General features: G+C 34.0%; 11 protein-coding genes and 1 long non-coding RNA gene across 29 annotated transcripts; 6 read left to right on the top strand and 6 right to left on the bottom strand.

Moving 5' to 3' along the window:
- Window positions 1-56941: 56941 nt before the first annotated feature.
- LOC149426647 (uncharacterized) lies at window positions 56942-108458 on the top strand. Of its 2 annotated transcripts, none has more exons than XM_089637828.1 (7): window positions 56942-56989; window positions 67316-67812; window positions 83185-83390; window positions 83482-83617; window positions 92707-92840; window positions 106546-107005; window positions 107670-108458. In XM_089637828.1, the coding sequence occupies exons 2-7, from the start codon at window positions 67737-67739 to the stop codon at window positions 107768-107770; spliced, it is 1113 nt and encodes a 370-aa protein (XP_089493954.1). In that variant the 5' UTR covers window positions 56942-56989; window positions 67316-67736; the 3' UTR covers window positions 107771-108458. The 2 variants fall into 2 exon arrangements, with proteins under 2 accessions (XP_089493954.1, XP_089493959.1); XM_089637833.1 differs by lacking the exon at window positions 56942-56989 and adding an exon at window positions 57015-57061 and having other exon boundaries at window positions 67443-67812.
- A 98018-nt stretch (window positions 108459-206476) lies between these two features.
- LOC149426646 (caspase-1-like) lies at window positions 206477-210585 on the bottom strand. The gene is made up of 3 exons (XM_089637591.1): window positions 210574-210585; window positions 210386-210488; window positions 206477-207954 (listed from the first exon to the last, which is right to left on the bottom strand). Exons 1-3 carry the CDS (start codon window positions 210583-210585, stop codon window positions 207710-207712), a joined length of 360 nt encoding a protein of 119 aa, XP_089493717.1. The 3' UTR covers window positions 206477-207709.
- Window positions 210586-210654: 69 nt separating this feature from the next.
- On the bottom strand, window positions 210655-229443 carry LOC149426645 (caspase-7-like). Its single transcript, XM_089636538.1, has 4 exons — window positions 229355-229443; window positions 223013-223386; window positions 212671-212840; window positions 210655-210762 (listed from the first exon to the last, which is right to left on the bottom strand). The coding sequence occupies exons 1-4, from the start codon at window positions 229384-229386 to the stop codon at window positions 210655-210657; spliced, it is 684 nt and encodes a 227-aa protein (XP_089492664.1). The 5' UTR covers window positions 229387-229443.
- Window positions 229444-237605: 8162 nt separating this feature from the next.
- Window positions 237606-241305, top strand: LOC149426644 (caspase-1-like). Its single transcript, XM_089637815.1, has 5 exons — window positions 237606-237731; window positions 238275-238687; window positions 238800-238975; window positions 239997-240114; window positions 240824-241305. Exons 1-5 carry the CDS (start codon window positions 237670-237672, stop codon window positions 241066-241068), a joined length of 1014 nt encoding a protein of 337 aa, XP_089493941.1. The 5' UTR covers window positions 237606-237669; the 3' UTR covers window positions 241069-241305.
- Window positions 241306-267747: 26442 nt separating this feature from the next.
- LOC149426643 (caspase drICE-like) lies at window positions 267748-270339 on the top strand. Its single transcript, XM_089637804.1, has 3 exons — window positions 267748-267914; window positions 268830-268950; window positions 270016-270339. The coding sequence occupies exons 1-3, from the start codon at window positions 267786-267788 to the stop codon at window positions 270237-270239; spliced, it is 474 nt and encodes a 157-aa protein (XP_089493930.1). The 5' UTR covers window positions 267748-267785; the 3' UTR covers window positions 270240-270339.
- Window positions 270340-291396: 21057 nt separating this feature from the next.
- On the bottom strand, window positions 291397-318866 carry RhoGAP93B (MyTH4 and RhoGAP_KIAA1688 domain-containing protein RhoGAP93B). Of its 2 annotated transcripts, XM_089632527.1 has the most exons (25): window positions 318733-318866; window positions 318473-318563; window positions 318297-318389; window positions 318084-318218; window positions 317295-317440; window positions 315232-315349; window positions 314921-314967; window positions 314033-314172; window positions 313667-313776; window positions 312617-312727; window positions 312195-312382; window positions 311833-311994; window positions 309555-309685; window positions 307431-307637; window positions 306424-306567; window positions 305152-305355; window positions 304018-304100; window positions 302774-303004; window positions 301134-301339; window positions 300054-300246; window positions 298702-298833; window positions 298489-298605; window positions 298226-298349; window positions 297952-298106; window positions 291397-297715 (listed from the first exon to the last, which is right to left on the bottom strand). In XM_089632527.1, the coding sequence occupies exons 1-25, from the start codon at window positions 318744-318746 to the stop codon at window positions 297491-297493; spliced, it is 3507 nt and encodes a 1168-aa protein (XP_089488653.1). In that variant the 5' UTR covers window positions 318747-318866; the 3' UTR covers window positions 291397-297490. The 2 variants fall into 2 exon arrangements, with proteins under 2 accessions (XP_089488653.1, XP_089488663.1); XM_089632537.1 differs by lacking the exon at window positions 307431-307637.
- A 2238-nt stretch (window positions 318867-321104) lies between these two features.
- Window positions 321105-329934, top strand: DppIII (dipeptidyl peptidase 3). 3 transcript variants are annotated; one of them, XM_089632506.1, is made up of 13 exons: window positions 321105-321391; window positions 322136-322260; window positions 322378-322530; window positions 322648-322875; window positions 322958-323081; window positions 323239-323530; window positions 323627-323880; window positions 324215-324357; window positions 324605-324849; window positions 326400-326523; window positions 327446-327593; window positions 329291-329464; window positions 329734-329934. In XM_089632506.1, exons 2-13 carry the CDS (start codon window positions 322141-322143, stop codon window positions 329877-329879), a joined length of 2151 nt encoding a protein of 716 aa, XP_089488632.1. In that variant the 5' UTR covers window positions 321105-321391; window positions 322136-322140; the 3' UTR covers window positions 329880-329934. The 3 variants fall into 3 exon arrangements, with proteins under 3 accessions (XP_089488632.1, XP_089488622.1, XP_089488641.1); XM_089632496.1 differs by having other exon boundaries at window positions 321106-321352; XM_089632515.1 differs by lacking the exon at window positions 321105-321391 and adding an exon at window positions 321518-321658.
- A 146-nt stretch (window positions 329935-330080) lies between these two features.
- Nuak (Nuak family kinase 1) lies at window positions 330081-409819 on the bottom strand. Of its 10 annotated transcripts, none has more exons than XM_089632475.1 (26): window positions 409607-409819; window positions 370095-370199; window positions 353580-353779; window positions 353259-353367; window positions 353069-353177; window positions 352580-352832; window positions 352397-352475; window positions 352176-352317; window positions 351866-352095; window positions 351361-351667; window positions 350986-351135; window positions 350223-350478; window positions 350020-350133; window positions 349775-349920; window positions 346358-346515; window positions 346086-346267; window positions 345531-345693; window positions 345019-345129; window positions 344471-344731; window positions 343800-343859; window positions 343592-343712; window positions 342463-342563; window positions 341248-341286; window positions 341012-341103; window positions 339281-339375; window positions 330081-333327 (listed from the first exon to the last, which is right to left on the bottom strand). In XM_089632475.1, exons 2-25 carry the CDS (start codon window positions 370187-370189, stop codon window positions 339281-339283), a joined length of 3573 nt encoding a protein of 1190 aa, XP_089488601.1. In that variant the 5' UTR covers window positions 370190-370199; window positions 409607-409819; the 3' UTR covers window positions 330081-333327. The 10 variants fall into 10 exon arrangements, with proteins under 10 accessions (XP_089488601.1, XP_089488530.1, XP_089488547.1 ...); XM_089632404.1 differs by lacking the exon at window positions 339281-339375 and adding an exon at window positions 333826-338668; XM_089632421.1 differs by lacking the exon at window positions 339281-339375 and adding an exon at window positions 333826-338668 and having other exon boundaries at window positions 346185-346267.
- LOC149426640 (uncharacterized) lies at window positions 354330-355917 on the bottom strand. Its single transcript, XR_016302877.1, has 3 exons — window positions 355438-355917; window positions 355172-355242; window positions 354330-355087 (listed from the first exon to the last, which is right to left on the bottom strand). It is a non-coding gene; the product is annotated as an uncharacterized LOC149426640 (long non-coding RNA).
- Window positions 409820-418462: 8643 nt separating the features above from the next.
- On the top strand, window positions 418463-495561 carry LOC149426638 (uncharacterized). Of its 2 annotated transcripts, XM_089637780.1 has the most exons (13): window positions 418463-418704; window positions 442506-442726; window positions 468908-469073; window positions 480103-480246; window positions 482580-482748; window positions 489454-489568; window positions 490642-490758; window positions 491065-491417; window positions 491499-491616; window positions 491702-491822; window positions 491976-492155; window positions 492281-492368; window positions 492893-495561. In XM_089637780.1, the coding sequence occupies exons 2-13, from the start codon at window positions 442654-442656 to the stop codon at window positions 494687-494689; spliced, it is 3441 nt and encodes a 1146-aa protein (XP_089493906.1). In that variant the 5' UTR covers window positions 418463-418704; window positions 442506-442653; the 3' UTR covers window positions 494690-495561. The 2 variants fall into 2 exon arrangements, with proteins under 2 accessions (XP_089493906.1, XP_089493913.1); XM_089637787.1 differs by lacking the exons at window positions 418463-418704; window positions 442506-442726; window positions 468908-469073; window positions 480103-480246; window positions 482580-482748 and adding an exon at window positions 483512-483529.
- Window positions 495562-495792: 231 nt separating this feature from the next.
- pont (RuvB-like helicase pontin) lies at window positions 495793-520463 on the bottom strand. 2 transcript variants are annotated; one of them, XM_089637773.1, is made up of 8 exons: window positions 520429-520463; window positions 507902-508208; window positions 502373-502575; window positions 502056-502224; window positions 499716-499807; window positions 498662-498768; window positions 497753-497855; window positions 495793-496441 (listed from the first exon to the last, which is right to left on the bottom strand). In XM_089637773.1, exons 2-8 carry the CDS (start codon window positions 508185-508187, stop codon window positions 496190-496192), a joined length of 1212 nt encoding a protein of 403 aa, XP_089493899.1. In that variant the 5' UTR covers window positions 508188-508208; window positions 520429-520463; the 3' UTR covers window positions 495793-496189. The 2 variants fall into 2 exon arrangements, with proteins under 2 accessions (XP_089493899.1, XP_089493891.1); XM_089637765.1 differs by lacking the exon at window positions 520429-520463 and adding an exon at window positions 508493-508880.
- Window positions 520464-521137: 674 nt separating this feature from the next.
- On the top strand, window positions 521138-551005 carry MFS9 (major facilitator superfamily transporter 9). Of its 3 annotated transcripts, none has more exons than XM_089632392.1 (10): window positions 521138-521237; window positions 535857-536040; window positions 537161-537279; window positions 539118-539407; window positions 542322-542422; window positions 546533-546689; window positions 547456-547628; window positions 547863-547966; window positions 548058-548178; window positions 549129-551004. In XM_089632392.1, exons 2-10 carry the CDS (start codon window positions 535993-535995, stop codon window positions 549357-549359), a joined length of 1344 nt encoding a protein of 447 aa, XP_089488518.1. In that variant the 5' UTR covers window positions 521138-521237; window positions 535857-535992; the 3' UTR covers window positions 549360-551004. The 3 variants fall into 3 exon arrangements, with proteins under 3 accessions (XP_089488518.1, XP_089488509.1, XP_089488500.1); XM_089632383.1 differs by lacking the exon at window positions 521138-521237 and adding an exon at window positions 521362-521518 and having other exon boundaries at window positions 549129-551005; XM_089632374.1 differs by lacking the exon at window positions 521138-521237 and adding an exon at window positions 523395-524177.
- Window positions 551006-576716: the final 25711 nt, after the last annotated feature.

Genomic DNA, 576716 nt, shown 5'->3' with positions numbered 1-576716 from the left:
ATATAAGACAAAACATTAAAACTTACCAACGCTACTCTAATTTGTAGGATTCGAAAAAGTGTTGGTATAGATTATGCTTGATTCTATAAATGGAGTCAATAAATAAATCAATTGCACCCCCATACTTGTTGCCCAGATCGTGCATCCTATTGGTCAGTGAGTGTGTCTGATAGTTGGTCGTGTATGTATTGCAGAAAAATGTTATATTTTGTCTTGTATTCCTAGTCGGCACATGGAGTTCAATAGTGGCAAGGATGGCAGGACTATCAATTAAGTTGTTAATGACTCTGTGTAACACAACCAGATCTGAAATAATTCTCCTGTCAGACAGTGTAATTAGATGCAATTGATTCATCAAACTGACATAATTAATGTAATCAATAGGAATTCTGAGCTTAAAATTTACGTACTTAAGAAATTTGTGATGAACTCTTTCTATTTAATTGGAGTGAACTTTATATAAAGCGAACCAAATGGGTGAATTTTACTTCTGACTAATGAAATATAGAGGGTTCTCATACAATATATGGTCTTAAAATCAGTTAAAGTTCTGCAAAGGAAGCCAAGCATCTTTAAAGCCTTATTAGTTATATAGTTGATGTGTGCAATGAATGGCAAGTTTTCATCGAATATTCCACCCAAGTCACGAATTTGTGACACTGGAATTAATCATATTTTAATATTATTATATTAATATTATTTAATTTATATTCATGTAAGATATTATAACGAGTTTTGGAAAATCCATAGACATATGAATATTAGTAGACCTGCCCTAAGTGATTAAAAGCGTATTATCCCCACTCCCCATACCGGTTCCATTGAGCCGGCTGGGCTCGCGTACGGCCTCAAGTGATATTTGAAAACGTGACGTCATCATTCTTGTGCGAACTATGGTCGAGGCATCATCGGTTCATTTTACGAAATAACACGGCAAAATGTTTACTTGTACTATGAAAACTGGTAAAAATAGATGCGAAAAAAGAGAATAAACCCAATTGTCGTATTACATTCCATATATAAGCATTATTTTATTTTATTTTAAGCATATTCACATCGTATAATATGAATCAGTTGTTACTATCACATCGAGAAACGTCTGGACGCGAAACACAAAGCTGGTTGGTTGCTGGGAAGTAAATTATGAACATTTATAAAAGTGTCTTAACTAAATACTCTGAAACTAACTACGACTCTGAATATAGAAGCTGCCTTACTTTGCCGAATTTGGACTTCGCAAATTTGTTCATAACGTGGCGAGTAATTTGCGCTCCCATGTAAAAATGTCTATTCATTCAAAGCAGATTTTACTTTTAAGAAGTAAATGGTGATATTATAATGCGAGATGCCTATTTACTGTCAGATTGATTTATTGACGAATCACAGTCATCTTCACTCCCTTCGTTCTTCAACAGTTGATTTTACCCCTCGCCTTTATCTTCTCGTCTATTAATTCCTATGTCTGTGGGAAAATCGTATTACTTGAAATTTCAGAATGCTAAAAATTAAGCATTTTATTCACACCATTGATGAAGCTGTTCTAAGTTAGTCTGTAAAATTTGACAATCGTATACATTTCGTATTCTTTTATATATTTTTAAGTCGTCAGCAAATAGCAGAACTTCTACATCATTAAGTTGGTCAACAATGTCATTGATGAATAATAAGAAAAATATTGGGCCGAGGTGAGACCCTTGAGGAACCCCACTTGAAGATTGTACAGAATTAATCTTTACACTAAGCACCCTATGGCTAAGATAACTAACAATCCAACTCAATAATTTACCTTTGATGCCCAACAATCGAAGTTTATATATAAGTATGTGATGTCGAACCTTACCAAAAGCTGTACTTAAGTCAGTGTATACACTGTCCACTTGTTGTTTGAGACCCAGAGATTCAAATATGTAATTTTCATAAATAATTAAATTACTTAAGGTAGAGCGACCTGTGATGAAGCCATGTTGGTTATGAACAATAATGTTGTTGATAGGTTTTACAATGATATCTATCTGTTTATACAACAGTAATTGTGTATTTTGTACGCCTAGAAAGTAATATTTGTACAACAGTAATTGTGTCATTTGTACATAATTAGAAAATAGATACAACCTAGAAAATAATATTTGTACTAATACAGTAATTGCGTCTTTTGGACATAATTAGATAGAGCCTATAGAAAGTTATATTTGTACGACAGTTTTGTACGTACGTATTAGATAGAACTTAATAGCTAGAAATTAATATTTATACAATAGTAATTGTGTCCATAATAATTATGTACATAGAGATAATTAGATAGAGCCTTGAATGTAATATTTGTAAAACACTTTTGTGTCTTTTGTGCATTATTAAATACAACGTATGAATGAAGCGATCTATGGCGTTGGTCCGAAGAACCTAGCTGGTAAGTAACATTTGTGCAGTTTGGGGTGATTTTTCATACAACTATTCGAATTTTCCCATTCATTATTATAATTAAACAATGCAGTCTCCAGGAAATTAGCCGTTATTATGCTTTTTCAGTAGTATTATTAAATCGGTATGTGATATTAAAAGTATAACTTATGAAAGATGTTCAAAACATTTTATTAATTTACATTTAAATAACCTCTTTTCTATCAAGCTACTCGTGTATCTAAAATTGCCTCACCTCAATTCAAAATTCCACGTATTCAATGTCTTTTTGAAATTCTTACGTTTAAATAATCTTAATTTACTAATTTACCTTTCCATTCTCCTTGTTTATATTGAAACGATGGCCAAGGAAGACCCAAGTGAAGAATGAAATTTATATTTCTTGTATTGGTTTTCTAATATTTTTTTCAATCCGTTTTAAATGTACGGAAAATAAACGGTTTTAAATTTAATGGTTAAGACCCAAAAGGCGTAGCATTTTAATAACGTTAAAATGGGAACAAGGAAGATTGCCTGTAATTAACGAAAAGGGGACTCTTCTTTGAAAAAGTCCATTAGCCGTATTAAAACCGGGCGAGACCTTAAAAGATAGTTCTAAAATCGACAGCCCCACCTGCTTTCTGACGATTTACAACTGGCCCGACGCGCCACTACACTTGTACTTGCTTTCGGGGAAATGGAGATACTTCCCTCCCTTATTTTCCTCTCTATACATAAATACATACCATTAAACAGAATGCACAAGATTGGCCACTGCAGCAACAAAACGGAAAGCATAGAAATCCGCTTCACCTATGTTTATTTTACTTTTGTAATTCATTAATAATAATAATAAATGATATATACAAGTATACCTTCTTATATATAGCGTCGTAACAAAAAAATAGGAAAAAGGTGTTAAAAGTTTTTAATTAAAAAAAAAAAATTAATTTACTGTCAAATTCACCATCTTGTAACTCATCTAATATATATTTTTCTTTCTTTTTGAAATATTTTGTATTACTTTATGTTTGTGATTACTCTATGTTTGCTTCACTCAAATGTAAATTGTTAACCTTGATACAGGCTTAGTCCTAGTGAGGTTATTTTTTATGAGAAAAACATGATTGATGTATAGTGAGATAGAATAAATAAATAAATGATCACGAATACTAATTTCGGTTGTGGGTGAAAAATGAAATCAGTTTAAAAAAATATATGTGTCGTTTTCAAAATTGGAATTAATTTTGTCAATATTTTAGAAAAGCGGTAAGGTACCTACCTAACATCTAGTGTTTTTGTAAAATAATTTTAACTCTGTATTTTAAATGTGTTTTTATATTGTTTAAATGTCTGTTGTTTCGGAGAATTTGAACAATTCATCAAATTTCAACGTTCATTTCCGGGTTCTGGGAAAGTCCTATTCAAATTCTGTTATTATATCATTATAGGCTAGTTGCTTGACAAAACTTAAATTAAAACAGAATTTGAAAAAATCTTTCACAGAACTGGAAAATGAACGTTGAAATTTGATGAATTGTTCAAATTCTCCGAAACAACCCGTCCTAGTGTTTCTTGAGAGGTGAAGTCTGATTTCATGATATTTCAGGGGGTCTACACTTTTTATAAAATCCCGTGATTAATATTTAATTTATAATAACAAAAAAGTGGATATTTAGAACATAATATACTGACTAAATGTATAAAATTTTTTGTAAAATATATGTAATATGATATATTTACAAAAGATTAAAATTAAACTTCCCACAGAAAGATGGCTCAATATTTCCTTCCCTCGTATGCTTGAAAAGCTTAGTGGTGTGCAATATAGATAAATAGTAACGGTGCCAACCTAGTGTATGTTATGTCGCTAATAAATAGGTACCTTCTGGTTAAATCCAATCCCTTTAGGTGTCTTTTGGATATTAGTGGAATTGAAGTTTTATATTTGAACCTTTTTTATGTCACTTACAGCTAGTTGGGTTTAGTTTCATTGACAACACTCAAATTAAGTGTTTTTTATCGGGAATTTCTAGGCGCTTGTGAACATTACTAGAGATCTATATTATTCAATTAAATGCAGAATGGTATTAAAAGACAGAGATGGTATGGATAAAATTGTTTATCTGTTTATGAGGTCATTTAGTAGTCAAAAGTTTAAGAACTAAAAAAATAACAGCAATAATTCTTATAAGATTCTTGTTGGAAGTCGTTCCCATGAAAATTTTGGTGAAAAGTAGCTCCCGACGTCAAAAAGGCTGGGAGCATCTGGGAGCAGCTGGGACGTATTCCATCAGAATTCTTAGGCTGCTTATACACTTGCGGGCCGAACAAAAATGTTGGTTCGTACCTTTCCCACAATTCCCACCGTTCGGCCTGCAAGTGTATATGTAGCATCAGAAGCGTACATAACTACATAATTCCAATCAAATCAAATGTCTTTGAAGTTATAATTTACGATGTAGGGATTTTTCTTTTAATTAGCGTGCTATTGCTTTTTTACAACTCGTTCAGCGTTCGCTTTTAGCACTTCTTATATTGGTTTATTAGTATTCCGGTAAGTCGATCAGAAAGTTGAGTTTTGAGGAATTATGTAAATTCTGTAAAATCGGGTAAAAGCCCCGCCAAAGGAATATTGGAACAATAAATCCTGTTGGCTTCTTCTTATTAGGCATTTCTTCTTTATCCGGGATTATCCCCAACAGCCAGTCTTAACAAATAATGCACAAAGGCGTTTGCCAAATAGCCTAATGTGAATTATCTGACCGATTTCCTTTGTGCAATTTGTGAAGGTTACCTACTTATTTGGCAGACCCCGCTGGCGCATTGTAATAACATTCAATCGAAATCATTACATTCATATTTATGCATCCGTGTTTGAGTGGATACGAATACGGAGGTCACGGGTTCAAATGTAAAATATCTCTTAAATCATGGGGTGTACGTAAAAAGTCACCAAAATCACGTTTACGTTCCTGAGATATATACAATAATGTAATGGTTATTGGTAGTGCAGATATTTGAGCATTTATATTTATTTTTTATATATTTATTGGTAACTAGCTGTAGCCAGATAGTAAAAAACAGTAGCTCCTGTTGCTTTTACGTTCAGATGTACAGATGGCGCCGTTTATGTTTGACCAACGGATTAGCCATTTTTCAATAAAAGCATGTTTTTACCTGTCACGTGTGACATTTATACTATAAAGCTATATGAAAACACACACGTATGTAAACACACACGTATGTAAACACACACGTATGAAAACACACACGTATGTAAACACACACGTATGTAAACACACACGTATGTAAACACACACGTATGTAAACACACACGTATGTAAACACACACGTATGTAAACATGTAAAGTTGTGTTAAAATTTCAAAGTAATCAGTGAATAACTTTCGGAGATTTAATATTTTGAACAAATGATTATTACACATTTATTTATACAGATAAGATAAGTTATAACTTACCAACCAAAATAACACAATTCCTGGCAAAATCTCATTTGCCACAGTGATGCACAAAAGCAAGTTTTTTTTGAGTGAATTTGCTAAAATTTGAGTACAAGATGAGTTGTATATGAAGATTCTCGAGATACAAAATAAAAACAGCGATTTGTGGCAACCCAAATCATAAATCAAAAAAACAAAAACTACCCGACCTTTTGCAAGGAATTGAAATTTTTTGTGCTAAATTGACTGGTATATTATTTTGTCTATGTTTACGGCATGTTACAGACTGCAAACTTGTTTGGTAACTTCTTCTTCGTGTGTGCTAATAATTTACAATATTTTTCTGTGAATACCGAGAGTCCCAACTGCTCCCAACCGTCGACCCCAATTGGGGTATGTTATGAGGCTGAAGGTAGTGGAGAGCGAAAGGAGATGAGCATGAGGAAGGTGGGGAAGTACCTAGCTATTCAGATCTGGTCATCAAACACGGCTTAAGCCATATCAACCAACGTTTCAATTCTGAATGGTGGTCTTACACCAGGGCGATACTGAGAGAATCATCCACTCTGGGGTGTGCCGCAAATATATTGTTTATTATTAAAAAAAATTATAAATAACACAAATAAATCTATTAAACTTATTTTTTTATCTGAACCCGTGACCTCTGGATTGCTGGTCGAGTGCCTTACCAATATTATATATCAAACATTGATTGACATTACTTAGCAAACATTTATTTAATAACAAATTATTATAACCAATAATTATTGGCCAAAAGTAAATACAAATTGAAAAAATCTGCCAAGAAAGAATAAATGCCGCCGACGGGAATTAAACCCTATACCGCTTACCGATTCTAACTATTAAGCTACATCGGCTTATTACGAACCCGCCAAATAATTCAATACTAGTATTTTTCATTCAACAATTATTGCTTATTACCCTTTTTCACCTGAAAACATCTCTATTTTTGTAGGAAAGTCTTTGTTAGTGCTGAATTCCACACTAGATGGCATCGAGATATATTAAATCTACGTTTATTGGTGAAATATTTAGACGTGTCAAATATGATTATTTTTTATTGATAAACTAATATTTATCAAACAAGGTTTTTTATGCTAAAATTATTTATTATCTATATACTATGCACAAAAAAACCTGGTCTTATAAACATAAGCTTTTCATTAAAATACATATTATTTCTATTCACCTGTATCATCTCATCTAATAACGAGAGAAGTACAGTTAAAAAGTTTTTTTTGTTTTAATAGTTATTTTAATAGTGAAATTAACATGAAATTCACGCGGGCGTCTCCGTTCCTCGAAATCATCATTGAAATCAAGAGGTTATTAGACATCAGTGGAAGCCATCAATGACTCCATTGAAACACGGATAATACGTAATTCGCCACACCTCTGGCAACACCGTCGGCTCTATTTCAATACATCACATCGCGGCAATAGACACTAAACAATCTAGACATAGACATCTCGTGCGATGAGAGGTGGTGGAGAAAACTCTAAAGTTCTAACTGCGAGTAAACTACGTGTAGCTACGTGCATCTACGTGTACGGTTTCCACTCGCATTCAACCAGCGCGCAAGGTAAACTTCTGGTTGCATTACATCGTTATAGCTACGGTTTTCAAGGTATGCTTTTTACATAAGGATACTTTGATAGCCTGGCAGTGTTTCGTAAACTTTTCAAATACTGAATTAAATTCTCGACTCAATTTGGTATTATTAATTTACACTATTAAGAACGTATAGTTTGTGGCCTTGGCAAAAAGTATAGTTTACAATATCCTCTTTATGCAAGAAGAAAAATGAGTATTGTTAACTTACTAAACATCTCGTCAATTTATAAGTAATCAGGTTAAAAACGGGATTGTATGCTGTTTCCTGATAAAATTTTAGTAAATTCTTAATAAATCATACAATGACGAAATGAGTTTTTGTATTTTTCATTCGTTAATTATGGATAATGAATAATTGAAGAGATTTTTAATAGCTTTTAGCCAAATTCAATATCAGTCATTTCTCTCCGTGTGTGAATTTCGCACAACAGCCCAAAGTACTTCCTACTGCCCAAAGCCAGCGTGACTTTTTTTATGTTGTAAGCCTAAATGGAGTGGCGAGAGAAAGGAGAAGCAAACATGAAGGTGGAATAGTAAAGAGATATTCATATTTGATTACCAAACACGGATACAGTCATTTAAAGCAACATTTAGATTCAGAATCGTAGTCATACATACATCACTTGGAAGTGCTCTCACTTAGAAATAAAATATATCGATGAATAAATTTTGAAATGCGTAGGTACTGAGACCATTAATGACTAGCAAGAGATTTCAAGTAACAAAAAAAATACTGAAATTAATTATACTATCGTATAATTTGACTGCTTTTGAAGTTGGTAGGGAGTGTTTTATCGCGGCGCTCAATCCCGGGACGTAGGATGTTAGGTTTCCCGCTTCCCTTTCAGGGGCTAAAAGGGGGTTGGATGGGCGGCGGTGGGAGGGTGGGAGGGCGGGTGGGGTGGCCAAATGCGGTTTGTTTGAGAACAACAAGCTGGCGAGTGTTTCAGCAGAAGGATTAAACAGGATTTCATCGCCGCCCACTTCATTACCTAGCGGGTGGGGACAGGGCGGCCCGCAACTATCAAGGAATGGGAACATTCAAATATGGTCGCTTAGAACACATTTTGTTGTGTTTGTTTAATGTGTATATTCGCTGGGTGTAGGGAAATTTTAACTGTTCAAAATATTGTATTTGGTTCCGTTTAAGTAATTAGTAGTATTTTCGTAAAACCTGAACAGTATAATTCCTCAACTCCTGACATATTTTGACAGAAGTTCGGGTTATTAGCACAAATAAACAGAATATTTCTAAAGGAATCCGAAAACAAAAGTCTATGTTATCACCTTTTAGAAAGTTTTAAAGTTGATGACATACGCTTTCATATTTTACTGTCATAAATATATGTATTAAAATTTTAAATGAGCAAATAAAAAATGGCCCAACTTACGTTTTTTGTAACTTAAATTACTGAAAATATAAAAACACACCATTTTATTAAACAAATTTTACGTCACTGTCACCTCACTTATGGTTCCTTTCAAACGAAATTTTACAAATTATCGTTTTTTTGCAAATTGCGTTCGGAAACTTCGGTTTCATAAAGGTGCACATTTTGATTCTTCTGTGGTTTTTTTATAAATTTAAATATAAAGCATGGTGTTTTGTCTGTCTACCACCGCTTAGATAATATTTCTCACCATGACAGTAAGGGCTAACAACGACATGGGTTATTCCCAAAAGCGAACAAATTAACCTGAAATGTTAAAATAATTAATTTAAATTAAAGTATTTATTATAATTTTATAGGTAATGTAACCTTAGTTAAGCTAATTTTTATTTAGGTACTAACTTTGATTTAAAAATTAATCACAAAAATCTAAGCGTATTATTAGGATATAACTTAAAAGTAATAATTATCAGCAGTTTTTATCCAAAGTAATTTTATACATTTTACGTCAAAACTTGATGGTCATTAATATTCGAAGACTTGATGTGCAGATTGTGCACGACGCCATTAAATTGAAAAATACTAACATTTTAATAAACAATTTCCATAACAATGACAGTAATTGGTTAAGGCGATGCACTACGTAGCGATCCAAAATCATGTGTTTTGGTTTGAAAATTTGGTAGCCTATAAATGTTTCAGATGCTTTAATTAAATACTGCGAGTAGAATAAATTCTGGCCTTTGAAATAATCGAATATTTTTTAGATAATTCTTTTTATATGCCCAAAAAAAAAATAATATATAAGGCCTATGAAAACTGCTTTAAGGTTCAAAATCTCCTACTTACGAACCCATTTTCGGTTATGGTTTTATTGTATAGTGTGTTAAATTAAGTTATTTGTAAAATGATCGAAAAACATTTAAATATTTGTGCATGAACATCCACAAAATAAAATAAAAGGCACTTTTTGGCCATGTTTTTTTCTTGCATAAATCAAAACAGGTGGATGGTGTTAAGCGGGAATTAAAACCTTATCGCCATCTACGTAAGGTGTGTTATTGATAGCGGCTCGATACAAAATATTACATGACGTAGTGCGTCGCCTAAATACATTTTATTACATACGTGGGTACTTTTATATGAAGACACCCATTTTATAAATGTGTAGATGTTTTAGGACACCCTGTTTATATAAATAATGGATCCGGCGTTATCCCAAGCTTTGTTTGGAAATATGATGTGTTTAACTTGTTGTTGTTAAGGGATTTAACTTTTTATGAGAAACTTGCCGTTCTCCTAAGTTATTGTTCGATTAAACCGCCAACGATTTGCACGTGTTGTAAGTTGACACGTGGAGTCGTCTAAAATATAAATACAAAATAATCTGACACCATCCTTACTAAAACACTAAAATCTATGTAATAAGATAAATTCGCTTTATCGAATTCACCAAATTAATCAGTAACTAAACGGTAAGTGTCAAGTAAACAAATTAAGAGAATATTTTAATTTTTTTAATACACTCTATCTGAAAATTTGCAGTTAACATAGGTACATTTGTATGAACTATATATGATTTATTTCAAAAGCTTTTTAATATTATTAAATCTAAAATTGTTAATTTAAAAAAATATATATATTAACCAGGAATGTGCCGTAATTTTTCCTAAATTTTTCCATTTACTAATACATAATATTATCTCAGCCCGAACGTTTTTTCCAACTTATAAAATCTTACTCACATAATAATAGGAGGAAAAACCACAAGAAAAGTAGTTTTTAAAGTTTGATATCAAAAAATCCAATTATTATTAGATTGATTTGTTATGCGTATACAAAATATTTTTACTTTATAAGTTAACATCGAGTCTCTCGTGAAAAACATATTTTTTACACCTTTCTGACAATGATTGTCAAATCAAGTATAACGTTGAAACTTAAAATTTATAGGTAGGTACTTTAATGTATTTAATTTTTAACGTGCAAAATTACAATATTTATTTGTTATTATTTTACATTATGTCTCTCAGTCAATTTACTTACCAAAATGTTACAAAACTCGTATGAGTTACCATTGTATTCCAGTTAATCTGACCTGCTTTACACCTAAACAAAATGTGACTAAACAAGTAGACTCAGTGTTCCGTAACACAGAGGCATGATACCATTGTATTCCAGTTAATCTGACCTGCTTTAACACCTAAACAAAATGTGACTAAACAAGTATACTCAGTGTTCCGTAACACAGAGGCATGATACCATTGTATTCCAGTTAATCTGACCTGCTTTACACCTAAACAAAATGTGACTAAACAAGTATACTCAGTGTTCCCTAACACAGGGGCATGATACCATTGTATTTTAGTTAATCCGACCTGCTTCACACCTAAACACTAATGTGACTAAACAAGTATACTTAGTGTTCCGTAACACAGGGGCATGATACCATTGTATTCCAGTTAATCTGACCTGCTTCATACCTAAACAAAATGTGACTAAACAAGTATACTCAGTGTTCCGTAACACAAGGACGTGATACCATTGTATTCCAGTTAATCTGACCTGCATCAAACCTAAACGAAATGTGACTAAACAAGTATACTCAGTGTTCCGTAACACAGGGGAATGATACCATTGTATTCCAGTTAATCTGACCTGCTTCATACCTAAACAAAATGTGACTAAACAAGTATACTCAGTGTTCCGTAACACAGGGACATGATACCATTGTATTCCAGTTAATCTAACCTGCATCAAACCTAAACGAAATGTGACTAAACAAGTATACTCAGTGTTCCGTAACACAGGGGCATGATACCATTGTATTCCAGTTAATCTGACCTGCTTCACACCTAAACAAAATGTGACTAAACAAGTATACTCAGTGTTCCGTAATACAGGGGCATGATACCATTGTATTTCAGTTAATCTGACCTGCTTCATACCTAAACAAAATGTGACTAAACAAGTATACTCAGTGTTCCGTAACACAAGGTCATGATACCATTGTATTCCAGTTAATCTAACCTGCATCAAACCTAAACGAAATGTGACTAAACAAGTATACTCAGTGTTCCGTAACACAGGGGCATGATACCATTGTATTCCAGTTAATCTGACCTGCTTCATACCTAAACAAAATGTGACTAAACAAGTATACTCAGTGTTCCGTAACACAGGGGCATGATACCATTGTATTCCAGTTAATCTGACCTGCTTCATACCTAAACAAAATGTGACTAAACAAGTATAATCAGTGTTCCGTAACACAGGGGCATGATACCATTGTATTCCAGTTAATCTGACCTGCTTCATACCTAAACAAAATGTGACTAAACAAGTATACCCAGTGTTCCGGAATTCAGAGACATGTTACCATTTTAATCAAGTTAATCTAACCTGTTTCACAACTAAAACAAAATGTAATGCATGTCTCTGCTGCAAGACTGTTTCATTTTAACATATTACATCATCATTACAGCAGGAGTGCTGGCTTCATCGGGTGAGGTGTATTCAGGATGCCCCTGCCCACCAGCGGCGTGGCGTGCCAGATCGGGACTAGTTTGGGAAGACCCTTTGATCTCTCCAACTGCACTTCAGCAACATCGCCTTGTACCAGAGTGAGTGGAATATGTTCATGTCTCCGTCACTCCTGAACACAGATCCCTAGATTCTTACCCAACCCTCATACCTTTTACCTTCACAGAATTTCTACTCCTTCCTTTCACTAAACAAATCCTCCACACAGCATCCAAAAAGATGACATATGCCTTAAGGGAAATTATTCATTCGGTATAAAAGTGGAACAAAACTATACCTCAACTGCTACTAGTACACTTGTTGATTGATTTGAGATTTTCACGGCCAAAAGCATTCAGGTGATTTATTTTTGGGTTATTATGCCGTGTTGCGCTTCCTCTTTAAACCAACGTTTCGGACATTATTACATTGTATATTACATCTGTCCCGATGATGGATATTGTAACGCGGTTAGAAACGTTGGAGAAGGAGAAAGCGCAACACGACACGTAAACCGAAAAATAAATCACAACAATGTATTTTTAAAATTTATTTATGCGCTTAAAAAGGATTTTACTTGTTTTAATGATACCTTTATAATCCAGTTAATCTAACCAGCATCGCACCTAAATGAATGATTGCATATCTCTTTGACATATTACATCACCAACAGACAGCGCAGCATTAAAAATTGAAGTATTTGGTTGCATTGTGTGTCCGTAGACGATTTAATTGCGGAAATGGGACTAAACTTAATAGAACCTGCTACTCGTACACCCAGTGTTCCGGAACACACGGACATGTTACCTATATTTTCCGGTAATCCGCCTCCTGAGGTACCTGTGGGGCACAGGTGTGCACTTTAATTGTTCTCCGAAATTACAGCTTTTAAACGCGCTTTGAAGGTGGTGTTTTCATCTGAAATGAACTTCATATAATTGCATACAATTAATTAATCTGGGTAATTTTTAATTTAGTTTACAGTGCACATGTTGGTATAATAATTTTGTTTTTAAGTTTTAATCCAGCAGGACTGAGAGGATAGTTAATGCCAGTATGTCAAGTTACACGAGAGGTAATCATTATTATAATTATAATTACTATTATATTTTTTTATGTGACCACAAAAAAGCGCTCCTAACTGAACAGTCTAAAGGCAGGGGAGCTATGTCGCCACCCGGTTGGGCAGCGTTGTGAGGCGGGTTAAGATAGGGGCTGTAGGGAGGGATTTATTAATACCGGTCAATATTTAGGTAATAGGCTCGGATTATATGAAGGAGAAAAAATAGATGCCGGTTACTCGTTCCATTGCATTAAACGATTTAAATAATATATATTGTTCGAGGAACAAACAAGGGTTGGGATAGCCGTACTTTAAAGGGCTATTCCACACAGATAAAGCATGAATGAAGCCTATGGCTTATGACAGGCGATTGCGAAAACACAATTCGTAAGGTTAATTCACAATCAACTTACCGGGTGGCGAATGAAATCTGCATCTCGAGAATCATCTGAGCACTGGAACGGTGATCGTTGTACGGTAGCACTCATTATTTTGAATTGGTTGCGATAAAATACGTATTAAGGGATTATTCCTATAAATAACCGGCGATAGTGTACACATTGGTTTTGACAGGACGACGTTTTTTGTGCGATTGTCTGACTCACGGCACTCCCTGGTTATAGCTGACGTGTGTGAATTTAAACTACACGGTTCAAATTCTGACCAAACTATTGGTTAGCACACGGCCTGTCAAAAGCAAACGGCGTGACGGAACATATATGTAATACGTAAGTAAACGTCAGATAAAATAAAAACATTATATTAATAAATAAAATTAAAGAATATTTCTCTAGGGGGGTCACCGCATCATCTGTATCTATTGCTCATAAAGTGGAGAGCTGAACCACTCGGATGCAGCCACGACAATGACGTTGGTTGATTCAATGTCCTGCCCCATAATAATGAAACGTGTTTATGAGTTGACATCGCCTTTGGGTCCTACCCAGGCGTAGTGTGTTCAATTCCTCGGCTGGCTCAGCTCTTCATCAAAATACAAGCAAAATTTTCCGCTTACTGTGGTGGTAGTAGGACATTTTCAAAGATTATCAGGTTATTCGCAACCCAGGAATATTTGTTTTTCTTTAAAAAACTACCGAATACAGACATAATAATTCAGAAATAGTATATATAATCATTATCATTAGGTACAATAAATTCAATTCGTATTATTTTGTAGTCACATTATCGAACAATTTGAATAAAGGAGAACAACAATTTAACAATTTAATTTCTTTTTCTTTTTATTCTGGTTAAATTGACTTTTAAATATTATATATATTTGTACAATATATTAACGAACTTAATCGAGAATTTTTTTTTTTTTTAATTTTATCTAACATCAAACAACATCATTTTGCACATTCAAAGTTAAACCCTTTAATTAAATAAATCAGCTCTATTTGATGAATTCAATTTGTTATTAAAATCGTGAATTATGTCGAATATAGTGTTAATTGTGTTTATTTGGTGTTTTTATATTTATTTTCGAGATCTTCATTATTTGCACAAATATTCATTTGTATTCTGACCCCATTTTGAGGAACAGAAGTTGGGCGGCAATTTATTGGTTGTGAATTACCAATATATTTCCACATTAAAACATTATTATATTATTTATTATTATAAATTACTAGATTTAAAAAAAAATGGTGGTTAAGAATATGCCGACTTAGCACAGTGGTTTAGTGCACCTGACCAGTACACGTCGGCGCAATTAATTTTTATTGGGAAATTTTTTCAAATTAAATTTGTGTTTCAGGCTAATAATTATTGCCAATAATAATTTGTTATCTTTTGTGCTTTGCATAAAAACCTTGTCGTGTAAACATAAGTATCTCTAAAAAAAAAATTGTAATGTTTATTGTGTTGTATTGTACGAAGAAATAATTTGAACATGGCTCAATAAAATAAAATTTAGATATTTTCTGCCTATGTGGTTTCTGAGTGATTACTGATAAAGAAAAAATTGCGCTACCTTATTAAAAGTCCTACAATTATTTTTTATATACGGTTTGGATGATAATTTTTTTAATCGAAAAAATCTGATGGACGGTTTCTGTCCTCTGATTGGTCAAATTCAAATCTTATGTTTGGAGTAAATACCGCAAAAATTTTCGCACAAAATAAATAAATCGTGCTTTACCGGCCGCGGGAGTAGTTTCCCTGTTGGTCGACAGAGCGCACCTCTGGCTTTTTACCTTTCTTTACAATTCTTTACCTACTCCTACCGTTTTAATACGCATTAAAAAAACATTTGATATAACTTAATGACAATAAACAACAACTCTTTCCATTTACGATTTTGAAAAATATTGATATTTATTATTATTTACGTAATCACGTTTTCTTATTGTTAGCTTGGCAGTGTCTACACTGCGTACAAATAAACGCGAATTATGCGCAAACTTCATATCGGTGTTCTATCAAGATGGTGCATCGGTTGGAAAATTTTCCCGTAAATTATTATCTACGTAAATAATATCAAATATCAATATTTTTCAACATCGTAACTGCAAAAAGTTGTTGTTTATTGTCATTAAGTTGAATCAAATGTTTTTTTTAAATGCGTATTAAAATCGGTAGTTGCAGGTAAAGTTTTACGGAAACAACTGTCATTCTTATTATACCTGTTCCGTGTTTTAGCAATATATACTTAAAGTCTCTCTGTGAATGACCTAATACCTACCTATTAAATGTAACTGTTGTTAAACTGGGCGAAGCCCAACCAATTGCCGCCCGCAAGGCCTACCAATAAAAAACCCTCAGAGCGGGTTTTTAACTGCTAGTTTTAATTATTGTGTGATCTGTTACTAGAATTATTTTTATTTAATTAACTGATTAGCCATAAAATATCTTATAGTATAGAGAAATGTCTTATATAAACACGTGTATGGACAACCAAGGCCGATAGGACACAAATTGTGCCAAATTGGTATAAAACTAAATTGTACCAAACTGGTCCGAACTAAAGAGGATCGATAAATAAAGTTTATAAATTTCAAACAACGGGTGAGACGAATGACGTTTCAGTAATGGCATCCCTCACAAAGGGTTTGGTTTAAATTTCAGAGCTCTAAACTGTAAACTGGTTCAATCTCAAGGCGCCACCCTGCCCGCGTACCTACAACGTCTAACATCCCTTAAAACGCTTTCAAATACCAGACACTTATTCAAAAAAATACAATCAATTGTAGGTGATGTAAATACTCGCGTTACAAATGCTCATAACTTTTTGTTGTTTCCAAAATAACTGAGATGTTACATTGTTCCTTTTCATATAGGATACTTTATCGTAGCCATCTGAACACGATCAAATGTTCACTTAAGTCGCCTGGTACAAAGTAACAATGTTACAGGTTTTTATCGGTAATGGCAAACATCAAAGAGTTAGTATTGAGTTATATATTTTAATGTTCGTGTTTTACCATCCGCAGTTTAATCCCTAATCCGTATCGGAATGAAGATTTACGTTCAGAAACTTGCGAATCTCGATTCCTTGTTGGGAATATTTTACACAAGCACACAAATAGAAACAGCGTTTTGATCTCAACTTGTTTGGAAAATGTGAATCTGCGAAATTGACTTCGATGCAGAAAAGACAAAGATCGCAATAAACGATATTTCGAAATATATTTGTTTTTGAGGATTTTATGTTATTGGCTTTATAAATCTCGTAAAATTCACTATATATTATTTCAAAAAGAAGTCACTAATATTTGTTAATTTATGGTACATTCTGAGTACTTTAAAGTTTTGCATTTTTAAATTCATAAATTTGATTTTCTATTTTATCTTCGTGAATGAATTAATGCAAAGCGGAAATTAACCCACTTTCCGACATCCGATCAAGCTGAAACTCGGCAGATATACTCGTTGTCGATGATATTGCATTCTATAAATCATACGTGTTCATGTATGTATTTCTCTGAAATCATACGTGTTCATGTATGTATTTCTCTGAAATCATATGTGTTCATGTATGTATTTCTCTGAAATCATACGTGTTCATGTATGTATTTCTCTTAAATCATACGTGTTCATGTATGTATTTCTCTTAAATCATACGTGTTCATGTATGTATTTCTCTGAAATCATACGTGTTCATGTATGTATTTCTCTGAAATCATACGTGTTCATGTATGTATTTCTCTGAAATCATACGTGTTCATGTATGTATTTCTCTGAAATTGGATGACATTACAGCAGTTAATAACGAAATAAATGTCGGTCCTACTCAAACGGGATTTGGCTAAGTTGTTAATTAATTGTTACTTGACTCCAGCCTTTGGAGAGGAAGGTTCAATCCTCAGACGGACCAAAAAAAAACATCTATTGTAGTAAAACAAAACTTGATTTTAGTATTATATTAGCTCCGTTGACGGTAGTGTTTTCTCGGTGACCGGATTAATCATCAAAATGATATATATTTTTTTAAATTTAATTAAAATCAAATTTAATAATATAATTATTAAGTTCTGCAAGTATTTTTTGGTTTTTGTTATTGTTACAGCTGTTTCGGCAATTTGAAAATGGCCTTGAAAGCCAAAACAGCTGTAACAATAACAAAAACCAAAAAATACTTGCAGAACTTAATAATTATATTATTAAATTTGATTTTAATTAAATTTAAAAAAAATATTAAATGGAGTTCTACGAATTAAAAACAAAAACAATAAATAAAATATATCAAAATTATAATTCATCACATCTTTAAAAAGTTATATAAAGTCATGGAAAGTGGTGAAACAAAAACTTTATTAACTGGGTTAAGTAGGTTAGGTTAGGTTAAAAAAAGCACGGTTTTTAATGACTTTATATCACTTTTTAAAGGTGTGTTGAATTGTCGATGTGTTGATTTATCATGGAACCGTTTTTTAAGTGGTTATGGCCACGAAGTACGAAATCAACAACTTTATAGCCTAATATTTCTATTTTAATTTTTTTTCTTTCATATTACATATTTCAATGTAGATACGTAATCTTTACGTGTATTTGTATTACCTGCACGTCTATGTGTGTTTTCTTACTATTTGTTTGATTTTTATTTATTCGTTTAAATGTTTTGTTTACAAAAGTTTTTATGTGATTTTCGACTACCACACACATGCTCGCATTATGGTGGTAGTCGAAGTAGGAAGTCGAATAATATATTATGTATTATGAATAAAAAAATATTTATTATTAATAAACGAATTAAATAAATATGTATTATTTTAGATGGTGAGTTGTAGGTACCTTTTTATCTTGCACACTTCACTCAACCAAGCGCGCCGAACCGAATAAATAATGTATGTTGTATTATGATGACGAAACCATTGGTTTTGAAACAATATTTCATTTTTTCGAAGGAAGTTAATACTTTGTGGTGTGACATTATATATTAAACGAAAAATAATAGTTACCTAATTCTCTTACATTACAAAATATTCATATTCAGTGCTTACCTCACAAATCGGTTTGTGATAAACTAGTAAGGTGAAAATATTATAATCACTACATACTTTACCTTATTTTAAAATAAAAGCGGTCAGCCATTGTGCACCATTCTATTGTTCTCGTGTAAGTGCTGAAATATTACAAATCAGCATTCATTTACCTTGAAATGATACAATGGATTTAGCTGTACCAAATATTTTATAAATAATTTTAACCAGGTCTAAATTCATTTACTGATATAAATAATTCTATTCGCCCTCTACTCTAAGTAATCCGTTTAAAGAATCAGCTGATATCTTATGTGTTTGAGGAAATACAAGGAGAAATCTGGACGACATAGTTGGAAATAGAATTGCATTGGTCAGAATGGGAGACCACAAAGGTAATTGTATAAACCTCCGCTATATAACCTCTATACATATCCTTCTACCCTGGAATTGAAACTGGAACCTGCATAGCTAGAACTGAAAGTGGGGTCGCCTGTTTAGGGTGGACTTCGAGCATCGCTGGAGACCGCACCAAACTTTTGACATATTTTGTGCTTAAATAGCGACACCGATATCTGCGCATCGAATGCTTAAATGTTCATTGAAAGGTTTTGCTCTGATAGTTGCTTCAAATAAATATTACTGTAATACACCCGCAGAACTTTACAGCAGTTCCAGCTAATGGGCATAATGCCATTTTTGTATTAAATATATTAAATAATTTAGTCTTGTTAACTAGGTAACACCATTGATGGAGGACTGAACGCAGTTGGCGCTAACAAAAAATTGTCCAAAGAAGCGAAGTTAGCAGTCCACAATGGAGTGCTAGTACCTACCCTGATGTATGGAAGTGAGGCATGGAACTGGCAAAGAAAGGATGAAAGTAGATTGTCAATAGTTTGTCAACAAATTGTCGATTGTTTCAATTGTCAAAAAATGGCTAAACAGTAATACTCTTACCATTAATACAATTAAAACAAAATACATCACACACAGTATAACACAAAGAGGTCAACCTCCAACTAACATAGACCTATTACTACATGACTGTGAACAAACTTCATTTAATTGCCAATGCGACCGTTTAGAAAGGGTAAAACAAATAAAATACCTAGGGCTATTATTGATACACACTTAAGCTGGACTGACCACATTACTTTCATCACTAATAAACTAAAACGAGTCATGTACCTAATGAAGTCCATCAAAAACATTTTCCCTCTAACAATACTCAGATCCATATATTTTGCACTGTGTCAATCCATTGCCACATATGGAATACTAGCTCGGGGAAGTGCTACAAGAATGACAATTGACCCAATTCAAAAAATTCAAAAGGCAATAATTAAAATAATCTTAAAAGTACCATTCGACACAGAATCAAGCGAAATTTACAAAACATTAGAAGTCTTGTCAATAAGACAACTTTATGTCAAATCTACATTACTACACCTCCTCCAACACCAACTCCCACGGACAAAGACACCTTCAATACTACGCTACTAAACTGTTTAATTGTATGCCCATAACTCTGAAGCAACTAATAACTGCAAATACATCCGCAAACATTCACAAAAAACATATCACAGCCTGGATCAAAAATCAAGATATTTTATTTTTTCAAAACATAATAACTCCAAACCAAACATAACTAAACCATAAAAGTGTATAATAAATAAACACGTTTTTCGAGATTTAACAACTATACTCACACTTACAATACAAATATATGCACTTATATGTTAATATAGATTTATATATTTTTCTTACATATTTATTATGAATATTCAATCTACAAAAAACATTAAAATTTTATGAATATTCAATTTACAAAAACCAAAAAAAAAAACAAAACAAAAATTAAAATTAAAACTTATAAACAATAAAAACTTTCTTCTACAACATATAAATACTTGTCACATCTATACATAACCACGTAAACGCCTCAGCACAGGTTCTCCTAGTGAGGTGTTCACGAAACATACAATATTAATCACATACAGTTTCACCTTCTCAAACCTACCTTACACACAACATATTATAGTTATAAGTTTGAAATATTTCATGTATAAATATAAATAATTATGTGAACACTGTAAATATTATAGAGAAATAAAAAAATATATATATTGAATGCTGTTGAAATGAGATTCCTGAGGCGTATGTGTGGTAAAACCATGTATGATCGTGTGAGGAATGTGGAGATCCGCAAAGAGTGTAAGGCTGATGTAAGCGTAATGAGTAAAATCAAGAAAGGGACGCTTAGATTGTTTAGGCATGTAGAGCGAATGAGTGAAGAAAGGAGTGTCAAATAGTTATTCTTCAGTGTTAAATAGTTATTCTTCAGTGTTAAAATAGTTATTCTTCAGTGTTCAATAGTTATTCTTCAGTGTTAAAATAGTTATTCTTCAGTGTTCAATAGTTATTCTTCAGTGTTAAAATAGTTATTCTTCAGTGTTAAAATAGTCATTAATAGGGAATTAGTACTTATTACCTGATTAATTATGTTAGTAAATCTAGATATTTAGTATTTAAAGCTTTCTTGAACATGGTAAAAGTGCAGACTCTAAAAATATCACGAAATCTGATATTAGTCCAGTCAGTGGGGAGTTTTACCTTGCAAAAGGTTAGGTAGTAGCGATTTTGATATATGTTGTTAAGATTGGGACTCTAAGGAAAAAAAAAAAGTTTTCGACCTTGGGAGGGTCGAGCTCGACCCGCCATCTTGGATTGAAGGTGCCAAAATTTGTTTTTTTCAAAATAATTGTGAAGTGGTCGTTTTTACAACCAAATTGTGTGAGGCAAACTTAAAGACAACTAAATTACCTACATTTTTTGTAGATGGTATTTTTTTGTAAGTCTAATAGGTAACGAGTTACAGTGGCGGAAATGTGAATATTTTTCTAAAAAATGATTAAATTCCCAACTTTGTAATTTTTTCGGGTTATTCATTACATAATTATAATAATTTTATAAACTCATTTCCACACCACCATGAGGTATAGAACATGGCGCATTTTTTTATTGTGGTATCTCCAGTAGGTCTACTCCACAGATATACCAGCGATGGTAGATTTCGAAATTATGTTACATTACTATGAATTATGTTACTATAAATTATGTTACTTAATAACAGTCTTCGTCACCAATGTCATCATCTAACTCATCGCCTGTGATACTGAGATTCTGGGCTTTCATTGACAAAATCTCTTCTTCTTCGTCCTCGACATCGATGTGAACCTCTAGCGAATTTCAGCATGTTTGACCATTACAGCACCCACATACAATAGAACACTTCAATCCAGCTTTCGTGCAGCTACATGCAACGCCGCATCCTTTTTTACAATTGCATGAAATAAATTTTAATAAAGTCTCGGGTGCTGGTTTCTTTGTCTCTCTTACTGGAACAAGCCCGTTGGTGTCACGTTTCCAGCCCCAGTTTCTGGATTTTTTTGGATTCCATACGATTTTTGGACTTGATGGTACGTTCTAAATGCATGGTACCGTGCAGCGTCGTTCGTTGGTGGCAAAGAGGCAAGATTGAATTTGCTTTTTGTTGTCGACTTTGCGAAACGTTTGTAGCGGACTTCTTCCAAGGTTTCCTTATCCATGTCACCCCCGTACAAAGCAACAAGAAAGCGTGTTCTTGCAACTGTTATGTCTTCTGGTGGTGCATCATGTTGTTTGAAGATTCCTATCATGTTATTGAGTCTTGTGTCGTTTTGCACAAGCGAACAAAATTTTGTTTTTCCTTGGTTGAAGAAGGACGATGTTGTATCGCAGCCGCTAAATGCCTTAAATGCCATGAAGAAACAGAATATTCTCAGCCGCCTCTTTGTATTTCACACTATTCGCGGAACACAGTCTTTCAAAAGTTTTGCCTCTCCCGGGTTTGCGAAGATATATACTACTTTTGGGTGGTGCTAATGCTGTCAGCAGAACGAGGAGATCAACGTCTTCGCCAATAATGAAAACAGCGTCATATGATGAACACAAGGAAATCGCAGTATTGACAATCAACTTATCAGCATCTTCTTCAGCATACTTAACTGTAAAATCATCCTGTATAAATTGCTTTGTAAGCATCAAAATCAGACGGACTTTGTTATTTTCATTGGCTAAAAATCGTTCTTGTGAAACTTGAACTGGCATTGTTTCATCGAAAAGAACATCTGCAGACATGAGCATCCAGGCAACGTCCTGTAACCAGGACTCAATCAGTGTTGCCAAGTCAGCTGTAGACTAGGATCCCACTATAACAAATCAACGTCATCGGTACACGGATGATACTATGTAAGTATATTGTAACGTAGAAATACGTTAAAATGATATTGTGTAATATGTTCGTACAAAATTTATCAAGAAAACTGGAGTTTTACAATTTTTTGTCAAAATTTTCTTCTTTCAACCGCTGTAACTCGTTACCTATTAGACTTACAAAAAAAAACTGTCTACAAAAAATGTAGGTAATTTAGTTGTCTTTAAGTTTGCCTTCAACAGTTTGGTTGTAAAATCAACCACTTCATAATTATTTTGAAAAAACCAAATTTTGGCACCTTCAATCCAAGATGGCGGATCGAGCTCGACCCCCCCAAGGTCGAAAACTTTTTTTTTTCTTTAGAGTCCCAACCTTAACAACATATGTGAAAATCGCTACTACCTAACCTTTTGCAAGGTGGAGCCCTTTTTTATCCCCCACTGACTGGACTATATCACTTGTTTACACTAAAAATTTATACAAAAGAAACAACACACATTGCAAATACAGAATAAAAATAATTTTCTGTTAAAAACATTACAATATTGTTAGTAGGCAGGTACTTCATCGCCTTTCTGAATTCTAGACACAATAAGTTCCAATTTTTAAAATAATACTTAAATTCAAAACCAATCCGAGTTCATTGAACCAGAGTTACAATCACTCACAGACTACAATACACTAAAGACAGACAGACTACAACAACCGAGACAATATTAGGATCTTATCTAGTCTTCTCTTTTTACTCTTTCTGTTATAATTATTAAGTAGGTTTACACTATTATCATTCTAATATTTTAAAATCTAATTAAAAAATGGCACCGAAGAAGAAGATAATACTAATAAATCTGAACGAAACATGAAACAGTACACCATTTAGGTTGCAAACCAATTTCATTAGAAACAACGTTTGCAATTTTTTTTTTCTAAGAAAGACAAACATTCCCGGGTTACGAATAACCTGACAATATTTGAAAATCTCCTACTACCACCACAGTAAGCAGAAAATGTTGCTTGTATTGTGATGGTGGACTTAGCCAGCCGAGAAGTTAAACACACTACGCCTGGGTGGGACCTAAACGCGATTACAACTCAGCCAAAAAGGTATATGCCAAAATTTAAAATGGTAGATGCCAAAATAATACGGAAAAATTTGTTGCAAGATGATGATAATATTGGGTAATTCTAAATTTGAAAGATGAAATCGACAAATATGACGTTTAATACATAGGTCTCAATGGTCAAAATGGTTAAGACGCCTGTCCCGTTAAGATAATATATCTAATGTGCGATTCCTAATTGTGACCGTTATCTGTTTATTTTTCCGTGTCTTGTTATGTTTCATGTTCCGCTTAGATTTATTATTATTATCTTTTTCTTCAATGATATATTAAATTGATGGGTATAATCTTCAAAATAAGTTAAAAAGAAAAAAGTTATTCTTAATTAAAGAACTCTGAAAAATGTTAATGCGAAGGTTATTGAATCCATTTTCAATTAAACTGGTGAATAATAATCAGTGGGTGTAATAAATGATTCACACGAAATTAACGCTTTGCAAAATTACTTAATCCTTTCACAGTGAAAACGTTCCCTCGCTTTCCCACGGAGAGCCCCATATAAGTTATTAGGAGCGGAAGGAAACTGGAAAGTTTTACATTTTAGCTTTGAAAATAACAAAGTAATCCCTTGTAATCTGATATGTTGTAATTTAGTTTGACTTTCGCTCCCCGCTTGGTATTTCACATTTCACTAAGCGAACTTCAGATATTGCCTGCACTTTGCTTTAAAATGTTGCTAACGATTTCAAATATAATTACATGTATAAAATAACAAAGTAGTTACCAGTGAAAAATCACGGGGTGCAACTTAATTAATGAAGATAAAAGCTGAGGATTTCTTTCCAAAGATTCAAAAAGTTATTACACACGATCAAGTGAATCAGATACTTGAGTAGGGCCATGTAAAAAGTTAGAACAATAGAAGAGTATGTATGAATGTGAATGAGGCAAGACGGGTGTGCCAATACCGAGTTGTTTGGCGGTCCATCCTCTCTAATAGAATAAAAATAATCGTCTTGTAAAAAATATTATATGTTCGTACGGTATAGATTATTGGGGTTTGATTTGAAATATTATGGGTATTTGAAAAACATATTTTTCGCAAAAGAGTGTATATTTTGCCATGTTGGACTACCTCCTTCTTTAGTCAACGTTTCGGACAGCATTACAGTGTCCACCCTGCCTGCCTGAGATAGCGCAACACGGCATAATATCCAAAAAATAAATCACTATAAAACTCTTGGACGTGAAAATCTCAAATAATGTCTTCAAAATCATTTAATGGCCAAGAAATATTGGAGATGCTTTAATTAAATTATGCGAGTAGAACACATCATTAAAATGGTTAAATCTTCTATTTGCGAAAACTATTTCAGACGTGTTTTTTTGTATAATAATGAATATAAAGGCTTTTAGATAATACTAATTGTAAAATCTCCTATTTACGAACCCCATTTCAGGCTTTTTTGTGTAGTGTAGAATATAAAGGCCTTAAGATAATACTAATTGTAAAATCTCCTATTTACGAACCCCATTTCAGACGTATTTTATTTTGTATAATAATGTATATAAAGGCCTTTAGATAATACTAATTGTAAAATCTTCTATTTACGAACCCCATTTCAGAGGTTTTTTTGTGTACGGAAAAAATGGGTATTGCTAATTTATTAAGAATCTCTTCAAAATATAGATGATCCGGTTAAAAACGGGTTTGCAGGCCTTACTCATGAATTAACAGGTTTCCTGATAAACTTTTACTAAATTACGAATATATAAGCATGATGTCAGAACACGTGTTCATGAAAATCCTAAAATTTTTGCATTCCAACGAAAATTCTTCGAATCGTCATGATATATATATTATCAATGAAAATCGATAAAACATTCTTTAATTGAAGAGTTATTGATGAGGCCTGCTAATTTATCGTGAGGGCAAAAATCTATTTCTCTCCGTGTGACAAATTAAAATAAATAAATCAAAAATAAAATAAATCAAAATAAATAAATAACAAAATCAAAACAGGGGGAATGTATGCAGGAATTTTAATCTTAAAGCCATTTGCATAAGAAGTGCGTGATTGTCATCGAATTATTTTATTTTATTTGGTTTTCGCCCATTGAAAACAGAATATATCTAGTGAGCTATCGAAAATTATACAAAAAAATTAAAAGCTGATAAACTGAATATAAAAAAAATATGTAAAACATGTAACACTAACATAAAATCATATGGAAACTAGAACAATACTACATAGAAGACAAATTGCTAAAATTACTTTACTAACGATACTCTAATTTGTAGGATTCAACAAAGTGCTCGTATAGATTACGAGAGTTAATCATTAATAATTTTAAATATAAAAAGTTAAATCTCTTTATTTTACAATGAATTCATTAACAACATTTAATACACCCGTCTGAAACATTTAAAAAGTATTACTAATATAATAAAGCGTTTATTACCAGCAAGAATATTATAAAGAGTGATATGCCATTAAAAACATTGAATTTGAATTTCATAAATAGTCAGATATGTTTGTACATTATCTCTCCATCCAATGATTTAAGAAAGTTTGATGCATTGAGGAAATAAAGTTTGAAGGTAAAAGCCTGTTCGGTCTTCCGTTCTAGACAAACTTTCAGTTTACACATCGATGGTAAGCAAAAGCTCTATTAGAATATTATATTTGTACGTTCTAGAGTTGCATATTCAACTTAGGTATTAGATCACGTTAAAACATCACAGAATTATGTAAATAGAACTGAACTATGATTTGAAAGCTAAGTTTGAAAGGTTAACCTAAAAGAAAAACGAAATGTAAGATTATAATAATTGGTGTATGATCATAATACTAATTTCAATTGTTGGTCTGTCTGTGATGATGTAACTCTCGTTCAATGAACTCGGATTTTTTTTTAATGTCATTTTCAAATTGGATTTGATATAAGTATTCAAGCAAGCGACAAAGGTACTTTTTTTAAACATTAGTTCCACACTAGACCTAGGTAATCTTGGGGATGCTGGGCAAAGGGCCTATTCAGGGAAAGGAAGAAGAGGAAGTTCAGCTAAGGAAAAAGGAATAATGGGTAGGAAGGAATCTACTGCAACTACTTCATACGTACGTTACTCGCTGTCTATCCAGGAGTAACGTACGTATGAATACATCCCTCCAGGGCCGGCCTTACATGGGCGCAATTGGAGCAACTTGCTCCGGGCGCCACATTGCCAAGGCATTGGTAATATCTAACACACCGCCCTTGAGATTATTTTTCATAAAAATGGCGCTTTTGCCAAAATACAAATCAGTCAAATATCATTGATTACGGTGATCACCCACTTAGATGTCTACCGATTTTGAAAAGTTCTCCTTCAACCAGTCTCTCCCGATCCGGCCCGCAATGCAATAGGTGGGAAAATGCATTCGCCGCCAAGACCTAGACAAACTTCCCCCCAACGAACCGGGGCACCCCCGGGCACCAAACGTAGCGAACCATTCAAGGTGACCTATGGTAGGGGTGTTGGTTATCCAATAAATGGTTCCCGGGGACGCGGTACCCATACCCACCTCCCAAATCGAAAACCTACACACCTTTAAATATGCAATAATTTAACAGAAAATTGTTTTAATAATAAATTGTATTATTCAAAATTGAAACTAATGTGTGAAGAATTCAGATAAGGAATAATATAATATTTATTTAACAGATATTTATTTTAATTCTATATTTGAAATGCGAATTTCTTTTGCTTAAATTTCTTATGTTTGATCTTGACAATTACCTAAAGTTAGAGTTCGAGATTTTCAAGGATCTGCGTTTTTTTTATCTAACATGTAATTGTCAATAATTATATCATCCAGTGACTTTTCATTGGTCTGCTTTAGTTACTACTAAAGATTATGACGGCAGAATGAAAGACGATACTAAACACAATTAACACTACGTATTATCTTTAGAAACAGGTAATTAATTAAAAAGACTATCAATCACAACACTTTAGTCATATTTTCTATGTCGCTCTCTCATTACTCTCGTGCCGCCCCTTTCATACTACGTAAGTAGCATGCTTTTTATAATTGAGCATGGCTTTGTATAATTAAAAATCTTGATACCCTAATGATCTGTGGATAACTTAAAATTGAATAACAGTTACATTTTAAACTTTGCATTAATGTAATCAGTTTCGTCCCCAGAGTTTACTTATTTATAATGGTAAAACTTTACCTACAACTACAGTTTTTAATACGCATTTAAAAAAAAAACAATAATTTGATTCAACTTAATGACAATAAAAGACAACTTTTTTCATTTGCGATTTTGAAGAAATATTGATATTTAATATTATTTACGTAAATAATAATTTACGAGAAAATTTGCCAAATGAAGCACCATTTTGACAGAACATCGATATGAAGTTCACGCATAATTCGTGTTTGTTTGTAGCCAGTGTAGAAAACATGAAACACAAATCGGCATAATCGCCAATTATTTGGGATCGCTGGCCATGCACCGGTTAATTATTAGGCGACCAAATTTGGTCCAAAACATAAAAATATTATTGGTTGTCTTTATTGATATATGAACAATTTATAACACACAAAAAAAAAAAAATTTTATGACGGCTATAACCACAACATATAATAATGGTAATATTATGCCATAATATTACCATTATTATTGCTATCATTCTCTTATCGAAGTTTGGTGATTATCAGGGCACAAGTTTCAATCCAGAACAACTCTGAAGTCGGTTAGTAGCTGAGTGGACAAATGCGTTGGGCTCCCACCGAGATATCGGGGGTTCAATCTCTCAGCTAGCTAAGTTCTCGATCAATGCACAAGTAACTTTTCACTCTTATTATGATGGAGGTAGAAGGAATCCAAATAGTATCAGGCTATTCGTAAAACAGGAATATTTGCCTCTCTTTAACAACCAGCATACAAAAATACACATTTTGTAGTCTCCCAACGCAGATTGATTTATTTGTAAATTCTACATGTGTTGTTAGGAAAATGTATAAAGTTTCCAGTGAAAAAAGTTCCTAGACCGTAAGCTTTTAAATTCTGCATGAAATATGTATTGGAATTTTAGTGAAAATGTTCGAAAATGCATTCACTGGTTTTCAAACTACACCTTTTACGACTTGGTAATTCATAGCATTTAGATGATTTGAGTTGAAGAATTTTTGTTATTGGAAATCTTGTACATGTGTCTAACTACCCGTAGGTAAATAATTTATTTTTTTCATTTGGGCAATCTTGTTTTTTTTTCGTTCCAGGTATTATTTATAAAGTTTTCATCTTTTCATAGTAAGCACGATTTCACTAATTTTGGTCTTTCTATGAAGAATTTCTAATTATGAAACAATTTTTAAACATCAAGTTAAGGGGTTAAAACCCTTTTTTATCATACCAACAGATACTAAACTCCCACTTCGCATTAGTTGATAATGAATCTATATCGCAAGTTCCATAAACTACACATAAATATATGAAAGCATAAATGCCTCTTTTCAGTACAGAAATGACCATTAACCCTTCAGGTTTTAAAATAATTTTACCAACAAGTCTCTACGACATGGTGAAATTTCATGGAATTTCGAAATGCTCCCGAGGTATTTAAAATGTGCTAAATGTTACATATTTTTGAAGTTGTCGTTTAAATAAATACCATTTTAGAAACTGGATAAAATTATATTTGCAATTTTTTTATTTAAAATAAATATTGATAGTTATAAAATATTAATTTTCGATATCAAACATGAAAATGTTAACAAAAAAACTTACCGAGACATTTTGACTCGAAACGTCCATAATTTTGTGAGAATTTGATATTTGTAAAACAGATTTCTTTTGTGTTGGTAATTAATGAGAAAACTGTCATTTCAGTTTTTATGCCGTTTAAACAAAAAATAAATAAAATATTTTAACTTTCAACTGTCCACGAAAAAATTCCGCCTATTTTTAATCATGCACTTTTTACTTTTTTATTTAGTTTATCCATGTAATATTGAGAATAATTATTTATCTTTCCAATGACGAACAAATTTCCTATCCACGCATTATTGAAAAAAAGATAAAAATACTTTTACAATGTATGGACTCCCGGTCAGATCTGTCCTTCAGAGGCCCTAATGGAATATGAAATTTGTGGCTCATTATGTCCTTCCGAAGCGTGAAAGGTTAAACAAGGATTAGTTGCCAAACTGATTGATTGATGAGCTGAAATACAAAACCCCTATATACATAAAACTTCTTCTTTTTAAAACATCAGTAGGTAAATATATTTATATTTGTTTAAAACTTACACTGAAAATGTCACCAATGTATCAAAACATGTATCAAGCCGTTTAAAAAATTCAGTCAATCAGACTCCTTCTTTTCTCATACTCCACTAAACCCACCATTGATGTTCTTTTGTACTGACACATTTGGCCATTTTATTCAAATTAACCACTGAAAAAGACACGCACATATAACTCGTCTTAAAAAAAAGGTTGTTAATAAATAAAAGTTGAAACACAGTGTAGAAATTATATTATATATATTTTGCGTTGAGGAAGGAACTGTTGTTCCGAAACGCGTCGGCGTTTAATGAAAAATAAATTTATTTAAAAATAATATATCTTCTTCTTCTTCAATGGCGCTACAGCCCATTTCGAGCCTTGGCCTCCTTTAACATGAGCCTCCACCGCCCTCTGTCCTCGGCCGTCGTCTTCCAATCTGCAACATGGAGTAGTCCTCTGGCATCTTTCCTGACATCGTCCTCCCATCTCAGCCTAGGTCTGCCCGCCTTTCGTTTGCCTCCCGGGTGTCCTGTTAGAACCTTCTTTGGTACACGTGTGCTTGGCATTCGGTGCACATGTCCTGCCCATCTTAGTCTTTGGAGCCGTAAATGAGTAGAGAGTCTGGGAGCTTGGTAGATGTCATATGGCTCCTTATTGTGGCGGATTCTCCATGCCTCTCCCTCTCGCACCGCTCCTAAGATTCTTCGAAGTACCTTTCTTTCGAAGGTGTCCAGCCGTTCCGCAGACTTTGCTGTCAGTGTTCCCGCCTCACATCCATAGGCCAAGGCCGTTCTAATAATTGTTTTATAAAGGGTTATTTTGGTTTTCCTATGGACGTTTCGGGATTTGAACACTGGCAGCAACGCGAAGTAAGTGTTGTTAGCGGCTGTGATGCGCTTTCTTACTTCTACTGGGTCTTCGTTGTCCTGCGTTATGATGGAAAAATAATATATAGTGGCTCAAAAAAAAAAATCTACTCTCTTTTGTTGTTTTTAACCACAAAATTATAGCTTATTTGAAAAGTAGAAAAAATGTATTTAATATTGCGGCAAATACAAAATCCAACTGAATACTACTATTTGCTCAAAACAAACATATTGTAAGGCTTTTACTACACGTTGAATAACAATAACTATTAGTTACATCTCTATAATACAAAATCCAACTGAATACTACCTACTATATGCTCAAAACAAACATAACGTAAGGCTTTTACTACACGTTGAATAGCGATAACTATTAGTTACATCTCTATAATTAGTATGAACATAATGTATCCTTTTGTATTTCGCCCAAAGTACGGACATTAATTAGAAAAAATCAATTAACCAAAACAACATTAGTCCCGCGCTACCTTTCTGACGGTGTAATTGCAGGGCCGGCGAGGGCCGTGGGCCGCTTGAGGGTGTAATTAGCCCTCCACGCTAAGGCAACACATTACCCGCCACCTGGCGGTACCTACGTGACTACGTGGAAGAATTTACTGCCAGATCTCTAAATAAGGGCTGGAATTATTACGTTATTTTACAATCACTTTGTTTTATTTACCTATTACACGAATTTATCGAACGGCATATATGAATATATTTTGTAATATCTTTTGAAGAAATACAAACATTTCCGTGTTAAAATTTGACACTATTTGAAAAACTCATATTTCCATCATTATAAGCGGAAATGTTTCTTGTTCAATGAGAGAGGAACTTGAGGAGCTACAAGAGAAATTGAACCGATAATAAAATTATTAATGTGTTATAATTGTTAAATTTGGTAACATTTGTAACACATGTTTACACCAAGTCTACCCGGTTTTCAACTTTTGATCAAATTGAGGTCAGTCGTCTGTTACCTCTGTTCTGTTGCGCTGTTTTCGTAATGAATCCTTTAAATGACTAATTAAAAATAATATGGAGATATTCGAAGCTCTAAAAGTTAAAACCCGGCAATGAGGCGAGAAGAAGAAGCAGGTTTTATACAATGGCGTTAAAATACATATAAACGCGTTATAGAGCTCTCAAAATGGCAACCAAAAAACGCTCATTCTCGTGATTTCGATTTCGTAGTTTTAGTATTAAATTGTCGAAAAAGTTGTATAGCGAACGAAGCAAACACACGAGAACAAGAAGGTCAACTTACTAGTAGAAGATTGTCGCTACAATATTCTATATTAGTTAGACTAAGCTGTAAGAAACTAAGCGTATCATGTCATCTCAGTCTCGTACCCGTGATTTATAATATAGTTTCCGGCGCAACTTTTAATTACAAAAACTCCGGCTGGTTTTATTACTTATTTCATTCATACTCTTTCTTTAACTTTTTTCTTTAATTAAGAAATTATTGGAAACATACCAGCATTCAGAATTGAAACGTTACTTGATATAGCATTAGCTGTGTTTAGCGACCAAATCTAATCTTCTATCTACTCGAATCCTATCTACTCCATTTAGGCTAACAACATACCCCCTATCTTGCGCCAATGAGGTCTTGCTTCAATTAACCGTTTGGCCAACATCGTTAATACTAAAACTCCTGACTTTTCTGAGTTGTAATTGAAATTATGCAACATGCAGGTCCGTTTCACCTTTTTTATTTATTTATTAAATGATTATACATTATTTAAGAAATGTTTTGACTGCCCAACTAGGAGGATTCCCGTTTTAGGACAGTCAAATTAGGATGAGTATTAACATATTGATAAGTTGTTTGATAAGTATAGTATTAAAATAATAGGTATATGTACTTTTAAGTCGTGCCTAAGCCTACTAAAATATTTTGTATAAATATGAATAACAAAGAGAAGAAATAGAATAAAATAAAATATCCAATTAAACAAGAGATTAACTGCTGCTTGGGTGGCATTCTAATTGAAAAGTACTAGGTAGGTACATTATACACATAATGATAAAGATTAGAACATTTTGAACAAATTGTGATCACATGATGCATATTACTGCCGATTACATATGGATTTCCAGAAGGAAGCACACTAGGGCACGTTCTATTCACTATTTACCTAAATGAGCTATGCAACATGAAAATTGACGTAGAAATCGTTAGTTATTATACTAATCGTTAGATATTACGATACAGTTTTACTATTCATAACTAAAGATTGGACAAAGATGTACAATATAGCAGAATTAGGAATCAAGCAAAACATGGTTAGACACAAACTTACTTACGCTCAACATATCGTAAACAAAATTCATAAAGTACAGTAAAAATAACAGAGGATATCCAAGAAATAAGACAAACACCATAAAAACACATGAATTCATACATGCCAATATCTGCGATTGCCCCATTCTAGAAAAAAACGACAAAAAAAAAATCTAGGAATCATAATAGACCAAAACCATTAGATGGACACATCACCAATAAATTCCCCAAACCAATACACAATTTAATGAACACAAGAATCATATATAAACTAAAACAAATGAAAATATTATATTATGCACATTGCCAATCCATTATAGAATACGATATAATTGGCTGAGGAGGAGCAACAAACTCAGCTATTGGTAATATGGAAATTACACAGAAAACAATCATAAGTATAATACTTAAAAAAACATAGAAAGACTAATACTGACCAAATATTTAACATGTTTGACTTACCAGTATAATTTGTATAATATGCCAAATATACATAAAAAAACACCATTAAAGTACATTATTGACCAAAAAACTAAATTACAACAAATACAAATTTATATTTATTTATTAATAGACCAGTTAGGCGAGCGTAAACACAAAACTTAAAAACCTCCGTCGATAAACACAATCTTTTGACAACAAAAAACACAAATACCAGGCAATTAAAGCGTTCAACAATCTGACACTCGACACGAAAATGAGGGAAAAAATATATTTCACAAACAAATTTAAGATATGGTAGAGCAAAAAAGGCTACATTACAAAAAAAATCTTAAAAGAATAAAAAAATATACCTACATAGTACACATAATATACACAAGCCGACCAATAATTACATAAATATTGATTAGTTTTTATAACTGCTTTAATTATTACTTTATTTTATTTCTTAGGACCGGTTTTTTCGCAAAATTTGAACTATACATCAAATTTCAACGTTCATTTTCAAGTTCTGCGAAAGATTTTTTCAAGTTCTGTTTTTATTTCAGTTTTGTCGAGCATCTAGTCTATAATGGTATAATAACAAAACTTGAATAGGACTTTCACAGAACCCGAAAATGAACGTTGAAATTTGATGAATTGTGCAAATTCTCCGAAACAACCCGTCCTTAAATGTTTCATTAAAATTCGATTAATTTAACTTAATTTCAATACAGTCCATTTTATTTACACATATTTTTTGTCACATTAAATTGTAAAGCGGGGGCCTCAGCACGCGTAAGCACCCAGTGAGGCTCACATTACCTAATAATATTTTATAAAAATTAATTCTATTGCATCAATAAAAAAATTAAAAAGCGTAACAGTGTGACAGTAACATATAATCGGCATTTAACGGAGACTTGACTCGAAAACGTTGCAGATGGACAATTTGATGACAAGGTTACATACGAATTTTTGTAAAACATCTCAACCTTAGTGCGTGACCAAACTATTTTAATTGACACTTTTGTAATAAATAAATATTTTTTAATTCATTGAAGCACATCCCTGGTTGAATACCACTTACGCGGCCTATTGGTATATCGCAGGTAGTAGCTATTGGGTAGTGGGTGGTAGGTACCACCGCACCAGTAGTGGGTGGTATTGTTGTTCAGGCCGTTGTGTTCGGAGCCTAACAATGCGGGAAAGCTACTTTGTCGCATCTGTTTGCATCGGGCTGGTGGCTGCTACTGGTGTGGGACGCCCAAATAATTACGTACAGCTGGAAAACTTAATTCAATCAAATCCCAGGCCACATTTACACTTAGGAACTTTCATTAACTTTTTGTGCGACAGTTTCGAAAAACTTTTTCGGCCTAGTTTGGAACACCCGCTCTTAGTGCCCTCTTACCCCGAGAAAGATACTGGGTGCGTACACGAATAAAACTTTCTGATATAAAATATTGATTATTTATTAAAAACGGGATTGCAGACCTTTAACGAATGAATTCATAGGTTTTTTAATAAACTTTCAGAAAAACACGAATGGTTATCGCGATGTCGGAACACGTGTTCATAAATATTTTTATATTTTCGCGTTTCGTCATTATATATTATCAGAACAAATGCAGGTGTATGCACATGCGTTCCGATATATTGGGATATTGAATATTGCTAATTCATGAAAAATCTCTCGAAAATCACTTTTAGTAAAATACAAACCTATTAGAACGATGTCGGAACACGTGTTCATAAAAATAATAATGTTTCCGCATTTCGTCATTGTATATTATATGTTAGGGATTTACTAAAAGTTTAACAGGAAACGGCTTGCAGTCCGACCGGGTTTACAAAATCAGCAATTCTCATTTTTTTCTACAATACCTATGAAAAATAACAAAAAGACAATAAAAAGACAGAATGTTAAAATTTCGATCTAAAATATTGTATCTCCAATTAAAGTTGAAAACGATTTAATTACTGAAAATAATAATTAAAATCAAAGAACGTTGCTTGTACAATAATGAGCTAGCCGAGGATTTTAAACCTCCACATCTCGGTGGGAACCCGACACATTTGTCAACTCAACCACTAACCTGTCAATATTGATTAATGCCAGCCAAAATCGATTGTGGTCATGATTTACGTGTGCTCCTACTACGAATAAGTGAGACAATTTACACAGTAGTTTTCTTGTGTCAGCAATGCTAATTGAAATTAATTATGTTAAAGTTACTAAATATATATAATATAAAACATATTATTTCTTAGATATTTATAGCTAAAATAAATATATTTATGGACGTAAATTGATTCAGAATGTGTTTAGAATAATAAGAAGAGTAATTTTCACGTTTATAGCATTTCGTAATTCAATACATTACAATTTATGTGAACTGCGAAATAGTGACCGTTGTACATCTCACTAAAAATGCTCGTGACCGGTGAGCTCTGGCGTCAGGAAATTTCTACAGCCTTCTGTATTTCCAAATTAATGGTAGAAACCACAATTTAAACTGACTTTATTTTCAATTCGTAATAAGGTTTTAAAACTCATACGTAGCTTGGGAAGTGCCCAATTTATCTATCTTATGTAGAGAAGAGTGTCTGTGGCAGGCGGGCACACAATTTAACACACTTGGCTTTCAAAACAGGAGAAAGGTACATGAGATTTCAATAAAACTCCCTTATCCTCTTTTACTACCCCTCAAAGCAGAATTTTGATAAATCTTGATGAAATTTTGCACACTTGACATTCAAAATAAGAAGAAAATTACTGTTGAAAAAAAATTACAGTGGTGGGTAGGAATCTGGGGAGTCGAGAGAGTCCTGCTGGAGAGGTAAAAATAACTCCCTCAACCAGTCTCTCCAAATCCGGCCCGCAACACAAACGGGCAGATGAGCAGACGCGTCCGCTGCCAAGACCTAGATAATCCTCACCCCATGAACCCGAGCACCCCTGCTAAGTCACAAAACTTTTCGAACACTCGGGGTGTCCTATGACAGTGGTGTTGGTTATCTGATGAATGGTTGAAGAAGGTACTAACGACACCAAATTGATTATTTATTGATTTGTTCTGGTTTTTTACAGACGATCTCACTTACGTGAGAACAATCCAATTATAAAAACTTTGTTAATACACAAATAGGTACAACTATTACAAAAATCTACTCAGACATGGGATGCATTAATTTTCGTACATTTAGATAAAGATTAAAATATAAAACAAATAAAAATAAAAACCACAAAATTATATGAAAGCTCACTCAAATGACAAATAGTACCAAGAAGTAAGAGAAAAAGACACAAAAAGAGACATAAGAGACACAAAAAGAGACGCAAGTAATACATTATATAACCAGCGCAACATATTGTTTTGCAAAAGCGGTAAAAAAGCATAATCACATTTTAATTTTACACTATGGTCATTTATAAATATTAGAAAAAGCAGGGGTCAAGATTTGACCCCTGTGGTGCACCAGAAGTAAAAAATATGGAGGTGATTTGTATCCATTAATAAACACTAGTTGTATTCTATTATATAAATATGATTTCACCCAGCGAAGTAGTTCTCCGTGTATTCCTATTTGATCAAGCTTTTTTAGTAAGATGGAGTGGTTAACTTTATCAAAAGCTTTTTGGAAATCAGTATTAATAGCATGTACTTGTAATCTTTCGTTGAAAGAATTACAAAAAATTTAAATTGATAGATCTGTGAGAAACAAATCCATGTTGCCTGGCGCAGAGAAAGGGTTCAAAGTGCGAAAAAATATTTTTATGTATCAGAGATTCAAAAAAATTTTCAAAACATTATAGCACACTAATTGGCATATACTGTTTTAATTAAAGATTGGTCACCTGATTTGAATACTATTACCACATGTGCCTCGTTTTACAAGTCAGGAAAAGTTCCCGTGGTTAATTGAATTATTCAATATAATAAAAAGCAGTAAACATAAAGAATCTGCTTTCTGGTCCAGGACCTTTATTGAAATCTATTTTACTCAAAAAAACATTTTATTTCACCTGCAGTAATATGCATTTTACCCATATTGCTTTTGTTGTGTTCAGTTATGTTTGGTATTGAATCATTAATGGGTGGTTCTGACTTGGTATAAATAGATGAAAAATATTTAGAGAATATGTTTGCTATGTTTTCTCCATTGTTTGCGGAAATATCATCAAGATGCATCACTTCAGGAATACAATTAGTTTTTCGTAATGACTTTGAGTATGACCAGAATACCCTTATGTTATCTTGCAGACCACTTTCGACAGAGTATGGTTTATAACACTCACCTTGTTTTTTTGTCATTTTCCTTAAATTAGAGAATTCATAATAATCCGACTTGCTACTACATTTTTTGTCTTAAGTAATTTTTTTTTCTTAAGAAGATCAATCAATTGACAATGAAACCAGACAGAATATTGATTTTTAAATTTATTATTCATAGATCCTGTTGAAATTCATCGTAGTTTCCCCTCCTGAATTTATATTTTGAAATTTTTTTATTAATTTCTAAGAACTGATTTTTATTTTGTTTTACCATAATTTCAAATGAAGGGTGATAATGATTTCATTTGGTTAAGCCTGGTGCTATACTTGTATGTATATCTATGTTAACTTTATCAGATAAAACAAGGTTCAATAAATTTTCATTTCTATTCAATACACAATTGAATTAATAAAACTTACAAATTGATGAAAATTTGACAAGACTGTGTGTTTTCTGGCTTTTATAATTAGAAGGAGAAACAATATTATTTTTTTAAGTGTCAGGTAACCGGTAAATTTTGGGCAAATTGAAATCACCAATAATAAAAAACTTCGAATTGGAATTTGAATGCTTTAAATACAGATCCTGTACTTTTTCAATCTGATGGCAATAATTTTCGACACCGATTTGGTGGACTCACGATCTTTTCTAAATATTACTTATCTGTCATCAAGCAGTTTTTCACTAAACTCTGTTGAGTTCAACCATGTTTCGGATAAACAAATTATGTCCTAATTATTAATTAAAATTTAATTGCGTGCAATTGTGGTTTTAGTTCGTTGATCAAATGTATTGAATGAATCGATAGTAAGTACCTCGCCATCTTTTATAGTGTGATTAGACTATATAGTCGATAGTGGAAAGGTCTCTTAATAAAGTAGCAAAATCCTTGTATTCGGTGGGGTGGGCAAACGTGCGCATGTGGCCCAACTGGATGTTGCAGAAGCAACGGGGCAGTCATCGCGCACTTGTCCTTCTACAACGCAGTGGGAACATCTCTTTGTTTCTTTACAGAAGTTATGGGAGTATCCAATCATTTGGCAATTTAGAAACTCGGTAAGTCCCACAAAGTCACGCTCAATTCACAAATACCCTTTCTTATTGCACATGCGCGTGACGAATGTTAACGGGCACCGAGAACACTCTGTGACCAGATGGTCCGGTTTTAACTCAAGCCATATGACTCAGTTTGCACTTAGAAACACATTCTTTATTGTTTAACGGTGGATTTAGTTTAACAACTTACTTGGTTGATTTGGTCGTTATTTCTGCTTCTATTCCACGTTTTACTTAAACGTAAAAAAAATCTGAACGTCAATCAGTATAGGTATGTAATTTACTTTTAATTTGCTCAACATAGGGTCGTACCTGGTATTACCGGTATACAACGGACGCCCGAAGTTTAAAACGTGTCTCGACTATGAAGGATCTTGGAATCATGTTTGATAGTAGGCTGACACTTCATGCTCATATTGAGATGGCATGTAGCACTTCACTGAGAATTCTAGGCTTTGTTCTACGCACTGCAAGGAATTTTAGAGATACAGGGGTGCTTAGAGTTTTATATTATTCCTTAGTAAGGAGTAGACTTGAAAGTTTGAAGTCCACACCAGGTAAAGTATTTTTTCATGTTGGAGAGATTTCAGAAGAAATTCTTCAGATTTCTCTACATGATGGAGTATGGCTACTACCCGTGGCTCTATTCCTAATGATTTTCTTTTGAATATACTCGGAATGAGCTATGTACGGGTCAGGAGAGATGTCATTTCTGCACATTTTTAAAGACTGATTCGTGAATGATTTGAAAACTCGGTCATCATGGAGAGCATTCATTTCTATGTTCCCGATGGCTATCTCCGTAACCGACAACATAGACTATTCTATCTCCCGTCCTATAGGACTAACTTGCCAATGGTCATGGCTGTGGGGAGAGCAATCTTGCTGTTGAACAGAATCAATTCGGATATCGACATTTTTAGCATCAATGAAGCTGCCTCTAAAAGGCTGTTATGTGCCTGTTTGAAGTATGAAAACACTTTTATTGTTAGGTTGTTTATTTAGGGGTTAAGTTTTTAATTTACAATTTAATCACTTAGTTTACATTTTAATCACAAGTAATTTTTATTACGAACTGAACCGAACTGATTCTGATGTGATACTTGACTGCCTTCTGAGAAGAAGTACTCTTGAATTTGTATTAGTTGTTGTGTAACAATGTATTGATTAATACTTCACATATTGTATTTCCAATAATAGATAAGGACTGAATTCATTTACTTATTTACTTCTATTATTTAGTTAAGATTAAAAACTGCAGACTGCAAATAAGGTCTTTGGTTATCATTACTTCAATTGTTTGAGTATAGATATTAGCATAAACATTTATGTAAGATATTTAATTGTTTCTAATTATTTGATGTCAATATAAATAAGGAAGCTACAATCAGTCTTGTTAGTTTACTATGGGTAGATATGTAGGTTCATGACGAAGTACAAGGTCCATGACACCTCCCCCCTTAAATGAGATTCAGAGAAGCTGCTATCTCATAATACTTTATGCCGTAATCTGGCGCTTCGTCTCAGAGGTATAGATTGAATTTCTATATCTTTTGGTTCTTCTACTTGTACATTGGTTACAGTCTGTTTACATATATTAATAGTTATACAATTCATAATTTTATTACACGAATTGACATTTTTCTTATTTCTAATTTTCTTATAAAACTTATATCCTAAATACAAAATAAATAATTTCAATAAACTCATAATGATAAATGATACATAACCATTTTTTACAAGTTTTTTCAATACGTGTTCTTGAGGATTTATGTTATTTTCTATTTTATCATATATTTCATTAAGTTTATGGCTAGCAATCGTTAAATCATCACGATTGAGTTTAATTTAAGATATAATAATGGCAAATGTATTATTTCCTTGCTTCTATTTACCCTGCAACAGTCATCTTCGAGGTTATTGAAAGATGGCGTTATTGAATATGATATGTTTTTTGTGGATTTTACAATTTCAACGTTATTTATGGTCTTGGAAGTGCTATATACTTTACATGAGGGTTTTACATTTAATATTTCAGTGTTTTATAATACAATGTCAAATGGATTTGACTTATTACATTTTATTGCTAACAAGGTTTCTTTTGGGAATACATAAATCCAATCATTATCATTTAATTTATGCCCTACATTGATATAATTTAAAAGTCTGGTATCACAACTTATGGGTATGTGATTATTTAAATTTAATAATTCTACTTCACAAATTACTCTATTATATAAAGAGTAAATTGCATTATTAGAAGCACATGTTAATTTACTATTACTAATTTCTTTACAACTATCTAAATTATCTAATGCTACATATTGTGTCTTACTACCTGATATAGCTAAATATTTTATTGAAGGTAAAATGAAAACATATAATCCATCTGGTCTTTTCATAGGTAAGGGTATTAATTCATACAGATTGTAATTTAAAAAAACTACACAATGGATTAGATAATACAAATACAATTCTTATATCAACAATAAAAACATCAAGTTTTACTAAATTTAATAAATCATTAACAAATTTAGAATTTAAAGGCAATGGATAAGACATTGAGTTTGGTAGATATGGAACAGATTTAATGAGTTCTTCTAAATACAGCGTTGGATTAATCATAAATGGATGTACAATATTATTTTTTTCAAACAAAATAGTATTTACTAGAGAAGAATATTCACTTTGCAATTCTGAAGTTAGTAATGTTAAAAGGGCCAAATGTTGTTCAACATCTCGTTTGATTTCAATACTGAAGATGTTTTTATTCACGTCCTTAGTGTACTTTTCTAGTTTAATGAAAAAAATTTCAAAAATTTCTTCATTCATATTTAAGTTAGTTATTGTATTATTAAAATTTATTATAGCTGATTTAACGACTTGTGTTTGTTGTTTAAGAATATTAAATAATTCTTTTTCATCTTTATGTACATGATTTATGGCTTCATTATAAAATAGTGCATCATCTTGATCTAACGTACCAAAAACAGTGTGAAACAATTTTCCTCCTATGTCTATCCATGCTCGTTTTTGACGTCTTAAACTATTTTGACCAACAAGACTAGTTAGTGTCTTGTTCTCTATGCAATTCTTCAATAATTTGCTTCAAAATACTTAAAGAAGGTTCACATAAACTTAATGTTTTATAAATGTCACTATTAAAAATAATTTATGTTCCTTTATGTATTCTATCAACTAATTCTATTTTCTTCTCATATTCACTTATATCTAGGTATGTTATTAATTTCCATTTACTTTCTACAAAATTTATATTTTTAATATGATTATAATAGAGGCCTTATAAAGATGCAATTTCTGTCCAATTGACGTTTTCTAACGAAAAGGTTGTAGTTGCAGTAGAGATGATTAATCTGCAACAAAGGCATGTTTAATTATAGTTGTTAATTGTAGTTGTTAAAATGTACTTTTACTTTCTTTTTCTTTATAAGAATTGTACAATTTATTAACTGCAGAATTAATTTTAATTATCTGGTAAGGTCCTGCATAATTTTGAGTTAACTCTTTACACTGTCTAGGTTTATGGTTTTCGTTCCTAAGGTAAACCATGTCGCCTATTTTATATTTTTCATTATTTATGACCTGTTTGTCAAATATTTCTTTTGATTTATTTTTGCTATCTAATAGATTATTTCTAGCTATTTCTTGAGTTTTATTTAATTTGAACATTAAATCATCCAAAAAATTATCATAGGTGTATTTAAATTCTGGTTCTTGTACAATTGAAGAAGGTAAATCAGGTTTTACTCCAAAAACTAATTCGTGTGGACTATACTTAGTTGATGTGTGTGGTGTAGTATTATAAGAAAACATAGCCATGTCAATGCACTCGCCCAATCGGATTGTGTGTCTGATATGTAGTGTTTTAAATAATCGGCTAACGTTGCATGTGACCGTTCTAAAGCTCCATTGTATTGTGGTCTGTACGCAGTTGTTTGAATTTTCTTTATCATGAAAAGTTTTGAAATTTCCTTTACTAGATTTGACGTGAAATCTGCGCCTTGATCCGTTAAAATCGTAGAAGGTATACTGAATTTACAAATGAATTGAGTAACTAATTTATTTGCTATCGTTACAGATTCATGGTTTGAGATCGCATATGCTTGTGAGTATTTTGTCAGATCATCATGTAGAGTAAGAATATACTTATTACCGTTTTCCGTCAAGGTTAATGGTCCTACTATATCTAAAGCAATTTACTGAAATGGTTTAAAAGACGTACTAGTTATCTCCATTGGTCGGATATTTCTTTTCCTAGATATTTTATTTTTTTGACAAGATTCGCATTTTTTATATAATCCTTAATATTCCTTTTCATTCCCTTCCAACTATATTTAGTTTTTATGCAATTGAAAGTCCTATGAAAACCTGAATGTCCCGAGGATGGGTTGTCGTGATTTTCTTTTAAAATTTCTTCTATCATTTCGGGTTCTGGAGTAATAATCTTATCATTACAAATTGTAATATTTACTCTAGTATTTCGAAAAACGTACTGAATTATTTGTTTAATTTTTTCCCATTTAAGATGTTTGTATTTACAACATAATCTTGGAAGTGATATTGAATGAATGTTATCATTTTCTAATTTTTCCTTAAGATTTATCAGAGTTAAAAATATGTCTCTGTATGCGGGTTTATCCCAAAAGTTTTTTTTTATTATCATATGGTAAATGCCTTTACTACCGTTTGTATAATACAAAATATCCCCAATATTAGGTATATTGGTTTTTAATTCATCAAAATTATTTATTAAATTTAAATTTCCAAAGCTATGTCGTCATTCATTTCAAGGTCTGCTGATAAACAATGACCAATATTGTCTTTACGTGTAATTAAACATTCGTCTATCTCAATTAAAACTGTAAATATTTGGGTCTAAATTGGACTTCTCAAAGTTGATATAATCGTCGTAGTATCTTTAGTCGAATTGTTTATTTGAAGAATTATTCTTGATAGGCTATCCGCATTAGAATTTAACTTCCCTGGTGTGTAGATTATTTTATATTGGTATTCTTCTAATTTAAGTTTCCATTTAATTAATCTAGATCCTTAATATTTTACATTAAATAGCCATGTTACAGGTCTGTGATCAGTTATGATCTTAAATTTCCTACCATACAGTTAAGGCCTAAAATGTTTTACAGTAAATATATAGTTCTCGTTCAGTGGTTGAATAATTAGATTCGGCTCTGTTTAGTGCCCTAGATGCATAAGCCATAAGTAAATCTTTACCTATCTGTCCGTGACTCAGGATCGCACCTAATGCAAAATTACTTCTATGTGTAGTTAGATTGAAAGGTTGGCTAAAATCTGGATATTGTAAAATGCTATCGCTTGTTAAAATACATCTTAATTTATCAAATGATTCTTGTTGAGGCTTATCCCACACAAATGTTTAATCTTTTTTTAAAAGGCTAGTTAATGGTTTGGTAATGTTACTGAATCCCTCAATAAACTTCCTATAATATCCAACTAAACCTAAAAATGACTGAATGTCTTTTGTCGATTTTGGTACTGGATATTTATTTATGACATCTACTTTAGTATTATCCGGTTTTACGCCGTTTTCTGAAATCCCATGTCCCAAGCTTTCCATTGAAATCCAATGTCAATTTTACAGTTCCGAGAATCTTTATTGGATTACTCGCACTTATACCCTTAATATCAATTATTTCTGTGTTATCGCACCATATATTAACGTTTAGAACCATTGGCGTAATAAGACTAATGTCTGCTCCACTATCTATTAATAATTCCACAATTTTTTTACTATAATTACTTTCCTTTATTGGTATTCTAATGTATGCTGTAATACGAGAGCTTAAAATTCTGCCTGAACCGACGCCAGTTGCACTCCGGCAGTGAGTGACTGGGATTTCTCGTTTCCCGAACTCTTAGTAAAATTATTTCCTTGAGAATTTTTATATTTAAAACAATTTTCTTTATATGCCCTGGCTTATTGCAAAAAAAAACACGTTATGGATTTAAAGTCAGTATATGAATTATTTTTTTCAACTTTCTTTTTTAAATGATTTTTATCACGATCCTGGTATTCGGATGTTTGGAACACCCGATCACTAGCAGGTTTATTCTACTTGAAACAGTTTCTCGCAGCATGACCAGGTTTTTTACAAAAACTACAAAATTTCTTTTGACCTGAATCACTTAAGAAGGAAGCTGCCTGCATTAACCTTTCTTGATTTATTGCTATTTGTGCAGCTTCTTCATAACCTTTCGGTTCTCTTGCGATTAAGGTCGTTCGATATTGTGGCAAAACTCATTGTAAAAAAGCTTGTAGAGCGTTCTGTTTAACCATTACGTATTTATCGATTAACTCGGTTTGGTCTGTCGTTTCGTTTCGTACCGCACGTGTTAATTTGGAAAAAAATTGATCTACCCGTTGTCTGTAACTGATTATTGATTCTCCTCTCCTCTGTCTACACTGTGATAATTCGATCGCCAAATGTGTTGAATTTTTTATTTCCGTAAAATTTTCTATTAAAAATTCTTTCCATTCTTCCCACGTATTAATTCGTCTGAAAGATAAGGCATCATCTGCTTTACCAATAATTTTGGTGCAGATATACCTGTACAACATGTATTTTTGTGTTTCGCTGGCTAGACTATAGGAGTAATCGCAATCTTTAATAAATTTGTGTAAATTATCCGATTTACCATCGTACGTTGATGCGGAAATAAATGACGTAAGAAAGCTCATAGTAACCGGTTCTTTTTTTAGTACTGAAGAATTATCTGATTCTACTTTAGCCATTTTGTTACTTAATAATCTATCTAAATAGTATAAATATAATCTATTACAAAATATATAAGTAAATTATCTTAATTTAACCCAAAAATAAAAACTTACAATAAAAACAATATCAGCATCTTGGATGTTGTCTGGTTTTACTTCAATTATGATTGCTTCGTGAAGGATGGTACCGTTTGTCTGCACGTCTGTAGTCTGCAGAACGATGACTAAAGAAACGATGAGTCCTGTGGTCTGCGTCTACGGAGCGCTTGTTCCAAGAGTAGCTGCAGATGACCAAGTGAATACAGAGTTTTTCTAGTGATCTTTCCTTTTCTTCACAGCAATAACAACAGGTTGTCAACAATGGGCTGTTCGGCATACGTTGTCGGGGACTTGCAGTGATGATATCAGCTGTCCGTCGATAATGATTTGCCTTTTACTGAGGTTTTGCAAAACAAAGTTGGTTATTTGAAAGTCTTCACCGTGTCGGGGACTTGTAGTGATTAATAATCAGCTGTCCGTCGATTGATGATTGTCAAATTCCGAAGATATGCAAAACAATTTATTTTAAATTATCATTACTTCTGACACCAATTTTATTTCCTTCTTGTTATGGGCCTGTTTGAAGTATGAAAACACTTTTATTGTTAGGTTGTTTATTTAGAGGTTAAGTTTATAATTTACAATTTAATCACTTAGTTTACATTTTAATCACAAGTAATTTTTATTACGAACTGAACCGAACTGATTCTGATGTGATACTTGACTGCCTGCTGAGAAGAAGTTCTCTTGAATTTATATTAGTTGTTGTGTAACAATTTATTTTTATTTTTTATTGTTGATACATTTTTTTTACAATATTTCATATTTCAATTTAGTAATGTTGGCCTCACTGGGTTGTTTATCCGTGCTGAGGCCCCCATTTTATAATTTATGAATTTATACATTTAAAAAAAAATAAAATAAAAACAACATTAAAATAAAGATAAATTTAAAATAAAAAATAAAGATTAAAAATTAAAATATAATTATAACACTAAAAGAAAAATATCAAAAGAGAATGTAAATCGGCATTTATAATGATATATGTGTTTGTGTGTGTTGCGTGTTTTATATATTTTTTTTGTGTTGCGTGTATATGTTTTATTCTTTTATGTTATAGTATTTTGGTAATATTGTCTTTTTGTTCTTTAATCCATTTTTTTATTTTGTGTTTGAATTTATTTTTATTTTCCTCAATTTTTGTTTCAAGTGGAAGACTGTTGAATGCTTTAATAGCGTGGTATTTATGGTGTCTTTGTCCAAAGGTAGTGTTTACCGTCGGAGTTTTTATGTTTTCTTTGTACGCTTGTCTGACCGGTCTATTAGTGATATTTTGTGTTTGTTGGGGTTTGTTTTTTTGGTATTGATGTATTGATTAATACTTCAAATATTGTATTTCCAATAATAGATAAGGACTGAATTCAGTTACTTATTTACTTCTATTATTTAGTTAAGATTAAAAACTGCAGACTGCAAATAAGGTCTTTGGTTATCATTACTTCAATTGTTTGAGTATAGATATTAGCATAAACATTTATGTAAGATATTTAATGGTTTCTAATTATTTGATGTCAATATAAATAAGGAAGCTACTATCAGTCTTGTTCGTTTACTATGGGTAGATATGTAGGTTCATGACGAAGTACAAGGTCCATGACAAGGCAAACTCTATTATTAATAGTATAGTTGATATACCCACTGTTTATATTAATGTTAGAATTTTTATTACCAAATTTATTTTAAAAACGCATTAAAATTAACAATTTTGTAATGTTTTTAAAATGAATAAACTGAATTTTTTTTTTTTTTTTTTTTTTTTTTTTACTTTATTTATTTTCATTTCTTTACACATATTATACATATTAATAGATAGTATAAAATAACATAATATATAATACCAAATAGTTTACAAAAGAAATGAAAAACCACTAAGGCACTGACTGCCTGAGTGTGGGTAATATAAAACGATTACTATATTTCAAGTACCTAAAGTATAATATACATTAGTAGAAAAAGTTTTTTTTGTTTATAGTTATTATAAAAAGTAAAGAGAAAAACATCATGTACAATAATTTATAAAGTTTCAGCAAGTGAGTTGTAGAAAGGATAAATAAATTTATAGTAAAAGCGTTTCAATATCTGCGTCAATCAGCCATAATTTTACCTCTTTAATATATTCTATCTTTTTATTTATCATTTGAGTTTGTAGTGGTAGAAGGTTAAATGTACGAGGACCAATGAAACTGCTATGCGTCTGCATTAATTTAGTATTGGTTTGGGGGGTGTAAAATATATTATTTGTTCTTTTGCTCATTCTGTTTTCATTTATTTTGAAATTGTTTTTGTTTTTAAATAGATATTTCATAGTTTGTAATATAAATAATTTACGAATGTTAAATAATTTAGATTCCTTGTATAATAGGTCGGTCGAAAATGTTTTATTTTTGTTATATATGACTTTAATTATGTGCTTTTGAATTATTTGTAGAGGCTTAATAAATGTATCAGGTGCACCACCCCATCCTATTATGCCATAAGTGATTGCAGATTGCACCAGGGAGAAGTAGATCATTTTCAATTTTTCAGCGTTTAAAATTTCCTTGAGTCTATAAAATATGTAGGTTAGATATCTTAGTTTTGAAGTGGTTTGATTAATATGAGATTTCCAATTAAGATTAATATCTATTGATACTCCTAAATATTTTATATTTTTGACATTAGCGAGTTCGTTGCACAGGAAGCACATTTCTTGATTGCAAGTTGTATTATGGATTCTAATTTTAAGGTTGTCTTTTGGTTTGTTTTTGATGTTTTTATAAAAAGGTAAGTAAAATGTTTTGCTGTAGTTTAAGACAAGTTTGTTGTATTTTAACCATTTTGAAACAAGTGAAATACATACAGTTGCATTCGAAAAAGTTTCTGTCCAATTATTACCATCCACTATTATTGCCGTGTCATCGGCGTAAGAAACAATTTTACCAGGGATTACAAAATTACATAAATCATTAATATAAATTAAGAATAAAATCGGGCCAAGAACAGTTCCCTGCGGAACTCCGTTTTTTATCTGTGTTTCTGAACTATAATTATTCCCAATTTTTGTTTTTTGTGTTCTGTCTTTAAGATAGTTTGATAGTAATTTTAGTGTGTGTTTTTTGAAGCCCAGTTGAGTTATTTTTTTAATGAGTAAATTATGATTAACGGTGTCGAAAGCTTTTCTTAAATCTAGGAATATGGCAAGACATTTCTTTTTTTTATCGATAGATGTATAAATATTTTTTGTCAATTCATATATGGCATCCTCAGTGCTTAGATCTTTACGAAAGCCGTATTGGTTTTTCGATAGAATTTTATATTTTTCTAAGTGTTCAATGACTCTAAATTTGATGCATTTTTCGAATATTTTTGATAGGTTTGAAACAAGGGATATTGGTCTGTAATTGTCTAATTTATGCGTATCCCCAGATTTATGAATAGGTATTATAGTGGAGATTTTAAACTGTTCTGGAAAATGACCATCTTTGAGGCATATATTAAAGATATGTTGTAATGGCGTTAATACATGTTGTTTTATTTTTTTTAATGTATCACATGATAGGCCATCATTTCCCTTAGAGTTGGATGGTTTTAGGTTATCAATATATTTTTCAATTTCATTAAATGTAATAGGAGAAAAATATTCTATTGAGTTAATTGAATCGTTATTAGAGTCTAATTGAGGAGATGTCTCCATATAATCATGATTAACATTAATGCCGGAAGATTGAAGTACCTCGTCTACTATATTTGTAAAGAAGTTATTAAAACATTCTGCAATGGTCGATTTGTTAGTTATTATTTCATTATTTATTTTAACCTCATTTACAATATTTGAAGAGATAATTTTTTTGTTGGCAATTTCATTTATAATATTCCAAGTTTTTTTAGTATTATTTTTAGCATTTTCAATTTGTTCACAATAGTATTTCTTTTTGCAGTTTCGTATCAGTCTATTTAGTAAGTTTCGGTACATTAGATATTTTGTTTTCAGATAAGGCATTGTTCTGAGATTATTATTTTGGCAATCCATTTGATATTTTATCATTTCTCTATATAATTTATCCCTTTGTTTAATTGATATAATTAATCCAACTGTAATCCAAGGTTTAATTTTTTTATATTTTCTGTTAGTGACAACTATTTTACTTTCACTTTTTAGAATATACTCTCTAAGAGTATTATAGAAATTCTCTAATGCTAAATGTGGATTTTCTATTGATATTACATTTTCCCAGTTTTCTGACTGAAGTAAAGAGTTTAGAGTTTTATAATCAATGTCTACTTTTTCTAGAGTTACAGAATTTTGGTTTAGAGGTGTATTTTTGAAATAGTGTCCATAAAAGGTCGGGTAATGATCTGTGATATTAGTTTCAAGAATAGAAGAGATAATATTGGTCGCCTTGTGCGACTTGACAAATATGTGGTCTAAACATGCAGAGTTACTTAAGGTTACTCTAGTTGGTGAGCTAATATATGACGTATATCCAGAGCTTGATAAACAATCTAGATACTCATTTTGACAATTTACATTTATATTGTTATCATTAATATTTATATTAATGTCACCTGTCAAAATGGAAAAAGTAAAATTGTTTCTGTCAAGATTTCTAACAAAAGATTTTAGTTCTTTTACAAATAAAAAATCATTTAATGATGGGGATCTGTATATGGCTAGTACGTGATATTTATAGTTGTTTTGAAAAAAGGTTAATTTTATTGCATTGGCTGACTTAAATTCAATAAATTCAGTGGCAACATTTTTCAGAGTATTATGAAAGAAGACAGTGACTCCATCATGACCAGTATGCTTACAGGCAGAGGAAATTGTGGTATATTCTGATAAGTTATATGGAATAACATATTTCATTTGTGTTTCAGTCAAAACAATTACGCTTGGAGAAAAATCTAGGTTATTAATAAGGATACAGAGCTCATCGAAGTGTTTCCTTAAACTTCTAATATTCATATTTAAAATAGAGAAATTAACATTTTTAAAAAGTAGATTTAGTTCATTTGGGTTTGTACATTTATAATTTTCATGTATATGGTTTTCTTCAGCCATGTTAAAGGTTGATTGGTGTTTGCTATGTGGTGTTATTATTATTTATTCGGAGGGGATGTCTTCTGTGCTGTTTATTTGTATGATGGGAGATTTTTCATTTTTTCTCATCCAAATTTTTCCGTTCTTTGCCCAAATAAATTTGTACCCAAGCCTTGAAGATTTAGCAAGGTAAAGTAGATGTTTATTGTATTGGGTCAGTTGTTCGTTAATATATATTGTGTTGTTTTCTTCAAAATTTATGTTTTTTGCACATAAAATACCATATTTCTTTTTATGTGTTATGATTACGTCTTTACTATCTTTGTTTTGTAGACAAACTACAATGGGAGGATTTTTGTTCGGGTTTTTATTTTTGCTTCTGAAAATATTTGCCACTTTAATAGTTTCTTTATCACATTTGAGTGTTTCCAATATATTATTAAATACTTTTGTGATATTTTCATTTTCCTTCAAAGGAACACCCTGTATTTCGACGTTATTTTGTTTTTCATTTTGCTCCATTTTATTAATATGTAGTTTTATTTCTTTATTTTCTGCTTGAAGTTGTTTAATCAATAATTCTTTGCTTTTGTTTTTTTCTTCATATTCGTCTAGTTTCTCACAGCAAAATTTGACGGACTTCTTAAGTTCTTTTATTTGTTCATTAAAAGATTTCATAAGTTGACTGGTTAATTCATTAAATTTTTTTTCAATGCATTTGATCATTTTATTAGTCATTGTGTCTTCTTCTTCCGAGTCGCTAGATGGCGCCTTTTTTTGAGGTTTCTTTTGCTTATTCATTTTGAAGAAAGGTTCGATGATCGGATATTTTAAATTTAAAAATAAAAATGTACGAATTTATTTATAAAATAACTTTTTCTTTGGGCTTCAGTAGGATTCGATCCGACTTCACCGGAATGTCTGCATAAACTCGTCCGGCTGTTTATACCACTGACCCACGAACGGCGCAAGGCGATGCGTGGATTTATCAGATTATAATAGGAACCGAGCAGCAAAGAAAATAAAAATAGTTGTTTATTGTTGTGTTCATTGATTGCTGTTAATTTTTTGATTTTTTTTTTTAGAGAGATGAGTCCTATTTCACTGATTCAAAAACACTTCGTATGATAATTTAATTATTGTTAGCTAATTTTATATCAATACAATTTGATGTATTTCGCTAGACAAATTTTAATCGTAGCTGGTAAAATACATTGAGCTGTCACTTTTTGATTGTTACTTCACTTTATCATTGGATCACAAATGTTTTTTAATGTTTCTCAGTACACAAGTCACTTTTGAGTTAAATTGAATTGAAATCCTTCACTGTAAACACTTCAAACACCGCAAAAACTTTTTATTTTCTATTTCATGGATTAAAAATCATATATTTTTAATGTTAGTTCGGAGCGATTAAGATGCGTATATACTGTGTAAGGTACTTTTGTAAAACTGAATTGAATTGAACATTATAACAGAAATCACAATTATTAGTTTCATATTATTAATGATTTCCTCTGACCCGTACTTGACGCAAACAGAAAACTATATGTACATTCCAAATCATTGTATATGTTTTTCGCCATAGAATTATTTTTCTTCTTTTTCACTGAGATCCAAGAAATAATTACTATCGTTAGCCCTTGCTATTCCGTTCTCATCGCATGAGGCTTTCCGACCGTCGCGATTAATTTCCTCGGTGGGGATATATAAACGCTACATAATATATCAAATCACGGTTCTTCCTCAGATCCTTTGATGGAGTACGGGATAACTAACGGCGCTGGCTAATCCTCGAGCTCGGTCTGGTCACCGCACCGTCACTGCCTCGCACACAGTAGACTGCGACTCTGGCGGCTGCGTACAACAGTTGATAATAATACTATATTAGCCAATGCGTATCATAATCATAATACATGTTTTTATTTAGAATTGAATTGCATGTTTTTAAATAGAAGAATATCTACGTAATAGCTAGTAATACCTACGTTATTAGCCAATGTGTAGGTATCACAATCGTGATAAACGGTTTTAATAAAAATACCATAATGCTTACATGTTATTAGCCAATATTTATTGTTGAATTTGGTATTAAAAGTGTTTAAATTTGCTGCACGGACACATTAATCAATATTTATTATTGTGACATGTGAAAGATTTGTTTTCATGTAACATTTTTTACTCCAAATAATGTCAGGAATCACTGGTTAAAGTACGTCAGGTACGTCCCTTAACACTCTACATAGATGATTTTCCACAGGGGAGGTTTTGTGGAGTAAAAACTGGAAACAAATTTCAAGAAACGTGATGTAAATAAATCGCCTCTCTTCATATTAACAAGATGGCAAGTCTACTCTAAGACTACGGGTCAACACACCACGCCAATACAGGGCTGTTGGGGTGTGAATGCGATCGGGGAGTGGGGCAGAAGGGGGGGCCGGGGGAGGGAGACAGATGGAGCCCTCTGAAATGTATCAAGTGGTCTGGACAGATGGCGGTCGTTCAGATCTCGGAAATCTTTATTTTAGGAGCCAGGAAGTAGGCCCTTATGTAGGCCAATTATTACAATAGGCGAGAGATCCTCAACAACCCTATCGTTCTAATTAATCCAAAAGTAATATAAATCAACAAAAAAGTGTTTGTGAAGGCTTGGTGGGATTCTGTAAAATAGATATTTGAGCTGTGTAAGATAGTATATATCTTATTAATAATTCATTATTAGATGTATCTGCAAGATGAGATAGACGCCCAGTAAAGCGCGTCTTTTATTAGATGTTTGTTCAAGATGAGAAAAATTCCCAACAAAGCGTGTTTTTTATTATATGTATGTGCAAGATGACAGAAACGCCCAATAATGCGTGTCTTTTATTAGATGTCTGTGTAAGATGAGATAGATGCCCAGTAAAACGCGTCTTTTATTAGATGTATGTTTAAGATGAGAAAAACGCCCAACAAAGCGTTTTTTTTACTATATGTATGTGCAAGATGACAGAAACGCCCAGTAATGCGTGTCTTTTATTAGATGTCTGTGTAAGATGAGATAGATGCCCAATTAAGCATCTCTTTTATTAGATGTATGTGCAAGACGAGATAGACGCCCAGTAAAGCGTGTCTTTTATTAGATATATGTGCAAGTTGAGATAGACGCCCAGTAAAACGCGTCTTTTATTATATGTTATTATTTTATTTAGTATTTTATTATTTTATCATATGTAAGATGAGATAGATGCCCAGTTAAGCATATATTTTATTAGATGTATATGCAAGATGAGATAGACGCCCAGTAAAGCGCGTATTTTATTAGATGTATGTGCAAGATGAAATAGACGCCCAGTAAAGCCTGTCTTTTAATATATATCTGTGCAAGATGAGATAGACGCCCAGTTAAGCGTGTCTTTTATTAGATGTCTGTGAAAGATGAGACGCCCAGCTAAGCGTGTCGTTTATTAGACGTTTTTTTAAACCAAACCATCACTTTTATGTTCATACTAAAAATGCATACAGTTAAATAGTACGCTAATTTTAAAACATTATATTGTAAAAAAATATCAACAAAAGATTTTATCATTTTTTGTAATGGACTGAGCACAGTAAAGTCCTGTTTTATCTCGAGCGCTTTGCATTTCATCCGTCTGTAAATTCGTTGTTCCGTTTCCATTCAATCCTGTTGATGGATAATAACTTTTTACTCAGAATTCGCTTAAGCGTTACGAGCTGTCGAATCAAAAAATCAACATTCTTATTATTTCACAGAACTGCTAGTTTTAAATTAATATCTAATCATTGCCAACCCGTTTTCTACAATTCTCAGTTAAAATACCATTCGGTAATATATCGCAGAAATCTACCTCATTACTTTCTCCAAACCATGTTGGAAATCAACATTGAAAACTGAACGCGTATTGATGGATTCATTGAAATGTAAGTCGTACTTTATTTTCTGTAAAACGAAAAAAAACACAAAGTTAAGAATATTGCGGCAACTAATAATATGAATTTATGTTATACACAGAAAAGATAGCGTGTGGAGCGTTCTTTACACAATATGAATATATATATATTTCCTTTAGTCGAAATTCGATTCTATCTGTGAAAGGCAGAGAAACAAATTAATAATACCATAAATAACGCTTTCATCCTGTTTTGGAGAACACACACCGATGGCACACCTTTCCCAAACTTATTTGTACCTATTTTAATGTAAAAGTTTGCCCTTTAATTTTTATTTCTTTTATTTATGGGCGTTCGAAGGTCGGTCGCTTTTTTTATTACAAATTCTAATGCGCTAAAATAAATAGGATAATGAAATCTTGAGGATGTTGAGAAAACTACCGCCCTAAATCTTAACATACATTTAACATGTTTGTTGTAAATTATTTTTAATGCCAATAAAATAAATACAAACGGTCTTCCTGCCAACGTTTTAAAGCTTAACGTTCCATAAAAGAAAACAAGATTGTTTTCGAATAGCATTCCATAATGATAATAAAAATGCTTTCATTCAGAAAAATAATACCTACGGTTTAAAACAATTTAATTCAGTTTAATAGTAACTAGAAGTTGAATATTGTAGGGACTTAACTCGTTTGTTTTTTTCGGAGAATTTGAATAATTCATCAAATTTCAACGTTCATTTTTAAGTAATGTGAAAGATTTTTTCAAGTTCTGTTTTTATTTCAGTTCTGTCAAGCAACTAGTCTATATTAAATAATAAAAGAACTTGAAAAGGACTTTCACAGAACCCGAAAATGAACGTTGTTGTTTGATGAATTATTCAAATTCTCCGAAACAACACGTCCTAATACCGTTAAGAAATTTTGAATAGATTAAGAGGATTTAAAAATTTAATTTAATAAAAATTTTCTATTAACTTTCAAAAATACAGTATTTATTATTAAGTCCCGTTAAACTGATTGACATGAGTTTGTCAATGGGTTCTTTTAACAATGACTTATTTTTTTAAATACATTTACAATTATAAAATATACACATAATTACATTAGTACCAAAAAATTCTTTCACATAACCATTTTTAAACATACTCGTACATTTCCTTCTGAGAGTCAATTCCCCGCTTTTTATTGAGTTGGGTAACATGTTGTAAAGTATTGGAACGAGTTATTCTAGAGTTCTTTGACCGTATTTATTCAGGTATCTGGGAACTACAAGTCCATCGATTGCAATTAGTCTTGTATTATGAATATGTGTCACTATTTTATTATGTTCAGATTGAGATATATGCTGACTCGCAATTTTAAGCCACAATAACGCACGAACAGATAATAAATTTACAGAATTGTATAGTAATGATTCTTTTCCATTTCTATGAAAAAATTACTTTTTCGTCGTCCTTAAAAATATTTGTGAGATACCCTTGGTATCTTGGTGAGGTTCCATCGTTGAGAAATAATATATTTTACCTAAGTAAACATTCTCAAAGTTGATATCTTTCAACTACTGTTCATCTTGTGTACATCATGCTCGAGTATGAAGAGGATAAGCACTATAAGCAGTGAAGCGTTAGGGGTAGGTGGATAAGGGGTGGTGGTTTAGTAGGGAGTGGGTGGGAGGCTGCTGGGGGAGTAATGCCAGTATTCCACAGTCTCCAGTTAAACGAAACCTTCCAACCTGAACGGTACTCTGTCGCGGCGCGCGTCCCTTTAAAACCGCTTTGTGACGTAAGAAAACAAGGAAAAAGTTTTAGGAAACTGTTTTTTTTCAACTTTTACGAGCACTTTCAGATATTAATGGTTAGAGTTTTATGGGATAATGTGTGATTTTAAGTATGTTTTTCGACGTCAATAAATCTCACTTGGTTATAATAATACCAACTAAAATAAACCTTTGGAATTTTTCACAATAACAATGTCATTTTCAACAATAATGCATTTTAACTTTCGTGTAATATAATATTACAATATATATCCGCAAAACGATACATATATTTGCTACTGTCAAATATAAATAATAATATCCGAGATCGTCTTAGATATAATATTAATAATTGACATGACTTGAGTGAAAACATAACGCCTATGCAACTGCTGATGAGGTAGGGGTAAAAATGTTAAAACCGATGAAAATAATTACGCACATTTCATAGGGATGGGCCTACAAATGATGTATATTTTATGATATGATATGTTTGTAAACTGATCTTTAGCAAAATAATGGAAACTCGATCTACCTTCAAAGGTTTCTTTAAATATACGCATTCGACGGTACCTACACATTTGTAAAGTTATTTTTTATACGTTTGATATATCGAACACTGAAACTGGAGTATTTCACTAATTTATCAGAGAATACACAAAACCTTGTTACGAAATCCCTCCCTTTCTTTTGATGGGTAGAAAATAGAATCTTATACACAGAAAATTATATACTATGCATACCTACACCTAAGAAACGCAATAACGGGTGAACAGATGATATTTTACCACTCCGTTATGAAAATACTAATAGTTTTCTTGGTCGGAAATATTTATAAATAAAAAAATATTGGGAAAGTATTTTTAACCATTTCTAAAAACTGATAAAAAAACTTTAATCTGCAAGCCTGTTTTTATTTATTATTGAACTGTAAAATTTATTTGAAATCCTAATGAATACAAGGCTAACAGAATTTGATAAGACCTCGAATTTAGCTAACAATATCAATTTAACGTAAGCAAACAGCTTCTTTGACAAACGAGCGCTAAGTAGGACGATAAACTTATCGAAGATTAAGTCAATTTTGTATCACAAAATAGCATAAAATTTGATTGGACCTACCTGAAATAAATCAAATGTCTTGATTAAAAAATATGTGCTTAGATTAATTTATTTTTTCTGGTCTCCATAAAACAGGTAGACAATGAAAAATTATTATTATTACGAGGTTACCATTCAATGTCGAAAACGAAAAGTCCTTCATGACAAAGCGGTAATTTGAACATTAAAACATGTTATATTTCGCCTCCCTCAAAAGAGAAATACCTCCTCGGAGTTTAGTCCTGGAGAGAGAAAATCGAAAAATTCAGTTTTGTTTAGTTACCATAATATCTCCCTTCTCCTTCCACTCTCCTTTTTCCGAAAGCTTCATATTGACGGCCTCCGTGATTGAGTGGTTACGATGAAAAACATTACGGCCTTGGCTACGAATCCAGATGTCGCTGTTTTAAATTCCGGGGTGCGCAAGTAAATTTTATTTAATTATTTTGTTTTACTTCGCAATATATACTTTCAGTATCGCCCTGGCGAAAGATCATTATTAAAAATCAAAAGTTTGCTTGAAATGGCTTTATCCGTATTCGGTGACCGGATCTGAATCGCCAGGTACTTTTCCAACTTCCTCTCTCCACTACCTTCAGTAAGACGACGACATGCACCAATTGCCATAGTCTCACTCGCTCCAGGGAAGCAGTTGTTGGGACTCTTGTTCGATAATTGGGACACTAAGGTTGTATAAATTGTTTTTGATGTAAAATGTAATTACTGGGCTCTCAAAAAGTTAAATATGACAAGTAAAATTAATTATTCATTACAATTAATTCTAATATATAATTCATATAATGTAAATAATAATTATTATTATTATTAATTATAATTTACACTTAATTATTTTATTAAGATACACTTTTTTGTACTACAATAATTTATAAACATTTCTTTTTGGAATGTAGCAGGTTTAATTGAGGTAAACGTAACGTGCGTTCATAAATGGCGTTAAGGCGAAGCTTGATGCCAAATCACTATTTTGATTAATTTTTATAACAAATTGGTGTACATTATCAATACCACAAAATATGATTTAGATAAATTGAAGGTTTTCCTATCGTTTCGCTTGAGTAGAATACAAATAAAAAATATAAATGTAAACTATCAAAAAAAATATTTTTGCAATAGAAATGTATGAACGCATAAATGAAACAACTTAAAACAAGTATTATAGCTAAGATTATCTGTGACAGTTTCACTTGATTAACTTTTTTGCTTTCTTATAAAATTGTTTACAAAATAAATAAAAACCAGTTTTGTGCTTGAAATGGAACGTTTCTAGACTCCGTTTGTCAAGCGATTTTAATACCTATTGCCTACAATATAAGGAATACCAAGAATATACACATTTTTAGCTTGTAGCTTCCTTTTAACTTAATTATTTTATTAAAATAAAAGTTGTGCTATTAACTATTACAAAAATAGTTTTGTCAAACAAAGTATTGTATCGGTGATTCAATTCAATATCGTATTTGCATGCCTTTCTTAAAAGAGAAAAAAAAAATCTCAATATATTTAAAAATCATTTGAAAAAGTTTATTTTTAATAAAATAATTAAATTACCGCCACAAAATGAACGCGTAGATTATAACATACGTTACGTTTAACCTTAAATATTTTTGAATTTTACTAACACCGAAAACTACGGAGGAATTCAATGTATTATATCGGTTTGAAAATCTATCCACATTCTAGCATATCCGCTGATAGATCTGTTCTAACCTCTCCCCCTTTCTCACAAAATACGCAAGTAACAGAAAGAGACACCACAATGGAGTTCTTGCGAGCAGAGCCATACAGTAAGGTACGTAATATACGAACAATGCAAAAGGAATATGGATGAGCCGAAAATAATTATTTCAGGATTTTCGTGGTGGGACGGAGCTGACACCCTTCCATTGGGTCACAACTCATCCATCCTGAGTTGGGTAGGGAAATGTTAATACCATCCCATCCACACCAGTGGTGGTTCGCGGCCTCATTCTCATCTCATTGGGAGTTCAATCAGATATTAAAAAAGGGTATAAAAAAATTCTAAGATATATGAATAAATCCTGTGTCGTTCTTTTTCATAAATATAATTTTTTTCACTAGGAATATTATCACAATACTATTTAACGAGATTAGCGACCTAGCAACAATAAACGATTAGGCGCTTCATTAAAATATCCATTGTTAAAGAAAATAATGACGTCGATAGCAAAAAATATTTTAAAATTCTAAAATCACAATCTACGCAAGAAAATGTTCATTTTTAATTAAAAAATAATATATTCAGTAATTGACTTGCTAAACAACAATAACAACTTAAAGCACGATACTAAAGTAAAGTATATGATAAAGGCCGTAAACTCAATCTTTTAGAGCAGTTGGAAATTAATAAAAATTCTGATCATTCTAAAACCAGTTTGATGAAGACCGGAAACATATTATTCGCTCACCACTCCTAGATATTTTTAAGCCGAGTTCAGTTATTATAGAACACAAGCATACATAATAATGCAGGGAGAAAATAAACCCCTAAGTCATCCAATTTATTAATTTGGAAACACCTTACTATAACGAACTTTAGTCAAATTTAATTAATACAATAATTGGGGGACATTTTAAAGGGCATAGGTAATAACAATAAAAATTAAATCAATTATTTTAATGCCAATAAAACTTAAAGGAAAGACATACCAGACTATTGTTAGACCCGCGATAATGTATGGCTCCGAATGCTGGACTATGTACAACTCCTACTCTAGGCAACTCGAATCAGCAGAAATGCGAATGCTTAGATGGACCGCAGGAGTATCATTAAAAGATAAAATTAAAAGCTTACGCATTCGTGGTAGCCTGGGTGTCACTGACATAAACAGTAAGCTAGAGGAACGACAGTTAAGATGGTATGGGCACATAAGACGGAGACCACCAGACCACACAGTGAAGCAGGCAATGTCTATAGAGCTTCAAAGACAGTCATCCAGAGGTAGACCAAAGAACTCCTGGATGACCCAATGCTCCAAAATCCTACAAAGAAACGGCCTAGATGAAAGCGACACTCAGAACCGAAGAAGTTATAACCTGAGAACGAGAAGAGCCGACCCCAACAGCCTACCTAGGCAATGAGTTGGGATAGTGCTAGGAAGAAGAGAAGAATTATTTTAATTTATAAACTTAAAAAACTTTAACATTAAAGAAAGAATCTGTTGATTCTTGCAATACACTATTCTGTACAAATTTGGTGTTAATAAATCTCACATGTGCTGAGCACCCAGGCATCTAGTACATTACCAATCTTTGCAGGTCTACCGCTCTGGCGCCACTAGTATGTTTAATATGAACCTAAGAAATATGAAGGAGGGTTCCATAGGTGCTGATATTCATAACGCACTTATTAGATTTGGGACTCATTAGGGACTTGGTCTCGGGCAGTACGAGTTATCATTGGGACGGGTGGATTTTTTAGCATGGAATATGAATGGTGCGATAAATAAATGTCAATTCATAATAAAAGTTTATCTTATTTCCTTATTTCTTATGGGAATTCACTGGACAAACGCACATACGTCCACAAAACGTCCACACTAAACACTGCACATGACGCTCTCCTTTCCGTGTGTGTCGCCAGACACAGCACACGACACTCTCCCCGTTCCGTGCGTGTCGCCAGAAAAACGTCCGTACTGAACACTGCACACGACACTCTCCCCTTTCCGTGCGTGTCGCCAGAAAAACGTCCGTGCTGAACACTGCACACGACACTCTCCCCTTTCCGTGCGTGTCGCCAGAACAACGTCCGTACTGAACACTGCACACGACACTCTCCCCAATCTGTGCGTTTCGCCAGAAGAACGTCCGTACTGAACACTACACACGGCACTCTCCCCTTTCCGTGCGTGTCGCCGTGTTCCGTGTGTAGTTATTTTTTCAATCGCAAAATAAAAAGTGTTATAAAACCTCTTAGGCAAAGCCGGTAATCTTATCGACCTCGTATTTTTTTGTGAATATTGCAAAAAGTCCCAACTACCCAATCGTCCGGAATAATTGGGTTATTACATCACCAACTGTGGTAAGTGTTGAGGCGGAAAGGAGGGCTTTTGCCATGTTTGTTTTAAAATAATGTGAGGATTATTTTATTTTACTTTTCTTCAAATCTGTTAAAGCTACTTTTGTAGTTTGTCAGTACCTACATAGTGACAACTTTTTACGTAATAACATGGTCATGATCTAAAGTAACTTCTATGGGGGGGGGAGACTTTGCACTTTTGTATTTCCTCGTTATCTGTTTGGATATTGGATATTGATGCAATGCGATGTCAATTTTTTTTAAAGGTTTATGGTATATTGATATATCGTCGAAATTTAAATAACAAAAAAAAAATAACTTCTGAGATTCATAATTAGTAATTATTTATGTAAAGTTCCCCCGTAAAATAGTAAAGTACTCTATCGACTCCAAGGTGTGCTCCCCACATCTAAGATCAACTCCCACCTGAGTTATCTAGGGCACTATTACAAAACTAAGTATCTGGGGCACTATTACAAAAAAAGTTCCGAAATACAAGTTATTCAAAATAGATCCGTAAACAATATATATATATATATATATAATCTGCCATGGAATACACATGTCATAGATATATACTCAATGTCACAAATACTTCCTTTACGATTCTGCCAAAGTATAACATCACAACTGCCATTCTACAAATAATTCAACACTCCTCACACAACAACACTAAACCAGTCTTTAATTCCGACATACACCAGCACAGGATCACAAAATCAAATACATTTATCGTCATCTACTTACACGACTAAATTTGGAATTAACTCCTTACAATACATTGCACATTATCTAGTAATCTAAAACTTCCGGCAACGAACAAAAAGACATTGGCAAAAGCTTTTAAAAGCTATTTCCTCAACAGTTTTATTAATGACTGACACATTCTTTCTTTGGAACTCCAAAATAACTTCTGCGTTTATTTATTTTAATGTATCTATGTTGTCTTGTCTTTAATGTAATATTGTCTCTCCCGAAATGAGTTTTGTAAACACACTGGGAATAATACATTATGACTTATTATTTCGTAATGGATTATTTTGTAATAAATAAAATAAAAAATAAATAAAAAGTAGCCCCAGTTTACGAAAATCAATCATTTAGAGAAAAAAACGCACAATTAAATCACCAAATGTTTCCTCCCAACATTTAAGAGATTACGTATACATTACGGAACATTTTAGATCAAAATTACCTTTTTAAATAGGTAGGTACCTAGTGATTATATGTTATGTTACGTATGTATTAGGTAAGAAAACCAGTTCAGTAAATTTAGTTGAAAACTTGATAATATAATATGGGGTCCGTTTTCAAATGAATAGTTTCAAGTAAACAAACTTCCACTGTCAAAAATTTGTTACAGAATTGCGTATAAACACGAGAAATATTATTAAAAGGGGTACCTATTAATCATCCCCAATTAAAGCCCCCTGACCCGGGGTAGGTAGAATGGGGAACTAATTACGTAACAGAGGCCGAGAACTTTTCCTTAAACATGCTAATTGAGCTTTCAAACGTTGTTATAGAATAAACTCCCCCTAGCGGGTGGCTTCCCCATTTCCTATAATTTTAGATATTCGTAGTGAAAAGTTGTTCGCTCGAAGGGGTGGAAGTGAGGGGGTTATATATGATCTGGGAAGGCTCCAGTGATCCGTAATGGTCCCTGATCCCAGACATCCGGTTTGTTTTTTCTTGTCGGTAACTGTTTCTTTCTTCATCTGAACCTAAAGAGCCGGATTAGAACAGCGGAGAGCCTAGATTGAAGCTTTCCTCTATATCCGGAATCCGTGTTTTTCCGTATTCCGGGATAACCTGGCGTATTACAAAAGCATTTATTTTATTATGTAACTTTGGCTTTTACGATTTCTGCTAATATTGTAATTATTGACAGAGTGAAGTCCTGTTTTAACTTGACCGTTTTACATTCCGTCGTGTTCCTTTGGATTTTATTATTCCGAAGAAAGTTTGAAAATAAGAAGTAACCTTTCTTTGGACAAACTGAACATTTTTTTATTTGAAGTGAAAACAATGTTACATAAAATGTATTGTGATTGATTTTTAAGCACCAGATTTAAAGAATTTGTTTGGGTCGCTGGGTACTTACTTACTTACCTTATATAATATGAATACTTAATTAAAAATGATTTCCAATCGCAATCTTAAAAATACAGTCTCTGCCGGGAATACTCGTAACTGTTCTGTTTAATGAAAGATTACAAATACATCCAGCATTTTATTTTCAAAAAACAAATATCTTGAAACATAAGTCTGAGCCAAATATAAATATATTTTGGAATAATGTGTTATTTCTAACTGTATTTCAGTAGAAAGCGTTGCATAGAGCAAGCGTCATTGCTCCCAACGTAGCGAGTTTTCAGCTGGCATGCTTGCCTACATGTAGATGTTTGATGTCTGCTCCTTGAGAACTGGCCGTTTTTCAACTCGTGTTTGAATCCAGCAACTTGGTTGCAGAATGATGCGACCCCATCTCTTGCCTACAATAGAAATTTGGGGAGCGCCGTGATCACGCGGCTGTCAGCTGTTAAGATGACAGATTCCGTACAAAGAAATGATATTCCGCGGCAGTTTCCTAATTGATCTGATACTCTCCTGCCGTAGAGAAAGGAAGACTCTACCTAAGATTATACCTCAACATATAATCATAGGCGACACCCAAATAAGCGTTGATGCGTATAGCGCATGTCTTAGGCTTTAATATAAAGATTAGTGAGCAGAATGAAAATGAACTTATATAAGAATAATATGTTACTTAGGTGATAAATAGTAATATTATTTTTTTTAGTGTGTACTTATATCACGGTGTATCAGCATGAAATACAATCAAAATGTAAAAATAATCATAATTTTGTGAAAATAAGTAGGCAGTAGATAGGCAATATTTTGTTGTTTGTTCGGACTGAAATAATGTTTTACTATAATTTGTGTAGTTAAACGATACTTGTAGTAAAAAATACTTAAATTAAGATTAATATTCACATGTAAAAAAATATTAGCTACTTATAAATCCGACTCTGTTGTAAAACATTGTTTCACATTTCGTAATTCCGTCTCTGGGTTAAATCATTGTTTCACAGTAAAAGTTCGCATAAAGCTTATCGAAAATTTATTTCAGTTCCGAGGATGAGAATGTGTAAGATCAATAAATCGAAATGAGAATAATAATGTATGCCATCTCGCTCAAAACATTATTATTCCTGTATATTTCTAGTTCACACGATAAAATATCACTAATGTCATAGGCATGAGGAACCATAGACATGCCGGTAAGGGTGAGGGGAACAACCCAAGTTGAGAAGAGCGGAGACATGGTGTAGGTGTAGACGGTTGAATGATTTGGTAAGTTTTTAGATTTTCACGGCCAAAAGCATTTTTGTTGTTTGTTTTTGGGGTGTTATGTCGTGTTGCGACATAACACCCTTTCTCCAAACTCCTTTTTTAGCCAACGTTTCGGACAGCGTTGTAGTGTCCATCATCAGGGCAGATCCGGTAGATCCGAAGATGTGTAATTGTTGGTTGTCGAGTTTGTGCTTATTTACTTGGAAGCGATACCGTGCCGCCAGCTTCAATCCACTACGAGCCTGTAGGTATTGAATGATTGAATGATTTGTCAATAAATAAATCCGTCAGTTTACAGACAACTCGCATTGTACCATCACACTTTTTTGCTGTACACTAAACAATACAGGAAGCCCTGAGGAAAATAACTTCCCTCAGGGCCTATTTCATCTAAGGATGAAGATGAAGTTCTGGGAAGGAAGAAGTTATGAGGGGTGGGTAGGAATCTAGGAATCAATGTGTCCAGTGACGGGGGCATGATCTATCCTTCTCGCTGAGGCGCAGGGCTATGGGTCAAGAGAGATTAGTTGGAGAGGTCAATGGGTCTCCACAAACCATCCTCTCCCGATCTGGTACGCCACGCAGCTGGCGGGCAGGCGCATCCCGAACATACCTCACACGATGAAGCCGTGCACTCCTGTTAAATCACCAAACATAGGAACTACTTGGGGTGACCTATGGCAGAGGTGTTGGTTATCCAATAAATTGTTACTAGTCATTTTGAAAGTCAAAAGTATTACTAAAAACGTAAAACTTAAAAAAAAATTTTTTGTTAAATTTTTCAATAAATTAAAACGTTATTGAAAAGTTCCAAATTCCACGAAAAAGTTCCGCTTGTTTTCGAAATCGAATATTTGATAACATTATTTAAACACTTTAACAAATGAGTTACGATTTACTCATCAAAATACGAACACGTGCACACTGAGCTCTTATAAAAAAATAATACAATCACCTGCCTTAATTAATTCATATTAATTATTTCGCTCGTGCATAGTTTGATTAAAATACATTATTATTTGATCTAATTTTTTTAATGTATTTAGTAATCTTCTCTATGGTTTGGTTACTTGAATATGGTCGTATTTTATTCAAAGTATGCTAGAACCCCTCTGGGGCCACAACGATTTTCACTAGATTTGCCTCCAACTCATCTAAATGAATCTCAGATGATGTGTTATGACATGTCTACTGTTTGTGATATCTATGGCTAATCTCTATAAATCCAGAGTGCTAATAAAATTAAAACCTTCTAAATTTTAGAAGATAAAATATTATATAATATCGACGATCTCCATTGAAAAATAGCCTTTTGGTTCTGGACCGCGGATTAGAAACGCTTAGTTTTTTGGTATGGATTTTTTTTTTGACAAAAGTTTGAAAAACAATATACGATTAATTGAACTATAATTTTCCTGTAATGACCAACTTTTTACCATTGTGAAATAAATAAACGCTGTATACTCTTCTCTTTTGAATTAAAACCACATAGAAAATTATAATAATTCTAACGTGAACATGGGGTGAGTAAAATCATAGGTTTGATTAAATTCCATCATGTAAGGCTGAAGTTTCAGAGCTCTAGTAAATACTTATTTAGTGGCACTGAGTAGTTCTGCTACTGTGTGCTATTAACATATTGTTTTGTAACATATTGTTTTAATAACAGTCTTCAACGTGTTCAGTAAGTAATAAAGCTATGACCAATGACCATGTACATGCATGACGAGTGATGAAAATTTATATACAAAAAATAAAACCAACAATCGTGAAGCTTTTATGCAAAAAGCTCCATAAATCAAACCTCACTCCTAAAACCTATGTCGATTTCCAGAGAATGTTTTAAATCTCCGATTCCCAAGCATAAATTGATATTTATTCAATAATCCTTGTATTCATAAATCAACGCAAAATATTAATATTTTTATTTCACAAAAAAATATTAACTACTGACGAGGTAGAACCTATAATGCAAAAAATGCGACAAAACCAATATTAAAAAGGGAAAATCGAAATCGTACAGACGTAATTCGATCAATTAGTGAAATGACGCGTACTCCTGGCTAGGTGGGTTGGGGAGGGCGGCCACCGGGAGGGGAGGCAGATGGGGGGAAGGTCGTCAGTAGTGACTTTTTCATAAACTGACGCCGTGAGTTCGCCGTCGCCGTCACCGGAAGCGGAGAGCCGTCGCGACGCGTCACTTTGGACGCTCCGGAGCCCGCAGGCCGCAGCCATCCGCGTCCCTCATCCCCGCCATGCTGATCACGTCGAGAGGAGACGAGGTCCAGAGGATATTGCACTCCGTCAGCTTGTTATTTCTTCTCTTTTCTGGTAAGTGATTCTTCCCGATTTTATTAATATTTCTAGCGACCGATGCGAGAAAACGACGATTGAACGGCAAACATTCAAAATGCCAGTGGTATTCCGTTCATCGGCATATGGTATACAAATCATATACGTACTTGATTTTAAAAAGATTCATAATATGATAAAACATGGTAAAAAAGATCCGATCGCATTGAGTATATATATAATCCCTCTGAATTCGCGTATTTCGCTTCCTTGGAAAGTAATAACAGAAACGAATTACGTCATTCATGTGGCAAAAGCTCACACAGGTAAAGTGGCAACACTATTGCGCACGGCAATAAATTAGGTATTTTGAACTGGCAGGTTGGCTTATTGACTGACAGGCTGCTCAATAACTACTGATTGCAAGAGGAAAGAAGTGTGAAAAGAAGTACTCAAAGCATACACCATGATTTTTTTTAAAAACTGTAACTGATATTTGCACGAATCATTCTCATAAAGCCAAACTAACAGTTAAATTTTAGGTTTAAATTTGCAAACCCTTAACCTTCCCATAACGTACTTGTTAATAGTTCGAATCTTATCGTTATACTCTAGAGTAAATCTAGGATAATAAACATCCTAATAAATGCCTTTAACCTTAATTAAAGAAAAACAATAATTATATATGTATTTATTATTCAACTAGCTGTATTTCGCCACTCGTTGCTGTGGCATTTTCTGTCTGTGCAGTTATGTCAAAATTTCAAAGCAATCTGTAAAGAACTTTCAGAGGTTAAAATTTTGAACAAACGAACATTAAAATTTTTATATATACAGATAAATAAATACGATAACATTTCATTTTTCCTTTCTTAATATTATGAAGACGACGTGATGAAAATGATAAATTTAAGCAATAGATATTCTATAAAAATATATGTATTATTTTCACGGCAAAAAACTATTCGATATTTTACTCAACGATTCTCTCACTCTTGTTCCTACGGAAATAATGATCACCCCCGTACCCTCCCAAATACAACCCATCCACCCCGTATTTCTCTACAAAATCTACTCATTCCCTTACAACACCTACATCTCCTTCTTCCCCTACAACACATACCCCTTTTTCCTCTTTCAACAAGGAATCCTTATAGCCCGCTCCATCGTTAGGGAAGTGACGCTGTATCCCTATTAGAGGCAAAGGGAAAATATCAGGAAATCCGGTTATCCTTTTAAATTTCCTAAAACCACTCAGCGAATGCGAGAAATCATGTAACGCGTTATTTTCTCTGAGAATTTTATCTTGATCTCCACATCCTTGGTACATTATAAGCTCTTGGCAAAAATAACTCTTCCATGAAAACATATGTTTATCACGTATTACAATTTAAATATGTATATTCTTTGTTAAAATTACATAATGAAGGTATTTGTTTTAAAGGTATAGCAAAAAAACATTTTTCTAACTTAACCCTTAAAGTGACGTCGTGGGTCCAATGGACCATAATAATCAATAAATATAAAAAATAAAAATTAATAACTAACGGACATATAATTTATTTATTAATTTTTTATTTAGTTTGTTAAATACAACTGTCGAACCTGTACATATTTTTTAAATTAATTATTTGGTTTAAAAGGATATGTATTTTTACCGGTGACCGGATAAATCATCAAAATTATAATTCATCAAATCTTTAAAAAGTTATATAAAGTCATGGAAAGTGATGAAACAAAAACTTTAATAACTGGGTTAAGTAGGTAAGGTTAGGTTAGGTTAGGTTAGGTAAGGTTAAAAAAATTTTTTTCATCGTTTTTAATGATCACTTTTTAAAAGTGTGTTGAATAGTCACTGTGTTGAGTTAGTATGGAACCATTTTTTACTATTGCCTATTTCTACATAACAATGTCTGATTTCCTATTAGTTTTAGGTATATAAGATTAATTTTCTTAGATAGCTTGATTAATATATTTTTGAAAATTTATTAACAATTTTTCAATAAATTTGGTGGTCCATTGAAAAAAATCAAGTTATTATTTCTGATAAAGAATCCGTTAGTTTCATTCCGTGACCACATTTATTTCTTGTTTAACACCCTTGTTAGGATATTATACATAGTTTATAAAAAAATAATATAATAATATAATTATATTACTACTAAAGATTTTTTTATACATAACTGAAGTGAGTCGGCAACAATCTTTTATATATACTCTAGTGATGAATTTCATATTTCAATTGAAAAATCCACATTATTACACTCTATTAGTATTCTGGGCAATGAGGAGTGTCATGGCAGTTAGACCCAGAATTTTTGCACTGAAAATCCCTACTTGTATTGGTGGAAACGAAAATGTAAAAATAACGGAATGGAAAGTCCAAAACGCATTTTTTAAATGTAATAAATTTGGCGAAAATACCCCCTCACAGTTTTTAGAATATTTTAAAATCTTTTTAGAATTTACGAGAACAATCTTTATACGAATTCTGGTCGATTATTAGACGGCCGGCCACGAACCAGTATAATGGGTTTCTAGCTGAACTATTTACATCTCACAGCGTCGTTCATAATATCACTGACTATTAAGCTTTTGGATTTCTATTTCACGAAAAAGAAATAACCTTTGTTCCGTTTCATTGACTTGGATTTGATTGATTTCAAACTTGAAAGTAAATTTAAAAAAACACTTTTAAACAGCCGAGTGGACAAGTGCGTCCTGTTCCCATCCAGGCGTTTCTACTGCCAGCTTAGTCCTCCTTTACTGATGAATTACGAGTAGTTGAGTGATTTCGATCCTCGATTACGATTCCGGAAGTCACCGGTAAATTTAAGTGATCACTTTGTGTTTTTTTCAGAATTTATTAATTAAAAATAATATAAAGTACATTTGCGGCATGTTTCGGAGTGACACTTTCAGTATAGCACCGGTAAAAGAGCACTGTTTACATCTGAATAGCTAGTTACTTTCTCACCTTCTTCTTCCCGATATACTTCTTCTCTCGACTATCTTCATACGCACAACATACTCCAATTGGTGATGCCATAGTCTCACTGGCTCCTGGTATTTCCACACATTAAAACAGTTGGGGAAATTCAAATATTCTAAGTTTATTCACAACACGGTAATGTTTGTTCAAAATAAAAAGAAAACCATTAGAAATTCTATTACGCTGGGTTTATTTGGAACAACTTTGGAGTAAAACAAATCGTCAACAATGTTTTAGTTACACAACTTCGCCAGATATAGCTAAAGGTATAATCTGGTTCCATTCATTGCGGTTCTGGCGGCAGTCAGACTAACCTATGCACATTATTCCGTGGTGTTAGCAAATAAACACTGTGGATACAAACTTTCAGCCATCTTGTCTAACTTTGCTTCCAGCGGACCCATTATTCTCACATACGAAACGTGCTACCTTCAAATTATAGAAATAATGTATTCTGCAGGAGTTAACATACACTGTAAATGTGCCGGAAGTTGGTGCATATTGTACTTATACTTGTTATTTTGTGTTTAGCGGCCTCCGTGGTGTAGTGGTTACGATCCTCGCCTACGAATCCTGAGGTAGAATGTTCAAATCTGAATAGCTAGTTACTTTCCCACCTCCCTCATAATATTATCTGAACGATTTCTGTTGTGAAATCCACGTAAGCAGATGCATCCGCCGTCAAGACCTGGACAAACCTTGCCCCTGAACCCGGGCAATCCTGCTAAGTTGCCAAAACTAGCCAACCACTTGTAGCGACCTATGACAGAGGTGTTGATTCATATTTTTACTGTCAAAACATCACAACAAGTGCGCAATACTAGAATAGGTTCTCCCTTAATGCATCACCCGGTAAATACCAGAACATCCTTTGTACAAAAGAGTTTTACTTATAAAGCTCCGTTACTTTATTATATGCTCAGTGAAAGTATAAACAACTATAGGTTCGTTAAATTTATTCAATAAAATGGTTTAAAATTCTAAACTAGTAACAAAGGTGATTTTGGATTACCGTTATGTTGTCGCTTATGTCATAAACGAGTGTGGAAACCTTATATTCGAAATTATCCAAATTTACTAACATAATAATGTACTTAACTTATTATTAATTAGGCTTTGTAGTAATTTGTACTTAACTTATTAATAATTTAATAAATATAATAACTGAATTTACTTATTATTATTATAATATTATTATCTACTTAATGTAATCATTATTATAATATTTACTTAGTATTACAAACTTAATGTATATAATATTTACTTAATATTATCAACTAAATGTACTTATTATTATAATATTTACTTAATATTATCTACTTAATGTACTTATTATTATAATATTTTTTAATATTATCTTATTTGTACTTATTATTATAATATTTACTTCATATTATCTACTTAATTTACTTACGTACTTATTATTATTATTACTTACCTTTTAGAATTTTCACTTATTGTTATTTTTTGTTAGTCATTATTCATACAATCCCTTTTGTCGTTGTTGGTATGGGCACCCTATGATTGTGGCTGATAAGCCACCACAGGTAATTTGTAATAATTATTTTGCTAACAGTGGAATGGTATTGTTGCCAAATATAAACGAATTGCCTAGCCATAATTTTAGTTTGAACTAGCTGACGTGCACCCGGCGTTGCTTGGGGATTTATAAATGTTTTGTGAAAACCCGATCAAAATACGTTGCATTTTTTAGAAGAACTAAGCGCACAAACAAACAGACGCGGATGGCGTCTTTGTTTTATACGACTCGTATTATAATCGAATCAAAACAACTATATTTAGTGATTACTTTAATTTTTATATTTTTGGTTTTTATTAATTTTATATCAGTATTACTTATTTCTTTATATATAAAACTGCACATTTCAACACAAGAATGTCTTAGTGATATCAGCGGCTCATAATTGTATTGTATTACACTTTTTGTTAATAAATAAATAAGAAATTAAAACAACAGAGGATAATATTAGTAATTCTGAAAGCGAAGTACGAGATTGTAACCCGATAAAACAAAGATATTCGTTAGATAAACTTAAAATGTACAACGCATTGAGCACCGATATAAAATCAACTAATAAGATATCCCTTTTAACTAAAGGTGTTCAACGCTGGATATTTGAAAGGGGGCGAGAATTCTTTAAAGAATTTCTAAAACTATTTCAAAAAATTAATTTAAAAAAAAAAAGATTTTGTATCTTCACTTTTATATTATTTTAACATTTCTTAATATATTTTTTTCATAATTTTATATTTTGTATGACTACCATAACACGGTATTTTCAACTCCCATAGTACGGTAATTTAATTTAATTACTATGGTAATTTTCAACTACCATAGTATGGTAGTTAAAAATTGTAATTTTTTAAAATTCTATAAAATAAAAGAAAAGAAAAAAAAAAGATAAAATTTCTGGGTTCGTGTCCCAGTTGCAACCGTTACCTTTTTATTTTATTTATCTATTTCTTATTTCATTGCATTGTTGATATATGTGGTGTATGGAGTATTATCGTGCCTTTATTGTAGCGTGTCGGGTAAGGTGTCCCAGGACATAAGGAAGATTTTTTTTCATGAATTAAAATATGCATACCCTCTTATTTTATTCCATTTGATCCAAATAACTCATATAATCAATATTATTTTGATTAAACACCGGCAACCTGTGCCGACTTGATGCCAAACATATGGTACAGAGTTAATATGGAAGGATTTTCAACTTTCATTTTTGTCGGATAAATAAAATTTAAAAATGCACAAATGTTCAATTATGTAGTATTTCATATTAAAAAATGGTTTATTGATTTAATTTTTTCTTCATAGTTTGTTTTTTACAGTCAGGATAAATCTTCCGGTGTTCCTGAACGCATCGTAACAAAAATTATTTTTGTTCCTCTTCGACCGTGAGATTAAGCCATGAAAATCTTGCATTAACAGTTCTTTCAGCTGTATCATTCACTACCCTCAGCGACGACACCTTCTTTCTGACTTCTTGATACGAAGCATTATTTGACCACATCGTAGGTAATTCGTTAAGAAAACTGGCATAAATTTTCAGACGATCAAACAAATACTTGCTCTTGACTGAAATGAAGTCGTAAATATTTTTCTCTAAAACAAAAGTCACTAAATTATGATATGAACAAAAACCTCAATACAAAACATAATTTAAACTACTTAATAAAATTACCATACAATTTACCATCAAGATCTTCCTTCGATGGGATGTAACGTTTGTCATGGGTTGATAAATTATTTTTTTTGATATTTCGAGCATTTTTATTTTAGTTTTTCGATCCACAGCGTCGTCAAACAGCTATAAAATAGATCCTTCATCGGTCAAATACCATAACTGCTTACTAAACAGAAATAAAGTTGCCATTGAGATGTTTTCATCAATTTTTTCTTAAGCCTTCATCGATTTCAAAAAGCACAAGTCCTGGTAAGGTACTTTAACTGCTATAATACATTGTAGACATGGCTTGACATAGGATGTTACTATGAACAGGCAAACGTCTAAAAGTGCCGCCTTATCCTTACCGGTAATTTTAAATTGCGCACAAATTAATGATATTTTCAAGGAATAAAGCGCCTTTGCCATCCATCGAGCACCTGGAGGCCGAATCTTAAATTTTCTCGCTGTATCTCCTCCTAAAACTATCACACAGAGCTCTAAAAACTCTAAAAAGTCATCTCCAAGTATTTTTGTTGACAGTGCAGTACGGTAAAAGTCAAGCAAATCATCGATTTCGGAAGCGGTTAGTTGCAATGTGAGATTTTCTCTGTAGCACTGAATTTTATCGGGATCAACATTTTTACAGTTATCTCGAAACTTTTTGAAGAGTGGTATGTCAGGACTTGTAGTCACTTGACTGATTCTTACTTCAAACACAGCTTTTAATACCAACTATGGCTATATTTTGTATATATTGACAGTTAAATTCACTTTCCGGATATTGTAGAACAAAACTTCAAGAACTTGTCCATTAGATGGCAGTTTAGAACCCGATATTTGGTGTTTTACGACTCCTATTAAAAATATACTCTTTTTAGAAGTGCATAAATCTAACAATATCTTGCCTGAACGAGTGATTTTCGTTTACTAACAAAATAGCAAGTTACTACAAGCTCATCAACACGTTTGCTCGCTGGCGTCTGAATGTACAAGTACTGACATCTTTCGATGCAAGTCGGCACGGGTTGCAGTTGTCCAAAGTAAACGAAATTTTTTTATAAGTGTTTTGTCATTATTAAAACACAATTAGAGGTATGCGTTCAAAAATAACAACCTTAATTTTTTGGGACACCCTAGACTGTCGGGTAGTATGCAATAATACTCTTGGGTGATCTATGTAATGGTATTTATTGGGGAGCTGTTTGTAACAAAAGAGGCACACAATTAACGTGCATCGCCTTTTATAAGATTTTGCAAGCATTCCGTCTCGCTTGCACTCATACAAATTCGTACAGACATCACAATATTATTGTCTTCATTAATTAAATGTTAATTAATCTGTTTTTTTATGAGGTCCTGAGGTTTATTGACATATTAAAGTTCTTCAAAACGAGCCAAGATTATCAGTGTACACCGAGAGTATAAAAAGTTTTGCATCACCTGCACGCATTCCCCTCTTACCCCGAAAATGGCCAAAAATATTGTCCCTGCACAACGTCCCTGAGTTTATCGATTTCGTTTAAATTTAGATTCGCAATTCAATTCGACAATGTATTTTTTGTGTGTATTTTTGTTTGTTTCATTCTTCAGCTTCCTACGAAAAACAAAATTATTATTAAATCAAATTAATTTATATCCAACCATTAAGCCATTACACAAACAAGGGTTTCTTTAAAATCATTTTCCTGTACGATTATTGAGAAAATATCTTTGGTGAAAATCACCTGATGAAATGTCATAAAATTTAGCTTTCAAATTCAAAATGTTTTGATGATCAATCAGTTCCATTAGGTGTGATAATGGAGCACCATTATATCGACCGTGAAAGGGGCAAAAATATAATATTAAAGACAGCATCGTGAATAAGAAAATATCGAATTTGTGGGAAAAACTTTTCCTTCGATAGAATTTCATTCGATGCTAATGCCTTATTAGATTCCCGAGCTTTCCAAGTATACGAAAATAATAAGTTCTACCAACATGGAGTTGATTTTCCAAGCGTATAAGGTTATTTCAATGTGATTTTCTACTTTCAAATAAGTCACGTACAAATTGTCCTTGCTTTTGTAAATCTATTCGTATACACAGCGCATTCATATAGTTTGTAAGTTTGTACGGTCAATTAGAAATGGTTTATTTCTTGGCTAAATGTTATTTTAAATCTAGTTTGTTTACGTATAACTTACAAGGAATCCTTGATCTTTTCAATTGTATTCTTTAATAAGTAATTATCTTAATTTATATTTTTACTGGTTGTTTCTGTTCTTCATTAATATGGTGGGTTGTGTATTACACACTCAACTCAATTACACAAGTAAAACAATGTTTGATTAATAATATCAACATTTGTTATTATCGTTATCCACTGGAGCGATTTTAGGCATAGTATGCCAAGATTGCAAAAACGTTTTGAGCTATCGTTGGTCGTAATTTGTCATTTTTATGGAAGCTAAAAATATGCGAAATCTAGGTGGATTCAATGGATTTATATCGCAGGAAGCAGTTCATATTTTAGCAAATTAATATTAATTACATAATATGGTAAATGTATATATTCAATCAATCGCTCGAGAAATTTGGAAGAAAATTGTTAATTTAGTAAACATATTCTGACACAAAATCAAAATCAACGGTAGGTTGCAAGGATATATTTATAACATTTACAGGTCTTTAACCTACTTGCGAATACCAAAAAAGTTTGAATTAACATTTCTCGTCTAAAACTTTTAGCAAATATATCACGCAAAAGGAATGTACCAGACAGATGGCACTACGGTATTTAATTACGTCTTTGTATTGGCAATAACTATTTCAGTGTGATCGGGTTCGCCAACTTGCCCTCCTTAGGGGAACAGGCAAAGCTCCAATTATCCTCTCAGGCGAATTCTGCATACATAATAAATACAGGATTACTGTACGGCGTACGCTCCGAATGTAACATAGGCACATTTTATCTTACATCGCTCTTTATATTAGCGATATCAGTTCACATTCTTTATCGGGGTATTTAGGAATATTAAATAACAAAATTTTTACTATGATACATCTCTTTTTATCAATAGATATTGTTTCTACTATCTTGGTACAAGAATACCCGATGGTATCCAGGAAAACACTTTCTTCGGTTTGTTTCTTCACATACTGGTAGTCATACTGAAGTTTACTGGTAGGTACCAGATTAAGATTGTATTTATACATACCAAGGAAGAACCTTTTTCAATCAACTCCCTGAGGAAATCAGAATCATTAACGACAAAAGTCAAGCTTTAAGCATTTTGAAAAAATATTTTAAAGATAAATTATCAAAAAAATGAATAATAAATATTCTACTTAAGAAGCAACTTCTTCTCCAAATATAGTATACATATTAATAAAAAAATAAGAAATATAAAATATATATCCCAGAAACTAATAATATCATGTTTTTATTTATATATTATAGCTATTAGTAGTACATTTTACTTACAATATATTTTTTTCCTACTTCTCTTGATTCTATATGTATATCTACAATAATATAATGTACACTCCTCTTCCAACCACAAGCTAATGCTTCTCTGGAAGAGTAGTATTAAATATTGTCACTGTAAATTGTAAACCTTATTACTTATATGTACTTTTTTCTTTAATAAATAAATAAATAAAGGTCTAATTTACCTTAGTTAGTCATTAGTGGTATTCCACTATCTACCACTTCTGACAGACTACTGTCACATACTACAATCAAAGCCTGAGTCTTACACTCTCACTGTCCGAGACTCACTCTGATACTCAATATCAGCCGCAGCTGAAGTTTACTGGTAGGTACCAGATTAACGTTCTAATTTCCCTTAGTCAGTAGTGGTATTCCACTATCTGCCACTTCTGACAGACTACTGTCACATACTACACTCAGAGCCCGAGTCTTACACTCTCACTGTCCGAGACTCACTCTGATACTCAATATCAGCCGCAGCTGAAGTTTACTGGTAGGTACCAGATTAACGGTCTAATTTCCCTTAGTCAGTAGTGGTATTCCACTATCTACCACTTCTGACAGACTACTGTCATATACTACACTCAGAGCCTGAGTCTTACACTCTCACTGTCCGAGACTCACTCTGATACTCAATATCAGCCGCAGCTGAAGTTTACTGGTAGGTACCAGATTAACGGTCTAATTTCCATTAGTCAGTAGTGGTATTCCACTATCTACCACTTATGACAGACTACTGTCACATACTACACTAAGAGCCTGAGTCCTACACTCTCACTGTTCGAGACTCACTCTGATACTCACTATCAGCCGCAGCTGAAGTTTACTGGTAGGTAACAAATAATAGGTACCCTCTAAATTCCCTTAATCAGTAGTGGTATTCCACTATCTACCACTTCTGAAAGACTACTGTCACAGACTACTCTCCGAAAATCACCGTCCAAGACTGTCTCTCGATGACTGCCCATCGATACTCGTGGTATCTGCTCTTTTAAATTAAAATTACAAGGAAACACACTAAAATAGTTGAGCTTACTAATGCTATTTTCTCTCACGCCTTGGTTAGCGTGTGGAATACATTTTTTTAGCCTTACAATAATATCAAAGGGACGTGACATGAACAATAGAAATATATTTACAGTATCTTAGGAATGCATTTTGCAATTTGCAAGATCTTATTTTATTGTGGGTTGAGTCAGTTGTTCAGAGTCATCCTTGCAATTAATACACCCAGTGAACAATAAAGTCGGAACTTCTCTCTGGAACTGAGTGCAATAAAATTTTGAAGATTTTAAACGAAACAAATAATAAGAGAGAGAAAAAATTTTATTCTAGAAGGACATTGTGTATTACACACATATTTTAATCCTTGAAGGCTGTTAGATGTTTATTTTAATTAGGATTTTACTTTGCCGACGTGGGAAAGAAATATTGTGTCGTGATAATGTTAATATTAAAAATGGTGTGAAAATTAATCCAATGTCTAAATTATTAGCAATGGGTATTGTTGCATTCATTCTGAAATGAACAGATGTATTTTTATGTGAAACTGCACAAGAAACCCAACTGCTCCTTTCAGCCTGGAGCTAGTGAAACAATGGCATCGTTTCAATTCATAATGGTGGTTTTACTGTAAGTGTGAGTTACACCAGGGCGATACTGAGAGTATATTCCACTCTAGAACGTGCCGCAAATATACTATATATTATTTAAAATAAGTAAATTGTGAAATAACACAGATTAATCAAATAAAATTTACGGGATTTGACTGACTAAAATAATTGAACGTCGCTATCACTTAAGCCAAATCCTAATTGGACGGTATCGAGATTTTATAATGTCCAATTTCAGAGAAATGCATGTACGCGCGTATGTGCGCGTGATTGCCAAGTTGATAGAATGTATTGTCGTTGACAACGAGCCTATCTGCCGAATTTCAGTTCGATCGAAAAGTTGGTTTTATTTCTACTTCCAATATTCAATTTCACTTGTTCATTTACTTAAGAAAACAAAATCGAAATTCAAATAGATGTATTTAAAAACTAGAAAATTTAAACATTTGTTTGGTGTTCTATATATATTACTATTTTTTAAGTTAGGAAGGGTTGATTCACAGAAAAAAAAAAAAAAAAAATCATCAAATGAAAAAAAACCTTTACAGAATGTTAACTTTGAAATATGATGAATTATTCAAATTCCCTGAAACCACTAACGCTTTTCAGAGAAATGCATATGCGCGCGTGTGTTTGCATTAGTATCAAGTTAATATAATGCATTGTCTTCCACAACGAGTCTATAAGCCGAGTTTCAGTTCGTTCGGATGTCGGTAAATTGGTTAATTTCCACTTCCAAGATTCCGTTTCATTAATTCATTAAAGAAAACAAAACCGAAATTCCAGTAAATGTATTCAAACATCAATTATTATTTATACTTGACTTATTCAAGTGTAACTTAACTTAATTTAAATATAGCTTACATAGGCCCCATTTCTAAAATCAAAGATCAATTCATAAAATAAATATTTCAGTTATCTTTATATCTGTAAAATGCGAGACTTTTATTTTTATGTCTTTGCACAGACATTCATTAACACTGCTGGTGGCTAAAATTGCTGAAAACGTACGATTTATTCCCCCTTAACCTTTTTAGGCAACAAATCTTTCTTGTTCACAATCTAAAGGTTAATTAAGTACGTTTGTCGGAATTTTTATTTGTTATTTGTTAAATTGTTTGCTGAAAAATTGTACGACTTTTTATCTTTGTTTTTTAATTTGATTTTGTAACGGAATATTCAAATATTGGCTGAAATATGTTAACGGACAGGGATAGAGATCATCTGGCATCTAGCTGATAATTATAACCATTTTATTTCTATTTCAATCTGTTCATTGTTATTTTTAACCACCCAGAATAAACACCCAAACTTACTGATAAAATATTGCTAATTTATAAAAAATCTTGTCAAATTATTCGTATTCCTGTTGAAAACGAGACTGCAGGCCTGTAACGAATTGACAGATTTCATAACAAAGTATCGGTAAAACGCGAATGTGTTACAAGGTGTTATTTCGTCATTTTATTTATTAAGAAAAGCACAACTGCATCAACGCGTGTTCCGATATATTTTGAATGGACTGATATTTTTTCAGGAAATGGATTGCAATCACGTTTTTAACAGTATTTCAAAAAATCTTCGCGTATTGTGTTATATGAAGTGTGCAATACACATTATAAAAAGCCAGCGTACCTCCTGATACGTTGATATATTTGATTATGTATCAGGATGTATTATTATTAAAGGAGAAGTAATTTGTTAGACCATCCGAAAAAAAATATTGAAAAACAAAACCTTTTTCTTTAATAGGTCCTTCTACAATAAGTAACTGCCTTATTTTGTAGTTCTCCGATAATTGTTTGAAAATGAATATTTTATGAAACATGATTATGCTTTTGTATTCATTTATTTATTGTTTTGGTGTTTAATTCGTAGAACTCCATTAATTTTTTTTAAATAAAATTAAAATAAATTTAATTTAATAATGTTATAATAATTATTAAGTTCTTCAAGTATTTCTGTTATTTTTACAGTTTTTTAATGTGACAGCTGTTTCGGCTTTTGAGGCCATTATCAAACTGTCTATTTTGTATTCAATTTTAAAGTGCACTATATAGAAAAGATGTTTCATACATTCTACTATAATATTACGGTTTTCCCAATCCAAAAAATAATTGATCTTTCCCTATTTTTACATATACACATAAAATTTGATTAATACACACATACTAACAACTGACGACTATGAGACTCTTTGCAGAACAGACGTGTTGTCATTTGGGCATGGCCGCTGGCGCAGCACTTTCCACACACCAATATTGTAAAATTATACCTAATGCATCAATAAACATGAATTTTTTCGCACCCTGATCAAAAATATCCCGCAAATAATATTCTGTTAATCGAAGTTCATTTTAATATGGATTAAATTTTACATTCAATACACAAAAGATAACGTTTATGTAGGTATTCTATTAATGGTCCAGTTTGTTAGAACAAAACGAATAAATTATCGTAGTTTTATCACTTCCTAGAATTTAGCTAGAATGTATGACGCTGTTTATAGAAAGTTTCCAAGCAGCCAACACCTTACGTGACTAAAGTCTTGGGGATTAAAGTTTCGCAGCCGAATTCATCCGGAACATTTCTCTATGCGCTGGGTGTGGGCTTATCCGCTGGAGATAAACTTTCACTGGAACCAACAAATCCATTTGTATGGTGAGACTTGATACTACTTCTGTTGTACGATAAAAAGAGTTTATTGTTCGTCCAATTTCGGATGTTTATTAGGGCTACAATTAAGTCATTGAATTTTTTTTGAAATTTTAATGTTGAAGAGTTATTTTCTGTCAAGTGTAAGTAATTAATTGAGTAAATATTATGTAGAACATCCGAGTGAACTGTATTTGAATATCACATATAATTGGCCACCGTTCTCTAAATACCTATGTACATAATTCATCGCAGGCCTTCTGCAGTGAAAAATATTATGGCTTAAAAAAATATATATTCATTTAGATCATCAAACGTTGATTCTAAATATATAAGTTTTATTGTATCGAATAAAACACCATGTCATTAAAACACACCGTTTAATTGCTACGACTGTACCTGCAGTTTCATAACAACCATTCTACGTGAGTAATATATCAATGGTCTAATACATCTTCATCAGGGTTGCCACTTCGTGCAGAATTCCCAAAATTGTGGGATTTTCCAAGAAGGGAGAACCTTTTTGTTTGGAAAATGTGGAGATTCTGAGCATTCCTTTTTTTCCAACCATTATTGAAAGATAATATTTACAATAATTGTGAGAACGCACTTTATTTTATTTTCGTTCTCAGCAAATTTTAACGGTCTCAGAAAGAGAAAATCCGAAAATCACTACATAATAATAGAAAAAAAAATTATGTTAATTTCAATAGAATTTTGTTTTATTTTGGAGGTAAGGAACTTTTGTGAATTTTCAAAATCTCTTATGGATATTTTAAAACATAAATGCATAAATGCAGGTATTTAAGTTACATAGAAGTTATAGATAAAAAAGTGCATTTCCTCATTGAAGCAATCCGCTCCGGGCGGCGACTTAACAAGACGACAAGGAGCCAAAGAGCCATGGTGCTGATAATACCTAACACAGCCTTAAGGTCCTTACTAGCGCAAGGCGTCATTTGGCTCGGGGCCGGCCCTGCATACTTGTTCGTCATGTTTAAGCGCACACCGCGAAACATAATGGTTGATTTTTTATGAAGATCTAAGGGAAATTTGTTTTTTAACCTTTCATTGAAAGAAACAAAAAACTTCACCTATAATTGCAAATTCCCTTTGTGGCGTCATTTTAATTAAATGAAAATAGCATACTTTGTTTACACTATTATTGAGTAAAAAGATATCAACATGTTTAAAAAACTAATGGTTTCTTCATCAGGATACAAGAATATTGTACTTGTTACAACATACGTGTATTTTCATTTAATAGCCGAATAATTTTGATTTCCTCTCCAATATTTAATGAACGTTGTTTTTCAACTTGTAGGCAAGCTTATCAAGGGAGCAAACAAGCTGAACTAACAATTTGTTTGTCGATAACAAGTCACAAATGTAATGGATCTTTTGCGTATGGACTAATTACCGATAATATAGATAAAAACACCGTTGATATAACATTTGAAGCTCACTAATAATGATATTTTTCAGGTGCCGGTGGCTTGCGCGATGTGCGGGTGTCAGTGCCCGAGGCGGTGGCGGCCGGCGACACGGTATCGCTGCAGTGCCGCTACGACCTGGAGCAGGACGTGCTGTACAGCGTCAAGTGGTATAAGGGCCGCGAGGAGTTCTTCCGCTACATACCTAAGGAGCTGCCGCACACCAGGGTGTTCGCCGTGCTCGGGGTGGACGTTGATGTAATTACTTACCCTATAAACAAATGACAAAACAGAACCCTTTAACTCTATTCTGCGGTGTCGCCTAACCTGACATCATTCAATTCTGCAGGTGGGCAGGTCAGGTCCGGCGACAGTAGTCCTGCGCTCCGTACTACCTTCGCAGTCCGGCCGCTACCGCTGCGAGGTTTCTGCTGATGCTCCGTCATTTCACACTACCATGAAGACAAGCTATATGCATGTTGTTGGTACGTTATACTCTATATAAATATATTACTTTTATTTATATATTGATATTATTATTAACACTTTGAAACTAAATAACTTTTTTTTCTAAATTCATTTGTTTTTGAAGATTTTATCGCGCATGTCTAAAACATCGAGATATAGATGTACACAATTTGTTGGGGGATCAAAAGAAATAGTGGCCAAAGTCACCTTTCGGAGAGGGGTGAATTTTATATACCATTTATAAACATATTACAATGACACGACAATCAAAAACAAAATCTAAAAAACGAATCACGCTTATATAAATATGAAATACATAATAATACACAACTGTAATATGTAGTATACAACTGCTGACCCTGTACCAATCACAAGTTACTTGAATTAGTAGTCACCTATGATCTGGGGCCCCAAAATAATTTGAAAATCCTGTCTCAATGCTGTGCAGAAATATGTGACCCTTTGGAAGACTAGATTTTAGATTACAGGCGTCGTGTGGAAATGCCATACTTGTTCTACTGGTAAGGAATTAGCATCATTAATCCCTTCGGCACCGGTGCATAGTCGGGAAACAACAATAATAATAACAATAAAACAATTTTATTAAAAAATATTATTCCTTATCCAAAAGTATCATAAAATCGTTGACGCCCCTGTTTTACTAAAGCCAAATTGCGATACTTGCCCAGCTATTCCAAGTAGAATTAATTTTTAAGGCAACAATAAACTCACTACTAATACTCTATTATAATATTTTGCTAGATTATACATGTTAAAAAGTCACTTTTTTATACATATTAATATTCTGTTCAAATTAAATATTCTCTGTTATTATAACATTGTAGGCCTTAATAGAATTTATTTTATATTAATTACTATTCATTATCATAAACACCTCATACCTCGATTTATGTAAGGTCTTATACAAACCTAGTATTCATTCAACTATTACTACACTAGTAGATATTTCTTTTGATCATGTATTGCATAACTGCACTTCTATTAACAACTGTATTACTTGAAATAATATTTTTTGTACACATTACTTGTTCTGTGATCACTCTATTGTAAAAGCCATTTTATGGCGTTTAAATAAATAAATAAATAATTATCTGAAAACAGGAAACTGCTGATTTGCATTATTATGTGGTCATACTTAGTTTTGATGACGTCGCGCACATCCACTTAAATATTATCTATATATAAGCACGCACTAATCATTAACCAAAACGAACTCTTCGGAACAGAAGTGGTGACATTTTGTACTCCTAGACCTAGATTCACTGGGGCGGCAGTCAGGGGACAGCCCCTGCACGGAGAAAAATAGGAATTGATCATTTAATAAGAATGCTTTCAAAGTATTGGTATTCTTATTAAAAACGAGGATTGCAGGCCTTCATCGGAAATTCGGAATACGAGTTCGAACATGCGGTCCGACATCGTGATAGTGTATTCGAAATGTACTAAAATTTTATCAGGAAACCTGTTAATTCATTCATTAAAGGTTTGCTATCCCGTTTCTAACTGGAATACTAATGATTTGAATAGATTCTTAATAAATTAGCATTACTCATTTTTCTCTGTGTGCACATTCCACACACCAAATGAATGATATTTATATAATATTTTTTTAAAACTCTTAGTACCTATGAGCTTCAGGCCAATTGTAAATTGCTTTTGACTGTGAGTAGAAGTAACTGGTCGTTTTATCTGCGAAATAACATGACGTTGCCGAAAGTCACCTCTGATCTTCACAACAGACCGGAGCAATTGGCCATGCGCCAATATACTTCATTTTAACTTTCAAGCAGAAAACTGCCTGGATGGAGAATGATTCTGATTTTTTTGTTTGTTTCAAATTAAGTAGAGATCGTTCACACAGCAAAACAAGAGATTCACTTAATTCTTTGTAAATTTTGATTCTTAGGATATATTGTAGGCACACTTGATAATAATAAGTATTGTGTTTGCAACACGCTTTGCGATTATAACATCATATTTGATGATGGAAATGGCGTAGGAAGCTGAAAATAGTTCTCACGAAAGATTTTCTGCTTGGAATTACTAGTAAAAGACATCACCCAACAGCGTTATTTCAGCTTTGAAATATTCATGTAATAGTAAAAATAAAAACAACAATATTTGACTTTTGTATGTTCATTAATTATCATGATTTTATATGATTTACTGCATGACACGAGTACAACATATTCCTTTTAATCTACAAAATACAAAATGGACTTATAAACACGATACGACATTTATAAAAAATGTCACAAATACACGAACACTGTACAAGCCAACATAAAAAAAAATGTACACTAATACGGTAAACACGTAACAGAAGCATGTGCAGTGAGGGTATACACATGAGCCTCATAACGAAGAATACAATAAATAAATTGTTCCGTTCAATCTTGATAAGTTAACAAAATAATAAGGTCTTTTAATGTAGAATAATTGTTAAGATAAGATATTATGTGTTATTGCTTTATTATTTAAAATTATTATTATTATACAGGGTGTCCGGGGGTTAAGTGCGCTAACTTCAGGGATGTTTCTAGATGATTTTAGAAGTAAAAAAGAGTTATTACTTTTTTCAAATGCGCTTTTTTTTGTGCACAGAATTTTGGGTAAAAGGATGTTTTTTTGTGCGGAAAAATAAATGTTGAATGAAAAAATATTTTTGTATGCGAAAATGAACATTCGAATATCGAAAAGTTTTTTTTTCTACTTCTACCGTCATGTAGAATCACCTCTAGTAGTTTCGAACAGCGAACTTTACTCCCGGACAATCTGTATATGTATCAATATTATGTAGCTGTTATTTATGAAGTTAGTTAAATATATATATTTGTTTAACTATAATAAATAATTTTAAAAATATAATATACATATAGGTAAATATCATTTAAGTATTTATTTTTTATGGTTCAGTAAAGATAAATGTTTGTAAAAGGGAGTGTTAAAATCTCATAAAACAAGTAGTAGTCTTGTTGTAACCGGGTGTCCTAACAAGGAATCTCGTTGTAGCCGAGTATCCTAACAAGTAATCTCTTTGTAGCCGGGTATCCTAACAAGTAATCTCTTTGTAGCCGGGTATCCTAACACGTAATCTCGTTGTAGCCGGGTATCCCAACAAGTAATTTATTAAACAAAAAAATCTCGTTGTAGCCGGGTATCCTAACAAGTAATCTCTTTGTAGCCGGGTATCCTAATACGTAATCTCGTTGTAGCCGGGTATCCCAACAAGTAATTTACGAAACAGAAAAATCTCGTTGTAGCCGGGTATCCTAAAAAGTAATCTCGTTATAGCCGGGTATCCTAACATGTAATCTCGTTGTTGCCGGGTATCCCAACAAGTAATTTACTAAACAGAAAAATCTCGCTGTAGCCGGGTATCCCAATAAGTAATTTACTAAACAAATAAATCTCGTTGTAGCCGGGTATCCCAACAAGTAATTTATTAAACAGAAAAATTAAAACCTAACATTGTTGGCCGGATTAAGCAGCGCTCATTAAATATAAGCATTTTGTTTCTGGCAGAAAGCCTGCACTTAAATCCTTGAAATGCTGAAATGTTTTCTGGCAAAAGACACTAAACCCTTTTTCCTCCGCGAATGCATCATGCATTTACCAACAGTAACATAATTCAAACATGTTTTATCACAATGAAAGATCAAATTTCTGCACACAATGTTCATTTATTTCTTATTATTGTTTTAAAAATACACAATAAATGCCAATTGTCCAATTTTCAATCGAATAAGTATACAATATTTTGGTTTACCGAGTGTACTGTAGATATGGCCAGCACTCAAAGTGGCCGTAAACATCACGTCATCTGCTCACTTAAGCAACATATGATTTATGTGTAAATTCTATACGGGTAGTTTGAAAAATGTGTAAGGTTTCCAAAGACAAGCATTCTTTAACTGTGATTTTTAAATTCTATAAAATACAGTGCCGGTCATGTGCAATTGGAGCAGTCCGCTTCGGACGCTGACTTGTCAAGGCGCCAAGGAGCCAAGGCTCTACTAATAACAACACCTAACACAGCACCCTTGAAATTCTTACTGACGCCAGGAACCGTTTGGTTCAGGGCCGGCCCTGAATAACCAGTGTATTCTTTTTCGAACTCTTTACCTAAATTTCCGGTACTACTTCATATACAACTTAAAAGCTTATTGACTAAGAATTTTGTTCAATGAAAACCTTGTAAATTTTCCTAACAACCCGTATAGAGTTTAATTATTTGTAGTTTTTCCTGCTTAGCAAGCCACAAAATGTGTTTTTTTGGGTTCTGACCGTTATGGACCGTTATAAAAAAGAAAAATAATAGTGCCTTCAATCCTTCATACATATAAGAATGGAAAAAAATGTTGCCACTGACTCTCTCTCTTACCCTTGCCTAACATCTTTCTAACTTCGTAATCATGGTGAAACGCAGTTTTGTATTGAAAATTTAAGACCTGATTGGCCAAACGTCCACATGTTGTGTTCTTCTTTATTCTATGGATAAAACAGTAAAAATGTATCCATATTCTGAAATTAGTGATTTCGGAGTTACCGCATTCTGGCACACAGGGATGAATATCATCTCTATCTCCGACTCCGTCTTCCGTCATCCCCTTGAACATTACAATGACACGTAATTGCGTGCTGCTGACTGCGAGTTCTAGTTAAGAGCGCTATTAAGTTTTTCTCAATTCAAAAGAATAATCCTGAATCGTATTATCCGGTGGAGTAATTACTGCTATTTTATCTCTAAATATTTCATTTCGCCATAATATTCCGCTACACATTTTCATTAATCAAGAGGACTAACTTATTAGAGAGCTTACTGAAAATTTATTGATGAAAATATAAAGGAGCACGCCCGGCTTAATACGGACTGCTTACTCGGAGATTTAAAGACTTATTGGGAATGCTGAATATTTAGAACAAAGAAAGCACTTTCTGAGTAAATAATTTTTGAAAAAATCTAGCCAAAATATCTAAACAGTTAAGTACTAGCAGTTGATGTATTTTTCACAAAAACGACGCTATATAAATCATAAAAACGCATAATTTCATGAGCATTACATTTTATTTGAAAAATCCAATGTTTTCTATTTCATTTCTCTATAGAATACAATACGGTACTTTCCATCTTGCTGAATGAATCAAGACTGTTTTTCCGCGTTTTTTTTCAATACTACGTCACCTTCATAAATAAAGTCGCTGTTCAAAGCTATAAAATATGCTCAAAACAAAAATGGAGACGTTCGTGGAATTCAATAAAACAGAATCTAAACTCTGCTAGTCATTTTCGTGTTCATACGAACGTTTGGTTTGTTTATTTATGTCGTCTGACAGAGCAAACATAATTACACATAAAAAATATTCAATTTTTCGTCACATTTTCCTCGGAGGTGTAGTTTATATTTTTCATTTTTGGCCTCGTTTATAGAGGAGGCTCTCCCACAGCCTCCCGGACAGTGTTTCACCCGCTTCTCTCGCATTTACCACTACTCCCCTAACTGGTAGGTAGTACCTATCTAGGGGTAGGTAGCGTGGCGCCTGATTGGTAAAACCTGGCATCTTTTTTCGCTCATCACGGACGACGAGAAAGCGTTAAATGAAGTGTAACACGCCAATACGCATCACCGTTCTCACTTTTATGACTCCAGTGAAATAGAAACGACGAAATTGAAGGAACATCGTGTCGTCAAATATCTATTCTTGTCGGGGGGATGTTAGAAGGTCGTCAGTTAAATCATAAACGTTGTTTAAACAAGTGAAACGTTAGTCGACTAGCTAACAGTTTGTGTCATGTGTTGTTGTTGTTATTGTTAAAATAGATTTTATTATTATTTGGTTTCATTTTCAAGGCTTCATCTCCAAACTGTTTCAAATTATATGTTAAAACGCCCAAGAAAAATGGTTATTGTTCTGGATTTCTGCTCTAACCACTAAGCTTTCTATCTATATCTGTAGGCTACTGGAAAACTTCACTAGATATGACTTTTTATTTATCAAGGTGTTCCGGGAGGGTTTTACGCCTTTATCTAATGCAATTAGGTTCGTTTAATGACTAAATCGCCGCTGGGCGGTGTTGGGGAAACCATCGAAATTTTTTACAGAATAATTAAGTAGAGCCTAAATCGATGATTTAGATAAATACTTTATTTATATATTTTTTTGTATATATTTATTTAGTTATAAAAAATTACATTTTTATATCTAGTATAAACCCTTAATAACTACTAACAACTTATTTATATGACATTTAGGCACACTTTATAGTACATCTAAAACTTATTATTTATAGCATTTAGGCATTATCCACGAAAAGCAGCAAAGCTTTTAGCTTCTTTAACATCTGTCTGTAGTTCACTGAAAATCTTAAATCCTTTAAAATAGAGATTATTTTAGGCGACCGACAAATTTGTTTTTGGAAGTCTAAAATCTTCACAGTTTCTCGTGGGGTGGTCATTAGCCATGTATTTCGAAATTTAAATTTACATTCTTTATACATGTATTTCGGGAGTATCTTATTTTAGAGCTTACCATTATTATTTGTAAGACAGCGTTTAATTTACAATACCTGATATGCTGGTGAGTGGGGTTGTACCTACTTTGTGAGGCTAGGGGTAGTAGCCGGTCAACACCTCTTGTTAAATGGGTGCATATAAGGATTGGTCATCATCACAGTGGTCGGCTTTGGTTCCGATGTGGAACCTTTGGACGCCAAATCTTGCCGGGGGCAAGATATGCCGAGCTCTGCGGTGAGACATAAGAACCCTTCTCAGGGTGGTGGGCATATGGGCTTATTCACAAGTAAATCAGAGTAAAAGACAAGTTTCTGTACATATAAGTTGAACTCTATTTCATGATAACAGGGTAAACATTAAGTAAGGGATTTTAAAGGACTTACCCCCTATCAGACCGATTCTATCCTATCTAACTATCTAAACGCGGATGAGTGGAGATGCCTTCCTCCCAGGGGAACGTCTGCTTCGGCGCGGGCGACCGGCCCACCAGCTCCGCCTCTCGTCCAGTCTCCAGCCAGGAAACCAGTCTCCAGTGTCCATCCACCCGATTTTTACGGATCCTTTCAAGGCGCGCGTGTGAATGGCGGTAGGCGGCGTTCACGCACCCAAATACAATACTCATCCGAACGATCTAGTATTCCTCAGCGTACTCAAGGTTTGCATGTACGAAGCGAGAGAGGATTGTCTCTTTAAACGTGGATTACATCCCAAACGGAACACGCGGCCCGGTGCACTTTGGCACTCGTTTAATTCACGCGGGTTTTAAAATTGTCGACCGACATTGCGCGTATTTCGGCGCGGGTTTTTTTTGCATTTAACCATTACTCCGCGTATCTCAGGATCGGATGCCTGATTTTACTTTTAAGATTCGTCGCGTACTTGCTCCGAACGGTTTTTTAAATTGCTCCATATAAACTTGGCACCTGACGTTTCAACTGAGTCCTCGCCCAACTGGGCTCCGTTGGAAAGTGTGGAACCTTGAAAGAATAATCCTTTCCCGTTATTTTGCGCCGATTTTATGGCTGTCAAAATAACCATAGACAAAAATCAAAATAATAATTAGTACCTAATTATAATTGTTATGTTTCTAAATATTTTCATAACATACCTTAATATTTATCTTGCACGTAACACACTTAGTTTTTTCTGCATATTAATTATCTTAAAATACCTGTTACAATTCAATTCTGCTCGCATGCCTCTATTTTGAATTATTTGCAATTTCTTTATCTGTGTTTGATTGCACAAGAAAAGGACACTAGAGCAGTAATTTAAATGAGATGGTACTATACTACTATTATTAACTAATTTACTTGTACTTATCTAATTTATTCCTTATTCTTCTTTTAAAAAATTACATTTATTACCATTTTCTTAGCTAGAGTTAAATTTGAGTTGATTGTCTGTTATAATGTCTAAGAACGGGTTGTTTCGGAGAATTTGAACAATTCATCAAATTTCAACGTTCATTTTCAAGTTCTGTGAAATATTTTTTCAAGTTCTGTTTTTATTTCAGTTTTGTCAAGCAACTAGCCTACAATGATATAATAAAAGAACTTGAATAGGACTTTCATAGAACCCGAAAATGAACGTTGAAATTTGATAAATTGTTCAAATTCTCCGAAACAACCCGTCCTAAATATTTGATTCCTCTACTTCCTCTATTTCTTCGTAGTCTAAAATGTTAGTCTATGAGTTGTCTATGATTTCGTTGAATTTTTTTACCTATTACCATGTATTTACTTTTTGCAAAACATTTGTACTGGTATGCATAAATTAATAAATATGTGAAATCGAAATTATAACGCCAGTTAGAACAAGACTTTCATTATATATATATATATTTTTATTTTTTATTTTATTTGAAATACATACATATGACAGATTTACAGAAGAAAAACATATGGTTCTAAAAACTAATAACAAAAAAATATTTTCTTTTTAACGTAACTACACAATTCAATAGAGAAAAACGTTTCTTTATAATCGTATTTATAATATTCACATGTTCTGAAGACATGATGAAACATGTATAGAAACATAAAATGGTATCGAAATAAAATGAATTTAGAAATAATAAACATAAAAATCGTTACATAACATATTCACAAAAAGAAAACAAGAGATATATTTTCTTTTTCAACTGTCCAGAATCTTGCCACTACAGTGGATGTTATAATATATCTAATTTATTATAAATATATATACTATAGTTGACGCATTCCCATAAAAGATTGGGTAAGGTTAGGTTAGATTAGGTAAGGTCACAAAAAGAAAACAAGAGATATATTAATATATTTTCTTTTTCAAGTGTCCGGAATCTTGCCATTGCAGTGGATGTCATAATGTATATACTACAGTCGACGTATTCCCACAAAAGGTTGGGATAAGGTTTAGTTGGTTCTTTGGAAATGAACGTGGTAAGTTTCTGGGTGTCTTCGTAGACGGTGATTGATATTGATTATGGTCAACAGTCTTGTCGATTTTCACTACAACTATTGGTAGATACTTTACTCTGACACTGCTAGGCATTGACATTATATTTGTATGATTCTCAATGTATGTTTCAGAGGTGCCCCTGGACCCCCCTCTTCTGGTGGCAGAGCGCTCCCGCGTGGCCCCCGGGGAGCTGCTGAGGGCCCAGTGCTCCGCCCCCGCTGCGCACCCGCCAGCTAACCTCACCTGGATGTTGAACGGACACACGGTAAACTCACCTGCATATTTCTATTCTCAAAAACATTCAAATTACGAAACACCTTAGTAGCAATTAGAATTAAAAATTTATTTTTTTGAAAATGTACTGTTTTTTAAAAGAAAAAAATATCTGGGTTATTCTTACTTAACCTAACCTAACCTTACTTAACCTGAGAATATTGAATTCCTCATGCTTCAATAATTATGTACAAACTAAAAAGTAGCTGGTTCAATGATATATGATTTATCTAGAAGAGGATTGAATACGCTTTTGGACCAATGCTACACAAATATCTCGGTTATATAAATATTTTGTTTAAAATGTAAAAAATGTAAAATAAATATGTTTGTTAAATGCCCTTTAACAAACCCTCCCTTGACCCGCCTCACAGCACAGCCCAACTGGAGGGCAATATGTTTCCCTAGTTACACGGTTGTACACAGAAGTGCAAGAGTAATCTTGTGATCCATTACGTTAAAAAATGTCAGTTACTAAAATTTAAATACTAGTACTTCTCGTAATGATCAATCTGTCTTTGAACATTTTCAAATATTTTTAAACCCTGATAATTGGATTAACAATCTAAAATCTTAAATCATTATTAGGGTCTGATATCCACAATCCAAATATCTCAATTATTCAGAACAATGTATCTTATAAATCGTTGATAATAATGTTATCAGAATTATTAAATTATTATATCGCGTAGATCATAAATTTTCCGTACCATTTATGTAGGTAAATACGAATTTTCTTATACCTCTGCAGAGTTGATATATTGTACATATCTTTGTTTCGTAAAGAATATTATTTTATGTCGATAGCTTCCTTCTTCATTTCCTTTATTTAAAACTTTTATTTTATCTGCCTGTCATCATTAATTTTGATAACGAAATGTACTTAAAGCACTACCGATTAAATCAACGCAATCGATTATTTTATGGTTTTATCATGTTTAGAATATTAATGAATTTAAAGGGCTGCTTATTTTATGTTAATGGTGCACGAGATTCCACACTCCGTCTGGCACTATGTGGAACTTTGGCATCCCCCTTTGTGGTATGTTGTGTGGATGAAAGGAGTATGTATGGGAAGAAAATGGGGGAGAAGAGGTTGGGAAGTACTGTACTATTCTATGTGAATGGTACACTAGATTCCACACTTCGTCTGGCACTATGTGGGACTTTGGCATCCCCCTTTGTGGTATGTTGTGTGGATGAAATGAGTATGCATGGGAAGAAAATGGGGGAGAAGAGGTTGGGAAGTACTGTACTATTCTATGTGAATGGTACACTAGATTCCACACTCCTTCTGGCACTATGTGGGACTTTGGAATCCCCCTTTGTGGTATGTTGTGTGGATGAAGGGAGTGTTTATGGGAAAAAATGGGAGAGAAGAAGGTTGGAAAGTACTGTACTATTCTGATTTTAATACTTAAAGAAAGAAATAAATACTATCCTCGTTGATATTCCAATTGAGAACCATTAATTGAGAACCGAAATTATAGATATTTGTCGATACCAAAGTAAATATGCAGGTTTAATGTATTTGCCTATTCTTCCCATAAATATATATTTGTAATTAAAACCTTTTCATTTAATCGTTCCAAAAGGTAAACGATTTCTCAACAAAACAATCTTAACAGAAAAATCTCAAAGTTTCTACGCTAGTGTATTAATGTATCGCTTCCTTTGTTCCACAGAACAGCAATTACAAAGATAGGTGGATTTAGTCTTCTTGAAACCTACATATCCACAGACTCTATTTTGAAGTAGAGGCAGCGTAATACGCAATTTGTATCTCGAGGTCCACTGGGAGAGCATTTGAAATGGATTTTCTGCAATCTCAGTTCATGTATCTAGCGGCGGAGTACACATTGTGTCTATTGATTAGGGAGCAATGCGGAACACGCACCGGTTATGGACCCGTTTATTATTTCTAGTAGAATTATAATATGTAAGCAAAACATTAGTCATTAAATGCCTAAGGCAGTCTTGTGTCGGGACGAGCAGCTTTTACAATCAATGTGAAAACATACTGCAAAAGAAGAAAATAACTTACTTGTATAATAAAAATAGACCAAGGAACTAAGTTGGGATAGATTTAACAGTGGTTGTTAATAACATTGCTAATTAATTGTTAATTAATTCCACTGCATAATAAATATACGTACGTGTCAGGTGATGCCCATATAATAAGGTAGGTACGTATCAGGTGATGCCCATATAATAAGGTAGGAACGTATCAGGTGATGCCCATATAATAAAGTAGGTACGTGTCAGGTGATGCCCATATAATAAAGTAGGTACGTATCAGGTGATGCCCATATAATAAAGTAGGAACGTATCAGGTGATGCCCATATAATAAAGTAGGTACGTATCAGGTGATGCCCATATAATAAGGTAGGAACGTATCAGGTGATGCCCATATAATAAAGTAGGTACGTGTCAGGTGATGCCCATATAATAAAGTAGGTACGTATCAGGTGATGCCCATATAATAAAGTAGGAACGTATCAGGTGATGCCCATATAATAAAGTAGGTACGAGTCAGGTGATGCCCATATAATAAAGTAGGTACGTATCAGGTGATGCCCATATAACAAAGTAGGTACGTATCAGGTGATGCCCATATAATAAAGTAGGTACGTATCAGGTGATGCCCATACTAACTATGATAAGACGGAGAAGATGGAAGGGATTATTATTTTTTTAATACATAATTACCGCCTTTCGGCCTTTTAAAGCAAATTGAGATCTTAAGTAACTGACTTAAAAAGAAGTTACAAGCCGAAAATGTGTATATTCTTGGTATCTGATAATATTAATACTCCAGCGTCTGGACGGTGTAGGCCCTCTGATTGGTCAAATTTAAATTGTCTGTTTCGGTTAAATTCCGCTAACTTGAAAGTTAAGACACGATTTCATACTAAAATAGGATCGCCTCATAATAATACGAGATTTCTTCAAAAGCAACGTTTCTGCTCATATAATTTTTGGATAATATCGAAGAAAATATGTTTTAGAAAGTTCATAATCCATTGGATTAATTACATTACAATGAAAATTATCCACAGTTACGTGATTATGCTTGACGTTTATTAAAAAAATCACGCGTCCCTTCAATGGCCGATACGCACGGCTATAGATGGCCGACAGAGAGCGCACCTCTGGCGGTTTAAAAACGAACCAAATGAATGGCGCGAATATTTAAATATGCAGCTCACAATATTTGACTACTTACGATTAACAAGCGTTTACTAAGAAGATTTCTTCTGGAAGCTTATCACTTTGTAATGGCATTTTTCATTATTATTTATATTTTTTTTGTTTATTAATTATAACTGATTTTATATTGACATGTTTTCTAATTTCTAAAATTTCAAAATTATTTATTTGCGGTGCTTTATATCCTGAGTGAAGTATTTTAAGACCTGATTTTTTTTATCGAAAGTGTGATCATTATTCAAAAGATGATTTGCAAACTCAGATTCACTATTTCAAAGACCGTTTGAAGAGAATATGTTTAATTTTTTTATTTAGTATTTCAACTATCAATTTATTAGAATAACCGTTATTAAATGCTATTTGTCTTATGAATATATTGTTTTATGGTTATATGCTATTTGTTTTTTTCAGGTCTTAAAATACTTCACTATCAATAATTTTGAAATTTTAGAAATGAGGAAACATGTTAATATAAAAGCAGATATAATTAACAAGAATTTTTTTATAAACTCTCTTTTAAATATTTTCCCACTCAACTGGTCTTTCCCGTCTAACGATATTGTAATTCCTAATTATTGTAAACCCAGCCTACTGTTACCCCTCCCCCTCCTTCCACTTCTTCTTTCCAAATTGCAATCTATATTTAATTTTTGACTTCGGTGTATACACAATAAAATGTAAACATTATATTTTTTCATTTATTGGACAATTTGCATAGCGCCGCTTTTGTGAGATATCACCTCAGGGGCGCTATATTGTAATAATCTACCTTTATATATAAATTTTTACTCTCCTGATGATGTTGTATACAGGGTGTCCGGAAACTCGTAGTACAAGCGGGAAACTGGTGAATCTACATCACATTTGGAGTCGATTTTGTAGTATATATTTTTTTATTTGAGCTTTCTTTATGGAGTAAATCGAGTTTGAAGTTGATTTTTTTTTTTTTTTTTTTTAATCAAATTCTTATAAATTATTACTGAAGATCAAAGTACCCAACTAATTAAAACTATTTGAAAGTAAAACAAATGAAGAAACTCGGATTTGAAGCATTATTTTGAAATCACCCTTCATTTAACCCGGTGTAATCATAAAATATTTCTGCTCTGCAGGGTTAAAACATCTGTTATTCAACCCTAAACACCAGAAAAAACTTTAACCCTAAAATAGCCAAAAAAAAATTTTTTTGTTTTTTTTTTTTTTTAAATGCTCAAATCAAAAAACTTTATGTTTTTTTGGGTTCCCCATGTGGTGTAGATTCTCCAGTTTCCCGCTTGTACTACGAGTTTCCAGACACCGTGTATATAATCTAACTTTAAACTTTATTAGATACAGTAAAAGTTGTAGGTAAAGAATTACCACCAGTTGGAGTAAAATTAACACCTTTTAATTAAACCGACTGCTAATCTCATCGCACAATTCCCCTCCTTTTATTCATAAACACTGGTACAATTAATAAATATGTAATAATCTATTATTTAAGTCAACTTTTTTATAACTATCTTTAATGGTGACAAACTAAACGATATTGATTCAACTTGTAGACATTGACGGTTGTAACACATATTTAAGCACTGCAAGTCTCCTATGAGCTAATTATATTAGGTATCTAAGATAACAGTTAATATCAGTTGTAGACATGTAGTCAATAATAGTGTTTCATTTGAAATAATCCATCACAAATACGTAAAATTTCATTTATTCAAACAACTGTCATTCTTATTATGCGTAAATTTAGCATGTTATTATTAATTAACTCCTTCCTGTTCCGTGTTTTAACAATATATATATACTCACCCTCTCTATGTGAATGTCCTAATATCTATCTATTAAATGTAACTGTTGTTAATATCACTTAAAATGGGCGAAGCCCAATGAAGTGCCGCCCGCAGGGCCTAGCAGAAAAAAAACCGCGGAGCGGGTTTTTAACTGCTAGTACCTTATATTGTATGTAATTGGCATTAAAATCGCTTGACAAACGGAGTCTAGAAGTGTTCGATTTCAAGCGAAAAACTGGTTTTTATTTATTTTGCAAATAATTTTATAAGAAAGCAAAAAAGTTAATCAAGTGAAACTGTCACAGATAATCTTAGCTAAAGTACTGTATTTTTAAAAAGTTAGTACCTTTATGCGTCCATACATTTCCATTGAAAAAATTTTTTTTTAGTAGTTTATATTTATATTTTTTACTAATAATAATAATAATCATTTATTGTCTTCTTTTTTTAGTAACATATAGAGATAATGATATCCTCACTGGGATCTCCCGTGCTGAGGAATTCATTTACATGTTATAATTTAACTATAAGAAATTAATATTACAACAAAGTAACATACGAATTTAATTATAAACATATATCATGTAGTATAGTTTTTTTTAATAATTTTAAAATAAGTAAGATAGTGTTGGATTGAGTAATTTATTTTTTTATTTGTATTCTACTCCAGCGAAACGATAGGAAAACCCTCAATTTATCTACAGCACATTTTTGGTATGCATAATGTACACCAATTCGTTGTAAAGATTAATCAGAATAGTGATAGATGAAGTACACAGCAAATGTTTACAGGTAGGTGTATAATAAGTAAAGTATATTTCAAGGTGAATAGTACTAAATGAGAATTGTGTTAATAATAAACAGCTCTTATGAGCGTGTATAACATCAACTTATACAACATAGAAGTTTAGAACATAATATATGTAAACAGTGTAAATTTTATATAAATTTTATCAATAAAATTATAAAAAAGATATATTTATATAATATAATAAGAAACTAACTAATAACATAAAGATATAAAGTAGTTGAGTAGCGCCCTTTGTGGCAGCTGGACGCGTCATGCCGTCTCCAACCGCTTTGTGTTTTTTTAGTATTTTCAAGGGAAACGAGGCAACATTCCTTTGAAGTTATTTTAAAAATCAGTGAATCAACATTTTAAATTAACTTACCAATTAGTAATCAGAACTTAATAGTAATGTGACTAGAATGCAGTGTTTCAAAAATGAATAATCGAAAATTGTGCTAAAAATATTCTAAATTCGCTGAAGTTGAACTTGGGACGAGAATCGGTAACTGTAGGTACGCCAGATGTTTTCAATGTTATTCTTGGAAACTCTGAAAGCCCTAACAAGTGCCCAAGGTGATGTATTATCCCTTCCGCCGCCTTTTATTTCGGAACAATGCACCACTAACATAATCACCAGAAACAAGTGTACAAGGATATGGACTTTCCGAACGTCACAGCGGTGCTCCCAAGGTTTGTTATCTATGTGAGGATACTGTGACAGCGCTTAATTAGCAGCAGACACATACCTGGACGGATGACAAACCTCGTGCTGGCACTGTTGGTGGCGCGGTGCACTCTTTCGCTGCAGTAGCTGGTCTAGTTTCCTCACCACCTGGGATTCTTGCTGCAGAGTCTCCATCCTCTACCTTCGTCGAATGTCACAGCGGTGCTGCCAAGGTCTGGAATCCATGAGAGGACATTGTGTCAGCGCTCTATTAGCAGCAGACACATACTTGGAAGGATGACGAACCTCGTGCTGGCACTGTTGGTGGACGCGGTGGACTCTGTCGCTGCAGCAGCTGGTCCAGTTTCCTCACCACCTAGGATTCTTGCAGCAGATTCTCCATCTCCGTGTCACCTGTTTCTGTACTTCATTTTATTTAACTAAATTTCAATTTGTAATATTTATATTTTTTTTTGTAATATCTGCATTAACTGTACAGCGCCCCTGAGGTGATATTTCGCAAAAGTGGCGCTATAAAAATCATCCAATAAATAAATAAATAAATAAGTATATATATGTAGATTACATGCTTAACGGTAGGAATATAATAGGTTAAATAAATATCTAGTTGAGGTGATGATTATGTATCACAAGACAAAAGAGCTAATTTCCTGAAATACCATAAATTTATGATATTACAGATTGTAAGGGTTTATATTGTTATTTAATCATAAATATATAAGACCGTGGGTAGAGATATTAATAATTTTTTCACCGATGTAGTAAAAATAAATAAATAATGATAGTGGTAACTATTTTAAGAGTAGGGTTTCCACACTGATTATTATAAAAGGGACATCGTATGTAATCCTAAATAATGTTATTATTTCTAAACACTTTTTATAACTATAAACTCGGCTTGCATAGAATATCATTTCTAGTGGGTTCTATTTTCGACACTTTGATATTTTTATCGGTTCGCTAAAATAATAATACGGTTTGAATAAGATTCACTGTTTAAATTATTGCCGTCAATATTTAAAGAATATTGATTTCACTGAACTGAAGCAAACAGAAATCCTCAAAACTTTGAATTCACTTTTGCCAAAACAATGTTTCATATTCCACCTTTCATAAACGTTTATTAGCCAATAAACTAAGAACCGCACAACCACCTGGAGCCAATAAGACTATGGAATACCGAATCGGGGTATGTTGTGAGGCCGAAAGTAATGGTGACAGGAATGAGGTGTGGAAGAGGAAGGTGAGGAAGTAGGTACCTGGCAATTCAGATCTGGTCTCCGAGCCATTTCAAGCAGTGTTTTGATTGTGAATGGTGGTCTTTCGCATCAGTTTGCAACGTTTTGCAAACGATAAATATTATTTCAAAAGAATGAATCGAAACATAACACAAATTGATCAAATGAATTCTACTTGCGCACGACGGGATTTGAGCCTGCGAGCTCTGCATTCGATGACCACGGTGATCATTCTTGAACTGCTCTACTTAATACACAGTATATTAATATGCAGAAGCTAGTAAAATCGAGTGGGTAAAAATGGGTGGTAAATTTTCTAAAAATCGCCCAGGTGAAATAATTCAGAATCAAAACGTTGCTTATAATGGATTTAGCCTTGTCTGGTGACGAGATCTGAATAGTCAGGTGTTTCATCTCTCCACTACCATCAGCGTCACAATGTACTCCAATTGGGCATGCCATAGTCCCACTGGCTCTGATTTGACTGATTATGTTTGTACATTACTGGAAAACTTTAAATGTAAAAAATATTGTACCAAATAAAAAAAAAAAATGTGATTAAGGAAAAGTAGGTATGAATCGCTGAAGTGCTTTTCTTTCATTTCTTAGCTTTTTTTCGTTTATGCAAGTGAAATCTTTAAAGATATTTCAAATTACAGTGGTTCTTAAAAAATATTTATTTTATATATTTTACACAGTAGTAGTACCTAATTTTAGCTTGAGAAATATAATAGTTATTAGATACGTTAAGTGCGTAATACTTCAAGTTTTACTTAGATATCCAAATACAGAAATTTATTAGAAGTCAGATTAGTTACTAAGTAATTAATCACTCTATCTACATATCAATCTTCATTTACCGATTCCGTGAAATTTGTCCCTTGTGTTGAAAATTTTCCATTGAAATAAATAAAAATACAGTGTGTGGCAAGCCTACGCACGACGGAAGTGAAACTTTTAGTATTCTTCTCTCTCTCTCTTTTCATTTCATTCTCTCTTTTTTTCTGTCTATTGACATATTTATAAGTAGCATGTGATAAAAAAAATTAAAAGTTATAAACATATGGGATTCGAACCCGATTCGGTCCTGCATAACGAGTGTCGAACGCTCTGCCTCTAGACCGCGAGGAGAGGTATCTCGCGCGACGAGAACCCCGTATACAACGTATAAAGTCATATCTGTCGTTTTTCAAAATATTTAATATTTTTAACAGTCTCATACCCTTATGGAGTCTGAATTTGAAAAACATTTCTAAATTTTGAAAAACTCACTTACGGCTGTGTTTTTTACTAAAAAAACTTGTCACTCACTCGTCTGCGAGGGTAATTAGTCGCGTTATCGGCCTTGATTAGTAATTTTAATGATTCAAAATAAAAATAATTAATCAAAATACCGAGCGACTCTACCGGCTCGATTTGTAAGCTATATTTCGACCAAAATATCATATAGCCAAAATATCTAAAAGTCGCAGCACGAGAGCATTTTATCACTTTTCCTCGTATTAAAAAAATCACAAAAAAAAAAATTAGTCAAAGCGGGGATCGAACCTCGGTTCTTCACGACGACAGTCGAGCGCTCTGTCTCTAGACCGCGAAGCTGAGTTTTGAAAGTGGTATATAATATTAGCTTGGCTCCTATAGCGAAATGATCACGGTTTCTTCGTAACGGTCATGAGTCAGTTTTACTCCGGTCCTCGAAAATGCATATGAGCTAAATTATGAGCCAACACTCATCGTGTGTGATGAGACTTTGGTTGGCTGGCTCGGCAGTCTCCTCTTGATATTCAGCGAATTCACCTAGTCAAGCCAAAAAACCGTTGCTCGGCTCCGGCCGTATGTGGCAAATCCCAGAGCCAATTATAAAGTAGCTTTTTGTGTGGCATCCAAAGTCGCTAAAAATGTGCTAAAAAAGTTGTTGTACCATTAATGCTGTCGTAACTCAGTTGGGTGATATTAAAATCATATTATTTTGTGGTAGCATTTATATATTTACCTACAGACTAGCTGAAGTCAGGGCCGGCCCTATACGGAGGCAATTGGAGCAGTCCACTCTGGGCGCCGAATTGTCAAGGCGCTGATAATACCTCACACCTAATAGTTCTAACATTTCGGCCTTAAGATTATTTTTCACGAAAACTGCGCTACGCAAAAATTCAAATCATCCGAATATTATTGATTACAGCGATCACCTACCTAGGCGCCTAGAGGTTTTGACAAGTGACAGGGCCGGCCCTGGCTGAAGTCCACGGCACACCACAATACGTCAATTAAGGCGTTGTTATATTGTACGTAGTTAAACTGTATACATGAAATCTAACTCGCTTGGCTCAGGGTCGGCCCTGGCTGATGTCCCCGGCATACCACAATACGTCACTTTAGGCGTTGTTATATTATACGTAGTTAAACAATATACATGAAATTTAACTAGCTTCTCTCAGGGCCAGCCCTGGGTGAAGTCCCCGGCACACCACAATACGTCACTTTAGGCGTTGTTATATTATACGTAGTTAAACTATATACATGAAATTGTTGAAACCTCTTTTCCCACCCTTAAAGCAGATTTTATATATTTCTTAACGAAATTTCGAACGCTTAAAGTTCACAATTAGAAGAAAATTACTATCTACATCTGATTTCAAAAAACCAAACAAAGTTTTCATTTTAGTTCATTGAAAGTTCTATTCAAGTTCTGTTATTATTTCAGTCCTGTGAGTGAAGCAACTAGTTCGTAATGATATAATAACAGAACATGCACAGAAGTAGAAAATTAACTTTGAAATTTGATGAATTGTTCAAATTATGTGAAACGACTCGTCCTTAGTCTTTCCCATCTAAATACTTACTTTGTAGACATGAGAGACATGGCCTGATATTTTCGTGATGAAACATCCAAGAAATAATATTTCTTGGAACTGATTTTTTATTGCATAAACACATCCGTTTTTCGGTGAGGATCAATTTTGCTTTAAGGCTTGGAATTAAATTAAATTTTCAAAATTGGTTAGAGGATGCAAATCATGCAATAATTAATAATAATAATCATGCAATAATTAAGGAACTAGGGTGAAAAATATTGTGGCTTAAATAAAATATATTCATTTAGATCATATATTTTATTATATATAATTGTACGTGGATTTTATAAATCGTCATTTAAAAACGTTTGAAACACCGTCTCATTAAAACACAACGCTGGGTTGGTACGACTGAACTGCAGATTCAGATCACAACCAGTCTACGTGAGCAATATATATACGGTTCACAAAATCTACATAAGGTTGTCATTTCGTGAAGAATTCTCCAAATTACAGGGAAAGATTTTCGAAGAATTGGGTTTTTTGCGGGTAGAACCTTTTTGTGGGGAAAATGCGGGTATTCTGAGCATTTCTTAAATATCCAACCATATTGAAAAATAATATTTACAATAATTGTGAAAACGCCCTATATTTCGCAGCAAATTTTCAAAAAAGTCAATTTTTTTATCGATGCTTTTTTTGCACTTTGATTCAATATAATAACATTAGTTACGAGATGCTAAAATTTTACCTAGTATCTTCGATATCAAAAGCAGGTAATCTTAAGAATAAAAAAGGTCTCGACTCCCATAAAAAATACAGCGCTGGTTGAAAAAAAACGTAGGCTTTTTGAGACTGGTCATCGGTGACGTCACGGGGACCGTCTATAGATTCGAAACGTTTTCGGGAGACCCAAAAAATTAAAACTTTGAAAATAAGTTTTACTATTAAAACTAATTATAACAGTAAATAATTTTAAATAAATTGATTTAAAAAAAATATAGGACTACAATTCCTCATTGGTAATCACCTCATTAATAAAATATAGGACTTAGATATAATTATTTCCACTTAATAAGATTCGTTACCATTACCCGATTTTAATATGTTTCACATCGATTCAGGTTTATATGTATTACATCCCCAACAAACAAACAACAGTTGTTACTTTAAAATTATGTTTAATTTAGTTAACATAAACTGGGGATTTCGCCCCTTACCCTAACACGATTGGGCGCACTGCTACCTAAATAATATAAAGCGATCCAATTTCAGTTTACGACAAGGGATAACTCGTTATTTTTAACGTGAGTAAGTACGTAAATTTTACATTTCTTAAAACAAGTACTTAAGTTCATGTAGGTATGCGTAATAATTGTCATCATTAACTCAAGATGGTACCTCTTTCTTTACTTCTTATGAAAACAGCTGTAATCGATTCTGATAAAAAAATGTTTTTGAATTATTATTTTTCAATACATGTATTTTTTTATAAAAATATACAATAGTTATTACATATCGGTAAACAATGATAATAGTTTTTCCACGCCATAAAGATACAAAGAATTTGTTTTTGGTGAGGGAATTAAGCTCAATATTAATTGAAGTTCAAATAATACAATCATACAAGTAAAATAATAATTAAATAATAATAACAATAAAATAAAGAAGAAAAACTCAAGATTTATCGAAACTAAAAAATGAATTTTAAAAATTTATGGCAATAACAATAATACAATCATACAAGTAAGAAAATAATAATAACAATAAAATAAGCAAGAAAAACACAACATTTATCGAAACAAGAACAGGAATTTTAAAAATTAATGGCAATAACGGACTCTTATGGTACTTTAAATAATTTTTCAATTTACGCTGAAATTCATGAATATTTTCGATAGTTTTTATGTGTTGTTAAAGTAGATTATTACTCGACAGGGGTGGGAAATTAAAAAAAAAATATTGTTCAATTTTGGGATTTTGATGTTATTCAGATATCTTGCTGAAATATATAAAATTGTAAGATGTTTATCTGTTTTGCTTTAAAAATTGTAGAACAGAATTGAATTAAAAATAATTATGGATGGAAGTTTTTATATTTACTAGAGAATAGCAGTGGCGTACTGAGTTTAAAATGATGATATACCTAACAATATTACAATTTTAAAATTATTTATTTAAAATAAAAATTTTCGTACAAAAATATGCATAATTTCATCACAAAATAGCGTAATATTACCCTTGAAGTATTCCTGCGATTATGAAGAGAACTAGCTCGAAAGTCTAACCAATCTCTGTAAATGACTTTATTATATTTATGTTCATTATTTCCTCAAAATAAAATAATTCATCTGTGGAAAGAAATAAACTAACATTGTTTAGGTTATTCAAACTTTTACTAAAAATATTATTTTCTCCGTCATTATCGGGCTACAATATCTACATAACCGTTTTAGATAGACTAGTTATTATAATAAACCAGAAAAATCTGAGAAAAATATTTAACTAGCTTATTATATTCCTCTTCAAATCTTTGATATCGGAATCAATCCCGGAAATAAAATAACGGTCCAATCTGATGAATCTACTGATAAATCTGATAATCGTACACACTTATTTAAAAGCACAAAGAAGGAAGCTTTCACAGTTCTCGGAGTGGCAACATTACAAAGTTGCCGGGAAACTGGTAGCTGGGACGGGACGGGTCTCTACTAGATACTAGCTACTAGAGTATAAGTACCTACATTAAGCTTTCAGTGTAAAAGCTTCTTCTTTACATTCGCCGGGAACTTGATTATGGCCATAAATTATTGCTTTTCAAGTGAAGAATATATTATTGCGAAACTTTCAGCAACTACTTTAACTTTTGAGCTTTTATTAGTAAATCACTTAACTTGTAAAATCGAAGGTTATCAGATGATTTATCAATGAAATATAAACATCAACTACATAATTATGTAATGTCATAAAATGCTCTTAATGTAATCATTTCTGAACCTTTTCCAATTTATTTTCTCCTTTTCTACCTCACTTTTTTCAACATAATAATGTCTCCAAATACGTGGAGGAATAGTAAATTATAACAAAATGAAATCTTTTTTTTTATATATCTCTATTGATTCTGGTAGATTTTTTCAAGGAAATTACCTTTGAGTGGATGGAGAGTAAAAAACAATAATGGTATTCTTTTCTTATCTCAGATAAATGCCACAAGTTTGGAACACATTCCCAGTGAGTCAACGTCCTACAAGCGCAGTCCGAAGGCATCAGAAAACTCAATTCCACAGTACTCTACTAACGGTACATCGAGCGGAGACCAAGTCAATAATACGTCGACTGCTAAACACAGAGGAGCCAACAATGATCCCTATTCACAACCCATTGGTAACTCTACGGGTGACAACGGTGAAGGGTCGTGGGACGGAGTTTCGGGAGCGTATTCGAAGCAGGTGTCAAAGGCGGACGTGGTGGTGAAGAAGAAGAGTGTATCTACCCTGGTGCTAGGGGTGCAGCAGGAGTTCCTGCAGCAGGGGGCGCTGAAGTTGACCTGCAAGGCCACCCTATTCAGCCTGTATAGCGCGCAGGCAGAACTGCTGCTGACTGCTGAGAGGCCGCAGACGGCGCAAGTGTTGGTGCTTGCTACGGGACACACGCACAGTCGTTAGTATTCTTGTTTATTTTATTTCAACTCCACACACAAGGCCGTGAGGTTTCTCTTAAGCCATTGACCTTTCCTCAGGACTTATTCCATCTTTATGGATACTTACTGTCTGGAGAATCTTCTTTACTGAGGATCGAGTTAACTTAAGACTTTGAAGTCTTTAGAAAATGTAAAAGTCAGGATATATTTTTACTGTAAATTATATTGCGAGATGAAAAAAAAAGCGTTGCAGCGGAGCAATAAGCATTCCGAGATCAAAGTTTGCAATTTCTTAGAAGCACATACAAACATAAGTTCTGCTGAAAATATAAGATTAATTATCGTAAATCATTGAGTGTTATTAATTTAATTTAATTTAATTTAAATTAATTTTAATCAAAATTAATTTCCAAACAACGCTGTGTCATGTATTTTTTTTTAGTATTACAAGAAACTATTTTTTTATCAATATTTCAAAAAAACATCAGAATGGGGATTTGATTGCACCACTGATAAAAATGTAAAAAACATACATAGATAGTAGGTAAATTAGAAAGAGATACAGAAAATGCGGTGGTATTGAATTTTAATTTGACGTATTCAACTATATTAACTAAAAGTATAATAAATTATTACATTGTTATTTTATTTCATCCCTATTTACTTAAGTTTTATTACTTCCAGGAAGCCATCTCCCCAGCGGCAGTTACGCAGTTACTCTCATCTCGATTGTTTTCGCAAGGATTTGGATGCGAAAACAATTCGGACAGTGGTCAATAATATGAACTATCTCTTAACTATTCCATCCGAGGAAGAATGTTTGTTTGCATGTATATTGTATAATATTGGGCAAATAGAAATGAGACACTTTGAAAAGGATGATTATAATTGTTACTTGTTAAGAAGCATTTCTGAAATTTAATTTTCTTAAGATTAAGACTTCTGTTTAAAAAAATTAAAACACACTGTACATAAACAACACGAGAGGCAAGCACACAATTTTATCATACATTATTATGCAAAATTAAATTGTCTTTGAAAGTATTTATCGAAGTAGAATCTCTGCAAAATGCAAAAGCTGAAACTGAAAATTTGTTTAATATAATGAAGAAATAATGTTGACTATGAAAATGGAATCAAATGTCAGTGAAAAAGTGAATTGTTAGAAATGGAAACATATAATGGTAAGCGAGATAAAATCATCAAGTTCGAATCGAGTGCTCAAGGATAAGACATATAGGTACATTTTAACTCGTATAATATATTTTCTTTATTTTTTAGATACATTTTTCCACTCAATAACCTTATTCTAATATGAACTTGGATTATTCCAGAAGATTTAAACGGTATTTAGAGTTCCACCGTCTTTTCTATTTGAGCCATTAAATAGAGAATAATTCTATTTTATTTTAGTCATTGGTTTGAGCACTCATTATTAATTTACTATACATGTTTCCCTTATTTCCCTATGGTATCGTACAATAGAATTTAATTAAAATTTCAAAAGTCTTGAGTATTATTTATTATGATAAGTGTCGTACCAATAAATGGATAGTGTTTGATTAAATATATAAAGTGTTTTATTTTTAGATTCCTGTACTCTAATTTAACTTTATATTATCAGAAATAACCTAATTTAATTAAAAGGACTTGAAAAGCAGAATATTTCTACCAGGGGTGCAGCGAGGTAAGTGGGTGACTTTGTTTTCCTCGACCCTGCGACGTTTTAAGTGAAGCAGGCAATAGGTAAACATATTATGAGAGCCTCCACCGCACCCCCACCGCCACCCCTTCCTCCACAACCACACCAGACAGTTGGGAATGGATATTTTCCAGACCGCAACTGTTACCGAATGAACCAACATAATCTGAGCACAAAGTATGTAGCGCAGAGAACGAACAGAGAGAAAATATTCAAAAGGTATTTTTAAAAGAATGATAAAAATTAAATTGTAAAAATATTAGGTAGACAAAAGAGCCAGCCGCTTGGCTGTCAATTAAATTTCTGTTGACTGTTGATATAAGCAAAATTTTTAATAAGGTGACACATTACACTAAATGATGGCTATCATGGCTTGGTCTATTTCGTCTCTCGCCATACACTACCAATGAGAATATATGGCGAGCAATACGCTGAAATCGGTCAAGCCACGAAAACATAGAAAATATGAAAATATATACGCTTATAGTGTGGCCTGTCTTAGGCTTTATGCAAAATTACTCGTTTAATAATGAACGGAATGATGTGGTAAATAATTAATTTCGCTAAATTACACAAATATAATTAGTGACTTATAAACGAACGGAGCTGTTGAGAATTGAAATAATTCGTTTACGCGAAGGGTAATCCGTTCGAGCCAGTGATTTGTTCACCCAACAAGTTGTGAATACTAACCTCAATAACTCCCATTTTAGTGCCAGGTCTGTATTTCAATTTAACATATTAATATTTTTACGTATCCATATGACGTTTGATGTTGCGGAATGTCAAATACCTCAATTGATGGCAGTATATTATATATCAATAACTCTACCGACGGTTTTGATGCGATATAATAATAATGATAAGAATTTATTCCAGAATGTATGAATGTAGTGCAATGCAATACATTCCATATTTGAAATAATATACATGATTAGCGTAAGAAAAATAATAATAATACATGGGTGATTCCGATAGGCACAAAAAGCGGAATTTAAGTGAAAAAAGATAAAATATAAACACAAAAATGAGTGTAAGCAGCCGTATATGGAGGATATTTGCACATCTCCCGTCTCCAGAGGGCCAACAGAGGGGACTCCATCCAGGCAACCATAGCAGAGATGATTTTGTTACTTGATTGGCGTAGTCTGCGCCATAAGCATCCCATGTGATGGCGGAGAAGCGCTCTGAAAGAGTGTACTCGTCCCTTCAGGAACATTTCCGTGGCGCTGCAGTATCTCGGTAGGCGGAATAGTTGGCGATAAGCATTATTGTAAGCGACTTTTAGCTTATGCCATTGGGATGCAGTGTAATCCACCTACAGTTCCGACGTGTACAGCGAAGTGCAAATGGGTTGAAAACAAAGATATTAGAAGAACGAGATGTGCTACGCGCAGTTCGTACTGAGTGGAATTGTACAAATACATAGAACAGATTTCTGTGCGTACACGTCCCGATACCGTTCAAAGTACCCTAATTAGGTAGTACTCCGGCTACGGTCCGGCGGCCAACATAGCATATCTCGTTCTTCTAATATCTTTGGTTGAAAAGTATCTTGTTTTAGTGTCATAAAGTACATGCAGACTGCCAATATATATTATACTCGTAGTTATTATTTCAATTTGGCATTGTCAAATTATTAGTCTTCTTAACTTTTACGTAGCCGTCTGACGTCAATTCGCAGGCAAATGCTCCAATATTGGAGCATATTTCGATTTACATTACCAATATCGGTCTGCTTATAAATAGTGTGACCGTGTTAGCTATATATATAAGCTATATATATATACCTAACCTATCCTAACGTGTTGCCTATACGTGTTAGCCATATATATACCTAACCTAACCTAACACGGTCACACTGACGAATTGACGTCAGACGGCTACGTAAAAGTTAAGAAAACTAATAATTTGACAATGCCAAATTGAAAGAATAACTACGAGTATAATATATATTGGCAGTCTGCATGTACTTTTTGATACTAAAAAGGGAATTAATTTGTTCATGAGGTGATTAAAACTTGTTCATGGGGTGGTTAAAAATATGAATTTGTTCATAGTTTTAACTAATAACTTTTGTTCATCCAAGTTGGAACGGAATCAATTAATCGTGCCTCAATCGTATTTGGATTACGATACGACATTTTTTCTCTAAGAGTTTAGTTAGTTAACCTCCAATCATTAATTAGCCTGTTATTTTCCAAAAATTCGTGCATATTTACAGCTTATCTGACACCTTGGAGGCTTCGCTAAAAGCAGCCGCTTTTTTACCGACTGTCGGAATCATATTTTGACCGTGCTTGCGAACATCGCTAACTGACCATAGATGATGGAATCAACATCGTATTGCAATGGGGCTTTAGAGATCGGTATAAAATCATGTGTAGCTACGCCTATGGATCCAACATTGTAAAGATATCGATTTCACTGTGCTAGACCCCATGGTGCAGAGAGATAGATACTTGGACAGACCGCCCTCCTTTTTCACAGAATCAAGAAGGTTTATAAAGTATTGTGGGGCTTCAACCCAGAAGTGGCTCCCAAATTCAACTGTTTGGGTGTATTTGAGATGTGTACAGGGTTGCAGCTGGTTACTATTGAAGAATCTGTTTAAGACGACCAGTTTTTTGGAAGAGGGTTCCTAGAGTTCCTAGGGTTCCTAGGGTTCTCTATTATTTGCCCGCTATAGACAGAACTTAGGAGATTTGTTTATTAGTAGTTCTGCGAAAAGTAGAACTCGCATCCAACAAATATATGTATAATTTTTTACCAATTTTCTTATTTTATGTGAAAACTGCACAAGAGTCCCCAAACTGTTCCCAACCTTCTGGAACCAGTGAGACTATTGCATTGCATTTCAGACAACATTCTATGAATGTTGTCTGAAAGTAGTGGGAAGGGAAGAGCAAAGTGGGGGAATACCTGGCTATTCAAATCTGGTCACCAAACACGGCTAAGGCCATTTCAATTCTGAATGGTGTGTTCTTCACAAGGGCGATACTTAGGGTATCTTTCAATCTCGAATCATAAGATTTGTAAGTAGGTACTTAAATACCTACCTACTTAATTATAAACTAGCAAATTGGCTGTACCCCGACACTCTTTGCACAGATAGATAAATAATAGCGCGTGTTGCTTTTACTTCTGACAGATGGCGCTGTTTTAAAAATAAATGATGTTTGTCTAACAGATGGCTCTGTTTTTAATTTAAAAAAAAAACATTTTTTTGTTTTTACCAGTCACAGGTGATATCCCATATAAGGTATATAAAAACGCACTCGTATTTGAATTTTACGTTGTGTCTAAATTTCAAAGCAATCGGTGTAGAATTTCGGAGATTTAAGATTTTAAACAAATGAACTTTTACATTATTATTAATTTATAATATAAATAATTTCAAAAGTGGAATTATACAGTGTGTCCAAAGTAACAACGAAAATTATTTTTCACACATTCTTCAGGCGGATAGGTGCCCGAGAATCGTAGAAAATGTATGTTAAATACATTGGTATCTATGTGACATAATATTGAAAATATTAGTGAAAAATAAAATCCAAATAAAGACGTCGATTTCACATATGAAAGGGGATTTTTTACTGAACCATAGTCAAAGTAAGGCATGATCGAATAATAAAGTGGATACTGCAGATAATCGAAGCGGAAACAAAACACACACAAAAATTAAGGGACATATGAAAAGTCAAACGGTCGAGTTAATATAGGAAATCACTACGGTCGGTCAATTGAAATTGGAAAATTGAGAAGCTCCAATGAGAATTGAACCTTAACCTGCATTATTGTTCCCATTTGAGGAAGAAAGACGTTCACCTTTTCTTCTTCCGGTCATTTTTCGCTTGGCCACCCGTTCAACCAACCCCTTCACCGCCCGCGACTAGTCCACCCTACACTGTGGAATCGAGTTGGGTTCATTTCAAAGAATTGATCTCAAAAAGTAATCCAAAACTTCTATCGCTTTCTCGATTTACCGCAAAAAAAAATTTTCTTGTCAGACGTTTCCTACGATGATTATTAGAAAAAAGATGCTATATTTAAAGTTGTTTTTATCGGTTGAAATTGAAAATATGTTAGCCAATGTTTTGGACTGCGTTACTATCTAAGGACGGGTTGATGAAGAATTATGGTTTGAAGTTGAATCAATGACAAAAACTGCAGAAAATAGCATTTGTGGAAAAATCATCATTCGAACGTTCAGAAATGCAAGACATGGGTTCGAACTTTAAAATGTTTTCTCAAGATCTACATAGCTAAATGGACTCAAACTTTAAATACGCACTGAGATTTGTGGTCCAAATAGACTGAAATTTTGGATACGTAGGTACTGAGAATTATGGTCTTGGCACTCGTTTTCTCAGCCGAATGGACTCAAATTTTAAATTCGCTCTAAGATTTATGGTCTGAAATTGAATCAATTGTATAATCTGCAGAAAATAGCATTTGTAGAAAAATCATCATTCTTACTGGCACAAATGTATGACTAAGGTTCGAAATATAAAAACCGTTTTTTCTGGATCTACACAGCCGAATAGACTGATATTTTGGATAATTATTGAGAATTAAGGTCTGAAGTTGAATCAATGACAAAATCTGTAGAAAATTGATATAAAGAAAAATAATCATTCTTACGGGCACAAATGCAAGACTTGGGTTCGAAATTTAATGGCCATTTTCTCAGGATCCAAAGCCGAATAGACTGATATTTTGGAAACTTACTGAGAATATTGGTCTATAGTTGAATCAATTGCATAATCTGGAGAAACTAGCATCTTTGGATCTACAGAGCCGAATAGACTGACATTTTGGATAAATACTGAAAATTATGGTCAAAGTTAAATCAATGACAAAATCTGCAGAAAATTGCTATTGTGGAAAAATCATCATTTCGAACTTCAAACGCCATTTTTTCTGGTTCTATTGTACCAAACGGGCTGAAATTTAGGATTCGTCATAAGAATCATGGTCCAAAACGAAATCAGTCTTAATATCTGCTAAAATTTATATTTTAAGAAAAATCATCGTTCCTACGGGCATTGTTTTCAAACTTGGGTTCGAACTTGAAACGCCGTTTTTTCTGAGACTATTGTATCAAACGGGCTTAAATTTAGGATTCGTCATAAGAATCATGGTCCAAAACAAAATCCGTCTTGAAATCTGCAAAAAGTCTTATTTTTAGAAAAATCATCATTCCTACGGGCTTTGTTTTCAGACTTGGGTTCGAACTTGAAACGTCATTTTATCTGGTTCTATTGTACAAAACAGGCCGAAATTAAGGATTCGTCATAAGAATCATGGTCCAAAACGAAATCAGTCTTAACATCTGCTAAAATTGATATTTATAGAAAATTCATCATTCTTATGTGCGCTATTTTCAGACTTGGGTTCGAAATTTGGAAGCCATTGTTTCAGGCTCTATGGTACCAAACGGGATGAAATTAAGGAATCGTCATAAGAATCATGGTCCAAAACAAAATCAGTCTTAAAATCTGCAAAAAGTCTTATTTTTAGAAAAATCATCATTCCTACGGGCATTGTTTTCAGACTTGGGTTCGAACTTGAAACGCCATTTTTTCTCTGGTTTTATTGTACCAAACGCCATTTTTCTGGTTTTATTGTACCAAACGGGATGAAATTTATGAAAAGTAAGAAGAATAATGGTCCAAAATGAAATCTGCCAGAAAATCCGCGTTAAATTAATTTTTAGATAATTCATCATTTCTACGGGCACTGTTTTCAGACTTGGGTTCGAACAGTAAACGACATTTGTTTAAGCTCTATGATACCAAACGGGCTTAAATTAAGGAATCGTCATGAGAAAAGTGGTCCAAAACGAAAACAGTCTTAAAATCTGCAAAAAGTTGTATTTTTAGAAAATTTATCATACTTATGTGCGCAATTTTCAGACTTCGGTTCGAACTTTGGAAGCCATTTTTTCAGGCTCTATGGTACCAAACGGCAAAAATTTAGGAATCGTCATAAAAATCATGGTCCAAAACGAAATCAGTCTTAAAATCTGCAAAAAGTCTTATTTTTAGAAAAATCATCATTCCTACGGGCATTGTTTTCAGACTTGGGTTCGAACTTGAAACGCAATTTTTTCTGGTTCTATTGTATCAAACGGGCTTTAATTTAGGATTCGTCATAAGAATCATGGTCCAAAACGAAATCAGTCTTAATATCTGCTAAAATTTATATTTTAAGAAAAATCATCGTTCCTACGGGCATTGTTTTCAAACTTGGGTTCGAACTTGAAACGCCGTTTTTTCTGAGACTATTGTATCAAACGGGCTTAAATTTAGGATTCGTCATAAGAATCATGGTCCAAAACAAAATCCGTCTTGAAATCTGCAAAAAGTCTTATTTTTAGAAAAATCATCATTCCTACGGGCTTTGTTTTCAGACTTGGGTTCGAACTTGAAACGTCATTTTATCTGGTTCTATTGTACAAAACAGGCCGAAATTAAGGATTCGTCATAAGAATCATGGTCCAAAACGAAATCAGTCTTAACATCTGCTAAAATTGATATTTATAGAAAATTCATCATTCTTTTGTGAGCTATTTTCAGACTTGGGTTCGAAATTTGGAAGCCATTGTTTCAGGCTCTATGGTACCAAACGGGATGAAATTAAGGAATCGTCATAAGAATCATGGTCCAAAACAAAATCAGTCTTAAAATCTGCAAAAAGTCTTATTTTTAGAAAAATCATCATTCCTACGGGCATTGTTTTCAGACTTGGGTTCGAACTTGAAACGCCATTTTTTCTCTGGTTTTATTGTACCAAACGCCATTTTTCTGGTTTTATTGTACCAAACGGGATGAAATTTATGAAAAGTAAGAAGAATAATGGTCCAAAATGAAATCTGCCAGAAAATCCGCGTTAAATTAATTTTATATCAAACGGGCTTAAATTTAGGATTTGTCATAAGAATCATGGTCCAAAACAAAATCCGTCTTGAAATCTGCAAAAAGTCTTATTTTTAGAAAAATCATCATTCCTACGGGCTTTGTTTTCAGACTTGGGTTCGAACTTGAAACGTCATTTTATCTAGTTCTATTGTACAAAACAGGCCGAAATTAAGGATTCGTCATAAGAATCATGGTCCAAAACGAAATCAGTCTTAACATCTGCTAAAATTGATATTTATAGAAAATTCATCATTCTTATGTGCGCTATTTTCAGACTTGGGTTCGAAATTTGGAAGCCATTTTTTCAGGCTCTATGGTACCAAATGGGCTGAAATTTAGGAATCGTCAAAAGAATCATGGTCCAAAACAAAATCAGTCTAAATCAGCAAAAAGTCTTATTTTTAGAAAAATCATCACTCCTACGGGCATTGTTTTCAGAATTGGGTTCGAACTTGAAACGCCCTTTTTTCTGGATCTATTGTACCAAACAGGCAGAAAATTAAGGATTCGTCATAAGAATCATGGTCCAAAACGAAATCAGTCTTAATATCAGCCAAAAGTGTTATTTTTAGAAAAATCATCATTCCTACGGGCATTGTTTTCAGAATTGGGTTCGAACTTGAAACGCCCTTTTTTCTGGTTCTTTTGTACAAAACAGGCTGAAATTTAGGATTCGTCATAAGAATCATGGTCCAAAACGAAATCAGTCTGAATAACTGCTTAGATTGATAATTATAGAAAATTCATCATTCTTATGTGGGCTATTTTCAGCCTTGGGTTCGAAATTTGGAAGCCATTTTTTCAGGCTCTATGGTACCAAACGGGCTAAAAATTAGGAATCGTCATTAGAATCATGGTCCAAAACAAAATCAGACTTAAAATCTGCAAAAAGTCTTATTTTTAGAAAAATCATCATTCCTACGGGCATTGTTTTCAGACTTGGGTTTTTTTTTTTTTTTTTTAATTTTTTTATTTTTTTTATTTATTAAATTTAATATAATTACATTTAATACAATATAAGATATGGGTAGTCCCACAAAGCTGTGACAATCAGCTTGTCTGTAGGTTCTACCATTTAATGTTATAACATAATACACATTAGCTTAAGTTTAAATATTAATACCAAATATAATGTTTAGGATAGATAAACGTTTTGTTCATTTATTAACCACTTTTTTGTCAGTTTAGGGCAGGGTTCCTCATTATTTTTCAAGTTAAAGTTTTTGTTAAATTTGTTATAAATCACAGGTATCAAATAGTCAAGTGTTCTGCTACCATACTTATTTGATATTAGTGGAATTTTTAGGCCTTTTTTTTCAGTAAATCTTGTTTTGTGACTATGCACCAATGGCTTTTTGTACGCATTTTCTCCCGCATTATCCATAATTATAATAAACCAGAGAAGCCCTTTAATTGGGAGTAGGCCCTCAGAGCCATACAGTAATTTTAAGTTGTTTCTTTGTTTGTAAATGCTAGGTTTAACAATTTTTTTAATTATAGCAGTTTGTAGATTTTGAATGAATTTAATATTAATATTACTCGAGTGTCCCCAAGTTCGAATTCCATATCTAAGTATTGATTCGACCATAGAATGATATATAAGTTTGAGAGTACATCGAGGCAATACAAATTTTAATTTATAAAAATTACACGCTAAACATCGGAGCTGGTTACAAATTTTGATCACACTTTTGTCCCATTTAAAGTTATTGTCTACGATTATGCCAAGGTAAGTATATTCGTTTGCAAAATCAATTTTTTCACAGCAGCAGATATTATCCATTTTTTTATGTATATAATCAAAATTATGTGCAGTTATTTTAGGTAAGTTCCACATTTTCAAGCTCGGTGATCTTATATACATGCATTTAGTTTTTTTGACATTAATAATTAATCCTACATCATGAGACCATTTAAGTAGTTCGTTAAAGTCAATTTGTAATTCTTGAATAGCTATTTCAGGGTTTTCATTAGAGACAACTAGTGCAGTATCATCAGCAAAAATAAATCTACGGGCTATTTTAAAAAGTTTAGACATGGCAATTACATATATAATGTATAATTTTGGTCCTAAAATTGACCCTTGTGGCACCCCTGATTTAATAAATCTAAAATTACTCATTACATTCAAAATCTTTACATACATTTTTCTATTTGTTAAATAGTTTTTGAAAAATGATAGGAGTTTACCACGGATTCCTATGATTTCGAGTACCTTGATTAATTGTGTATGGCTGAGTGTATCGAAAGCTTTTGAGAAATCAATAAATAATACTAGTACATGTTTTTTTGAGTTAAGCTCTGAATTTATATAATTGGAAAATTTTTCGAGCAGTTTATCACAGCTTTTTTGTTTTTGGAAGCCATACTGACATTCATCAATAATGCCCCAATTATTTAAATATTTATCCAAATTTATAGATATATATTTTTCTAATATTTTTTCTAATGCGGGTAATAAGGAAATAGGCCTATAATTATTTGTTACGGTGTGATCTCCATTTTTAAAAATGGGCCTTATGATGCTGCATTTTAGTTCAGCTGGAATGTGACTTGTGTCAATAATTCTGTTAATTAGGTGAGTAATTATAGGACTAAATAATTTAACATGTTTTTTTAGATCATACATGCGAATTAGATCCACGCCCGGTGTCTTTGAATTTTTCATTCTTCCGATAATGCATTCAGTTTGTTCTGTATTAGCTCTTGGTAGGTACATTGAATGTTGCAAATGTTCTTGCTTCAACTCAGACGCCCGAACATTGCATTCGTGCAATAACTGATTTACGCCGTCGTCAAAGAATTTTGCAAAGTTTTCTGCCACCACATCCGCAGTTTGGGAATTTAAGAAATATTTAGATATGACTTCATCACAATCTGATTTATTTTTCCTACCCAATACTTGATTTACTTCATTCCATGTTTTTTTAATGTCCTTGAAACAATGTTTAAATTTGTTAATATAGTATTTTTTTTTGTGTTTAATATTTTTTTATTTAGTTTATTTCTGTATTTCTTGAATTCGATTTCATATATTTTATTGTTAGGCGTGTTTTTCCATTTCCTCCATAATGTATCACGTAGTTGTATATTTTCAATGAGATTATAATTTATCCAGCCCTTTTGGTTATTACGCTGTTTATTTGTATTTGATTTTGTTTCAGTACTTTTTTCGTAAATATATTTGAATTTCGATTTAATTTCTTCATAAATTAAGTTAGGTTCCGTTATGTTTAGTGTTTCATTCCAATCAGTGATTTCAATAAGTAGGTCGACTTTTTTTTCCGATATTACAGTATATTTCGTATGGTGCGATTTATTGGTGGTACCTGCCTCATAGGTAGAGAAACGCATCGTTGTTGCAATAAGGTAGTGATCCGCTATTATAGTTTCACATACACATGAGCTGATTTCATTTGTCTCTCTCTCTCTTACATAGATATGGTCTAGACATGTAGCCGTTACATAGTTAGTCAGTATGGCTTCACGGGTAACGTCATTAATACATTTTAAAAATCCAAATTTAGCCATAATGTTTTCATATTGCATTACAATTGGTTCCTGATAATTTAATAAGTTTATGTTCGTATCCCCAAGTACCATAACGGATTCTTTAATTTCAATATTTCCCAATATTACATCTAGCTCTTCGAGAAATATTTTTTTATTTGAATTAGGTGGTCTGTATATTGCCAATATATGTAGACGTTTATGTTTTTTGACAGAAATAGTTCCGTAGACACATTCAAATTTAGTTGGCATTATGTTAATTTGTTCAAACGTTAGGTGATCTTTCACATATAAAATAATCCCGCCTCCCGATTTGTTTTTTCGACAAAAGTAATGAGAAGTAAAACCCAATATTTTGTATAGATGTATGTCATTTTCATTAATCGACGTTTCACAAAGCGTGATTATATCAATATTACTTAGAGAGCTAGAGATAACGACAAGAAACGTATCCCAATATTTTGATAAGGATCGAATATTTAAGTTGATTGCAGTTAAATTATTATTTCCCGAAACATGTTTTTTGATAATCCAGTTCTCAAAACTTTGTGTGCGTTCATAAGCGATTTCAGAGGTGTCAAAATCTACGTTCAAATCACCCATATTGAATAATATTTTAATAGGCGGCAATAGTATTTAAACAAGTGTGAGGATTTATCAAGGCAAATAAATTGAATAAATATTTTTACGGAAGTAAACATTACCAATATATTCCTAGTTAGATTTTTGCTTTGTTCAGTAAGTTTTTGGTTAAATAATTGACAACAATAAATATTTTTTCTACATGTATGGGTATACCTAGGATAAACTAACAAACAAATATACATTTCCAAACTCCCGTGTTAACACTATAGATACCGGACAATAAATTAGAATATAATATATTCAAAGAAGAAAAAAATATCAAAGATATGAGATACTCATATTTCGGAAGTAAAAGATATACATTATTGTGCTTATCAGAAGAAGATGTTAAGTATTTAAATAAAGTTTTGGTTAGAAGCATTGATTTTTTAGAATAATAATACATATAAACATACCTAATCATAGTTTATGCGACTTTTTTGTTTTTTAGAATTATAATACATACCTAATCATAGTCTATACGACTTTGAGCGATATGCATCATCTTTTTGTAGTAAGAACAATTAGTATTATTAGCTTTGTGATTGGTATTTAGGGTCATCTTGAATAAGGTGTTCTGATGTGCACAGTTACTACATTTTTCTTCAGTGTTTTTGTTAGGGCATTCCTTCCATTCGTGATCTTTTGCGCAATGTAAACACGTCGCACGTTTGTCCTTATTAAAACATTTTAATGCAGTGTGACCAAATTTGAGACAATGGTAGCATTGCGTCAAGGGGCTGGCATCTTCCACTCGTACTCTGCTAAAACCAATGTTAATTTTTTCCTTTTCCATGAGGTATGGACCTTACTGCTCCGCTGGTTTCAAATATATAATTAGTGAGTCCATTTTGGTTTTTTGGTTTAAACATTTTTATTAGTTTAATCGTGTTTTTAGTATCGCTATTCATGATATCTTTTATTCCATCGTTTTGTGTTTTTATTGCCTCAATTATGTCCTCTTCAGTTAAATCTACTTGAAGATTTCTTATGAATATTTTTGGATTTTTCTTTCTTAATTCCTCTGCAACCATGTTTTTTTTAAGGGTTTTATTGATTTCATCTGTCAATTTCTCTGCATGTTCTTTTGAAGGACAAGATATAATTAATTTATTTTGCGAGGCTTTTCGTATTCCGTTCACTGCGATACCCAAGTTTGCTATTTTAATTTTCTTTACGATTTGTTCTTTAATAGCATCCGATGTCATGTTCGAATCTTCACCTTTGATGATCAATGAGAATTTGGATTCCGGGATTACTTTGAGACAACTTGCGTATGTTTTTTTTTCAAAATTGCTCGTATTCTCGATTTTTTTTTCTAATTTTTCAATTAGTTTTGACTGGAGACAAACAATCTCGTTTTGAAAAGATATTTTTTCCTGAGTCCATTTTTCTTCTAATAGTTTTATATTTAATTCCAGATTATTGAAGTGAAACTTCTTTAGGCGCGTAATGGATTTTCGGGGACGGAGTAAAACCGAGTCAGGATCGACACGAAAATGCGGGTACCCCCACCACCGCTCACCGTTCACTGTCCCTCTCTCACCATATGCGCTTGTTGAGGTGGGGGAGCCGCTCACGAACGTTCTCTCTCTTCTCTTCTTTCCTCTCTCTCAGACACCAGCGAACTGCGCCACGCCAAGCATCAGCTGCTTGGTTAGTATACTGCGTCGTGAGTGTAATACGAGTGAAATACGTAATTGATTGTGGTTCATACGGTTTGGTACAGAATTTCAGTGTTAAAAATGAGTAGTGACGAGATAGAGGTGATGAACACATCATTGTCATTGTAATTTCTTTGTAATTTTTAATTGTAATATTGTTATTTATGTAATATTGTATACTTGTGAATAAATTGAAAATTTTTGGAACTATACATTAATCGAACGTCATTCATCTATAAGAAAATATTAGAAAAAGCAAATCCATGCTTCGTCGTTGAATTATTTAACCTCTAATTTTCAAACTAACCTAAGAGAGAAAATAGAGATGATGAAATGAAAATAGAGAGAGAGGAATACTAGAAGTTTCACTTCTGTCTTGCGTAGGCTTGACACACCCACTTTTTTTTTTTAGCTTTCGAATCCTTTACCGTAGAAATATTTGAAATTTCTAATTTTATGTTTTCTATTATCGACAGCACGTCCATAATGGGTTAAGCTTGTGACCGCCTCGCGGAACACCTCGCTCCCGGCAAAAATTAGATAAATGTGACAATTCTCTAATAATGTATTGTCTTTCTATAAACACGTCTACACACTACCACGGTAGAATGACGAATGTTCGAAGGTTCGAAGTACGAATGTACGAAGGTTCGAACTTGAAACGCCATTTTTTATGGTTCTATTGTACCAAACGGGCTGAAATTTAGGTTTCGTCATAAGAATCATAGTCCAAAACGAAATCAGTCTTAATAACTGCTAAAATTGATATTTTTAGAAAATTGATCATTTTTATGTGGGGTATTTTCAGACTTGGGTTCGAAATTTGGAAGCCATTTTTTCAGGCTCTATGGAACCAAACGGCTTAAATTTAGGAATCGTCATAAAAATCATGGTCCGAACGAAATCAGTCTTAAAATCTGCAAAAAGTTGTATATTAAGAAAAATCATCATTCCTACTGGCACTGTTTTCAGATTTGGGTTCGTGCTTGAAACGACATTTTTACTGGTTCTATTGTACCAAACGGGCTTTAATTTAGGATTCGTCATAAGAATCATGGTCCAAAACGAAATCAGTCTTAATATCAGCTAAAATTGATATTTATAGAAAATTCATCATTCTTATGTGCGCTATTTTCAGACTTGGGTTCGAAATTTGGAAGCCATTTTTTCAGGCTCTATGGTACCAAACGGGCTGAAATTTAGGAATCGTCAAAAGAATCATGGTCGAAAACAAATTCAGTCTAAATCTGCAAAAAGTCTTATTTTTAGAAAAATCCTACGGGCAATGTTTTCAGAATTGGGTTCGAACTTGAAACGCCCTTTTTTCTGGTTCTATTGTACCAAACAGGCAGAAAATTTAGGATTCGTCATAAGAATCATGGTCCAAAACGAAATCAGTCTTAATATCAGCCAAAAGTGTTATTTTTAGAAAATACATCATTCCTACGGGCATTGTTTTCAGAATTGGGTTCGAACTTGAAACGTCATTTTTTCTGGTTCGATTGTACCAAACAGACTAAAAATTTTGGATTCGTTATAAGAATCATGGTCCAAAACGAAATCAGTCTTAAAATCGGCTAAAATTGATATTTATAGAAAATTCATCATTCTTATGTGCGCTATTTTCAGACTTGGGTTCGAAATTTGGAAGCCATTGTTTCAGGCTCTATGGTACCAAACGGGATGAAATTAAGGAATCGTCATAAGAATCATGGTCCAAAACAAAATCAGTCTTAAAATCTGCAAAAAGTCTTATTTTTAGAAAAATCATCATTCCTACGGGCATTGTTTTCAGACTTGGGTTCGAACTTGAAACGCCATTTTTTCTCGTTCTATTGTACCAAACGGGCATCAATTAAGGATTCGTCATTAGAATCATGGTCCAAAACAAACTCAGTCTTAAAATATGCAAAAAGTCTTATTTTTAGAAAAATCATCATTCCTAAGGGCATTGTTTTCAGACTTGGGTTCGAACTTGAAACGTCATTTTATCTGGTTCTATTGTACAAAACAGGCCGAAATTAAGGATTCGTCATAAGAATCATGGTCCAAAACGAAATCAGTCTTAACATCTGCTAAAATTGATATTTATAGAAAATTCATCATTCTTATGTGCGCTATTTTCAGACTTGGGTTCGAAATTTGGAAGCCATTTTTTCAGGCTCTATGGTACCAAACGGGCTGAAATTTAGGAATCGTCAAAAGAATCATGGTCGAAAACAAATTCAGTCTAAATCTGCAAAAAGTCTTATTTTTAGAAAAATCCTACGGGCAATGTTTTCAGAATTGGGTTCGAACTTGAAACGCCCTTTTTTCTGGTTCTATTGTACCAAACAGGCAGAAAATTTAGGATTCGTCATAAGAATCATGGTCCAAAACGAAATCAGTCTTAATATCAGCCAAAAGTGTTATTTTTAGAAAAATCATCATTCCTACGGGCATTGTTTTCAGAATTGGGTTCGAACTTGAAACGTCATTTTTTCTGGTTCGATTGTACCAAACAGACTAAAAATTTTGGATTCGTTATAAGAATCATGGTCCAAAACGAAATCAGTCTTAAAATCGGCTAAAATTGATATTTATAGAAAATTCATCATTCTTATGTGCGCTATTTTCAGACTTGGGTTCGAAATTTGGAAGCCATTGTTTCAGGCTCTATGGTACCAAACGGGATGAAATTAAGGAATCGTCATAAGAATCATGGTCCAAAACAAAATCAGTCTTAAAATCTGCAAAAAGTCTTATTTTTAGAAAAATCATCATTCCTACGGGCATTGTTTTCAGACTTGGGTTCGAACTTGAAACGCCATTTTTTCTCGTTCTATTGTACCAAACGGGCATCAATTAAGGATTCGTCATTAGAATCATGGTCCAAAACAAACTCAGTCTTAAAATATGCAAAAAGTCTTATTTTTAGAAAAATCATCATTCCTAAGGGCATTGTTTTCAGACTTGGGTTCGAACTTGAAACGCCATTTTTTATGGTTCTATTGTACCAAACGGGCTGAAATTTAGGTTTCGTCATAAGAATCATAGTCCAAAACGAAATCAGTCTTAATAACTGCTAAAATTGATATTTTTAGAAAATTCATCATTTTTATGTGGGGTATTTTCAGACTTGGGTTCGAAATTTGGAAGCCATTTTTTCAGGCTCTATGGAACCAAACGGCTTAAATTTAGGAATCGTCATAAAAATCATGGTCCAAACGAAATCAGTCTTAAAATCTGCAAAAAGTTGTATAATAAGAAAAATCATCATTCCTACTGGCACTGTTTTCAGATTTGGGTTCGTGCTTGAAACGACATTTTTACTGGTTCTATTGTACCAAACGGGCTTTAATTTAGGATTCGTCATAAGAATCATGGTCCAAAACGAAATCAGTCTTAATATCAGCTAAAATTGATATTTATAGAAAATTCATCATTCTTATGTGCGCTATTTTCAGACTTGGGTTCGAAATTTGGAAGCCATTTTTTCAGGCTCTATGGTACCAAACGGGCTGAAATTTAGGAATCGTCAAAAGAATCATGGTCCAAAACAAATTCAGTCTAAATCTGCAAAAAGTCTTATTTTTAGAAAAATCATCACTCCTACGGGCATTGTTTTCAGAATTGGGTTCGAACTTGAAACGCCCTTTTTTCTTGTTCTATTGTACCAAACAGGCAGAAAATTTAGGATTCGTCATAAGAATCATGGTCCAAAATGAAATCAGTCTTAATATCAGCCAAAAGTGTTATTTTTAGAAAAATCATCATTCCTACGGGCATTGTTTTCAGAATTGGGTTCGAACTTGAAAACGACATTTTTTCTGGTTCGATTGTACCAAACAGACTAAAAATTTTGGATTCGTTATAAGAATCATGGTCCAAAACGAAATCAGTCTTAAAATCGGCTAAAATTGATATTTATAGAAAATTCATCATTCTTATGTGCGCTATTTTCAGACTTGGGTTCGAAATTTGGAAGCCATTTTTTCAGGCTCTATGGTACCAAACGGGCTGAAATTTAGGAATCGTCAAAAAAATCATGGTCCAAAACAAAATCAGTCTTAAAATCTGCAAAAAGTCTTATTTTTAGAACAATCATTACTCCTATGGGCATTGTTTTCAGAATTGGGTTCGAACTTGAAACGCCATTTTTTCTGGTTTTATTGTACCAAACGGGCTAAAATTTAGGATTCGTCATTGGAATCATGGTCAAAAACGGAATCAGTCTTAAAATCTGCTAAATTTTATATTTTTAGAAAAATCATCATTCTTACTGGCACTGTTTTCAGATTTGGGTTCGGACTTGAAACGTCATTTTTTCTGGTTCTATTGTACCAAACGGGTTTCAATTAAGGATTCGTCATAAGAATCAAGGTCCAAAACAAAGTCAGTCTTAAAATCTGCAAAAAGTCTTATTTTTAGAAAAATCATCATTCCTACGGGCATTGTTTTTAGACTTGGGTTCGAACTTGAAACGTCATTTTTTCTGGTACATAGGTACCAAACAGACTAAAATTTAGGATTCGTCATAAGAATCATGGTCCAAAACGAAATCAGTCTTAATATCGGCTAAAATTTATATTTATAGAAAATTCATCATTCTTATGTGCGCTATTTTCAGACTTCGGTTCGAAATTTGGAAGCCATTGTTTCAGGCTCTATGGTACCAAACGGGCTGAAATTAAGGAATCGTTATAAGAATCATGGTCCAAAACAAAATCAGTCTTAAAATCAGCAAAAAGTCTTATTTTTAGAAAATTCATCATTCCTACGGGCATTGTTTTCAGACTTGGGTTCGAACTTGAAACGCCATTTTTTCTCGTTTTACTGTACCAAACGGGCTTCAATTAAGGATTCGTCATTGGAATCATGGTCCAAAACAAAATCAGTCTTAAAATCTGCAAAAAGTCTTATTTTGAGAAAAATCATCGTTCCTACGGGCATTGTTTTCATACTTGGGTTCGAATTTGAAACGCCATTTTTTCTCGTTCTTTTGTACCAAACGGGCTGAAATTTAGGATTCGTAATAAAAATCATGGTCCAAAACTAAATCAGTCTTTATAACTGCTAAAATTTATATTTTTAGAAAAATCATCATTCCTACTGGCATTGCTTTCAGACTTGGGTTCGAACTTGAAACCTAACTTTTTCTGGTTCTATTGTACCAAACAGGCTGAAATTTAAGATTCGTCATAAGAATCATGGTCAAAAACGAAATCAGTCTTAATATCTGCTAAAATTGATATTTATAGAAAATTCATCATTCTTATGAAAGCTATTTTCAGACTTGGGTTCGAAATTGGAAGCCATTTTTTCAGGCTTTTTGGTACCAAACGGGCTGAAATTTAGGAATCGTCATAAGAAGCATGGTCCAAAACAAATTCAGTCTTTAAATCTGCAAAAAATCTTATTTATAGAAAAATCATCATTCCTGCTTTAATTGTTTTCAGACTTGGGTTCGAACTTGAAACGCCATTTTTTCTCGTTCTATTGTACCAAACGGGTTTCAATTAAGGATTCGTCATTTGAATCATGGTCCAAAACAAAATCAGTCTTAAAATCTGCAAAAAGTCTTATTTTTAGAAAAATCATCATTCCTACGGGCATTGTTTTCAGACTTGGGTTCGAACTTGAAACGCCATTTTTTCTCGTTTTACTGTACCAAACGGGCTTCAATTAAGGATTCGTCATTGGAATCATGGTCCAAAACAAAATCAGTCTTAAAATCTGCAAAAAGTCTTATTTTGAGAAAAATCATCATTCCTACGGGCATTGTTTTCAGACTTGGGTTCGAATTTGAAACGCCATTTTTTCTCGTTCTTTTGTACCAAACGGGCTGAAATTTAGGATTCGTAATAAAAATCATGGTCCAAAACTAAATCAGTCTTTATAACTGCTAAAATTTATATTTTTAGAAAAATCATCATTCCTACTGGCATTGCTTTCAGACTTGGGTTCGAACTTGAAACCTAACTTTTTCTGGTTCTATTGTACCAAACAGGCTGAAATTTAAGATTCGTCATAAGAATCATGGTCAAAAACGAAATCAGTCTTAATATCTGCTAAAATTGATATTTATAGAAAATTCATCATTCTTATGAAAGATATTTTCAGACTTGGGTTCGAAATTGGAAGCCATTTTTTCAGGCTTTTTGGTACCAAACGGGCTGAAATTTAGGAATCGTCATAAGAATCATGGTCCAAAACAAATTCAGTCTTTAAATCTGCAAAAAATCTTATTTTTAGAAAAATCATCATTCCTGCTTTAATTGTTTTCAGACTTGGGTTCGAACTTGAAACGCCATTTTTTCTCGTTCTATTGTACCAAACGGGTTTCAATTAAGGATTCGTCATTTGAATCATGGTCCAAAACAAAATCAGTCTTAAAATCTGCAAAAAGTCTTATTTTTAGAAAAATCATCATTCCTACGGGCATTGTTTTCAGACTTGGGTTCGAACTTGAAACGCCATTTTTTCTCGTTTTATTGTACCAAACAGACTTAAAATTTAGGATTCGTCATAAGAATCATGGTCCAAAACGAAATCAGTCTTAATATCGGCTAAAATTGATATTAATAGAAAATTCATCATTCTTATGTGCGCTATTTTCACTTGACTTGGGTTCGAACTTGAAACGCCATTTTTTCTGGTTCTATTGTACCAAACGGGCTTCAATTAAGGATTCGTCATTAGAATCATGGTCCAAAACAAAATCAGTCTTAAAATCAGCAAAAAGTCTTATTTTTAGAAAAATCATCATTCCTACGGGCATTGTTTTCAGACTTGGGTTCGAACTTGAAACGCCATTTTTTCTCGTTTTACTGTTACAAACGGTCTTCAATTAAGGATTCGTAATCATGGTCCAAAATTAAATCAGTCTTTATAACTGCTGAAATTTATATTTTTAGAAAAATCATCATTCCTACTGGCATTGTTTGCAGACTTGGGTTCGAACTTGAAACCTCACTTTTTATGGTTCTATTAAACAGACTAAAAATTTAGGATTCGTCAAAAGAATCATGGTCCAAAACGAAATCAGTCTTAATATCGGCTAAAATTTATATTTATAGAAAATTCATCATTCTTATGAGCGCTATTTTCAGACTTGGGTTCGAAATTTGGAAGCCATATTTTCAGGCTCTATGGAACCAAACGGGCTGAAATTTAGGAATCGTCATAAGAATCATGGTCGAAAACAAAATCAGTCTTAAAATCTGCAAAAAGTCTTATTTTTAGAAAAATCATCACTCCTACCGGCATTGTTTTCAGAATTGGGTTCGAACTTGAAACGCAATTTTTTCTGGTTCTATTGTATCGAACGGCCTTTAATTTAGGATTCGTCATAAGAATCATGGTCCAAAACGTAATCAGTCTTAATATCAGCTAAAATTGATATTTATAGAAAATTCATCATTCTTATGTGCGCTATTTTCAGCCTTGGGTTCCAAATTTGGAAGCCATTGTTTCAGGCTCTATGGTACCAAACGGGATGAAATTAAGAAATCGTCATTAGAATCATGGTCCAAAACAAAATCAGTCTTAAAATCTGCAAAAAGTCTTATTTTTAGAAAAATCATCATTCCTACGGGCATTGTTTTCAGACTTGGGTTCGAACTTGAAACGCCATTTTTTATGGTTCTATTGTACCAAACAGGCTGAAATTTAGGATTCGTCATAAGAATCATGGTCCAAAACGAAATCAGTCTTAATAACTGCAAAAATTGATAATCATAGAAAATTCATCATTTTTATGTGGGCTATTTTTAGACTTGGGTTCGAAATTTGGAAGCCATTTTTTCAGGCTCTATGGTACCAAACGGCTTAAATTAAGGAATCTTCATAAAAATTATGGTCCAAACGAAATCAGTCTTAAAATCTGCAAAAAGTTGTATAATAAGAAAAATCATCATTCCTACTGGCACTGTTTTCAGATTTGGGTTCGGACTTGAAACGACATTTTTACTGGTTCTATTGTACCAAACGGGCTTTAATTTAGGATTCGTCATAAGAATCATGGTCCAAAACAAAATCAGTCTTTAAATCTGCAAAAAGTGTTATTTTTTGAAAAATCATCATTCCTACGGGCATTGTTTTCAGACTTGGGTTCGAACTTGAAACCTCATTTTTTCTGGTTCTATTGTACCAAACAGGCTGAAATTTAGGATTCGTCATAGAAATCATGTTCCAAAACGAAATCAGTCTTAATATCTGCTTAAATTGGTATTTATAGAAAATTCATCATTCTTATGTGCGATATTTTCAAACTTGGGTTCGAAATTTGGAAGCCACTTTTTCATGCTCTATGGTACCAAACGGGCTGATATTTAGGATTCGTCATGAGAATCATGGTCCAAAACGAAATCAGTCTTAAAATCTGCAAAAAGTTGTATAGTAAGAAAAATCATCATTCCTACTGGCACTGTTTTCTGATTTGGGTTCGGAATTGAAACGTCATTTTTTCTGGTTCTATTGAACCAAACGGGCTTTTAGTAAGGATTCGTCATAAGAACCATGGTCCAAAACAAAATCAGTCTTAAAATCTCTAAAGGGTGTTATTTTTAGAAAAATCATCATTCCTACGGGCATTGTTTTCAGACTTTGGGTCGAACTTGAAACGTCATTTTTTCTGTTTCTATTGTACCAAACAGGCTGGGATTTGAGATTCGTCATAAGAATCATGGTCCAAAACGAAATCAGTCCTTATTTCTGCTAAAATTGATATTTATAGAAAATTCATCATACTTATGTGCGCTATTTTCAGACTTGGGTTCGAAATTTGGAAGCCATTTTTTCAGGCTCTATGGTACCAAACGGGCTGAAATTTAGGAATCGTCAAAAGAATCATGGTCCAAAACAAAATCAGTCTTAAAATCTGCAAAAAGTCTTATTTTTAGAACAATCATTACTCCTATGGGCATTGTTTTCAGAATTGGGTTCGAACTTGAAACGCCATTTTTTCTGGTTTTATTGAACCAAACGGGCTAAAATTTAGGATTCGTCATTGGAATCATGGTCAAAAACGAAATCAATCTTAAAATCTGCTAAATTTTATATTTTTAGAAAAATCATCATTCCTACGGGCATTGCTTTCAGACTTGGGTTCAAACTTGAAACGTCATTTTTTGTGGTTCTATTGTACCAAACGGGCTTCAATTAAGGATTCGTCATAAGAATCAAGGTCCAAAACAAAGTCAGTCTTAAAATCTGCAAAAAGTCTTATTTTTAGAAAAATCATCATTCCTACGGGCAATGTTTTTAGACTTGGGTTCGAACTTGAAACGTCATTTTTTCTGGTTCTATTGTACCAAACAGACTAAAAATTTAGGATTCGTCATAAGAATCATGGTCCAAAACGAAATCAGTCTTAATATCGGCTAAAATTTATATTTATAGAAAATTCATCATTCTTATGTGCGCTATTTTCAGACTTCGGTTCGAAATTCGGAAGCCATTGTATCAGGCTCTATGGTACCAAACGGGCTGAAATTAAGGAATCGTTATAAGAATCATGGTCCAAAACAAAATCAGTCTTAAAATCAGCAAAAAGTCTTATTTTTAGAAAATTCATCATTCCTACGGGCATTGTTTTCAGACTTGGGTTCGAAATTGAAACGCCATTTTTTCTCGTTTTACTGTACCAAACGGGCTTCAATTAAGGATTCGTCATTGGAATCATGGTCCAAAACAAAATCAGTCTTAAAATCTGTAAAAAGTCTTATTTTGAGAAAAATCATCATTCCTACGGGCATTGTTTTCAGACTTGGGTTCGAATTTGAAACGCCATTTTTTCTCGTTCTTTTGTACCAAACGGGCTGAAATTTAGGATTCGTAATAAAAATCATGGTCCAAAACAAAATCAGTCTTTATAACTGCTAAAATTTATATTTTTAGAAAAATCATCATTCCTACTGGCATTGCTTTCAGACTTGGGTTCGAACTTGAAACCTAACTTTTTCTGGTTCTATTGTACCAAACAGGCTGAAATTTAAGATTCGTCATAAGAATCATGGTCAAAAACGAAATCAGTCTTAATTTCTGCTACAATTGATATTTATAGAAAATTCATCATTCTTATGAAAGATATTTTCAGACTTGGGTTCGAAATTACGAAGCCATTGTTTTATGCTCCATGGTACAAAACGGGCTGAAATTAAGGAATCGTCATAAGAATCATGGTCCAAAACAAAATCAGTCTTAAAATCTGCAAAAAGTCTTATTTTTAGAAAAATCATCATTCCTACGGGCATTGTTTTCAGACTTGGGTTCGAACTTGAAACGCCATTTTTCTCGTTTTATTGTACCAAACAGACTAAAAATTTAGGATTCGTCATTATCTTCATGGTCCAAAACGAAATCAGTCTTAATATCGGCTAAAATTGATATTTATAGAAAATTCATCATTCTTATGTGCGCTATTTTCAGACTTGGGTTCGAACTTGAAACGCCATTTTTTCTCGTTCTTTTGTACCAAACGGGCTTCAATTAAGGATTCGTCATTAGAATCATGGTCCAAAACAAAATCAGTCTTAAAATCTGCAAAAAGTCTTATTTTTAGAAAAATCATCATTCCTACGGGCATTGTTTTCAGACTTGGGTTCGAACTTGAAAAGCCATTTTTTCTCGTTCTATATTACCAAACGGGCTTAAATTTAGGATTCGTAATAAGAATCATGGTCCAAAACTAAATCAGTCTTTATAACTGCTGAAATTTATATTTTTAGAAAAATCATCATTCCTACTGGCATTGTTTGCAGACTTGGGTTCGAACTTGAAACCTCACTTTTTCTGGTTCTATTGTACCAAACAGACTGAAATTTAAGATTCGTCATAAGAATCACGGTCAAAAACGAAATCAGTCTAAATATCTGCTAAAATTGATATTTATAGAAAATTCATCATTCTTATGAAAGCTATTTTCAGACTTGGGTTCGAAATTTGGAAGCCATTGTTTCATGCTCCATGGTACCAAACGGGCTGAAATTTAGGAATCGTCATAAGAATCATGGTCCAAAACAAAATCAGTCTTTGTACCTGCTAAAATTTATATTTATAGAAAAATCGTCATTCCTACGAGCATTGTTTTCAGACTTGGGTTCGAACTTGAAACCTCACTTTTTCTGGTTCTATTCTACCAAACATGCTGAAATTTAAGATTCGTCATTAGAATCATGGTCAAAAACGAAATCAGTTCTAATATATGCTAAATTTTATATTTTAAGAAAAATCATCATTCCTACTGGCACTGTTTTCAGACTTGGTTCGAACTTGAAACGTCATTTTTTATGGTTCTATTAAACAGACTAAAAATTTAGGATTCGTCATAAGAATCATGGTCCAAAACGAAATCAGTCTTAATATCGGCTAAAATTTATATTTATAGAAAATTCATCATTCTTATGTGCGCTATTTTCAGACTTGGGTTCGAAATTTGGAAGCCATATTTTCAGGCTCTATGGTACCAAACGGGCTGAAATTTAGGAATCGTCATAAGAATCATGGTCCGAAACAAAATCAGTCTTAAAATCTGCAAAAAGTCTTATTTTTAGAAAAATCATCACTCCTACCGGCATTGTTTTCAGACTTGGGTTCGAACTTGAAACCTCACTTTTCTGGTTCTATTGTACCAAACAGGCGGAAATTTAAGATTCGTCATTAGAATCATGGTCAAAAACGAAATCAGTCTTAATATCTGCTAAATTTTATATTTTTAGAAAAATCATCATTCCTACTGGCACCTATTTTCAGACTTGGGTTCGAACTTGAAACGCCATTTTTTCTCGTTCTATTATACCACACGGGCTTCAATTAAGGATTCGTCATTAGAATCATGGTCCAAAACAAAATCAGTCTTAAAATCTGCAAAAAGTCTTATTTTTAGAAAAATCATCATTCCTACGGGCATTGTTTTCAGACTTGGGTTCGAACTTGAAAAGCCATTTTTTCTCGTTCTATATTACCAAAGGGCTGAAATTTAGGAATCGTCATAAGAATTATGGTCCAAAACTAAATCAGTCTTTATAACTGCTGAAATTTATATTTTTAGAAAAATCATCATTCCTACTGGCATTGTTTGCAGACTTGGGTTCGAACTTGAAACCTCACTTTTTCTGGTTCTATTGTACCAAACAGACTGAAATTTAAGATTCGTCATTAGAATCATGGTCAAAAACGAAATCAGTCTAAATATCTGCTAAATTTTATATTTTTAGAAAAATCATCATTCCTACTGGCACTGTTTTCAGACTTGGGTTCGAACTTGAAACGTCATTTTTTATGGTTCTATTAAACAGACTAAAAATTTAGGATTCGTCATAAGAATGATGGTCCAAAACGAAATCAGTCTTAATATCGGCTAAAATTTATATTTATAGAAAATTCATCATTCTTATGTGCGCTATTTTCAGACTTGGGTTCGAAATTTGGAAGCAATATTTTCAGGCTCTATGGTACCAAACGGGCTGAAATTTAGGATTCGTCATAAGAATCATGGTCGAAAACGAAATCAGTCTTAATATAGGCTAAAATTGATATTTATAGAAAATTCATCATTCTTATGTGCGCTATTTTCAGACTTGGGTTCGAACTTGAAACGCCATTTTTTCTCGTTCTATTATACCAAACGGGCTTCAATTAAGGATTCGTCATTAGAATCATGGTCCAAAACAAAATCAGTCTTAAAATCAGCAAAAAGTCTTATTTTTAGAAAAATCATCATTCCTACGGGCATTGTTTTCAGACTTGGGTTCGAACTTGAAACGCCATTTTTCTCGTTTTATTGTACCAAACAGACTAAAAATTTAGGATTCGTAATAAGAATCATGGTCCAAAATTAAATCAGTCTTTATAACTGCTGAAATTTATATTTTTAGAAAAATCATCATTCCTACTGGCATTGTTTGCAGACTTGGGTTCGAACTTGAAACCTCACTTTTTCTGGTTATATTGTACCAAAGAGGCTGAAATTTAAGATTTGTCATAAGAATCATGGTCAAAAACGAAATCAGTCTTAATATCTGCTAAAATTGATATTTATAGAAAATTTATCATTCTTATGAAAGATATTTTCAGACTTGGGTTCGAAATTACGAAGCCATTGTTTTATGCTCCATGGTACAAAACGGGCTGAAATTAAGGAATCGTCATAAGAATCATGGTCCAAAACAAAATCAGTCTTAAAATCTGCAAAAAGTCTTATTTTTAGAAAAATCATCATTCCTACGGGCATTGTTTTCAGACTTGGGTTCGAACTTGAAACGCCATTTTTCTCGTTTTATTGTACCAAACAGACTAAAAATTTAGGATTCGTCATTAGAATCATGGTCCAAAACGAAATCAGTCTTAATATCGGCTAAAATTGATATTTATAGAAAATTCATCATTCTTATGTGCGCTATTTTCAGACTTGGGTTCGAACTTGAAACGCCATTTTTTCTCGTTCTTTTGTACCAAACGGGCTTCAATTAAGGATTCGTCATTAGAATCATGGTCCAAAACAAAATCAGTCTTAAAATCTGCAAAAAGTCTTATTTTTAGAAAAATCATCATTCCCCCGGGCATTGTTTTCAGACTTGGGTTCGAACTTGAAAAGCCATTTTTTCTCGTTCTATATTACCAAAGGGCTGAAATTTAGGAATCGTCATAAGAATTATGGTCCAAAACTAAATCAGTCTTTATAACTGCTGAAATTTATATTTTTAGAAAAATCATCATTCCTACTGGCATTGTTTGCAGACTTGGGTTCGAACTTGAAACCTCACTTTTACTGGTTCTATTGTACCAAACAGACTGAAATTTAAGATTCGTCATTAGAATCATGGTCAAAAACGAAATCAGTCTAAATATCTGCTAAAATTGATATTTATAGAAAATTCATTATTCTTATGAAAGCTATTTTCAGACTTGGGTTCGAAATTTGGAAGCCATTGTTTCATGCTCTATGGTACCGAACGGGCTGAAATTTAGGAATCGTCATAAGAATCATGGTCCAAAACAAAATCAGTCTTTGTATCTGCTAAAATTTATATTTAAAGAAAAATCGTCACTCCTACTGGCATTGTTTTCAGACTTGGGTTCGAACTTGAAACCTCACTTTTTCTGGTTCTATTGTACCAAACAGGCTGAAATTTAAGATTCGTCATTAGAATCATGGTCAAAAACGAAATCAGTCTTAATATCTGCTAAATTTTATATTTTTAGAAAAATCATCATTCCTACTGGCACTGTTTTCAGACTTGGGTTCGAACTTGAAACGTCATTTTTTATGGTTCTTTTGTACCAAGCAGACTAAAAATTTAGGATTCGTCATAAGAATCATGGTCCAAAACAAAATCAGTCTTAATATCGGCAAAAATTTATATTTAAAGAAAATTCATCATTCTTATGTGCGCTATTTTCAGACTTGGGTTCGAAATTTGGAAGCCATTGTTTCATGCTCCATGGTACCAAACGGGCTGAAATTTAGGAATCGTCATAAAAATCATGGTCTAAAACAAAATCAATCTTTGTATCTGCTAAAATTTATATTTAAAGAAAAATCGTCATTCCTACTGGCATTGTTTTCAGACTTGGGTTCGAACTTGAAACCTCACTTTTTCTGGTTCTATTGTACCAAACAGGCTGAAATTTAAGATTCGTCATTAGAATCATGGTCAAAAACGAAATCAGTATTAATATCTGCTAAATTTTATATTTTTAGAAAAATCATCATTCCTACAGGCACTGTTTTCAGATTTGGGTTAGGACTTGAAACTTCATTTTTTCTGGTTCTATTGTACCAAATTGGCTTTAATTTAGGATTCGTCAGTAGAATCATGATCCAAAACAAAATCAGTCTTAAAATCTGCAAAAAGTGTTATTTTTAGAAAAATCATCATTCCTACGGGCATTGTTTTCAGACTTGGGTTCGAACTTGAAACGTCATTTTTTTCTTGTTCTATTGTACCAAACACACTGAAATTTACGATTCGTCATAAGAATTATGGTCCGAAACGAAATCAGTCTTAATATCTGCTAAAATTGATATTTATAGAAAATTCATCATTCTTATGTGCGCTATTTTCAGACTTGCGTTCGAAATTTGGAAGCCATTTTTTCATGCTCTATGCTACCAAACGGGCTGAAATTTAGGATTCGTCATAAGAATCATGGTCCAAAACGAAATCATTCTTAATATCAGCTAAAATTGATATTTTAAGAAAATTCATCATTCTTTTGTGCGGTATTTTCAGACTTGGGTCGAAATTTGGAAGCCATTTTTGCAGGCTCTATGGTACCAAACGGCTAAAATTTAGGATTCGTCATAAAAATCATGGTCCAAATCGAAATCAGTCTTAAAATCTGCAAAAAGTCTTATTTTTAGAAAAATCATCATTCCTACAGGCATTGTTTTCAGACTTGGGTTCGAACTTGAAACGCCATTTTTTCTCGTTCTATTGTTCCAAACGGGCTGAAATTAAGGATTCGTCATTAGAATCATGGTCCAAAACAAAATCAGTCTTAAAATCTGCAAAAAGTCTTATCTTTAGACAAATCATCATTCCTACGGGCATTGTTTTCAGACTTGGGTTCGAACTTGAAACGCCATTTTTTCTCGTTCTACTGTACCAAACGGGCTGAAATTTAGGATTCGTAATAAGAATGATGGTCCAAAACTAAATCAGTCTTAATATCTGCTAAATTTTATATTTTTAGAAAAATCATCATTCCTACAGGCACTGTTTTCAGATTTGGGTTAGGACTTGAAACTTCATTTTTTCTGGTTCTATTGTACCAAATTGGCTTTAATTTAGGATTCGTCAGTAGAATCATGATCCAAAACAAAATCAGTCTTAAAATCTGCAAAAAGTGTTATTTTTAGAAAAATCATCATTCCTACGGGCATTGTTTTCAGACTTGGGTTCGAACTTGAAACGTCATTTTTTTCTTGTTCTATTGTACCAAACACACTGAAATTTACGATTCGTCATAAGAATTATGGTCCAAAATGAAATCAGTCTTAATATCTGCTAAAATTGATATTTATAGAAAATTCATCATTCTTATGTACGCTATTTTCAGACTTGCGTTCGAAATTTGGAAGCCATTTTTTCATGCTCTATGCTACCAAACGGGCTGAAATTTAGGATTCGTCATAAGAACCATGGTCCAAAACAAAATCAGTCTTAAAATCTCTAAAGGGTGTTATTTTTAGAAAAATCATCATTCCTACGGGCATTGTTTTCAGACTTTGGGTCGAACTTGAAACGTCATTTTTTCTGTTTCTATTGTACCAAACAGGCTGGGATTTGAGATTCGTCATAAGAATCATGGTCCGAAACGAAATCAGTCCTTATTTCTGCTAAAATTGATATTTATAGAAAATTCATCATACTTATGTGCGCTATTTTCAGACTTGGGTTCGAAATTTGGAAGCCATTTTTTCAGGCTCTATGGTACCAAACGGGCTGAAATTTAGGAATCGTCAAAAGAATCATGGTCCAAAACAAAATCAGTCTTAAAATCTGCAAAAAGTCTTATTTTTAGAACAATCATTACTCCTATGGGCATTGTTTTCAGAATTGGGTTCGAACTTGAAACGCCATTTTTTCTGGTTTTATTGAACCAAACGGGCTAAAATTTAGGATTCGTCATTGGAATCATGGTCAAAAACGAAATCAATCTTAAAATCTGCTAAATTTTATATTTTTAGAAAAATCATCATTCCTACGGGCATTGCTTTCAGACTTGGGTTCAAACTTGAAACGTCATTTTTTGTGGTTCTATTGTACCAAACGGGCTTCAATTAAGGATTCGTCATAAGAATCAAGGTCCAAAACAAAGTCAGTCTTAAAATCTGCAAAAAGTCTTATTTTTAGAAAAATCATCATTCCTACGGGCAATGTTTTTAGACTTGGGTTCGAACTTGAAACGTCATTTTTTCTGGTTCTATTGTACCAAACAGACTAAAAATTTAGGATTCGTCATAAGAATCATGGTCCAAAACGAAATCAGTCTTAATATCGGCTAAAATTTATATTTATAGAAAATTCATCATTCTTATGTGCGCTATTTTCAGACTTCGGTTCGAAATTCGGAAGCCATTGTTTCAGGCTCTATGGTACCAAACGGGCTGAAATTAAGGAATCGTTATAAGAATCATGGTCCAAAACAAAATCAGTCTTAAAATCAGCAAAAAGTCTTATTTTTAGAAAATTCATCATTCCTACGGGCATTGTTTTCAGACTTGGGTTCGAAATTGAAACGCCATTTTTTCTCGTTTTACTGTACCAAACGGGCTTCAATTAAGGATTCGTCATTGGAATCATGGTCCAAAACAAAATCAGTCTTAAAATCTGTAAAAAGTCTTATTTTGAGAAAAATCATCATTCCTACGGGCATTGTTTTCAGACTTGGGTTCGAATTTGAAACGCCATTTTTTCTCGTTCTTTTGTACCAAACGGGCTGAAATTTAGGATTCGTAATAAAAATCATGGTCCAAAACAAAATCAGTCTTTATAACTGCTAAAATTTATATTTTTAGAAAAATCATCATTCCTACTGGCATTGCTTTCAGACTTGGGTTCGAACTTGAAACCTAACTTTTTCTGGTTCTATTGTACCAAACAGGCTGAAATTTAAGATTCGTCATAAGAATCATGGTCAAAAACGAAATCAGTCTTAATATCTGCTACAATTGATATTTATAGAAAATTCATCATTCTTATGAAAGATATTTTCAGACTTGGGTTCGAAATTACGAAGCCATTGTTTTATGCTCCATGGTACAAAACGGGCTGAAATTAAGGAATCGTCATAAGAATCATGGTCCAAAACAAAATCACTCTTAAAATCTGCAAAAAGTCTTATTTTTAGAAAAATCATCATTCCTACGGGCATTGTTTTCAGACTTGGGTTCGAACTTGAAACGCCATTTTTCTCGTTTTATTGTACCAAACAGACTAAAAATTTAGGATTCGTCATTATCTTCATGGTCCAAAACGAAATCAGTCTTAATATCGGCTAAAATTGATATTTATAGAAAATTCATCATTCTTATGTGCGCTATTTTCAGACTTGGGTTCGAACTTGAAACGCCATTTTTTCTCGTTCTTTTGTACCAAACGGGCTTCAATTAAGGATTCGTCATTAGAATCATGGTCCAAAACAAAATCAGTCTTAAAATCTGCAAAAAGTCTTATTTTTAGAAAAATCATCATTCCTACGGGCATTGTTTTCAGACTTGGGTTCGAACTTGAAAAGCCATTTTTTCTCGTTCTATATTACCAAACGGGCTTAAATTTAGGATTCGTAATAAGAATCATGGTCCAAAACTAAATCAGTCTTTATAACTGCTGAAATTTATATTTTTAGAAAAATCATCATTCCTACTGGCATTGTTTGCAGACTTGGGTTCGAACTTGAAACCTCACTTTTTCTGGTTCTATTGTACCAAACAGACTGAAATTTAAGATTCGTCATAAGAATCACGGTCAAAAACGAAATCAGTCTAAATATCTGCTAAAATTGATATTTATAGAAAATTCATCATTCTTATGAAAGCTATTTTCAGACTTGGGTTCGAAATTTGGAAGCCATTGTTTCATGCTCCATGGTACCAAACGGGCTGAAATTTAGGAATCGTCATAAGAATCATGGTCCAAAACAAAATCAGTCTTTGTACCTGCTAAAATTTATATTTATAGAAAAATCGTCATTCCTACGAGCATTGTTTTCAGACTTGGGTTCGAACTTGAAACCTCACTTTTTCTGGTTCTATTCTACCAAACATGCTGAAATTTAAGATTCGTCATTAGAATCATGGTCAAAAACGAAATCAGTTCTAATATATGCTAAATTTTATATTTTAAGAAAAATCATCATTCCTACTGGCACTGTTTTCAGACTTGGTTCGAACTTGAAACGTCATTTTTTATGGTTCTATTAAACAGACTAAAAATTTAGGATTCGTCATAAGAATCATGGTCCAAAACGAAATCAGTCTTAATATCGGCTAAAATTTATATTTATAGAAAATTCATCATTCTTATGTGCGCTATTTTCAGACTTGGGTTCGAAATTTGGAAGCCATATTTTCAGGCTCTATGGTACCAAACGGGCTGAAATTTAGGAATCGTCATAAGAATCATGGTCCGAAACAAAATCAGTCTTAAAATCTGCAAAAAGTCTTATTTTTAGAAAAATCATCACTCCTACCGGCATTGTTTTCAGACTTGGGTTCGAACTTGAAACCTCACGTTTCTGGTTCTATTGTACCAAACAGGCGGAAATTTAAGATTCGTCATTAGAATCATGGTCAAAAACGAAATCAGTCTTAATATCTGCTAAATTTTATATTTTTAGAAAAATCATCATTCCTACTGGCACCTATTTTCAGACTTGGGTTCGAACTTGAAACGCCATTTTTTCTCGTTCTATTATACCAAACGGGCTTCAATTAAGGATTCGTCATTAGAATCATGGTCCAAAACAAAATCAGTCTTAAAATCTGCAAAAAGTCTTATTTTTAGAAAAATCATCATTCCTACGGGCATTGTTTTCAGACTTTGGTTCGAACTTGAAAAGCCATTTTTTCTCGTTCTATATTACCAAAGGGCTGAAATTTAGGAATCGTCATAAGAATTATGGTCCAAAACTAAATCAGTCTTTATAACTGCTGAAATTTATATTTTTAGAAAAATCATCATTCCTACTGGCATTGTTTGCAGACTTGGGTTCGAACTTGAAACCTCACTTTTTCTGGTTCTATTGTACCAAACAGACTGAAATTTAAGATTCGTCATTAGAATCATGGTCAAAAACGAAATCAGTCTAAATATCTGCTAAATTTTATATTTTTAGAAAAATCATCATTCCTACTGGCACTGTTTTCAGACTTGGGTTCGAACTTGAAACGTCATTTTTTATGGTTCTATTAAACAGACTAAAAATTTAGGATTCGTCATAAGAATGATGGTCCAAAACGAAATCAGTCTTAATATCGGCTAAAATTTATATTTATAGAAAATTCATCATTCTTATGTGCGCTATTTTCAGACTTGAGTTCGAAATTTGGAAGCAATATTTTCAGGCTCTATGGTACCAAACGGGCTGAAATTTAGGATTCGTCATAAGAATCATGGTCGAAAACGAAATCAGTCTTAATATAGGCTAAAATTGATATTTATAGAAAATTCATCATTCTTATGTGCGCTATTTTCAGACTTGGGTTCGAACTTGAAACGCCATTTTTTCTCGTTCTATTATACCAAACGGGCTTCAATTAAGGATTCGTCATTAGAATCATGGTCCAAAACAAAATCAGTCTTAAAATCAGCAAAAAGTCTTATTTTTAGAAAAATCATCATTCCTACGGGCATTGTTTTCAGACTTGGGTTCGAACTTGAAACGCCATTTTTCTCGTTTTATTGTACCAAACAGACTAAAAATTTAGGATTCGTAATAAGAATCATGGTCCAAAATTAAATCAGTCTTTATAACTGCTGAAATTTATATTTTTAGAAAAATCATCATTCCTACTGGCATTGTTTGCAGACTTGGGTTCGAACTTGAAACCTCACTTTTTCTGGTTATATTGTACCAAAGAGGCTGAAATTTAAGATTTGTCATAAGAATCATGGTCAAAAACGAAATCAGTCTTAATATCTGCTAAAATTGATATTTATAGAAAATTTATCATTCTTATGAAAGATATTTTCAGACTTGGGTTCGAAATTACGAAGCCATTGTTTTATGCTCCATGGTACAAAACGGGCTGAAATTAAGGAATCGTCATAAGAATCATGGTCCAAAACAAAATCAGTCTTAAAATCTGCAAAAAGTCTTATTTTTAGAAAAATCATCATTCCTACGGGCATTGTTTTCAGACTTGGGTTCGAACTTGAAACGCCATTTTTCTCGTTTTATTGTACCAAACAGACTAAAAATTTAGGATTCGTCATTAGAATCATGGTCCAAAACGAAATCAGTCTTAATATCGGCTAAAATTGATATTTATAGAAAATTCATCATTCTTATGTGCGCTATTTTCAGACTTGGGTTCGAACTTGAAACGCCATTTTTTCTCGTTCTTTTGTACCAAACGGGCTTCAATTAAGGATTCGTCATTAGAATCATGGTCCAAAACAAAATCAGTCTTAAAATCTGCAAAAAGTCTTATTTTTAGAAAAATCATCATTCCCCCGGGCATTGTTTTCAGACTTGGGTTCGAACTTGAAAAGCCATTTTTTCTCGTTCTATATTACCAAAGGGCTGAAATTTAGGAATCGTCATAAGAATTATGGTCCAAAACTAAATCAGTCTTTATAACTGCTGAAATTTATATTTTTAGAAAAATCATCATTCCTACTGGCATTGTTTGCAGACTTGGGTTCGAACTTGAAACCTCACTTTTACTGGTTCTATTGTACCAAACAGACTGAAATTTAAGATTCGTCATTAGAATCATGGTCAAAAACGAAATCAGTCTAAATATCTGCTAAAATTGATATTTATAGAAAATTCATTATTCTTATGAAAGCTATTTTCAGACTTGGGTTCGAAATTTGGAAGCCATTGTTTCATGCTCTATGGTACCGAACGGGCTGAAATTTAGGAATCGTCATAAGAATCATGGTCCAAAACAAAATCAGTCTTTGTATCTGCTAAAATTTATATTTAAAGAAAAATCGTCACTCCTACTGGCATTGTTTTCAGACTTGGGTTCGAACTTGAAACCTCACTTTTTCTGGTTCTATTGTACCAAACAGGCTGAAATTTAAGATTCGTCATTAGAATCATGGTCAAAAACGAAATCAGTCTTAATATCTGCTAAATTTTATATTTTTAGAAAAATCATCATTCCTACTGGCACTGTTTTCAGACTTGGGTTCGAACTTGAAACGTCATTTTTTATGGTTCTTTTGTACCAAGCAGACTAAAAATTTAGGATTCGTCATAAGAATCATGGTCCAAAACAAAATCAGTCTTAATATCGGCAAAAATTTATATTTAAAGAAAATTCATCATTCTTATGTGCGCTATTTTCAGACTTGGGTTCGAAATTTGGAAGCCATTGTTTCATGCTCCATGGTACCAAACGGGCTGAAATTTAGGAATCGTCATAAAAATCATGGTCTAAAACAAAATCAATCTTTGTATCTGCTAAAATTTATATTTAAAGAAAAATCGTCATTCCTACTGGCATTGTTTTCAGACTTGGGTTCGAACTTGAAACCTCACTTTTTCTGGTTCTATTGTACCAAACAGGCTGAAATTTAAGATTCGTCATTAGAATCATGGTCAAAAACGAAATCAGTATTAATATCTGCTAAATTTTATATTTTTAGAAAAATCATCATTCCTACAGGCACTGTTTTCAGATTTGGGTTAGGACTTGAAACTTCATTTTTTCTGGTTCTATTGTACCAAATTGGCTTTAATTTAGGATTCGTCAGTAGAATCATGATCCAAAACAAAATCAGTCTTAAAATCTGCAAAAAGTGTTATTTTTAGAAAAATCATCATTCCTACGGGCATTGTTTTCAGACTTGGGTTCGAACTTGAAACGTCATTTTTTTCTTGTTCTATTGTACCAAACACACTGAAATTTACGATTCGTCATAAGAATTATGGTCCGAAACGAAATCAGTCTTAATATCTGCTAAAATTGATATTTATAGAAAATTCATCATTCTTATGTGCGCTATTTTCAGACTTGCGTTCGAAATTTGGAAGCCATTTTTTCATGCTCTATGCTACCAAACGGGCTGAAATTTAGGATTCGTCATAAGAATCATGGTCCAAAACGAAATCATTCTTAATATCAGCTAAAATTGATATTTTAAGAAAATTCATCATTCTTTCGTGCGGTATTTTCAGACTTGGGTCGAAATTTGGAAGCCATTTTTGCAGGCTCTATGGTACCAAACGGCTAAAATTTAGGATTCGTCATAAAAATCATGGTCCAAATCGAAATCAGTCTTAAAATCTGCAAAAAGTCTTATTTTTAGAAAAATCATCATTCCTACAGGCATTGTTTTCAGACTTGGGTTCGAACTTGAAACGCCATTTTTTCTCGTTCTATTGTTCCAAACGGGCTGAAATTAAGGATTCGTCATAAGAATCATGGTCCAAAACAAAATCAGTCTTAAAATCTGCAAAAAGTCTTATCTTTAGACAAATCATCATTCCTACGGGCATTGTTTTCAGACTTGGGTTCGAACTTGAAACGCCATTTTTTCTCGTTCTACTGTACCAAACGGGCTGAAATTTAGGATTCGTAATAAGAATGATGGTCCAAAACTAAATCAGTCTTAATATCTGCTAAATTTTATATTTTTAGAAAAATCATCATTCCTACAGGCACTGTTTTCAGATTTGGGTTAGGACTTGAAACTTCATTTTTTCTGGTTCTATTGTACCAAATTGGCTTTAATTTAGGATTCGTCAGTAGAATCATGATCCAAAACAAAATCAGTCTTAAAATCTGCAAAAAGTGTTATTTTTAGAAAAATCATCATTCCTACGGGCATTGTTTTCAGACTTGGGTTCGAACTTGAAACGTCATTTTTTTCTTGTTCTATTGTACCAAACACACTGAAATTTACGATTCGTCATAAGAATTATGGTCCAAAATGAAATCAGTCTTAATATCTGCTAAAATTGATATTTATAGAAAATTCATCATTCTTATGTACGCTATTTTCAGACTTGCGTTCGAAATTTGGAAGCCATTTTTTCATGCTCTATGCTACCAAACGGGCTGAAATTTAGGATTCGTCATAAGAATCATGGTCCAAAACGAAATCATTCTTAATATCAGCTAAAATTGATATTTTTAGAAAATTCATCATTCTTTTGTGCGGTATTTTCAGACTTGGGTTCGAAATTTGGAAGCCATTTTTGCAGGCTCTATGGTACCAAACGGCTAAAATTTAGGATTCGTCATAAAAATCATGGTCCAAATCGAAATCAGTATTAAAATCTGCAAAAAGTCTTATTTTTAGAAAAATCATCATTCCTACGGGCATTGTTTTCAGACTTGGGTTCGAACTCGAAACGCCATTTTTTCTCGTTCTATTGTACCAAACGGGCTGAAATTTAGGATTCGTAATAAGAATCATGGTCCAAAACTAAATCAGTCTTTATAACTGCTAAAATTTATGTTTTTAGAAAAATCATCATTTCTGCTGGCATTGTTTACAGACTTGGGTTCGAACTTGAAACCTCACTTTTTCTGGTTCTATTGTACCAAACAGGCTGAAATTTAAGATTTGTCATAAGAATCATGGTCAAAAACGAAATCAGTCTTATTATCTGCTAAAATTTATATTTATAGAAGATTCATCATTCTTATGTAAGCTATTTTCAGACTTGGGTTCGAAATTTGGAAGCCATTTTTTTATGCTCCATGGTACCAAACGAGCTGAAATTTAGGAATCGTCATTAGAATCATGGTCCAAAACAAAATCAGTCTTAAAATCTGCAAAAAGCTTTATTTTTAGAAAAATCATCACTCCTACGGGCATTGTTTTTCAGAATTGGGTTCGAACTTGAAACGCCATTTTTTCTGGTTCTATTGCACCAAACGGGCTGAAATTTAGGATTCGTCATTGGAATCACGGTCCGAAACGAAATCAGTCTTAATATCTGCTAAATTTTATATTTTTAGAAAAATCATCATTCCTACAGGCACTGTTTTCAGATTTGGGTTAGGACTTGAAACGTCATTTTTTCTGGTTCTATTTTACCAAACGGGCTGAAATTTAGGATTCGTTATAAGAATCATGGTCCAAAACTAAATCAGTCTTAATTTCTGCTAAAATTGATATTTATAGAAAATTCATCATTCTTATGTGCGCTATTTTCAGACTTGGGTTCGAAATTGGAAGCCATTTTTTCAGGTTCCATGGTACCAAACGGGCTGAAATTAAGGATTCGTCATTAGAATCATGGTCCAAAACAAAACAGTCTTAAAATCTGCAAAAAGTCTTATTTTTAGAAAAATCATCATTCCTACGGGCGTTGTTTTCAGACTTGGGTTAGAACTTGAAACGCCATCTTTTCTGGTTCTATTGTACAAAACAGACTGAAATTTAGGATTTGTCATAAGAATCATTTTCCAAAACGAAATCAGTCTTAAAATCTGCAAAAAGTGTTATTTTTAGAAAAATCGTCATTCCTACGGGCGTTGTTTTCAGACTTGGGTTCGAACTTGAAACGCCATTTATTCTGGTTCTACTGTACCAAACAGACTGAGATTTAGGATTTGTCTTAAGAAACATGGTCCAAAACGAAATAAGCCTTAAAATCTGCAAAAAGTTGTATTATTAGAAAAATCATCATTCCAACGGGCATTGTTTTCAGACTTGGGTTCGAAATTAAAACGCCATTTTTACTGGTTCTTATGTACCAAACGGGCTTAAATTTAGGATTCGTCCTAAGAATGATGGTCCAAAACGAAATCAGTCTTAATATCTGCTAAATTTTATATTTTTAGAAAAATCGTCATTCCTACAGGCACTGTTTTCAGATTTGGGTTCGGACTTGAAACTTCATTTTTTCTGGTTCTATTGTACCAAACGGGCTTCAATTAAGGATTCGTCATAAGAATCATGGTCCAAAACAAAATCAGTCTTAAAATCTGCAAAAAGGGTTATTTTTAGAAAAATCATCATTCCTACGGGCATTGTTTTCAGACTTGGGTTCGAACTTGAAACGTCGTTTTTTCTGGTTCTATTGTACAAAACAGACTAAAAATTTAGGATTCGTCATAAGAATCATGGTCCAAGACGAAATCAGTCTTAATATCTGCTAAAATTGATATTTATAGAAAATTCATCATTCTTATGTGCGCTTTTTCAGACTTGGGTTTGAAATTTGGAAGCCATTTTTTCAGGCTCTATGGAACAAAACTGGCTGAAATTAAGGAATGGTCATTAGAATCATGGTCCAAAACAAAATCAGTCTTAAAATCTGCAAAAAGTGTTATTTTTAGAAAAATCATCATTCCTACGGGCATTGTTTTCAGACTTGGGTTCGAAAGTGAAACGCCATTTTTCTTGGTTCTATTGTACCAAACGGGTTGAAATTTTGGAATCGTCATAAGAATCATAGTCCAAAACGAAATAAGTCTTAAAATCAGCAAAAAGTTGTATTATTAGAAAAATCATCATTCCTACGGGCATTGTTTTCAGACTTGGGTTAGAACTTGAAACGCCATCTTTTCTGGTTCTATTGTACAAAACAGACTATAATTTAGGATTTGTCATAAGAATCATAGTCCAAAACGAAATCAGTCTAAAAATCTGCAAAAAGTTGAGTTTTTAGAAAATTCATAATTCTTATGTGCGCTATTTTCAGACTTGGGTTCGAAATTTGGAAGCCATTTTTTCAGGATCTATGGTACCAAACGGGCTGAAATCTAGGAATCGTCATAAGAATCTTGGTTCAAATCAAAATCAGTCTTTAAATCTGCAAAAAGTCTTATTATTAGAAAAATCATCATTCCTACGGGCGTTGTTTTCAGACTTGGGTTAGAACTTGAAACGCCATCTTTTCTGGTTCTATTGTACAAAACAGACTGAAATTTAGGATTTGTCATAAGAATCATTTTCCAAAACGAAATCAGTCTTAAAATCTGCAAAAAGTGTTATTTTTAGAAAAATCGTCATTCCTACGGGCGTTGTTTTCAGACTTGGGTTCGAACTTGAAACGCCATTTATTCTGGTTCTACTGTACCAAACAGACTGAGATTTAGGATTTGTCTTAAGAAACATGGTCCAAAACGAAATAAGCCTTAAAATCTGCAAAAAGTTGTATTATTAGAAAAATCATCATTCCAACGGGCATTGTTTTCAGACTTGGGTTCGAAATTAAAACGCCATTTTTACTGGTTCTTATGTACCAAACGGGCTTAAATTTAGGATTCGTCCTAAGAATGATGGTCCAAAACGAAATCAGTCTTAATATCTAATAAAATTTAAATTTTTAGAAAAATCATCATTCCTACGGGCATTGTTTTCGGACTTGAGTTCGAACTTGAAACCTCACTTTTTCTGGTTCTATAGTACCAAACGGGCTGAAAATTAGGATTCGTCATTGGAATCATGGTCCAAAACGAAATCAGTGTTAATATCGGCTAAATTTTATATTTTTAGAAAAATCATCATTCCTACTGGCACTGTTTTCAGACTTGGGTTCGGACTTGAAACGTCATTTTTTCTGGTTCTATTGTACCAAACGGGCTTCAATAAAGGATTCGTCATTAGAATCATGGTCCAAAACAAAATCAGTCTTGAAATCTGAAAAAAGTGTTATTTTTAGAAAAATCATCCTTCCTACGGGCATTATTTTCAGACTTGGGTTCGAACATGAAACCTCACTTTTTCTGGTTCTATTGTACCAAACAGGCTGAAATTTAAGATTCGTCATAAGAATCATGATCAAAAACGAAATCAGTCTTAATATCTGCTAAAATTGATATTTATAGAAAATTCATCATTCTTTTGTGAGCTATTATTAAACTTGGGTTCAAAATTTGGAAGCCATTTTTTCATGCTTCATGGTACCAAACGGGCTGAAATTTAGGAATCGTCATTAGAATCATGGTCCAAAACAAAATCAGTCTTAAAATCTGCAAAAAGTGTTATTTTGAGAAAAATCATCATTCCTACTGGCATTGTTTTCAGAATTGGGTGCGAACTTGAAACCTCATTTTTCTATGGTTCTATCTTACCAAACAGGCTGAAATTTAAGATTCGTCATAAGAATCATGATCCAAAACGAAAATATCTGCTAAAATTGATATTTATAGAAAATTAATCATTCTTATGTGCGCTATTTTCAGACTTGTGTTCGAAATTTTGAATCCATTTTTTCAGGCTCTATGGTACCAAAAGGGCTAAAATTTGAGAATCGTCATTAGAATCATGGTCCAAAACGAAATCAGTCTAAACATCTGTTAAAATTTATATTTTTAGAAAAATCATCATTCCTACTGGCACTGTTTTCAGACTTGGGTTCGGACTTGAAACGTCATTTTTTCTGGTTCCATTGTACCAAACGGGCTTCAATAAAGGATTCGTCATTAGAATCATGGTCCAAAACAAAATCAGTCTTGAAATCTGAAAAAAGTGTTATTTTTAGAAAAATCATCCTTCCTACGGGCATTATTTTCAGACTTGGGTTCGAACATGAAACCTCACTTTTTCTGGTTCTATTGTACCAAACAGGCTGAAATTTAAGATTCGTCATAAGAATCATGATCAAAAACGAAATCAGTCTTAATATCTGCTAAAATTGATATTTATAGAAAATTCATCATTCTTTTGTGAGCTATTATTAAACTTGGGTTCAAAATTTGGAAGCCATTTTTTCATGCTTCATGGTACCAAACGGGCTGAAATTTAGGAATCGTCATTAGAATCATGGTCCAAAACAAAATCAGTCTTAAAATCTGCAAAAAGTGTTATTTTGAGAAAAATCATCATTCCTACTGGCATTGTTTTCAGAATTGGGTGCGAACTTGAAACCTCATTTTTCTATGGTTCTATCTTACCAAACAGGCTGAAATTTAAGATTCGTCATAAGAATCATGATCCAAAACGAAAATATCTGCTAAAATTGATATTTATAGAAAATTAATCATTCTTATGTGCGCTATTTTCAGACTTGTGTTCGAAATTTTGAATCCATTTTTTCAGGCTCTATGGTACCAAAAGGGCTAAAATTTGAGAATCGTCATTAGAATCATGGTCCAAAACGAAATCAGTCTAAACATCTGTTAAAATTTATATTTTTAGAAAAATCATCATTCCTACTGGCACTGTTTTCAGATTTGGGTTCGGACTTGAAACTTCATTTTTTCTGGTTCTATTGTAACAAACGGGCTTAAATTTAAGATTCGTCAGAAGAATCATGGTCCAAAATAAAATCAGTCTTAAAATCTGCAAAAAGTGTTATTTTTAGAAAAATCATCATTCTTACGGGCATTGTTTTCAGACTTGGGTTCGAACTTGAAACGTCATTTTTTTCTTGTTCTATTGTACCAAACACACTGAAATTTAGGATTCGTCATAAGAATCATGGTCCAAATCGAAATCAGTCTTAATATCTGCTAAAATTGATATTTTTAGAAAAATCATCATTCCTACGGGCATTGTTTTCAGACTTGGGTTCGAACTTGAAACGCCATTTTTTCTGGTTTTTTGGTCCGAACAGACTGAAATTTAGGATTTGTCATAAGAATCATGGTCCAAAACGAAATCAGTCTTAAAATCTGCAAAAAAAGTTATTTTTAGAAAAATCATCATTCTTACTGGCATTGTTTTCAGACTTGGGTTCGAACTTGAAACGTCATCTTTTTCTTGTTCTATTGTACCAAACACACTGAAATTTAGGATTCGTCATAAGAATCATGGTCCAAATCGAAATCAGTCTTAATATCTGCTAAAATTGATATTATTAGAAAAATCATCATTCCTACGGGCATTGTTTTCAGACTTGGGTTAGAACTTGAAACGCCATCTTTTCTGGTTCTATTGTACAAAACAGACTATAATTTAGGATTTGTCATAAGAATCATAGTCCAAAACGAAATCAGTCTAAAAATCTGCAAAAAGTTGAGTTTTTAGAAAATTCATAATTCTTATGTGCGCTATTTTCAGACTTGGGTTCGAAATTTGGAAGCCATTTTTTCAGGATCTATGGTACCAAACGGGCTGAAATCTAGGAATCGTCATAAGAATCATGGTTCAAATCAAAATCAGTCTTTAAATCTGCAAAAAGTCTTATTATTAGAAAAATCATCATTCCTACGGGCGTTGTTTTCAGACTTGGGTTAGAACTTGAAACGCCATCTTTTCTGGTTCTATTGTACAAAACAGACTGAAATTTAGGATTTGTCATAAGAATCATTTTCCAAAACGAAATCAGTCTTAAAATCTGCAAAAAGTGTTATTTTTAGAAAAATCGTCATTCCTACGGGCGTTGTTTTCAGACTTGGGTTCGAACTTGAAACGCCATTTATTCTGGTTCTACTGTACCAAACAGACTGAGATTTAGGATTTGTCTTAAGAAACATGGTCCAAAACGAAATAAGCCTTAAAATCTGCAAAAAGTTGTATTATTAGAAAAATCATCATTCCAACGGGCATTGTTTTCAGACTTGGGTTCGAAATTAAAACGCCATTTTTACTGGTTCTTATGTACCAAACGGGCTTAAATTTAGGATTCGTCCTAAGAATGATGGTCCAAAACGAAATCAGTCTTAACACTCCCGTACCGGACGGGGGGAACACACTTACACTAACGAGAGTTTTATGCTATATCTAAGTTGTTTTTTACACCACATACTCTGTAATTTAGTTAATCCTAAAAAAACTATTTGGTTATCGATCTGCATTTAAAAAATATATATTTTATTTCTAGTTTCTTAGATATTAAATAATTTGTACAAAATTCCGGCAAAATTCCTGTCCCCTGCCCCGCACCTCAGCTTCGTAGCATCGGCTAAAATTCCCCCGTCCCCATCCCCACTATCCGCTCACCACCGAGAACGATCCAGCGAGCTACGAACTGAACCGTAAAAGTTGCATTTTATGGAAAGGGCTAACTCCCGGTCGCGTACACTGCACTACTGGAATTTCCTTTTGCGATGCTAAAATGTTCACTTGCCGGACAAAGATCGGCCTGTCTAGCTTGCATCCGGTAAATGTTTCATGTTTAGAGACAACATTAAAATTATATCTGTCTCTGTTTCTCACATGGAAAAGAAATCGGTCAGAAAGAGACACATATTTTGTATACATTTTTAAGTAATTTGAAGGAACTTGAATAAAAACAGAGTACTATATGGTTAAAAAGTCTATCGCAAACGTCTGTTAAATTTTATATTGGGTTATAGTTGCTAATTCTCTTAATTTTCGTGGTAAATAATTCTCTGCAAAACCGGACTAGTTTCGCCCTGCTATGGGCATCTTCAGACTGGTAAGTAGTTCATTCACACCTACTTATGAAATGGTGTTTATAAATTAATATCTATTTCAGGATTGTAAAATATTTATTCTGTACTTTTAATATTAGAATTTATGTAATCAGTCGGCATGTATTTATTGCAGTTTCTTACGGCATATTTACCAATGTTTTAAATTAGATCATAAAATTCTATGGTTTTAATTAATTTGTGTGAAAGCCGCACAAGAGCCCCAACAGTCCTATCTAGTGGAACTATGGCATCCCCAATTGGAGTATTTTGTGAGGCTGAAGATAGTGGGGATGGCAAGGGGGAGGATATGGGTAAGACAAAGGTGGAAGTACATGCATATTCACATCTAGTTACCATATAGGCTTAAGTCATTTCAAGCAACGTTTGGATTCTACATGGTGGTCTTTCACTAGGGCGATACTGAAAGCATCTACCGCCCTGCAACTTGATATTATATATTTTTTTCTTTCATAAATATTACAGCATCCGTTGTCGAAGGGTAAGGCTCTAGACTAGTAAACCGGAGGTCGCGGGTTCAAATCCCGGTGTGCGCAAGTAAATTTTAATCTTTGTGATATTTCACAATTTACTGACTAGAATTCATTTAGGTTGTTGCTTGAAATAACTTTGACCTTGTTTGGTGACCAGTACTGAATAGCCAGCTATTTCCCCAACTTCCTCTTCTCCATCTTCTTCCCCTCCCCACTACCTTTAGCCTTACAAAATACCAGTAACGGCTCGTGACTTTTGGGTCTACTATTAATTGTAATATTATCACTCTTTCAAATTTTATTTGATTGATTTGTGTTATTTCACAATTAATTAATTAAAATAATATATAGTCTATTTGCGGCACGTTCCGTGGAAGATACTATCAGTATCGCCCTGGTGTAAGACTACCATTCAGAATTGAAACGTTGCTCCAAATGGCTTTAGCCGTGTTTAGTGACTAGATCTGAATAGCCAGGTACTTCCTCACCTTCCTCTTTCCCTTCCCCACTTACCTTCAGCCTCACAACATCCCCCAATTGGGGATGCCATAGTCTCACTGGCTCCAGACGGGAGCAGTTGGGACTCTTGTGAGGTATTCACTATAAAAAATAAATAAAAAAAAGTATCGCCCTGGTGTAAGACCACCATTCAGAATTGAAACGTTGCTCCAAATGGCTTTAGCCGTGTTTAGTGACTAGATCTGAATAGCCAGGTACTTCCCCACCTTCCTCTTTCCCTTCCCCACTTACCTTCAGCCTCACAACATCCCCCAATTGGGGATGCCATAGTCTCACTGGCTCCAGACGGGAGCAGTTGGGACTCTTGTGAGGTATTCACTATAAAAAAAATTAAAAAAAACTCTAGTACACCTAAAAGTTCCGAGCCGCCACTCCAACATACCCCATTTGGGAATGCCATAGTCTCACTGGTTCCAGAGGATTGGATAGGAGCAGTTGGAACTGTTGTGGTGTTTTATATAGAAAAATCAAAAACAGGAATATCTGAGGTTACAGTAAAATATAATTTACTCCACGTTTAAGTTCTAAAAATACATTTTTTTTCACTATATTCGAAAAATTCGTTGTATTTCGAACCCCTCGACATACAAACGAACCCATTATTTATGGTAAGGCAAACACTACGATTTGACCCTAAATGTAAATATACTACATAATATCATAAATTAGGAATTATAACCTTCACTAACATCTAAATATTCCATAATATTCGAAATAACATCCGTACCTAGTTTAGTAGTGGTAGGTTTTTAAAACTTAAAAATATGTATTTATAAATAGATCCATCATTTACGGACCACCCTGTGCAACACACTAGCTACGCTGTAATCGCCAATCGCCAGTCGAGATTCAGAATCGAGGAGTTATGCTCGTTATCGGCCCGCCTTCCCTGTTTTGTATGGAAAAAGGCGCATTATTATCTAAATTCATTAGAATATTAACTACGACTTTATTTATGAAAATATTTTGATAATGACTTCTGAAACACTTCGAATATACTCCCCCCTAATTATTACTAAAACAAATTACACAATATTATGCCATTAACATCCTTTAATAAGCAAAACAAATTGGGGTCTCTAGTGACCCCCCTTCGGATCTTATGTGATTTTTTTCTCTCCGGGACGAAAAGGTTAATATCTAATAAAATTTAAATTTTTAGAAAAATCATCATTCCTACGGGCATTGTTTTCGGACTTGAGTTCGAACTTGAAACCTCACTTTTTCTGGTTCTATAGTACCAAACGGGCTGAAAATTAGGATTCGTCATTGGAATCATGTTCCAAAACGAAATCAGTGTTAATATCGGCTAAATTTTATATTTTTAGAAAAATCATCATTCCTACTGGCACTGTTTTCAGACTTGGGTTCGGACTTGAAACGTCATTTTTTCTGGTTCTATTGTACCAAACGGGCTTCAATAAAGGATTCGTCATTAGAATCATGGTCCAAAACAAAATCAGTCTTGAAATCTGAAAAAAGTGTTATTTTTAGAAAAATCATCCTTCCTACGGGCATTATTTTCAGAATTGGGTTCGAACATGAAACCTCACTTTTTCTGGTTCTATTGTACCAAACAGGCTGAAATTTATGATTCGTCATAAGAATCATGATCAAAAACGAAATCAGTCTTAATATCTGCTAAAATTGATATTTATAGAAAATTCATCATTCTTTTGTGAGCTATTATTAAACTTGGGTTCAAAATTTGGAAGCCATTTTTTCATGCTCCATGGTACCAAACGGGCTGAAATTTAGGAATCGTCATTAGAATCATGGTCCAAAACAAAATCAGTCTTAAAATCTGCAAAAAGTGTTATTTTGAGAAAAATCATCATTCCTACTGGCATTGTTTTCAGAATTGGGTGCGAACTTGAAACCTCATTTTCTATGGTTCTATCTTACCAAACAGGCTGAAATTTAAGATTCGTCATAAGAATCATGGTCCAAAACGAAAATATCTGCTAAAATTGATATTTATAGAAAATTAATCATTCTTATGTGCGCTATTTTCAGACTTGTGTTCGAAATTTTGAATCCATTTTTTCAGGCTCTATGGTACCAAAAGGGCTAAAATTTGAGAATCGTCATTAGAATCATGGTCCAAAACGAAATCAGTCTAAACATCTGTTAAAATTTATATTTTTAGAAAAATCATCATTCCTACTGGCACTGTTTTCAGATTTGGGTTCGGACTTGAAACTTCATTTTTTCTGGTTCTATTGTAACAAACGGGCTTAAATTTAAGATTCGTCAGAAGAATCATGGTCCAAAATAAAATCAGTCTTAAAATCTGCAAAAAGTGTTATTTTTAGAAAAATCATCATTCTTACGGGCATTGTTTTCAGACTTGGGTTCGAACTTGAAACGTCATTTTTTTCTTGTTCTATTGTACCAAACACACTGAAATTTAGGATTCGTCATAAGAATCATGGTCCAAATCGAAATCAGTCTTAATATCTGCTAAAATTGATATTTTTAGAAAAATCATCATTCCTACGGGCATTGTTTTCAGACTTGGGTTCGAACTTGAAAAGCCATTTTTCTTGGTTCTACTGTACCAAACGGGTTGAAATTTTGGAATCGTCATAAGAATCATAGTCCACAACGAAATAAGCCTTAAAATCTGCAAAAAGTTGTATTATTAGAAAAATCATCATTCCTACGGGCATTGTTTTCAGACTTGGGTTCGAACGTGAAACGCCATTTTTACTGGTTCTATTGTACCAAATGGGCTGAAATTTTTGAATCATCATAATAATCATAGTCCGAAACGAAATCAGTCTTAAAATCTGCAAAAAGTTGTATTTTTAGAAAATTCATAATTCTTATGTGCGCTATTTTCAGACTTGGGTTCGAAATTTGGAAGCCATTTTTTCAGGTTCTATGGAACCAAAGGGGCTGAAATCTAGGAATCGTCATAAGAATTATGGTCCAAATCAAAATCAGTCTTTAAAACTGCAAAAAGTCTTATTATTAGAAAAATCATCATTCCTACGGGCGTTGTTTTCAGACTTGGGTTCGAACTTGAAACGCCATTTTTTCTGGTTCTATTGTACCAAACACACTGAAATTTAGGATTCGTCATAAGAATCATGGTCCAAATCGAAATCAGTCTTAATATCTGCTAAAATTGATATTTTTAGAAAAATCATCATTCCTACGGGCATTGTTTTCAGACTTGGGTTCGAACTTGAAACGCCATTTTTCTTGGTTCTACTGTACCAAACGGGTTGAAATTTTGGAATCGTCATAAGAATCATAGTCCAAAACGAAATAAGCCTTAAAATCTGCAAAAAGTTGTATTATTAGAAAAATCATCATTCCTACGGGCATTGTTTTCAGACTTGGGTTCGAACGTGAAACGCCATTTTTACTGGTTCTATTGTACCAAATGGGCTGAAATTTTTGAATCATCATAATAATCATAGTCCGAAACGAAATCAGTCTTAAAATCTGCAAAAAGTTGTATTTTTAGAAAATTCATAATTCTTATGTGCGCTATTTTCAGACTTGGGTTCGAAATTTGGAAGCCATTTTTTCAGGTTCTATGGAACCAAAGGGGCTGAAATCTAGGAATCGTCATAAGAATTATGGTCCAAATCAAAATCAGTCTTTAAAACTGCAAAAAGTCTTATTATTAGAAAAATCATCATTCCTACGGGCGTTGTTTTCAGACTTGGGTTCGAACTTGAAACGCCATTTTTTCTGGTTCTATTGTACCAAACACACTGAAATTTAGGATTCGTCATAAGAATCATGGTCCAAATCGAAATCAGTCTTAATATCTGCTAAAATTGATATTTTTAGAAAAATCATCATTCCTACGGGCATTGTTTTCAGACTTGGGTTCGAACTTGAAACGCCATTTTTCTTGGTTCTACTGTACCAAACGGGTTGAAATTTTGGAATCGTCATAAGAATCATAGTCCAAAACGAAATAAGCCTTAAAATCTGCAAAAAGTTGTATTATTAGAAAAATCATCATTCCTACGGGCATTGTTTTCAGACTTGGGTTCGAACGTGAAACGCCATTTTTACTGGTTCTATTGTACCAAATGGGCTGAAATTTTTGAATCATCATAATAATCATAGTCCGAAACGAAATCAGTCTTAAAATCTGCAAAAAGTTGTATTTTTAGAAAATTCATAATTCTTATGTGCGCTATTTTCAGACTTGGGTTCGAAATTTGGAAGCCATTTTTTCAGGCTCTATGGAACCAAAGGGGCTGAAATCTAGGAATCGTCATAAGAATTATGGTCCAAATCAAAATCAGTCTTTAAAACTGCAAAAAGTCTTATTATTAGAAAAATCATCATTCCTACGGGCGTTGTTTTCAGACTTGGGTTCGAACTTGTAACGCCATTTTTTCTGGTTCTATTGTACCAAACACACTGAAATTTAGGATTCGTCATAAGAATCATGGTCCAAATCGAAATCAGTCTTAATATCTGCTAAAATTGATATTTTTAGAAAAATCATCATTCCTACGGGCATTGTTTTCAGACTTGGGTTCGAACTTGAAACGCCATTTTTCTTGGTTCTACTGTACCAAACGGGTTGTAATTTTGGAATCGTCATAAGAATCATAGTCCAAAACGAAATCAGTCTTAAAATCTGCAAAAAGTTGTATTTTTAGAAAATTCATAATTTTTATGTGCGCTATTTTCAACTTGGGTTCGAAATTTGGAAGCCATTTTTTCAGGCTCTATGGTACCAAACGGGCTGAAATCTAGGAATCGTCATTAGAATCATGGTCGAAAACGAAAATATCTGCTAAAATTGATATTTATAGAAAATTAATCATTCTTATGTGCGCTATTTTCAGACTTGTGTTCGAAATTTTGAATCCATTTTTTCAGGCTCTATGGTACCAAAAGGGCTGAAATTTAGGAGTCGTCATTAGAATCATGGTCCAAAACGAAATCCGTCTTTATGTCTGCTAAAATTTATATTTTTAGAAAAATCATCATTCCTACGGGCATTGTTTTCAGACTTGGGTTCGAACTTGAAACCTCATTTTTTATGTTTCTATTGTACCAAACAGGCTAAAATTTAAGATTCGTCATAAGAATCATGGTCCAAAACAAAATCAGTCTTAAAATCTGCAAAAAGTGTGTAATGATCTGCCCTTTCTTACTTCAACTTTTTCTTCTCTTCTTTCTACGATAAATTTTCCCAAAGGTAACTTTTCCATAAGGCTTTGGTTATGTATATATCCGGGGTAGGAAGGTCCTCCCTGCCGTCTTTCAATCCCTTGCCTCTCTCTTTATTACACACCCCTTCAAGTGTGTACATCCTAGTTTGTCTACGTGACGTACGACCTTGAACGTACTCATTTCACGTGACGGATCAGTATAAAAAGGCTTCACCGAACGTTGTGTTGGTTTTTTGTTTCTCGGTTTAGAAACCTAGTTATCTATGTATGTGTGGTATCCCTTGGTTCTTTTGAGATAGAGTGAGTTGAATTCATTACCGCTTTGTTTTAAAGCCATCTCATAAACCTGATTTTTCTGAGTCGCCTGCTCTTCAAACTAGCTACGTGAGTCTACCTGTCATAGGATTATGTGAGTATAATAAAGTGTTAGATTTTATATATGTGATATACATACGATAAATTTATGGTGTTAGTTGTCGGCGCCATCCATGTATATATTTTGGGAGGGGAAGGAGAGGAAAGGGAATGAATTTTTTTTCAAGCTAAGATTGGCTCCTCCTCTTTACCAAACAAAACCGATGGATGATAATTTGAGCAAGGCAATCGATATCTGCGTGTCTGGATATCACAACCGGCCGGGTCTCCCCTTGTTTCAAATCGGCAACCGTCACGCCAGAATAAAGAAAACCAGGTCTCATCACCAATTTCAGAATTGCCCCAACCTCAAACACCTCCAGGAAATCTACTTTACTGAGTGTAGAAGGGGAAAGCCATGACATCCCTTGTCACGAATCTTGTCGCGAAAATGTGACACGTAAGGTCCTAAGTTACGTGCCACCTCTAGAAAACGTTGTAACTCCCTCGTCGTCGGGGATTTACATCCCTTTCTAGGTCAATAACAAAGATAACACACGACAATCTTACGATAATCTCTAACATAGATAACACACGTCAACATTTAGCCTGCTTTTTAGCGATAGGTTGTGTGCCTACCCATTCAGCCAATTATCATGTGAGATATATGTAAGGTCTACTCGAGATGCCAAATTTAGGATGAGGACTGTCTGTATTTTAATATTTGGTTCTAGTAATTATTTTATGAGGTTACTAGCATCCTCGTGTATTAGGTATGGGTAACTTCTACTGGATACCTATCCTCTCAGGTAGGTATAAACGGATAATTGGTTTGATTTTTGCATTTAATTTAAAGAGGCTGCCTACCTCTCGAAAGGTACCTGTTGAGAAAAGTTGTTCGGTTGGTAGTTTCATTTCTCTTTTGCCTCTAGATATGTTTTTGTGCATCCCAATTCGTAACTTAGAAAGTCAAACAATAGATGAAAAGTATTAAATTAGAAAGTCAAATAACAGAAGAAAAGTTTTCATTTTGTTCCGTCTGGTTGCATCCGATCGCTTTCAATTCGGGAGGTCATACGCTAGCAAAACTTCCCCTTTGACTGACTGTACACCGCGCCTCTCGGCCTTTATATGAAAAGGTCATTGGCCTGTCTCTCACTCACAGCTGATTGACAATCCGTCTAGGGTATTCCTTTGAATGATAACATTATTTGGGCGGCAGGTGTCGTAAACTTAGTTCCTGTACCTCGGTTGTATCCGTCTTTTAAAAGGGGTCCTCTGGAATTTAATAAATAATATAAAAAACTCACCCAGTTAGTCACCTCTCATTCTCAGCGTGAAGCTTACCTGGTTACACTATATAGCTAAATCACTTTAATTTTCGACCTCCTCCCTACGCTTATAAAAGGGTAATAAAATATTCCTGTAAATAAAATTGTACCTCCCTAATCTGTCAGGATTCGAACCCACAGTTAATAATTTATTTGATTCTCTGGTTTTCGGTTTCCGTGGATAGAATGCCATCTCGCCAAATCAATAACCTAGCCCGATTAAACACTTCCTGCCTTTATATGTTCACTCTGTTTTAAAAACGCAATCATTATTTTTATCATTTCCATGTTTTTAAGACAAGTCACTTAGTTTGAACTACATATTTACGAAATCACGTTTAATTTAACACATTTTATATTATAATCGCGATCGCCCAACCCTTAGCGCCCCTGGGATGATTTTTCACAAAACGGCGCTCTACAAATTATCCAATTATTATTATTGTCATTATTATTAATTGTATCCTCACTGAGTCGAACCACTTTCACTTCACACAAACACCGGTTCAATAATCTTTCACTTTAATTCAAAAACCAACAAAGCTTTCTAACACCATCTGAATTCACTAATTAACTGTAATCTCACACAACACTTCTGATTTGTATTCAATTCTCGAAGCTGTCGACGTACCCAAGTTCAAGACTCGACTGCCCTCCGATCTCTCCTTTCCCGTGGGAATCTGTTTACTCAAGGCCTATAATCTATCCCATGTTGCTAGTCTAGACAAAAAAAAACATTTTTAGAGCACGTTCGTTTATTATTTATCGTTTATTTTTGTGGATATTCAAAACATCACAAGTGTTATTTTTAAAAAAATCATCATTCCTACGGGCATTGTTTTCAGACTTGGGTTCGAACTTGAAACGCCATTTTTCTTGGTTCTATTGTACCGAACGGGTTGAAATTTTGGAATCGTCATAAGAATCATAGTCCAAAACGAAAAAAGTCTTAAAATCAGCAAAAAATTGTATTATTAGAAAAATCATCATTCCTACGGGCATTGTTTTCAGACTTGGGTTCGAACGTGAAACGCCATTTTTACTGGTTCTTTTGTACCAAACGGGCTGAAAATTTTGAATCGTCATAAGAATCATAGTCCAAAACGAAATCAGTCTTAAAATCTGCAAAAAGTTGTATTTTTAGAAAATTCATAATTCTTATGTGCGCTATTTTCAACTTGGGTTCGAAATTTGGAAGCCATTTTTTCAGGCTCTATGGTACCAAACGGGCTGGAATCTAGCAATCGTCATAAGAATCATGGTCGAAAACGAAAATATCTGCTAAAATTGATATTTATAGAAAATTAATCATTCTTATGTGCGCTATTTTCAGACTTGTGTTCGAAATTTTGAATCCATTTTTTCAGGCTCTATGGTACCAAAAGGGCTGAAATTTAGGAGTCGTCATTAGAATCATGGTCCAAACCGAAATCCGTCTTTATATCTGCTAAAATTTATATTTTTAGAAAAATCATCATTCCTACGGGCATTGTTTTCAGACTTGGGTTCGAACTTGAAACCTCATTTTTTATGGTTCTATCTTACCAAACAGGCTGAAATTTAAGATTCGTCATAAGAATCATGGTCCAAAACAAAATCAGTCTTAAAATCTGCAAAAAGTGTTATTTTTTAAAAAATCATCATTCCCACGGGCATTGTTTTCAGACTTGGGTTCGAACTTGAAACGCCATTTTTCTTGGTTCTATTGTACCGAACGGGTTGAAATTTTGGAATCGTCATAAGAATCATAGTCCAAAACGAAATAAGTCTTAAAATCAGCAAAAAGTTGTATTATTAGAAAAATCATCATTCCTACGGGCATTGTTTTCAGACTTGGGTTCGAACGTGAAACGCCATTTTTACTGGTTCTTTTGTACCAAACGGGCTGAAAATTTTGAATCGTCATAAGAATCATAGTCCAAAACGAAATCAGTCTTAAAATCTGCAAAAAGTTGTATAATTAGAAAATTCATAATTCTTATGTGCGCTATTTTCAACTTGGGTTCGAAATTTGGAAGCCATTTTTTCAGGCTCTATGGTACCAAATAGGCTGAAATCTAGGAATCGTCATTAGAATCATGGTCGAAAACGAAAATATCTGCTAAAATTGATATTTATAGAAAATTAATCATTCTTATGTGCGCTATTTTCAGACTTGTGTTCGAAATTTTGAATCCATTTTTTCAGGCTCTATGGTACCAAAAGGGCTGAAATTTAAGATTCGTCATAAGAATCATGGTCCAAAACAAAATCAGTCTTAAAATCAGCAAAAATTGTATTCTTAGAAAAATCATCATTCCTACTGGCATTGTTTTCAGACTTGGGTTCGAACGTGAAACGCCATTTTTACTGGTTCTATTGTATCAAACGGGCTGAAATTTTTGAATCATCATAATAATCATAGTCCAAAAAGAACTCAGTCTTAAAATCTGCAAAAAGTTGTATTTTTAGAAAATTCATAATTCTTATGTGCGCTATTTTCAGACTTGGGTTCGAAATTTGGAAGCCATTTTTTCAGGCTCTATGGAACCAAACTGGCTGAACTTAAGGAATTGTTATAAGAATCATGGTCCAAAACAAAATCAGTCTTAAAATCTGCAAAAAGTGTTATTTTTAAAAAAATTATCATTCCTACGGGCATTGTTTTCAGACTTGGGTTCGAACTTCAAACGCCATTTTTTCTGGTTCTATTGTACCAAACACACTGAAATTTCGGATTTGTCATAAGAGTCATGGTCCAAAACGAAATCAGTCTTAAAATCTGCAAAAAGTGTTATTTTTAGAAAAATCATCATTCCTACTGGCATTGTTTTCAGAATTGGGTTCGAACTTGAAACCTCATTTTTTATGGTTCTATCTTACCAAACAGGCTGAAATTTAAGATTCGTCATAAGAATCATGGTCCAAAACGAAAATATCTGCTAAAATTGATATTTATAGAAAATGAATCATTCTTATGTGCGCTATTTTCAGACTTGTGTTTGAAATTTTAAATCCATTTTTTCAGGCTCTATGGTACCAAATGGGCTGAAATTTAGGAATCGTCATAAGAATCATGGTCCAAAACGAATTCAGTCTAAATATAAGTTAAAATTTATATTTTTTGAAAAATCATCATTCTTACGGGCATTGTTTTCAGACTTGGGTTCGAACTTGAAAAGTCATTTTTTTCTTGTTCTATTGTACCAAACACACTGAAATTTAGGATACGTCATAAGAATCATGGTCAAAATCGAAATCAGTCTTAATATCTGCTAAAATTGATATTTATAGAAATTTCATCATTCTTATGTGCGCTATTTTCAGACTTGGGTTCGAAATTTGGAAGCCATTTTTTGAGGCTCTATGGAACCAAACTGGCTGAAATTAAGGAATCGTTATTAGAATCATGGTCCAAAACAAAATCAGTCTTCAAATCTGCACAAAGTCTTATTTTTAAAAAAATCATCATTCCTACGGGCATTGTTTTCAGACTTGGGTTCGAAAGTGAAACGCAATTTTTACTGGTTCTTTTGTACCAAACGGGCTGAAAATTTTGAATCGTCATAAGAATCATAGTCCAAAACGAAATCAGTCTTAAAATCTGCAAAAAGTTGTATTTTTAGAAAATTCATTATTCTTTTGTGCGCTATTTTCAGACCTGGGTTCGAAATTTGGAAGCCATTTTTTCAGGCTCTATGGAACCAAACTGGCTGAGATTAAGGAATCGTTATTAGAATCATGGTCCAAAACAAAATCAGTCTTCAAATCTGCAAAAAGTCTTATTTAAAAAAAAATCATCATTCCTACGGGCATTGTTTTCATTCAGACTTGGGTTCGAACTTGAAAGGCTATTTTTCTTGGTTTTATTGTACCGAACGGGTTGAAATTTTGGAATCGTCATAAAAATCATAGTCCAAAACGAAATCAGTCTTAAAATCTGCAAAAAGTTCTATTTTTAGAAAATTCATTATTCTTTTGTGCGCTATTTTCAGACTTGGGTTCGAAATTTGGAAGCCATTTTTCAGGCTCTATAGTACCAAACGGGCTGAAATCTAGGAATCGTCATGAGAATCATGGTCCAAAACAAAATCAGTCTTTTAATTTGCAAAAAGTCTTATTATTAGAAAAATCATCATTCCTACGGGCGTTGTTTTCAGACTTGGGTTCGAACTTGAAACGCCATTTTTTCTGGTTCTATTGTACCAAACAGACTGAAATTTAGGATTTGTCATAAGAATCATTGTCCAAAACGAAATCAGTCTTAAAATCTGCAAAAAGTGTTATTTTTAGAAAAATCATCATTCTTACGGGCATTGTTTTCAGACTTGGGTTCGAACTTGAAATGTCATTTTTTATGGTTCTATCTTACCAAACAAGCTGAAATTTAAGATTCGTCATAAGAATCATGGTCCAAAACGAAAATGTCTGCTAAAATTGATATTTATAGAAAATTAATCATTCTTATGTGCGCTATTTTCAGACTTGTGTTCGAAATTTTTAATCCATTTTTTCAGGCTCTATGGTACCAAAAGGGCTGAAATTTTATAATCGTCATTAGAATCATGGTCCAAAACGAAATCAGTCTAAATATATGTTAAAATTTATATTTTTTGAAAAATCATCATTCCTACTGGCACTGTTTTCAGACTTGGGTTCGAACTTGAAACTCCATTTTTTCTGGTTCTTTTGTACCTAACAGACTGAAATTTAGGATTTGTCATAAGAATCATGGTCCAAAACGAAATCAGTCTTAAAATCTGCAAAAAATGTTATTTTTAGAAAAATCATCATTCTTACGGGCATTGTTTTCAGACTTGGGTTCGAACTTGAAAAGTCATTTTTTTCTTGTTCTATTGTACCAAACACACTGAAATTTAGGATTCGTCATAAGAATCATGGTCCAAATCGAAATAAGTCTTAATATCTGCTCAAATTGATAATTATAGAAAATTCATCATTCTTATGTGCGCTATTTTCAGACTTGGGTTCGAAATTTGGAAGCCATTTTTTCAGGCTCTATGGAACCAAAGGGGCTGAAATCTAGGATTCGTCATAAGAATTATGGTCCAAATCAAAATCAGTCTTTTAAACTGCAAAAAGTCTTATTATTAGAAAAATCATCATTCCTACGGGCATTGTTTTCAGACTTGGGTTCGAACTTGAAACGCCATTTTTTCTGGTTCTATTGTACCAAACACACTGAAATTTAAGATTCGTCATTAGAATCATGGTCCAAAACGAAAATATCTGCTAAAATTGATATTTATAGAAAATGAATCATTCTTATGTGCGCTATTTTCAGGCTTGTGTTTGAAATTTTAAATCCATTCTTTCAGGCTCTATGGTACCAAATGGGCTGAAATTTAGGAATCGTCATTAGAATCATGGTCCAAAACGAATTCAGTCTAAATATAAGTTAAAATTTATATTTTTTGAAAAATCATCATTCTTACGGGCATTGTTTTCAGACTTGGGTTCCAACTTGAAAAGTCATTTTTTTCTTGTTCTATTGTACCAAACACACTGAAATTTAAGATTCGTCATAAGAATCATGGTCCAAAACAAAATCAGTCCTTAAATCAGCAAAAAGTTGTATTCTTAGAAAAATCATCATTCCTACTGGCATTGTTTTCAGACTTGGGTTCGAACGTGAAACGCCATTTTTACTGGTTCCATTGTATCAATCGGGCTGAAATTTTTGAATCATCATAATAATCATAGTCCGAAAAGAACTCAGTCTTAAAATCTGCAAAAAGTTGTATTTTTAGAAAATTCATAATTCTTATGCGCGCTATTTTCAGACTTGGGTTCGAAATTTGGAAGCCATTTTGTCAGGCTCTATGGAACCAAAGGGGCTGAAATCTAGGAATCGTCATAAGAATTATGGTCCAAATCAAAATCAGTCTTTAAAACTGCAAAAAGTCTGATTATTAGAAAAATCATCATTCCTACGGGCGTTGTTTTCAGACTTGGGTTTGAACTTGAAACGTCATTTTTTTCTTGTTCTATTGTACCAAACACACTGAAATTTAGGATTCGTCATAAGAACCATGGTCCAAATCGAAATCAGTCTTAATATCTGCTCAAATTGATATTTATAGAAAATTCATCATTCTTATGTGCGCTATTTTCAGACTTGGGTTCGAAATTTGGAAGCCATTTTTTCAGGCTCTATGGAACCAAACTGGCTGAAATTAAGGAATCGTTATAAGAATCATGGTCCAAAACAAAATCAGTCTTAAAATCTGCAAAAAGTGTTATTTTTTAAAAAATCATCGTTCCCACGGGCATTGTTTTCAGACTTGGGTTCGAACTTGAAACGCCATTTTTCTTGGTTCTATTGTACCGAACGGGTTGAAATTTTGGAATCGTCATAAGAATCATAGTCCAAAACGAAATAAGTCTTAAAATCAGCAAAAAGTTGTATTATTAGAAAAATCATCATTCCTACGGGCATTGTTTTCAGACTTGGGTTCGAACGTGAAACGTCATTTTTACTGGTTCTTTTGTACCAAACGGGCTGAAAATTTTGAATCGTCATAAGAATCATAGTCCAAAACGAAATCAGTCTTAAAATCTGCAAAAAGTTGTATTTTTAGAAAATTCATAATTCTTATGTGCGCTATTTTCAACTTGGGTTCGAAATTTGGAAGCCATTTTTTCAGGCTCTATGGTACCAAATAGGCTGAAATCTAGGAATCGTCATTAGAATCATGGTCGAAAACGAAAATATCTGCTAAAATTGATATTTATAGAAAATTAATCATTCTTATGTGCGCTATTTTCAGACTTGTGTTCGAAATTTTGAATCCATTTTTTCAGGCTCTATGGTACCAAAAGGGCTGAAATTTAAGATTCGTCATAAGAATCATGGTCCAAAACAAAATCAGTCTTAAAATCAGCAAAAAGTTGTATTCTTAGAAAAATCATCATTCCTACTGGCATTGTTTTCAGACTTGGGTTCGAACGTGAAACGCCATTTTTACTGGTTCTATTGTATCAAACGGGCTGAAATTTTTGAATCATCATAATAATCATAGTCCAAAAAGAACTCAGTCTTAAAATCTGCAAAAAGTTGTATTTTTAGAAAATTCATAATTCTTATGTGCGCTATTTTCAGACTTGGGTTCGAAATTTGGAAGCCATTTTTCAGGCTCTATGGTACCAAACGGGCTGAAATCTAGGAATCGTCATGAGAATCATGGTCCAAAACAAAATCAGTCTTTTAATCTGCAAAAAGTCTTATTATTAGAAAAATCATCATTCCTACGGGCGTTGTTTTCAGACTTGGGTTCGAACTTGAAACGCCATTTTTTCTGGTTCTTTTGTACCAAACAGACTGAAATTTAGGATTTGTCATAAGAATCATTGTCCAAAACGAAATCAGTCTTAAAATCTGCAAAAAGTGTTATTTTTAGAAAAATCATCATTCTTACGGGCATTGTTTTCAGACTTGGGTTCGAACTTGAAATGTCATTTTTTATGGTTCTATCTTACCAAACAAGCTGAAATTTAAGATTCGTCATAAGAATCATGGTCCAAAACGAAAATGTCTGCTAAAATTGATATTTATAGAAAATTAATCATTCTTATGTGCGCTATTTTCAGACTTGTGTTCGAAATTTTAAATCCATTTTTTCAGGCTCTATGGTACCAAAAGGGCTGAAATTTTATAATCGTCATTAGAATCATGGTCCAAAACGAAATCAGTCTAAATATATGTTAAAATTTATACTTTTTGAAAAATCATCATTCCTACTGGCACTGTTTTCAGACTTGGGTTCGAACTTGAAACGCCATTTTTTCTGGTTCTTTTGTACCAAACACACTGAAATTTAGGATTTGTCATAAGAATCATGGTCCAAAACGAAATCAGTCTTAAAATCTGCAAAAAATGTTATTTTTAGAAAAATCATCATTCTTACGGGCATTGTTTTCAGACTTGGGTTCGAACTTGAAACGTCATTTTTTTCTTGTTCTATTGTACCAAACACACTGAAATTTAGGATTCGTCATAAGAATCATGGTCCAAATCGAAATAAGTCTTAATATCTGCTCAAATTGATAATTATAGAAAATTCATCATTCTTATGTGCGCTATTTTCAGACTTGGGTTCGAAATTTGGAAGCCATTTTTTCAGGCTCTATGGAACCAAAGGGGCTGAAATCTAGGAATCGTCATAAGAATTATGGTCCAAATCAAAATCAGTCTTTAAAACTGCAAAAAGTTTTATTATTAGAAAAATCATCATTCCTACGGGCGTTGTTTTCAGACTTGGGTTCGAACTTGAAACGCCATTTTTTCTGGTTCCATTGTACCAAACAGACTGAAATTTAGGATTCGTCATAAGAATTATTGTCCAAAACGAAATCAGTCTTAAAATCTGCAAAAAGTGTTATTTTTAGAAAAATCATCATTCTTACGGGCATTGTTTTCAGACTTGGGTTCGAACTTGAAACGTCATTTTTTATGGTTCTATCTTACCAAACAAGCTGAAATTTAAGATTCGTCATAAGAATCATGGTCCAAAACGAAAATGTCTGCTAAAATTGATATTTATAGAAAATTAATCATTCTTATGTGCGCTATTTTCAGACTTGTGTTCGAAATTTTAAATCCATTTTTTCAGGCTCTATGGTACCAAAAGGGCTGAAATTTAGTAATCGTCATTAGAATCATGGTCCAAAACGAAATCAGTCTAAATATATGTTAAAATTTATATTTTTTGAAAAATCATCATTCCTACTGGCACTGTTTTCAGACTTGGGTTCGAACTTGAAACGCCATTTTTTCTGGTTCTTTTGTACCAAACAGACTGAAATTTAGGATTTGTCATAAGAATCATGGTCCAAAACGAAATCAGTCTTAAAATCTGCAAAACGTGTTATTTTTAGAAAAATCATCATTCTTACGGGCATTGTTTTCAGACTTGGGTTCGAACTTGAAACGTCATTTTTTTCTTGTTCTATTGTACCAAACACACTGAAATTTAGGATTCGTCATAAGAATCATGGTCCAAATCGAAATAAGTCTTAATATCTGCTCAAATTGATATTTATAGAAAATTCATCATTCTTATGTGCGCTATTTTCAGACTTGGGTTCGAAATTCGGAAGCCATTTTTTCAGGCTCTATGGAACCAAACTGGCTGAAATTAAGGAATCGTTATAAGAATCATGGTCCAAAACAAAATCAGTCTTAAAATCTGCAAAAAATTTTATTTTTAAAAAAATCATCATTCCTACGGGCATTGTTTTCAGACTTGGGTTCGAACTTGAAACGCCATTTTTTCTGGTTCTATTGTACCAAACACACTGAAATTTAGGATTTGTCATAAGAATCATGGTCCAAAACGAAATCAGTCTTAAAATCTGCAAAAAGTGTTATTTTTAGAAAAATCATCATTCCTACTGGCATTGTTTTCAGAATTGGGTTCGAACTTGAAACCTCATTTTTTATGGTTCTATCTTACCAAACAGGCTGAAATTTAAGATTCGTCATAAGAATCATGGTCCAAAACGAAAATATCTGCTAAAATTGATATTTATAGAAAATGAATCATACTTATGTGCGCTATTTTCAGACTTGTGTTTGAAATTTTAAATCCATTTTTTCAGGCTCTATGGTACCAAATGGGCTGAAATTTAGGAATCGTCATTAGAATCATGGTCCAAAACGAATTCATTCTAAATATAAGTTAAAATTTATATTTTTTGAAAAATCATCATTCCTACTGGCACTGTTTTCAGACTTGGGTTCGAACTTGAAACGCCATTTTTTCTGTTTCTTTTGTACCAAACAGACTGAAATTTAGGATTTGTCATAAGAATCATGGTCCAAAACGAAATCAGTCTTAAAATCTGCAAAAATCGTTATTTTTAGAAAAATCATCATTCTTACGGGCATTGTTTTCAGACTTGTGTTCGAACTTGAAAAGTCATTTTTTTCTTGTTCTATTGTACCAAACACACTGAAATTTAGGATACGTCATAAGAATCATGGTCAAAATCGAAATCAGTCTTAATATCTGCTAAAATTGATATTTTTTGAAAAATCATCATTCCTACCGGCATTGTTTTCAGACTTGGGTTCGAAATTGAAACGCCATTTTTACTGGTTCTACTGTACCAAACGGGCTGAAATTTTGGAATCGTCATTAGAATCATGGTCCAAAACAAAATCAGTCTTAAAATCTGCAAAGAGTGTTATTTTTAGAAAAATCATCAATCCTACGGGCATTGTTTTCAGACTTGGGTTGGAAATTGAAACGCCATTTTTTTTGGTTCTATTGTACCAAACGGGCTTTAATTTAGGATTCGTCATAAGAATCATGGTCCAAAACGAAATCAGTCTTAATATGTGCTACAATTTATATTTTTAGAAAAATCATCATTCCTACTGGCACTGTTTTCAGATTTGGGTTCGGACTTGAAACGTCATTTTTTTGGTTCTATTTTACCAAACGGGCTTTAATTTAGGAATCGTCATAAGAATCATAGTCCAAAACGAAATCAGTCTTAAAATCTGCAAAAAGTATTTTTATTAGAAAAATCATTATTCCTACGGCCATTGTTTTCAGACTTGGGTTCGAACTTCAAACGCCATTTTTACTGGTTCTATTGTACCAAACGGGCTCAAATTTTGGAATCGTCATCAGAATCATATTCCAAAACGAAATCACTCTTAAAATCTGCAAATAGTGTTATTTTTAATTGTTACTGCGGGCATTTTTTTCAGACTTGGGTTCGAACTTAAACGCCAATTTTTCAGGCTCTAATGTACCAAATGGGCTGAAATGTAGGAATCGTCATAAGAATTATGGTCCAAAACGAAATAAGTCTTAAAATCTGCAAAACATTGAATTTTTTGAAAAATCCTCATTTCTACGGGCACTATTTTCAGACTTGGGTTCGAACTTTAAACGCCATTTTTTCAGGCTCCACTGTACCAAACTGGCTGAAATTTAGGAATTGTCATAAGAATCATGGTCCAAAATGAAATCAGTCTCAAAATCTGCAAAAAGTGTCATTATTGAAAAAATCTTCATTCCTACGGGCATTGATTTCAGACTTGGGTTCGAACTTTTAAGGCCATTTTTTCAGGCTCTTGTTTACCAAATGGGCTGAAATTTACGAATCGTCATAAAAATCATAGTCCAAAATGAATTCAGTCTTAAAATCTGCAAATAGTTGTATTTTTAGAAAATTCTTCATCTTTGTGTGTGCTATTTTCAGACTTGGGTTCGAACTATGGAAGCCATTTTTTCAGGCTCTATGGTACCAATCGTATTGAAATTTCGGAATCGTGATAAGAATCATGCTCCAAAATGAAATAAGCCCGAAAATCTGCGTTAAATTTTTTTGACGAAAATTTATCTTTTCTTCTGGCACTGTTTTCAGACTTGACCAAACGGGCTGAAATTAAGGAGTCGTCATAAGAATAATGTTCCAAAACGAAATCACCAAAAAAATCTGCGTTACATCTATTTTTAGAAAAATCATCATTTCTACGGACACTGTTTTCAGACTTTGGTTCGAACTAAAAACGTCATTTTTTCAGGCTCTATGGTACCAAACTTTTAAAAACTATGGAATCATTATAAGAATCATGGTCCAAAATTAAATCTGGCAGAAAATCTGCATTAAATGTATTTGTAGAAAATTGATCATTTAAACGGGGACTGTTTTCAGACTTGAGTTCGAACCTTGAATGCTATTTTTTCAGGCTCTATGATACCAAACAGGCTGAAATTTAGGAATCGTCATAATAATCAAGATCCACAACGAAATCAGTCTTTAAATTTTCCAAAAGTTGTATTTCTTGAAAAATCATCATTTTTATGGTCGCTAGATTCAGACTTGTGTTTCAACTTTTGAAGCCATTTTTTCAGTCTCCATTTTACAAAACTTGCTGAAATTATGGATTCTTCGTAAGAATCATGGTCTTAATTGAAATCCGCCAGAAAATCTGCGTAAAATGTATTTGGAGAAAAATACTCATTCTTATGGGCGCTAATGTCAGACTTGAGTTTGAACTTTGGAAGCCATTTTTTCAGGCTCTATGATAACAACCGGATCGAAATTATAAAATCGTTATATAAATCGTGGTCCAAAACGAAAGCAGCCAGAAAATCTGCTCAAAGTTGTATTTTCAGAAAAGTCATCATTTAGGAAGCCATTTTTTCAGGCTCCATGGTACAAAACGGCCTAATATTATGGAATCATCATAAGAATCATGATACAAAACGAAATCAGCAAGAAAATCTGCGTTTAACGTTTCTGTAGAAAATTCATCATTTCTTCGGTCACTGCTTAGAGATTTTTGGTTTGACTTTTAAACGCCATTTTTTCAGCCTCTACGGTACCAAACGGGGTTAAATGTAGGAATCGTCATAAAACTCATGGTCCAAAACGAAATCAGTTCAAAAATCTGCAACAAGTTTTATTTTTAGAAAATTCATCATTTTTTTGGGCCCTATTTTCAGACTTGGGTTCGAAATTTGGAATCCATTTTTTCAGGCTCTATAGTACCAAACGGGCTGAAATTTTGAATCATGATACAAAACGAAATCAGCCAGAGTTCGAACTTTTAAGGCCGTTTTCGCAGGATCTATTTAGTCGAATAGACTGAAATTTTGGATGCTTACGGAGAATTATGGTCTTCCTACTGAGACTTTTGGTCTGAAGTTTGTAATGATCTGCACTTTTCAAACTTTTCCTTCTTCTCTTTCTACGATAAATTTTCTTTAAGTGTGCGCTTCCTAGTTTGTCTACGTGATCTACGACCTTGAACGTAATCATTTCACGTGACGGTTCAGTATTAAAAGGTTTCACCGAACGTTGTTTTGGTTTTTTGTTTCTCGGTATAGAAACCTAGTTATCTTTGTATGTGTGTGGTACCCCTCAGTTCTTTTGAGATAGAGTGAGTTGAATCCATTACCGCTGTGTTTTAAAGCCATTTCATAAACCTTATTTTCTAAGTCGCCTGCTCTCCAACTAGCTACGTGATTCTATCTGTCGTACGGTAATGTGAGTATAATAAAGTGTTAGATTTTATATATGTGATATACATACGATAAATTTAAGGTGTTAGTTGCCGGCGCCATCCATGTTTATATTTTGGGAGGGAAGGGAGAGGAACGGAAATGAATTTTTTTTCAAATTAAGTTGGCTCCTCCTCTTTACCAAACAAATCTGATGGATGATAATTTGAACAAGGCGATCGATATCTGCGTGTCTGGATATCCAAACCAGCCGGGTCTCCCCTTGTTCCAAATTGGCAACCGTCACGCCAGAATAAAGAAAACCAGGTCTCCTCACCAATTTCAGAAATGCCCCAACCTCACTGCACCTCCAGGAAAATCTACTTTACTGAGTGTAGAAGGGGAAAACCATGACATCCCTTGTCACGAATCTAGTCGCGAAAATGTGACACGTAAGGTCCTAAGTTACATGCCACCTCCAGAAAACGCTGTAAATTCCTCGTCGTCGGGAACCTACATCCCTTTCTAGGTCAATAACATAGATAACACACGACGATCTTGTCGACATTTAATCTGCTTCTATCGATTGGTTGTGTGCCTATCCATTCAGCCAATTATCATGTGAGATATATGTAAGGTTTACTCGAAATGCCAAATTTAGGATGAGGACTGTCTGTATTTTAGTATTTGGTTCCAGTAATTATTTTATGAGGTTACTAGCATCTTCGTGTATTAGGTATGGGTAACTTCTATTGAATACCTATCCTCTCAGGTAGGTATAAACGGATAATTGGTTTGATTTTGGCATTTAATTTTATGAGGCTGCCTACCTCTCGAAAGGGACCTGTTGAGAAAAGTTGTTTGGTTGGTAGTTTTATTTCGGAGATTACCATCTCCCTCTTTTGACTCTAGATTTGTTTTTGTGCATCCCAATTTGTAAATTAGAAAGTCAAACAATAGATGAAAAGTATCAAATTAGAAAGTCAAATATCAGAAGAAAAGTATTCATTGTTGTTCTGCCTGGTTGCATCCGATTGCTTTCTATTCGCGCGGTCATAAGCTAGCAAAACTTCCCCTTCGACTGACTGTACCTGCGTCTTGTCCCGGCTGGTGGTGATCGCTGTTTAAAAGGTACGCCGGTGTTTTGGTAGGTACTCTGTAGATAGGTGTTTTTTATACTGCGAGTTTATATTGCTTGGCCTAATTTGTAATAAGTACCTATTCAATGTTTTCGTCGGCTATTCAATACCTATCGCTGGGACAACGCCACAATTTGATTCCTAAAGTTTTTTTTTTAAAGAATAACAGAACAGCAGTAGGTAAATTCTCAATATGGCCCTCGGTCCGAAGCATTGCCCTAAAACAAACGTTATCGGCCTACATATGAAAAGGTCGCTGGCCCGTCTCTCGCTCACAGCTGATTGACAATTCGATTGACACATTCCCTTTTGAAACATTATTTGGGCGGCAGGGGTTGTAAAACTTGGTTCCTGTACTTGAGCGAGCGAGCGAACTGCCATGGCGGGCTTGAGGAATGGCCGAGCAAGCTCGACAACCTTCCGCCCACCCTCCGAATGCCTGACGCTCACTTAGTCCCTAGGGTCTTCGGGCACGCCCCCAACCTTCCAACATACTTTTTCTTCAGGGCATAATCAGGTAATCCGGCGGAGAGGTGCGGTAGTCGTTCTTTGTGTACGGACAGACCGATCGCCATGCACATTCTCGATGGGACTGCCAGTGGACGGGTGTAATACTCTCCGGTAATATTTATATATGTTTAAACGTAGATTCCTACAATATAAACATGAATGTATATGTGTTTCCTTTCTTTTTTTTTTCTTTCTCTACAGATGGCCTAGGCTTTAAGCAGTTATTTCGTCCTGTATTATTTTTAGGCCTATTTTATTTTACTATACCTGTACATATTTTAATATTGTTATTTGTGTTTTTGTGTAATATTGTAGGCATCCCGCAGCCTAACCACTATGCAGGGACATTGGAGGTCTAGATTCATTTTAAAATAAATGTAGAGTCGTTAAACAAAAAAAATTAGAGTCCTTGTGAGAGCCCTGAAGGAGTAACCATCTGTTACTTATACCAGGGCGGGTAAGCGGTGGATAACCTCCAGGTTCCTGTACTTCGGTTGTATCCGTCTTTTAAAAGGGTCTTCTGGAATTTAATAAATAATATAAAAACTCACCCAGTTAGTCACCTCCAAATCCTAGTGTGAAACTTACCTGGTTACACACTCCATAGCTAAATCAGTTTAATTTTCGGTCTCCTCCCTACACCTATAAAAGAGTAATTAAATAATCCTGTAAACAAAATTATACCTCCCTAATCTCTGTCAGGATTCGAACCCGCAGTTTATGATTTGTTTGATTCTCTGATTTACGGTCTCCGTGGATAGAACGCCATCTCGCCAATCTTTAATTCCTCCCTAATCCGATCAAACACTTCCTGCCTTTAAATACGTTCACTCTGTTTTAAACGCAATCATTATCATTATTATTTCCATGTTTTTAAGACAAGTAATTGAGTTCGAACTGTATACGAAATCACGCTTAAATCAACACAATTTTATAACACAATCGCGATCGCACAACACCTAGTGCCCCTGGGGTGATTTTTCACAAAACGGCGCTCTACAAATTATCCAATCATTATCACTGTTATTAGTATCCCTTTCCTCACTGAGTACAACCACTTTCACTTCACACAAACACCGGTTCAATAATATTTCACTTTAATTCAATATTCAACAATACTTTCTAACACCATTTGAATTCACTAATTAACTGTAATTTCACACATCACTTCTGATTTGTATTGATTTCTCGGAGCTGTCAACGTATCCAAGTTCAAAAACCGACTGCTTGTCCTGCGATCTCTGCTCCCTTCCCGTGGGAACGTGTTTACTTAAAAAAAAACCCTGCCTGTCATCTATCCTATGTTGCTAGTCTAGACACAAAAAATTTTTGGAGCACGTTCGTTTCGTTTATTTATGAGTATTCAAATCATCACAAGTTTAATCAATGACATAATCTGCAGTAAATTGCATTTGTGGAAAAATCATATGTAGAGGGAGCGGGGCAACAAGACATGGGCTGGGGTACACATGGGCTGTGAGACATGGGCTAGGGGACATGGGCTTGAGGACATGGGGCGACTCCAGCAGAAGAAGTGAGGGGGTGGGGGGGGGCAGTTTAAAATCAAACACAGCGAGATGGTTTCCAGGTGGCGACGCGGGTTTGGGCATAGTGGGCAGCAGGAGGAGTTGACCGGTCCCACGGCTTAAAGCGAAAGAGACCGTTACGGCTTAAAAGTTGTGTAGATTGCGGGATTGTGTTTTGGGTAAACGCCAGTAAATTTCGCCTTAAAACAGGAGTTCATGCAAGTTGCATAGCTTAGAAGTAGTGTAAATCGCAGGATCGTGTTTTGGTAGGTTCCAGTTAATTTCGCCTTAAAACAGGAGTTCATGCAAGCTGCTTAGCTTAGAAGTAGTGTAGATCGCAGGATCGTGTTTTGGTAGGCGCCAGTTAATTTCGCCTTAAAACAGGAGTTCATGCAAGTTGCATAGCTTAGAAGTAGTGTAGATTGCAGGATCGTGTTTTGGTAGGCGCCAGTTAATTTCGCCTTAAAACAGGAGTTCATGCAAGCAGCATAGCTTAAAACTAGTGTAGATTTCGATATCGTGTTTCCGTAGGCGCCAGTCATTTGCGCCAAAACAGGAGTTCTTGCAAGCCAGCTTACATGAAGTGGATGATGATGATTTTTCCACAAATGCTATTTTGTGCAGATTTTGTCATTGATTCAACTTCGGCTAAAAAAATCTATCGATTTTTTGAGGGTCCTAACCTTACAAGGTTAGTTATAAAGTTAGTTACGACAAACATTTTGTTGTGTAATGTCGTCTCACAAATAACCACAGGTGATAATCAATGTTATTGAGTTCACCTGTTCGCCTTTCCCACGTCGTAAAAACTTAATTCCTTAAATTCACATTGAACGCGCCATGGCAGATTGAAAATGGGTTTTAGTTCGCTACGGAGCTACGACGATAAACTTTCCAGAAAATCCAAAATAACAAAATTTCTCCTAATAGATAGCTATTGATTTGTCCATTGTGCTAGTTTTGACGACATAAGTACCAATAATATTTACTGTTATGTGGTTAGAAGTAATATAGACATAAAAAATAGTCTGCAGCTGATGACAGTGAATAATTTACAATACTGTTACATTCATTTTTAAGCTTAAAAATAAGATGCTCCCGAAATACATGTTTAAGAATGTAAATTTTAATTTCGCAATACATGACTCACCCACGAGAAACTGTAGAAATTTTATACTTCCAAAAACAAATTTTCCCGGAACTCAAAATAATCACTATTTTAAAGGATTTAAGATTATTTACTAACTTCCGACATATGTTAAAGAAGCTAAAATCCTTGCTTTTTTTCGTGGGTTTTACCTTAATACTATAAAGAATAAGTCTCAGATGTATTGTAAAGTGTCCTTAATGTCAAAAAGATAAATTTGTTCTATGAAAAAGGGCTCATAGACTTAATACGACTAGACACGGCATATTCATTTAAAAATAACCCCAAACCAATTTTGATTTGGTTAACGTGCACATTTATGAAAAGGCTCACGTATTGTGTCGTAATGCAAAATGGGCACCGTGCATTGCATTTTACCTTTTGTTGGTCTATTTTGCTTCTCAGCTATGCTGGGCAAGTTCATTTTTTCAATCACAAAAATAACCAAGTTTAAATATTTTAGATTGTACAGCGGACTATATTTAAGAAAATTTAATCAGCTATCTGGATACAAAAAAATATAAATACCTTACAGATAGCTTGAAGGCAGCGTATTAACAAATATAAAAATTCAACGAGATTCATTTATTTCCGGCAAAGTTTCTGACATCACATTAATAACACACCCACAAGTGAATCCACCAATAGGGTGATTCATGTTAATTATTATCACGTGGTGAGTATACGAATATCACGCAACCAACACGTGATAATTATTGATGTATTAGTTGTCTAGCGTTGACACGCATTGATACGCGCGACAACTCTTAGTTTGCGTGATTTACTCGTATTTATAGTCATTGCGTTTCGGGTAATATCTGCTTCGCCTTTTCGATTTATTGCAGAATAATTGATTGAAATAAAATTGCATCATTTGATGAATTGATTAATTTTATGTGTATTTTCGCTAAGGTTTCCCAACAAAACGGAAAAATGGAGAAATGGTTAGAAGCAATTCTGATTCAATTATGTGACAATAACTGAGTACCATCAGCAGGAAACCGCGTATGCTCTTATCATTTTCACCCCAAACTTATATATCTAACTGCAAGCGGTCTCCGACGTGTAGACTGCAAAGCTTTGCCTGTTTTTCCGGTAAATATTTTGCTTGATTTTTTGTGTGATAACTTAAGAAAGTTTATTATGGATTGATCAGGTTTCAATTGATAATGTCGTCATTTTCCGGCTGATATCGGACAGTCACTGTCCACCATGGCTACAGGTCCTGCGAAAAGAGATACCGTCATTGTTTCTTCTCGAACAGGGCTGGTTCTCGATCCTGCTGAAACTTATTCTGTAATCGACAAGCCGGTTCCTCTATCAGAATTGCAACAACCGATGTGCTTGAATGCCGTTAATAATTATTTTGCTACATTTTATTGTGTACCTATCATTCAAGCTTCTAGATCATATTTAAAAAATGCGTTAGTGGAAACTGGAAATTTTCTAAATGAATCAATTACATCTACACCACCATAACTTGAAACACCAAGAGAAAAACAACTCAGAAAACAATTGAGGAAGGAAGGAAAATGTTCACTAAAGAAAGCCCAAAGTAAAATAAAAATTATTGCAGCGACAAAACACAAGTTTTTAATCTTGCGTTTTTAGCCCGGGTTATATTATACGAAGTTATATGTTATATAGTCGAAGAGGCGGCCCATTCTTATAAAGCCAACACCAACTGTAAACGGGTTCACGGGTTAGCTCTTCACACATTCTACACAGTCACCAAGTTGGATAAGTGGATAAATCCTCTCTTCTGTGCTGGGTGGTGATGCGATTCTGCGTGTAGATACCGGTTCGTATGAGTTGGTTTTCAATACACGGTGTGCCCTAGGCTGCCATCTCTTTTTCACATCACCTCCACATCTAGGAAAAGAAGGATTTTATCTTGGTTTTCCAGCTCCATTGTGAACTTAATTTTGCTGTAGTGTGAATTAAGATGGTCTAGGAATTCATTCAGTTTCTCCGTTGCGATCGGCAATTGCCGAGGATTTGATTGAAACCGGGCAATACCAGAATTTGTTCCTGAAGTCCTGGGGAGACCCAAAACTTATAGAGCACGGCTGATTGCGGAGGCAATTGAAATTCACAAAAATCCCGTAAACATTAATAGAGACGATAGAGGTTAGCTCAGTAGTTTTTTGTATTCGGTAATTGACGGCTACATCAGAACTAAAGAAAAGCAGAAACACAGAAAAACACTTACAAACAATTATACGTTACTGTCAGCACTTAGAAGGTTGGAGCTGGCAACAGCTCCAACCCTCTAAGATCTTCATCTATCACATCTTCATACAAAAAGCACATATTTCACCACAACCTTAAATTACACATCTGCCCTGATGATGGACACTGCAATGCTGTCCGAAACGTTGGCTAAAGAAGGAGGTAGCGCATCACGGCATAATACCCCAAAAACAAATCACTATATGGAGGGAATTAATTAAAGTGGATGGGAATGAAAATTTGTAGTGCTGGTGGACAAAAAAAATTTCGTACTTTTTTATTTATGTTAAAAGTTTATTTTTTTTAAAGATAAGCTAATGTTTATAATACAAGGTTTTATGCATAGCATAAAGGATACCAAAAAATTATAAGCAATAATTAGGCATTTATTTTTACTTGGGAGATATTTTCAATTTGTATTGATATTTCTGGCGACTAATTATTGAAAAAGTTCTTCACTATTGTGAAAATTTAACGATTTTGTGTGTATAAAAAAATTTATGTACAAGACGTGTCTAATTCCAGTAGGTGTCATTCTCTCCATGTGCAATCCTGTCCGTGTGTAATTCTGGCAGTGTAATTTTACCATGTAATCTATTCGTAAATCACGTTTCATGAAAAAATTCTACTAAGGTAATAGTCTAGCCAACTTTTTACTAGATTGTTGCGACAAGTGTTTTTTCTTAAAAAAACTGTTTTTAAAGATATTTTCGTGTACAACTAATCATATATTATCTATCAAATCGGTGACATCGGTACGAAACAGCGAAAATTAATAAAAAATTCAGTGGTTTTTTATCAAAGTATTTTATGTAATTATTAAATATAATTGTTAACTACATAAGTACATATTAATTTAGCTCGCTGATCTTAGGAGCAAAGAGTTTTTTCTTAAATATATTCATTTTTTTTATAAATTATTTTTTATTTTTAATAATATGTTTACATGGTACATAATTCATTTTACATCTTGGGTCTTTTTACTACTCTTTCATTGAAAGCATTTGCTTGTGTATGGAAGGGGAGTGTACATAAATGTTGTTGTTAGTTAGTACTTAAAATAATTCACTGTACATAAATGTATGTTTGCAGTAGTATTTTTTTTTGATATTAGTGAAGGATAATATATTAATATAATAAATTTTAAAAAAGAAAGGAAGTTATGGAAAACTAAGGATATTTGTGAGATTAATTAAGTGACAGTAGTTTTTTTTCAGAATATTTTTAAAGTGTCTCTTGACAGAAAGCAGTATTCGGGTTTTATCATTAATGCTTCTGATTTTTCCTGGAGTATAATGATGTTGTGCAAAAGACGTATTTAGTTTTGGGCATAGATAAACATGTCTAAGTCGCGTTCTGTTTTCATTTAAAAATTGATATTTATCTTTTTCTTTTATAATTTGGATTAACGAGTTTTTAATATATAGGTCTAATGAAGGTACTTGAAATTCTTCAAACAGGCGTTCTGTTGGGTAGTCAAAGGATTTTTTTTATATAATTTTAATAATTGTTCTTTGTATAATTTCAATTGGAAGAAGGTTACATTTATACGCGGATCCCCAACTAATAATAGCGTATTGTAAAGTGGATTGAACTAAGGCATAGTAAATTAAATATAGATTTTTTATCGACAGAAAGTTTCTAATTCTTAAATATATATATATTAATTTTCTAATTTTGTTTACTACTTGACATATTTGTTCCTTCCATTTCAGATTTTTATCAATAATTACTCCTAGATATTTAATTTTATTTGTTGTTTTTAGTATTGTACAGTTTGATTTGCAATAGTTTTGACTGTGAATTTTAGTATTATTATGTATGACAATGTTAAAATTTTTAGAAGTATCATTTGTATGGATTGCAAATGGAATTACAAATGTCTTTTCATTATTAAGTGACAGTAAATTAGTGTCGAAAAAATTCTTGAGCGTGTTGATGTCTTCTGTGGCCTTTAATTCTACTTTTTCCCATGTCTTATCACTTATTATTAATACTGTATCATCGGCGTATGACGTAATTTGACCATGTAAAGGTTGAAAAAAATATCGTTTACATATATAGTAAATAGAATTGGTCCAAGCCTGTACTTTGGGGGATTCCAAAGCTTGTAATCTCTTGTTCACTATTAACACGATTGATTTTTACTACTTGAGGACGGTTTTTTAAGTAGTCGGTGATCCATTTAATCGCGTTGCCTTTTATGCCGATATTATTCATTTTTTTAATAGCATCTCATGGGATATGCTATCGAATGCCTTTCTAAGGTCAATAAATATACCCGCACATTTTTTACCTTTATATAATGATTCGTAAATGTATGAAGTTACGTTAGCAATAGCATCTTGTGTGCTGAGTGATTTTATAAAGCCAAACTGGTTTTTGTGTAATATTTTATTATTATCTAGAAAATTTACCAATTGCTTTTTTAATATTTTTTCGAAGATCTTTCCTATATTAGAAATTAGACATATTGGGCGATAATTCGTTGCTTGATGTGGATCTCCAGATTTGTAAATAGGTGAGATTATTGTGGTTTTGTAGTTCATTGGAAAAATTCCATTTGTTAAACTTAAGTTTATTAAATGAGTGATAGGTTTTATTAAGTGAGGTTTCATAGTTTTTAACATGTGTGTCGTAATAGAATCAAAGCCGGGAGACGAACCTCCTTTCATATTTTCTATTATTTTCGAGATTTCACATTCTGTTGTTGTTTCAAACATTGAAAGTATATTACGTTTCTGTATATTTTTATTTTTATGGTTTTCTTGGTTTGAAAGCTTATGAATATTTTTCGCAAGATTTTTCCCAACATTTGCAAAGAAGGAATTAAATATTTTTGCACATTGTTTAGGCTGTATATTGGCATGTATAATTTTTTCATCATGTTCAATGTACTTAATCATTTTATTTATTAATTTTAGGTATTAGGAAGGAGATTGTATATGTGTACACTCTCGTGGCCTATGTTTCTTTTACCACTTTCAGTCTTTGTTGAATATGTGTATAGTTTATTATGTTGTCTTGTGTAATGTTCATGTACTTGTGATGTTTTATGTAAATGTTGTGTTGGTGTGTATAAATCTTTTTTGGATTTGTATATATTCAAAATCATACGTTATATTCGTTTTCTGATTTTCAGAAATTTCGTTTTGGTATACTTTTTTCGTGGAGGTATCTCTGGGTTATAATTAAAAAGTGTTTTATAACTTTATTCTGTATTATTTTGTAGGTCGTTTATGTGTGTTCACCATATTTCCATTAAATAATTTAGATGGGACTGGATTATATGTGTAACATTATTCAAGTGCAAAAAACTTTTAATTTCCTAAATTATAAATACTTATAATATCAGACATGCGATAAAGTAGTTACCAATATGATTTTATGAATTAATAATTCTTCATTCTAATATGTATTAGTTTTTATGTTCAAATGCTTGACAGCTGCTTAGATATATAAATACAGTAAAGATACGTTACTGAGACAAAGCTCGTGGTTTCACTGAGCTAGGTCCAGTGGACATACTTTAGCAGCCCGTTCATATACACAATTAGTATGATTGGCAATAATTTTCATAAGCGGTGCTACAAGTTTTTGTTTGAATATGAATACAAAATATATTGTAATTCGATATGTAAACTTCTTCATTTGAAAAGTAATGATTCACAAATTTTAAAAATATAATATCCCGTGATTATTAACATCATTTTAAAAAATACAATACAATAATATACATTCTAGAATACTAATATTTGGTATTCCAATACGGTTACCATAAGTATAATTTATCGTATTTTGATTAACTATCACTTATAAGAGTCCACAAACTCTAGATTTTGCCAAAATCAAAATTTAATTTAATGGTGGGCATTGAGAAACTCCATTCCTTCTTGGTAGGGTGGAAAGTGGGGGTGCGATCGAATTTTTCAGCTGTCGGCCTTGTATTAACTCTTCAGTGACAAATGGTTCTAATTCAATTTAAAGCGTTCTGCGCTTAAAAAGTAAAAATGCCTTGAATATTTGTCATTGAATATAAATATTTCGATATTTTCCTTTCATTATTCAATAGTCTCAACTTAATTTAAGCGATCTTTATAAGAATATAATTTATTTTTATTTTTTTAACAACGGTATGGTAACATTTGTGTTTAAATAAAAAATTAAAAATCTGGAAAACATAACAGGACATCGAATAAAGAAGAACACTAGATATATGTTTTGAAGATTATACTATTATTATTGATCCCATTAAAGTTGGACATGTAATTAAGAAGAACACTAGAAACACGTATTGAAGATTATATTATTGTTGTAGATCCCATTAAAGTTGGACATGGAATAAAGAAGAACAATAGAAATGTGTTTTGAAGATTATATTATTATTGTAGATCCCATTAAAGTTGGACATGGAATAAAGAAGAACAATAGAAATGTCTTTTGAAGATTATATTATTATTTTAGATCCCATTAAAGTTGGACATGGAATAAAGAAGGATACTAGAAATATGTTTTGAAGATTATATTATTATTATTATAGATCTCATTAAAGTTGACATGGAATAAAGAAGAACACTAAAAATGCCTTCCATAGAGATTTGAATGGAAACTAATATATCCACTGACTCACCTCTTGGTTATAGGCCATTTAGCACGCGCTCTGTCTCTTTTACAATGTCTTGCCTAACATCATCATATTGCCATTCCATTTGAATTTCATTTTGATGGTGAACCACAGTTCTGCTCTTTAAATTTAATAGGATTTGAGTATGGGTACCGCCGCCCCGGGAACCATTTATTTATTTATTTATTTATTTATTAATCTTAAGTTAGCTCACATCTTCGTATGTGCTAATAGTTTTATAAACATATAAACATGTACATTGTTTGGCAAACATAATCTTTCTTTAAATATTTCAATAAAGTCACAAAAAAAGAAACATTAATAATTGAGATAGACATATTTTCTTAATTCATTTTTGAACTTATTAATATTTTCTATCACAGCAATTGATATAAAATTGATTATTATTATTCTATTGGATAACAACACCTATGCCATAGGTGCCCGCGGGCTTCATGGCGTGAGGATTGTCTCGATCTAGGCTGCTGATGTTTCTGCCTACCTACTGTGTGGCGGCCGGTTTTGGATAGACTGGTTGAGGGAGACCTTTTGACTCTCCAGCAGGACTCTCTCAACCCATCGCCTTGTACCGCAGTGGGAGAGACGGATCCATACGTCCGTCACTCATGGACACACTTACCCCCACATTCCTACCCACCCTCATACTTTTTCCTTCCCAGATCTTCCTCTCCTTCTTTCCTTAAAAAACTCTCCACACAGCATCCCTATAAGGCGCTGAAGAAAATTATCTTCCAGATGGCCTCCTGTGTAGAGCTACTATAAAAAATATATACAAAAACAATGTAAACAAATAAATAAAAAAAGGAATGAAAAAAAAGAATGGTCAGACTTTAAGATCACGAAACACGTCTACATGGAATTTTTGGTGTTCTATATACTGAATTTGACAAATAATGACAGTTGGATAATCTGTGTTAATCAAGTTCACCGTGGCGTGGAGACAAAACCATTTTTTTATTATTATCTTAATTTTACAAACATAAATATGTGACAATTGACATTATTTGGCAAACACATTTTAATATTTTGGTGTTCTATATACTGAATTTGACAAATAATGACAGTTGGATAATCTGTGTTAATCAAGTTCACCGTGGCGTGGAGACAAAACCATTTTTTTTATTATTATCTTAATTTTACAAAATAAGGAACAAGAGTGAAAAATATTATTGCTTTAAAAAGGGAAATTCATGTAGATCAACAAACTGATTGTAAGGTAAATTGAATATGTTACTTTTATTTTATATAATTATACGCTTAAAAACTATTGAGACCGTAAGAGACATAAACGCCCTGTGATCGGTGGGCGAGTTCTGATTTTACATTAGAATGCGAACAATTTTGTGCAAAGTTGCGCTACGTAGATTCACACATTTACGTTAATTGAATAAACAAATATAGTGTATTAAAATAAATACATCCAAATACATAGTTAAGTTCCATTTTAATGTCTCTTATTCGTGTGTATAATATGTTGGGCTTCAGTATTATTGTATCTTATCCGTGTGTGTAATATGTTGGGCTTGAGTATTATTGTATCTTTTTTTTTATTTTTTATTATTGTACAACAGAACATTCGTTCCAGTTACAGTACAATTTTACAAACAGTATAATTTAAAACAAATTCAATACAATTTTACAAACAATTCAATACAATTTTACAAACAGTATAATTTTACATCATATCAGCATTTGGGTAAGTGACTCTTCAAAAATTGTTTTAGGTCGTTTAAAGAACAGTCATTTACATCCAAATTCTTTGCTAATTCGTTCAACAGCACCACTCCCCTCGTCATGCTATGCTTTGCCAAGACGTCGGTTTTGCCATTTGGTACTCTAAATAAGTCATGGTATCGACTTCGGCTGTAGTGGTCTGGTACATATAAATCATAGCATCCCAAGAGGAATGGGCTATCAATAAAATTGTTCCAAATTTTGAAAGATATAGTGGCTAGGCTTGCTTTCCGCCTAGTTTCCAGACTCACAGAATTGGTTTCCTCAAGTAAGTCGATATGGTGCATGAACCTGGGATAGGTTCCATGCGTCCGCATATAGACATACCTGAGGATATACCATCTTATCCATGTGTATAATATGTTGGGCTTCAGTATTATTGTATCTTATCCGTGTGTGTAATATGTTGGGCTTGAGTATTATTGTATCTTATCCGTGTGTATAATATGTTGGGCTTGAGTATTATTGTATCTTATCCGTGTGTATAATATGTTGGGCTTGAGTATTATTGTATCGTATCCGTGTGCATAATATGTTGCGCTTGAGTATTATTCGCATTACTTTATTCTGCGGTATTTTAATTAAAATTTTCTATTCGTTGCAGAGAAAAAGAATACTTCCACGAACAGTTATTAAAGAATGGTGATATAATTGTATTGTATATTATTGAGATGCTCCTTCTTTTACAGTAATTCTAAGCTGCCTTACTTACTTACTTCGACGGCCGGCATAGTCCAGTGGTAACGCATTGGACTGCCATTCCGAAGGTCGCGGGTTCGAACCCGGCGTGCGCAAATAAATTTTATTTGATTAATTTGTGTTATTTCACAATTAATTAATTAAAATAATATATAGTATATTTGCGGCACGTTCCAGAGTGGAAGATACTACCAGTATCGCCCTGGTGTAAGACCACCATTCAGAATTGAAACGTTTCTCCAAATTGCTTTAGCCGTGTTTAGTGACTAGATCTGAATAGCCTGGTACTTCCCCACCTTCCTCTTTCCCTTCCCCACTTACCTTCAGCCTCACAACATCCCCCAATTGGGGATGCCATAGTCTCACTGGCTCCAGACGGGAGCAGTTGGGACTCTTGTGAGGTATTCACTGTAAAAATAAAAAAAAATAAATAAAAAAAATAAAAATAAAAAATAAAAATAAGCAGCTTGCATGAACTCCTGTTTTAAGGCCCATTTGACTGGCGACTACCTAAACACGATTCTGCAATCTACACTACTTTTAAGGTATGCAGCTGATCTGAACTCTAATTTCAAGGCGCAAATATATATATAATAAAATTTTAAATGATGCATTTGATAGTCCAGAATTGTTTGCATTGATAAGATTTAAAGATAAATTCTGGTACTAACTACCAAATGTATTCCTCATTGCCTTTTTAAGAAAATAATTATACCGAGTCAGTGGACATCTTTAATTTATCATTTACAAATACAAAAGATTGTTACTAAGACAGTCAGTTGGTTTAGTCATAATGACCCAGGGAATAGGAATTCTTGTTATTTTTTACAAATTATATAAAAATTTACCTTTGAATAAATTCTTACCTAAATGGAGTACACAGATTTTCGTACAAAAGTATTTGTTTTTTATTATTTTTACCACGAACCGCCACTGATATATGTACTATAACATATTATTATGAAAACGGCTCGCACAGAAAGTCGAAAGAATCATTTTATGGCGCACACGGTATTTTCTCTTCTCAATAGGTAATAGGTACAACTCTGGAGATGCAATGGCACTTGTTTTTAATGCCGACTCCCTGAGATATATGCTCCCAGGGCATATGAGAGAACTCATTCACTGGATTCCTTTATAATGAATATTTATGGCTTTATCAATGCATTTACCATAATGTTCATAAAAAAATTTCACATTATAAACTTTAGAACAGTTCTGGTTTACTGAAGGAGCATTTACGAAATATTTGTACATAAGTGTTATTTTTTTTATTCTGTTTTATTAATAAAGAAAACAACAGTTGTATCATATTATATTTACATTGTGAAATAACAAGAGATAAACCAATCAAGTTGACAATTTAAGCAGAATCTTAATAAACTAAAAAGAAATTAAAAATATGTATTCACAGATAATATTATATGATGGGAACAATAAAAATAGTAAATCAGAAAAACATTATTTGCGATAAAAAATCAAGAGAAAAAATATGTTCAATAATGTTAGACATGCCATAAATTGACTTTTAAAAATATATTAAATAGTGTTAGACATGCCACAAATTGACTTTTAAAAATATCTTATAATGTTAACCATGCCACAAATTGACTTTTAAAAGTATCTTAAATAATGTTAAACATGCCACAAATTGACTTTTAAAAATATATTAAATAGTGTTAGACATGCCACAAATTGACTTTTAAAAATATCTTATATAATGTTAACCATGCCACAAATTGACTTTTAAAACTATCTTAAATAATGTTAAACATGCCACAAATTGACTTTTAAAAATTTATTAAATAGTGTTAGACATGCTACAAATGAACAAAGGTCAGTTTCAGAAGAGTAAGTAACAAAGCTCAGTTTCAGAAGAGTAAGAATATATTTCATAATATATCTATGTGATACATATCTGTACGTTTATTGGCTTTATGTATTTTCGGTGGAAATCTATGTTGTGTTTATAGTCTTGCAATCGTAATACGTCTTACTGTCTACATAATTCATAATTTATCTGCGATGTAAATCGTAAAATCTCTAAAACGTTATTTTTTCAGATCGTGACATTTTTCAAGGTGATGGTGAGGTGTGTCACAATAATTCCACAAACAATATTTAAAAACGTATTTTTTCCAGTTGTGCTGGCGTAAGTCATAATATTTAATGTATGGAAGTTCTTAAGAATCGGTTTTTAAAGTTCTTCTTTTAATTTTTAATATAACAAGTCTTTAGTTTTAACCTCTACTGAACTACGTCACATGTTTTAATGTAAAAAAAACATGTATTATATCCCTTGAAAATCAGTCTTCATGGATCAGTATGTTAACCTGTTACAGCGATATCATTGGAAATAGGTACTAATGGTCTGTTAATACTAAAATAGGATCCATGAAATAGTTTTATTTATGAAATAGTTTTTTTATGAAATAGTTTTCTTGATGAAATTTTAATGTTGATGATAGTTACTCTCATGTTTTTTCATGAATAAGAAATGGTTATGTTCATTATACTTATTTACAATTATTTTCATGAAATAGTATTTTTAGTGAAGTATGTCACGTATGTCATGTGTAGTGAAGTATGTCATATGTATTTAGTGAAGTATTTCAACATGAATACACTATGCATCGTTTGCGACAAAAATATTGACAGTCCAGCCGAATTCATATCTTGTGTTGTCTGTGATAATGGCTATCATCTTGTTTGTGCAGAGATTGGTGAAAACATACGTGGTGCTCGTAATTCTCAGTGGAAATGTAAAAAATGCTCTAAAGCTTTTTCTAAAAAAAAGACCAGAAATATGAATTATTGTGATGAAAAAATCGATCAAGAACCATCTACCGGCAAACCTACCAAACATCTAACTCAACAGTCAACAGACGCAGAGAAATTTCCTTCATCAACCATAGATGGCGCAAGCGGCATTCTTACGTCAGAAAAGTTTATTTTAGAATTAAACAATTTCAAAAAAACAATAATGGATTTTGTGGAACAAAAATATGATTCGATTATCGCACAAAACAAAGAAATCCTTGATTCATTTAAATTTTTAGCGGATCAGCAAGACCTTCTAAAAAAACGATTAACTGACATTGAATCCTCGCAAGAAAGGTTCATTACTGATATGCTAGAATTAAAAAAAAACAAAACGCTGTATTAGAAAATACTACTTCTCATCAGGACGACAAAATTGACCGGCTGGAGTACTTTACACAGATGTGCAATATCGACATCAGAGGCATCCCTGAAGCAAACAATGAAAATATTATGGAAACTCTTAAAAAGATATCAAAAATCATAAATTACGGAGATACCTCGATACCTTTACAATCTGAAATCAATAAAATGTACAGACTAGGACCAAAACTGTCCGAAAAAAATCCCAGATCTGTAATAGTGTCGTTCAATAGTATTAAATCTCGAGATGACTTCCTACTCAAAATCAAAGACTATAAAAAATCCTCTACCTCCAGTTCAAGCAAACTCAATACAGCAGATCTAGGGCTATCTCAAGAAGCAAAACAGATTTACGTGTCAGATCATCTAACGCAAAAAGGAAAATTCTTACTCTCCCAAACTAAAAAATTCGCCAGAGAAAATAACTACAAATACTCTTGGTCATCTTTGGGGCGCATTCTGCTAAGACATACGGATACATCCAAAATTATTACGATTAAAAACATCACTGATCTTGATCGAGAAAAACGCCAACAACTATGACAGATGATAAAAAGTACCTCAACATTTACTACACTGCTAAACAAAAATAATCCGGATAATATCATATTCATCGCAAGTTTTCTCATGAGTTATTTCTTTGTCTTTATAAATAATAATGTTTTAATTGAAAATAATGCATTCCTACTCTTTTTAGGAGTTCTTTCATGTAGCAACAATATCAGTGTGAAAATTGTTTATATCAGTATTCACTATTTTTATTATACTTTACCTCCTTTGACTGTATCTCACGTTTCGTTAGCTCTCTCTAAAAAAAAATTATATATCTCCATAAATAATACTTTCACTACTAGTTTTTATTTGAATATTACCGCTATATACTTTTCACACACCCTAAGCATAATACCTAATATTTATCAAAATAATTCATTCTTACTTTCATTAGTAGCTTTCCCTAGTAACATCAAAATTATTATAAAAATTGCGAATCTTACAATTAAAAATTCTAACCATACTCTTCCTCTAAGCAACAAAAACCACGCTGTTTTAGTATTCTTTAAAATATCTGTTTACTGTGTAAATATTATTCTTCCTTCATGTTCTCGTAGGAATCAGAGTAGTAATATCTTATTTACTCACTATATGATGCTCTTATTTTCTTCAATAATCTTTTTATTTTGGCTAACTTTTATTATATTCACTTGTATTTACAGAATTTACATTAACTACAAATGCTCGAGCTCTGTCAAAATAATGTTTTTGTATTTCTCAAAAACCTTTACTACTGTTTTATTTACATATTTTATTCGCACATTTTTAATCATGCATTTTTCACATGTTACTAAATTTAATTATTGTCCTTTATCACACCTAACAATTACAATCAGAAGCATTATACACTATAGTATGCACTTTACGGTTAAAATATATTTTAAGTTGGAATACTATGTATCAACATTATCATTCATGTTATATAATGTTCTCTCATTATCTCATAATAATGCACTATCTCTATTCTCTCTCTCTGTGCTTCAATCAAACTCATATGTACGTATCACAAGCAGCGAGAGTCTTTGTAAGATTATGTTCCCAACAAATCTATGTAAATCTGGAAAAAATCTTAATTTACATAAATATGTTTCATAGTGCTTTCACACAAACGAAGTATTGAATTCCGTAAGTCTAAACTTAAACTTTAGGGTACACAGTTTACACCCGCGCTGTGCAAGCGAGTTTCCTACAGAGCATCGGACCATCCCATATGTCCTAGTATTGGTTCTTCTTTGCATTTTTCGCATGTTATGGTATTTAATTATTGTTTTTTGGCATTTTTTTCGCATCAACTCCTCTACAGAATCAGCACATACTTTGCATTTGGCCATTTTATTGATTTTATTGTTTTCATATTTTTTGTATTTGCAGCCTTCATGACAGATATCTACATAATCATCAACTGCTTAGATTGCTCTATACGAAACATACCAACACCATCATCTTTTATAACATCTTTTATATCTAATATAATTAGTGGAATCAACTTTCATCTCGTAGTGAAATACGCATCATACTCGAATAATCAGAACTCACATTCTACTATACAATATATTAATAAAACACTGATTAACAACACAGTAATTTACACTTTCGTTTTTAACTTTTTGTTTGCAGACTTTTCGCAAAAGAACTACGGGTTCACCACCACACATCATAGTAAATTTAATCATAATTATGTTTCAGTTACCTTCGGATAATTACAATGATTCTGTAATTAGCATTAATATGAATATAATTCGAGATCTGGAGAATTTAAACAACTATAACTGGGACTCATATAGTCTAAAAATCATACAACAGAATATTAGAAGCATATCAAATCTCGATGACTTTACAATTTTTCTTGATCAATTTAATTCATCTTTCGATGTTATAATATTAACCGAATGCTGGTTAAATAAATACTACACCGTAAAATCAATCCACAATTACTCTGAATATCACACCACAACCAACCTCAACAAATCCAGTGGAATTGTTATCTACATCAAGGACGGAATTAAAGCTCATGTAGAGGAAATTACTTTAGCACAATCAAACTGTATGAAAATAGTATTGAATAATAACATATGCATATTTGCCATTTACAGATCTCCTTCCTTCATCAATATTGACCCCTTCCTTTCTTCATTGCAAGCAATTTTAAACAATGCGAAAACATTTGAACAGCAAATTATAATGGGAGATTTAAACATTAACACTATCCCTGACTACCACCGTCAATCAATCGATTATCTATGTCTACTCGCGGAAAATGGTTTCACACAGACTATTAACATCTTTACTCGTGAACAGGGCTCGAGTAAATCCTGTCTTGATCACATCAATGTAAAAAATATTAACTTTATTGACACTTTTGTTATACACTCAACTATTTCAGACCACTATACAACATCTCTTTGTCTTAAAAACAAGCCTCCCACTTCTTCGAAAATTAAATACGTTGCTAAAACTAATTTCAACAAGTTAATTGAGGACTTGAGCGCAGAAAACTGGCTAAATATTCTAGATAAATCAGATACTGACTTAGCAATGAAAGAATTTATTATCAAACTACACGAGTATATATCAAAACACACAAGTAATACAACCGTATCTAATAAACAAATTAAATTCACACCATGGATCACCCTGGGGCTAGTTAAATCGATTCACAGAAGAAATCATCTTCATGAAAAGGCAAAAACATATCCTGAGAATTTGGTATTACAATGTTATTATAAAAAATATAGGAATTTGTGTAAGAAATTAATTACATCGGCGAAAGAAAATTATTATAAAAAACTCATTTACGAAAACAACTGCAATCCAAAACGTTTTTGGGATACCTTTCGCAACATAACCAAATCCAAAATCAATAAATCTTCTGAAATAAAATCGCTATACATTAACACATCAAACTCTGAAGTCCCCAAAGATATGGCAAACTTTGCAAACAGTTACTTTTCATCTGTGGGTGACACACTTGCGAAAAAAATTCTCGATAAGTGTAAGAAATCAGAAACCGCTCTCGCCAATTTAACTATCCCTAGGATCGGTCACAAAATAGACTCAATCACAACTTCAACTAACGAAGTCATGAAGATAATTGACGACCTTAAGTCATCAAAAGCATGTGGTCCCGATAAGATTTCATCAAATCTTCTAAAAATCATTAAAGTATACATAGCCATACCGATTGCGTTCATTGCGAATCTAAGCTTTAATTCAGGGAAATTCCCTAACCATTTAAAACAGTCAATCGTCATTTTACTGCATAAAAGTGGGGACAAATCACTGATACATAATTACCGGCCTGTTTCCTTGCTCAACTCTGTCTCTAAAATTATGGAGAAAATTGTAAAGAACCGTCTCATCCTTTATCTCGAAAATAACAACATCCTTTCTAGTAGACAATTCGGCTTTCGCAAAGGTTTAAGCACTGAAAACGCCATCGCTAATTTGACAAAAATCATCTCTAATAATCTAGATAAAGGTAGTAAATGCATTGCACTTTTTTTAGATCTAGCTAAAGCGTTCGACACTATCTCGCACAAAATTCTGCTGAATAAACTACAGCGAATTGGGATACAGGGTCAAATTTTCAAGTGGTTTGTTAGTTACCTAGAAAACAGGAGCCAAAGAGTGGATATTAACGGTACTCTAAGTGATCCAGCCAATATTAAATATGGCGTACCGCAAGGAAGTACACTAGGTCCCATATTGTTTAATGTTTATATAAATGACTTATGTAATACTTCATTTGCAGACCACATTATTACATTTGCTGACGATACAGTACTTTTATTCGAAGGCAAAACCTGGAATGAGTCTTGCATTAAAACTGAATTTGGCATAAACAAAGTTAAACAGTGGCTAGATAGTAATCTCCTCACTCTAAACTCGGATAAAACGAAATTCATCTGCTTCAGTTCAACTCAAGCGGGTCAACCACAAGAAATTATTAACATTAGAATACACCATTGTTACGACACTATTACATGTAAATGCAATACCTTAGAATGTGTGGACAATATAAGATACCTAGGAATTATCATTGATAAATTTCTGAGATGGGACAAACACATAGCCTTTACTTCCACAAAGGTCAGGAAACTTACACATCTGTTTATAGCAATAAGAAATATTCTATGTCTAAATGATTTGAAACGAATTTACTTTGCAATGTGCAATTCCATACTAGACTATGCTTCTTTAGGTTGGGGAGGTTGTGCTAAAACCATACTCGATCCCTTAGGTAAATCCCAGAAATCGCTTATAAGAGTCATACTGAAAAAACTTTTCAGGTACCCCAGCGATTCATTGTTCGCAGAGTTTCGTGTTCTTGATGTAAGACAATTATACATGAGGAAAATCATTTTACATACTCAAAAACAGAGGCACTACTTAGCTTCCGTAAACCACTGTCATAATACAAGACATGCAAAAAAAAACCCAACAGTTCCGCCCACCACTTCCTCATCTTTAGCACAGAGACAATTCTCATACTTAGGCCCTAAACTGCTCAATCTCATACCTGATGCATGGAAGGCAAAGAGTACTAATATTCTGCGTATGCAGGTAAACAATTGGCTTCTGGTCTTGGGGAGAGTTGAATGCGAGAATATGCTAAAAAACAGTAATTAAATTGTAAATTTTGTTTTTCTTTACATTCTTCTTTACATTTTAACTTATATTGGTATTATATTAGCATTACAGGAACTGTATTTTTACATAAAGAAAGTTCGAAAATTGTTCAATTCTTCGTGATATTTTTCCTTAAAGGAAAAGTTCCTTCTTTACTTTCATTTTTTATTTTTTGTTATTTTTCATTTCCTTGTTTTATATATTAATATTTCTTTAGTTTATTATATCAGCTAAACAATAGTAAAAAAAAAATGAATATACATTTGTATTACTTTACCAACAGAATTTCTTCAATTCAGTTTCATTTTCAAATTCATTTTCTTGTTTTTATCTATTAATTCAGCATATGTTATGTTAATTCAGTTATTATGTCAGCTAAACAATAGTAAAATATGTCGTGATATAACTGGAAGTATTCTAGAATATGAATATACATATGTATTTTTTTTAACAACAGAATAGTCAACACTATAATGTACCATAATTTACATGTAAAAACATTATCATATTGGAATGTCCTAAAACGGGCAATCGCCTAGTTGGACATTTTAAGTTCATTAATTGTATTATGTAATATTTACAAACAAACAATAAATAAACAATAAATAAACAAGATGTAGGTTCCTATCAAAAGAATTGTTTCTTTTTCGAGAAATAATTATTTTCATGAAATAGTTGTGTTCGTGAAATGGTTACGTATTAGATGTTGAGCCTTTCTCATTCAGAGAGCTTTTAAAATCTTAAATCTGGCATCTGATTGTGGAGTGCAGAACGCTGGGTAATTTGTATGCAACTCATTAACTGGAACATTGTCAGCAGATTCTCGTTAGCCGCCCTTCATTCGGGAATACATACAAAAACTGAACGAGCAAAGTGCAGACAGACGCATACATCATATATAAAAACATACAATTGACAAGCCCTCCGAGATTGCTATGTTCTTGGAGTAAAAATCAATTTGGGTGGCCGCCCCAGGAACCATTCATTGAATAACCAACACCTGCCATTGGTTAGTTCAAGTGGTTCGCTACGTTTGGTGACTTAGCAGAGGTGCTCGGGATCATCGGGTGAGGTTTTTCTAGGTGTTGCCGTCGAATGCTTCTTCCCAGCTGAGGGAGACACTTTTACCTCTCCAGCTGGGATCTCTCGACTCATCGCTTTGCACCGCAGTGAAAGTGATGAATTAATAAGTACGCCAAGTTGCCTCCAGATTCCTACCAATCCTTCTTCCTTTTTCCTTTCCAGAACTTCCTCTCCTTCCTTTCCTTAAAAACGCACTCCCTCCACACAGCACTCCCAAAGATCACCTAGGCCATGAGGAAAATTGTTTTCCTCAGGGTCTCCTGTGTGGATCCAATGTAAACTAGAAATTATATAAGTTTTTTTATAAATTGATTTCACTAACTTATTAAATGTGGTTAAATTATTAATTAATTAGCTTATTTAGAAATTTATAACTTTGTCTTCTGGCCCTCTAATGATGTAAACGATCAAATTACTCTTCGTGGTCAATAATAGATTTCCTACCAGTGATCTTGGTCAATAATAGATTCCCTACCAGTGATCTTAATCAATAATAGATTCCCTACCAGTGATCTTGGTGGTTAATAATAGATTCCCTACCAGTGATCTTGGTCAATAATAGATTCCCTACCAGTGATCTTGGTCAATAATAGATTCCCTACCAGTGATTTTGGTGGTCAATAATAGATTCCCTACCAGTGATCTTGGTCAATAATAGATTCCCTACCAGTGATCTTGGTGGTCAATAATAGATTCCCTACTAGTGATCTTGGTCAATAATAGATTCCCTACCAGTGATCTTGGTCAATAATAGATTCCCTACTAGTGATCTTGGTCAATAATAGATTCCCTACCAGTGATCTCGGTGGTCAATAATAGATTCCCTACCAGTGATCTTGGTCAATAATAGATTGCCTACCAGTGATCTTGATGGTCAATAATAGATTCTCTACCAGAAATCTTGGTCAATAATAGATTCCCTACCAGTGATCTTGGTCAATAATAGATTCCCTACCAGTGATCTTGGTCAATAATAGATTCCCTACCAGTGATTTTGGTGGTCAATAATAGATTCCCTACCAGTGATCTTGGTCAATAATAGATTCCCTACCAGTGATCTTGGTCGATAATAGATTCCCTACCAGTGATCTTAATCAATAATAGATTCCCTACCAGTGATCTTGGTGGTCAATAATAGATTCCTACCATTGACCTTGGTGGTCAATAGTTACGAGGTAAAAATAAAGTCATCCCAAAGATTACGACATTTATTATAAATAATATGTATATTTATTTTTCGGAATAACTTTATTGAGTAAAACCTCAAATTGTAATATTTAAATATTGAAGACAATATTAGTGATTTCTATATGAAAATCTGAAACCGAAAAATCAGAAAAGGAAACGGTCACATCTAGGACGATAAATAAGTATTTCTGATTTATTAAGAATCTCTATAAATTATTCGTAATCGAAACGTATTAAAAATGGAATTTCACACCCATAACGAACGATTTTATATGTTTCCTGATAAACTATGTTATGACTCTGTTATGGGTGTGAAATCCCATTTTTAATCCGTTTCGATTACGAATAATTTATAGAGATTCTTAATAAATCAGAAATACTTATTTATCTCCCTATACCCCCATTAGTAATGGCACAGTCTCACTATGGGTATAGTTGGAACTCTAGTGCGGTAGGTAGTACTAAAAATGTCTGAATTTGACTATACTTCGAGCTTACAGACACGCCCACGATGATACATCATTCTATCAGTTTATGTATTCAGTGGCCCCAGGCTAGTACGCCCCTGCTACTGAAATAATATCTATATATTAAATTGTTTATTTTACAAGAAGGTGGCGTCACTGTAATCTTGTTACTGCTCAGTTTGGTCTGTATTTGGGAATGAGGAATTGAGTTTCCCCTTGTGGCCAATTAGCATATCTTTAGTAGTTATACTGTGAGCTACTGGCGGTCTCCGCGGATGTGTTTCGACCATAGACATTCAAATTAATAGAAAGGGGAATAATAACTTGCGCAGAGCGCGGGACATGGCGTGAATGTTGCACTTTCGGTGATTTGTCAATAAACGAATCTTACAGTATACAGGCAACTCGTATTTTAATACTCGGTCCTTGAAAATAAAATCTGCTTACCAATTACTAGTCTTTTTCACAATAGCGAGAAAATTGTTAACTGCATATCTGAAATCGGGTAAACAAAAGTTCAGGCTTGTTTCCAAAATTTCATATTTTTATACACTATTTAACACTTTTTGTCACTTTTACAAATATGTTATAATTTACACACCGCACTCAATTGTAGTATCGCTTCGCCAGGCGATTTAATTAAGAATAAACATGTAGATCCTGCGAAGAAAAGTCCCACAATGGACAACGTTGCAAACCTTTGCCTTACTTTACTTTTCTGCGCATAGTCTGTTTATTTCAATGTGCGCTCTTCGGTAGTCAATGTATGAATAATGTCATAAAATTTTCAAACCCCACTGCTGCCAAAAATATGGTCACGTGGTTTACTGAGCTTAGGTTAGGTTGCTATCAAGATGTTTATTATTTTTTAATTTTCAAACGCACTATTGGAGATGTAAAGTTTTTTTCAAGAACTTTTTATTAATTAAAAGACCTGTAGTGTAGGAAGAATAGTTGTTTTCAAGAAGTTTGTATGAGTTTACACGCCTGTAGTGTAGATGTATAGTTGTTTTCAAGAAGATTTTATTCATTTACACACCTGTAGTGTAGATGTATAGTTGTTTTCAAGAAGTTTTTTATTAATTTACACACCTGGAGTGTAGATGTAGAAATCCAAAAATTAGTTATATTGAGAGAATATAATTCATGAATTTCTTATTTTATTTTCAAAAATAATATCAAAAATATATTTTCTTTTTCACACAATATTTAAGAATTTATTATTTTCATATCTGTATTTCGATGTCAGTTGGAGTAATCTTATCTATGCCAAGGAGAAATTTTTTGATAAAAAAATATGAATTAAGGACAAAGATAATACTAACCATTATGTATTGTACTGCGTGGGTTGGGCCGTACATATCCTTGAATTATGTATATCGTGCAAGGAAACCGTGTAGATAACCAAGCTGCCTAGTAGCAAGCTGCCGAGAGGGGATTCCATCATTCAATGCCGCCATTGCCGCCTCAGAGCGTGACCATCTAATGCTACATCATACGAGATACAATGCTGATTTGACAAATAGATACAAGACATTACTGTGACTTGGAATCGTCGTACCGATCCAAGAGTCCTTGTAGCGCAGCGATTTAATTCAACCATATTATAATATTTAAAAAAATAATACAAAAACATATTTTTTCTTCAAGTTATTATTTTTATTACTAAATCAATATATAAAATTTTCGAAAAAATTCTAAAGACCATCACATGTAGTATTGACTCGGTTGAGTTAAGAACCAACGGGAGGTATTTAAATAGGCACAATTTTTTTTTCATAACTAAATTGCTTGCGGAATTAGTAATCGGCTACCGTTAAATAGTACCAACCTATTCGGATACCAAAAATATTTCAAACGTACAATTTCTCCATACATTTTATTAGTCAAAATCTAACACTCAATACCAAAGCGCAAATTTTACTACTACACGGAGAAAACTTATAAAAAATGAAATACTGTTAATTTATTCAAAATCTGGTCAAACAATTCGTTTTTTCCTGTTAAAAACGGGACTGCATGCCTTTAACGAATGAATTGACAGAGTTTCTAATAAATGATCAGTTAAAATATGTTTTATGAGGACGGCGGAACACGTGTTCATACAAATACTGATATTGATGTTGGCAGTCTAATATTGTCGCATTCCATCATGATCTTTATTTTTAAAAAACACGTGTTTTCTATATATTCTGAATGACTAATATTTTATCAGGAAATCGGCATGCTATCACTATTTTAACGAGATTATTTTTCTGCGTGTAGAATGATAAGATCAAACAAGTTCATATACTGTGATCTAGCATAACTTTGGGGGGTGATTATTCATGATAATGTTTTTTAAACAAAGCAATTTACCAAAAAAAAAATTGTTGTACAAATTGTCTAGTGTAAACGTAGCTTTACTTTTCTCAATTGTAATGCACGTGTTCGATACATGCCTAGTAAAGGTGGTTATACAGGTGGAAACAGATTTCAATTTTCGTTAAAAAGATAAACAAATAACAAAGTATAAATTTAAAATCTATATAGTTGATGGACCAGCCTTAATTCCTCCAAAAGAACAGCTGACCGAGCACGGAGAAGTTATATATTATAATGGCGTGTTTATACGAGCCTTTTGTAAATCGCACAAAAATAAGAAATTAATCATCACTTTTTTATTAAGTTTTTTGTGAATAGTCATACCCTCAAAATTTACGCGGTAAGAGCGTGGAGAACGGTGTATAAAGATATCCATAATTTGTATTTGTGATTTAGTTTTGGTTTATTTAGTATTTCTAGGTGGTCTATGTTCAATACTGCGAATACTAATCCCACACTTGCTGTTTATGGCTTGTGACTATCGCGAGAAGTCGAGCAGTTTAGTCAGGGTGCTTTCCATTTGAGGCATTGCCTTCTTATTGTGTTGTATCAATGTTTCAGGTTTTTCGTGGTCATAGGTTTTGGAAACGTAGTCCCTAGCCACCACCCCGATGGCAAACGTCATCAGTTCCAAGAGATGCCACTTACAAGGCACTTTCTCCAGTTGCTTGCAGACTTCCTGTATCATCCATGATCCACTTCCTTCTGGAAACGACTTGTAACCTAAAATCGCAATCATGAGAAGCTTAACACTTTCGTAATAATTTTTAACACATTTGCTACAAAATTAAATAATATTTTTTAATATAAAGGTAGGTACTATAATGTATCTTGTAAATGTATAAATGTATAAATGTATAATGTAAAATGTAAAATGTAAAATGTAAAATGTAAAATGTAAAATGTAAAATGTAAAATGTAAAATGTAGAATGTAAAATGTAAAATGTAAAATGTAAAATGTAAAATGTAAAATGTAAAATGTAAAATGTAAAATGTAAAATGTAAAATGTAAAATGTAAAATGTAAAATGTAAAATTTAAAATGTAAAATGTAAAAGGTATAACGTTTAATGTAAAATTTATAATGTATAATATATAAAGTATAACGTATAATTTATATAATGTATAATGTATACATTATAATATTTAACGTATAATGCATAATGTAAAATGTATTATATATATAAAGATTACCGTATAACCTATAACGTATAATGTATGATGTATAATGTATTATGCACATTTTATAATTCATAATTCGTAATGTATAATGTATAATGTACAATGTATAAATTTATAATGTATAACGTATAATGTATAATTTATAATGAATAATGTATAATGAATAACGTATAATCTATAATGCATAACGTTGAAAGTCATCGTTAAATAAGAAAAAACTAATAAATTTAACCGGAACATGAAATAGCACAAGACACAGAGAATAAAAAGATAGCGGCCACAACTAGGAATCGAAACCACGATCTCTTGTCTTACCGGGACCACTCGACTTTTGCGACCTAGTTATTAAATGTCATATTTCAACTTCAGTATAAACAAATTAATATATGATTCATTTTAAATTTTGATCAATTTTTTACACACAGATAAATTATACGGTCAACATTTTCCAATGACTTTTTGACGGCCTCCATACTCGATGGGTAAGGCTCTCGACTAGTAATCCGAAGGTCGCGGGTTCAAATCCCGGCATGCGCAAGTTAATTTTATTTTATGAATTTGTATTATTTCAAAATTTATTCACATGTTGGACGTAGATTTTTTTTGATGTGTGATTTTGTATTTTTAATTGAAGGTGTTCAATAAATATATTTTAAAGCAACTACTAGGTCTTTATTATTATAAGTAATTAGTTTTTTAATAGTGTGTGTTTAAATACACAAAGTCTGCAAGATACCCGTTTACACACGATTTTTAACATGTAACTTCTGTGAAGGGATTTATTTTCAAACACACTTTTGTAGTGTAGATGTATAGTGTTTTTCAAGAAGTTTTTATTAATTTACACACCTGTAGTGTAGATGTTTATTTGTTTTCAAGAAGATTTTATTAATTTACACACCTGTAGTGTAGATGTATATTTGTTTTCAAGGAGATTTTATTAATTTACACACCTGTAGTGTAGATGTACAGTTGTTTCAAGAAGATTTTATTCATTTACACACCTGCAGTGTAGATGTATAGTTGTCTTCAACAAGATTTTATTAATTTACACACCTGTAGTGTAGATGTACAGTTGTTTCAAGAAGATTTTATTCATTTACACACCTGTAGTGTAGATGTATAGTTGTTTTCAACAAGATTTTTTTAATTTACACACCTCTAATGTAGATGTATAGATGTTTATATTAAGTTTTTATTAATTTACACACTTGTGTAGATGTAGAAATAAAACATTAGTTATATTGAGAGAATATAATTCATTAATTTCTTATTTTATTTTCAAAAATAATATCATAACATTTTTTTTTCTTTTTCACAAAATATTTTAATGTACAGTTGTTTCAAATTTTTTTTATTCTTTTACACACCTGTAGTGTAGATGTATAGTTGTTTATATTAAGTTTTTATTAATTTACACACCTATAGTGTAGATGTAGAAATAAAACATTAGTTATATTGAGAGAATATAATTCATTAATTTCTTATTTTATTTTCAAAAATAATATCTAAACATATTTTCTTTTTCGCACAATATTTAAGAATTTATTATTTTCATATCTGTATTTCGATGTCAGTTGAAGTAATCTTATCTGTGCCAAGGAGAAAAATTTTGATAAAAAAAATGACAAAGATAATACTAACCGTTATGTATTGTACTGTGTGGGTACATATAGCCACAAATTTTTTTTACATAACTAAATTGCTTGCGGAATTAGTAATCGGCTACCGTTAAATAGTACCAACCTATTCGGATACCAAAAATATTTCAAACGTACAATTTCTCTATACATTTTATTAGTCAAAATCTAACACTCAATACCAAAGCGCAAATTTTACTACTACACGGAGAAAACTTATAAAAAATGAAATACTGTTAATTTATTCAAAATCTGGTCACATAATTCGTTTTTCCTGTTAAAAACGGGACTGCATGCCTTTAACGAATGAATTGACAGAGTTCCAATAAAGAATCAGTTAAAATATGTTTTATGAAGACGGCGGAACAAGTGTTCATACAAATACTGATATTGATGTTGACATTCTGATGTTGTCGCATTCCATCATGATCTTTATTTTTTAAAAACACGTGTTGTCTATATATTCTGAATGACTGATATTTTACCAGGAAATTGGCTTGCTATCACTATTTTTTAACGAAATTATTTTTCTGCGTATAAAATGATAAGATCAAACAAGTTCATATACCGTGATAACGCGAAACTTTGGGGGGTGATTATTCATTATAATGTTTTTTAAACAAAGCAATTTACCCAAAAAAAAATGTTGTACAAATTGTCTAGTGTAAACGTAGCTTTATTTTTCTCAATTGTAATGCACGTGTTCGATACATGCCTTGTAAAGGTGGTTATACATTTGGAAACAGATTTCAATTTCGTTAAAAAGATAAACAAATAACAAAGTATAAATTTAGAATTTATATAGTTGATGGACCAGCCTTAATTCCTCCAAAAGAACAGCTGACCGAGCACGGAGAAGTTATATTAATTAATTATTATAACGGCGTGTTTATACGAGCCTTTTGTAAATCGCACAAAAATAAGAAATTAATCATCACTTTTTTATTAAGTTTTTTGTGAATAGTCATACCCTCAAAATTTACGCGGTAAGAGCGTGGAGAACGGTGTATAAAGATATCCATCATTTGTATTTGTGATTTAGTTTTGGTTTATTTAGTATTTCTAGGTGGTCTATGTTCAATACTGCGAATACTAATCCCACACTTGCTGTTTATGGCTTGTGACTATCGCGAGAAGTCGAGCAGTTTAGTCAGGGTGCTTTCCATTTGAGGCATTGCCTTCTTATTGTGTTGTATCAATGTTTCAGGTTTTTCGTGGTCATAGGTTTTGGAAACGTAGTCCCTAGCCACCACCCCGATGGCAAACGTCATCAGTTCCAAGAGATGCCACTTACAAGGCACTTTCTCCAGTTGCTTGCAGACTTCCTGTATCATCCATGATCCACTTCCTTCTGGAAACGACTTGTAACCTAAAATCGCAATCATGAGAAGCTTAACACTTTCGTAATAATTTTTAACACGTTTGCTACAAAATTAAATAATATTTTTTAATATAAAGGTAGGTACTATAATGTATCATGTAAATGTATAAATGTATAAATGTATAATGTAAAATGTAAAATGTAAAATGTAAAATGTAAAATGTAAAATGTAAAATGTAAAATGTAGAATGTAAAATGTAAAATGTAAAATGTAAAATGTAAAATGTAAAATGTAAAATGTAAAATGTAAAATGTAAAATGTAAAATGTAAAATGTAAAATGTAAAATGTAAAATGTAAAATGTAAAATGTAAAATGTAAAATTTAAAATGTAAAATGTAAAAGGTATAACGTTTAATGTAAAATTTATAATGTATAATATATAAAGTATAACGTATAATTTATATAATGTATAATGTATACATTATAATATTTAACGTATAATGCATAATGTAAAATGTATTATATATATAAAGATTACCGTATAACCTATAACGTATAATGTATGATGTATAATGTATTATGCACATTTTATAATTCATAATTCGTAATGTATAATGTATAATGTACAATGTATAAATTTATAATGTATAACGTATAATGTATAATTTATAATGAATAATGTATAATGAATAACGTATAATCTATAATGCATAACGTTGAAAGTCATCGTTAAATAAGAAAAAACTAATAAATTTAACCGGAACATGAAATAGCACAAGACACAGAGAATAAAAAGATAGCGGCCACAACTAGGAATCGAAACCACGATCTCTTGTCTTACCGGGACCACTCGACTTTTGCGACCTAGTTATTAAATGTCATATTTCAACTTCAGTATAAACAAATTAATATATGATTCATTTTAAATTTTGATCAATTTTTTACACACAGATAAATTATACGGTCAACATTTTCCAATGACTTTTTGACGGCCTCCATACTCGATGGGTAAGGCTCTCGACTAGTAATCCGAAGGTCGCGGGTTCAAATCCCGGCATGCGCAAGTTAATTTTATTTTATGAATTTGTATTATTTCAAAATTTATTCACATGTTGGACGTAGATTTTTTTTGATGTGTGATTTTGTATTTTTAATTGAAGGTGTTCAATAAATATATTTTAAAGCAACTACTAGGTCTTTATTATTATAAGTAATTAGTTTTTTAATAGTGTGTGTTTAAATACACAAAGTCTGCAAGATACCCGTTTACACACGATTTTTAACATGTAACTTCTGTGAAGGGATTTATTTTCAAACACACTTTTGTAGTGTAGATGTATAGTGTTTTTCAAGAAGTTTTTATTAATTTACACACCTGTAGTGTAGATGTTTATTTGTTTTCAAGAAGATTTTATTAATTTACACACCTGTAGTGTAGATGTATATTTGTTTTCAAGGAGATTTTATTAATTTACACACCTGTAGTGTAGATGTACAGTTGTTTCAAGAAGATTTTATTCATTTACACACCTGCAGTGTAGATGTATAGTTGTCTTCAACAAGATTTTATTAATTTACACACCTGTAGTGTAGATGTACAGTTGTTTCAAGAAGATTTTATTCATTTACACACCTGTAGTGTAGATGTATAGTTGTTTTCAACAAGATTTTTTTAATTTACACACCTCTAATGTAGATGTATAGATGTTTATATTAAGTTTTTATTAATTTACACACTTGTGTAGATGTAGAAATAAAACATTAGTTATATTGAGAGAATATAATTCATTAATTTCTTATTTTATTTTCAAAAATAATATCATAACATTTTTTTTTCTTTTTCACAAAATATTTTAATGTACAGTTGTTTCAAATTTTTTTTATTCTTTTACACACCTGTAGTGTAGATGTATAGTTGTTTATATTAAGTTTTTATTAATTTACACACCTATAGTGTAGATGTAGAAATAAAACATTAGTTATATTGAGAGAATATAATTCATTAATTTCTTATTTTATTTTCAAAAATAATATCTAAACATATTTTCTTTTTCGCACAATATTTAAGAATTTATTATTTTCATATCTGTATTTCGATGTCAGTTGAAGTAATCTTATCTGTGCCAAGGAGAAAAATTTTGATAAAAAAAATGACAAAGATAATACTAACCGTTATGTATTGTACTGTGTGGGTACATATAGCCACAAATTTTTTTTACATAACTAAATTGCTTGCGGAATTAGTAATCGGCTACCGTTAAATAGTACCAACCTATTCGGATACCAAAAATATTTCAAACGTACAATTTCTCTATACATTTTATTAGTCAAAATCTAACACTCAATACCAAAGCGCAAATTTTACTACTACACGGAGAAAACTTATAAAAAATGAAATACTGTTAATTTATTCAAAATCTGGTCACATAATTCGTTTTTCCTGTTAAAAACGGGACTGCATGCCTTTAACGAATGAATTGACAGAGTTCCAATAAAGAATCAGTTAAAATATGTTTTATGAAGACGGCGGAACAAGTGTTCATACAAATACTGATATTGATGTTGACATTCTGATGTTGTCGCATTCCATCATGATCTTTATTTTTTAAAAACACGTGTTGTCTATATATTCTGAATGACTGATATTTTACCAGGAAATTGGCTTGCTATCACTATTTTTTAACGAAATTATTTTTCTGCGTATAAAATGATAAGATCAAACAAGTTCATATACCGTGATAACGCGAAACTTTGGGGGGTGATTATTCATTATAATGTTTTTTAAACAAAGCAATTTACCCAAAAAAAAATGTTGTACAAATTGTCTAGTGTAAACGTAGCTTTATTTTTCTCAATTGTAATGCACGTGTTCGATACATGCCTTGTAAAGGTGGTTATACATTTGGAAACAGATTTCAATTTCGTTAAAAAGATAAACAAATAACAAAGTATAAATTTAGAATTTATATAGTTGATGGACCAGCCTTAATTCCTCCAAAAGAACAGCTGACCGAGCACGGAGAAGTTATATTAATTAATTATTATAACGGCGTGTTTATACGAGCCTTTTGTAAATCGCACAAAAATAAGAAATTAATCATCACTTTTTTATTAAGTTTTTTGTGAATAGTCATACCCTCAAAATTTACGCGGTAAGAGCGTGGAGAACGGTGTATAAAGATATCCATCATTTTTATTTGTGATTTAGTTTTGGTATATTTAGTGTTTCTAAGTGGTCTATGTTCAACACTGCGAATACTAATCCCACACTTGCTGTTTATGGCTTGTGACTATCGCGAGAAGTCGAGCAGTTTAGTCAGGGTGCTTTCCATTTGAGGCATTGCCTTCTTATTGTGTTGTATCAATGTTTCAGGTTTTTTGTGTTCATAGGTGTTGGAAACGTAGTCCCTAGCCACCACCCCGATGGCAAACGTCATCAGTTCCAAGAGATGCCACTTACAAGGCACTTTCTCCAGTTGCTTGCAGACTTCCTGTATCATCCATGATCCACTCCCTTCTCGAAACGACGCGTAACCTAAAATCGCATTCATGAGAAGTTTAACACTTTCGTAATATTTTTTAACACATTTGCTACAAAATTAAATAATATTTTTAATATAAAAGTACTATAATGTATCATGTAAATGTATAAATGTATAATGGAAAATGTAAAAGGATTACGTATAATGTAAAATTTATAATGTTTAATATATAAAGTATAACGTATAATTTTTAATGTATACAGTAGAATGTATAACGCATAATGTATAATGTATACATTATAATATTTAACGTATAATGCATAATCTAAAATGTATTATATATAAAGATTACCGTATAACCTATAACGTATAATGTATTATTCACATTTTATAATTCATAATTCGTAATGAATAATGTATAAATTTATAATGTATAACGTATAATGTATAATTTATAATGAATAATGTATAATGAATAACGTATAATCTATAATGCATAATGTATAATGTTGAAAGTCATCGTTAAATAAGAAAAAACTAATAAATTTAACCGAAATATGAAATAGCACAAGACACAGAGAATAAAAAGATAGCGGCCACAACTAGGAATCGAAACCACGATCTCTTATCTTACCGAGACCACTCGACTTTTGAAACCTAGTTATTAATGTCATATTTCAAATTCAGTATAAACAAATTAATATATGATTCATTTTAAATTTTGATCAATTTTTTACACACAGATAAATTATACGGTCAACATTTTCCAATGACTTTTTGACGGCCTCCATAGTCGATGGGTAAGGCTCTCGACTAGTAATCCGAAGGTCGCGGGTTCAAATCCCGGCATGCGCAAGTTAATTTTATTTTATGAAATTGTGTTATTTCAAAATTTATTTACATTTTGCACGTAGATTTTTTTTTATGTTTGATTTTGTATTTTTAATTGAAGGTGTTCAATAAATATATTTTAAAGCAACTACTAGGTCTTTATTTTTATAAGTAATTAGTTTTTTAATAGTGTGTGTTTAAATATACAATGTCTGCCAGATTTTTAACATGTAGCTTCTGTGAAGGGATTTCTAGATCCTTATTTAAAAAACCAAAACATAAAGAAATTGTAAATTTGAATGTCAATCTTAATTCTTTTTAGAATGATAATCAAAAACAAACTATTCGATATTACTTCACTGCTGAAAGTTTGACACGTATGGCTGTAAATCAACGACCAAAGAACATATTTTTCTTAAAGTCCAAAAGAACTTCAAGAAAAATGATGATAGGAGTAAGGTATCAAATCACATCAACAAATTAGCTTTACTGCAGTGATCATTCGTCATTAGGACAACATTGCTTTTCCCAGATTCTCCTGCCCCCTCATCAGTCGAAATATGCATTGAATTAATAACACAGGCGCAAAATAAGTAAAAGCTTCTATCGGATTGATAGAAGCTTTTACTTTTTTGGTAGAAAATATTTTCAGCAAACAACAAACTGAATTTTTGCAATTTTTTTCAATTTATCCACATATAAAAAAATTAAATTGTATTCCTCTTTGCATTTATGTTTGAAAAACACAAGATAAATGCATCTCGCATCTTATTAACCCAAAAAAAATAGAAAATTAATATATCGATTGTAAAAATCTGTACGCTATTTTTTTTGCGTTAAGCCCCCATATACCCAATTTCTATCGATATATAACAAGTTTATCGTTAACTTTATTAGTTTTTTAGTTCCAAAAAAAATACATCTTATTTTTTAAGATAATATAAATACATTTATTACACCGAAACGTTAAATATATGAAATTCCCTCGATAGAAATATATCGCAAAGTAAGCACCGAAAATTATTTAAAACACGTTTTGTTCTGTTATTTAATATGTTATAGGCATAAAAAAATCACAGTGTATCTTTTAATACAACCAAAGCATTTGTCGAGAGATTTTTGCTGTATTTCAAACTAGTCGTGTAATATATTTTATTTTCTATATGTAAATATTTTCACCATTTTCGGTTAATTATTATCGTTTTTTAATATTAGCGCGCTACCTCTAACATTCGTACTTACATATCTCCCTTTCAAACCATCTTTGAACGTTTACTACGAGACCTTAAGTCATAAATATTCATAATCACACAGGCTTCCTCCCGGTAGAAACTTTAACAAAAATAGTGATGGAAAAACAAATGTAATATGTTAGCCGATTAGCCTCCACTGCGTTCAGAAATTATCGTTTACTCCAATTATGCGAGCATGCGGGAAAAAAGAAAGTTTTTAAAGACGTACTGTTCGATTAATTAACTGAAATTTTATGAAGATATTCAGATCATTTTGACACTTTTTTTTAAACATATTCATAAACTGAAAGATTGTGGGGTAAAGGCAAACACATAGATTTTTTTACAAGAATGTGAATGATATAACAATAAAATAAAAAGTTTCATAAATTGTCGCTCCATTTTCTTAAAGTGAACTTACCTTCCAAAGAGGAGTACAACACGAATATGTCTGCATAGCTCGGCAGTCTGCCCCCGGGTCCATCGTGTTCCACCCCGTCGTCCAATTTGCTCCCCCGGCAAGCCTAAACACATGTAATAGTTTCCAATTAGTCTACTCTTCCAAATCTGGGTACAACACAAATATGTCTGCGTAGCTCGGCAGTCTGCCCCCGGGTCCATCGTGTTCCACCCCGTCGTCCAATTTGCTCCCCCGGCAAGCCTAAACACATGTAATAGTTTCCAATTAGTCTACTCTTCCAAATCTGGGTACAACACAAATATGTCTGCGTAGCTCGGCAGTCTGCCCCCGGGTCCATCGTGTTCCACCCCGTCGTCCAATTTGCTCCCCCGGCAAGCCTAAACACATGTAATAGTTTCCAATTAGTCTACTCTTCCAAATCTGGGTACAACACAAATATGTCTGTATGGCTCGGCAGTCTGTCCCGGGGTCCGTCGTGTTCTACTCTGTATCCCCGGCAAGTCTAAACACATGTAACGGTTAAAAATTATTTAACTCTTCCAAAGCGGAGTACAACACGAATATGTCTGCATAGCTCGGCAGTCTACCCCCGGGTCTATCGTGTTCCACCCCGTCGTCCACTTTGTCCCCCAGCAAGCCTATACACATGTAACAGTTTCCAATTATTTAACTCTTTGATTAGGATATCACAGGAAATTATCGAATTGTCGAATTGACTCATTTCTGATGAAAATGTATTTTTTACACAAATTTTGTAAGGAGCTCTCAGCAGTATCGGAAGGAGGTTTCAACAACAATTCGGAACAATCAGCGGATGATGATAATAAAATACATGGCCATGTTCAATTCAATTCAATGCAAAATTAATACCAGAATTTGAAAACTACTTACAGCCTTACTTATTTTATGCCAGGTCATAAAATCCATTAAAATGTTTGAAAGAAAACCAAGCCGCACAACTCGCGTCGCTAGTGTAGGATACTGCCCATATACTGCCATCAGTATGTAAGAGAAATGTCAGAAGATGGAGGTTATTTGGAGTGGAACATTCTTCATTCTTCATTTTCAAAAATTATATCTAGATTAGGTAGCTATGTAGGTACGAGTGTAATAGCAATAGCTAAGTACCTATGTAGGTACGACTGTATTAGCAATAGCTAAATACCAACGTAAGTACGAGTGTAATAGCAATAGCTAGTACCTATATAGGTACGAGTGTAATAGCAATAGCTAAGTACCTATGTAGGTACGACTGTATTAGCAATAGCTAAATACCAACGTAAGTACGAGTGTAATAGCAATAGCTAGTACCTGTATAGGTACGAGTGTAATAGCAATAGCTAGTACCTATGTAGGTACGAGTGTATTGGCAATAGCTTATAATAATAAGGACCTATTCAATTTATCAAGATTTTGACATACCTATCCAAATACAGGGTTTTCCAATAAGAGGTGTTATTTTGAATAGCCCGCTATTTCGGTAGATGTTACTTTTGAAGCTGTCATTTTTTTGACATTTGACAAGTAGAAACTACTTCATTAATAAAAATGGAACGATACACGCTTCAACAACGCATTGAAATTATTAAAATTCACTTGACTGAATCAAATGCAAATCATCTTGAGTGATGAGGCCCATTTCCACCTCGGTGGCTTCGTCAACAAGCAAAATTGTCGCATCTGGAGCTCGGAAAATCCAAAAGTTATTGTTGAAAAGCCTCTCTATCTTCAAAGTGTGACTGTTTGGTGCGGTTTATGGTCCGGCGGGTCATTGGATCTTACCATTTCGAAAATGATCCTGGAGCAAGAGTTACGGTGAATGGATCGCTATCGAGAAATGATTAATGATTTTTATAGCCGGAATTGGATGGTATTGATCTGGACAACGTTTACTTTCAATAAGACGGCGCTACGTGCCACACAAGCAACGAAACCATTGATCTTTTACGATTGAATAACAAAATAACACCTCTTATTAGAAAACCCTGTACTTGCTTGAACCCGCGAACAAATGCGTGATTTTTTAAAATCAAAAATTAACCTTTACCTTGCGGAATAATATAGTTATTGTAATAGTATGTCCTAAATATATGTATTTGTGTATCCTTTAGATGTATAAATACTTGGTTATGTAACTTCGCACTATTTTTTTATTTAAAATTAGTTCAGAAGAAGTTAATCTTTTCATGGTCGAATTAAAAATTATGTCAATTAGGAAAGAACGGGGAAGTCATGAAATGTATTTCAAAGTGCTCTTACCAAACTCATTAAAAAAGAATTCTTACCTGAATAAAGAAAACTTTCGGTATTCCGGCAGTCTTTTTTTTTTGGAAAGGGCCAAAAAGAATCTCCTGATTATATGTCATATCCCTTGCCGCCAGGAGCCCGTTCTTGCCGCCGTGAGTCATTACCACCACCACGATGCAGCTCACGTCGGTAGATTCCATATTACTGACTAGTAAGAAATATTAAAAAAATAGTAGATATAATAATAAGTTGTTTGGACCTCCGTAACATTAGTTTGATCGACAACTAGTCCCATTTTGACTAACCGCTGATTCTCGCTGTATCTTAACGTCACATTCTGATCTAATTTAGTAAAAATTATCCCAAACACATCCCCAATAACATAATAATTGGTACACACACAAAATTTTGGTTATAACTCCTATGTATAATGCAGTTTTAGAATCCGGAGAGTCCCTAATGAATTGGGTGGTCGAATGTGGTTTTTGGGGAGAATTTAGTTCATCGAAAGACGAATTGTGGGGTATCAATTTATTTGTTTTTGCCATTCAGAATCAAATAAAAATACTATCTGAAGACATTGATGGAAACTTAAGCAAAAAATGTATCTATTAATACACACAATACGATTATTAATTCCCATCTTGATGACGAGGATTACACATAACACGATTGCTGTATTCATTAATCCACATCTTCATGACGAGGATTACACATAATATGAGTATTGAAGTAAATTATTGTTTTTCTCTCTAATTACTTTTCTTTTTAAAATTTTTTAAAGAATAAAAGTTTTTTGTCTTCAACGGTTGGTTTTATTGCCTTGATTTTGCATACTAAAAAAATGGACATTGATACCCCGCACTTCGGCTTTTGAGAAACAAAGTTTTACTTAAATTACCCACTCCCTCCAATCCTTAACTGCTTTACAAAATATAGTTGTAAGCAAAGGTTTGTTAACGTACCAATTATTACATTATTCAGATTTCATTTTTATCTGTACCCATCAAGCATAATGGGGTTGGTGTTGCCGAGAATGCCGATTAAGTACCCAACAAGCATACTGGGGTTGGTGTTGCCGAGAATGTCGATTAAGTACCCATCAATCATAATGGGGTTTGTGTTGCCGAGAATGCCGATTAAGTACCCAACAAGCATACTGGGGTTGGTGTTGCCGAGAATGTCGATTAAGTACCCATCAATCATAATGGGGTTGGTGTTGCCGAGAATGCCGATTAAGTACCCAACAAGCATACTGGCGTTGGTGTTGCCGAGAATGTCGATTAAGTACCCATCAATCATAATGGGGTTGGTGTTGCCGAGAATGCCGATTAAGTACCCAACAAGCATACTGGGGTTGGTGTTGCCGAGAATGTCGATTAAGTACCCATCAATCATAATGGGGTTGGTGTTGCTGAGAATGCCGATTAAGTACCCATCAAGCATACTGGGGTTGGTGTTGCCGAGAATGTCGATTAAGTACCCATCAATCATAATGGGGTTGGTGTTGCCGAGAATGCCGATTAAGTACCCAACAAGCATACTGGGGTTGGTGTTGCCGAGAATGTCGATTAAGTACCCATCAATCATAATGGGGTTGGTGTTGCCGAGAATGCCGATGATTAAGAAAATGAGAAAATGTAAAAGAATGTAAAATGAACAATGTCAAAGAATCAAAAGGAGTTGATCGATATTTTTTAATTATCTTTGTGGCACCATTTGACACTAATTTAATGTAGAATTAATCATTGCTCAAATGTAAAGGGCTTCAAATAACTAGGGGTAAACAATATTATCTTTTTACATGAAAAATTTTGTAACTAATAATTTTTTTTCTACAAATCATCAGTATTAGGTTGGGAAAAAGGCTTTACCTATCATCTAAAACTGGTTTGGAAACACTAAATAATTCATTCAAAACTTATTGCTTCTAATAAACAACTGATTTTTTACAAAAATTGCTTCTTACTAGCAAAACAGTTTTGTTAAACATATTCGAATTTATTGAATTAAGCATAACTTTTTTCTGGCGTAATATCATGAAATTACTTATTTAAAAAATAAATAAAAATAAAATAAGTATAAAAACATAAAAAGCAAAATACATTTGGTTGCAACTACTAATGGAACGCCAAACAAGAGCTATTTTAAATCTTGACTAATAGTCCAGTCAAGTTAAACATGAAAAGGGGGTTGTGCTTGCAAAAGGTCCAGTCATTCTGAATTTTTTATATGTTGTTAGGACCTAAACCAGTATTAAAAAAAAAATTTTGCAACTTCGAAAGTGCTGTGCGAGCGGCGGTGGACCTAAAAAACCAGGAAATTTTCGGATTTTTTTCAGTTTTTGCTCAATATAATATATGTTTACGAAACGAACTTGACACGAGGAAGAAAAACGGTGAAACAAATATCACAATCAAATACGTGAACTCAGTCCCAAAAATTATAAACTGTGTACCAAAAAACTACGACAGCAAATAATAAAGTGCTATTATCAAAATGTGAGAGGGATCCGCACCAAACTTCCCATTTTGGTAGCATCGGCAGCAACCATCAGCAGTGATATTTTATTTTTATCCGAAACATGGCTTGACTCGGGAATTAAATCTGCTGAATTAGGCTTCCCTAATTTTAATATATACCGCACGGACAGAAATTCTAAAACAAGTGCCAAAACACGAGGGGGTGGTGTAGCCATTGCTATCTCAAAAAATCTCAGTTCCTCAAAAATATCCACGAAGAACCCAAGCATCGAGCAAATTTTTGTCAAAGTGAACACTTCTGGCGGAAAAATAATAGTGGGATGTGCGTACCTACCTCCAAATTCTGACGTTCAATGCTACAGCAATCACTGTGAAGAGGTTGAATCAATTTGCGCCCAATACCCTCATACAAAATTACTTCTAGTTGGTGATTACAACCTGCCACATTACGACTGGTGTAATATAAGTACTGACAATTATTGTTCCAATGTTAAAATTCGTGAAGTTAGAGATATGGCCCTGTTCTTGGGACTAACTCAGTGTAATTGTGTTCATAATATAGGTGGCCGTACATTGGACTTGGTCTTGTCTAATGTGTCTGATATATGTGTTGTGAGAAGTACAGAAATACTTTTGCCCGTCGATGTTTACCATCCGCCACTAGAAATATGTATGTCTAATCTTAAACCAATTCCCACTGTAAAAAAGATAAAAGAAACTCGCAATTTCAAAAAAGCAGACTATGTTCAAATTTCTAACTTTCTTAAACAGAGTGACTGGTCATTTTTAGATACTGATGCTGATATTAATGTACAGCTTGTAAAATTTTACTCCATTGTTAATTCTGCAATCAAAAATTTTGTACCTTTGACAGTTTATAGGGAAACTGAATTTCCGAAATGGTTCTCAAAAGAACTGATTGACTTAATTTACGTCAAAAAAATATCGCACAAGAGGTTCAAACAAAGTCGCCTGGCTATCGATTATACTGCCTTTCAAAAAATGAGGGCAGAATGTAATAAGCTCTCTACTAAATGTTATAACAGTTACATGAGTGTTGTCGAAAGCTCTCTCATAGAGGACTCAAATTTCTTTTGGAAATATATTAAATCCCAAAAAGAAAATGGAACTTTTATACCTAGTACTATGTCATTCGATTGTAAACAATCACAAAATTTACAGGAAACTGTTAATCTGTTTGCTGAGTTTTTTGGTGGTGTATATGTTAGTAATAGTGTAGACAGTAAGTACTCTTGTTCTAATTTGGTTGAAAACCTTGATATATCTGACTGTACAGTAACTATAGAGGACGTTATGTCTAAGCTGAAGAGTCTCAATTCCCGCAAATCCTCAGGACCCGATAAAGTTCCACCTAGATTCCTAGTTAATTGTATGCATTCATTGTCACATCCCATACATAAGTTATTTATGAAGTCACTCTCATCAGGTGTGTTTCCTGACCTTTGGAAGTTTAGTCATTTGACGCCTATTTTCAAAAAAGGAAATAATAGCGAAGTAACAAATTATAGGCCAATATGCATAATGTCTACTTTACCCAAACTTTTCGAAAGCCTAGTACTAGACAAGTTGATATCTCAATTTAAACGAGTAATCTCACCAATTCAACATGGATTTATTAAAGGAAAATCAACGCTTTCCAATTTAATATTATACACTAATGATATCGTTAATGGCTTTATCACATCATATCAAACTGACTCCATATATACTGACTTCAGTAAAGCATTTGATAAAGTAAACCACAGAATCTTAATACGTAAATTAAAATTGTTGGGAGTGAGAGGGAGCATGTTTGAATGGTTTAAGAGTTATCTGTTGGGAAGGTACTTAGCGGTAAAGGTTGATTCATTCACTTCTTACAAATTTGCGGCATCAAGTGGAGTACCGCAGGGATCTCATCTGGGCCCAATATTATTTTGTTTGTTCATCAATGACATAGTAAATATTTTTAGCAAAGTCAAAGTTCTGTTATTTGCTGATGATTTGAAGATCTACAGAATAATTAAAGATGATAATGATCGCACTATTTTGCAGTCGAATCTGAATAAACTATTTGCTTGGTGTTCAGAAAATGATTTGCAACTAAATATTAGTAAATGCCAGATTATTAGTTTTTACAAAGGTAAAAATCCTCTTCATTTTTCTTATTTCATTAATGGCGCTAATCTTCTTCGAGTTTCACAGATTCTAGATCTCGGTATCTTATTCCACGAAAGTCTACAGTTTAACTTACACATCGATGAAACTACTAGCGATGCAATGAGAATGCTCGGTTTTATTTTGAGAATGGGGGCAAAGTTTAAAAATGTGTTAACTTTAAAACATTTATATTGCTCATTAGTACGAAGTAAAATAGAATATAATTCAACAGTGTGGTCACCGTTCTACAAAGTCCATTCTCAAGCCTTAGAAAAGGTACAAAATAAATTTCTTCGGTACATCAATTTTAAAATGAATATTCCCATCGAATTTATAAATTATAATAACTTACGTACCGAAACCAGACTTCTCAAACTATCGGATAGAAGAGTTCTAACTGATATATTATTTTTATTCAAAATTATCAAATCTCTCATTGACAGCCCTGAATTATTGGAATTAATTTATATGAATGTACCTGCCAGACAAACTCGAAGCATAGACACTTTTAAATGTAACAATAACCTCAATACTAACTACTCTTTGTACTCACCAATTCCAAGAATTCATCACCTTGCAAACAAATATTGTAAACTTATCGACATATTTGGTGTTAATAACTTTGAGAGTTTCAAAAGGCAACTAATTTTAGACCTTTTTGCTAAGTATTAACTTGTAGTATTTATTAGCTTTAAAAAAAAAGGTCAAGCCTTCATACTTTGATTTACTTTACCATATTATTTTCTAATTACCTTATGAGTAAATTATATTTAGCTATTTTATCCATGTACATGTTACACTTATATACATATACTGTCAACTTACTATGTAAAAGCCCAATAGGGCGTTAATAAATAAATAAATAATAATAATAATAATATCTCAGTAAAGGAAGGGTCTGACCGGTGTAGTGTTCATAAATACTCTTAAAGTAGACTAAATTTTCTATAATTTGAAACTAAAGCGAGCTATATAAACCCATTGGTTTTCAAGATACAGTTCTTCAAAAATAGGCAATTTTTTCCAAAAATTGAAATTTTTTTAAATGGTCACTTATTTTGTAAAATAATTTCTAAAATACGCATCCTACGTCAAATATTATAGGAAAAAAAGTTGTTGTAAATTTAATTAACTCTCATTTGAGACTAGATTGATATCTGTAGACTTAACGATTCTCTCAAAAATGGCAGATAACCAAAAACAGTCTTAAGTGGATTTTGGGTGAAATGCAAATAAACTGTTCTCACGTCTTTTTATGGTTTTATTCATCAAACAGTTAACACTTTTTTGATGAAAAAAAGAAAAAATATTACATCTATCGGGAATTACGTCATCTTCAAACATTGTTTTATATACCTACATACTAAAATGCTTGTACAAACATCATGGTACCTATTATAAGGACAAATTACATGTACACAAAAAATTAAACTAATATAAATCATGTAGGTATTGTGTCTTGGTTGCCAAATCATGTCTTTCTTTTATCTTAGCTGGGAGAGGCGCCCAGTCTATAGTCGGGTCATCTTCATCGTCCGAGCATTTCAGTTCCACGTCCGGGACGTTAATGAAAAATTTGCCACCGCATGACTGACAGAGGACTGAGCAGTGGAGCCCAGCCTTTCTACACGAGCAGCTCCCAGAGCATCTTTTATTGCATTTACATGAAATTTTTCGCAAAAGGGCAGGAGGTGCGGGATCCATCATGGTGGGGATGGGGTGAGTCCTTGAGAAGACAGCTTCCACCCCCATTCAGTGGGATTCAAGTTGACTCCCGCCACTTCTGCACTTGGAGGTAGCACCTTGCTGCATGGTGGCCTGCAGCATCTTCCGTCGGTGGCAAACCGGCGAGGTTTATGTTTGTTCAAGTGACAAACGTCTTATACCTCAGGAAATCCAAAGTATCCCTCGCGATGTCACCCCATATAGAGCCACAAAGCACTTGATGCCTGCTTCACTCACGGCTTGTGGGGTAGAGTCTGGCCGAAAGAAGACCTCCACTTGCTCAGCAAGTGGTTCACTCTTGCTCAGAAGTGTGCTGATTTTGGTCTTTCCTTGGCCAAACGGTGCTGAGGTGGTATCGCACCCGGCAAACGCGTGGGTAAATAGTACCGTTCCTGGTAATTTTCGGGAGTCCTGGTTGTTGTAGGAGGTCGTAGAGTAGTGACAGCAACCAGCTTCACCCTTCGTGCTCTTCTGAAGATAGACGTTTGTCTCTTCAGCGCCTAAACCATTGAGAAGAACGACCAGGTCGACATCTTCTCCCACTATGACGACCCGATCGGCATCTGCTCTTTTTGATAACGCCATCATGACAATCTCTCGATCAGCATCTTCTTCGGCCACAGCCACTTCTACTCTCTCCTTCTGAAAGGCGTCACAGAGAAGAGTTATAAGGCGTCTCTTATTGTTTTCATTGCCCAATACATGCTCTTGAGCAATTTGAATTACTGTGGATTCATCGAACGTCAATTTGTAGCTGGAATGAGCTGCGTAGCGCCGGAGTCGTTCCGCTGTTTTGGTGTTTTTTCTGGTAGCATCTTCGGGGTAGCCGTCAAAAACGATGGAGACGCTCTTCCCAAAGTGGTTTCGGACGTAGGTGGTATAACGCGCCAAAAGTGCTCGAACTATGCTCTTTCGCTGCCACACGACCTTGTGCAAGAGGTAGCCACCATCCAAAATGACGTGAGTGCTGGCATCTATCGGCGTGTGGCTGGAAAGAGGAGTGAAGGCAGAGTACAGAGTAGATTTTGTGCCCTTGCGCATCCCTTGTTCATTGAACAGAGACATCGGGAACGGGGCCAACTCATACTTGAAGTCATCCTGTAAATCCTCTTCAGATTTCTTTGCAATACACACTCGCTGAAAAATTGTGAGCGGATCTACAGCCACTCTTCTGTTTTTGTCCGGCAGTTTAACGGTTGAGGTGATCGATGACAGCGTGGTAACTTTATTTTTCCGTTTTATTATTACCTTGTCGTACATTTCCCCCACAATTTTCATCACTCCTTCCGTTCCAACTCTCTGGACTGTGTGGCAATTAATTTCAGGACCTGCCAGTAAACCACTACTGATAGAAATTAAACTTTCAGTTTTGGGAAATGGAGGGTGGAGAGCAAACCAGTTTTTTAGTTTTTCCACATCACTATTATCTCGAATGATTCGAGAAGGTCTCATGTCTACATGCTGCTCTCCAGTAGGACATGATAAGCTGCAAAAACTTACCAGTTTTTCACAAATGTTCAACATAAACACCATTCCTGTTGTCCACCTTGCCAGAACACTTGAGATTCCCCTTCCTTGGGTCAACCCACCGTAGGTTTTCATGGATCGCATCAGCTTCTGCTCAATTGTTAGGTCTGACCACAACCCAGACCAAAACTTGTCAGACCGGCGAATGGTGAAGGATCCTTTTGTGAACATGTCGTATTCACTTTTATCCATCCGATCTTGTAGAGCCATCATATCCTGAAGGTAGGTGCGCGCTCTTAGCATACAAAAAATGTCCAGCTGCGTGGAAAAAAGGGACCATCTTGTGGACAGTGTACAAATGAAGGTTCCAATCACCAGCACGCTCTGCCTGGATGAATAGTTTTATCAAAGTGGTCATTCGAAAGTATTGGACCCACAACTGTGATGTTGGACCATTCGCTTCAATTTTCTCCAAGGCACTTTTAAATTTTGCCTTTAGTATTTGGTAGGTATCAATTTCTTCTGCTGATATAGTGAAAGACCGTAAATAGTCGTAATTATATTATAACCCTAGGATAAACACACGATGATTAATGGATTTACTTCACAGCGCAATAAAACTGTAGCGGTTATGTCACCGCTCCTAGAGTCATCAAAATCATAACCAGACGGCATGTGTTAAAACAGCCGAGACAGCAATTATTCTTTCGAGACTTCAATAGTAATATCTGTACCATCATACGTAGACTGCTGACTTGCATATAGGGTGATGCAAACGCCCAGACAATAAACCGAGTCAGCAGTTCTGCGGGTTCGAAGTCAAGACGCTACTCCAACCCGTGGCAGACGAGAACAAAGAAATCGGCAGCTATATAAGCAGTGGAGGACTTAAGTACATCAGTCAGTCATCATCGGTCTTCATACCACATCACTCCAGTCAACAAGATCCACGCGACATCATCCTACTCGAGATCTCCGACTCGGCGTAATGGAGGAATCGGCCACCATGGCCGGTTCCCCCCACGTCACGCTTCGATCCTTCTTCACCTCAAGTCAGTCAGTCAGTAGTCAGTAATCAGTCAGTCATCAATCTGCCGCCAACGATTTACTAATCCCACGAGTGACAACTGGGGGGCCTCGCGCCCCTCCACGAAGGACATATACCCGGCTTCGCCCTTACCATCATGGACTCTACCGGGAAATCAACCTAGCGCCTTGTCCGGATCGTCGTCCCTGGCAAGCGCTACTCGGATTACAAGCGCCCTGGTCCCAGCGTCTCTGACTAGCGCTTCTTCCACGCATCATGACCACCACGAGGACACGCAGCATCCTCACTGGTCACACCGCGCCCGTTCAACTGCTTACAAGGTCCACTGCACCTTTGGCAGTCTTGTCAGCACTGGAGTGCCTGAAGACCTACGTTCTTCGCCAGTGCCTGACCTTCATCGAGTCCCGGTCACCAGCGCCCGGCGTCGACTCACTGACCCGCGCTTGACCACCACATCATCGCAGCAACCGGAGTATTCAACATCTGTCCTACATCATCTCCTCGTCACGGCAACTGACTCAATAAATGTATTATCCTGACTCTTAATAAACACTGCAACAACAACATCCATATCTTACATTGTCTCACTACCAATTCCCATAAAACCATAAAAGACGCGAGAACAGTTTATTTGCATTTCACCCAAAACCCACTTATGACTGTTTTTGGTTATCTGCCATTTTTGAGAGAACCGTTTAGTTTAAAGATATCAATCTAGTCTCAAATGAGAGCTAATTAAATTTACAACAACTTTTTTTCCTATAATATTTGACGTGGGATGCGTATTTTAGAAATTATTTTACAAAATAAGTGACCATTTCGAAAAAATTTCAATTTTTGGAAAAAATTGCCTATTTTTGAAGAACTGTATCTTGAAAACCAATGGCTTTATATAGCTCGCTTTAGTTTCAAATTATAGAAAATTTAGTCTACTTTAAGAGTATTTATGAACACTACACCGGTCAGACCCTTCCTTTACTGAGATATTGAGCAAAAACTGAAAAAAATCCGAAAATTTCCTGGTTTTTTAGGTCCACCGCCGCTCGCACAGCACTTTCGAAATTGCAAATTTTTTTTTTAATACTGGTTTAGGTCCTAACAACATATAAAAAATTCAGAATGATTGGACCTTTTGCAAGCACGGATGTACATCTTGACTGGACTATAATGATGAATTGACGGTGTCAGGATCAAATTACACAGGCATGAATTTCACTTACCGATATTACATTACCAGAATTACACACGGACGAAATTACACATGAAGGGAAATACACCCACTGGAATTAATTAGAAATTCTGGAATCGGTAAGTGGAAGTCACATGCGTCCGCATGATGTCATGTATACCATTTGAAACATATTGTTGAATATCTCCCAAAAGCGCCCTTGAAGTGATTTTCTCACGAAAACGGCGCTATACAAATAATCCAATCATTATTATTATTAAAATATCTATTTCGCTTACATGTTTTTTTTTTGGAATTTTTTCACTTACGTTTATTGATAACTTCGTGTATTTTTCTCTGTGTGCAATCATTGCATACCTCAACCTCATCAAATCCAAGATTATTCGACAAACATTTTTTCATTCTTTTACAGTCATCGTCCGATCCCACTCTCTCTCCAAGTTTTGTATCGTCAAATTTGACATTGTTAAAAATGACCGCAATTCTTTTTTTTTCTGGGTCTTTAATTTTGTAGTAGAGGAGATTTTCTTCCTCATCTTCAATATTTGATGTTGGTAAAATTTCACCCAACGATGTTAGTTGTTGTTGATTCTCCGCATCGGCTGGGTTACCTGTACCAGGACTCTTAAAATCATTTCCACCTTCAGTGGGCCACGAGTCACTATGAGAAGTTTCATCGATTCTGAAATGTAGATAAATAATATAAATTAAGCATATACACCGCAATCGAACATAATTATACATATTTTACCTATCGTCAGATATCTTATATGAAGATTTCTAAAAAACAAGTGCAGCACACCGCTGAACAAATTAATGAAAAATGTTATATTTTGAAAAAAGAAACCATCTTCTCCAACTACAACAGTCAATTTATTGTACAATGTACTTGTATTTAACCAAAAAAATACTTTCCGCCCAGTTAAATTAGACAAAGGGTCCGTAATTCTAAATTTTTGTATTAATTTCAAAATTAAAAATTTAGTAAGTATTTTACAAAATACTTAAAATATTATCAGGACAATATTAGAGATATTTAAGGTCACCAAAATTTGTTTTTCGCAAATAAATCGCCTCCTATATATCAAACGTCAAAGCTACATAAAAGTTACAGAAAATCTTCTACCAAATTGGTTATAGATATGCATGTTTTCCCACAACTTTAAACCTTTTTGAGGTATAGCGCTGAGAACGGATACCCAAATATAATCGGTTTACGGGATTATAAAGGGTACAAAACTCTTTTCTCGGGCATATCTGCAAATCTTACAGTACCCTAAGAGATATTATTATACTACCCTTAAAACTCTTGAAATAAAATTAACATTATTATGGACTTAAATCAAAACTATTATTTCTTTATGGTTTATTTATTTTTAATGGACTTTAACGGGTATGTTTTATATGCACCATAAGGTAGGCGACACATTACGCTATACGCTTCGTCGCTTGGCCTATTTCAGCATATCGCTCGCCATGCACTACCAATGGAAATGTATGGCGAGCGATATTCTGAAATAGAAAATATAGCGTAGTGTGTTACAGGCTTAAGACGGATTTCGCTAATTAGTACGAAGGATATAGGTAATCAATGCTACACATTGCCTTACAGTTTATTAAATTTGGCAATTACTTTTTGTGAAACGTTTTGTCATATTCTCTCCGATCAAAAAAATAAATAATCTTCAAATAAAATTTTGCGAAAAAAACTTTTTTTACTAAAACTCATTATTATTTACCAAAAAATATTATTATTACGTAATTTTCAGGAAGTTTTATAAGAATTAGAATAAGTGGATATATGTTTTAATCAAGGATGTATTTAAACCTATGGAAAAATGCATACAATCACTCTTATTTATTTATTGCATCTCACTCACAGACATAGGAATTAATAGACGAGAAGATAATGGCGAGGGGTAAAATCAACTGTTGAAGAACGAAGGGAGTAAGGCTGACTGTGATTCGTCAATAAATCAATCTGACAGTAAATAGGCATCTCGCATTATAATATCACCATTTAGTTCTTAAAAGTAAAATCTGCTTTTGAATGAATAGACATTTTACATGGGAGCGCAAATTACTCGCCACGTTATGAACTAATTTGCGAAGTCCAAATTCGGCAAAGTAAGGCAGCTTCTATTTTCAGAGTCGTAGTTAGTTTCAGAGTATTTAGTTAAGACACTTTTACAAATGTCTCATAATTTACTTACCCCAGTAAACAACGATGAGCACACTTGAGAATCGCTACATTGTGATGTGATAGTATTTGTTTCTAAAACTGATCCATATAATACGGTGTGAATAAGCTTAAAATAAAGTAAAATAATGCTTACTTATGGAATGTAATACGACAATTGGGTTTATTCTCTTTTTCACATCTATTTTTACAAGTTTTCATATCACAAGTCAACATTTTGCCGTGTTATTTCGTAAAATAAACCGATGATGCCTCGACCATAGTTCGCACAAGAATGATGACGTCACGTTTTCAAATTTCACTTGAGGCCATATGCGAGCCCAGCCGGCTCAATGGAACCGGTATGGGGAGTGGGGATAATACGCTTTTAATCACTTAGGGCAGGTCTACTAATATTCATATGTCTATGTATATATATGTATTTGATGAGTTACCAGATGGATAATTTGACAATATATGGTAACAATATTTGAACCCTAACCACTTATTAATGATTATTCCCAAGAAGAAACAAGTAGATAATAAAGACAGCTAGGGTAACATTCAGTTTTTAGCAAATGGGACTTATATAAAATATTATTATTTACGAAAGGAAATGAAAAAATATTAAGACAATCGTCTCTCAATACAAACACCTTAATTAACTTTTAAATATAACTAAGGAATTGGTAGACTCAATATGATTTGGAAGAATATTAAACAGAACTGGTGCCTGGTATAAATAGTTTCTTTCACAAAAAGAAGTTTTAGTATGTACCGCCACAAAGTTCAATGTAGAGCCAATTTAATATAGATAAAAATCGACAAAGTATTTGAGTGATATATAGCTGTTTTATACACATAACTTTGCATTCCTTACAAAGTAGGTTAGATGGATAATAGAATTTTTTTGTACATAACTTTAAGGATCAATTTTTGAGCAAATTTAGTGGTTTAACATTGAACTTAAGACATGATCCCCAGCATACTATGTTATAAAAAATTGAGATTGGACTAATTTATTTATTTCTCTATGTCCAATATGTGTCGAAGTTCTTTAAAAATAAATGTAAGTCTCCTGTTATTCTTTATCAATATGTCAATATGGTCATTCCATCTTAGAAATGTATCAATCTTTCCACCTAGATACCATGATACAGTCTACACATTCAAAGGTGGCAATTACAATTCTGCAGACAATTATGTATAATTAGATTATGAGTGTCAGAAGGCTGACTTTTTGAAGATATACCAAATGTCACATATTTATATAATAGGATTTTATTCACGTCATGGTAGGCTAGTTATTTGGTGACCTTTGATCTTTAATTTATCCAATTTCCCTGCTGATATTTTTTTATGATTTTATAAAATACAATTTTCTATTTTCTTGGAATTATTCCGACCTATAATACTTATTAGAACTAAAACATAATTTTGAAAATCAATAGGTTTTGAATAGACATCGCAGCAAGGGTTGATGCGTACACACTACTCACACATATGCCTTGATTGCATACGGCATACTTCAAACTAGTTAATAATAGGTATTGAATAGATATCGCAGCAAGGGTTGATGCGTACACACTACTCACACATATGCCTTGATTGCATACGGCATACTTCAAACTAGTTAATAATAGGTATTGAATAGATATCGCAGCAAGGGTTGATGCGTACACACTACTCACACATATGCCTTGATTGCATACGGCATACTTCAAACTAGTTAATAATAGGTATTGAATAGATATCGCAGCAAGGGTTGATGCGTACACACTACTCACACATATGCCTTGATTGCATACGGCATACTTCAAACTAGTTAATAATAGGTATTGAATAGATATCGCAGTAAGGGTTGATGCGTACACACTACTCACACATATGCCTTGATTGCATACGGCATACTTCAAACTAGTTAATAATAGGTATTGAATAGATATCGCAGCAAGGGTTGATGCGTACACACTACTCACACATATGCCTTGATTGCATACGGCATACTTCAAACTAGTTAATAATAGGTATTGAATAGATATCGCAGCAAGGGTTGATGCGTACACACTACTCACACATATGCCTTGATTGCATACGGCATACTTCAAACTAGTTAATAATAGGTATTGAATAGATATCGCAGCAAGGGTTGATGCGTACACACTACTCACACATATGCCTTGATTGCATACGGCATACTTCAAACTAGTTAATAATAGGTATTGAATAGATATCGCAGCAAGGGTTGATGCGTACACACTACTCACACATATGCCTTGATTGCATACGGCATACTTCAAACTAGTTAATAATAGGTATTGAATAGATATCGCAGCAAGGGTTGATGCGTACACACTACTCACACATATGCCTTGATTGCATACGGCATACTTCAAACTAGTTAATAATAGGTATTGAATAGATATCGCAGCAAGGGTTGATGCGTACACACTACTCACACATATGCCTTGATTGCATACGGCATACTTCAAACTAGTTAATAATAGGTATTGAATAGATATCGCAGCAAGGGTTGATGCGTACACACTACTCACACATATGCCTTGATTGCATACGGCATACTTCAAACTAGTTAATAATAGGTATTGAATAGATATCGCAGCAAGGGTTGATGCATACACACTACTCACACATATGCCTTGATTGCATACGGCATACTTCAAACTAGTTAATAATAGGTATTGAATAGATATCGCAGCAAGGGTTGATGCGTACACACTACTCACACATATGCCTTGATTGCATACGGCATACTTCAAACTAGTTAATAATAGGTATTGAATAGATATCGCAGCAAGGGTTGATGCGTACACACTACTCACACATATGCCTTGATTGCATACGGCATACTTCAAACTAGTTAATAATAGGTATTGAATGGATATCGCAGCAAGGGTTGATGCGTACACACTACTCACACATATGCCTTGATTGCATACGGCATACTTCAAACTAGTTAATAATAGGTATTGAATAGATATCGCAGCAAGGTTTGATGCGTACACACTACTCACACATATGCCTTGATTGCATACGGCATACTTCAAACTAGTTATTTGACTTCAGAAATTAGAAATCTAGTGAGATTAAAAAAACTTTTGCTGTTCGGGCATAACGCTAATAAATTATAATTATTATATTACCTACATCCTATTGTTCCTACCTTGCCATCGGGAGAGAGGGATTTAGTCTGACCGGCGCCAGTACAATTTCTACCTACCGATACGCGTCTCGGGTCATACCTTTCATGGGCATTTCTTTCGTGGTCGATATCGAGTGACGCAACAAGATAAATACTGTGTGAGTTTGGTGCTACCACGGAGGCTGTAAGGAGATACATGTACAAGGTAGGACTTTTCCTTAATTCTAGTGGCATCCTCAAATACCTTTCCCGTTCCCGTATATCGTTCAATTTGCACCCGACAAGACGCTAAGTTTTTCAAGAGCTATCGAAACATTTGCTTTTAAAACAGTGTTGAAATAAATGCGAATAAGTGTAAAAACTTTTAGAATTTTAGATCAACGTATTTACTAACGTGTTGTCCTATTTCCATATAAGAAGGAATAAACATTATCACTTTCGGAGTGTACACACATTATGTGTTGGTCGTCGCAACTCTAATTATGAATTTAGTGTGATCTTAGCCTATGTTCATGTTTCTATTCAAAATTATAATTTAAAACTATAAAAAAATATAATTGAATTCTTTTTTTTTTCAAATATATACATATGTATTTTAACGTAATACACATATGTAAACGTAAAACGTAATACATATGTATTACGTTTAATTTATAAATAGTATTTTCCTCAAATTCATGTTATAAGAGCGCTCATTTAACAAAATTTATGAATTTTCATTTATCATTAAAAAATATAGGCAGGTATATTTTGACATCTTCAATAAATAAAATATAGGCATAATGGATAAATAAAATATAAGTAAGAAATAAATTTACTAAAAAGGCAATATGTATTTTCCTGAAAACATATTGATTAATTTGCCCATATATTACTAATATGAACTCTTTTGTTTTTAAAAAATGTTTGTCTTCTTGGAAATATGATTAAGTATTTCTTTACAAAATTATAAACATATTTGAAGACAGAGTAATAATTCATACTTTTAATAAATAGTAACATTTCATTTTTGTACAACTAAATCATTTTCTAGAGACCCTTGGAATCCTGGGTGGATAAAAAAATTGTATTTTTGTTTCCCGTAGTAAACTGAAGAATGAAAAAAACATTAAAAGGACATTGATAAACGTTGCTAAGCACCAAATATCTATGGAGGGGACTGCGAGCGATTGTTAACTAGTAAAACTTTCGATACTATCGGTGTTACATTCAAAGGTGTCATGCTTGATGATTTGCCTGCACATTGTATCGATATTTTAAAATTTTACGCAATTCTCTGAGATATTGCATAAGGAAAAAAACACATACCTTGGAACTTTTCGAGCCTTACTGTCCTCCATCTTCTAATATTGGTTTCTGCTATTTAGTTACCGAAAATATAAACTATCAACTCTACCTATAAACTGACAGTGAGAATTATGACATTAATAACGAGTTATAAATATCTATGTTATCTAATCTCTATTTAGTATCGATTTCAAATATCATAAAATAAACATAAGTTAAGCAGTTTTTATCATTTCCCAGAAAATTTTTTTAGACGCCAAATTTGTAGGTATCAAGGCATAAGACAATAAGGTTATATTTAATTATTATTATATTATATTATATTAATTCATTAATTAATACATGTCATTGGTACCAATTATTGTACTAACTTTTATAACTTTGTAACTATTGTCATCTATGTAACTATGTACTGTTTGTTTCTGCAATAAACAAAATAAAATAAAATAAATAAAATATTTCATACACGCGCTCAATGGTTTTTTTTTACATTTTCATACGAGGGTTATGGTTACATACTATAATGACTTACACTACAATTTACAATAGTTTAGAAATGAAAAAGTATCAAATATAATATTGTGACATAAGAAAATTTTGGGAATGTGTTTTAAACATCGAATTTGCCGTTTTAAAACTTCGACGTCCGTGGTATATTACGTTTACCAAAGAATAAATCGCCGGATTTGCTTGATAAGTTTGATAAGATAAGATTATAAAAAGACGGATACATTTTCAAAGGTCAGTTTGTTTTGTGTTACTACTTTTATATTGATGAGACTCAATGTCGAGCTAAGAATTAACAATTTCAATCCTCCAGTGCATTTGAATTAACATATGTCTAACATATTATGCTTGGCTTATCCTTCTTCAATCCTCACGTGTATGTAAAAAAAACTTAGTTCGCTTATTGGTCTTAAATCCTCGATGTATGTTTGTAAAGAAGCCTAGATCAATTATCCTCCTTTGATTCCGAAGAATATTTAAAGAAAAATCGGTTATCCTTTTTTGATCCTGAATTCCTCGTGTTTTTTAGGGTTTTTTTAAAGGTTAGTCTATTTTTGGTTCTAAAGGAATATTAATCATATTAAATCTTCGTTTATTAATTAATTATTTCGACATTTTTAATAACGGAATTATAGTCCAGAAACTATGATCAAACGAAGTAAGGTAAGGTAGGTAAAACACAGGCTAGTCAAAACATATATTATATTATTTACGGTTATTTCAGATTTATCTTTAATTAAAATCGTACCTACGAAGCGAAGCGTCGTGCTCTGTCAAGCTATCGTTAATAATAGTAAACAACTTTATAATAAATCCGACGGAAGATAAAACGTAATCGTCGTTAAAAACAACGAAAGTTTAACACGTGGTAGTGTTCTCCAGTGACTTTTTAACATTTTACCATTGTTTTTTTAATAATATAAACTATAAAATTCACTGCATCCCAAACCAAAGTGTTGTGTACAACGGATAAAGTGCGCGGATTGGCCGCTTTAATTATGAGCTCACCTTTCAGGGCTCCTATTGGTTGCGTTTGTGTTGTGAATTTGTCATACCCCTTGTTTACAATCGAAACTATCTAAATTCTGTGTATTAAATCATTTTAAAGTGACAATTGTGCGTCGAAAGAGATTACTCTCATCTCGCAAAATACTTTTTAGTATACATTTGTGTATTTTTTCTTTTAAATAAAATTATCCAGAACCTACAAAAAAACATATCCGATAATTTCGTGAATAAAACAGAAACTTTTCGGTAAAACCGATAGTGGATTTCGTAGATACATTCATAGTGATAAACTGTTTAAAGTTATTTGTGCTCAATTAGTGCAAATATAAAAAAAATCGTGATATAAAAACTCGATACGGCGACTTTTGTTTTGATTTACATAGAGCTAGACCGATTGCCCACCTACGAATTTTCAGGCGCAAAGCTGAACAGAACTAATACTCTGTTTCAAACATTGTTTTTTTTTTATGTGTCCTTATAAAGTAGTGTTTAATAATGAATCGTCCTAAAAAACGACACATAAGCACCATGATGTCTCCTAGTCCAGAGGATATAGGAGGAAAGTGCGTCACGATTGAGGATGCGGATGAAAACAGCTCGGTTACGTCATCCAAAGGCTCGGACGTCACCGAAGCGGAATATCCTTGCGCTTCAGGAGTAGATGTGCTCAATGAAACCCAAGCACATTTGACAGCTCTTCAACTTGTGTTAGCAGAGAAGCAATCTAAGGTCTCAAAAGACCAGCAGCTGAGGATCGCTAGAAACGTATCGGAAGTTTTCAGATCCGTATCTCAGCTGTTGTTGGAGCGAGAGACGATGCGTGCGGATTTAGCTACAGTTACAGCACAACTTAGAATGGCAGAAATAAAAATACGCCACGAGAAGAGGGAAAAAAGGCACCTTGAGCAAAAAATCATACAATTAGAGTCTGATCTCGGGCCTGTAATGCGGAGAGTGGCAGTGGCAACGGAGGCTACCCTCTCTTTTGCTGACATCGCCCGAAAACAGCCATATGATGCTCACCAACCCCCACCAATCACTCAACAAGGACATCGCGTCGGACCACCAAGACCTGCCGTTTGCATCTTTCCAACGGATGCGGACGCCACAAAGGACAGTGACGGTACGAAAAAAATGATTGAAGATACAATTCGGCCATCTGAACTAGGCGTTCGGGTCACGGGAATAAAAAAAATAAGAAATAAAGGCATCCTGATCAATACGGCAACCACGGGCGAACAACAAAAGCTATTAAATGCACCTTGCTTCGACAACTCGAGCAAACTGAAGGCCCGACTACCGTCAAAGCGTCTACCGAGACTGATATTCTTTAATGTTCCCCGGGACCTGACCGACGAAGATTTTTTAAGGATGGCTCTCACTGGTATTCCCAACGTTGAAAACATTGAAGAAACTATTGCAGGCTGTAAACTAAGTCACCTGGCTGGTGCTCGCACAGGTAACGCTTGTCACCGTATCTACGCAGTACCCGCTACCGTACGTAAATTTCTAGTCGAGCAAGAGAAAGTATTTATAAGCTGGACTATTTGCCGCGTCCGAGATTTTATTGGCCTTACTGTCTGCACCAAATGCTACATGATTGGTCACTCATACAAGTATTGCAGAGATACCAAACCCACATGTGGACATTGTGCTCAACAGAATCATACTGGTGAGTCCTGCCCAAATTCCACCATCAAACCAGTTTGCGCGACATGCACCAGATTTGGTAAGCCTGCTGATCACTCAACTGGAGATAGGGACAACTGCCCGGCCTACATCGCTGCACTCAAGAACGACCTTGCAACTATAGATTATGGAGTGTAACATACATGAGCATAAGTGCCTCACCATCGAGAATTATAATCCCGTGACGAACTGTCTACGAATAATGTATATGAACGCGAGAAGCATCCGTAATAAGTTTGATGAGATCGAAGAAAAAGTAAGAAGTTCGCGGTACATTGTACACGTGCTCGTCATTACGGAAACGTGGCTTAAGATTGGAGAGGAAAAGTTTTACTCCCTGAATGGTTACAAAAGTGTTTTTTCTTCTCGCCCCAACGAAGGAGGAGGCGGCGTAGCAATATATGTGATTGATACTATGAAGTGTGCAATTATTGAAAATTTCTCAAATGAAAATTCCTTTTTAGGTATAACGCTTAGTAGCAGTGATAGGAAACCAGTTAACATCTATGCTATCTATCGAAAACCCAACACAAATATGCAGGATTTTCCAATACATCTAGAAAAAATACTGAACGAAAGTAGACAAGATACATTAATATTCGGAGACTTTAACATTGACATATCCATATCCACACACTCTTCATTAAATTTTTGCAACATCTTACAATCTTACAATTTTTCAATACATAACAAAACATTTCCCACGAGAGTCACTGATACAAGCTGCACCTTAATAGATCACATCTTATCAAATAGGCAAAACATTCAGACTACTATATCGAATATTGATGATCCACTTAGTGACCATAATATACTTATTGTTGATTATAAGAACAACTTAAAAAAATGTTTTAATAATAGAACCAAATCCCGGATTACGAGACCTATCATCAACAGTATGTCAGTAAAATCCTATCTTCTTGATAACAATTTCACGATCAACTTAAGCAACTCAGAAGACCCTTTTAAAAGTTTCAATTATCACATTAAAAAGGCAATAGAATCAGGTACAACTACACCAAAAACAGGATTAAGAAGTCGGGTACAACTGAATACTCCGTGGTTTGATTCCAAATTAAATACATTAATCAAAGAACGAAACCAGATTCACAAGCAGTGGAAACAAGACCCTGGTAATCTTACTCTTGTAACACTTAAAAAGAGATTGAGAAATACCATTACTAATTATAGGCGAAATCTAAAACACAAATATTATGCGAACAGCTTTCAACAAAACCAAAATAACCCCACTAAAACCTGGAAAATCATAAACTCTATTCTATCAAACCGAACACATAAACCAACTAACGAAATAGAATCTCTCGTGGTAAATGACTGCGTAATTAAGGATCCGAGCCAAATAGCATCCGCATTTAATGAGTTTTTTCTCTCAATAGGAAAAAAGCTAGCAGCTACCATTCCGTCATTCCCGGATGACTGTAATACCGTATTTGTGGAACCGAAGGCTTGCCAATCCTTGTACATGGCTAGGACAAACAAAGATGAGGTACTGAGGATCATCTCTAAAACTAAGCTGAAAGCAGCACCGGGACTCGATGGAGTAACACCATCAGTTCTTAAGACTTGTAAAGAAGAATTAGCGGGTCACCTTACAGAACTTTTTAATTGGTCACTGTCCTCGGGAAAGTTTCCAAATGAATTAAAGTTAGCGAAGATAATACCTATACACAAAGGAGACTGTAAAACATGTATCTCTAACTACCGTCCTATATCACTTCTATCGGTTTTTTCAAAAGTATTTGAGACCATAATCAAAGATAGACTCCTAAAATACATATCTGCGAATAATATCCTTACACCACAACAATATGGCTTTCGGAAAAATTCTAGTACTCAATGTGCCGCCTTTGATTTTATCTCCAACCTTCAACAGTATATAGACCAGGGTGAATATGTGGCAGCCATATTTATAGATCTCAAAAAAGCCTTTGATACGGTCGATCATGAAATACTCTTAAAGAAATTGGAATATTTGGGAATTGTTGGGAAGCCCCTAAATCTCCTCCGAAGCTACTTAGATGATAGATTTTGTCTTGTTGAAGTCAAAGGTGTCTCGAGTGGCTTAGGTAAAATCACATGTGGAGTGCCACAGGGATCAATTCTTGGGCCTCTGCTTTTCTTGCTATATGTCAATGACATAACTAAATGTGGTATCTCTGGAAACCTCCAACTTTATGCGGATGACACTGTAATCTATTATCACAGTACAAGCCTGAGTGACCTGGAGTCTCAAATGAATGTAGATGTCTCAATTCTAGCTAATTGGCTGCGTATTAATAAATTGAGCCTCAATATAAAAAAAACGCACTACCTAACTTTCGGTAATAAGGATTATGTGCCAATGAATATCACACTTGGAACTGAGAAGCTCCAAAATATAGAAGTCACGAAATATTTAGGGCTATTAATAGACTCTAAACTTTCGTGGAATTCCCATGTTGAGCATGTGAAATCTAAAATATCCCCAATAACCGGCGTACTGTACCGACTCCAAGGTCTTCTCTCTACATCTCTACTAAGGGCCACATACTATGCAATGATTCACTCCCATCTGAGTTATTTAGTTAGTATCTGGGGCACTATTACTAAAAAACAAATATCAGAAATACAAGTGATTCAAAATCGAGCAATAAGGAATATCTACCGTCTACCGTGGGATATACATATCAAAGATATATATTTAAAGACAAACATACTTCCTTTTACGGTTCTACCTAAATACAATATCACTTGTACAATATTACAAATCATACATAGATCCTCACACACTAACATCAAACCAGCATTTAATTCAGACATACACCAGCACAAAACACGGTCCCAAAATCTAATACACCTAGCATCGTCTACCCACACAACAAAATTTGGTATTAACTCATTACAATATATTGCATATAGACAATACAATGCATTACCTAATGAAATAAAGCAATCAGTAACTAACAAAAAAATATTAGTTAAAACGCTTAAAGATTATTTCCTGAAAATGTTTTTAAACCAGTGAATTTTCGCTCGCTTTCATATGTTGGTTTACTATGTTTCATGTGTATAGATGTCTCTCAGTATTTCTAAAATCTCTATTCTTAACAATGTATTTTTCCTTTTTTATTTATTTTTCTTTTCCTTTTCAATATGTTGTATTTTTTTAAAAGTGTAATATCCTTGTAAAATGTATTTTATGTGTCTGTACTTCCCGTAATGAGTTTTATCTCAACTCATTGGGAATAATGTGTTACTTACCATGTTTTTTGTAATACATTATAAATAAATAAATAAAAAAAATAAAAAAATCTCATCTCAGGAATTTAGTGGGAGATTAAAAACGAAGAAAAAAACATTGGAAAACATTGCCACTTACAAGTGTAATGTAAACTTAGTATTTGCTTATCTTATTGATAAGACCGAAACTGAAATGTGTTCAGTTTTCTTAAAATCACTTGCACATAGGTACGAATTCGGGTTGCATAATCCAAAAAATTACAGCGAAAATTACCTCAATTCAGTAATAGAGGAGGTAAATTAACGATGAAATACCGCCTCAAATCTGTAAATTATATTTCAGTATGGAAATAAGCTCAGACGTGAGACGAACGGAGAAAATTAGACACGACAATAATAAGTTGGAGAAGTTGGGAGATGGTAGCAAGGACCAGGGAAACAGAATAGGAAGAGAGAATGGAGCCGGTGTGAATTGAACGGATAATTTAAAAGATTAACTATGCGAGGAGAAGTCCTGAACAACTTGCGAGTGTTTGCTGAGAGAGATTTAATTACGGTGCCAAAATATTTCAGGAATAATTTGATAATGCAGCACCCACCACAGAGCACAAGAGGAATTAAGCTCAGACTCAGAAACTTTGATTAAGTTTTGATGGAGTAAGAGCTAAAATCGGCATAAACGCGGATGTAATTTGCATTCAATCATTGCTTTAAAGTTCCTGCATTGTTGAAGTATTTCTATAAACAAATATTATTTCTAAGATAAATTTCTAAATTAAACATATATTTTTTAAGTTTCATAGGAAGCGTTCACTTAGTAAGGATTTCAAAGATAATTTTCAAGTTCTGATATTACACGATTAAGGGACATAACTGAAGTGTTAACAGAACATTCGCAGATCCTGTAAATTAACAATTTAAAAAATATATATATTTAAAATTTTCAAATTCTGTGAAACAATTGACCCTTGGTGATTAGATATTATTATAATGTGAATTAAAAATGTTTTTTGTTTGAACACCACATTATTGAATACACAGGGTGTTTCAGCGCGTACCCGGAGGATTTTAACTGTATTGAATATAAAGGGTGTATTTTTTTTGTTATTAAAAACAATTTCCAGATCTAAAATGTCTGTTCTCGGGGTATCCTTAAACCATGGTTTACAAATTACCTTACTTTTAATTATGTATTTTATTTACCGAAAAAATATAGTTACATAGGTACACGGAGAAAAATTAGTGTGGCTGATTTATTGAAATCCTGTTAAAAACTTGATTTCAATCCATTTTGTCATAAAGTATTAGTCCATCAGAATTTATCGGAACACGTGTTCATGCAGGTGTCTTTTTCCTGATAAATATAATGTCGAAATATTAATACATTAGAATTGATATGGACACGTTCCGACATCCCAATAACATATTCATATTTTACCGACAGTGTTTTTGGAAACCCGTCAATTTATTCGTTGAAGGCCTGCAGTCCAGTTTTTGACAGGAATGTGAATAACTGATAAATTAGAAATATTTTCTTAGTGTAAAAATATATTTTTTTTATAAATCACCTAACTAGGCCTATTCTGTTCCAAAATTTAGTTTTCGTATTTTACTTTTGACCGAGCTCTCGGCCAAAACGCAAAACTACAGCGCGGGTACTCTTGTACTTACCAATTAACTATTCAACCATATTATTATATATAGTATTACAGGAAATTACATGAGTCATCAGATATTACTTATCAAAGATAACAGTTATCAGGTTGAAGATAAATTCATTGGCAATGCTAATCACAATATTTAAAGATGTATTTTTTAATGTTGTTTTGTTAGTTGAGTTGATGATATTGTGTTTTGAGGTGAAGAGTTGAAAAACCGTTAGAAAACATAAAATGGAGGAAAATAAAGCTGATTCAGAAAAGATAAAGGTGTCCATGTCGGCAAAACTTCGAAGGTATTTATGTTTTTCTCTTTCACAAGTTCACTGATTATGTTAGATACACACTTAAATTCATCTAATTTCGAAATATCTTACAACTTTGCCTAAAATTTGCTACGCATTATGATTTCTAATTTAAGTAAATAGATATTTTCACTATAATAGAATTTAAAATTTAAAAAACTTTATTTTATTGCTTATGTTTCCCACTAACGCCAAGTCAATGCTTTATGAGAAGAATATTTACAAGCTACATGAATCCGTTGTTATTCTCATAATGTAAGTGTTTTACATGACCCAATACTTTATCTTGTATTTTCAAAAGTTACAATGTTTCGTCACAAAACCCACTGAATTAATGTGTGGAGATTTCATGTTTTTAGTGAATATAATGTTTAATTTATACTTTTGAAGAATATTACATTAGGTAAAACAAATATTTTGGGTTTTGGAATACCTATATTAAAGTTGTTTGGGTGCATCAGTTTCTAATTATTAATACAATTTTTGTGTACTTTCTGAATCTTTGTTTTATTTAGTGACTTTGTTTCTTTTTAGAGTGTTCTCTATTCGAAGGAAGAAAACTACCAAAGTCGATGCCCAGGTGTCAGTTACTGGTGAGATCTCTACTTATCCAAAAGACAAGGAGGATGATTTTGAGCAGACGGTGATAGTGAATTCAAACGATACTATCACGACAACACCTTTCTTGCTAAGGGGTGCATCAAAAGATGACAGTAATCAAGAAGACGACCTTTACTACAGAATTAACGATGGCCGAGAAAAAATTGCAATTATTTTCAATCATAAAAAATTTAAAAGAAGGGATTGGAATACTCCTAGTAAAAGACATGGGACAGACGTCGATTGTAAAAGAATAAAAGGTTGTTTAGAAGACAAACTTGGATTTAAAAATACTGAAGTTTACCAAGATAACGATAGAGAGGATATAATGAAAATCATCAATGAAGGTAGAGACAACTTTTTATTTTACTTGTTTGATTGTTCGCAAGACTTTTGGCAATACGTTTCAAATCAAAACTAGTGGCATCTATATAGAATTAAAATGGATTTGTTTTCTAGTTAGTGAGAAGAAATCTTCTGATGTGAGCTGTATCGTGGTGGTGGTCATGACCCACGGCAATGTGCATGGAATCCTCGAGGCCCATGACTGCATGTACCCGAAGAGTATGCTTTTTGACCCCTTCACAAGAAAAACGTCTAAATTGGGCGGAGTACCTAAGCTCTTCTTTATTCAGGTAGGATTACTTTATTTATTGTTTTTGTGTTTAATTCGTAGATCTCCATTTAATTTTTTTTTTAATTTAATTAAAATCAAATTTAATAATATAATTAATATTAAGTTCTGCAAGGTTTTTTTGTTTTTTCTTATTGTTACAGCTGTTTCGACTTTCAAGGCCATTTTCATACTGTGGTTTAAGCCACGTTTAGACGACTTATTTATATGTATAAATATATGACCACACAGAGTATGACATCTATTTTACAATTATTTTATAAGTAAATCGGTTTAACCCGTAATAAATCATTTTAAATTGGAAGGGGGTAAAATAGAATCATATAAATAAGTCGTCTAAACGTGGCCAGGTACTTCCCCACCTTCCTCTTTCCCTTCCCCACTTACCTTCAGCCTCACAACATCCCCCAACTAGGGATGCCATAGTCTCACTGGCTCCAGACGGGAGCAGTTGGGACTCTTGTGAGGTATTCACTATAAAAAAAAAAAACAACCACAGTTGGAAAATGGCCTTGAAAGCCAAAACAGCTGTAACAATAACCAAAACCAAAAAATACTTGCAGAACTTAATAATTATATTATTAAATTTGATTTTAATTAAATTTTAAAAAAAGGATTTAAATTTGTTTCATTAAAAATGCTTACATTTTAATTTTAAAAGTCTTCATTTTGTTATGCGTTTCTTAAAATCCACAAATAATAGAAACAAGGTAGATGAACCATAAACCTTTGAGAACCGTAAAGAACAAACGTGTCGCCAACATCATTCAAGTCTGTTCAAAGCTCGGCGACAGGCGGCACGCTTCCGAGTCGTACCCACTTTGTTTCCATTATTTCCATTTCATATTACTAAAAGTTTTAATCAACCTACTGTAAGTTGGTGAGGAAACATTTAAAATTCGATTCAAAAACAAAATATTTTCTCATATCAAACTTTGAACATCATCTCAATAACATTGAATACATGAAAATAGAAAATGGTGTTATTTCATAATAACAATTTTAAAATGACTTTTGTACAGGCTTGTCGCGGAACAGAAATGGACGGAGGGGTGGAAGTAGATGGAGCAGAGAAGAGAGATGTTTCAGAGAGGCTGCCTAGATATGCGGACCTGCTTATGATGTACTCCACTGTGGATAGTAAGTTCTCTTATATATTTTTATACTCAATGTTTTGCATCAATTATTATTAGACATCGGATTATAACGCACTAACGAAAATTATTTATCTATTCATTAATTTACGCCCGTCGGGCTTTTAATATTTTATAGCTTCAAAACAATATAAAAAGTAAAATAAGAACAAAATGAATTAACGTTATACACATCAATGCAACAAATATAAAAATAGAAAAGAGAAAACGAGTTTTAATACCTGATGGAGTAAATAACAAAAATTAACATAAAAGAAAAGCAAAATTATAAGTTAAATATTTACATAAAGTAGTAAATTAAAGATTATATAGTATAATAATGTTTGTGAAACAAAATGTTATACATTTCTTATTTTAGTAATTTTAGTATTTATACGAAAATATATTAATTTATTTCCAAGCCTATATAGCTTTTGGACTCGGTAATCAATAAAATTGTTTGTTTTAAATTAATGAACAAAGAACAACTCTGGAAGTCTCGTGTTACGATTTGGTACTCGGAACGTTATTAGTTTAGTTAAGTCAGATGCATCCATTAAGCCATTAACTAATTTGAATAAAAGTACCAAACCGTTCATAGTTCTTCTGCAAGAAAAGTCGGTTAAATCAAGTAATTTCGTGTGAGTGTTTGAGCCATGAAACCAAAGTATTGATAGAATACATTGAAGAGAATACATATATACATATATTTTCAGATTTCGTATCGTGGCGAGAGCTGGATGGGACGTGGATGATTCAGGAGCTCTGCAAGCAGCTGGACAGAGTACCTTGCCAGTGGAATGTGCTCGACCTGATGACCTTCGTCAGTGGCAACGTGGCCAGGAGCTACGAGAGCAACACCTACGTGTCGCAAATTGCAAAGAGCACACTGAGTCATCAGAAGAGGCAAATGCCGCAACTGGAGAGCACCTTGACCAAACTACTCAACTTCTCGCACTAGTCGCTATTATTATTTCAAGTATTAGCATTATTAACGCTAGCCGCAAGCAAAAACGTTCACAGATGTACATATCTCTTGCCGTGCACAGAAAGGACGTGATTTATTAGTAGTTCGCCAGCGTTCGTTAGTGTATTGCTAGGCAGCACTTCATTCGTTTCAGACACTAGGAAACGGTATTTTGTTTTTAGTCGAACTATAATAAAAGTAATAATTAAAATAAAATAAGTCGTTTGAATACCACTTTATTGTATTTATTTATAACCAACCGGTTTCAGTTCAACCCGAACCTTCATCAGTGTTAATAAAACATATTGTTTAAATATGTTTTTATTTAATTTGTTTATTTAAATATGTTTTTATTAACCCTGATGAAGGTTCGGGTTGAACTGAAACCGGTTGGTTATAAATATATACAATAAAGTAGTATTCAAACAAAGTTATTTTATTATAATTATTTATACCCAAAGTGTTTTCTACAAGTGAAAAATTATAAAAGTAGTATTTTAAAATTATAATAGTTATATGTATAAAATTGAACCCGCGACCTACGGATTGCTAGTCGAGAGCCTCACTTTTCGACCACGGTGGTCATCAAATTTCGTAGAGGCAGAATTTGCAACGATAGTTCTCTAAAGGATTATGTACTGCGGATTATGGCGTATAAATTTCTGAACGAAATCTTATCAATTCCTGGTTTCCTGGCTTAGATTACTGTGGATAATGTCACGCGAGGCCGCCAAAACAAGCTTTGATACTTTCTAAATGCAGAACCAACTTACCCTTGTGTATGCCCTTAGGAAGACTTAACAGGTTAGTTACTTACTGTCTAAGAGGAAATGAGGATATTTTCCAAATGACCTGTAAATATTTTTAGTACTAAATCTCTATTACATTTTAAATAATATACATACGTACGTATTACATACAACTGTTTTTTTTTGCTACAATATTTTAATTTATTTTTTATTGTTAAAGATATTAAAATAAAATGTTAGCTCTGGTTGACATCGTTTCAACAATTCCGGGTTCTAGGGACTTTTGTGCGGTTTTATGTTTTTTTAATGCTGAAATTATTTTAATATTCTCCAAAATCTAGTATGTATTAGCAAAATAATTCTGAGAATGTAATTTTAAAGTGCAAGATAAATAATAAAAATAATATGTAGTTATAAGGCATATTATATTTATTATCTATCAGGGCTACTATGAAATATATTTTTTAAATATATAGTTATTTCGTTACTGTTGTGAGTAATCCCCCTTGAAGTTTCGCGATAAGATAAAACTCTTGATGTCTTCATCATCCGATCATTTCACAACATTTATTATTTTTTTAAGGAGAAGATTATAATAGCAAATCTAAACAAAACGACACACAGAAAATAAAAAGATAATGGTCACAACTCGGAATCGAACCCAGGATCTCTTGTCTTACCGGGACAGTGTCGTAACCACTCGACCATTGGGACCTAGTTATTGAGTATTATATTCATTGAAATTATATTACATTAAAGAAAAAGTTGTTACTGAATTTAAAAACAGCCTATGAATTACTTATTTTTTTGCTTTAATTCCTTCAATGATCTCCCAAAATATACTGCAATGTATGTAAAGAAAGGATTTAACAAACTATGCGATTTGATATTCGTGCACATTCGTACGGTAATGGCGGGTACAGTGCCATCTAACGTGAAGTTACTGTATGTACCTACCGTTGGTCACTTCAAGTTGTGTTCCCAAGCTATCTCGTTTCTTTCTCTTTGCTATCCAGGTAAAGGAGGTAAACACTGTCATGTATGACGTATGCTTAGTATCATACAATATTAATTTTAAAAGGTTTTTCGAACATGACCGCGGTGAGATAGAGATATCTACGACCTAAGATTATCAAGGTATTAGAGGGAGATGTGAAAAAATGTCAGTCGAAAGTTTTTTGTGTGATAAACGATAGCCATCTTGAACATGAATATTAATTTGCGAAATTATTTTTATCATTGTTGACGTAATTTACGTGGAATTATTTAAAATGTCAAATTCTGTGAATATCATATCGAAAGAAATCGCAAACAATTCACTGAATCATGACAAACGTATTCAAATAAAGTGACAATAAACTTATGTTACAAGAGAGAAAAATAGAGAGGTTAAAAACAAAAGTTATAATTTTTATCAGCGCATTTGTGGGTGCAATAAAATGAACGTTCATGTACTTTTGCTTTCATTGTTTACTTTTAAGTCTATTAAATGGAATGAGTTTGGAGTTAGTGATTAAATAACTTTTAATAGGAAAAGATCTTTATAAGAAAAATATAAAAAAAATAATTAATTATATGTGTTAATAATTAGATAATATTCTTAAATAATAAGAGTAGGTGGGTGGTACCGGCAAATTAATTACATACATTGACATTTTTATTATATTCATTACGCATTAGCAATATGTATTATTATTTCTTTTTTTTCCTTCGATTGCCCTTTTACTTCTGGACTCCTAGAGCCGCCTCTGATGAATGCGATGAATCCCAGTCACAGCAATGTCTTGCATCCATTTGTCAAATCAACATCACTGGTTGTATCGGGTATGATGTATCCAGTGGCGTAGCTAGGTAACCAAGGGCCCTGGGGCAAATTAAAAAATGGGGCCCCACTGCTATGTAAACTGATTAGGTTTTATGAAATAAAAATATGAAATATACAAACACTTTAAAAATGCTAAACTACTTAAGCTCTTTTTTGTGCACTGCAGAGTGCAGGGCAGGTAATAAAAATATTAAACATTAACAACATAAATTACAATTAATACTTGGTGTAGGTTTGGCTAATAAAACGAAATAGAGAAGATTCAAGGGTTTATTATAAAAAGGTCGGGCCTACCAACTGACTAAATAACAATTATACCTACTTACAATTTTTTCCTAGCTTTAGTTTTCGCAAAAGTATCAATGACTTCTTTTAAATCCAGGCTTGATGCGGTTTCGTTTTCAATTGATATTAGCGATAAATGTCGGAGTCGAGTTTGGCCCATCGTATTTCTTAAATAATAATTTATTTTTTTTGGTAAACTAATGTTTAAGACAAGTTTTTTCATGCATAGCACAAAGGGTAACAATTATTTTTTATAAGTAATAATTATTAGCCTGAAACACTCATCCACATTGAAAAATCTCGAACCCGTCAAGTCCCGTTGGCGTCATGTATCTTTTATCAGGAGATTTTTCAATGTGGATGAGTGGTTCAGGCTAATAATTATTGCTCTTAAATAATTTTTTACTATTTTTTATTTGCTTAATGACCTTTCAGCTGCTACTGAAGTGACAGGAATTGTAAAGAATAATAACATTGCTGTAAATACTTCCGTTAGGTCGCATTCTAGCACTCCATATTTGCTCATTATTTCCTTACATAATTGGTGAACAGTCCATGCTTGAGTTACTTGAGGTAAAACTAGATGGTAAATATTAATAAATTGAAGTGAAAAACTAGGGCCTATTATATCTGAATATTTTCTTTGGAATTCATCACACTTTTGTAATAAAGCTGCTTCATCAACATGTAATAAAAATGTTGGTGTTAGAAAATTGAATATATGACTCATACTCATACTCATACCAATAAAACGTGTATCTAATTGAGATATTACTGTGTCTAGTACATTATTGAAAATCTCAATTTTAAATATTTTTCTTGGTTCGGAAATCGGTGATCAGCAGCTAATTCATCAAAATGTTTTTTCTTTGAAAATGCCTTTTTTCTTGAAATTGGGTATCAATACCATATTTTCTTGCAGTTTCACTGGCTTTACACTTGAATAATTCGAAATCATTTCTATAAATTTGCAACTTTGCTTTGGTCTCTGCTAAAACTTTACTCGCCTCGCCCAAATTGATGTCGCATTTTTGTAAAGTTTTGGATGCATACTTGATGTCGTTTAATACATTTTTGTTTTAATACTCTCTGCTTCACTACACTCATCTTTATTAGGACTCTTTAGAACTATTTCTGATAATGCTTTGATAATATCAAAATAACGAAGTTTTATTGCAGATATCGTATTGACCCTACTGGACCATCTAGTCGGATTGAGTTTTTTTAGAGTGGTGTCCGATTCGCCAGTGAATTTCGACAGTAGATCCCAAAGTTTGATGCTGTTTCCGAAAAATTTATACAAATCTTGCAACGTTGCGAAAAAAATCTGTATTTCCACACTACTGCTAACGGCATCATTTATCACCAAATTTAAATAATGAGTGGCACAATGTAAGTACTCTGCTTTAGGCAGCGTGTAGTATTTTGGAATAACACAACCAAAAACGATTAAGGCGAATATAAACGCCAAACATATTTGGGTTTCTACCCCTTCCAACAGAATATAAAATGTGCACATTTTTTGTTACTTTTCTGCACGAGACAAGTAATTGCAGTAGCCGCGTACTATGTACCTGCTATACGTAGGAAGCGCCCGACCAGGCCTCCCCGTTCGCCAAGGCTTCCGTATACCTACTAATACCTTTTTAACTGGTGGACGATTACTATCAATCTTATTTTGACAACAGCGGCAGAGCTATAGCTGCCGGATGGACTCAACTGTGGGGATATTAGTGATTAATATAATAATTAATATTTTTTATTTTTTAATAACTGTATATTTTTTATTGATTTTTATTATTTGTATGCATTATTAAAACATATAAAATATTTGTTAATAATACGTTACATTGAAATGTCACTTACATATATTATTTAAAAAAAAAATTAAATTCACTTTTATCAAATTTATGTTGCTAATATATTTTTTAAATTCAATTTACAAATAATTTTTGAAGAACAATCAAATTACCAAACAAATATCCAGTATTAGAAATTATCAAGGAACAATTCTTAAGTTCTTTTTTCTAAAAATAGTGCATGAGTATATAATTCTACATGCATGTTAATTGTAGCAACTACTTAATATATAATCTAATATCAACTTGTGATAGTACTCCCTCTCTAATCACGATCATTTCTCAACTAGGGAGGTATTATTACCACTAATTAGAACATATTAGCTTTACATGCATTTAAAAAAATGTACTTATACCTGCTTTTATTATAATGTAAAAAAATTGGAAAAACAAAAAATACTTATATTGTGAATTTATATAGCATATTCATAAACCTAAAATTTCTCAAATGATATAACATTCTCAATATCAATAGAGTTGAAATCAGGAACAATTGTTGATGACACATCGTCTGTAATTATGCCATTTTGTAACTCCATTGATGATGATTGCGTTATAGGCGTAATTTCTACAACATCACACGGATCTGGTATTTTTTCTGAATATGTTAATTTACGCTTTGTTGGAGGTTGAGAGAGTGTTTTTTTTTAGTTTGTCATTGATTGCATCGACTATAAAAGGAGGATTCCTAATTGGCATATTCCTGTTCTTTCTTGGATCAATAATTTCAGGAAGTAAGCAATGTAAATAAAATCGGACCAATTTGGGTTCCATTTTTATTTTCCAGAAATCGTCGTCTTTATAAATATATTCAGTTTTTAAAGGATATTTCCGTCCACTCCATACAACAAATAAACAGACATTTTTTTCCGTAATGCGAAGTTGCCCTTGAACCTGAAAATACCAATCATGATTTGTATTTATGCTCATACTTCCATCTTTGTTTGTCCTACAAAAAGTAACTTTCTTCTCTTGAATAGCTCTTTCTAAGCCAAGTTTGAAGGACGTTAAAGGACATTTTACTTCTACTAGCATATCGCCGCTAAGACCGTCCGGAGAAACTCCTAGAAATGGAAATTCCTTGTCAATAAATAGCCCACACGGTTGAATTTCAATATCGTGTTCAACGCTAGCCTGATGTAAAGCTTCTTTCTCATATTTTCTTCCGTGACTTATTGAAGATACATGAGAGATATTGACTTTGTGCAGCAACGATTTTACAAGAGCTGCACAGCTTATATTGTCTCTTCTACGTACAACTTTTCCAAATGAAGATGTTGTGATCATTTTACGTAGCAACTCCATCCATTCACTGCAGTTACTCTGTAAAATTGTTTCCCGTTCTATTTTATTCCTATCTTTTTGTTTTTCTCTCAACTCATCCAAAAGTATTTCTTTCTCCGCCTCGAAAATAGATTCAGGAATATCTGGTTTTATGCAGAACTCTCCATACTCAGCATCTTTTCGATTCATGTGTCGCTGAATTCGATTTTTCTTACGAAAATATCGCAAAGTAAGACGACATTTTTTGTTTTATTCCCCATCTTCAATAAATTATGGACCTGTAAAAACGCATTATTAGTCAACATAAATGCAAACGGAAAGCATTTTTCCGTAAGAAGTAAGTCATTAATTTTGTGAAATAATGAATAAAACTATACATTCAAAAGTATTTTGAGATAAAAAAAGTACAATATTTGGGCCATGAATAATAACAATATAATAACAAAACTCCCTCACCGTTTGAGAACTAATAATACTCGTAACCAGAGTGTATATTATTACTCTAAACTCGTAACCAAAATAATGCCGACAAGAAAAAACTGTCGAAAAAACTGTCACCAACCGACTTCCGTTCCGTGCCACGTTCCGCGGACTTCTGTACAGATGCTAGAATGTTTGCGTCTTATATCACCACGAATAGAGGCGACAATTGCTTAACCAGTGGAGTCTGGCTAAATTTGACGTAAGCGCCAAAGTGAGTTTTATTTATTTGTTGAATATTTTTATATGAATGAAAAAAAGTTAGTCAATAATAATTATAAAAAATAATCTTAGCCATAAAACGGTATTTTTTTAAAGGTGTTTCTTATATGAGTTCTTAGTTACCTCAAGAAAAAACAAAATTATCAGTGGTTTACGTTTATATTTTTTGTAACGCAACCAATAATTTTATTCCAATTCCGATCAATAATAAAGAAAGAAAAAGCTTCAATTTATGCATAATATATTTTTTGGCATTCATAGTGTATACCGATTCGTAGCAAAGATTAATCTAAATAGTGATTTAGCATTTACCTTCGCCTTAATTGGCCCATATTTAGAACACGAAAAGTAGTACGATTTTGAAAAACACCTTTTGTTCTGGTTGATGTCTGTTGGAAAAGGTCCTGAAGGCTGTAAAGGCCCCATATCAATAATTTGACGTTTTTCGTTATCACTTAATATTTTGTTCGTGAAGTTTCCCAAATCATAAGAAGATTTATCGTACACATTTTCGAAAAATGTAGAGGTCTGTGGTTCCTTCAAACTGCTCCAAACCCTCCGCGCTTATGTGTGTCATGCACGTTCACATGATCGGCGGCGGAGGTATCTCCAACTGCAATAATTGTCGAATCTTCTTCAGTAGGCTTCTCAACCAACACTGCAGTTACCACACTATTTGAGCCACTTTAAATAGAAATATTTTGCCCAGATGTACTTGCAGAAGGCTGACTAAAAAACTTGGCAATTTTTGTTTACTATCTTCTCTTTCTTGGCGTTGTTTACGTTTAAATGTACCACTGGGTTTCTTCTTTTTATCCATATTTTAATCCGCTACAATTGTCGTTGGGGAATGACGCACATATCACTATCCGTCAAATTGACAACACTGCCAACCTACAGAAAAAATTTAGGGGAATTCCCTAGGCATAACTTTTGAATTTCTCTCAACTGAGTTGTCATGATTAAAGTGGGGTTGCAAGTTGCAACCTGTCATATTTATTTTGAAAATGGGAAAAATTTCCAAAAGTTCAGTTTGGTCGAGATTTCTGGTAAGGATTCGAGGGCCCCCTGAGCTTGAGGGCCCTGGGGCACTGCCCCGCGTAGCCCCTAGGTAGCTACGCCGTTGGATGTAGCATTGGATGGCTATTGGCCACGCTTTGAGGCGTCATCATAAATAAACCCTCACGGCGTCATTGATTGATAGAATACCCTCTCGGTAGCTTGCTGTTTGGTAGCTTGGTACTTAGTAGCTTAATGCTTGATACTTGATACATGGTACCCTGGTACTTGTGATACCTATACCTAATGGAAGGAAATCCGCAGCGCCCCGAAAACTTTTTTTTCTCAGAAAGAATCACGCCATATTGGATAACTAGTGCTTCTGTTAAAAATAGACCACGCATCCAAAAAAGCACTTTTTAATTCTTTTGATAAATCGGCACCAAAATTTCCTCTAAAATCATTAGATTTTTAAGTAGGTACTAAATATATTTTATGTAACTCTTTTATTTCAAACTAGCTGTACCCCGCCACGCGTTGCTGTGGTTCAGTATGTCTGTGCAAATAAAGAAACAATAGCACGTATTTCTTTTACGTCCAACAGTTGGCGCTGTTTAGAAATAACATTTTTTTTACCTGTCACAGGTGACATCTATATAATATAGGTATTCGAAAACACACGCGTATTCGAATTCAACGTTGTGTAAAAATTTCAAAGCAATTGATGAAGAACTTTAGGCGATGTAAGATTTTGAAAAAACGAACATTTACCCTTTTATTTATATATAAGTTGTCTAAAGAAATGCTACCATTTCAATGACAACTCTTTTTTCAATCTTTTTTTAGGCAGGCAGGTACCATAATACTGAAAAGATGAGAGTGAGAAAGTTCAGATAAACACAACGATTTCACATTTAAAAAATAATCTTTACTGAACCACAAAAACGGCCACCATCTTCAAACGGAATCGAAAGTACAAACAAATATACAGATAGACGATACACGAAACGAGTTAAGAGGAAGCTACAAGCCATAAAAATGTATATTCTTGGTATTCCTTATATTGTAGGTAATAGGCATTTAAATCGCTTGACAAACGGAGTCTATAAACGTTCGATTTCAAGCTGGTTTTGGTTTTGTTTTGTAAATAATTTTATAACAAAGCAATAAATTTAATCAAGTGAAACCGTCACAGATAATCTTAGCTATAATAATTTATTTTTTAAAAGTTTTTTTCTTTACGCGTTCATACATTTCTATTTGAAAAATATTTGTTTTAGTAGTTTAAATTTATGTTTTTTTACTGAGTAATCAATTTTTGTATTTGCATTCTACTCAAGCGAAACGATAGGAAAACCTTCAATTTATCTAAAGCATATTCTTTAATATTCCTAATGTACACCAATTCGTTATATTATAAATATTAATCAAAATAGTGTTTTAGCATTAAACTTCGCCTTTTTATATTTTGTATTTCATAGAACTTCGCTACGCTTTTTCAATAATACTTGTGAGGTAAACTTAAATTTTCAACTACAATGTCAAACTATGATTGATAGAATCGGACCTGTTATGAATCTATGCTATTATTATAGATATCGCAACCAGAGTTAAGTCAAAAAAGAACTCACAGAGATGCATTGCATGCATATGGCAAATTTCAAGCTTGTTGCTCAACTCCAAAAAATTAAATTGAAATTAGTTAATTTGAAAAATAATAAAAAAAACACACTATAAAACAAAAACTAATATTAAAAAATCGATTGGGTCGTATACATTTGTTTTCCATTTCTTAGGGTTAGTAAAACAAATTTGCTGTTTCTCAGTGACGTTTGGTAAGGACATCGCCGTTTGAAATGTAGGTATACGTGCATATGCATTAATAAACACATTCATAAGTTTGCCTTGTTCGGTTAAAGGTTCGGTTTTGGTTAAAACTCTACTTACGCCACCTGTACTTAGGTACCTACTTCATTTCAATTGATTTCCAATTAAAATAATTTACGTACATAATGGTTATTATACTCGTTTTATTATTTATTTATTAAAGAAATTCAATTTACAAATAGAACAAGTCTTACATTAGGTTTTTACATAATGTGAGGTTTTAAAACTGGTCTTCCAGTAGAAACATTTACTGGTGCTATGCAGATAGAATATGTACGGTAACTTTTGTATACGATAGTGCAGAGAATCTAAAATAATGTAATTAAGAATAATGCATATTATTTACCAAATAAGAGAAGAAATATATTTTTTGTTTTTCTTCTAAATTCAATAACATTATTACAAAATTGACAAAAAAACGTTTATTTTTAAACAAGTTCTGCTGTATAATTATTACTACGCGTGACAGCTGTTTCGCTCTCTGAAGGCATTATCAAACTGTAGTGAAGCCACTTACAGGCGGTGACCAAAACTTACAATGGAGTTCTACAAATTTAACTTGATAACAATAAATAAGAAGAAATAATTGTTACTTTTGGAAAATAAAGGTATTTTTACCCGTCAGAATAATTTGTTCGGTTTTGGTCTTATAGAAATCGTTCTATCTTTCTTACTGTCATGGTGGGGAATGTGATCAGATTCAAAAATACTATTCTGAGGCGTTAAGATTCAGAAATACTATTCTGAGGTGTTAAGATTCAGAAATACTATTCTGAGGTGTTAAGATTCAGAAATACTATTCTGAGGTGTTAAGATTCAGAAATACTATTCTGAGGGGTTAAGATTCAGAAATACTATTCTGAGGGGTTAAGATTCAGAAATACTATTCTGAGGTGTTAAGATTCAGAAATACTATTCTGAGGTGTTAAGATTCAGAAATACTATTCTGAGGGGTTAAGATTCAGAAATACTATTCTGAGGGGTTAAGATTCAGAAACACTATTCTGAGGTGTTAAGATTCAGAAATACTATTCTGAGGTGTTAAGATTCAGAAATACTATTCTGAGGTGTTAAGATTCAGAAATATTTTTTTCCATAAGAATGTCTTTAAAACATTTTTTGACTGAGTTCAATATTTGGGTTTTTCGGTAGTCGATTGAAAAAACATCTTCCTTACTTCCTTGGTAAGTATAATGATGTTGTGCGAATGAAATGTTTCATTTCGGGCACAAAAAGATATTCTATTTGGTTCCATTCTAACTCAACACAGTGACTATTCAACACGCCTTTAAAAAGTGATATATAATATAATATAATATAACTATGCTACCTGACAAGATGTAATTATACGTATTGAATAAAAACGGTTCCATGATAACTCAGCACAGTGACAATTCAACACACTTTTAAAAAGTGATATTTTTTTTTTTTTTTTTTTTTTTTATTATTTAATAAATGTTTACAAGTTACATGTTTATACATTTTTTTAACTACCATACTAGGCTAATGCCCGTGTTGTGGTAGTTATACATGAAATAATAATAACAATGACATAAAAGAACTAAAAAATACTTATAGTAACATAAGTATGTAAGTATAAATCATAATGAAGTAATAATAATAAAAATAACTTAGAAGAACTAAAAAATACTATTTTATAGAAACATAAGAAAGAATTAGAGAAGAAAAAAAAGAAAAACAAATTTGATGATAAATAAAACTAAAAACAAGTATATTAAAATTAAAAGTAAACTGAAAAATAAAGAAAAAGTATATGTATATTAAAAAGATACAAATAAAAATTAAAAATATTAAACATTAAGATTAAAATTTAAACATAATTAATGTAGATTGTTTAATGCATATAATTGTTTGTGTGCAAGTTTATATAACTTAGGTATTATCTATAAGACAACATGTTTATGTTCAACACTTAATTTTAATTTTCGTGATATGAGACAAGTTGGAAAAGAAGTTTTTAATTTTTTTTTTGTGTTAGGAACTCATATAATCTTTGAAGAAAGGTCGTCCCCTTTCAAATATCCATTGATGTACACGAGCAGTAAATATGGATATAGAATTACTTGACTTTAAGTCGGTACTCAATGCATTGTATATTTTAGGCGCGATGAACCAGAATTGCCGTTGAGCGAAAGAGGTTTTAGTTTGAGGAACCACGCAACCCAGGTTTGATGAAAAGCGGGTGTGAGCTTGGTGTTGTGGAGCCAACAGTAGGTTATTTTTTCGTATGTAACAAATGCTTACCTTAGTAAATAACTGTCGTATATCTAATACCCTGATTTTAGCAAAGAGTTCATTAGAGGGATGGGTAGGTTGGCATTTAAATATAATTCTCAAAATTAGTTTTTGAACTGTAATAATAGGATTAATAATGGATTCAGCACAACCACCCCATCCCACTATACCATACGTTGCTATAGATTGGAAAAGGGCAAAGTATACGCTTCTTAAAGTCTGTAAATCAAGGATGGACCTAAGGGAGCAGAATACATGGCAGAGTTTACGAAGTTTGTTTACTGTGTCACTGATATGGGCTTCCCACCGTAGTTGGTTGTCTATGATTATTCCCAAATATTTAACTGCATTTGATGATTTAAGGGTAGAACACGTGCAATTTATATTAGGTGTGATTTCGTGAGTGTGTAAATTGAATGAACACGAGTGAATAATAGGTTTAGGGCAGTTGTTGGGTACATTATGTTTGCGGATGGAAAATGTCATATATTGGGTTTTGTCGATGTTAAGTGTGAGGAGGTTTGTGTCCAGCCAATGTTTTACTTTTAATAGACCATTATTAGCTTTGTTAGTGACTGATTCCCATGTTACATCTTCAAATATTAGAACAGTGTCATCGGCAAATGATAATATTTTACCTCCAATATTCATGGCACAAAGTGAGTTTATGTATACAAGAAATAAAATTGGTCCTAGTATACTGCCTTGAGGTACACCAAAGGACATAGGTAATTTTTCGCTTATATGTGTTTTGTCAGAGTGGATGAGAGTTTGTTGTGTTCGGTTCATTAGATAGTTTTCAAACCATGTGTAGGCTACTCCTGTTATTCCAACCCGATGTAGTTTTTTTAGCAGTAAGGAATGAGAGACCGTATCAAATGCTTTCGCAAGATCGAGAAAGACAGCCAGTGGTTTGCGACCAATGTCAAGATTATAGGAAACGATTTTCGTGAGGGCAGCTATTGCATCAGATGTACTTCTACCTTTGCGAAAGCCATATTGGTTGTCTGATAATATGTTGTTATCTTCGAGGAACTTACACAGTCTATGTTTCACAGCTTTTTCTACAATTTTAGATATTGTGCTTACTAAGGATATCGGTCGGTAGTTATTTACAGATAATTTGTCACCTGCTTTGAAGATTGGGATTATTGTAGCCTGTTTTAAGGAGTTAGGAAAAGTACCAGTTTTGAAGCTTGAGTTGATTATGTGTTTAAGAGGGGGGGCGATAAATTTTTGGAGGTGTTTAATAATTTTTGCCGAGATGTGATCTATTCCGGTGGAGTTACTGTTTTTGAGAGATGCTATTATTTCCATAATTTCTGATTCAGTAGTGGGAGTGAAGTGAAACGGGTTGTAGGTCAGAGTACTGATAGGTATACCATTTGCAAGATCTTTCTCTGAGACGTTTTTTCTGGCTAAAATTTTTTTTGCTAAGTTGGGACCGATATTGCAAAAAAATTGATTGAAATGATCGGATATTTTTTCAGGTTCAGAATTTACATGTATTGTTTTGTCTTCGATATTAATTTTAACAATAGGTGTGTCGGTTTTATTAATGTTGGCTATATCTTTTATGATATTCCAAATTTTTTTTTTATCATCGGTAGCTTCACTGATTTTTTTTTTGTAATAATCCCTTTTAACAGTGTCAATTATTTTTTTGCAGTTATTTCTATAACGTTTGTAGAATATGAGAGATGCATAGTCGCTAGGGTTTTTCCTACAGAAGTGATGGATCTTATCACGCTTTCTGATACAGTGGAGAATACCAGCAGTGATCCATGGTTTAATTTTTGTTTGCGATCGGTTTGTTTTAGTTTTTGAATATGATGTTGCTTTGGCCAAGTGGTTATGTAAAGTATTTATAAATAAATCGCATGCAGAGTTGGCATCAGTACAAGAATAGATGAGTTCCCAATTTTCTTTCGAGACATGATCTAGGAGAATTTCATAAGAAATCATTACTTGGGGTGGAGCATTTTGAGTTGGTTTGTGAATTTTTTTGGTAATGGAAGTAATGATTGCATAGTGGTCTGTTATAGTTGATTGATATACAATGGATTTGTTGTCTAGTTTACTCTTAACGAACACATGATCTATACAACTACTATTGTTTATGTCTGATTCTCTTGTTGGAGAGGTGACAGCTGGCAAATATCCTAATAAAGTTAGTGCATTTAGGTATTCGTTGGCTTGAGGATGCGTTTTGTTGATTATATTTATGTTAAGGTCACCAATTATGTAAGTGTTTTGGCAGTGTTTTATGTTTGTTAATATTTCTTGTAGTGAGTATAAGAATGGGGTTATATTATGTGTATTCGGAGATCTGTATATAGTAAGGATTGTTATGAGGTTATCAAGTTGTATTTGAAGGCAGTTGGCGTTTTTAATTCTGATCTCTTTGACTGAGTGTGGGATGTGATTTTTGATGTATACAATAACGCCATCGTTTTGAGTTTGGTTATGTAGTGTGTTATAGTGATTGTAGTTTTTTATTGTTTTAGGAAGGAAATTTTTTTGAATCCAGCATTCGGTCAAGACAATTACATCGAAATCTAAGGCAAGGTCAGTAAGAAGAATGGATAATTCATCAAAGTTTTTGTTAATACTTCTAATGTTCATTGAAAATATCATAAGGGTAGAATTAATTAATAATAATTGACGTACAACTTCAGAATCGTTGGTTGATGAACATGGGATAGGTGTTGTATTATCTAGTAGATCTGCTAAGTCTTCCATTTTTTGGTTTTTTGCATTGCGTTAATTATTAATAGTAAAGATGTAGTGACAGTGATATCTTTATTAGTAATATAGGTATTGATTTGTTGTGAAGATGTAACATAAGAATATAATTTATACTTGGTCATTTTGAAATTAGGAAGATTATAGAAATAAGAATTGAAAGCGATGGTATAATAAATATGTGGTATACATGGGATTTGAAATAATGATTTTGAGATAAAAATCTTGTTTGTAGGTAAAAATAACGCACGGTTAAGTAATGTAAGAAAAAAATATTTCCGAAAATTCTTATTGTTCGCAGAACTAAAAACAATAAAATTTAAAAAGTTAATTTCATTCTTGTTAGTAATTAAAGTAATATTGCATTTAAGGGTAATCGTATCAATATGTAGAATATTATTAAAATAAGTTGTACCACTGGTTTCTGTTGTTGGCAATAGTCGAGAAGGAGTTCGCCAGTTATTAAAAGCAATAACAAAATAAGCAATGTATATAATTGTATAAAGCATAGTAAGTTGTAATGGTTTTGATGCAATTACAATAACACATTTTCTACATGATAAGAAAAGTAGATTACTGGAAAGAGGTGATTGTATTAAGTTATTTGATCGATTAAAAACAATGATGGGGTACATACTTTTGTTAAATGTCTTTGGGCTAGAAGAATCCAATAATATGTTTTTTGTAACAGAGAGTATCAAGTAATATATAGATGAATATATAATAGTATACAGGAGAATCAAGTAAAATAAAAGTATACCAAAGGATGAAAATTGATTATAAGTTATTTGGTGAGGGAGATAAAAGGTTTTTGGTTTTTTCATTGATAAGTATAACGGGCGTCCCAACATCTTTGCGTACATATACTTGTCCCCCTCTGGTCCAGGCAAACTTAAAAATATTGTCTCGTGTAGCCTTACGTGCAAGAAACCAATGATGTTTAGCTCGAAATGTCAAGTGTTCATTGATATAAATCTGAGAGCTCTTTCCTGCCATTCCTATGATATTTGTGTTTAGTTTATCCTCCCGATTTGCAGATCGCTTGTTAAATGTTTTTATTTCATTTAAGAAGATGTCACGGTCATCGTTTGTTTTGAATCTGAGGATTATCGGCCGTTGTAAATCCTTGTTGGTTTTTTGTCCAGTACGGTAGGCTGCTTCCACGTTTTTCACTTCTGTTCCGGCATTTGTAATTTTTTGGATATTGAAAACAACATTTTTTAAGTCTTCTCCGCTTATTTCCGGGATTCCTCGTATTTCTACGTTTTTCGACCTGTTTTCCCTGTCTAAATTTTCAAATTGTCCTTCTATTAGCTCTAAGCGCGCTTCAAGATCACAGTTTTTTTTTTCAAGTTTTTTGTTTATATTCTCGAGTTCGTGGACTCGAAGTAGAATATCCTCGTATTGTTTACTCATTGCTGAGATTGTGGCGAGAATTTGGGTGTTTTGGTCGAGTATTGCGTTTTGTTTTAATAGTAGTTCGTTGTCCAAAGTTGAGGCACCGCTGGTAGTGATATTGAAAGCCGGAGTGTCAGATAGGCATTTCTTGCATTTAATTTGGGCGCGTCGTTCCTTAGTAAGTCGACGGTATGAGGTCTCTGCCACTCCGCTGCAGTGCAAATGGAATATTCCCTTGCACACGGCGCAGGTAAATACGGACTCGTCGGAGAGAGTGGGTTCTGAACAGGCTTTGCAATTATTCATGTTGTGGTTTTGTGGTTAGTTAGGTGGTAAAGTTGTCCTTGCGCCTGTTGGCAGGCAAAATTCGTAACGCGAGTGATAAATTTTGGTTCTGATGTCTTTGTTAGGCGATCTGTTCCAGAATAATTGTATTGGGAAAGTAGAGTTGAGTAGTAGTGAAGACCGCTGCCCGCAACTGAACTAAATTCACTTTTATATTGGGTTAGTAAATGATCCAATGTGCACTAAACTTTGATTTCTATTATTTATAAAGAAAAATAAATATAATTTTGATGTTTATAAACACTGTCACCATCTATTGGGCAATAGTTGAATTAAAAATATTTTCCTTCACAAGTTTGCAAGCATTGCCATCTATTGATTCGTAGGCGTAACTCAATTTATTTTATAATTTTAATGGATGTAGGTATTTACTGACATCTATTGACTAGTAGAGTAAATATGCCATATGTAGGTAGGGCATCCAAATAATTTGTTAAAATCTCAGTTTTTAAATTTTTTTGTAATGAGTTTCTCTTGAATGCGGTTCAGTACATACATAAAATTAGTTCCAGAATTTCCGCCGCACTATGATGCACAGATACACAAGTTATATAATGTTTACATTAAACTTTTGCGCTTTGTTCCACTATTTTATACGGAGCAAAATTATACTTGACGTCTGTCATTGACTTTGTTGCACGGAATCGAAGTCATATAAAGTCATTAAAACGATGAAATTTTTTTTAACTTAAACTAACCTAACCTAACTTAACCTACTTAACCCAGTTAAAAAAGTTTTTGTTTCATCACTTTCCATGACTTTATATAACTTTTTAAAGATGTGATGAATTATCATTTTGATGACGGTTTTCAGATGAAAATTGTATTGGTCCTTTTCTTATATGATTTGAACTATTGAATGTTTAATATACACATCTTTAAATGAGGGTACTTGAAATTATTCGAATAGTTAAGTTGGTTGGCGGTTTTTTATTAAATATTATTTCAATTTGAAATCATTGAAGTAAATATTTAAGAACTTGAAACAGAAAAGATACGGTTGTATCTAGGACTTGAACTCGGGACCCTCGCCTTGCCGGGACGCCGCTCCACCAACAGAGCGAATGGGAGCCTATCTCCTTCTGTCATAGAACTACCAACTGTTTGTCGATATTGGCGTATTAATAATTTATCATTGATTACACTTATTTCCTGCCCTATTTGTTTTTATTAATTATGACAAATTAATCAATGCTCTGAAATATTGCTTTGATAACGGTATCTAACAATATGATAATGCACATCGTGCATACCTACCATCGTTTGATACCTACCGTCGGATACAAACAATAGATCTCGTCGATTAAATTAAGAACACTCAGTCCTTGTGAAATGTTTTTTGTTCGTTGGCGATCTGCAGTCATGCTCTGGAACGATAACAAGTTACCGACATTTGTGCTGGATACCGAGATAGCCTTTTAGGTAATCTTCACTGATGGGTTTTTAGTGTGTTTCACTGATAATTATTTGACAATACCTTCAGAAGGTGGAACATCTGTCACGCGTAAACATAAATAACTAGCAGTTTTTTTTGTCCAATTGATCTTTTTCCCCTGACGATACAAATTTACAGATCGGTTAGTAGCTGACTGTGCAAATACGTCTGGTTCCTACACTGACATCTTTTCTACTAGTTAAGCCCCACAAGAACAAAATACAATATCTCCGCTCGTAATGATGACAACAATAGGTGTTTTCCGTGTATGTGTTTTTGTTAATAAATACAAAATGGTACTTGTGTATCTTTACGTTATGAGCTTTCCTCATGACACTAAGATAGAGTTTAAATAAATAGTATATGATTACTGTTCATAAATTTATAATTTTTCGTAAGCAGTGCAAAATTAAATATAAGATGTTTAATAAAAAGAATATTCAGAAAATTACAATGAAAAGGTTTTACTCTAAATCTACGTTCAACGATCGAATAAATTTATAAAATTAAATATTCTCTTGTTTTTTTATTTCATTCGATAGGCAATAATGGATAATAAATTAGGTGTTTAGTTATACGATGTGTCAGAAAGTTGATTGCACATTTTTAGTTGTGATGATAGTAATACAAATAGGATTTAACGTAATCATTTTTTTGGCATTTTGGAAACGACTTGGAAGTGTTTTTGCTGTTTGTTCGTAAGCCGAACCACGCAACCCACTTTTTTAAACATTTATACAGGGTGCGGCAGAGAGGATGGACGTTTTTAAGATGGGTAGTACTCTCCCCCTCTGTCTACGAGAGAGGTGGGGGAGGGGTGCCGCTTGACTCGTTTGTTCCTAGCATTGTTTTACCAGTTGTCGTCATGGAGCCGTGGACGGCGGAGCACCGCGTTTTCGCTTATAATTGATAAGGTGCGACAGAGAGGACGGACGTTTTTGAGATGGGTAGTACTCTCCCCCTCCGTCTACGAGAGAGGCGGGGGGGGCCGCTTGACTCGTTAGTTCCTAGCATTGTTTTACCAGCAGTGTTGCCAACGAAGGCGATTTATCGCCATTTAGGCTACTCAGAACGAGGATCGGCGAAAAAATCTAAAAGGCGACTGGTCGCCGATTAGGCTACCTCAGATTTTTTAATTCTAATGGAAAAATGTGAGGAATTTTTCGAAATGGATTCCGTACCCACCCCCCCCCCCCCCATGGATTTCAAAATTGCTGTTGGCAACACTGTTTACCAGTTGTCGTCATGGAGCCGTGGACAGTGGAGCACCGCGTTTTCGCCTATGATTGTTTCGTCCGAAATAATGAGTCAGTCACCGTCGTACAGCGTGAGTTTCGTCGCCACTTGTTCCCTCTCGAAACATCATCCTTCGTTGGGTTGAATCACTTCGCAGGCGTGGTGAACTGATCAACAGAAGACCAAGAGGAGCTCCGCGAACAGTTCGAACTCCTGAAAATGTTGAACGCGTTCGACAAGCCTTTCTTCGCAGTGCGACTCGATCTGCCCGGAAACATGCTGCTGCACTTCGCCTCAGTGATCGTTCGGTAAGGCGAATTTTGCATATGGATCTCCGCTTTCACCCCTATGATATAGAGCAATGTTGGAGAGAGTCTACGCGAACTTCCAAGAACGCCTCCAGCACTGCATCAACAATTTCGGCCACCACATGCCTGATGTGATTTCCCACACTTGACTGTCTCAAATGCTTTTTCCTCGCGAACCTGATTCCATCAATAAATTTGTTTTTGAGTAAAAATTAACTATTTTATTATATTTTTAAAACAGTCCGTCCTTTCTGCCGCACCCTGTATATATCGGCACTAATCTAATATTGTTAGTCATAGCAGATAGAAATCAAAACGCATAAATATGATTATTGTGGAACGTAATCTGATCAGATATAATACACTGAACATAATATACTCCCTAGAAGTGTGATCTATACTAATTCGAAATAAAAATCTTGAAGCCTTTTTTTATATAAGGCGTTCGGATTGCCAGGTTACAGACTCCCCCACAGGCTGATGCAATTGATAATTTGTTTAAAACATAATTTCGAAAATTGAAAAAGTTCGATCCATTTATACTAAGGTAAACTGACCTTACTTAATAATATTGAATATTGCTAATTTATTAAGAATATCTTAAAATTATTTGTAATCCGATTAACAAAGGAATCACAGACCCTTATCGAATGAATTGATAGGTTTTCTTAAAAACCTTTAGGAAAATACGAATCAGGATGTCGGAACATGTGTTCATAAAAATTCTGATATTTCTGCATTTCGTCATTGTATATTATCAAGGCAAAGGCAGACGCATTAACACGTGTTTCGTTATATATATATATATATATATATATATATATATATATATATATATTTTTTTTTTTATTTTTTTTTTTATTTTTTTTATTTTTTTTTATTTAAGTACATAAAACAGGCCTGGTGCCCAAGAATTTACATACATAATAAATACATAATAATAACAAAATGATAATAACAAAAATAGTAACAAAATGAATAAGCTAAATATGCAGAAGTAAATAACAAATAAGAATTGGTAAAAGGTAAATACAAATATGTTCACTGGACTATGACGGCCGGCATAGTCCAGTGGTAACGCATTGGACTGCCATTCCGAAGGTCGCGGGTTCGAACCCGGCGTGCGCAAATAAATTTTATTTGATTAATTTGTGTTATTTCAAAATTAATTAATTAAAATAATATATAGTAATAGTATATTTGCGGCACGTTCCAGAGTGGAAGATACTACCAGTATCGCCCTGGTGTAAGACCACCATTCAGAATTGAAACGTTGCTCCAAATGGCTTTAGCCGTGTTTAGTGACTAGATCTGAATAGCCAGGTACTTCCCCACCTTCCTCTTTCCCTTCCCCACTTACCTTCAGCCTCACAACATTCCCCAATTGGGGATGCCATAGTCTCACTGGCTCCAGACGGGAGCAGTTGGTGACTCTTGTGAGGTATTCACTATAAAAAATAAAAAAAATAAAATGTTCATAAACGATTTGTTATTGTCACACCTGTACTGGTGAGACACTGATTATGTAGGTACAATGTTGCTTCTCATTAAATAAAGGGTTTCATCACAATATCAGCTTAATATGATTAAAGGTAATACATTTTTTTAGAAGTGTTTAAATTGGCCATTAAAAATGTCTATTTCATTATTAGAGCCATGTATAATGTTATAATTTCTTAATGTTCGCGGTACAGGGGAAAAATATCCTGTATTTGTGTGGTAGGCTTTAATATATGATATATTACGAATTTACTAAAATTTTATCAGGAAACGGCATGCAATCCCGTTTTTAACAGGATTAGCAAATAATTTTATTAAATTAGCAATACTCATGTTTCTCCGTGGGCGTAGGTACGATACACGCCCATGACAAATTTCTATCTCTTCAGTGTGCATAGTGCACATTACGTGAAAATCGATTTTCATTTATTTCTATTGTATACTCGTATGTATGTAATTTATAGATATGGTATAAAGATAAGAGTAGAAATTTTCTAGGTAGAGATACTAGGGGCTCTTTACTCAGTTGACAAGCGTAGGTATTTTTGGAAGAAGTTGCAGTGAACATAAAGCTTTGCAAGATGGCTCAAAATGGTGTTAACTCAAGGTACCTATAATTCTAATTAATCATTTTGATTGTTTGGGAAAATTTCTCTATATCTACCTTTTTTCATATTTTTAATATAAATATTTTTTTTTGAATTTACTTTTTAACAGCGCGACATCTTAAGCTATTGACGAAAACAGTTAGCAATTATACATTGTGATAAAAACACGTGAATAATCATATTTATCTGTAAAATCTTTTTTTTTTATGTTGGTATGTTTTTTGACATAGGTACATAAATATGATTATTCACGTGTTTTTATCACAATGTAAAAATTGCTAACTGTTTTTTTGTTGAATTTACTTTTTAACAGCGCGACATCTTAAGCTATTGACGAAAACAGTTGGCAATTTTACATTGTGATAAAAACACGTGAATAATCATATTTATCTTTAAAATCATTACTTTTATATTGGTATGTTTTTTTAACATAGGTACATAGGTACTGAACTCAGGTAAATGTGTCGCTCTTACCGATATATATTTATTAATTTTCGGGAAATCGACAGTTTACATTTAATTCATTTTGTACATAAGTATTATATAGCCAAAATAAAACCGATTATGGATTTCCTCCTTGTGACTTTACCTCTACTGAGACAGCATTATAAGGAATAAGTAAATTGAAATTGTAAGAAAGGAACATGAATTAAAAAAATTTTACAGAACAAAAGATTATATAAAACGAAAAATTTACAAAACAATACATTTATAGCCATGGAGAGAGGTTGTAGATATAAATCAAATCATAATAGAAATATAAACAATAGAGACATTTTTCACAAACCATCAAAGAAATATTCTTTTATGGACCTCTTGTATTTGGTAAGATTGATTACAAGTGCAATATAAACCCAATTTATTATATTTAATGGATCAATATTATTAATATTTATTGAATATTTAATTTATCTAATTCAAATTAAATATAAAAAATAGATATATAATTAAATTCAAGCATTAATTAAATGCTTTACGTTTACTTTCATGATACAATTATTGATATATTGTTACCCGTATGTATTTATATTTATTTTTTGATATATTTTTCCCCGTATGTGTTTAAATTTATTTTTTGATATATTGTTACCCGTATGTATTTATATTTATTTTTTGATATATTGTTACCCGTATGTGTTTACATTTATTTTTTGATATATTGTTACCCGTTTGTATTTATATTTATTTATTGATATATTGTTACCCGTATGCCTTTATATTTCCTACACAATAATTTATCATGACATTGCATGCCTTATTATTGTGTTCATGTCCTTTATCATTATTATTACACTATACACTTAAAATAAAACTGTAATGTGAGTACACCTGTGTAATATAAAGTATAATTAAAACAATCTATATTACCTTTTAGATATACATTGTAAACTGTTCATTTTTAAGAAGTACAAAAAATAGTAGCACACATTTTAACAAGTGTAATAGGTATTAGATAATATTAAAATGTTAATTTAATCAAATTAAATAAAATAAATTTCCAGAGTGGAAAATCCCAGTGGGAAATATAATTATGTCAATCAATACAAATCATATTAAAAATTTAGGCGTATTAGATCTATCATAAAATGTATATATTAAAATGCAAAAATCAGTCACTTTAAATACATGTAGGATTACGAAAGATTTTTCAAATATTTATGCTGAGGGATCAGTAGGATTTATCAGCTCTGTTAGGAGTTCTACCGAGCCGAACCCTCTGATATGAAAATATCTGGAGTCGGTGAATTATTTTACTATTTGATCTCTGGTGAGTTGACGTGTAGTTCTTGTATCGTTTTGTATTTATTTTGCTTGTATAATTCACTTGCATAATTTGGATTGACTAAATGATCATTTGTGGAAAAGTGTGTGGAAGGGTTTAGTTTTTCCTATGGGGAAGATTTAACCCGGACATAAAGTAGGAAAAATAGATTTAATAAATGGCAGTACTCCCCTTATCAAACACGAGAATAGATTTCACAACTGAGATGGGTAGTATCGTTAAAACTAACTGCTTGTAAACAATCTTGAAACATTAAATCAATTATGGAAAAATAAATAAATAAAAATATTAAAATGTAGAGATTAGATTTAAAATTAGATTTCTGTACAGGAATTTTCCATTAAAAATACCTTGTGGCGGCGGCTTGTGTGATTTTCTATGTTGTATTGTTTCAAATCTGTGGTCAATTATAAATGAACTCTTTGGCATGATAATAGATAATGTTTCGAATTTTATTATAGATACATAGATTTTAAATCATAATTTAATCAATATATCGCGATAAAAAAAATTGTATGATATCCATCATTCTAATGCAATTATCGCGATAGGTATCGTATTCACAAAAATTTGAATCAAATATTTAGGTAGAAGCCCAATTAAAAATCAACTTTTTTTACATTATCACAAAGGTTAAGTGGTGCGCAAATAATAAAAAAAAATTTGATTATGCACCTCACGCGAGTAATTGGGTTTCAATTTTCAACATAATGTACCTCAATCTGTTTAGTTGTGTATTGAACAATAAACAATTAAATGGATTAACTTAAAATTAATCTAAAATGAGTTGAATACTAAAAGAAGAACTTGAATTGAATTTAGTTTTAATTGCTTCATTTTAGTCTGTTTATCGAATGAGGACGCATCTGATAGTATTACATTTGAAATATTGTCCGCCAACTTTATGTACCCGCATTTTTATAATGTTGTGTAGTTTTTTTAGGATTGAAAAATCCACCAACAAACCCCCTCATATTGTCAATAATTTTTTTTATACTTTTTTACGTTACTGTACCAAAAACCTGCCTGATTTCACTATAATATTGATTCCATCGACTTGTGAGTGATCTCACTAGATTCAGCACGAATGAAAACATAGTAAACGATACCTCGCTCGACCCATTTGGTAAATATGAATTTTCCACCAACTTGTTTTGGTTGGAATCTGCAGACTTTTTTTATGTTGCCAATGTATAACCAAAGTTTAATGCATGCACGAATTTTGTAATTTATTAAACCCTATTTTAACTGTACTAAATTGACGTTTAACATTTATAATTAGGTTAAAAATAGTATTATCACACTCTAGTAACTAATAACTTCGACTGTAATTCGGTAATTCCTCTGCCAATCCCTGTTCTTATTACCATACAACGTAGTTGCTATCAAAACCGCTTTGTTGGCACCTGCTAATTTTCTATTATACTAGTACAAGCGAGAGTGCGAAGGTTATCCACTTCCTTCTCACGCGCCTTATATCAAAACGAAAAAGCCAGAAGATACTAGAACGATGACGTCACGTACGATTTCTCGCTGGGACTAGTTTAATGACTATTGCATTTATCTTTTAATAATATTTATCCCACCTAAATCTAAATATCCTTATCAGTCCACTAATGTAAATATACTTATATTATTTTATCGTTTCGTTCTGTCGAAGCGCTTCGAATATTGATTTTATCACTGAGGCTTCATTTAATCGGCAAACGATGGTGTTGTAATAACATCATTTCTCTGTGACTAATTTAATTTTTGAGTTAATACTATCTTATTTATGCTTTTGTTTTTTAACACAATGAAAATGAATTGCTAAAATCAGCTGTGTTGTACTTCCAAACTAACGCTACATAAACTATTTCACCTTTCCAGTGATTCACCGTTAAGCTTCTACTTATCCGAAGTAAAATGAAGCAAAACCTTGAGTTTTTGGTTTGAAAATTTGATCGCTTATAAATATTTTAGTTGCTTTAATTACAACTGCGAGAAGATCACATCTTGGACTTTGAAATAATCTGTAATTTTTGTAAACCCAGAAAAAAATAAAGTATCAGACCTATGAAAACTGCTTTATCGAACCAATTTTCGGTTATGGTTTCATTGTATAGTGTAGCAAATTAATTTCTTTAGAAAATGATCTCATAACATTTAAATATTTGTGCTTGAACTTCGCAATATAAAATAAATACCTAACATATTTTTAGCGATGTTTTTTTCTTGCAAAAATCAAAAGAGACGGCTGGTGTTAAGTGAGAATTTAAACCCAATAGCCGTCTACGTTGGGAGTGCTATTGTTAACCACCTGATTCCAATTAACTGTTTATTCATCTTCTCATTCAAATACCATGTTGTAGGTTGTAGGTAGGATATTATTGATGATTATTGTTAGCAAATCTGGTCAAATTTATTTGCATTTATTTTCAGCAAGGAAGCGATAACGGATATAACCGACCCTCATGAGATTGACACAGACGCAAATACAATAAATTCGTATGCATATTTCACAAAAAATGTGAGTAACCACTCTCCTGTAAAACCAAAAGACGAATTCAACGCACCGGTAAAGTTTCAACCAGCACCGGACGATTTGATCAGTTATACTCGTAATGAAGACGACATCTATTACAGGATAAATGACGGAAGAGATAAAATCGCAATTATATTCAATCACTACACATTTGATTCAAATGATGGAGAAACAACACCTAAACAGAGAAAGGGAACGGAGGTGGACTGTCAGAGATTAACAAAATGCTTCACGGAAAAACTTGGCTTTAACACTACAGTGTATGAAGACCCTGACATTTTTATAATTCGTAGGACTATAAACGAGGGTAAAAGTGTATTTAATTAATCTCATATAATATTTCTATTAATAACAACATTATTTTTGAGTTGCCGAATACCTTTTCCATAACGATTCAAGACGGGTTGTTTTACAAAAATTCTATGGCCATTCACCGTCATTTTGTTTTTTTGACAGTTTAAAGGTCCCCGTTAAGTGGTGATGAAATGAGTCCATTTCAGCTTTTGAACAATTGTGATCATCATAAGAGGATAATCATCATGTTGTTAACAACATAATGTCTAGCTTGTCATCTTATTACAATTTGTTGAAAAGCTAAAACGCACCTAGGATTGGCGTCAAACGGAGACCTTTCAAATGTCAAAATAAGAAAATGGCGATGAATGGCCATTTGATGAATTCGTCACATGTGAATTTCTATTTCGAAAATTTCTAAAACGCCTTATTCGTACTCAGGGCGTTTGTGACGTCACACTGGCCAGCCGAGTGCGAGAGGCAGTCCCGGTCCCGGTGACAACTGTCTTAGCAGACAGTAGCGTTACCTACTTCAAGGCCATATTCGAAACCTTTGGGAATTTGCGATTTTAGATCTTTTAAATATTTGTCGTAAATTCTTAAAGCTATCTAAGTATGATTTTATATTTTGTATCACACTAGTCAGTAAGAAGTCAGCATCTGAAGTGAGCTGCATCATTGTGGTGGTGATGACCCACGGGAATGCCAATGGAGTGCTGCACGCAAACGATCATCAATATCCAAAATCAATGCTCTTTGAACCATTTCTGGACAAGAACACCAAACTGGTTGGCGTGCCGAAACTCTTTTTCATTCAGGTATTTTTTTGGTAAATTATCAACTTGTCAACAAAAATAACAGAAAATCCGATTGTATCTATCCTAGCTGTACTGGACACCTACGCCAGTGACATCGACTGTAAAATGCCGGTTTCCTCTCAGTGGTACCTTGGGGAAGGATTTGCAATGAAACACAACTTCGCGAATGTCGTCGGACAACTGACTTATTGGGCCAGTTGTTTGCGTATTATTGGTCTAAAAATTAAACTGTTTCTACACGTGTTAATGTGCGGCAATTATTGTTATCTCTAAAAAATGTATTTACTACGTTTAATCCCATTCGACACATGATACATGTGTGCTGATAAGCCTCAAAGGATTCGGCATCGTAAAATGTGTGATAATAGATAAATATTCATTTCCTTAATTATTGCCTTACTCCTAATTATTCCCCATCTGCTGTCCGGTACACTAGATAAGGAAACGATTCGGAAACGTACCGAAAATAGGCGACGCGACTTCCGACCAAATGGCTTAACACAGTGGCGTGTTTTGAAGAAACTGTTTCAAGGGTTTGGTTGCCAGTTGCGAACTTCTTATTCGTTGAATGGAGATGAGATTTAAGAAAGGTTTCCGAAATCTTTCGAAAATGTATGTGGAAATTACCTACACAATAAATGAATTAACATATAATATACCTTTACATTAGAGAGAATATTCAAGTCAAATCCTGTACAAAGTTTTGGTAGAGTCTATGATATAGGCATTCTTCCGTAAGGACCGACAAAAATCCTTTATACTAGCATCAAAAAGTCCCTGACTTCATGATTTCTTCAATTCCCATCATTCACCAAAACGAATGTATTCTTCAATGCGTATTTATTTTCTGCAAAATACAGGTAGTAAGTTTTCTACATACCATCTTCTTAACTAAAAGTCAGTTTTCCCTTCCAGGCTTGCCGCGGCCCGGTGTTGGATGAAGGAAGGACCGAGGTAGACGGAACAAGTCAATATGAATATCAAAGCAAATTCCCAACCCACGCCGACTTCCTATCAATGTACTCATCACAGGAAGGTACAAAACATAGCATTTGATTGTATTAGCCTGTTTTATGTAAGTACAGATAGTACATAAAACAGGTATTTTTATACTTTCACACTCGTATTTATTGACTTTTGAAATATCTAGAATCTCAAATTCCGAAACGATTCGAATTTGTCTATGATGTAAGAAACGTTACTGGACTGCCTCTTCAATTCGGCCGGCCGGTGTGACGTCACGAACGCCCTCCCCATGAACATATCGTTTTGGCGGCAAATAAAAAATGGCATTTGTTGTATCTCCGAGGTTTTCTCACAAACTAAATAACAATAAAACTCCGGCTTCAACATCTTACTCGTAATAGATAATACGGAGGGTCAAGAACAGGTTAGTAGAAAACCTTACTCATAATCACGCGCATGCATACTGCGTATACCGGCCGTAATACCGCAGTACTGGTGGCTGACAGATTTTTAAACCGCCCAACTCCCAGGATTAGGGACGTATTACCATCGTATTAAGACGGAGATCGCGGACTTTGTTAGCAATCTGGTTGATTCGACAAATATCGATCGGTCGCGAAATGAAAATGTAAAAAAGCAGTAACACCCATTCTCATTGAAATATCGATTTACCTTAGCAAAGAACGCATAATCAAATTAGAAAATTTAAAATCAATTCAAAGGAGACCGGGTAAATGACATCGCAAATGTCATCTGAAGAATCATGAAGTTAGCAACTAAACGCGAAATGCGAAAATTATCGTGTGTTTGAGGATTGGAACAAAGTGGTGCCAGTCTAAAAAAATTATGAGTAAATATTCTAACCCAAGCAGTATACGGGACTCTTCACCGTATAGTTATACCAGTGCTGGAGCGGCGTATTATGGAATAATAAGAGTGTTGGACTTTCATTCTGATAGATTGATAATAGCCCTGATATCTTAATTACCAAGCGGTTGGAATAATATGGACCCTTTAATTAAATTTGCTAAATACTTGTCAAGAATATTACAGCATCTTTTAAAAAAATTAAAATTGTAATATTCTTTTTCTTTGTTTTTCAAGAGAAAAGTACTGTATAATGTATTGTTTCAAGGCTATGCATCCGTAAGGCAATCGATGGGTAGCTGGTTCATCCAGGCCCTCTGCAAGCAGCTGGAAGGGGAGCCGGGCCGGTGGGACCTGCTGCAGCACCTGACACTGGTCAATGGCAACGTGGCCAAGAACTATCAATCATTCAGCAGGGAACCAGAACTAAACAACAAGAAGCAAATGCCGCAAATCGAGAGCACCCTCACTAAGTTGCTAAAGTTCTCGTGAAAATACGAAAACAATGGCCGAAAAGGCTTTAATAAAATTATGTATTTCATTAACCAACATGTTGTTATTTTCAATGCCATGTTTTATGGTTACGTTAAATGGTTAAGTTTTTTTTGAACCCATCAAAACAACCCTATAGAAGCGGTGACCTGAGGGTCGTGGGAATTTTTTAGCATCACATATTATTTAGTTCAGTTAGTGTATTTTTCAATCATTGAAGACAATATTAACAATTTTCAAACGACCAATGTGAATAGAAAAATCAAATAAATAATTTCGGTCGCATCTAGGGATAGTAGGAATTAAACCCAGAACCTCAGCCTTGCCGGGGTTTTGCTTTGACCACCGAGCTAATCCGACCCTATTCCCTTCGGTAATATTTAACTGTTTCATACTTCGACTAGGAACTACCAACATTATCTTCATTTTCTTGACGCATATGACTGCTATCTTTAAACGTGATTGCAAAATTCTACCAGAATTTTATTGCAATCTAGATAATTTCATGGATAAATAAACTCATTTTTATATTTCTTATTTGAGAGTTGTTAACATTATCTCAACTTGAAGTTTTACTTTATAAGTTATTCCACTACAAAGGTATTGAATTGTATTTTTCACCGTCCGACAACATTTTCGAATGACTCCAAAACTCGTCCGGAGCGGTTAAACATTATTATGTCACTTATTTATTTTTTTTTATCAACGATTTATCATGTTAACCTTTATTATGTATGCAATAAGACTTGTATAATATTATTTATAATTCTATTTGATATTTTTTTCAATTAAGTTGCACAAATAAATATTTTTAACTAACAATTTGACGTTTATACTGTACATTATTTTCTGTCGTTAGAAGTCAAAGTTCTCTTGATCACTCTTTTGTGAAAATCTGTGAAATCTTTTTCATTTTTTCAGTAAGTATTTACACAACGGTATAAATATTAATTTCCTATGACAATGATCGAAAAGTCATTATATTTTTTTAATATTTCCAATCTCATAGACAACTTTTAAAAAAATGCGACAACTGACCTATGACTTCTTGGCTACACAGTTTTTTTATTTTTTTTATTGTAGAAACAAACAGTACGTGATTTGCAGAGATGAAACAATATACAGCAATAAGATACTTCATGTTGGGTACCTATGATATGTTTCCTTGTAATGTCTGCTAGGTGGTATGTTTATTCCTTAATTACCAGGTGACGTGTGTAGTATATAGGTGTGTGTATTGTATTAGTGAGTGTTTGTGTGTGTGTGTGTGTGTGTGTGTGTGTGTGTGTGTGTGTGTGTGTGTGTGTGTGTGTGTGTGTGTGTGTGTCTGTATATATGCGCATTGAACAGTTTAAATTATTTACATGATGTCACGTTTGAATTTGGGCAGTGAATCTGAAAAAATGTCAATGTTACAGTTTAGACAAATATTATTTAGAGTATGAAGAGCTCGGTTAATTGGTGAATTAGATGCTTTACATTAAACGGAAAAGATTCAGGGCGAGCAATAAAACCAGAAACAAAAGCACTTTGCAAGAGACCAGCGGAGCACGAGAATAATGTTCCACGAGGCAGGTAAGGCAGTATCCACCTTCCAAGCAGGAAGTAGCTAATTAACGAAATGATAAAAACGGACACGGTGAAAAATGCTATACATACCTGCATATACCTATATCTTTGCAACATTTGTTTTCAATGACATTGAGTTTATTATTATGTACCTCGCCAAGTATTTACTTTTTTTTTTTTTTTTATGCTTCCGATTTTGTTGTCCGGGTTAAATCTTCCCCATAGGAAAAACTAAACCCTTCCACTCACTTTTCCACAAATGATCAGCTAGTCAATCAACATTATGCAAGTGCATTATATAAGTAAAATAAATACAAAACAATACAAGAACAACAACACGTCAACTCACCAGAGATCAAATGGGAAAAAAAAAAAATTCACCGACTCCAGATATTTTCATATCAGAGGGTTCGGCTCGGTAGTACTTCTAACAGGGCCTATAAATCCTACTGATCCCTCAACATAAATATTTTAAAAATCTTTCGTTATCATACATGTATTCAAAATGACCGACTTTTGCATCTTTATATATAAATTTTTTGATAGATCTAATACGCCTAAATTTTTAATGAGAGAGCTAGGTATAATGCCAGTAGCCGAAATAACGAATGGTAATATTTTTATAGTCTGAGAATGCCAAATTCTTTTTATTTCGTTTCCTAAATCTGTGTATTTTCTAATTTTTTCATTAACAGATTTTTGAATGTTACAGGAATTTGGAATAGCGACATCAATGATATAAGTTATTTTTTTTAATTTTGTCATGTAAAACTATATCGGGTCTATTATGACTAATCCTTCGGTCTGTTAGTATAGTTTTATCATAATATATTTTATAAAATTCGTTTTCTAAAAATGAATTTGGTTCGTATTCATAGTATGGTACTATATTACGGTAGTCAATCAAGTTATGTTTAATTACCAAATTTTGGTGAATTATTTTTAAAACTTGATTGTGCCTAAATGTATACTCGGACGGTGCTAATATAGAACATCCAGATATAATATGTTCTATAGTTTCCGGAAAAGCCAAACATTTTCTACACAAATCATCAATTTGATTTGTATCTTTGATTATATGCTTTCTATAATTTTTAGTATTAATGACTCTATCCTGAATGGCAAGCATAAATCCTTCTATTTCTGCGCTCAACTCTCCAATACTCAACCATTTGTTTGACGAAAATTTGTCAACATATGTTTGGTTGAGATAATTGAAGTGTTTTGCGTGTAAAATTTTATTTGACCAGGAATCTAATAATTCACGGTTGGGATTTATAAAAATGTTGGCATTCTCATCGTATAAATTTAAAGGTGTAATATTTCTATCTGCCTTGCAAATTATTTTGTGCATTTCTGAGCTATGAGCTTTCCTATGGAAAAAAGTTCTTAGCATTTCTACCTGATTATGTTTTAAAGAAGTTATTTTGACTATACCTCTACCTCCTAAATTTCTAGGTAAATTAACTCGTTCTATAGCTGAATTTGGATGATGGCAATTAAACTTTGTTAGCGTAGTTCTAATTAATCTTTCTAAGTTATCTAAATCTGTATTAGACCATTTAATTATGCCAAATGAGTACGTTAATAGAGGTATTGCCCAAGTATTTATTGCTTTTACTAAATTTTTAGCAGATAGATTGCATTTTAAAATTTTCCTGATCCTAGTTTGAAATTTAATCCTAATATCATTTTTAATACTAGTATGGTCTAATCTATTTGATTGTGGGTATCCTAAATATTTATAAACCTCATCCCTTTTCATACTAGTAATTTGAAAATTTCTAAATATACTCTCGTCCCCATCTACAATTTTGCCTTTCTCTATATGGATCGTTCTACATTTATCTAAACCAAAAGTCATTTTGATATCATCTGAAAAGTTTTTAACTACCTCAATCATTTAAAGTATTTAAGATTTTATTTATTATATATTTTATTATTTATTTTATTATTTATTTATTTTTTCACCAAGTATTTACTATTTAAGACTTTAAAATTAGAAACTACCAGTGTAGGCAAATAGTTAAATCCTTAGAACTTCAGTGAAATGCAACCCCCAAAAATCTAGCACCCTAGCTGCGTAGGGTCGCCTAGGCATAAATACAACCGATCTATTTAAACCGGTCGGCTCCTGGAACATTTTATCGTAATTATTGACATCATCTACTTACTTGCTGTGTTGATAATAAAATTCTATAATGACCTCTCCAGCATTTTGGGATCCTGATACCAAGATCTTTCAGAGCGCAGTAGCTAAACGATAAGATTTGATCTTTGAGATGTTAGATTTAAAGATTGAGCTTTGATTTTTGATCTTTTATCTTTAAGATTTGAATATCGAATTTTAAGCATTAGGCTTTGAGCTTTAAACATTGAGATTGATTTGAACTTTAAGCTTTGAGTTACGAATTTCGAATTTGAACTCTAAGTTTTGAGCTTCGATCATTAATCATTGATCTGTGAGCTTTAAGCTTTCATAGAAACGTCTAACTGACACTCGATACATGAGTTTTTACAAATCATCTAGCAAGAGCTCAAGCAGGCCCGGCCCTGTGTAGGCGCAACTGATCAAATAAGACAAGAAGTCATACAAGATTCTGATATTTTAAACTATAACCCAATAAGAAGATAATCCTCACACTGGGCTAATTATGAAAGGCATATCTGAAGACCAAAAATATACTCTCTCCGCTCGATCTTACCAATAATAAAATGGCGGTTTTATAAAACATTGCGACTTTATTGTGTGCGCTAAAATTCGCTCTTATAAATATCGCGGCGCGGTTTGTTCTGCCGTGCAGTAAAATACGTGTTAAACTTACATTTTTAGTAATTGATTTATCGTGCCTACTTGTTTAAACTCCACCCTTCAGCTTCACCCTCTCAACATGTGTGACATACGCGTGTCAAAACCAATAATGATCACAGACAACACGCGCACCACGGCCTATTAATAATGGCTGTCGATCGAAAGCGTAACAATAAATTTGAGCATTCAATGTTGATTGGCGGTTAAACTCAATAATTTTGGTCCACTGCGCGCTGTCTGTATTCAACAAAGAGATTCCCCAAGGATAATTTGCACAGAGCCAATCGACAAATTTCAAAGCAATATTTTACGTGAAACTGGACACAAAACTGTGCCGAAACAATGTAGGTAGGTACTATAATTATTTGTCAGTAGGTACATATTATTTTGTATCGCTTTATCGTGGTATATCGTATGATGACGGCCTCCGTGGTTGAGGGGTGAGGCGACTAGCAAGCCGGAGGTCACGGGCTCAAATCATATCGTGCGCAAGTAAATTTTATTTGATTGATTGTGTAATATAACAAAATATTTATTTAAAATAATATATATTTAGTATCAATATTTGCTGCACTTTCCAGAATGGAAGATATTCTCAGTATCGCCCTGGTGTAAGACCACCATTCAGAACTGAAACGTTGCATGAAATGGCTTTGGCCGTGTCGTGACCAGATCTGAATAGCCAAGTACTTCCTCACCTTCCTCTTTCCCATCTAATCCCCCTCCCCACTACTTTCAGCCAAAGCATACCCCAATTGGGGATGCCATAGTCTCACTGGCTCCTGACGATTGGGAATAGTAGGTACTCTTGTTCGGTTTCACAAAATATTCAGGGTTTTCCAATAAGAGGTGTTATTTTGATATTCAATCGTAAAAGATCAATAGTTTTGTTGCTTGTGTGGCACGTAGCGCCGTCTTGTTGAAAGTAAACGCTGTCCAGATCAATACCATCCAATTCCGGCCATAAAAAATCATTAATCATCTCTCGATAGCGCAATCCATTCACCGTAACTGTTGCTCCAGCCTCATTTTCGAAAAAGTAAGGTTTAATGACTCCGCCGGACCATTAACCGCACCAAACAGTCACATGTTGAGGATAGAGAGGCTTTTCAACAATAACTCTTGGGTTTTCCGAGCCCCAGATGCGACAATTTCGCTTGTTGACGAAGCCACCGAGGTGGAAATGGGCCTCAGCACTCAAGATGATTTGCATTTGATTCACTCAAGTGAATTTTAATTATTTCAATGCGTTGTTGAAGCGTGTATCGTTACATTTTTATCAATGGCGTAGTTTCTACTTGTCAAATGTTAAAAAATGACAGCTTCAAAAGTAACATCTACCGAAATAGCGGGCTATTTAAAATAACACCTGTTATAGGAAAACCCTGTAAAACATATACAAATATAAAGAATTAAATCAGAGTAACGAGTAGGTAAGTTAAGGGTAAGTTTGCGGGAATTAGTGTCGTGGTGAATGGGGGAACAATTGTATTCTAAATAGAACAGGGCAGATTTTTTATCTGTAATACTGCCCTCTGTCCCGACTGCCAAACCCACTTCTTCTTTCGTATGGTGGGGGGTCAGAGGGGGACATCTAGATCTGCGAGCCATTTTAGGGCCTCAGGCGTCGCCATGTGGACCTCATCAATCCCGCCGGGGAATGAATGGAGCGGGCATTCGTTGACCACATGTTCGGTAGTCTGCACCGCACCACATTCACACATCGCCGACTCTTTAAGGCCCCATCTGTGCATCATGTGGGCACAGCGGCTATGGGAGCACCTTAACCTATTGATGGCGGACCAGGTGCCCACCCAACCCACTGTGATTTTGGCATCAAGGCATTCCCAATTAGTGGAATATTGAGAGATGTAGTAGGTAGGGGAAGGAAATGATAAAAGGGAGGTTAAAAGGTTCCTGGCTACTCAGATCTGATCAATAAATGAACCATTTGTAGAAACGATTTGATTCTGAATAACAATCACTGAGACAATCTCTTCACTTTTTCTTTCCCATTTTTCGTCATTCATATTTGTTGTGTACAATAATTGTGACCGTGAATGGATACGAATCTATTGGGTTCCACACTTCAAAAACCCGGATGTGTATGTGTAAAGTAAAATGTGGGCATTAATATATTATTAGCATTATTCGAAGGGAAAATAAATTTCCTCTGATCCAGGAGTAACGTTGAAAAAGGTCACAAAAATGTAGATTTCAATCTGGCGCCGATAAAAAGTAAAATGGATTTCCGTGACTTGTTACCTGAACCCGAAGAACGGTCCGAGCGAGCTCCCTATATCACAATCAAAGATGAATGAAAGCCTCGCTGAAGGCATAAATCAAAATACGTCATCCACTGGCCGATACCTACCTCCTTATTCCTACCACCCACCACCCACCACCCACCACCTCCATCCGCTCCCAAGGCTGGAGAACTGTGTGACTTGGAGCGCTTTCGTAAATTAGTAACAAAATTTGCTCAAAAATAATGTAAAAATTAACAGCCGCATGAGGCTCGCGGACCGCAGTTTGCGACCACTGTACTATTTCAATTTTTAAATAAAGCGACTGTGGCTAATAGGATATTTTCAGTTTTTTTTAATTATTGAAAAAAAAGGTGATGGTGAAAGAATTTTTATTTTACTTTTGTGTGGAATTTTCCATAATGATTTAAAATTTTGTGCAATTTTTGATTTGCCGTCAAAAAGACATGTTTGTTTTCATTCGTAAATATGGCATTGTTGGCGTCACATCGGCCAACATCGGTAATAGTTGTCATACAAGCCAGTGGCGTCTTCAACTTTATGATGTCGTAGCCCATGATTTTTAGAAATATATACTATACGAAGCACTATAGTACCTACCTAAAGCAAAATCAGTTTTTGGTAGAAAATTTTAGATTCTTTAATTAATTTTACATATTATTTGATTCATTTTATCTACTTTATGTAAATTTCAAAATAATGTAACTTCTATTAAATAAATAAATAAAACACTGTAAGTAGAACAAGAAAAAGTTCACAATCTCCTACTTAGATCCATTTTCGGTTATAGTTTTATTGTACAATGTGGAAAATTAAGTTCTTTAGAAAATGATCGTCAATCATTTAAATATTTGTGCCTAAACTTCGCAAATTAAAATAAAACACACATTTTTGCGTTTTTTTTTTCTTTTTTTTATTTTTTTTTTGCTAAGAATATAAAGTTTTTTTACAGGTTTTTTTTCGATGTCTGTCTCACTAGGATAAACCTGTGTCGAGACAGACGTATTGAGTACATAAATTAATGTTTACATATTATTTGATACATATAATATTTCATAACATAAATGACAATGTGAAAATGATAAAAAATAATAAATAATAATAATAAATGATAAATTGGTTGATCAGCATCTAGTCATACTTATGAGGGGATTTTTATAAAAAATTTGATCTTGGATCTGTCTTGGCTGATGATCCAAGACTTGATGTCTGTTTTATATTTCGAAAAAAATTCGTTCAGTCTAATGGCTAGCGGAAGAGCATTATATGGCCTTGTTGCAAAATATCTAAAATTTGATTTTAAATTATCTTGTATAAACCAAAACAGGCGGCTGGTGTTGAGAGGGAATTATATAGTTATCGCCATCTACATAAGGAGTGTTATTGTTAGCGGCCCGATTCCAAATGTTACTCAAAGTGGTGCGTCGCGTCGAGTAACATATATAATTTTCTAAGAACCTTAGTTGTAGCTAGTTTGGAACTTTTTGTAATGTGGGGTTTTATAAGTTTTTTACAATCAATTATTATGAGTAAGACTATTAAAATCACACACTTTTAGTGTGATGTCAGAATCAGAAAAACAAACGATCTTCTGCTTAGCGGTTGGTATTAGTAGATTGTGAAAATACCCTATTTTCATAACACCTTTAGATTTCTAGGCCCCTAATGAAAAACTTTGACCTATTCACGCCAGACACATCCACAAAATATTTTCATCGGTTTATCTATTTGGTGATGGCTACTGTGTACGGCTACCATATACGGCTACCCTATACGGCTACCATATACGGCTACCCTATACGGCTACCATATACGGCTACCATATACGGCTACCCTATACGGCTACCATATACGGCTACCATATACGGCTACCCTATACGGCTACCAAATACGGCTACCCTATACGGCTACCATATACGGCTACTCTATACGGCTACCATATACGGCTACCCTATACGGCTACCATATACGGCTACCATATACGGCTACCCTATACGGCTACCATATACGGCTACCATATACGGCTACCCTATACGGCTGCCATATACGGCTACCCTATACGGCTACCATATACGGCTACCCTATACGGCTACCATATACGGCTACCATATACGGCTACCCTATACGGCTACCATATACGGCTACCCTATACGGCTGCCATATACGGCTACCCTATACGGCTACCATATACGGCTACCCTATACGGCTACCATATACGGCTACCATATACGGCTACCCTATACGGGTACCATATACGGCTACCATATACGGCTACTCTATTGTTTATTGTTTATTGTGGTATTTTAAGTAGGTACATAGTTATCTATGTCCTAATACAATCCTTATATACATATAAATATACATATAATTATGGTAACACATTTAAAATGAATCAATCACATATTTTCTTAATTTAATTTTAAATGTTTTTATGTTTTCTTCTGATTTTATTTCTTCTGGTAGCTCTCCAAATATCTTCATCAATGACTTTTGACTCTGTGTTTTTTTCCTGAAGGGGAGTCTCAATTCATTTCTTTTCCTTGTCTCATGTGTGTGTTTGTTCTGCAGTTTATCAATTTTTCTTAGGAATTCACTAGACGTATGGCCATTGATTATCTTGTAGATTAAAAATATGGTATTAAAGTAAATAATTTGTTTAAATGACAAGATATTTAACTCCTTCAACATGTACTTAATTTTTGTGTATCTATTTTTTTTTCAATATGGTTCTCATTGCTCTATTTTGTAGAATTGTCATTTGTTTCATTAAACCGTCGTTGGATAAGAATAGAATGCTGCTACAGTAATTTATGTGTGGTACAATAATTGCGTTGTACACATTTTTACTGGAAACTGTGTTAAGGAATCTTCTTATTCTTCCCAACAGTGAGATTTTTTTGGCAATCTTTTTAATAATTTGTTTTGTATTTTGAGCAAAAGTTAATTTGGAGTCAATTATTACCCCCAAATATTTCATTTCAAATACTTCTTTCAATACTTCACCGTCTATCAATATGTCTTTTTTTGTTTGCGTTACTCGTTTTCCAATGTTCATGAATTTTGTTTTGTTTACATTCAATTTAAGTTTATTTTTCTTCAGCCATATTTATATAATATTATGTAGGTCTTCATTTAGATGGTTCATTATGAGTTCATAATCTTCTCCTGTTATATAAATCAGTGCGTCGTCTGCAAATAATCTTATTTTACAATGTTTCAATACTTTTACCATATCATTAATGTACATGATTGAATTATTAATTGTATTTTTATTCCATCAGGACTGGGTTTCGATTTCATTTGTTTCAGAATAACTTTTAATTCCTCCTTTGTTATTTTTTGAATTTCCAATTCTATATTTCTTTCTTCAATTTCATCATGAACATTATAAACAATTTTCGGAATACTCTCGTTAATATTTTCAATACTTTTTATAAAATAATTGTTGAATTTATTGGCTATATTTAACCCATCTGTTCCAGGGGGGAATATTATGTCTTCATATGCAATACTGTTATTTTCATTTTTCAGTAACGATTTTATTGTTTTCCACATTTTCTTCTGATCTCCCCTTTCTTCCTCTATTTTAGTTCTGTAGTATTCATTTTTTACACTTTTTAATTGAGTGGTATACCTGTTTCTATAGATTTTGAAGTTCTCCCAGTTGTCCGAGCTCCTCGTTATTTTTGATATTTTATACAATCTGTCTCTTTCCTTTTGCATGCTTCTAAGTTTATTGTTGTATCATTTATTTTTTGATTGGTTCTTAGTTTGTTTTTCTGGTACAATTTTATTAATTGAATATTTTATATTTTTTATGAGTGTTTCTACCTTCATATCAAAATCTAATTCCATTATTCCATTCCAATTTTGTGCTCTGAGTTGTAATCTAAGTTCTTCTTCGTCATATTTTGCATAGTTCCTGTAAACTTTGGTTTTTATAAAATGTTTTTCCGTATTTCTATTTTGCTCTATAATTTGAATTATGGAGTGATCTGTGATTCTGGGTGAATCTAAAAGATTTACCTGTAGTTCAAATACATTTGTTATCACCAGATCAATTAATGTACTTGATGTCAGAGTCACTCTAGTGGGATTTTTTACCAGTTGTTTCATCCCATTGAACTCAATGATATTTTTAAGTTTTTTTGTATAAGTGTCTGCATTTTTATTCATGTTTATATTGAAATCTCCTACTATAATATTCGGTTGTCTTTCTTTGATGTTCTCTGAACACCATTTTTCGAAGTACGTTAAGAAATCCTTCATACTCGAATTAGGTGAACGGTATACAATACAGTAGAGCCCTTTTTTAAGCCACTTTTTACTTTTATCGCCAACATCCACGCTGTTTTATCGTGTTGTTCATTGGTTATTATTTCAAATTTTATATTTTGTTTGATTAATAGAATTACTCCACCCGTATGTCTGCTATATGAGTTACATCTTATAGTATTGTACTGCGGAATATTGATTTCATTATCTTCTATGTCTTCTGTGACATGTGTTTCACTTAACATAACCATTTGTGGCTTTCTCTCCTCTAATAATATTTGGAGCTCTTCATGGTGTGATATAAGGCTTTGTATGTTTAGGTATAAGATCTGTTCCTTCAGCCTAAAAAATCGATTTTTTTCATTTCTATTTCAACTTTTCTTTTATATACTGGGCATTCCTTACTTGTAGCTGAATGATTTGTATTAAGTTTGAGTCCCAATCTTTTATTTGTCATTATGCAGTTTATGCACTGAATATCGTCATCATCTGTGCATTCTTTTATGTCATGTTGTTTTGCACATTTAGAGCATGATTTTTGATTTTTGCATTCTAGTGCCTTGTGGTTATATCCATTGCACTTAAAGCATCTCATTATATTTATGTTATTGTACACCCGGCATCTGTCCCACCCTGTATATATCTTTTCGGCCTTTATTATTCTCATGTAAGTGTTTCCGTCGACTTCCGCATATACTGTATAATTTATCTGGTCTCTTTTATTTTTAAACTCTTTTATGTAAGTTACTTCAATATTTGAACTTTTTTCGAATATGTCTTCATTTTGTGATTTTATTTTTGTTTCGATTTCTTCTCTGTCTTGCTTCTGTGTTATTCCAACAATTTTGATACTTGGTTTCTTCGCTGTAATTTTTTTAATATCGTATTTGTTTCCTAATTTTCCCTTTACCTCCTCACACATCTTGTCTATATTCGACGCATTTTTACATTCAACTTTATTATTTTATTATTCCACCATCTTTTGCGTTTCTTACATCCGTCACACCGCAGTTTATGGGATCAATATTTTTTTTAATTTCCATTGTAGTTTTGACATTTTCTTGTTTATTTTTCGGTTTAATCATTACCATAGGCTCATGTTTTTTTACTTTCTCAGCATAAGATTCATTTAAAGTTATTTTTTTGAGGTCATTTTTCAGGTCGTCGCTTTTATTTTTTATGTTTTCTGAGAGACATTTATTTTCACTTATCATTTTCTCACATTTTGTATTTAGTTCTTCATATTTTTCAGAAAAAAATTTCATCTGTTTCAGGATAATCAAGTTCTTTATAATAATTCATCCATTTTGTTCTCATAGATTTTGGATTGCTCTTCTAATTTATTTTCAAAACAGGTTTTCACTAAATCAAACTCCTTTCCGAACATTTTTTGAATACTGGCTACCATCTACGGCTACCATCTACGGCTACCACATACGGCTACCCTATACGGCTACCCTATACGGCTACCATCTACGGCTACCATCTACGGCTACCATCTACGGCTACCATCTACGGCTACCACATACGGCTACCCTATACGGCTATCATATACGGCTACCCTATACGGCTACCATCTACGGCTACCATCTACGGCTACCATCTACGGCCACCATCTGCTACCATCTACGGCTACCATCTACGGCTACCACATACGGCTACCCTATACGGCTACCATATACGGCTACCCTATACGGCTACCATCTACGGCTACCATCTACGGCTACCATCTACGGCTACCACATACGGCTACCCTATACGGCTATCATATACGGCTACCACATACGGCTACCCTATACGGCTACCATCTACGGCTACCATATACGGCTACCACATACGGCTACCCTATACGGCTACCATCTACGGCTACCATCTACGGCTACCATCTACGGTTATCAGTAGTTATGTCAGGCCATAGAATAAATGTTATGTTTCAGGATAATATAATAATATGTCCCTGAAAATGCGAAAAATTGTGTTTTTCGTTGGAAAGTAAAGTTATAACTAGAGAAGCTTAAATTTTATTAGTTCTTGATTATTCACTTTCCGTTATTTATTTCCTTTGTTGCAGCTATATAACCTCTGACCAAAACAGTTAATAAACGGACACTTCGCCAAACAGACGTATCGTCATCTTATAATGCTCAAGATGACTGAAGCGGCAGCCGGCCCCGCTGACTCAGCAGATTCCACATACCAATGACGTACATGTACATAATGTATTCGTGAACCTTCATGAATAACATTGCCACCATTGATATTTTGGGAACAGATAAAAATACGGATAAAAATCAGAAATATCTACAAGATATCAATGATTTCACGGTAAGCATTTCATTTTTTCTCCATGTTCCACATTATTTACAACTCGAGGACTATTTTGGATTTATGGAGCCCAGTTTTGTTAAGAATTGACAGGCCTGTAGACATAATTCTTTCATCGTCCCGCGACCCTTTTCCCATATGCCTTTTTTGTAGAAGCACTTGGATTTATTGCTGTATTATGTAGTTTTTTAACCCTACACTGCCCGTTGTACAGTCTAATGCACACCAAGAAATTAATAATAATACTGTAATGTTTGTTTATCGTCTACCGGTAGATATACGAGGGGCGGTTGAAAATTAATCGACAAAACTCTATTTATTTCTCAACATAGTCTCTTTTTAGCCCTATACACTTTGTACACCGATTCTCCCATTTTTCGGTGACCTCCGAATATACGATTTCTCGAAGCCCTAAAAATAGGTCTCTGTTTCGGCGATGAACTCCTCATTCGGCCCAAATCTCTCACCACCAAGCCATTTCTTAAAGTTTTGAAATAAATAAAAGTTGCGTGGGGCCAAATCTGTAGAATATAGTGGATGAGGAACCGATCCGTAGCGTAATACATGGAGTTTTGCCAATGCGACTACGCACTTATGCGCCTGTGCATTTTCCTGGTGGAAGAGTATTTTTTTCTTCGCCAATTTCCGATATCGCTTCAATTTTTTCCTTGCCAGGTTAGATATCGTGCGCATCTCAAAAAACTGTGACCATTACCTTATTTGCCGATAGACCTACCTTGTACCTTTTATCCAGTCCATTGTTTCAACTGGTCCTTGGTCTCTGGTGAGTTGGGATGGATTAGCTATATCACGCTTAGTCACTCGTCGATTATCTTTCCGTGGATTTTATCGACCGTGTCTGGCGTGGTGACCTCTTTTGGAAGGACGCTCATTATCAAAAATGCTCTTACGACCGCTTTTAAATTTATCTGTCCCATATTTAATTGTTGATTTCGAAGGTTTAGAATCCCCATAAACATCGTTCAATTCGGCGTTGATCTCAACGTTTCTTTTTCAAAAACAGGTGTCTAATCACTGCACGAAATTTGATTTTATTAATTTTTGTAAAAATACAAAAGTTCATCACTCTCAACGCTGTCCAACACAAACTAAATGACGCATTATGACGCAGCTGGTTGAAAATTTTAGAGCAGTCATTTTTGAAGGTTCTGTTTTACGAAAAACAACTTTTATTTGATACTGTTGGCGCCATCTATTTCCTAGGTCGATTACTTTACAACTTTTTAATGAGTATGTTTTTAATTACAACTGTTCACCATCACTAATACAAATCTATATGTACAATGCATTTGACCAATGAACGTGATGCTGCGTTAAACTCTACAGCTTGTATCATATTATGTAAATAAAGTTGAAAACGCGGATTTTTTTTCTCATTGAGGAATGGGTTAAACGTACTGACACGGCATTTGATATTATTTCTGTGGCTTGCTTCTAAAAGAGCCCAGTCAGTTTTTAAATTTTTTTTAGTTCGCCACAAAATTGGATTATCTTATATTTCTAATAGAACCTTTCGAGGCCACTTTTACTCCAGAAAATCGTTTTCTTAAAATTAAAAATTGCTAAAAAGAGCATGAGCATCAAATTCTACATGGGCCTCCCGAAATTTGAAAAACTAACATTCGCCCTTCACGGAAGCTATAGATCAGGGGAGGTGAACCTTTTTACTGTTGGGGGGCATTTCGACGTTTGTAGTATCACCCGCCGGCCGCACCAAGATTTGCTGGCGGGGGGGTGGGTGTAGGAATTCTCTGTATATATTATCCGCAACTGAATATAGATGCCTAGAAAAACAAACGTGGGAACACCTTAAAAAAATTAACAACACTGAAGAAGCCTGGAATTACTTAATAACATACCTACAAACGCTCATCACTCAAAACACCACAAAAACATTCAAATCTTTCACGCACCGCAAAATAAGACTAAAAAAATGGATTACTCAAAGCATAATAAATTGCATTAAAAAACGGGATAAACTACACAAACAAGTCACACGCAACCCAAATGATACTTTTCTGAACTCTTTCTATAAAAGGTACAGAAATACTTGTTCTCTAATTATACGAAAAGCCAAAGAATTGTATTACAGAAACAAACTGATTACTGCTAACTTTGACCCGAAAAGCGTTTGGTCTATTCTGAGGGAAAGTACAAATACACAAAAAAACAAAGATGATGAAATAAAAAAAATACTTATCAACGACGAAGAAGTCGACTTCCACAAAAATCCTACACTTATCCTTAATTACATAAACAGACATTACACAAATATCGGAGCAAGCCTAGCCGAAAATATAAAACAAAAGTCGTCTAGTAACGATAATCAAGAACCTCAAAAAATTCCGACTCAGTGCAAACACAAAAATAGTGTCAGTCTTTTCAAATTACATAGAGTAACTCTGGAAGACACCAAAAAATTAATACATTCCCTAAAGAATAACACAACATCAGGTCCTGACGGAATAGACTCTAAAACAATAATAACACTAAGCGAACAACTACTTACTCCACTAACATACGTTATTAATCTTAGCCTGAAAGAAGGAATTTTTCCGAGCATCCTAAAAAAGGGTCTGGTTATTCCTATTCATAAATCAGGACCTAAAAATAGTGTAAACAACTTCAGACCCATTACACTATTAAACACGTTGTCAAAAATTCTTGAAAAAGCAATAAAAGAACAGCTGCAACATTATCTGGAAAACATGCAAATACTCTCAGTTAACCAACACGGCTTTAGAAAAAATAGGAATACAGAAAACGCAATTGCCACTGTAACCGAGTTTATTACACATAATTTAGATGCCAAAAAAAAAGTAATTTCAATCTATTTGGACTTATCTAAAGCCTTCGATACAATTTCGCACAAACAACTTTTCAAGAAGCTAAAAAACATTGGCATTAATGGAGTAGAATTGGAATTAATGAAAAGTTTCATGTCTGACAGAACACAACAAGTCAAAATTGACAACAAGACAAGTGAACCACTTTTAATCACGTACGGAGTCCCACAGGGGAGTGTACTTGGCCCACTAATATTCCTCATATACATTAACGAATTATGTGACATTGAAATTGATGGTAAAATCGTGACCTTCGCTGACGATACAGTTCTTCTGTGTCAAGCAGCCACATGGAAAGATTTATTCACAACAGCTGAAAAAAGTTTGTCAATTGTCATAAAATGGCTAAACAGAAATACTCTTACCGTTAACACAGTCAAAACAAAATACATCACACATAGTATAACACAAAGAGGTCAACCTCCTTCTAACTTGAACTTGTTTTTGCATGACTGTAAACAAACATCATCCTATTGCCTATGCGAACACATCGAAAGGGTAAAACAAATAAAATACCTAGGAGTTATTATTGATACACACTTACAATGGACTGAACACATTAATTTTATCACTAATAAACTAAAACGAGTCTTGCACCTAATAAAATCCATCAAAAACATTTTTCCACTAACAATACTCAGATCAATATATTTTGCACTGTGTCAATCCATTGCCACTTATGGAATATTAGCTTGGGGAAGCGCTACAAACATAACAATTGACCCAATTCAAAAAGTTCAGAAGGCAATAATAAAACTCATACTGCAATTACCATTCTACACAGACTCAAACAAAATTTTCAAAACTCTAGACGTCATGTCAATAAGACAACTTTACGCCAAAACTGCTCTCCTACATCTCATCCATAATAATCTTCATATTACAAATCAACCAAAAGCCATAATAAAAACCAGGTCATCAACAAATAAAACACTGAACATTCCGATAACACACACCACACACGGACAAAGACACTTTCAATACTACGCAACCAAACTTTTTAACAGTATGCCCATTACTTTGAAACAACTAATGACTACAAATACATCTACAAACTTTCTCAAAAAACATATCGTAGCCTGGATAAAAAATCAAGATATTCACTTTATTCAAAAGATTATAATTCCAAACCAAACATAACCAAAATATGATAAATAAAATTAAATATTATACACGTTCTTTAAGAATTATCCAAAAATTACATACACGCACATATATATGTGTGTTTTCATGTTTCAATATGTCTGTGAAAAAAAAAAAATAAATAAATAACTTTCTACCACAACACATAAATACCTGTCACACTTAATCACAAACACGTAAACACCTCAGCACAGGTTCTCCTAGTGAGGTGTTCACGTAACATACAATATCAACCACACACAGTTTTACCTACATCAACCTATGTTCTTTATATTTTATACCTATTTTTCTGTACTACAATATAAACCACTGTAAAAAATTGTAAAATGTGTATTCAAGAATAGACATAAATAAATAAAAAAAATAAAAAAAAGATATGAATCCGCAATTGGAATTTGAACACATCATTCGGAAAATGAAACAGTTTTTAACTTAATGTTGATTATTTGTGCGAGTCCGAGCTTTGATAAAAACTACACCCAGCACATGAATGGTTTCCTCTGATTCTTGGATTTTATAACTACACTGAAAATGTTTTCCTTCAAAATACGTTAGCAGATGAATCTTTAAATGGAATTTAAGGCGATGCACTACGTCGTATAATATTTTAAATTGAGCCGCCATCAATAACAACCTTTACGTAGATGGCGATAAGGTTTAAATTCCCGCTTAACACCATCCGCCTGTTTTGATTTATGCAAGAAAAAAACATGGACAAAAAGTGCCTTTTGTTTTATCTTGTGGATGTTCAGGCATAAATATTTAAATTTTTTTTCGATCATTTTATAAATAACTTAATTTTCCACATTATACAATAAAATTATATCCTAAAATGGGTTCGTAAGTAGGAGATTTTGAACTTTAAAGCAGTTTTCATAGGCCTTATACATTATTTTTTTCTGGGCTTATAAATAGACTTATCTAAAAACTGGTCGATTATTAAAGGCCAAAATGTATTCTACTCGCAGTATTTATTTAAAGCATCTGAAACATTTCTAGGCGACCAAATTTTCAAACCAAAAACATATGATTTTGCATTACCACGTATGGCATCGCCTTAATCGTTTTATTTTGAACATAATACTGGTTTTAACTTAAGAGTTACTCCTCGTGCGTGTTCCCAACTATAACAAATATTACACCCAGAACACGAAAATGTTTTCTGCCGATTTTTGCAGCACATAGTCTGCAACTACAATTTTATAACTGCACTTCAAACACGAGGATGGTTTCAAGGGCGCGCCAGTTTCCAAGCTAGGGGGGCAGCTTATTTTTGTATAGAGCTTACAGGGATGGAACAAGGAAGTAGTCAGAATTAACTATTAAGAATTAACCAAAATAACTTCTGCGTTTATTTATTTTAATGTATTTATGTTGTCTTGTCTTTAATATAATGTTGTGTTTCCCGAAATGAGTTTTGTAAACTCACTGAGAATAATACATTATAACTTATTATTTTGTAATGTATTAGTTAGTAATAAATAAATAAATAACTAGATATGTTTACGTACAAGGTACAAGTGTACCTGGCGTTGCTCGGAAGATTATATAAATACCTAGATATAAAAAAAAAAACTAAAATAGTATTCTTCGTAATTACTATTGCAAAATACCGCACCAATTCCTCAATTCCTCAATTCCCAATTCATCAATAATCTCGGAGCCCTGTGGAACTACGATATCCACAACTGGAGTAAGTGAGTGTGACGAGAGCGAAGTGAAAGGTCAGTTATTTTCATGAATACACGGAAAAGCACCGAAGGCGAAATTTTCCATGTATTCCTCTTGGGGTGGGTGAAGGGAGCGTGGAGTAAGAATTGTAATATTCACAAAATTTTCTAGGTCGAAGCGCAAACCAGTAAATGCTTTCAATTTTTATTTTTTGGGTTGTCAGTATACCAACAATATTTAGATGTAAATTCTTTGGTATTTTCTTAAACGAAAATATTTTAGTATTGTTTAAAACGGAAACTTTTAAAACATATCAGCTTAACCGGCTAGTAGCCGCTTGGACAAATGCGTTGGATTCCCATCCAGGCGTCGCGACTTCAAACCACTACAATTCTCCATCACTGCAACATTTTCTGCCGGGCATTTTAGCCGGGTCCCCTGCGACATTGGGGCCCTATGGAAAATTTAATATTTTAATTTCCGAGTCCTGTGTCCTCAACGTGTACCTTGTTCACAGCATCCCCGAAGATGTAAGTCTTAAGAAACATATTTTCCATCGAGGCCTCCTGTGGATTTAACATTAAAAAAAAAAATTAAAATAGGTTCCAGGCTGGTGCTTCCCACCCCAAGGTTAGGGCTCTAGGCTCTAGGGACCTCTCGGGCATAAGCGGAAGTCCGCCCCCGAGCGACCGAGACGACTGTATCTGGCACTAAACATTTACTTTAAAAAATAATAGATTTGTAATTTTGGCGCCAGTTATAAAGAACTTTTTTTTGTCTAGCGGGGCACGGAAACTTATCATAGGTACATCTTAACATTCAGTAGCTGAAAATTGTTTCACTAATATAAAGTAATATAATATATTGGTTTCTATAATATAAAAAAATTAAATTAAAATTAACCATCCCCAGTACATCTCTATACAGTACTTTGGCCTTCCTGAATATTTTTACAAATGGTTCTTCAGCGATACTGGACTTACACCAACGAATGCATATATTAATTAACCTTTTGAACGCGTTAATTTGCTCCGTTTTATCTATACCCGTACGCGGTACATATTTTCAAATATCTATGCACGCAATTAAATGTCAAATTATAGCATTCTGGCATGATTTATTGGACTATATAGACAGAACAGATTATTCTCCACAATATGATAACAAATCCTCGTGTGTCAACACTCTTAGATGTTTATAAAAACAAAAACATAAAATTTCATACAAAGACGTACCGTATCTTTTGAATGTGGTCCCGCCATTCCCTCGGCGTGTGTGTACTTAGGCCACTGCGTTGATAGACACAAGTGGGACACCATGAGCACTTATCATTTTTAGTTATGAAAACTGAACACTTAAATTTTATGTCACTTAATTTGATAACAAAATTGGACTAACGCCATCCGTTGACAAAATTGTAAACCATAGAACTCGAAGGCGCAAAGAGGCTCACTTGATTATCGATGTTTTTTAATGAAATACAATTTTATTTTCGAGAAATTCTTGTAGATGTCAGCATCGTGATAGTTCTACGAATGTTCAAGCGAGCGGGAAATAAATTTATGTCGAAAGACCGCTGGAATATCGGCATTCAAAGTTTCCGTATCAACAGTTGATACAGCCGCGTGTGAGTATGGACTTTTTGCCGTAACAACAGTTGATACGGCCGCGTGCAAAGAGTTAATGTGAAATAATATATACTAAATAAATAAAATTTATTTTCCAGGATTTGAACCCGCGACTTCTGGATTCGTAGTTGAGGACCTCGACTGCTCGACCACAGACGTGGTCAAGTACCTGCATTATTTGTATGTGTGAAATAATGTGCATAATTTTTTGTATTATTGTGCATGACTGGGTTTCGAACCTACGTCTGGATCTGTAGTGAAAGATTGTATAGAGTATACTAGCTGTACCCCGCCACGCCTTACTGTTACAGTCTGTCTGCAGATAGAGAAACAATAGCACATTTTATTTCCTAAGGATAACTCCCAACAACGCCGGGTACAAGTAGCTAGTTTAGAGAATAAATTGAGAATTTAACAGCCAGGAGCTTTGTAGCCTCATCAGCTTAAATACGAAAATGTATTTATGTACATAATCTGTTGTACATTAATTACTACATACTGATTAAATAACCCAAGGGCATAAAGGATTACTACACATAAAAAATTTGGTTTAAACTAAAAGGCGATAAATAAAATAATGTTTGATTTCAATTGTTTTTTATTAATTATTACAATTTATTAATTATATTACCTTTAGCAGCTTTATATATCTATATTTTTGGCATACTGTGTGAGAAATTTAGTTATTGTATATAACTATAGTATACAAAAATAATAACAATAAAAAAATATTATTTTAATATTATTTAACAATAATAGTTTACTTGGCAAAATTATTTAAATGAATATTTGCATAAATTCTCTATTAAACAAAGTTACATGCTAAAATATACAATAAAGGAGATTAAATGGTCAGATTGATTAAAAAATAATATAGGTACATACACTGAGCGGTCCTAATAAATGCATATAGAAACATTATTAGGAACAAACATTAATACATACTTTAATAAATTATATGATATCGTCCATGTTCTGCAATACCACAGAGTCAAAATATTAGAACATACATTTCTTATATTTTCCTTGACATCACAAAGCGAGGTTTCTGTCCCTTCTGAGCAATTTAAACAAAAGGTTTATTGGTGCTATTATACATACACAGACGATTTACAAATGGTTCACTGGAGCTATTGTGTATACATAGATGATTTTCAAACAAATGGTTCAGTCAAGCTGTTACACATAGCTCTATTTGTGTTTATATCTGATGGTTAAATATATTTTCTAATTATTATAAGCAATAATTATTAGCCGAAAACACAAATATAAATTGAAAAAATCTTCCGAGAAAGAATAAATGCCGCCGATGGGAATTGAACCAGCACCTTCTTCTCGAAAGATTTTTTCAATTTATATTTGTGTTTCAGGCTAATAATAATTGCTTATAATAAATTGTTATCCTTTGTGCTTTGCATAAAACCTTGTCTTGTAAACACAAGTTTAACTTTAATAAAAAATAAAATATATTTTCTTTTATCAGATCCGTTACAATTTATCAAGGTTTATTGATAATAACGGTTATGTACCATGAAAACATAACATTGGTCCAAAATATGTTATGTATTTTCATTAAAACATTACATGTAAATATTTATTGTGTTTACATGTGTGGGAATGATTATGCTTGTATATGTATTTTGGTAATAGTGTGGGTTTTATGTTAGTGAGTGGTTGTTGTAACAAGTGACGACAAATGTATTGTGAGCACTTTTGGTAGGTTTTAACACGTTTAGCACCTCATCAAAACCAAGCAATGATTTTCTCAAGCAATTTCTGATGAATACCATGTTCATTTGGTTTCCCGTGTTATTCGTAGGCCGCAAATTGTATCATAGATCATTTCACCAGCCACCAGTCGCCACTGTGTGGATTGGTAATATAACTAGTAACTGCTATGTATAAGGAAATTATCAAAATGAAATGATGTATGTAGGTTACTTCTGTACAAACATTTTTGGCAGAATTTATATTTTAGTAGTTCACAAATTATAGGCCGTTAAAGAATGGGACTTGTTTATGCCACTGATTTAGTGATCAGTTTAGAACATTATGTTGTATTAAGTTCTTACAGCAGAATATTATGATAATTAAAATCAGATCGAGTTTGGCAAACTAAAGAATGTGCTTGGACCTTCCAGCAGTGTACAGCTTTGCCAAAGTTATTTGGAATGTTTCGGAAATCCGAAAATGTGATTTTTTCCAGTTGAAAAAAAAGTAACAAGTTTACCAACATTATAAAAAAAAACTCTTAAAAAACAAAACGTCTAGAAAATGTTACATAGTTAATGCTGAAGAAAACAAACAAAACTTTGGTTGACCCCACCTCCTACCAAAATCAGTTTCTGCGCATCGACCATCAAGCGCATTCTCTTGTTTGCCAGACTAGAAGTAAATATTTGCTTGAATGTATCTATATAATATGTATTAGGAATTTGGCAAAGTGAGGAGTTTCTGCTTTTTACAAATCTAATAATCTTGTTGATGTATTGATTACCTCATTTAGCAGTATGTACGTATTATCAACTGAAGGAGTTTTCGAAACATACCTTCTACAATGCAAAAAAAACACTTAAATGAGCCAAAATGGAAATTATTGAAATTTACTTACAATAAAAAGTGAAGGATTACTAATAATTATTTTTAGTACTGAACGAAGAAGCCAAACTGATTTCAAAGTAAAACATAATTTGACAGAACTAACAGTCCTAGAGACAAAGGATTAAAGTTTCTTGTATTATTTTATCATAATATTATAATAGTATTAATGTCATGGAGAAAACCCATTATCCTTTCAAACAGTCAAATTAAGTAAGGAGTTATATAAATACTTAAAACTATTAGGCAGCGTTTTTCTTATTCCATTATTTCCCACGATTTGGTCCGTTTCCACTCCGCTGGGCAACTCTACACGCTGACTTGGCTGGTATGATTATCTCTCCCATCGGACACCCTCACTTTACATCTTAAAAATATGGTTTTCATTTAGATATGTACTCTTTACCAAAACCGTATTATAAATCCATTTGCCAGGGGGAAACGAACCAATTATATCTACTATTAAATTTATTATTCATTATTGGCAGGCAAAAAATACTCAATTCATTAAACTTAACATTCATTAAAAAGGCTTTTGATAAGCTAATAAGATATTTAGATCAAAATTCGCGAATCTAAAGCCGTTCCAGCAACTTCTACTCAAAAGCTCTTTGATAAAATGTTAACGGTGATGTCTTTAAGTTAAAGTGGCAAATTTGAACAGTTGCTAGTACATACTAAGGTAAGGATATGAATGTGTGGAAATATTTCATCATCATTATTACATATTTACATTAATTAGTAAGTATTCTTAAAGTAAATAAATGTTTCCGGTAACGGCAGATAGAGATTCTTCTACAAGAATAATTACAGTCTCAAGTCAACTACATACTTCCAAGTTAACAATCGTTGAGTAACAAAGGGAGTCTCAAGCTCTTAGAATAACTTTACTAATCCAACAACTTTCCCCGAAACCTAAAAAGGGGAATTAAAAAAAAATTCTTTACAAGACTTCTATTGCAATTATGTATGTCTTTTTCGTGATTTCAAGTACCTTGGGTTCTCTACAAAAGTTATTTTTTTTAAATTGACTAGTAGTTATACAGTATCCCTTACTATGCATACATTACATTAGAAGACAGATAATTGAGACTCTACGAGAACCTTTAATATGCACTGGACAGGGTTACAAGATTACCCCAGATATTCATTCCCCTTTAGATTTAAATCTAAATAAGTATTAAATATGAGATGTGTTTATTTGTTCACTCTATTTTTATAAGCCATTTCTTCAGATCCTCATGATTTAGAATGAATTAAATAATGACATTTAAAAAGAGATTATAAAAGTTAAACAAAACAATGTTGTAATATGAATCAGTAATGATACAGTTTGATCTCTGAAATGTAAAATAAAATATAACCTGCTTTTTATTATTTTGAAACAGTTAATTGATGGTGTAATTCCATTTTAAAGCCTTAGACACATTACGCCATATTATGAGCGCATAATTTGAGTGCGGCATATACGTATTATATGTTGGGTTGACACACTACGCTACAATCTTCCTCAGGAGAGAGGTCAGATCAATTGGGGAACTGCCGCGAATATCATTTCTTTGTATGGGATCTGTCAATTTGACAGATGACAGCCGCGTAATTACAGCACTCTGGCCTATGGTAGGAGAGAGGGTTGTATAATTTTCAAATATCGCCTGGCTAGCAGATCACAGCGCCCTTGAGGTGATTTTGCACAAAAACGGCGCTATACAAGTCATCCAATTATTATTATTATTTATCGTCGGCATCCCCAAACTTATAACACATGATCTTTTTAGGTGTGACAGGTCTGTATGGGATTGTATGGCGAGCAATATGGAGTTATATAAAACGCTTTGAACTTATAGCGTAATCTGTCACACCCCTAATTGACTTTATTGAAAAGTGATAAGTTATAAACCTAAAAAGATATAAAGGTTTTTAATGATAAAAAATCATATTAGTATTAAGTTTAACCGGTCTCAAAGTAGCCCAGTAAATGATTTTGTACAGCCTTTGTTCGGTCTCCAAATATTATCTACAAATTTTTCCCAATTACCTACAGTGATAACGAATAATCAAGTGCGCCTTCTGCAATACGGTTTGGCTAGGAATATTCTCAACTTATGTCGGCGACACTATTGAAAGTATATTTGGATGAATTCCTTCAAAATAAAAACATTTGATTAACAATGCTGTTAACATTTAAAACAAACCGCAAAGTTTTAACTCTAGATGTGAAATAGCCGATGGAATGAAATCTATAAGACTCATTAAAATGGCAAGACAAGATGAAGTAGATTTTAATAACAGATACTTAGATTTAATAAATTCTAGCATCCAAGGGCAAGATCACTTATTAAACTGGTTTATCGGTGGTAAATAAGAAGTCTCAACAAAGGAAAAGGTATCATCATGAATGGTACATTATTATCATCTTTGAAAAGTTGATATATTTTGTCTAATAAAACAAAGGCACTCCTCTAACTCTCACAGTTATATTAATCTATATGGAGCATTGAGGAAAATATACTTAATGGAATAATAAATTATTGTAAAAATCAAACATTCAAATGGTTAACAAAAAGCATGGTATGACTAGTGTTAGTGACAATATTTTGGAGAATAATAAATTAGTTACAATTAGAAAAAAACATGTGCATACATAAAAAGGGCAACTTATAGATAAAAAATAATAAAAAAAACTAAAAAGTAAAGATGGCACTAAATATCTACTTTTAATTTGAATTTATTTATACGCCCACATTATGTTTCAAGGTTTCAAACGGTGGCGGCTCGTGCTTTTTGGTGTTCTAGAGTGCTAATATTATTAAAAAATGTAATATATAATTAAATATATAAAAATGGCGTTATTGATGTTGTTGTAGCTGAAAACGATTTTTGTTCCGAAAATTCGATTTTTTGTATGAAGATTTTCAAGAAATAAGTGCGGTGCAAGGCCAAACAGAAATTTCCTGAAAATATTCATATAAAAAATCGAATTTTCGAAAAAAATTGCTTTCAGCTACAACAACATCAATAATGCTATTTTTGTAATATTAGCACTCTAGAACACCCAAAATTCGCGAGCCGCCACTGGTTCGAAGTGGCTACTGAATTTGAAGTTGTAAAATTAGAAAATGATGGTTTAAAACTAATCACACAAACAACTCAAATATGATTTAAGATTTTCACGGCCAAATGTATTTTTGTTATTTGTTTTTGGGGTGTTATGCCGTTTTGCGCTAACTCCTTCTTTAGCCAACGTTTCGGACAGCATTGCAGTGTCCATCATCAGGGCAGATGTGTTATTTGGCTGATTACGGAGGCCATTGAAATCCATAAAAATCCCGTAAACATTAATAGAGACGATGGAGCTAAGCTCAATAGTTCTTGGTATCCGGTAATTGACGGCTACACCAAAGCTAAACGAAGAAAACCACTTTAAATAAAAAATGATACGTTAATGTTAGCTCAGAGGGTTGGAGCTGGCAACACGGTATCACAACCTCATACATAAGCTCACATTTCACCACAACCTCAAATAACACATCTGCCCTGATGATGGACACTGCAATGCTGTCCGAAACGTTGGCTAAAGAAGGAGTTAGCGCAACACGGCATAACACCCCAAAAACAAATAACAAAAACACAAACAACTCGTTCAAAGAATATTTAACCAGTCCCCTTTTCGGGCCACCATAAGAATTTGTGACACTATAATTTTTAGAATAATAATTATGGAGATTGTTACTCGCTATTATAAAACTAGCTAAATAAAAGAATAAATATAATAATGACAATGAATTGTTGAATGTACATGGTGGGTTAGTTATGAGTTGTGTTTAGCATTCCTAAGAAAAAACAAACTTGTTAAATAATATAAGTATATATTATAAGTGTTACTATCTTCTAAAATATATGTCTAATTTACTAAAAATAAAGCCTTTTCCAATAAATAAGTTCAGTTTGTGGTGTATTGTCAGTTTCTGTCTGAAGCATTGATAACAGGTAAGAGTAAGTAAAGTAAAGTAAGTAAAGTGAGGCCGGTAAGTAACACAATGGTTACTGGCAGTGAATCTATCTTGTAAAATAGTAAACACAAAGGTCATATACATCACAGCATATCTCTGACTTGTTGCGTGTCCATGTTTAGGATGAGGCACCTCATGAAGGTCATCTCCTTGCGCGCATTGTCCAGGATGACGCGCGGATCCTGCGAGGTGCAGCGCAGGCAGTTGGGCGCAAACACCATGGCCAGGTTAGCCGAGTCCATCTTGGTCTGCGTCACCACCTCAGGCGTCGAGAACTGTTGCAAGAACCCTACCAGGTAAGTGAGAACCTGAAAACCACAATAAACGTTATTGCTTTCATTCCTGTCTATTGGAATGGCAACATATCCAATTTCATTTGTTTGGAACATTAACTTCACGTCAACTGTCCCAGAAAAGGTTTGACCAACCCGACCCTTGGTTCACTAGCCCAAAATTCAGATTGCTTCAAGGAGGAACCTACAGGTATACCAATCTAAGCTCACGGTAGAGTACTGAACAATATTAGAAGACAATGAATCCTTACTAGTCTATTGATCCTCGGTAACCTTTGGATAATATCAAAGGCATTATCGGTGTTATCGGGATCAGCTACACACTCAGCATATAGAGTATCAGGAATGAGGGGCTCATAGAGTTCCCGGTACCAGAGTTTCAGTAAGCTGGCAGGTGCGTGGGCGTCTGTAATAATATAAATATATCGTGGCATGAGAATTTTTAATCTAATAATTAATTATTTACAATTCGTAACAATTAGTGATGACAAGCAATCAATAAAGATTCAATATGATGAATTTTACCTGTAATATGCAAATGGTCAGGCAGTTCCCAGTTGTCAAGCCTAGCCTTAAGTACAGTCACTTCATCCACGTCAGCAGAAACTCTAAAAATACCCTCAGTTTGTTTTCCTTGCAGAGCGAAGACCTGAAAACATTTCTAAACTTTAGAAAAATTCCTGACCATAATTTCAATAAGCTCGTTTATAATCATTATTATATAAAATGGTACAAGCGCAATCTAATGAAATTGTTATTAGATAATGAATGTAAAACGGTCTGAGTACCTGTTGGGAAAGTGCCACTTGAACCCACGGAAGTTGCCTGTTAGGAAATCTGTCTTTCTGTAGCACCATCACTTCACTCAGAGTATTGCCAAACATTGATGTGCGGAAGATTTGTATCTGTTTTAAAAGATAAATAAATTCATCAATGATCTACAATAGACAACATTTAAAGCTCACAAGTAATAATATTTGCAATTAATTTTTAAATCTTACTCTCGCTTGATCAATATCTTCAGTGTTAGGCTTCCTGGGCTGCTTCTTTCCACACTGGCCGATCCTCTCCAGGCGTCGGCACGCCACGCCCGCATAGTGGGACACCTGCACGTGGATGGGCCACTTCCCAACCTGCAGCACAAAAGGGACATCAAATAAATAAATAGATTTTGCATTAGACAATTAATTTACCTGGAGATTATTCTTTCAGAACAGGAAAATGAAAAGACAATCAAGTTTAATTTACATTTGCCAACAACTGTTGGAGTTAAGATATCAGTAGAAGTTGAATGCGTTCATCTCCAATCACTTTAACTCCTCTGCCTTCTCTATTTTAAATTACTGATTAAACTTTTTGGATTCGGTACTGATTTTATTTGCATTCATAACAACATAATTATTTAATTTCCACTTAGAATTTGGGTTGGTTGGAAAAAAAACCCACTTTTATACTCGTTGAATTAAAAAATTGAAAATATATTGAGTTCCTACCATCAAGCTTTTCATACAAAGTACCTACTTTCCTAACGATCACTTTGAATTTGAAATTATTTTAAAAATAGAACAAAAGCGAATGAAATTCGAGTTCAGTAGTTTTCACGCAAAAGAAAGATAAATAATTATTTTCAATGCATACTGATTTTCAATTGTGATGAAAAATATGGTTTTTGAACTTGTATTCGTCTTCCATCATTGATTACCACGAGGTACCGCCCTCTAATTATTTTAGGGCTTTTAAATCAGAGTTACTGATAAAAGAGTATTGTGGTTGTTTTTGTGTACTTAAAATTCCTCCAGCAGATGTTCTTACTGGAAGTGCTTGGTTATCCCTTTCCTTCCATTCCTTGTTTGTCTCATACATTCACTTTCACCCGATTCCATGAAATATTATTGTCATAAATTACTATTACAGTCTATTGTAAATTCATTGAAGAGGAAGATAATACTAATAAATCTAAACAAAAGATGAAACGGAACAAGACACAGAAAACTAAAAAGATAACGGTCACAAATAGGAATCGAACCCAGGATCTGTTGTCTTACCGGGACAGCATCGTATTTGTCAATTTCATATTTCAAATTCAGAATTAACAATATCATCTTGAACAAGAATAAGACACAGAAAAAAAAAGATAACAATCAAAATGTGTTCTGTTTCATGTTTCGTTTAGATTTATTAGTATTATCTTCTTCTTCAATGATATATTACACAGATGGTTATAACCTTCAAAAAAAGTTAAAAAGAAGTTGTTCCGGAATATTGTAAATTCGTCTGAAGCTGTATTAACACATTTGGGGCTTTGCATGCAGTTAAGTAATGTGTATGTAATGTGTTAATAAAGAGTGATTACCTCGGGGAAGGTGTCAGCGAAGGCGGGGTCCCGGTGCCTGTTCATGTAGTTGAGCAGCGGGGGCTGAAAGGCGGGCGAGGGGGGCACGAAGGCCAGACTGACAGCCAGCAGCTCCCAGCCGCGCAGCAGACTGTCCCGCTGCGGGTTCTCCGTGGTTTGCCGACACAGCTGCACGTACAGTTCGTCGCGGAGACTGCAATCAATCACCACACCAACAAACGTCATGTTAGATTGTGGCATACGGTACCTACCTATAAACACGGCCTTATAATAATAACATTCGTGGGGTATCTCAGTGACCTCTCATTGTATACAAAACCTAGAAACCTGGCCTTATAATAATAGCATGCATGGGGTATCTCAGTGACCCGTCATTGTTTACAAAAATTTAGCTAAGCATCTAGGCATGTCGAAGATTAAACGGATATTCCAGTTAATATATGCTGATATCTGTTAATAAAAAAATCTTTAAGGTGTACAAAATTTGTTTGCAAAACCCTAATCATTTATTTTGCCTAAAAATTCAATGCTGACTGTTCGGTCAGAAACATTTTCGGGCAAGGGCTAAATTACACACTATTTTGTTTATGCAAACACAAATTAAGAGGCGAACACAAACCAAGTGCCATTTTTACATATTTATTTATTTTTTATTTTACTTTACTCGAGAAAACCAACAGTTCTACACACATTCTTGACATATTGCATATCTATTGGGTGGCATAAACCAGTGAAGTGGCAGCATTTATAGTGAAAACCTATATATAATTAAGGTTTACAAGGGATAGAAAACCAAAAAGACCGTAAAAAAAATAGAGCTTCATAAGCACGGAATTCACTCTACATAATAAAATTACAGAACACTATATTTAATTTTAAAATATTAACATTCTTTGAAACATTGAATCCTCAAATAGAGCTGCATGACCAGGGAAAGCATCAAATGCCGTATTGAAGCGTTTAATCCTAAAGAAACTGGATTTGTTAGGATTTAAACCCGTAAAGAGCAAGAGGGAGACAACAAGTGAAGTGGAGCGCGTAAAAAGAGAGCCTGGTGTTTGAAGGCAAGCTTTAACTCACGCAGGATTAGTGTAGGCTGCGTGTAGAATATCAATGGCCACAGAGTTGAGGGTCATGCCGGGCCGGGCCTTCCTATCGCCCATGTAGATCTGCACCAGTCGGAATATCTCAGCGGCCGCTTTCTTGTACGCCTTGTCCCTCCTGTCGCCCAGCATCGGTTGGCTGATTCCGGAACACGTCCACGATAACATGTCACGTACAGACGCCTAAAATTAAAATGAATTATTATTTAATAGTCGTAATTAGATCAACTTGGCTATTATGTTGCAGGGTAATTACTAAATCTGGGTAACTCCGAAATCAGCTTTTTGGAATTGCACACAAAACCATATCTTTATTTCCTTCGCCATGTATTATGTGTTTGTATTTTGGAGTTATTTAATTGTATAATTACCCTGCAATGTGGTAACACTTGTGCACTTAAACATAAGCTTGCTTTAAATTCACATGTTTATCATATTTCCACTGTGAAATTCATTTTATTTTATTTTATCTTAATATATAAAAATCACGAGTCACTGTGTTTGTACACGCTTATCTCTGAAACCGCCCAACCGATTTCAATGAAATTTTGTGAATGTGTACGGTTGGTTCCAGCTTGAAATATAGGTTAGTTTTGGACCAGATTTTTTTTCTCCAAAAATACATACAACCACAAAATTTACCTTCCCTACATAGAAGACAGTCTGTGGCAGGACAACGTCTTATATTATAAAATGCATTCCAAATGATTGAGTTAAATTCTAACTGGTTTCTAATCTTATAATATATTAAAAAAATTCAGTCTGCATATGTTTGAAAAACTCAAAAAGTAGTCGACCGATATCGCTGAAATTTTTTAAGTTTGTTGTTATTAGGGCCATGAGTTTTTAAAGTTGTTGTTATTAGGGCCATGAGTTTTTAAAGTTGTTGTTATTAGGGCCATGAGTTTTTAAAGTTGTTGTTATTAGGGCCATGAGTTTTTAAAGTTGTTGTTATTAGGGCCATGAGTTTTTAAAGTTGTTGTTATTAGGGCCATGAGTTTTTAAAGTTGTTTAAGTGGTAGAAAAGTCCGAGGAATACTTGATGCTATATCTCTGCACCGAAATGAGATATGGAGTAGAATTAAAGTCCATGTAATGTAGTTTCTTAACAGTAACACTGTGGTATACAGTGGTGAATGGTGGATGAAGTCAGAGGCGCCATTGCGGGGGATCCACTAGTATATATATAAAGAAAGTAGAGTCCATTGTAAAGTAAGCTTTTACATTTATACATTCATATTTTACAGTGTTAGGAATTATAACATTGAACAATAAAATAACGGTGTAAAAAATTTAAGACCAAATTAAAAAATAAAAATACATGACAATATAATATAGGCAGTTCTGATAAAGTGCAACTACTTAAAGGTACAAAAAGTTTGTTTTTTTTTTATATTTTCTAGGTTTACATTTAAACATGGAGTAGGTGCTAACAAACCTAATGTAATGTTTGTAATGTAACCTAACCTAATGTAATTTCATTACTTTATTTTTCCATGGATGCTCCTCATGAAACTATAAAAAAAAACAATAAACGCACCTACAGAGTTAAAACTCATAAATAATGAAAAAAATATTGCTAGATTGCCATCTCATTATTGTGTATCAAAATTATACCTTTTTCCTAAAGATTCCCTTGGAGTGCAGATTGAGATTGTCCTGCGCGAACTTTTCAATGTCTGTTTCCTTGGAAGTAAGGTGGAGGGCGGGGTGGGACTTGACGGGGCTGTACAGGGCTTCGCAGGGCAGGGGCGCGTGGGCTAGCGGGTGGGGGGTGGTGCTGGCCAGGGGGAGGGGCAACCCACCAGACATGCCCATGCCCATTCCCATGCCTGTGCCACTCGCAGACTGGAATAACATGTGCCATTTTATGAGATTAGTAATAATTTTAAAATATTATACCGAGGATTGGGATGGCAGAATAATAGTCAAATGACGCCAATTAACACAATGTTATAAGATTTTTTCAATTTATGCATTAGTTTTTGTAATAATCGTACATTAATATATTACTCGGGATTAGGATGGCGGAATAATAGTAAATTTTCAAGATTCTCTCAAGCAGTCTCAACGCCTCAGCCTAATTTGTTCGCTTTTGGGAACAGCTCATATGGTCTCATAGAACTCATTGTATCTCCCTTACTGTAATGGGGAGAAATATGATTTAAATGGTGTTACAAAGAGAAAACAGCATGCTTTATACCAAGAAGAAGTTAAAATGAATAGTAAAAATTTACACCTCTGTAAAACCATAGGTTCCAATCGCAAATTAAAAAATAATTTGTGAAACTACGCAAACTTTTTATTGATTATTTTTATATGAAACAACGAAAAAGTGAGTTTGGACACAAAATTTTAATATTTAAAAAATTATATGTATAATTCTAATAATTAAATTTGAAAGTGTATTTCATCACCTTTTCTAAAACAGTTTTTAGTTTTCAGATACATTCAAAGTTATTCCATTTATTAGGATTTCATTAAGATGCAGAAATACTCCGACCTTCTGGCAGAATATGCCAGAGGCCTGAGGGGTTAATACTAGACATCAGTCGCACTGTTTACTGTCCTTCTTTCAACGAATTTCATATATAAACAGATGCTTTGCTTCACTGAACAGATAATCCTTAGAAGTGTGATCTATAACCAATTGAAAAAATCTGATGTCGCCAATTTAAATAAGACCTTTTGATTATACATCAACAGATAAAAAATTTAATTGACCTATATCTGGAGCCTACGAGTCAAAAGGTCTTAAAAATATATACAAATATCTTACAAAAAGAAAACTTTCCATGTCAAGAATTTTTTTTTCTATGACGATTATGCGACATAATTTAAAAAATATATATATTACTCACTCTATGTACACCCACTGCAGGCTCTCTTTCCTTTTCGAATCCAATAAACGTGTTGTAATATGATACACCATGATTCATGTACTCTAAAAAAACCAATTGAAGAAAATGTATTATTAGTAAGAGCGAAATTCATGTTCAGAAATAACTCTAATTTTTATTAAAAATGTAAGGACAAGACATAAAAACACAAAGTGGTCCAAGTTGATATTAAATAAAGAAGAAATATTAATAACCATCATATCGCATGTACATACACTCGTATTAGTAAAAAATGCAAGAAACTAGGTGATATGCGCAACCGGGCTTGAGCTCGTGGTTTTCCGCTTTCCAGGCATCTGCTTTAACCACTGAGCTCTTACACAAACCTTCAGACCTACCATGTTTTAGTAACACGCAAGTGATTACTAATATTATTTCAACATTTAATATTTGCATTATATACAGTGAAACCCACATAAGAAATTCCCACACAAGAAGTTTTTTCCCTGCCCGTTGTAAAACCATATAAGAGAGTTTCATATTACATATGTACATTGTATGTCTGAATAGTAATACTGTGAAAGTTGCTTAAGAAGTTTCATGCTTAAGTTTTTTTTTTCGGTCCCTTGAAATTCTGCAATAAATGACAAAAAACCAAAAATAATCGGGTTGCAACGGCCAATGAACAAGCTAAGTGGTCCTGTACATGTTAGGCCAGAGCAGTGTCCCAATGCATTGGCCCAATGTGTACTGGCAGCATAAAAGGTTTTAGAAGTTCGGCAGTAAAACCATCGTAAATCGAAACTAGGTCACAACACAGGTACCTGAAATGAACCTTTTTTCAACAGTCATAAAACGTACAACTTTGTTTGAGTTACACAGTGGAAGCTCGAGATTTTTGTGTTTACATAATAGAAAAAATGTGAAAGTATTGATGTTGTTGTGCCAATATTAAATGATAATAACTATGTGTACAATACAAGAAAAAAAACTTCATTTAAAAAATTGCCAAATTTAGACCCTTCTTCAAAAACTTCTTAAGAGAGTTTCACTGCACAGTGAAACCCGCATATAAGGTTCATACATACAAGAAGTATGTCTTTCCTTATAAGAGGGTTACACATATGAATGCAGGATTATAGAAGTGTGTCTTACCGTCATGCCGATGGCTGGGTGGTGGTAAGGGAGCAGGCGGAGGCTGGTGCTGCAGGTAGGTGTCGTTGGATCCGGAGCGGTCAGAGTCCTCGTTGTCAGGCTCATGTCCGGAGAGGGAGCGCGCCCCGGAGCTGGACCCTGACGAGTGTAGGGAGTCAGAGTCGGCTGAGCCCGCTTCCAGAGGATCGCCCACTCGGTAACAACCTGGAACATGAAAATAGCATTTTACGACTCCGACATCGATAACATCCTATTATTATTTAAGGAAGAAAATATTCAGATATAGCTACTAAATAAAGCAAGATTTTTTTAAGATCCTAGTAGGAAAAGAAAGAGATAACTTTAAAAACAACTTCTGTTTTATATTGAAAAGTTTTTTTTAACCAGTTACTAACCCAATTCAAGCCCCCTAGCACAAATACACTGAGTATTTTTTTATGGATTATGTCGATAACTTGTTTCCATTCCTGAGCATGACCAACGATCGCCAACGAGCAAACAACAATGTACTTAGTCGGCCTGATTTGCGTTGTTTATTCAACAACAATCTGCAGTTGTACTTGGGAATGAAAACAAGTTACTGACATAATTAATAAAAATCTTTATCATGCTAGGTGGCCTGATGTCAAATATAGAGCTTAACAACTACAACTTAACAATTGAATTTTTGCAAACACCACTGGGCTGCAGCCCCAAAATATTAATCTACTGGACGCTATGCAGAGAAGAACGGAAAATTTATATGTACAATCCATTACCAACAGATCAAATGCCAACTTGGCAGACAAAACATACATGCAGGGAAAACTTGGCCTTGAAAACAGCACTTTTAGAAAGAAAATAAAATACTAATTCATATATTATTTTTTTAATGATAAACTAATGTTTACAAGACAAGGTTTTTTTTTATGCATAGCACAAAGGATAACTAATTATTATAAGCAATAATTAGTGGTCTATAAAAACATAATAAGCAGTAATTGTTGATTGAAATACTAGTGCATATTGAATTATTTGGCGTGTTTGGAATAAGCCGACGTAGCTCAGTGGTCCAGAGCACCTGACAGGACATCAGAAGGAGCTGGTTCAATTCCCGTCGGCGGAATTTATTTTTACTCGGGAGATATAATTTGTATGGACATTTCAGGCAACTAATTATTGCTTACAATAATTTCATATACGTATATGTTGACATTAAAAGGAAATAATAATTTTGATCAAGTGAATAAATTTTACGGAGTACATATTTGTATAAAATGTAATGTAGGTTACCTGAAAGCTTGGCCTGTTCCAGAATGTAATGTTGTAGAGGAAGGAGGTGTTGCATGTGGAGATCCCAGTTGGAGTAAAGAGGAGAAGTGTTCCCATTTTCACATCCCCCATCACTTTCTAATGTGTCCATCGCAGTTGATACTTCTGCAACAAGACAATGCAATCCTAATCATCAGCAAGGTAATCACCTGAATCCAGCAGCTATTACATTGCATTCAAAATATTTCAATAATATCTAAGTAGTAATATAAGTATGCCAATCCATATTCTGATAATCAGAGTTCAATTCAAGTGAATAACAGTCCTGCATTTGTCCGTGAACATTTTAAATAAATTCCCTGAATTATTTTATTATTGCAAGTATAGGTAACTCGGCGAGAGTTGACTCCAATAAACTAGCTTAGCATTGAATGTAATTGTGCATCGGTGTACACTTCCACCGGCGAGAAACAGCCCTTTGACTTTCCGATGCCTACTTATTGTCACTAGCGGAAGAGGGACAGCAAGTGCTTATAATGGTTGTAAAAGAATATTGTTAGGAAGCTTAAGATTTATTTGTGTCAATTTAGATTTAACCTACCTACTAGATTTTGAGACCCAGACCTGGAAACTATGTCATCACTAATTTTGTGAGGCTGAAGAAGTTGGTAAGGAGAAAGAGACATAGATGAGGAAGTTTGAGCTGTTCCTTATTATTCAGAACATATCACTTGGCATAGCTAAAACCATTTAAAGCAACTTTTCAATCATGAATCTCAGCAGGACTAACACTTGGGAACGAGGTGTAAACATACAAAATTGTAAATAAAATTTATATAAAAAACATTAATTTAATACAGTTCTATTTGTCAAAGTTGGGTTTCAAACCTGTAATCTCTGGGTTCTGTGCCAAAGAGCTTATCGCTATACACTGGAGAAAAATTTTGAAATACAAAAAGTGTATGTATGAGGTAGTAAATGTAGGGATGTGAATTTAATTTATTTTTAAATCATATGTATTGACTTACTCTGCTTCCTGGGACCTCTCTGTCGAGGTTCTTTCTCAGTATTATCATTGTTGGAGCGGTCCCTATCCCTGTCTCTGTCACGGGTTCTATCTCTGTCCTTGTTTCTTTCTCGTTCTCGTTCGCGTTCACGCTCCAGTTCCATGTTATGCCTCTCGATGTTTGGTTTGGTCAAGTGAGGTTCTAGCGAAAGTGATTTCAGACCAAATCCTTCAACAAATTAAACAAAAACATTTAGTTAAATAAGTAATAAAAAATATATACCACATTTTATTGTACAGTAACAAAAATGATCTAAGGATGATGACCACCGCGGCAAAGCTGTAAGCTACTTGGCTCTGAAATGATTCAGCTATATTTAGTGACCAGATATAACCAGTAGTTCTGTGTAAAGTAAACCTCACGTCCAAAAAAGAATTTTTGTAATTTTCTCTTATTTAATAAATCAAAACAAAATTTCCTCTGAGATCATAAGATTTGTAAGTAGGCACTTAAATACCTACCTACTTAATTATAAACCATACAAAGGTGTTTCAATAAGAGTGCAATATTTCAAGGCTCAATGAAACATGGTTTTCTGTAGTAAAGTATTGAAATATTTATTGAGTTATAATGTATATGTAGGCACGCCACTGATATAGCATTCTAGAGCTGTCGCTGCCACTACTCGAGCTGGACGGTGCCGGGAACTACTGCAGTACATAGTACCAAGCGCTAAGGTACTAAAGTACCTCGACCGTCCTAGAACCTACTGGACATGTCAGATGTACCAAGCGCTGAGATACTTTCCTACCTTAGCCGGATTCGGGAACTCACTGGTCAAGTCGGACTGTACTAGAAACTACCACGCTGTTCTTGCAGGAACTGGGCGACCCGCTAGGAACTTCGGCATAACGGGCGATCATATAAAAGGCAGCGACACGCGCGTCAGTCAGTCTACTTCTTACAAAATTTTAACGCGCTAGTCAAGATAATTCTGCACCGTAATCACCACTGCTTCTGTTGTGAATTTACTTGTGTGGCATATAAAATTATTAAAAATTTATTCACGGTTGGTTTATCCCGGTAAACAGAATAAACCTATTATATATTTTAAGCAACATATTTGGTAAATGGCCGCCAAATCTTCGCTGGCATATGCGTACTCTTTTGGAAAAATTTGCAATAACATTGTTACACACATGTGGTGATATTTCGTTGACAGAGTGTCTAATTTCAGCCTTCAATGCTTCGGTGGTCGCAGGGTTGTTGGCATAAACCTGTGACTTCAGATAATCCCACAGTCAAAAGTCCAAAGGTTTTAAATCGAAAGAGCGTGGCGACCAATTCTGGTCACCAAACCAGGAGATGACATGACCAGGAGCAAACTTGTGGAATTAACTAATTTGCTACGAATCGTGGCAATCAAACTTCAACCATTTTTATTTTGATATTTAACTATCAGGAAGCGTTGTTCTATCGTGTAATGCTCCATGTTTACTAACTCCCATCTGTCTCCTATCGATCTGTGATGTCATGGTCATGTGACATCATGACTGCCAAACTGGCGCGCAATTCAAATATGGCACTCTTAGGACAGGTTGTTTCGGAGAATTTGAACAATTCATAAAATTTCGGGTTCTGTGAAAGTCTTATTCAAATTCTGTTTTTATATCTTTATAGGCTAATTGCTTAACAGAACTGAAATAATAACAGAACTTGAAAAAATCTTCCACAGAACTGGAAAATAAGCTTTGAAATTTGAAGAATTGTTCAAATTCTCCGAAACAACCCATCCTTATTAAAACACCCTTTATTTTAAGTTTTTTTTATTTCAAATAAAGAATTATACAATTTGTCCAAAGAAACAATGACAATTCTTTTTTCAAACTTTCTACAAGCAGGTAGGTACCATAATATTAAAAAAAATATGTATAAGAAAGTTCAAATAAATACGAATTTGAAACATTTGAAAAAAAATCTTTACTGAACCATTAAAATGGCCACCATGTCGAAATGGTAAGTACAAACAGACAAAATTCAAACTGGTCGAGTGAAAACAGGGCTCATCAAAACAATCTCACATTGGTCCTTACAATAATAAAATACATAGTTTATTTGTAAAATAAAGGTCAGTCAGGTTCATACCTCCGGTTGGGTGGGTGTCCTGGTGGTGGTAAGATGACTTGGATGAATGGCTATCGGGAGTAGAGCAAGGCTGTTTATTGGCTGAGTTTTGTTTGGTGGCCGTATGTCTCTCTGGTTCAGCCTGTTGTTTTCTGTGGAGAAACCATTATGAAAGGAGATGGTATAAAAATTCAGATTAAATGAATTGGAGATTGAATTCACCCTGCCTGCTGTGGTGAGCTCGCCAACTTACATTATATATACAGATGAACTTAGTTATAACAATCGCGGCAATAGCAAGTTAACGGCTATAATGATGTTTTAAAAACCAATAAATATGTTTATGAAGGTACCTAGTTACGAGTACCTACATCCCTGCACGGGGTATATTTATGATAGTGATGCACAACTTTTTCAGCAGAGGGACCTCTTTGCCTATTTTTCAAACAGCCCGCGACCTACAAGCTGATTTTTTTTTATTTATGTTGAGGGAGAGGGGTTGACAGCGAAATTCAAGAGTTAAGGTTTCTGTTGAATTTTGTGTTACGAAAACCGGTTCGTGAAAAGCAGCGTAAATTAACCAAAACTCTACACAGGCAACCTGTGACCTGTGCAGCACAGGTGACAAGTAAATTTTTACAGCCGAATTTTTAAAACCAAAACAATCCCGCACGCACACGATAAAAAGATAAGACAATTTAGTGATTTTTTCTTGGAAGCCTTGAACCAGGTGATGATAGTTATAATGCGTTGATTGTTTTGAAGAGGAAATTGAGAAGCATGAAAGCAAAATCTTTAAAACAATCAATGATAATAAATTTGAGAAATATTTCTAATTTCTTTTTTAATAGGTAATACCTACTGATTGATATTTTGAACATATACTGCACATTTGCAAATTTATTGATCGTAGAGGCATTTAGGTAGGTACATACGACTTTTAAAAAACCGATTTGGATGCAACGATTAACGGCTATAAGGAGCAAATTTCAGTCATTCCCCTCGTGCCTATTATAACCAAGTTTGACTGTATATATTATTAATTATTATTTTTTATTGAAACATTAGCAGTATTTTTTAAAAAACATTATTTGTAATTTGCTCCCGTTTTACAATTTTATAAGATATAATACATGTGAGTATGTAATTAAAATGGACTGAATTTAAATTAAATGAAAAGAAATAAAATAATAAAGGCAGTAATTAAAAATTAGGCAATATGTATGTATTTAATTGAGATATGGTTATGAATAATATGTGCACGCATATGTTTAAAATACATAATATTTTTGTAATATCGCCTTTTTTTTCTTCTGTATCTTAATTTAGTTTGTGAAATATTTTTTGTTTCCCCATTTTTTAATCAAGTGTAACACGCGAGCCGAACTGAACCACGACTTATGGGAGAGGAATGAAGCAAAATGAATGACGCGAAACGCCGCTTGCAGTTGCTTCGTTCCTTTCCCGTAATTCAGCATAAGATTGTTGAATGCTTTTATTGCCTGGTATTTATCCCTTTGCAATTATTTTTTTCTAGCAAAACTCTTAGTTATGTTCCCATAAGGCTGAGTGACTTACTAGTTGAAACACTACTACTGAAGGTACCCTACATAAACTTTAAATGTTGAAGAATCAGGCCTACGCACTGTATGAAGCACTACAATTGCAGTGTCGACCTTGTACATTAATTTTGCTTTCCGATATTACATATATGTACTGGGTTAGTTAAAGACAAAAATAAAAATGTCACTTAATCAAGTATGGTATTGTCTACGTGTTGGCTTTAACAAAAAAATCTTTTTTATTTATTGAACTTTTTACAGTTTATACCCCTTCGGATAGCAAGATTCAGATAAAAAAAATTATATCACGCAAATACCACAAGCTGCCCCTAAAATGGAACGAATTATGATGAATAATTATTGTATAGTAGGAGGTGAATTTGTCAACCACGGCAGATGTTTTGTTTGACAATTCAGATTTGAAAGATATTTTTTTTTTGTTACTGCCAACTTTAGCAAGTTCTTAAGCTAGGCGCACACAAATGACTTTTGTCATGCCAATAGTTTCATCACTGTTTTAAAATCCTTAAAAGTTACCCTAATGCCACATCGCTACGTACCCCTACCTCTATATATTGCAATGGATTTTGAAACGACGAAACTGTTGCCGTGACAAAAGTCACAATACATTGTTTATATTTTCTGAGCGATGTCTTATATCTATTTGCCTATCAGCTAATACATAACTACTTACATAAATTATTTATAATTTCAAGCCATAGAGTCTTTGAGCTAACCTGGTGATGTCCTTGGGAGTCCAGGCGGGAGCGGGGCGCTGCTCCAGGCTGGTTTGCCGGAAGCCTTTGTCCACGCTGTACATGGCCTGCTTGTCACTAGGATAACCACGCTCCAAATTTCGCTCCAACAACTTTTCTTCAATGCGCTCCTTATCGATATGCCTAAGAATTATAAAAATTTCAATATGACAATATAGATAGCCTTAACTATATTAAATACATAATATACATGAACCTAAGATGAAATAAGACTACATCAACACCATCATAAATTTAATTTTACCGGGTCCCTTACTAAATCAACCTTACAGAAGGAGTTTCACTGCATAAAAAATGACCTGCGCAACAAATGACTGACTGACCTGTCTGAGTACCTCTCTCTGGCGCCCCGATGCAGGTGGTACTGGCGGCCCTGGATGGCGCGGTCTAGGCTCTGCTGCTGCACAGCGTGGCTGCAGGGCCCGGGGGCCGGGGCATGGGCGGCGGGGCCCCCAGAGGGGTGCTCCGTCGCCAGCGAGATGGACGACACCAGGGAGGGCCTTCCAGTCACCTGAAACAATCAACGCAATTTCAAATTTGTGTCGGAACTACACATTTTACCGCATAAAGAGTACCAAGTCCTCCCTAGTGGATACAGTGGGACAATGGCATCCTCAGTACTGGAATTAATGGGGAAGGAAACGAGATGGAGAAGAGGTACATAATAATATTACATATACAGAAAATATCAATTTATCATCACATTGTAAATAAGTTGAGATAAGTCATATGAAGAAATGTAGACCTGTGGGTGTGATGGGTGCGGTGTGTGGGGCTGTAGAGGACTGCCCGGACTATGAGGAGAAGACTCACACGAGGAGGTGGCGGTGGCGGCCCCTCCACTCGACTGCTTCACCTGAAGGACAATGCGAGCATTAATAATTAGCATGAATAATCCCACAGAATGCTAAATTAATACTAAATTTCAATGGCAATTGTAAAACATGTTGAACATATTAACCTGTTGAATATCGGAGTTGGAAAAGGTCAAAATACATACCCCCAACTGTCAAAATTACAGTGATGAATTTTGTTCAAACGTCAAAATAAAAAATTTGATTTATGTTTTTTTTGTGATCGTTTTCTGTTTGCCAGAAAATGTATCTTATTATTAATACATATTTCATGTTTATATTGTAAGTCTTTTCCCCAGAAAAACTGTCAAAAATACATATTTATATGAATATAAAAACTGTTTTTAATATTTTTATATATATTTGAATACATACCCTATATGAAAAACAATCAAAAGATGTTTTCAAAGAAATAATGACCTTTATGCTTACTACCTTGAAAACTCAAATATTTTCATTTTTGCGAAGCTGATTTACATTAACAAATTTTGACATTCATAGACAAATTATTGTGTAAGTAGAACCTACAGTGACATTAGCACAAGTGATTCTGATTTTTTCCTCTAAACAGTTTTCAAAGCATAAAGGCTAAAGTCGGACAGCAAAAAATTCCAGCATGAACATGGACCTTGCACATGTGTACAATCGCCAAACAAGGTCGTAAAAATTGGAGCACCAGTGTGCTCAAAAAACAGTCCACCGGTAAAAATGAAGAAGTTAACGCTGAAGCTTGAGGAACACCGCGGCAAATCAAGTTTTTTTTTCAATGTGACCACCGCACAAGATTCCCTATTGCCTGGAGCCAGTGTAACAATGGTATTCTCAATTATTCAGAGAATTTGGTGAGGAATGGGAAGATCTAGCAACGTTTAGATTCTGAATGATGGTCAGTACTCAACTACCATTTTGATTTATTTTGAATATTGGAGGGTTAGACTGACCTTCCGCCGTGTCAATGGTGTACTTTCTACGGATTTGAAGTATTTCTCGTGCATTGAATCGTCTGAAGCATCTTTACGGGGAGACATGAAGCTGCCACTTCTGTTCAAACCTACAATCATCAACATTTATTTATTTAATATCAACGGTATAAATATACCATAAACAATGATAACATGTCACAGTTAAAATTGTAGAAATATTTTAAAAAAAGAATTACAAATATATGTGGCATTTGATTTTGAAATGAAATTAGAGAGTAAGTAACATTTACAGACTATAGGAAATATACTTTTTTTTAGATTATAACCCAACATACAAATGTTCCGTACAAATGGAACTATAGACAGAAGATATTTGTAACTGACCAGTAGCCGGCTCGGGGGGAGGTGGGTGTGGTGGGTGCGGAGGCTGGGAGGTCTTCTTGCGTAGCTGCGGGGTGCTGCAGCTGGCAGGCAGGGACCCCACCCCCCTGCTTAAACTTCCCATGCTGACTTCACTGCCCAGCCTAGAATAAATCAAATTACTTTATGTGAAAATATTAACAAAATTATATGATGAGGATTGTCAATGTGGAAAGCTCTTTCTCTCAAAAATTTTTTTAATGTAATACACCGCACAAGAGTTATGATTTGATTACCCAACTGGCTGGAGCCAGTGGGATTATGGCATCCTGTTGGGGTATGTTGTGAGGCTGAAGGGAGTGGGGAAGGGAAAGATATGTGGGAGAAGAAGGTTGGAAAGTACCTGGATATTCAAATCTGGTCACCAAACTCAGCTAAAGCCATTTCAAGCAATTTTCCGATATTGAATACTGGTCTTTCACCAAAGAGATACTGAGAGCATTTACCACTCCAACTAGTCGCGAAGTGGAATACATATTTAGGCGTTTGGGATTCTCAACCGTGGTAAAAAACTACATTAGAATCAGAAAGAAATCATAATTTTCAAAAGGGAAAGTTTTGAAAATAACAATTACCTTCTGCATACTGGTCAAATTATGTATGTTGAATTTCAAAACATAATTTTACAATACTTACATAAATATTCAGTTTCTGAAATGAACTATTGCAACTCCAGAAGAATAAATTCATTGTCCTTTCTTATCTCTGCATATAAAGTATATTGACAAGGAGTGTGATTGACACAAGGCCTGTTTATCAGACGTCATAAAAATATGTAGTTTCTCCATTATGATAATATGGGATTTTGCATAATTTTAAATGTTAGTATCACAAAATAAAACAAATAATCACCTTGAATCAGGTTTGTGATGAGGAACTGGTATAGCAAGACCGGCTTCCTGTAAAGAAAAATAATCAAGATAAGCGACCTACCTACCCGTGTGACGGAATACATGTTCATTTGTCATTGTTATCAAGAAATAAATCAATAAAGAGATCTTTAGCACCGAGGTAGGGGAAGCCGAAGTCTATCAAGAAAGGGATCTATAGAACCAAGGTACAGTCTATCAAGTGTAGAAAAAATGGAGGGCTCTGCGATTGTTTAAATAGTTTTAAACGATCGCAATTTTTATATAAATGACATAATTAATGTAATAATTTACTTGTAGTCTCCTGTAAGGCTGTGCCGCACTGCTGATGCTGCTATCGGAGGAGCGACCCGAGTCGGTGTGAGCGCGGCCCACGCCACCTCCACGTGTACGGCGACCCTCCCCACCGCACCTAAACACCACACCATTGAAAAAAAACCATGTTATCGAAAATATTAAATTCGGTTGTGTTTCTGTCCTGTGAACCGCCTGGCGCGTAGCAATACTAAAAATGAGTGAGGTGGGTAAATTATAACACATTTGTAAAAGTATCTTAACTAAATAGTGCAACAAAATATTCAATTTTGAAAACAAGCCTGAACTTTTGTTCACCCGATTTTGGATTTGTAGTTAAGTTTTTGCACAGCCAGCAATTTGCGCCCCATAGAAAAAAGAAACAGTAATTCGTAAGCAGATTTTATCGTCGAGGACTGAATCACCATCACCATATTGGATATTACAATGAGAGTTGCCTGTATACTTTCAGATTCATCAAATCACAAAAAGATAAAGTCACGCCGCCTCCTGCTCTCCACACATCTAGGTTTGTTTCCATTTACCTGATTGGCTGGTCTATCAAATTTGAATGTCTTTGGTAGCTTCCTTTTAGGAAAAAAAATTGGATTGTGACGTGTACGACAAAGGAGGTAAACAATCATGTTTCCTTATTCCGTCGTTAGAAAAGTGGTGGAATCCCTCCAATGTTCTGTTTAACTCTGGAACTTGAATTTATTTGAATTTAAATACCATTTAAAAAAAATAATGATTGTATGAAGAATTCAGACAAGCGATTAAGTATCTACTTATAATCAAGAATTCAGACTATCCCGTGATTCTTCACAGGTAATCACGGGATCTTCACTAGTTAATAATAATTTCAGACGATCTGTCAGTATTAGTACTGTGTCATCTTTGATAAATAATACATACTTGTCAAATGGTTTAAAAACAACAAACTTCCATTTAATTCTAATAAACATAAGAGTGAGGTCATAATCAATAATTTATTTTTTCACTATTGTCTTTTAAGGTCATATCTAAACATCCTTTTTAACATCTAAATACCACTGGTACTCACAGGAAATATGTCATATTTTATAATGGATTGGCTCATTATGATTAATTTATCAACTAAAAATGTTTATAAAAAATTCCACATGCATGTCTAATATAACTGTGATTATTTATGAATTTAAATATAAAGACCACTGTTGAAATAATTTTTTGGGTTATTATGCTGTGTTTCGCTTCCTCCTTTAGCTACATTTCGGACAGCATTACAGTGCCCCTAGGGCAGATGATGAACACTGTAACGCAGTCCGAAACAATACTTATGGTTATGAAAATTTCAAATCATATAATACATAAATATATGAATATCGCAGATTCGAATATGAAATTAACACGCTGAAAAGATTGAGTTTGTTGGTAGAAGTTGCCGTTGGGCAATAAGCCCGCCCAATGACCTTGTGACTTTTGAAGATTGAAAAATATAACATTATGTATTTATGTCATTGTTTATTTCATTTTTTTTTAATATTTAAAGAATCCTATTAATATTCATATAAAAACAAGAAATTTGAAATAAAAGATAAAAAGTGGAATTTTTAAATCTTACAACTCTAGCTCACTGGAGTCACGAGCCGCCACTAAGTCCACCTATAATATGAATTCCTAGTGATGGAATTATTTGGGAAGGTCCCCACTAGATATTTCAGATTCTTACTACAAGAAAATAACTTAAAATCATTCAAAGCTTTGTCTTTATCCAAATAAATTAATTCTTTTCGAGGCAAAAAAATATGTTTCATTTAAATTCAGAAATGAGAAGTTAGAAAATGTAAATCGGTTAAACATGGCCAAAATGAATCGTCGAACTCTTTGAAATCGGGTTAATTTTTGAGATAATTTGTAAAGATGATTTGTCCTAAAAGATATACTATGAAAACTAACTAACATTCATGGACACAACTAAAATTATTCAAAAAGGATCTTTGAGTATGTACAGTATTTATTGAATCTATGAAAATAATAGAAAATCACAAGATGAGATAAACAAGGGCTTGGATTGGGTTTACCTGTGATGGTGTGTTCTCCTGCTGTGCAGCGGACTGGTCTGCGTGTGGATGACATTCTTACTGCCCAGCGGAGACACCTTGCTGCCACTACCGCTGCTCACTCCATTGGCTACCGCTCCTCCCCCTCCTTCCCAAACAGGGGTTACCTGAAAGTAGGCACCTCTCAATCATTTTCTTCAAAATTAACAATTCTTCATAAAGGTATAAGTACATACCAATCAATCATTCATTACCTTTCAAAAAAAACAATTCTTTCATAGAGATATGAGTGGGTACCTCTCAATCCCTCCCTTCTAAAATAATAATTTTTCATAAAGTATTATATCAAAATATGTAAGTATTGATCAAATTGCGCCACTGAAAACGAGGCTATTTTTAGAGGGGGGCGACATCAGTACTTACTGCACCGGGAGCAAGATGTCATGCAAATGGTAAAAACGCAATAAACATAATAATCACATGATAAGTGTTATGGTTTTGTCTATTTATCCACTCTGACAATACCGATATATTTATACACTCTCCAACACCGCCCATCTTGGCCCGGCAGTCAATCATTAGGTAATGAAAAATGGTAAAATAGAGTACAAAATCGGGCGTGATCAAATAATATTATTTTAGACCATTCCATTCCAGTAAAATGAAATTATTAGTGTGTATTTTTTTAAATAATGGGGATTTGGGGGGGGGGTTTTACATGTGAAGTTAAAAACATAACTTAGATATTGCACAAAACTCTCACTTAGGTGTTATGTATTGCCCCTATCCGGTGAGGGGGGGTTAACATACCTGAGGGGCAGGTTGACTTGCAATGGTTTGAGTGGATGTCTCTCGCCTCTGCTGAGGATCAGTGTTTTGTTTCAAGGTTTGTAACTTTGCGAGGGGGATGATGTCACAATCCACCGGCCTGTGCCACACTGTTGTCTGTAAGAATAATAAGCATACATTACATTCTACAAGAAATGGTCAACAATTTCATAGGAAACATAAAACGTAACATACCTGAGTGGTAGCATTGTAATAGTAAAACCTATGTGTATTATTGTCAAATAACTCCCACCACTGAGAAGAATCTGTGCGTTTCACGTTAACACCCTGAAAAACAAAGGACTCATTTAAGTTTGCAGATAAGGTGCACTATTTATCGAATATCCATTGGAAGTTGGAAGGCAAGTTACCTCAGGCGGATCCCATACACATTCTCCAGTCGTGAGGTTAGCATACATATGCTCCTTCGTCTTAGGCTCTATGATTTCCACCCAATCCACCCTAAAACATAAAGCTCTTGCTAGAATTTATACATTCATAAAAACATTCATTGAACCAGTAGTTTTATTCTGGGCGTGACATTACAGTATCGAAATGCATTTATCGATTTTGTCAGATATTTCTTTGAATTTTTGGGTATTTCAAATAAACTTAACCACGAAAACAATACCTTTCTGTAGACATGGTGGAGGGATGTCGTCAAAAAGTGTTTAATAATAAAGTTACATTTTCGTGGGAATACAAAACTTATTAATAATATTTCGGCACAACCCGCAGAAAACTAGGAATCCATTTTGGATGTTTACGTTGAAGATATCTGATCTGGCGGCCAATTGACTAACTAAATTACCCTGCGGCTACAACACCACCATAAATAAACCACTCACAACACCACTCTGATAAAAACATGAAAAAATGGCCTAATTATTTTTACGAAATAAAAATAATCTAACGCACGCCGGCCCAATGCGCTGAGAACCAACCCGCCAATCACTGCCAACGAGTTATGGGTAAGAAGCGATATCAGAATGAGTTTCTACGAGGTACTCAAATACTGAAATGAGGTGAGGTATCACAATTTTTTTTACAAAAATGTACTACTGTTGTATGAATAGTGTTGACTAGAAGTTGATTTATGGTGCTGAGTCTGTCAACTGGCTCCCTATGGTAAGGAGCAGTTGGGACTGTTGCGGTATTCGCATAGTCAAAATAAAAACCCTGACATACACTTACTTTTTTGCAAACAAAAGGGACGAATAAAATTAATCAATTCGCAAGGCCAGGGGAATCAGGCTGAATCGATTCACTACTGTGAATAAATCTGCCCATGTCTAGTACACTCGCAATAACCGGCACCGGCCCGCGATCATCCCGGCGAAAATCAAACCTATAAAACACCTAGCACCAGGCCCGGATGGCGGCGGGAAAACATGTTGCTTTCAAAAATCATCTGTCGCGCACTGCCAAAATGGAAATTAATTTGATAACAAAAATTTGCATAAATGGGGAAAAAAACTTATTCAAATGATAAGGTAGCATTATTTTGTACCGATAAGCTTATTAAAAACGATATGATAATAAACAATAGCAATCGTATCGGTAACAAAATAATTAATTTTCCATTCTAAAATAAAAGTTAAGTTTATCAATGTCAATCAATGACAATTTAACATGACCTCCTTTGAAGTTTACATTAATTGTTTATTTGAAGGTAGTTTATCATCGGAAGGGATCGATATTCACATTCACGTAGTTTTTTTTATTTATTATTATTTAATTCTGTTAGAAATTACACTCAATATTCCATCACAATAAATGTATTCGTATTTTGGCGCGAACCTACAACCGACTTGTACTGTATGCCCCATTCCGACAGAGCGATTTTAGTTGAACGACAAAAATTAAGAATATGAAAAAGCTCAAAAAACGTCGTATGTGGGCAAGAAAATCGATTATAAACCAATTGGGTGCTTTTAACACCATATTGAGAGAGATGGCTATAGAAGATACCGAAGGATATCGCGACCATTGGCGAATTTCGGGAGGACAATTTGATGTACTTTTGCCTAAAACTCAATAAAAATCTTAAAAAAAAAGTGGGTGTGTCAAGCCTACGCAAGACAGAAGTGAAACTTCTAGTATTCCTCTCTCTCTATTTTCATTTCATCATCTCTATTTTCTCTCTTAGGTTAGTTTGAAAATTAGAGGTTAAATAATTCAACGACGAAGCATGGATTTGCTTTTTCTAATATTTTCTTATAGATGAATGACGTTCGATTAATGTATAGTTCCAAAAATTTTCAATTTATTCACAAGTATACAATATTACATAAATAACAATATTACAATTAAAAATTACAAAGAAATTACAATGACAATTTACCAATCATGTGCCATTTTCATTGTCAATTTCATGAATATCATTTCCTAATGTCGTGATAATTGGGTTATGGTAACTAAAGTGCGAGATATATACATGAGCACTTAAATCCTTAATGAATCGTGCAAAAACTGCATCGATTGTTGTCCCGTGTCGGGAGAGAACGTTCGTGAGCGGCTCCCCCACCTCAACAAGCGCATATGGTGAGAGAGGGACAGTGAACGGTGAGCGGTGGTGGGGGTACCCGCATTTTCGTGTCGATCCTGACTCGGTTTTACTCCGTCCCCGAAAATTCATTACGCGCCTAAAGAAGTTTCACTTCAACAGGACACAAAACTGGCATAAACTAAGTCACAAATTACGCTAAGATACCTGGCAACGGGGGATTCTTTTTCAAGTCTGGCCATAGTCTGGCTTATATGCACAGAGTTCCAAAAAATACGATATCATTGTTTACAAAAGAAGTGTTTGTTGCAATGGTTGATGTTTACCTAAATATATCATTTTATAAAATCAAATTAAGAATTAGGGAAATGTGAGATTTTTATTTTATTTTTAGTCTATAAAATACATTCACGCACAGATGGAACACCCGGTAGCCGCTAGTGGTGAGTGGTTTATTTTGTTTATGGCTAGCGAATGGCTAGCGATAAAAACTAGAATGGCGGACATCGGTGTAATTTGACACATAACAGATGCTTGTTTTTTGGTTGAAAAACGTCAAATAACGAAATAACTGTTGACTACTTTTTTGTGCAATTTTTTTTTATCTGTTTTGATAAAACGCAAGTTGTCCCGGTTGGGCCAGTTCCAGGTTTCAGTTTCCAGTTGTTGCCAGTTGTCCAGTCCGTTGCTTTGCTTTGTGGCGCTTTGTGGCATCTTCGTTAATTTGTCACGCGTTTTATTGCCGGTGAGCTCGAATTTATCCAATCAGTTTCGTATTCCATAGGTTAAAATTATTGCTTTGAAATATTGTTGTCGGCATTGAATTTCATTTTGTAATTGTATCTCCAGTAAATTTATATGGTAACATATTGGTTCTTCTAGTATGTGTTATCATTTAATAGGTGTTGACCTATACTGTTATAATGAAAGTATTATGTACTTACGTGTAGTTTATCTCTATTTCCGTCTAACTTCTTTAATTTCTCGAGAACTAAGATGAAAGTGCATTGTTTTTTTTAAAAAAAAACTATCGACAGCTGTTAAGCTCTTGGTATCTATAAATTGTTAACAAATATTTATACATTATTATTACATATTTTTTATTAAATCATCAATGTTACTTACAACTTATCTGCTACTAACTTTAATCTTTCTGATAGATCAGTAGGTACCTAGGTAATAGAATATTAACTTTCCGTTAGATCAGTACCTAGGTAATGGAATATTAACTTTCCGTTAGATCAGTACCTAGGTAATGGAATATTAACTTTCCGTTAGATCAGTAACTAGGTAATGGAATATTAACTTTCCTTTATATCAGTACCTAGGTAATGGAATATTAACTAATTATTGTTCTTCTTATGATTTAAGGATTTATAATCAAGTTTGTCTCGAAAGATGTTGAGACTTTTCTCAAAATTGAGATTTTCTTCATCCAGCTTAATCAGAACTTGTTCCGCTAGAAGGGAGCTGACAAACACTCCGTCAGCAGGACTTAAGCCAGTTATAAAGCCCACTATTTTTTCAGATATCATGAGTGCTAATTCTGAGTTTGTGCTTCCCAATAATCAGCCAGTTGTTGAATTGGACTGTACCACCGCATTCACCAGCTTGACTGAAAATGAGAAACTTTACGCACATTATTTGAGCAAGGTAATTTAGATAATTGTAACCATTTTATATATATTATATCCTTCCATATTTTGTTTACGTGGCAGTGCTCAGTTAACTTCACTGCATATTTTGTAAGCAATTTAATTTGATTTGTAGGCATGTTGGACCGGAGGCCTGATAGTTCTAGTGCAGACAAGTCCCGAGTCTCCGCTAATATTCTCCCTTCTGCACAGGATCCTCACTTCCGAGTCCCTAGATGCCTTGAAAGCAGCCGCCAAAGCTGCGGAGATAAGTGATGAAGATTGGACCGTAAATATTCTTGATTAGTTAGTTGACAAACGAGAAAGGAGAGGTTACTCCGAATATATCAGTGGTATTCCTTTAATAGTTATTAGTCGTAATATTATTTGTTTTTTTTTCTTTTAGGCTTTCTTAGTATATGCTTGTGGCTTTTTGGCCAACTCTGGCAATTATAAATGTATGGGAGATACCAAATTCATTCCCAACATGTCAAAAGAAAAGTTCTCAGCCATTGTGCGAGCGTCGAAGGCGTACAAGGATCAACCAGCCCATTTGGAGAAGCTGTGGAGTGATGTGGAGGAGAGGCTGTACTCTCTATCGGACCGGCTTAAAAGTCTTGGTCTTGGAGATAAGGTGAACGAATAAAAAGTAACACATTTAAGTCATTATCCTTGATCCGTGTCAATATTCTAATAAATAATCATAATATGTTTAGGGCATTTCAACCTACTTCTCGGGTAATTGCACTATGCAAGATGCTGAGGCAGTGGGTGATTGGCTAAGTTACAAGAAACTGGAAGCTTACATCTGTAGAACATTCAAATCTTCAACAGAAGACGGTGCGTATTCATTATTTAGTTTTAAGGTGAAGAAATATAAAAGTATAATACATAATGTGAATGGCACATGTTGTGCCGTATATGTGAAAATAGATAAATAAATAATAATAACAAGGATGATAATTGATGATGATGATAATTCCCATAAATATTGTAGGTACACCATTGTACTCCATTGTATGGGCGAGTGTGGAACAAGAGTCAGATACTAAAATAACTTTGGAAAAAGAGTTGTACAAAGGCGCATATTACGAGGTGATTCGCGGAGATTACTCGCCTATTCTTCAACAAGTCAACCAGTATCTAGAAGAAGCCATGAAATATGCTGCCAATGATAATGAGAAGCAAATGTTGAAGCATTACATTGAAAGCTTTCACAAGGGAGATTTAAATGGCCACAAAAATGGAAGCCGATTCTGGATCAAGGACAAGGGACCGGTTATTGAAACGTAAGTTGAATAAAATAAAAATTGAATAGAACACTGTCTTTTTATAATGTAAATGTTAATAAAGACGTTCAGAAGTAAATAATAAGTTATTTTCAGTTATCAAGGCTTTATTGAAACCTACCGTGACCCTAGTGGTCAAAGGGGCGAGTTTGAGGGATTTGTCGCAATGGTGAACAAGAAAATGTCTGAGAAGTTCAAGGCTTTGGTAGACAATGCGGAGAGCTTCTTGACGCTCCTCCCGTGGGGCAAGGACCTAGAGAAGGATAAGTTTCTTCAGCCAGACTTCACCAGTCTCGATGTTCTCACGTTCGCTGGCAGCGGAGTGCCCGCAGGAATCAACATCCCCAACTGTATGTTAATATTTTAAATCAGGCAATTCCTAAATAATTAATCTACTTTTTTTTATACGTTCCCGGTAAAGCACTCTCTGTGCTAATTCACATATAACATTTAATGGTTACTTGTTTTCTTTTCTTTTTCTATATTCTTGATTAGTTTAACTTTTGCCTTGGAATGGTCTCATTGCCAGTAAATAAGTTTTGTGGTTTAATCATAAAATCTGAAGCCATATACACAATACAAAATATGTGGTGGTTAAAACAAAATGTTTGTCTAATTATCAAATCTGATAACGGCAAGCCACAATGTGTCGGCCCTTTACAAATATGTCAACTTATTTTATAGATGATGAAATCCGACAGAGTGAAGGTTTCAAGAATGTTTCCCTTGGAAATGTTATTCCTGCTCATTACAAAGATACTACAACACCCTTCATTACCGAGTCTGACTCTGCCCTCCTGAACAAATACAGAGTTCCATCATTCGAGGTAATTTACATATATGTACATACAACCAAATCCGTGTACATACTTTACCTCAAAGTGGAAGTACCTTATCTTTTTGAGCTTAACAAAATACCTTAGATAAACAATTTAAGATGGCATACTCTCACATGGTTGTATTTACGCACATACTTACAATTTGTAGGTGATAATTTAATTCATAAATCCATATGTATATACTCATAAACAAAATATTATGCAGTTTTTTTTAAAGAATTGAATTATTTTCAAGGTCCAAGTTGGTCTGCACGAACTCTTGGGTCACGGAAGTGGCAAACTGTTCCAAAAGCTCCGTGATGGCACTTTCAATTTCGACATTGAAACTGTTAAGAATCCTCTTACAGGAGGTCCCATCACCTCGTGGTACAACGACGGAGAAACGTACGACTCCCAGTTTACCAATATTGGGTCGACCTTTGAAGAGTGCCGCGCCGAAGCTGTGGGCCTGTTTCTGTCTTTAGATAGGAATGTTCTCAAGTTAGTATTTTTATTTATTAAATTTCAAAAAAATTACAATATTACCATACCAGGCTCATGCGCTTATTATGGTAGTCATACTTGATTTATGATAAGAATAACAAAATAATATTTTTTAGAACAAATAATAAAACATAAGGGTAAAGAACATATTTTGGTAAAACAAAACTTAAAAAAAAATTATACCCAACACCATAGACATATGAATATTAGTAGACCTGCCCTAAGTGTTTAAAAGCGTATTATTCCCCACTCCCCATACCGGTTCCATTGGAGCCGGCTGGGCTCGCGTATGGCTTCCCGTGAATCTTGAGAATGTGACGTCATCATTCTTGTTCGAACTAGCGTCGAGGCATTTTATGAAATAGATTCACTGCAGATAGTTATTAAGATTATTTTTCATGTTGAACTTTCTTAATTTTTTTTTTTACATACTATTTAAAATTTGAAGATTGGTAATTATCATATCTCCTTGGCAGAGCGGACTGCTCAGGCCGCTGCTACTGCCGGCCCTGTGTTGAATTACCAATACCGACCTTACTAGATTTTTCCAGAAGAATGTTGTACGAATGAAAACAAAAATACTTTGATATCTCTCACACAGATATTGTATAGTTTAGCTATAAAAATGAACAACGGCTATGTTAGCACTGAACTGGCTGCAAAGTCTGACCATTATTTATATCTAACCACATTGAAATGGTTAAAACTAATGACCTAATTTAGAACCCACTAATAACGATTTTTTATGATCCCTTGAAAACCTTATGAGAGTTTTACCTACACATTCCCAACGGCGTTATAAGAAAACAAGGTTTCCTTCTTCACCGCACACATCAAGACTCTTAATTTTTTTTATTTATGAAGCTACGTTTTGTTTTTTAAAGAAAGACAAACATTTCCGGGTTACGAATAACCTGACAATATTTGAAAATCTCCTATTTCCACCACAGTAAGCGGAAAATGTTGCTTGTGTTGTGATGTAGAACTTAGCCAGCTGAGAAATTGAATACACTATCCCTGGATGGGATCCAAACGCGATGTCAACTCAGCCACCTATGTATCGGTCAAATTATTAAAATGATTCTAGACTCCAATGTCCCCGCGTACAAGTGTTAGTAAGCAGTATGCAAGTGCTTACATGTGAGTTATTGATATGTGTTACGTCTCATCTCCGTCAATTGATGTTGCTGAAATTAAAATATATTAAGAAAGCGTTACGGAATGGCAAGAAATATTTAGATGAGATTATGTGACTTGACCGAGACAGCTGTTACTGTGAACAAGACTTCTGGCAGTCCCGCTGAGAATGAGCGGAGTGGTCGGACCAGCCGTCAGAAGCAAGATTCGGCTTCCGTGCCCCATAGCCAGCTCTCCTATAGGCCCTCGAAGACTGTATTGGGAGTGAGGGGTAAAACACAAGTATTACAGTGAGCATCGGGTCGGTAGGGCACAAAGGCCAAAAGGGCATCGGCAAGATTAATGAACTAAATAAAATAAGTTAATGGTAAAATAATTATTCATTTAACCAAATTATTTATTTGTTTTAGAGTGTTTGGGTATGAAGGCGAGGTGGCCGAGGATATCATTTACACAAATTGGCTAAGTTTGCTGTGGAATGGAGTTGCTAAGGCCACAGAAATGTACCAGCCCGCCACTAAAGCCTGGTTACAGGTATTTACCTACAATTATTAATTTATCTTACAATTAAAATCGTGTTTGCATGGACTTCGCCCAAGTAAAAGGCGGCATTAATGTTTACAACTGTAATTTTACCTTTGTCAATAATTGGTGTACTCAGACATTTTTATTTGTAGTTGCACCCCTTTATTAATCATTAAAAGTTATTTGTAGTTGAACCCCTTTAGTAATCATTAAAAGTTATTTGTAGTTGAATGCCTTTAGTAATCATAAAAATTGTTTTGTTTTTAAACCCCTTTAGTAATCATTAAAAGTTATTTGTAGTTGAATGCCTTCAGTAATCATTAAAATTTATTTGTAGTTGAAACCCTTTCGTAATCATTAAAAAATGGAAAAAAAAACACTTTTTTCTTATCCACATGTCTCGCTCTCGTATTTATTTTCACGTGTATTCGGGAATGGTCTTTTCTGTAGGTAAAGTTTGCCCGAGTTATCTCGGGTGTGGGAATTTCCGCACATAATAGCTGCCCGAGTATACTTAAGTCCTTAAGCGGTTAATAACAATTCTTATAATAATAATTTGTTCAGTTATTGTAATATAATTGATTAAAATGAGTTAATCTATATAAATAAAAATGTTAATTTTCGATTGTTCAAAATTTTAAATCTCCGATTGCTTTGAAATTTTGACACAACGTTGCATTCAAATACATGTCTTTTTTATATACCTAAATTATATAGATGTTGTGACAGGTAAAAACATGCTTTTTTTAAAACAGTGCCATCTGTTGGACAAACATGCTTTTTTTTGAAAAAGCGTGTTTGCAGCCCCATCTGTTGGATGTAAAAGCAACATGCGCTATTGTTTCTCTCTCTGCAAAGCGTGGCGGGGTATATCTAGTTTTAAATAAATTTGCAAAGTTTAATTTATTGGGCACGTTTTTTTTAAATTCAGGCCCATGCTCAAGCGAGATTTGTGCTGATGCGTCTCCTGGAGTTGGATGGTGAGGGCATGCTGACCATCACAGAAACTGAACCTGGAAAAAACCTTCTTATGACCCTGGATCGATCTAAAATCGAAACAGTCGGAAAGAAAGTCGTTGGTAAGTAATAATCCTACTCCTGATAGTTAAAGATATATTAACACATTTCGGCCAGGTATTTTTTGCGCTGGCACTATGCTGAGTCCGGGCGAAAATAAAGGTCCCGTGAGAATTTCTTTAATTTGTTTTCAATAGCTGTATCTTCGAAAATAATTAAAATGTTTTTATAAAAATTTCTACATAGTAACTCAGCATACCCAAGCTATAAAAGTACTTAACTAAAATGGAATATTATTTGAAATGCAACTCAATTAACCTCTCAGACAAAGGCATTTGTATGCTATGTGTTCCTTTGAGAACTGTCAAAACGCGGAAATTTTTGTGTTATTCACGACTTTTGCTAAAAGCATCATAACTCACGTCTTGGGAAACGTAGCTTCATTCTAAAAAATGTTTTGGAAAGATTATGAAATTCACTATCGCATTGTTTTGTTATACGTAAATATTTGCGTTTCTAAATATACATTTTCTGAAAACGTCAAAAATATGTAAAAATCGCTGACCATTATTTCAAAGCTGTGAAAAATGTACTTTTTTCTGAGTATCATAAAGAAATAACACTTTATATATTGAAGAAATATAATTAAAAACTATTGGTCACCTCAAAATATTAACCGTCCAAACTAAAATATTTTTAATAAATTATTTAAAAACGCAATAAATTACGAACGAACAAGCTGACAGATTCAATCGACTCAGATAATGCACCTCAAGATTCCATAGATATTTTTGAATGCAGACGCGTAGCGTTATTCATTATCGATACTCTGTTTTTTAAATCATGGCAATCCGTATACTAGTGATGGAAATAAATCGATTTTTGTAAAATCTCGCGCGCTTACGTGAAAAGACGTACTAATGTCTTGACCGCTATTATCATATTTACGTCTTTTGACGTTCTAATGTTCCGAGTGGTTAACCTTGTAATGTGTTTATTACGGTCCGCCTATCGGTATTTGCTCACACCTGCTTTCTTTAAATACGCCAGACATCTCTCGCTCGCTTGCACATACGAGTTGAGTGGGTACGGAACAGAGAAAGTAATTTGAATCGGGTTTCAAGGTCGTAAAAACCCTCATTCACTAACAAATAATATACTATCCTTTTGTTGAAATACCGATGTAAACGAAAGGCACGAAAATAAATTTAAAAAAAGACTTGCATTACGATTCGATAATTATGTACATATAGTTGAGACCTTTACAAAAAGATTTGTATATAATATTCATGTAAAAACATTGAATAATTCCGTCTTTTCTGCCATTGAAATGAGGCCGGCGCAAAAGGTAAAAATACCCTTCCCGTCCTTAAGCAACAATCGACCGAACGGGTAGAAATACCTTTCCGTTAATATAATATAGATACCAGACAGTTGAAAGTGTACTATTATTCTTGATTTATTTTGTGATTCGTTTTAATGCTGCATTGCTTGCCCTTTCCTCATGTATTATTTAAACCTTTTACGCAGCTGTCGTATGATAGCTTTTCCCATAGGCTGATGTCGCACATGTTATTCAAGTTTCACTAAAAACCATACATTGTGTCAATGCGTACTGCGTGATGGGATAGTTTGCGTTGAAACGCCAGCATTGTAAAGTGGAATTATACAATAAAACTATTGTCAAATTAAAAAGTCACAACTAGAGAGCATGTATGGAAATTTAAGTATTGTTTTGATTGAATAATTTTGTTTGCAGGAGACTTTCTGATGAAGTTGCAAGTCCTGAAGTCCACGGCGGATACCGACGGAGCTAGAAAACTGTTTGCTCACTACAGCGAGCTGAGGGAGCCGTGGGGCGGCTGGAGAGACATTGTGCTGGCTCACAAGCAACCCAGGAAGATTCTTGTCCAGCCCAACACCAACTTGGAAGGTCACCAGTTTATCTATATTATTTATCGTAATAGAGAATGTACTCACTAATGTATAAATAATACGCTCTTGTAAGAGCTTAGCAGTGCAATTTTTTAAATATCTCCTCCCCACTTGTTTCAAAGCTAGGAACAACAATTTCGGTAAATAATAAAACATCGATATAAATTGACTAAAGTCAGGTGTTAAAAACCATTGGACAAGTATAATTATGTACTCGCGCCAGAGTTTAAAAAAAAGTTAAATTTGATTATATTTTATTGGTTTCAGGTGGTCTTGTAAACCTTCAAACATACGAGCCCAATCTCGAAGGCTTCATCAGGTCATGGGTAGACCGGTTTCCCAACACACTCCTGGACGATGTTTTGGAAACTCTGGCAGAGAAGGATAAGAAACAATTTGTTAATATGATTTAATTTTGGGCAGCCATTGTTGTTACACTTATTTTATATTAAATATTTTCAAGAGTAATTAACTTTTTTTTTTTTCCTTGACTTCAGTATTTTTATTATCGATGCAATATAAAAATAAGGATTCTATTTTGTTGTTCCTGTTAAAATTAATTTAGTCTATCCTGGATTAAATAATTTGTAAAATAGGTAAATAAAACAAATGAATCAAATTGTAAAATATATATTTCCCTCAAGAAAATTATCACAATCTATAGTATGTAAATCGGATACAAAAATTAAAATAAAATAAAAATTAGACAAGTTTATCAGATGACTTCAATCACTCGTTTATAACATTCTGATTCCAATAAGCTAATTTAAACTGATATTTGTGGTACTAATGTTATATGGGTGAGTGGTATTTTATGTGTCATAAATAGATTATCAAGGAATCCTCCACAAAATTTGTGGCGCGCGATTTTTTTTTTTTGAATATTTGTTATATGTATTCAATCGCTAACAGATTTGTACACAATCTGTGGATAATCCAATCAAATTGTTCAACATTAGTAAATTGTTATTTTGTGTTAACAAAAAGTTACTATAGTTTAAATTTATATATAATATTGTTAATGTAAAAAGATTCACCAGGAAGTATTCCATAACTTCTTCACTTCAAAATAATACAAAAATTATAAATATCATTGGAAGGTCTAATAGTTAACAATAAGACAAAATATAATTCATTAAAACAATTTTTTTGTGCTAAAAATCTTACAAGAGCTTCTAGTGATTTATTAGTATCGTCCCTGTTCTGACTCACCTTAAAGTTGAACAAGTTAAGATCGTTCGAAGTAATACATATTCAGAAAGTGGTGCTACACAACTTTCTCTTTTTATTAAGTACAAACCAACATTTCTTTCTATCAAACATGTTTTCACAAAACACTACACTAGACCTTCAAAAAAATGTTCATACTTGTTCTACTTTTAGCGCATACTGTTACATAAAAGTGTGAAACTTGCAATAATAATAATAGTGTTATATTATATTGTTCTATATTTTTATGAGTAAAATACATGAAATAAATAATAATTAATGTCAATAATGAAGAAGCCATCCACTACAATGAGACTTAATAATGTTTCTATTCTTCCTACATTAGATAGGTATTTAATATTCCATAATTTGAGTAAAAATATATTTTGTGTGAAAACCACTTTGTTGAATATACACGGTGTCCGGAAACTCGTAGTACAAGCGGGAAACTGGAGAATCTACACCACATGGGGAACCCAAATAAACATAAAGTTTTTTGATTTGAGCATTTTCACAAAAAAAAATATTTTTATTTATTGCTATTTTAGGGTTAAAGTTTTTTCTGGTGTTTAGGGTTGAACAACAGATGTTTTAACCCTGCAGAGCAGAAATATTTTATGACTACACCGGATTAAATGAAGGGTGATTTCAAAATAATGCTTCAAATCCGAGTTTCTTCATTTGTTTTACTTTCAAATAGTTTTAATTAGTTGGGTACTTTGATCTTCAGTAATAATTTATAAGAATTTGATTAAAAAAAAAAAAATCAACTTCTAACTCGATTTACTCGATAACGAAACCTCAAATCAAAAAAAAATATACTACAAAATCGACTCCAAATGTGATATAGATTCACCAGTTTCCCGCTTGTACTACGAGTTTCCGGACACCCTGTATAAACAAACTGATTTGGGTGCAGCCAGAACCTTCACTGGGTAGGGTTGTTTAAACACATACTATAAATATACAACCCTGAAATGAAACCGGTGGGTTTGTATAATATAGTATTCAATAAAATGGAGTTCAAACAAAAATATTTTTATTAAAATTATAATAATGGCTAACCACTCTTAAGAAAGTTTAATATTCTAGTAAATAAACATTTCAACATACAAAAGTAACAATATCAATGTAGGCATATACATATTCCAGCAATAAGCAACAGCATACATAATATATATATTATATTCATTATAGTCTCTAAAAATTAAACATGTTATATATTTACAGCAAAGTATAACTTATTCAGACTTAACAAAGATTAAATCTTATTTTATATTTTAAACTTTAGTTTTCGGCACCAATTTACTAATAGACTAGAAAAAGAAAACAATTGCGAGCATATAAAGGCTTTGTTAACTCTAGGACATGATGCATTCTATAGTTTCCTATGCAGGCTAGGCAGGCTAGACAGGCTAGACAGGCTAGGCAGAGCATCAGCTCAACTGCAGAGCTGTAACTCCAGCCATGGATATTACCAATCAACAATACTGAAAAATTTTGAGGGTTGCTGCTTTTCAAACCTACGTCATTTGTCCTCCTAAACTTATATGCACAAGAATTAGTTATTTTTAAATACATAATACATACAGGTATATTATACTTTACAAAAATTGAACATAAACATCGGAAGCGCATGTTTTTTAGTCACGCTGTTTTAATTAGTGTCCAACGTTGCCACGATTTTAGCTCCAGTATTTCGCAGGTTTTTAGATTTTATTTATTATTTAATACAAATTTGGCAGCAGTATTATTGGCATAGATGAATGTCTTTCAATTATTATCTAATATTTAAATATTGCATAATATATCCAGGCTGCAAAACTATGACATCTTAACCAAAAACACGCTTCATGACTGTCGTGTTAATGCCTAAAATTACTAATAAATACACAAACACATCTCGCCTCCTTCTAGCACCACTGTTACTTCCTACCATTGCTTCCATTGCTTATTCCCATATTCACACATCTAACAAACACTACATAAGTTCCTGGCACTTTTCTATTGCACCAAAATAAGTAAAAACCAATGCAGTAGATAGTGGTGATAATGGTTATGAAGTTTGCACCTCTCCGTGAAAGAATTTAAATATTGTAGATTTTTATAGATACATAATAATTTATTATAACCAACTTATATTAATGAGAACTACATAGTATATAATATCAAGGCCTCCATCACACAAACAAAGAAGCACCATAATAAAAAGGCAAATTTTATTTAAATAGCAAATCAGTTATTAAGATTTCTTTGAAATACTAAAAATATAGAAGCCCTATGATTCAATTCATAGTTTCCGGGAAGTCAATAATAAAAAAAGGACAAAATCATTTGACAACAGATTTCTCAATGACATGACAATCAATGCAAACCCAAAGTAATAATGGTCAAGCGTATTCATTTAAAACAAATGTAAAACCTATATGCGGTTAGTGGCAAATGAGTAAATGGGACTTGTTGAAAATATTGAAATTATTTGAAAGCCAAGGAAAGGGCGTCTTCAACTAGAAATGATAATGAGGCAAACCTATTTGAATGAGTTTCTAAATTGCTTAGTATGAAAACACGGATCATTGTTGGTTGACTTGGATAAGTCACTCAGCTTGGTCTGTAGATTTGTCATGTTCGTTATTGGATGTGTGGTTGGATCTGAAATTGAATGATACGTGATTGTTATTGTTGATCTAATGGAAAACACAACGAGGATACTAAAGATTCACTGTTGTAAGAACTGTGCAATTCTTTAATGTATTTGGAATCCAGTACGAACTAGGTCAAATGAAGATTCAAAATAATGTGAATGTTGAATACAAAATTGTAATGAAAGAATTCAAATGTCTCTAATTATATAGCACTTTAGTTACAAAAATGCATAGGTAATATATTATTGTCATTTCTGACATCATTGACCCCGACCATGAGAAAAATTATCAATTTCTGCATAATATTACAGTATTATGTATGTACAATTGAATATTGAAAATGAAATAATTGCCCTCAAGCAGGTACGGTTAAAATGACATGTAGAAATATTCTGTATCCTAAATGATTAACTTTGCTAAAAACAATCTATGTGAAAGCCCATAGTTCAGCATTTAGAGCCAAATGTAATTTCCAATATTCAATGATTGTTAATATCTGACATACCTGATTTTTTTGTCCAAATATGATTCCTCATCATCCGTAGTAGGGCTCATAGCAGCGAGTTTCTTTCTATTTCTAATTTTAGTTAAAACGCTTTCAGTGGTGGGTTCCACGTCTCCGCTATCTCTGAGCAATATTGCGGAGTTCCGAGGAGGTGCTCGAGGACTGAGAGTACTGTAGCTGGTGGGGGAAAGTAAAGAAAAACTTCTCCCATATCTTGAACTAGTGTTTTTATAATCAGTGGCAGGTTGATAACTATCATTATTATCCAACAAAGACACTGTCCTTGAATATCTGGGCATGGAATAGTGTAAATTATTTTCGGAATAAGGCTGATATTGGGGCTCTAATAGATATCTCCGTTCATTTCTATCCAGAGACTTGTGACTGGTGGGTGACAGGTGGTCCGTTCCAAAGGAATTGTTAGCTCTGTACTTAGTGGGAGTGCTATTGCCTCCATTATCTGATAACTTGCCCAGTTCCAAGGTCTGGGGCCGCTCGTACTTGCAGCTGGAAGGAGTGTAGTCATATTTATTGTGATATGAGCTATCACCGTCTACTTGTGAGTGAATTCGTTCAGATGGAATGTATTCTTTTGCCCCGGGACCTACGAGTTGACTTTTTCTACGATTCTTCTTTTCATTAAAACGATTATAGAAACTTTTACGCCGTATACGGTCTATTATATTTTCAGGGTCCGGGGAAGTAGCTTCATAGGTGCGATTGCATAGTGGAGCTTGACTACAACTCTGATTGTAATCCGCATCTGGTTCTATCATGAACTTACTTGTGTCGCAATCAGGAGACCAATTGGGAGATATTAACGTGTTATTTGCGGGAGAGTCATTATTATTTGAATTATTGTTCCAACATTCGTTTACTTTGTTATAATTCTGACTATCCCAACTACCATTACCATTGTCAAGATCTCTGCATTCTTGGCTCTTCAGAGAACTTTGACTTTGCCTCTGAAGATTGTTTTCAACATCTTTAGATTTGATTTCTTCAGGATGTTGATGATTACTGTCTAGTTGACCAGCGTTGTGATAGCTTTGACTTTGCCACTCACATTCATTATTACTTTCAACTTGTTTAGAATGACACCTTTCTGGATTTTGATGAGTAGTAAGACATTGACTTTGCCACTCATTACTACTTTCAACTTCTATTGATTGGCACCTTTCTGGATTTGGACGAGTAATCAGACTTTGACACCGTTGATTCCGCTCAACTTCTTTAGATTGGCTTACCTCTCGGGTTTTATAGTCGATTTGACTTTTCCGCTCGTTATTACTTTCAACCTCTATTGATTGACACCTTTCTGGATTTGGACGAGTAATCAGACTTTGACATCGTTGATTCCGCTCAACTTCTTTAGATTGGCTTCCCTCTCGGGTTTTATGGTAGCTTTGACTTTGCCACTCGTTATTACTTTCAACCTCTTTAGATTGACTTCCTTCTCGACTCTTGCTCAGGTCTAATGAGTTTCGTTTGTTAAAAATACCTTGGTTCAGTTTTGGCAAACGCGAGAAATCCAATCTTAATCCCTTTTTCTGAGATTTCAGCTCCCCATCGAAATTAGAATTGACATTTTCAGGTTTTAAAGTAGATTTAATTTCTTTGGTTAATACGCTGTCACTGGAAGCACCATTATAACACGCTTGCACCCGTTTTCCGATTCCATTCAGTAAAAGAGAAGTAGGCCTTTTAGGCTTATTATTCTCAGGTAATTGAATATCGGAACACTTAGGCAATTCAATTTTTTCAATCGGTAAAGGATCAACTTCTACTTTAACCAAATCATTACCCGATTGCTCCAAAATGATTTTGTTACTTTTATCTTTAGATTCAATTTTTTTGAACAATCCTAAAACTCGATTCACACTCTTTTTACTAGTTGAAAGTTTAGTGTCTAAAGTGGGAAGATCAGTGACTGTAACGGCCCTCTTGATTAACCCTGATTCAGTAATCGGTTCCGCCATGTCCCCGCTGGGGACGGACCTCTCCCTCAGAGCTCTCATGACATTCTCAATGCGAGAAGGTTTCACTTCATCTTTCGGACTTGGCAACTGGGCTTTTGATTTTGGTTCACTCGTCGAATCTTTTTCTTGTGAAGCGGATCGATTAAAACTGTCGTTTCTAAACTTTTCGATTTTTTCCCCTATCGAATGCAGAACAGATTTCTTTTTGACGGGTACAATCTTTTCTTCTTCATTCTTTGGAGGTTTATCTTTAAGTGCATTTGTATTTTTGGAAGCTTCTAATGTTGAATCTGTTTTTTTTACAACTTTCTTCTTAATGATAATTTTTTTCTTGCCAAGTGTTTTCTTTTTCTTTTCTTCTGGACAGGGATTTTGTATTGTTTCTGTGTTCTCTTCTACTTTATTTTCTAAAAGATTATCTGAAATTAAGGCTATGGGCGTTAAAGTGCTTCCAATAATGTTTTTGGATGAGGAGTTATCCTCTAAGGGAATATCTGCAGTTAGAGCATCAGGCTTCAGAGAATTAATTATTATTTTCTCCGGTGAAATTCTACATACACTATTATTTATAGAAAGTGAATTATTTTCTAATTGAATACCGGTCTCCAACACATCAGATTTCAAAGTGCTTTCATTAGCTGAGATTAGCGAATTTACCTTATCTGGTTTCAGAAGCAGTTTTGATTCTGACACAGGATTTAACCCACTAACACTCTTTGGTGAAATATTCATTGAATCCCTAGATACCATTAATGCACTGTTATCTGAATTATTTGAAATCGGTGCCTCTTTTTTGAGTTCAGCATCTGCTTTCACAACAACATATTTTTTGATAGATAATTCTTTTGATGAGGATTCCGTTTTCAAGACGTTAAGTTTATTGGCGTTTCTGCTTGGTAAACACACGCTGAAGCTTACAGTAACATTTTGATCATTTTCTAATGAACCATTTCGCAAAGGAACTGGTCTGGCCACGTCACAATAATTAGTGTTATTAACCTGCTTCTGATTTCCATTTTCTGTAACAGGAGGCACATTGAATGCATTTTCGGGAGACTGGGAAGAGTTGGGATAACTCTTGGGTCTGGTCAACTTGGAATCTTTAGAAGTAAAACTATTAGTAGGAATATTAGAGCAAGCCTCCTTCTTCCCGATGTTTTTTTCTGTAGTATTATAGCCATCCTCTTCATAGGGCTTAGTGGGGAAGCTTTTGGGTCGGACGAGTCGAGACTCCTTATTATGGAACTTGAAGGAACCTCTGTCAGTGTTTACTGAAGGGTAAATGTTTTGACTAAAACTAGATTTATCTGTTTGGCAGTTATGAGAACTACTATCTAATTTATTATCTACAGCAACTAGTCCATCTTTTGCTGTTATTGGATCTGAGTGATATTCACTGATGTTGTCTAGAATAGGATGAAATGGAGTTACAGAGCGGCTTTTGTCTTTAGGAACAGGAATGCCAACTGGTGACAAGCTGTTACGATATCCGGATCTTGCACTCAGTATATCAGATATATCAGTCGGGGCCACTGGGCTGTTGGGGCTGGCTAAATCTGAATGTCTGCTTTTCTTCTGCCTTATCTCCTTGAGAATTTTTTGGGTTTCCAGTTCTTTTTCTTTTTTATCACGAACATAAAGGCTTTCTTCTCGGGGGGTATCGAAGAAATCAGGCCTTAGAAATCGTGAAACTCTTCGATGAGGAGTATCTGCCGGAGGAGTTCTCAAATTGCGTCGCCTCAGGGATCCTCCCATGGGGATGCTACTGAGGGCAGAACCTGCTGCTGAATCTCTCTCCAATAGACCACTGTGCTCGTAGCTCCTCAAGGAAGAAGGGTACTCCTCGCCACCAGATAAGTATTTACTCAGACAAGATCCATCGGGGGTGTATCTCCCAACTGAAGGGGCTTTCGGGGTGATGGGTTCACTTATTGGAGAAGAATCATATTTTCCCGTTGTGTCTATGGAATGCCAACTTTTGGCGTTTTTAATTGATGTCGAGTCTGAGAAACGGGAAGAAGAGTAATCTGCATTTGAATTTATTTCTGTATCTGGTGTAAAGTTGGAGATAGTCGGGGCAAGAGGATAACTGTCAGTCTGCTTAGTGGCTGACGGGCTTCTGGTGTAGCGGAGGGTGGTTTTGCTGGAGGAAGGCACCGCATGTGAATTTTTTTCCCTCTCTGACTCACTCTTGGAGATCTCAGGTGTGCAAGTGTTAATATCCGTTTGCTTAGTGGCTGACGGGCTTCTGGTGTAGCAGAGGGTGGATTGGCTGGAGGAAGACACCACATATGAATTTTTATCCCTCTCTGACTCACTCTTGGAGATTTCAGGTGTGGAAGTGTCAATGTCCTTTTGCTTGTCGGTAGATAGGTTTCTAATGTATGGGAGGGTGGTGTGGCTGGACGGAGGCAGCTGGACAGACACTGAGTCTGAGAAACTGGGAGATGAATAATCTGCATTTGAGTTTGATTCTATCTCTGGCTCACACTTGGAAATCTCGGAGATGGGTGTGTCATTGTCGGCCTGCTTGGAGGCAGACAGACTCCTGGTGTAGGGGAGGATGGGGTGGCTGGAGGGAGGCAGGTGGGCAGATAGAGTGCGGCGAAGGGAGCGGGCAGCGGCCGGGGGGAGGTGCGCCAAGAGCTGCTGTTGGAGACGGCGAGACAGAGCGGGAGTGAGGCCGGACAAAGCTTCCACTTCTTTCTCCGACAGTTCCATTTTGCTCAGATCCAGGTCGGACAAGTCCAGGGTGTCAGAGGCGGTGCTAGTATCGGGGTTGCCAGGGTTATCTTTAGCGGTGGAAGGTTCCGGCGGGGGTTCTCCATTGGCTAGCCTTGTTTTCCGAGAACGTCTCTTTGAGCCTAGAAAAAAATTCAAACACACGTATCATGCAGCCAGCCGAATGATATTTACAGTGATAAATCAGTTTGGCCATACAAAAAGTTATTTCATTTTATTAAGGGAATAAAAAGTCGAAACATATCCATTAATCACATACTTCTTGAAAACTCGGGTAATCATGTAATGCACATTTAGTTTATTGAAATAGGTTATTTATTAAACATCAAAGACAAATACTTCATGAAATATAAAACTGTTTAAAGAAGAAAAAACTCAAAAGCAAGCCGGTTAATTAAAAATGAAAACAGCATTCAGTAATTACATATTAGGAACATTCACAGGGCAGCTTTTGTTACACAATGAATAATATGATTTATTAACGATGCAAAAATGTATTGTGTAATGACAAAGTAGTACATGTTCATGATAGGCGAGCCAGTGTAATCACTACTTCAGTTTCAGAGAACTACTTAAATAAAAACAAATGAAGAATAACCAAAAGAAGTGAAACCCGGGGGGGAAAAGAGAAATCCCATTCCTTGAAATATCCTGGTAAAGCATAAAGCACCATTGATTGATTGATTGATTGCAGATGAAACGTAGAAGAGAAAAGAGAATGTAAATACAAGTACCTATTGTTTTGTGGCATTGGACTGGGAGGTGAGGTTAGTCGGGCCGCCGCCGTTCGGTGGAGCGTTCGGTGCATGCGGAATATCGCGAAACCCAACTGCAACCACAATCATGACACAACACATAGTTATTATCCAGCCACGTGTGCCTCGTGTGTGAGTGTGGCCTCATCACCAGCCACGTCTCTCAGACAACAGTTCAACACAAAACAAAACACTATCCAACTATTATTTACAACTATCATTATGGTTAGCACACACTCGCACACACACATCTGTCCGCCATTCTCATTCTTACGCAACGCAAACAAATTATAGTCACTTCAAATAGTTTTTGTTTTATGTTGAATTATGCTATTCACTTTTGGATTTCTATTATTCTGAAATGAAAATAGATTATTATTTATATTTAAGTGGGTATATTATGATTAACACGAAACGGACTTCTTATTGTGTTTGATGTAAGAAAACAAATGATTCAATTAGAATTCTTCAAAATGCCAGAGAAAACATAAATAATAACGTTGGGCATTTGATTCATAAAGACGAAAAACAAAAATTGAATTACGCTAAAAACAATAATATTACAAGAACTGTCGGTATGGAGGCAAATGAATGGTTGCAAAAAGATATTAGAATGTAAATGCAGAATTCCTTCATTGAAATATGTCCACTGTTACTGGCACTGGTACACTAAATGTACATTACTAAAGAAGGATGTTAACTCTATGAATATGAATCTAATGGCTTTCTAGTAAGAATGAATACAAGTAAATAGCATCTCTAGCAGTCGGCATATTATAATAAAGTTTATGTTGCGCAAAGTTGGAAAACAAATTAATCTATTGAAAAATATTACACACAAAATATTTCATTAGAACTACAAGACAAACATAACATTTAAATAGGCACTCAATTACAAATATCTAGGTTCACTAGGTAAGTATTACTTGTTAAAAGAGAGACTGCTCGCTGTCGTTTGTAACATTCGCTCGATTGATCAATAACACAGTGAAACCTCTACCCTCTACTTGCTTCCTACAAATGCATCATTTATGGTACACATTCAATCCAGAGATGTATTTATAATTTTGAAACAGTTCATTTATTCACTGTGGAATTCAATTTTAAAGGTATTTTTTTAAAATTAAAACCTTTATAATCATATGAGTGATTGATTTTATGTATTCATATTGTACATATACATACATTTACCATATTATTTAATTAATATCATTCCTCAAAATATTAATATGGAAACATATGAACTGTTTACTGCGATTTAAAGCCAATGAATCCACCTAGATTTCGCTGTTTATCTCATATTTTTGGCACACTATGACAAATGATCGCTCAAAACTTTTTTGCAAACTTGCCATAATATGCCAAAAATCGCTCAAGTGGATAAACAAGTGGAAGAAAGTTATTCACTTTAAAAAGTATTCCAGAGATGTATGTTTATTTACTTATAACCGTAACAGTTACCAGAGGTCAAGGTTTCACTAGCGTAAAACTTAATTATTTCATATCGATATGCATTAGATGGGAAAAAGCAGCTATGACTCAACAAAATCCAAAAAGAAAATTTCCCAAGAGAAGCGTATTACGTTAAACCAGAAATTTGTGTATATTTTCTGGCGGCACTGAGACATTATTCGACTAACGTGCAGACTCAAACAACAATATTAAGTGAAATAAAAATGCGTAATAATGAAAACAAGGAGAATAACATACCCCGGGGGAAAGTCGTGTGGCTCGGGAACATGGAATCAAAGTCGGATGCGAAATCGCGAGAAGTGCTGCGGCGCCAAGATGGTCCTTCACGACTGAAAACACAATTACACCATCTCGTCAACAACTGCCAAACAGCCTTTGCTTCCCTTTACCTTTACTAGCCCCATAATTTAGCATTTTATCAGAATATCTACACAATACTCAATAACCAATAGGTGAACGTATAATATACTTACATTGTACTATGCTTCTTATGTTTTCTTGGCAAATGCGGGCTGTTAAAAGGAGAATTAAGTTATTAGTCAGACAAACCATATAAATATTATACATTAATAAGAATTAAAAAATAAAATAAAAACATCAAATACAGTGAAATCTCGATCGATTGATTCTCGAATGATCATTTTCCCGAATTTATCATTTATTTCTTCCAGTCCCGAATTTACATCATACAAAACATATAAAAATAGATTGCATCGATCGTTCCTCTGTGCATCGTTTAAAGCACGCAGTTTTTTGTACATATTTTACTCGATCAATCGTTTTTAAAATATGAATATATCTTTTAATATCATAGCTAAATGCTTGGTTTTGATTAACGGTACCGTTAATAATGAGCGGAACATTCGAAAGAGAACGATTTAGTCGCTTCTGCCTGCGGCATTAGTCTAGTTGTCGTCAAACATTCGAACACAGCGGTAGTGCGAGCATGCAATATTTTTACTCAAAGAGGGTTCCAAAAATGAACCGTCCGGTGACAAAAATGCGCACCCTTCAATATATGTACAGCAATAAAGTTACAAACTAAGTATAGTACATATTTGAAATTTCAGATAAACTATACAAATTAATAACTACCCTTCACATATTTCGAATATAAAATATTTTTTAATGAACACATTCAGTTATATGTGAAATAAGTATAGTTTTTTTTTTAATAGTAAACGTTTAAGCATATATGTAGCATTTTTTTATCCATTTCTCGAATCCATTGCATTCCCGCATTCATTGTTTTTCAAGATCCCTTCAAAAACGATAGAGGTTTCACTGTATCCAATAAACAGCAACATTATTGTTAAAAATTATGATTGATTGTTTTAGTTTCACAATGGCAGCATATTATTATTGCTATCATTGTTCTTAATTAAATTTATATGAAGAACAGTAACATAATGGACATGAAGCTTATAATATTTCTCCTTAAATTGTTATCTTTCATTTTAATGAAATCATTGAATATCTTGTTACTGAATTTTGCAAAACAAATCATAATGAGAAATTATACAGGTACATTAAAGACAACACATCCACCATTATTATAATATTATAAAATCAAACAGCCCCATTGAAATGTAATATATTATGTTAGGTGGATCGTTACCAAGCAATTTAGAATCATGCAAACATCACAACTCACAATGGACCAGGAGAAAACATTTAAATTCACATACCTGTTGAAGAAAGGCGAATGGAGGTTACTAAACAGGGCCTGGTGATGCTGAGGGAATCCTGTTCCTTCCTCGCCGTTAAGCCTATTTGTCAAGCTACGAACCTGGAAAAAGTTCATTATTTAACTAATCATTATCAACTGTTTTAAATAAATAATTCATCATTAACTGATTAAACCTTCACTATGCTGGCCTTTTCAAAGCAATCCATCTCATTATGCAGCACATTCTAATTACTAAAACTTCATGGATCGCATATACGTTCGGGGAAAATCGCTTACATAATATGCAACGGCCGCATGGATAAGGTTAACTGCAGAAAACAAATTATCTATTTATATAAAGGAGTGTCTGTGGCAAACAGGGGGCGTTTGATGAAATTTTGCACGCTTGGCCTTCAAAGCAAGAGAAAGGTCATTGTCTACATGAGATTTCTAAAAACTCTGCATAAATCTCGGGCAACGCCATGGACTTCAGAAAGTTGACAAATAAATAATCAATTTCTGGCACAAACTCATAACTGCGTGTGAAAAAATGTATAAATAGCGTGCAAATTGTAGAATTGTTGTGAGGAAAACACAAGCAACAAAATATGTTCGAGTTCTCCATAAAAATATTATTTTGTGAATAACTCTTGCTTCTGAATTTTACTTAGGTGTAGAATTAAATTGCTAATTGAGTATCCTACCCACAGGATGATCTATATCTAATGATATTGGGAATTGACGCAGAGAAAATACCAGCGCCGATATCGCTGGTGATAGTCAACTATTGAATACATCCGTTGGAAATAACCCCGACGTTGATGTGAACACTAACAAAATATTAGGGAATCCCAATGCTAGGCTAGAGGAGTTCAACTATTGGGAATATTTAAATGGCAACAGCCAACAGCCACTTTACTACTGGCAGAATCGCTTGATGCCAGGCACTACATATCAGATCTACAGACGTCTAGTAGGATGGTACACAACCAAAAGACCAATCGAAATTATGAGTAATATCATTCACTCAATGTAAACCGTTACCCCTTTTTGAAAATGATTCGATAGTTACATTTTGATACAGTACTACAAGTATCTTCCGCCTACAAACTCTATGAAATAGAACCCATATTGAAATGACAACTCACTCTGTCAAGAAGAGTGGAGAATAAATTTTCCGCAGTGAGAAGTTCAAATCCTTCGTCGTCATCTTCTTCTCCCGAACTTATAGAATCCTTTTCTGCATCAGCTCTAACGCGCCTAGAGCTCCTGAAAACAACAATAAGCAGAAAAGATTAATTACTTCACAGTTTGCTTTCTTACTAATAGAATTGTACAAAGTAAAATATATTTTACCTCAGTCGATGCATGTGTAAGTCTTCATCATCTTCAGATTCTCCGCCACTAACGAGGGAGCTGTAAATAAAAATATATTATTTTTACAATAGAAAACAATCAAAATGTGTTTTTATAAAAATTAGGAAATGTTTTTAAAAATTTGCTCATGCCACGTTACATTTATAATTTTTTGTCTCGTTTTAGGTCCAGCTATTTGAATTCACATTCTATTTAACAGTGTCACAAATTGACAGTGAGCGCCATTTTGATTTTTATTTGAACAGTCCCCTACAGTCGATTCTCAATCCGTTTCAGTGCTTAATCAAATCAGCTGTCAAACACAATTATAGCTTGATGGCTGGACAAAATTTGATAGAACACAAACGGTCCAAGGATCGGTGGTTAATGAAAACCATTCAAATATCCAAAAATTCTAATGGTGTTAAAAGTCGATTTATGATTTACGTCAAATGGGACGAGGTTTCAAATAAAAGTTTTAAGTAATAAAAATGATAAAGAAATTAGCCAAGTTATATGTAGATTTTTAGAATTTGGAACAACAAGTTTCTATCTGACTGGGCAATGTTATGTGACATTGAACTCTAAAGTGGTACTTTCTAGAGCCCAATATTGCTGTCTCATTAATGTGTCAGATAGAACGTTGTTGTTTCAAGGTTCAGTGTGCATACCTCAATCTTCTGGCTTTAGGGAAACGAGACGAGAAACTGATATTGGAGGATGGCATCTTGGTTGGAGTTTTGTTTTCAGAAGGTTCGAGACTGCCCTGGCGGGGGGTGACGTAGCCCACCCCTTCCACAGCGATGGGGATGATGAACTCCCGGGGGCTCTTCTTGATGGGTTCCGCTGCATGCTGGGAGGTGGATGGGGTGGGCGGCTGGGACACCTTCTCAACCTCAGCTTGGACATTTCCTCGCGGGATCGAACTTAACCTACATAAAAGAAACACCAGATTATTGAACATTACATTTTAATAAAGGTTTTTAAAGTGTAAAAGTCAAGTGTTTAATATATTATGATGTTGAATGAGTGGGTAAAATAACCAGACAATGCTTAAAAAATAATTGACAGATCTTTGTTACATTGGGCTGCAGAAAAGTATTAAGGCCAATAATTTATTTGTTTGAGGCAGGTTTGGATAACTTATACCAGAAATCACAACAAAATATAAAACACGTTGTATGTAGTTGAAATTTGAAATAAAACTCTTGGTTTTTACCTATATGGCATTGTTTTGTTTCTTTGGTATGGTAATTGCGTGTGAGTGTTTTGTGGTTTAGGAGCATCACTCACAAATGAAATTGGAATTATCCTTTCCACAGAGCCCCCTCTGAAATAACATGTCATAGAACGGATTATTATTTTTCAATCATTCGCATACATATTAGTTATTTTAACTGCTATTTAAAAAACATATACATATTTTAGTACATAATAAACTAAGCAAACTGCATGTATGCATTATTAATTATCTAATGAACTCAAATATTAACTTATTAGTTTTTACAGCATCCAAATGATTTTGATTTTTTCCCTGAGAGTCATTATTATTGAAATAAAATTATGCAAGAGAATGTGATTGAAAGTTAAAATTTGAAAATAAAGTTCACAAGAATATTGTTAGAATTGTAACAAAGTTAAAGTAATGGGCAGCAAATGTAAAACATCGATAACAAATGAGCAGTGGTCGGTTGCAAGGAGAAGGTTGGTGCAGAAGAACAGAAGACTTACCTGGAGGTGGGCAGGAACTTGTTCCTAACATCATCCACACGGTGCTGCACCTCGGTGCGGAAGGTGCGCGGGGGGCTCGGGGGCGGGGAGGTGCGTCCCCCCAGGCTCAGGGAACCCGAGGCACTGCGCCCTCCGGCTCCGTACGCTATGGGCGGCTTCCCACCTACAATACCAGATTAGATAAGTCCTCCGCCTTTGAAAGAGCTGCTGATACTTGATTAGACAAACTACTACGTCATACATCAATATTAGACAAGCTACTATGTACTACTTCATACAATAATACAGTCATTTAGACAAGCTAGTAGGTAATAATACAGTCATTTAGACAAGCTAGTAGGTAATAAATGTTGGATACCAAAGTGAAAGGTTGCGAGGCTCACCGGGTATAAAAGTACGCCTATAAGGAAACTGTAGTCAAAATAGGAAATATTATTAGGAACAGTTGTCATAAAATTGTAGTAATTATGGTATGGTTAATTACTCAGTGAATGAACTCAAGGAACGGGTTAATATTATTCTGACGTTCTTTATGTAGAAACTAAAGTTACACACCCATGCATATGCGGTGAACCTTCTTCCCATTATCCTCTCCTATCGCATTAGATATTATTTCCCTCGCAACCTTCAACTGTTTTTGCCTTTCATTTTCACCTGTAGAATTATCTTCCACACTCCTGGACGTGTGGTAGTCATTTCTAGCTTCGCTTAACAAGGCCATTGATTGTTGGAGGCTCCTGCAATCAGAGAGATCAACACACAAATGTCAATAATTAATAACAAGAATGATTATAAGTTAATGAATCATGCATAGTGGCCAATACTACCTCCTGGCGTCTTCCAGAGACAGACTGTTGTGCAGTGTGTCCTTCCGGGTGGATGGTTCCTTCAGGGATTCACTCTTGTGTAATGGCTTGGTGATTTTGCTAGCCATATCAGGAAGTGGGAACATTCTAGGCTCCACAGGCGGCAGCGGAACCTTTTCCTAAAATTAAAAATACAAATTCAATATCATATGACCTCTTATTTGTACGTATACATAAAGAGCTCTTATTTGTACGTATTAATTCAGGGATTGGATTTGGACAATAATCAGATTTTATCTTTTCTTTTAGGAGCCCTGTAGACGAGACTTCTTTTCGTTGTCTACAATTGGTTACGTCCACCATCTAAAATGTTAGGCAAAAGTAGACCAACATTAAATGATAATATCTTGTGGATTCCATCTAATCTCAAGAGCATAAAGTAGGGCTAAACCCACTCAAAATTTGGACATCTCTTCATCTGGATGCATTCACACCGTATAGAGGAGAGAGCCTGAGTTGGAGTCTTGGTCGAAACCTAAAATCAGGACGTCTCATCTATCTGGATGCATTCACACCGTATAGAGGAGAGAGCCCGAGTTGGAGTCTTGGTCGAAACCTAAAATCAGGACGTCTCATCTATCTGGATGCATTCACATCGTATAGAGGAGAGAGCCCGAGTTGGAGTCTTGGTCGAAACCTAAAATCAGGACGTCTCATCTATCTGGATGCATTCACATCGTATAGAGGAGAGAGCCCGAGTTGGAGTCTTGGTCGAAACCTAAAATTTTAATATCCGTCTCTCTCTGTATCATATTCATTGAATCTTATTTATTATATTCTTTCAATAATTAATATCATAATGGAAAGCTTTTATAGGTGCATTGCCGCTAATTTGAAGATGTAAACCGGTGATGCATAACCTTTTTAACGAGAGGGCCATACGATCAATGTTATATTCACGTGCCACAGGGAACAGGACACCTACAGCTTGACATGGTTAACTTCGCAGTTGGTGTAGTTTTAAAATTATGTTATTATATGAATACCCGTACAAATGTACCAACATAAAATATTACATTTCTTAATAACTTGCTAAATCTTTAGATCAGGGTTTTCAAATAAAATTTGGTCATGTAATCTTTTTGAATTTTATTTATAAATTAATACCACACAAGAGTCACAACTGCTCCCAACCGTCTGGAGCCAGTGAGACTATGGCATCCCCAATTAGGGTATGTTGTAAGGCTGAAAGTTGCGGGGAGGGGAAGAGGAAGGTGGGAGTACCTGTCTACTCATATCTGCTCACCAAACATGGATAAAGCCATTTCAAGCAATGTTTCAATTCTGAATGACTTAATGGTAACCAATTAAAATAGCAAGTATAGACTGCACACAAAAGCGCCACAGATGAAAAATTTTTCATCTCCGGGGTAAAAATTGAGTAAAAATTGCAGTCGATTTTTAATAAACTGAAAATTTATAGATCATGTTTAAAAATGCTTGTAATTTTGGGCAGCATAATCAAAATATTAAAGGCAGGTTAAGTTTGTCACTATACCTTTTCTTAAATATTGAAGACAGGTTAAGTTTGTCAAGATGCCCTTTCTTAAATATTGAAGACAGGTTAAGTTTGTCACGATACCCTTTCTTAAATATTGAAGACAGGTTAAGTTTGTCACAATACCCTTTCTTAAATATTGATGACAGGTTAAGTTTGTCATGATACCCTTTCTTAAATATTGAAGACAGGTTAAGTTTGTCACGATACCCTTTCTTAAATATTGAAGACAGGTTAAGTTTGTCACGATACCCTTTCTTAAATATTGAAGACAGGTTAAGTTTGTCACGATACCCTTTCTTAAATATTGAAGACAGGTTAAGTTTGTCATGATACCCTTTCTTAAATATTGAAGACAGGTTAAGGACGGGTTGTTTCGGAAAATTTGAACAATTCATCAAACTTCAACGTTCATTTTCGGGTTCTGTGAAAGTCATATTCAAGTTCTGTTATTACATTATTATAGGCTATTTGCTTGACAAAACTGAAATAAAAACAGAACTTGAAAAAATCTTTCGAGGAACGAGGAAAATCAACGTTGAAATTTGATGAATTGTTCAAATTCTCCGAAACAACCCGTCCTAAGTTTGTCATGATACCCTTTCTTAAATATTGAAGACAGGTTAAGTTTGCTACAATGCTCCTTTGATTTATAAATATTTTCATCATAGAACCCAGAAATCCAAAAGAAGGCAATCAAACAAGAAATATCAAAACTCACTTCTGATTTATCCGAAACAACATTTGGTCATGTATCCTTATAAAACCAAACTAATAAAAATAAAAAATAGAACACAAGGCGCGCAGAAAAAGCAGCATAAACAAAATTTTCTTAGACACCGAGGTCAAACCAATAACTCAATGTCGTTGATTTTATTTAGCCAAGTGGGCAGCAAGAAAAGGCCAACTGGCCACTGGTTGTACATCACTGATGTAAGCTAACTAAACCAGAGCATGCCCAAACTGTAAATTTTAATTTGTGCTGGTTAATGTGTCTAGTTATCAGAACCATAACTAAGTAACTGCTAACATCTTTACAATGCCTACATGTAGATTTTAGAAATTTAACCCCACTATTATTAGTTGAGATGCGACTTATTTCCTGAAAAGGATAAAGTTCCCGGTACCTTCATACTGGTTAAGGTAACTACAGAAAGTCACAAAGGAGAAAATGGCTCGCCATGCATTTTCATTTTGCTCATGTCTCCATTGAGAAAGGCTTTCGACTAATAATAATAATATTTGGCTAATTTATGTAGCACCATTTTCGTGAAAAATCACCTCAATCCGAAGATCGCGGGTTCAAATCCCGGCATACCCAAGTAAATTTTTATTTGATGAATTTGTGTTATTTCATAATTTATTGGCACGTTCCAGAGTGGATGATACTCGCAGTGTCACCCTGGTGTAAGACCGAAACGTTGCTTGAAATGGCTTCAGTCATGTTTAGTAACCAGATCTGAACAGCCAGTTGCTACTTAACCATACTCTTCCCCTCCCCACTACCTTCAGCATTACAACATACCCCAATCAGGGATGCCATATTCTCATTGGCTCCAGACAGTAGGGTAGACTATTAGTAGTAGACTATTATGCAGTATTCCATTAGATCTAATTTTTAATGTTCTGGTTAGTCTTTCTATGCGATACTTACATCAATAAACTTTCATCAGACTGCTTTAGATAATAAATTCAATTGAAAGGTGTGACAAGTCCTTGTGACTCATCACTATGCATACTTACGTTTCCTTCTATTTGAAAGAAGATCTACTACGGGCTGAAAAGGGGAGAAATCATCAACAGAGTTTGTACACGTTTGTTCACGCACAGCAGCGGGAGTCATTATCCGAGGGGCTGTACTTTTTCTCTATTAAACTTACCTTTGCCGGAGGAGAAGGCTCAACTCCAATACTTTGAAGTTTTATGTTCGTAGATTCCTTGTTGTTTATAACAGGGTGTTCAGAATCTACGCTATTCACCTTTCTAACAGGTAAAGTTTTAACCACAGGCTGTCCCACTGCATTTGCTGCAACAAAAGGAAAACATTAGCAAACACTCATTCTTTCCCACATTGCATTTGGTGATAGTTTTAGTATGAATATGAATGATTAAAAAAGCAGTCTACCTTGAACGGTTTTATTTGGAGCTTTCTTTAATAAATCACCAACCGTGGGAGCACTTCCAGATGTTAAAGAAGCCCGCCTTTCAAACTGTTCCTTGAAACTTCCAACACTCACACCTAGGATCAGTGGAAGCAGAGTTAGAGAGTATGATGTAATGATTCAAACACGTCAAACATATATTATATTGAAATGAGGTAATTGTTACCTGGGATGAGGACCTTCTTGGGTTTAGGCAAAGGAGGACTGAGGTTGGAGACGGGTGGAGGAGAGGCCTGAGCTGGTTGTATGGTGAGGTTATTGAGTTTCTCTGCAGCATCCAAGATTCTGGATTTCCGCCTCTCGGTTGGTTGAGCCGGCTTAATCTCTACTGTTACTTCACTCTTCAAGGTTTCCTCCTCCATTGCGGCCTTTTTGATTGGCGCAGCTTCTCTATCTATTGATTTCCTCGGAGGGGATTTCTCCTACAAACAGAGTGAATATTAATTTACAATTTGAATATTTAACATTAAAATATTGATGGTGTAATGTATATTGAAAATAGAAAAACTGTAAATAATGTAGCCTTTGTTAAAATTATATTCAATGCCATGCAACTCTCTGGTTATTTTTAGACTAAATTAAAATAGTTAATTTATCAGTTAAAAATTATGTCAATTTGCCATAATGTGAAGAAATCTATTTCCGCAAATTTTTAAATATACAATACAAAGTAAATATTTTTTAAACACCATAAATAATGAAATAATGACATTTGAATATATTAGACACATATTTTTTACATGACAACTGTAGATGTAAAAATTTGCAAACAGAGAACTTTACATAGGGCATGACAATAATATATTACGTATTATTAAAATTTGTGATTAAGTCACAGTGAAAATGTAGTACCATCTATATTAAATTTCTACATTAATTTGGTTGCGATAGAGAAAGGTTTTGAAGATGTGAAAATCAACCTAGGTTACCTTCGGTTTAAAACCCTTTTTCTCATCAGTCTTTGAAGTTATAACAAATTTCTTTTTACTCGGAATGGAGGGCTTTGTGATACAATTTCTCTCTTTGAGTACTGAATCTCCGACTTTTGGATTGGTTTTGATATCCTTCTTTGCATTCACCTGCATAACAATTAGTTAAAAACAGACAGATGAAGTGAATGAGGGTGATCAAATGAAGCTTAAAAAAAACCAAGATGAAAAATGTGATGATGGCATTCAATGAAAACATTTTGTGATGGCAAACCAGATTCACAAATATGATATTATGTACAGCAAAAACAATACTTTAAATGAATTTCAAAATAGCCGACGTAACTCATGAATTATTTGGCTGAATAAACTTACGGGAGTTTTATTCTGTGGTGGTGGAGGGGGTAATTCACTAGGTGGCTCATCCACTGCAGTCGGGGGGCTAACAGGGGGGAGAGGAACTTCGGTCTCTTTAATTGCAGGAACGCTGGCTTCCTCCACCCTTTCTTTGCTGGAAGACACCGCTTTGGGTACTTGGCTCAAAGCACTTACTTCCGATTTGTTCTCATTGCTCATTGATACATCTCTCTGTATCTCTGTCGGTTGAGCATTGTTCTCTTTCGTCGGCGACACGGGAGATTCTTCATTTTGTGATGGAGTTTGATTAATTTGGCTGCTTGATCTGTATTGAAAAGCGGACACGTAAATAATATATAATTTACAGGTCAACTTTTTAAAATGTCAATGATGCGTGCAATTTTCATAATAATTTTTCTACGTGAAATCTCTCTTAGATTTTTCAGAAATTAAAACAAGTAATCATTTCATTGCACAAGAGTATGAACATTAATACTGATTATAATATTAGTATTTAAATTACCTGATAAAGCGTTCCTTCTTCCTAAGTCCTGCGGCATTATCCATAGATACGGTGGTTTCCAGTTTCCTCTTGGGTTGTTCCACTCCAACGATTGTGCGCGTTGGTGAGGGTTTGATGGCGTCTGTTCCGCCTTCCGCCACCATTTCTAATATTCTTCTTTCCGCAGAGTTATCTACATTGGTCATAGACATGGAATGTCCAGGTGAGCCTTCTGCTCCTGTACTGGTGGCCTGAAATAATGCACTCGTTTAGAGAAGTGTTGCTGCGCCATGGAATGGTTTAATATCATATAGTAGTGGACTGAACTAACCTCATCTGTGACAACCAACTTGTCGCTGCCGTGCTGTGGTGGGGGGGCCAGGGACAGAAGCAGGTCCAGGCGCACCGGGGTTTCATTGGCCAGAGCCTCCGCCAGCTCCAGGCAAGATACATCGGAGCCCTTGTTCACCCAACTAGAATAGAATGCATCCATGAGTAGAGTTTTAAATCGACAAGAGTAAGTCATTGTAACAAATATTTAAATACACTTACGGATGATCGCAGATATGCACTATATCAGCTCTTTGGATTGGATCTACAGTTAACATGTCTCTGATGAGTGGTGATGCGGCTGAAAGATAAATACTAGTTAGTTATGTGCATTACAAGTCAAATAAATTCAATATCCTCTTCAAAATCTCAATAATCTTAGAATAATAATTATTCATTACTCACATGATGGATTTTTTGGTTCAAAATAGTCTCCAGTGCTAATCTGTTTTACTAGGCGCTTAAAATTGGAGCCATCGAAAGGCATGGCTCCGTATACTAAAGTGTAGAGCAATACTCCCAGAGACCAGCAGTCCACTTCGGGGCCAATGTAGGGGGTGCCCTTCACTATCTCGGGAGAGGCGTACAGGGGGGATCCACAGAATGTTGACAAGAGCCTTCTCTCTTCAAAAACATTGGACAAACCGAAATCTGCAATCTGAAACATTGGTTCTATGTAATCCACAGCACAAATAGATTCCTTATTATCTAATTAATATTCCATTTACTTAAACTGAAGAGATATCTGTATTACCGCGTACCATATTCATAAAAGTTTTCTACACATAATCTTGTTGATTTTCAGAAATTAAAACAAGTAATCACTATATGGCACGGCGGGAGAAGAGAAAACAAAATAAGCTCTGTAATATCCAACAAAATAAATTATATTACCTTTGCATTCCCGTGCTCATCCAATAAAACATTTTCCAATTTAAGATCTCGATGACAAATTTTATGTTTGTGGCAATAGTAACACGCCGTGGCTATTTGTCGAAATAATCTGGAATAAAATAATTAACATTTAAAATATAATAAACCAGCATTAAAAATAAATGAAATGGAAAATTTTAGAGCAATTTACCTTCTGGCTTCGTCCTCTTGTAAGACTTTTTGCTGGCTGAGATAATCATATAATTCCCCTCCAGCGCAATATTCCATAACCAAAATCATTTTTTCACTATTTTCAAATACTGAAAGAAAAAAATCATCATTATTTGGATGTTGTACAAAAGCATTTTCATTAAATTCAACTGAAGAGATTACTGTATTAACCAGTACCATATTCATAAAAGTTTTCTACATACAATCTTCTCGATTTTCAGAAATTAAAACAAGTAATCACTATATGGCACAGCAGGAGAATACAACCTGATATGAAATAAGTTAACAGAAATTGTAATACCTTCATAGATGTGCACAATGTTAGGGTGGCGTACGGAAGACATTATTTGCACCTCCCGCCGGATTCTCACCAGATCGGCTTCCGTTTCTATTTTGCATTTTTTTATAGTTTTTATGGCAACTTCCTGACTGGTTTTCTTGTTTATACCTAGTTGTACTTTTCCATATGTTCCTTGGCCTAGTTTCCGAATTATATCAAATCTGAAACAAATTAAATTATTATTTAATAGGTATATATATCCCCACATTTTAGAAAGTACAGCAATGAGGGAAGCCGTACATACCAATTTCATAACATCGAATAAATTTGTAATCACGACAAAATTTTGAATTTTCACTAAAATATGGAATCTTTCAAATAGATTATTCCTTTGAATTATAATGCATAATTATTTTAAACCATAATTATTAGGTCGAGCAATAAGCTCTCCGAAAGCTTCGACCTCTAACCACCACGTGGTTTTGTTTTAGGTTACGCGGAAAAATAACTGACAATTTTCTCGAAACGATGAAACTTACCCAAATCTGTGGCCGGCTTTATTGTAAATTACAGGATAATCTATCGGCGAATATAGTTTTAAGGCTTAGCTGTGAAGCATGCTCCACGACGACCATGATGCAAAAGCATAAATAAACCAATCACTAGATTGATAACTTCGGCCTTTAGTGGGGAGAAATTTTGTCCACGATGACGTCACATCCAGAATTGAGGCATAAACAAACCACTCAGCAAAGTAGAGGAAACAAAAAAAAAAAAGCGCGGCCATAGACAATATGATCTTACCTAGGTAGGCACCCAGGGAAGACAATATTGTGCTATTCATCAGCCTAAAATATTATTTTAAAAATAAATTTTAGAAATGTTAACAGATTCTCTCAGGACGACAAGGCTCTAACTCACAAAGTGCGGTCCTGCGAAAATGAGCTATAAGGTATCTTTCCTTACGGCACATTTTCTCAGGACGGCGCTTTGTAAGAAAAATGAAAAACTTTGTTACATGTTGTAAAGTATTTTTTATTTTATTTCAGTAAGATAACAGAAAGAAACAAATAAATTTATAAGCACAAAACACATTTTAAATGATTACGAAGTCTGCGACTGAAGCTTTTTCTGGTTTAAATATTCATTTGAGTCGCTAATATTGTTTTAAATTATTAAATATTTCAATTTGAGGATTTAGTCATGAAGTTATTCAAAAAATAATATGAATACAGAAAACATGAGCACAAAACACATCTTAAATTTGTACCAAGTCTGCGACTAAATCTTTTTCTGATTTAAATATTCATTCGAGTCGCTAATATTGTTTTAAATTATTAAATATTTCAATTTGAGGATTTAGTCATGAAGTTATTCAAAAAATAATATGCTTACAGAATTCATGAGCACAAAACACATCTTAAATGTGTACAAAAAACTATAAATATTCTTACGCAGAGGAGCATTGCGTTTCCGTGGAACGGCTGAATTACTGCCGCTGGGTCCCACAGGAACAGGAACACTGATTTCTGAAAACAAAATGATCTTAGTGGTAAGAGGAAAGGAAGAAAAGATCTGCATATTGGATAACAAGTAACATAGAACAGATTTACCTTTGTAATATTCCATGATCTTTTTGGCAGAAGGAACACACCGCTGGTACCCGGTAAGATGTTATCAAGCTCTGAAATAAACATATTTATCGGGTTAACCAAAGTTCCTGAACTAAACATATCATATTGCAAGTAATTATGGTCTTTTATGACATCACACCGTCCTGGTGGAACGCGGACGGGGTCTAAAAGTAAATTCAATTCTTAGGTGAAATTAAGTTACACATTACATGGAACACTGAAGACAAACAAAGGGATATTCACACCTGTATTTTCGTCATAACGGGTTCGATACTGTCTTAAATCTGCATAACTACCAATGCTGGGTAGATTTAAAGTCAGCAGTGCGCATCTTCGAAGGGATCCATTTGGCATTTTTGTTTCTTTTGTAACTTCCGTATTTTGGGTATTTATGACGAGTGGTCTGTCTGTCTGTACACACAACACAGCTTCATAATTTTAGACATTTTCACACAACAACAACTCATGAATTCACGAAAGCAAACAACATAAATAAACCACTCACGCAAACAATCTGAATCTGTCACGATCTGTCAGAAGGACGCAACCATGACGCAATAATGGCGTCACATTGGTCACATTGTTTCCGGGGGAAATGGAGCGTAGCCTCTCTCTCTCTGTTACACGGGAGAGAGTGAGAGATCAAACCAGGACGGCTTTTCATTGGATAGTCTGGAACTGACGTCATCAAAAAACCAAAAAAGTGTCGGAGTTATACCCCCCTGTGCAAAAGTCAGCGTCCAAATGAAAGCGGTTCGCCCGGAGCAGAAGTATCGTGCGTCTCGTGTCTCGCCGCGTCGACATACGATTTGCTTTTTATTTGGAGGTTATTAGAGGTGAAGCGTATTTACTAGAACAGATGTTTGGAACAGATATTTCAAAGAGACTTTCGTACTTAGTATTTGTTCTTAAGTATTGCGCGTCTTGCGAGTCTTGCGCGTCTTGCGAGTCTTGCGCGTCTTGCGAGTATTGCACGTCTTGCGAGTCTTGCGAGTATTGTACGTCTTGCGAGTATTGCACGTCTTGCGAGTATTGGACGTCTTGCGAGTCTTGCGAGTATTGCACGTCTTGCGAGTATTGGACGTCTTACGCGTCTTGCTAGTCTTGCGCGTCTCGCGTATTCATACCGAGGGCGGGGCATATGTATAGGCATCTCGTTACTCGCTTACATAAGAAGAGTGTTTCCCTAATCTTTGAATATTAGGGAAACACTCTTCTTATGTAGGTGAGTAAGCGAGAAAGGATATGATGCTGAATTTAGTAGATCGCGATCAGCGCGATCTCGACTGGTATTGTCAATAAATTCCGACAGTATGCGTCCACCAGTTAAAAAAGGTTTTAGCAAGAGTACAAAAACATCGCCGGAGACGAGGTCCGGCCGGGTGCTTCCTACCTAGTGCACATAATTAGTGCACGGCTAATGTATTATTTCTCGCTTTCGAAAATTGGAAGCTATCTTGTGCGAACTGCGAACGAAAGTGGCGCCATCTAGAAATAAAATATTATAGTAAAAATATTTTCACTGTGTTCTTTGTTGGCATTTAAAATCTTTGTTGTTGAGATGCACCACCATAATAAAGCTTGGCTTGTGTATGTGGGGGTGTAATATTATGTTCGTTATTTTTACTATGAGTATTCTGTTTATATTTTCAGTGTATTTTTAAGGTGGTATTTAAAATGATTAGTGTTATTTCTAATACTTTCTGATAATGTATTAAAAAAAAATCACTCCAAGATATTTATAGTTGAATTGCACTGTTTTTTTAAATTACTTTTTCGAGTTGTGAGAGTTGATGTTTATCTGGGTTTTCTATTATTTTAAAAGGTGTAGTTTTATTAAGACTATTTTCTTTGTGAATTTGTAAAATTACGTGATATAAAAATAATGCATTTAGTTTTCTGACTTTAAATTCTTTGAACAGAAGTTCTAATGAATATATGTACCTATATGATTTAAGTGGAATTATTTTTTAATTATTATTTTTTTGAATCTATGATGTATCTTAGTTTCCTCACTCTGTCTTTGAGTACGTTAATGTGTGTGGACGATTTTATCCATTAATTTGTCTTCTGTAATGTATAGGTATTTTATTTCTGTTTGGCTTTCTATCACTAAACACAAGATACAGATATGTTGTTGTGTATTTATAAGACTCATTTATCAAATTAATTAGGTTAGGTAAGATGAGAATCTCCGAAACCGGTTCGTTCGGAGAGAAATAAATAAAGTTTTATTTATTTCTCTCCGAACTTCTATATTTTATTTTGCTCCATTGAAATTGAAATCCTCTAGCAACCCCCCCATAATGGATTTGAATAGTCGTTGTGGGAATCACATTTTTTTATGGGAATTACTTTTTAGAAATTCTCTAACAATCCTCCCCATGTAATGAGCAAGTGAAATTCTAGGGAACAGGTATTTGGACTAGGTATTTATTCATACTTGTACCAATTGTTCCGAGTACCAAGAAGAGCTAGTACGACTCACCTCTAGAGGTTATGTTTTAATTTTAATGTCACTAGAGTAGAGATGGTCGATAATCATGTCCCGGCTACTATACCGTCACTGGAACCGGCGATATGGTTTTTCGGAGGAACCGGTTTCTTTGTAATTTTGTTAAAGTTGTAGATTACGCCTGATGTAAAGGCTCTTTAAAAGGCTAGCTTTAGACTTGTAAGTTTTTTCGTAAATTTACGACTTCTAGCCAATGGGCATATTGCATTTTGAAAATCCAATACGTAAAATACAATACTTAAAGTCTAAAGCTAGCCTAACAACAGAAATTTCAACTTTAATATTTAATAGATACAACTATTAAGTCGGGGGTTTGAGAAAATATGTAAAAAAAGGTTTTTAGGTTATTAGTTTGGAATATTATTATTGAAATATTGTAATCATTTATACTTATTTCCTAACCTTCAAACTTAACTCAGAAAAATGGAATATTACTGCATTTTTGCCACCTCCCCCGACATAAATAGTTGCTCCTTTTAGTAATTAAGTTGAAACCAAGTGCTATTTTTGCGTATTAAGCGTGAAACGAAATTGAATAAGTTTATCATAATTTTTATGAAAATATAATAATATTTTCGAAAAACTGTAGGAACCCGATGAAATTTTTCGCTGACCACCAGGGCCAGCCCTTGGCCAAATGGCATCTGGCGCAAGTAAAAACCTCAATGGTGCTGTATTAGGAGTTAGGTAATATCAGCGCCTTAGCTCCTTGACGCCTTGGTAAGTCGGCACCCGAAGCGGACAGCTCTAATTATGCCTGCAAAGCTTTGAGGTCCATGCTATCTTCAAAGGTAACAGGATAAAGAACCGGCTCCACATCTGGAACCGCAGTCACAGACCATTTCAGGTATCAGTCATCCCTATCTGTCAGACGCGTCGACGCGCCATGGTGTTGGTGTTGCCCAGGGAAAAAAACCTATTCACCAGCTTGGCAGTACTTCATTGGTTTTCCTTCTCACAACGAAAATGTATGCACTTCGCAGACGGCCAAAGAAGGAACGAACTAACTACATTTTTTAAAACGTTTAAAAAATCTACACTGACGCCACCGACTGCAAAAGAATATCAAATTTTAGATCAAGTTTGGTGTAAAACCATATTTCTTCGCATTGCATGGATTGTTGTAAAACCGTGTTTCCACGCGTTGCGTGCTACAGTTGCATTCACACCATAATAGTTGTTTTCTATATTTGGACTCAAAAATGGCGACTTTTTGTGATTTAGGGCATGGACCTAAAAAGCCCCGGACGGAGCAATTCGAAAACAATTTGAAAACCGCGGGGTGAGGGAGATGATATACGGAAAATACCAAAACCTACATACATTTTTTAATGATGTATCGCATTCCTTGTCCTACCAAATACCCAAAAAAGCATATGCCGTTATAACTGAATTCACTTTTTCTATGAAGTTTTCAATAAAGCAAGTAAATTTCTCGTCCTACAAAAAGTTTTAAAAATCGTTATCTACATTGTGATTTTCATACAAAAACTAATTGTATCACATTCAAAAAGTGGATCGTTTTCCGATTATTAAATAATCAAAGTGTGAACACATCTATTATAACAGTGATTCTAAAAACAAAATCTTATTAGCGTGACAAGTGACATTTAAAGCCATAGACATAAACCTAATGAAATATTGTTCTGGCTGTCACTGAAACCAGAGACAATATTTTGAATTTGAATTGAAGTGGGGGCATTTTTGAACCCAATTTTCTTGTAAACTGTGAACAAAATGTCTAATACCCAAACACGTAGCAATAAATCAAACCTTGATAAAGAGGACAAACAAACTATGGATAAAATTTTTGATTATATCGACAAAAAGTTTGATTCTTTAAAAAAGGATATAATTCAAAAAATTGAATGTCAGAATACGGAATCTATAAAAAGTATTGAGTACATAAGTGCTCAATATGACGAAATTATTAAAAAACTGGATACAAATAATAACCAAAATAAATCAATCCAAAACGAACTTGAAAATATGAAAAAAGAGCAAGTGGGAAAAAACGCTACAATAAAAAAAATGGAACTAAGACTAGATGAAATTGAATATACATCAAATCTGCACTACCTAGAAATTGCAGGAATTCCACAAAGAAATGGTGAACAACTGGAGGAAATTATAAAAAAAGTCGCATCTGCAGCTGGAGTTCAAATCAAACACGCTGATATAAACAATGTGACCAGAACTACAGACCGAAGACTTAATGCTCCGCCAAAAATCCTAGTAAAATTTACAGAAATTAAACTAAAAGAAATCCTTCTATCTAAAAAAAGAGAAATGGACCTTAATTTACTAAAGGATTTGACAAACGAAAAAGTGTACATAGGTGAAGTAATAAGTCCCTACAAAAAAGAGTTGCTTTGGAAAGCAAAGCAACTAGCCAAAGAAAAAAATTATGAATTTGTTTGGATCAAAAATGGTAAAATAATGGTTCGTAAGGGTCATGATCAAAAAATTTTGTACGTAAATCATCTGGACGACCTCGATAAATTAATATAACAAATCACTTACTTGAACACACCAAACTGAAATACCTACTGAGAACATGGATAAGGAAACAATAACTACAAACAAACCAGATGAACTGCTAACTCTTAAAAACAATTTTAATATATTAAATAAAAATATACGAAGTATCAACAAAAACTTCGATGAACTTCAGATACTAATTAAGAATCTAAAAATTAATCTTGATATAATTATCCTCACTGAGTGCTGGATAAAGGATAAATATTCACCCTTACATATTAATAATTACACCTCATATGCAACCAATTTGAATTACACAAAAAATGATGGTGTGATAGTGTACATTAAAGATGACACTAAAACTGAAGTCAATGAAATAAAATTCACAAATGCAAACTGTTTGAAAATCAAAGTGGGTGATGAAACCACTATATTAGCTCTGTATCGATCACCAGCTACAACTAATATTAATCAGTTTCTTGAAACGCTTTCTAATGAACTCAATCTTCTAAAAAACAAAAAAAATGTCTTCCTCATCGGAGATATAAATATTGACATACTAGAAAACGGTCATCCTAATAGAACTGATTATCTGCAAACACTGGCCGCCCACGGACTTGAAAGTTTGATAAATAGACCTACGCGTGTTACAAATGACAGCAAATCTTGCATCGACCACATATTCAGTAAGACTGTTAAACCAACCAACTCTATCATATTCACCTCTACTATAACCGACCACTATACAACAATTTTATCTATTACAAAAAAGAAAATACAAAGATCGCAGCCCTACCCAATTATCGTGCAGAAGACAGAAACCATATGGAATGAAGTAAAACAACAATTACTAAATACAAACTGGATAAACCTACTGGAGAACCTTGATACAAATAGTGCCTGGAGTAAATTCATTGAATATATAACTCATACCATCATGTCAAATACCAAATCAATAGAAAAAAAGATTTCACATAAAAATCAACATCTTAAACCATGGATAACCCAAAGCGTTATAAATTGCATTAGAAAAAGAGATGAACTACACAGGAAAGTTAGATTAAATCCTTGTGATATTTTTATACAACGATATTATAAAAGATACAGAAATATTTGCAAAAATGTTGTACGCAATGTCAAAGAAAATTATTATAAGAAAAAAATAGACGAATGTAACAATGACCCACGCAAATTATGGAAGATCATTAATGAAATTACAAGTGCAAAATCATCCCATAACAAAAACATAGATGAACTAACAATTGAAAATACCCAAATCTCTTTCGAAAAGCATCCGGACAAAATTCTCGAATACGTAAACGAATTTTTTACAAATATAGGGTCAAAATTGGCAAAGCAAATCAGACATCCAAAAACTAGCATTTTACCAGAAGAAAAGGAAAGTATGAACCAGATAGATAAATTAAAGTTAACTAATGTAACCAATACTGAAATCAGAAACGCAATTGCATCCCTCAATGTTAATAAATCATCGGGAAATGACATAATCTCAAATAAAACAATAAAACAACTCCAAAATGAACTGACCTTCCCTTTGACATACTTGGTCAATCTGTCTATATCTACAAATGTATTCCCCTCATGCCTTAAAAAAGCAACAGTTATACCTATACATAAAAGTGGTAACAAAAAGGATATATATAACTACCGACCCATAAGTCTCTTAAGCTCCTTTTCAAAAATCTTGGAAACTGTAATGAAGAAGCAAATTGTTCATTTTCTTGAACAAAACAAATTATTATCACCATCCCAATATGGCTTTAGGGAAAATCTAAGCACCAATGATGCCATAGAAAATCTAACAAGCATAGCCATAAAAAACATAGATGAAGGGAAAAAGTGTTTGGCTTTATTCATAGATCTTCAAAAAGCTTTTGACACAATAGACCATAAAATACTACTAACTAAGCTAAAAAAAATAGGAATGGCCGAAACAACAATGAACTTATTAGAGTCATATATAACAGGGCGAGAACAACAAGTACAAATTGGCAAACAAAAGAGCAAACTACTATCTTTAAACTATGGCGTCCCTCAAGGAAGTGTACTGGGACCGATCCTATTCATTATCTATATCAACGATTTAACTAACCTTACCATTAAAGGAAACATAATCAGTTTTGCTGATGATACTGTTTTATTATTTCAAGAAGAAAATTGGACGGATACATTTAATGAGGGTGAAAAGGGGCTTAGTGCACTTCAAAATTGGCTTAAAATCAACTCGCTTACCCTTAATATAAGCAAAACAAAATATATAACATTTTCAATAAACGCAAGGAGCCAACCAATAAAATCACTAGAACTAAAACTACACGAATGCCATGGAAATAATATACAATGTTACTGCCCCGTCATCGAAAAAACACAAAACATAAAATATCTCGGAGTAATAATCGACGAAAATCTTAGATGGGACCTACACATCAAAGGTATTACGGAAAAACTCACAAGCCTTATATATTTCTTTAAAAATCTAAGAAACGTATTAAATAAAAAGGATATGAAAAAGGTCTACTACGCATTATGTCATTCTCGAATTGAATATGGAATCATAGGATGGGGATCTGCTACACATACGTACCTACACAACCTGAATACGATTCAAAAAGGAATCATAAAGACCATATTGAAAGTACCAATTAGAACGCCTTCAATTGAAATATTCAATTCCTTTGACGTACCAAATGTACAGCAAATATATGCCAAAAATATATTATTGAAGCTCTTCAAAAATAACAAATCCTCTACTAGACTGTGTATGCATAACACTAGATCGAACAAAAATGATATAAAAAATATTCCAAGTTATAAAACCACATTCGGACAAAGAAACTATACATACTTTGCAACAAAACTCCATAACATCCTTCCCCAAGACATAAAACTAATAAAAAATCCTAATGAATACAAATCATTAATAAAAATATGGCTGAAAGAGGTCAATGAAAAAACCCTAATGAAAACACTAAAAACGATATAGAAGACACTAAAAACGACATAGAAGACAAATAAACCATATTTAAATAACTTTAGTCCGCCTCGGCACAGGACCCCCTAGTGAGGAGGACTAAGAAATACAATATTTTATACTTAATTTCACCATTATATTTTGTATGTAACAATTATTTTATATAGTCGCTAAAATAAAAAAAAATAAAAAAAAAAAATAAAAAAAAAAAAAAAAAAAAAAACTCCTTTAACATAAAAATAACATTATAATGGTACATTATGCACTACTTTGCATACAAATCAGTTCAAAAGTAGTCATAAAGATGGCTGCCGGGCAATTTCCCGTCACCCTAGATTTGTCTTTGATAATGCCATTCATACAAAAACGCACCAATGCTTTGTCCAGGGCTTTTTAGGTCCTTGGATTTAAGTGCATTGGCTAATACGAGTGCACTTTCTTTCGAATGTGGACTGGGCATAAGTAAGCATACGTCGTATATGCCCGGTTCAGACATGGCGATTTTAGTTGATCAACTCTCCGTTGAATGACACTTGAAAGATTGACAAGTGTGAACACCTTTCAACAAAGTCGATAAAGTTTTAGTTGAGCGACTAAAGTTGAGAGCCCGTCTATTTTTGCTGTCAAAGTGTGAGACATCGTTCGAGTTTTACACCGGATCGACATGTGTGAACACATTCAATTCAAATCGCTTGCGATTTTTAGTTCCTTGTGTAATTTAAGGCCCGGTAGTAAGCGTTCAAAGATGGTTTTAAAAGGAGATATATAAATACGAATGTTAGATGGAGCGCGCTAATAATTAAACGAAAATTGTGAAAATATGTAATACAACACGACTCGTTTGAAATAGAGAAAAAATCTCTCGACAATTGCTTTAGTTGCATTTAAAGATACACTGTGAAAATTTTCATGCCTATAACATATTGAATAACAGAACAAAACGTGTTTTTGATAATTTTCGGAGCTTACTTTGCGATTTTTTTCTATCGACGGAATTTCATATAATTAACGTTTCGGCATGACAAGTGTATTGATATTATCTTAAAAAATAACTTTTTTTTAAACTTAAAAACTTAAGGAGTAAACGAGAAACCTGTTATAAATCGGTAGAAATTGGATATACGGGGCTTAAGCCTTACGACACATTACGCTATATTATGCGCGCATAATTTGGGCGTGGCATATACGTATTATATTTTGGGATGACACAGGGTCAGATCAATTGCGGAACTCCCGCCGAATATCATTTCTTTGCATAGGATCTGTCACTGACAGATGACAGCCGCATAATTACGGCGCTCCGTAAAGTGTCGCAAGTAGGAGAGCGGGTCGCATAATTTTCAAATATAGCCTGGCTAGCAGATCACAGTGCATATCGTCGCCTCGCCCACACTTATAACGCATAATATTTTTAGGTGTGACAGGTCTGTATGGGATTGTATGGCGAGTAATAGGGAGTTATATAAAACACTTTGAACTTATAGCGTAATCTGTCACCCCTTGGAAAGAAGACGTTTCTATGGACCGGTCAGTGGTTGAGTGGGCATAGCGCTTGGGTCTCACCCGAGCGTCACGTGTTCGATTCCTCGGCTGGCTAAGTCCTCCATCACAACACAAACATTTTCGGCTTTCTGTGGTGGTAGTAGGAGATTTTCAAACATTGTTGGGTTATTCGTAACCTGGGAATGTTTGTCTTTCTTTTTTAAAAAAAAAATAAAAAATTTAGTAACATGGGATCTTCGTGAAAAATGTCTGCAGTGGTCGGACGACATGTTCAGATTTATTGGTTTCTACTAAAACGATATCTATCTTCAAAAATGGAAGATAAAAAATAAAATTAAAACAATCAGAACTATTTACGAGAAGGATTTAGCATTAGGATTAGGATACTCTTACTATCACCCTGGTGTAAGATCACCATTCAGAATTGAAAAGTTGCTTGAAATTGCTTTGGCCGTGTTTGGTGATCAGATCTAGCCAGGTACTTCCCCATCTCATTCCTCTACCTACTACCATCAGCCTGACAACACACCCCAAATGGGGATGACAAAATAGTCTCACTTGCTCAAGACAGTTGGGAGCAGTTTCACTTAAAAAATTATGAAATCAAAAAAGAAACGCCGCTTGGGGATGTTTTGCTCCTTTCAACTCAACCATATTGATACCCGCTCAACCAAATTGAGTCCTGTAGGGCACCCATTTATTACCCCAATCAAAACAGATACAACAAAAGTAGTTTTTTATTTAAATTTTATTAACAAATAATACTGTTAATTATTTAATTTGTTCTGCTATTGTTGCCTTTCGAAGGCATTGAAAGGAGAACTAAACAAATAAAATAAAATTACGAGTTCTATAAAATGAACAAAAAACATTAAATAATCTGAGCTTATTATATATAATAATCTAAAAAATTACTACTATAACTGGCCTAGACGCTATTGGCATATGTCTGTTTGTGTGTTTAGTTTTTCTAAACTACGTAATGGGTATTGATAGGGTTTTCACTATCATTTAGAGAATTTCTTCCGGAAGGTTTGTATGAATAATACATGCATATTATATATATTCATAGAAAGTAGAGAAAAGTCTAGCAACGTCGGGTACACGTCAGCTAGTAACTTATAAAATACTAGTGGACCATAGACATATGAATATTAGTAGACCTGCCCTAAGTGATTAAAAGCGTATTATCCCCACTCCCCATACCGGTTCCATTGGAGCCGGCTGGGCTCGCGTATGGCCTCAAGTGAAATTTGAAAACGTGACGTCATCATTCTTGTGCGAACTATGGTCGAGGCATCATCGGTTCATTTTACGAAATAACACGGCAAAATGTTGACTTGTACTATGAAAACTTGTAAAAATAGATGTGAAAAAGAGAATAAACCCAATTGTCGTATTACATTCCATATATAAGCATTATTTTACTTTATTTTAAGCATATTCACATCATATAATATGGATCAGTTGTAGAAACATAATATACTATCACATCGAGAAACGTCTGGACGCGAAACACAAAGCTGGTTGGTTGCTGGGAAGTAAATTATGAACATTTATAAAAGTGTCTTAACTAAATACTTAAACGAAATATTCGACTCTGAAAATAGAACCGAATTTTTTTGCCGAATTTGGACTACGCAAATTAGTTCATAACGTGGCGAGTAATTTGCGCTCCCATGTAAAAATGTCTATTCATTCAAAAGCAGATTTTACTTTTAAGAAGTAAATGGTGATATTATAATGCGAGATGCCTATTTACTGTCAGATTGATTTATTGACGAATCACAGTAGTCAGCTTCACCCCCTTCGTTCTTCAACAGTTGATTTTACCCCTCGCCATTATCTTCTCGTCTATTAATTCCTATGTCTGTGTAGTGGACTAATGTGTTTTTCGGGGGTCTGTGACTTCCACCATTCACTACTGTATACTACAATGTACATTCACCCTTCAGTAATTTCATCACTTTTGTACAGTTACAAATGTTTTCTGTGTATTTAAAATTCGCTATACATATACATATTATTTTATAATTTTCCGTTATAACTAATACTTTTTAGAAACTAGATAAAAATTATCTTTCCGTTATATGTATTTAAAATAAACATGACTATTTATAAATAATAAAATTTTATTATCAAACGTGAAAAATATTGTCAAAAACGCTAACCACATTTTTACTTAAATTTTTACTCCAATAATAGAAAAATTACGAGAACTCGATATTTTTTTTCGAAAACACGATCGTTTTGTTTAGGGATTTTGTAAGAAAACTGTACCTTCACTTTCATCTCGTTCATATAATAAAAATTTGTTACGATAGTGGCGCGAAACATAAATTATTCATTTTGGCTATTTTTAGGATTTTTAGGATTCCAGTATAAATATTTGAGGCACTGGAAAGAATTATAATTTCCCTTTCTAAAGTCAAAAAAATAATTTATTTTCGCATGATAGAAAAAAATATAAAAATACTTTTATAAAATAGTGACGCACGGTCATAAATATATGACCCTCCAATGCTGGAGGGTGAAAACTTTCATTATCATGTAAATTACATCGACTTTAATTTGATTGCGTTTAGTATTCTTTGGGAGTCCCCTACTTCTTCTATCATTCTAAACACTCCTGGCACTAATAAAAACAAACTTTGAAATTTTCAGAGATATCTGACTACTTTTCAAGTTTTGCGAGCACAAACATACGCAAGCTGAATTTTTAAATACTAAGATTTGGATCCATTGCCTATAACATAAATATTTTGAGAGATTATCAGAAATTACCTTTCGTATGAACACGCACCGTTGGTAAACTTTAAAATCCATCAGTGCAAATAATGAATAACAAATAGATTTAAATCCTTCAAAAATTAAAAAAAAAATACACATTTAAAATCTTATTACCATTATTAATAAAATAACGTTAATACCTACATTATAGCTTGGTTCCCAGAATCAGCAGAAATAACCGAAATTTGTAGTGACACAGCTATGGGTTTGGGACATTTTATCCCTTTCCAACCTGCGTACTGTTTCAAAGCTGATGCAAGTCATCAATAATTCTACCGCCGCACATAAGGACGGCCTAAGGAAATTACGGCGCCAAAAACAGGTAAAAGCATTGTCTTTAAACTAATCATAAATACCTTCGAAACGTTCTATATAAACCAGTTCAAAATGAACAGCAATAATTTGTTTTGTGAACGCAACCCAATAATCTGCACATGCGCTCAAAATTGAGATATTTATCGCGCTGCAAATATTAGTTCAGGGGGTTAAACTCCGAAATTCGAATCGTATCGAAAATTGGAACCGAAATATTGTGACGTCATGTGATTGCCTAACAATATCCACCAATGAAAAACTCTGAAAGTCTATGGAATAAACTGGGAGTTTTTCATTGGTGTATAACATAAAAAAGTAGGCTCCGAATGAGAATTTTTCTGTGTATATATTGGCATATCTATTGTTTTTTAGGACCAATTTGTTTCATACAAAAAGCCCAAAGTTATCGATCTAGTGAGTGGTTTATTTATGACTTAGTTGCGCCTGATTCATTGACGGGGTAGCTACGATCGTCCTATTTTCCCTGTTTTAAAATCAGAATGTTTTCTACATGGGTATTGGAGCATCAGGTATGTACTTTCATCTGCAATTAATTTTCACAAAACAGTTTTAACGTATTATTGATTGAATGTATATTTTATCGTCCTATTATCTCTATTTTAAAATCAGAATGTTTTCAACATGGGTATTGAAGCCTCAGGTATGTACTTTCATCTGCAATTAATTTTAACATAACAGTTTTAACGTATTTTTGATTGAATGTATATTTGATCGTCCTATTATCTCTACCTATTTTAAAATCAGAATGTTTTCAACATCGGTATTGAAGCCTCAGGTATGTAATTTAATCTACAATTAATTTTAACAAAACAGTTTTGAAGTTTTATTGATTAAATATATATTTTTGTTTAAAAAAATAATTTAAATTTTTACTTTAGCTAGAGTTTTTAAAAAAGTTCCATCTTATTCTAGGACATTTTTTTTACTAGTTCGAAAAAATATCTTATTGGTAATTTAAAAGTTGTTAAATCGAGGGCGTTCTTTTCAGGCAGTCTTAGCGACCTGGCTCTAAAGGAAATAAAGAAAAAGAGGAAATAACCACATATTTATAATGTTAAAAAAATAATTTATCGTCATTTTACAGTTTAATCATAATTAAATGTTTTACTTTCCTATCTCACTTATTCTAAATGGAGAAACAATGATATATATGAAAAGAATATATAAAAAAATAATACAACAAGCACCTGACTACAACTAACCCTAATTAGGTATTTCTCTGAAAGATTCTCTTAGGTACTCTCCTCGTAAGCGTTTCTGATCAGAATATCAAATAAAAATATTTTTGGCGTCGTAAATTGCTCATCCGGGCTTGTGTGCGTCAAGTTTCGTTGCAGCATAATATTTCATCAAAACGCAAATATTTATTATTCGTCATTCGGAGTATTTCTTCAGGTTGTGAGCTTCAATGAGTAGGTATGGCCGATATATCCGACAAAGCGGTGCACCTCTCCTAGGATAACGTTGTACATTTATAAATATACGAAATACTTTTATTTACCATTCCACAAATAATAATGGCAGGAGATTGTGAACTACGCCTACACGTAGTTTCTACGTACGTAGGCAATAGACGAGACGTTTTATTTCGATCGGGATTATAGCAATAATGTTTGGTACAAAAAATGACTTAGCCACTTTTGTCAGTTGGGAGGGAAACACAGTGATTGAACGCGTGTACCCTTCGAACACGCGTAGGCTCTAATAAGGGAAAGGTAGGATATCAATTATGTGTCGTATTCTAATGCTATGTATACATACGCGACCCGAACTGCCGAACTGCCGAGCTGAACCTCAACTTTGGCTCGGTTCGCGTTTCGGTACGCAAGTGTATACGTACCATAAGATACTTTGAACACTTTTTTTAATATTTTTTATATATTCAATAATATTGTTATTGGGTTTATAAAAACAGTTTATTTTTAAACAAGTTCTGCTGTGTAATTATTAATACGCGTGACAGCTGTTTCGCCCTCTGAAGGCATTATCAAACTGTCCGATAATGTTTGATAATTTGATCTGACACTTTGATAATGCCTTCAGAGGGCGAAACAGCTGACACGCGTAATAATAATTACACAGCAGAACTTGTTTAAAAATAAACTGTTTTTACAAACCCAATAACAATATTATTGAATACATAAAAAAATAAAAATTAAAATGGAGTTCTACAAATTAAACTTGATAACAATAAAAAAATACTTTGGACACGTTGGTCACAAACTGACAACTCAAACCTGTAGGAACTGATGATCACTCATGAAGAAGAAGAATGTCGGTGTTACCTTTGTTTCAGCCGCAGCCGGTGGTCATGGAGGCGCACGTCCCCCGTGTTCTCGATGCCCTCCATGATGCTCCGCTTGGGTTCGCCCACCACCATCTTGCCGTCCCTGAAACAAAACCAACAATCACTTTCACTATACATATATCGTTTAACACGTCACTTACTGATCTACAGCCAGTTCTTAGTCCTCCTAACCTCTCTCCATTAAGCATTAGCACTTTAACACTGCATAGATATAGACCCATTGACATGTCATTCACAAGGTCAACCCTTTGGTAGGATGCAATCTAAAAAAATGGAGCAAATTATTCCAGTCCATTCATCATAGCATACAATACAAAATATCAAACTATTCAGACTACCCATAATACCCATAGAATCAGAAAAGAGAAACCTAAGTTAACCTATTTCTGTATTTGGTCAAAAAATAACAATTTTTTTTGAAAGCACTACAATGACATACTTTTTGCTTGCTACTTAGAGATTTCTACAGCACTTCTATATATATATTGTAACGTCATTTATTTTATTTATTTATTAATTTTTGGAAAATCGACAGTTTACATTTAATCAGTTTGTACATAAGCTAAAATAAAACCAATTATGGATTTCCTCAATGTGACTTAACCTCTATTGAGACAGCATAATATGGAATAAGTAAATTAAGTTTGTGAGAAAGGAATATGAATTAAAAAATGTATACAAATCAAAAGATTATACAAAACGAAAAATTTACAAAATTCATAGCCATGGAGAGAGGTTGTAGATATAAATCAAATCATAATAGAGATATAAACAATAGAGACATAAACATTATTCACAAACCATCAGAGATTTGTACACAGTTGACACTTGTCACATGAGAACGGGTCGCTTCTATGATTCGTTCTTAAGTTCAACAGCTCGGCTGTGGAACGAACTGCCGGCCTCTGTGTTTCCTCCCTCCTACAACATGGGACTCTTCAAGACCCATGTTCACTCCTTCCTCTCCACAAAAAGACCCTCCACACAGCATCCCCAAAGATGACATAGGCCCTGAGGGAAATTATTTTCTTCAGGGCCTCCTGTGTGGAGTAAATATAAAAAAAAAGAGAAATATTCTTGATATACCTATAATTAAATATTTGGATCATTTTCTTGCTGAACTTTCTTCAGACCTTGGTAAAATAGTCCCAGAAGGAGGACGTACGTACATCATCGACGAAATATTAAATCTCACACGTCTTTTATGAAAACAAAAAGGACAGAAGATATTAGAACGTTTAAGTCAATAACGACCCCCCCCCTGTCTCTAGTATTACTTTACAGATTCAAAAAATCATTCGATTTACCTATAGATTCGGAAAAAGGCAAACCTAACATAGACCCACGGTTCGTCGAAAATATATACTTAACAAGGTTGGCTCATTGAGGGGGTAGGACGGTGATTGGTTAGAAAGTCGTGACGTAGCTTGAAGTTCATTTTTCACTGTTATATTTGAATTGAATTACAAGTGGCGTCAAGCCACTCTGAATGAATTGAAAATGATTTGTTTATAATACGTTGAAAATATTATATCTATTTTTTTATTGAAAAATGTTCGGAATAATAGAGAATAAATATATATTTATAAATATATATGATATTTGCAGTATCTGCAGATGATGTAGAATCGAGGTCATTGGCGCCTTTTACCTTATACCTACTTGTTGCTTTTGTGGACACTCACATTTTTAAAATGAAAGTCTCATTTTATCGATTTTAATCCGACTCGTATGTACAAACGTAAGTCCGGTGAAATTAACTTAGATTTACCAAGAAATAATATCACATACCCACCTAACTGGTGAAAAGTGAAGTTCGTCACGACCTTTTTTATATTTTATTCAGCTATAAAATTTTACATTACTCGTATATCTAATATATTATACATATATCTAGCTTGCGAGTGGCCCGATGCGTTTTTTTCGAAAAGTGCCTGTATGAACAAACCTTGTTAAATATATTTTCTACGAACCTTGTATATATTTATGTAGGATGTAGGTGAGTACCTACTATTGAGCAATCAACGGTTTCAGAGCAGCACTTACGTAAGTACCTATCCGACTTCGACGTTGGGTTATCATTTGTGCCTTACACGCCAATCTCGTGAATTTATGTCAATTCACATATTTGTAGTACCTACCCATGGATGCCATTGTTTGTTCAATACGGCTCATTGCTAACCGCCGCGGCCGCCAGTTTTCGACGTTCAGTTTATCCACCGAAATTGGCACGGCAAATGTAATGTGCGATAGATTAAATGTTCCTCAGACCAAACACAACAATAAATGGCCAAATGGAAACTAAATCTTTTGTCTCCATTTGGCTTCCCGACGAAAAAGTACACGTTATTTAACTCTTCAATTGTAAGGATTAAGATTCGAAATATACCTGTATGTTAGGTACCCCACGAATAAAATATAAGAGTTTGAAATGTTGCAATACAATCAACAATCTGGCGCAACATAAGAATGCGCGTACAAATAACGTTAACGATAAAATAATCTAACATTGAACTGGAAATTCTAGTAAAGTGCGGACCAACAATAATTGAAAAGTGCGCACCAAAAATAGTTATGCAAGCAGGACCTAGCAGCTTTTGAAAATATATTGTAATGTAGGGTAAAGTTTTTAAAGAGGTTTTCTTATAATCTTATTATCTAATCAGTATAAATGTTATATATTCTATCACTTTTATTCTTCTAGACACAAATAGACCTATGTACCCATATAACTTCTCCGCTTCTACTATTTTGTTTTGTTGAATCTTTTAAATTCAATTATATGCGTGAGGATTCATTTTTGTCATTATGTTTACATTCTTCTTTATTGTATTAATTTTTAAGTGTTTACTCTGATACGATATGCTTGTATTTTTTTTTATAAATAAATAAATAATGACATACCTACTATTTTGTTTTGTTGAATCTTTTAAATTCAATTATATGCGTGAGGATTCATTTTTGTCATTATGTTTACATTCTTCTTTATTGTATTAATTTTTAAGTGTTTACTCTGATACGATATGCTTGTATTTTTTTTTATAAATAAATAAATAATGACAACTACTTACTGATAATTGAGCGCTAATTCAAGGTAGCAAAATTCAAAACGTACACGAGACCAAATTTCAAAATGCACAGAGTAAGTGGGCTGGGCCTCAAAACGATGATTATTATTAGGTATCTCTATTATGAAAACTATTTATTCACGAAGCCAAGGTGGCGACATTCCAGAAAAGCAATATCTATTCTGCTGGTTGTTGGTCAAAGGTATCGTGAATCAACTGCTAACAACTTCACCAATACTCGATGAATACAGCGCAGCGGTGGCGTTTGCGTGGGCCGCTAATGGCTGGTGACGCACATATTGCACATGTTTCTGTGAACCCGTCTCAGGTCTCAGTCGCCTGCCACTTCCACAACACCTGGTTAACCCATTTCCATTACCATTTCTCTCCGATAGACTCTCATCTCATTGCACCCATTACGAACTGCATTCGCCTACACTCCATTCTTAAATATCTTACTCGTAGAAATATTCACATTGTTAGAATTTATGCATTTCATTTTCTGCAACATGCCACCAGATAGAAAAATGCATGCATTGAAAATCACGATATTATAAACCTTGGACGATTGGACGACGCTCGTGCTTTTACAGAAAGTTAATACGGACAAAATAGGTGCACCAATCTTTAGTACCTACTAGATGCCGAATAAGATAATTTTTTATTAAAAACATCTATCAACGTATTAAAAAAATATGACAGTAATACTTGTCTTTCGGTGTCGTCCATTCGACGAAGGTTTTTAATATAGTGTAATGGGACATGGACACGGTCAAGCGGCTTGATCGCAAGCACGTAGTTTATTGTCTATGGCACTTTGTGTCAAGCATTTTGACCGTGTACCGAAGCTGGCTTGCAAGCATTGCGCAATTCTACGTGCTTGCGGCGAGGCTTGATGCGAATTTATATTTTTGTGGGAATAGACAAACGACAATAGACAAATAAATATCACGTATCATAAACAATGATATAAATTGAATAAAATTGTTATAAAATACGTACTTAGTTATTGTTTTTGTGTTCAATTTGTAGAAATCCATCTAATTTAAAATTTTTGGAAGTATTTTAGTATTTTTTAATAATTATGACAGCGGTTTTCAAGGTCATTAATAATCAAACTGTAGAATAAATAATTTTCTGAATTTTCAATGGAGAAAACATATTTTTTGTATGAATACCGCACAAGATATTCATACAAAAAATAGCTGTAGCCTGTAATACACTTTGCAAATGCTCATGGGTAAAGCGGTACCTTAACTTGTACCATTCTTGACACCAAATTCGTTTCTTTTTATTATTTTATTCAAACATAAAGCTAACGTAAGAGCCAAGAACGCGTCTTTGACAGATTCCATTTTGCCGCGAGTCACGAAATGACAGGAAGGCATAGAAGTACATATACATAGACCACCACGAAATCACAGGAAGGCGTGGCCATGCTTGACGGAGAGGCTTGATGCGGGCTGTCAAGCCGCTAAGCATAGACAATAATAGACAACAATAGACAACAATAGACAAAAAAACTACGTGCTTGCGATCAAGCCGCTTGACCGTGTCCAAGTCCCATTAAAGAAACAAAAATAAGAAAAAATGTACGTAGGTACAATAAAAATGACAACTATCTTTATGATTTGAAAATTATCCAACTTTTTGCACTTAGTAAGGGGAGCTTTGGCCAAATGCTTAGGTATGTGAAGGTTGTCTGACCCGTCTGGTTGAAGGTATAGGTATATGAGACATTCCGACTCCACTAATCATTACATCAAAACTCGACCGTGATCCGCCGTTGAAGAGTTCAAATTACTATACATTACTCTTGACACGTTTAGATTTTGGACACCCATCTGCTGAATGACTAACGACTAACCTAACCGAGCCTAACCTTTGATCTAGTACAGCATAATAATAATATATAAGCTCCTTTCGGAGAGATGAATATAAGTACTTACTTAGGTATGTTTGTACAAGAAATAAATGAATTAGAAAAAAAATCATCCAACTGCAACACCACATCATGGTTATTCGATTTTATCGGTCAATTTTATACAGCGGGGTTTAGTTATGAATTAAAATACCTCATTCGCGTACAACGTTCATACGAGTATGTAGCCTGTACGTGGAAACACTAGATTTTTTAAATAGTTCTTTTTTTGCCGAATCTTAGGATAGTGCCAGGCTCTTCCTAGGGCTGCGTATACACGCATGAACCAAAACGCGAGCCGAGCCATGAATTATGGGAAAGGAACGAAGCAATCGCCATAATGTGTGGCTCGGCTGGCGCTTTTTCTCATGTATACACATTCACACGCAGCAAAATAACACCGAGTGGTTTCACTACATCGAATGTGTATATTAAGCCTAAGGTATGAAATAATAATCACCGGCATTTAAATTTTAATTGGCAAACGTCAAACTACTGATTTTAATCTCTAACTGCATTATTTATCGTGTGCCTGTGAGATAAATTATTTAGGCTTAATCCATTGTTAAGAATTCGTGAGAACCAGAGGTATCTCAATTATTATAAAGGTCACCGTTTGAGCGACTGTACCGGGAAGTCTCATTTTATATTCTATTAATAGTAGCCTCAACACTAAATAATTCAGGGTTCAGGTGATACCCACGTCTATGACCAACCTGTATAAATAAACGATAACAAGCCCTGAGGTAATCTTGTGTTTGGATCGTGTAAATATCTATAAAGATAAAATAATGATGAATCAAAAAGCCAATGTGCCTAATCATCGGATTCCAATCACTTGTTACCCCCATTTTACCATCGAGTCTGTTCGACAACATTTAGTCTAGCGACCAATTTCTCTACTTTTGTTTTATGGCACTTTATGACAGCCTCCGAAGTCGAACGGTAAAGCTCTCGACTAGTAAGCCAGAGGTCACGTGTTTAAATGCCGGCGTGCGCAAGTATGTATAATTAATTTGTTCGTCATGTACAACTTACCGAAAAATCATAACTACCCCATTTGACGCAAAGTAAGATGAATAAAATTTGCTATACTAATCATTGAAACATCATGTTATTTATTTTTCTATTTCACCCCCATACACACAAGCCCTGCTTATTTATGGGGGTACATCAAATACTAATATTATGTAATTAATAACTGTACTATATTGTGTAATTATATTATGTAATTGTTATAAAAAATAAAAAAAATCATAAGGGCTGATTGGCAAGTACCAGAAACGAAGGAAGGTAATAGTGGTAGCTTAACATATTATTTTCCTGTGACAAATCTCATTCTTCATATTATGTGAATTAAGACTTAGACACATTGCGCTAAATTATGCGTGATTATTCATCATTTGGGTGATTGTTTCTAACGTGGTCGAAAGGGAGGCATCTGCGAAGACGCACACTATAAATGCCGTGAAAAAGCCACAATATTGTTTTAAATGACCAGGAATGGCCGTTCGAATATGCGTGATATAGCAGAGATGGTGAACATTATCTTCTTAATATTTTGCACGAGTATTCATTTGGTAGTGAAAAAGCTTTGTATACGATCGGTGTTGCGTTTGCTCACACGTTGATCAGAAAAAACGCCGAATGAATAATTCAGATGATTGTTTGAAGCGAATTATAATATTTATTTTTCGTATTATATCTAAAATGACGAAGAACTGAAGGGCACGCCGCGAGAATACCTCCAGATACTAAACAAAATTAAAAACACTGTCCAACTTGTATAAAAGAAATCAAAAGCGATTTCTTTTGATGCGATTGTTTTTCGTGATGCCCGTCGAATAATTTTTGTTGTTTACCTTGAAAATTTAAAAACCATTAAATAGTACTAGTTATACGGGATTGTTGCAAAGTTGATGTGAAGTGAAAAATACCCCATTTGGACAAGATAAGGTGATTTCCAATAAGACAATGGGCCGGTTCGCACGGCATCTTTTGTGCAATTGCCAATATTCATGCATGTTGCCTCATTATCTCCTACATCTTTATTTATCGGGTTTGGCTTCACGACACTCCAGTCCTTCCGAAATCTTAAAAATAGTTAGGTGCACTGCAGTAAATTACTATAAAATTATTATTTTGAGGACTTTCTTCGTTCTATCAAAATGGTAAAATAGCCCTCGATACGTGTTGGATTAACGTACATTAAACATAAAACTTCTCCAACAAATTAGTATTTCCCTCGTCGCAACATCATCCGTAATAATTGTTGTAACCCTTTTGTAATTAATACCTACTGCTTTGGTTTATTTCATAATGTGCTATCTGGTTTCATATTGAAATGAAGAGGTAGGTACCTCCTTAAACATTTTTATTGAAGGAAATTTAACTATAAATAGTTTAAATTTATTTTGAGGTAATATTTCACTATGACGCTATAGAATTTATCCAAGTATTATTATTGAAGTTGCTTTTTCCATTGCCTACTATTACATCATGGAAATAATGGGGCCACCTGCGTAGCGGACCAATGGAAAGCCATTCCGAATATGAGAGTCGACAGTTAACTACTTATAAAGGCTTAGTAAGTCCCAAGGCGCCCTCAAAATTATATGATTAAGCTCATTAAGAATTAAAATAATACTTTACTCAAATATAATGTAGCTGGCCGGTTTCTCAACAGAAAGACATTCGATAGTGAATGTTGCCAAAATTACAATATTATTTTTAACATCACGTTTCTTACTTTTCGCAACTTTATCGAGTTAAAAGACTTATTAGTATTCAATGAAGAAATGTGACATGGTTCTACAGTAGGGTGTATCGATTTTTAACTTTTTTTTTGTTTTCAAATTCCAAGTTGAAATAAAGTTGCTACTAGGTACCACAACTTACCACATTTTTTTTTGGATTTTTAAAAAAATGTTTAGGTCTCCCGCACAAGGCCTAAAGTTTTAATTTTTTTCAAAAAATATCAATTTTTTTTTTAATTTAAAAAAATAAATTCATAACTTTTTTGTTTATTCCAAGTTAAAAAACAGTAATATTAGGGCATAAAAATAAGTACGAAACGGTTTTTTTTAATAAAATATGGTATTTTGGTCTCCCGCACAAGCCCTAAAGTTTGTTAATTTTGATGAAATTTTGTAATTTTGTGTACATATATGAACCATGTTTTTTTTAAGTTTAAGCCACCGGAATTAATTGTACTTTTCTTACAGAAGGCATAAAATGAGACAATATATATATATACATAATTCTTATATGTAGACCTTCATTATGAACTCTGCAAGCTTTCTTAGCTGAGGGGTCGGATCATCGGTGGCTACATACAAACGAAGGACTCGATTTGCCAGAGTAAGCCACCTGGCGTGCGAGATGTTGCCGGGGTTTCGTTCGGCCAACTCTTCAGCAATAGAATTGTCTTCCATATTAAATTGAAATTTCATTTGGGAACTGTAATAACATTTATAAAATTTTCACTAGGCCTATGTAAAAACTATACATAATTTTGATTTAAGGTTTTGAAGCCAAGATGAAAGGACGAATACTTAAACAAGTCAGTAAATTTGCAGTAGAACAAGAAAACTGCCACTCATGTCGTATGGAAAGTAATCAGCAACATTTTGTACTTAGTTTTTATACTACATTTTATGACATGTTATAACCTTTTATACTTTTGTAAAAAACAACAGTAATAGCAAATAACATTAGTTTCTTTCAACACCTTTCTCATACAATTTACACCGTCCAACTATCTTTTTTCAGGTATAAAACATATTATATATATATATAGTATATATGTGGTATATATTTTTACTGTATGTATATAAGAATTATGTATATATATATTGTCTCATTTTATGCCTTCTGTAAGAAAAGTACAATTAATTCCGGTGGCTTAAACTTAAAAAAAACATGGTTCATATATGTACACAAAATTACAAAATTTCATCAAAATTAACAAACTTTAGGGCTTGTGCGGGAGACCAAAATACCATATTTTATTAAAAAAAACCGTTTCGTACTTATTTTTATGCCCTAATATTACTGTTTTTTAACTTGGAATAAACAAAAAAGTTATGAATTTATTTTTTTAAATTAAAAAAAAAATTGATATTTTTTGAAAAAAATTAAAACTTTAGGCCTTGTGCGGGAGACCTAAACATTTTTTTAAAAATCCAAAAAAAATTGTGGTAAGTTGTGGTACCTAGTAGCAACTTTATTTCAACTTGGAATTTGAAAACAAAAAAAAAGTTAAAAATCGATACACCCTATTCTACAGTGAATACTAATATATAAGTTAAATAACACTGGCATGGGAGCACGATGAAAATTTACTTTTCAGGATACTAGGTTTTTTTTTCTTATACTTTTTCCTATAAATAAAACGTTAGACGCAAGCATGGCTTCCCACCTGTCTAAATCAATTTCACGTTGAATAATCCGTCTCTACGTGTTTGCTGTTGCGTTGGTGCGAGTTTTCACTTCCCATTGTAGCACAGAATATATGGACACCATAGAAGAATCTTCTTACTTCTACGATGGATACGTTTTCTTAAATCATAAATTAATGTGTACCATTCAGAAGCAGCCATGCCGATGACGTTTGTTGATTTTCGTGGCTTTTTGGAATTGTACAGCAAGTTATGTGAGTTTTAATCGAAGTTCAAGTTTGTAAAAATAAGAGATATTTAGAATGAATACATAACATTGATTATTCACACCAGAATACCGAGTGAAAATACGAAAATCGCGAATTTCGTGAAAAATTGCAAATTTCGCATAAATTTTAGGTCTCTAGCCATAAGGAACATTGATAGAAAAAAATAAACAAATATGCAGACACAAACAGTACGGCGGTGCATAGAGAGGAGCAAGCCAACGGATTGTATTCGCACCGCCAACGTAATAATAATAATGGACCTACGTTAATAATTTATCTGCAAATCTGTTCACAGAAGCGAACTATTGAGTTTTTTTAAATTTTGCCATGAAAATAAATTAAATTTTGTACGTTTTTTTAAATTTCATCGGTGTTCTTTGAAAAACAGCTGTGTCCAAATTAAAGTTTTCAGAAAAACGCAATTAAAGTTTTGGAAACGAAGGATAAATCAGGATATAATCAAATAAAATACTTTGTTATTTAAAATTGTAACCTTTATGTGTAAGGAAAATTAAAAACAATTAAGAAAAATAAATCCAACTAAACACTTAACAACTTAACTCACAAAAAAACGGATTTACCATATTCTGTTACGTAAATGTAAACTTCTTTCGTGAATAGAAATAATGTAACCCATTCGTCTCATTACCACTCGATGTGAATTCTGTCAATCTTTTTCTGTACTCAGTCCTTCCCATCCAACGTCACACGTTATCTATACGTAGGACCGTGGAAATATAATTATATCATTAAGATTGCAAGACGCATTCACAGTTATAAAAACTGAATGGTGGTTCTCACTGTTCTTATTAGTGATATTAATTGAAGTATCCAATTCGGAATTGCATTCCCACATTGCAATAATCGAACGATATTTCGAAATAATTACTCAACCGCTGACACCTTCGAAAAAACCAAGGAAGATAGCATTAACGTTGAAATTAACATAAGAAATAAAAAGGGGTTTTCTTTTTAGACATCAAGCTTTATCCCATCGATTATTTCAATTCTAATTCATTTAATTGTATTTTGACTACCCATACATAGATAAACCAAAACCTCCCACTCCCTCAAATTAAACACATATAATAATCGTTCGTCGGTATGAATCTTATGATATTCCATAGTTGTGACCTATTAACAATGGAAAAAAGAAGAAAAACTCCATAATTTATTCAGCGCCTTCTCATTTGTGACTTCCTCGCCGCTGCGTTTATTAATTACAGATTAAGGTCACTATATCTATCACTTTCGGATACACTGTTAAACGTAAAAATATTATTTTTTATTAAATAACTAACTATTCACTTCATCGCTCGGAGCCGGCATTACGCTTCGACGCATTACTGCCCTACAATGCAATGGTGGCTCTTGACTTTGGAGCATGTGAGAGTTCGAAGATGAAAAAATATGAAATTGTTGGTATTACAAAAGCCGAATTTGAAAACCTTACTATTTTTCAACCTTAGAATATTTAAAAGTAACGAGCCGCCACTGATTCGATGTCCCAGTGTTGCTCCGAGGCCACAACCGCCCCCACCGAATCACCGAATTAAAAAGTCGAAGCGCATCAAATGAATTTGTATGAAATATTATTTAAGAAATTGAAAAGCTTTGAGAGTACATAATTTCGAGATGGGTGTCTCGATTATGGCCATCACTGGTGGCTGTGCCGGAGCTCTAAAGTATTTATAGTGGGAAACAGCTGTTGAAACAATCACACATCTCTTCCGGCGGTCTGGTCCGGAAACAAGGCTAACTTGATTTCTCGCGGAGAGGATGCGGCATACTAGCTCATCTCAATCTTGTTCGTCCCCAGACAATGCCTCTTCATATGAAAGCTTTTCTGTGTTCACTAAATTATTCGATTGTGGAAACAACCGCACTATTTTTTTATTATGCAGTAACAATAATAATATTTTAAAGAGAGAAATACACTGTGGTTACGAATAACCTCATAATATTTGAATTCCTCTCGATTCTATCATAATAAGCGGAAAATGTTGTTTGTGCAATGTTAGCAGGTTGAGAGGAAGTTACAAGCCAAAAATGTGTATATTCTTGGAATGCCTTATATCGTCACGAATATAGGTAATAGGCATTGAAATCGCTTGACAAACGAGTCTAGAAACGCTCGATTTCAAACACAAAAGTGTTTTTATTTATTTTGTAAACAATTTTATAAGAAAAAAAGTTAGTCAAGGGAAACTGTCACAGATAATCTTAGCTACGATAATGTATTTTTTTTAAGTTGTTTATTTTATGCGTTCATACATTTCTAATGAAATTTTTTTTAGTAGTTTACATTGAGTAATTATAACGATAGGAAAATCTTTATTTAACCAATTTATCTAAAGCATATTTTTGGTATTCATAATGTAAACCTATTCGTTATAAAGATTAATCGAAAATAGTGATTTAGTATTAAGCTTCGTCTTACCTAACAGAGGATTTTACTTGCGACGGCTGGGTAACATGATGCATTTGGTCACCCGGCTGATCACCGGTCAATAATATCGAAGCTTTAGCGAAATAATGAAAAACAGCATTCTTATAATATTATTATTTCATTCTTTGTTCATCGTCCTTTGTTAACGCGACGTCTTGGTAGACTTGTGAAAGCAATCAAATTATATTACAGTATAGGAATATACGTATGAACATGAATGCCAATTGAGGTCAAAGTACTGCCATACTACTGGAATAGGTACCGGGTATTCACAATATTAATTTAGGTGACCGGATAAATCATCAAAATGATAATTCATCACATCTTTAAAAAGTTATATAAAGTCATAGAAAGTGATGAAACAAAAACTTTTTTAACTGGGTTTAGTAGGTTAGGTTAGGTTAAAATAAAAAAAATTCATCGTTTTTAACGACTTTATATCACTTTTTAAATGTGTGTTGAATAGTCACTGTGTTGAGTTATCATGGAACCATTCATTTATTGTGATATACCTATCAACGTTGTTGCAGAATGCTGCTGGTGATTTTTTCCTAAATAATTATCATCTTAAGACGAGATGGTCACGTACACAAAATAGCTCTTAGAAGAATAGAGGGGATGGGACGAACTCACCCTATTTGGAATACAAGTTAAAAGTTGCAAAAAATTTCCCATTACGTACAGATCGTGATTACATGCTATTATACTAGTAGTTTTGTGAACAAAAAACCTCGCGTAGTGTTGATTATTCCTATTTGACAACTCGTAAAGTTCATGCGAACTCTGGCGGAGTAAAAAGGTACTATCCACACAGCTACCATCTAGACAGGGTTGACCGGAACACACAAACAAATTTACAGACAGACGAAATGCAAAGCACTCTAGTTACAACAGCCATAGATACTCAGTCAATTATGTCCGTTCCCAGACAAGCTTGGGTTACAACAAGAAGCTAGTAGTGGGCATAATCAAGATATCCAATTTGAAACGAGTGATTATTTAAATAACCGAAACATAAGTTGTTAAAATTTCATTCAAATGAAAACCTACAATCGAATGAATTGCTTCGATACGATATACCGTGTCCGAGTTCCGAGCGATGAATAGTTGGGAACATCGTTTTCATTGCCACATTTCAGAATCGAATACTTTGATTTGATATGAATGTTTCGATTATGTCCATCACTAACCGAAACATAATATCTTGGAATTTGTGTGGTTAGGAATATTATGTACAGTTTGACATAAATATCTCTGCAAGCGGCCAAAGGAGTAACTAACAAACTTTTTTGAATCCTATATGACTGACCGAATATAAACTTTTAGGCTTGCAGTGTAAATAAAACATTGTGAACTGGACAAAGCATACTCATATGTAAAGCATTTAAGCATTAAAATGAATCATCAACATAAAAAAAAATTTTTGTCAACTTGAGGATTTAAAAAAAAAAATCGCAAATTGCGCCACAATACGAAGAATGTAAAAAAATACAAATAAATAGTAGTATATTTGTGTGTAAGGACAGAATGGCCAACCTTATGATTCCAGAGATAGCCTCATTTTTAATGTCAGTGCCATACAAATTTTTCTTAAAAAAATGATAACTCCTTCATTTGTACACGCAATTGCTTCGTACGAAATTTTATAGCATAGTAATGATCAGCAGAATCCATTTCTAGCCAAAAAAATACCCTTGAAAATTCAAGTCTCTATGTCTATGAAAGGCGATTTTCAGCCCACTGTGCGACGCCGACGTAGGGAATAGCCGTCTTACCAGACATTAGCGTTATCTATGTCATAATGACGTTGTAGCCAGTTGGAACCGTTTCGGAATGTGCAGTTTTATATCGCTTTAAAATAGTATAAAATAAGTCGCTTTCCGCGTTTATCTGTTTGTGAGCTTAGATTTTCTAAACTACTAACGGATTTTGATATGGTTTTCACTACCATTCAGATAATTTCTTCCGGATGGTTTATATATATATAATACACGCATATTACATTTATAGAAGGTAGAGAAAAGACGATGTTTTGAAATTAAATCGTAAAAAAATATTTTCGGGCGCTTACATTGCCAACGCTGCCTAAAACTTATGAGATAGGTACATCAAAATAATGTACTACGGAATTGTATATTTTAAAAAGGCCTACAGAAAAGTCCTTGACGGTATACGTCAGCTAGTCAATAATAAGAATGAAAATATTAAAACTACATATGTTTATTAAATCTTCTCCACATTTTAACGGTATGCATAGTTTGTGAAAATATCCAATTAAGTGGCCTATATTTCTAACTGTATTTACATCTGCACAGTTGATAATAAAGCTATCTATGTGCAGATGTAAAATATTATTCCTCCAAGGGAAAACAATTCCTCCAAGAATGAAAACAATTGGTCCAGGAAAAAAAGGGTAGCGCGTGTACCCAACCCCTAGAAGCGCGGGCGACTCTTTCTACGTGATATTTTCTAAAATGAAAAGTGATTTTCTGTGATAAGAAATCTCTTTGTGGAAAGCGATAATCATTTTCATAAATAAAACCTGAAGTTGTGCTCAGAAAAATCATGAATATTAAAAAAAACCTTCAAATCGAATAGAAGACCCTTAAAATGTAATTGAGGAAGGTTTATATTATTTTTAACTATCTGGATTGTACCCGGCGTTGCTTGGGATTTTAAATGGTTCGAAGTAAGTTTTGAGGTTGTGAATTCTAGTTTATCAGAAAATCAAACGTAGTTAAGGTGGAAATAATATTATTGTTAAGAAAAGTTCATTTTTGAACAAGTATTTGATTCAGTCGATCGTGCCATGTCTTCCTCGGCCTCCCCTAATCTTCAACTATTCACTTCTATGTCCCACTTATACCCCTTTTTTCGTTCATCGCATGAGCGCATCATTTTACCACACATAATTAATTAATTCACTTGGTCGTGCCATGTTTGCCTCAGGCGTCCCCGAATTCTTCTACCATTCACTTGCATGCCATATATTCTCCTTACATCCTTTTCTTCGTTCATAACCATCATTTTACCACACATAAGCCTCATTTTACCACAAATAAGCCTCATTTTACCACAAATAAGCCTCATTTTACCACAAATAAGCTTCATTTTACCACAAATAAGCCTCATTTTACCACAAATAAGCCTCATTTTACCACAAATAAGCCTCATTTTACCACAAATAAGCTTCATTTTACTACAAATAATTATTTGTAGTAAATTGAGGCAAATAATTATATGTGGTACACTCCTTCACGGGGAGTACACAACTTTTTTTCTACCATTCTCTACCATCTTAAAGTATACTACATTTTTACTGTTGAATAACTGCATTAAATATATATTTTTTTAATGTGAATACCGCACAAGAGTAACAACCACTCCCAACAGTCTGGAGCTAGAGAGTCTATGGCATCCACAATTGGGGTATGTTGTGAGGCTGAAGGCAGTGGGGAGACGAAAGAGATGGGGAAGAGGAAGGTGGGAGAGTACCTGGCTATTCAGATCTGGTTACCAAACACGACTAAAGCCATTTCAGGCCGTAGCCTGAAAGTTTCAATTCAGAATGATGGTCTTATACCAGGGCGTTACAAGTGTGAAAATAACACACATTCAAACCAAATTTACTTGCGCGTGCTGGGATTTGAACCTGCGTCGTCCGGATTTCCAGTAGAGAGCCTTATCCTCAACCACGAAGGCTGTCTTATTTTATTATTCCAATGCGGAGATAATGCGCAAGTCTTCCTCGAGCATTTCCGACTTCACCATTTAAACCACTCTCACACTTCTGGCAAGAATAAGAAGAGAATTAGAAATTTACAGTGAAATTGTTCGTGTAATTTATGAGTCTATCGAGCACACACATATGAATATTGCCTTATTTATAAAGGTGTTTCGTAAGCTATGGATCAAACGGAGTGCAATCAAAATGACCGAATGTATTGTGATTCAATACTTAACTCTTTCAATGATGTATCAATTTTTGTATTTACAAAAACATCCAAATTACAATAACAAATACAGTTTTTTGTAATATTATTTATTTATTTAAAAATAAAACTTAGCAATCGAATGAAGCTGACACAAAAAAAATATGGACCATAGAATGTTGAACCACAACAAAAAAAACTGCAGTGTAAGATGATTCCAGCAAGGTGTAACTCATTGGTCACTCTCTAATAAATTATATTTTTTTTAACATGAATATCATAAAATCGTTTGAACTTTTCTAGATGGCATAAATCGTATTTAAAAAATAATACAAAAGGGTTAAGAAATGAAGCACAACATTTTCGGTCGTTTTGATTGCAAATGACCTCCCACTTAGTTTGATTCGACATAGATAAAAAGGTCCGTGTTCCTACACCATATTTATATTAATCGGGTGTATACAGAGACATGTTTTTAAAAACGTAGCACCAGAAAGTAATTTTCAAGATATTGTAGACTTTCCAATCAATATTTTTCTTACGTAATCAAAGTTTTGGCTAGAGAACAGGAGTGTGCGGTGATTGGTTGTGATGGTCCGACAACGATGTCATGCTTTTCTGACACGTTCGGTACAACTCAAAATTCAGGGAAAAATAATATGACGACAAACATTTTATTATTTGTCTAGCCTTAAAAGTTCTGAATCTCCGTCCCATTATTTGCGTGTCTTGTTACAGCATTTAGTATAATTATCGAATTATTTAACATACTGGAGTTGAGCAGTGATGCAACATAATGATAACGATTAATCGTAACCACATGTACGATTATCTATACAAGGGATGGGTAACAGATCTACCAATTGATCGGGGATCAGATTTTGGTTGATCGCAGTCGTGATGGCAATTTGGCAACTTCTCACGACATAGTGTGCATTGTTGTCAATTTTTTAAGTGTAATTCAGCACACGTGCTTACCATTTATGGTTGCCTTTGTTTTACGAAATATGTATTTTTGTTTGTTTATAAAAATAAATACAAATTATGAAGATACGCATATCCACACAAAAAGGAAAGCGTTACAATTTTCAAAATTGACACGCAGTATCCAAGTCATGAATTGCGATTTTATCTATATCTATACACAGTCTCTAAGTCATGAATTGCAATTTTATCGATATCTATACGCAGTATCCAAGTCATGAATTGCGATGTTATCGATATCTATACGCAGTATCCAAACCATGAATTGCGATGTTATCTATATCTATACGCAGTATCCAAGTCATGAACTGCGATTTTATCTATATCTATACACAATATCCAAGTCATGAATTGCGATGTTATCGATGTCTATACGCAGTATCCAAGTCATGAATTGCGATGTTATCTATATTTATACGCAGTATCCAAGCCATGAATTGCGATGTTATCGATATCTATACGCAGTATCTAAGTCATGAATTGCGATGTTATCGATATCTTTACGCAGTATCCAAGTCATGAATTGCGATGATATCTATATCTAGAGCAGTATCCAAGCCATGAATTGCAATGTTATCTGTATCTATACAATGCGCCAATCAAACATTATTATAATCCCCCCAGGCAGGGAAACACGTTTTCTCTATCCAACTAGTAATGCTAACATTGTCGGTTCTAAGAGTAGGTACCTACAATATGCAATAAATTTTCAAGGAGAAATTACTACTTCTTGTAGTACCAGAACGAATACGAATCGATTGAATAGCTTTGTAAGAACCCTTTTAAATAAATCCTTAATAGTAATGTCAAGTCAAATATAAGGATTTAGCAGACATGGGAGTTGCCATATTGTATGGAAATTTGAGCTCAGGCGAAGAATACGAATCACGCAATCTCAACCCATCTTTAGAAAACATTTAAATTCGAAGCCCAAACCTTCGAACCGCGACTTACTACGATAAAAAATCTCTTTCTCAGTAAAACCAGTAAAAAATCTTTTCTTTATTATTTAAAAAATAAAGATATCCCAACTACCAGAATACATACAATACCTGGTCATTGGACCAGGAGCCTCGAGAAGAACAAGACCCAGGGGTGCCAGAAGTTTTCGGGTTCCATAAACATTTAACTTGGCTATGACGGGTTAAATAATCCCAGTCAGAAAGATTATTTATTCAATAATCATAATCGAACGATGATCGAATTGATTGAAACTTTAATTATTTATTGCCAAAGTAAGAACATCTTCACCATTAAATAAAATAAATATGTAGTTCAGAAAATATGTTACTACAATTTAGGAGAAACATTCACGATTGTTACCAATGAAAAATAACGGTATGTGACGCGCTTACTATGATGAAAACGGAGAAATGCAGCTTCTGGTAAAATATGTTATAGGTAGGTACTTTATCGCGGGCCTGGGTTTCAAAAGATTTTTTAAATAATATTATCACTAAATTGATCAGTTTCAAGTTTTGAAAATGTCACATTCGTACGCACAAGGTAATTTATATTGTTTAATATGGTTTTAGGTCCGTCCCACGCAAAATGACAAGAAAATTATATCATACAAACTCACACCGTTCGCCTTTTAAATCTCATGCAAGCTATTCCCAGCGTATCGCAGGCTATAATAATATACATTACACATTTTTTTTTAAATCTTTCATAAAGTATATTATTATACATACCACATAATGAAAGGAAAATATTAAATATCTGTAAATTTTTTCGTCACTACAACCAATGTACTATTTGTTTATTTAATATAAATAAATAATAACAAAATATGGGTACCGTTTTCAAAACAATTTGTTTACTTTTAAAGACGTAGAAGTTAACAAAAAAAACCCTCTAATGGGCAAAAGCTTTTTAAAACCATTATTTATTTTGTAAACAAACCGTTATACACTGATTTCTTTATTGTGATCTGGAAAATAAAACAGCATACATTATTAGCGTTTTTAAAAGGAAAATGTTCGTACTCGCGCATAAGTATCTTGGGATACTTAGAAAGTCCGATAAGCACCACATTAGACAGGACTCAAAAAGCACCCGGATGTCCTTCCAGCTTCAAAAAGAATCGCCAGCAATGTTTTTAGAGGTTACCATTATAGAATTTACACGGCAACCTAATATAACATGTTATTGAAAGAAATTCTTTATGATTTCTGTATTAAAATGGGAATTAGATCAATTTTGTTGAACTACAGCACTCTTTTGAATGATGTGATTTTGAATATACTTTTCATTGACTTGGTATTTCTATATAAAATTCTAAATGATGGATTTGATGGTCCAGAATTGCTCGCATTAATAAACTTTCAGATTCCACTACGTAATACTAGAAGTTGGGATTTATTTCACTGCAAAATTCTGGGACTAACTACCATAATGTATTCCTAATTGTTCAGAATATTAATGGAGGGAAATAATTATCATTAATTTTTTTTTTCTATTCCAGATCTCGGGGAGGGTGGTGCAATCCCACGAGCTCCATATTATACATAGAATAAATATAATGTAAATATAAAAAAAATATTGTAAGATAATACATACAAAATAACAGAAAACAAAAGACAATAATAATAATACTAATAATAATAATAAATAATAAGTGATGCAAAAGTCGGTCATTTTGAATACATGTAGGATAACAAAAGATTTTTTAAATATTTATGTTGAGGGATCAGTAGGATTTATAGGCCCTGTTAGAAGTTCTACCGAGCCGAACCCTCTGATATGAAAATATCTAGAGTCGGTGAATTTTTTTTCCCATTTGATCTCTGGTGAGTTGACGTGTTGTTGTTCTTGTATTGTTTTGTATTTATTTTACTTATATAATGCACTTGCATAGTGTTGATTGACTAGCTGATCATTTGTGGAAAAGTGAGTGGAAGGGTTTAGTTTTTCCTATGGGGAAGATTTAACCCGGACAACAAAATCGGAAGCATAAAAAAAAAAATAAAAATAAAAAATGCAAAAAACATAATGATATTAATGTTTTTTAAAAAGAAAAAAAAAATATATATATATGTCATTTCTTTGTCGTTGTAGATTGGAAGAGTTTCAGCTTAATCGGACAGCGTCGGCTTTGGGCCAGATAGAGAAAATGAAACGAATATGACTATTTAAAGTGATTTTTAGGACAGCAAATTCAAAAGCTGGTTCTTTCCCACCAATGTATATATATTTTTTATCTATGACATCAGGATTTGGCTCCAGCGCTTGTAAATAGGTCCCTGCCAGAAGTGCAGTGCTGCCATCACAAAACCGTTTTCGCTCGTGGCTAGTCGTGTTCGAAAGCTGGTGATCCGTTTTTTCATTAGTGCTCGGAATCCGGGAGCACGCCCTTCTAAAATTATTACTTAACAAATACAAAAGATTGTTACCGAGGCATTTACCTCATACTATTTACTATTCATGTGAAAAAGCCCCTAAAAGGGCGTTAATAAATAAATAAATAGTGCATATTGCCTTCAAGATGTGGATCAAGTGAATCAGATACTCGAGTCGGGCCATGTCAAGAGTCAGAATAATAGAAGAGTATGTATGAGACGATGTATGAATGTGAATGAGGCAAGAAGTGTGTGCCAAGACCGAGTTGTTTGGCGGTCCGTCCTCTCTGCCTACCCCTGCGGGGAAACGGCGTGATGGTTAGTTAGTTAGTTATATTGCCTTTTAAGGGAAGCAGACATGCGTACATCGTTTGTCTCATAAATATTAATACATTAGTGTGTAAGAAAGAGCCGCAGCATTATTGTGATAAAGAACGAACGTTTTGTGATTTTTTATACCGTTGTCGTGTCGTTATCGTGGAAATTTTTAAAGCGTCCGTTGGCTATAAAAAAATATTTCGGGAGTTTTTGAGGCCAATATTCGACAAAGTATTTCAGGTACATAACTAATTAACGATATGTATATACAAAATCGATGAACACAACAGAAGGTAAACATAACCATTGCATATTGCATAATCAAGTTTATTAGCACGTACAACTTCTGTGACGTCTTTGGCCATTACAGAAATAGCACAGGTGCAAATTAAATCGTCTTTACAACAAAAATGTCTATCGAAAAAGTACAAAAACAGTGTTAATGTTTTGTCATTAACAGTCAGATATGTTCGGTAGGAGCCTTAAAAGTGTGACAATGAAATCAAATAAATATTAATAATTATTATTATTAACACCAATGAAAAAAATTAATCCATGAAAGTTAAGGCGAAGCACTACGTCGTGTAATATTTTAAATTGAACCGCTATCAATAACAACCCTTACGTAGATGGCGATAAGATTTAAATTCCCGCTTAACACCATCCGCCTGTTTTGATTTATGCAAGAAAAAAACATGGCCAAAAAGTGCCTTTTATTTTATTTTGTGGATGTTCAGGCATAAATATTTATTTTTTTTTGATCATTTTATAAATAACTTAATTTTCCACATTATAAAATAAAATCATAACCGAAAATGGGTTCGTAAGTAGGAGATTTTGAACTATAAAGCAGTTTTCATAGGCCTTTACATTATTTTTTCTGGGCTTATAAAAAGACTCATCTAAAAATACTCGATTATTTTAAAGGCCAAGATGTATTCTACTCGCAGTATTAAATTAAAGCATCTGAAACATTTCTAGGCGACCAAATTTTCGAACCAAAAACACATGATTTTGCATTACTACGTATAGCATCGCCTTAAATATATTTTTAATTGGACTTTCTATTTGGTTTAAAAGTGATCGGTGATGCTTACAATGCATTACCAACAGAGCACGTTCTTTGTACGATTAATTAAACATAAAACGTGGGCTATCAATAGGTAGGCAGAAATGCAAAACATGTCTGGTTCCTTTCTCGAGCAACGTGAATGGCTTCCATCCAACATGAGACTGGTCACACCGCGGAGGCAGCAAGTGACACGTTCAACAATCTATAGCTAAATTAAAATTTAATTTTGTTTTCTAAATTATTCGAAACGTGTAACAGCCATTAATCATTAGTATCAATACTGCAGAACAAGAAGCGTGTCTAAATGTATACTTCAAACAGTCGGCGATTACGTTTCATCGAGACATCCAGCTAGACTTTCGCGGGGCGAAGGAGTAATAAAGCCGGGAATACACGGACTGCTACAAGCGGTCTATATTAACATTTTCTAGTCTACAATCTACACTTTTCATATAGAAAAAAAAACATTTACAAAGTACACGGTAGATCGCGAGATCGTTTTCTGTGAGAAATTCATATCGCTATGCAGTCAGTCACTGCTTGAACCAGTTCATGTATTCCCAGCCAAAGTGAAAGAGTGAACTCTGGTATCGCCCAATACTGGGCAGGACCCAAACCTCTGAAACTTGATAAACCTTCTTGATTCTGTGCAAAGGATGGCGGTCCGTCTGATTGACTTCGGTCCGTTGTTAACATATCAATTACCACCTCTCAGATGCATAGACGCAAAGTAGGCATGCTAAGACTGTTATACAGGTATTTCAATGGAGCCTGATCTAAGAAGCTAGCAGCATTGATCCTCTGTGTTTTTTTTTTTTTTAATAGTGAACACCTCACAAGAGTCCCACTGCTCCCGTCTGGAGCCAGTGAGACTATGGCATCCCCAATTGGGGGATGTTGTGAGGCTGTAGGTAAGTGGGGAAGGGAAAGAGGAAGGTGGGGAAGTACCTGGCTATTCAGATCTAGTCACTAAACACGGCTAAAGCCATTTGGAGCAACGTTTCAATTCTGAATGGTGGTCTTACACCAGGGCGATACTGGTAGTATCTTACACTCTTCACTCTGTGTACCGACGCACGTACATATAACGCGACGGAAAAGAGGGGAACGCCCGTCCACAGTTGATATTAGCTTCATGAGAACGGGTCGTTTTTTTGTGAGTCCGCACGAACGTGGAAAAATCCCTTCCCAACCGGGTGGCGATATAGTTATCCCATCTTTAAACTGGATAGACAGGGGCGCTTTCGTGAGGGGTAACATAAAAAAAAATAATAAAAAAAACACAAAAACCGACATGAGGTGACGCAGAGAAAAATGAGTATTGCTAATTTATTAAAAAATGATATGATGTCGGAACACGTCTTCGAACACGTGTTCACACATCCTCAAACTTCCGGGCATACTAACCCCCAGGTTCCTACTCACCCCTCCCACCATTTTCCTTTACCAGAACTTCCCGTCCTTAAAAATACCTTCCACACAGCATTCCTTATGACACAGGCCCTGAGGGAAAATATTTTCCCCTGGGCCTCCTGTGTGGAGACAAGGTACAAAATAAAACTGTAGATTTCTTGAAAAAAACCCACACCCCTCCATAGATATAATTCTATACTTCACAAACTCGCATTTCGTACCTGTTACGCTAGCTCTGGTTGTATTGTAGCAGGCAGTCAATTTCAATTTGTGGGTAGCCGGAATAATATAATCATTTAAATAATCGACTGCATACAATCACCTCGGTGGTACAGAATGGCATCTAAAAAATGAATAGCGACGATTTCTTGAAAAAAGAGATTTTTTTTTACTCCTATATGGATATCGTTCGTACATGAAGGATTATTTCGAAAGGTCTAGATTATGTGGCAATCACTATCTCTATATAGTTTAGAGAGTTCACGAACAAATTAACATTTCTCGTTCTCTTCAGCTGTCAACAAACTTTTCTTACTTTTGAAATCTGATACTGACCGTAAATTATCAACATTAAAACCATTGTTAGGTTTTCCTGGTTCCTGTGATTACTTGCGGTTTTAAATGCATATATGTACGACTGCCATATACATAATATAAGGTATTATTTGGAATAGTATTTTTTACAAACATAAACGCGAAATAACGATCACATATTTTTTTAACCATAATCAATATTAAATTACTATCGTGTCTATCTCCACATATTATTTGATGAACAATGGCGTATAGTTCAGTTTAAGTGGACAAAAATAGGAAAAATGTTAAATAAAAGGGGAGCCTATCAATTTTATGTTTTGAAATAATGTTGTTCTACAATAAAGCGAATATTAATAAAAAATTCGAATCAGATTAAAAAGGGGAATGACAAAAGAGTAATGTTATCATTTATCTAGTCTACGTAATTAAGAGATGGGACATGAAATGCGAAGCCGAACCATTATAAATACTATAACATTATTACGTGATTAAAAATAGTTTATGTTGATAAAAAATGGTTGGATTGGACTGATATGATAAATAATAGGCCAATGTCTTATCCTGGTCGTGCCTATTTACTATGGAGGATGAAATCAAGCAATTGTACCTACAACTTACGTATCACATAAATAATCCAAGGCACGTTTCCGAGGACAAGAAAAGTCACCGCGATGGAAATAAAGTAAATGACAGGAAGCCCTGAAAAATGTCGTAACGGCCTCGGAGGAAAATGAAAGCGAAGGTTGTCAAATCTAAAAACATATTGTTTTATCATATTATAATAATATATGGTAAATGAAAATGTGATAAGACTGAGCGTTGCGAAGTTCTGTTTTAAATCGATCGGCTTGCATTTGTTTGTGTGTTCCGTGTCCGGTCAATCCGGTCCGCCGAGCGCATGAGCGTTGCGAGCTCTTAATCGGAATAATCAACATCAATTCAACGCGAAGTCTACTATTACAGACTACTAGTAAAGTGGCGATACCTACGCCTGGACACACTGGCCATTGTTGGATTCGAACATGCTAGATAGTCACGATTCGCAAAGTCGTAATGATTGTAGAAGGTGCTGAATATTGAGTATTGAAATGTCAAGGTACTCGCGAAGCCATCGCGGCTCCCTTTCATGTCAGCGAGTGGAGGAGAGGAGCATAGCATAGCTTGTAAAGCGATGCGCGGGGACACGGAGTCGTCGAAAATAGTCGCTTCCAGGCCGGGCGGATTCCGCGCGGGTCCGCCGCCATACCGCCCGCCCGCCCGCCCTCCGCCGCTCGCCAGCGACTCTCCCCGCTCACCCCCCGCCCGCTGTTTATTTATACCAGTCGAGAGGAGAGCGCAGCTGGCAGCTGGCAGCTTGCCCGTCCGCAGCGCGCTCTCCCCTCGTCGCCCTCCCGCCCTAGCCCTCGATCGTGATCGATCAAATCATCCAGCTCTTCGACGGATCATCGATCACCGGCAAGGGAGCATCTCCTTGTCCCTTGTCCCGGGTTCCGTCTCGAGCTCCCGAGCTGCTCTGCGTGGACACACGTTCCTCTACCGAGAATCCGACATCCCTATTCCGCACCAGCTCGGCAAAAAATACTTTGACAGTCTTCACGGCCAATTATCTGTTTGGGATTGCGCCAATCGATACAATCAACATGTCCGTATTGTACTTATCCGCGAACGAACTCGTCTGCTGGTCTCGTGAACCTGGATATGATTTCATATTGATCTTGTTTGTGTTTTTACGAGTATGCGAATGAAAACACAGGAATTATAAAAAGACTGTGACTGTCCGACTAAAATATCGCGGAAAATTCGAGTAGTAGGTAAATAAATAAAAAAATGTAGTCTTACTTAAATAGTTCTTGGCCTCTACCATTTCACATTCCCAGAATTCCGAACTGAAGCATTTCACCTGTTTAATACTTTAAATTTAATGTACCACAATTATATTATTATCTCCAACAGGCATGTGATAATCCTCCTAAAAAACTGATTGCATATTACTATGCTACATATTTCAAGATTTTAACAAGATAATGAACAACCTACACGCAAATCTTCCAGAACATAACATAAGACAAACAAAATTAAATTTAACGTGCAATACAACTCATCATAATAAAAACGAAGTACTTAGAGAGTGACTTGAAAGCTGGTGATTTTAATCTCCTAAATCCCAAGCGATGTTTATTATTATGTACTTGCCAATTAATATTTGATGAATAACCAACCAACCACCTTTCTTGAATATTCCAAGAAATATATAAAAAATGAACTTTAATAGAATGCCTCCGTGTAATTTCTAAAAATGTGGACAAGCGTTTAATTACAAAAGAGTATCAATAAATTGACCCTGAACGTTAATTCACTTACCCATTTAAAACAATTAGATAATGATATCCAGTAATGACCCCAAATAACGGACTAAATTATTTAATTACGATGAAATTACAAAAGCATATAAACCATAGACATCCAAATTAATAGATTTGCCCTAACATGATGTCTGGGTATCATTTCGACGAGTTGAGGCAAACCAAGTGACCATATTTTAGGCGCCAGGAGGGTTCGAAAATGCTTTGAATAAACTATGACAACAGTCGTACATTGACCAACGAAGAGGCACATTGAAATAACCAGACCATGCGCAGAAAAGTAAAGTTCGCTATAGTAAGGCAAAGCTTTGCAGCGCTGTTCGTCATGGAACTTTTCTGTGCAGGATCTGAATGTTCGTTCTTAAACGGATCGCCTGGCGTAGCGATGCTAAAATTGAGTGAGGTGGGTAAATTATAACACATGCGTAAAAGTGTTAATACAAAATAATACATTTTTGAAACAAGCCCGAAATTTTGTTTACCCGATTTGGGATATATAGTTAAGTTTTTTCGCAGTCAGCAATTTGCGGACCATTGTAAAAAGAACTAGTAATTAGTAAGAAAATTTTATTTTAGAGAACCGAATGGTGATATTACAATGCGGGTTGCCTGTATACTGCCGGACTCATTTATTAAAAAATCACCGAAAGTGGGACAGTCGCGCCGCCTCCCGCGCAATTCGCAACTTGGTTTGTTCCCATTTCCCCGATTGAATCGTTTATTAATTTGAATGTCTATGATTTATACAAAAAAAATTGATAGGATGGTGATGGTCTTTGCGAATGAAGTTACAGACTAACAAATTATCTGGTATAATAATCAATAATATAATGCTGCGTCAAGAAATGATTATAAACACGACAATTTCTGTGAATTAAATAACTAAATTAACCGTAAGAAAGTCACTACGAAGGTACTGCCTGAAAATAATGTACCAATTGAATTGAATATGTGCTAAAGAAGGTATCAAAAAATGTCAATTTTCTTAGACGATTAAGAAATAAACTAAATGGAAAAACTACAGAACTCATTTATAAAACTATAGTTGCTCCACATTTAGATTATTGCTCTATTATGTTATATTTGCCCAATTCAGGAAATTTGAACAAACTAGATAAGAGAATAGAGCTATGAGATGTATACTAGGGAAAAGGCAAATAAGAGAGCAGCTAAATTGGATTCCAATAAAAAGAGACTGTTATTTAATGTGTTAATTTTTGTTAAGTCATGAACAACCAAATGCCAAAATATTTTAAGAATGAAATTGTTTTTATGGCGATGCCATTCGTAGTAATTCAAAATCATGTGTTTTTGGTTTAAAAATTTGGTCGCCTAGAAATGTTTCAGATGCTTTAATTAAATACTGCGAGTAGAATACATCTTCGCCTTTGAAATAATCGAGTATTTTTTTAGATGAGTCTTTTTATAAGCCCAGAAAAAATAATGTAAAGGCCTATCAAAACTGCTTTAAAGTTCAAAATCTCCTACTTACGAACCCATTTTCGGTTATGATTTAATTGTATAATGTGGCAAATTAAGTTATTTATAAAATCATCGAAAAAAATTAAATATTTATGCCTGAACATCCACAAAATAAAATAAAAGGCACTTTTTGGCCATGTTTTTTTCTTGCATAAATCAAAACAGGTGGATCATCCATCCAGCCATCTACGTAAGGGTTGTTATTGATAGCGGCTCAATCTGATAGTATTATTACGCCAGCGTCTGGACGATCTAGGCCCTCTGATTGGTCGAATTAAAATTGTCTGTTTCGGGTAAATTCAGCTAACTTGAAAATTAAGACACGATTTCATACTAAAATAGGATCCCCTCATAATAATACGAGATTTCTTCAAAAGCATCGTTTCTGTTCATATAATTTTTGGATAATATCGAAGAAAATATGTTTTAGAAAGTTCATAATCCATTAGATTAATTACATTACAATGAAAATTATCCACAGTTACGTGATTATGTTTGACGTTTATAAAAAATCACGCGTTCCTTATTCAATATGGCGGATACGCACGACTATAGATGGCCGACAGAGCGCGCCTCTGGCGGTTTAAAAACGAACCAAATGAATGGCGCGAATATTTAAATACGCAGCTCACAATATTTGACTACTTACGATTAACAAGCATCTAATAAGAAGATTTCTTCTGGAAGCTTATCACTTTGTAATCGCATTTTTCATTATTATTTATATTTTTTTTGCTTATTAATTATATCTGATTTTATATTGACATGTTTTCTAATTTGTAAAATTTCAATATTATTTATTTACGATGCTTTATATCCTGAGTGAAGTATTTTAAGACCTGAATTTTTATCGAAAGTGTGATCATTATTCAAAAGATGATTTAGAGCCCTGCGATATTCTTTAGTTCTGACTTCAAAGTTTCTATTGGTTCTACCTTTGTAAAAGAAATTACAATCATCCCAATTGAGTTTTTAAACTCCTGATTTTTTTGTTTGAATTTTGCTATCTTTATTATTAAGAATATATTTCTTCATTGTTATTGGTGTAAAACGCCAGTTGAATAGTACCAGAATTGTTTTTATATATAATATTAGAAGTATCGTTATCCACAAGCAGAATTCTACGCCATTGTTTATTTCTATCTTTAGAAAGACTGTTTGAAGAGAATATGTTTAATTATTTTTATTTAGTATTTCAACTATCAATTTATTAGAATAACCGTTATTAAATGCTATTTGTCTTATGAATATATTGTTTTATGGTTATATTCTATTTGTTTTTTTCAGGTCTTAAAATACTTCACTATAAATAATTTTGAAATTTTAGAAATCAGGAAACATGTTAATATAAAAGCAGATATAATTAACAAATATTTTTTTATAAACTCTCTTTTAAATATTTTCCCACTTAATTGGTCTTTCCCGTCTAACGATATTGTAATTCCTAATTATTAAAAACCCAGCCTACTCTTACCCCTCCCCCCTCCTTCCACTTCTTCTTTCCCAATTGCAATCTATATTTAATTTTTGACTTCGGTGTATACACAATAAAATGTAAACATTATATTTATTTATTTATTGGACAATTTGCATAGCGCCGCTTTTGTGAGATATCACCTCAGGGGCGCTATATTGTAATAATCTACCTTTATATATAGATCTTTACTCTCCTGATGAAGGTGTATATATAATCTAACTTTAAACTTTATTAGATACAGTAACAGTTGTAGGTAAAGAATTACCAAACGATTACCCTCCTTTTATTCATAAACACGGGTACAATTAATCAATATGTAATAATCTATTATTTAAGTCAACTTTGTTATAACTATCTTTAATTGTGACAAACTAAACGATATTGATTAAACTTATAGACATTGACGGTTGTAACACATATTTAAGCACTGCAAGTCTCCTATGAGCTAATTATATTAGGTACCTAAGATAACAGTTAATATCAGTTGTAGACATGTAGTCAATAATAGTGTTTCATTTGAAATAATCCATCACAAATACGTAAAATTTCATTTATTCAAACAACTGTCATTCTTATTATGCGTAAATTTAGCATGTTATTATTAATTAACTCCTTCCTGTTCCGTGTTTTAACAATATATATATACTCACCAAAGATATTAGAAGAACCTTTGATACTCACCCTCTCTCTGTGAATGTCCTAATATCTATCTATTAAATGTAACTGTTGTTAATATCACTTAAAATGGGCGAAGCCTAACTAAGAGCCGCCCGCAGGGCCTAGCAGAAAAAAACCCGCGGAGCGGGTTTTTAACTGCTAGTTTAAAATATTACACGATGTAGTGCATCGCCTTAATAGAGATGTTCATAATTACGAAACCAGAAATGTAAATAGAATAAGATTGCCACATATGAAGAAATCAAAATCACAGAACTTCCTAATGTACAAAGGACTAAAGATGTATGATGAAATGCCTGAAAAAATAAAAATTAGTAAAAAAAAGCAATGAATATCAACTATCATACCCATAATCTTTATTTACCTTTTATTTATCATTTATCCTTTATCTTGTACTATCATGTAAAATCACCTCCAGTAGTTAGCGCCCTTTACCCCCGGATACCCTTTATAGACATAATAACAATATATTGAAAATAAAAGGATTCTACAATAAGTGAACATAAAAAATGTAATGAAGGAATAAACATTCTAATTAGTTTCTACTATCATTTTAGCTTATTAGCAGTTAGTCTGCAGTCTATGTCTACAGTAATAAGTCCAAGGAGAAGACAAATCATGATATTAATATATAATACGAGAACAAAACAAGTTTTCCTACGTAAATATGTCTGGTTTGCGCCAGGCATAAATTATGTCAAATATTAAAATGCCAAAGCTCAAGTCAAGCTCTGTCAAACCGGATCGTTGTTCTATTTTCCGTGAAACAGATTTTTTTTAAAATTGGCACTTATATTTAGTTGTTCTGTTGCGTAATTTTCATGTATATTTTGCTAAACGGCCAGCAGCAACGGAAAGGCAGGTAAAATAAGGCATAACGCTAATAACCCCCTTGTAAATTATCTGTCTTTCTCATACTCATTAAACGATACGTGCAATATAAAGCAGTTACAGCGGAGATCTTAAAGGGAGGACCGAATGCAGCATAGTACAGCTAGCCCAAATATGTAAATAGCTGTTAAAATAATAGTGTAATAATTTACTTGAAGTACCTACGTGTATAAAAATTAATACCTAATTAGTCTAATATTGACTAGAAACTAAGTTTACAACGTGTCAACCATCAGACGTAATTGAAATTTGATGCAGACCGGTTCTTCAAATTTTGTTAAAAAAGATCAGCTATACTTTTTTTATCTATATCGCTACTTTTCTCATCAAGGTTCTTCAAATAAAAATTACAGCAAACATAATTTTTTTAGCCAAGTGAGCCATACGAAAAGGAAAAGGTTGTACAACACTGATTTAGAACTAATACAGATATTTGACTAGGTACCTAACATAACATTTTAGGGCAATTCAAGTGGGTTCCTTATTATGGTTCCATGATAACTCAACACACTTTTAAAAAGTGATATAAAGTCATTAGAAACGACGAAAAACATTTTTTTACCTACCGTCCTTAAACCAGTTAATAAAGTTTTCGTTTCATCACTTTCCATGACTTTATATAACTTTTTAAAGATGTGATGAATTATCATTGTGATGATTTATCCGGTCGCCCCTTATTATATACAGGTTACCAGTATTTCAAAAATTTTAGTGGCTAATAAAAAACATTGTGGTTAAAATAATAATAAAAAAACATTGCATAGTAACGTTATGTTTTGTTTCCACAAGCGTTAAAACCGCGATGTCTTATGGTGCTGCCACACGCAAAGCTCACATCAACAGATAATATAAAGCACAATAGCGCTCGCCATACAATCCCATACAGACCCGACACACGTAAAAAGATAACGCGCTATAAGTGTGGTTCTGAACTTCGCTAACCGAATTTATTTTACGTAACCGCTCCCGACGCGATATTTGAAAAGTTATGCGTCCCCCTCTCCGCCGTAAAAAGGAGAGGGGGTAATTTTAATTACGGAGCTACCAACTAAGTTCCGTGTTCCCTTTGACAGCCATGACATAAGCAGCCTAATAATGCATTTCTTATTTATTATGTTAGCTCATATCGTCATGTGTGCTAGTAAATTTAGAAACATAAAAAAAATCTTTATTTGGCAAACATACTTAACATATATTTAAAATATAAATATAATCAATATTTGAATTTGAAGTAAACAAATTTTCGCCCTTTCAAAATTAATCATATTTTTAATCTCAGTATGTTTATATGGTAATATCATTCGGTTTTTTGATAAAAGTTGGACGGCTTGGACGAAAGTTGAGCTTATTTTACAATAATTTATTATATGTCGCTTTCGTCGATCGGCGTGCGAACTGCGAATTTCCTGATTCGACGGAGAGGTTATGTCAGGTTATGTGAAAATGCGCTATTTACGCGCAGATTGTTTAAAATCTAAAAAGTTTATAAATAGCATTTATAATTATATAGTTGGCGACATCATCATCTGAGGATGAGCTGTCCAACAGATCCAGCAATAGGCGACAAGTATCATCCATTTCGAAAACGTGCTCAAGCTGTCAGTAAGTAAAGTTGTCACTTTGACAGATGAAATTATGTTCCTCGGCCGCTCTCGAATTCAACTGACCCCCTCTCCTACCATAGGAAGAAATATTTGATAGCGTCGTGTGTCGGTAGAAAAGATGATGCGCTGTACATTAACTTTTGATGTGAGCTTTGCGTCTGGCAGCAGCTTTAATCTATATAAATGTAAATGTGAGTTTGTTAAAAATCTTAAAACTCCGAAAGATCTTCACCGACTGCTTTAAAATTTTGACACAACGTTGCATTTGAATATGCGAATGTTTTTTTTTCAAAATAGCGCCATCTGTTGGACACAAAATAACACGCGCTATTGTTTCTCTATCTGCAAGACAGGCTGAGCTATAGCAACGCGTGGCGGGATATAGGTAGTTTTCACAGACATAGGAATTAATAGACGAGAAGATAATGGCGAGGGGTAAAATCAACTGTTGAAGAACGAAGGGAGTAAGGCTGACTGTGATTCGTCAATAAATCAATCTGACAGTAAATAGGCATCTCGCATTATAATATCACCATTTACTTCTTAAAAGTAAAACCTGCTTTTGAATGAATAGACATTTTTACATGGGAGCGCAAATTACTCGCCACGTTATGAACAAATTTGCGAAGTCCAAATTCGGCAAAAAAATTCGGTTGTATTTTCAGAGTCAAATATTTCGTTTAAGTATTTAGTTAAGACACTTTTATAAATGTTCATAATTTACTTCCCAGCAACCAACCAGCTTTGTGTTTCGCGTCCAGACGTTTCTCGATGTGATAGTATATGTTTCTAAAACTGATCTATATTATACGATGTGAATATGCTTAAAATAAAGTAAAATAATGCTTATATATGGAATGTAATACGACAATTGGGTTTATTCTCTTTTTCACATCTATTTTTACAAGTTTTCATAGTACAAGTCAACATTTTGCCGTGTTATTTCGTAAAATGAACCGATGATGCCTCGACCATAGTTCGCACAAGAATGATGACGTCACGTTTTCAAATTTCACTTGAGGCCATACGCGAGCACAGCCGGCTCCAATGGAACCGGTATGGGGAGTGGGGATAATACGCTTTTAATCACTTAGGGCAGGTCTACTAATATTCATATGTCTATGGTAGTTTTAAATAAATGTTTAACATTTTTGCTTATTTTGCGAACGATTGGTGTCATACACATTTACCATATTATTAATATGGAAATATATCAAACTGCTTATTGAGGTTTAAAGTCAATGGATTCACCTAGATTTCGCCGTTTATCCCATATTTTAGGTTCTGTAAATAAGGCGTATCAAGACAAGCGATCGCTCGAAATCGGTTCAGTGGATAACTCGAGCATTCTTCCGAATATAAATGAGTACGTAGAAACGATTGCATTTAGTGATTGCGACAGTTGCATTATCAGGTATTTTTTCAATGTAGCATTGTATGCATTTGACCTCATTCAAAACATGAAAATTTGTAAAAGTACAACTGACTGACGGGTGACTTGCTCCACATAACAAAGTACATTTATTATTACGCAATGCACAATAATATTATAAATTTAATTTATACAAAGGTGCGAAGTATGCGGTAGGTATGAAACTGTGCACAATGAGGTGACCGGATAACTCATCAAAATGACAATTCAAAACACCTATAAAAAGCGGTGAAACAAAAACTAGATTAAACAGGTTAGGTTTATATGTTATAGCTTTTATGACTTTTTAAAGATATGTTAAATTACCACGGAATCGCATGGTGGATGGGTGAACTTTAGAGACGAGGTTTACTTCACTAATATTTAATTAATTTTAAAATAATTACCTAATATTATATTTTGTTTTTTGAAAGCTCTTTCCTAACTCTTGCAGAAAACTACAAAATCCGTATTTTTCAATTACTTTCATACAAATTAGTAATGAATTAATTCATACATTAATTGCAGACATTTTCATTATACTTTAAATTAAGTAACTATTATTAGAGCAAAAATCCAGGACCCGATGTTATTAATATAACCCATTTGTTTAAAAAATCAGCACATAAAAAGCAAAAGTGCGTCTGTTTTTTATCAAGTGGATGATATATTCGACAGTTTAATGTAATCAATGACAATATTTAAAAATAACAATAACAGCACATGTTATGAAGTCATTCGTGCGTTTTCGTAAAGTGTTGATACGTTGGTACATATTGTCTGTTTCGAGTAAACTTCAAGTCTAGATTACGTTATTTATACGATACATATAAACTATATGATAAACTAAGATGTAAATAGAAAATTTTCAACAAAAATCTTCCTTCCTATTATTAAATAATGCCAAACCTACTACCCATTAGCAAAGCAAAAATCGCATAATCCACGCAAAAAAGTTTTGTTTCCGGACACTTTCTGTTTTCACGGACTAAAATGAAACATTGCAACGAGCCTGGGAGAACGGATATAATATATTATGTATTATAATTTTTCATCCAAGCACTCAGTCAACTAACCGCAATATAGTCTGTGTCTGCATGGAATGAGTGTCAATGTGCATTCCGCACGATTACCGGTCACAGGCGCAGGTCGCACCCAACATTGTTTTCCTCCCAGCAGTCAGTCAGCTAACCGCAATATAGTCTGTGTCTGCATTGAATGAATGTCAATGTGCCTTCCGCACGACTACCGGGTCACAGGCGCGGGTCGCATCCAACATTGTTTTCCTCCCAGCAGTCAGTCAACTAACCGCAATATAGTCTGTGTCTGCATGGAATGAATGTCAATGTGCCTTCCGCACGACTACCGGGTCACAGGCGCAGGTCGCATCCAACATTGTTTTCCTCCCAGCAGTCAGTCAACTAACCGCAATATAGTCTGTGTCTGCATGGAATGAATGTCAATGTGCCTTCCGCACGACTACCGGGTCACAGGCGCAGGTCGCATCCAACATTGTTTTCCTCCCAGCAGTCAGTCAACTAACCGCAATATAGTCTGTGTCTGCATGGAATGAATGTCAATGTGCATTCCGCACGATTACCGGTCACAGGCGCTGGTGGCACCCAATATTGTTTTCGTTCGGTTGCCGCGGTTATGTCACCAGAAGCAATGTTTCATTATCATAAACAACTATCAACAAATTCATAACAAACGAACTCCAAGAGATCTCAGTTTGAGAATGTGGTTGACCTGCTCGCCTATTTTGTATCAAGAGTCAAAGATTGCGAGGCGAACCATCAACCATCATCGTTTAGTAGCTGTGGAATAGATCTGGTAATTGCAAACGCAGCTACTACACAATCAATAATGACATAAGCAACAACGGCGCGATATGCTGAGTGAAGAGGTAGCATTGTAGAGTCTAGTGTCGGAATTAGCAGTTATCGCAGGCGGCTTCGATTTAATTTACAAATTCACCCTCCCTCCCAAAACCTAGATCTCGCCAAATGTTAAAAACAGCGGAGCATACATTTTCTACCAAATACTCTCAGTAGGTAAACTGAACATATAATATATAATACACGGTGATTATAGTATGTAGGTTCTTGTCGGGTTTATTGAGCCGGCTATTAAGTTGATTTATCGGGCATCGGATCAAGGAAGGCATATCTGCTAATGCCACCTGTCTGTGGAGTCCGGGCCCTCTGGAAGGAAGCAGGCAGGAGGGCGGGGGCGTACAGCGGCGCCGGGAGAGCGGGGGCGACCCGTGGCGCGGGGGCGGAGGCCGTGGGAGCCCGCGAGGTGAGACTCTGCCGAGAACTTCGATCCGATTGTTTGCATTGCATTGTTCGAGAGGTTTCCGACTGTTTCCAATGTGGAATGCCACGCGCAAACGAAAACTGTCAATGTGACAATTATGACAGCTCAAGGAGATAAATGGGTTGTGGTCACTGTCGAGTGCACCCACCACTTTCCCGAACCGTTTTAAGGACCAGATGGGTCCCCGATCGGTTCTCACGTCAACACTTAATGCGGCACAATATACATTTATATACATATACCAAAAACTTTTGCGTGTTCTCATCCAAGGCAGTTTGTTCTTGTTCTTTAAGATAGTGGAGATACAACTTTTATAAAGAGGAACAATCATTAGAAGAAGAAAATAGAGTGGATAAACAAAATTTCCATGCATTGAGAAAATTTACTGTAAAACATACTGCTAATCTCTTAACCGGATTTTTAATAATTTGTCGAGTTTTTTAATAAATTAGCAATACTCATTTATCTCAGTGTGGCAGCGTACAACACATCTACAGCTTCTGAAAGCCACAGGCTGTGCTGTGAGGAACGGGAAGGTGGTCCTTCGAACCCTTCACAACATCCCCGGCAGTACAGTAGCCAGTGGCCAATGGCCAGACATGACCCCTGTGAAGACGGAGGGATATTGAAGAAGAGACTTCCGAAGAACCCTGGGGACTAAGTAACTCACTCCAGCCGACAGGACCACAGGAGAACCGGAGATCAGGGTCGAATTGAATATTCCCTTTAACTGCTACGTCAAGGATGGCGCTTTGGACAGCGCAGGAAGCTAAAAACTTAGAAAAGATAGACAAAAAAGGCACCACTCGTGAAAGGCGGGGACAGGGGCTTCTTCCACCCCTTCGTGGGGAGGATGTAACAGCACAGAAGAAAAACAGCAAAAATCTAGCCAGTAAAACACATAATATAATTTCGTTATTATCAATATCATTCTTGGAAAGAAACAAATAAAAGCAAAGCGATAAGAAAATAAATAAATTGGGGTTGTGGTCATAAGTAAGTAAGTCAGGTTGTGGTCAACAACACGAGATAGAGAGACCTTATTGCGGCGATCAGTCACCTTTATTCAGATCGGCAGACTACAAAAGAACATTAAATTATTATCTCTCGTAACAGGGTTCATAATTAAATAGAAATTAGTCACGAAACGCTATGTGCGTTTTTATATTGCCGACCTAGGCATTGTTTACCAAATGTATAATTCCTACTGGTGTTGCAAAGCCTTTATTCCATTCTATCAGTTTCAGAGTTTTTCTCCTAGTATATTATTCCATAAAACGCTATGTGAGTTTGTAAAGACCAATAGGCTTAGATAGGAGATCGACTTTACATTATAGGAATATCAATCTAGTTTAATATATGTGCTTCCTACAATACTGGAAACTGGGAACACTAAAATAATCTTCAGTATGACAGACACGGCTGAAATATTATATTTCCCGATTTTATGAGGGTCTGTTATACTAAACGGTATAAAATCTAAACGTGGACATAAATATTGATATTGACATCGTACTGGATCGCATAAACCTATTATTAATTATTGCAATATAAATTTATACGTTATGCTATGTATACATACGCGAGCCGAACTGCCGAGTTGAATCTCAACTTATGGGAAAGGAACGAAGCAACCGCGAATGGCGCATAACGCCGCTTGCAGTTGCTTCGTTCCCGTAATTGGTGGTTCGGTTCGCAAATGCATACGTACCATTAGATGTGAAAACAGTAACAAAACGATAAAAATACGTAGGTTCATATTTAAATGGTGCCAACTAGAGCCCTGAAGGAGTAACCATCTGTTACACCAGGGCGGGTAAGCGGTGGATAACCTCCAGTGGTGCCAACTTCACTATACTCATAGATAACAAACCTACCTAATTGGTTAGATATCCGTTATCAAATTCTCGGGGAATAACCTATATAACGTTTAAACATTGTTTACAATAATATAACGTATGTTTATTATTCGCACGTTTATGTATATTTTAAATAAATACGCTAAAAAGGTTAAAATTTTAATAACTTGGTTGTAATTTAAACGATGTATTGAATTGCTTATGAATTTAACAGCTTTATAAGATAGTATTTTAGGCGTTTGGAAGTTTAAGTAGAGTTGACTGATGATGGGAGGAACGCACCATTAACAAATCTGGCGGCCAAACACCGGTGAATGGGAACCAAATCATTAAATTTACAGGCACTCATTGTGTAGGCATGTACATATTATTAAGATGCTGCGACACGTATGTAATTAAATATTCCCGACTTGAATACCTACGGGAGATTAAACCAAAACAATGACTCATACAAATGTCTTCATAAATTGAAACTAAGCACGCACGCCCTGTGTGCTTGTATTCAGTGCTTATTCAAGCAGGGATAGTTATACAATTTTATTGGTATATCACGGGTACACACTTAGGTAGGATGAGCTGCTTTCGTTGGAACTTACTCCTCCAGCGACCAGGTACTTGCGAAAATAGAATCATATTTCTTTAGAAAATAGGATTCGTACATAGGAGCGAGCATCTTATGAAAGAAAGAAAATTTCGCAAATGAAACATAATATAATCTATATTCCAATAGTTTTCTAGTAAGATTCTGATAAGTAAAAATCAATTAAAAATATCGCGCCGAACTGTCCTACCTATCAAAACCTTTATTTATTGGAAGCCAGACATAATGTGGTAGCTTTACTAAATAATACAAATCCGTACGGAGTTCACAGGGAAGGAGTGATGATAAATCTCATGATGTTTTGGATGAATTAAGTTCCTTCCCCGAAGACATGCAAATATATTTTTTCGAGAGAAATACACTTTTAGCATTTAGACCGAGAGATGATTCACGCTCGTCCCAATGCTGATGTCATGGATCTGATTATTATTTGACGTATTCGAGTGGGAAAATAATACGATGATTGTGATCCTTGAAAAACAACAATAACCGCACTATTTTCGTAGACAAAAATAAGAATAGTTCAAGTTCACTTGGTTAGCATTCGTGTCCTCAGCATCGGGCTGCAAATAATCTGAGAATTAAAAATGCTCACGCTTACAAAGGTCATTGATATGTTTTTGAACGAAGCAATGAATTATCGAAATTTATTATGTAGCATTTTATTTGTGTTCATTGCCGATATAAAAAAAATATATTTTCAAAATAAACGACTTACTTTTACAGACGCAAAAAAATCTGCGAAGTCGAGACGTTCCGATGCTGTGGGAATTTGAGCCAAAAAATAGTCAAAAAAATCTAAAACGATGCCAGAAAATACTCAGCATCAATATAATGCGCTTTTAGATTGTTATTGCAGGTGCTTTATTAGTTGATTTAATCTAATAATTCTATGAAAACTTAAATATATTTCAGTTATGTAAGGAAATTATTTCTTCATTCTTCCTTGCAATGTATTGTGGCCAACTGGTTAAAAATATAGACACTGTTCATTGTTACTGTGGACTCATCGGGAAAAAAATGAGGTGACAGATGAGTGCATATAAAATGTTAAAAATAAACATAACTTTATACGGAAAATAGATCAGGAAGCACATTACCTCAGTTTTCTTTTTCTTGTGGTGGAAATTGAGTAAAACTCGCGAAACGATCACTTTCAACATACAAAGTATTAACAATTACACAAATTCCATGGGTATCGCAACAGTTCACTTATAATTATTCTGTAGTATTGCTTAGATTTATATTATAACAAGAACATTCTGCAAAATTCTACATTTTTTGAAGAACAAGTTAACCACCGATGGCTTCCGCGGCCATCTTTCATTTCTATATTTATTTTACAGCCCTGCCGTCAAAAGCTACAACTAAAATAAAAACATATGACGCACAGCCGGTAATATCGCAGGCGATGTGCCCATTGCCGTGTGCCTAAAACGTAACAACAGATGGCGCTAGTATATTGAAAATCGCGATGCAATGGGCATCTTGCATGTATTTTTAACGGAAAGTTCACATAAATACATGAATGTCTACTGAGAATACAGAAATGCTGATCCTTAAATGCACGTTGCTACTCGTGACACCATTACATGAAAATTACTATTTTTGGTGATACAAAAATATATACATTGACGAAAAATAATATATTCAAATAAATATTTAAAAAAATACACTTGACATGACTGCGCCAATCTGAACGCGCGGAACGCCTTGAATTAACTTAACAATTATTGTTAACTTTAAATTATTACATATTGATAATAATAATCATTTAGGTAGGTAATTCGCAAATACATACTCGTATGTGATTACTGATCAAAGGTTTATAAATAATGCCTACTAGGAGAAAATAATGAAAGCATTAGAATACAATTTTACTAGTAATAAACTACTATATTACCTACCTAACTGATTATTATTGTAATAAATAATAATCATTTAGGTAGGTAATTTGCAAATACATCCCCGTACATGATTACTAATCACAGGTTTATAAATAATGCCTACTAGGAGAAAATAATGAATGCACTAGAATACCATTTTTATTAGCCATAATTTTCAGGCCAAAGTCAGCAACTTTATGTACCCACAAAGGTCTCATAGTATAAATAATTCATGACCTTTGACGGTATAATAATTTTCTTATATCAACATTATCATCTTTGTAATTGCAAGGCGCGCGGAAAAAAGGTAGAATATACGCACAAATATTCGGAATCTATAGTTAAGAGATGTTCCTGACTAAATTTAACCAGTGATTCCTGACATTATTCGGAGTAAAAAAATATTAATGAAATTTTAGTCTATGGTAACATTTTTCGGTTTTTTTTTTTAATTTTTTTTCGAAAACTTGAAAAATTCTTTCACAGGACGTTACTGGTTAGCCAGCCAAGTAACCGACCAACCCACACCCGACTAACTGTCCAGATCCTGCTGATTTGTTTATGTTTCTAGTTGAAAAATTAAATTCACCTGATACCAAAATGTCATCAAGATTTTTCACTGGTTAATGTTAGTCAGATATGTATATTTCTAGAAAAAGGAACTCCTGTAAAAATATTTCGGCGTTGGGTGAATCTCCACACATCTCACACAGGGCCGGCCTTATGCGGACGCAATTGCAACAGTCCGCTCCGAGCGGTCCTTCAAATATTTTTTCATAAAAATGACGCTACACAAAAATACAAATAATTATAATACAGGTTTTCCAATAAGAGGTGTTATTTTGAATAGCCCGCTATTTCGGTAGATGTTACTTTTGAAGCTGTCATTTTTTGACATTTGACAAGTAGAAACTACGCCATTAATAAAAATGTAACGATACACGCTTCAAAAACGCATTGAAATTATTAAAATTCACTTGAGTGAATCAAATGCAAATCATCTTTAGTGATGAGGCCCATTTCCATCTCGGTGGCCTCGTCAACAAGCAAAATTGTCGCATCTGGGGTTCGGAAAACCCAACAGTTATTGTTGAAAAGTCTCTCTACCCTCAACGTGTGACTGTTTGGTGTCGTTTATGGTCCGGCGCGGCGGAGTCATTGGACCTTACTTTTTCGAAAATGAGGCTGGAGCAACAGTTACGGTGAATGGATTGCGCTATCGAGAGATGATTAATGATTTTTTATGGCCGGAATTAGATGGTATTGATCTGGACAACGTTTACTTTCAACAAGACGGCGCTACGTGCCACACAAGCAACGAAACCATTGATATTTTACAATTGAATATCAAAATAACACCTCTTATTGGAAAACCCTGTATTATTGATTACAGTGCTAGGCGTCTACTGGTTTTGACAAGGGACGCCAAAATTTTAATCGCGCCAGGCGCCGTTTGGCACGGGGCCAGCCCTGCTCACGCGTTCATAATTACATGAAATATAAATATGAATAAATAGTTTTGATAAAAAACTAAATTCGTTCAAGAAAGGAATACAACTATAATATTGGATTGAATCACCAATATAATATAATATTTGTATGCCTTTCTTGAAAGAATTGTGTTTTTACACGAACAAAATTATTTATTTACATCATATTCCGCGTGTACACCAACAAAAAAATCTTCAAAGATTTATCTAGATATAAATAAACTACCCAAATGCATTTGTTAGTACATTATCAAGAAATTTTCAAAGAATAACTGGTTAAACACTACTGATTTCATAGTTAATGATGCATTACAGTCGCTTATTATCTTAAATTAATAAATTACGAGTCGCTTTCACGTTCTTCTTTAAAAAAACTATTTGGGGCGATCTTCTGGTCTTTGTCTTTCCTGCTTTACTTTACAAACCTTTTTTCATGTCGCCTAGCGGCAGTTTGATAATAAATTTGAACGCCGAAATACCTGTCACGATATATTTTTTTTCAATAATTAATTAATAATAACATTACTAACCATGATTTATTTTAATAATAAAAACATAACATAAACCTCCACCAAGACACTTCGCTAACCCTCCTCACAATCGGGTGGTAATATGAATTTAATCATAGTCAGGGGATGAATCATTATTTTCTTAGAAATATAGAAATGTCTATTGATTTTTTTACAACAACTCCACTCAGGATACGATACAAGACACTTCTCTAACCCTCCTCACAATCGGGTGGTAATATGAATTTAATCATAGTCAGGGGATGAATCATTATTTTATTAGAAATATAGAAATGTCTATTGATTTTTTTACAACAACTCCACACAGGATACAAGACACTTCTCTAACCCTCCTCACAATCGGGTGGTAATATGAATTTAATCATAGTCAGGGGATGAATCATTATTTTCTTAGAAATATAGAAATGTCTATTGATTTTTTTACAACAACTCCACACAGGATACAAGACACTTCTCTAACCCTCCTCACAATCGGGTGGTAATATGAATTTAATCATAATCAGGGGATGAATCATTATTTTTTTAGAAATATAGAAATGTCTATTGATTTTTTTACAACAACTCCACACAGGATACAAGACACTTCTCTAACCCTCCTCACAATCGGGTGGTAATATGAATTTAATCATAGTCAGGGGATGAATTATTATTTTCTTAGAAATATAGAAATGTCTATTGATTTTTTACAACAACTCCACACAGGATACAAGACACTCTCTAACCCTCCTCACAATCGGGTGGTAATATGAATTTAATCATAGTCAGGGGATGAATTATTATTTTCTTAGAAATATAGAAATGTCTATTGATTTTTTTACAACAACTCCACTCAGGATACAAGACACTTCTCTAACCCTCCTCACAATCGGGTGGTAATATGAATTTAATCATAGCCAGGGGATGAATTATTATTTTCTTAGAAATATAGAAATGTCTATTGATTTTTTTACAACAACTCCACTCAAGATACAAGACACTTCTCTAAACCTCCTCACAATCGGGTGGTAATATGAATTTAATCATAGTCAGGGGATGAATCATTATTTTCTTAGAAATATAGAAATGTCTATTGATTTTTTTACAACAACTCCACACAGGATACAAGACACTTCGCTAACCCTTCTCACAATCGGGTGGTAATATGAATTTAATCATAGTCAGGGGATGAATCATTATTTTCTTAGAAATATAGAAATCTCTTTTGATTTTAAATTCCCTCAGGTCCTTCGTCATCTTTTGGGATTATATGTGGAGAGTATTTTTTTAAGGAAAGGAAGGAGGAAGTTCTGAGAAGGTTTACCCTTTAGGGTATGAGGGTTGGGAAGGAATCTAGGGATCCGTTTAGAACAAGCCAGCTCGAAAAAAGTCATACACGATATTCCAATTTGGGAGGTAGGTCCGCCCCGGGAACCATTTATTGGATAATCAACACCTCTGCCATAGGACGCCCCAAGTGGTCCGCTACATTGGTGGATTAGCAGGGGTGCCCGAGTTCATCGGGTGAGGTGTGTTCAGGATGCGCCTGCCCACCAGCTGCGTGGCGTGCCAGATCGGGAGATGCTGGTTTGTTGAGAACCTTTGACCTCTCCAACTGGTCTTTCTACCCATCGCCTTGCACCGCAGTGGGAGGGATAGATTATATGTCCATCACTCTTGAAAATACTGATCCCTAGATTCCTATCCAACCCTCATACTTTTTACCTTCCTTCTCCCCTTCCTTTCCTTAAAAGACCCTTCACACGGCATCCCAAAGTTGATATAGGCCATGAGGGAAATAATTTTCCTCAAGACCTTCTGTGTGGGGTTAATGAAATAATGAATAATTTAAAAAAACAATCGATATTGGAACACGTTACGAAAGAATTGAATAGAAAAATATCTGAAAGTATTACAAAATTATTCCCAACCCAGCAGGAACAGCGAGTTACCAGAGTTGAGGTAATGAGATACTCCAATTTCTAACTGCCTTTTAGTTCGGTTTTAGTGTTTCAATCTACAGAATATATTATATTTCTATGTTTAGTTTAGTGTTTCAATCGACACAATATATTATATTTCTATGTGCAGTGCTTTAGTTTAGTTTAGTGTTTCAATCGACAGATTATATTATTTTTATATGTGCAGTGTTGTTAATTGAAATTTTACTATGGTTATTATTACAATGGGTATATACTTAAAGATAATTTTATTCCTAAAATTTAAATAGTTGAATGTAAGTATTCAATTTTATAACTGAAAGTGGTATTTATCATGATATTTTAAAACACATTTTAAATTAACCCTTGAGACGTTGTTGATTTGCACGGATCGAACCTTCTACAAGCTTCCATTTTTTCAAAGACAATAACAAGCACTATTTTGTTCTCTTTCTGACATAAAAGAAATAATTAATTTTTAGATGAGAGGAAGAGAGATATATGCATTTTAATAATGTGCGGTCGTTCTGGGACAAATATGGTCTTAGGAGAGTATAATGCGCGCACGGCATTTGGGACTGTTTGGGTCTTAGAAGGTCCCAAGAGACATTTACCGTATTTATCCCGGCTGAAATTTGTATTCAAATGATAGAATACCTTATTGTTAACTATAATTCATATACCGCGACTTGCGACTTACCCGAATGCACCCCAGTACCTACAACTTTTATCAGTTTTCAGAAAAGAGTTTTTAAATGTGATTTCATTTTTTGAGTATTTGAAATGCTCTCATTGCCTTTGTTTTATGTTTAAAGTACTTCCAAATAATGTCCAAATGTAAATTGTGGAAATTTATTGTCGGTATTCGTATTTTTGAGCACTATTTATGTGTAAATGCAATAATGATAAATTATTATTGAATATTTCAGTTCAATATTGTTACAAATGAAGTAAATTAGTTCATATGCATGTTATTTCATACATAACTTTATTTCAATTTATAATATATTAGTAAATCAACAAAAAAAATTATTAAATTTTTTTTCAATATGAATCTCTGCCTACTCATAGTAAAATAATCTAGATCAGGGGTAGGGGAAACTGCGACCTGCGAACATTTTTGGTCCGGCCCGCGAACAAAAAAAAATAAAAAACGGATTAAGATTAAAACGGATTAATTAAAAAGAGATTATTACAAAACCCAGAGGAAGATATAAAATAGCTGATAGGTACGTATGTATGCACCTACGTCACTAGAAAGCAGTTTAGACACAAATAATCATCCATTATTGATTTAATTTTAGTTTATTATTATTTTACTTATAATAAATTAAGTGTGTTTTAATAAGACATTAAATGTGTACTAAGAAATTATGAGTGTAATGCTAATAAAACTGTAAACTCGCTTTCAGATAAAATTATAGTTGTGGATTTATCTTCAGATGCATTTAAGAAGGAAACCATTCATGGGCGTAGTCAGGGGCGGGGGCAGGGGCGCCCTCTAGACAATTTGGCGAAAAAAAAAAATTAAACAAAAAAGACGTTTGTAACTGGCGCCAAAACTACAAATCTATTATTTTTTATAAAAATGTTTAGTGCCTGATACAGAAGTAAAGCGTCGTCTCGGTCGGGGCCGGACTTCCAGTTAAGCCCGAGAGGTCCCGGCCTAGTGCCTCAACCTTGAGGTGGGAGACCCCAGTCGATTATAAGTTGAGGACACACTCGGAGAATTGTGTATAAAATTTTCCATATGGCCCTTGCGTCGGAAGTACCCCGGTTAGGTTCCGAAATGGTTGGAGCATTTCACATTTTTGCATAAGTAGAAAATGCTGCAATGAAGGATGACTGTAGTGGTATGAAGTCGCGACATCTGGATGGGAATCCGACACATTTGTCCACTCAGCTACTAGCCGGTTAAGCTGATATGTTTTAAAGTTTTCCGTTTTAAACAAAACTAAAATATTACCGTTTAAGAAAATACTAAAGAATTTATTGGTTTGCGCTTTGTTTTATTCGAAAAATTTTCGTCAGCGGCGCATTTTCCGCATATTTGTGAATGTAATGCTTCATATTTCATTCCCTTGGCCCACAATACATGCCTACCCCAATTGGGAACACCATAAAAAAATTCACCTGCTGCGCTTTTTCCAGGCGTTTGTGAATATAACAATTTATACTCCAATCTCTTCACCCATCACAAATATCTACTCTAAGGGGAAACTATGGAAAATATTTCGCCTTTGGCGCTATTCCGTGTATTCGTCAGAGTAACTGATTTTCCACTCCCCTAACTCTCGTCACTTACCCCAGTTGGGGATGTTATAGTTTATAGCAAACATTTTTGAAGTGTTTGGTATAGATCATAACCCCGGGCACCGCCGGGTGCGGCCCTGAAACCATTCTCGTATTTGAAGTGCAGTTATAAAATTCTGGTTGCAGACTATGTCCTGAAAAAATAGGAAGAATGCATTTTCGTGGTATGGGTGTATTTTTAAATAAAGTTGGGGAATCGAACGAGGAATAACCCTTAAGTTAAAACCAGTATTGTGTTCATGATATAACAATAAAATTCAATTTGTGGATTCATCTGCTGACGCATTTTGGAGGAAAACATTATCGTGTTTGAAGTGCAGTTATAATATCCAAGAATAAGAAGAAAAAGAAAAAAAGGAAACCATTTTCATGTGCTGGTGTAGTTTTAAGGCGAAATAAGACTAATAATGGGTGTAATCGACACTCACATTTTAATTATTCTTGATGAACGTATTACTAAAAACTCAAATGTTTCTAGAGGTATCCCTACAGATGTAAGTTATTTATATTTGAGATTAATAAAATCAGGACATAATCATTAAAATATATTATGTAAAACCAGTCAACCATTTCAAGCTTAAACCAGTTTCGTCTTCCGAATGATGTGTTAAAATTCTAGTAGCGGATTCATATCTTTATTCAGTTATATATCCGACAACCCCCTCCCCCCGCCAGCAAAAATCTTGGTGCGGCCCACGGGTGATACTTCAGAAATTCAAATGACCCCGAAAGGTTCCCCACCCCTGATCTAGATGATAAAAATCATTTCAATTACACAATTACAATAATTCCCTATTCAAAATACACCCACAAATTGTTTTCTAGGAAAAACTGAAATTTCAGCACCCTCAAAAATCATAAATAACGCTAGGTATATATAATCATTGAAAAATCAGAGAAACTGCTTTTTAATTATGACAATTACACATACACACTTATTCTATAAAAGACAATAAAATAATTTAATCAAGCTGGCTTGTCCTGACGGTCCACTGTGAAGCGATCAAGTAGGTACTATCCTTATTTATATAATTAATCATTTTACATTTGAAATTTTTATTTCTTTTGTTAAAATTTTTAACAGATGTTGTAATTTTTTGAATTCGAGGCTAATATATATATTTTTAATTCTTAATTTTACCCTCACAATCCTACAATAATTTCCCGCGGGTTTCACGGGTCTGCGCTAGTATAACATATTTACCTAGATAAGTGTCAACTTGTTGAAATTGAAAGTTTAAAAAAAAGTAAGTAATTATAAGGTTGTAATAAGAATGAGAGGCACCGAAGCGTGATCGTCGCGTATCCGCTGATTGCTGAGGCGACATTATTCACATGCGCGAGGCACGAAGCGCGCTGATGTTATGGATTAGGCACAATGACTTAACGCCGCAGAATGTACAGCATTCGTACTAGTCGTTGTGCGGACAGTTGCCACAGTTGGAAAGCATTTCTCTGGAAGCCGAGGCGGTACCCCGCAGCCCACCGGTCACGTCAACCAACGAGGACCTTCCCAATAGGAGTGGAACACTGGACTCATAGATATACCATTCACGGATACTGGAACAACAACACCTCTTTGGGCTTGGGCCAGAGCAATTCCCTCCGCCCGACACTGAGACACAACTTCAGTAACGCGGCACCTGCTTGAAGGCACCTTTCTGGTTTAAGGCGTGTTGGATATTAAGATTAAACGAATACTGTCTTTTTGAAACTGTGCTCGTTATACTACCTCTCCACTGGCCGTTCAAGTCTCTTCTTCTGTTTCGATATTTTCCCGTCACGATTCCACTGACAGCAATTCTACCAGTAATAGAATAGACTCGGTCTCGCCAACAGCCTGCGCGATTTTCTCTTTATTTCCAATCCGAGTAGCGTACTATTTGCACATTGCGTGTGTCTTGTTGTGATTTTGTTCAATTGAAAGACTAAATTGTGTAACATTTCAATCAAGATTTTCAGAAATCCAAGGTCTTTCCAAGTTTTTTACATTTAAGGCCTTTTAAAGTTACAGACGGTGATCGTTTAGCAAAATAAGTGCACGTACATAGTGAATTTAAAACGTAAGTAAGTCAGCTATGAATAGGTACTTGAGGTTCAATAAAAAAAACGGTTTATTTAATGAAAAGATTTATACCAATATTTCAATTTTTCAAAGAGATTTCAGTGGGGACTACATCTGAAACGTCATGTACATATTCAAGAACATAACATCCCAAATTAAAAAAAAAACTGGTATATATTTTTTTTAATGTGAAAATGTTGCCCTTGCAATATTATCATCAAATCAGTGGGTTTTCACAATGTCGTATGTGATCAAAGTATATAAATTAACATTTGAGAGAATTTCAATAGCGAATGCCATGTGATTTGAAATGTCAAAACAAGATATGAAAACATCTGAGCGTAACCGGTAGCTTTGAAAAAGAGAATAGTTACGAAGTTTCCTGAACAAAAGGAAATGTGTGAATCTGTCACAATTATTATTAGTTAAGCACATACTCTCCCATCGTCAAATCTGTTTGCTGAGCTTTTTAGTGAAGCACTCCTAACTAATATTATTGTGTGCACTAAATTCATCACTTCTGCTTTCACTTCTGGTGTTAACTGAAGTGCAATTTCTTATATTGTATGACATTCTTTTATTGAACGTCCGATCGCGTATTCCAACGTCACACCGAGCAAAAATTAAATTAAACTTTCTATAAAATCTTGAATTCGTTTTTAATTATATTATTTACTTTGTATTCATTAAAAAAACTGAGGACTGTCACTGAAGATAATATACAGCTTGACACGGATAACTTTGCAGTCTGTCTAGTAGTCACCGGGCAAAATAAATCCCCAGAGATTAGATTTAATTGAAACAATTCTTTTTAAACTGAATATTTCTACTATTTAAAAAAATATATTAAATGTTTTTAACACAATACATAACAATTATAAATAAAAATGAAGCAAAATGTGTAAATTTGATGTATCTTTTGAAACTTCGTGGATATCAAATACTAGGGAATAATGTTTTGTAGGTACATAGCTTTTATATTATTCTAATATTTCTTAATGATATCGCATTACAGTTGTTGCAGGGATAATGTAAAATATCCCTGCATAGTGCGTAATTTTATTTTAGTTCAATGAACTTTAATTTTCAAAATTAGAACGGATAATGAGTATATAAATCATAAGTCAGACAAGCGATAAAGTAGGTACCACAGTATTTTTATTAATTCATGATTCTTTATTCGAAATTTGTATTTGTTTTGTTTAAGAGCAGGAAAGATGCTTTAGAATTTATATGACTTCACATCACTGAACTAGGTTCAGTGGACATACTTTAGCTAGTCGTTATTATAGCATTTTCATTCATACACACATATTCTTTTGAGTGGCTATCATTTTCATAAGCGGTGCTATATTTTTGTTCGATTAGTACCTATTTTTATAATGTCATAATTTTTCAAATGAACTAACATTCGAACGGTAAATCATTTGTTATCTTGAAAGGCAACGAATGATCGTAAGGAAAATATATTTATTATAAAAACTTTCATTTTCATTTCACAAATCCTACAATGAGTGGCGGCTCGTGACTTTTGAGTTTATTCATTCCCCAGTTAAAATTCGACATAATCGATATTGTTTAGTCCAAAACAATTTTTTTTTCAATTTTTTTTTATGAAGATTTTCACGTAATTTCAGATTGGCGTGCACCGCACGGATTTCCTGAAAATAAATAAAACGAATTTTCTAAAAAAAAATAAGACGTTTTAGGCTATAACAACATCAATAATGCCATTTTTGTAATATTAGCACTCAAGTTCACCCAAAAGTCACGTGCTACCACTGCCTACAATTATAATAACCCGTGATTTTTAACGGATCTGCGCTAATTTCATGAAGAAAAAAACAATTAGGTTTGACTTAAACCAAATAAAAAAATTTGACAACCGAATAACAAAATTACACCTACTTATTTAGATCATCTTGCGGCCGCCTACAAAGTTATCAAAATACTGTAAAACTGATATCTTATTTATTTTATAAATAACCCGGAAATCTTCTTCAGGCGTCTCTGACTTCTTCCACCACTCACTACTTTATACCACAAAGTTACCTGTAAACAAAACTACATAATTTGGGCATTAATTTGACTCCGCATCTCATTTCAATGCGTCAACTCCCCAATTTCTACGGATTTATAACAAATCTCTGGTATTTCTCATAATTTCCACAATTTTATGTATTTCATTTCATGTAAAAAGTAATTTCTCCAATGATTGAATTTATTGTTATGTATTTGTGTTACATTACCTACTTCACATGAATATAACCTATCAATTTGATTGTCCTGAAACGGGAAACCTTCCTAGTTGGATAATTAAATATTCGCTAATGTGTATTTATATTTTTAGTATCTAATAAAATAAATAAAACTCTTTAAGTTTTTAAGTCCCAAAAAAGGTTATTTTTAAAGATAATATCTATACATTAGTTATTCCAAAACGTTAACTATATGAAATTCCTTCGATGGAAAAAATCGCAAAGTAAGCTCTGAAAATTATTAAAAACACGTTTTTTTCTCTTCTTTAATATGTTATAGGCGTGAAGTAATTCACAGTGTGTCTTTAAATGCAAGTAAAGTATTTGTCGAGTGACTTTTGCTCTATTTCAAACCAGTTGTATTTTATTAAATATTTTCTTTATTGCCGCTTAATAATTATCGTTTTTTTATATTAGCGCGCTCTCTCTAACATTCGTATTTCCATATTTACCTCTCAAACCATCTTTGAACGCTTACTTTCCCGACTTCTACCTTTCAAACTAAACTCTGTAAATACTCCTGGCGCTAATAAGAACAAACTTTGAAATTTTCAGCAAAATCGGTAGAGTAGTTTTTGAGCCTATAGGGCAAAAACAAACGAACATTGCCTTATATTTATGTAGATAGATTTTCATCAGAAAATAAGAATTTTTACACAATTTAAAAATTGTAGTACAACGATTGCTTCACTTTTCATACAATATTATTATGACGAGAATATGTAACACCGATCATTTACGACAAACATTGACTATTCTATATCATGCGTATGTCATTATTTCATCCACGGTTCAATGCACACAGACAAATAAGACATATGCCATCTGAAAGCAGATGTAACATATATGTTTTATGTTAGCACATAAATTTACCATTATGTTATTGAATAGAGCTTCTATGACCTAGATTTCATCATAATAATATTGCAAAGGTATTTTTACCACGCGGAACACAACCCTATAAAAAGTGTTTGTTAAAGTTGTTGAACTTTTATTAGTTTATTAGGGGGAGGTGAGGGCGAAAGGAGATGGGTAAGAGGAAGTAATCTAAGTATGCAGCGAATGGTGGCTAAACACAGTACCTACTCATACAGATTGCTAGCATATTTACAAAGATTTAAAAAAAAATTAACATTAATAATATTTACCAAAACCCTAATTTTATAATGAAGATAAAACCTTAAAAGTGAGTTTATTCACTACTTTCTTATGAATTTGATTTAATAAAGGTATCTAGTAATATAGCATATTGTGTACTTATTTTAATAAAGGTATCTAGTAACATAGCATAGGTATCTCGTAACATAGCATATCGTGGGGTTAGTGCCAAAAGTTGGTAACTTGCAAAAACATGTTTTGGAGTAAACTCAATTTTAAAGTTTTCTCTTCATTATAAAATCAGGGTTTTGGTAAATATTATTAATGTTAATTTAAAAAAAAACTTTTTAATATTTTTTATTAAACAAAAGTATTATTAAAATATTTTATTGACTATTATTAATTGTAAAAAAATGAAGTTACAAAATTAAATAAAAAACGCAATAGTTAAAAACCTACTTACCGACATAAGAGGGAGCCCATTCCATACATAGAATTTAATAAATAAACATTAAAAACATAGCTAACTAAATTATGTACTTGATTTAATAAAATATCTAGTAACAAAGTATTTTATGTACTTGATTTTCCGGCAATTTTTATTGATCACCAACATGCCAAATTATTTACAATATGTGAATAACATCAGCAAATGGTAAAAAATAATGACCGGATTCGGAGAATTATTGAAATGAAACTAATAATAAATTTAATATCAAAGATGGTCCGATAAAATAAGGCAATCTTGATTTTCCTGCAATTATTATGAATATCAACATGCAACGTTATTAATTTACAATCTGCAAACAACACTACATTCAATAATAATAATATTGTAGGTTTGAAACACTGAAGCATGTCCACGTAATATATCTATACAGAGAATCGAAACGTTGCTTGAAATTGCAACCTTCCTCCTCTCCATCTCCTTCACTCCACCTTCACCACTCTCACTAGTTTTGGACAGTAGGGAGCAGTTGAGACTCTTGTTCAAAAAAATTTGAATTTTTAGATTCACAAAACATACTCCTATATATTCATCAATGTATTGAACAATGAACACCTTTTCAAAATGGGGTAGTTAGAGCTACAGGTCACACATGTGTATTTGACTCAAACAACAAACAACACAAATATAGGATTGTGTGTATTGGTGCTTATGATGTCCTTTAAAAACTTCAATGAGAAACCTAATTGTTTTTATTAGCGCGAAGGGGACAACAAGTTTACTGTACTTGCACTTTCATCGAATTTTAACATTCGTATTTTACAATTATTTAAAAAGTTTTTCAGTTCGTTACTATGAAAAATGTAACCTCCTTGATTAAAATTGATATTATACTTTTTAAAATTCATTGCAATTTTCTTTTCTGAAGTGGAATTAAATTTTTTGAAACATGCCATATGCTAGCAATTTGTATGAGTATGAGCTGTATACTTTGATAATAATATAATCGAAGTACCCGATTCGTAAACGTTTTAATATTCGAATGGCGTTTCGAGTGAATCGTCTGAATACATACATAGACATCAATTAACGGTGACGAAAATTTGTTCACTCTTTTACATACGAACGAATGTATGATTCTTATAACAACAAAACATTCACAACGAGATTATGCCCATCACTAGTACAAATAGCATCGACTATCTAAATCGTTAAATTTTTTTTCAAGATTAAAAAAAAAAAAAAAAACTGATTTAAAAACATTAATCTGACGCAAGTTGTTAGTAGAAATTTATTGTCAGCAATAAAAATGTCAACGCTTTCTCTTTTGATAGTTTTTCCGTCCCATCAACGCCAGTTTTCTTCTCTCGCTACCTGATAGTACAGCAGTATTTGCACGATGTATAATCAATAATCTTCACAGCTAAATGAGCAAGGTAAATACGATTAATTGTCCAATGACTAATCGCTTATATTTTGAGTCAAGTCGAAATCTCCATGCTCCAGCCTTTCAACATACATCAGTACTAAATTAGATTGCCAACAAGAAAAAAAACAAGCACCCAAAAATCTCTGATGTACCAGGCCGTTCAACTCTATAACAAAATCCCGAAGGAAATTGCTGTGATAGAAAATATTAATAAGTTCAAAAATGAATTAAGAAAATATGTCTATCTCAATTATTAATGTTTCTTTTTTGTGACTTTAGTGAAATATTTAAAGAAAGATTATGTTTGCCAAACAATGTACATGTTTATATGTTTATAAAACTATTAGCACACACGAAGATGTGAGCTAACTTAAGATTAATAAATAAATAAGTACTGAAACATTAAAATAAATGCAGTGCTTATCATTAAGATTGGAATATTTTGAAAAAAATTCGAACTCTTATCACACTTGTAGACCATTATCGAATACCATTTTGTTTTTTTTTTTAAACTTTCGAACGATCGTTTTAACTTTGAATTAATTTGGGATTTACGTGATTTTCCGTTTTTTTTCTATGACTACGTCAGATTTAAAAAAAAATGAATACCGCTTAAGAGTCCCAACTGCTCCCAACCATCTGGAGCCAGTGGGACTATGGTTTACTCAATTGGGGGTATGTTAGCCCCCTTGAGGTAATTTTGCACAAAAACTGCGCTTCGAAAATCATCCAAATATTATTAAGTATGTGGGGGAGTACCTGGATATTCACAACTGGTCACCAAACACGGCTAGAGCTATTTCAAGCAACATTTTAATTCTGAATGGTGCTCTTACCCCAGGGCGATACTGAGAGTATCTTCCATTCTGGAACATACCGCAAGTATACTATCTATTATTTTATTTTCATCAAATAAAATTTACTTGCGCACGCCGGGATTTAACTTCGCGACCATCGGCTTGCTATTCGAGAACTTTACCCCTCGACCACGGAGGAAGCCAAAAATTTAATAGAATGTTAATTTAAATTTTAAATACACTTTGTTTGATTAAGTTTTCACACAATATCAATATACTTTTGACGTAGGAAGGTACCTACTTACTAAGGGATGGGAAATTATCTCTACAGCTACGGTTAATTTTTTAGCGATTTAAAACAGATTAAATAAATGTTGGTCATTAAAATAAATAAATTTTGGTAGCTAAAAAAATGACGCCAGTTGCCCCTCCTGACGTCACTCGGGATTTTTTATAATAAAAATGTTTTTAAACAAAGACCTTTGTTATTGCGGAAAATTTGTTTTTTTTTCAGTTCATCGAAATGGAACGGATTCATGACTGATTGTTTTTTGTAATGTGGTATAGGTAGGGGGGGGGGATTGGGATAGATATCAGGGGTGTAATTTGTTGTCCAGCCACTTATCTTATTAAATTTCTCAGTTTATCGACACAATAAAATAATGCCGTAGTAAATGTATCGATGGTTTAGCAAATGGGAATGCTATTCCCTAGAATCGATACTGCAATGCCGTTTCAAGTACCTACCAATCAATGCTTAGTCGCGTCGCATAGAAATAATCTCGATACAAGCAGACTAGTCGATAGTCCAAAACCTGTATTCATCGGGGACTTTCTAAGACAGTTTGAAGAATTAAGTACGCTTACCCTTTACTTGCAAGCGGGCAGCAGATGTTGGGCTCAAGGAATAAGAGGTGTGGGCTGGGCAAAGAATGGGACAGGCTGGTAGTTCGTACTGAAGTAGGTTCCGTACGTAGTAATGGCGGATGTAGGTCACTCTGAGAGAGCGCGGTCGACCGGTAGAAAGTGATGATGCATCCAGCGACACATACCGTCTACATCTCTGGACTAACCGCCATGACTGTAAACACACCACACACCACATACAAGTACCCTGTATATTGTGTTCTTTCTTCACAATGTTAACCGTTACGTAACGTGAACTTTTGAGCTAAGCATGACATGAATTTTTGAGGAACTGCTTAACGCACCGCGTGCATTAAATAATATGCATTATATACTTTTGGAAACCGTCGGCAATATTACATATCTACATGCGAGAAATGCAATAATATTATGGAAAATAGTTATTATTTGTAATAAACCCTTTGAATGTCAGGAGACCAAATTTGTCCCCAAACATCATACGAATTTGGGTTTCTGATATTTGAAGGGATTAACAAACTATTTTTTTTAACTGCAGACTTTTAAAAATTCTTTTGAACGACTGCTAATCATAACTACCAACCAAAACTCATAAATATTACAATAAAAATATCGGTTAGATGCGCATTTTTTCGTTAAACGGTATTATTTTTTATTTTATACTAGCGCTGTTCTATTGTGGGTGCTATTGCGTACTAATAACTCGTTGAAACGTGAGTAGTAGTGCGAGGGTGGTGGATTCGGTAGTTTACATTTTACTCAGCGTTCTAACGATAAATTGGACTAATTGTAGGTAAAAAAGTGCAACCAATTTTTTCGCTTCGTGTCTCATCTAAATAAAATAGATTAATGGGAATATTTTGAATTCATAACAAATCAGTTCCAATTTTGAAAATGGTAATTAAAATTATTTTCTGTTAAAAAATATTATATTACACTTTTTCGCTTGTCTGGATGTTCCAAACAAACTATTCAAGAATTTATTTAAAGCAAAATTACCATAATTCACTGAACCGGAATTAAAGACAGGCACAACCAAAATAAGTGTATATTATATCAAGTCTATCAAGTCATTTACGTTTCGGTCGCTTTTCACTACTCCATTTTCGTGTACCGACGGTCTAGCAGAATGGGAAACAGATGAGAAATGTATTATTAGTTACATATTACATACATTACTATTTACTATACTTGCAATCCTTAACTTCTTTTCTATTAAACGACGACTCTCTAGTACGTGATTAGAAATCAAATTAAATTTAGAGAGTAAGAAACTAAAAATATTTCTTTGGTCCAATGCAGAAGATTTTTGAAGAGCTTATTACACTATTATTCTTGACCGTAAACTGGAACAAGATAATCCGTCCAGAATTCATCTTATAGCCATTTATAGGAACTTGTTTACGAGACTGACAATGTCAGAGGCCGTCAGAGTGACAGTTCTAGTAGACAGAGGTTTTGTTGTTGCTTGCGACAATGGCTAATGGAATTTTTTTTAACAAATGATGGAATTAAAGATAATAATGGGTCGCGGGCAATTGAATACTTCAAAAAGCCCATTGTATCCGAAATGATTGTCAACTCTGAAAAAAATATAATAAAAAATTGCTTCAGTATATGAAACAAAAATGATTAGAATGATAATAATTGCATAGGAAAAAGTTATACATCGACGTCCTTACTGAAACGATATTATGAAAAATAATCGACTAGTAACTGAGGCTTAATGACCCTTCGAAACTCTATAACGAAAGTTAATTTCCATTAAATAATTTTAATGGAATCATTTCAATGTATCAAGTGCTAACATAAACTATATTTTATCTTAAAATCGATATGTATTTACTTAACTTTATTTATTTAAACGCCAATTGCGTTTTTACACACGTAACAGATACCATTTTTTTCCTAAGACGAGATAATACCCTAAAATAATCCCAGAATCTTAACTACCTACGTAAGTGAAGCAGCCGTGCATAAAAATATGCAATGCGTGGGCCTGTGTATTGGACAGACCTGCGGCTGAATTTTCCCTATCAAATCTCTAAAATAAAGTGGGAATCTTAACGAGATAAAAATAAACTCGTGTAAAAACCATATTCAACACGCGACCCTAATGGATGGACGTATAGTCAACTTTGCTTTAGCAGTTCTAGAAAATCGATCTTTCCGTAGGGTTTATTTTAATTATTTCTGATGAACGAATTAGTAAAATCTTAAATGTTTCTAAAGGGATCTCACGGGAAGTTACTAAATCATAGTTTAGAACAATAACATCTGGTGCTTACCGGTAATTTTATAGTTGAAAAACGTTTCATAAAATTTTAAAACTGTTTTACTTAAAAAAATTTAATGGCAAGGCCCTGTTCTTATTCATACAAAATATACATAATTTGTATCCGCAGGGATCCCTCTAGGAACATTAAAGATTATAGTGATACGTTCTTCAGAAATAATTAAAATGTAAGCATCGAGCAAACCCCCGTTATTAGAGTCGATGTCGCCTTAAAGTTAAATTTGTCAACAGAGCAAGTTTCGTACCCCGCACGAAGCAATCTCCAAGGACAAGAATTATACATAAAATTAGTGCGAGAAGCAACTACATCAAAAGGAGCATGGAATCTAGTATTGTATTTATTCGGTACGCAATAAATAATCATTTAACCAGGTCAGGGCCTTCTAAATGTCCGTTAATGATTTTAAATAATAATAAAACATCACAGAAATTCAATTTGAATTACTATTTAATTTTTTTTTAAATTTATTTGTACGTTAAATTTGTCCTTCCTCTGCCAGAGATTGTTAAGTAAAAACAGAACCTCGCCAAGCTCATTCAATAAATGATTCCCTGGCTGGCCCTTAGATAAAGCCTGTGACAGAACAAGTTATATTCTCGTGGTTTGGACTATTTCAGCATAGCGCTCGTCATACATTCCCAGTGGTGTATGGCGAACGATATACTGAAATAAGTTAAGCCATGATAGGTGTAGCGTAATGCCTCTCTACCCTTAAACTTAATTTAGTAGACGTGCACTGTTGTACACGTTAATTGGCGATCGGCAGTCGTGCTCGGGTGTAAGTCGTCAGTGGAAAACAAAAAATAAAATCGATAAAATCTTTATCGATGTGTTCGTGTTCAAAGCCTCCACATGATCCGATTTGCGGAACTCAAAATGTCGGATTTCTGCGAGTCGGGTCGTGTGTAGGCAAAACCGTGAATTATTATTATTCCCTTTGTCGGGCCGTCGAAATAATACTAATTAGGTTGGGTTTTGCAAGTCGGATCGAAGTAAAACAGCATAGATTTTACACTTTCCATCAAATATTCCACATTGTGATGTGTCATTACTATAATCGGTGTCACTTGCGATTGTCTTACTCTACAATCAGTGTTCTATTCAGACAGTAATTAGCAATTACATTTACATTTGGTTTGTCCCTCGGTTGCAACTATTACGACACGTTTTCTCTCCAATTAATTACTATAAGACAAGTAAGTTGGTGCTAATTGAAACAATCGTTAATTTGTCGCGTTGGTTTTGTTAGCATTGTTTTCTAATCCTTCACTGCGAGGTTTTAGTATACCTAATTCCTAATTCGTTTTTTAAACATTCGGATTTTCAAGATGTTTTCTAAAGCCATTGCTAATTTTATAAGAACAGTCAGATTGCAAAATCGTTCGGTTTATTTGTGAACTTGTACAAGTAGGTGGGTTCTCTTAAGATAAAATTTACAATCCATCTTTGAAATAGTTATTATGATAAAACTGACATATGCTTAGTCCGACGGTGGTAAGAATCTGCACTAAAATGAATGGAATAATTTTAGTACAGATCATTTAAATCCAATATGTAATTACTTTTATATATTACTAGCAGTTGAAAACCCTCTCCGCGGGTTTTTTGCTGCTAGGCCCTTCGGGCGGCACTTGGTTGTGCTTCGCCCAGCTTAAGTGATACTAACAACAGTTACATTTAATAGGTACATATTAGGTCATTCACAGAGAGAGGGTGAGTATATACATATTGTAAATAGATTATTACAATATAGCGCCCCTGAGGTGATATCTCTATTGTTAGCTGCATATTTAAATATTTACGCCAGTCATTTGGTTCGTTCTTATACCGCCAGAGGGGCAGAGTGGTCGAATTTTGCCTGCAGACCCCCTATTCGGGATTTATCCGAAATATACGATTTGAATTCGACCAATCAGAGGGCCTAGACCTAGACCGTCCAGACTCTGGCGTAATAATACTATCAGATATTACCGAGGATTAGCTCAAAGACACACCTCAGTCTCGATATTGTTTTAAGTTATAAGGCTAGCATTACACTTGTAAGTTTTTTCGTAAATTTACGACTTCTAGCCAATGGGCGCATTGGATTTTCAAAATGCAAGATGCCCATTGGCTAGAAGTCGTAAATTTACGAAAAAACTTACAAGTGTAATGCTAGCCTAAGGAAACAATGGAATACGTTATGTGGCTAAATACACTAAAATAATATTTAAAATTATAAACATCACAGACAGAAACAAAGACAAAAGGTACACATTGGAAGGTACTGTTTGGCAATGATTCTCTGCTAACTTGTTGTAGAAAAATATTATGAATTTATGACATAAAAATTCTTTTTTAAAAGAAATCACATCAAGGTCGTAGCAGTTCTAATTTAAGATCAAATAAAATGTGGAAGGGAAGTAAAATGTTAAAGAAGATGAATGAAAGTACGGGTTCTGTGGCTAGCATTACTGTAATATTGTAATAGCGTATATTGCTCCGGAACGTGGTTCAAATATTCAATATTTTTTCAAATTGTATCGTGTGTGGAAAACCTAGATAACAGTAATTTAGAAAAACTATATTTGCGTCCTTAATTTTGTATTTTGGCTAATCGAATGATTACAGCATTTGTTCCAATTTAGTGGTCATCTTTGTTCATCAATTGAAAATGTAGCAATTGGTTGTAAAAAGTTCTCGTTTCAAAACGCTACTTTTTTTGTGATTCAGAAAACATAATTTGCCAAATCGATATATAGATCGCAATCGTCTTTCCCCCAACCCGACTCCCGCCGACGTATTTCAAAAACGTTGCAACGTAAATCAACTGTAGCGTAACGTTTTGCAAACTACTGTACTTTGGTACCGCAAAACTAAAATGTAGCTGCGTGTATCTGACTATGACATAATAGCACGGTTTGTTTCAACTTCCACAATAAAGGTGAATCAAGGATATCGAGGTAATTACCACCACATTGCAAAAATCTGCGAATATTTTTCCATCGTTGAATAGTAAAGTTGAACATGGTAATAAATCGAAATTGCACCGCCAATAACGCGATAACATCAAATTTTATTTATGTACAGCGGCATACAAACACAGCGGTTCTCGCCCATACCAAGATTCAATGTGTATTAACCAGAGATGTGCAAAATGGGTACCCAAAACCATTTGAAATGCAAAATGGAAATGGTTCAAAACTTTTCCATTTGAAAATGCAAAATGCAAAATGGTTTTTAGAAAGGCATTTCAAATGCAAAATGCAAAATACCTATTTTCAAAATGCATTCAAATGCAAAATGGTTTCTCAGGTCAAACAATTAAAATAATTATTTAACCAATTTTGTCATTTAATAATGGACATCAATGTGGAACAAACATATTACATGATGGTAAATCTAAAAACACCACGACTACAGATTATGAAACCACAAAAAAATTGCGCGGGACTAATGTTGCCAATGTAAAAACATAGAAACTGCTCTCTAACATTTAATATTACAGCGCCATGGCCCCATGTTCAGTATTTGAATCAGTATTTTTTGTAATGGTATCACTCAATTGCTAGGTCTCCTCCCAGGGAGCAACTTGGCAAATGTAAATTATCTCTCATAGCGAGGTTGAGGACCGACTGATATTTGGGGCTTATGAAAAAAAGATGAGTGGAGATAGTAGGAAGAATGTTGCAAAAAAGCATTTAAAATGGAAAATGCATTGAGAAAAGCATTTAAAATGCAAAATGGTTTTTAGAAAAGCATTTAAAATGCAAAATGGAAAATACCCATTTTGCATTTTGCATTTCCATTTGAAATGGATTTATTTGAAATAAAGCACATCTCTGGTATTAACTACACGAAATAAAGCAAATATTAGGTATGTCGCGTTTACAAAAATCTGAAAGGTGGTTTGTTTAATTTTTTCTTCAGATTTTGATGAATATTACATTTTAAGTATTGCTTAATGAGCTTGAAACACGATGTAAAATGAAAGAAAAAAGGTTAATATTAATTATTTCAGAAATTGTAAAAAAGAACCAGAACATGTTTTGCTATAATTAAAATGTATGTTGGTGATTTAGATGTTCACAGGAAATGACTTGACTCACGTGGCATTAAAAACGCAAATAATTTAATATTATACCATAAATTGAATACTTACAGAGTAATCAATTTCAAATCAGGTTTTTGATTATAGAAAAAGCTGATTTGAACAATGACGGACATCTGAAATAATATAAGTACACAGGGCCGCCGTCGCATGCATGATAATAAAGTCTTACTTCATCGTCCTGCTGATATTTTATTAAATACTTACACTTGACGATAACTTACATACAAACTTAATTCCTTATATAGTAATATAGTTATTTGTATAACCACTGCTAGATATTGAAAGCTAATGCCTTTATGCGAAAGCAGTACCAATATTATAAAAGTAATCTTTATGAAGTTTAATGAAATTTGAATGACATGCTTACCTTTCTTATTATTATTGATTACGCTCAAATTCCTCTGATCTCCTCGTCATATTTAATGATATTACTACCCTTAAGCTGCGAGAATTCAATTTCTGTTGTCGTCTTAAAAACAAAATAACATTTTCTATAATTCATTTCAATAGCTTTTGCGTGCATACTTGTCGACAGGAATTTATCTGAAATTAATGATTACCTGTTAATATTTGATGAATAGTAGCGGCCGTTCTGGCAAAGATGCAAAATCAAGAGATCGCCCCTCGGTTCGGTCGCCCTTATGCACCGCACAATCGTGCACAAGTATGCTGCGCCCCTGGATCATTTGTACGTATTTAGCTCCAACGTACGAGTAGGTACATAATAATGTTATTGCTCTTGGTACGGAAACACAGCATTAAGTACAGCGAGCTTAATAGGACCTGTCGCATTGTGCGAAGTGTAAAGACGAACACTGCCATCATTAATTATTGATTGAAGGTGAAATAATATATTGTATGTGGGTATCTACCTGCAACGTGCATAATAATCTTATCATTATATGTACGGAAACACAACATTAAGCAGTACAGTGAGCTTTATAAGAACCGAGAGGTGCAGAGGCAAGCACTGGAAGAATCATTAAAGTGAAGGTGAAACTCTACATTGTTAGAATTTACGTAGGTAAGTGCATCACTTCCTACGAGTACATACATGTTTTTAAAAAATTCCTAAGATGATGTTTATCGAGAAGTATTTCACTAGAATTTAGGCACAGCTAATTATGGTTTTAAGACAAATTAAAACCTACTAAATAATAACTTGTAGCGAACTTATAAATGCAAAAATAAACCGCTGAAAACTTACATCGCATTTACATAAGCTATTCTTAATGTAACAATATTTAAGCCGCTACAATTAGCACATGTTAAATTTAAATATTAGTCATTTTACTTAAATTTCTATTTATTTATATTTGATATGTGGAAAAAACGCATAAGTTATATTTTTATGAGTAATTCTGGGAACAACTGCGAGTCACACATGTACATATATTAAAAGAGAAATTCTCTGAAAACTTATTTAGAAAGCTCTGAAGAAATAATAAATGTAGTTATATGAATGAGGTTTTATCAATTTTTTTCCATCTTCAGTCAGGTGTTGGGTCAAGGAATACCCAAGCTATTCCACCCATGTCCTTTGAATCTTCTTGCTTCCTCAAAGCCGCCACAGGTTGACTAGTCTTGTTTATCGGGTACATCCGGTACATACACTCTGAATAGATATATAATCCGTTCTTATAACGAATTTTCCTGCCCACTGCTATTTGATTGACGTATTCAATTATTTTTCTTTACCCCTCATTTACTTGATAATATTCTTATTTTTTCAAGCACTTCGAGTGAAACCTAGCGTGACCTTTCCATCCCACATTGCGTTACTTTCAGTTTTAGCACCTCTTTTTCATTGTTAGCATATGTTGAACCAACATTTAAAATGACTTTATTTTTATCTAGTGCGCTGGTCGCTAGAATTTTGAAATTTTTTCGTCGTGTCGACAGGTAGCTCGAATAAAGCAAAGCGTTTTTTTATTTGCTGAGGCCCGAATTTCTATATTTTTCGCATTTGAATTTGAAAAAAATAAATTTGGTGCACTAATACATAAACAATCGGGGAAAACGTATGTTAATAGTTTGTCCGATCTCCAATGGAGTTTCATGCATTTAGAATTTGTCAGCCTTTCCATCTCTCGTAAACATGTATCCTAAATTATACAATCCACCAGTTGAACATATTATGTTTTAAAAAATAAATTACATCATTCATGGCATGTTTTATAGGTGGATATCGTTAACTAGAACGTTTTCAATTCAGTGTTTTAGTCACACGGGCAGACAATGTCTAAAATCCTTGCAAGAATGATTTCATCCTTGGAATAAAAACACATTGTTACTCCAATATTTCCCCATTATTGCACTATACCTCAGAATCTCCTCAACAAGAAATTCTTCTCACTTAACTGATATAATGATATTATTATGATTTGTCGTCAAATCAAAGCCGACAGGCCGGATGTGTTTCGCACTTATGCTTTTGAACTGAATTGGATTCAATTGTAAAATTGGCCGAAACGCAAGTGCATTACGTCATCATGTGTATCCTGTGTGACAAAGAATTGCAATATTCACGTTCACAACTTGACTTGTTTATTCTTTAGAATTAGCACATCATAATATCAAGTCGTTGGTTCGTACTCTGCAACTGGAATTATTGCGTAGTTGACCTTCTATGCAAAAACTACAAAGCGGAAATTCTTTTCCTGAGGCGACAAAAACTATCGGACGATGAAATCTCCGGTGTTGTGAAATTTCAACAGCCTTTTGGATTAGAATTTATTTTTTTTAAACTTCCGATTTAGTTGTCCGGGTTAAGTCTTCCCCAAAGGAAAAACTTAACCCTTCCACTCACTTTTCCACAAATGATCAGCTAGTCAATCAACACTATGTAAGTGCATTATATAAGTAAAATAAATACAAAACAATACAAGAACAACAACACGTCAAATCACCAGATATCAAATGGGAAAAAAAATTCACCGTCTCCAGATATTTTCATATCAGAGGGTTCGGCTCGGTAGAACTTCTAACAGGGCCTATAAATCCTACTGATCCCTCAACATAAATATTTAAAAAATCTTTTGTTATCCTACATGTATTCAAAATGACCGACTTTTGCATCTTTATATATAAATTTTTTGATAGATCTAATACGCCTAAATTTTTAATTAGAGAGCTAGGTATAATGCCAGTAGCCGAAATAACGAATGGTAATATTTTTATAGTCTGAGAATGCCAAATTCTTTTTATTTCATTTCCTAAATCTGTGTATTTTCTTATTTTTTCACTAACAGATTTTTGAATATTACAGGAATTTGGAATAGCAACATCAATGATATAAGTTATTTTTTTAATTTTGTCATGTAAAACTATATCGGGTCTATTATGACTAATCGCTCGGTCTGTTAGTATAGTTTTATCATAATATATTTTATAAAATTCGTTTTCTAAAAATGAATTTGGTTCGTATTCATAATATGGTACTACATTACGGCAGTCAATCAAGTTATGTTTAATTACCAAATTTTGGTGAATTATTTTTAAAACTTGATTGTGCCTAAATGTATACTCGGACGGTGCTAATATAGAACATCCCGATATAATATGTTCTATAGTTTCCGGAAAAGCCAAACATTTTCTACACAAATCATCAATTTGATTTGTATCTTTGATTATATGCTTTCTATAATTTTTAGTATTAATGACTCTATCCTGAATTGCAAGCATAAATCCTTCTATTTCTGCGCTCAACTCTCCAATACTCAACCATTTGTTTGACTTAATTTTGTCAACATACGTTTGGTTGAGATAATTGAAGTGTTTTGCGTGTAAAATTTTATTTGACCAGGAATCTAATAATTCCTGGTTGGGATTTATAAAAATGTTGGCATTCTCATCGTATAAATTTAAAGGTGTAATATTTCTATCTGCCTTGCAAATTATTTTGTGCATTTCTGAGCTATGAGCTTTCCTATGGAAAAAAGTTCTTAGCATTTCTACCTGATTATGTTTCAAAGAAGTTATTTTGACTATACCTCTACCTCCTAAATTTCTAGGTAAATTAACTCGTTCTATAGCTGAATTTGGATGATGGCAATTAAACTTTGTTAGCGTAGTTCTAATTAATCTTTCTAAGTTATCTAAATCTGTATTAGACCATTTAATTATGCCAAATGAGTACGTTAATAGAGGTATTGCCCAAGTATTTATTGCTTTTACTAAATTTTTAGCAGATAGATTGCATTTTAAAATTTTCCTTATCCTAGTTTGAAATTTAATCCTAATATCATTTTTAATACTACTATGGTCTAATCTATTTGATTGTGGGTATCCTAAATACTTATAAACCTCATCCCTTTTCATACTAGTAATTTGGAAATTTCTAAATATACTCTCGTCCCCATCTACAATTTTGCCTTTCTCTATATGGATCGTTCATAGTTTTTAATATCAACAGTATTATTATACCACAAACAATAATTTCATGTCACAGTATACAAGCAAAATCAAATACCAAAAATAATAAAAAAATAACAATAAACTGTGATATTTGATCGTAAAATGATGACCGAAAATATAAAATTAATATAAGTTCCAAAAGTAAATAAAGGTGGGAGATTCATAAGTAGACTAAGGTTCATATATTGGTTAATTTAAAGACAAATGCGGCTGTGTTCATTCAGCACAAAAAAGTAATTTCAATCAATGCCATAAAATAACACAATACGCGTTTGTGTCCTTAATTTTTCAACCCAAAATTGTTTTAGATGACTTTAGTATTATAATTTCGATTGTAACTCAGTACCTACAACATTAATTGATTAACAATTACTTGTTTGTTTTATATTTATTACGAGAAAGGAATTCGTGCAATAGTTTTCTCACTCGCAATAAGTTTTTACTAGCTTCGCTGCTCATGACATTTTTTTACGATATCATTACTTTTTTACAACTATGTACAAGTAGTTTGATGATAATATCTAGGTCGATCATGACTTATTATTTAATTATTTATGATTAAACTAATTGAGGCATCACTAACCTCAAATTGAGGTGGCTTCATTTACATTTCTAGTTTCATAAAAAACCTATGACGGGTTTGTACTCTCGTACTGAGAACTAACTAACGCCCAATAATTTTAAAATTTGAATTAAGTACCAAATAAATTTTATATGGATTGAATCAACTATTTTTTATCTGTTTCGATAGTAAATTTTTCGTGTAGCTACCGATAAATTACTCAATTTTGTAATATTAAGAAACTTCTGAATTGGTTCTAGTAATTTTATTGTTATTTTCATAATTGTATCCATGATTTCATTGGGTTGCTGTAGTAACGATTGCTCTAGTGGATGGTAAATATTATGAAATATTACGGTTTTTGCTATTACAGTTTTCAATAACGGGTAAAATAAAGAGTACTTCGCTGTAAAAATATTATATTCTCTAAGTTTGTAAATATTTTTCATTAATTAAGTAAATTAAGCATGAAAAATCATTATTTTGAATAAAAATAATACTGGATAATATAAATACACCTCTTGAAATTATTGAATTAAAAAAAAAAACAAACAGAATTTATCGTTATCAATAATCGTAAAATCCATTCAAAACAATAGTTTTAAAAATAAACTGGTGCAGTGTTAAGAAATAAAATGTTACAGTACATGCAATTACCATAAACCGGAAAATATATTCATAAATTCTCAACCAAAAGGTTACGAGTCAACCTAATTCGTATTTGTAAAGAAAGTAGCACCCAACTCCAATGTAAGGTAGTCTTTAAGTTTCTTTCCAAATGTGCCAGCAAAAAAAAGCATTTGTTCACACTGACAAAGGACAATCCTTTCACACTTTATTGACGTTTATTTTCTGTATTATCTACATCCGTTATTGCAAGGATATTATGTTGTTTCCTTTATGGCACCATAGCTGATTAAAGAATGTTATAAATTACTGCCTTCGTCGGCACATAGTTCAATTGAGGCCTCAAAAATATGCACAGTGATTGGAAGACAAGTCGGAGTTGAACAATGAGAGTTCAACAAATTAATTGCACCGCAGTTCATCTCGTTTACCGTTCCACGTACTCGTAATGCTCCTAGTCGTCCGTTTCTTGCATGTTTGAACGTATACATTGTATAATATATTATACTGCTCAGTGCTGCAGACATTGCAGGCTACTGACATGTCAGAAATAGTCGTAAAGTAAGCTGAACAAGAGATAGTTTGTTTGTGGATCTCAAGGGGCCAAGGGAAAGCCAAATGCTAACCTTAAAGATGTCATGATAATTGGTTAAATGATTCCAGCCGTAATATAAATTGATATTATTAAATTCCATGTGCCGACTAGGAATACAAGACAAAATATAACATTCTTCTGCAATACATACACAACCAACTATCAGACACATTCACTGACCAAAAGGATACATGATCTGGGCAAAAACAAGTATCTGGGTGTACTATTTATATATTTATTGAATCCATTTATAAAACTAAGCGTAATCTATACCAGCACTTTGTTGAATCCTACAAATTAGAGCAGAGTTGGTAATGTAGTTTTAGTGATTAGTCTTATATGTAGTATTGTTCTACATTATTATATATTTTATGTTACTGTTACATGTTTAACTAATATTATTTTATATTATCAGCTTCAAATTTTAATTTGTATAATTTTCGATAGCTTATTAGATATATTCTGTTTTAAAATGCATGTAAAAGCCCGGCTGACCAACCAAATAAAATTTAAAAAAATAAAATATTATCTCCAGCAAATTCTACAGTTTTTAAGAGAATCTCAGAGTCTCCGTATAGATTTAAAGTATTCCATGCATTTAGTAGGTATATCGTTCATACAACTTTTCTATACGTGCAAGCATTCTACGGGCGGCGTAGCGTGATCACCCCATTCGCCCTTAAGGAAAAGTGAATTGCGCGAGTCTAAATTTGCTATAATATTTTTAAATAACTGTTCTGCGGAATTTAAAGCTGAGTGGTTAGTTACTCAACATACTGTTGTCCATAAATCAACTATCTACTGTTATCTGTGATGTTAAATATTTCTGCGTAATTAACACAAATATACTTCAATTTTTTCAAAATTGGAATTGATGATTGTGTGAATTCAGACAAGCGATAAAGTAGATAGGTACCTGTTGATAATCAGAAAATGATATTAGTTTTATTTAATCGATAATTCTATATTTTAAATATTTAATGTTTCGTTTATTTTTTTGACAGATGAAGTTTACTAACATGCTAACGGCGTTCATTCGTTAAATTAAAATTTTAGACGTCCTCTAATTTATCCTTAATTCCGACCTTCTAATTTGTGAACAAATAAAAAATTAATTAAGAAAATTGGCAATATTTATTTTTGAAATGCGTGTTTGTGATCCTGAGGCAAATATTTTATAAATACTTTCAGCTTCGCAAATTATAATATCCCGCATCATATAAATATCTTGTGTTGCTAAAGTATTTTATCTCTTCAAAAAGACTACTTATATATTAAATTTAATTGTATAAAAATAAATTCTCGTTGCGTAGGCAAGTTGAGAAAATCGTTCTACACAATTATGAAAGGTAACTATATTTTATTTGTTAAAAAATGTGAGACTTGTTGCCAAAAATTTATTCTTCTTTTTTCCTCTTTTATTAAAATCTCGTCTAAGACCTAACAAACCCACTGGCACAGGAAGAAAAATATTAATCGACGTCTGTAATTTTTCGTCTGCATTCTTAAAAGATATTCAGAAATTTGCGTGTTATGGAAATCAACTCATCGTACAAAAATTACCCATATTATGGAATAATTCGCTTGAGTATTAAAACACGAAATAGCAATCAAAACCTCCTTCGTCTACATAACGAAGACTTATTGCCTACGTATAAAGTATACCCAAAAACATGAAATAATAAAAAAATATGCATAAATTACTCACAAAGAATTTGAATTCATGAAATAGGTGTGTCCTTGAATACCGTAAAAGAGAAAAATGACATGGTATTCCGAATATAAACCATTTACTGAACAATGAGAACAGTTATAATTATGTATGTATTACAGCTGAGTTCCTTGCTTGCCCACGCACTGGAGTTTTATACATTTCTTTAGCGGTGCATGCGCACGCGGAGAGCTTTTTGTACCAACTTGAGATTTCTATCATTCTTTGCTGGAAGTTCAATTAATTTATTTAAATTTTGTGCACGTAGTTTATTACTTAATGTTAATTTAAACTCTGTACTTTGTTACAGAACATCGTGTATATATACAAATTGTATAATAAAAAATAGTGACTTACTGACCAACACACCTAGACCAAAGACAAAAACGTCCTTAATATCTGAAAATTAATTACGTCTTTCAACCAATGACGGCTCGTGACTTTTGGGTGTTCTAGAGTGCTAATATTACAAAAATGGTATTATTGATACTGTAGCTGAAAACGATTTTTTTTTTCGAAAATTCGATTTCGACATGAATATTTTCAGGAAATCTGTGCAATCAGGCCTAGCTGAAATTTCCTGAAAATCTTCATACAAAAAATAGAATTAAAAAATATATATACATATGGTTTTCAGCTACAACAACATCAATCATACAATTTTTTGTAATATCAGCACTCTAGAAAACCCAAAAGTCACGAGCTGCTACTGCTTTCAACTATAAATTCCTTGTAACAAATTATATAATGACCATCCAAATAAAATTTAAAATACCGCGGATATACATAAGTTTTAACACAACATCAAAATATGTAAACATTATAAAATTAAAAATTTTGAAGACAGGATAAGTTCAAAAACACCATGGAGATGGACAATTTTAAAAGATAAATATCAAAACGCTAAGTAAACATGAAGACAGCATAAGTATACCACTTTATATTTATCTAAAAATTCAAAACTATACTTTATTTAACACATGATAAATGAGTCTTAAATAGTCATTTATAAAAATAAAAAATAAAATAATTACCTATATTTGGTAAACAAATATCTGGTGGCAGTAACAAGTTACAAATTACCAACAAAAAGAGAAAATAAGTCCACACGGGTTTATGGACCATTTACGACAACAAATAAAAACGATTCATTATTCAGTACATTTTGCTTTCCGTATTGGTTTCACTATGAATAACTTTTCGTACATTTTCTCCACGGTGTTTCCTAATAAATGGCTGTTGAATGAATCATTTTTTCAACTTTCCGAATAACTTTCAACTCTTTCAGCAGTTCATTGAATAATTATTTCGTTCATTTAAAAATGAATGCCACATCAAAAATGTTAAGTCGGAATGAATTCCAGTACCTGATCATTATTGTATGTCATATAAATTATATGTACGCAGGTACTGATTCTTTTTTTAAACTCTTACAAATATGATTAGATATGCCTCCTAAGTTCAAACAATGAAATTGTTTGAAATTACTTACTAAATGGGTCCTAATAATTATTTGACATTATCTAATGCGAGTCACATGTTTATTTGCAATGTAAACATGTACGAATAGTTGTTCGTATTCACCAATGCAGTGTCACTATAATTTGAATACGAAATTTATTTATTGCAAATTTACCAAGATTTAATAGATAGATAATGCGAATATGTCCTGTTATTTAGTAGATTTATCTAAAGAAAACGTTAAAACCTATGACTTATGTACGAGACTGTGTTATATAAAAACTCATAAGTGCGTTTGAATTTATCATCATGGTTAATGCTAATGGATAATGTTATAAAATTATTTGTTAACGATAATGCTAGTGGAAATACGTACGGGTCGCAAGTTTTCCTGCTTTATGGAACAAAGCGTTGCAAATTTTTGAACAACATTTCCTGTTCATTTTACGCGGAAATGCCTCGCTAGAGGAAGTGCACATTTCATGCATCTGCTCAAGTTTACGCGAATGCGGATTGGAAAGTTTGCAAAATGAAAATAAGTCATAAAAGGTATTCAAAGTGTTGTGAATTTAAACAGATTTGTGAAAACAACTACTGTGATTTTTGCGGTGAAGAAAAACACCATGCGAAATAATCAAATGAGATTACTAAGCAGTTTAATGGTCACAAATGAGTTTATTTATAACATACACACCTCACAATAGTATTTCAATACTCCACCGTTTTTTAAATATCATATACGTTTGCGAACCGAAACGCGAGCTGAGCCACAAATTACGGGAAAGGAACGAAGCAACTGCAAGCAGCGTTCCTCTCCCATAACTTGAGGTTCAGCTCGACAGCTCGGCCCGCGTACGTATATGAAGCATTAGGTGCTCGCTTATTTCTGGGAAGTCACTTGTTTTTTCACTGTTGCAAGATAGGTATTTAGTACATTTGTACATTTCGTACTTTGTAAGTAGGAACTAAATCTAAAACTAAATCTAGTTTGAACTTCACGGATCAAATAATAAACAGACAAGTTTTCACGGTCTCGCCTGATTAAAAGCACATAATAACATAATGTTAAACAATTTTGCGGTTTTATAGAAATGACTCTGTAGCTTATTCTTTACTTTTCAGAATCCTCTTGGTACGACGGTCAGCGAGTAATTACAATTCAGCGCGGCTAATTATAGATGGCTATTACAATGTGAAAGTGGGCCCCGAATCTTAGGTGATTCAGTCGCGGCAAAGGAGGGACATGAGCGCGAGTTGCAGATTCTAATGGATGGACGGAGAGATGATCTTCTCGCTGCTGACCGCTCTCTTCTTATCGAACCTTAGCACCCTCGCAGAAGCTGGTGAGTCAAACTCTATCATAAACACAACACATTCCGTCATAATTACACCATAAATTCCACATAATTCTACAATTCCACGCAGATGCTGATGGTTAGAAATTCATCATAATTCTATCACATTCCATCATAAATACGACATAACTCCATAATTCCACCAGACTGGTAAGTCAAACTTTATCACAATTCTATCATATTCCGTCACATTCCATCATAATGTATATCCTAATGTATATCCATCATATGGGAAAATTGGTTGTAATGATGAAAACATTGTAAACTTATTCGCCGATTATTTTAAGTCTGTATATGAAGAGGATATACCTAGCAACGAAATTCCCCAATTCTCATCAAATCTTAGTCTGGATATATCTGAAATACGCATAGAAATTAATGATATCAAAAAGCATGTAAATTTGTTAGATGTTAGAAAAAATGCTGGACCTGATAATATTCCACCGGTGTTAATTAAGGAATGTTTAAACGGCCTAATTGTTCCTCTTTTCCTAATTTTTAATCAGTCTCTAGAAACAGGTTGTTTCCCTGATACATGGAAACACAGTTTTCTTACACCTATTTTTAAAAAAGGCGACAAAACGGACATTACAAATTATAGACCGATATGTATCCAATCAGCGATACCCAAACTTTTTGAAAAAATTGTACTCTCTAAGATAACTTCCAACATACAAAAAATTATAACTTCCTACCAACATGGCTTTTGTTCAAATAAATCTACTTTAACTAATTTACTAATATACGAAAACTTCATATACAATTCTTTAGCAAACAGATGCCAGGTTGACTCAATATACACTGATTTTAGCAAGGCCTTTGATAAGGTGTGTCAAAAAATATTAATTAATAAATTAGCCACACTTGGAGTTTATGGTAGTTTATTAAATTGGTTTATTAGTTATTTGTCCAATAGAAGTCTTAGTGTGAAAATAAATGGCACAAATTCATACACATTTATAGCCACAAGTGGAGTGCCACAAGGCTCTCATTTAGGGCCCATTTTGTTTATTATATTCATAAATGACATTGTTGATATATTTACTAACATAAAAGTATTACTTTTTGCTGATGATTTGAAACTTTATAAAGAGATTAATAACATAAATGATTGCATTATATTACAAACTAATTTGAGAAATCTTTTTGAATGGTGCTCTATCAACAATCTTGCATTGAACATAAAGAAATGTCAGTTCTTCATTAATTTTTACAGAATAAATAATCCAATATTTTTTCAATATACATTAAATGATAAAAACTTAAATTGCGTCAGTGAAATTATTGACCTAGGTATATTGTTCGATAGCAAACTAACTTTTGTGTATCATATTAACAAAATTATCAATAAGGCTCTTAAGACTCTTGGATTTGTTTTGAGAATTTCAAAAGACTTCAATAATTTAGGCACATTTATCATGTTGTACAAAACCCTTGTTAGATGCCAACTAGAGTATAACTCTACATTATGGTCTCCCTTTTACAATATTCATTCCGATAATATTGAAAAGATTCAACATAAGTTCTTGAAGTATATAAACTATAAATTGCATATTCCTGTAGAAAACATTGATTATAACTACTTACTAGATAAATTGTCCCTATTAAAACTTTCTGAAAGAAGAATAAACACAGATTTAATAGTACTACATAAAATACTTCATTACAAAATTGACTGTCCTGAGTTACTCCAATTAATCAGCATCCACATACCCAAAAGATCTTGCCGAAATTTACTACCCTTTTATTTTTACAACACCAGGACACTGTCTTATCAAAATTCCCCAATTCCAAGACTTCACAGTCTCGGAAATAAATACTCTGATGTGGGAGATATATTTCATCTTAAAAATAATCAATATAAATATTGTTTATTTCAATTCTTTTATAGATCGAGACACAAATAGACATCTATAATTTCCGCAATATATATATTTTAATTTTTATTTTGAATATCTATTTATGTGCGACTTCTTACCATTTTTACTAATGTATCTTATTTTATTATATGCTTTTATTGTAACATTTAATATTTTTTCTTTTTCCGTTGTATTATGTTTCCTTTATTGTTTTAATTTTGTAGAATCTATAATAACTGTGATACTCTACTATTAAACTTTGTAGTGTGTAAAAGCCCATTAGGGCATGTAATAATAATAATAATAATAATAATTAAAACATTTGTCACTGAAAACGAAATGAAATGATAATTCCAGCACATTCCTTCAATATTTCATCGTTATTCAATAATAATCCATCATTTAACTCTCAAAACAAATTCATACGTATTTCATCATAATTCCATCATATTACCATAACCAATGCGTGTATACTTCCCCTTGGTCAATTTTCTTCGTGGGTAATTACCTACCTTACAAAATGATGGGTGATGAATCAAGATAAGTTTGACATTAAAGCTATATGTTTTACGAGCAATTTATTTTGCATAAGAGTGAATCTCTGAACCTTACGATAAAAACTCGAAGGATAATTATTTATTTTACTGATAAGTTATAATTTTCAGACTTGCCAACGTAATATAAAAACATTTAATTTAAATTTAGTGCGATTTGAGCCAACCTCTACTTCGAAATGTTGAAAAACGTAATTATTAAATCAATGATTCTACGTGTAGTTTCATATTGACAACTCTCTCTCTCTTACAAGTTTTTTTGTAAAACGGGTAGAGCGAAACGCGCTTTTTTACGGTAGACAAAACTCAAAAAAATGTTAATAGGTAATAAATAATATAGACAGTAGGTAGGTACTTTTCCACTGCAATCTGATTAACTTTATGAAGTTTGCATAATAATAAAACAGTTTATTGTTTTATTGAATAGGAATTCGAGTACAACAAAAGTCTTAGCAGATCGATCGATATCTCAACTAGGAATCATTTGTCGATTAGTTTATTACAATAAAAATATGCTTTGATAAAACACTAAAAAAAGACAAACATTCCGTGGATTTATGTATATTTATAATAATATTAAATTTCTTATATTACTGTCATTTTAAGCGAAAAGTATTTCTTTTAAAATAATGACTTAGCTAGCAGGTAATTGAAACTTCGAAGTGGGAACTCGACGCTTTGAACTACCGAGCTATTAACCGGTGGTTCGAAATGGTTGCTTTCATCATTTAAAAGATGTTCTTGTATCAAAGTGTGTCTAAAATCTACATAGAAATATTATTTGAATTTATCTAACTACCTAGAGTAAATAAGAAATCTAGAAGTGTCTTCCATACATTTTGAATTGAAAAAATGTTTATATTACACCTATAGCCCAGCGCTCTTTGACTTATACTCGCCTGATATCGTAGATCTCCATCCTATTTGAATTCCGTAAACATAGTTTTGTCTTAGAAATTTAAGCCTCGATTGTGCAAATATTTGGACCACAAGCCATTTCTTATATAACTAGTGTGTTATGTATATTGTATTTCGTAGGTACCAACTGCTTATACTAGGTTACCGTTCCAACAACAGTGTTGGCGTCATTGTTCGCTAGGAACATAATAATAATACATCCATGAATGGGAGAGTAATACATTTTCCATGCGTAATCATCTGAACAACGTTTTACGAGATGTTATTTCCAACGAATCCGGCTTCCATAATTAATAACGAAGCTCTGGCAATATCCAATCACAATCTTTTGTAATATTTATAATTAATATTAATACCTTATTTCATTAACGTTTTTTACCCACTGACATATCACGTAACATCACTTGTCATACAAACGCAATAGACAGTTATATACAAGTAAATGCTAGATAACCTTTGATATCTTGTTTTTGTTATTTATAAAACATAATTACTCTTTTCCACTTCGGCAACAAACATGAAAAAAATCGCTTTCTCCGGCTTCATTTTTTTAAAGGAAGATATATATTCATCAAGAATATAATAAGTGCGTAATGATTAATCACATTTTTTATCACGCCGAGTTGCGGATATAATATTACAAAGCCTAGAAGCAACCTGAATTTATTGCATAAATAACAGTTATTGTTAATAATAATGATAATATAATAATAATAATAAGAAATTTGCAACTGTAATTAAGAATACATGTTAACAAATAGATAAAGTTGAGGTTTCTCATAATCTACCTCACTAGGCTAGCGGCTAGCCTGTGTTTAGGCAGTCATTTTAAAAGTTAATTTGAATACATATGAACAAACGTACTTTTGTATTATAATATAATCGCTCAATATTTTAGTTGGATCAATAATTTCGAATTTGGGTGAGGGCACCGGTAAAGGCCCTAGGAAGAGTATTGTACAATCTTGTTGACCGAGATTAGAGTACATTACAGGAATTTGGAGTAAATCTTTGTTATTGTCTCGAGTACAGCGAGTATTTAAACTTTTTGTGTATTATTTAAGTATGTTTTTTTTTTATATATAATTTATATATATTTATTTATTTACTATTAATTAACGCCCTGTTGTGCTTTAACAAGGAAAATTGACAATTTATGTATGTAAGTGTAACAGAATACATCGATAAAAGCATAACAATACCTATTCATATGTTAGTTATAATACCTATGTATATTATGTTAGTTATATTAGAAAATTATCAAAATATAATATTGCATTTCGTTCATAAATAGTTGTATTAAAAGAAATTATGTTGCATAATAATGACGATGAATTTGCATAAACGCTCGTTTGTTTAAATATTCACATTGTGTTCGTGAAATATTTGTAAGAATTTACCGTTCACTTTACTCGAATATGTCTACTTTTCTTTTGTACGTGGGTATATTATGTTATTATTTCACCTGGCATGTCCAGGCTACGTGCCTACATTTCTCTTATTTAAAGTACATTTTAAAAATATTACAGAAACAATTGAAAAGATTATGAAATTTATATCATAATACCATTAATATATGATAGATGCTGTGAGTATCTTCCACTATTATATATACTTATCAATAATAAATTGTGTAATAATAATTTTCACTTAATTGGATTGTGTCAGGATTCGAAGGTCCGGAAACTTTCAGTGTTTTTTTGTAAAAATAATTGGTTAAGCCCCCGCATACCCAATTTCTAGCTACTACTACTCTTTAAGTTTTTAAGTTCCAAAAAAATAAATGTAAATAAATAAATGGTATTATTAATATCTATACATTTGTTATGCTGAAACGTTAATTATATGAAATTTCCCCGATAGAAAAAAATCGCAAAATAAGCTCCAAAAAAGAATAAAACACGTTTTGTTCTGCTATTTAATACGGTATGGAATATATTTAAAAAAAATCACATTGTATCTTTAAATGCAACTAAAGCATTTGTCGAAAGATTTTTGCTCTATTTCTAACGAGTAGTGCTTTATTAAATAGTTTCACCATTTTCGCTTAATAATATTAGCGCGCTCCATCTAACAATCGTATTTACATATCGCCCTTTCAAACCGGTGTTGTTTCACAGAATTTGAATAATTCTTCAAAATTTCAAAGTTAATTTTAAAGTTCTGTGAGAAAATTATTCAAATTCTGTTATTGTTAAAGTTTCGTGAAGCAACTGGCCCATAATGATACAATAACAGAACTTGAATAGGACTTTCATTAAACCTGAATATTAACGTTCAAATTTGATGAATTCAAACAAACAAACAACCCGTCCTAAGTTTATCGATGTTGATATCCAGGCTAAGTTCAGATCTGTGCGTATAAAAAGGCAATTACTCAGCTAAAGTTAAACCGTCTGACTTGGTCCGCGTGTTCTATGTATTCAGTTGTACAGGTTAATGACCGCTCACGTTTTTGGCACAATTTTTTTTAGTTTGCGGTTCTTTTAACGGGTATGTGTATAAGTTAAGGCCTTCTGTGCACTCGGTGCAAGACGCCTTACATTCGAATGTAGTTCAATAGGGGCAGATCCGCGGCGATGACTCGTCTCTTCGAAAGCATTAAATATAATCGTAACGTTCTAGGTCACAGAGGTCTAATTATTATTATTAGTTACATATTATGGCTGTAATTTTTAGTGATGGTCTCCGTGATCTGTGGTAAGTGTAAGGGTAGGGTAAAGTGTATTTGCAGAACGTTCCGCAATGGACTATACTCACAGTATCGCCCTGGTGAAAAAACCACCTGACAGAATTGAAACGTTGCTAAAAATTGTTTTAGCTGATTATGGTGACCATATCAGAATGGACAGGCACTTGTTTTAGATTAGCTCTACGCAGGAGTCTATGAACAAAATAATAACTCTCAAGGCCAATGTCTTCTTTGGGGAGGTTGTTTGCACTGAGAAAACTTACTGATATGAAACACTGTTAAGTTATTAAAAATCTGGTCATATTATTCGTTTTCCTGTTAAAAATGGGACTGCAGGCGTATAACGAATGAATTGTAAGAGTTTCTAGCACAGTATCAGTCAAAAGCAAATGTTTTATGAGGACGGCGGAACACGTGTTCATACATTTTTTTAAAATTTTTTACAAAGAAACACAAACATTCCTGACAATATTTGAAAATCTTCTTCTACCACCACCATCACCAAACGCGATGTTAACTCAGCCACCGACCGGTCAAATACTGATATTAATTCTGACATTCTTATATTGTAGCATTCTGTCACGATGTCTATTAGGAAAAGAACACGTTTTTTCGATATATTCTGAATGACTAATATTTTATCAGGAAGTTACTCTTTTAACAGGATCATTTATCTTCGTGTGGAAGATCATTTTAGGAAACGAGGGATGGGAAGTTTTGGGTAGGAAAAAAGTACGAGAGGTGGATAAGAATCTGGGGGTCAGTGAGTCCGGGAGTGACGGACGTATGAATCCATCCCTCCCACTGCGGTGTAAGGCGATATGCCGAGAGAGTCATGTTGGAGCGGTCAAAAGGTCTCCCTCAACCAGTCTCTCCCGATCCGTCCTGTCACGCAGTTGGTGGATAGACGCATCTGCCGCCAAGTCCCGGATAAACCTCACCCCATGTACCCGGGCACCCCTGCTAAATCACCAAAAGTAGCGAACCACTTGGGGTGACCTATGGAAGAGGTGTTAGTTATTCAATATCTCCATGTTTAAGGACATGTACCTACATAGTACAATCCATTGATTGCATGACACCAAAAGGCCTTTTAGGTTCATGGTAGATGGTTTCCGAAATTCGAGTAGTATTAGGTACAGCTTAAGCCCCTCGCTAACATTATTTTTTAATTTTATTTTAAATTTCACACTGCTGATAAACAGTCATTTACCCAACAATCATGGTTATTTATCAGTTGTAAAACACGGAGCACGGACAACAGAAAACACGGTTATTAGTAAGACTGAGGGATTTAGTCATTATATTTATAATTTAATTATTGAAGATAGTATTTGCGATTTTTAAACGATTTAGAAAAGAAAAGGCAGAAAAATATATAACCAGGACTTGAAACCAGGACTTTCACCTTGCCGAGGCGCTGCTCCTGATATATAAAATATAAAAAATATATATGATCCTGGACTAAAGATAGTTTTTAAGAGTTGAAAAAATATTTTTTTTCAGTAAAAATTCTACAGATACCTTTTGGTTTTGTTTGGTTTGAAGTTATAACAAAAGTCACGGCCTGCCGCTGTTGGGTGTTGTGTTGTTGATTAGTTGTTTAAATGCTAAGAAAATTGCTTAAGAGTTGTTGGAACGTGAATATAATGTCGAACGCTTACTTTCAAGTAATTTGGCAGCAACAACAGGCAATGAACGTATTTGGTTTTTGCAATATGTTCCGATTGGGGATAATGAGACCCAATAAACTTGAAACAAACAAAGATGATTTGAAACTATCGATGACAGTAAGGAACTGCGGTCAAAATATGATGGCTTAAAATATATATTCATTTATAGTCTAAGAGGTCACGGTCTTTTTCATAACGATCAGAGGAATGGGTAGTTTTAGTACATATTCAAAGTATGGCATCTCCGCATATGAAAAACGTTGGTCTGCCTGCTCTAAGTGGTTGCAACTATGAGTTATAGAGCTTACAAGAGGCTTTATTGTTTCGAAAAAAAAAACGATCAGAGGAATGGGTAGTTTTAGTACATATTCAAAGTATGGCATCTCCGCATATGAAAAACGTTGGTCTGCCTGCTCTAAGTGGTTGCAACTATGAGTTATAGAGCTTACAAGAGGCTTTATTGTTTCGAAAAAAAAACGATCAGAGGAATGGGTAGTTTTAGTACATATTCAAAGTATGGCATCTCCGCATATGAAAAAAGTTGGTCTGCCTGCTCTAAGTGGTTGCAACTATGAGTTATAGTGCTTACAAGATTAGGCTACATTGTTGCTAAAAAAAAAAGATCACAGAAATGGGTAGTTTTAGTACATATTCAAAGTACGGTGTCTCCGCATATGAAAAAAGTTGGTCTGCCTGCTCTAAGTGGTTGCAACTATGAGTTATAGAGCTTACAAGAGGCTTCATTGTTTCGAAAAAAAAAACGATCAGAGGAATGGGTAATTTTAGTACATATTCAAAGTATGGCGTCTCCGCATATGAAACAAGTTGGTCTGCCTGCTCTAAGTGGTTGCAACTTCGAGTTATAAAGCTTACAAGATTAGGCTACATTGTTTCGAAAAAAAAAAACGATCAGAGAAATTGTCAGTTTTAGTATATATTCAAAGTATGGCCTCTCCGCAGATGAAACAAATTGGTCTGCACGAGTTCTTCTTTGAATTGTGTAATTCTTAATTCTTTGACGAAATTTCTTGGTCTGATTTGTTTTGGCGATGTTATTTTATACTGTGTTTTGGGGGTAGCTTTGTGCCCAGCTCTCATTTCACGTTCAAAATCTTTGATTGAGGGTGATAAATAAGAATCAAATATTACATCGATACGGTTTGCTTTGTAGCTCATACATTTTTTCAAAATGTATAGCGACATTTCACCAAATGTTTTCACATGCACTGGTATTAAATGGAGAATATAGAATCCATCTACAATCACAACATCATTTTTTTGTGGCGTATTGGCATTGGCTGTTTTTTCCAATATTTTCATGAGTGCAGCCTTGTTAGTCTTCATCAAGGAACCATCTAAATGACTCATTGAAGGTGACGATGAAGATAATGGATATTCCAAAACTTTTGGCAAATCTAGTTTCTGATTAAGGGAAATTCCTAAAAGACGACCGAAGACGTTTCGTTCTGCTTTTATAACTTGCAGTTTTTGTGCTGCTTTACATGGCTTTTTTGATTTATCTGAACAGAAATTCCTGATTTCATTGCGTTTTATTGGTTTCTCGAAACGGTCGGGATTTTCATTACATTGAGATATAAATTCTTTTCTCTGATTTTCTCCTGTAGCCTCTATATTGAGCAGAAAGTCTGCGGTTTCATTCGTTACTGAATTCCCAGTGACAATATTGTACAGTTCGTCTTTATCGTCTTGATAATCAAATGGATTGCCATAAGATTCTACAGTATCGACAAGTTTCTTCACCGCCTTTTTGTTTTTGGAAATGTTGGCTGTCTGCAGATCAGAGGTAACGTCTTGTACCCTGGTAATATTAGTTTCTTCTAAAACATGAGTTATAATGGTGGATCTCAGTGCATGGCTTTTTGCCCAACGCTGTCGGCCTGACAAGGAATTAGTAAAATGGCTAACACCAGACAATCGCTTAGCAGCATCGGCGTTTATGGTTTGTTCTAGTGTTAAATCAACGGGTTGTCTAGAAAACGCTTTGTCAGTGCGCTTGATACCCAAGCCATGACGTTTTAAATTAAGCTCGAGGCCTGGGTGAGTGTCTTGGACTTTTAATATGTCGTCATGGTGCTTTGTGAGCCATCGCGCATAATTTGGATGATTTAGTATGAAAAATATATTGTTAATTTTTGGAAGTACATATTTGTAAAGCTCAAAATTGTTTTCTCGTATCGATCGGCTCAAAAGAAAGTAATACTCGATCAGATTTATATATTGCATGTAAAATTGTGCCGTTTTGCCGTGTTCTCCGTTTTGAGTTTTTTCTCGAAAAATTCTGTATTTAGAGATGATTTCTGATAAAAAGAAATTGTCAACATCGACCAAGATGTTTCCAGAACTGTCCATTCGTCTATTTTTTATTTCTTGCAGTTCTTCTACCAAATCTGGTGACAATTGTAGATTTTCCTCTTTTAAAAAGAATTTAAAATGGATTAATTGTAAGGCCAGTGAAATAATAGGGTGAAGTCTCTTGCATCGATTGTAATGCGTACCAGACATGAATCCATTAAGAGACCCATTGGCTAGCAAATCAGCTTCGATTAGCATATGCGTCAAACCACAATCATCTATAAATTTACCTATACCTTTGAAATAGGCCAGGATGATATGAAATGTGCCAAGAAAAATAAAAAGATTGTCAAAATTTGGCCGTTCTGTGGATTGTATTTGTAATGCCACTTTTGCAATTGCAAGATCATATGTAACACATATATATTCCTGACCACACTCTTCGGCTATACTTTTTGCTTGTTGCATTGTTATTTTAACAACGGAAGTGTTAGTGGGAGACATGTTTATTGGGTTCAAATAAGCTATTTTCTGTTTACTGGTTTGATCATTCATAGTGAGGTTATTAAATCCTACCCACATAGGAGTATTCTCGATTTCAGCAGCATGACACAAAACCCATAATAAATCTCTATTCTTTGCATTTATTTTGACAGATTCAGTTGTTTTACGTAAGTCACTATCAAGTAAAATCATACTGTCACTCATTCTTGGTTTTTTAATGGGATGATCTATATTAATGTCAATCACGTCGAATGCCCTTCTTCTTTTGCCTTTAGATGGTTTCATTGACAAGTCAATAGGTTGATTTCGTATGGAGTACTGTTCTTCATTTTGAAAAATAATTCCTACTGTGTCATGCAATGTATTTTTTCCAGAAGGTGTGTCTACGTAACGGTCAAAATTATCGAAAGCTACTCCAGTATTTAACTGAGGACATGGAATTATCCCAGACGGAATGAATGTTGTTATAGATTCATCGATGGAGGCATAGGTAATTTCAGTTTCTAATTCTTCTAATAAAGTGTAGCTAGGTATCTGACCATATTTGTTCAAAATGTTCACAACTTTTCTGCTGTTAGTTAGACTTTTAATAGCCATTCCCAGAGCTAATTGTTTAGAAGGCTTAACATGTCCATTTGTCACAGCGTAAATTTGATCCTGGCTTATCGATTCAGCTTTCTTTAAGCAAGTCTCAGACAACTTTTTTTTTGTGCGCGAACCGATGCCAAGGAGCTCCAAGTTGAATTTTTTAAGAGCATCGGGTATATTACACTCGCCTTGGAGTAATTCCTGCACTGAACAAGTGGTTGGTAGGGGAGTTTTAGGCAGGGAAAGAATCTCTTTTCTCAATATATTAGCAGCAGACGTGAGAATATCTCTTTTCACTAATTCCTTCTGTTTCGACATCACGAAATCAATTGGCAAACCCGTTCTGAAAACTAACTTACGTCCATTTATTTCTTCTATAGTTAAAACGCTTCGATCAAATGAGGCTCGAATTTTCTGTTCTAATCTCGAACATGTAATATTATTTTCAGTGCTATTTGACTGCAGAGAAGATTCATAATATTCGTGAAGATTGGACATTAAATGAATATTATTGCCATGAATTATGTCGTTTATGAATTCATACAATTTTTGTAAGGCATTTTTATGGCTCTCGCGTATAACGTGCCACACACCGTCTTTTTCATTGGACTGACAGTCGGATATTTTTTCAGTTCTTCTAAAAAAATCTTTCAAACAATTAGTGTGATAAAATAATGGAACACTTGTCTGTGAAATTTTATGTTGTAAATTGACTTCGTTAGATGCTAACGATTTCATCAGTATCTTTTCGCGGGTTTCATTTGATTGCAAACAGTGCATCTTTTCAAATTTTTTATGTGATTGTTTACGCTGGTGATCGCAGAATAAGCATATAGCTTTGCAACTAGACGTACTTGGTGAAGGTGATGACAATGTCTCCGCTTGATTATCTGAAGTCTCGACTGGCAGAAGTGTTAAACTGTTGGTCTCAGGAGTAGATATTATTGTTTTTTTCACTGCGGTAAATTTTTTATAGCACGATAGATGATATACGGCAGTACTGTCACAATCATTTGGTATTTTGATATGAGCATTGTTTCAAATTACGGTTAATACGAACTGTTAATATATCACGACACTTTTCTAAACTGTTTTTATTAAAAGGCAGCACTTTTTCGTCCATCTTACATTCACAAAACAGGCATGTAGTATTTATGTTCGACATTATTGTAAAAGTGGGAGTAACGGGTAATAGTATTAAAAAATGCACCAAAACAAGCGAAAGCACACCCTCTCACAACGATTGTACTGCGCACACTGACGCGGGACGCGGGCCGCCGGGCCGGACGCGGGCGGAGGAGGGGGCAATGTGTGTGTCAAGCAGGGTTCCCGATTTGCGGGAATTCCCCAAACTGCGGGGAATTTTTCAGATTTACTTAAAACTGACCATTTCTCTGATCGTTTTTTTTTCGCAACAATGTAGCCTAATTTTGTAAGCTTTATAACTCGAAGTTGCAACCACTTAGAGCAGGCAGACCAACTTTTTTCATATGCGGAGACGCCATACTTTGAATATGTACTAAAACTACCCATTCCTGCGATCGTTTTTTTTTCGAAACAATGAAGCCTCTTGTAAGCTCTATAACTCATAGTTGCAACCACTTAGAGCAGACAGACCAACTTTTTAATATGCGGAGACGCCATACTTTGAATATGTACTAAAACTACCCATTCCTCTGATCGTTTTTTTCGAAACAATTAAGCCTCTTGTAAGCTCTATAACTCATAGTTGCAACCACTTAGAGCAGGCAGACCAACTTTTTTCATATGCGGAGACGCCATACTTTGAATATGCACTAAAACTACCCATTTCTGTGATCGTTTTTTTTTTCCGCAACAATGTAGCCTAATCTTGTAAGCTCTATAACTCATAGTTGCAACCACTTAGAGCAGGCAGACCAACTTTTTTCATATGCGGAGACGCCATACTTTGAATATGTACTAAAACTACCCATTCCTCTGATCGTTTTTTTTTCGAAACAATGAAGCCTCTTGTAAGCTCTATAACTCATAGTTGCAACCACAGAGCAGGCAGACCAACTTTTTTCATATGCGGAGACGCCATCCTTTGAATATGCACTAAAACTACCCATTCCTCTGATCGTTTTTTTTTTCGAAACAATGAAGCCTCTTGTGAGCTCTATAACTCATAGTTGCAACCACTTAGAGCAGGCAGACCAACTTGTTTCATATGCGGAGACGCCATACTTTGAATATGTACTAAAACTACCCATTCCTGTGATCGTTATGAAAAAGACTGTGACCTCTCAGTCTATTAGATCAACAAACGCTGATTCGGAATATATAAATTTCATTATGTATTAAATACTTAGATTTTATAAATGGTCTTTTTAAAACGAATAAAACGCCATCTCATTAAAACACTCCGTTTGGTGGGTACGACCTAATTGTTTATTGATCAACCAGTCTACGTGAGTAATTCATCAATGGCCTGTAGAATTCACATCAAGGTTGACAATTCGTGGAGAATTCCCCAAATTGAGGGGAATTTCTAAGTTTTTTTTTTTTGCCGGAGAACCTTTTTAAACGTTTGCATTGGCGACTCTGGTCCACTTCAGATCACATTTGAACCAATGATAATATTTTAATGCAGTTTTTACACACCGGTATGTTGTTTGTCAGGTGCAGTCATGGATGCATTTTTGCACTTTGATTCAATACGATAACATTAGGGACGATATGATAACATTTTAACTAGTTTTTTTTCGATGTTGAAAGCGGGAAATTTTAAGAATAAAAAACGTCTCAACTCCCCATATAAAGTACAGCGCCAGTTGAAAAAAATAGGTTTTTTTGATACTAGTCATCGGATCACTACCAAAGATTCGTTTTTTGGAGACCGAAAAATTAAAACTTTGAAAATTACTCTAACCATCAAAAAAATACAGGTATTTAATGAGGTCATAATGATATTTTTTAAATGGACTGCAGTTCCTCATTGTATAAGCTAGAGCAATTTGAAACTATGAAACTTTAAATACTGACTGTGCCATAAAGATAAAAGTACATTATATGCAATAATTGTTCATCTTGAACTTGTCTCGAAGCGCTTTGTTAGAGTATTGGAAACAGTCTTGGAATAAGGTCAAACAGCTGCTGGACCTTTAGTGATCTCTCGTAGGTTACAATATAAACGTTGCAGTTCAATTTCGTTGACCTCGTTTTATAAAGATAATAATAATATGGAGTTTTTCTTGTTATTTGGGTTGAGAAAAAATTAACACCGTTAATAATCCGGTTTAAAGATAAGCTTGAATGGAGTCCAAATAATTTTATTATCAAACACAGCTGCTCGCAATACCAATAAGTGTTGGTGTGCTCCATTTGTGCTCTGTGAAACACGCGTCTGCAGTACCTATTACAAGACTAGTTGTTGGTAAATATTCATAAAGGCTGATTGTTTGGTGATCCAGTATTTTTTTCTATCAAAACCGGTCAAGAGTCTTGGCTAGATCGATGGACAACCAACGATTTCACGCTATAATTAGAAAAGTTATCATCAGGCGCTTTCATGGTGAAGCTGGGTGACAACAGGCAGAAGATCCTTCATCTTATCCGAGGGTTGATTCTACCGTTCTAAAGTTATCTTGCTGGTAATTGTCTTTCAAATAACTTCACCTTCAGAATTAATCTGGGAAACTCGTGTTGACATTTTTGGAGATGGCTTACGAAGGATGTCATCAGTTCCCTACCGTATGCACTGTGCAGTTGACCTGGTTCAAAATGTTGGCATTGGGTGTTAAGAAATACCGTTAAATTATTTTTTCGAAAAAATAACCTTCTCTGCATATTATGAAATTAGAAAAAATATATTTCAGCTACATACCTATTAGTTAAGTCATTTTTGTCTGTGTGATATTTCATCTATGGGACAAATTAAATATTGATCATTCTGATGAAATTTGTACGTATTTACCTACAATGAATATTTCATAAGAGCTCCGACCACATACCGTGAAGCCAATACCGTGAAGCAAGCAGATGATGAGACCTTCATAGATAATTGCACAAGATGTTTTAAATACACATTTAATGCAATAATTATGTTTGGCATGTTTAAAATAGGTATGATCGATCAATGGCGAGCTTGTTATAATGCATTATATAGTCTTGGGAAGGAAGGAAATTCTTTATTACAAGGTTCTCTAAAAAAAGTTTATTTATTTGATTAACAATGTAACAATAAAACTTGTTGTAAGGGTCTCACGCGACACACAGAAGCAATATATGTAGAAAAGATTCACGTCAACATATTATAATCTGATTAGAAACCAAATGCATTATTTTCAAAATTTTCAGAAAAACCTTAATTTCTTCATTAGCTACTACTGATATCAAAAAAGTAGAATCATTCGTTGTTTTATTTTTCATTGAGTAACAAAGTTACCCTGGACCGGACGCACGAATATGTTTACACCTCGTGACGAAGAATTTCTTTGCATGTAATATTTTAGAGATCGGACTGGGCATTGATGGCTCATTTTATCGCCCTTTCGGTTATGATTTAATAATGGCTTATGATTTTTAATAACCATTAAACTCGCTTATATAGTTAGGTGGTATATACGGTATAAACTTTCGTTCAACCAACAGCCATGTCTAGACTGTCTTACCACTGTGAGAATATGGTCAGTAATAATAATTTATGAACTTTATCGGTAGTAAGAAGTGAGTGGCCTTGGCAGGAGAAAGTTAAATGCTTTACATGTACTGAAAGTAACTATACACCGCGAGTGTCCAGTATCCACTACTTACTTACAACTACCAGGGAATTATGTTATGTGGCAGTGAAATGTGGAATTTATGTAATTCTGAAGACTCGCACATAAATATCACGCCGAGTGCACAAATATCAAATTTGTCGATTTTAAAAATAATGAAATATATTGATGTTTACCTATAATATGCGTTCCGCTGAAATCTTCTTAGTAATCTCCCTGATTCTCACAAAATATGTAATTATCAAAACAGAGATTAACGGATCTCTCAGCGGAAGGACTGTTAATTTTTTTAAAAATTACAATTGATTAATTATATTATTTTAAACGCCGAGATTTTTGTATAGGTACCATGTAAGACACCTTTTTTGAGAACTTATGATAAAAATAATAAGTTATAAAAATACACAAAAATATGTAATATAAAAATATATAATCTGCCAATATCCACATAATTATTTGACACAGTTGGCCTTTGAAAATAAGTTAAATAAAATGCTAAATTCAAATTATTGTCAAATACATCCATATTCCATATCCTATAAATATTTGTTTGTTGACAATACTATGTAAACGTTGTATTGGGAATGCAAACCATAGACGTAAAAAAACATGTCTATGGTTAGTAAATATATATATATATTTAAAATGCTAATATCTGTCTTGTCGTTCGTTTAGGTACGTCTAGATTGATTGATGATATTAGGAAATTATCGACCGATTTCCTCGGCGACAACGATTTGTAAAAGACGAACCCCTTACCAACAAACATGTTTTTAATTTTACATAATTGATATACCACGATATAAACGTAGGTAAACGGTTATTTATCAGTTTTTTTAAAACTTAAGACTCGTTTATTTGTGTGGCCCAAATTATTTACCCTGGATAAGAAATTTGGCTTCAAGATCACCTCATCAACCGACATGAAATATAGCCTACTACAAAAAATTAAAATCCAGCGTTTATGGGTGTTTTCTCAAACTAAAATTGTATAATTAATATATTTATGAAATATGACTGCCATGTTATAACAATTTCAGCAAGAAGTATATCTTAAAAATAATAACATTACTCGTAGCTTGCTAATACCCGGTTTCGCCCGCATTTCAACACAGTTGGACATTTTGTAACAATTGCGTCTTGTCTTATTTTCGATAGAAAATAAGACAAGATGCAATAAATAATATTTATTTCAATGATTCTGAAGTGATAGTCGCGTTAACCTAGACATTTCCAACAGAAAATACACCTCAAATTCAGTTTTCCATTCGAGAGTAAGTTGGTAATGTCACACGTAGAAAAATTGAGTATCGCTAATTTATTAAGAATCTCTTCAAATTATTGGTAATCCGGTTAAAATCGGGATTGCAGGCCTTATTGAAGAATTTATTATCAAGGATTTATTGAGGATTTATTATCAAGGTTTTATTAAGGATTTATTATCAAGGATTTATTAGGGATTTATTATCAAGGCAAATGCAATTACATTTACCTTGATAATAAATCCGAAGAGATTCTTAATAAATTAGCAATATTCATTTTTCTCCGTGCGTACACAAACATATTTTCTGCAATATAGTTGTTTAACGTACCTTCTTATAAGTAGATAATTGATTTCATCGGATATAACATTCTAAATAAAGTCATGATCACTGTAAATGCATTTCTTAAACTACCTCGTATGATTTTAGTAGGTCGTTGGTTTTGATAGACTTGTATTGCGTATGTAGCAACTTCATACAAGTTGACATAAATAAATATTAACATAATTCTTTGATGATGATTTCTTAAGATAGAGGTGATACAAAATATTATGACCACATGTAAACTTCATCACAACACATAGTGCCGGTTTCCGTGGTCGAGGAGTAAGATTCCCAACTGGCATTCCGGAGGTCGCGGGTTCAATCCCAGGGCGCACACATACATTTTATTTGATGACTTTGTATTATTTCACAATTTTATCAATAAAAATAATGTAAGGTTTCTATATTTCAGTGGAAGATACTTTCAGTATTGCCCTGTATAAAACCACAATTCAGAAATGAAACGTTGCTTGAAATGGGTTTAGCCGTGTTTGTGACCAGATCTGAATACCTAGGTATTTTCCCACCTTTCTCTTCCCCTTCTTTTTTGCCTCCTCACAAGATACCCCAATTGGGGATGCCGTAGTCTCACTGGCTCCAGAAGGTTGGGAGCAGTTAGAACTCTTGTACGGTATTCACATAAAAAAGGAGGCCCGATTAAAATAATTTTTCTCAGGCCTTGTTTTTTAAAATAAAATAATTAAAATAATTTTTCTCAGAAAGTTACGGAAAAGAAAGTATATGAGAGGTGATTTGTAATCTGGGGATCAATATTCACCTTAAGAGGAAGCTACAAACCAAAAATGTATATATTCTTGGTATGCCTTATATTGTAGGTAATAGGCATTAAAATCGCTTGACAAACGGAGTCTAGAAACGTCCGATTTCAAGCACAAAACTGGTTTTTATTTATTTTGTAAATAATTTTATAAGAAAGCAAAAAAGTTAATCAAGTGAAACTGTCACAGATAATCTTAGCTAAAATACTGTATTTCTAAAAAGTTGTTTCCTTTACGCGTTCATACATTTCTATTAAAAATATATATATATTACATTTGTATTCTACTCAAGCGAAACTATAGGAAAACCTTTAATTTATCTAAAGAATATTTTTTGGTATTCATAAGGACACCAATTCGTTATAAAAAATTATCAAAATAGTTATTTAGCCTCACCATACACAATTAAGAATTTTCGTGGTACGTTTTCGTTAATTTTATAATCTGATTAAGCCCGCCAAAACGACCCATTTTTAAAGCGCATTAATAATCAATAATTCCTACATATATATAATATTATCTACCTACATACGAGTAGGTACCTAATATAAGAACTTGCCTATTGATTGAATGATTTGCTGTGTAGTACCTACCTAATGTTGTTTTCTCTCGAAAGGTAAACCAAAAAAGGACTCTGAGTCTAAGGGAAAGTTAGATACCTCTCTCCGTTCGTTAATAATAATTACCAGCTCATTTAAGTGCTGTTGTGTTGTAATATTTCACTTTAGATTGTCACCAGTCGACACGTTGTTGCTATCAACCACACACCGCACATCATGCACACTTTCTCCGATCCCATGCAGTCATGTTGACTTATTCATTCCTATTAGGTATATGTAAAGATGCATGCATAAGAATGTACGAATATTCCTTCCTATAACTCGTATCAACATAATAGGTAGCTAAATTAGGTATGTTTTCTCAGGAAAATGTTATCGAAGCATCATTTGCTTAATCAATCATCTGATGATTTCCCATCCCTATGCAAGTTATAACTGCATAGATAAATGTTTATGTTTTTATTTGTAAACATACATCTATTTAAATTTCACTTTTGTTTTCATCGAAGAGGAAATTAACCAACTTACCGACACATAATCTAGCTGACGCTAGGCAGATAGACTCGTTGTCGATGATAATGCATTATAATATATCATCTATTTTGGTGACAATCACGCGCACACACGTGTTCATATACAGTTCTTGGGTAGGAAGGTTCAACCTCAGTCAAACTAAAAACTAATAATTATAAGCAATAATTAGTCGCCTGAAATATCAATACAAATTGAAAATATCTCCCGAGTAAAACAAATGCCGCCAACGGGAATTGAACCCTCCTGATATCCGGTCAGGTGCTCTGAAACCACTGAGCTATGTCGGCTTATTTTCAATATTTCAATCGTTCAATATGTACTAGTACCTCAATCAACAATTACTGCTTATTTTATTTTTTCCACCTGTAAACAACCAACTTTATTTTTGTAGGAAAGGCTTTGTTAGTGCTAAATTTCTCACTAGATGGCGTCGAGACATATTATATCTTTATTTTTTGGTGAAATATTTTGACTTGTCAAATATTATTTTTATTTTTATTTTTAATGATAAACCAATGTTTATAAGACAAGGTTTTATGTATAGCGTAAGGATAACAAATAATTATAAGAAATAATTAGTAGCCTGAAATATCAATACAAATTGGAAATATCTCACGAGTAAAAATAACTTTTTTTATGTTTTAAAAGACGTTTGAAAACCGATAAATAAAAAATAGAATAGTATTATAGTAGTAAAAAAGCTTTTTTTACGGGTTGATTTTTGTACTTTGGTCTATTTCCTATCAAGCTTTTCTTGTTGTAACAATGTGACTTAACACAGTAATGTCACCTCTTGCATCTCCATTTGATATTGTTGTCTTAAGTATTTTTAGATCTTTAATATACCTGCACAAGTAATGTACTTACTTTATTTGTTATTTTTACTACATAATATAGGATGATAAGGTTCGTACCTGACTTATTTAGTAGAGGATTAAAAAAATGAGTTCTGTTAACATTGTTAATTGTTTTTGGATGCCCCAAGTATATATTGTTTCAGAGAATTTGAACCATCTAATTTCAAAGTTAATTTTCAAGTTCTGTTATCATTTCAGTTAAGTAACTGGCCTATAGTGATATAATAACAGAACTTGAATAGGACTTTCACGGAACCCTAAAATGAACGTTGATATTTGATGAATTGATCAAATTTTATGAAACAACCCATCCTTTCAGTTCAATACCTACTGATTTTTTAAATGTTGATTATTTTAAAGTTTAAAAATGACCTAAATAAATGTTACCGGAGTCCAACATTTTTTTTTACATTTTCGGACTAAAAAAATCAGATGGAATCGGGGACGAGATTCTAGAGAGAGGTTAGAGATCTAGCATATTCACAACTAGAACACAGTCTGTAAAATCCGAATCGCAGTGTGAATTTAAAAAAAGGTAATTGAATAAACTAAGCCAGTTCTAATGGAAATGTCTTTTAAAATTGTTGCTTTTTACGAGCTTTACACAAATTTATATACAGCAGTCAGTAAAGTTCATTGATACATGAATATATTATTAGCTGAGCTACTTCATGAGTTGTTATTCCTACTATTGACCAATCTTGATGAATATTGAAATTATCAAAGTAAACATACTTGATTCTATTTGATGAAGGCGCGTCTTGTTGATGCAGGTGGTGCAGGTTGAGAGACGACAGGGAAGACAAAATTAGACACTACTTGACATTGAATAATTTGACGAGTGTGTGTCGAAAGGCGAATCTTCTTGCTTTTCTAAATAACTAAAGTTTAAGGCAGAGAGCTAATATTTGAGAAATGTTACTTTTAATTTAAGTCAAAGTTGTTTTTTTTAAGATTAACATTTAAGATTAGATTTTTACAACTGTGTTAATAAAAATATTAAGAACGGGTTTTTTCACAGAATTCGAACAATTCATCGAATTTCAAAGTCGATTTTCAAGTTCTGTAAAGGTTCTTTCCAAGTTCTGGTATTATATCATTAATGGTCAGTTGTTTCACAAAACTGAAATGATTAGAAAACTTGATTAAAAACTTCACAGAACTTGAAAATAAACTTTTAAATTTGATGAATTCTGTGAAACAACCCGTCCTAATTGTGCATAGTTGAGAATTCAACAAAAAATTTAATAATAAACAATATATTGTTTTGACAGAGGATTGAATCTTCCTCCCCAGGGGCTGGCACTTAACTGCTGTGAACTTTAAAAAATTATTTTAAAATATTAAAAAATGGTTTGTCTTAGGATTTAACCTTCTTCCCAGGGATTGGAGTCAACCGCTCTAAAAACTGTGCGAAACCCCGATTGGATAGGACCGACATTTATTTCGTATATTAACCTTAATTGTATGTACGCGTGTGTGTGCATGATTGCCACCAAAATAATTGATATGATACAATGTTATCGACAACTATTTATCTACCGAGAGGGATGTCGGCAAGTGAGTTAATTTCCACTTCATTCATTCACAAAAACAAAATCTAAATTCAAAAAGATGCATTTAAAAATGAAAATTTATCGTGTTCATTGCATTATTATTTTACATTCCACATTTTACGTAAAATAGTGTTTCACTATTTACAAGTAACAAGCTGAAAATTTTCCTCAGAATGAGCCATTTTTACAGAAAATACATGTAAGATGTACAGGAGATTAGGTACTCATAAACATTTGTTGATCAGTTGCCACCTTTCAAGATTGCCAATCTATCTGCTTTGTCTTGATTCGTGTCTACAGAGAATTAGAGAAAAGGTTGTTGACCTGTACCTTTGCGGGACTTTCTTGCTTTGTTTAACGTACCTACAAGATCTGGTAATCCCTTGATGTAGGTTAAGCATCTAGTAAATGTGCCTTATTCTAAGATTTCCCATTACGATGGAATTTGAATTACCATAGACCTACACAGCCAGGCACGTACATCCGCAGTAAGTACAAGCAGTATCTAATTGCCCGTTGAAGGTTATATTTCACGTAAAACTTTTTGCATTTTTCGCACGAATTTCCTAAATAACTTACTTCTAACGTCATAGAGTTTCTTAGGTTCATAAAAAAAATAAAAATGTCAAATTATTTTTCGTACCCGTCCAAACGTTAGGAAAAGTTCTCTTTACAAATCGAGTAAGTACATTTTTGAATCGTTAATTGCAAATATGAACTAATTACGCTAACAATGATTTTGGAACGTAATTTTACTATTGTAGGTCCAGAGGTTGGAAAAATTAGAAGCGTTTTGTCATTATGTATAATCCTCTGAAATTGGTTAAAATGTGCATATATATAGCGACAGTAATGTCGCGCTTCAGTGATTTACTCGTGTGTTGCGGAGTTGAAAATGTTAGTAATTATCAACTTAACTCTAGTACACGGTAGTACACAGGTATACCTGACAGGGGTATCTAAACCGTGGCGTTTTCTTTCAGATACTCCTATCCGAGAAAAGATATTTTGGGCGGTATTTTTACGTTGAATTTTTATTAAAATTGAGAAATGTTACATTCCATTTAGTACAAAAAAGAGCTTTAATAAAAAAATTTGTACCATTATTTATCTTTGGTCATTTTAATATAAAGTTACTTATTTAAGTTACACAGTATAATATAACACTTCAGTAAGGAATCTTTACAGGTTTATAACCATTAAGAATTTCCGACAATTTACTCGGAAATTTAGTAATAAAAAAATAAAACAATTTGTTAAAAGAGCACCTATGCAGGGTGTTAGAGGAAGCTATAAGAAAAAATGTGTATATTCTTGGTATACCTTATATTGTAGGTAATAGGCATTAAAATAGCTTGACAAACGGAGTCTAGAAACGTTTGATTTCAAGCACAAAACTGGTTTTTATTTATTTTGTAAATAATTTTATAAGAAAGCAAAAATGTTAATCAAGTGAAACTGTCACAGATAATCTTAGCTAAAATACTGTATTTCTAAAAAGTTGTTTCCTTTACGCGTTCATAAATTTCTATTGAAAAAAAATTTTAGTAGTTTACATTTATATTTTTTATTGAGTAATTTATTTTTTTATTTGTATTATACTCAAGCGAAACGATAGGAAAATCTTTAATTTATCTAAAGCATAATTTTTGGTATTCATAATGTACACCAATTCGTTATAAAGGTTTATCAAAATAGTTATTTAGCATTAAGCTTCGCCGACGTACGTGAATTACTTTAACCAGTGATTCCTGACATTATTTGTAGTCAAAAATTAAATAAAATTTTGGTCTAAATATTTACATATCCATCAAATTATTTTATTTATAATTTCCAAACCCTTTTCAGTGGTAGGTATTATTACAAAGTTTTAACACCTTATTCGAGTGGCAAATAGAACTAGTTTTGATTTCGATAAACTTATATTCAAGACTTAACAACTTCCAGTAGCTCATCAGAAAATTACGTTTAGAGATTTATACAAACGCCAAGAATGACGAAACTTAGTTTTTGCATTAATTACCTTAAAACTAGAGAACGTATTTTTTACTTCCACGAGAATCGAACTTGAGGCATCCGGATCAGTGACCTGTCTCTTAAATTAACCCTTCAGGCCTCTGGCACATTATTATATTTCCTAAAGATGCTGTCAAAAGTCGGAGAATTTGCATGTATTTCCGCTTCTCAATAAAATCAAAATAATGGAATATATCTGAAAAATAAAAACTGTTTTTGAAAGGTGACCAAATACGCATTCAAAAAGTATTATTAGAAATAAACATATAAGTTTTAAAATATTAAAATTTTTAAATTACATATAAAAAATTCAAAATAGCTCACCTCACGATTTTTTTGTTTAAATACTTAACTAAAATTATTGATTGCAAAAAATAAATACAAATCTTATTAGATAGATGTATTATAAACATTTATATTACCTCACTTTTCTGTATTTTCGTATAAAAAAAATTAAAAAAACGCAAAGTTTCATAAACTTTTCTTAAATTGCGGTTGGAATCCCGGGTTCATAGAGGCCAGAGGTGTACATTTTAAATATTCTGTGATTAACTTCCACATATATTTGAATATAAAGTCATGAGAAGTTAACCACTAACCACTAGAACCAAGAACTTCCAGATCACAAGGCCGGGATACTGAATCAAATGAGCCTCCTAACTTGTATGGGAACCTCCAAAAAAAAAAAAATTTTTTTAAATTAACTAAAACATTTTAAAACGTTTTAATAAATAAGAAGAAATTGAAAAAAAAAAAACATTTTTTTTGTAAAATCCCATACAAGTTAGGAGGCTGCTTTGAATGAGTGTCTCGGCCTTGTGATCTAGGAGGTTTCGCTAGAACCCACAGAGTTCATTGATATGAAATGAATAATATCCCAATAGTTCGTGCCAGAACCAACTGCAGCCCATCACCACGGTTACTATGACCACATCGCGTGATATCACGTTTTGTTTGCTTTGTTCATATTCGGATGTAGTGAAAGTATGCACTCTAGAATGTCCGTTCAGTTGTTTATCGATTATCACAAATTTCCACAAATTCCACGCGAATAAGCCCTTGAAATTGACCAACCGGTTATTTCTAAATAAATCTTGCATGTCTATTGAAAAATAGATTTAGTAGCGAGAATCTGGGGGCCATAGAAAAATATGCGGGTCAATGGCTCGCTATTGAAATGATACGAGAGTGATTTTTTTTGTGCTTAAGAAATCATCATGATTTTGTCACGTTTGTGAACAATGAAATGTAATTTATTTAAATAGAAAATAATATTTGAAGTGCAAATTATTTTCAGCGGCAAATTAGTTTCAATTTTGAAAATGACACAATTAAAATTATTGTATGTTAAAATATAATATTATGGGTACCTACTTTATCGCTTGTCTGAATTCTTCACACAATCAGTTCCAATTTTGAATATTACACTTAAATTCTAAGGACGGGTTGTTTCGGAGAATTTGAACAATTCATCAAATTTCAACGTTCATTTTCAAGTTCTGTGAAAGATTTTTTCAAGTTCTGTTTTTATTTCAGTCTTGTCAAGCAACTGGCCTACAATGATATAATAACAGAATTTGAATAAGTCTTTCACAGAACCCGAAAATGAACGTTGAAATTTGATGAATTATTCAAATTCTCCGAAACAACCCGTCCTAAGCAAATTTGATTTCATTGAACCACACTTAATTACGTACAACCGAACTTAGTTCCTATTATTTCTTATCGATTTTTTTGAAATTCGAAGAAAAAGAAACGGTACCTACTAGTACTACTGATGAACATTTCGATAAAAATTGCTAATAATACTTGGTTTTGAAGTTACAAATTAACTATCTATGGAATTAACTTTCAGAGTTTTTCATTGGTGTATAGTTACAATGTGAGTGGTTTATTTATTATCTAAGGTTAAAATCTTGACCAAACCAATCCTATGGAAAGAGGGTCGATTTATCGTATCTATAGAAGTTGATTTATGGGACCGGGACTGCCTCTTTCATTCGGCCAGCCGGTGTGACGTCACAAATGCCCTGAGCACAAACTTAACGTTTTGGCGGCAAATGAAAAATTGCATATTTTAAGGCCCAGTTGTTTCGCAGAAATACACTTATGCTAAAGTCATCAAATCGCCATTCAGTGCCATTTTATTATTTTTGTTTTTAACAGTTGAAAGGTCCGGTTACACGTCGATTCTAGGTGCGTTACAGCTTTCCGTCAAATTGTAATAAACTTAGAAGTTAACCTCTTCTGCCGATCACAATTTGTTCAAAAGCTGAAACGGATTTAGAATCGGCATTTATTGACAATGTTACATTTAAATTTCCGTGAAACAACCCGTTCTAAGCAATCTAATTTTTGAGAATGAAACCCTTTGTAATTGTGTATTATCTACGCGCTCCAGGAATTCATAAAGTAAAAGAGTGTTTGTTTGTTCGCAGAGATATCGTCAGCATGGTCCGGTGCAGGAGCGGGGGCAGGAGCAGGGGGTGTCCTGCACAACCGCCAGATGCTGGACGAGGCGGCGGACGAGGTCAAGGATGCGGAGATCCTGCGAGCCGTCATCACCTCCATGAAGGAGTGGAATGAGAAACACAACCGGACGAGGTAACCCTCCAATCTGAAACACCAAACTACCTAACCTGACATCCTGACAAATCGCAAACTCCGCTTAGATTTCCCGACACCCGTTCTCTCTAAAATATTATAAGATGTTCTGTTTTTATTTTGTTATTATTCTGTATTTGGTCGCCTAGCAAATAATGTTCATTCTAATTTTTTCTGTTCTTATTTTTGTACATTAACCCCACACAGGAGGCCCTGGGGTAAATAATTTCCCTCAGGGCCTATGCCATCTTTTGGGATGCTGTGTGGAGGGCCGTTGGTAAGGTAAAGAAGGAGAGGAAGTTCTGTGAATATATATCCCTACAACTACGGCGCAAGGCGATCGTTCGAGAGAACAGTTGGAGAGGTCAAGCTCCACTGAACCCGGGCACCCCTGCTAAATCAACAAACGTAGCAAACCACTTGGATTTTGATTTTTATACGATCACCCCGATATTTTACCAATCCTCAAAAATAAAGTAACCTTACCGTAATAGATAAGCAAATAAAGTATTCCTACCCTAATAGGAATGTAAACAAAGTAACCTCACCGTAATAGGTATGTAAATAAAGTAACCCTACCGTAATATGAATGTAAATAAAGTATCACTACCATAAAAGGTATGTAAAGGTTATTATCTTCATTTATAGTTATTAATAACATAGATCTTTGTAGAAATGTATTATATATTTGTACATCACCCTTGAGGTGATTTAGCACAAAAACGGCTCTATACAAATCATCCAAATATTATTATTATTATGATTAAATAAAGCAACCCTACCGTAATAGGTATGTAAATTCCTTTAACCACCCAAAAAACAACGCCAGCACATCAACTCTTGACCTACTAGATTTATATAAATATGTAAAACTAATTGATAATTACACGTCATTTAAAAGGAGTGAAAGTTGAGGCGCCACTCTTGATTCTGAGTCATAAACGCATACCGTCGATAGATCCGTTGTAACCTCGCTATCTTTCTCATAAATGTCACATGTAATGGAAAATATTAAGACGGGACAATACCCCAAAATAACATCGGAATCTTAACGACGTAAGTGAAAAAGCCATGTACAAAAATATGCGACCCGTGGTCCTGTGTATTGGACAGACCTATGGTTGAATTTACCCTAGCAAATTTCTTAAATAAAGTGGGACATAAGTGAAGAAGTGGTGTAAAAAATATTCGGCCCGCGGCCCGGCGTAATGGACGGACCTACGGTCGAATTAGCTCTAGCAGACCTAGAAAAATGATTTTTCCGTGGGGTTTATTTAATTATTTTCGTTGAACGTATTAATAAAATCTTATATGTTTCTAGATTAATACCTTCGAAAATTACTAATTCATGGTCTAGAAAAATAAAATTGACGCTAACCGCCAATTTTATGGTAGAAAAACGTTTTATAAAATTTTCAAACCGTTTTGGATAAAATATTTTACTGTTTTTTACCTTAAGTATAAATGACTAACATCCTTATATATCGGTCTAAAAAAACATATTATCGTTACGATTTCATCGGAATTAATTAAAATGTCAGTTGTCCTCCGTTATTCTCGCCTTAATAATACCACACAAGGGTTCCAACTACCAAGTAATTTTAAGCAACGTTTTGATTCTGAATAGTGTTCTTTCACCAGAGCTTTCAGCAGAGTTGGTAGGTACCACTCGTAAATGTTTATTATAAATATATATTATTTAATTATTTTTTTTTTTATTTCTTCATTTTTTATGTATTTATTCAAGTAATTGAAAATATATTAAAAATACAATGTAATTTGTATTTTTACGATATTTGTTCAGTGACTATTATCCAATAATAACGAAATGCAAAGCATTTATTACGAACTGAAAAACAGTAGAAATGAATGATGAAAATGGTAGGTAGGTACCTACCAAATTACAAATTAGCTACACCTGAATAAAGCAATGACAAATTGCACAAAAATTTGCATCAGTAATATTATGATTTATGAAATTTGTTTTGATGAAATACGTGATTCATTAATTCATTGATTCTCTGATTCATAAATTTATAGATAATACATATAACTTCGTTGTTACAGGCATTCAGAATTTAGACGTTCATAACGTTTCCAAAAGAGTTAAGTCGAGTCGTTTTAAAACAAAGATGCGATAATTACGGTCCATTGTCTCAGCTGGTACTGTTGATGCATTCTTATGGACTACTATTCAGCGATGTACAGAACGTATCATTAGAACAATCACACGCTTGTTGGCCCAAATGATTTGAATTACACGGCGAGCGTAATGCCGTCCCATTTCTCACTGTTCACAGATAACGAAGAGCTAAGAATAATTTACGCTTTTCTCACGAGAAACTTAACACAATCGTAAGTAAAATCCATTACATATGCCGTATACACGGTGTCCGGAAACTCGTAGTACAAGCGGAAAACTGGTAAATCTAAATCCCATAGAGAACCCCGAAAAACTATTTTTTTCGATCTGACCATTTCGCGATATTTTTTCAAACTGGTTCCCAGTTTCCCGTCAACCAAGAGCTGATATTAACCCCCTAACGACTATTTTTTTTCAAATTAGCCCAAAATATTTCAACTTCGGACACAATTTACTCGAAAAAGAAAGCTCAAATAAAATGAGTTGTGCCACAAATTTTTGTTTTTTTTTTTCAAAAAGTTTTCCGCTTGTACTGCGAGTGTCCGGACACCGTGAATAACGCACCTATGGTAACCCCCATCACTTACGATACCATATCAAAAATATTTTTAATTAAGATCAATACGTCATAATTTCCCACGTTCATCGTTTTCTATTTTTCGTAGCTTCCTGTAAAATATATAGCATACCGCTTTATATTCTCTCCATACAAAAGGGCTTGAGGTTTTCCCCAGCTCCCAAGACTTGCTAGTAAAATTTTCCGTCCAGCCCCTTAAACACGGTAAGGACTTTTCTTTCTTACAAGAACTAGAAAAAATAGAAGTAAAAAACACACTACTGAAAATGAGCATATGTGTGCCCCCATCAAAATCTTTTAATGTCAAGACGGTCCTGCAAATGAGGAGTGTTTTCACAAAGATAAATATTTACCCAAACGGTGTTTTTTATTCTTATTATCTACTGGCTGTACCACGCCACGCGTTGCTGTAGCTCAGTCTGACTGTGAATATAGAGAAACAATAGCGCGTGTTGTTTTATGTCCAACAGAGGACGCTGTGTTTCAATGAAAGCATGTTTTACCTATCCCAGATGACATCTATATAATATAAAAACACACGCATATTCAATTACAACTTTGTGTTAAAATTTCAAAGCAATCTGTGAATAACTTTCGGAGATTTAAGATTTTGAACAAACGAACATTTACATTTTTATTTATATATATATATAGAATATAGATGAACGTATCTACGAAATGGCTAATGCATATATTTCAAGAATTGAATATGATTTATATGTAATAGAAAATGATAAAATTCAATATGATTTATATCTAATAGAAAAAGATAAAATATTCGCAGTGTATAACATCTACATTCTACATCTCTATATTTATATAAAAGTGAGATAACTAGGTAGGAATATGAAGTAAAAAGTCATTATTATCTTATTTCAAAGTATCTGAATACACCCACAGTTAAAATAAATAAATAAGAAAATAAATGTGATTCGATATCAAAATTTTTGCCTATTTATTACTTATTCATTTTCGTATGTACATTGTACATATCAATTATAAGTACCTAGGTATTATATTTTTAATTGAGAATTTTTATAATTATTTTTACGTGAAAATAGGTAGGTACTTTGAAAGATAAAACAAAACATATTTTTATAAAAAAAATAAATTATTTTTAGATTTTTCAGTCTGAGAATTTTTTTCTTATAATGAAGTCAAAATTGGTTATAACGAGCACGAGGGGTCCTACTAAATAAGCTCCTTATAGCCATTAATCGTTATTTTCAAAATACGTTTTTTAAAAGTCGGTACCTACCTACCTACCTCTACTATCAATATATTAGCAAAAAATGTACAATTCCAAAATAAAAATAGGTATTACTTATCAAAAAATAAATTAGGAATATACACTTTTATTGATTATAGATTGTTTTAAAAATTTCATTTTCATTCTTCTCAATTTCCTCTTCAAAACATTATAAGTATCATCACCTGGTTCAAGGCTTCCAAGAAAAATATCACTAAATTGTCTATCTTATTATCACTATGTTGTGCGTACTGTGTCTATGGCTTGTAAAATCGCATTTGTCATAAATAACTAGCTTCGGGATTGTTTTGGTTTTCGGCTGTAAAATTTTATTTGTTTCAAACCAGTGATGCACAACCCGCGGCCCATTCTTTCGACCCGCATGTCAATTTCATACGGCCCTCTTGGCCATAGAGAAAAATCTAAATGTTTGGGGTAATTCTTGAAAACCCTGTGCGAGAACATTTTGTGGTACCAAATTTGAAGAACCGGTTTGCATAACAACAAATTAAAAAAATATATACCTATATACTTATAGTATGTGGTCAGATTTACTAAATTAATACTCATTGCCAGAAAGGTTAATGTACAATACATCTGCTATTTGCAACTGCAAACCATACAATATGTGACCTTATTTGCGCGGTTTAAATGGATAGAGGTATAGCGGGAATACTATAAGATTGTATCTTGTGCTATTAGTCTACCTACAAAACAAAATTACCAACAAAAGTAGGAAAAACTTGATATAATCTGTGTTCGAAATGGGTAAACAATTATGATTGTAAAATATGTAATCAAATAATAATCATTGAATTCAAACATAGAGGGTATCTATCTAGCCATGACTAAAACATCGATATATTCTCGGCAACTGATGATACTGATCGTCAGCTTAGCGGGTATCGAGCCATGACTAAAACATCGATATATTCTCAGCAACTGATGATACTGATCGTCAGCTTAGCGGGTATCTAGCCATGACTAAAACATCGATATATTCTCAGCAACTGATGATACTGATCGTCAGCTTAGCGGGTATCTAGCCATGACTAAAACATCGATATATTCTCGGCAACTGATGATACTGATCGTCAGCTTAGCGGGTATCTAGCCATAACTAAAACATCGATATATTCTCGGCAACTGATGATACTGATCGTCAGCTTAGCGGGTATCTAGCCATGACTAAAACATCGATATATTCTCGGCAACTGATGATACTGATCGTCAGCTTAGCGGGTATCTAGCCATGACTAAAACATCGATATATTCTCGGAAACTGATGATACTGATCGTCAGCCTAGCGGGTATCCAGCTATGACTAAAACATCGATATATTCTCGGCAACTGATGATACTGATCGTCAGCTTAGCGGGTATCTAGCCATGACTAAAACATCGATATATCCTCGGCAACTGATGATACTGATCGTCAGCCTAGCGGGTATCCAGCTATGACTAAAACATCGATATATTCTCGGCAACTGATGATACTGATCGACAGCTTAGCGGGTATCTAGCCATGACTAAAACATCGATATATTCTCGGCAACTGATGATACTGATCGTCAGCCTAGCGGGTATCTAGCCATGACTAACACATCGATATATTCTCGACAACTGTTGATACTGATCGTAAGCCCAGCGGGTATCTAGTCATGACTAACACATCGATATATTCTCGGCAACTGATGATACTGATCGTCAGCCTAGCGGGTATCTAGCCATGACTAAAACATCGATATATCCTCGGCAACTGATGATACTGATCGTCAGCCTAGCGGGTATCCAGCTATGACTAAAACATCGATATATTCTCGGCAACTGATGATACTGATCGACAGCTTAGCGGGTATCTAGCCATGACTAAAACATCGATATATTCTCGGCAACTGATGATACTGATCGTCAGCCTAGCGGGTATCTAGCCATGACTAACACATCGATATATTCTCGACAACTGTTGATACTGATCGTAAGCCCAGCGGGTATCTAGTCATGACTAACACATCGATATATTCTCGGCAACTGATGATACTGATCGTCAGCCTAGCGGGTATCTAGCCATGACTAAAACATCGATATATTCTCGGCAACTGATGATACTGATCGTCAGCTTAGCGGGTATCTAGCCATGACTAAAACATCGATATATTCTCGGCAACTGATGATACTGATCGTCAGCCTAGCGGGTATCTAGCCATTACTAAAACATCGATATATTCTCGGCAACTGATGATACGGATCGTCAGCCTAGCGGGTATCTAGCCATGACTAAAACATCGATATATTCTCGGCAACTGATGATACTGATCGTCAGCCTAGCGGGTATCTAGCCATGACTAAAACATCGATATATTCTCGGCAACTGATGATACTGATCGTCAGCTTAGCGGGTATCTAACCATGACTAAAACATCGATATATTCTCGGCAACTGATGATACTGATCGTCAGCCTAGCGGGTATCTAGCCATGACTAAAACATCGATATATTCTCGGCAACTGATGATACTGATCGTCAGCTTAGCGGGTATCTAACCATGACTAAAACATAGATATTTTCTCGGCAACTGATGATACGGATCGTCAGCCTGTGGTTTACCTTTACCAGTATTTACGGCACTTTGATCGGTCGACAGCAAGTAGGTTAATCGACGAATTCACACAAGACCGCAGGTACATACTACCTACTTACTACCCGCAGGTACTTACTACTTACTCGTTCTTAGAACATCTGTTAACCCGCCGTTAGGTACTTACTACTAACTCGTTCTTGGAACATAAATGAATCGTAATAATCATTATCGTTTGTTGCGAGAGTTATTATTATAAGCATTGTTTTTTTTATTAGCTGGATCCAGAAATAACAGTCACTGTGACTTGCAAAAGTAACAGATAAGCGTTTATTTACGGTGACAAATAAATATTACAAGTCACATTGGTTGTCTACTTTTCCAACTTAGCACTGCCCACTGACTTCAGCTAGGAACATTACCGTTCTGTAATACCCACCACTTGCGCTGCGATATTATTGATACCGTAGAAATACGCAAAAGCGGGTTAGTAAAGACAGTCTGTTATTGAAAGCAATAAAGCAGATCAACACAGCGGCGGACGCGCCTTTTTTTACATTAACCTCACCCCACACAGGATGCCCTGAAGGAAGAAGTTCTTGGAAGGAAAAAGGCATTAGGGGATGGATAGAGATCAGTGTGTTCAGGAGTGATGGACGTATGATCTATCCTTCCCGCCGCGGCACAAGGCGATGGGTCAAGAAAGATCAGTTAGAGAGGTCAAAGGGTCTCCCCAAATCAGCCTCTCTCCCGCTGAACCCGGGCTCCCCTGCTAAATCACCAAACGTAACGAACCACTTGGGGTGACCTATGCCAGAGATGTTGGTTATCCAATAAATGGTTAAATTGGTCAATTGCTCTTTTATACAATTGCTCTTTTTATACGCCCATAGGGCATCTACATTGTTGACATTCAATTTTTTTTTACGTAAGATAAACAATAGTTGCAATAATTATTTTCTTACATTACCCTACAGTGGTTTACAATTGAATAAAATTAATAAATAATTATTATTACTATCTTAAATTTTCATAAATAATATCTTGACACAAAAAAATGTTTAAATTTAATTTTGTTAAATACCCAATTTGTTACATTACAAATATCGTTGATATATTCATTTGCTAAACTGAGGTGAGGAATCGGAGAGTTTGTTACTTGCTACATTATTTATTTGTGAATGGTGACATTGAAATAGGTCTTAAATATGTCAAGTGTGTCGAGTATGTACTCTTAGATTGATTAGGCTATACCTACGCCAATCGTCAAGTGTATGTATTTTAAGGTATTTAATAAAAACAGTGTTTTAGGGGGATATTTAACTTAAAATTAATAAATCGTAAAAACTTCCGATGATTTATTTCGACATTTTAACGTGAATTTTATGGTGAGGTGAGGTGGAGATGTAAATCAGAGGTTCCCAAAGTGGTCTATATGGACCCCCAGGGGTCGATATCGGCTTGCTGGGGGTCTATGTCAGCGAGAAAAAAATTTGGGGATCCACGAGATTCAAATAGGGGTACATACGAGCGGACCCCCATTTAACTCAACTCAATATTTAGGAGTTCCGTAAATGACACAATACACCTAAGACAAATAACACAGTTTACGTAATACTAATAATAGACTGAGAAATTACTTATTTGATATTTGTATGTTTATATATCGTAAAGTTGTTTATTGAGGTATATAAATAGAGTCTACGTTCCTTTTCTCGTCAGAATTAATATATTGAACCAAAACATTGCACATTGGAAGCCGCGAATTTTCCTAGTTCCCCAACTTGTTTTTGAAAAACGTCCAGGCTAATAATGACGTTCAACATTTAGATGTACTTCACACAGACTTCAAAACTAAGTTTGAGGACATTTTGAATGTGGAAATGGAATGTTGAAGAATCGGATATCATATGACAAGAAGAACTGATCAGAATAAGCGCTAACAAAGAACTTAAGGGGCAGTTCTGTAGGGCCAGCTACAGAAAGAAATTCCCGTTGCTTATCCTGCTCCATTTTCATTTGGTGTAATACCTCACAAGGGCGCCCCTGTCTACACAATGCAAAAATAGAGGAACTATATCGCCACCCGGTTGTAGGGCAGGCAAGTGAAGGAAATCTTTCTACGAAAAAATAAATGATTATCACATGGGACGTTAATAGTTTTAGGAAAATTCAATATTCGGCAGGCAGGGGGTCTACGGAAAAAAAAATTGGCAAGTGGTCTACGGGGCAAAAAAGTTTGGGAACTTCTGATTTAAATGATGACTTAGGGTTGAATAATTGATTCGTACGTTCGATTTTTTCCATTGGCATTATTTGAAAAAATGGGCGGATCGGTAACCAAGAATTGGGTCGATTTTTTCTCAATGTAGGTACATTAGGTATTTCACGTAAATCCTGTTATTGACGATCGTGGGTTTGTCCGATCACGGAGGAAATGAGATACGAGTAACGTGTACAGAGCATGCATGTATGTAGAATGTACAATGTACAATATGTACACAGTTAGAGGCGCACCACAATCCACAATACATGCAACTATTTGATAGATAGAAAGCTGCTTGACAAGACTACCCACCAGCCAGCCACCAGCTCTGGTGGTCAGGTACCTGGTTTCTAGCTGCCCTGACTGCTGGCTGATGGCTTCCAGCTGCTAGTCGCCCCATGCCTATAATAATAGTCCAGTAGGTAGGAACTGTTATCGTATATCGGCACCCAGAGTGGCATCTCTTTTAGAAAATATCACGAGATGGGAGTGCATGAAAGTTGATGCTTATGAGGTGGACGTGGAAAGCTTTGTTCCAAAATTAACGAACGTAAATAGACACAAAACAATTTTTTTGAATTGTTTATTAATTTCATTATTAACGCCCTTTTAAGGGGCTTTTACATATGAACATTAAAATTATATTTCCTCGATTTTTTTATGGTGACCGGATAAATCATCACAATGATAATTCATCACATCTTAAAAAAGTTATATAAAGTCATTGAAGGGATGAAATAAAAACTTTATTAACGTTAAGTAGGTTAGGTTAGGTTAGGTTGTTTTAAATGTTGTAAAAAAATTGTTTCTTTAAAATTTTTTGTGTAATTTATATTTCATCGTTTCTAATTACTTTATATCACTTTTTAAAAGTATGTTGAATTGTCACTGTGTTGAGTGGAACATGAAACCATTTTTTATATATCTGAACTGCACCTTCTTTTTTCCAGTTATTATTGGAAAATGCACGTTACTTCCCAATAATTAAGAAAAAACTTCCAAGATTCCGTCCTGTAATTGTCCGAAAACACAGTAGGCATGTGTGGGAAAATTCAAGTTTCTTCGCCATAATTACGAGAAATCGAAGAAACCTGGTAACTTTTGAATTTTTTTTCTAAACGAAAGACGAACATTCTAATGTTACATGTAACTTGACAATACTTTAATAATTCTCCCTGATTCCTCCATAAGAAATTATTATTGTGTAATGATGAAATTAACTTATAGAGGATTGAACCCGCGATACATGGGTGCGAATCCGATGGATGGATTTCTGAAAATACATCAAATATGTAGTTGCACCTCTTCCAAAACATATGCTTTACTAATACAAGTTCGTGGGTTATTATTGATTTCCAAAGACGTCTTTTTCGTGGTTTGCTCTACATACCATGGACAAACCAGCTTACCCAGGGCCGATTGTGAGAGTACAACCTTTCACTTGGCCAAAAACTACTGTAAATACATTTATTTTAAACCTCCTATTTCCTATGCAAAAAATTGTGTTGAGTCTTGAAACTATGAAATTATTTAATTATTGGAGACAATATTAGCGATTCCTAAATGAAAATTTGAATCAGAAAAGATAGGTCACATTTCGTTTAGGAATCGCTAATATTAGGCTATAAATGTATTGTTTTGTAAATTTTTCGTTTTATATAATATAATGTTTTGATTTGTATAAATTTTTTAATTCATATTCCCTTTTCACAAATTTAATTTACTTATTCCATATTACGCTGTCTCAGTAGAGGTAAAGTCAGAAGGAGGAAATCCATAATTGGTTTTATTTTAGCTATACAATACTTATGTACAAACTGATTAAATGTAAACTGTCGATTTCCCGAAAATGAATAAATAAGTAAATATTGTCTTCAATAATTAAATATTACAATTTCAGATTTAACTCATTAAATTATTCCAAAAATAAAATGTGAAATTATTATTTGCATAACTTGCATTTTACGTTGTGGTTGAAATTTTTTAATAAGCTTTATAATTACAAGTTACGTATTTAGAGCATTGCAACTGATTCGTGAGCATTTTTGTCAAAAAATGGAAACACAGTCAGCCGAAATAAAATTAATAAAAACTATGATTATTGTAATTTAAATATTTTCAACCATATATACACTGAATGAACTGTTTCTCAAATGGTTGGATTAATATTATACATTTTTACACAAAATAATGGATTAAATTTCCTACTTGTTTCAGGGTAAAGAGGTCCCAGGGCAACAGGGTCTGCTACGACCAACTGGGATGCTTCGAGGACTCTGGGCCATTCGGTTACCTGGAGATGCTGCCCAGTCCGCCACAAGAAATCAACACCAGGTTTCTCCTGTACTCCACTAAGAGCAGGTACGGAATCAGATACCTTACAATATTCACGTTAAATACAAAATCCAGGATTTTATTCGTGGTACGTTTTCGTTTTTAAGTTTATTTTTCTTAAGCCCGCCAAAACGATCCATTTTTAAAACGCATAAAGGCCTGATTCCAATTATATTTACCGAGCCTAGCCAAGTCCTGTTTTAACTGTTCCTGTTTGAGATGCAAATCGGTTTGTTATGTTCCGGTTCCGGTTCAAGATGGCAGCGGTGTTGGATACTACATTTGTATCCAGCCAGAGTTCCCAAGATCGTGCACGGAGAAAACTTACTGCCATGAAATATTGTTGATATTTTTAAAATCTGGTCAAATTATTCGTTTTTAACTAAATGCCTATAACGAACGATTTGACAAATTTCATAACAAACTGTGAGATAGTCGGAACACGCGTTCTTCGAAGTAATAACATTTTTGTATGTTGTCCATTATATTTATTTGGACAAGGGCACCTGCGTTAACACTTGTTCAGATGTATTCTGAATTACTAATATTTTACTAAGAAATGGTCATGCAGTCACATTTTTATATTTTTGCATGGGACATTTTTAGTTGCACTCTATTTAGAGACATACAATAGTAGGTTTTATTTATTGCATCTCACTTTACATAGATCATGTTATTTTTTATAAAAATCAACCTCACTAGGACTATTGACTATAGCCTGTATCGAGGTTTACAATTAACATTTGAGTAAAGCAAACAAGGTATTTATACTTTTCATTCAAACTGCCCACACTTAAGAACATGGCCCACTTACTATTAGAATTCAAACGATGAAACTGCACAAAACGTGAATCAACACTATTAATTACAGTTAAAATGTTGTCATTTACATTTCGCCATCTTTAATAAATTATGTTTATCCGCTTAATGAAACTGCACATTTATTTACGTGAATTTATTAATTTCGACTTATTTTTTTTGCCTCGAGGAATATAATTTCCTTCGGGAATCTATGGTCTATCTATCTTCGGGTATGCTGTTTGGAGGGTCATTTTGGAAAGGAAGTTTTGAAGGAAAGGGTTTGAGGAGTGGTTAGGTATCTGAAAGGCAGTGTGTCCATGAGTGACGGTGCAAGGCAATAGGTCGAGAGTCCAGCTGGAGAAAGGGTCTCCGTCAACCATATCTCCTAATCCGGGCCGCCACGCAGTTCGTGGCAGATGCATCCCAGGCACCCCAGCAACCAAAAATAACGAACCACTTGGGGTAACCTATGGCCGAAGTATTGGTTATAGAATAAATGGTTCCAAAATTAAATGACTATAGTCTCGAGTTATGGAACTTTCATTAGGGGCGAGTCAAGGTTTGATTCCCTAGAATGGTTCTGATGCATTTACAGAAGCGAACATAGAAAGGTGTCCAGTCTTAAAATGTCACTTTTATTATTTTTAACATCATATCAGATTAGTATACCATTATATGGTCGAATGCTCGCTACTGCATATTTTCCCTTTTGATCTAAAATGATATTATGTTTTTTTTAATATAAAACCGTCTACGTTGAAATAAATTCTCAGTAAATTTCAATCTGACTACAAACGAATGTTGTCTACTGGGAACCTAACCAGAATATCATCAGTCTTTGAACTCTAAAGGATGGAAAAGTGTTAGAGTTGGTTCAATAAGTTTGCTGAACAAATGCGCTAAAATTCTTCAACTAAGAACCTTTTAATGGGGTGATGCCTAATTGGATTCTTCTGTATAAACTCGTGTTCACATTCGTTACAGAGATTGTATTAAATACCTACATCATTGTTTTTCTGGATGTCTTCGAAATCTATTATCGGGATCCACAAATCAAAATAGTTTTAAAAATTTCATTTAAAACGTTGGAAAATCCCCGAAAACATCCAGCACATTCCACCACAAAAAGCGGCGCTAAGTAGGTACCTAATGAATGCATTGAAATAATGACGTGACTAATGACCAGACATTGAATTATACTCGTATTTTGTGTTAAAAAAATGCCAAAGAATAATTTAAAAAAAAACAACTTTTAATGAAGGTCGTCTTAAGAAAGGTACGCTTATATTTCACCTGTCTGTAAATTTTTTTGTAACGTTCCTGTTCCGATTTTAAGATGGTCGCCGGTTTATTGATTCAGTAAAAAATATTTTTTCAGGTGTGAAATCATCGTGTTGATTAATTAAATTGGTAGGTATTCAAGTACATACTTACAAATATCATGTTTTCAGAGGAAATTTTGGTTTTGACTTAAAATAGCAATAGAAACATAATCTAATTGTAGACAGTAGGCTTTAAAGATATTAAGATGACTGTTAATTGTTTTTTTCCATGGTTAGGGGCGACATCCCTCTGCTGGATGTGCCGTTCGGCAACCTGACGGCCGCCTGGCGCTGGGCAGACCGCGCCTTCAACACCTCCAGCCCCACCAAGGTCATCGTGCACGGCTTCGGATCCAACTGCGACCACGTCTGGGTCTACGAGATGAGGTCCGCGCTCATGGCCGTGGTAATTACCTTCCCACTCATCTCTACCTTCACTTTTCTCCTCACACCATTAACCACACAACTTCAACACCTTCCGCCTCACAAGGTCACATCGTGTAGGGATTCGGATCCAACTGCGACCACATCTGTGTCTATGAGATAAGGTCCGCGCTCATGGCCGTGGTAATTACCTTCCCACTCATCTCTACCTTCACGTTTCTCCTCACACCATTAACGACACAACTTCAACACCTTCAGCCTCACAAGGTCATCGTGCACGGCTTCGGATCCAACTGCGACCACGTCTGGGTCTACGAAATGAGGTCCGCGCTCATGGCCGTGGTAATTACCTTCCCACTCATCTCTACCTTCACTTTTCTCCTCACACCATTAACCACACAACTTCAACACCTTCCGCCTCACAAGGTCACATCGTGTAGGGATTCGGATCCAACTGCGACCACATCTGTGTCTATGAGATAAGGTCCGCACTCATGGTCGTGGTAATCACCTCCCCATTGATCTCTACCTTCACCTTTCTTCTCACACCATTAACCACACACTTTCAACCCCACAAGGTCATCGTGCACGGCTTCGGATCCAAGTGCGACCATATCTGGGTCTACGAGGTAAGGTCCGCGCTCATGGTCGTGGTAATCACCTCCCCATTAATCTCTACCTTCACCTTTCTCTTCACGCCACTAACCACACACCTTCAGCCCCACAAGGTCATCGTGCTCGGCTTCGGCTCCAACTGCAATCACGTGAGGGTCTAGGAGATGAGGTCCGCGCTCATGGCCGTGGCAATTACCTGCCCACTCACCTTTCTCCGCACACCACCAAACACACTGCTACACAAATAATACTAAAATAACTACTGATTCATTTTACTTTCACACTGTTAAAAAACATCCTGCATAGATCCAACACGAATTTAAAGAAAGTGTTTTCAATTAGTTATTTTATTTTCTTTGTTATTGTCCATGCCTCAGAGGTAAACTTATATCCATATTATACGTATTTTAATTTTTTTGTGTTTTCCGAATCGGAAGGTTAAGTCATAGAACAAAGAACTTTGCGTAATATAAATTCGATTTAAAGTTATACCCCATAAAAAAACTGTGCTCGTGTGTCCCTGAGCCAAACGGCGCCTGGCGCGAATAAAATTTTGGCGCCCCTTGTCAAAAACAGTAGACGCCTATCACTGTAATCAATAACATTCGGATGATTTGTATTTTTGTGTAGCGCCGTTTTTATGAAAAATAATCACAACGGGGATTGTTAGTGTTATCTCTATAAAGGTGCTGCCACACGCAAAGCTCACATCAACAGATAATATAAAGCACAATAGCGCTCGCCATACAATCCCATACAGACCCGACACACGTAAAAAGATAACGCGCTATAAGTGTGGTTCTGAACTTCGCTAACCGAATTTATTTTACGTAACCGCTCCCGACGCGATATTTGAAAAGTTATGCGTCCCCCTCTCCGCCGTAAAAAGGAGAGGGGGTCATTTTAATTGCGGAGCTACCGACTAAGTTCCGTGTTCCCTTTGACAGCCATGACATAAGCAGCCTAATAATGCTTTTCTTATTTATTATGTTAGCTCATATCGTCATGTGTGCTAGTAAATTTAGAAACATAAAAAAAACTTTATTTGGCAAACATACTTAACATATATTTAAAATATAAATATAATCAATATTTGAATTTGAAGTAAACAAATTTTCGCCCTTTCAAAATTAATCATATTTTTAACTCAGTATGTTTATATGGTAATATCATTCGGTTTTTTGATAAAGTTGGACGGCCTGATACCTACATAGAGAAGCTTCTAGTTTGTTCGTTTGTTGATTGTTTTCCTGGTAAATCTGGTTTGCTCTCGTCAGCTCTCGTGCTCTCTTCTCGTTCCTTGCCCTGGTGTTGGTCCTTGCCGCCTTTGCCTTCGACATTTTTGGAAATCGACTTGAGCTTATTTTACAATAATTTATTATAAATATGTCGCTTTCGTCGATCGGCGTGCGAACTGCGAATTTCCTGATTCGACGGAGAGGTTATGTCAGGTTATGTGAAAATGCGCTATTTACGCGCAGATTGTTTAAAATCTAAAAAGTTTATAAATAGCATTTATAATTATATAGTTGGCGGCATCATCATCTGAGGATGAGCTGTCCAACAGATCCAGCAATAGGCGACAAGTATCATCCATTTCGAAAACGTGCTCAAGCTGTCAGTAAGTAAAGTTGTCACTTTGACAGATGAAATTATGTTCCTCGGCCGCTCTCGAATTCAACTGACCCCCTCTCCTACCATAGGAAGAAATATTTGATAGCGTCGTGTGTCGGTAGAAAAGATGATGCGCTGTACATTAACTTTTGATGTGAGCTTTGCGTCTGGCAGCAGCTTTAGACTACTCCAATTGCGCCCGCATAGGGCCAGCCCTGCGTGAATACCTACCTATTGTTGTTTTTTTGAAGTGAAACTTCTTTACGCGCGTTATGCAATTTCGAGGACCGGAGTAAAACCAACTCATGACCGTCATCAAAAATCGTGATCATTTCGCTATAGGAGCCTAGCCAATATTATATACCTACTTTCGGTCGCTCTCCAAACTCAGCTTCGCGGTCTAGAGGCAAAGCGCCCGATTGTCGTCGTGAAGAACCGAGGTTCGATCCCCGCTTTAACTATTTTTTTTTTTTTTGTGATTTTTTTAATAATAATTTTTTTTAAAGTGATAAAATGCTCTCGTGCTGCGACTTTTAGATATTTTGACTATATGATATTTTGTTCGAATACGTAATAACCGCGGTCTAGAGGCAGAGCGTTCGACACTCGTTATGCAGGACCCGGGTTCGAATCCCATATTTTTATAACTTTTAATTTTTTTTATCAACGATTTGTAATAATGTAGTAAAAAATTACACAAATTTGTTAATTTACCTTTACATTAATTTACGGTACCTATATGATATTTTGGTCGAAATATAGCTTACAAATCGAGCCGGTAGAGTCGCTCGGTATTTTGATTAATTATTTTTATTTTGAATCATTAAAATTACTAATCAAGGCCGATAACGCCGCGTCGCGCGAAATATCTCTCCTCGCGGTCTAGAGGCAGAGCGTTCGACACTCGTTATGCAGGACCCGGGTTCGAATCCCATATTTTTATAACTTTTAATTTTTTTTTATCACATGCTACTTATAAATATGTCAATAGACAGAAAAAAAGAGAGAATGAAATGAAAAGAGAGAGAGAAGAATACTAAAAGTTTCACTTCTGTCGTGCGTAGGCTTGCCACACACTGTATTTTTTTAATGTATTATTATTTTTTTTTAGTTTAACCCATAAAGCCTCTGACCATTTCGCAATGTCGCAATCTCTTAGGAGAACAATCAGCATAAAGATTCCACGGAAAATATGTTCGCATTGCATTTGATTCAGATAAATGCACTGCTTTTGAACTATTTAAAATTAAAATACTGTTCTTGAAAGCAGATGAAAGACTCAGATTACAGTATTACAAATCTACAGTTAAAATTTTAACCCAAACAAAGATGAAGTTATAAAGTGGCTTGCCGATATACCGATGGTTTTTATCGTGTAAACTGTATTTACTTTTTAATAGTAAATTCAGTTTACACGATAAAAAAAAATATTAGAAAAGGTGTTTTAAAAGTTATTGTCAGTTCACTTTTATTCGTTTAAAATAAAAATAAATGTTAAAAAATTTGCAAATTTGGCAAATATTTGTCAATGCTAAATATTGTTCCATAGAATTATTTAAAAATTTCGGAAGCGTTATGGTATTTCTTAATGCAAACTAAAAGCGCGGTGTGCTCTCTTTCTAACACTATTTAAATCGTATTTCTCACCACAATACAAAATGAGATAACATAACTTTCACGAGACCGTGTCAGGCTGAAACATATAAATCTACCAAAACGACTACGGTTGTTCGTTGTCTGTGAAGAATATCTAAAAAAATTGCCAATTTCAGTGTATTTTTTTAGTTACGTTTTGAACTAAAAAAATTAGACGGCCGGCATAGTCCAGTGGTAACGCATTGGACTGCCATTCCGAAGGTCGCGGGTTCGAACCCGGCGTGCGCAAATAAATTTTATTTGATTAATTTGTGTTATTTCACAATTAATTAATTAAAATAATATATAGTATATTTGCGGCACGTTCCAGAGTGGAAGATACTACCAGTATCGCCCTGGTGTAAGACCACCATTCAGAATTGAAACGTTGCTCCAAATGGCTTTAGCCGTGTTTAGTGACTAGATCTGAATAGCCAGGTACTTCCCCACCTTCCTCTTTCCCTTCCCCACTTACCTTCAGCCTCACAACATCCCCCAATTGGGGATGCCATAGTCTCACTGGCTCCAGACGGGAGCAGTTGGGACTGTTGTGAGGTATTCACTATAAAAAAATTAAAAAAATCTTTAAATATTATAAATTTGATGTGGGTAAAACCCCTCGAAACCCGTGTTTAAAAAGATAACTCGATGTTATTTACGTCTTTTGACGAGTCACATATGATATAAAAACATGACAATGAATTTTTTTTTAAATTAATAAAAGAAAATTACAGTTAAAAGTCATGTTGAAAATTTCGTTCCACGGTGTTTATAGTAACTATTTTTAACTGGTGACCATGATCTCTGTAGCTTTGAAATATCCATATTTTTAAATATAAGGATGGGTTCACAGAATTTGAACAATTCATCAAATTTCAATGTTCGTTTTCGGGTTCTGTGAAAGTCCTATTCAAGTTCTGTTATTATATCATTATAGGCTAGTTTGTATGACAGAAATGAAATAATAACAGAACTTGGAAAAATCTTCGACATAATATTTGAAAATGAATGTTGAAATTTGAAGTACAGCGCCCTTGAGGTGATTTTGCACAAAAACGGCGCTATAGAAATCATCACAATATTATTATTATTGTTAGAATTCTCCGAAACAACCCGTCCTAAGTGTTGAAATTTTACACAAAGCCTCAAAGCATCGAAAGTGAAGCTAGTATTTATATACATAATTGATAATTGAAAATCTTCTCTGTGAGCAATTTGTATGTTAATTACGTACAACAGTTATTATGGAGATAATAGCCCACAACCACAATGCTAAATAATATTATTATGAGTTATTAAAATACAGTAGGTAGTTAGGTAGACTCTCAATTTATCGGGACAGATGGCGAAAAAAAATCAGTTAACCAAAACACATAGAATGCTCCGTAATGCCCTTTGAGACGTAGCGATTTTAGTTGATCAACTCTCCGTTGAATGACACCTGAAAGCTAATCGACAAGTGTGAACACCCTTTCAACAAAGTTTTTAGTTGAGTGACTAAAATTGAAAGCTCGTCTTTTGCTGTTGAAGTGGGGGTCATCGTTTGAGTTTTACACCGAATCGACATGTGTGAACCCATGTTTCAACTAGCTTGCAATTTTTAGTCCCTTGCGTCCTTTAGCGAAAGGAGACGTTTCTATTTAGGACCATGGCATTTTCGTGAAAAAATATCCGTAGTGGTCGGATGACATAATATTCAGGTTTATTGATCTCTACCAAAGCGATGCTTGTCTTTGGGATCAAAAACAAGAAATATTAAAAAAGACTCTACATCCCTTGCAATATTAGTGTGTGAAATATTGTTCCCATGCGGGAAGTAAGAAGAGGGGTGTGGCAGCTGTTGACGTTGCCCGAATCCTTCCGACCGCGAACAAACTCAACGAACGAGTCGAAGGTGACCAGCGGCCGCCCAAATACTCCACGAGTTTTAACATTAAAAATTCAATTTACACAACTACTGGTTATGGTAAAACCCTACTTACCGATGAAAGGTTATACCAGCATGTTGGCATTTCAAAGTTATCGCCGGATACCTGCGCCCAACGAGCGCTTATAGCCGACTGAGCCTGTGATATCTCACACCGGACGATTCGAACGCCAAAACTGACTATCTATATACCTCATTGCTACGCAAGAGTCGGTTTAGTCCTCTAGGCGTGTCAAAAGATGTTTCACATGAAAAAGGGTTTTTGAAACGTCCTGGTTCTCAAGACACAAGTTCAAAGGAAAAAGATGTTCAGAAATGACCGGTCAGTGGTTGAGTGGGCATAGCGCTTGAGTCTCACCCGAGCGTCGCGTGTTCGATTCCTCGGCTGGCTAAGTCCTCCATCACAACACAAGCAACATTTTCGGCTTTCTGTGGTGGTAGTAGGAGATTTTCAAACATTGTTGGATTATTCGTAACCCGGGAATGTTTGTCTTTCTTTAAAAAAAAAAATATATATATATATATATATATACATAAGTGGGACTTCCTGAAATGATATTTATGATTCTATATAACCGTCTAGGGAAAATATTTTTTTTGACGCTTATCTGCAATTATCTAATTATTAGAATTTTTTTGATATTTCGATGTTGATGAACATTTCAAAATATCCATTTATTAGAATACAGATGTTAAATTTTAAAAATATTTTGTGGTAAAAACATGCACCTCTAGCAAATTACAAAAATTAATTGAGTTATGCCATTTTTCCGGTCAAATTCGAGTCAGTCATAACATCACATTTGAATCTACTATAATTTGCTATAACATCGGTGTGACCATATTAATGAACAATTTGAGTTCCATTTTATTAGAGTCCAGACTGACAGACTGTATATAGTATTTCCAATATTAAAGGTTTTTTCATCATTGCAGGAGGAGTGCAATGTGATCTGCGTGGACTGGGAAGCCGGAGCCATAGTACCTAACTATGTGAGAGCAGCAGCAAACACGCGGCTCGTGGGGAAGCAGCTGGCCATGCTACTGGAAGGTTGGTTGCTTTCACTGATAGATAATACATATAAACAAGGGAGATGGGCTAAGAGCCATTATTAGTTTGTGTCCACACACACAGAAAAGTGTCACCAACATTGTTCACCCACACTAATGCAAATGGCATGTAAGCACAGCGGTGCTCTGCCTTAGATTCTACATTTTTTCTTTGTGTACATCAAACGCATGACTTACATAGATTCTGCCGCTTTAATAATCTGTCAGCATGTTTCCATGCCATATCTCTTTGTTTATATATGGTCTTTCTAATACTTAAATTAATTTGTCTTTCATATTAACTCCACACAGTAGTCCTGCACCATGATTGGGGTTTGCTGTGTGTAGGGTCCTATTAAGGAAAGGAAAGAGTGAACCTTAGGCTTGAAGAGTGACTGATTAATTTTGTACGAAGGAAGAAACATTGAAGCCGGTAAGCCATCCACAGTCGGGCTACTAAACGCAATAATGGGTCGTAAAAGCGACCTGTTCCCCGTGTGGCAAATGTCAACTGCATACAAATATCTGGCATGCATTTGACGTCCCTCCCGGCTGTACACAGATGCTGAAGGGATCAATGACAGCAGTCCTTTGAAACACCTTCCATTAAAAATGAGTAGAATAAGCTCAATATTCCCAACTGACAATTAATTGTTAGACTAAACACTGTATTCTCTCCGTAAAGATAAGGATTGACCATTCCTGCAGCTTCAAGATTGCGATTTTAACAGGATTGACAGTTGTAAACTATTACAGTACAGTTACGGCTTCTGAGAGGCTGACTTAACTCTGGCTTTGATTGAGGCCCTATGCCTGAGCTGGTATATTGCGCATACATTCAACTCAGCGACCTCTGAACTTACTTCATACAAAGATATAAGTTAAGACTTGTTAATACTTAACAAGTCTTTCGACCTCACAGCTGGCAATCATTACGCTTACTTATATAATAATAATTTTGCAGTAGAAACTAATTACTAAATGAAGACATGATGACGTAGTACGCCATTAGCAAATTGGGTAACTTAATTGCATTATCTCCAACTTATTGTGTTTTCATTTGAATGTTTGCAGGTTTGGCAGACCACATAAACCTGAGTTTTGACAAAGTGCACCTGATTGGCTTTAGCCTCGGGGCGCATGTAGCTGGCTTCGCCGGATCGCAACTCAAAAATATTTCACGAATAACAGGTAATTTTATCAATACACATGGAATATTGACCATCACCATCCAAGACTTATTTAAAATGGTAATCAGCTGCTCACTTTAATGCAGGAAAAAGTTTAAAGTGATGCTTTATGAAGCACCGAAAATACTTATATACATATAACCCAAAGGTTGGGTATTCGAAACCTGACATGACTTTCAAAACAAAAGAGCCCAAAAGGTAAATTGCTTCTATTTAGGAGGTAAAACAGTTCATCCACAGTTTGGGAAATACACATACTTTATAGAAAGTGTATTTAGGGATCACTAAAATGAAATTGTACATTCAGGTCTCGATCCCGCCGGTCCACTATTTGAAGCCCAAGACCCCCGAGCCAGGTTGGACAGCAATGATGCCATGTTTGTTGATGTGATCCACTCCAACGGGGAGAACCTGATCCTGGGTGGGCTGGGCTCCTGGCAGCCCATGGGCCACGTGGATTTCTACCCCAACGGCGGGCGCATGCAGACGGGCTGCTCCAACCTCTTCGTCGGAGCTGTGAGCGACATCATCTGGTCTTCAGCTAATGAAGGACGATCCCTTTGCAACCACAGAAGAGCATACAAATTCTTTACTGATTCAGTTTCACCTAAATGTCACTTCCCAAGTTTTCCCTGTGAAACTTATGAGGATTTCTTAGCAGTGAGTACACTAGAAATATCCACTATTCTGCAGCAGTAACAATAACAGATATTTTCATTTAGTGCTTCTGTACTTTCAAAGGGTCGGTGCTTTGGGTGCGATGGTGGGAGAAGGTGTGGAAACATGGGCTACTACGCGGACAGAGCCAACGGAAGAGGACAAATGTATTTACTAACAAGAGAGGAGGAACCCTTCTGCGGTAACTTTAAACTTAACATAGATAAATCTAAATGGTATAATAATAAAGGAATCTTACATTACATTGACTTTGTTTTTATTTTCAGCTCACCAGTATTACGTTCGCGTGGAGAGTTCAAAAAGCAATCAAACGGTTGTGAGTTATGGAAGGATACTCCTCACTCTGGTAGGAGATTCTGCACTGAATGAAACCTTTCCACTGACAAGGTACATCACCTAAAATATTATTGGGGGTAACATGTTACCATTTGGGTTGTGGTACAACACCGTAAACATAAGAATTTGTGATGTATTGGACATGTATGTGACATAAAAGGTCATACAAGAAATAAATACTAATCAATCTATACATTATTCCAGGAAAGATGATGCAGAGTTGACCCGTGGTGGGATATTGTCCCGAATGCTAGTTCCCCATCCGGCCCTGGGCATCCCGGTGAAGGTGCAACTACAGTACCAAGCTTACTCTGGGTGGATCAGTTCAGGCCTTAACCGATGGACAATCGATAAGGTCCTTTTGAGTGATAGCTTTGGGAAATCGTAAGTTGGTCAGATATTGAATGCCCTTGAATTAATCAACAATATACATAATTATTATTTCTAGCGATACATAAAAATGGCTGTCCTCTAAATTAAAATTAATTTTTTATTTATTTATTTTACAGATCTTCAATTTGCAAAAGAGGCTTGATTCTTAATTCAGGTGCTCCTGTTACACTGCGACTTTATCCAGGAGATTGTAACCATCCAAAGGTACGTTGAATAATTTATTTACTACAATTATTGAACAAAAAAATTTAAAAAAAAAATTATTATGACCACATTTCTGTCTCTAAATAATTCATGTTATTTTGAACTCTATAATAGAAAAGGTCGGCCAATAATGAAAAAGTAAAAGCAAGTGAGGGAGTACTACCTTCATTGGCCAAGATCATTTTCGGGTAATGTCGTTGCAAGTAAGAGAAGAGGTAAATTCTTCCGCAGAAAAGGCTCACGTTTGTTTAATGCACTGCAATTTGTGTGTTTTGGCTTTTTTCAAATACTCACCGGTTTCACATTTATGTTTTCATGCTTATAAAAGAATATGGTATACCATTGTACTACTCACAATACAAATAAATTGATTAACTATTGTCATATTCTAATTCAAAATGTAGCAGCGATCCACCGCTACAATATTTCACCTGGTTATGTGTTGCATTAGTGTGCCCTGGAAAAGGTGTCTACGAATTTTAATTCAAATTAAGTAAACTTTTAACATGTCCTTTTCATTTTAGACGGCAGATGATCAAAATGAAAATGCACCAAGTGAATTAGACAGCTCTGAAAAAAATGTAGACGAATCAAACACACTGATTCAGCCGTTCATACCAACACAAGTGGTACAAATTGGAGATGAAATCATTCAATCAACGGACTCCAGTTCCGTAAGTCCCACAAAAGAGAAGCTCATCAAAAGGGAAGATGTTTCGGGAGCAAACCTGAAGGGCAAATTGAACAACATTCTCAGCAAAGATAAGACAGGACCTGAAAGCGAGGGAGGAAGAACAAGAGTGATACCCATGGGAAACCACTTTAGAATAGAGGCAGAGAATAAAACATCAGACCCATTACTATCATTGTTGGATGCAGCCGATATTCTAAATTTACCCTGGCAGCCCCTTCTAGCCAATTCCCTGGACAACTCCCCAAATGAGAGAGAAAGTGGTAGAGCATTCGGAAGTATCAACAAAAAGTACAACGGTTTTACATTCTTTGAGAGTAAACGTACAAATCCAGTAAGCCATACAGAAATAGTAGAACCCATCCTTAAGGTACCTTCAGGTAAAAATGCAAGGTCGCATGATAGTAACAAAGTCAAGAAAGAAATTACTGAACCAATTCTTGGATCAACTACATCAAGACCAAAACAGACCACAACTGGATCAAGTTTCAAAACAACTAACGCAAGAACCAACCGAGCACAAAAACCTTATGAATTCTCTTCGCCGGGAGAAACCAAACTTGACAGAATCGATAATACTGAAAACAAAACAGTCTGGACTCCATCACACAATCTCATACCTCCAGAAACTGAAGATGCTAACATTTGGGAACAGATACTAAAAATCAACAATAGCAGTCTGGCTTCTGGAAATCAATCAAAGCGTGTTAATGACACTCAAGATATACAAACAACGCTTGGAGATGAAACCTTCAGTCTGTTTCAGTGGCAAAGCAGAGAAAAGAAAGAAATTGCGCAAAGTAAGAACACTGATAGCTTTACAGTGCAGTTTTTACCAAGTCGACTCGTTTCATTTTTAGAAAAGGCTGAAAAGTATGCAAGAAATACTCTGTTACCTCTAGTGTCAGCTTATACTCCGAGGTTCTTGTTTTTTGGAAAGAATTTGGAACCAACTGATGTGGCAATTAAGGAAACACCAAAGTATGTTCCTCTGGAAGAAAGTGACACAGATTCAGATAACATGCCGGTCTTGGAACAAACACAACAGCAGAAAATAGATCTCATTCACAACATGGGGCCACCTGACACTGCCGTCAGCGATTCCTCTAACTCTGGCCAAGTGGAGGTCCGCCCCACACAAGGGACGAACTCCGAATCTACAACACAAAGTGTCCCTTCTTTCAATTCAAATGATGAATCGGAAACTTCACAAAGTAACCCAATAAAGATAGTGAAAGCCCCTACGATAACAACAACTACGCTTCCTCCCAAAACGATGCAATCTCGGGACAATTCTTCTGAAAAAATTATAATAGTTTATCCAAGCAACACCAGAGATGACAGGAAAATACAGTCTCAAACCTTTCCAGAGATAATGCAGTTTGAATCACTGTACCAACAGTCAGTGAACTCACAGCAAGGCGCCAGAAGTGCTAAGAATGATCTGGATGTATCTCCATCCCAACATTACGAGGAAAAGGCCGACGATGACTATGTTCGTATTGACCTCCCTACATATGAACCACCTGCAGCCACTTCCCCTTACTCCTACAAGAAGCCCAACTCAAAGACTCGAACCCCCAACTTTATTCCTGTGTCCTATCCATCAGACGTAAGATCAAATGCTTAAATTTTTTCAAATAAACTAATGTTAAACAAAAATATGGAACTGTTGGTAAAAATAGCAAATTCATATTTCTGCAGTTATTGTAATATGTACACACTTTGCTAATGTACATTACTGCTGGCGAGAATATGATGATTTACTATATCAAAACATTTCAATTCCATTGTTATTGTTTTCTTGTACGTACAAGTCTGCTTAAAATAAATTATTGTACCTCTAACTCTTTCCTGTTCATGACATTAACTTTGTAAATATGTAGTCTGATTTAGCAAGTTTTTGTCAGTTTAAATGCAATTACTTTATTTAACTTTATTATGTATTATAATTACGATGAATATTTATTTTTAATGTAAGTGAAACTGACGAGTATTAAAACAATTATTATTATGATACATATGAATTATATTTGCACCAATTTGTTAACGGATTGTGCTGGTGGCAATTGTTTTCCAACAAAAGGTTTGCTTATTTTAATTTGAATATGGCAAGATTTATTAAGCTAAAGTCAGTGGTGTAGCGATTGACTCCCGGGTAAGCTTGTCCATAGTGAACAGAACGATGTGTCTGGAATGCATCCATCATACTTTACGTGGGCTTTTGAATGAAGTCCCGAAACCCGATCGCTACTCCATTGGAAAAATTATTTATTAATTAATATTATGTGTGGGTTTTGATGTTCTATAACGCACCTATTTCAGAGAAAAACACTAATTTTGTTGGAATTGTGCTTTGTGAAATGTAAAAAAAATGTGATTTTAAGGGAACATTCTGTTTTGGTTATCGAGTTTATGTTTTACATTATGAAAATTGTTTATAAGTATTGTTATGTTGTTGTATTGTATTTATAAATAAAATAATTATGTTGTCGATTTTGTCAAAATGATATAATAAAAAAATATTGTTAATGGTTGTTAATTATTTGCTGTTCTAATTTTTCACCGATTTAATGATTAATTAGAAAATGGCTACGTTTTATTTGAGGCAGTTTTTGAGAGAAATCTGCTGTCAAAAATTTCAATTTTTCTTTTAACGGTGTTGTACGATTCATAATATTTATTAGTTGTTTGAGGAATTGAAAGAATTATTTGTTTTCTTTACTTAAAAATAAGAAACATTTATTTTTTTCTTCAACACGTATAATAGAATTCTTATTACATGACACAAATTAGATCAAAGTCAGTGGACAAATTGTTGGTAAAATACCGATCAGATCAACAATTATTACATAACTATTTTCTATGGAGAGGTCATGCATATGCTGAATGTTTGGTGTTTGACTCGACGAAAGAGCAAGCAATTTGGGAGCATCTTTATAAAACATTTACCCTTTATATTTTGAAAATATTCTCAAGTTTCCAGAACTTGGAAAAAAATATAAAATCATATTCTTATAAAATACCCACATTGTTAAAATTGATACAGTCTCTGTAATGTAAATGGGTAACTAATATGGATTTCCGAACTCTCAGTCAAGGTTTATTTGGTAGTAGTTAATCTAGAGTTCTAGAGCATGAACTTATCCTTCTCCTTGGAGAGGATCTTAGCTGAGGACTTGGCATCCAGGAAGAGCAGCGAGGTCTCATGCACGTCCTGCGCATGTATGGCGGAGCGGCCCTCCACGCGGGCGGCGAGGGCAGCGGGGGTCAACAGCTGGGCGGCGTAGCGCAGCGTGGTGCGCGCACCCACCTCACTCAGCGCGGCCAGGGCTCCTTCCTCCACCGCCACTCCCTCTGTCATGGCGCGCAGTTTCAGGATCTGAATTGAGGAAATATTTCATTCTAAATGTGGTGGTCATAATTACTAAAAGTGGACAAAAGGGAACCTAACACGTCGATGAAGTATTAACCTGATCCACGCGACTGTTGCATATAATATGAAGTTTCACTAAAAGGTGCCGCGTGATGGGACAGATTGTGTTAAGGTTAAACCTAGTCTGACACACGCGCTTATACTCTCATGGCTTGGCCAATTTCACCTTAACAAGGCTAATCCATGAGAGTGTAGCGCGTTTGTGCGATTTAATATCTATGTCGTAGCCGAGAACATTTTTTTTTTTTTTCGAATATTCTGTTTTTTGTGTGAAGATTTTCAGGAAATCGGTGCAATGCATTTGCCGAACTGAAATTTCTTGAAAATCTTCATATAAAAACGAATTTTCAAAAAAAAAAATCTTTCTGTGTTTAAACATTTCTGTGTTTAGAATAGTGTCAAATTTTTCGAGCAATTTACTATCACACTCAAAAGTCACGAGCCGCCACTGCTCACATGGGTTCTATCGGAGTGAATTGATAGTGTGAGACGAATCCTTAAATTAGGACGACTGATAGCACTGGCAAAAAAAAAGGTTATACATTTATTTATTTCTATATAATATTTACAGTGTTCACATAATTATTTATAATTGTACATGATATATTTCAAACTTATAAATATAATATGTTGTGTGTAAGGTAGGTTTGAGAAGGTGAAATTGTATGTGAGTAATATTGTATGTTTCGTGAACACCTCACTAGGAGAACCTGTGCTGAGGTGTTTACGTGAATGAATACGTGAGTGAATTTACACTATGGCGAATGTTTGGAATGAACTTTCTCTCATGGAACAAATATTTATCTTGGATCATTTCCATCATCCTCAGAACATACTCAAATTGGGGATGCCGTAGTCTCCTGACTCCCGACAGAGGGGAACAGTTGGGACGTGAATATTCAAATTAAAATAATAATCTTCTCCCAGAATGAAAAGATGTTTTTCATTAGAACAAACTGAAAAATGATCGAAGAACCTTACTTACCTACTTACTTTAATACTAAAAAGTGATATGGGATCAACCCGTAAAATTAAAATTTTCATTATTACGCATTGATTAATGACAAATAATATCCCCATTTCTTATAAACACTGAGTAAATATTACGTGGCATGTAATACTTATTACCACAGTGTTGGTATAGTAAAAATGGCTTCAAACCTGGCTCAAGACCGGCTCCACTATACCAACGCTAACCGGCACGTAAGAATCTAATAAGTAAGACGGTAGGTTTATAAATTCAAAGAGAAGTCTTACCTGGTGTAATTCGCTCTTGTTGTATGGCAATGTGCGGATGATAAGCAATCGATCCAGTAAGTCCAGTGGAATTCCATGGGGTGAAACTATATCATCTGTCCCCCTGAAACAGAACTCTAAATTAGAAATACAATATAGCCTAAATATAACGCAAATGTGAATCATAGAAGAAGTTGGACACGATCAAGTGAACAAATATGTGAGTCGGGCCACGACAACAGTCAGAATAATAGAAGGGGATGAATGAATGAAGCAAGGGGTGCGTACCAAGACCAAGTTGTTTGGTCGTCTATCCTCTGCACTTTCAATTTGTTCTCATTATATTATTGTTATCATTTCCTTACTAGTAAAAGGAAAACATCCTTTTGTCAGTAAATAATACATTTCCAATGTACAAAGTAGCAAACTTTTAAGGTAATGTAATATCAAAATAACTCTCAAACAGTTTGATAATAGGCCCTAACACGTTTCAATTATTATTCTGTTGGCGGTTCAACATGTCGAACTTGCAGAACCCGACATGTTGAACCGCCAACAGAATAATAATAATTCGGTTGGCGGTTCAACATGTTGGGTTCTGCAAGTTCGGCCGTGTGGAGGGCCTTTATTACATTTGAAGTGCAAAAAAACTATCACACATAATAATAAGTAAAGAACAGAACTATTGATGATAAACCTTTACAACCGAGATGATATGAGTGAGTTTGTCAAGAAAAAATATAGACAGAAAATAAATCTGTTTTTGGGACCATTCCCAAATCAAAATCCCAAGCAAATCACCCAGCCCTAGGGGGATCATAACTAAAAGCTTTACCTAGTGTGGCCCGTTACATTCAGAATTTTTCGCCAGCATAAAAGGTTATACAACCATGAGATTGGTTGAAAAACAAATTATAATTTATTACTAACCGAATTTGACACCTTCCTCTGTTTGTTGCGAAGATTACAATAGGGGCAATGGCAGACTCTAAGGCTCGGTGGAGGTATGTAAAGGTCTCAATATCAAGCATGTGCACCTAGAACAAACAAACAATACAAACTAGGACCTTTCATCAACTTCAATTCTCAAAAAGTCGAGAGTTTGTGATAACAGTTCTGGCAATTTAGATTTCAATTGGCTCGGGGGGATTTTGAACAATTTTATTCCGTGCCTTCCTGTGGCTACAGAAGTACCCCATATTTCATCATAAGTGCACAGATATGCCATCAAATTCCAGTAACTAAACGAAAATCGAATTTTATTTGAGATGCAACTAAATTAACCTTGGAATATGTTTATTACGGTCCGCCTATCGGTATTTGCCCATACCTGCTTTCTTTAAATACACCCGACATCTCTCACTCATTTGCACATAGGAGTTGAGTGGGGCGGAACAGAGATAGAGATTCGAATCGGGTTTCACAGTCATAAACACCCTCATTATTACAATAACAAATAATATACTATCCTTTTGTTGAAATACCGATGTAAACGGAAGGCATGAAGATAAATATAAAAAGAAAATTTGCATTACGATTTGTTACATATAGTAATAATAATTAGTACATATTGTTGGGACCTTTACTAAGGACCGGTTGTTTCGGAGAATTTGAACAATTCATCAAATTTCAACGTTAATTTGCGAGTTCTGTGAAAGTCCTATTCAAGTTCTGATATTATATCATTATAGGCTAGTTTCTTGACAGAACTGAAATAATAACAGAACTAGAAAATATCTTTCACAGAGCTCGCAAATTAACGTTGAAATTAGAAGAATTGTTCAAATTCTCCGAAACAACCCGTCCTAAGAGATTGGTATATAATATTCATATAGAAACATTGAATAATTCCGTCTTTTCTGCCATTGAAATGAGGCCGGCGCAAAAGGTAGTACTACCCTTCTCGGCATTAAGGATCAATCGACCGAACTGGTAGAACTACCTTTCCTGGCCGAAGTGTGTTAAGAATGGTGGAAATACTTACTTCATCAATGAATAATACGCCAGGAACCAGCTCTGCTATTCCTTGATCGATGTATTTGTTGACTACTTTGTTTATTTCTTTACGTAACTTATCTGTAAATGAAAAATGCAAATTATGACCAGTATTTCAATATACGTAATTTACCATTTGCCTTGGCAATGTGTAACGTTAATACAAAATCATTAAATAAACAATGAGGAACTCCAGTGAAGAATATTATGGGTTTAAAAAAATATATTCATATAGATCAACAAATGATGATTCTATAAATATTTTTTTGATATATTTCTGATTTTACAAATCGTCGTTTGAAAATTAATAAAACACCATCACATCAAAACGCCCTGTTTGGTTGGCACGACTGAATCTGACGTCACGAGTCACAAATCGCATTTCATTCTGGTTTTGTATTTTGAATTTAAAAGATTTCATTGTTGTTGTTTCACAGTGTTGACGGAATTGTAACAACGTTTAGGCGCCTATGATAATTAATATTTTTGAAAATTAATGTTAGTTTTATGCAAAGATATTAGAAGAACGAGATGTGCTATGCGCAGTTCGTACTGAGTGGAATTGTTTTGCCGAGTGTCGCCGGTTTTGTTCACCAATACTACTGCACACCTTCGCTTGCGCTAAGGTATCCGCACTAATACATAGAACAGATTTCTGTGCGTACACGTCCCGATACCGTTCAAAGTACCCTAATTAGGTAGTACTCCGGCTACGGTCTGGCGGCCAACATAGCATATCTCGTTCTTCTAATATCTTTGGTTTTATGTGTATTATTTTAAAAAGGTAATTTTGAGGTCAGTGTCAAAATTAGTTGAGCGGCGTTATAACACAATAATATTTATACCTATGTTAATCTGGTTATATAATATGTATGATATTATCATTGTTTATTATAGTAATTCTAGCATAGTAATAGGGTACCAAAGGAAACATTCTAGAACATATCATTATTATTTTTTTTTTAATATGCAATTGACACACCAAGGTGTAATCAAACTTGTAAGTACAATATCCACTGGAGCTTATTTGGCTAATTTTCAAACCTCAAATTTAATGCGTTTGTGAATTTAATGATTTCTATAAAACCTACAAACTTAAAATAAATTATGAAATAAGGGTAAATTTATTGGCTTTAAACGACAGTGAACAGTTTATTTGTTTTCGTATCAATATTCGGAGGTATGATTTTTTAGTGAGCACGGGGGAATTCAAAACCAAAGGAACAAAAATCTTCAACGCTCAACGCATTTTATCATAAATATCTTGGCGCTCCAGTGGTTAAAGGTTAAATTTGTAGCATTATATCTCCTAAATTAAGCTATTGTACCTGTATCAAAATGATCCTGCAAAAAAATGCAGTTGACCTAAGAGATAAAGGAGCATTTTTCTTATTGATTAGTTTGATGGCGTCACACCATTTTCTTCATAATAATGAAGGTTTTGGAACACCAAAAATTGTTTACCAGGTCCTCACATGGATGTATTTTTGCACTATGATGGAATACAATGACAGTAGTTAAGAAATGTTGACATTTTACACAGAGTTCTTTAATATTAAAGCTGTTCAAAAAACTACTTAAAAATAAAAAAAACTACTTAAAAATAAAAAAAACTGCTTAAAAATAAATAAACATCTTCACCCTTGACGCCGCCATACAAAATACAGTGCCTGTTGAAATAAAACATACGCTTTTCCCCGACCCGAAAAATTAAAACTTTGAACATTACTCCACTAAACACTGGCATTGTGAAAACAGGTTGAAAATTATTTTACAAGCAATAATTATTCGCCTGAAACACTCATCCACATTGAAAAATCTCCTGATAAAAGATACATGACGCCAACGGGACTCGAACCCGTGTCCCTTCGATTTCCGGTCGACAGCTCTGACCACTGAGCTATGGCGGCTTATCTCTTACCCGCGAAATGATTCAATATATACTAGTGTTTCATTCAACAATTACTGCTTGTTTCGCCATAGCTCAGTGGTCAGAGCTGTCGACCGGAAATCGAAGGGACACGGGTTCGAGTCCCGTTGGCGTCATGTATCTTTTATCAGGATTTTTTTCAATGTGGATGAGTGTTTCAGGCGAATAATTATTGCTTGTAAAATAATTGTTACCCTTTGTGCTATGCATAAAAAACCTTGTCTTAAAACATTAAGTTTACCAAAAAAATAATAAGGTTGAAAATTATTTTAACCATCAATATTAACAGTAACCAAAAAACAAAACTGATATTAGAGTTAGAAGATCATAATTGATTAAAAAATAGTACTGGAGTTCATTGTTCCTAGTGGAATTTTGAATCAATTGAAAAATATTAACCTGTGATTTCCGTCTTTTTGGGTTTCATAAGTTGCCCCATCATGGACATGATGTCCTGCCCCCCCTGCGGCCGGGCGTTGGCGCAGTCCAGGTCGTGGAGGGTCACGTCTTGGACCACCTCCTTCTTCTTGTGGACATCTCCTTTGGGCAGTGGCACATATTCCTCGGCCTGTAACATTTCAAAATCCATTGCAGATTTATCAAAGCATGAAAGAGACTCAATACACCATAGGTACATAAATACGGTGTGCTTAAGTTGTATGTCAACAACAACAGTTTTAAAGAAAGGTTGGTTGAAATAAAAAAGGCAGACAAACCTCAAGATCGAATTCAGTGGCGTAAGTATCACAGCGTCCTTGTCTCTTTACAGCTCCTGAGTTGGCTTCAACATAGATCACATCTCCAACTTCCACCTTTTCTTTCTGAAGAGATTCATAAATTGTGGGGTCAAGTTTCAACTGCTTGGTTCCTTTGGCTGTCTTTAGACCTATAATTACGTGGGACACCACTTTTCCAAAGCCTGAAAGAACATAATAATTAATTTAAAAAAATTGTACAGTTTATATCCGAAACCATGTGGTACAGAAATAGGCATTGCAAAATTGTATTATATTGCTTATTAGACACTACATAAAGGTCTAGAGTCACATCTACCGGCACGTAAAGTTCCAGACACGTAGCGTACCAGATATGGCTCAATTAGTTTCATACATTGTGTATAAGACCTTTACATCATACCGTAGTGTACCGGCAGAGACACGGGCTGGCACTGACAGTAGAATATTTTGTCTGTAACGTCGCATATCTGCGCCTGCACAGTTCAGTACAAAATGGCACCGCATTCACAGCTGATCGCGACAATACATGGGCGAAGCCATGCTAATGCGATTTAAGTTCGTATGAAATAGAATTCGCTTTAAAATTTAAATTGGGTTCACACGGCTTCACCCTCATAATCATTTGCCCAAATAATCAGCCAACATTGTACTCACTGTTGCCATTATGCCGTTTTTGCCAATCACGGTGCCGGTATATTGTTCCCTTATAACAACAAGGTTTCGTCTGCCATTTTTATGAGATATTGAGGTTCAAAGTTTGAATCCCAAATAAAATACTAAGACTTGAAAAGTTTTATGAAACTTTGCATAAGGTTAATTATGGTCAAAATGTCAGATAGAATTTTGTAGTCCCAAGGGAACTATAGTGATAGTAAATACTCGCGTCTGTGCCGTGACGGCTACGTGTACTGTTCACATCTACCTGCACAGACACGTAGCGTGACAGACATGTCTCAATTAGTTTCATATATTATCTACGAAGACGTTAATATCATAGCGTAGCATTTCTGTACAGACACGGGCCGGCACCGGCTAGCACCTGAGGACAATCTCGGCTAGAATACTTTTTTTTTTTTTTTTTTTTATTATTTAATAAATGTTTACAAGTTACATGTTTAGACATTTTTTTTTAACTACCATACTAGGCTAATGCCCGTGTTGTGGTAGTTATACATGAAATAATAATAACAATGACATAAAAGAACTAAAAAATACTTATAGTAACATAAGTATGTAAGTATAAATCATAATGAAGTAATAATAAAAATAACTTAGAAGAACTAAAAAATACTATTTTATAGAAACATAAGAAAGAATTAGAGAAAAAAAAAAAAGAAAAACAAATTTAATGATAAATAAAACTAAAAACAAGTATATTAAAATTAATAGTAAACTGAAAAATAAAGAAAAAGTATATGTATATTAAAAAGATACAAATAAAAATTAAAAATATTAAACATTAAGATTAAAATTTAAACATAATTAATATAGATTGTTTAATGCATATAATTGTTTGTGTGCAAGTTTATTTATCTTAGGTATTATCTATAAGACAACATGTTTATGTTCAACACTTAATTTTAATTTTCGTGATATGAGACAAGTTGGAAAAGAAGTTTTTAATTTTTTTTGTGTTAGGAACTCATATAATCTTTAAAGAAAGGTCGTCCCCTTTCAAATATCCATTGATGTACACGAGCAGTAAATATGGATATAGAATTACTTGACTTTAAGTCGGTACTCAATGCATTGTATATTTTAGGCGCGATGAACCAGAATTGCCGTTGAGCGAAAGAGGTTTTAGTTTGAGGAACCACTTTGTATGTCTGCTGTATTTTAAATTCAATTAAATTATGCTAAATGGTGAAATATTTTAAATATTAATTAATTATTGGAACTTATATGTTTTTTAATTATTTTTTATTTACTTTAATATTTTGAATGTAGTAAATATAAGTGCCTAACATGGTAGTCGAAAAAAAATTCACAATGACTGCAATAAAAGTGCACTAAAAAAAAAAAAATAACCCCTATTGTGCGGCTGGCTACATTTGCAGTCCAGTGAAATTATGACTTCCTTGAGGTGCATTGCAGTGTGCAACGTTTGGAGCTAGGTTTTAGACGTTTTTAAAGCATTTCGTTCCATGAAAATTCCAAAGTAAAAAAGTTAATTTTGTAGAATCTATAATATTATTACGCTAGCGTCTTGTGTTTATTATTTCTAATTTAATTTTCAATATTAAATTTGAATACATATAGTTCAGTTATATCGTCGTGTTACAAACTTCTCGGGTTCGACTGCATTACACCATCTATTAAACTGCCCGTTAACTAAATTAAAATTTCCCGCGATTCATGCGTCACATTCATCACACTCTCTGAGACGCATTACGAATGTTTCTAATCTGGGATGAATGGGGCCTTTTCACTAACGGCATTTAAAAAAAAACCTTTTATTGATACCCCATGCTTCCTGAAATGCTATAAATCAGCCAGAGTCGACACTATGACCTGCTATGTATTCCACATGGAAGAATGGACGTGCTGGCCAAGCATGGCCTGACAGAGAGATGCTGCTAGATGACTTTAGGTCTCTTGAAATTTTAAACATTGGCCTTGAAGGTTTCAAGTCATATTAGGCAATAACTGTAACACATTTTTTACAATAACACATATCTCATCTTCAGGGATGCTGTGTGGAGGGTCTTTTTATGGAAATGAAGGAGTGAACCTGGGTCTTGAAGATACCCATATTGTAAGAGGGAGGAAACACAGAGGCCGAAAGATCAATCCACAGCCGAGCTGTTGAATTCAAGAACAAGTGGTAGAAATGACCCGTTCTTATGTGACAAATGTCAACTCTATGCAAATGTTGGGAGCGCATTTGGCATATTTCCCGATTGTGCACCGGTTCTGAAGGGTTCAATGACGCTAGTTCCTCAGAGCATCTTCCATCGAAATACCGGTAGAACACCATTCCCAGCCGACGCCTATGCTCTTAAATATTGCAATCCGTTTGTTAAGATAGGGGATTCCATCAAACGGACCGCCTGTTTCTGTACAGAGTCCATGGTTTTTCAGATACTTAGAGGCTCCAGACCAGAGGTGGCTGATAAATTTACTTGCGATTTGTACAGGGTTAGCGGTGGTGTACTATTAAAGTATCTGCGGGTCCTGTCGGTACAGTATGCCCAGCTTCTGAAAGGCTAACTTGACTCTGGCATCTATTATATAAATGGAAGGCATGTTGGGAACATTGCTTCCATTGAAGGAGTCTAGATTGTCATTTCGATATCTTTTAGATGTAATCATATGTGATTGGGTCTTTGAAACATTGAATTTGACTAGGTTATTCTTACCCCGAGATGAAACCCTCTCGAGGTAACCGTCCATTCTCTGCTTCAAAGCCTTACGAGCTATTTATATTTACTTATATTGACCAATTCTTAAATATTTGAAAAATCTTTCTCCATCTTCTCGGCATTCTTTATATTTAATGAAAAGAATTCTCCTTCATTTTTATTGTTTTTTGTTCATCGGATGTACATCAAATCGTTTCATTTGATGTCTTTCTTCCCAGCTACCTACTTTCACTTCAAGCAAAATTGTAACTATGTCTATTCTTCCACAGAAAGAATCAGAAACATGTTGCACAATTGATTTTGGATTTTTAAAAATGCCCTTGGTTTGCCTGCAGTTTACCGCAAAATAACAATATGGTTTTCGTTGTTTCGTGTTGCCATGACCACGGTTTGTTATTCTCGCGCGTCTGGTTGCCATGGCGGCAGTTTGTTGTTATTGCGTTAAGGCCCTGGACAGAGCCTTTCGAGAACAATTTGAAGCCGCGGGATGAGGAGGGATGTTTGAAAAATACCTTTATCTTAATATGTCCTATTCCCTGTCTCATCAAATACTTATCCCAAAAAATCGTGACCCGTCGTATGCATTAACAACATATGGACGGAATTTAAAAATATAAATTTCAATAGTTCATTTTATACTACTTTGCAAATCGAACAAGATGGCTGCCCGACAATTTCCCCTCACCCTAGATTTGGTTTTAATGTCGTTCATACTAAACGGGCAGGGACATGTCCAGGGCTTTTTAGGTTCATGGTGCTGTGTCTGTGCTGTGCCGGTAGATGTGAATGCTCCCATCTGTGCCATGGCATTCAAAAATACTTTTTAAATATTGAAACAAAGTAACTATGTACATATACACATTACTAAATTCCACAAGAAAAAACTATCCTGCGATGTGAGATATGAACATTGGGATCTTCTACTAATTAGGAGACTATTCTAATATTGACCGGTCAGTGGTTGAGTGGGCATAGCGCTTGGGTCTCACCCGAGCGTCGCGTGTTCGATTCCTCGGCTGGCTAAGTCCTCCATCACAACACAAGCAACATTTTCGGCTTTCTGTGATGGTAGTAGGAGATTTTCAAACATTGTTGGGTTATTCGTAACCCGGGAATGTTTGTCTTTCTTTTAAAAAAAAAAAAAAATTCGTATTTTTTCTATATTAACACATTTTAAGTAGGCAAAAATAGGGTGAAAATTAATTTTGTAGATAGTCATCACACCCCAACTATAAAAGTACTGTGCGAAGTACATACCTACTTTGTAATACAACTCCATAAACTGAAATTAAAGTCAGTTTTAGGCTATTTAGTGATATTCTATGTGTAAAAAATGATGTATTTTATTACACTTTTCCACAAATCATTACAAAAAAAGAATGTTCCAGTGCCATAAGTGCAAGAATATATTACCCACTCTATAGGTTTTGTATAGTTTCCTTCTGATTAAATATTCTTTCACAGAATATAAGAAAATGAGAGACTTGTATCACATTGTTTATATGTACATACACAAATTTATTTATATATTTGGTACAATATTCATAAAGAATTATCGGACAGCAATGCCTTCAGGGCCATTTAAGTAGAACCGGCGTTAAAGGTAGAACTACCTTTCTCGCCGGAAGTGCGTTAACATGGTGCCATGGTGTAAGCATGGTGACGCTACAAGAACCTATAACTTGTAATAATTTTTTTTTTTTTTTTTTACAGTATTACCGCACAAGAGTCCCAACTGCTCCCGTCTGGAGCCAGTGAGACTATGGCATCCCCAATTGGGGTATGTTGTGAGGCTGAGGGTATTGGGGAGGGGAGGGAGATGGGGAAGAGGAAGGTGGGGAAGTACCTGGCTATTCAGATCTGGTCACCAAACACGGCTAAAGCCATTTCAAGCAACGTTTCAATTCTGAATGGTGGTCTTACACCAGGGCGATACTGAGAGTATCTTCCACTCTGGAACGTGCCGCAAATATACTATATATTATTTTTAATTAATTAATTGTGAAATAACACAAATTAATCAAATAAAATTTATTTGCGCACGCCGGGTTCGAACCCGCGACCGTCGGATCTGTAGTCAAAAGCGTATACCACTAGACCACGCCGGCCGTCAATAATGAATACAAATTCAAATAATATAATTTACCTCCATCAGTTGGGTTTTCTGTTTCCACAGGGGTCAATTCTGTGACTTCTCCTTCATAAACCTCCTTAGTCTCTCTAATACGCAGGCCAATCGCTCTGCGAAAATTCTCCATCAAAACTTCAGTTTTCTTAATTTCAGAACTATATACTTCACTGCCAACCATCGGACAGAAGGGAACCTTGTTTCCCAAATCCTGTGCAATGGCCAAGGCTATTGCTGTCTTCCCCGTGCCAGGGGGGCCAGCCAATAGGAGAGCTCGGCCTGCCATCTTTTTACTGCGAATCATATCCACAACGATGCCAGCAGCCTGAAACAGGAAAACCAACATGTGAATATACTTACAAACTACACAAAGCCAATAGCCAAAGCAAACTATGCAAAGCCCTGCAAGACTACAACTATATAGGATAACCAGCCAATTTTTAACTTTTGTTTTCTTTTATTTTGAGGTTAAATTGTTGTTGATTTCTTCGGGGTTAAATTATCATAATGTTAAATCAAATAGATAGTGACAACAAAGCGTGATTGATTTAATACTACGCAACTTGTCAAAGCCGCGAGAGGCTTTCAAATTGCATGGTTAATCATTACCTCCCTCGCCAACTCCTGGCCCACAAGACCGGCTGCCATTTGGATTGCAACCCCATTTTCATCTAGTCCAAGTCCTTTGATATGTGTGTGGGCAGATATCCTTTGAGTTTTCGCCGTACTTTTCACTTCTTCGATCTTCATTTTTATTTATGTTATTTGGTGTCGCGGCGCAATAATCAAGAAAATTAATTCATAAATTGGAATGATTATACACAGTGTACCAGAATTGGTAGATGCTGAGTTAATATATATCGATTTACAAATGCGTACGTCTAACAACACGTTTTTTATGAAATAATACAGAAAACAAGCATTGAAAAATGTATTTCCATATCACTCAAATAATCAAAATCGAACAAACAAATTCGTAACGACGGGCAGCGTGAAGTTTGTCATAGACAATAATAAACCATAGAAAAGAAAAGAAAAATAAATTGTACCTGAATGTGATAATAAAAGCATCCACACACAGTTAGCGATGGGCACAATCGATGAATCTTCGATGATTTACTCGATCTTTTTAAATCATCGAAATATTTCGATTCATTATCATGGACAAATGGATTCTGTCAAAAATCATCACACAGTACGAGACAATCGTTTTGAAACGTCATCGAACAAGAAAATGATTCTCTCAAAAATCATCACACAGTCCGAGACAATCCTTTTGAAACGTCATCGAACATGGAATCAATTTTGTCAAAAATTATTACACAGTCCGAGACAATTCTTTCGAAAATTATTCGAAACCACAGCCGTCACGTCATTGGTCAGAATTCCTTCGGAAACGTAAATCGGTTCCCAACTCCGAGAAACGTCAGAAATATCTCGCACTGCTTGACAAACGAGATATATTCCAATGGTAAATTGTGTTACGTACTATCTATTATGCTTTGATATCCACCGGGATTACGTTATTATTCTTTGCTAGTTGTCAAATGTTTAATTAGAATATTATCTACCAACCAAAGAAGTTACGAGTATGAGACAGAAGAACAAATCATTCATATTTTATGTTGGGATTTACGTCGCCCGTGCATTTAGTGTATGTAAAAATGGCATTCTGATGTATAATAAGTTGTGAAGGTTATTAATAAACATAAATTGATCATTTTAATAATCAAAAATCACCTCAAGGGCGCTCAAATGCATTACATATGATTATGATGTATTTTATTTGAAAGATGCAATCGGCCCGATATAAAAATATTAGATTCGGTATTCTTTTAGTGTCCTGGGTTTTTTGTCATTAAAATATTGAAATATTTTTATTATTTCTTCTATTGAAGTATGATTTCACGGAATAGTGAGAAAGATAAGGAGATTTCAAACCTCCAGTATGAATATTCTAGTATTTAGTATTTCCTTATAAGTAGGTACAAAACTTATTTGTATTATTTATTCAGTTTATATGTATATATTATAAATTTAATATCACATGTAATGCTTTTGAGCGCCCTTGAGGTGATTTTTCACGAAAACGGCGGTATATGAATTAGCCAAATATAATTATTCAAATTCGTAGTCATTCACGTCATAATAATAATATTATGATCATTACGTCGCTATCTGCAAGTAACTGAAGTAACAATAAACATTACCAGTGTGAAAACACTGGCTACCCCATTTTTGCAAATGCAGTACTTACCTACCAAAATGTTGCCATACTAATATACCATGCTTTGATTATGTGCCACCCCCCCCCCCCCTACCCACCAGGGCTTAAATTTTCCTCTGTCCACAGCTACTGCTCCCGCTGAACTCCGAGCGATTAACTCGAATCTTTTGATGTTTCGATCAAAATATTTCGATCATTTAAATGTTTCGATCCTGGCCTACAATAAGGTGTTTCGATCAGAGAGTATGTAGATATGTACAAACAAATTTCTGTATAATATTCCAGAAATTTATCACGTGAGAATATTTTTTTCATTACGATGGCAACACCGAACTACACATTTAAGGCGAAATAAGACTTCAAAAAAATATCAGTTATGGGCGCAGGGGCGTATAACTCTCGCATAACCTTGTAACCCTGATGGGAGGAGTTATCCTCAACCCAAATTCTTATAGACAAAGCTGTTGTGGCTGAAAGCTCAGATCTCATTGGCTCAGAGCAAAAATTGTATCTTGATCTCTCGCTCTCTACCGTAGCGACTCGTGTAACAGAAAGAGAAGCTAAGCATGTGTTATGCTCCGATAAAAAAATAACGGTAATTTCCAAGACGTCATTTCGCAGATCGAAGTCAGTTGAAGGTTTTAGCGTAAATATTTTGAATTTTCTTTCACCCATCTAAAATAATGTTGCGTGCTAGAATTCTTCAAGGTGATAAATTAATGCCGTGTTGTGTTAAAGGTTGCTCAAATGGATTCGATAATCCAGTGCTAGGAAGAAGCAGCAAGAAATACGTTTGTTTGTGTGTGCCATTTCGCGATTGAAATAAAAAATACGGTACTTTTGGGATTAAAAAATAATGCGTTGCCAACGCTTAATCTTCCAATCATCATAAAATATCCGGTCTATCTCCACCAATTGAAAGAAGGACCCGATCACGTTGTTAAATACAGGTACTAACCTCTCGTTCTTTGATACAATGTTCATGATTCCTGAATGTACTTCATTGGCTAATAATTTGATTAATTTTCCTTTTCAGACCTATCCGTATTCCGACGCGATCTTGTACCACGTATTAGGAGACTAAAATTGCTAAACAAAGCCACGATTACATCAGACAAGTTCATTTAAACCTCTCCAGAATTACATCATGTAAGTACCAGTATTTTCAATGATGTTTGCTGACGACAAAGCTGTGAAAATTATATGAAACCCTTGCAGGAGAACTTGAATAACTTCTAGTGCTATTTTGTGTATATATTCTTGTATTTTTGTGCAAGGTCAAATTAAATCCTATTAAGTTGTTGCAGTAAGACAGAAATCCTGGGTTCAATTCCTAGTTGAGACTGTTACTTTTTATTTTTTTGTGTCTTGTTCTGTTTCATGTTTTGTTTAGATATATTAGTATTATCTTCTACTTCAATGATAAATCAATGCTCAATACATCGGTTGTACTGACCCTGTTTTGTATTACTGTCCATTGTCTTTTTGAAAATAAAAAATATTTTGATGTGTGCATAGCTGTGGGTTTTTTTTTTTTTATTTTCCTTTTCCTGCATTCCAGTATTTTTTATTATATAATTTTTTTGGGCTAGTGAATGAACGATGTTAGCTGGGTGCAGGTATATTGTCTATGTTTGCTCTTTTTTTAAATGACCTTGAGATTTCTTTATGGTCCACCATATATTTACCTGTCTGGACCAAACGACCGTTTTATCTGTGGTCGTCTGTGGTTAAGGGGGTGACAAAATGGCGCCATACAAAAAGCCCGAAGATATCGATCTAGAGAGTGGTTTATTTATGTATGGGCGTGAACGCGCTTTAAGTGGGCGAAGCCAAAGAAGTTTCACTTGCGCGCCGCATCGAAACAAATATTATAATATTTCGGGGTGGAGAGGAATGAAGTAAGTTGGAACGGGGAACACGCCACGTGCGCTTGGTCAACTCAGTTCGAAGTCAGAGCAGCGATGAAATCCACTAGATGGTACCCATGAGTAAGGTTTGAACATGAAATGCTTAATAATGGGCGTCTTTCAAACTATGTGAATAGTAATATTAAGTTGAATGTGCATGTTTTAGGTAAATTTCGATAGAAACGTAACCTATTGCAGAAGGAGCTCATGATTTTATGATTCTTATCAGATTTCTGTCAAACTTGTTTGATGAATTAATCGATACCATCAACCATACTGCTAGACGGTAGGCAGTAACTTATGACTCGTAATCGACGTGTTCTTCATTGACAGATGTCAAAGCAATACGGTATTCAATCACGAATCATTTTCATAACATCTGATCATAATTATATCTGAATATATTGACAAGATAAATAAAATATCAGTCATTTTCAATATTTATTATTATCGTTGACAAAAAGTTACATAAAACAAATAATTATGTAATGTAAAAAGCATAAGATGCAACTTTTTTGTTGAGGCCATCATTTATTATAATATAAGTTAGAAATAGTAAAAATAATTTTATATAAAAAACGAAAATAATTATTCAATAAACTAGCATTTCGTCGAAATCTAAACGACGCTTTCCAAATTGACGTTCTTTACATACAATATCTAAGATATGTGAAGGATCACGAACATTTATAGACCTTGTGATTTCATTCATCATTTTACCATTGTATTTTCGTGATGAAATAAAAACAATATTAGAAAAATTATGTTAATTCACTTTTCAATCAAATTTTGGCATTATACACACGAGCGTATAAGTACGTATAGACGGGTATATACAAGTGTATAAATTGCCTGCTGTAATACAGGGTGTCCGGGGGTAAAGTGCAGTAACTTCGTGGGGGGATTCTACATGATCGTAGGGGTAAAAAAGATAAATAACTTTTTCCGAAATTCCAATTTTTTCTTTTTCATACAAAAAGACATACCTGCTAAAAAGCCATAGTGTAGGTGCAAACTTACCCGATAAATTCGCAAGTGTGAACGTGGCAACGTTGCATATTTGTGAGTGGCGCGTATCCATGGAAACCGCATGTGAATTGTAAACAATAAAAACACAGAGTTCGCCGTATGTTTTGATATTTTACCAAATTCAAAAAGAGAACTGCACTAAAATCACGTTACACTTTTTATTATAAAAAATATGAATAACTAATTGAACACTTAACTAATTTCATCGCTTTTTACTAATTTAAAATATTTTCAAAATGTCCACCTTCTGCTTGTAGGCAAGTATGTAAACGTACAGTAATATTATTTATAATTCGTACATTGTGGCGTATTTCATCTGCGGCTTCGTGAATACGTAACCGGAGATCTTCGACGTTATTTACTTCTTTGGCGTAAACTTTATCCTTCATCGCACCCCAAAAGAAAAAATCTAACGGTGTCAAGTCTGGAGAACGCGCCGGCCATGGCGAAGTACTCCCTCGTCCAATCCAACGATCTGGGAATTGTTCGTCTAGGTAGCGACGAACGGCAAGTCCGAAGTGTGGTGGAGCTCCATCCTGTTGAAACCACATTTCACGTCTTCTATTTAAATCAACTTCTTCCAAAAGAACGGGAAGGTCATTCTTCAAGAAATCCAGGTAATTTATTGAATTAAGCCTAGGTGGCAACACATGCGGTCCTATAATTTTATTGTTAATAATTCCAGCCCAAACGTTAACGGAGAATTGAACTTGATGGTGCAACTGCCTTACGGAGCGCGGGTTTTCTTCCGCCCATTCATGCAAGTTATGCAGGTTTATCACACCAGTTCTGTTGAACTGGGCCTCGTCCGTCCAAAGGATGTTCCCAATGAAGTTCGGGTTATTAAGTTGCTTACGAAGTAGCCACTGACAATATGCAATCCTTGATACGGGGTCACGTTCCAGAAGGCCTTGCACGCACCAATAATGGAACGGGTGCATTCCGTACGTCTTGAAGAGATCCCAGATAGAACTCTTAGGGACACCAGTCATTGCGGAAATTCTACGAAGCGACAATGTAGGATCATTTACAATTGTAGCCATGATGAAGTCTTCGTCCGCTATTGGTAAATTAATAGCATTGTTGTTTCGGGGTCTTCGGCCAATTCGTTGTTCGCGAATAAGTGCATGCGTTTGAACAAAAACACGAGCGTTGGGCACATTACGATTCGGAAAACGACGTGCATATTCCCGGCGCGCCGCTTCGGAATTTCCACCATGTAGTCCATAAAAATAATGAATATCTGCCCGTTCTTCGTTGGTAAAGCGAGGCATTGTCACAATAATTCAATATTAAAATTACGCACAAAAGAAACACATTTTTAACAGTTAGGTTACTCTTAAACTAAATAAAACTCGATGTTTAAGGAAAACACGCACCGAATAAAGATGTACTTTTTAGTAAGACTTAAACACTAGATAAAGACACTAAATTAACAAGTTTTTATTTAAATGAGACTTTTAACACTAGATAAATTAAATTTTAAAAGTTGTTTACTCCGCTCGTCAAATTAGGTGACACATTACATTCAAAACACAGACGTTTGTTTACTGAATTACGATTTACTAATAGCGGGGGGGTGCAGGAGGGGGTGCGGGGGACAGTTTACCAGCTGACCGACTGAATTCGGGTGCCGGGGGTAGCGGGTATTAGTTACCGGTACACCTAAAAGTACACCTAAAAGTTGGAATTTCAGAAAAAGTTATTTATCTTTTTTACTCCTACGATCACGTAGAATCACCTCCCGAAGTTACTGCACTTTACCACCGGACACCCTGTATAGATAGAGGTGGTATATCGCTGAGTCTAGAAGCAAGCATTAATTGCACATTTTTTCTGTGTTCTTTATTCTGCCTTTGATTTTTTTAGGTAGATAGCTAGGTCTGACACAGGCATGACGATTGTTGTCAACGTATATGTTCTCACAACAATAATTGTTGAAGAAAAATAAAATTAAGGAATTAAATTTAAAACACTTTACCTCTGTTTCAATTTTTGGCCCGGTTTTGGTGGATTAGAGCTTGGATACGTATTAGAGTTAAAACACATAAATTATATACCTATTTATTTTATGAAATTTTATTTTCTACAAAATTATTATCAATAATTTTTTCACAAAATTGTACTGGAAACGAGATATTTACAAAAAACCAAACCTAGTCGCGCAAAAAACTTGTTTTTTTCAAAAATATACACCTAAAATTGCACCTTTACGACTTTCTACCTCGGTATCTATTAGAGATTGAAGAAAATTATTTTCACAAAAGTTGTAAATAATTTTATGTTCTACTTTAATTGTTCGGCTAATTTAGCCGAAATTTGCATTGGGAATGAGATATTTTGGAAAAACTAGATTTTGGCGCGATTTCGGCCGGTTTTTTTCAAAATGGCGGTGCGAGCACAGGTGTGCCAAGGTCGGAAACTCAGATTTTACATCAGGGGACCAGTTTATAAAACATATAAAAAAATTGGGACTGCCGGAATAATTACGATCGCGAATCGCTAATTGACCTGGAGTATTAGTAATGAAACGAACTCTTCACAAACACTTTATTGAAATATAAGAGAATAGCACTCTTTAGTAAAAAACTCCTTTTATTTTACCAAAATTTATTAGATATACCATTGTTACCACTAACATGACTGTATAATTAGAAATTTATGTAAAAGCCCAGTAGGGCGTAAATAAATAAAACTAGGAAAACGATTCTAGTGAAGGGGCACTCTATAACATTCTGTGCCGCTGGTTGTCAGCCGACTCGCCAAGAGTCGTGAAAAAAGGGATTAATAGTAAAAAAGTCTACTTGGGCTAGAAATGATACATAATAACATAACGACAATACTTTAGTGTCATCTTTTTTCTCAAGTGCCTACACATTTACGCATTTAATTTTTTTGTTAAAATATTAAATTAGGTATTTATAGCATGTCTGAGTTCTTCACAATCAGTTCCAATTTTTCCGTGCCCAAAAATTGGTGTGACTGAAAGCCAAATAATATAATTTATATGTAAAAAGAAACTACATTGTTTATAATTATTATATTTGAAATACTTTTTATATGAAATAAGTTTTACTTGATAATCATTTTTAGGCGTGATAGTTACAAATAAAAATCACACATAACAGCGGAACTTTTTATTGAAAAAAATATTTAAGGTATTATTTAACTATTAAAATAAAGAAACTTAAGAATTAAAAAAACTTCCTCTAAATAAACTGTTTTCATATTTTTTTAACAATGTCCAAATTTATCTGAAACATGACCACTGTACACATTTTAAGAATAAACAATTGAAAAAAAAGTATTCTTTTATATTGGTGAAACATACAAAAAACCTTTACTCACTTGAGGAAGAAGTTAAATTATAAAAAACAGAAAATTTCACTAATAGATTTCAAAGTAATCGTTTGATTAAATAAAAAAAATACGTAAAAGAAATAACCGGAGCGACGGGCCGGGTGACAGACAACCTTATAGGCCGGAACTTTGGCGGCGTCTGAAGCAATACGGAGTAACTCCTTGCCGACGTGCACACAAATATACAACGCACAATCCAGAGTTTCGAAGTAAGTGGCGGTCGACTTTGGTTTATCTGGCCAGAAATTGAATTTTTGCGAGTGTTATATTTTAATTAATTCTTATGAATACATTAATAAAATCTCTAATCTTTTTTGAGGGATTCGTCGGGAAGTTACTAATTCATCGTCTAAAAAAATAAAATCTGGTACTTGCCGCTTATCTTACAACATTTTACATTTAATAAAATGTACTTATCGTTTTACATAATATATTTAATGGTAAGGTCCTGTTTTTATTAATCTTATATAAATAACTTGCAACCCTTCGAATCCCTCTAGAATCATTTAAGATTTTAGTAATAAGCTCATCAGAAATAATTAAACTGTGAGCGTCGGGGCAAATCCCCGTTATCAGGGTATTGTGTCACCTTAATTTGTTCTTTACATTCAAATTTATGAAAATTCGAGCTTATTTATATTCGGTTTTACGCCCAGCCGGGTTTTTACATGGATTTTAAAAACAGAATATTCTAGTGAGCTATCGAAAATTGTACAAAAAAAATTAAAGCATGATATAACAGTAAACTGATAAACATAATTTAAAACAATATTAGTAAAACATGTAATAGTAACATAAATTGAAACTAGAAAAAAAAAAAACTAGAAACTAGAACAATACTGCATATAAGACAAATTTTTAAAACTAAATTACCAAATTACTCTAACATGTAGGATTCAACAAAGTGCTTGTAACGGACGTAGTTGACCACATTATTTAATTTCATAAAATCTGTTTTACATTTATAAAATGTGCCTACCCCACGCCACTGGCGAAATCATCAATCCCCGCCACTGGCCATTTTGTTCCCGGCCGCTTGAAAAACTTTGTCCTCGAACGGCATCGATACCGCATCGCCGGCTTACCTGCCGCGTGGATCGATGTCCAGCATTTTTTCTATGTAAAATTTACTAGGAAAAATCAATTTTTAAATATTGCAAATGTTTATATTTTACTTGTTCATCCCCTCGGCGGTAGTCAAATAAACACTATTTTCTATATACTACCGCTGAGGAGATATTAAAAAAGCTGTTTTTCACACATATGTACAACCAATTTTGAACAATATTTTATACCTTTTTTGCGTGTACAAAAATCCAGGAACCTCGTAGCATAGTGAATCTTATCTCTTTCTGAGCGCTATGTTACGGGGGACCTGGGAAAAATACCAACTTAACAATGTTTTACAAATTTGATCGCTTTTAAATCATATTTACACATTTATTTATAAAAATTTCTTATTTTTTGTCGTATCTTGGCAAACAAAAAATCTAGTTGTCAAGATACACATTCTTATAACTACTATGCATTTAAACTATGTAATTGTTATTCATGTAAGCGTTCAAAATCTTTTCTAACTCGCAAATTTAAGCGACTACTTTCGCCTGTGCTGCCGGCAAAATGAATATGCGACATTTTGCCGGGGCATATAAACTCATTGTTGGCGCGGGTACAATCCCCCACCACTTTTGGGCTCCCAGCCCAATGTCGGGCGCGAGTCATGCTAATTGAATATAAGCAGCCACATAATTAAAAATAAATTAGTTCATCTTTACCACCGAAACCAAGCGTTTTATTTATCTACAAGTGACTCCTGCCCAACATCTGCCTCACCTCGCCAAGTCTTCTGCTCCAAGATCTTCTGGTGTTACCTCCTCAAGACAAGCCGGCCCTCCTCTGGAAAACCGCCAACGCCAGAAGCGAGCAGAGACGACAGCACACCCAGTGCCCAACATTCACCAAGCCTGGGTGCGGGAGGCAGATTTCATCAAATATTACTACTATCATCATCATCGGCCGTAAAGGAGCATTCTCATCGGTTGAAGACACGGTTTGGACCCGGCGCCTAAATCTACAGTCTTGTGCGGACTCCCGTCCAGTACAGTGCTGGTATAGATTACGCTATATATACTTATATAAATGGAGTCAGTAAATATATCAATAGTAGGTACCCCCAAACTTGTTGCCCAGATCATGCATCCTATTGGTTAGTGAGTGTCTTTGATAGTTGATTGTGTATGTATTGCAGAAGAATGTAATATTTTTACTTGTATTCCTAATCGGTACGTGGAATTTAATGTGGCAAGGATGGCAAGACTGTCAATTAAGTTGTTAATAACTCTGTCTAGCTCTATTGATTCGTCCAGAGATGTGCAAAATGGGTACCCAAAACCATTTGAAATGCAAAATGGAAATGGGTCAAAACTTTTCCATTTGAAAATGCAAAATGCAAAATGGGTTTTAGAAAAGCATTTCAAATGCAAAATGCAAAATACCTATTTTCAAAATGCAAAATAGTTTCTTAGGTCAAACAATTAGAATAATTATAGAATTTTTAAACAATTTTGTCATTTAATAGTGGACATCAATGTAGAACAATCATATTACATGATGGTAAATCCTAAAACACCACGACTACAGATTATGAAACCACAAAAAATTTGCGCGGGACTAATGTTGCCAACGTAAAAACATAGAAACTGCTATCCAACATTTAATATTACAGCGTCATGGCCCCATGTTCAGTATTTGAATAAGTATTTTTTGTAATGGTATCACTCAATTGCCAGGGCTCCTACCAGGGAGCAACTTGACAAATGTAAATTATCTCCATAGCGAGGTTGAGGACCGACTGATATTTGGGGCTTATGAAAAACAGATGAGTGGAGATATGTAGTAGGAAGAATGTTGTAAAAAAGCATTTAAAATGGAAAATGCATTGAGAAAAGCATTTAAAATGCAAAATGGTTTTTAGACAAGCATTTAAAATGCAAAATGGAAAATACCCATTTTGCATTTTGCATTTCCATTTGAAATGGATTTATTTGAAATAAAGCACATCTCTGGATTCGTCAAACCGACATAGTTAATGTATTCAATTGGAATTCAGATCTTAAAATTTACGGACCTAAAAAATTAGTGCTTAACTTTTTCTAAATTGTTCGAGTGAGAACTTTATACAAAGGGGACCAAATAGGTGAATTATATTCCACTTGACTTCTGACTAATGAAATATAGAGAGAGGGTTCTCATAAAATCTAGGGACTTAAAATCAGTGAACAGTTCGCACAGTTTGAATACAAACATGAACGTCCAAAGATACAGTATATCTCGATTTTTTACGTGTAAATTTTATAATTTTAATCTGTATATTCGATTTTGTTTTATTTTGATTTAACATCTAATAAAACTCTCTTGCAAAGCGTTAAATAATAAAAAGAAATCATAAATTTGTCCTACAACATAATATGTGTAGAATCATTTAGTTGTATAAAGTACCACTAATTTGTGAACACCGTTTGGTTAAAGCGAGAGTGGAGAACCTTTTCGCGGTCGGGGGCCATTTTAGTGCATACGTGTCTTAAAAATTAATGTATCTGAAATACCGTGAAAGAAAACCGTTCTGGCGTTCTGAAGTATTTTTTTACTCTTTTTTGTGGTTAGCGGGCCGCACCGAAAGTAGACACTTGAACCATTGTGCATTTATTTACATTCGTTTTCCTACAAGTTATCTTGGTGTTGCCATTTAAAACCTTTTAAACGATCGTAGCGGCCTTAATTTATATCTACTGAAATGTCAGACTGTATTTGTGCAGGGAGAAACTGCTAAGCAATAAAGTATTTATGCATTCTCTTTTTTTATAATAGGTACTAAATGATATTTTTATCATCGTGGTCCTTCATTTTTTTTACAGCATGTTAAAAAAAAACTATAATATGTAAATGTAACGCATGAAACATTATTTTCAAGATACATGTACAAATAAACCGCCCATAAATGAAGTAAATGAACCTCTCACGTTATGCACTCACGCTCCGGCACACGTACGCTTAGGAGCGGCGGTACCACGCGCCGCTCCAGGCCGCCACGCAGAAAAGTCTTTTTTTTTTATTTTTTTTTTATAGTGAATACCTCACAAGAGTCCCAACTGCTCCCGTCTGGAGCCAGTGAGACTATGGCATCCCCAATTGGGGGATGTTGTGAGGCTGAAGGTAAGTGGGGAAGAGAAAGAGGAAGGTGGGGAAGTACCTGGCTATTCAGATCTAGTCACTAAACACGGCTAAAGCCATTTGGAGCGACGTTTCAATTCTGAATGGTGGTCTTACACCAGGGCGATACTGGTAGTATCTTCCACTCTGGAACGTGCCGCAAATATACTATATATTATATATTATTTTAATTAATTAATTGTGAAATAACACAAATTAATCAAATACAATTTATTTGCGCACGCCGGGTTCGAACCCGCGACCTTCGGAATGGCAGTCCAATGCGTTACCACTGGACTATGCCGGCCGTCAAAATGTACTGCGATGTAAACCGTCACCTTAGCCCGGCACAGAAAAATCAAACAATGGCTGCTTTGCAAACCGTAGTGAACTTTACTTTTCTGCGCACGGTTTACGGTCTCCGGTTTTTATCGATTTCATACCATTACCGGGCCATTGGGACGACGGACCTACTTTTGAACTTTACTTTTCTGCGCGGTGGCCTTGAGTAACGCATGATATCGCCGCCCCGAATTGTACGTGTGGGGGAGCCTAATGTATGTTTCGTATATTTTAATTTAGATAAGGTACACTCGTACAATGTGAACCTATAATGATAGTAAGTATGTCAATATATATTTTTTTCTGGGTGCCATGTTCAGAAACATATTTTTGTTTGTTTACTAACTTGTATAGCGTATAGCCTTTTTCTCATCTGACACCTGTCAGAGTGACAGGTGACATCCGTGTAATCGGCGGAGTACGGCTTGCTTGTAAACTGAATAGGTTGGGAAGGCAGTCTTTTTCATATAATGTAATCAGAATCTGATAAAGATAAAGCTTATAAATTAAAATGCCTCGGACGAATTATCGCTATACAGCTATCACGGATCGAAAGCAGTAAGTTTGACGAATATGTACCCAATTTACCTAATGATTGAATTTACCCGCATTAGCGTTTAGGACTAACAAAATATTTGCTTGTGATTGATCGATGGTCCACCTTTTCACATTTTGTAATTTGTTCTGTTCCACAAACAATGTATCGGTGGTCTGGTGATGTGGTGATCATGAATGGATTATTCTGTAAAATTGCTTCATACTGAAGTAGGTACCTATTACAATCTAAAAAAATCATCAAAAATACTAATTTCGGTTGTGCGTGTCTGTCCCGCTTTCTGGTTCAATAAACTCAAATTTACTTTCAATTTAAGTGTCATTTTAAAATTTGGAACCGATTGTGTGAAGAATTCAGACAAGCGATAAAGTGCCTACCTGTAATATAAAATTTCAATTGTCCTGTTTAAAAATTGGAACAGATTTGTCAAGAACTTAGACATCTCGTGATTTTTCACGGGTCTGCATTAGTATAATAACATAATATGTACATGTTTATATTTGAATAATAATTAGGTATTCAATCATTTTATTATGTGATAATAATTGCTGTTGTATGTTCCGTTGCACAATCAATCAATTAACAACTTTCAACGACTTTTTTATATTTACAAGAAACGAGCCATTAGATTCTAGATGGATTCCAGCTTACTCCTCCAAAGACTCCAGTTGGATTTCCACTTGTACCTTAGAAGTATTGAAATTTTAACTGCTCCCAACTTGCACATAATTTTATTTCTCAGGGGACCAGGGGTAGACGATCTACTTTTTTAAAAATTAACCTACTTGTCGAACATAAACATTATTTTTGTAAAAATAATGCTATTGTCTTTATGTTACATACCTATAAAAATAATTGTTTCTCAATATTAAAAATGTCGTGCCTAATTTCTAATCCCAATTTTTATTGTTTCCCCTCAAAAAACTATTTACCGAAACAATATATTCGTATAATTTTTTACACATTTTCCTTATTTTTTACCATAGACTTTTTTGACGTCAATGCATTTTACATTTTATTTGTTTATTTTACATTTTATTTGGTTCATAAAACAGATGCAATAATTTGTAGATAAGCAATCCATAAATCTGGAATATTATAAATTAAAATGTTTACATGGAAAAGTAATCGACTGGTAAATAGGTAGGTAGGTACTTATATTTTGTTTGTAAATTAAGTATTTCATATTGTACCTTTTTCATTCGAAGTTAAAAAAAAATATTAAAGAAAATATTTTAATTTTAGTTTACAAATATTAAAAAATAAATAAATTGGACCAGATTTGACCAACAGCATTAAATTCCTCAATGGTTTTGTAACACCATACTCACACATTTTTTGTGATATCTATACATCATTAAATTAGGAGAGTTTTATTTGTTAATTCTCATTATATTAAAGCCCATATTATATATATCTATCTATTTATATGAAAAGGGTGTCTGTGGCGGCGGGCGGCGTGCATTTGATTTTTATACAAATCTACAGTTTTATTTCGAGATTGATGAAATTTTGCAAGGATTCTCGACATTCAAAACAAAAGGAAGATAACAATCCACGTGAGATTTACAAAACAACCCCATCACCCTTTTCCACGTAGAATTTTGAAACTTATAAATTTTGCACACTAGACGTGAATTTCAAAATAATATGAAAATTGATGTGTACATCTAATTTAGAAGGACAGCGCCCGGGACTTCAGCTAGTATTGTATATTTTTTTATGTAATCACAGTCTTTATTTTGTTACCAGAAACGTTACTTGTTTTTGAATTAATAACAAATTATTGACCTCTGTTTTTGTTGACCTAATTTTATAAAAGCACATTCAAGATAAACAGTGATAGTATTATAATTATCTTAGTACGAGTTCATTCATTCCTAGTAGCTTGCGTTGAATGGAAGCAGTGATTATATTTTTTTATTATTCTCTGACGATGCTATAAAAGCATATTTTCTCAGTTATTGTATCAAATCTAGAAGAAAAGAATGAACTAGTGGCCCGCGCATGCGCCCAAGGTCTAGACCAGAGCAGAGAAGGAAATTCCATCTGTGAAGTATGCAAACAGTGCGAGCGTAAGGCAGTGTCTGGTGTCTAGCTACACTTAGACCAACTACACCCAGGCACTAGGCACTAGGCACTAGGCACTAGGCAGGCACAAAACACCGTCACCAGCTCAGGCACGGTGCACACAGCCTATGAGCTGTCTACCTGTTGAATCGATTCAGTTTACCGTGGTCCGCTATTGTGAAAGCTGTTTTCTCGTCTCGCGGCCACAATCGAAATGTGGCGTGTGTCTAGATTTCTAATGTTCTCGTAAAGTGGTTTTCTTTTACGTATTACCATGTGTACAACTCTGTGCGGATATACTTGAGACGAAACCGTCATTTCAAACAGTTTTGTGTAAATCACTTCCATATGGTTGAAATAGTAGATTTTTATACCATATTGTGATAATGTTTATAGTTCTGTTGGTACTGACGAATGCCCGACGCATTTGAGAGTAAATTTACCTTGTAATATATTATACTAATTGTGCGATAGTAACTGAATCTTAAACAAACTCACAATGGACGAGGCAGGGCCTCAAGTTTCCCGCGAAATAAAAAATCAGGCTGCCACGGGCTACAGCGCAACAGTTCAAAATGAATTCAAAATAAGGTACGTAAACGTAAACAAACACGTTGAAATAATGTCTAAAAAGATTATTTTTAAAGATTTCATATAATCAAACGAAAACATACGGTAGATTTGGGTAGGATAGGGACTAGTATATCTGTTCTAGGGCCACAGCTAACAAACACTTTCTATACCCAATTATTTATACAGCAAACATCACATTTATTTATAAGTACACTCATTGTTCACGGTTTCAGTCATCTCATAATACGTTTTCAGACTTCTTTACGTCAAACAATAACTAAGCCACCGTATTTTTCATTTGAATCACAATGAGGCAGACTTATTCTATTTATATTTAGAGTTTCATCATTAATTAAGCACATTTAATCAAATTAGATGTGAACAAAATGAAAATTAGGTTATTTACTTTTAAAATAAAATTTACACATTATAAAACAATCTCTTTTTACTATAATCCAACTCAGTTCTGCGCTCATTTGTACAGGCATTCATTGACGTGAATCATATATGGTAATCAAAATAAACATGATGCACTCAGATGATAAAAAAGCATTGGCTTATTATAATTCGTTTCTATGTTGCTGGAGAACGAATTATTTGCTCGTGGGTTATTTAGACGTCGACAAAGAAATGGCCAAACGGCTAAATAATTTAATTCTACTAGGTACCTTAAATTATCCATTCACACCAAAACATTATAGTAATCAGTAGATATGGAAATAACATCCTATCATTTACGTTATTATCCATCTAAAAATAAACACTTTAAACTAACCAATTATTATAATCAATGCAAAAAATCTTCGGAAAAAGAATAAATGCCACCGATGGGAATTGAACCTGCAGGCTTTTGATTGCCGGTCAGCTGTTCTGATCATTTAGAATCTGCTTATTCCAAACTCGCCAATTAATTCACAATGTGCTTGTATTTTTATTCAAAAATTATTGTTTATTACATTTTTTTCGCCTTAGAACGACTAACTTTATTTTTGTGAGAAAGGCTTTGTTAGTGGTGAATTTCCCACTAGATGGCGTCGAGACATATTATATGTACATTAATTGGTGAAATATTTTGAATTTTCAAACATTATTCTTTTTAAATGATAAACTAATGTTTATAAGACAAGGTTTTTATGTGTATTACAAAGGTTAACAAATTATTCACCTGAAACACCCATACAAATTGAAAATCCTGATCCTTATTCTTTTAAATATTTTTGATTTTTATCCTGATCCTTTATGCTATGCATACAAATCTTGTCTTATAAACATTAAGTCATCAATTAAAAAAAAACTAATAACTAAGTTTTAAATAATCAGCACTTTCATGAAGTACCTACTTCATTTGAATGTCATTCCCTTATTGTTTCATCTTATCTGTAGTTAATACATAATATCTATATACAATATAATATTAATATAATTACCTAGGTACCTAATCTTTCTTTGTATAATTTCAATAGAATTTAAGTTAATTATTTCTCCGTGACGATTTCTGTACACAAACATTTGCCTTAAAGAGACGCATATTTATTTGTTACGAACCGTAATCTGTATTTGATTATTTAATTTTAAATTGTACTTAAATAAATTTAATATTGCGTTAACACTAAATACTACATAATATATTATTACCTAATAATAAAATACATACGTATTCTAAATTCTAATAAACCCTTATAAAATATAACAGAATTCCTACTGAACTAACGCAAAATCGCGAGTTTTTGGTTAGATAATTTGATCGCTTAAATAATCTATTATTTTTTTGATAATTTTTTTTACAAGCCCAATAACTGGATGGTAAAACCGACTTTAAAGTTCAAAATCTCCTACTAACGAACTCTTTTTCGGTTATTGTTTTATCGTATAATGTGGAAATTAAGTTATTTAGAAAATGATGGTAAAACATTTAAATATTCGTAAGCTATTAAATTTTTAAAATTTAAAACAGTAACTAATCATTTAAATATTTTACGTAAAACGGTTTGAGAATTTTATGAAACGTTTTTGAATTATGAAATTAGCTGTAAGCATCAGATGTTATTTTTCTAGACGATGAATTAGCAACTTCCCGAGGGATTCAAATAGAAACATCTGTGATTTTAGTAATGCGTTTATCAAAATTAATTAAAATAAACCCCCACGGAAAAATCAATTTTCTGCTGAGGAAAATTCGAACGTAGGTCCGTCCAATACGCTGGGCCGCGTGCCGAATATTTATGTACACGCCTTCTCCCCTTACGTCGATCGGATGCCCGGCCTTTTTCATACAAAATTGAAATTTCGATTTCAGGCAAACTGAATAATATATATTTTTTAAATTAATATATACCTAGTACGGAAATCTGCTATTTTATTACTTCCATTTAAAATTATTATGTATAGGCGATAAAAGAATTAAATTTTGTATGATTTTAGAGGGAACTTTGACATTTTAGTAAATTAATAGCATTAAAAAAAAACTAAAATAAGACATTATGTAATAATTTGGGTAGAAATTTTCATTTAAATACATGTTTGTGTTAAATCGGTCGTTTGTAATAATTTAAATTTCGGCCGGTCAAAACACTTTTTTCCCCATTTTTGTTATTTTTTAGCTACTGGCGCGGCCACTATCCTTCTGTCAAGATAGCTATCGACCGACTGTGCCAGCTACTGGCGCGGCCACTAACTGTCAAGATCGCTATCGACCGACCGTGCTAGCTACCGGCACGGTCACTAACCTACTAACTGTCAACATCGCCATCGACCGACCATGCTAGCTACTGGCGCGGCCACTAGCCTACTAACTGTCAAGATCGCTATCGACCGACCGTGCTAGCTACTGGCGCGTCCACTAGCCTACTAACTGTCAAGATCGCTATCGACCGACCTTGCTAGCTACTGGCGCGGCCACTAGCCTACTAACTGTCAAGATCACTATCGACCGACCGTGCTAGCTACCGGCACGGCCACTAGCCTAGTAACCGTTAAGATCGGTATCGACCGACCGTGCTAGCTACTGGCGCGGCCACTAGCCTACTAACTGTCAAGATCGCTATCGACCGACCGTGCTAGCTACTGGCGCGGCCACTAGCCTACTAACTGTCAAGATCGCTATCGACCGACCTTGCTAGCTACTGGCGCGGCCACAAGCCTACTAACTGTCAAGATCACTATCGACCGACTGTGCTAGCTACTGGCGCGGTCACTAGCCTACTAACTGTCAAGATCACTATCGACCGACTGTGCTAGCTACTGGCGCGGTCACTAGCCTACTGTCAAGATCGCTATCGACCGACCGTTTTAGCTACCGGCACGGCCACTAACCTACTAACTGTCAAGATCGCTATCGACCGACCGTGCTAGCTACTGGTGTGGCTACTAGCCTATTAACTGTCAAGATTAGTAACTGTCAAGATCGCTATCGACCGACCGTGCTAGCTACTGGTGTGGCTACTAGCCTATTAACTGTCAAGATTAGTAACTGTCAAGATCGCTATCGACCAACTTTGCTAGCTACTGGCGCGGCCACTAGCCTACTAACTGTCAAGATCGCTATCGACCGACCGTGCTAGTTACCGGCGCGGCACTAGCCTACTAACTAGTAACTGTCAAGATCGCAAGATCAATAAGGGTGTCCTTGAAAATGCAATTACTTATGAGCGTAGTAGCATTTCCAGAGTGATGGATACTCTCAGTATCGCCTTGGTGAAAGACCACCATTCATCAAGCAATCGAAAGGTTGACCAGATCTGAATAGCCAGGTACTTACTTACCAACCTTCCTCTTTTCATCTCATTCCCCTCCCCACTTCATTCAACTTCACAACATAATCCAATTTTCATAGTTACGTTGGCTCCGGAAGGTACCATGGGACAAAACATAATTGGGTGCAAAACTCTTGGGAATGTGCAGAGTTTTTTTCTCTGCCTCTCTCCTCGGCGACAAGCCGCATGGTATGTCTGTAGTCTGCACAGGTACACAGTATACAATGGCTGTCAAGGCCGATACAGACATACATATATTAGTATTGTTCGTGTTGTAGTAAAACCCGTTTTCAATCCGTTGTTGCTTCCTGCAATTTTCTACACGCCGAACATTGACACAGAGGCGACTTGATTAATTAGCAGTGGCGTGCATTGCCCTGTGACGAAAACGAACGTTGAAATTTGATGAATTGTTCAAATTCTCCGAAACAACCCATCCTTAGTATCTTTTGACTCTTCTAGCCCAAGGTTTCTTAAGAGATATTTTCTAAGAATCTTGGTTCTAGTCCATTTAGAACGCGCTCTGTCTCTCTTACACTGTTCCTTACATCGTATATAGCCATCCATTTGAATTTCATGATGATGGTGAATCACAGTTCTGCATATGAAACTTACGCAAATAATGCTCAGACTTTTGAAATAACGAAACAAACCCACCGCACAGAATAAAGACGAACACAAGAAATGCCTTATGGACGTTTTGCGTGATCCAAATATTTGGCCGATCGAGTCTTGAATTTCCAATACAAAACTGTGTTTCACTATGATTACAAAATTCAAATGCGATGGAGATCTACGATGTCAGGCGAATGTAAGTGAGACATAGCGCTGGGATGTTGGGCTAAATTGAACATTTGTTTCCATTCAAATTTGTGTCGAATACACTTCTAATTTTCTTATTTATTTTTTGTTTGTGGCCAACTGAATAAATATGCGCACAAGTTATTACCTACCAGGAATTTTTTCGCATTATAAAAAAAATCTTTTATCTTTCAATTTCTCTTTATAGTTCATTTTTCCTTAGGCTAGGCTCAGCTTTTCAGCCTTCATGGAAAGTACGCCACTGTTATTTAGGTACCTAGCCATTGCTAGTAATTATATTATTCTCAAATATAGCTTTTTAATTAATTTATCATCTCAAATTACTGGTAACACTGGTATGCCTGTCTTTCGATTATTGATTTATTTGAATTCAGAATTAATACAAAAAACGATAAAAAGGAAATAGAGCAATAATTATTTCAAAAAGGTTAAATATTACAAGGTTCTTCCGAAACAACACTCGATCTCGATATTGCAATATTTTGGAGCACTCAAAAAGAAAACATAATTAAATTTGTTAGCCGGCAATCAAACGGTTTTCCGACCGGAAAAACCTAATGCATATTATTCTAATCTTTGCAGTCCAACTTGTTTATATCAATTCAAGATAAGAATTAAGAATAGAACTATCTTGGTTTTATTCCAGCATAGCTACATGTTTGTTGTTGTCATTGATTAATCGTTGCGAAGTTCTGTTTTAACTCGACCGTTTTGCATTTTGTCTGTCTGTAAATTTGTTTGTACTTTCTGTTTCCGGTGCAAGTGACAAATTCACATGTTTTTAAATTGTGAAATCGTCGTGTTTATTTGGACATCTTTATTCACATTTTTTCATTATTATGGTAGCCCGATGCCCAGGAATTTTCATTGAAATAGTGATTTGGACATAAATAATATTACATGAAATATATGGTTTATTTAAGTCCCCACCTACATACTTACAAATCTTATGATTGCAGGGAAAATTTTGGTTTTGATTTTTCAAATAAGAGATAAGTAGAAACATACTTTTCGGACGGGAGGCCCATTGTTGACAAACTACTAGTTATAAAATGGGTAGAGCTGACGGAGTCAAATGTCATAAAACAAATTTCCTACCTCCAGTTGCCTACGATGAAGATGTCATGTCGAAAAAATAATTTAATTGATGTTTTAAAACAAGTAGGTATTTTGTAGTCCCCTGTTCTTGTAGTACCTACCGACCTATCATTATCTTCCGATCACAATCGAATCTTAAGCATTATTTTGCCATAGTACCTAGTAATATGTTTATATAAGAGTTATTTTGTAAATATATGTATGCAGATAGTTACATAGTATTCCTGAAAGACCTGCAACTATTGTAAGTATTACTGTAGTAATATTATTTTTCTGTACATTGACTTACATAAGTTGATCATAAAAGATAAGTGTATACTGTATATTATTCATTTTGTTTCCGGAAATTATTTTCATTGAAGTCGATTTAATTCGTAAAGTCCTTGGAAGTAAAACGCACACATGTAGTCACTAGTCAGGTTGGACCTACCTAATAGGTATTATTATCATCTCACGAGTAGTGTTGAAATGAAGTATGTTTCGGCCGAAGCGTAATAATAAACTTAGTTTTTGTTTTTGTATATACGTTTTATGATTATATGTTGTTTACGCTAATTTATAATGCCTGACGATTTCAGTTAAGTTTTTGTTCACATTCACGTCCGTTCCTGAGGTTTTTCTTTGCATATGTATAAATTCCATGTATTTATGAAAAGTCGAATAATTTTTGATATCGCATATTGAGGCAAATGAGAATTATTATTATTTAGGTAAATTATGCATGTACATAAGACAGTGGCAAAAAGAAACAACAAATAACATTGCTAATTTTTTACAATCTTCAGGTACGTTCTTTCGTTATTTCAATATAATCAAGAACAAAGGTAAAAGTTCCTTACATACATTTTGAATGGAAAGAAATGTTCGATTTATCCCGTTAGCCACGCACTCCGTCTCACTTCACTCGCCTGACATCGTAGATCTTCATCCTATTTGAACTTTGTGAACACAGTTTTATATTGAAAATTTAAGGCCTGATTGAACAAATATTTGGACCACGAAATACGTCCGCAAGGCATTTCTTGTCTTCTTTTTTATTCCATGATTATTTCATTATTCATTAATTATTTCATTATTTAATTCTTTCATTAACGACTTTTTTGCATTCTTTCTTCCTGTCATTCTTACATTTTTGCATTCTCTCATTCTTGGATTCTATCAATGTTTCTTCCTTTTATTCTTTCATTCTTCATTCTTGCATTATTTCAATCTTGCATTATTTCATTATCGCATTTCTTCATTCTTGCATTCTTTCATTCTTGCATTATTTCATTCTTTCAATACTTTATCCTTTCATTATTTCAATCTTTCATTCCAAAACTGGGCAATGTCCCATAGTTTTTAGATATTGCAATATTTAGTAATAAGGATGCACAGACGTGTACATATAACCAATGTTTATACTTGTAGTTATAAACAAGAGTGAAAGAAAACAGGTTGACTTAATTACAAAATCTGAATAAACACGATACACCCAGCAGCAATGACCGAATGATTCTATTAAACACGATACACCCAGCAGCAATGACCGAATGATTCTATTAAACACGATACACCCAGCAGCAATGACCGAATGATTCTATTAAACACGATACACCCAGCAGCAATGACCGAATGATTCTATTAAACAACAACATTGCCCTCCTCACCGTCATGACATGATCATTGGCAAGTTAATCATTCAGGCAGGGAGATAGACAGTATAATGCTGTCGATAACGGAGATAACCACCGATAACAAAGAAATGAACGCTCTCCATGGTAGCCGAGCTTTCGAACCATCCACGAATCATTCTGAAGAAATGTTTTACAATATACACATCCTTTCTTCCCTCGGATTAATTACCCGTTTCATTATGAGCAAGCCCATGAAAAAAGTAACCATATACTCCTTCTTCTTCAGGTGGAGTAATCGCGGAAATTTCTTCTGAACTCTCTCCGACGCGAGGGAAAAGCCTCCCTAAATTAAGAAAAAATAATTTTGTCTAAATTCCCCGCGGTGCGTAGAATGAAACCTTGCATTCTCAAAGAAGTTTTCAATAGAATTATGAAATTTGAGCCTACTGTCAAGCATGAAGAATTGTCAGAACATTCAGTAAGATAAAGTTTTTTACGATTTTATATAATAATATCTTCAAACTGTTTAGGTATACTCAATGAATCAAATTTTGAAAAACACAGTTGCAACAAGATAATTAATTATAAAATCGATTGTGCGATTTGTAAGACATGTATTTCATGATTTATTTTCTGATTTTATAATTAATTATAAAATCGATTGTGCGATTTGAAAGACATGTATTTCATAATTTATTTTCTGATTTTTATTTATACAATATATATAAGATTTTTTTAATATTATATATTATATTGTATTATATTATACTATGTAATGCATAAATGAAACCCACATAGTCGATGCAATTCATACATATGCAAAGTATAGTTGTTTATACCTATGTTAATGGCACATGTTGTGAATCAAGCATTCAGTAGTAAGTACAGTAAATTTTGTATAACGAATTATAGCTACTTTGTAACATCTTGTGCTATAAACAGAAATAGTGTTATTGTTTATTTGTGAAATCGTGTTATTCACACATCACATGCACCGAGTTAATTTCCTACATTTTAATCTATATGTAAATACAATATGTTTTAATATTATCGATTTACCGAACACGCTGATCTAATGAGTGTACTTTTATGGATGAATTCAGAAACATTATTTTATCAAAAAAGAATTAAAAAAAACATAACAAAAATCGGTGATTTTAACATTGACGAATCAAACGAAAATAACAACAAAATAAAAACTGATTTAATTAATTTCATGTCCGAAATGAGTTTTATATAATGTATAAATATTATACATATATAAAACCTCACATATGGTTTAGCACAAAAGATACCGACGAATTACATACAATAATATAACTAACCATCACACATGCATTCATACAAAAACTTTACAAATTCAGAATGCAATTCGTATACAACAAAAGTCACTAAAACATGATAAATGAAGTAAAAAAATAGTGCGGAAAGCTGGCGTCCCGTGTTAGAATCCTCTGAATGTGCTGAAACATACGCAAAAATTTTTGATAATATTCTCTGAAATTATATCTCAACATCAACTGATATTAAAACTATAAAAATTACACCTAATTTAAAAAAATAAAACCGTGGATCACACATGGCTTGATCGTGTCTATAAAAAGAACAATTATATCACCTGACAAAAAAATTTCCCCTAGGTAAAAAAAATCATCACAAAAGATTAGATTAGATTTAGACCGGTCGGTGGCCGAGTTGACATCGCGTTTGGGTCCCACCCAGGCGTAGTGTGTTCAATTCCTCGGCTGGCTAAGTCCTCCATCACAACACAAGCAATATTTTCAGCTTACTGTGGTGGTAGTAGGAGATTTTCATATATTTTCAGGTTATTCGTAACCCGGGAATGTTTGTCTTTCTTTTAAAAAAAATTAAATTAAATTAATTTATAAATAAATATATAAGTAATTTAGGAATAAATTACAATCATTAATTAAAACAACCGAAGAAAACTTTTACAAAAAATGAAATTGACTTGGCTAAACAAAATATCTGATATCTGAATGAAGATCCATCGTAATGTCAACATATGTACTCGTACATTGTACAAATACCTACACCATCACCTTACCACATCTTGTTCTTCTTTGCCCTTCTGTTGCCCTGTCCTTGGGAGATTAGCTATCCTCAGGGACTCGGGCAATCTTCATCATGCAGACTGCAATTACGCATCAACTTCAGTTACCTAGATTGAAAACAAAGAGTTGTTATGCCTTCCACCACATCGTCTTTGCCGAATCTTACTCTATGTTATGAGTTGGGCAACTTGCTTGAGTATTCATTCTAAACAGTTTTTTTGAGAGTGCCATGTTTGTCTCTTTAGTGTTTTTCTGTTTAAGGCGATGCACTACGTCGTGTAATATTTTAAATCGAGCCGCTATCAATAACAACCCTTACGTAGATGGCGATAAGGTTTAAATTCCCGCTTAACCATCCGCCTGTTTTGATTTGTGCAAGAAAAAAACATGGCCAAAAAGTACCTTTTATTTTATTTTGTGGATGTTCATGCATAAATATTTAATTTTTTTTCGATCTCTTTATAAATAACCTAATTTTCCACATTATACAATAAAATCATAACCGAAAATGGGTTCGTAAGTAGGAGATTTTGAACTTTAAAGCAGTTTTCATAGGCCTTTACATTATTTTTTTCTTGGCTTATAAAAAGACTTATCTAAAAAATACTCGATCATTTCAAAGGCCAAAATGTATTCTACTCGCAGTATCTAATTAAAGCATCTGAAACATTTCTAGGCGACCAAATTTTCAAACCAAAAACACATGATTTTGCATTACTACGTATGACATCGACTTAATCCGCATTCGTGTAGAATCTACACTGTAGATTGTAAGTTATGGGCCTATAATAAAATTATTCCAATCTCCCGGTTCACAATATATTATTATCATTGGATAGGAACAGGTGAAAGCTGTAATTATTGTTTATCAACCCATATATCTTACAATAAAACCAAATATTGCCTTTGGTAGATTATCTCTAAATATTACAAAGCCAACGATGTGTCTGCCCAAAATACCTTTACCTTATCACTGTGTGCCTTACCATGAACGATAACGCACGTCCTATTTTCCAACAAGCCGATTCCCGGTGATTCTTTATTTATTTAACAATTCATAATAAGTAATGAGAGTGGTTTATATTGATTACTTTGTTATTTATTATAATTTATCGCTAAATAGTATAAAATAAAGTAACTATCCGCGTCTCTCTGATTGTGCGCTTAGTAAAACTATTCAACTGAGTTTGATAGAGTTTTCACTGTCATTTAGAGAATTTCTTCCGGAAGGTTTAAATATATATAATACATGGATATTATATTTATTGAAAGTAGCGAAAAGTCGAGTAATGCCGGGTACAGGTCAGATAATTATGTTATAATTTAGTGATAAATCGCAAAATTATGCTCTTTCGTCATTAAATTATTTAAACACATTTGCCTTTATAATTTCAATAATAACAATTATTAAATTAATTATTTATTATTGCGTACAACAGCGTCTTTATTTAGCCCGCAGAAATCTTTTATTTGTTTTCGAATGAAAGTAAATGCGAGTGGTTGGTTTTCTATTTTATTGTTTTACGGGATTTAAATTTCATTAACTATTTGTTCATTCTAGTATTTCGATTTATCACGAAGTGGGGTTAGCATAGCAACTCCCTCGTGTTGGAATAATTTCTCCTCTTGATAACTTCTCTAGACGAGAGAGGACAGTACGCCCGCTCAACGCCCAGAGCCGCGGGAATTAACCAACTTACACATGAAGACCCGTACACTTTATTTTCCCTTTTGCTATTTGGGAGCTGCTCGGCGCGTTGTGCGGGCTTCGTGTGGACTGAACCAATGAATTAAATTATGCTATTTGTGTAGGCATTTGATATAATGTTACTGGTCGCACCTTAGCACAAGGAGAAAACTTACTGATATGAAATATTGTAATTTTATTAAAAATCTTGTTAAATCGTCTTCTTGTTAAAAACGGGATTGAAAGCCTATGACGAATGAATTGACAAATTTCATACAAACTATCATTAAAGCACGACTATGCTATGAGGAAATCCGAAAACGTGTTCTTAAAAATTATAATATTTTCGCACCTTATCCATTATATTTATTAGGACAAGGCCACCTGCGTGAACAGGTGTTCAGATGTATTCTGAATGACTAATATTTCACTAGGAAATGGGTACGCAGTCACATTTTTAACAGTATTTTGATTAAAAAAATCCATACTCATTTTTTTCCATGCAGTTGAGACTGCATGCGATCACTGTGGATCCCCTTTATTAGGATGACGTTGGTTCGAATTCCTGTCGTTAGTATTATTACCGTATTTTCCGTTCCAGTTGTCATGTATCAACATAATCTAACATATCTGTGTTGTGTGTTTAGCAATGCCCACGCAGACCAGGAGGCCCCCACTTGGAGATTCTGGAAGAGGCGACGGTACGTGGTGGCCGTGCTGGCCTTTTTCGGCTTCTTCAACGTTTATGCCCTCAGGGTCAATCTGTCCATCGCCGTCGTGGCCATGACGGAGAACAGAACCCTCATTCTGCCAAATGGAACCCTCTCCTATGTAAGTATATTAATCTGTCCCCCATTTATAAGTCATTTTTCTGTTTACCGGATTACTTCACAAGGGGAGATAATGCTTGGGAAGTACTTTTAGGACGGGTTGTTTCGGAAAATTTGAACAATTCTTCAAATTTCAAAGTTAATTTTCAAGTTTTGTGAAAGATCTTTTCAAGTTCTGTTATTATTTCAGTTCTGTAAAATAACTGACCTATAATATATAATAACGGAACTTGAATAGGAAATTCAAATGAACGTTGTAATTTGATGAATTGTTCAAATTCTATGAAACAACCTTTCCTTTAAGTATCATATCTGTGCAATTCAGTGAAAAATCGGAATTTTCAGAATCTCATTTTTCTTCCGCCTCACATTTATTGATTGCGGGCGCATATTTTGCACTGAGCGTAGCGAAGTTCTGTTTTAACTAGACCGTTTGGCATTTCATGTTTGTAAATGTGTTTGTGTGTACCTTTTCCGGTTCAATATGGTGGCCGTGTTGGATACTACCTTTCTATCCCGCCAGAGTTCGCCTGAGCGTCCATTCTACTATGAGCTGTCAAATCAGAATAATCAATATTATGGCACCTAGCTGTCAAGAACGGGTTGTTTCGGAGAATTTGAACAATTCTTCAAATTTCAAAGTTAATTTTCAAGTTCTGTGAAAATTCTTTTCAAGTTCTGTTATTATTTAAGCTCTGTCAAGTAACTGGCCTATAATGATTTAATAACAGAGATTGAATAGGACATTCACCGAACTCGCAAATTAACTTTGAAATTTGATGAATTGTTCAAATTCTATGAAACAACTCGTCTAAGAAAGTTTGAAAAAAGAATTGTCATTGAGAAGTGACATTGCTTTAAACAAATTGTGTAATTCCTTATTTGAATTTTTTTATTATTAATATGTTAATATATATTAATTATAGTATATAAATATAATTTGGTTTATAATAAAGTAGAAAGGTATTTAATTACCGACTTGCAAATCTCATGGTTTAAGAGGAAATTTTGGTTTTGATTTGTTAAATAAGAAAAAAATAGAAACATACTTTTTTGGACGCGTGGTCTATGTTCACAGAACATGTCAAACACGTAGGTACCTAATTATTTTGAATTTGCAGGGTCCAGAGTTCGATTGGGATAGCAACATGAAAGGCCTGGTGCTCAGTTCCTTCTTTTACGGCTACATCGTCACCCAGCTGCCCGGAGGTTGGCTCGCAGCGAGATTAGGAGGCAACAAGTGAGTAGGCACTTAGGTACTACCAAACCAAACCATAACTACGGCATATACAATATACAAATTACATTTCAATTTATTTAGAGTTTACGCCTCGGTACTGATTCGGTTCGAATGGATTTCATATGTTTTAAATAATAATTGTTGATAAATAAAGCGCCCATAAACAAAACGCTGTGCAATGTAATTCGTTTCATGATTTCAAATTACAATCGATTATAATGATTGACTTTGAATTGTGTTTATTTTATTATTTGACATAATCAATGTTGATAGGATTATCCATAAATTACAATCGATTATAATTATTGACTTTGAATTGTGTTTTTTATTTTATTATTTGACATACTTAATATTAATTTATGATAGTGTTCTTGGAAAATTAATGTTATTAGTCGAGGCGATGCACTACGTTGTGTAGTATTTGAAATTGAGCCGCTATCAATAACAACCCTTACGTAGAAGGCGATTAGGTTTAAATTCCCGCTTAACACCATCCGCCTGTTTTGATTTATGGAAGAAAAAAACATGGCCAAAAAGTGCCTTTTATTTTTTTTTTGTGGATGTTCAGGCATAAATATTTTTTTTTTTTTCGTTCATTTTATAAATAACTTAATTTGCCACATTATACAATAAAATCATAACCGAAAATGGGTTTGTAAGTAGGAGATTTTGAACTTTAAAGCAGTTTTCATAGGCCTTATACATTATTTTTTTCTGGGCTTATAAAAAGACTTATCTAAAAAATACTCGATTATTTCAAAGGCCAAGATGTATTCTACTCGCAGTATTTAATTAAAGCATCTGAAACATTTCTAGGCGACCAAATTTTCAAACCAAAAGCACATGATTTTGCATTACTACGTATGGCATCGCCTTAATAATTTATTGGTCTTTACGAGGAATATTTAATTTGCTTTCCATTGCATTGACGTAACAATTTTATTTATTTATTAAGTGGAATGAGCTATGGGCTTCTGTCTTTCCTCCTTCATTTCCATTCAAAACCCTTCCTTAACCCGTCTCACAATGTTGTCCAACCGGCCAGCGATATAGTTACCCTATCTGAACACAGTATAAGTCTAGAGTGGAAGATACTCTTAGTATCGCCCTGGTGAAAGATTACTATTCAGAATCGAAATATTGCTTAAAATTGCTTTGACCGTGTTTGGTGACAAGATCTGAATAGACAGGTATTTCATTAATTTCCTTTTCCCCATCTCCTTCCCCTTCCCTCTACCACGAGTTTCGCAACATACCCCAATCGAGGATGCCATAGTCCCGCGTGTTCTAGACGTTTGGGAACAGTGCGGTATTCCAACTTGTTAGGTGTCACATATATATTAATGTTTTTAGGCATCCTTTAAAATTAATAATCAATTTTAATTGACTGAGAATAGCGAATTTGCATTTCGTCTCTGAAAATTTGTTAAATATGGTAGCCGTTTTGATGGTTAATGATTATTTTATCAAATGTGAAACGTCGTGTTTATTTGGACTAAGAATTTATTCGCATTATTTCAATATTATGGTAAGTACCTACCTTCCTGAAGAAAGTTTGAAAAGAGAATTGTCAGTAAAGTAGTAACTTTTCTTTTGACAAATGATGTAATTCCTTATTTGAAATTGAAAAAAAAACATAAAATATATATATTGTTTGTAATTAAGTAGGTAGGTATTTACGTACCTGCTTACAAATCTTACAATTTCACAGAAGTAGTTATAACATTGGCATAACTGGGCATAACCATCCCGCTACTGGCGCCCTTTTGCACCGCGTGGTAACGTTCCTATCTCTGCAGTTTGACCAAAATCTAAAAGGGATGTGTTATTGCTTCCAGGGTGTTCGGCATCGGGATAGGCATGACAGCCATCCTCACGCTTCTGACGCCCCTGCTGGCTCACTTCAGCACCTCGCTGCTGATCACGGTGCGCGTGGTGGAGGGCCTGTTCGAGGGGGTGACCTACCCCTGCATCCACGCCGTGTGGGCACGTTGGGCGCCGCCCCTTGAGCGCTCTCGCCTTGCCACGCTCGCCTTCAGCGGCAGCTACGTCGGCACCGTCGTGTCCATGCCTCTTAGCGGTTATCTAGCCACCACTGTTGGATGGCCGAGTATCTTCTATGTCTTTGGTAATTCACACTGTTTCATTTACTTATTTTTCTATCCAGTTTACACAAGGATAACATAAGTTACAAAACAAAATTGATGTACTGCAAGTATGCAAGTATTTATATCGTGGAGTGTAAGGTAGGTGTTTAATATTGAAACAGTTTTATGATTATGCCACATTTCATTTCCTACTCACATTGCTTTTTCACTTGTTTGTTCCTTTTGTAAAAGTCTTGCTTTAGAAGAACGAAAATATTAAAAAAGAAGAACAACGCAATTATCATTGGTTTTATGTTCAAATTTTAATCGTATGGTCTTTGCATATTACTTCGCTTCTCGTAACAATTAATCTCTTGAAAATTCCGTAAAATAGAGCAAATTATCATCCCTAAGTTAAATACATTAAATAGTATCGTGTGGTGATTGCAAAACAGTTCGTGTTGTGGAAATCTCTAACATTAACAGTGCTTATTAGATGTACATCTAAAATTATTAATAATGCCCACTGAAACCACAAGAAACAAGCACCATTGTGAGGTAAAGGCCTCCTTTTCCTTATTCCTAATATCTCTTGTAATAGATCGCTTGATCTTTTCTTCTCCTTAAGATACAGTATATTCTAAGTACCAATCGTCGCGTCGCGTCGGTAGGAAACAGTAGGAATTAGGAATGTTGGGTAGGTACCGTAAATGGTTTATAAAACATGTTATATAGTGTTTCGTGAATATCTATCTCACTAGGAAAACCTGTGCTGAGGTGTTTCACTTGTTTAAGTTATTATATTTATATTATTGTATTTGAATGCATTATTTTTTTTATAAAAATTATAATAGCGTAGACCCTTGAAATATCACTGGTTATTATAATTCCAATTGTGAAAAAGACAATTAAAATATTATATTACTTGTAGGTACAATATAGTATAGGAATTTGTTCAAACAAACAGTTCAATTTTTAAAAAGTCACTTAAATTCATAGCAATCCAAGATTTCTAGAGTTCTTTGAATCGGAGTTACAAACACACAACCGAATTTCGTATCTTTTAACTAATTATAAGACTATAATTATATTATGATAAATATAATTAATCATAGTATTGCGTAATGTGTTTTTGTGACCTTTTGTTATGATCCAGATCGAGGGGGGAAATGGAAAATTTATTAGTAAGTGTGTTGGGACCTCTACTTACCATAACATCACGTTGATAAAAGAGATGGTGCAAATTTTACATTGTTGTATTTTCCAGATATCTTATCTAAGCATAGGTATTATTCTCTTTTTAATAATGCCCACAATTATGAGGTCGATGGGGGGTAATAAGGCAAATTAAAGCGAAATATAATTACACGGTACAAATGACCTTCAGCTATTGCCATTTTTTCATATAGGAATTAGACAATAAAAGTAGATTGTCTGTTTTGATGTGTTTTGCGTCATTGATAAAATTAAACATAGGTGAATATTTTCATAAGGGAATTACACAATACAAATAGACTGTCTATTTTTGTGTTTTGCGTCATTGATAAAATTAAACATAGGTAGATATTTTCATAAGGGAATTACACAATACAAATAGACTGTCTATTTTTATGTGTTTTGCGTAATTGATAAAATACCATAGGTACATATTTGCATAAGGAAATTGGACAATAAAAAAGATTGTTTTGATGATTTTTGTGTCATTGATAAAATTAAACGTAGGTACATATTTTCATAAAGGAATTAGACAAAGAAATACAGATTTAATTATTTCGATAATTCAATTTCAAGATCATAAAACATTAAAAATGAAAATAGTTTTAATTAGTAACTGAACAGTGGAAGATGCATAGGACTTCCGTCCAATCCTCCATTATTAAACAAGCAACATTTTCCGCTTATAATGATGGTAGTGGTTATTCAAATATTGTCAGGTTATTTGTAACTCGGGAATGTTTGTCTTTTTTTAAAGAAACAAAAGTGTTACTAACTTATGATCAGCTCGTACAAAGAAGTAAATGGATGTGTATATTTACTTCGTGTATCAAATATAGACTTTAGAATACTGCGGAGAAATAAAGCAAGCCGCCTTTCGTGTTTTTTGGTGCCGATAAAAATCTTGTGTGTTCTAATTATTATTAACTTGTAGCAGTGGAAAGAATGTTTAAAAACGTCATTTTATTTTGAAATTAACAATATACCCTTACATTAATCAGTAATTTAAAAAATATGCCTTTATGATTTTAATTGTTATAGGATTTTTGAAGCTGAAATTAAAATACAGATATGTTTGCCTCAGAATCATTATTGCCTTCCAAAAGAAGAGATTTATATTTCGAACGTTAGTACCTAAACTTGACAAAATTACAACATCTGTCAAAGATTTAAACAAAAGAAATACAGATTTCAAAACACATGGAAAATTAAAAGTTAATTGAATTTTAATAATAATTTTACGCATAACGCAGAACTACGCAGTAATTTTCACCATAAATCGAAATTAGTATGTTTATAAAAATTTTCACAACATACAATAAATAAATACATTAATATTAAAATTTTGAAAATGCCGCAATGTCTATGGCCACGCCCACCACGCCGCAATATTTCAACAAAGGGAGGAGACCAAATGTGGACGAAAACAAAAATGTTTGAGGTAATGTTTGACATATTGTTTGTGGAAACGGTCGCAGGAGACCGCGCTTTGTCACATTAATATGTATAATATTATATTTATGTTTTACTTATTGTTTATTGGGTTAACTGTAAGTAATAGGATGTAAATGCCTGTAATATATACCATTAAATTTTAATTTAATAAACAAATAATTGTTTTTTCCACCCGGTACATCACTACACAAGCATTTGCCTGTACGAAAGCGTAGTAACAAGAAAATACTAATAAACAAAAAAAAACTTAAGAGGAAAATACCTATTGATGTATTTCGATTGCAGGTGTTATCGGTACGATTTGGTTCGGCATCTGGTGGGTTGTTGTCAAGGAAGGTCCAGAATTGGATCCCCACATATCGCCTGCGGAACTCAAATATATTCAGGTAAATATCAGAATCCTTTGACTAAATGAATTTTTGGGTAGGCACTTAATATAAATAATACGACGTAATTGTATTTTTTAAACTGCATAAAAATAAACCAAAAATACACAAAGTACAAATATGTAATAGCACTTTGTACATAGAAATGTATTAATAGTTCGGGAAATTAAAATGCACATTTTGATTAATTAAAATAATAAAAAAAGTGAAAACTCCAACATTTTTCGTATTACAAGTTTATGTGGCTGGCAAGTGCTATCTATATTTCTTTTAAATCTAATGTAAAAAATGGTTGGAATTAGTGCGACGTGTACGTTAGTCGCTTGCGGTATTAAGTAAGTGAATTAATGAAGAGTTGTAGTGCTACGCGACGCGTATGAGGACCCGGTTTGTTCGAATTGTTCGTCAGCGCTACGTGTGATATTATTTCCAGCCTAAGTACTTAGGTCAGTGGTATTATTTTTTTACTTATCAGTGTCGGTGGTCTTAGGTCACACTTGTAGGTACGATACGATAAGTAGCACAATGACCTTTTAATTATCCTGTAAATCGAAAATAATAATGATGAAAATATAATGAATAGGGCTGTCAACGCTTACGTCGTGCTGAATGTATGCCTTGTATACACAAAAACGGTTATGTGAACATCTGATACCATTGCGCCATAAAAAATGTTGAATTACAAATTTTGTAACCTTTTTTAAAAACTCCCAACTTTATCATTACTATTCAACTAATTAGAAAAAAAAAATCAAGCATGCATCTCAACAATTCATTTCTGTGTGACCAATAATCTCTTGTAAGTCAAGGTTTTGTAAAAAAAGTCAAAACTAGAAAACTACAAAAAATCACTGAACATATAAGGGGTTCTTAAATACGTACGGGTATTATAAGGGGTACGTACTTCTAGGGGTGCTCTACCTCTGAACTTTTGCTTGACACTATTTTTTGGGAAACCCTGTATAGGGGTAAACTGTAGGTAATAACTAATAACTTTTGCAGGTGATCCTACATTGGTAGAAGTAAAAAGATAAATAATAACCTTTTTCGAAATTCCATTGTCTTTTCCTGCACAAATTTTTTTCTAAATAAATAAAAAAAATCCGTGCAAACAATTCAACGTTTTTAACCTAAAAATATTTTTAAAAGTTGGAATCTAAAGTTACCTACTTATCTCTTATACTCAGCGGCGTAGCTACCTAGGGGCTATGCGGGGCAGTGCCCCGGGGCCCTCAAGCTCAGGGGGCCCTCGAATCTTTACCAGAAATCTCGATCAAACTGAACTTTTGGAAATTTCTCCCATTTTCAAAATAAACATGACAGGTTGCAACTTGCAATCCCACTTTAATCATGACAACTCAGTTGAGAGAAATTCAAAAGTTATGCATAGGGAATTCCCCTAAATTCTTGTGTTGTCAATTTGACGGATAGTGATATGTGCGTCATTCCCCAACGACACTTGTAGCGTATTAAAATATGGATAAAAATAAGAAACCCAGTGGTGCATTTAAACGCAAACAACGCCAAGAAAGAGAAGATAGTAAACAAAAATTACCCAAAATTGACAAGTTTTTTAGTCAGCCTTCTTGCAAGTACATCTGGCCAAAATATTTCTATTGATAGTGACTCAAATAATGTGGTAACTGCAGTGTTGGTTGAGAGAAGCCTACTGAAGAAGATTCGACAATTATTGCAGTTGGAGATACCTCCGCCGCCGATCATGTGAACGTGGATGATGTTTGCATGACACACATAAGAGCGGAGGGTTTGGAGGAACCACAGACCTCAAATATTCTTATGACTTGGGAAATTTCACGAACAAAATATTAAGTGATAACGAAAAACGTCAAATTCTTGATATGGGGCCTTTACAGCCTTCAGGACCTTTTCCAACAGACATCAACCAGAACAATAGGTGTTTTTCAAAATCGTACTACTTTTCGTGTTCTAAATATGGGCCAATTAATCGTTTTTGGTTGTGTTATTACAAAATACTAGACGCTGCCTATTGTCAACACAGTTGTTCGAGTGGCCAAAAAGGCAAAGAAAAGTTAAAAAACATTTTGATGAATTAGCTGCTGATCACCGATTTCCAAACCGAGAAAAAATATTTAAAATTGAGATTTTCAATACTGTACTAGACACAGTAATATCTCAATTAGATACACGTTTTATTGGTATGAGTGCCGTCTGTCATATATTCGATTTTCTAACACCAACATTTTTATTACATGTTGATGAAGCAACTTTATTACAAAAGTGTGACAAATTCCAAAGAAAATATTCAGATATAATAGGCCCTAGTTTTTCACTTCAATTTATTAATATTTACCATCTAGTTTTACCTCAACTAACTCTAATTATGTAAGGAAATAATGAGCAAATATGGAGTGCTAGAATGCGACCTAACGGAAGTATTTACAGCAATGTTATTATTCTTTACAATTCCTGTCACTTCTGCAGCAGCTGAAAGGTCATTTAGCAGATGTATCGAACGCATTACGCAATGCTACCCAAAGGCCGCAAAGCAGATGTCTGACCATGTGAGGATAAGAAAGCTGTATTTACCCGGCCGGCGAGTACTGAGCACAACGCGCGCCAGGACACAGTATTTACGTAGTATCCCCTCCCCGGCTCGAGAGCACTGGGCACATCGCAAGCCATGGACCCAGTATTTACGTAGCATCCCCTCTCCTTTTCAAAGGCAAAGCTAGGCCAAACAGTGAGCGGCAACGGTCAGCCAATCAGCGTAAAGCCACGATAAACCTAGAAATATTTCTCTTTTCATATATAATTGCGCAAATTAATGTTAGATTTGCGTGAGTCTCGCCGCAACAATGCTAAATAAAAATATACAGGTTGAAAGGCTGGACTCACGTCTATGTTGTAAAGTAATATTGAAATATGTAAACATTAATATTAAGTAGTTATAAGGATTTCCTCACACCAATGTCGGTCTGAGGACCCACTGATTCATATTGTACAATTTATTATAAAAACATTAAAAATGCTAGGGAAAAACAGTTTTCATGAGATGAAGCGGCGTAAAGAGTACTATTGAATAAATAATTTTAATATTGACTATTAAAGTCATATGAAAACACACGAAGCTGCACAAAAATGCACCTAGTTTACGCGGGGCATTTTAGACGCGCGCACACCGATATGTGCACGCCCCCGCTAGTCCTATATATACTGCGCGTAAAGCGATCTCAAGGCTCTCTCTTCCGACATCTACTCTGACCGCTTCACTCTGGACTGCTTCTCCCGCTGGAACTACTACAACCGCCTTTGACTTCTGACCTCTCGCTTCCTTGGACTACCTACTGCTCTTTCCTTGGATACACGACATCAGACCAACCGGAAAAGGCCCTGAACATAAAGCAGCTCACCGACTAGAAGATTCAGCACCCCTTATTTACAGTCAATGTAGAGGACTTGCGTCTGATACAGCAAATTAAAAATAATAAAAAAATATTTAAGAAATAAGATGGGCCAAACTCGACTCCGACATTTATCGCTAATAGTAATTGAAAACAAAACCGCATCAAGCCTGGATTTAAACAAAGTCATTGATACTTTTGCGAAAACTAAAGCTAGGAAAAAATTGTAAATATAATTGTTATTTAGTCAGTTGGTAGGCCCGACCTTTATATAATAAACCCCTGAATCTTCTCTATTTCGTTTTATTAGCCAAACCTACACCAAGTATTAATTGTAATTTATGGTGTTACTGTTTAATATTTTTATTACCTGCCCTGCAGTCTGCAGTTCACAAAAAAGAGCTTAAGTAGCTTATCATTTTTAAAGTTTTTGTATATTTCATATTTGTATTTGATAAAACCTAGTCAGTTTACATAGCAGTGGGGCCCCATTTTTTAATTTGCCCCAGGGCCCTTGGTTACCTAGCTACGCCACTGCTTATACTTATACCGTCATATGCATAGATTCACATCCTGATGTGAGTGCACTTCACTTTACCCCCGGACACCTCATTTAGACAGCCGCCGAGTTTTGCTTGGCTCGAGTTTCGTCAGGGCTTACATATTTGCTTCCTTCGAAAAATTGAAAAACTGTTACTGCTGTGATGTCATGAGTTTTACTTTGCAGGATTCTCTAGGGAATCGAGTGACAGATGGGAAGACTCTGAAGCACCCTTGGAAGGAGATTCTCAAATCCAAGCCGGTTTGGGCTATCGTGGCAGCCCACTTCAGTGAGAATTGGGGCTTCTACACTCTGCTTACCCTGCTACCGACTTTCATGAGAGGTTTTATTTATTGTATTTTGTAACTAACTGAAGTACCTGGCGTTGACTTTACACAAAGGGTTTGAAATAAGATGTAGACAGTAATTTTCCTCTTATTTGTATAAAATTTCACCGAAGTGTAAAAATTCTGCTATAAGGGGTGGGAAACGGGGAATTACTTAGGATAGGATATTTTGAATATTGTCTTATTGGAAACACAACCCCTAGAATGTCATGGGATTAATATATATATACATATGACGACATATATATTAATGTGATTATTCGAAAAAGTTATATTACTGTTAGAGAATTCAGTCTACATTTTTAGTGTTTTTAAAGTGAAATACAAAATATTTTAAATCATCATTTATATTTCTGAATCTTTCCTTTTATGAACATAATTTTTTGAATGTAGCAAAATTAAAACAAAATATAAGCTATGTTTCAACTTTCCACGTCTGTATTTTTACTAAACATCAGTGCCTCCATTCTCGACGAAGTCATTCCACGCGAACACTTCGACCCACTCGTTGTTCGAGTGGAATGACTTTTTGACGTTTGGCGTACGTAAATGTACCTTTGACGAGACATAATAATAAGCACGTCTACCAATTTATGTACTTTCATCGATACCCTGGTCAGTTTAGTAAATAAATTTTATTTTTTGTCCATGTATTTTTATCAGACAAATGACAGTGGGGTTTCTGCTTACGAAAGCTAAAACCTAATTTATTGATTCGAGAGAATGTAATAATTGAACTAACGCTCTGCTGTGTGTCCCCAGATAGGTTCCAGATCGAGCTGTCCTCCACCGGAATGCTGTCTGCTCTGCCCTACCTGGCCATGGCCGTGGTGCTGCAGCTGGCGGGGCACCTGGCCGACCGCCTGAGGAGCCGCAACCTCATGACCACCACCAACGTCAGGAAGACTTTTAACTGCGGTGCTTTCATTGCCCAAGTAGGTTATACGCCACACCCTCATACTAAGTACATTGTGTTTTCTTTTGAAATATGAATGATAAGATAAGGTTTGAGTGAGGCCAACATTACTAAATTGAAATATAAAATATTGTAAAAAAAATGTATCAATAATAAAAGAAAATAAAAAAAAAACTCGCTGCTCACCAAAAATGCTAAAAAAATATGAAATGAAAGGACTACTTTTTACTTGTAACTTGTAATATGTTTTCAGACTATATTCATGATGGCTGCTAGTTACTCCCCCAACCCAACTGGGTGCATCATTTGTCTGGTCATTGCTGTAGGACTGGGTGGATTCGCGTGGTCAGGGTTCAGGTATGACAATGTTTAGTAAATGTTTAAGCACTTTCCTTCAATGTTCTTTATGATATTTAAACTTGGGTAACTTTATTATTTGTTTGCTTAGTGTGAATCACCTGGACATAGCTCCCCAGCATGCTAGCGTCCTGATGGGGCTCTCTAACACCGTGGCTACTCTTCCCGGCATCATCAGCCCATCTCTTGCCGGTGCCATTGTCTCCAATAAGGTATTTCCCTCAAATATTGCTCTCAACCTTCCTCTTCCTCATATCCTTCCCTTCCCCACTCCCTTCAGCCCTGCACCACACTCCCACTGGCTCCGGATAGTGGCGAGCAGTTGGGACTCTTATGTTGGGACGCGGTAATCACATAAAAAAAGCTAGTATTTAGCTTTAAATGTCATCAAATTTTCAAATTTATTCTCTGCATTACAAAACATAAATAATTCTCTTAAAGTCAATGTTATCAATATATGAAACTTGACTCACGCATATTTTTCATTAGCTAATCCAATAATCGCACCAATCTCTCTTATCTACAATAGCGAAAATACCTGTAATATTGTTTTTAAAACTACCGACAGATGGCAGGCCATGTAGTTTTGCTCAGAACTACTCTTTTATATATTTTATTGTCTAGTTGACAGAGGTAGATCAACTCGATCAACTGATTCGCACATCTGGACCGTTAGGTATTTCTCCAACATTATTATTGCGGGTAATTTGTTTATCAGCAATGTTTTTCATTAGCTACACTGATAATCGCCAGCTCTCTTATCTATGATAACGAAAATTCCTGTAATATTACTTTCAAAACAACAGACAGATGGTAGTCCATGTATTTTGAAGGGTTCCATGATAACTCAACACAGTGACAATTCAACACACTTTTAAAAAGTGATATAAAGTCATTAGAAACGATAAAATGATTTTTTTAACCTAACCTAACCTTACCTACATAACGCAGTTAATAAAGTTTTTGTTTCATCACTTTCCATGACTTTATATAACTTTTTAAAGATGTGATGAATTATCATTGTGTTGATTTATCCGGTTACCATTTTGAACGTAACTACACTCTTTATTATCTCAATATCGTTATTTACGTGCTTATTTCCGCAATACGGTAATTAATATCTATAGGTACATTTTTTTAAACAATGTTTCTTTTTTACTAGACCCCTGAAGAATGGAGGATCGTGTTTTTAATATCGAGCATAATATATTTGGTGGGAGCAGTCATCTACGGCTGTTGGTGTTCTGGAAGCCGACAGCCCTGGGCCATAGAACCGGTAGACGACTTTTACACTCAGGGGGATACAGAACAAGAATCCACCCCTGACGCAGATAAGAGCACTTTTGCCTACACCAACTCTGCGGCAGACCTTGCGGAAAAGGATGAAACTTAGATCAATTAAATGGATAAAAAGAGTTAAAATTAAGTAAAATATGTACAGGATTTTCCAATAAGAGGTGTTATTTTGATATTCAAAGAAACTTTTCCCGTAAAAGATCAATGGTTTCGTTGCTTGTGTGGCACGTAGCGCCGTCTTGTTGAAAGTGAACGTTGTCCAGATCAATACCATCCAATTCCGGCCATAAAAAATCATTAATCATCTCTCGATAGCGCAATCCATTCACCGTAACTGTTGCACCAGCCTCATTTACGAAAAAGTAAGATCCAATGACTACGCCGGACCATAAACCGCACCAAACAGTCATACGTTGAGGATAAAGAGGCTATTCAACAATAACTCTTGGGTTTTCCGAACCCCAGATGCGACAATTTTGCTTGTTGACGAAGCCACCGAGGTGGAAATGGGCCTCATCACCCAAGATGATTTTTCGATGGAATTCTAGTAATTAATAATAGTGAATTTTAATAATTTCAATGCGTTGTTGAAGCGTGTATCGTTCTATTTTTATTAATGGCGTAGTTTTTACTTGTCTATGTCAAAAAATGACAGCTTCAAAAGTAACATCTATAGAAATAGCGGGCTATTCAAAATAACACCTCTTATTGGAAAACCCTATATAACAATTCACTTTTAATAAATTAGATTTTAATTACCACGAGTCTGCCAAATCTAGTTAAAGTGAAATGTAATTTGAATAATAAATCCTGCACTCTGAACCCAGGTGGGTCTTAATTATTAAATTCCTTCTTAAATTAATGTTCAAACTAAAACAATTAATGAAAAAAATATATTTGTTGAACTTACTGGGTGCTCATATTATTCAAATTATTAGTTTGAAACAAAGAATTAGCTACGAACAATAATTATTTTTCACACAAAATTTATCTGATGAAATTAGAGATTATTATTATTGAATTATAAAATAATTAGATAATTTTGATAGTTGTGATATTTTATGATTTTGGTGATTTTAGGCATATTTATAATGATGGTGATGATCTCTAACTTTAATGGTGTTTTTATCTCAATAATTCTGTTACTGTAAGTAACAAAAATTTAATACCTAATATATAATCTTTTATTTAGATAGTAGATCAATTTAATATACCTACCTTCAAAGATCTAACCATAATTTATTAATAAATTCCTATTGTATTTTTAGGATGGGCTGTTTCAGAGAATTTCAACAATTCATCAATTTTCAATGTTGATTTTTTAGTTTCGTTATTATTTCAGTTTTGTGAAACATCTGGCCTATAATAATATAACAACAAAACTTGAATAGAACCTTCACAGAACCTCGAAATTTTATGAATTGTTCCAATTCTCCGAAACAACCCATCCTTAATGTAATGTTGTGTTGTGACGTGAATTTATGTCTCATGATGCTTATAATGTTGTTTTGCGATGTGAATTTATGTCACATGATGCTCATAATGTTCTGCTGTGATGTGAATTTATGTCACATGATGCTTATAATATTGTGTTGTGATGTGAATTTATGTCAAATGATGCTTATAGTGTTGATAAAATTAAACAACATTCTCCAAAAAAAAATTGGTTTTATTTTTTTCATTACACGACTTTCCCGTGCACTTTTTGAAAATATATGAAACAGAAGAGAAAAATATGCCTAATTATAATAATAACGGCAATTTATAAAATACTGGCAATAGCCAGTCAGTCACATAGGCTATATAGGTAACCTTAACGACTCGTACTAGAGGAATGTCTATAATGGTTGATGATTAAGAGGGGAGAGAAATGTCCGCAGTTATTATTGTAAGTCACATAACTCCAACGGAAAGAACAATCCATACCTATTTGCATGTTTTACCTAAAATCTCGGGAGATATTCACGATGAAATAGTGGAAAAAAATGTCCGCAGCATGTTTTTCCAGTCACAGCTATACATATATCAACAGGTAGAACAAGGCATATTGTGTTGTTTTACCAATGAACTTGGAAAACATCTATAACGAAAGAGGTGCGAGAAACTATAGAACCCGGCCTATTTGCTTCTTTTTTTTTTTTTTTTTTTTTTTTTTATTGAAAATTTTTTTGATACATATATATACAGGTACATACAAAATAACAAAAAATAAAAGAGAGTAACAAAAAAATCCCACAAAGGCGAGGCCTGTGCGTGGGCATTATTATTTGTATGTGGATATTTAAAACAGTGGTTTAAATAAAAATAAAATATTGTACATGGTGATTGATTTTACCGTAATTTCAGTTACTTTTTACTAAAATTCCAAAAATATTTAAGTGCTCAATGAATATTAATTGGTACAACAAGTATTAATTGATACAACAAACACATAGCAGACTTTATTATATATCTACTCTTAAAGCTAATTAATTGTAAGTATAATTAATGGCTTTGTTAATAACTTATAAGAAAAAAATATCTATTTTGGCTGTTTTGAGCCAAGTTTTGATATATTTTTTATATGAATGAAGATTTTGACGAGTGGTCTCTTTAAGGGTTGAACATACTGAATTATAGATTTTTGGAGCAATAAAACTAATGTGTCTCTGGGCCTGTCTAGTTTTACAGTGGGGTACAACATACTCACAGGCGCCACATCTTCGACTGGAACGATTAGAGTTTTTAATAAAATTGTTTGGGTGCTTGTATATAAATTTAAGACATTGAAAACTATAGGTTTGTCTAAGGTCCAAAATATCGGTTTCCCTAAACAATTGTTTGGAGGGATAAGATTTACTTTTCTGGTACATAATCTTAATTATTGATTTTTGGGCAATTTCTAATGGTTTGAGATGATTATTGTAACTTCCTCCCCAACCAATTATTCCATAGGAAATAGATGAATGAACTAGTGCATCATAAACTAATTTTATGGTTTTTATATTAACTATATTACACATTCTTTTAAAAATATAATTTAAATATCTCAGTTTGTTAACAGTTTTTTCTATATGGCTGGTCCATTTTAGTTGAGAATCTATGGTTACACCTAAGTACTTAATATTTTTTCCTGATTTCATCTCTTTACAGTTTGAGCATGCGGTAGGGTTACAATTTACATTATGAAATCTTAAATTAAGATTAGTTTTGGGAGCTGACTTCAGTGTGTTATAGAAAGGAATACAGAGAGTTTTTTCATAATTTAAAGTAAGAAGGTTTCTATCTAGCCACTCTTTGACAATAGTAATACATTTGTTAGCCTTATTAGTTGTGTCTTCCCATGTATTTCCTTGGACTGTTATTGCAGTATCGTCAGCAAATGAGAAAATATTACCAGGTATAACAATGTTACATAAATCATTTATATAGATTAAAAAGAGTAGCGGCCCTAATACAGTCCCTTGTGGAACACCGTGTTTTACTGTATCAAAATTGCTCAAACACATTCCAATTTTTGTACATTGTTGTCGATTCGAAATGTAATTTTGTAAAAGCATGAGACATTTATTTTTAATTCCAATGTTGGATATTTTATTTAAGAGAGTACTATGGTTGACCGTGTCAAAGGCTTTCTTTAAATCTAAAAAAATTGTTGGGTTTTAATATTTGAGTCTAGGTTAGAATAAATTCTATTGGTTAAATTAAATATAGCATCGTCAGTGCCGAGTTTGGTTCTAAAGCCATATTGGTTAGCTGATAGGAGTGCATGAGATTCCAGAAAATCGATGATTCGTCTTTTTATACATTTTTCTAATATCTTGGATAATTGAGAAGTTAAGGTGATTGGTCTGTAGTTGTCTGTTTTACATCGAGGTCCTGATTTGTGTATTGGAATGATATTCGCAAGTTTAAATAAATCCGGGAAAATACTCTTTCTGATACATGCGTTAAATATATGATGTAGTGGTTTGGTTATATGTTGTTTTATGGATTTAATTGTAGCATTACTTAAGTTATCAGGACCATTTGCAGACCTAACGCTTATGTTATCAATATGGTTTGAGATTTCAACTTCTTTAATTTCCATGAATTCAGATAGTTCAGAGGTAGAATTTTTAGTCTCTAAATAGTCTGAGAATACATTCTGAGAGTGTAAGCTAAGAGAAGGGTTATTGTCTATTAGGGTAGATGCAATGTTTGTGAAAAAGTGATTGAAATTGTTTGCAATATCTTCAGCATTCTCTAAGATTATATTATGTTCGGTTACAATTTTTCGGGGAATTTTGTGATCCTTTTGTTTCCTGTTTGAGATCTCATTTATTATGTTCCATGTTTTTCGTGAGTCGTTTTGTGCTTTTTGGAGTTGTTCAGAATAGTACTGTTGTTTGCATTTTTTTATAAGAGTATTAAGGTAATTTCTATATATAATATAATGGTTCCTTTTGCTGTAATTTTGCGTTTCATTGTTGGTTATGCAATGGTTTTCGTAAGTTTTGTAAGATTTAAACAGTTTATTTCTATGATGTATTGATATTATTAGACCACGTGTGATCCATGGTTTTATGTGTCTATGTTTACTTTTAGGTGGTTTTCTTTGTTCATAACATTTTTCAATGTGGTTTTGAATAATTTCATAAAAGTTATTTAGAGACATATTAGGGTCGTTATTAGAAAGCACCGAATCCCATGTTTCGGTTGTTAGTGATATGTCTAGTGATAGGTAATTAATTGTTGTTTTTATTTCCTGCTGGTTATTGGGATCGATGTTTCTGGGAGAATTTATAACGCAATGACCGTAGAAGGTGGGATAGTGGTCTGTAATGTCAATTTTTAAGGTAGCAGATCTATTTGGGTATATTTTTTTTGCTTTCAGAAATATGTGATCAAGACATGAATCATTAGGATGATTGGGCCTAGTAGTACTGTTCAGGTAAGATAGGTAACCTTTGGTGTACAGTAAGTACCTAAATAATTTACCTAAATACTCGGGAAATATACCTGGTACCGTTTGCCGGTCACAGCTATATTGACATTAACTGAAAGAACCCAGCCTATTTGCTTGTTTTACCTGAATATTCGGGAAATAGATGAAGGAAATATCTGCGGTATGGTTTTCCGGTCACAGCCATATCGATATTAACCTAAAGAACCCAGCCTATTTGCTTGTTTTACCTAAATACTCGGGAAATAGATGAAAGAAATATCCGCGATATGGTTTGCCGGTCACAGCCATATGACATTAACTGAAAGAACCCAGCCTATTTGCTTGTTTTACCTAAATACTCGGGAAATAGATGAAGGAAATATCCGCGGTATGGTTTGCCGGTCACAGCCATATGACATTAACTGAAAGAACCCAGCCTATTTGCTTGTTTTACCTAAATACTCGGGAAATAGATGAAGGAAATATCCGCGGTATGGTTTGCCGGTCACAGCCATATGACATTAACTGAAAGAACCCAGCCTATTTGCTTGTTTTACCTATAAAATAGAGAAAATAATAATGTTGAATTGTCATTTTCGGTCACCGAAAAGTGACTATATATAATATATGTATCGGATATATTAGCCGAGTTTTATGCCTCCTACCAGTCTCTATTCATTTATTTATTTTAGTGGATAGTTATCGAGAAGATGGTGAAAAACCCTCTGAAAGAAATTAGAGAGTTATTTTACATATCCCCAGTATGTCTTGCCAGTCACAGCTATACTATAAAATTAAATCGATCCACTAGTCAAAAGATATTTCAAAATCGGGAAGGGCCAGGAATTTTATGAGGGATTATAGAATACTTGAAAAGACTTTAAAAAGAAAGTGCGAGCCAAACATGTTAACGCCCTTAAACGCACACTGGTAAAATTTATCTAAAATACAAAAATTATTAATAATTATTTAGGATTATCAAAATACACAGTAAAACTCGGTGGAGGCGTATGAGGGTCGCGGGACGGCCACCAATTAGATCAGAGTCATCCGTTGTTAGCTATTTGATTTATTGTGAGGAGTTTATTAGAAAAACTAGCTGGTGAATCATGCTGTGGAAAGAAGAACGTTTATGTGAGTTAGGGTGGATGGGGGTATTATTGATTATTTCAATATATCGCTCGCCATTCACTACCAATTGGAATGTATGGCGAGCCATATACTGAAATAGATCAAGCTACGAAAAAATAGCGTGGTCTGTCACAAGCTTTATGGTGTCAGTAAATGTAGGGTTTCTATAAATTTTGAAGCTAATTTTGTTGTTAATGATAGATCTGTAAAATGTAAGCTGGAATTTATGCCTATCTCTAGCGTGAACTGGATTTGTGTATGGAAGGAATTGAGGATTATATAACTGTTTTTAGTTGTCGCTCTGTACCCGTCCAGATACAGAAAATATAGTCCACACATAACATTTATACAATTTTAACAACAACGGTTATAACTCAAATAAAGCGGTTTAAAACAAAGAACTGTTTTGATTTTAATAATGTAATATTTTTAACATAATATTTGTTTCGAAAGCAGAGTAGGTATCTTCATAATTAATAAATCAACAGCGATTACTTATTTTAATCCTTAGTGGCTTAATAAAGCATTGTTAATTTTTGTATTAATAAACAAATACATTTTTAAGGTGGATAAAATAAACTTTCTGAGTCACCCCAACAAATGCGCATCACAATAAAATATTTAAGCACTGCTTTTAATTTTTAAAATAAACCTAACATAAAGAGTTATAATGTGTTTTGTAAAGTGCGAAATGTCTTTTTTATGTGTTTTATATAAGGTACTTAACCTACTTCCAGCATTCCGTAAATATTATCAACTTTCTGCAATACGAATTACCTACTTACAAAATTTATATTTACATCTTATATTACACAGTGTGCACAGTGGCGGTTCGTGCAGTGAGGCAGGAGAGGCTGTGCCTCCCTGAAAAAAATAGAGAAGAAAAAAAGGGGGAAAAGATACAGGTATACGCATCTATGCATCCGAAATACAATACATAACTTCAATTTAAATATAAAAAATTGACATAGAAGTTATTTCAATTTAAATATTACCCATTAATATTTTCGTATTTCACTAGGGCTATAAGTAATTCATCATACCAATGTGACGCGGCCGGCCACGCGTGGATTTTCGCTCGCCCAGCTACTACACAACGCCAGCACTAGGCCCTATATCTACCTCACTAAATACGCTAATGAGGCAGAGATAGGACCCGCCTCTGAGGGGCGCTGATTTCGTATAGAAAGAAGGAAAAAGTCGCATAGGACGAACGCTGACGTAGTTTGAGGCGCGCCTCAAACAACGAACACTACCAAAGTAGAACCGATCATTAACGATTAGCTGTAGTGACAAAGATTTAGTTTTGTGCCTACGAAGTAAGACTATTGTTTGGATTAATTTAGTACGGCGAATTTATAGTTGACGAGGTCTATCTTCCGTATTTGTCTAGTAACTTGATTATGTTTCAGATAATTTAATTTTACTGGATTTTTACAGACTTTTTTCCACTTTTGTGAGTACAATCCAGTTTGCACATTATTATTATAGTTTGACATAGGTAATAGTTCACATTATTTTTAGATGTATTGTTAGGTGTAGATATACATAAACATAAAAAAAATGATTGGGCCTCACCATTTTTCTACCCCGAAAACCGCCACTGAGTGTGCATAAAAAAATCAAGGAGTTTCATTTATAAAGCGACGAAGAAATTGTGTTATTCTAGCTTTTTAATACTAACATTAGTTACATTCGCAAAGCTCTTTCGAATGTTTAATATGTTTATCGCAAGGTCTTTAGACTCTATTCTAGACCAATAACAAAATTCCTGATCCACCGACATCTGCATAACAATAAAATAACACTATGTTTCTTCACACAATGATTTTGGCGACGAAAACAAGCCAATAAAATAAATATTTTTATAAAATTTCGCAAAAATATTAAATGCTACATACGGGCGCACATTATACAAGCTGTGGCGTTCTATGTTTGCTCTATGACCAAATGAATCTTTCGTTCAATTGCTCTATCCATCGAGCCGTTTGGAATTCAGTATCATCGCGGAACGAGATTTTGTTAAAGTAGCATTGTATCGCGATTTTTCATAGTTATGGAAAAATATCAAAAGTTTATCACCGTATTCGCACACTGTAGTTATTGTTTCTGCAGACATCCGAAAAGCATCTGAGGCGAAAATAGTGATGGTTCGATTGAAGTTCCGTCAATCGCACTTCAATTGCAATTGTGACATTGTTAATTGATATTGACCGTCTCTGGGACGCTTTACCGTCCCATTCTTTGCAGTAGCTTCGTCCAGACCAGGGGCATTTAACTAAGCTTTGGCCATGAAACTCATTTGAAACCGCCACGCCCACCTCAAAATTCTTATAGAAAACGAATAATATGGCTAAAAGCTCAGATCTCATTGGTGAGAACAGAAGGATTGGTTTGATCTCTCGCTCTCTACCATAATGACTCGTGTAACAGAAAGAGATGACGGAATTATGCCGTTTGACAGTTTTCAAATCATTCAAACAAAATGACAGTGGTTTATTTATACACGCGGGTTGTCATTTGCTGCCGAAATACTATCATTTCCGTCGAAAATATTGCGTGTTAAAGTTGTTCGTGATAAAAATACAATATAAGCCAGTATAGTGTTAGCAAGTTATAAACATATTATATTCAACCTACCTACGTAAGTTCAAGTTTAAAGTGAATTAACAGTTTTAGGTTATTCGTTCGGTTTTTTGAACAATGCTTGATACTTGACATATGTCTTCCTCCACAACGTATAAATGTTATTTATTATATCGATAAACTTATTCATGTTATTGATTAGTGTTATCCTGTATTATCTTATTGTTTTGGTGAAATTAAAGATTTTTAAACATATGTAACCATGAGTTCATGAGGCTGAAAAATGTCGGAATTTTTCGTCGTACTGTCGGACAATCATGTTTTGGAAATTTTCTTCAGTGTTTTTGCAAATTTCTTGTCATTGTGGGTGTCTTCTTCTCAGATTAACAAGTTTCATCTTAAGGAAATGCACTGTAAAAGTTTATTTTCTTAGTCAGATGAACCTTGCCCTTGGAAAACATTTCGACATTTTTCTGCTTCAAGGACATTTTTATTTTTATAATAGTTTTTTTGGGCTAGTGAGTGAATAGAGTAGGCTGAGAGCAATTATGTTGTCTATGGTCGTATCTTTTTTTAAATGGCCTTGAGTTTCCTCTACCTTGTCTACTGCTCTGCTCCGCACGGTAGGTACTGCTTGTATATCTGTGGTTAAGTACTGTATAATTCTGTTGGATACAAAAAGCCGGAAGATATCGATCTAGAGAGTGGTATATTTATGGTCCAGACTCTCCACACAAAGCACGTGAATCGTTCCCAACTTGCCTACTTGCTAATAAATATATGATGTTTGACGGGAAAACTCGAATACATTATTATAGTAACAATTGATTTCATGCACTTTATTTTGCCCCTTTGACTGCTTGATTGTTTATTTGATAGACTGGAAGAAGCCTCAGCACGGAAAAAGCACGCAGTAAGGCTCACATTACGAAATTGTATGAATAAAAATGTACCCCGCAACAAAGTGGGATTTCTAAACAATACAACCTGCGATACGCCTTGTACGGTACCGAGGAGCAATTTTATAACTTTTCGAAGAAACGCGCTTTACTTTGACTCACTCGACGCGTTTTATTATAAGAAATTAATAATATTGCCGCACCTCATAGAACTGTCGCAATCGATAAAACATTCTCGGGGTTAAGGCAAAATACAGATCTTGGAATTTTGCATTCTTAACCCAGATATTGACGTATAAATAGTACAAAGTAGCGTCATGTACTAAAAAGCTGGGAACTTTAATCAGAATATTTTCGGACTCATGGGAATATCGATAAATTGTGAGGGAAGTGTTTTTATATCATAGTCGTTACGCTTAAATTATGAGTTTGTTTGTAGCAAATTGTTTGGCGTATTTAATGGGTCAGCGAAGTCCTCCAAGAAAGATTGTTTTTTGGTTTATTTATAAACGAATCAAAAATAAATAGAAAGCATGATCCTTTTAATGAAAACTATTCTGAGTCCTATTCGCATTCCTAGCAAATGATTCATGTTCACGGGCTGTTTACATTTGCATGCTTATTTGCTTTTCCATATTATTTTACGTTTATAGCTTTACTGTAGATTGAACATTTGAAGTAGATTCTACTTGAACATTAACAATCTCTAGGTAGGTTTTTTAAATTTCTTTATCATTATTTTTAATGTTAAATACAATGAAATCCCATTGTTAAGGTTTTGAAATGAGAATATGCGTAGTTCCTACCGGAATGTAATTTATCCAGTTCCTATCTATCCCTACCATCTTGCTGGAAAAGTATTTGAAATTTGGAACAGTGGCACACAGTTCAAATTCGAGCGCATTTGTTTTGAAAGAATTGAACTATTGAAAGCAATTTGTAGGTGTTTTACGTGTACATAATCTTTGAAAAAAGGGACTATATTGGAAGTGCTTTATATTGTTTAAGTGCTCCTTCGTTTTGTTGTGGCGGTATTTACATCGAGGTATCGCGGTGGAACTCATTATATTATGATTGTGTTGTGTTTGAACTCACCATTGATTGGTAAGTGATTGGTCTTCCTTTTTTCCTTATTTCCATACCTTGTTTCATTCCTTACACATACTATCACCCAATTCCAACAAACACCATTCCATTTTGTCTTGTTTTAATTCATTCGCAGTTCACAATCATGTTCTTCTGAAGTTGTAATTCGGAAGTAGTTTCGGATGCAACAAACATTAAACTGCAAGATAAGCAGATGGTCAACGGGTTCTTAATAACAATCTATTAATATATATTTTTTTAAGTAAGGGTTTGTACATATGAGATATTAAATTATTATTTTTAAAGCATAGATATCGATGGTGATCTGGCAATATGCCTTTTCTTATTTTATCCATTTTTTAACAGCGATTTGAAATTTACCTCGCCCGATACATGTTTTCCCTGCGAAATACGTATAAAAATTATTTATTTTGTTGTGAAAACATTTTGTGCAATCGTGTAAGGTTAATATTATATTGCGTCAAATGACTTTTAAAAATGGATGCAAAATAATAAAGGAAATGTTGCCAGATGACTATCGTCATAAGATATTTAAATTAAACAAATAAGGAAAATAATAAATAGATTTTTTTAATATAAAATCAGATTGAAAAAGATTTAGACCTACAGATCTAATCTATCTAGATTTTTTCACATAGTAATTTTTTCAGCATAAACTTCTGTAAATTAGTTAATATTTTTTTATCGAGTTGGGTGGCATACTGTAATTTAAAAAAAAAAATTACATGATTTTATACTGTATTTTATAAGTGAGAACTTTAAATGACATTTTTTTGGTTTTCCCACTCTAAACGAATAAAGGTATATACTCTTTGCTATCAAATCTTCGTACTCAAGTCCAATAAGTATAAATTCGTCTTCCCTTGAAGGGCTAAAAACATGTTCTTTGGAAAAAAGGTACATTATCAGAAGAAAGCAAAAACTATACCATTAACAAGATTTCACCCTGCATAAAACCTCTTCACCTGTAAAACCGCGCCTGCAGATTTTCTAGGCAGGAGTTCTCAAAAGATGTGTTGGCGTAAGTCATATATTATGCTCCCGATCGAGGTTAGCCAGAAAGTGACCAGCGCCAATATTCTCACAGATGCACTTGAAAAGTGCATTGGCGCCTCATAATGAATCCCGCCATACACCCTGGCGCTGGAAAGTAACCATTATCGTGCTCAGAATCCACTTATAGCAACGGTCGTAAATTTGTTTCTCATATTAGAATCTTCACTGTGTAATCAAATAAATGTGTGTGCTTTAATATAGAGTAACACAGTAGGTATTATCGTGCTCTTTAATTTTAACAAAACAAAAAATAATGCAAATATGATTTGGGATTTTCACGGCCAAAAGGATTATATTGATTTATTTTTGGAGTATTATGCCGTTTTGCGCAACCTGATTCTTTAGCTAACGCTTCTGACAGCTTACAGCGTCTATTATCAGGGTAGATCATTTGATCTAGTCTAACTATTATCAGTATTTTTTGTGTTGTTTCGAATGGAAGAATGGATGATTTATATGCACCCCCCAAACCACAATTCCATATTTTAGCACAAAATGCGCAAGTGCAGAGTAAATATAAAAAAAAATTATGGTTTTATGCTATTACTATTATAGTTTGAGTTCAAATTAGCATGTAAACGAGGTCTCAAAATGTTGTCTCGGCAACCACCGGTTCCAGTTTTAGTACTAGGCTAAATGGGGTAGGAACCATTGAGTTCTATAAATAAAATGAAAAAAGGTGAACAAACATGCCGCAGCAGAAAACCACCTATAGCCATAATTAGTAATGGGTAAATTCCCGGGAATTTATTTTTGGGGAATATTCCCGAAACGGGGAATATTGCGGGAATTTTTGTATAATTGGTGGAATCCCTAAAAGGTTGTCGCCTACAACGAAAATTCAAGTTTTCTACATTGTATCATATTAATTACGGCAAACTGAGCGCAGAACTTTTTAGAATTTTTGAAAAATTGTTTCGAAGATACAAGTCTTTAAAATGTTGATATTAATGCCGGCCGATAAGCGTGCGATATCGAGGTACATAGAATGAATGGAGCATCAGTACTGCAGCATTGCCATTCGAATCATGAATTGGACTGAATCGTGTCTCACGTGACGACACGAGACACGATTGTATACGTTTTTACCGAAGTTCACTTTGAAAGCTCGTAACTTCGTCATTTTTTTAAGATATCGAAAAACTAGTTTTACCCTCGTTATTAACTTTTTAAATATATTACATTTTTATTTTTAAAAATAACACCATATTTAGAATAACTTTCTTAGCCAAAAAATTATTCCCGACTTTGAGGAATTTATATTAGGTTGGGGAATATTCACGGCGGAATATTCCTGGGTGAACGTCTCTAGTCATAATAAAACCCTTGTTGCATATGCAATAGCCCAGACTAGAAGTGGCAGACTTCCAGGCAGAAGGGGGCTTCTAGGGAAATCCTGCCCTGTTAGCAGAAAAGAAAACATTGCAGCCACGAATATAAAACGTTAATTACAATATTTCAGAGTAGTGACAATTTTTATATTCCTATAACTCCACACAGGAGGCCATGCGAAAAATAATTTCCCTAATGGCCTATGCCATATCTGAGGATGTTATGTGGAGGGAAATCGTACGTAGAAATGAAGTTGAAAATGAACAAATTTTGCAGTGAAAGGAGTCATTAATAATAACCTCGAGCCAGTCGAAGTGACTACAGCATATTGCACTTCATACTCGTACATCATTTAAAGTAAAGCATTCCCTGCCGAGCCCAATTTAATCAACTATAGAATCAAGTCAAGCGAGATAATAAAGAAAGAAACAGTCAAGAAAATGTCCAATGCCGTGAAGATATCATTAAAAATACTAATTTCGGTTGTCTAAATTGAAATAAGTTATGTGAACAATTCAGAAAAGCGATTAAGTACCCACCTACAATATTTAAAAAAATTAAAAGTAATTTGTAAAAATCAAGAATTTAGCCTATCCCGCGATAGTTCACGGGTCTGCGCTGGTAACTATATGTATTTGTAAAGATGTTGGTGATTTCAAATTCACCGGGCAAAAGAGGGCGAGTTAATAAATTTCCACATTTAAACTTGAAATGAATTAAAGTCTGTAGCATGACGCCGTACTTGTTCATGTATAACATTTTCCATAACATTTGCCAAAGACATCGTCATCACAAAGGTGAGACTGTATTCAAGATATATAATATGCATTTCTGTTATGACCTTTAATAATTCTCTGTTCAGAGTTGGACGTCATTTCAATATCGCCCAATTAAACTTTTCAATGAATTGAAAAGGATCTGCCTATTTTTAGTGACCGAAAACAAAAGCTTTAACAACCACATTCAATCCTCCATTACCACCTTTTCCGGCACTGGACACTTCTCAATATTGGTGGGTCCGTACGACTCTCCGAGGTGCCAACACTCGTTCGATTATCCAACCAAAATGTTTTTCAATCTTGTTTACAATAACCTATTAAAGAATTATCTCCCATCGGAAATATTCAAATGTGAGGAAAAAAATGTGCACTCTAGGGAAATACACTATGCACATTTGTAAAAGATTCGAACTGGCTACAACGCGTAAGCAAGTAAAATATAGGTATTTCTCTTGTGAAGAAAAATGCTAATAAATTGGAAAAAAATTTGCAGAAATCCGCCGGATGTTTTGTTAGATTCTTAAGTAAACGCATGCGGCGGCTATCTCATACCGTTTACATTTCGGTTCCTAACAGTGAAGAGAATGGAATAAAATTAAAGGGAAGGAGATATAATATCCTACATTTATTCTGGGTTTGGAATTCACTGGTGATGACGTTTTTCTAAATATATCTGGCACCTGAATGCGCCACATTCTGTCCCGAAATAGACTCTGTGATACGAATAGGTACTACCAAGACATGCTTTGTTCTCTCTGGCTGCAAGGAAGGCGGGAAATTCTCATGCGCTTTTCCAACACTGCAATAAGAGAACGTTAATTCAAAATTAATCAACTAAAGCAGTGGAAAAGGTGCGCAATATACCAAATTACCCTCAACTACTTCTATACACTTACACTAATCTACTTCTAAGTGAAGAAATCTATTTACAATTCGCCGTTTGTAAAAAAAGACACGGGACACTTTGAGAAGTTCCTGCCAAATGTGTTATTACTGGGATTCCAAATTTTGAATCCCTGAGAATGTTGTAAATGTGACGCACAAGGCATGCATGACAGCAAATATCTTTTCACGAAAATGTTTTTAAATTGGAAACAGCGTTTTTGCGGAGGTGCGGGTACGTGGTCTACGTGGGATTTAAGTTTTTGCCACTCCATTCAGCGCCGTTTTTTGCCCCACTAAGTTTAGTACCTACAGGTAAAAATAAATAAGATTATTCGTGTTGTGAATCAACTTCAGAAAATAATGTAAAATGGAACAAATTCTATCGAGCCTTGCGTTGTCAATAATTAGAAACATATAAAATTCACAATTTGGGAGGCATGTATGGGTACCGCCGCCCTGGGAACCATGTATTGGAAAACAAACACCCCTGGCATATGTCGCCCCAAGTGGTTTGCTACTTTTGGTGACTTAGCAGGGTTGCCTTACTCATACTACATACTCGTGACGGGTTGGATCGGAAGATACTGGTTGAGGAGACCTTTTGACCTCTCCAGCATCCCCAAAGATGACATGGGCCTTGAGGGATTTTTACTAACTAATGAAAAAAAATATTAATGTCAAAAAAACTTCCAATGAACAAAAACAAAACAATAGCATTAAAAGACATACGATTTGGTACAATAGTGTACAAAGACACAGTATACAAAGTAAATATCCGCATTCCACATAATAGTTTAGTCTAGTATAAAAAGTGTACCTTTCCTAATATACGCGTTTTTGTCACTTATCTAACACGAGTGCTGTTCCCGAGATTGCATACAATTAGGCACTGATTTAACCGCTGAAAGATTTCTGAAAGGTCGCCGGGCCGAGGAAGGTCAAACACTGTAAAAATAAACAAAACAAAGTAAACGATGATGTGCTGCGCCGGACACCAGAGGGGGATCGCCTGCAACTTATTTTGCGTATTATGAAATACCTTTTAACTACGAGTAGATCTGCATTCTGTCTTCTCAAGGTGAACTTTATTTTACGAGCACGAGGAAGGTCAATATTTTCATCGTGTATTTGGAGTCTCAGGAGCTAATGAAATTACGAATCGCGAATTATGAAAGAACGAATTGGAAGAGGGAGAGGATGCAGGAAGTTAATTTTATTTATTAAAATTTGTAACACGACGAGATACCGCGAGATCCGAGCCGGTCGTACGCTAATACCTGATTGTGGTAGTGAGATGCGTCGTCCCTTCCAGGGTCTTATGATACGTATACATACGCGAAAAAAATTATTAATTCGCAACCGTCAACCGCTAGGTGAACTTGTTTTGCTCCGTCAAAAATTTTAAAAAAACTTGTAGTAAAATAACTTTAACCAGTAAACCACAGTGAATAAGTAAAAAAACAAAATGACCTCTTGGCACTATTCTAAAAATCTTTGAATCTTCACCCATTAAAGTGGAAATAAGTGTGAAAGTGAAATACGTAACGTCAAACGTGTTATTGTTTGTTTGTTCGAAATCTAACATTGAATTAAACTATTTTTGTCACACGAAAATAATTAAACAACATAAACCTAAACATTAAATAATTATAAACATTTTAAAGTGCAATATATCGTGAACGAGAAAAAAATTATTTTTAAATAAAATTCCTACCCAATACACTGGATTTAAGAAAGGGTAATTCTACGAAAAGTGAGTCATTATAAAATACAGTTTCTGGGATTATAATAATCACAAATACTCATTTACTCCTGCTCAAAAAATAATACTAATAAAAAATATTAATAATGGAATGCAAATCCTGCAACACTGAGATATTCGATAACGAATATCTATTATGTAAGACGTGCAATAAGAACTTTCACTTTACATGTTGTCATATATCCGATAGCAATTTTCGTAAATTGATTAAACAAAATAAAAATGCATTTACCTGCACTATTTGCAAAGAAGCTAAAAAAAATCTTCACTAAAAACAGAAACCCTGTCATCTGTGAATGTGATGACATCTGTGAACGATACTGAACAACAGTATGATATATTGAAATCCATAACAAACCAACTAAACGAAAACTTTCAAACTTTCCAAGAGATGTCTCTCAATATCTACTCACTACTAGAAAATTATCAATATGAAATCATAACTAGGATTTCAAACATAGACAAAAATATTAATGAAATTAAATCAATGGAGAATTCCATAAATTACGTAAAACTTACATCAACCAGCAATACTCAACCGCCCTCGTCTGCAGACCAAGGTACCTTTCCCCAGGGAGTGAAAACAATATTGAGAGGTCCGCCTTTGGAGGAAGAAAAAGAAATAAACATTATGATATTTGGTGATGAACAGGGTAAACGTCTGAGGAGAAAAATTGAAAAAAACTACCGATTCGTGCAAAATGCTGTAGTCACATTTATCCGGATGCTACGATTGATAATTTTATGTCAAATGTGCTTCATGAAAGCAAAAACTTAACGAAAACGGATACCGTTATTCTGTGCCCAGGTAAACAAGATAAATCGCCGACAAATCTGTTAAGTAATCTCCACTATATAATACAAAATCTTAAAGACACAAACATCGTTATACACCCAGTCACAGAAAACAGATACCTTAATGTGTCCAAGTTGAATTATGAAATTAAAAAAATAATGTTTTTTTTTAATGTTTAATGTTTAAACATGCTACTTTCACTGACTAAATAGCATACCATGAAATAAGAAATCGCCCTGAAAGTACATTAAACAGCAAATACACGCAGACTCCAAAAAACTGGGATCCGGAAGCAGAGAACGGAAACAACATAATCAGGTAGACGAGAAGAAAACAAAAATAAAGAAACACATTAGAATTAAAAAATGGACCAATATAAACCTCCCTGTACTTCAAAAGGTCAAACTTCTCTGTCATTCATGTACCTTAATGTAAGAAGTTTAAAAGGTAAAATTGAAGATATAGAATGTCTACTTAAATCCACAAATTCCAGTTTCAATATTATTCTGATGAGTGAGACATGGCTGAAAGAAGGGGAAGTAAAGTACGTAAATCTAGAAGGTTACCGGCATGAAGCATCCTGCCGCCCACAAGGAGCTGGAGGTGGAGTGTCGATATTTATCAAAGATACCATGGACTTTAATGTAATCAACAACGTGTACGACTCCGACAACAACTTTCTGTGGATACATATAAACAAACTTAATTTAAACATAGGTGTAGTGTATAAAAAGCCTAGTACTAATTATCAAGACTTTTTGGCCCCCCCAACTTGAAGCACACAAAAGATGTATTATTTTTGGAGATTTTGATATAAATCTACTTGACTCAACAAATACTCAAACACGTAAGTACACAGACACAATAAGATTAAATAATTATAGCATCCTGAACAAAATAAACAACAAACACTCGACACGCATTACAGATAATACCAACACAATCATTGATCATATACTCACCGACATGAAACTAGAATACTCATTAACGAACTGTGATAATTCAATATCCGACCACAATATTTTACTCCTTGATGTAATTCACACATATACTAAAAACACATCTATAAAGTCGTCCCGAAAATATACACATATTGATTTTGATAATCTAAAGAATGATATCATCCAAAATCCCTTTCATCTTAACATGAATAACGACTCGGTATTAAACTATGACAATCTTGTAAACTACCTCAAAAATAAAATTAATTATAATAGCATCACTAAAATTAACACAAAAAACATAAATAACCCAGACTGGATAACCAAAGACCTTATAAAATTAATCAACAAAAGAAACAGATTACGCCTGAAACTAAAAAAAACAACCAAACAACACGTTATTGAAACCAGAATTCCTAGTAGTAAGAAATAATATTACTAAGAAAAAACGAAACTTAAAACAAAAACACTACTGTGATCTTTTTAAAAAATGCGAAAATAACAGTAAAAAAACCTGGAAGTTAATAAACAACATCATACAGAACCAATCGAATACTTTGAATACTTTTTGTAATAAATTAATCATTAACAACGAAATAATCACAAACAACGTAAAGATATGCGACCACTTTAACAATTTCTTTTGTAACATTGGCTCCTTCTTAGCTAATAATATACACAACAAAATCACACACAATCTAGCCAATGAAATAACATTAGTGCATGATAGCATGGAATCATTTTATCTTCAACCTACCACGGAATTAGAAATAAGTAAAATAATAAAATCCTTAAAACCAAATGCAAGCGCTGGTTATGATACACTCAAATGTAAGACAGTTCTAAGTCTCTCCACAGAATTGGTTCATATTTTATCAAAGTTAATTAATCAGTGTCTTAAAGAGGGAACTTTTCCAGATAGTTGCAAAATTGCTAAGGTAATACCAATTCACAAAGGTGGGTCCAAAACGAATACCTCAAATTACAGACCCATTTCTATCTTACCAATCTTATCTAAAATCTTTGAACGTGTAATCTACGATAGATTAAACAACTTTCTATCAAAAAAATCGTTCTTATATAAAAAACAATATGGCTTTAGGAAAAAATCAAACACACTTGCGGCAGTAAATGACTTAATCAGTAAACTTAGAAGCAGCATTGATGGTGGAAATTATATTTCATCTATACTAATTGACCTTCAAAAAGCCTTCGATACAGTAAGCCATGACATACTTCTCAAGAAACTCGAGAAAATTGGTGTAGTTGGTCCTGCTCTTAATCTATTCAAATCATATCTTAGCAACAGAAAGCAATTCGTTAGCATCAATAATCAAAATAGCAACCACCTACCAATAAATTACGGAGTTCCGCAAGGATCCATACTAGGACCACTTCTGTTCCAAATTTATATAAATGATATCTCCCAATTAGATTTAAACGGTGATATTTTTTTATATGCAGATGATACTGCAATTTTCTACTGGGGTAAAGATTTAAACATCTTACTAGAAAATGGACAGAGTGACTTAGACAAAATTAACAGTTGGCTCCAATCAAATATATTAACAATGAATGTTAAAAAAAACAGGATACATGATTTTAAGCTCAACTCGTAAAATAATTCCTCCTCATGTACCTTTAAAAATTGAAAATAACAACCTGCAAATCCTGATACAGGAGAAACATCTTGGACTGTGCATTGATAAACACCTAACTTTTAAACAGCATATTCAAGATATTAAAGATAAAATCACCCCCTTAATTAGCGTATTCAGCCGGATATCATATCTTTTACCAAATAAAATTTAAAAAGGTTTATATTATAGCCTCGTACACTCACATTTAAACTACTTGGTTGAAATCTGGGGAAATACATGTGAAACATATATTAACGAACTACAGGTAACACAAAACAAAGTAATCAAAAAACTATTTTACTTCAATTCACATCAACAAAAAAATTATATATGGAAACAGAACTATTAAAATTAAGAAAATCATATGAATATAATACATGTCTTCTTATTTACAAAATAAATAATAAACTCATACATACAAATACAGAACTCATTAAAACGTCCCAAGTACACGCACACTTTACACGGCAACACGATAAAATACATTTAAACACCATACATACTCATTATGGCAAGCAATCCATTGGTTACGAGGGAAGCAACATATACAATTGCCTCCCAGACGAAATTAAAAATGAAAAAAGTATAGGTACATTTAAAAAAAAATTGTTCAGTTTTATGCTCAATCAACAAAACAATGAAAGTGAACAATATCAGTGTGTAATATATTTATGTGTAATATAGGTATATGTTATTTCTAGTTAAATAAGTGAAAAATGTAATTTTCTTTTATCTAGAATAAAAATATTAAAAAAAAAAACCGAACTGCCGTACTGAACCTCAACTTATGGGAAAGGAACAAAGCAACCGCAAATGGCGCAAAACGCCGCTTACAGTTGCTTCGTTCTTTTCCCGTAATTCGGGGCTCGGTTTGCGTTTCAGTTCGCAAATGTATACGTGCCATTAGAAGTTGCAGGCGAGACGTATCGTCCATTTCAGTAAGGTTGAAGAGTGCCTAGAGGTATTATTCATCTTTCGAATAAATTCAAAAAATGATTTTTTCAGATTTAATCAGGTAGTAGGTACTCTCAGTTGGTGGCCAGTTCTGAACAGCTCCACCTTCCTCTTCCTAATCTACTTCCCCTACCCATACCTTTCAGCCTCACAATATACCCAAATTAGGGATGCCATATTTATTTTCAAAAAACAGAACAAAACCCAAAACATTTTCAAATCTTTAAAAAAAATAATATATCTAGTTAGCATAGATAATACAGAAAAAGGGTTACATGTTATATATTGCAAGGTTATATGATTAAAAGTTAAAGAATACTTTGTGCTTAAAGTTGTTGAAGGGCAGATGAAAAATTCCACATTTCCTGCGAGACAGTTTATTAACCCAGTAAGTCTTCCCAAGGGCTTCAGCATTGGTAAATTAGGGAAGTATCAGAAACCTGCGTTGGCGGCCTCGCGTGAAATTACATAGAATCCGGGACATAGAATCCTATTTTAACCAGATCTGGTATTGATAATATCGTTCAGAAGCTTATAATCCATCAGCGACATCCCTCCTGGAACTGAGTATTCCAACTAACTAACTATTCTAACTGGCTCCGGTTTGCGGGGAACAATTGGAATTCTTGTGCGGTATGCGGAAGTAGGAAGATGAGATGAAGGTCTATTCAGGTCTAATCGCTAAACATAACTACTATAGAATGAATAAATTGTGGAAATTATATTATGAATTAGTCTGAACATGGAAATACCGATAGTGTTTTGTTAGTAGGATTGATGCATCTGAATGGGTACCATTGGAAGAGTTTTCTCGTCGTGTGTTTCTTGCTGTTATGTGACTACCTATTTTTATCCTGTTTTATCTTCTTTTCCTTTAATATTATGATCTTAAGTTCTCTGGTCACAAGCAAGCTCGGCTTACCTGTGTTTCCGTGAGTCATCCAATAATGAGCCCAGAACTACTAAAGTCTCTCGTCATAATTCCCGATGTTAGCCCGAACCCAAGAAGATGCGCACAAAGCAGAAAGTAGCCAAGTTGGAAATAGTCCAGTACAGGTGCGAGCAGGTCGCACTAATCAGACAAGCATTTGAGAGCAAACAGTTTGCGTGGCATATCTCCAACAGAATTCCTACAAAAATACAAATAAACTCCACTGAAACTCTCTGGCAGAAATGTCAACAAATCTAACGTAACATCATTACGAGTGGGTATTTATGATAGAGACATTCCTCCCGACACTCGGATTTATAATTGGTACCGGCTGCTGATTATACCTATAAACTATACCCTACTAGTCACTGGTGGTTGCTAACAAAATGTACCAGGAAATGAACAACACGAAATCACATTTATCAACCATGTCTACCTGAACACAGACATTTCATATGTGATAAAACATTTATTGAATATGCTTGCCAATTTATTACCGTTTTTTTCTATTTCGCTTTCCTAAATGTTGATCTCTAATCAAAGCCTAGTGATAAAATTATACAAGTCATTATTTGATGAGAATATTCATTAAATTCAGATAATGTTAATTAAATCAATTCATAATTCAGGCCGTCAAAAATTCAAAGGTCCTCACGATCTTTTTAAGTATTGCCAAGAACATTAAAGTGAGATATTTGGTATGATTATACTACTGTATTTATGAACGCGGGCATTGCGTTCAGCCGTTGAGCGGGTACTGTGTACAGTGTGTGGTTTTTGTGCTGATGGTATACTGTTGAGTGTATACAGTGTACTGTGCACAGGGCAGCGGGAAAAGCGTCGGCGGACGCGGCGCGGGCGTGCGGTGTTTGCGCTTCTTGAATGACAGAAGGGACGCCAATGGTCAATGTAAATAGAGAGAAGCAGCCATGCGTGCAATATGCTGGTAGTTTAGCGGAGCTGTTGACTATGGTGACTATGTAACATTCCACGGGACTGCTCGGCTCAGACCGACAAAGCTATTTTGAGCAGAACGACTCAGCTTCACGGCGTCCATCGCCCACCGCGATCTACTCAGCGTGGATGCCTATACATCCTACTACATTCCTCCTTCCCAAACGGCATACCGAAAAACCCATTATGTACCTGCCTACTCTTATTAAGGGGACGATTGATGAGTTGATATTTCCTTGGTATTTATTTTTCTCTGTCAAAATCTTGAAACGAGAACTATCTCCATTGTAGGTTGTGTTGAAGAGTACGAGCGCGCATCAGAACCTGGGTGTGAGTTGTGCTCCTCTTTAACTCTCTGTATCCTGCATGCAGTGAAGATTCTTGAGGGAGCAGCGACAAGTTTATAGATGGAATTGTGTAGTTGCAAAAGTTATCCATAAATCCAACACTATGGATATAAAAAATATCCATAGTGTTGGTAATATACCTACCTACGATTATGTACATTAGGTTCGCAGAAAAATACATGTACGTTGGGTTCGCAGGAAAATACTTTTCGAACTTATGTACGTTGGGTTCGCAGAAAAATACTTTTTGAACTTAAGGATTCGAACGTTGGGTTTGCAGAAAAATACTTTCCGAACTTGGCCGGCGTGCACGGAGAAAATTTACTGATAGCAAAATACTATTAATTTATTGAAAATCTGGTCAAATTATTCGTTGTTCTGTTGAAAACGGGACTGAAGGTCTTCGAACGAATTGACATAGTCCCTAACAAAGTATCAGTTAAAAGCAAGTGTTTTATGAGGACGGCGTAACACTTGTTCATATAAATACTGATATTGATATTGACATACTGATATCTTTGCATTCCGTCATGATATTTATTAAGATATATTCTGAATGACTAATATTTTATCACGAATTTGGCATGCTATCACTTTTTAACAGGATCAATTTTCTCCGTGTAGGTGTCAGTAGCGGCTCTTGACTTTTGGGTGAACTAGACTGCAAATTTAAAAAAAAAAGAATTATTGATGTTGTAGCCGAAAACGTTTTTTTTTAGAAACTTGGGTTTTTGCATGAAGATTTTCAGTAAATCGGTGCAGTGCACTGCCTAACTGAAATTTCCTGAAATCTTCTAACAAAAAACAGAGTTTTTTAAAAAAAACTTTTTAGCTATAATAATAATATTAGCACTATATACCCAAAATTTACGAGCCGCCACTGGTAGGTGTGAAAGCCACTACAGCATAACAATAAATCGATAGATATTTTGTAAATTTCTGAGTAAATTGCATTATTCTTGAAAATCAAATAAGGAAAATGGCAACGTCGTTTCCGTTCTCTGAATTCAAGTACCTTTCGCAAATCGCACTTCTAGATAGGTAAATAGAATGATTTGCATGTTGCGTTATGAACACGTGGATCGTTTCACACATTCTTACCAAAAGCTCTATTCTTTTTCAATTTAGTCTAAATATTTGCTTTTCTGCAATCCTTTTTTTATTCACTTATGCAATGATTTCGTTTACGTCTTTTCGGCGGATATTAAATGTTTACGGATCACATGTGTTTAATGTGTTGTGGATGCTAATGTTTGTGTTTCGTGTAGAATGTATGCGTAGGTAGATATTAAGTATCAATCTTGACGCGGTACATAGTTCAAAATAATTAAATACATGTATTATATCATCTAACCGACGCTTAAAATAATCATAACAACATTGCAACGGCATTCCTCCATCGATAGTATAATACTCGTATTTCTGTTCAAATCGTATGTGTTGTTTTATGCACTTTCAATGTTTTATGTTGGTATGTGGTTTGAAAGATATATAAAATTAGAGAAAATTTAATGATCATATATCGTCGTTATGTTTTAGGAAGTTTGCCATTTCCACACGTCCTATAAAGAACCATACACCTTGCCAAAAATAAAGCATCTCATACTGGGACTTTAAACAACATAACAACTAATGATACGCTACTTATAAAAATGTATATGTAACTAAACTTTAAGCACCTGTTGACAAGCCAATTCAATTGGCTTAGCAGGACTTGTTTGTTGATATGTATTAACTATTTATTCAATAAAAAAATAAAAAAAATAATAAAGTTTTTCATGTCTTATGCACGAGAGTTATTGTCTTTAAAAAATAAGTTGTTAGCTATACGTACGATGTAATCCATTAGTGTGAGTGATCGCTTTATGATTCCGTGACAGGCGAATATCGGAGATAAAAGTATCCAATAAGTGTTATATCCAGGTACCCGTCTGAATTGGACTTGGCTGGCGTTCAAGAATGCCTCTTCATAATATTGTTTGTGGTGTGTGGTAGGCTAAAGGTATATAGTGTGAGCTACATACCCTAACTGTGCGCTGCTGTAAGGCTTCGTAGTAAGCTTTCAAAAATAAAAGATGATTGTCTAAAGAAGAGATATGTAAATACGAACGTAAATTAACGGACAAAGACACTTTCAATACTATGCAACCAAACTTTTTAACAGTATACCCATTACTTTGAAACAATTATTAACTACAAACACATCTACAAACTTTCTCAAAAAACATATCGTAGCCTGGATAAAAAATCAAGATATTCACTTTATTCAAAAGATTATAATTCCAAACGAAACATAACCAAAATATAATAAGTAAAATTAAATATTATACACGTTCTTCAAGAATAATCCAAAAATACATACACTCACATACAAATGTGTGTTTTCATGCTTCAATATATGTCTGTGAAAAAAAAAAAACTTTCTACCACAACACATAAATACCTGTCACCCTTAATCACAAACAAGTTAAGACCTCAGCACAGGTTCTCCTAGTGAGGTGTTCACGTAAAATACAATATCACCCACACACAGTTTTATTTTTTACCTATATCAACCTATGTTCTTTATTTTTTATACCTTTTTTCTGTACTTTTTTCTCTGTACTACAATATAAACCACTGTAAGCATTTGTAAAATGTGTATTCAAGAATAGACATAAATAAGTTAAAAAAAAAAAAAAAATACGCGTGCTAAAATTAAAAAAAACCATAATTATAAATCGAAAATTGTGATAATCTCTAAATAGTATAAAATAAATATATCCGTGTCTGTCTGTATGTGCGCTTAGTTCTTCTAAACTACGCAACGGATTGTGATAGGGTTTCATCATTCAGAGAATTTCTTCCGGAAGATTTATGTATACATAATATATAAACTAGAGAAAAATGATAAAATTAAACTTAAACTAGATAAAATTTATTACTAGATAAAAGTCAATGTTTTGTAAATTATTTTCGGACGCTTACATTGCTAACGCTGCCTAAACCTTATGAGATACATCAAAATAATGTACTACGAAATTGTATATCTTGAATAGGCCTTCAGAAAATTACGCAATGGTATATTATGTGTATCTCCTAAGGATAACCCTCAGCAACGCTAGGTACACGTCAGTCTAGTATTTAATAAAACACGACACGTTTAAAATAGAGTTTCTCAATAAATGCCCAAGTTGCATTTAAGGACGGGTTGTTTCGGAGGATTTGAACAATTCATCAAATTTCAATGTTAATTTCCGGGTTCTGTGAAAGTCCTATTCAAGTTGATGATGATGATGTGCTGCGCCGGACACCAGAGGGGGATCGCCTGCAACTTATTTTGCGTATTATGAAATACCTTTTAACTACGAGTAGATCTGCATTCTGTCTTCTCAAGGTGAACTTTATTTTACGAGCACGAGGAAGGTCAATATTTTCATCGTGTATTTGGAGTCTCAGGATCTAATGAAATTACGAATAACGAATTATGAAAGAACGAATTGGAAGAGGGAGAGGATGCAGGAGGTTAATTTTATTTATTAAAATTTGTAACACGACGATACCGCGAGATCCGAGCCGGTCGCACGCTAATACCTGACTCTGGTAGCGAGATGCGTCGTCCCTTCCAGGGTCTTATGATACGTATACATACGCGAAACGAATTGCCGAACTGAACCTCAACTTATGGTAAAGGAACAAAGCAACCGCAAATGGCGCAGAACGCCGCTTACAGATGCTTCGTTCTTTTCCCGTAATTCGAGGCTCGGTTTGCGTTTCGGTTCGCAAATGTATACGTACCATTAGAAGTTGCAGGCGAGACGTATCGTCCCTTTCAGTAAGGTTGAAGAGTGCCTAGAGGAATTATTCATCTTTCGAATAAATTCACAAATTGAGTTTTTCACATTTAATCCAGTAGTAGATACTCTCAGTTGGTGGCCAGTTCTGAATAGCTCCACCTACCTCTTCCTAATCTACTTCCCCTACCCATACCTTTCAGCCTCACAATATACCCAAATTAGGGATGCCATATTTATTTTCAAAAAACAGAACAAAACCCAAAACATTTTCAAATCGGTAAAAAAAAAATTAATATATCTAGTTAGCATAGATAATGCAGAAAAAAGGTTACATGTTATATATTGCAAGGTCATATGATTAAAAGTTAAAGGATACTTTGTGCTTAAAGTTGTTGAAGGGCAGATGAAAAATTCCACATTTCCTGCGAGACAGTTTATTAACCCAGTAAGTCTTCCCAAGGGCTTCAGCATTGGTAAATTAGGGAAGTATCAGAAACCTGCGTTGGCGGCCTCGCGTGAAATTATCCGGGACATAGAATCCTATTTTAACCAGATCTGGTATTGATAATATCGTTCAGAAGCTTATAATCCATCAGCGACATCCCTCCTGGAACTGAGTATTCCAACTAACTAACTATTCTAACTGGCTCCGGTTTGCGGGGAACAATTGGA

Source organism: Hesperophylax consimilis, chromosome 1 (assembly GCF_061612785.1).
Source record: "Hesperophylax consimilis isolate HC1 chromosome 1, BYU_Hcon_1.0, whole genome shotgun sequence".
Lineage (NCBI taxonomy): Eukaryota > Metazoa > Arthropoda > Insecta > Trichoptera > Limnephilidae > Hesperophylax > Hesperophylax consimilis.
This window is presented reverse-complemented; position numbering and strand designations above follow the sequence as displayed.

Excerpts from the sequence above, each read along its gene's own strand:
- LOC149426647 (XM_089637828.1), top strand. The coding sequence starts at position 67,737 with ATGCTGATCACGTCGAGAGGAGACGAGGTCCAGAGGATATTGCACTCC. Across the intron at positions 67,813-83,184 it reads GTTATTTCTTCTCTTTTCTG|GTGCCGGTGGCTTGCGCGAT; the intron begins GTAAGTGATTCT and ends GATATTTTTCAG. Across the intron at positions 83,618-92,706 it reads AAGCTATATGCATGTTGTTG|AGGTGCCCCTGGACCCCCCT; the intron begins GTACGTTATACT and ends TGTATGTTTCAG.
- LOC149426645 (XM_089636538.1), bottom strand. The coding sequence starts at position 229,386 with ATGGAGGACAGTAAGGCTCGAAAAGTTCCAAG. Across the intron at positions 223,387-229,354 it reads AAGGCTCGAAAAGTTCCAAG|AATCGATGAAACTTCTCATA; the intron begins GTATGTGTTTTT and ends TCTACATTTCAG. Across the intron at positions 210,763-212,670 it reads CGAAAGTTTTCTTTATTCAG|GCTTGCCGGGGGAGCAAATT; the intron begins GTAAGAATTCTT and ends ACATGTGTTTAG.
- RhoGAP93B (XM_089632527.1), bottom strand. Across the intron at positions 314,968-315,231 it reads AGCCTTACAGGAGACTACAA|GAAGCCGGTCTTGCTATACC; the intron begins GTAAATTATTAC and ends TTTTCTTTACAG. Across the intron at positions 312,383-312,616 it reads CGCACCCATCACACCCACAG|GTGACTGGAAGGCCCTCCCT; the intron begins GTCTACATTTCT and ends TGATTGTTTCAG.
- LOC149426638 (XM_089637780.1), top strand. The coding sequence starts at position 442,654 with ATGGACGGAGAGATGATCTTCTCGCTGCTGACCGCTCTCTTCTTATCG. Across the intron at positions 480,247-482,579 it reads CTGTACTCCACTAAGAGCAG|GGGCGACATCCCTCTGCTGG; the intron begins GTACGGAATCAG and ends TTCCATGGTTAG. Across the intron at positions 490,759-491,064 it reads AAATATTTCACGAATAACAG|GTCTCGATCCCGCCGGTCCA; the intron begins GTAATTTTATCA and ends TTGTACATTCAG.
- Nuak (XM_089632404.1), bottom strand. The coding sequence starts at position 370,189 with ATGGTGGTGGGCGAACCCAAGCGGAGCATCATGGAGGGCATCGAGAAC. Across the intron at positions 350,479-350,985 it reads AAAAGGGTTTTAAACCGAAG|GAGAAATCCCCTCCGAGGAA; the intron begins GTAACCTAGGTT and ends CTCTGTTTGTAG. Across the intron at positions 343,860-344,470 it reads CCTAAAGCCAGAAGATTGAG|CTCCCTCGTTAGTGGCGGAG; the intron begins GTATGCACACTG and ends TTTTATTTACAG.
- LOC149426643 (XM_089637804.1), top strand. The coding sequence starts at position 267,786 with ATGACCCACGGGAATGCCAATGGAGTGCTGCACGCAAACGATCATCAA. Across the intron at positions 267,915-268,829 it reads CGAAACTCTTTTTCATTCAG|GCTTGCCGCGGCCCGGTGTT; the intron begins GTATTTTTTTGG and ends TTTCCCTTCCAG. Across the intron at positions 268,951-270,015 it reads AATGTACTCATCACAGGAAG|GCTATGCATCCGTAAGGCAA; the intron begins GTACAAAACATA and ends TATTGTTTCAAG.
- MFS9 (XM_089632374.1), top strand. The coding sequence starts at position 524,086 with ATGGACGAGGCAGGGCCTCAAGTTTCCCGCGAAATAAAAAATCAGGCT. Across the intron at positions 546,690-547,455 it reads GCTACCGACTTTCATGAGAG|ATAGGTTCCAGATCGAGCTG; the intron begins GTTTTATTTATT and ends GTGTGTCCCCAG. Across the intron at positions 548,179-549,128 it reads GTGCCATTGTCTCCAATAAG|ACCCCTGAAGAATGGAGGAT; the intron begins GTATTTCCCTCA and ends CTTTTTTACTAG.
- pont (XM_089637765.1), bottom strand. The coding sequence starts at position 508,633 with ATGAAGATCGAAGAAGTGAAAAGTACGGCGAAAACTCAAAGGATATCT. Across the intron at positions 502,576-507,901 it reads AGAAAACCCAACTGATGGAG|GCTTTGGAAAAGTGGTGTCC; the intron begins GTAAATTATATT and ends ATGTTCTTTCAG. Across the intron at positions 502,225-502,372 it reads CCACTGAATTCGATCTTGAG|GCCGAGGAATATGTGCCACT; the intron begins GTTTGTCTGCCT and ends GAAATGTTACAG.
- LOC149426644 (XM_089637815.1), top strand. The coding sequence starts at position 237,670 with ATGGAGGAAAATAAAGCTGATTCAGAAAAGATAAAGGTGTCCATGTCG. Across the intron at positions 237,732-238,274 it reads ATGTCGGCAAAACTTCGAAG|AGTGTTCTCTATTCGAAGGA; the intron begins GTATTTATGTTT and ends GTTTCTTTTTAG. Across the intron at positions 238,976-239,996 it reads CTAAGCTCTTCTTTATTCAG|GCTTGTCGCGGAACAGAAAT; the intron begins GTAGGATTACTT and ends ACTTTTGTACAG.
- DppIII (XM_089632506.1), top strand. The coding sequence starts at position 322,141 with ATGAGTGCTAATTCTGAGTTTGTGCTTCCCAATAATCAGCCAGTTGTT. Across the intron at positions 323,082-323,238 it reads CAAATCTTCAACAGAAGACG|GTACACCATTGTACTCCATT; the intron begins GTGCGTATTCAT and ends TAAATATTGTAG. Across the intron at positions 324,358-324,604 it reads ACAGAGTTCCATCATTCGAG|GTCCAAGTTGGTCTGCACGA; the intron begins GTAATTTACATA and ends ATTATTTTCAAG.
- LOC149426646 (XM_089637591.1), bottom strand. Across the intron at positions 207,955-210,385 it reads GTTGTACTCCTCTTTGGAAG|GTTACGCGTCGTTTCGAGAA; the intron begins GTAAGTTCACTT and ends ATGCGATTTTAG.